This window comes from Bubalus kerabau, chromosome 15, assembly GCF_029407905.1.
Source record: "Bubalus kerabau isolate K-KA32 ecotype Philippines breed swamp buffalo chromosome 15, PCC_UOA_SB_1v2, whole genome shotgun sequence".
Taxonomy (NCBI): domain Eukaryota; kingdom Metazoa; phylum Chordata; class Mammalia; order Artiodactyla; family Bovidae; genus Bubalus; species Bubalus kerabau.
Genome location: NC_073638.1, coordinates 28,023,578 through 28,596,140, shown reverse-complemented (window position 1 = coordinate 28,596,140; position 572,563 = coordinate 28,023,578). Strand labels below are relative to the sequence as shown.

The 572,563-nt window shown below is 49.4% G+C and overlaps 4 protein-coding genes and 7 long non-coding RNA genes across 20 annotated transcripts; 4 read left to right on the top strand and 7 right to left on the bottom strand.

Moving 5' to 3' along the window:
* The first annotated feature begins 49,885 nt into the window (after positions 1 to 49,885).
* Positions 49,886 to 72,111, top strand: TMPRSS13 (transmembrane serine protease 13). Its single transcript, XM_055548193.1, has 13 exons — positions 49,886 to 49,975; positions 52,399 to 52,633; positions 53,704 to 53,808; positions 56,619 to 56,741; positions 57,657 to 57,786; positions 59,622 to 59,714; positions 60,646 to 60,689; positions 61,738 to 61,900; positions 63,125 to 63,297; positions 68,568 to 68,666; positions 70,939 to 71,081; positions 71,233 to 71,385; positions 72,085 to 72,111. The coding sequence occupies exons 1-13, from the start codon at positions 49,886 to 49,888 to the stop codon at positions 72,109 to 72,111; spliced, it is 1,578 nt and encodes a 525-aa protein (XP_055404168.1).
* A 37,761-nt stretch (positions 72,112 to 109,872) lies between these two features.
* LOC129628750 (uncharacterized) lies at positions 109,873 to 129,498 on the bottom strand. The gene is made up of 3 exons (XR_008702895.1): positions 129,410 to 129,498; positions 111,753 to 111,874; positions 109,873 to 110,044 (listed from the first exon to the last, which is right to left on the bottom strand). It is a non-coding gene; the product is annotated as an uncharacterized LOC129628750 (long non-coding RNA).
* Positions 116,758 to 152,419, top strand: FXYD6 (FXYD domain containing ion transport regulator 6). 2 transcript variants are annotated; one of them, XM_055548211.1, is made up of 8 exons: positions 116,758 to 116,808; positions 146,454 to 146,516; positions 147,144 to 147,182; positions 147,289 to 147,363; positions 147,939 to 147,975; positions 148,700 to 148,749; positions 149,297 to 149,347; positions 151,233 to 152,419. In XM_055548211.1, exons 2-7 carry the CDS (start codon positions 146,459 to 146,461, stop codon positions 149,323 to 149,325), a joined length of 288 nt encoding a protein of 95 aa, XP_055404186.1. In that variant the 5' UTR covers positions 116,758 to 116,808; positions 146,454 to 146,458; the 3' UTR covers positions 149,326 to 149,347; positions 151,233 to 152,419. The 2 variants fall into 2 exon arrangements, with proteins under 2 accessions (XP_055404186.1, XP_055404185.1); XM_055548210.1 differs by lacking the exon at positions 116,758 to 116,808 and adding an exon at positions 119,781 to 119,847.
* Positions 146,117 to 147,525, bottom strand: LOC129628749 (uncharacterized). The gene is made up of 3 exons (XR_008702894.1): positions 147,272 to 147,525; positions 146,954 to 147,146; positions 146,117 to 146,216 (listed from the first exon to the last, which is right to left on the bottom strand). It is a non-coding gene; the product is annotated as an uncharacterized LOC129628749 (long non-coding RNA).
* A 9,940-nt stretch (positions 152,420 to 162,359) lies between the features above and the next one.
* On the top strand, positions 162,360 to 169,703 carry FXYD2 (FXYD domain containing ion transport regulator 2). Its single transcript, XM_055548212.1, has 6 exons — positions 162,360 to 162,378; positions 166,804 to 166,842; positions 167,045 to 167,119; positions 168,717 to 168,753; positions 168,947 to 168,977; positions 169,556 to 169,703. Exons 1-5 carry the CDS (start codon positions 162,360 to 162,362, stop codon positions 168,969 to 168,971), a joined length of 195 nt encoding a protein of 64 aa, XP_055404187.1. The 3' UTR covers positions 168,972 to 168,977; positions 169,556 to 169,703.
* Positions 169,704 to 181,837: 12,134 nt separating this feature from the next.
* Positions 181,838 to 188,517, bottom strand: LOC129628745 (uncharacterized). Of its 2 annotated transcripts, none has more exons than XR_008702891.1 (2): positions 188,333 to 188,517; positions 181,838 to 182,587 (listed from the first exon to the last, which is right to left on the bottom strand). It is a non-coding gene; the product is annotated as an uncharacterized LOC129628745 (long non-coding RNA). The 2 variants fall into 2 exon arrangements; XR_008702892.1 differs by lacking the exon at positions 188,333 to 188,517 and adding an exon at positions 187,174 to 188,323.
* Positions 188,518 to 188,534: 17 nt separating this feature from the next.
* DSCAML1 (DS cell adhesion molecule like 1) lies at positions 188,535 to 557,680 on the top strand. The gene is made up of 33 exons (XM_055548208.1): positions 188,535 to 189,037; positions 206,137 to 206,454; positions 210,832 to 210,978; positions 458,789 to 458,935; positions 465,728 to 466,006; positions 469,683 to 469,958; positions 471,180 to 471,476; positions 473,183 to 473,455; positions 482,637 to 482,915; positions 483,327 to 483,446; positions 484,362 to 484,538; positions 506,762 to 506,961; positions 507,516 to 507,612; positions 508,224 to 508,352; positions 515,388 to 515,555; positions 516,772 to 516,842; positions 521,131 to 521,371; positions 524,923 to 525,069; positions 527,846 to 528,001; positions 535,610 to 535,749; positions 541,952 to 542,105; positions 544,289 to 544,406; positions 544,782 to 544,945; positions 545,715 to 545,813; positions 546,513 to 546,701; positions 547,085 to 547,372; positions 549,480 to 549,635; positions 551,645 to 551,675; positions 551,824 to 551,942; positions 552,245 to 552,397; positions 553,020 to 553,214; positions 555,004 to 555,315; positions 557,193 to 557,680. Exons 1-33 carry the CDS (start codon positions 188,815 to 188,817, stop codon positions 557,666 to 557,668), a joined length of 6,339 nt encoding a protein of 2,112 aa, XP_055404183.1. The 5' UTR covers positions 188,535 to 188,814; the 3' UTR covers positions 557,669 to 557,680.
* LOC129628744 (uncharacterized) lies at positions 191,323 to 192,232 on the bottom strand. Its single transcript, XR_008702890.1, has 2 exons — positions 191,749 to 192,232; positions 191,323 to 191,512 (listed from the first exon to the last, which is right to left on the bottom strand). It is a non-coding gene; the product is annotated as an uncharacterized LOC129628744 (long non-coding RNA).
* On the bottom strand, positions 194,716 to 197,011 carry LOC129628746 (uncharacterized). Its single transcript, XR_008702893.1, has 3 exons — positions 196,871 to 197,011; positions 196,035 to 196,250; positions 194,716 to 195,507 (listed from the first exon to the last, which is right to left on the bottom strand). It is a non-coding gene; the product is annotated as an uncharacterized LOC129628746 (long non-coding RNA).
* On the bottom strand, positions 412,845 to 431,508 carry LOC129628742 (uncharacterized). Of its 5 annotated transcripts, XR_008702885.1 has the most exons (6): positions 431,112 to 431,508; positions 428,625 to 430,771; positions 427,602 to 427,706; positions 423,669 to 427,208; positions 423,226 to 423,341; positions 412,845 to 413,857 (listed from the first exon to the last, which is right to left on the bottom strand). It is a non-coding gene; the product is annotated as an uncharacterized LOC129628742 (long non-coding RNA). The 5 variants fall into 5 exon arrangements; XR_008702882.1 differs by lacking the exons at positions 428,625 to 430,771; positions 431,112 to 431,508 and having other exon boundaries at positions 412,849 to 413,857; positions 423,669 to 425,325; positions 426,039 to 427,208; positions 427,602 to 428,369; XR_008702883.1 differs by lacking the exons at positions 428,625 to 430,771; positions 431,112 to 431,508 and having other exon boundaries at positions 412,846 to 413,857; positions 423,459 to 427,208; positions 427,602 to 428,369.
* Positions 549,248 to 558,317, bottom strand: LOC129628743 (uncharacterized). 4 transcript variants are annotated; one of them, XR_008702888.1, is made up of 4 exons: positions 558,181 to 558,317; positions 552,586 to 552,708; positions 550,968 to 551,211; positions 549,248 to 549,699 (listed from the first exon to the last, which is right to left on the bottom strand). It is a non-coding gene; the product is annotated as an uncharacterized LOC129628743 (long non-coding RNA). The 4 variants fall into 4 exon arrangements; XR_008702887.1 differs by lacking the exon at positions 558,181 to 558,317 and adding an exon at positions 557,586 to 557,711 and having other exon boundaries at positions 549,248 to 549,860; XR_008702889.1 differs by lacking the exon at positions 558,181 to 558,317 and adding an exon at positions 557,586 to 557,711 and having other exon boundaries at positions 549,248 to 549,843.
* Positions 558,318 to 572,563: the final 14,246 nt, after the last annotated feature.

Sequence of the window (572,563 nt, the reverse complement as noted above, 5' to 3'; positions counted from 1 at the left end):
GGATCCAAGGCAGTCAGGGTGAGGTGTGTATGTCAAAGCTCCCTGTCTATTTACAAACATTTCTCAGGAACCTAAATATGAATGCATGTAGGACTCATTCTGATGACCCTTAATTTAATTACATCTGCAAAGACTCTGTTTCCATATGAGGGACCATTCATAGCTTCCAGAGATCAGGACATGGATAGCTTCTGGGGAGCCATTTTCATCATACCAGAGTGATCCGTTTCAATGTTCATTTCCATATTCATTCAATCATACCTGGATTATATATAAATATATATATATTGTTGTTGTTTTTCAGTCACTCAGTCATGTCCAACTCTTTGCGACCTCATAGACTGCAGCATGCCAGGCTTCCCTGTCCTTCACCATCCTTCACTATATATATATGGTGTCTTTCATCATACATATGGGGCTTCCCTTGTGGCTCAGCTGGTAAAGAATCTGCCTGCAATGAGGGAGACCTGGGTTTGATCCTTGGGTTGGGAAGATCCCCTGGAGAAGGGAAAGGCTACCCACTCCAGTACTCTGGCCTGGAGAATTCCATGGACTGTATAGTCCATGGGGTCACAAATAGTCGGACATGACTGAGCGACTTTCACTTTCACCATATATATAGGCCTTCCCAGGTGGTGCTAGTGGAAAGAAACTGCCAGCCAATGGAGGAGACATAAGAGACATGGGTTCAATCCCTGGATCAGGAAGATCTCCTGGAGGAGGGCACGGCATCCACTCCAGCATTCTTAACTGGAGAATCCTGTAGACAGAGGAGACTGTACAGTCCATAGGTTGCAGAGTCAGACACAACTGAAGCAACTTAGTATATATATATCATATTGAGCATTTACCCAATACTGGACCCTGCAGGACACTGGAGAACATGGTAAGCAAATCAGAACTCTGTCGGAGTTTAGAGTTTATTTCTTTATTTATTTATGAACACATGTTTAAAAGTATTGAATTTGTTACAGGATTGTTATATTCTGGTTTTTGGCAGAGAGGCATGTGGGATCTTGGCCCCCCAACTAGGGATTGATCCTGCTCCCCTTATATTGGAAGGCAAACTCTTAATCACCAGACTACCAAGGAAGTCCCAAGCTTATTGTTTAGAAGGAGAGATGGGCGTTAATCAAATAATCACCCAAATAATATGCAAAATTGCAGCCATGATAAGAGCTATGAGAGTCTGTGATTGAGACTTGACCTGGTGAGAAAGCCCCAAGACAGCTTCCATGAGGAGGTGCAGCTTTGGTAATTTGGGGGACAAGTTGGGGTCACCAGCTTAAGAGGGGAGGGAAGAGTGTTGCAGGAGGAGGGAACAGAGGGCAGAACCAGGGCATGATCAGCGCCAGCAGGATATGCAGGGCTTGGTGTGGACCCCTAGGGAGGGGGTGTGGGTTTTAGGGACTCTGTGGGGGTCGGTCTGTTGCGCCTCCTCCCCATCCTTTACCCCTAATCCTAACTAGTGGCTGCTGCCTCATATCCTGGGACCTTTCTCCCTGTTCCTCCCTTAGGCCTCATCCTTTCACTTCCTGCCCAGTGTGTTATGTGGTTTAGCAAGGAAACCCCCATGTGCAGTGTTAAGGGCAGATCTCTAAGGTTTGATCAACAAAAATTTAAAAATTTCAAAAGTGCCTACTGTGTGGCAGACACTGTATCAGGAGTTACAGAAATTAAGACAAGAAAGTGACATTTTTCTGGCCCTCGAGGAGAGAGACTGTAGGGTGGAGGGGAAAGCAAGAGGGTTGAATGCTGAACAGGCTTTGTCCTGCATTGAATCTCATTCCTGCTACTTACTGCTGTGTGGTCTTAGGAGACTGACTCTACCTCTCTGTGCCTCAGTCCCTTTAAGGAGCACTTAAGCCAACCAGCTATTAATGTGGCCCCACTCTGCTCTAGGCGGTAGGCCAAGTGCTGTCAACCCTCAGAGACCTGTCTGACTGGGAGCAGAACACTGGGGCTGATTGCTTCCTTTTCTGGAACTTCAGCTCTGGTCTGCTGCCTGCAGCGCTGGATCCAAATAGGTTTCCAGGGAAGATCTCACCAGCTGGCATAGTGGCCACTTTGCCCACACTATTCCCAGGCATAGTGCTCCAGGAGATGTGGCCCACAATGACCGGGCCGAGGGGGATGAGTGTTCTAGAAGTGTGGACCCACCTTTCTGCCTCCCCCTTCCCTCCTTCTGCAGAATATTGGATACTGTCTACAGAGAACCCTCCTTGATGAACACTAGTCATTCTAATGACCCCCAACTTTGCAGAGTACTCTTCTGGCCAACGATTTTCATCTACATCTTTGTTTATCGGCCACGATGACCAGATGCCTCTGCTTGAATTTTTGGTAATGACACTGGCCCTAGTCCTTTCCATCAAAACCATCTGTGTGGAAAGGCCGATACGGGGTCAGACAACCTGCCAACTCTACTGAGTTTGGCTTCTCTGATGGCTCAGTGGTAAAGCCAATGTTTCAGACACAGGTTCGATCCCTGGTCTGGGAAGACACCTGGAAAGAAAAATGGCAACCCACTCCAGTATTCTTGCCTGGAGAACCCCATGAACAGAGGAGCCTGGCGGGCTACAGTCCATGGGGTCACAAAAGAGTCAGACATGACTTAGCAACCGAATAACAACAACTGAGTCTGGCCAATGGCTTTATGTCTTTAAGCCTCCAATTCTATGAATATTAAATGATATCCTGCCCCTGTGTCTTGTTTTCACTCCATTGTGGTCCCCAAGATAAGATTTAGGGTAGGGTGAAGAAGAGCAAAGCCTTGAGCAGCAAGTGGTTGAACTCTCTAAACCTGGCTGAGCCTTTTTGTTCACTGATACTCATGATTACTCCTCCAAGGGCTGTTGTGGGGGCAGGTGGCTTACTGCCTAGAAATTTTCTAGGTTGGGTTTCTTTTCCAACCATAGTGGCTTTTGCGTCTTCTTCTCCCTCCCTGCTCTCTCACCATTTAACGTCTAGGTGGGGGATTTTGTTTAGAGTGTGAAACAGTCTTCTAGATCATTCAGGTCTTCAGAGGTGTGAGAAGTTGTTTTTGTCCTTTGGCGGGGAGGGCATTTTCCATGTGAGCAGAGGCATGGGGCTGTGACCCCTCATACCCTGGGGCTACTGTGGTAGCCAGGGTCTGGCCCGAGAGTCCAGGCACCCATGGGAAACTTGGAACTGGATTCTAGGGTGGGTTCTGGGGCAAGCTGCAGAGCCAGCCTAGTTGCTACACAGCCAGGCCCAGCAAGGAAGGGAGGATAGGCAGTCTCAAAGATAGGCTGAGAAATGTGTGAAGGAGAGGGCTTGGAGCAGGGTCTACCCAGCAGCACAAAATCTGGGTGGACAAAGAATCTATGGAAATTCACTCCAATTTTTAGGGTGTGGTGTGCAAAGCATAGCCAAGAATATAATGGAGTTTGCAAATAGAGTAACTCTGAGTCTCAGTTTCTTTCTCAATGAAATGGGGATAATAGTAGTTATTGCATTAGGCTTTTGCAAGGATTAAATGAATTAGATACATAAAAAATGTTTAGTACAGTGCATGGTGCATATAGTATACATATTATATATATATATTTATATAGCACAATTTATTCATTCATTGTTGTTGGACATTTAGGTTATTGTTTTCCTTTTTTGAATATTGTAAATAATTGTGCAGTGACTATGAGGGTGCAGATATCTCTTCAACATAGTGATTTTGTTTTCTTTGGATACATACCTGAAGTGGAATTGATAGATGGTAGTTCTGTTTTGAATTTTTTTAGAGACCACCAAACTGCTTTCCACAGTGACTATACCAATTTACATTCTCACCAGCAATGCACAAGGAAGGGTCCCTTTACTCCATATCCTTGCCAGTATTTGTCTCTTATTTTTTTTTAAAATAATAGCCATTCTGCAAAACTGTGGTTTTGATTTGCATTTCTCTAGTAGTTAGTGATGTTGAGCATCTTTTCAGGTACCTGTTGGCCATTTGAATGTCTTCTTTGGGAAAATGTCTATTCAAGTCCTTTGCCCATTTTTAAATTGGATTATTTGTTTTCCTGCTAATGAGTATGTTATTTATATACTTTGGATATTAATCCCTTATCAGATGTGTGACTTGAAAATATTTTCTCCCATTCTGTAGGTTACCTTTTCATTTTGTTGATTGCTTCTTTGGCTGTGTAGAAGCTTTTTAGTAGGATATAGCCCTATTTATTTATAGGGCTAAATATATATAGCCCTATATATTTAATTTTTTGCCTTTGCTTTGGGTGTCATATCAAAAAATTGTGGTCAAGGCCCATTTCAAATAATTTTTCCCCTCTGATTTCTTTTAGGAGTTTTATGATTTCAGGTCTTAAATCTACAATACAATTTTAGTCAATTTTTGTGAGTAGTGTGAGATAGAGATCTAGTTTTATTTTTCTACATGTGAACATCCAATTTTTCCAGGATCATTTATTGAAGAGACTGTCTTTTCTTCATTGGGTATTCTTGGCTTTCTTGTCAAATGTTAGTTGACTGTATAGGCATGGCTTTATTTCTGGGCTCTTGGATCTGCTCTGTTGGTCAATGTGTCTGTTTTTATGACACAGCCATACTGTTTTGATTATTAAAGCTTTATAATATAGCATGATATCAGGAAATGTGATCCCTTCCACTTTGTTCTTTCTCAGGAAAGAATGCTTTGGCTATTCAGGATCTTTTGTGGTGTCTTATAAATATTAGGATTGACTTTTCTACTTCTATAAAAAATGCCATTGGAATCCTGACAGGAATAACATTGAATCTATACGTGGCTTTGAGTAGTACATTCATTTTAATAACATTAATTCCTCCAGTCCATGAAAACAGGATAACTTTCCATTTATTTGTGTCTTATTTGATTTCTTTCATCAGTGTCTTACAGATTTCAGTGTAGAAAATTTTCATCTCCTTGGTTAAATTTATTCCTAGATATTCTATTGTTTTTGATGTTGTTGTAAGATTGTTGTCTTCATTTTTCAGATAATTTATTGATAGTGTATAGAAACACTACTGATTTTTGTATATTAATTTTATGTCCTACAACTTACTGAATTCATCTATTAGATGTAACATTTGGTGGTGTGTTTGTGGGTGTGTGTCTGGAGTCTTTAGGATTTTCTATATAGAAAATCATGTCACCTGCAAATAGAGACAATTTTACGTCTTCCTTTTCAATTTGAATGTTGTTTATTTCTTTTTCTTGCCTGACTGCCCTGGCTAGGACTTCCAGTACTATGTTGAACAGGGGTGGTGAGTATGGGCAACCTTGTTTCTGATCTTAGAGGAAAAGCTTTCAGACTTTTAACACTGAGTATGATGTTAGCTGTGGGCTTAGTGTATATGGCCTTTATTTGTGGTGAGGTATGTTCCTCCCATATCTAATTTGTTGACAGTTTTTGTAATGAACAGATGTTGAATTTTGTTGATACTTTTTCTGCTATCAAGATGATCATGTGATTTATTTTATTCTATTAGTGCTATATATATGGCATTTATTGATTTGCATATGTTGAACTATTCTTGCATCCCAGGGATAAATCCCACTTGATCATGGCAAATAATCTTTTTAGTGTGCTGCTGAATTCAGTTGCTACTATTTTACTTAGAATTTTTGCACTTATATTCATCAGGGATATTGGCTTGTATTTTCTTTTCTTTCAGTGTCCATGTCTGGCTTTGATTTTTGGCTGGCTTCATCAAATGAGTTTGGGAGTATTCCCTCCGCTTTGATTTTTGGAAGAATTTGAGAAGGGTCAGCATTAATTCTTATTTAAATATTTGGTAAAATTCACCAGTGAGGCCATCTGGATGTGGGCTTTTCTTTGTTGGGAGATATTTGATTACTGAATCAATCTCCTTCATAGGAATTGATCTGTTCAGACTTTCAATTTCTTCATGGTTCAGTCTTGGTAGGTTGTATGTTTCCAAAAATTTATCTGTTTCTTCTAGGTTGTCCAGTTTGTTAATATATAGTTGTTAATAGAAGCTTACTTTGATCCTTTGTGTTTCTGGGGTATCAGTTACAATGTCTCCTCTTTCATTAACAATTTTGTTGATTTGAGTCTTCCCTCTTTTTTTCCTTGGTTAGTTAAGCTAAAGTTTTGTCAGTTTTGTTTGTCTTTTCAAAGAACCAACTTTCAACATTGTTAATTTTTTCTACTGTTTTCCTATTCTCTATTTCATTTATTTCTGCTCTAATCTTTATTATTTCCTTCTTTCTGCCAATTTTGGGATTAGTTTGTTCTTTTTTAGTTTCCTAAGGTGTAAAATGATTGGGTTGTTAATCTGAGATCGTTCCATTTTCTTAATGTATGCATTTATAACTATAAACTTCCTTCATAGAATTGTTTTTGTTGTATCACATAAGTTTTGGCATGTTGTGTTTCTGTTTTCATTTGTCCCAAGATATTTTTCTATTTCGACTTTAGTCTCTTCTTTCATCCTTTGGTTGTTCAGGAGAGTGTTGTTTAATTTCCATATATTTTTTATTTTTCCAGTCTTCCTCTCTCCTTATTGATTTCTAGTTTCATACCACTATAGTCAGAGAAGATACCTGGTATGATTTCAATCTTGAATTTGCTAAGACTTGTTTTGTGGTCATACATGTGGTATATCCTAGAAAATGTTTCATCTGTACTTAAGAAGAATATATATTCTGCTATTGTTAGATAGAATGCACTGTATGTGACTATTAGGTACATTAGGTCTAGAGCATTCCTCAAATCTGCTGTTTCATTATTGATTCTCTGGATAATCTATCCATTTGTTGAGAGTGGGATATTTAAAGTCTCCAACTATTATTGTATTGCTGTTTATTTCTCCTTTTAGTTCTGTTAGTATTTGCTTTGTATATTTAGGTGCTCTTATGTTTGGTGCATAAATATTTATACTCATTATATCTTCTTGATGAATTGACCCCTTTATCATTATATAATGACTTTTTTTTGGTCTCCTTTTACCATTTTTAAAGTCTGTTTTTTCTGATGTAAGTATAGCTACCTTCTACTCCTTTTTTTTTTTTTTTTGGTTTGGTTTTTTTACCATTTGCTTATAGTATCTTTTTCCATCACTTCATTCTCAGTCTACATGTGTCTTTATTAAAGCTAGTCTTTTGTAGACAGCATATTGTTGGATCTTGTTTTCTCTTTTTTTTTTAATCTATTCAGCCATTCTATGTCTTTTGATTGGAGAATTTAATTTATTTACATTTAAAGTAATTATTGATAGGTTAGCTACCTATGCCATTTTGTTAATTGTTTTCTGACTGTTTTATAGATCCACAGTTCCTTGTTTTTTATCCTCCTACCTTCTTTTGTGATTTGATGTCTTGTGGTATCAGAGTGCTCTGACTTCTTTATTATGTTCTTTTGTGTAACTGGTACATGTTTTCCCCTGTGGTTACCATGTGTATGCATCCGTAGTCGCTCACTCGTGTCCGACTCTGAGACCTCATGGACTATAGCCTGCCAGGCACCTCTGTCTGTGTTTTCCAGACAAGAGTACTGGAGTGGGTTGCCATTGCCTACTTTGCTTTGGGAATCTTCCCAACCCAGAGATCAAACCCATGTTTCTTGCATCTCCTGCATTGGCAGACAGATTCTTTACCACTGTGCCACCTGGGAAACCCGTGGTTGCCATGAAGCTTACATGCGTGTGTACATGCTCAGTTGCTCAGTCATGTCCAACTCTTTGTGACGCCATGGACTGTAGCCCACCAGGCTCCTCTGTCCATGGAATTCTACAGGCAAGAATACTGGAGTGGAGCCATTTCCTTCTTCAGGGGATCTTCCTGACCCAGGCATTGAACCCAGGTGCCCTGCATTGCAGGCAGATTCTTTACTGTCTAAGCCACCAGGGAAGCCCAAGGCTTACATAAAATATCTTAAAATTTTAACATCCTGTTTTAAACTGATATTTTAACTTCAATAGCATTCCTAAACTTTGCACTTTTATTTCTCTTCCTTGTCACATTTTATGTTATCGATGTTACAGTTTACAAATTTTTTAATTTATTTTTTAATTGGAGGAAAATTACTTTACAATGGTGTATCGGTTTCCGCCATACAACAAAGCAAATCAGCCACAATGAGGCAAATATCCTTTCCCTCTTGAGTCTCCCTCTCCCCACTCCCCCATTCCACTCCTCTAGGTCATCACAGAGCATCAGGCTCGATCCCTGTGTTAACAAATTTTTAATATTGTATATCCAGTAACAGATTATTGTAGTTACAGTTATTTTTCAATACATTTACTTTTAAACTTTAAAACTAGAGTTATATTAATAAGTAAATTACAGACCGCCATTACCACAATAGAAAACTGACTTTGACTATGTATTTACCACTACCAGTGATTTTTACACTACTTTCATATATTTTTATGATGTTAATTAGCATCCTTTTACTTCTATTCAAAGAACTTCCTTTACCATTTATTGTAAAGCAGGTTTAGTGGTGATGAACACCCTCAGCTTGTATTTATTTGGGAACATCTTTATCTTGCCTTTATTTCTGAAGGACAGCTTTGCCAAGTATAGTATTTGTGGCTGACAGTTCTTTTCTTTCAATGTTTTGAATATATCATCCCAGCTCTCCTGGCCTAAAAAGTTTCTGTTGAGAAATCTGCCAATTATCCTGTGGGGGATCCTTTGTATGTGACTTACTGTCTTTTTTTCTTGCTACCTTCCAAATCCTTTCTTTGGCTTTGGCTTTTGACAATTTAATTATAATGTGTCTTGGTGTCGCCCTACTTGGGTTCAGCTTATTGGGAGTTCTTTAGGCCTCATGGATCTGATATTCATTTCTCCCAGTTTTGCGAAGTTTTCTGCCATTATTGCTTTAAATATACTTTGTGCCTTTTTTCTTTCTCTTCTACTGGGATTCCCATAATGCAAATATTGTTTTGACAGTGTCCCGTAAGTCCTATCAGTTCAGTTCAGTTCAGTTCAATCCTATAGGTTTTATTAATTCTTTTTCATTGTTTTCTCTTTTTGCTCCTCTGATTGGATAATTTCAAATGTCCTGCCTTCAAGGTCACTGATTCTTTCTTCCACATGGTTGAATCTGCTGTTGGGGTTCACTGTTGAATTATTCAGTTCAATCAGTTTAGTCCTTTTGTTTGTCAACTCTAGGATTTCTGTTTTTTTGTGTGTGTGTGTGATGTATTCTTTGTGGAACTTTTCATTTTGTTCATATATTGTTTTGCTAATTTCATTTTGTTCTCTATTTGTGTGTTCTTGTAGCTTCTGAACTTCTTTAAGAGGATTATTTCTGAATTCTTTGACAGTTCACAGATTTCCATTTTTTTTTTTTTTTGGTTATTGGAGCTTTATTCGTTCCTTTGGTAGTATTATGTGTACTTGACATTTCCACGATCTTTGCTTCCCTTACTTTGGTATTCACACATTTCAGTAAGCAGTCTTCTTTTCCACACTTTATAGGTTCACTTTGTCAAAGACAGTGGTTCACTAGACTTCTCAGGTAGGAGATCTAGATGTGTCAGCTGGTAACATCCTTGGACAGGTGAAATTTACTATCTGGATCTATTTTTGGATGAGTCCACTGCCCAAGCTCTGACACTGAGAACTCCAGTGTCTGAGGACAATTAGATAGGACTGCTGGCTTGGTTCCCTGTGCATGCAAGGCTATAGGATGGGTTCTCTGGGTTATCTGGGTTCTCTGATCAGGCTTCCTAGATTGTTGGTACTGGGTACCATACTCAGCAGTAGATGGGGATATGAATTAGCTTCCTTGCACTAACAGGGCCTGTATGACTTGTCTGGGGACCCAAATCAGACAAGAAAGTGCACTGACTTTCCTGGAAGATGGGTGAACTGGTTTTGCCCTGCAGACAGGAAAAGCTATAGGATATGCTCTCTGAATGCCACTGGAAGGAGGGTTATAGGATGGGCTACACAGCTTCCTGTTTGCTCTGGTTAGGTTCCCTGGCTGGACAGGCTGAAGACTGTATTCAGCAGTGGGTGGGGCTCTGAGTTAGATTCCCTGTTAGGGTAGGTCCTGCAAAGCTATTATTTAGGGATCAAACTTCCCTAGCCTGATGGGCCACCATCATAGTTCTGCAGATGGGTAGGGCTACTGGCCAGGTTCTTCACTCAAGGGCTGCTCTAACCAGAGTTACAAGATAGCTCTGATTAGGTTTCTTCTTCAGGTCAGCCCAGGGTCTGTGTTCAGCTTTGGGCAGTGGTATAAATTAGTTTCCCTGCCAGTCGGGGCTGCAGAATAGGCCCCGGGGCTGGCAAGGTTCTTTCTTGGGTGATCAAATCAGACAGACCTGCATGCTAAGCTCCCTGGACAGACATGGTCACTGAGTGGGCTCTGCAGATGCAGAGCCACTGGCTGGGTTCTGCAGTCAAGTGCCACTGTAATCAGGGCTGTGGGATGGGCTACTGAGATTCCCAGGAGCTCCTTTTGGGTTTCCTGGCTAGCAGTATTTAGGGTTGTGAGTTGGCTTCCCTGTCCGGGTGGAGGGCCAAACCAGGCTCTAGGACTGACAAGGCCTTTTGTTTGAGCTTCCAAATTGGGTAGGCTTGTACCCTGCCTTGTTCCCTGATCAGACTGCACCAACATCTTTGCTCTACAGATGAGGAAAGTTCCTGATTGAGGCTACCACTTAAGTACAGGTAGTAGGAACTTGGCCTGTCAAAATCCAAGCTCTGATTTCTATGAGCCCTCCTCTCTTCTCCAACCAGTCTGATTCCCAGTGGTCAAGCTCCGTAGATTCTCCTGTGATCCCCCTGAGGCAAGACCGGAGTAGGACTCCCAAGATACTGGGGGAGCTGAACGTCCACACTGGGCTCCCTTTTCCCTCTGGAGGTACCATCGTCTCAGGGACAACTGCTCGGTGTGGGGCTGTGCCAGTCTAGGGGAGGAGCAATGTGGTCAGCGTGTAGCTGTTCTTCATAACCCCCTTATACAGTCTGCTGGGTCTCTGTGGTACAGGAGGTGTTTCAGCCTCACCTCCATGCTTTTGGATTTTTATGGTGATGTCTTGTCCATGAATAGTTGTTCATTGCTCTTGTGAAGTGGGGTGAAGTCAATGACCTATGTCGTCATTTTGGTGACATCGCTCCATCCTTTTCTCTGTATAATGCAAAGGTTAAAATATATTAAAATTATATTAATTTTATTAATTATAAAATCATATATAATATAATTTATATATAAATATAATAATTTATATTAAATAAAATAAAAATAATTTATATATAATATAGTATACAATCATATAATAAAATTATATTATATTAATTAAATTAAAAATATACATGGTTTTAATCATATTGCAGATATAATTTTGTATTTGGCTTTTCTATTTCTTGTTGTATCATGGGTATATATGATATATGTATGACATGTTTGTTCATGATTGTGTCTATGTATATGATGCATATGTGTATCATATGTGTTATGATATATCATACATATTTTTCATATTAACATTTATTGAGCAGTTACAAAGTTTTGAGCATTGTGTTGATGTTTTTTCATTAATCATCTTTCTTAATCTCACAACAATTCTATGAGGTAAAAACTATCAGTATCCTCACTTTATAGATAGGTAGTTGAGACTTAGCAAAGGAATTGGTGAAACTGGTATTTCCAACCCAGATCCATTTGAGGCCAGAATACAGAGTTTTAACCACTACCCTATCCCATAATACTTTTTAAAAAGTGTGATATAATTACATACAGTAAAATCCACAGATCTTAAGTGTATAAACTTGTGAGTCTTGACAAATGTATATACGTGTAATCACAATCTTTTAAAAAATTCTCTTTATTTGCTTGGCTGTGGCACGTCTTAGCTGTAGCACGTGGGATCTTAGATCTCTGTTGCAGCATGCAGGATCTTTTAGTCATGGCATGAGAACGCTTAGTTGTGACATGTGGGATCTAGTTCCCCAACCAGGGATCGAACCTGGGCCCCCTGCTTTGGGAACTTGAAGTCTCAGCCACTGGACCACCAGGGAAGTTCCCACAATCATTTTTAATGACTTTATAACTCTCCTGAATCTAATTTGAATTTTTAGCTTGGTAAGTAAGAGGCTAGCCAGTGGTACCCTGCCCTGTCTTCCCTTCCAGGCTGCCCTGGATTCCCCTCCCCAGTCTTTGCACAGTTTGGCAACTAGAAGCCTGGCATACTAGGGGCCTTCAGGACCCTTATTTGTACTGGTTGTTTAAGGTTTTGGCTATTATTTCCTACCTAGCCAATTCCTCTCTTGTGTGACATTAGACTAAAAAATTTTCCTTAACACACTGCAGTGAACAAACTGTACACCTCACACTCTTCGTGTGACTCTATTATTATTTCCTTAGAATAGATTTCTGGAAGTGAAATTACTAGATTAAAGGGCACGGACTTTTTTTTAAAACATCTTTTGATATATCATTTTTGCGTGTAAAGGTTTTCTCGTTTTAAAATCATTTCCTTAGAGGAAATGTCAAGAACTGGGATTATTAGGGCATAAATATACCAAAAGTCTTTGATGTGCATTCAGCAAGAGTTTCGCACCCTGATCAGCTTTCACTCCCTAGCTCACCCAGTGAATTTGAGTTTTGCTGGAGGTTAGCTTTCCTTGGCCCATGTCTTTTCCGTGGCCAACCCTGTGAGGGGATGAATGGGTCTCAGTGGGCCACTCCCCAACCTCTGAATGCGTAGGAAAAGATTATGTGGGGAAGGGAAGGTACTCATATTTCTAGGAAGCCACCTTGCCTCTCTGGTTTTTCTTCTGTCTCGTAGTGAGCTGTTACCTGCCTGCTCCAGCAACTGGAGGACATCTTGTAGAAAGGCAGCTCCCTGAATTCATCTTCGTGCCTCCAAAGCTAACACAGAGCCTGGTTCACACTGAAAATGAAAGCTGCTCGGTCGTGTCCGACTCTTTGCGACCCCGTGGACTGTACAGTCCATGGAATTCTCTAGGCCAGAATACTGGAGTACTTCCCTGGAGAAGGTAGCTGCTCCCTTCTCCAGGGGATCTTTCCAATCCAGAGATCAAACCCAGGTCTCCCACATTGCAGGCAGATTCTTTATCAGCTGAACCACCAGGGAAGCCCACCTGGTTGAAACTGGTTTCTGATAAATAGTGGTTAAATAAACAAAGTTAGTCTCACTATGAAGGAGGTTCTGTTCTTTTTGGTTCATTTACAGTATCAACATTTGCTTTATTTTTATTTATTTTTAAAAATTTTATTTTATTTATGTTCTTTTCTTCTAAAAGCTTATTTTTAATTGGAAAATGATTTCTTTACAATGTTGTGTTGGTTTCTGCCATATAACAATGTGAATCAACCATAAGTATACATATGTCCCCTCCCTCCTGAACCTCCCTCCCACCTCCCACCCCATCCCACCCCTCTAGGTTGTCACAGAGCACCAGACTGAGCTCCCTGTGTTATATAGCAACTTCCCACTAGCTAGCTATTTTACATGTGGTAATATATATGTTTCTATTGATAAAGTAGCATTGTAACAGCATCCAATTTAATGGATCCCAACAGATTGGTTTCTTTGTCTCTATTTATAGATGCGTAAATTGCTCAAAGAGGAAGAAAACTTGCCTGAAATCACACAGCTAGTAAGTCTCAAAGTTAACAGATTTGACTCCAGACATGCTATTTCTTTCCGCTGTCTTTGAAATGTAATATGTGAATCACACTGATTTTTATTTTTTAAAAGATATTTTCAACATGGACCATTTTTAAGTTATTTGTTCATTTTTATTTTGGCTACGCTGGGTCTTCGTTGCGGTACAGGAGGTCTTCTCTAACTGTGGCATGCAGGCTTCTCTAGTTGCAGTGGGTGGGCTTGGTTGCTCTGCAGCATGTGGGATCTTGCCCCATGGTATGTGGGCTCTTGGTTCCCCCATTAGAGATCAAACCCGTGTCTCCTGCATTGGAAGGAGGATTCTCAACCACTGGACCACCAGGGAAGTCTCACAGCATTTTAAAGTAACCGTGAAGGGTGCTGTCTGTGCTCAGGTTGAAGGCTGACACTGAGCTTCCAAGGAGAGGACCGTGGGTCAGAGACTCAGAGAGCAGAAAGGCTCTCTCCCCTTTGCTCCCTCACTCTCACCATCACTGTCTCTAGCTTTGCGTCTGTAGATATCAGTGAACTGCAAAGAGAATTGCCACCCTCACATTAATAGGATTTCTCAGAGTAGGCTTCAGACCATAGGGTATCAGAATCTCCTCTGGCACGCAGATTCCTGGGTGTCTTCACAGCTATTCAATCAGACGTTCAGAGTCAAACCCAGTCAAATCTGCAGTGTAACCATTTCAGCGGGTGAATCTCGTAAGCACACCCTCAAGTTTGAGAACCACTGCCTTAGAAAGCAGAGAAGGCAATGGCACCCCACTCCAATACTCTTGCCTAGAAAATCCCATGGACGGAGGAGCCTGGTGGGCTGCAGTCCACGAGGTCACTATGAGTCGGACACGACTGAGTGACTTCACTTTCACTTTTCACTTTCACGCATTGGAGAAGGAAATGGCAACCCACTCCAGTGTTCTTGCCTGGAGAATCCCAGGGACAGGGAAGCCTGGTGGGCTGCCGTCTATGGGGTCGCACAGAGTCGGACATGACTGAAGCGACTTAGTAGCAGCAGCAGCAGCAGCAGCCTTAGAAAGAAGTGTCCACAGTTGGAGCTGCAGGCCTGGCAGGAGGGGTCGTCATAAGGGACAAGCATTCTCTGTTCAAATTTGAGTGGCCAAGGCACACTGCGGCTGCCAGCATGCCTGAGAGAAGGCCCTGGGCTTGTCCCGTGTGGGGGTGTCACGTCTCTGACACACGGAGCTGTGATATGACCAAATCAACGGTCCCATCTCAACTGACATTTGATGGAAGTAAGATGGCATGTTGATTACTGACCAGACTGTCGCTGGATAGCGGACCAGAGCACTGTTGCCTTGAAGTGTAAGTCTGTTTTTTTGATTTTTCTTCGTTTTCTTAGGAATGTTCTTTGACCTTCCCTTTGCTTCTCTTCAGGGGCCAGAGACTTCAAAGGCCAACGGGGGTGTGGAGCAGGGAGAGGCATTCTAGAACATAAAGAGAGGAACTAGGTGGGGCCTCAAGTTTTATTGAGAAACCACCGCAGAAAAATATCATCTGTGGTTGTTCTGGGTAGAAAAGACTCTGGGGTTAATTTCTTCCAACCTTTCTGTATTTTTAGATTTTCTTTAACAAACATGGAACAATAATACCTACTATTATGATACCAAGTGCCAGACTCTGTTCTAAGCACTTACATGGGTTATCTCATTTCATCCTCACAACTAGCCCATGGTGGAGGCCTATTTTTACTCCCCTTCTACAGATGAGTAAATTGAGGCCCAGAGATGTTAAGTAACTTTCCCAGAGCTTCACAGCTGGTAAGCGGCAGGGGGAGGATAGAACCGAGGCAATTTGACTTCAGACACTATGGGTTTAGCTGCTATTCTCTCCTGCACACTGTGTTTATAACATAAGAAGGTGGGCATTAAAAAAGATCTTGACACGAAAGTATTCAGAGGCTCCTTGTGTGCTGTCTATTTCAAGTGGTAAAATAACAACACCAACATTTACCCCACACTTACCTGGGACTGACTAATTTATTTCCATCAACTCGTTTAATTTTTTATAACTTCCTAGAACTGCACTGCCCAGTGTGGCTGCTGCTGCTACTGCTGCTAAGTCACCTCAGTCGTGTCCGACTCTGTGCGACCCCATAGACGGCAGCCCACCAGGCTCCCCCATCCCTGGGATTCTCCAGGCAAGAACACTGGAGTGGGTTGCCATTTCCTTCTCCAATGTAGGAAAGTGAGAAGTGAAAGTGAAGTCGTTCAGTCGTGTCCGACTCTTCTCGACCCCATGGACTGCAGCCCACCAGGCTCCTCTGTCCATGGGATTTTCCAGGCAAGAGTACTGGAGTGGGGTGCCATTGCCTTCTCCGTGGCAGCTACCCCTTTATGTGAGGCCACTGGGTACCTGAAATCTGGCTAGTCTTAATTGAGATGTGCTGTGGATATAAAATACATGTTAGATTTCAAAGATTTAACATTACAAAAAATTAATTGGGTTAAATAAAATAAGTGAAGATCAATTTTGTCTGTTTCTTTTTACTCTATATCACATAGGTTGTTGTTGAGTCGCTAAGTCGTGCCCGACTCTTGGCGACCACATGGACTGCAGCACACCAGGCTTCCCTGTCCTTCACCATCTCCCAGAGTTTGCTCAAATTCGTGTCCATTGAGTCGGTGATGCCCTCCAACCATCTCGTCATCTGTCGTCCCCTTCTCCTGCCCTCAATCTCGTCGCACAGAGTCAGACACAACTGAAGTGACTTAGCAGCAGCAGCAACTCTTCACATCAGGTGGTCAAAATATTGGAGAGTCTCTTTATCACATAGGTATTAACTTTTTAAAAACTGCATCTGAGTGGTTGCATTTGGGGCTCATCTTTTATTTCTCTTGGCTAGTGCGGGTCTGAAGGGAGGTGTGTGTTGCCATTGCCTCATTTTCCAGACAAAGAAACTGAGGTGTTAAGGAGTCACCGGGATGATCCAGGAGGAGGCAGGATTGACGTCCAGGCCTTGGGCTCCACCTCGCCTGCCGCACGGCACTGCTTTCCTCTCTGTCTTCCCAGAGTCTGTAATCCACGCTGATCAGACAATCATGTATGCCTGAAATCAGTAGTGAACAAGGAGTCCCACCAGATTCCCCGAGTCACAAACATGTGCTGCACACAGATTGCGAGAGAAGCATGGTGCCACCACCCTCCCTGGATCCTGTACGAAGTGGCAGCTACGATGATTGCTGATGTTCCTTGAGTGCTCCTTTGCCAGGCACTGTGCCAGGCACTTCATCCCTATCCCTTCATTTAGTCCTCACACCTCCCCATGAGATTGCCCTTTGTAACCCTAATTTACAGATGAGAGGACTGAGATTTGGCAAAGTTAAAACCGTCGTCCAGGGTCACACAGTCAGGGTGGGCTGCATCTGGGACTCAGTCTCGACTTTGCCCACATTGAGAGTTTGCACTGTTGAACTTGCCTTGCCAACCGCAGACTAGGGGTTGGGAGGTAATATACATACCCAGGGGACTGTTACAGTGCAGGAAGTAATAGGGCAGCCAGCATAGAGCAGCAGCGCAGGGCACAGGGGCCCCTGTGAGTTGGCATTGGTGAACGAGGGGCACAAGAGAGCCTTTTGAGCGCTGAGCTAGAAAATCAACACATCCCACATCAAATCAAGAGACCTGTTCGCTACTGGCTAAGAAAGACTCACTATGACCTAGACAACATGTCTGCAGGAAAAAAGATGTGTGGGTGAGAAGGGAGGTTGGCAGAGGAACCCAGGTCTCCCTAGGACTGAGAAGCTTGAAGGTCATCTGTACTCAGGACTAGAATCTTTTTGGAAGGGTCTGGCTTGATCAGTCCTGGGGTGAGGAAGGCACTTTCAAAAGAGACTATCAAGTTCATTCCTCTGGGAACTCTCTCCAAATTGAATGAGCAGTTGGCTTTCTGAGGGTTTGCTTCTGGGGAGAATTTATTTTTGTGCCTATGAAAAAATTCTAGACTTGTTTAGACCCTTGTTTCTCTGTGGTCAGTTAATGGGCACAGCTTTGGGGAATGCACTGGTCTCCTTGGGGTGGGGTTAGTCCTCACTCTTGGGCGTTTTCCCTTTGGCTTTGTGCCTGTGGATCTCAGACTATCTCCAAGTCTGGATCTTTCTAGAAGGGCTGCTTCTGGCCTCTGTTCCCAGGGGCCAGTGGAGCAGCCCTGGATGAGTGGTACCCAGCTGTGGCTAAGAGCCCTGGGCTCTTCCTGCCCTACCTGCTGGGGAAAGAGGTCTGATACCCCAGGACTTTAATGAACTTGAGGCTTTCTTTCACTTTTTTGGTTTTTCTAGGGTTTAGTGCAATAGCATCTATGAATAGGGGGGAGAGTTCTTGTTTTAGTTTGGTTTGGGGGGTCCACCTTAAAAAATTTATTGTTTTTAATTTATTTTTTAACTGGAGGAAAATTGCTTTACAATGCTATGTTGCTTTCTGCTGAACAACAATGCAACTCAGCCATAACTGTACGTATATCACTTTCATCTTGAGCTTTCTTGACTCCACCCCTCTAGGTCATCACAGAGCACCAGGCTGGGCTCCCTGTGTTATACAGCAACTTCTCACCAGCTATCTGTCTTACGCACAGTAGTGTATATATTGGAGAAGGAAATGCCAGTCCCCTCCAGTATTCTTGCCTGGGAAGCCCATGGGCAGAGGAGACTGGCAGCCTACCATCCATGGGTAATAGAATCACACACAACTGAGTGACGGAACCACCCAACCACCAGCAGCAGCAGCAGTGTCTAGATGTCGATGCTACTTTCTCTGTTCATCCCACCCTTTCCTTCCCCCTCTGTGTCCACAAGTTCGTTTGGCTTGAGATGAATCATTTCATTAGGACCTTATCATCTCAGAGAATTCATAAAGCCTAGGTTCTGGGTTCTGTTAGCTGAGAAACAGCCCCTGACTGAAATTAAGTCATCAAGATAATGTCGAGTTGACAGGCTAGTGGCTTTCTTTGATGACATCTTCCACATCAGAGTCTCTCAACCTCAGTATGAGTGACATTTTGGTCTGAATACTGCTTTGTTGTGGGTCCCATGCTTTGCAAGGCGTTTAGCAGCATCATGGCCTCTACCCACTAGGTGCACGCCACCACCAAAAACAACAACAAAAAATGTCTACAGACAAGGACAAATGTCCCTGGGCGAGAACCACTGCTCTGCACAGTCTAGGTCTCTTTCAAATTTCAACAGGCCAGCTACTTAGGGTGAGTCACAGGAGTGAGGAATTGATCATGTGTGTGGCTGTTTGCGTGTTGGGGTGAGAGGGAAGGAGAAATATTCATTAAAAATTCCACCTGTGTTTGCCATCTGTGGGCTTCCCCGGTGGTAAAGGATCTGCCTGCCAAAGCAAGAGACTTGGGTTTGATCCCTGAGTCAGGCAGATCCCCTGGAGAAGGGAATGGCAACCCACTCCAGTATTCTTGCCTGGAGAATTCCATGGACAGAGGAGTCTGGTGCGCTATGTCCATGGGGTCGCAAAGAGTGGGACACGACTTAGTGAATAAGCAATGACGATGCCATCTATGGAATCTGACTCAGAGCACAAGATCAGAGTCAGACTTGAATTCTAATCTTCCACTTAGGAGTTATGTCGTCTTCAGCAAGTTACTTAACCTCTCTTACCTTGACGTCCACACCTGTCACGTGGAAGTGACAGTGGTACCTAGGAGCAAGGCTAAAATGAGATGTCGGGAAAAGTGCAACGATGCAATAAGCATTGCAAATTCTCTCCCTGCTCCTTGGGATCTAAGGTGGGTTTGAGCTCCAATCCCAGACTGGCTGTGCTCTGAAACCTGCACAAGAGGAATTCCCGGGTGACCCGTGAGCTCATGCTTGTCTTTTCTGTGTGTTTCTATTTCCACATCATGTTTTCTCTTCTGTTCTGTGGTGACGATCACACTTCTTCCCTTGATTTCCACCAAAACCAAAACAGAAACAAAAGTAAAAATTCCCTTGCAAAAAAAAAAAAAAATCCACGAGTATGATCAATTTACTGAAAATGGGTGACCACATTGTACCTCTCAATGAATGCAGAATTTTGAATTTGTGTGTTGAAATTCCTGTCCTTTAAATTCACATTGATTACCTAGCTTTGGGGGTCCCTTTCTGACCCTTCAGCTCAAAGGTGAAAGGCTATTACTCTGTCTCCTTTCTCCCTCTCTTCCTCACAGTTTGCTTCCCCCTCCCCCTTGCTCTATCTCCTCACCATTCAGATCTCAGCTCACCTCTCACCTTCTTAGAGAAGTCATCCCTGACATCATTTTTATGCAGCTCCCTCTCTTCTTTCCCACCAATCAATCCTTATCACCTTGTTTTCTTTGTAACACTTACTTCTATGGAAGTCATCTAGTCATTTACTAGTCCCGCTGCTTTTTGCCCACCTCTCTCCACTAGGATGTAAGCTTCATGAGGGCAGGGCCATCATCTGCTCACGCAGAACTCCTGTCCAGAACTGACCTGAGCTATCTTGGAGACTCTCTTCCCGCAATAAGGTTAGGGTTAGGGTATTTGGTGCAGAAAAAGAGGAGCATGTGATTAGGATGTAAAACCCAGAGCAGTGAGCAAAAGTTCCAGCACCAGCAGAAGAAAGAATGCAGATATAAAGGGAACTCTGGGAAACAGGAGTCCCACTCCGTCATCCTTGGAGGTGTGGGAGTGACCCTGGATCCCCACAAGTTTGGGCTGGGGAGCAGAGGGTAAAATCTTCAGACAACTGAACTGTGTTAGGGACATATAAAAAACTGATATACTGGGGACATTTTCCCTTAAGAGGATGATCAAAACCAAGGCCACACAAGAGGATTATAGGAGGAGTTTTGAAAAAGTTGATACTGTTCTTTTGGTGTCCTGTAGTTCCTAGCCTGGAGGACTCAGGCTGGCCCAGGTGGGTAAGCCGGTGGTGAACTGGAGAGCCTTTCCTAGAAGTGTCAGCAGGTGGCGCCCTAAGCCAAGTGTGTCCTGTAAGGCTCCGTGAGCAAAGTGGGAGGTGTTCTTCAGGCCCTTCGCCAGGAAATGACTCTCCAGGGTGACTTCATCAGTGGGCTTTTCATCACCAGGTTCAGTGGGGTGAGACCCAGGAGGATGCATCACTTCGTTATATCTGAGGTGAGGGTGCAGCTGGAGGTTCCCTTCTTGACGTATTCATTCAACGTTCATCAACATTCTAATTAGTGCCTGGTCTAGAGGGACACGGCAAGCATTTCCACAAGATACCTCTGTCCTGCTTTCTTTTGAGTTTGGGAAGTGGAGTGGAGGATGGGGGAGTGAAAGCCAAAGACTGGTGTCTGAACATGGAAAATGGGGGGTGTGGATGGCAAAGTCGAGAACACCCCAGCCCAGCCCAACCCGTGGTTCTTTCTTGCACTCTCTCTCCGTTGAAACTGCGCACTTCTTGACTCTACTACGTCTCTGGCATTTAGTGCAAACTGCCCTAGAGTCTGATAAGTTTTTTCTAAGTACATATCTTATCTCTCCAACCAGCTGAATGGAAAAAGATGCTAGGTCAGGAATTATGTCTCATTCGTTAATACTATCTTACGAACTCCCACCCCAGCTACCTCTTTGCCAGCATTCAGTACAGTGGCTAGAACATAGGGATGGATGTTCAATAAAGATACGGTAATAATGATAATGGTGATGATGTTGATGATAAATCCATGGGCCATCTGTATTAACGTACTAGGAATGCTACAGAGGCCCTGCTGAAGCAAGCCCTGAATGTCACAGATACTAATAAAGATGTCAAAGGTTACTGAGGCAGGGTGGTGCGTGGTTTGGATTTGAGGATAACCAGCACCTCTGCTTTCGGAAGTAGTCATATCTCAGGAAGCAGATAGCAAAGATAGCACACCCTTCATTATCACCCGGAATATTTCAGCTGATGATGAATTACATTTATCATAACAGCGTAGGACCCACTAGGCAAGCACTTAACCCTTAGCTCCTACTGGTTTGAAACCTCCCAGTGATAGAAAGATGTGGGGCAGTGTTACTCCCTGGGCACAATTATAGATAGTGATATTCATGATTCATTCATTCATCTGTGCCTGCATTTACTCATTTCTTGAGCACCTAGTATGTGCCAGATGCTGCGGTAGATGCTGAGACACAATAGTGAGCTGAAACAGACATGGCCCTGTCCTCAATGAACTTAAAATCTTGACAGAGGTCCATCCAATTATCACACAAATACAGAATGACTACTGTGATAAGCACATACCCACACACTGATACAGAGGAGAGGTTCATGGTGAAATGAAAGCTTGTTTTAGGAGAATTTAGCCAGGAAAGGAACCCCTCTGTCACCCACAGGCAGGAAACCAGCATGGTAACACGTCTGAGCAAAGCTAGATGTGGCTTCTACTGAGATCACCTGACTTCCATCCTCTCAGAGGCTAATTGGCTGCTCTGTATTTGAATTTCAGGGATGTCATGTTCTGAGGGGCAGCTAGAAACTAAAACTCTGCCACATTAGGGGTTTGATCAAAGAGCAAGACACCCAGTAGGTTGTCAGGATTCACTGATCATCTAATCTATCATTTTAAGTGGAAAGAGCTACTGAAAATAAGGAGGTACACTTTTTAGTTCAGATGATCAACTCATCCTGGTTAACTGGGGGCTTACCCAGTTTGGGCACTGAAAGTCCCACATTCTGGGATTGTCCTGCTTTTAGAGCTGAGAGCACCACATCCTGGGAACCCCCAGAGTCCTGGGCAAACCAAGATGGTTAGTTATTCTAGTGCAAGCCTTCACTCAACTCTGCCTCTTAGTTTCCTCTTCTGTAAGATAAAGCAGCTGGATGAGAACAGGGGTTCTCAGCCCTGGCTGCTCATTATAATTACTAGGGAAGCGTCTCAAAAATACAAGTGGCCAGCTTCTCTTCCACAGCTTTGACTGGGGTGAGACCCAGGCGTCAGTGATGCAGTAATTCATCCCCAGGCTCGAGTGCTGGCCCACGTGGCCACTGTTGTTCCTTCCCCCTCCCAACTTCTCCATCTCCCTTTGTGGCTCTCGTGGTCTTTCTTGGATGCCTAGGTTCCTAATGCTAATTCTACCCAGCTATGCCTACTAGGCCTAGACCAATCAACAACATCCCTCCTACTGTCCATCTTCTGTCTATGCCTTCCCCTTCCCTAGCCTCTCTTACTCCTCACTAGAGAAGCTGAAGAGATCTCTAAGTTTAGATGACCCCTCTGTTGGGACCAGAGCCAGGCACTGTGCCCTGGGAATCTTTCCCTTTTCGTCTTCACAGTGGAGAACAATCCCTGTGTGTGCCTCCTCCCAGGTGGGTCCTGGGCATCCCTCGGCCCAGGGGTCATGAGGCTGCCCGGTGACCCTAATTTCATTCCTACTCTGGGGTCAGACTGATATGTAGCTCCTTGCTTCAGACACCAATGTGCTCTGTGGGTACAGAAATAGACAAACATATAGTCAGCTGAATTTTTGGCAAAGATACCAAGATAACTCAATAAGGAAAAGATAGATTTGTCAATAAAGGGTACTGGAATAACTGGATGTTCAAAATGAAAAAAAAAAATGGATCTTGACCTTTACCTCGCAACACATAAAATTTTTAACTTTAAAAGGATTATAGATCCAAATGTAAAAGCTGAAACCATAAAAATTATAGAGAAAAATAGAGAAAAATCCCTTGGGTTTGGAAATAATTTTTATTTACTTTTTTATTAAGAAAAAAAATTTTTTGGCCACATTGTGGCTTGTGGGATCTTGGTTCACAACAAGGAATTGAATCAGGGCCTGGTCACGAAAGTGCCAAGTTCTAACCACTTGACTGTCAGGGAATTCCTCAAGAAATGACTTTTAGATAAGTTATGAGAAACACAAACTATGAAGGAAAAAATTGATATGTTGAATTCCATCAAAAATAAAAACTTCTTTTTAAAAGACACTGTTAAGAAGATAAAAAGATAAGCTGCAGAATGGAGAAAATATATGAAAACATATATACAGAGAGTGCAAAACATATTTAGAATATAAGGAGAACTCCTAGAGCTCAATAATAAAGAGAGAAACAACTAGATAAAGAGGGGAGGGGACAAAAAATCTGAATAAACACTTAAGTAAAGGAGATATCAGTTCAGTTCAGTTCAGTTGCTCAGTGGTGTCCTACTCTTTGTGACCCCATGGACTGCAGCACGCCAGGCTTCCCTGTCCATCACCAACTCCCGGAGCTTGCTCAAACTCATGTCCCTCAAGTCGGTAATGCCATCCAACCATCTCATCCTCCATCGTCCTCTTCTCCTGCCTTCAATCTTGCCCAGCATCAGGGTCTTTTCCAATGGGTCAGTTGTTTATATCAGGTGGCCAAAGTACTGGAGCTTCACCTTCAGCCCAAGAATACTGGAGTGGGTAGCCTATCCCTTCTCCAGCAGATCTTCCTGACCCAGGAATATAACCAGGGTCTCCTGCATTGCAGGCGGATTCTTTACCAGCTGAGCTACTAGGCAAACCCAAGGAAAATATGGAAATGAGCAGGAAGCACAAGGGCTTCCCTGGTGGCTCAGATGGTAAAGAGTCTGCTTGCAAAGTGGGAGACCCGGGTTCAATCCGTGGTTGGGAAGTTCCCCTGGAGAAGGAAATGGCAGCCCACTCCAGTATTCTTGCCTGGAGAACCCCATGGACAGAGGAGCCTGGCAGACTACAGTCCATGGGGTCGCAAAGAGTTGGACATGACTGAGCAACTTCACTTACTTACCTTATCTTAATTAGCACAAGAAAGAATGCTCAATGTCATTAGATATCAGAGAAATGCACACTGAAACCACGTTGAAATATTATCATATACTCATTAGAATAGCTGAAATTTAAAAGACCAACAATAGCAAGCATGAGTGAGGACGCAGAGCAGCTAAAACTGTCATATGTTGCTGGTGGGGATGCAAAAATGGTACAACCACTTTGGAAAGCAATTTAGTTTTTCTTACAAAGCTAAGCATAAACTTACCATATACCCAGAAATTCCACTCCTAAATATTTTATACTCAAGAGAAATGAAAACATGTCCATACAAAGAGGTACATGAATATTCATAGAAGCTTTATTTATAATCTCCAAATTGGAAGCAATCCAAATGTCAACCAACTTGTAAAGGGCCAAGTTATATGGATTGCAATTATATGGATTGCCGTATATCCATATAATGGAATAGCACTAGCAGTAAAAACAAACAAACAAACAAAAAACAGACTACGCTATATGCCAAAACATGATGTTGACTGGAAGAAGTCACACATTTAAAGAGTGCATACTTATGATTACAATTTATATGACATTCTAAAAAGGCACAAAAAAGTGAATCCGTGGTTGTCAGGGCCTGGGAGTGTGGACAGAGGATTGATTGAGAAAAAGCATAAGAGAAACTTTTGGGAAGATGGAAATAATTGTTTATTTTGAATGCAGTAGCAGCTATGCAACTGTAATATTTTTCAAACTCATCAAATTTCAAACTTTAGAAAGTTGAAGTTTATGGTACATAAATTACACTTCATGATATCTGTTTTTAAAAAAACGAATCAGATCATGCCACTACACTCCCCCTACCCACTCCACTTACTTAAAAGAACATGATGGCTTTTCATTCTTCTTGAAATAAAATTTAGACCCCTGTCTGGACTAGATCTGACAGACAGAGTGCCTGATGGACTATGGATGGAGGTTCGTGACATTGTACAGGAGACAGGAATCAAGACCATCCCCAAGAAAAAGAAATTCAAAAAAACAAAACACCTGTCTGAGGAGGCCTTACAAATAGCTGTGAAAACAAGAGAAATGAAAAGCAAAGGAGAAAAGGAAAGATACACCTATTTGAATGCAGAGTTCCAAAGAATAGCAAGGAGAGATAAGAAAGCCTCCCTCAGTGATCAATGGAGAGAAATAGAGGAAAACAATAGAATGGGAAAGACTAGAGATCTCTTCAAGATAATCAGAGATGCCAAGGGAATATTTCATGCAAAGATGGGCTCAATAAAGGACAGAAATGGTATGGACCTAACAGAAGCAGAAGATATTAAGAAGAGGTGGTGAGAATACACAGAAGAACTGTACAAAAGAGATTTTCACGACCCAGATAATCACGATGGTGTGATCACTCACCTAGACCCAGACATCCTGGAATGTGAAGTCAAGTGGGCCTTAGAAATCATCACTATGAACAAAGCTAGTGGAGGTGATGGAATTCCAGTTGAGCTACTTCAAATCCTGGAAGATGATGCTGTGAAAGTGCTCCACTCTATATGCCAGCAAATTTGGAAAACTCAGCAGTGGCCACAGGACTGGAAAATGTCAGTTTTCATTCCAATCCCAAAGAAAGGCAATGCCAAAAAATGCTCAAACTACTGCACAATTGCACTCATCTCACACACTAGTAAAATCATGCTCAAAATTCTCCAAGCCAGGCTTCAGCAATACATGAACCATGAACTTCCAGATGTTCAAGCTGGTTTTAGAAAAGGCAGAGGAACCAGAGATCGAATTGCCAACATCTGCTGGATCATTGAAAAAACAGGAGAGTTCCAGAAAACATCTATTTCTGCTTTACTGACTATGCCACAGTCTTTGACTGTGTGGATCACAATAAACTGTGGAAAATTCTGAAAGAGATGGGAATACCAGATCACCTGACCTGCCTCTTGAGAAACCTGTATGCAGGTCAGGAAGCAACAGTTAGAACTGGACATGGAACAACAAACTGGTTCCAAGTAGGAAAAGGAGTCTGTCAAGGCTGTATATTGTCACCCTGCTTGTTTAACTTATATGCAGAGTACATCATGAGAAATACTGGGCTGGAAGAAGCACAAGCTGGAATCAAGATTGCAGGGAGAAACATCAATAACCTCAGATATGCCGATGACACCACTCTTAAGGCAGAAAGTGAAGAAGAACTAAAGAGCCTCTTGATGAAAGTGAAAGAGGAGAGTGAAAAAGTTGGCTTAAAGCTCAACATTCAGAAAACTAAGATCATGGCATCCAGTCCCATCACTTCATGGCAAATAGATGGGGAAACAGTGGAAACAGTAGCTGACTTTATTTTTCCAGGCTCCAAAATCACTGCAGATGGTGACTGCAGCCATGAAATTAAAAGATGCTTACTCCTTGGAAGGAAAGTTATGACCAACCTAGACAGCATATTAAAAAGCAGAGACATTACTTTGCCAACAAACGTCCATCTAGTCAAGGCTATGGTTTTTCCAGAGGTCATGTATGGATATGAGAGTTGGACTGTGAAGAAAGCTGAGAGCCAAAGAATTGATGCTTTTGAACTGTGGTGTTGGAGAAGACTCATGAGAGTCCCTTGGACTTCAAAGAGATCCAACCAGTCCATCCTAAAGGAGATCAGTCCTGGGTGTTCATTGGTAGGACTGATTTTGAAGCTGAAAATCCAATACTTTGGCCATCTGATGCAAAGAGTTGACTCATTGGAAAAGACCCTGATACTGGGAAAGATTGAGGGCAGGAGGAGAAGAGGATGACAGAGGATGAAATGGTTGGATGGCATCACCAACTCAATGGACATGGGTTTGGGTAGACTCCGGGAGTTGGTGATGGACAGGGAGGCCTGGCGTGCTGCGATTCATGGGGTCGCAAAGAGTCGGACACGACTGAGCGACTGAACTGAACTGAACTGTGGCCTATGGGACTCCAGGACCACTCTTTCCCTTGTTCTTTCTGCTTCCACGATGCTGCTCTCTTTTCCACGAAGCTGTTCCTTCTACCTAGAGTACCGCCTCCGATTCTTTCTCATTATCCAGGACCTTCCCTGACTCCATCGCCCAAAGCAACCCCTTCATTCTGCTCCATTTTATCAATTTTCTTTCCATTGCTACATGAAATGATTGTGCTTGTTTACTTTTTCTTGCTTACTGTTTGTCTTCCTTTTTAGAACTTGAGCTCCATAAGGACAAGAACCTCATTTGTTTTCTTCACTAGAATTTGTTCAGATTTTTTCACCAGATTTGTTCAGAATCCTCAGTACCCAGCCCAGGCCTAACACACAGGAAGCTCTCAAAATTATTTGTGAAAAAGTTTTTTTTTAAGGTTAAACACAGAGTTATCATATGACTCACCAATTCCAATCTTGGGTATATACCTGAGAGAATTGTAAACATGTGTCCGCACAAAACCTTGTACGTAAATGTTTGTAGTAGCATTATTCATAATAGCCACAAAGTAAAAATAACCCAAAAGCCCATCAACTGATGAATGGATCATTGAAAGGTGAAATAAACATGCAACAGAATATTGCACGTGTGCATGCTAAGTCGCTTCAGTCATGTCCAACCCTGTGCAATCCTATGGATTGTAGCCCACCGGGCTCCTCTGTCCATGGGATTCTCCAGATAAGAATACTGGAGTGGGTTGCCATGCCTCTTCCAGGGGATCTTCCCAACCCAGGGATCGAATCTGCATCTCCTGTGGTCCTGCATTGCAGGCGAATTCTTAGCCTCTAAGCCACTGGGGAAGCCCTGCAACTGAATATCGTTTCACAAGAAAAAGGAATGAAGTACTGATACAAGCTACAGCATGAATGAACCTTGAAAATATTATGATGAATGAAAGAAGCCAGTCACAGAAGATCACATCCTCTGTGATTCCATTTATATGAAAAGTCCAGAACAGATAAATCTGTTGAGACAGAAAGGAGATTAGTGGTTGCCTATGGGGTTGCAAGAGGTAAGCTGAGGAGAAATAGAGAGTGACTGCTAATGAGGGGCGATGAGTGTTCTGAATTCATTGCTGTGATAGTTGCATAACTCTACACACTGTAAGCAGGCAAATTATTAGGGATGTGAATTCTATCTCAAAGCTGCAATCTTGTGTGTGGGGGAGGGGGCAGGGGGATGAATTCATGAATCTGCTTCTTCTGATCACTTCCTGGCTCTTAGGGGAGACAAATCAAGTAAGACATGCCCCCATGAGCTGGTCTGTGTGCTAAGAGCTGGTCTGTGTGTGCTAAGTCACTTCAGTCATGTCCGACTTTTTGCAATCGTATTGACTGTAGCCCACTAGGCTCCTTTGTCCATGGGATTCTCCAGGCAATAATACTGGAGTGGGTTGTGGTCCCTCCTCCAGAGGAACTTCCTGACCCAGGAATCAAACCCGTGTCTCTTATATCTCCTGCATTGGCAGGCGGGTTCTTTACCCGCACCACCTGGGAAGCCCATGAGCTGGTCTACCCTGCTCTATTCTGGACACACACAGTGATGCAAGAAACGTGCACACACATGTCCCGTTCCCCTCTGGGATTCCATCCCCATGGAGCATCCCTGGATGCTACGGGACACCTCCTGGAAAGGGTGTCCTGGAGGGCCGCACAGGATCCAGGCCCAGATGAGACTGCTGGAATTTTCTCTCCAGGTCTCTGTGCTAGAGCAAAGCATTCTCTTAGTCACTGGGCTCCGTCACCCCGCCCGGGGTTAATTGCCCCTCAACCTCTGCGTGTGTGTCATCCGCACATGTGGATGATTACGCTAAACTTGGGGCTGATGACTTGGCCCACGTTGCATCACACCAGTCTTGGCCCAGTGAAGACTGGGAGAACTGGCTCTCCCAGGTGCTCGGGGTGAGTGGAAAGCCAGGGCACTCAGCACTGAGAGGGAGAGGGGACAGTGGTGGCACACAGGGCTCTCTGGTCTTCCTCACTCCTCACCCCAAAACTGGAACCCACAGTGGGTGGAGCCGTGGTGGCTCAGGCCAGAGCTCAGGATGGCTGGCTGGTTGGCCTTGTATTTGGCCTTGAAGCATTGAACTTAGTATAGGAAGGTCTATGGTTTGAACCAAAGAAGGCTTGGGCAGCCTTCAGGCTCCAAGATGTGGGCAGAGGCCTGGGAAGAAAGGTAAGGACAGGAAGTAGGTCTTTAGAATCCTGTCCTCTCAAAGCTCTGCCATAAGATGTCAGAGAGTTACCCTGCAGTAGTTCAAGAGAATGATTCAGAAAAGAGGATCCCTGAGGTTCTTTCAGTTCGGACATTCTGAAAGCCTGATTGTGAACGCCCACTGAGCACTTAGTCTGTGCCATGGCCGTTTATGTCCTGTCTTAATTCATCTTCACATAACCCTATGAGGTGTAGCCTAGTCACAGTAATTTTTCTTTGTGATAGGGAGATCAGTGGAGGAAATTTAGTTATTAAGCAACTCCTGATAGACACATAGTAGAGAGTCAATAAGGACTTGTTGAGACTTCCAGAACAAACTTATGGTTGCTGGGGGAAAAGGACAGGGGGAAGGGAGTTAGGGGGTTGGGATGGATATGTACACATTGCTGTATTTAAAATGCATAACCATCAAGGATCTACTGTTTAGCACGGGGAATTCTGCTCAATGCTACATGGCAGTCTGGATGGAAGGGGGTTTGGGGGAGAACGGATACATGTATATGGGTGGCTGAGTCCCTTCGCTGTCCACCTGAAACTAGCACAACATTGTTTGTTAATTAGCTATATCCCAATACAAAATCTGGAGAAGGAAATGGCAACCCACTCCAGTATTCTTGCCTGAAGAATTCCATGGACAGAGGAGCCAGGTGGGCTCCAGTCCATGGGGTCACAAAGAGTTGGACACGACTGAGTGACTCTCACTCAATACAAAATAAAAAGTTTTCTTTAAAAAATAAAGACTTGTTGACTGACTGGTTGCTTAGATTTATCCTAGACATTGTGAGGTGATGCAAAAGAATTACTTGTCAATTAGTGAGTACTAATTGTGTGTATTCTTCTGGAAAATATTGTCCAGTCTTGGAAGAGAGACCAAACTTCTACAGGTTTTTTAATGTTGGCAATTAATTCAGGTAAAAGTAATAGTGTCCAAATTCAAGAAAATATATTGTGAAATAAGAAGAAATATATGTATTGGTCTCTGCTCCCTCCAATTCCTGTCACAGGGCTCCTGCATCCCTTGTAAATAGAATGCTAGGAGAATCTTTTGTTTTAGTGTTTTAGTCTTTGACCTTGGTTCTTGACCCAGAGTTCCTAAAGTTCTTTTAATCTCCTGGGTGATACAAGTGTCTTTTGTTCTAATGAGGCAACTCTGGGTGGACTCTTGAGCCTTCCTGGATGGGGGCTGGCCACCAGAAAGACCAAGTCATGATGAGAAGCTTAGACATTTCGGCCCCACCCCCTCATTCCCTAGAAAGGGCAGAGAGGCTGGAAACAGGGTTGACAATTGATCATGCCTACCTAAGACAGCCACCATAAAATCCCAATAGTCTGGGGCACGGGGAGCTTCCAGATTGGTGAGCGCTGGGAGGGATAACGTGGAGACAGAAACTCCTGCCCTTCCAGACCTCACCTGTGTATCTCTTCATCCGACTGCTCATCTGTGTCCTTTATCATACCCTTTAATAAAAGGTAAGTGTGAGTAAACATTTCCCTGAGTTTGGTGACTTGTTTTAGTCAGTAACTGAATCCAAGGGGGAGGAGGTCATGAGATCCTCCAGTTTGCAGTTTAAGTTGAACAAATGTTGTAGGTAAGCGGAGACCTTATTACTTGCAATGGTATCTGAAGTTGGGAGCAGTCTTATGGGACAGAGCCCTTAACCCGTGGGATGTGTCAGAACTGAGTTAAATCATAGCACATTCATCTCATGTCACAAATTGCTTGGTGTGGGGAAAAAAACCCACCTTCTGGTGTCAGTGTTGTGGGTAAGGTAGGAATGGGGAAACAAGATGAACACCGAGTTTTTCCCATCACAAACACCTTAATCCAACTAGAGAGAAGCTAGTTTTCAATATTTGTTTTAGATTTTCTAAAGATGGTGAAAAGTTCCAATATTTAAGGTTATTGAAAAAGTTGTGCTTAAGAGGAATGTTGTATGATATAATATACTACCATTGTATTGAGTGTTGTCTCATTTAATCTTTGAAACTCCATGGGATAGTAATAGGGTATCATTATTCTCTTTTGCAGATAGAGAAACTGAGATCCAGATAGTAAACTTGTAAGTAATATAACCTGAATTTCACTTTAGGATATATATATTTTAAGCCATAGTCTAATTTACATCCTTAACCATTATAGATAAAATAGTAGCCTCACTCAGAAAACCAACCATAGAGAAAATTGGAAACTTCTCTATACAAAGAATTGTCAAGTCACAGTTGTTTTCAGACACGTTTCCAGCACTTACTAGCTATGTGTTCTTGGGCAAATTACTTATCCTTTTTGAGCCTTGATTGCATCTTCGTCTGTAAAATGGGGATAAAAGTATCCATTCGTAAGTTTGATGTGGCAATCGATGGAGACACTGCCCATAAAGAGGATTCAATACACATTAGCTACTCTTCTGGCAGCAAAGTCCTGAGATGGGGAGTGTGAGGATGGAAGAGAATGAGGCTTCCATGAAAGGGCAAGTGTCATGAGGACAGGCACCATGCTGGGCTGCTCCTGCTGTTTTAGTAGCCAGAGAAGTATTTGGTACATGATAGGTGCACAGAAAATTATTGTTTACCGATGTAAAATAGTTAAGCAAGATTTCAGGGGCTGAGTGGTAAATGGAAGGGAACATATTTCAGCAATATGATCCAGGCACCGGGATCAAACCAGGCCATCCTAAAGGAAATCAACCCTGACTATTCATTGGAAAGACTGACGCTGAAGCTGAAGTTCCAATACTTTGGCCACCTGATGCGAAGAGCCAACTCATTGAAAAAGACCCTGATGCTGGGAAAGGTTGACATTAGGAGAAGAGGGCAACAGAGGATGAGACGGTTGGATGGCATCATCTATTCAACGGACATGAGTTTGAGCAAACTCCGGGAGATTGTGAAGGATAGGGAAGCCTGGTGTAGTCCATGGGGTGGCAAAGAGTAGGACACAACATAGCAACTGAACAGCAACAACAGCAACAGCTACCTTTAACGTAGTGGGTCCTGAGCCTTCTGCTCTGACTCAAGAAAGGGAACCAAAAGGTGCTACAAATAGTTTTGGATACTGCCTACTAGAGGGTGGTTCAGAGGGTAGTCACAGCTCCGAAGGTCCATGGAATCTGGATGTTTTGGGGGAGAATTTTGGAAACTAGCTGGAAATCTGGTCTTGTTCTGTGTAATGCCCACCATTCAGTGCTTCAAGGGTCTCCATCAGGAACCCCTAAGCCCCTTTAGTTTTCCCTCATTGTAGGAAAATTAAAGCTAAAAAGAAAACCCCAATATGAACTTATAAAACTTGGAAGGCTGAACTGAATTCTGGGCACATTTTAGCAGTCAAAAGCATTGAGTGAAGACAAATTGTAGGCAGATGTGTTTATACATAGTTTCAAGCTGATGGGAATAACGTCTTATGACCTAAAAGTTTCTTTCAGTGTTTCCCATGAGCCATCTCACACTATTACTTGATCTCAAAGGGGAAGGCAGAGAAGACCTTATCTTTGCTAGGTCACAGCTGAGAGAACTCAAGTGGAGTGATCTAGCCAAATTTCCACTTCTGGGGAAGGAACTGAGCCAGGGCTGGACCTGGGTCAAGGTGTATTGTCCCTAAGCAGTGTTCTAGGTTGGATATACAGACAGTTTCAAGGGAAGTTTTGCCTTCATGAACTTTTATGTTGATCACAGTTATTAGGGGCATAAGTGTGAAGTGCACAGTCTCTCAGGCACTTTGGCTGCAGCCAGGCTCAGCCAAGCCACCAGCCTGGGGACCTAGAGACTCTCTGGGCTTTCCTGAGATTGTTACCTGTCCCGTCCATGTAGGAGTGCTGTCCTAAGGGCTAGAGGAGATAAACAAAGAGAAAGGGCTTTGCAAATGTGTTTTTTAATGTGTTAATATCCATGAGGGATAATATCTATAATAATATCCATAAAGGAAAAAACTCATATTCCTATAGATTAATTTGATCTAAACTGAGAAATCTTTTGAAAGCCAAAAAAGCAGAAAGGCTCATGCTTTCTTTCCAAACTCTGAATAACCTATTGGAGAAAAGGAATAACATAGTTGCGTGCTTAAATATCTAAGTTTCCTCAAAGACAGAGATAACAAATTTATGTTTACAAAAGGGGGAAGGAAGGGAGGGGATAGTTAAATTAGGAGTTTGAGATTGGCAGATACAAACTACTATGTATAATAGATAAACAATGAAGATTTACTGTGTAGCACAGAGAACTGTTTTTAATATCTTGTAATAAACTAAAATGGAAAAAAATCGGAAAAGTATATGTATACACATATATATATAAAACTTCCTCATTTTCTATATACCAGAAGCTAACACAACATTGTAAATTAACTATACCCCCCCAAAATATCTAAAGTTTCTCATGTTGTCTAGATTTAAAGTCTGGATAACTTTGTATCTTTTTAAAAATAATTCATATTAGAAAAGCCAAAAGTTCAAAATGCACACTGTTTCCCTTTCACTGGGGAAACAATATAAATGTCTATCTTTTGGTGACAGTTGGCAAAACGCAGCATGATTAATCTGGGGACCTGCAGGGCTTCACCTTCAACGACTTCGCACTTTTCATCTGCTGTGATAAAAACACATCTGAAGCAGCTGAAAAAACGAAGCTAGGAAAAGAGTTATTTACATCCAAATGAAGTCGTCCTTTTAAAATACTCTGAGTTGTAAAGAATAAAGGTTCTAACAAGCATGTACATATTTAATTCTTTAAACTTTATTATCAAAATAGCATATTGATACTTAAGAAAATTTAAAAATATGATGACCCATTACACTGGTCTATTACAACCGACACCATCATGGTAAGAACATAGATGTAAGGCAGAAAATCTGGATTTGAGCATTAGCTCCATCCTGCATAAACTTTTGACAGTGGCAGGGTTATTGACTCTGCTTCCTTGTTGCAAAATGAGATTGTGTTCTGAGGACAGAATGAAATCATATTCATGCAAGTGCTTTGCAAATGTGAGTTATTATTTCTTGGTGCTCCTTTTATATTTAACCATGAAATATATATATATGTGTGTGTATATATATATATATATATAATTTTCCCTTCAAATTCTTATTTACTGCACATTGCACCTGTTTTTCTTTCTTTCTGGGTTCTGACCACCCTTCTGTTCTTGTCTTTCTGGGCAAATTTTGGCGGCATTTTCTTCTTTCTTGGACTGTGATTCTATTTCTCTCTGTGAGATTTTCTGTTCCTCAGCTCTTCTGCAACAATCTCCACATTGCCTGGTCCCCTTCATTGACTCCCTTCTCTTGTGCCCAGTCTCTCTGCTTAGAGATTCGGTTCTCCAGAGTTGAAAAGGACCTCACTTTTTAGAGGTAAGGAAGCCGAGACCAGGGGCCCCTGGTAAGAAGTTGCTTAAGAGTAACAGAGCAGCAACAGAAGTCCAGTCCTGAGTCTTAGCCCAGGGCTTCCCTCCACCACACTTTCAGTAAGGATCCTTCTCTCTGGGCTTCGGATTCAAAGCATGGATCTTAACCCTCTCTATACCTGCTCAATGGAGAAGGAAATGGCAACCCACTCCAGTGTTCTTGCCTGGAGAATCCCATGGACGGAGAAGCCTGGTAGGCTGCAGTCCATGGGGTCGCATAGAGTTGGACACGACTGAAGCGACTTAGCAGGAGCAGCATACCTGCTCAAAGCAGTATTTGCTGTTCAACCAAATTTAGAAATGATATCACAATGGATACTATTTATTGGTGGGTACTATGTACCAAGGCCTGTGCCAAGTGTTTTATACAAATGATTTCAGTGAGTGGGCATAAATACTTTATTTGAGAGGAACTGTTATCCCCATCTGAGGAGACTGAGGCTCTGAGATGAGGAGTAACTTCCCCAAGGACACAGAGGTAGTACCCGAAGAGCTGAGATTCTATTTGCTGTTGTTCAGTCTCGAAGTTGTGTCTGACTCTTTGCAGCCCCATGGACTGTAGAACGCTGGGCTTCTCTGTCCTTCACTATCTCTTGGAGTTTGCTCAAATTCAAGTCCATTGAGTTGGTGATGCCATCCAACCATCTCATCCTCTGCATTCCCTTCTTCTGCCTTCAGTATTTCCCAGCATCAGGGGCTTTTCCAGTGAGTCGCCTCTTCACATTAAGTGGCCAAAGTATTGGAGCATCAGCTTCAGCATCAGTCCCTCCAATGAATATTCAGGTTGATTTTTTTTAGGATTGACTGGTTTGATCAAGGGACGCTCAAGAGCCTTCTCCAGCACCACGGCTTGAAAGCATCAATTCTTCGCTTCTATGCCAGATCTCAAAGCCTGTTGTACAAACCACTCAACACTCCCTGCTCTGAATGTTCCTTTAAGGCCTCTCACATTCCCCCTGGCAGCCCCAAGGTGCCAGCCTGTCTTCCTGCCTGTCTCTCACACCTCCTGGAATCTCACCTCCTCCTCCTTAAAGCCTTCTCAGATGGATCAGAGAGGAGTAGAGGCGTTGCTGCTGATGTGGGAGTCTCGTGGTCACAGCAGTGTCTCACTTGGTCTCACGCTCTGTAAGCATTGGACCAGCTGTGCCCAGGTGGACCCAGGTTGCCTCTGCAGGGCATACCCTCCACCTGCCTGTCAGCGCCACCAGTCTGTTTGAGATGCTTCAGTCCTGTGGAAAAATTAGCAGCAGTCGGTGGGTGGTCCTGGTGAACCACTGTGTGTGCTCAGCCGCCCAGTCACGTCCCACTCTTTCTGACCTCATGGACTGTAGCCCGCCAGGCTCCTCTGTCCATGGGATTCTCCAGGCAAGAATACTGGAGTGGGTAGCTATTCCCTTCCCCAGGGTATCTTCCCGACCCAGGCATCGAACCTGGGTCTCCTGCATTGCCGGTGGATTCTTTACCACCTGTACCACCTGATTTTTTCTCAAGGAGGAGCCCATGTAAATATGACTGTGGGGGCCCTGGCTCTGGGCCCACATTTCAGGGGGGCCAGAGCAGCCATGGGCCCGATTTTGGAGAAATTCGTGAAGGGAAGAAGACCTTGACATCCCTTCACACCAGGAGCAAGCGAAGGAACTGGGTGTGTTCAGGTGGGCAGAGTGCCGACTCAGAGGGTCACCAAACCATTCTGCCGAGTGTGAGAGGGGCTGTCGTGCTGAAGCGGGACTTGACTTCTGCTGGGAGGGGGACTGGGAATTCGGAGAGACGGGTGTGGGCGAATCATGAGGAGGAGCAGCTGCGCCAAATCCTTCTTTGGAAACAGGTGGCACCAAGGACTGGCTCCAGATGGTGCCTCTTCCACTCCCATCTGGGCACAGCTGGGTGGCTTCCAGGGAAGGGCATCACAGAGGGTCCATCTGAGAGGGCTTGGCTGCTGTGGCCTGGGACATCCTGAGGACAGGCCTAGCCTTCCTCACTGCCCACTGTTAGAGGGGGCGGGAGCCAGACTATGCCGAGGTAGCCCAGGGTTCTGCCAGAGGCTTCTTCCCTAGTTTATCCCATCTAATCGTGGATTTGGGGTGACGCTAACCACCCCAGACAGTGATGGCAGCTGTGATGGTCATGGGGAGAAGACCCGTGGCACCTCTCTGCCTCCTGTTGATCCTGCACCAGATCCAGGGGGTAGCAAACTCCACGACTAAGGGGAACACTGGCTCCTGGGTTGAGGGTTCCAGACCCTTTGAGGCACTCAGCTGTGGGGTCACTAGGTGGTCCTTTGGCCATGCTCAGGCTTCCTGCCCACCTTTCTTTTCTAGGTATGCCTGGCCTTCCTCCCTCTGCTCTCCCCATTACTCAAGCCAAGAGGCCCCTTATCTGTAGGACATGGGAAGCCTCAGCCGTGCCCCACCAGCCAAGTCCCCTACCAGTCTTCCTCAGTCTTCTGGCCCCCGAGGGGCCAGCTGGGACCAGGAACATCATTTAGGCACATGGGTTATTTCTTCTCGGTTTGGAAAAAAGTACCACCACTCTACCCAGCCTCCCCTTATACTATCTGGGAACATCCTTAGCCAAGTACCTGGTGTTGATCCAGGCCAGTGGCCCTGCTGGTCTGGACTCAGGGAGAGTGCTGGACTCAGGGATGGGGGATGGGGAGCAGGGGCTGAGGGGGGAAGTACAGACTCTGGGGTGGGGCAGGTGTCTTGACCCAAGGGGTCTCTCCTGGTGACTTACTCCCTTGAGGGTGGGCTTGGTGTCTCCTCTCTGCCTGGCCTCTAAGTATGTGGTCTGTGTGTCCTGGCTTCCCTTAGACCTGAAGGGAAACCCCTCTGCAGAGCTCTGAGTGATGGAGAAGCCCAGAAGTAGGGTGCCTAGGAGGGAGGGCACTCAGAGTTTCCACAGAGGAAGCAAGGTAGAAATTCGGGAGTGAGGCTGCTGAAGGATTCAAGAGCCAGGACCATTGGCAACCAGGTGCAAATAGCATGGCTAAGAGCCTCGATTCCCAGACTGTAGCCCTAGGAAGGAGCTCACAAGGACCTGGGTAGTGGCAACTGGAGCAGCTGTGAAAGTGGAGTGCCAAGAGTTTAGTCTCAAAATAGTAGTGGGATTTCTGTCACTCTTCACGCTCTTGGGGTTGCCTTGAGGCACTTGCTTGCTTGCATGGATGATATATTTTATGTGAAACTCCCTCCACCCTGAAGGAAAATGACCCAGAGGCAGGAAAGGACGAGGTTATGGATGGTCTGGGGTCCCCACTGCAGCGGAGATGAACGGTAGAGCAAATGAACACCTGGGTCCATTGCACTGCTTGCCTCTGGGTGGGAAGTGGTCAAGGTCAGGTCCCTGGTCGGAGAGAACTGAGGACGGTGTGACCAGGTGTCTTCCTTCTATGGAGACAAGCAAGTGCAGAAGCCGAGGGCAGAGATAGGTCTTCCCCAAGGCCAGTTCTGTTGGGGGAGAGTCCAGACCTTAGGCCAGCCCAGCACCTACCCCCCTGGAAAGAGGAGAACTACCAGTGAAGAATTTCAAGCCTCAGTGTCCCTCAGCCCCACCTCGCAGGCCCAGCACATGTACTGTGTGTTCCCCTTGACCCCGGGCAGGGTCCCGCCCTTCTATTCTTTGCCACCCACACCCCAGCAGCTACTGCGGGGCTTGATGTTGAGCCATCAGCACTGATTGAGCTGAACCAATGGCTGGTGGAGCTTTCCACGTGGATCCTAAGGCTTGGTCAGCAAGGACGCTGAGACAACCTGCGAGATGGACCCAAAGAACAGAGCAAGAAATACAATCAACACCTCTCCAGAGCCTCACAGCGCTGGGCGTATTCTCTGGGGGCGGACGTGTCACCACCGTCTTCCAGAGAGTGAATCTGAAGACCTCCAAGTTCACATAGCTGGCCTTTATCTCTGAGCTGGGGTTCCCATCCCCCCAGGCTGGCCCAGAACCCCAACTCTGAGCTCTTACCAGAGGCTGATGGGACCTTCAGGGAATGACATGAAGTTAAGGGTGACCCTGGGAGGCCAGTGGTCTGCCTGGGGGACAGAGTGGGGGTCCTCAAGTCTGGTGCATGGAAGGAAAGGCCCAATGCCAGTCTCCAGCCTTAGTCCCTGGTGGCCTGAGTGGGGGTGGGTGCCTCCCTAGGAAAGAGGGAAGACAAGGCACAATTTGGCGTCTCCTTGGGAATGGCATGCTGCGATTCATGGGGTCGCAAAGAGTCGGACATGACTGAGCGACTGAACTGAACTGGGAATGGATAATCACATGGGAGGAGTCCCTCTACCATGGCAGGCTGGTAGAGGGAGGAAGAAGGGGATGGGGCCAAAGCTGAGTTCTTTTGGAGAGCCAGGGCAGTGACACCCCAAATCACCCAAATCTGGAGATCCCTGGGGTCTCTGCCTGGGCCCTCCGGAATGCCTCTCCTCCATCCTTCTGCCTCTGAATTCGATTTTCCTCAAAGCACCATTGGAGCCAATGGTTTCCAATCTGATCTAGAACTTTCCATTTTCCTATATGTAAATGGAGAGAATAGTAGTCACATCCATTGTTGTTGCTTGAGTGTCCCCTCAATGAGGCCCTCCCTGACCTTCTTGTTTCGAATTGTAATTTTGCCTCCCCAGCCCTCTCAGTCTCCTTCCCTGCCTGGTTTTGCTCTATGACCCTCTCCCCTTTCTAACACACTGTATCTTCTATCTATCACCATCATTATTATCTATCTGTTTATTTTTTTAATTATTTTAGTCTGTCCCACCCTCCAAATGCCAGTGCCATAGGGCAGGGGCCTTCACTTATTTTGTTTATGAGTCCCCAGCACTTAAAATGGTGCCAGGAACATAAGAAGCCCTTAACACGTATTTGTTCAATGCATGAGTGAAGGATGGGTGAATAGGATTGTTGCAGGGATTAAACGCATCACTGTATGTGAAGCATTTGGTAGGATACCCAGCACCTTATTATTTCTGCTGTTGCTTTTGTTTGTTAGATGTGACTTGTACAGATTCCTCAGGCTCTTGGCTCTCTGGTTGTCTGTCTGTAAAGTGAGGAGATTGAATCACTAGATGAACTCTTGGCTTCCTTCAGGCTCTAAAAGATCTGCAGTTCTATGATCTTTGTGCTCCAAATACTCAGAGTCTGGAAGGTTCTTCCTGAAGCTCGCCTTCTGCTGTTCTCAGCAGCTCAGCTGGGTGTGGAGGTGCTAAGTAACCCTTTCCGGCTCCTCTTGCTGTTTCTTTAGACTCGACTTCTTTTGACAGTATAGGGCAGAGGTATGGAACCATGAGTCACCCTAGGATTTCTTGGAACCTTTTCCCTTCAAAACATTTGTATGTTTTATTTGCACTGGTTTTGATGTCTTGTTTCATAACATTTTATCATTTTCAATAGAGGCAATTCATTATGTGCATAATTAGAAGCCGTTTGATTTAATTTCCTTTAGCGTTTTTATAGAAATAAGCAAAAAAAAAAAATTCTTTTTGCCAGACCACATGTCCTGATTTGAGATGTGGACATGCGGTCCTTGCAGATGAAGGTTCACACTGTCCTGCCGTGGTGGGCCTCCGAGCTTGACCGATCCCCATGGGGACAGGATCATACCTCAGAGGGCTCAGAAGCACCTGTTTTAGGAGCCGAGGTTGGCAGGGCTAAGATCATCCTCACAGGCGCTGCGAGGACATTTTGGGCCATTATATCTCCCCAGAATCCCCTTCTGAAAGAGGCAATCTGGAACCCCTGTTCTCCCCCATAGCTGACTTTGTGGGGGCAGCTTTAGGAATAAAGGTAGCTTCATCCTCCGGGTATTTGGCATTTGCTGAGTAACTGGGGAGGCCTTGGAGGAGGGGCAGGGGACAGGTCTGGCTAGTTCTGCGCTGTTGTTCATACACGGGATTACTTCACATGTCCCAACCAGCTTCCCCACCCAGCTGCGGGGGGGGCGGGGTGGGGGGCGGCACTCAGTTCCAGCCCCCTTTTTCCCTACATGCCTAGGACGCCAGAGGCCAACATGGATCTTCCCTTCGACACCAGCTGAGTCCGGAGGCTTCAGCCCTTGGGAGACCATGGAAAGGGACAGCTGCCGGGTGAGTGCGTCTGGGGACCTCTGGCCGGAACCTCCTAGCACAGGGAAAGCAGGGAAGGTTCTGGCAGCTAGGTGTGGCATGGGCACCCGTGTGCACCTTGGGTTTCAGAGGAAATTGAAGGTGCCTTTTCTAGGAGCTACTTGGCAGCTACTCGGGCAGCCTGCTTTATCACAATTCGTAGAAGGGGCCGCATGGGAGGAGAAGCTGATGGGATTTGGAGAGCGGTCAGGAAGCACCCCCCTGGGCTCTGTGGCTGGATCCCGGGTTCCCACTCTGTGGTCCCTGAGAACCCCAGCCAGTGTGTGTGCTCTTGGGAAGTCTTTGCTGGTTTGAGAATCACAAAAAAATTATTAATAGCATTCTAACCAAGCTTCAAGTTTATCTTGGGTAACTCCCTCACTAAACCATCCTGAAAAAGGTGACTTTCTATGTGCATTTAAGATCTTCAAGGGGCTTTTTCAACTTCCCTTGGTCATTATTTTGAGCCTCCATAATTGTCACGCTTGGAAAGTGTTCCTTATGTCTAACCATGATTCCTTCTGCTACAACCAAGGTGACTTTCCTTTTCTGCTTTTGGTGGTAGAGAGCAGCCAACTGTCCTCTGCGGAAAAGCCAGCCATGTACATCTGAAGGCTTCCAAAGCTTTGGTTCAACAATTCCTCAGCTCAGCTTTCTTTTCTTGAGGGACATTCCTCTTGTGCTCTAACTTCTCCTCGGGTCTTATTTTCTGCTCATCTCCACCTTCTGTTCTCTATTGATGTGGTGGAATCTAGGACTTGGGGAAGGATGGGCCACCTCTGGAACGGAAGCCTATGTTCTGGTCAACAGTGGGCTTGTGGTCCGTTCTGAACCCCAGAAGTGTTTCTGCACACTTTACCATCATCTCTCCCGTCATTTTTTTTCCAGCTCCTTCTTGACTTTTCTGTCCCAGGTTTTCTCTCCTGCCCTCTGCTCTGGACTTCTTGGCTCATGTCTCTGCCTCACCAAGGTCATTTGACCCTAGGCTTCTGGGGGTCATTGGAGCCTCTGGTGAGCAGTAAGGGTAATGCAGAGGGAGTTTTTGTCTGAAGTATGGGGAAAGTGAACCCGTGGTCTCAGCTGTGGGTCATGTTCCTTGATAACTTGCTGGGAACCTAAACCTCATGGCTCCTAGACAAGAGGGGTGAGAACAGAAGCTACCAGAAGGGTCAGTCCCTGGGACAGGGTGATGGGTGGGGGGTGATACCTGCTAGGAAGCTCACCTCTCCAGAGTTAGGGACCAACATGGAAGGTCACGGGAGGGGCATAGGATGGAGTGCAGGCTTTTCATTATTGATGGAATAAATGACACACGTATGGCAGGTGCCATGTTCACTCTGGGAGGCTGTCCTAACTTAACTTGGAATGAAAGAACTGAACAATTGCTTCCTTAATTAGGGTTCTTAGACTTGTCCCTTTATTTAAGGTGGAACTGCCAAGATTGTGAGCCTGAGGAGGGGACAGAGAGAGCTTCCTGAGGGTTTTAATCTTATCTGCAGTGGGTTTCTTAATACAAATGAAATTGAATAAGAGCAAAGTGGGAGTAATTGATCATCCAAGGCTGTGCCTTCTCCCTGAGGACTCCGTTGTAGAAAGATGCATTGTACTTTTTGACCATCAGCTTCATAGAGTAGTGAGAAAGATGGTGGCCAATGCACTTCGGCCTGATGAAGCTTCTCTGTGAGCTGGTTGGGACTTCAGGGGAATCTTGGAAAGAAGGCAGAGAAGACTCGGAGCTTCTTTGTATTCAAAGGAGAAGCTGTAGGGTGTGGTGGACAGAACACTGACTAGGTTCCTGGTCAGCTGTGACTTTGAACCAATTACTTAACCTTTCTGCACCTTAGTTTCTTCATCTGTGAAATGGAACCAATGTAGTATCTACTTCAAGAAGTCTTAGAACAGTGTCTTTCACCTAATAAGGCTCTTTGACGAGAATGTCTAGCATAGTTAGATACATATAGATATAGAGGTAGACATATATTCATAGCTAAGATTTATTGTCATCTTCATCATCATTGTCTAGGGTCTAGTCCTAGTTCCTCTAAATTTGGACAAATATCTTCTGTTCTCTGTTCCTCAGTTTCCCCACTTACAAAATGAGAGGGTTGGACACATTGCCCCAAAGCCCTTTCCTGGTTCCATGACAGTCTCTGGAATCACATAGAGTGGAATTACAAATGTGCCACAATGGAGATGCACATTTATTCTTAAAAAACAGTGTGTATTTTGTGTTTTTTCATAAGGCATCACATTCTTAATCCTTAAAGAAGTGTCACATTTATTAAAGAAAGACAGAAATAGACCCACTGATAAAGCAACAATTCTCTGTAGACTGGATTTTCCCCTCCTGGGTCTACTTAAAGTGGAGCAGGTTTTCCAAGACCACGGATGCAATGGACTTGAGAATGGCTGGAGATCCCAAGTCTGGTCCAGGATGAGGCAGCCTCTCTACAGAAGGCTTGTCAGGTTCCCAAGATGGCAGACAGTAGGCTTAGGTGACTCTGCCATTCCCTAGACCCTAAAGTGTGGGCACCCCCTAGGACCTCTGGCACCTGCCCTTCGTCCCTGCAGGTATGCAGCCCTCACCTGAGACCTCTGGGTTCCGTGTTGGCATTGGTGCTGAGCAGCCTTCCACCAAGCCCATCCTGCCTTGCCTCCCCCTGTGTTGTCCCTGTGATCTGGCAAATGTGAGCGTGAATGTTGGGGGGTGTGTGTACGGGGCTCCAGGCTGGGTGCTGGGCAGGAAGACTGAATGATGTAACAATAGCCACTTAGCTTAAGTGTCTTGGGTACGTGTTTTGGCAAAACAGCTTCCTCTTGGTACGGCAACAATGGGGGTGGATGGTGCCCACCCAGGCAGGGAGGGTGCTGAACTGGGGCATGAGAGAAGCTAGCACAGGGAACCCTGGGCTTTGTCAGCCAAGTGGAGGCCTTGGTAATGCCAGGTAGAGTCTGTGATAAGGTAGCAATACCCAGGACTGCCCACGGGGCTCCCATTCATACCAACCCTGAACTGTGTCAACACACTTGCATTGGCAGAGAGGGGACATAAGGAGAAACTGAGGAACCAAGTTCCTGGGAAACCAAACATTGTTTGCTTGGCAATAGGGAGTACTCAATACTCTTTGAACTATTTAATTAATGAATGAATAGGAAGGTGTTTTGATTTTGGCCTAATAGGGATCCCTAGCTTTTTCAAACATTTAAGAGGCATCGTAAACTAGAAGGAATTTTGGCTCCCAATCACGCTGGCAATTTTCAAGTTCTTTGTAGCAGCAGCCTCTTTCATTCAGATGAAATCTTATCTGGAACCCATTGTTTCAAACTGAAAAGTTAATCTGTTCTGTTTGAAGTGGGATAAAGGACTTGAAGACTTTTACTTACTAAGCTGGATTCCAAGGCGTCTCCACAGAACTTGGGATGCTCTGTAGAAACTTGTCTGAAAATGGCTGGTTGTTTTTTTTAATGTATTTTTAGATTTTTTATTTTGCATTGGGGTATACCAGCCCAGTAACAAACAACATTGTGATAGTTTCCGGTGAACAGAGAAGGGACTCAGCCATACATATACATGTATCCATTCTCCCCCAAACTGCCATCCCATCCAGGCTGCCACATAACATTGAGCAGAGTTCTCTGTGCTAGACAGTAGGTCCTTATTGGTTATCCATTTAAAATGTGGCAGTGTGTACATGTCCACCCCAAACTCCCTGAGTATCCCTTCCTGCCTTCCCCCTGCCCCACATGCCCCAGAAACCATAAGGTCAGTCTCAGAGGGTGAGTCTGTCTCTGGAAAACAGCTGATTGTTCAATCCCTTCATTGTGTAAAGTTGCCAGCTCCAGAAAGGAATGCCGTTATCCCTCAGGTCACAGAGCTGGTTCAGAGCAGAAGCAAGATTCCCTGGTGCCTTCGGTGCATGGGCCGAGGGGCGCCTCACAGCTCCGGCTCCTTGTTCTGGAGCCCAGTTTAATTCCAGGCTGCCTCAGGCCCAGGAGGCTAACATTTTTTGTGTGGGGCGGGGAGCAGGTGCTGGGAGCTGGGTGGGAGGAAATAGGGAATCTGCCTGTGTTCTGAGGGCCCTGTATTTGTGGGGTTTCTCCGGGTCCAGGGAAGGGAGGGGAGGAGTCAGCCCTGTGTACTGGAGATGCGATGAAGTCTGGCTTGGGCAGTGGGAATGGAAAGAACCCTGAACCTCTCTGATCCAGTCCAGTTCATGTTGGAGGGCGTTCAAGCTCCCCTGACGTGGCCCAGGGGCTCCCCAGGCTCCCAATAAGCCAGGGAGCTTTTTGGGTGTTGTTAAAGGGCTCCTGATCTTTCTTGGTATCCCGGCTTCTGCAGGGGTCTGGGACCATCTCTTCCTGCCTAGCCTGGAGTGCTGGGGTGCCCACCCCTCAAACCTCCCTGATGCTCAGGATCCCTGGAAGAGCAACACTGCCACAGGGGCCTAAAGCTAGTGAAGAGTCCTTCCTTTTCTGAGCTTGTTAAGGGGCGGGCAGTTAGGGAGAGCCTGGAGGTGGTCAGCAGCCTGAGGACAGGAGTCAGAAGGTCCGGATTCTGATCCTGGCGCTGCCCCCACCGGCTGTGTGACCTTCGGCAAGTCACACTGCCTTTCTGGGCCTTAATGACCTCAGCAGTAGGAAAATGGGTTGGACTAGGGGGATTTCAAGATGCTTCTAGTCTGTAGGCAGCCTAGAGCACAGCCCAGGGCTAAGGAGGGAGGCTCAGTCAGTCCGGGCTGGACTTGAAGGGCCCTGATGGACCTGCCCTTGGCCCTGAAGACATGTTCAAGTTGCTGCAGGTGGACCTTCTTTTTTTTTTAATAAAAATTAAATTTAGTTTTAAAAATTGGAGTATAATTGCTTCACAATGTTGTGTTATTGTCTGCTGTACAGCAATCTGAATTAGTTATATGTATACATATATCCCCCCTCCACCCGCCCCCGGCATGCTGCAGTGCATGGGGTCGCAAAGAGTCAGACATGACTGGGCAACTGAACAACAACAAATCCCCTCCCTCTAGGCCTCTCTGCCACCCGACTGCCACCCCACCTCTCCAGGTCATCACAGATCACCTGGCTGAGCTCCCTGCGTTATGCACATGGCTGTGTATATATGCCAGTGCTGCCCTCTCGGGGCTTCTCAGGTGGCACTAGTGGTAAAGAACCTGCTGCCAACCCAGGAGACGTGAGAGATGCAGGTCGGGAGGATCCTCTGGAGGAGGGCATGGCAACCCACTGCAGTATTCTTGCCTGAAGAATGCTATGGACAGAGGGGTCTATGTGCCACGGTCCATGAGGTCGCAAAGAGTCGGATACGACTGAAGCGACTTAGCACCAACCAGCACGACTCTCTCAGTTCGTCCCACCCTCTTCTTCCCCTCCTGTGCCCACAAGTCCGTTCTCCGCGTCTGCATCTCTATTGCAGGCGGACATTCTTAAGTCTAGCGTGAGATGTTATTAAAGGGTACTTTTCCCTGTGCTGCCCGGGGCTCTGAGTGACGCACAGAGTGCAGGCTGTCGTCTGTGGGTAAATAACTGTCGCTGCAGAAAGCCCAGGGCACAGTCCACGGTGGCAGCCACATAACTGCTGAGATGAAGCAATCTGAGAGTGACTGTGACATCACGCAGCACGGCCAGAGGCCCCTGCCTCCCTGGCACCTCTGGCTGGGCCTGCAGGAGATGCAGAGAGGCCAAGGGTAGGACATACCCGGGGGCTTGTTAGCTCACTCCCATCCCCACCAGGTAAGGGGCCAGGGCAGAGCTGCGGCAGGAAACCCTAACCCTGACCCAGGAGCCATGGTGACTCTACCCCGGACGCAGTTGGTACAGAGGGCAGGTCTCTAGTTTTAGTCCCTGTTCTGCAATTAGACAAGACGTACCTGAGCAACTTTGAGCAAAGCATACAAATAATTAGGGCCTCTACTTTCTTGTCTGTAAAATGGGCATAATAATCCTCAGCAACTCCTGGCCAGGAAAGTGCTTGGAAAGAGCCCCAGGGCCCAGGGCTGGGCCTGCTCTTGTCAGCCCTCTCCCTGGCCCATCCCCGCTGCCTTCCTGCGGACCCCGGCCCTGCCTCCCTCCTCCTGCCCCAGAACATCTTGAGGGGACTGGATGAGTTTTGAGTAGGGGTCCCTGGGAGCTGCAGAGACACAGACAGTTGGCATCAGTGGCCACCTGGGATGTAGGCCTGGTCCATAAGATGGTGAGGGTTCATAGCTCTATTTACTGAGGGGGTAAACCCAGAAACCATGCCAGGGGTGGATAGGGTTAGATAGGAAGAAATGCCTTAGGATTGGCAATGCTAAGCCAGGGAAACGGCCCTGAGTCACCCAGGCTTCAGCTCTGCCCTGTCCCCCTCCCTCCCAGGGAAGGCAGAGGAGCCTCTGGTCCGCAGGTAGGTTGTAGAGAGCCTGGGCCTTGGTCCTCTAAGTTCCAGTCCTGGGTCTGCTGCTCACGGGCCAAGGCCAGGAGTCAGGCCGGTTCAGGCCCGGGCTCTGCACCTTGTGTCCAGGACCGGGGACAGGAAGTCTCCTCCCCGATCTGCCCTGAGGGTGAGGTCAGGCCTCCAGGAGGGATGCTGGAACCTCAGCAACTGCTCTCCAAGAATTGAGGAAAGGAAATGAGTTACTGCTCTAGTAGGCTAGACATCAGGAAGGACTTCCGGGAAGGTGGAGTGTCAGGCAGTCAGCGGCCATGGAACCTCCTGTTCTGGGGGTCCCAGAAAATGAGAATACCTAGCATGTCCTGTGATGTCTGGAGTCAGGAAGACGGAGTCAACGGCCTGTCTCTGACGCTGTGTTCCTCTGGTCTTGGGGTCGCACTTTCATCCTCTGTCCCTGCTAGGGGGACACACTTGGGTGGCTCCCCACATGGGCCGCTCTGTCTGGCACCTGGAGGTCCCTGGTCCGCGGGCTCAGAAATTCTCCGCCTGCCTCCTACCCTATCCGACATTAGAGCGCTTGTGCCCCTGGGGCCTCCAGCCCCTGCTGGGGTATCACTCTTTCTCCCCTTCCCCCAGCTTCTCCTCCACCCCCAGCTCCCACCTCCCAACCCTGGGAAGTCTTTGTGCTGGGCCACCAAGGCCCAGAGTCAACAGTTTGAAAGAGTCTGACTGGAGACGACTCACCCTTCCACATGGCTCCTTGGGCACCGAGCCCCTGGGGTTGGTTCCATCTTACAGGTCCCACCTCCCTCTAGACTCAGAGAAGAGGGACCCAGGTAGGTCTCCTGCCAGGACCCCAGGGCTCAGCTCATCTCTGCTTCCTGCTGGTCAAGGCCTAGGGTGGGCAAGTTGGGACTTACCTGTGAGTGAAGCCAGCATCGGGGACAGGGACCCTGCCTGCCATGGCTGCTCTCAGCCTGCTGCTCTGCCTCCCTGGCCCCTGTTCCCTCCAGCCTCCCCCAGGTCTACGCACCCCCATCTTCCTCTGGGCCTTCGCCACTGCAGGCCTCTCAGCCCTTTCTCTCTTATGCAGCCCCTGCCCATCATGATGGGGTAACAGGATCAGAAGCTTGTGATCAAATCCCAAGACCACTAATGCTTTTAGAGGTTTTAGGCATGCTCTTGAGTCCCTCTGAACCCCAGTTTCCTCATGTATAAACTGGAGATAAAAATTTCTGTCCAGCTTGTTAACTAAGAGCCTTGTTAAAAATGGAATAAAGGGTATAAAAGCTCTTTGCAAATTGTAAACCCTGAAGAAAAGCAGGAAGTTACTGTGGGCCTTATTGATATTCTGGGGCCAGATTCTACTTGCTCTGAGGGGGCCTGGTGAGAATCCAAGCCCATCAATTAACTGAAATGTGAATTTGGGCATATTCTCAACCACGTTGAAGCTCAGTTTTGAAATCTGTAAAATGGAGTTAATAATACCAACCACGAAAGCTGTTATGAGGTTGAAATGGGATCAAGTAAGACGTCTGATGGGCTGTTAAATTTGTTACAGTGATGAGCATTTATAAACCGGGCTCTGTCATGTTGATTCCTTCTTATCTGGGGGAAGGAGACAAGATCAGTCCCATTTTGCACGTGGGGAGACAGATTCTGAAGGGTTAACTCACCTGCCCGAGCCAGTTAGGCATGGATGTCGTCATATTTGAACACAGATTTTTCCATCTGAAGCCCAATATCTTTAACAGACAGACAGACACCTACCCACCTGCCATCACTAAGCGTGATGGTCACCAAGCGCTTACTCTACATTCATCACCCATCATTGCAATGCTATGAGGCAGGGTGACCAGCTCACTGTACAGATGAGGAAACCAAGATGTACAGAAGTTAAGTCACTTTCCCAGAATTACCATCTGGCTTCAAGAGTACTGGAGGGCTCCTGACTACCAGGTTCCACCCAAGATCCTGACAGACCACTGGGACCAACACTGTTTCCCACCGGAAAGTTCCACAAGGTCGAGATCCCTGTAGAAACCCCTGGCTGCACCCCCAGATCCCCTCTGGTGCTCCCAGCCCTGCAAGGCCCCAGGCCCGATTCTCAGGCCACGTCACAGATGCAGAACAAGCAGCCCATGCACAGGGTTCAGAGAGAAGATGTGCCAGGAGCCTCCGGCTGATGACTCAAGGAGGCGGGGGACTCAGATGCACGCAGGTTTGTGGCAGTTCCGGACTATGGGGTTCTGGGCAATCTGTGCTCTGGGCCTTGGATTCCTCATCTACAAAATGGGCTTCTAAATGTGTCAACCTCCCAGGGATGGAGCGAGGACCCCAGGAGGCCACAGATACGCAGGTTTATTGTAAACCTTAAAGTACCACTCACTGGGAGCTATTATCATATTATTGTCTTGAGTTATGGGAATTTCCCCTGAGGTGGGGATAAACTCATATTATGAGCATCACAGACGGAGGCCTGGTAGGTCAGTGGGGATGCCGCCATGCCAAGGTCCCGAGCAGGTGCTGAGGCTTGGGTGACTGGTGGGAAGGAAGGACGGGACCCTGCCCAGCCTGAGCTTGTCCCTCTCATGGTAGGACCTTGGTCTGGTCTTTGTCCAGTTCCCTCTTTCTCCAAAGATGAGCTCACCCCACCTTGTAGCCCTCTGGTCATGCCCCAGGGCTGTTAAATCTCAGCATGGTGGGTGCTGGGTGCGCCAGTGCAAAGGGGGCGAGGAATGACCATTTCCTGCTGGACACAGGCCAGAGATTTCCTTATCTCATTGAATCCTCAGGATGATTAGACCTATTCTACAAATTAAGAAAAAGGAAAGTTGGGGGACTTGTCCAAAGTCACACCTCGGGTGAGACCTAGGACTGGGGCCCAGGTCTGCCTGACACCAAAGCCAGTGCTGCGAACAGAGGCTTGTGCATTTACACACATTCTCCCCTCCTCTCCCTGCTCCGACTCCTGTCCTGTTGTCCTTGAGGCTTCCGGGGGCATAACCTGTCTTTGTTCTGTGGAGCTCTAGCTTCTAGATAACGGGGGTAGGAGGGAAATTTGAACTCTGGTTCACCTGGGTCAGCAGCTGCTGCAGGTGCTCTTCACGTCCCTAAACACACACGCGTGTGTCGCTGCTCTACTGGCTGGGGCATCTGGACCATGTGTATTTACCCACATCTGTCAGTGAACCCCAGTGACTAGTGACTCCTGGGATAGTCGCTCCTGGTCCCTGCCCCTGGCAAGCTGAGTACAGTCAGGGACGTGACATTCCTTCTTGGATTCATCTCACAGCCTCCAGAAAAACAAAGAAGTAACTAAATCCGTTACCTCTGACTCTTAGAAGATGGAGTTTAAAAAAAACTAACCCTGTCTGGTAGGCTTGATAGTGTTGACTTGAGTCTGATGTTCTAATAAGCAGAACTTTTTAGTAACCGGGCTGCTTACTAATAATGTCAAATGCATTTAAGCACAGTGGTAGGTGAAAGATGAAAAGGAGGTGCCTGAGGTCCAGAGCCCATCCCCTCCTCACAGCCCTGCTGACTGTACCCCCAGCGCAGGGACCCTGAGCACAGGTCCCAGCTCCCCCACTTCCTGCTGCTCCCCCATTGCCCTCCTTGGTGTTCAGTCAACGTTCAGCAAAAATGAGAATGAGAGGCAGACGTGACCCCCTAGGCCAGGCTAGCCCCCAGCTCCGCCTGCTGTGCTGGGGACTCCTACACGGGCTTAGAAGGCAGAGGTGGTGCGAGGGAAGGCAGAGACCTCTGTAAGGGGCCAGGGAGAGGAGAGAGGAGGCCTAATCTGGTGATAGGGCCTGGGCGTTCTACAGACCAGGGCGTGGCTGCCACCAGAGGCTGCTCGAAGACTTTCCATCAGTCCTGGCTGCTCACCAACTCCCAGTCCCAAACTGAGTGCACCCAAAGTCTTAGGCTCTCCACGGAGGAACAGCGCTGGTGTTCGTGGATCACCTGCTCTGGCCGCAGCTGCTTTAATGCTCACCTCCCTCCTGAGAGAGGCTGCAAAGCCTCCTGGTTGAACATGACCTTCAGAGCCCAACTTTCTGGGCTCACATCCTGGCTCTGGCTCTCAAACACATGAGAGTTTGATCAAGTTTTATCAATCTCTCTGCTTCTGTTTCCCTGGCTGCACAATAGGGATAATCAGAGTTCTCTCCTCATAGGGTTGTTTCTCAAGATCGAGTGAGTAAATACATGTAAAGCGTGTTAAGTCCTCTGAAACTACAGATTAAAGTGCTAAATCTAAATGAATGAATCACTTCTCCTATAGCTGAATAAGGTTAAGGACCTTGGTCACCTTCTTCCCCTGCATTCTACCTCTCCTGTTGTATTGTTGTGTGTGTGTATGTGTGTTTGTGTGTGTGAGTGCGCACGAGTTCCCTTGTTACTGAGAAAAGGGGAGAACAAGGCAGGTCAGGGCTTTTCTTAAGCAGTGCTTCTCACACTTTTTGATGACAGCTCAAAGTAAGAACGATGTTTTATAATCTAAGGATGGGGTGCCGGGGAGTGAAGGGGAAAGAAAGGGTGGTAACTCCTAGCTCAGAGTGAGGTCTGGTCCAGCAGCCTCTTTTTTGAGGGTCCCTAGACACATGTCGCCCCTGGAGGAGGGCATGGCAACTCACTTCAGTATTCTTGTCTGGAGAATCCCATGGACAGAGCAGCCTGGCGGGCTACAGTCCATAGGATCACACAGAGTTGGACTGAAGTGACTTAGCACAGCACAGCACAGACACATACAGCCAAAGCAGATGCCCCATGCTCTAGGCAGATGGCCCAGTGCTCTCTCCCCACCTCTCTGTAAGGGGAGAGACCACAGGGAGTTGGGGACAGCAGGCTCTGAGCTTTCATTCCATCCTCAGACACTCTCTTCCCTGTTTGGGGGCTCTGCTCACCTCTTAGACACCTGCCCCAGGACCTCTGTCTCCTGGGTCAGCAGGGCTGACTGCTGGATGAGTTAATAGAGGAGCAGCCTGAGGGACAGCCTTCGATCTGCTTTCAGAATGCCTCCCCGGCAAGGACACCTCCACCCCGGGCATCCCCGGGCCGAGCACCCGCAGCCCGGGCATCACTTTCCAGGTCATCGTCTGGCAGGTCCTCGTCTACCATGTCACCACTCACGACATCATCTCCAACTCGAGTGTACCTTGTCAAAGCCACACCAGTGGGGACTGTCCCTGTCCATGCATCTCCTGCCGGGCCCACACCAGCCGCCAGGGCCGCCAGGGAGAGCCCAGGTAAGGGGACTCCTGCAGAGAAGGCAAGAGGGACAGGGAAGCCACCCAAAGGCGGAGCGGGTGTGGTGCGGGTGAATCTCCAAGTTGGGCCCTCTCTGCTTCTCCTCTGTTCTTGGATGACAATGTCTGGGAAGGAGGGGGAATGGTCTGGATGGGCAGTGGGGGACCTGGGAGGTGGGGGCAGAAAGGAACCATGACACACAAACCCAAGACAGTGGGAAATTGGGGTGAATGTGGTAAAGCATAAGAAATCAGGACCAACAAAGCAGGTATGACTTTGGAGGCTGCACATACTGGGTCAAGGTGCAGATTTTGAGAACCCGAGCTCCTGGTTAGAAACCAGGCCTCTTTCCTACAGCTGCCCTGGAGGGTCTGCCAGGGAAGCTGGGGTCAACATGGGAGTACAGCGATGATCAAGGGCCTATCTGTGGGTGGAGGAACAAAGGGAAAGATTCTGATCAGGCAGGCACTCCCCACCCACAACTTCCCAAGCTGGCCATTATGATTCAGCCCATACGGGGATATGCCAAATGGACCTCAGGGACTGGCTCTGCCCTTAATGAAGCAGCCCTTTTGCCCCCATCCCAACTTTGCCCTCCTCTTGCCCTCGAGTTCAGTCTGCCCCAGTACAAACAGGCCTGGAGAAGGATCTCAGATCTGGGGCTCATCTTGCCCTCTGAAGAGTCAATGAGGCACTTTGGTGTAGAGACCTTTGGCATCAAACACATTTCATTTGAATCCCTGTTCTGACACTCACTAACCAAGTAACCCTGAGCAAGTCATTTAACTTCCTTGAACCTCAGCTTCCCCATCTATAAAATGAGTATAATAATGCCCAGTTCACACAGTTGCTGTCAGAATTAAATAAGATACCACACACAAATGCCTAACGGGCCCATAATAGATGCTAAGTAAAAGGGAACTTGGTATCAGGCAGGGATGTACCATATGCTGGGTGGAGAGGGCCCAACTGGGTCCTCCTGGACCAGCCTTCTTTCCCTACCCCGTCTCTTCTCTGCCGGACTCCCCTCTCACAGTCTCACCCTCCCCTGCTGCTGGCCTGCTCCTAGGTATCACCTTGCCCAAGTTCACCTGGCAGGAGGGCCAGAAGCGGCTGCTGCTCATCGGATGTGTCCTCCTTCTCATCGCCCTCGTGGTGTCGCTCATCATCCTATGTGAGTTTAACAGAAGGAGCAAGGCTGGCCCCTGGTCCTCGCAGGGTGGAGAGGGGTTGGGGGATGCATGCACTCAGCAGGGAGACAAGAGTGGGGAACACACACTGGCTGCTGTGTCCACAGAGGGACCCTCCTACAAGTGGCCTTGAACCCTGGCACCTCCAGGCCCCTTGGAGGTGGGTGGGTTGAGAGGGTGGGAAGTCAGAGGAACTGGGAGTGGGTCCCTTCTGTAGTAGTTCACCAGTCTGAGCTCAGTTTCTATGTCTTCAAATGGGATTAAATCCATTCATTCATTCAAGTTAACATGTGCTTAGTAAAATATCCTGAAGATTTCACTGGGTTATGAGGAATAAATGAGCTAATGGCACAGTGCCTGACACAAAATCCCACTCTAAAAATGTGAGTTATTTAAAAAACAAGCATTTAAAACTTTGATGAGGTAAAGGCCCCTTGGGCATTTTTGGTCAATGAGATCAAGTGTTCAGGGGTCCAATCTCCCTGAAATCCACACCCTCTTCTGGAAAAGACACTCAGGACCTGTGCCAGGGCTCCCTGCGGGGGTGTCTGCTCTAAGCCCAGCACAGTGGCAAACCTTAGCGGGAAGCAAAGGGGAGTACCCACTGTACCCCCCAGTCCTCGGGGCGAGTACAGTCCCCTGGGGGACAGAGATGGAAATTATTAAGGCCAAGTGGATTTGAGTATTACCATCAGGAAGAGAGGACAGCTGTGTGGGTATGGAGGCAGGGGACAGCTCCTGAAGGCTGGGGGCCAGATGAGGCCCCGGAAGATGGCAGGGAGGGGAGGATCTCCTGGGCAAGACATCTAAGCGGGATGAGCAGCTGCAGGAAGTGTGTGTGGGGGCAAATGAGCAAGTTGGCATGGGGAGGGACCCGATTCACCAGGGTGAATACTCATCTGGGGACCTGCAGGCTGTCCTTGGGTTGGGCACGGCTGGGCCACATTGTAGAGAGCTTGAAGTGCCAGGCGGAGGGGTGAGGATTCTGTTACAGAGGCTGCACAGTGCGGTGAAGGGCGGGCTGGGTGACTGCAGGGAAACACCCAGCTGGCAGGGCTGTTTGAGGAAGAGAATCACGGGAAAGAAGTAGCTGGTTACAAGTACAGCTTTAGGACCAGATAGACCTGCTGCAGCATCCCGGCTCAGCCACTTAAGTTAATGAACTTCCTGAGCCTCAGTTTCCCCACCTGCCTGACAATGCCCATGAAGGTGTCAGCACAGAGCCTGCCTCGTGGCCTCCATGTGAACCTCCCACCAGGATGCTCGACCCTGTTCCCTCCCTTCCCCACACAGGGCACACGCTCCAGGGGAGGACCCTGGCAGTGCACAGAGAGCAGCAGGAAATAATCCTGGGGGAGGTGAGAGGGCAAGCTGGGCAGGGGGGCTCTCAACATGATTTCACAGCATTTCCTGAAGTCCCCTGACCTCTGGACTTCCCGGGGAGGTGGTCACTGAGCAGCTCGGCAATGTGGTCAGGACTAGAGCCCCCGCCTCCTGAGAGCTCTCTGCTACACATCAAGGCGATCCCAGGAGCCTCCGTGTCCGGGGTGAGCATGGGTAGAAAGACCAGAGCACAGGAGGAGGGGAAGTCCAGCAGGTTAGGGGGACTGGTGTCTGAACCAGGGAGGAGCAGTCACACAGGGTGACCTCCAGCTGGCGTGACAGCACAGTGGGGCCAGCGACAGAGGCGGGGGTCAGGGCTGAGAAACAGGTTGCAGACAAGAGGCAGGGTAAGGGGTCAGACCCTGGGCTTCCTCAGGCATCCAAGGTGAGGAGTTTCCAGGCAGGAGGCATGACAACTCCCAGTATGGAAAGAGCTCTTAGGAAGTTGCGGAGCTGATGCTCACATATGGTTTGTAAAGCTGTCGGCTTTTCAACCCAACTTGTGCATTCGGGAATCAGCCACCTAGAGTTGCTTGCTGAGTGGGAAGACACTTTTTTATTTATTTTTGGCTGCACTGGGTCTTCATTTCCGTGTGTGGGCTTTCTCTAGTTGTGACAAGCGGCGGGCTACTCTCTTTGGCTGCGGTACACAGGCGTCTCATTGCCGTGGCTTCTCTTGGTCTGGAGCACGGGCTCTAGGGTGTGCAGGCTCAGTAGTTGTGGCTCGCAGGCTTAGTTACCCTGAGGCAGGTGGGATCTTCCTGGACCAGGGATCGAACCTGTGTCCCTGCATTGGCAGGTGGATTCCCAAGCGCTGGACCACCAGGGAAGTCCCTGGGAAGACAGTTAAAGGCCTTGAGACAAGCAGTGGGGCAAGAACTGAGCCTAGGGGATAGCTCTTGCTTAGAGAAGAGGGAGGTGGAAGAAAATCTAGGAGCTTTTGAGGCTGGAAGGACAACTTCTGAGAAGATGGGACAGGCAGTGGCTGCAGATGTGTGTGCCTCGACCTGCAGCGCATAGAGATGGTGGGGATGCTGGATGGGGTCTGAGAAGGGGCCTCCGGGATACTGAAAAGGAGGATTTCTCTGAACACTCTGGGCAGCACGTAGGGCAGGAGAGCTTCTGGAGTACTATCCATCTCCATACCTCCCTCCCTTACTCTCTCTCTCTCTGAGTGGCTGCTTTTGAGTTTGCCTGGTGCTGTCCTGCTTGCAGGAGCTTTCTGGAACATTCCAGAGCATTCCTGAGCAGCCTTTCTCTCCATACAGATGGGGGACGAGAACCCCAGAGCCCAAGAGGGATTGCAGGTCGGTGTCTCAGAACCCCCAGGGCCTTGGGCTGCATTGTGTCATGTCTCTCTGGGGCTAGCAATGACCCAGCTTCTGCTTCATGTCTTTTTTTTTTTTTTCAGTTTACTTCTGGCGGGGCCACACAGAGGTCAATTACAAAGAGCCAAGAGAGAGCTGTCCTAGTTACGCTGTGCGCTGTGATGGAGTCGAGGACTGTAAGCTGAAGAGTGATGAGCTGGGCTGTGGTAAGGAGGTTGGATGTGTGCGTGTGTTCGTGCGTGCACTCTGGGGCTGCAAACTGGGTTTCAGCTCAAATGGGAGGTGATGGACAGAGACCTAGAGGATCTGGGTTCTAGTCATAATAGACTGGGTTCTGGAACCTGGCTTTGAGTGTGACTTGGGCGAATCACTTACCTTCTCTGGGCTTCAGTTTCTTAATTTGCAAAATGTGTGGATTGGACAAGATAAGTGCTTCTCAAATAAAATCTGACAGCTCCCAGCAAAGCAGAGCTGCTCTGCAGCTGGAGACAAGTGTGGGGTCCAAAGCCCTGTCCATGTACCCCTTCTCTTTGCCCAGCAGGTAACCTCTGACCTGCCACATCTGTGGTTTCATGAAGGTCAGTTTGTAAATGAAACCGCAGATGAGACAAAGACCTCTTTAAGTGGTGTTTTTACAAGCGTCGTCTATGTACAGCATTGATGTGGGTGTCTGTGGGTACATAACCTGCCCCTTCCACCCGTGTGCATACGTGTGTCCTTGCCCATGACCACATCCATCTGTGACTGCGCAGGTCTAGTGAGCACTCAGTTGGATCAAGGTTCCCCTTGTCACACTCTTATTTGGGCACGTCACTGCCCTCTTGGGGTGATGCCTCCTGGCAGTGCTCACCCCTTCTCCCAGCAAAGGCTCCTGGGTCCTGTTGGACAGAGAGCTCTCTGCTCTGCTCCAACCCCTTGCCTTGGCTCTGCCCTCACCGAGCATCTTGGGCTCTGAGCACTGGCTGATGGCTATCCTGTCCCCGGCCAAGATCCCAGATGTTTGCAAGGCCTCAGCAAGAAGCCTGGGGAAGGAGCATCTCAGAGCCTCACTCGGTTCATTCCTCAAGAACTTGGAGCCTCCTGGTGTTGAGGACCCACCTTGCCCTTTTCTTGACCGGCAGTGAGGTTTGACTGGGACAAGTCTCTGCTTAAAGTCTACTCTGGATCCTCCCATCAGTGGCTTCCCGTCTGCAGTGACAGCTGGAATGACTCCTATTCGCAGAAGACCTGCCAGCAGCTGGGTTTCGAGAGGTACACCTTCCCCACCAGTCCCCGCTTCAGGGATGTCTCAGACTTTTCACACGGGCATCTCAGGCTCATTGAGGGTCACTCATACCAAGAAGACTCTTGGGGACCAGGGCTGAGGTCACGAGCTCATAGTGCCCTCGAGTTATTCAAAGGAACAGTAGCCTGGGGAGCCCAGGTCTGGGGGCAAGCTGTTTACAGGAGGCCAAAGTAGTTATTTGCAGATATGCAGCAGGATAGCACTCCTATACGGTTCTTTGCATCAAAGCACCCTCATGCCCACGAGCACATTCAATGGTCGCGGTGGCCTTGTGAGGTGGGTGTGCATTTGGGCAGGTCTTGTCTTCTCACATCTGATAACTAGCAGCTCAGGCTGGGCAAACCCTTCACTGGACTCTGAGCAGCTGCAGCTTGAGCTAGGACTCATCAAATGAAGAGTGAGATGGGCAGATGTGGCCAGGTAAAGTCCTTGGCATCTTTGGCTCTAAAGATCTGAAACAGGAAGCTGGTACCAGTAGGGGGAGTAGGGAATGGGGTTTACCATGACCTTCCAGCTTGAAGGAGCCCTCCATTTCTGGCCACATAGTCACCTCCATACTCCCTCTTGGTCTGGGTTTCAAGCCAAGTAGTTTGAGGGGTTCACTAATGTGTGTGAAGTTCTGGGGAAACGGTTTATTAAGGATCTCACTGTGGGTTCTCTGTAGAAGAAGCAGCTGGAAAACTAGGGCTTGGGGGCTAGGACTGAAAACCAGTTCTCTGCCCCCATCTCAGAGTTCCCATCTGTGAAAGACGACCTGGGTGATCTAGTTGGAAGATGACAGACATGGTTTATCATTGAGTTGTGTGACCTTATGCAAATGTGAACTTCCCTTGGACTTCCATAGATAGCGTCATTTATGCAAAGAATATTCATTGAGTTTTTATTATGTGCCAGACACCCAGACAAGATCCCTATTGTTGGACAATCTCTGGTATGGTGTGGGCAAGAGAGGCTTTAACCAATAATCACAGCGCTGTGTGATGTGTAATGGAAAGAATACGTGGAAAGCATTATGTACACACAGCAGAGAGGGTGCCTGACTGCATTTGGAGGTCAGCAGAGCAATGGAGGAAGGGCGCCCACAAAGGGAAGCTTGCATGTACGGGTGTCCCATGTCCTAGAAACGCACCAAAGTGCCACACAGATAGCAGTCCATGGATCACGCAGAGCAGAATCACCTGGGGTGCTTGTTAAAATGCACCCTGAAATCAAAATCTCTGGAATTAGGATTTCAAACCCTTAACAACACCCCAGGGTGGTTCTTAGGCACACTCTGGTCTAAGGAGCCAAACGGTTCTAAGGCTTTAATGTGCAAACCCATAACATAGAGATCATTAAAATGAAGAGCATGGCTCAGCAGGTCGGGGGCGGGCGTGGGGCGTGGGGTGGGGATGCTGCTGCTGTGGGTCCATGGATCACAGTCCGGATAGGAAAGGGCTCAGTCCGTGTTTCTCAAACTCCAGAGTGCAGCGGGATCACCTGGAGAGCCTATTAAAACTGAGAACCAGAACTGTTGATTCAGCAGGTCTGAGACAGGGCCCCCAGATTTGCATTTGTAACAAATTCTCAGGCAGTGCTAACATTGTCCCCAGAGATGGGACCATATTTTCAAAACGACTAGGCTAGAGTGTAAGGCTAGTAGGGGGAGTAGTGGAATATGTGGGTGGGGTCTGAGATCATTGGATTTTAACTGCCTCTGGCCCCTGCAGCAGGGCAGGCTGGGACTCTCATGCAGGCCCGGGGACCAGGAGTGGGTGCTTTCTCAATGTGGTTCATTCATCTCCCCTCTCCTCCCTTGCAGTGCTTACTGGACAACCAAAGTGGACAATAGGAATGTTGACAGCAGTTTCTCAGTCTCCGAATTTAACTCCACCATCCAGCAGAGCACCTACAGGTACGTGGGGTGGGCATGGCTGTCTGCTGCCTCCAGGAGTCTTTCGTGAATGTCCAGAGCATCTCAGAAACAGCTCTTGTTCACTAACTGCCTCCTGACTTGGAAGTCATTAAAACTTGGTGCACAGAGCACCTCGAAGTCAGGGGCGCCCAAAGAATTTACCTGGTTGCCAAAGACAGTAAATAAACCTTGGGGCCACTGATCAGCCTGATGTTGGGACTGAAAGCCACTGCAGGGAGGGCGCTCGGGGTGGAGAGGGAGAAGCATCACTGGGGTGGCAGTGGGGAGGGGGAGTGCCAGATGCAGGGAGTCAGGGGCAGGGAGGCCCATCTGGGGAGCATCGCCCTCTCTCCCCCCCGGGCCTCGCCATCTGTCACTCTGCACTGCAGCTGCTCTCGTCCGGATGCCACTGGGTGGAGGGGGCTGGGGGGGTGTTGCTCCACCAGCTAGCAGTGTTTACCCTGGGGAGAGGAGAGAAGAAACCAGGCTGTGAGAGAAAAAGGCGTGGGGAGGGAAGGAAGGCAAATGAGCTGCCTCCTGGATTCCTGCTTTGTGCTGGGTGGTTCACGTGCTGCATTGCTGGTAGAGCATTGAGCAAGTGTCAGAGGAGAGTTGGGCCACATGTTTAGCTGCAGAAAATGCTGAGACAGTGAACTCATGAGTTCAGAAGACATGACCTAGCTCGTATATGCAGCCTGCCACAGAAAAACTGGGAGGTGGGGAGAAGGGTGGGGCTGGTTTGATCTAAGCCATCCCTGTCTCTAGAGAAAGCACGGGAAGGGTCTGTCCTACTGGGAGGGAGAAAGGTCAGAATCTCCATCTTCTTGTGCAAAGGGGATAGGATAGAACTTAGCAGGAGCCAATCATGGAAGGCTTCCTGGAGGCGGTGGCTAATGTGCCCTTTTCTCAACTTTTGTATCTCCTCCTGCAGGTCTGATTGCCCTTCCCAGCAGTATGTTGCTCTACAGTGTTCCCGTAAGAAGATGCTCTTCCTCCTGGATTGTGACCTGTGTGGGGTGGGAGTCAGGGGACAGAGGGATGTAGTCCCTGTTAGGAAGAGGGTCAACCCTGGGGATCAGAGCCAGGAAGAGGGACTTGAGCAGCAGGCCTGTTTCAGGGCCAGAGTGCCTGTGAGTCATCTGGATAGACACTCTCAGGGCAGCATTTCCCCTTCTGACTCTGCTCGGCCCAGCAACCTCACCATTCAAGTGTCCTGGATTCTGGGCAGAGGGCAGAGGATTGAGAGAGCATGTCAGAGCTCATGGTAGGTGGAGAGCTGGTATTGAATCTTGGGTCTGTCCACAGGGCCCAAACCGTTAACCAGTCCACGAGGTGCTGTGTTCTCATGATGACCAGTGGGGTGCCCCCCTGAGCAAGTGGGCACAGTGCTATGGACAGAGTCCCCTCAGACCACCGCTGGCTCTACACTCTCACCTCCTTCAAAGGAGAAGGGAAACTCTGTGCATGATTTCAGGGGATGACTCACTCTGGAACATGTTTGGAAATGTTCCCCTGGGGCACAGGGCCCCCAACAGCACTAAATGATCCCCTGAGAAACCACGTGAGCACCAACTACTTGTGCATCATGGGAAGGACTTTTCTTCTTCATTCTGAAATGATCCAAATCACATTGCTCATCAATTCAGGGTTGTGTTAGACTTGGTCTGCTTTCCAAAGCTCTTGACAGCAGCCCTCAGGTTCACCATTGTGACCCTAACGTCTGGCACATCACCCAAAGCAGGGGGTACTTAGGAAGCATTTGTTGAATTATTGGAACAATAAATGAGTGGGAGGAAAGAGGATTTCCTAGGATCAGACTTTCTACTGGATGATCCCGAAAGCCAACCTACCATGTGGGAGCTCTGTGTTGGCGGGAAATAGCTGTGCCGAATCAGATTAAGTGGGCAAAGCGGACTCCGTGGGTGGGTGGTGCCCTCATGCGTGAGCTTCTCTGGGCCTAGGAGCATGATAGCAGCTCTAAGAAAAGCAGACTTCATAGTTCATCTCTTCTGCTTCTCTCCAGATTGTGGACTGAGGGCCATGACTGGGCGGATCGTGGGAGGGGCGCTGGCCCCAGAAAGCAAGTGGCCATGGCAAGTTAGCCTGCAGTTCTCCCATACCCACATTTGTGGGGGCACGCTGATCGATGCCCAGTGGATTCTCACCGCCGCCCACTGTTTCTTTATGTAAGTGCCCGAGGGCGCGGTGATGCGACGCCGCTGAGGGTCTGGACGCCAGGAAGGGCTGAGGGCAGACTGACTTCTCTCTGTGGAGGAGGACTTTGGTTGTAAGCCTGGCCCAGAGGACTGGGAGGCACATGTGTGGTGAGGACCATGATTCGGTCCTGGGAGTGTGAGTTGGGGTTACTTATCCTAAGCCAGTGCAGAGTGAGAAAATACCATTGCTGGCTTCAGGGGAGAGAGAGGGGAAGGTAGACGGGAGGAATTGGGAGCCTGCCCTAAAGAACAGGGTGAAATAAAGAGGTTTGGGGCTTGTGGCTGCTTTCATAACCTGGACGTTACAGGAGAGGAGCTGGAGACATCGGGAATGCTGTCCCAGGAACTGAGGGACTGGGGCTGTGGGCAGGGCAGTGCAGTCAGCTTTCAACAGTCACTAGCCAGGCTTGTCCTTCGAGTTGGTGGACAGGAAAGGGCTGGGAGATGAGGCCTCAAGGGCACCGGCTTCCCCAGCAGTGAGTCTTTAGTGGGTCACTTTGTCTTGTCTAAAGCCCCATTTCTGCTGAGAATACTACCACTGAGATGTGTCCCGTCCACTTCATTGGATCCTTGGTGGCATCCAGAGGAGACAGTGGGGCCAGTGGTCCCAGAAGTCTTACTCATCTCCTCCCATTTTCTATTTTTAAAATTTTATCTATTTATTCATTTATGGCTCTGCTGGGTCTTCATTGCTGCATGTGGGCTTTCTCTAGTTTCCACAAGTCGGGGCTACTCTCTAGTTGCGATGCATGGGCTTCTCATTGAGGTGGCTTCTCTTGTTGAGGAGCAATGTTGGGGCTTCAATAATTGTGGTGCGTGGAGTTGTGGTTCCCAGGCTCTAAAGCACAGGCTCAACAGATATGGCACATGGGCTTAATTGTTCCTCAGCATGTGGGATCTTCCCGGACCAGGGATTGAACCTGTGTCTCCTGCATTGGTGGCTTTACCACTGAGCCACCAAGGAAGCCCTCATTTTCTATTGTAAGATACAGAACCACCAGTTCAGAGCAGCTTTTTGAAAGTAGAGGATTGTTCTAGACCCCTGGGCTAAGATAGAGTGCCCCCTCCAGAGGTCATTTCATCCATCCTCCTGCCTCCAAGCTGGTGCTCTGGTTGAAGCTCCTTGTGTGCAGCAGATGTTGCCAAGACCTCTGCCAGATGGTAACTGGCCCATGCTCTCTCTGGCTTTGGCAGTACTCGGGAGAAGATCCTGGAGGGCTGGAAGGTGTACGTGGGCACCAATGACCTGCACCACCTGCCTGAGTCAGCCTCCATCGCCCAGATTATCATCAACAGCAACTATTCAGATGACCAGGACGACTATGACATCGCCCTCATGCGGCTCTCCAAGCCCCTGACCCTGTCCGGTGAGTGAGCCCCCTGCTCAGCCAGCACCCCTCGGCGCCGAACCTTTGCACTTAGTAGCATCCACAAACCCATCCCAGGGTCCAGAGCTTCAGCATGGCAGATGTCAGTCTTCGAGATCATTCGGTGGAACTCTATCTTATAATTGGGGGAACTGAGACCCGGAGATTGGAAATAAACTTGCCCCAATGACTCCTCTTCTATTGCAAGTTGGTGACAGAGCCAGGGTTTAGGTTCTGGGCTTCATTAAGATAAACAAATCGAATTGTTTCACTGGTACAGCCAGCACCTGACAGAGGCCAGACACCTTGGCAAGTGTTTTACATCTACAATTTCATATAGTCTTCACTACCAGATCCTGTGAAGCAGGTACTATTATTAGCTTCATTTTCCCTTTGAGGAGAAGACCTTTAGAGAAAGATAATTCCCTGAGGCCATGAAGTAATAAGGAGCAGCTTCAGGACTGGGTCCAGGTGGGTCTGCCTCGCAGGCAACGTTCTTCCCACCCTGCTCTGTACTGGCAAATTGCCAACACCGAAGTTGCGAACACAAGCAACATACCTATGCAACCAAACAGCCAACTGCTGCAAGGTTGGAGCTGAGACCTTGAGAACTAAATGGGGCTACAGAAAGGAAATGCTACCGAAATTCTCAGGAGGAGATCAGTTTTCATTCATTACTTCATCTGCCCATTTGTTCACGTATCAAATACAGTGTATCTACTACCTAACGGCTCTGCAGCTCCCCAGCAAAGAGAACAAGACTGATGGCACGCACAAACAGCCGCTTAGAAGCTAGTGATGTGATGTCAGGGGCCACCGGGGGAGAGGGGCACGATTGCACAGATGTGAGCACCTAATCAGTCTTGGCAGGCTAGACAGACTTTCAGAAGCCTTGGAGGGCTTCCTGGTTAGTCCAGCCTTTCTGGCGCTCTGGGCCTGTGAGCTGGCCTTTCCTGGCACATTAATTGCGGAGGCGGGGTTGGTCCTGAGTCAGAGCAGTTAGCTCATCAGAGTGGTGTGGGGAGGAGGAGTCCAATCCCCAACGCAAGATTCGGTTGGGTGGGGCCAACCCAGAGCCACGCCCACCTCCAGCCACGCCCACGCTGCGAGCCCTCTCTGTGAGCGGAGGGGTTCCCTACTGCCCGTGCCTTGCCCCTTATGCACACAAAAAAGGGGGTAGGCATTCTGCAGGACCAAAATAGGCCTTCCCAACCTTGTCAAACACAGACTCCATTTGGCTAACAGTCCGGACCTCGCTTGCCATCAACCCAAACCCCTATTAATATTATCTGGTATTCCAAATCCAATTAAATAACTTGTAAAATGATATTTAAGTTATTATAGCATTACATGTGCTTTTCAGACTACAGCAGTCCCTCCCTAGACTCTGATAGCCACCCCTCCCTGCTCCCCACTTCTGGTCAAGAAGCATCTTTGTAGCATCATAAATCACAGCTAGGGTTTATGTCGGAGAAGGCAATGGCATCCCACCCCAGTACTCTTGCCTGGAAAATCCCATGGACCGAGGAGCCTGGTAGGCTGCAGTCCATGGGGTCGCACAGAGTGGGACACGAATGAAGCAACTTAGCAGCAGCAGCAGCAGCGGCGGCAGCAGCAGGGTTTATGAAGTCCTGTGGTCAGACCATGTGCCCTGATTTTTGGTTTAGAAATCAGAGCAGATTTTCTTAAACTGCCTGGTAGGCTGAGCACTTTGAAGTCACTGTACTAGCTGAGAAAGCTTGTGAAAATTCACTGATAAATTTAATTACCCCTTAAAAAACTCAAGTAGATATATACTAGTGTTACATGTTTTTAAGGCTGTATGTTTCAAAAATAGGTATAGACTAATTTTTTTGTGTGACACAGTAGGTTCTTGTTTATTTTTTTAATTAATTTATTTTTTTATTGAAGGATAATTGCTTTACAGAATTTTGTTGTTTTCTGTCAAACCTCAACGTGAATCAGCTATAGGTATACATATATCCCCTTTCTTTTGAACTTCCCTTCCATCTCCCTCCCCATCCCACCCCTCTAGGTTGTTACAGAGCCCCTGTTTGAGTTTCCCGAGCCATACAGCAAATCCCTGTTGGCTATCTATTTTATATATGGTAGTAAGTTTCCATGTTACTCTCTCCATGCATCTCACCCTCTCCTTCCCTCTCCCCATGTCCATAAGTCTATTCTCTATGTCTGTTTCTCCATTGCTGCCCTGTAAGTAAATTCTTGAGTACCATTTTTCTAGATTCCGTATATATGTGTTAGAACATGATATTTCTCTTTCTCTTTCTGACTCACTTCATTCTGTATAATAGGTTCTAGGTTCATCCACCTCATCAGAACTGACTCAAAGGCATTCCTTTTTATGGCTGAGTAATATTCTATTGTGTGTATGTACCACAACTTCTTTATCCATTCGTCTGTTGATGGTCATCTAGGTTGCTTCCATGTTCTAGCTATTGTAAATAGTGCTGCAATGAACAATGGGATACATGTGTCTTTTTCAATTTTGGTTTCCTCAGGGTATATGTCTAGGAGTGGAATTGTTGGCTCATATGGTGGTTTTATTCCTAGTTTTTTAAGGAATCTCCATACTGTCTTCCATAGTGGCTGTATCAATTTACATTCCCACCAACAGTGCAAGAGCATTCCCTTTTCTCCACACCCTCTCCAGCATTTACTATTTGTAGACTTTTTGGTGATGGCCATTCTGACCAGTGTGAGGTGGTATCTCATTGTAGTTTTGATTTGCATTTCTCTAATAATGAGTGATGTTGAGCATCTTTTCCTGTGTTTGTTACCCATCTGTATTTTTTCTTTGGAGAAATGTCTGTTTAGGTTTTTTTCCCACTTTGTTTTTCTGGCGTTTAGTTGTATGAGCTGCTTGTATATTTTGGAAATTAACCCTTTGTCAGTTGTTTCATTTGCTATTATTTTCTCCCATTCTGAGGGTTGTCTTTTCACCTTGCTTATAGTTTCCTTTGCTGTGCAAAAGCTTTTAAGTTAATCAGGTCCCACTTGTTTATTTTTCTTTTTATTACTCTAGGAGGTGGGTCATAGAGGATCTTGCTTTGATTTATGTCATTGAGTGCTCTGCCTATGTTTTCCTTTAAGAGTTTTATAGTTTCTGGTCTTACATTTAGGTCTTTAATCCACTTTGAGTTTATTTTTGTATATGGTATTAGGAAGTGTTCTAATTTCATTCTTTTACATGTAGCTGTCCAGTTTTCCCAGCACCATTTATTGAAGAGGCTGTCTTTGCCCCATTGTATAGTCTTGCCTCCTTTATAAAAAATAAGGTTCCCATAGGTGCATGGGTTTATTTATGGGCTTCCTATCTTGTTCCATTGGTCTATATTTCTGTTTTTGTGCCAGTTCCATACTGTCTTGATGACTGTAGCTTTGTAGTATAATCTGAAGTCAGGAAGTTTGATTCCTCCAGCTCCATTCTTCTTTCTTTCTCTTCTTTCTCAAGACTGCTTTGGCTATTCAGGGTCTTTTGTGTTTCCATTTGAATTGTGAATTTTTTTTTCTAGTTCTGTGAAAAATGTCATTGGTAATTTGATAGGGATTGCATTGAATCTGTAGCTTGCATTCGGTAGTATAGTCATTTTCACAATATTGATTCTTCCTACCCAGGAACATGGTATATCTCTCCATCTGTTTATGTCATCTTTGATTTCTTTCATTAGTGTCTTGTAATTTTATGTGTACAGTTCTTTCATCTTCTTAGGTAAGTTTATTCCTAGATATTTAATTCTCTTTGCAATGGTGAATGGGGCGGACTCATTAATTTCTCTTTCTGATTTTTCATTGTTAGTATACAGAAATGCAAGTGATTTCTGTGTATTGATTTTGTATCCTGCAACTTTGCTAAATTCACTGATTAGCTCTAGTAATTTTCTGATACTATCTTTAGAGTTTTCTATGTACAGTATCATGTCATCTGCAAACAGTGAGAGATTTACTTTTTATTTTTGATCTGGGTTCCTTTTATTTCTTTTCCTTCTCTGATTGCTATAGCTAGGACTTCCAGAACTATGTTGAATAATAGTGGGGAAAGTGGACACCCTTGTCTTGTTCCTGATCTGAGGGGGAATGCTTTCAGAGGCATAGACTATTTTAAGTCATATTTCATGGTTTTGGTTAGTAATTGGTGTCATGCCTTCATTTACTTTTTGTCTACACTCTAGCAGATAAATGTGTTAGACTCCCAGTTTATAGGAAAAAAATTTTACATTTATCCCCCCTCCCTCCCTCTCTACCCCCCTCCCTCCCTTCCTTCTTCCCTCCTTCTCTTCCTTTCTTCCTAGGAGCACTTTATATGTATCAGGCACAATTCTAGGTACAGGAAGCTGCAGCACACATAACACTGCGAATATCCTCTCTAGGGCTTCCCCAGTGGCTCAGGGGTAAAGAATCTACCTGTAATGCAGGGGACTTAGGTTTGATCCCTGGGTCGGGAAAATCCCCTAGAGAAGGAAATGGCAACCCACTCCAGTATTCTTGTTTGGGCAATCACTTGGACAGAGGACCCTGGCGGGCTACAGTCCACATGGTCGCAAAAGAGTCAGACTAAGCAACTAAACAACAACAGCAAATATCCTTTCTATTAACTCTTTTCCACTTGCAAACTGGTCAGTTCTCTAGTCCACAGGGGAACATTAGTCCTCATAGGGAACTTATGAACTGATGCACAATAGCACCTTCTATACGATTCTGAGTGTGGGAGCGAATGAGCAGCAGTTTAGTGGGCTGTGCCTCTAGGGATTTGCTCTTCGCACTTGGTGAGGTTGTCTCACCCTGGAGGGAGAGCCTCGGGCCCTGGCCAACCAGGGGTGCCCTCTCCAGACCAAGCAGGACCCACCACTGAGACATCATGGCAATAATACCAGGCATTTAGCCGGCACTGCTCCTTGCTCTGGGGGACAGGTGTGGAAGATACTCAGTGAGGACAGCCACTCTTGGAGTGGAGACACCCTCAGCCACCCAGTATCAGCTTGGCACAGGGAAGCTCCAAGGCACATGCATATGTCCACATGGCACCACTGAAAAATCAGAATGTCTGGGGTACTCTGAGAGTATTCTGATGACTGGAGGGTCAAGATAAAGTGATTGAATTTCTTGCCTGGTCAATTGAAGGCCTTGAAAGATTCAGGAGCACTCTATGGGGAAGGAGGATGTCCTAGGATGTTGGTACTCCTGTCCCTCCTCACACCCCTCCAAAACCTCCAGCCTCTTCCCTTCACTGATGTCTTGAGGTCTTGTCGCAGCTCATGTCCACCCTGCCTGCCTCCCCATGCACGGACAGACCTTCGGCCTCAATGAGATCTGCTGGATCACAGGCTTTGGCAAGACCAAGGAGACAGATGGTGAGAGGCAGATGCTAGACTCTGTGTGTGTGTGTATATTTGACTGTATACATGTGTTTCTTTTTTTTTTTTCTTTTACTTGTATTTTTTTGTGGCATTTATTTTCAGGCCATTTTTGTTTCTTCAGTATCTTCTGGGGTATCTTTTTCTTCTGTGCAACCTCCTCTTCTGGTTTAGGAAAATCTGCGCTTTTTTAGTAAGGATCATCTCCACGTGGCAGGGAGAGCTCATGTATGGGTTGATTCGACCATGAGCTCTGTAAGTCCTGTGCTCCATCTTGAGGGCTTTGCTCACTTGGGTGTGCTCAATGACCAGAGAATCTGTATCTAAGCCCTTAAGTTCATCATTACTCTCTGTATTTTTGAGCACGTACTGTAAAAACTCAGCACTCTTCTTGGCCGACTGATCTTTTCCAGCCCCACTGTTTGACCTGAGCACACGTATCAGCTCCATTATTGTGACAACGGAATGGAACACACTGCTTCTTCAAAGTGACACCCTTCAGATACTTGGTGGCTTTTCAGATATGCATACCCTTAATGGCCTGGGCAGTTTTGTTAGTGTTCTTAGAGTGAACATGAAGATTTGAACCTCTCGGTTTGCACAATTTTGTGGCATCTTCTGGATCAAGTGAATAGTGAACCATTTTTAGAGGTCACCTCAGGTTGCTTATCAGAAAAACTATACATGTGCTTCTGTATATGCGGTGATCTGTAGGGGTATTGAGATGAGGGTCTACCTAGATGAGGATTTGGGTATATAGATTCATGGGCCTGGATATGAATGTGTGTATATATACACCTACATATACATCAAAGCCGGGCTTCCCTGGTGGTTCAGTGGTAAAGAGTCTTCTGGCAATGCAGCACACACAGGTTCAATCCCTGGGTTGGGAACATCCCCTGGAGGAGGGCACGGCAACCCACTCCAGTATTCTTGCTGGGAATTCTTGCATGGACAGAGGAGCCTGGTGGGCTAGAGTCCATAGGGTTGCAAAGAGTTGGGCATGACTGAAGTGGTAGCATGCATGCAAGTGTGCTATGGGGTGAGCACCGGGCTGGGCATTTTTGCCTAATTTGGGGTCCGGAAGCCTGCTGGTGATGATCAGGGGGGCTTTTGGCAATGGTTACAATGGGACTTAATCAGTTTTGGAGGTGGCCTTGGTTCTGGGCTCTATGTCTGTGGCCTTGGTGCAAAGCCTCTCACCTGTGATCTTGGGAGAGCACTCCACAGATATCTTACTAACTTCATCTAGAAAGAGTCCATAGACTGAGCCTAAAGCTATAGTTGGTGAAGAAATGAAGAAGCAGCAGCCGCTCATTCTGGCTGGAAGAGGGGGCCCTTTGGTCCTTTTGCGATGTGACCTACCTTGTTTTCGTCTGGGCTGAAACAAGGTTAGAAAGTGGTTTGGTCTTCCCTCACTTCATTGTGATGACTGGGCGGCCTTGTCTGGTGTCAGTTCTGTCGGATTGTGGATCCTGGGCAGGAAAGCACAGCAGTCAGCTGGCCTTGCCATGAGACTCATGAGACTGGCAGGTGTCAAGACCTTGCTCATGAGATCGAGTGACTGGCTGGGAGCAGCCTTGTTCTGACCTTAGCTCTCTAACTGACTAGCAGGGTGACTGTGCATGCCTGCTCAGTCGCTTCAGTTGTGTCTGACTCTCTGCAACCCTATGGACTGTAGCCCACCAGGCTCCTCTGTCCATGGGATTCTCTAGGCAAGAATACTGGAGTGGGTAGCCATGCACTCCTCCAGGGGATCTTCCCAACCCAGGGATCAAACCTGCGTCTCTTATGCCTCCTGCATGGTCAGGTGGGTTCTTTACCACTAGTGCCACCTGTGACTGTGGGCAAGTCCTTCTTCAGCCCTAAATTTCTCCTTCTGTAAGTGGGTTCATCACACCTGCTCTCCTTAAAGCACATCATTACCAAAAGCAAATGAAGTGATCTATTGTGTTGACTGAAAAGTTCTTTCGGGTTTTCCCTTCTATCTTTTCTGTTTTGAATGCAGAAAAGCATTGTGTGCGTGTCAGGCAGCCTTGTGGGTTTGTCTCTGCATGCGTGTCTCTGTTCTGTGTAGTGATTTGTGTCTGGTGTGAGGCTGGTGGTGTAACCTCCTCTGTGTCCTCGGTGACCCACCATGGGCATGGTGCCCTCCATGCCTGGGAGGTTGCCAGTCTGGGGCCTGGAGTGGGCAGCTGGAAGGCCTCAAAGCCGCCCGGAGTCTCACTCCCTTCCCACCCTCTCTCTCCTCCACCCCACCGCGCTGAAGAGAGGACTTCTCCTTTTCTCCGGGAGGTGCAGGTCAACCTCATTGATTTCAAGAAGTGCAATGACTACTTGGTCTACGACAGCTACCTTACCCCGAGGATGATGTGTGCGGGGGACCTGCGAGGAGGCAGAGACTCCTGCCAGGTGGGCTTGCTTCTGCGTGGGGCTCAGTCCTGGGACCCAGAGGGAAGGGAGGAATGTTGGGGTGCTGTAGTCGGAGGGAGAGTCGGGGGCCCACTGTTTCCTGCTCAAGGGCCACCTTTCCCACCCTGCTGATGGGCGTGCTCCCTCGCAGGGAGACAGCGGGGGTCCTCTGGTCTGCGAGCAGAACGGCCGCTGGTACCTGGCAGGAGTCACCAGCTGGGGCACGGGCTGCGGTCAGAGGAACAAACCTGGCGTGTACACCAAGGTGACGGAAGTGCTCCCCTGGATATACAGCAAGATGGAGGTGAGAGCCCTGCTGGAGGCATGTTCCCAGCAGGCGGGGATCCCCCAAAGTGGGGTGCCTGGAAGCAGGCCTGGCCTTTCCCCAGGGTCTTGGCCAGGTCTCCGCACCCCTCTGCTGTTGGGTGTGTTCAGAAGTTGCCAGGACAGGACAGGACAGGTGTCAAATGTTGGCCAACCCCAGCTGCCTGGACTTCTTCCCCTCCTTTTCCTCCTGCAAAACAGAGCTCAGAGGGTTGGAAAGGGGTGGGGACCAGGCTGGGGGCCGGGCCCCAGGATCCCTCTCCTCTCCCCAGCAATGGCCAGTTGTGAATTCACACATGGAGTTGGGGAGGCCTCCCCTCCTTGGCAGGAGGTTGGTCTCCCAGGAAACTGGGCAGTGGGAAGGGGAGGTCTACCCCACCACCTCTGCTGACCCAGTCCAGCCCCTGCCTCCCCTGGACCCCCATCCTTCCTGTAGCTGTCCCGGCCCTTCCCTTCTCCACCCAGGCAGAGAGAACTCGGGTAGGGGTGGGGAAAGCTGCTCTGCAAATCCAGGGTGGCGGGTCTCTCAGAAACCGCTTCCATCTTGTCCCCTTGGCTGCCCCTCTTCTCTGAGGGACAGTGCCCGGTGGCAGCTGGGCTGAATTTTAGGCTCTGAGCCCGCATCCCAACCTGTGCACACCCAGCCCAGGTTCACTCTGTTCTCTCTTTTCGTCCTCAGAGGGAGATGCGCTTCCGGAAATCGTAAGCAGCTGTCCTGCGCCATCTCACAGAGTCCTCCGTGAAGACTCTGGCCAAAGGGACGGAGCCATTTGCAACCTCCTCTGGGCTAAAGGCCACCAGACACCATCGTTACTGCCACCTCCACTGTCTGCTGCCTCTGTGAATACACACGTGTGTGTGCATGTGTGTGTTTACATGTGTGTGTCACTGCTCTCCCACGGTCCTCAGAAATCAGGAGAGCTGTCAGCTCTTCCCAAACCCCCGGCTGGAAATCACCTGAAGACAGCCGTTTGGGCCCCAGGAGGGGTTCCCCGACACGGAAGTGTCCATCACGGATGGAGGAGGCGGAGCCCAAGGATGGTCTGGAAGGCCATGTCAGGAATTCTTGTTTCCCCACCCTCACTGGAGACTAGTCCAGAACAGGCAGCCCCCTGTGACCCAGCCATCACCGCCAGCAGGGGACAGTATCAGATTTCACGGAGTGCCTGGACCGCCTCTAGTGGGAAGATATTCCTGTTGACCTTCGGCCCATCCCGCCCCTTCTCAGCCATCGCGCTGGATGCGGAGAGGGGCCGCGCAGTGGCTGTGCACGCTGACCACTCAGGACAGGGCTTACTGTCTTCATTCGGTCACAGGCTGTTGGAGGCAAACTTCACTTCATTTTTATATTCAAGTAACAGAAATAAATGTATTATTTAAAGGTTCTCCCAAAATTCCAGGAGCCAAGAGAGCTAGCCACTCAATCGCCCCAAGAACTCTGAGGGACTCCTCGCAGCTGTGTCCCCCTGGCATCCTGTGGAATGCTCTTGGCCTCAAGGGGCCAGATGAAGGGGCCTTTTGAGATACTCAGGGAAGCAAATCCATCACCAAGACGGCCACAGTGCTGCTGTATCCGAGGGCTGTATCCGAAGGAACCGATGCTGCTTCTCTGTTGGCCCCAGAGCCTGGGACAATCCAGGCGGACCGGCATCTCTGGTACACAGGGATGTCCTGGAACTTTGGAATTTCTTCTCAGCTTTCCTCATCTTTCACCTTCTCAGGGACACAGTGTTGCCATGAAAACTGCCTCAGAGAGAAAGCTGACTCTGTCCCCAGGCTGCCTCCAAACTGCTTTTCTGAAGAATATGAGTTGCCGCTCCGGCTGGGCATCAGTGAGTTTGGCCTCTGAGTCAGCTGAAGTCCCGGATCTTCTGCATCCTTTTCTCTGGGGCACTTGGTCCTCCCGCTGTCTCCTGTCTCCCTTGGGCCTATCTGGTGGTGCTCCGACTCCCAGAAGTGGGGTCCAAGCAGATCAGCCCAGCCCAGCTCAGGAAGGTGGCTGCTTGGGGAATAGACTGTTCTAGAAGAGCAGCTGGGATTGGCTAGCATGGCTCGGAAGGTTCTGAGGGAGCTGGTGACGTGTTATCAAGGCTGGGGCTGGGAACAGCATGTTCATGTCCACAGCACCCCAGCAGATCTTCAACAATAAAAATTATGTGACCTGAAAAATTTATCATTGGATGTTTCAGTGGTACCGTGAGTAGAAAACTGAGGCTGTCTACCCAGATGCTCAGGCATCCTCAGTTTGGTTCTTAGTTTTGGTTCCTCAGCTTTGGGTTCTGCTCATTTAATCATGATTCATTTATTTATTCATTTACCCACCATACTGGTGCCTGCCCTGTACCAGGAACTTGTACCAGGCCCAGGAGGTACAAAAACAACAGCGGCCCTCAGGAACTCAAGGGCATGACCCAGTGTGATGGAAGCTGTGATTCAGTGTGGACACTGTGCCTGGAGCACAGCGGGCAGCCTCACCTAGAGAGGTCAGGGAAGGCTTCCCAGAGGAGGTGAGGTTTGAAATGAATCGTAAAGAGTACATGAGTCTTCACCAAGCAGATGGGTGGGGGAAGAGCAGTCCAGCAGTCCTTTTTGCCTCCTTCCTCTTTCTCTGCCTCTGACTTTGCCAGCTCAGCAAAAGGCGTGTTTACGAAGAAGCCCCAGTGCTTACTCAACTGTTTCCAAGAGAAGTGGATGGGTGGTTCCGTTGGCCTCTTCTAAAAGATCTAGTCCTTCTTACTCCATACTGACTTTTCCTGCATTTCATATATTGACCTCTTTTATATTATTGACCTCATTTAATATTACGTTCCCACAATGAATGCCCAGCACCCACACCACCCCCACTACACACACTTGTGCCTCTAGCCATGAGCACAGAATTCTCCAGGCCTGCCCGCATAGGCCTGGCCTTTGGACACCTCCAGAGTGTTTAATTCCCCGCACCAGTGCCAGGGCAAATCCTTCCTCCAATCATTTTCTCGTTCCATCTGCATGACAAAGCATGAGGTGGGGGCATGTGCCAGGCCCACTGGATGAGCAATAGGGCTAACATAACTGCTGTCACAGATCCCACAACTTCCCACGATCTCAGTGGCTTGACGCAATCAAAGCTTATGTCTCATGACCCACTCCAGCGTTCTTGCCTGGAGAATCCCACGGACGGGAAGCCTGGTTGGCTGCCATCTATGGAGTCGCACAGAGTCGGACACGACTGAAGCGACACAGCAGCAGCAGCCAATGGGAGCCTTGCTGTCACGTGATTTTTCAGGGACTCAGATTTTTTCAGCCTAGTTGACTTTGTCATCTGCTTCCAGTGAGAGGACAGAGGAAAGAAAACGTGAAGAAGGCAGATCCATTTCTTAAACGCTCTGACTCAGAAGTGATCCATAGCACTTCACTCATATTTTATGGCTGTCCACACGTCACGTGGCACCAACTAGATCAAGTGGGAAAGGCCCTAAGAAAAGCGGTCCTGGGCAGTTCCCAGGCAGGAGCGAACACTTGTTTTGGAGGATAACCAGCCATCTCTGTCTCCCAGAGGAAGCTGGTCAGATCAAAAAAGCCAGGCCTTGGGGCAGAGAGTTAGAGCTTAGGCCATTTCTGTTCCTGTTTCCTAAGGAACCAGACCCTTTCCTTCCTCTCTTGGCTTCCTAGGGCGGAAATTGATTTGCAGGGGTGCAGGTGTATGCAGTCCATGGGGTCGCACAGAGTCGGACACAACTGAAATGACTTAGCAGCAGCAGCAGTAGCAGCGTATGTGAAAAGACCCTGATGCTGGGTTGAAAACAGCATGAGATTGAGGGCAGGAAGAGAAGGGGACGACAAAGGACGAGATGGTTGGATGGCATCGCCGACTCAATGGACATGAGTTTGAGCAAGCTCTGGGAGCTGGTGATGGACAGAGAAGTCTGGCATGCTGCAGTGCATGGGGTCACAAAGAATCGGACACGACTGAGCAACTGAACAAGGCATGTGCATGTTTGGGGGAGGTAAGAGAAAAAGCAATCTCTAGAAAAAATAAAAGTACTCCTTAGGCCCAGGGCATCTATAGAGGCTATAAAAATCATAAGGACTTCCCCTGTGGTGCAGTGGATAGGAATCCGCCTGCCAATGCAGGGGACACAGGTTTGATCCCTGGTCCAGGAAGATTCCACATGCTGCAGAGCAACTAAGCCCTGGCACCACAACTGCTGAGCCCAAGTGCTACAACTACTGAAGCCCTCTAGCCTAGAGCCTGTGTTCCACACCAAGAGAAGCCATTGCAAAGAGAAGCCCACGCACTGCAACACGGAGGAGCCCCCGCTCACTGCAACTAGAGAAAACCCATGTGCAGCAACGGAGCCCCAGTGCAACAAAAAATAAAAATAAATAATTAAGGAAGAGGCTGGGAGAATCTCAGAATTTCCCAGCTAGACTAAGATACCTTAGCCATGTCGTGCTGTGTGCTAAGTCGCTTCAGTTGTGTCCGACTCTTTGCGACCCCATGGACTGGAGCTCTCCAGACTCCTCTGTTGTTGGAATTTTCCAGGCAAGAACACTGGAGTGGGTTGCCGTGCCCTCCTCCCAGGGGATCTTCCCAACCCAAGGACTGAACCCATGTCTCTTAAATCTCCTGCATTGGCAGGTTCTTTACCACTAGTGCCACCTGGGAAACCAAAATACCTTAGAGATATATTAAAAAACAACAACAAACAAACAGAAAGAAAAAACTCATGGAGGGTGGGTGGTGGGACTTCCCAAATTGATCCAGACTCTCCAGGGAGATGGGTGTGTGTACTGAGGGGAGGGTTTGCTGGTGACACTGTCCTGTGTTCGCTGGGTCCCAGGCGTTCTCCAGGCACCAGTAAAACTCTCTGGCTTTGTCAGCTCTGTTGACGGCTGAATTTCCCTGCGGAGAGGGGCAGGGTCAAGTGAATGCGTCAGGAACGGGGCAGATGAAGATGACCCTTTGGAGGAGGAGCCAGTTACAGCCTCGCTGCCCATCCAGCTGCCTCTGGGGTTTGGTTAGGTTCCCAAGAGCTATTGTTGCCCATAATTGCTCAGCCAATGTTCTGATGAAATTGGAAGGATGTTGGGAGCTGCACATGGAGAGCTCCTCGTAATGATAATGATGAGGATAATGACAATAACAGCTAGCCTCTGCTGTATGCCAGCTGCTGCGCAACACTCGATGTGTATTATCTCCTGTGAGCTTGGAGTACGCATTTTATGGCCTCTGGTTTCGGATGAGGAAACAGGGCCAAGAGAAGTGAAATAAGCTTCCCCCAAACTAACAGCTACTAAGGGGCAGAGCTGGACTTTGAAACCAGGCTGTCTGATGTTAAAAGCTGTTTTAAAAAACAGGTGGAGTCTTCCTAGCTGCCCCCTCCTGGGGTCTGCCATCTGGCTCTGCGGATCTTTCCGTTCTCCACCAGGCTTCCGCTGTGCGAGGGGCAGGGTGGGCAACATCCCAGGAGGAGGGGCACATCCCTCAGAGCGTCACCTGACCTGAACTTAGAGCAGGCAGTTTCTAGAACCCGGGACAAATGATTCATGGATGGGAGGAGGCCTCCTGGCACCTCCCGCACCCCCAACCCCCAAGTGGGTGGTTTCCCTCCCATGCCATGACACACCACGGCTCCAGGACGCCTCCACGTCTCCTCGATGTGTGTAGGTGACTCCAAGAAGCGCGTGCCACTCATTCCGTACCTCCTCTGCTCTGGCTCGGGCTTCCTGTTCCCTGACACTGCCACCCATCCAGGGAGCAAGCTCCATACTGGTCCTACAGTGGGCCCACCCAGGGAACATGGAGGGCCATGCTCTGGATATAAGCAGCTGGGACGGCCCAGGCAGGAGGCTTTATTAGATGAGTCCTTTGAGAAGGGAGGAGCATGGCTTGGCCTTTGGTCCTCCAAGCTCAGTTCCTGTCAGCGAAATCAGTGGCTATGACAAACCATCTCTTCTGTCTAAGCCCCAAGTCCCAGAAGTTCTTCACTTTTATTATGAGGAAGGAGCCGGGAATCCTCTTTGAATGTTGTTGCTGTTGTTGTTTAGTCGCTAAGTCGTGTCTCACTCTTTTGCCACCCCATAGAGTGTAGCCTGCCAGGCTCCTCTGTCCATGGGATTTCTCAGGCAAGAACACTGGAGTGGGTTGCTATTTCCTCCTCCAGGGGATCCTCCCAACCCAGAGATCGAACCCATGTCTCCTACATTGGCAGGAGGATTCTTTACCACTGAGCCACCAGGGAAGCCCCTTCTTGGAATAATTCCTCCTAATTATGCTATGTTGCAGTGGAGAGAATCTTGGAGCTGGAAACCAAGTACCTGGAGGTACAAATTCCTCCAGGTACCTCCAGGCTTGGCCGCTTGTGAGGCTCTCTGGTCTTGGGCAAGCCGATCTCTCTTTCCTCATATGTGAGATGGGTGTATCTGGCCCATACTTTGGTGCAGGATGAAGTGGGAGGACGCATGTAAACACACAGGGCAAAGTGATTGGCCATATTATGATGTCTCAACAAACATCAAATTTGAAACAAAAAGGATAGATCTTTCACCTCCATATCCCTTCACCCAACAAGTGTCATAGGAGAGGGAAATTTGACTATTATCTTCAGGGTTTAGGAACTTTCCTCTTAGTCTCCTAGCAATGGGCTGATCTTCCAAGCAGATGGCACTACCACCTGGGGTAGATGCTCTCCCCTACTGGTGGCTTCTCTAAGCCATGGCAAAGCACTGAATTGAGCTCACTCAGCTCTCTCATTCACTGATGGGACCAGGATGGCTTCCTGTCCCTGGCCCTGCTCTGGTGGCATCTGACTGCTCAGTCAAAGAAGCTGACAATTCAGGGCTGTGAGGGCACACACACCTTTGTTCCTGGTGGACTCGTCCATCCACGGCCATCTGGCTCCTACCCCGTCACGTCTGTGAATCGCCACATTGTCAAATCTGATGGAAACTTTTTCAGTCCTCATCTTACTGGAACTCAAACTGCAGCATTTCACTCTCGAGTACTTCCTACTTTGTAAAATTGCTGCAGCTTCTGTGGCATCAAGCTCTCCCAGTTCTCCTCCTGACCCTCTGGCTGTTCCTTCTGTCTTCCATAAACTCTATTAAAGGTGTCCCTAGGACACTAACTCTCTTCTCAGGGTATATACTCACCCTGAACCATCTCATCCAGCCCTGGATTTTCTAACCAATATCAGTGGAGCCAGTAGGAATTTGCTCTACATCATTAAAGTGCAAGAAATGTCATCTTTCTTTTTAAAACCAGATAAAAATCTGACTTTGAACTGCCTCATCCTGGCTGGAAAACATCTCTCTTCATGTTCTTCCCCCAGAAACTCAGCCCCAGGAGAGCCTGTCCACCATGCTCCTGGTGCGGTGCTCAGTCTGCAGCCATCACAGATCCCCTTAGGGGGTTACAGGTAAAAGGAGTAGCTCACAAACCTGCTGCTCTCTGTACCCCTAGTCTCAAGAACCCCACTCTCCCTGGGTCAATCTCAGGCTGCTCTCCACTCTTCAACCCCCAAAGCCCTTCTCTCCTTGCAGACAACTCAGACCTGTCTCTGTCATTTAAAAAAAAAAAAAATCACTCATCTGTTGGTTTTGGGCTGTGCTGGACGGGCTTTCTTTAGTTATGATGAGTGGACTGCTCTCCAGTTGTGGTGCCCGGGCTTCTCACTGCTGTAGCTCCTCTTGCTGCGGAGCTCAGGCTCTAGACACAGCCTTCAGTATTTGCGGCACACAGACTCTAGAGCGCAGTCTCAGAAGTTGTGGTGCATGGGCTTTGTTGCCCCAAGGCCTGTGGGATCTTCCTGGACCCGGAATCGAACTCATGTTCCCTGCATTGGCAGGCAGATTCTTAACCACCAGACCACAAGGGAAGTCCAGGCCTGTCTCTTTTATGTACACTACCAGTGTGTTGGAATTTTTTGACCTATGGCAAAGGCAAATAATTTCTCTCTAGGGGAAAAGCTATTCTTTCTTGATGAGATCATGGCAGAAATCAAGATCACCATAGATCTCAATGATTGTATACAGATTATCATGAGAACCTAAGTTTTCATTCTTCTAGGATAAATTACCCCAGGTGACATCATGGTTGCGTGCATGCATACCAAGTCGCTTCAGTCATGTCTGACTCTTTGCGACCTTATGGATTGTAGCCTGCCAGGCTCCTCTGTCCATGGAATTCTCCAGGCAAGAATACTGGATTAGGTGGCCTTGCCTTCCTCCAGGAGATCTTCCTGAACCAGGGATCGAACTCGCATCTCTTATGTCTCCTGCATTGGCAGGCGGGTTCTTTACCACGAGCGCCACCTGGGAAGCCTGACATTACGGTTATCATATGTTTAACTCTGTAAGAAACTGCCAGGCTGTTTTCAAAGGGGCTGTACCTTTTTACATTCCCACCTGCTGTGTAAGAGTTCTAGTTACTCCATGTATAAAATAGGTAACTAATGAGAATCTACTGTATAACACAGGGAAATCTACCCAATGCTCTGCGGTGACCTAAATGGGAGGGAAATCCAAGGAAGAAGAGATATATGCATATATGTGGTTCCTTCACTTCATTGTACAGCCAAAACTAACACAACACTGTAAAGCAATTATACTCCAATAAAAAAGAAAGCGTTCTAGTTTCTCTGTATCCATTCCAGTTCTTGGTATAGTCAGTACTTTTTATTGCAGCCCTGCTAATAGATGTGCAATGGCATCTCATTGTGGTTTTAACTTGCATTTCTCTGATGACTAATGATACTGAGCATCTTTTTATGTGCTGTTTGTCATATACCTATCGTCTTCAGTGAAATTCCTGTTCAGATCCTTTGCCTGTTTGTTGGTTTGTTTCTTATTGTTGAGTTTTGAGAGTTCTTTTCAAAAATTTATTTATTTACCTTTATTTTTTGGCCATGCCAGGCAGCATGTGGGATCTTAGTTCCCTGACCAGGGATCAAACCTGCATCCCCTGGACAGGCAGCTCAGAGTCTTAAGCATTGGACCACTAGGGAAGTCCTGAGCATTTTTTACATAGTTCAAATACTAGTGTTTGTTGAATATATGATCTGTAAATATTTTCTCCGCATATGACCAGCCTTTTTGTTCTCTTAATTGTGTCCTTACCGAATAAGTTTTTAATTTGGTGAATTCCAATTTATCAGGTTTCTTTTTTTCGGATTGTGCTAAGAACTCTGCCAAATCCAAGTGCAAGAAGATCTTTTTCTGATATTTTCTCTTAAGAATTTTATTGTTTGAAGTTTTACACTTGAACCCGAGAAGCATTTGGAGTTACTTTTTGGATACCATTGAGTTATAGATTGAGGTCTATTTTTTTGTTTGTTTCTTTGTTTGCAAATGGATGCCAGGTTGTTCTAGCACCTTTTGTTGAAAAGACTGCAACTTTTCCTATCCAATTGTCTTTACATTTTGTCAAAAATCAATTGAGCATGTTTGCGCAGGTATATTTGTAGACTCTATTCTGTTCCACTGATCTATGTGTTTGAAAGTGAAAGTCACTCAGTCGTGTCCGACTCTCTGCGACCCCATGGACAATACCATCCAAGCAATTCTCCAGGCCAGAATACTGGAGTGGGGAGCCTTTCCTGTCTCCAGGGGATCTTCCCAACCCAGGGACTGAACCCAGGTTTCCCACATTGCAGGCAGATTCTTTACCAGCTGAGCCACAAGGAAAGCCCAAGAATACTGGAGTGGGTAGCCTATCCCTTCTCCAGTGAGTCTTCCTGACCTAGGAATTGAACCAGGGTCTCCTGCATTGCAGGCGGATTCCTTACCAACTGAGCTATCAGAGAAGCCCTGATCTATGTGTCTGCTGCTGCTGCTAAGTCGCTTCAGTCTTGTCCAACTCTGTGTGACCCCATGGGCTGCAGCCCGCCAGGCTCCTCCATCCATGGGATTTTCCAGGCAAGAGTATTGGAGTGGGGTCCCATTGCCTCCTCCAATCTATGTGTCTATCCTTGACCAGTGCCACCCTGTCTTATAGTATGTCTTTGGCTTCCCAGGTGGCTCAGTGGTAAGGAATCTGCCTGTTACTGCAGGAGACATGGGTTGGATCCCTGGGTCAGGAAGAGCCCCTGGAGAAGGAAATGGCAATCCACTCCAGTATTCTTGCCTGGAAAATCCCATGGACTGGCTGGCTACAGTCCATGGGATCACAAAAGAGTCAGACACAACTTAGTGACTAAACAACAAGAACATAGTATATATTAAAGTTGGCAGGGTGAGTCCTCCAAGTCTGTTCTTTTTCAGCATCATTTTGGTTATTCTAGCTCTTTGCATTTCTATAGAAATTTTAGAACCAGTTTGCTTAATCTATAAAGAAACCTGTTGGAATTTCGACTGTGATTGTGTAAATCTACAATCAATTGGGAGAGAATTAACGTATTAACCATTGAGTCTTCCAAACCATGAACATGACGTGTCTATCCATTTATTTAGATTTTCCTTGATTTCCTTCATCTAGATTTTGTAGTTTTTAGCATATAGATCCTGTTCCCATGTCATTATAACTAAGCAATTAAAAATTAATGAAAATAATGTTTTTATTGAAATAATATTTTTAAACAAAAGAGAGGGAGATGAATGGCATTGTTTTATATTTTTGCAACTGTCTTTAATGTCTGGCTTAATGAAAGAGCTGGATTCTCATTCTTCAGTGTTCAGTCTGTTGTGATACACTGTTTTGGTTGAAATACACAAAGAAAATTCAACATTATACAAATATAGAATTGGAAAGTGGAAATATATTTTATTAGCCTTTCAGATAATTATGAATACTTTTTTTGATACTTAATGTACTCAGACTTGACAAGCCGCAATTTCTTAAAGGTCAAGTGCAATGTGGAATCGAAAACCTGCCAATGAATTTTTTTACTCAGTTACTTCAAAATCTGTGGTCTATGTTGCACTCTGAATGGGTCTTTTCTTGTTGTTGTTTAGTCACTCAGTTGTGTCCAACTCTTTGTGACCCCATGGACTGTAGCCCACCAGGCTCCTCTCTTCATGTAATTCTCCAGGCAAGAATACTGGAATGGATTGCCATTTCCTTCTCCAGGGGATCTTCTTGACCCAGGGATTGAACCCACATTTCCTGCTTGGCAGGTGCATTCTTTAACACTGAACCACCTGGGAAGCCCTGAATGGATGGGTCTTTGGCCCATATCTAATTTTGTAACATAATGAATTTGTCATTTGGAAAATATTGATTCTGAGTTATGAACATCTTCCAAATGCTGACATATTTCATTATACAGTACCAAAAATAATTTGTGTTAACATCACTACTGCTCTCGTTAGAAGAGTATTTAAGGATTGGAAATCAGTCAAGCCCCATGGGGAAGGATGCACATTTTCCAAAATTCTAATTTTCAGTTGAGAGTTTAAGTTTTGTCCCTAGCAACAAATATTGTCTGTATTGTCTGTTCTTTTCCTTGCTGTGACAAGCTCATTTTGTTCATTTTTGAGAAAATGATTGTCAACTATCAAGTCTGAATAGCCATTTGTCTGTTAATTTTCATTCAAGGAAAAATGGTATTTCATGAAAAAAGTGGCTAGTTCAGCTTGCAGCTCAAAAATGCAAGTGTTTTTCCTCAAGACAACTTAGCACTTTGGGATGCAACCAAAGTGCCTTGTTCACACTTACCATTTTTTTTTGTTTTGTTTTTGTTTATAATTTTTTTTTAAATTTTATTTTATTTTTAAACTTAACATAACTGTATTAGATTTGCCAAATATCAAAATGAATCTGCCACAGGTATACATGTGTTCCCCATCCTGAACCCTCCTCCCTCCTCCCTCCCCATTCCATCCCTCTGGATCGTCCCAGTGCACCAGCCCCAAGCATCCAGTATCGTGCATCGAACCTGGACTGGCAACTCATTTCATACATGATATTTTACATGTTTCAATGCCATTCTCCCAAATCTTCCCACCCTCTCCCTCTCCCACAGAGTCCATAAGACTGTTCTATACATCAGTGTCTCTTTTGCTGTCTCGTACACAGGGTTATTGTTACCATCTTCCTAAATTCCATATATATGCGTTAGTATACTGTATTGGTGTTTTTCTTTCTGGCTTACTTCACTCTGTATAATAGGCTCCAGTTTCATCCACCTCATTAGAACTGATTCAAATGTATTCTTTTTAATGGCTGAATAATACTCCATTGTGTATATGTACCACAGCTTTCTTATCCATTCATCTGCTGATGGACATCTAGGTTGCTTCCATGTCCTGGCTATTATAAACAGTGCTGCGATGAACATTGGGGTACTCGTGTCTCTTTCCCTTCTGGTTTTCTCAGTGTGTATGCCCAGCAGTGGGATTGCTGGATCATAAGGCATGTCTATTTCCAGTTTTTTAAGGAATCTCCACACTGTTCTCCATAGTGGCTGTACTAGTTTGCATTCCCACCAACAGTGTAAGAGGGTTCCCTTTTCTCCACACCCTCTCCAGCATTTATTACTTGTAGACTTTTGGATCGCAGCCATTCTGACTGGTGTGAAATGGTACCTCATAGTGGTTTTGATTTGCATTTCTCTGATAATGAGTGATGTTGAGCATCTTTTCATGTGTTTGTTAGCCATCTGTATGTCTTCTTTGGAGAAATGTCTATTTAGTTCTTTGGCCCATTTTTTGATTGGGTCATTTATTTTTCTGGAGTTGAGCTGTAGGAGTTGCTTGTATATCCTCGAGATTAGTTGTTTGTCAGTTGCTTCATTTGCTATTATCTTCTCCCATTCTGAAGGCTGTCTTTTCACCTTGCTAATAGTTTCCTTTGATGTGCAGAAGCTTTTAAGGTTAATTAGGTCCCATTTGTTTATTTTTGCTTTTATTTCCAATATTCTGGGAGGTGGGTCATAGAGGATCCTGTTGTGATGTATGTCAGAGAGTGTTTTGCCTATGTTCTCCTCTAGGAGTTTTATAGTTTCTGGTCTTACGTTTAGATCTTTAATCCATTTTGAGTTTATTTTTATGTATGGTGTTAGAAAGTGTTCTAGTTTCATTCTTTTACAAGTGGTTGACCAGAGTTCCCAGCACCACTTGTTAAAGAGATTGTCTTTAATCCATTGTATATTCTTGCCTCCTTTGTCGAAGATAAGGTGTCCATATGTGCGTGGATTTATCTCTGGGCTTTCTATTTTGTTCCATTGATCTATATTTCTGTCTTTGTGCCAGTACCATACTGTCTTGATAACTGTGGCTTTGTAGTAGAGCCTGAAGTCAGGTAGGTTGATTCCTCCAGTTCCATTCTTCTTTCTCAAGATCGCTTTGGCTATTCGAGGTTTTTTGTTTTTCCAAAAAAATTGTGAAATTATTTGTTCTAGCTCTGTGAAGAATGCTGTTGGTAGCTTGATAGGGATTGCATTGAATCTATAGATTGCTTTGGGTAGTATACTCATTTTCACTACATTGATTCTTCCAATCCATGAACATGGTATATTTCTCCATCTGTTAGTGTCCTCTTTGATTTCTTTCACCAGTGTTTTATAGTTTTCTATATATAGGTCTTTAGTTTCTTTAGGTAGATATATTCCTAAGTATTTTATTCTTTCTGTTGCAATGGTGAATGGAATTGTTTCCTTAATTTCTCTTTCTGTTTTCTCATTATTAGTGTATAGGAATGCAAGAGATTTCTGTGTGTTGATTTTATATCCTGCAACTTTACTATAGTCATTGATTAGTTCTAGTAATTTTCTGGTGGAGTCTTTAGGGTTTTCTATGTAGAGGATCATGTCATCTGCAAACAGTGAGAGCTTTACTTCTTCTTTTCCAATTTGGATTCCTTTTATTTCTTTTTCTGTTCTGATTGCTGTGGCCAAAACTTCCAAAACTATGTTGAATAGTAATGGTGAAAGTGGGCACCCTTGTCTTGTTCCTGACTTTAGAGGAAATGCTTTCAATTTTTCACCATTGAGGATAATGTTTGCTGTGGGTTTGTCATATATAGCTTTGATTATGTTGAGGTATGTTCCTTCTATTCCTGCTTTCTGGAGAGTTTTGATCATAAATGGATGTTTAATTTTGTCAAAGGCTTTCTCTGCATCTATTGAGATAATCATATGGTTTTTATTTTTCAATTTGTTAATGTGGTGTATTACATTGATTGATTTGCGGATATTGAAGAATCCTTGCATCCCTGGGATAAAGCCCACTTGGTCATGGTGTATGATCTTTTTAATGTGTTGTTGGATTCTGATTGCTAGAATTTTGTTAAGGATTTTTGCATCTATGTTCATCAGTGATATTGGCCTGTAGTTTTCTTTTTTTGTGGGATCTTTGTCAGGTTTTGGTATTAGGGTGATGGTGGCCTCATAAAATGAGTTTGGAAGTTTACCATCCTCTGCAATTTTCTGGAAGAGTTTGAGCAGGATAGGTGTTAGCTCTTCTCTAAATTTTTGGTAGAATTCAGCTGTGAAGCCGTCTGGACCTGGGCTTTTGTTTGCTGGAAGATTTTTGATTACAGTTTCAATTTCCGTGCTTGTGATGGGTCTGTTAAGATTTTCTATTTCTTCCTGATCGAGTTTTGGAAAGTTGTACTTTTCTAAGAATTTGTCCATTTCTTCCTCGTTGTCCATTTTATTGGCATATAATTGTTGATAGTAGTCTCTTATGATCCTTTGTATTTCTGTGTTGTCTGTTGTGATCTCTCCATTTTCATTTCTAATTTTATTGATTTGATTTTTCTCCCTTTGTTTCTTGATGAGTCTGGCTAATGGTTTGTCAATTTTATTTATCCTTTCAAAGAACCAGCTTTTGGCTTTGTTGATTTTTGCTATGGTCTCTTTTGTTTCTTTTGCATTTATTTCTGCTCTAATTTTTAAGATTTCTTTCCTTCTACTAACCCTGGGGTTCTTCATTTCTTCCTTTTCTAGTTGCTTTAGGTGTAGAGTTAGGTTATTTATTTGACTTTTTTCTTGTTTCTTGAGGTGTGCCTGTATTGCTATGAACTTTCCCCTTAGGACTGCTTTTACTGTGTCCCACAGGTTTTGGGTTGTTGTGTTTTCATTTTCATTCGTTTCTATGCACATTTTGATTTCTTTTTTGATTTCTTCTGTGATTTGTTGGTTATTCAGCAGCGTGTTGTTCAGCCTCCATATGTTGGATTTTTTAATAGTTTTTCTCCTGTAATTGAGATCTAATCTTACTGCATTGTGGTCAGAAAAGATGCTTGGAATGATTTCTATTTTTTTGAATTTACCAAGGCTAGCTTTATGGCCCAGGATGTGATCTATCCTGGAGAGGGTTCCATGTGTGCTTGAGAAGAAGGTGAAATTCATTGTTTTGGGATGAAATGTCCTATAGATATCAATTAGGTCTAACTGGTCTATTGTATCATTTAAAGTTTGTGTTTCCTTGTTAATTTTCTGTTTAGTTGATCTATCCATAGGTGTGAGTGGGGTATTAAAGTCTCCCACTATTATTGTGTTATTGTTAATTTCTTCTTTCATACTTGTTAGCATTTGTCTTACATACTGCGGTGCTCCCGTGTTGGGTGCATATATATTTATAATTGTTATATCTTCTTCTTGGATTGATCCTTTGATCATTATGTAGTGACCATCTTTGTCTCTTTTCACAGTCTTTGTTTTAAAGTCTATTTTATCTGATATGAGTATTGCTACTCCTGCTTTCTTTTGGTCCCTATTTGCATGGAAAATCTTTTTCCAGCCCTTCACTTTCAGTCTGTATGTGTCCCCTGTTTTGAGGTGGGTCTCTTGTAGACAACATATGCAGGGGTCTTGTTTTTGTATCCATTCAGCCAGTCTTTGTCTTTTGGTTGGGGCATTCAACCCATTTACGTTTAAGGTAATTACTGATAAGTATGACCCTGTTGCCATTTACTTTATTGTTTTGGGTTCGAATTTATACACAATTTTTGTGTTTCCTGTCTAGAGAATATCCTTTAGTATTTGTTGGAGAGCTGGTTTGGTGGTGCAGAATTCTCTCAGCTTTTGCTTGTCTGAAAAGCTTTTGATTTCTCCTTCATACTTGAATGAGATCCTTGCTGGGTACAATAATCTGGGCTGTAGGTTACTTTCTTTCATCATTTTAAGTATGTCTTGCCATTCCCTCCTGGCTTGAAGAGTTTCTATTGAAAGATCAGCTGTTATCCTTATGGGAATTCCCTTGTGTGTTATTTGTTGTTTTTCCCTTGCTGCTTTTAATATTTGTTCTTTGTGTTTGATCTTTGTTAATTTGATTACTATGTGTCTTGGGGTGTTTCGCCTTGGGTTTATCCTGTTTGGGACTCTCTGGGTTTCTTGGACTTGGGTGATTATTTCCTTCCCCATTTTAGGGAAGTTTTCAACTATTATCTCCTCAAGTATTTTCTCATGGTCTTTCTTTTTGTCTTCTTCTTCTGGGACCCCTATGATTCGAATGTTGTAGTGTTTAATATTGTCCTGGAGGTCTCTGAGATTGTCCTCATTTCTTTTAATTCGTTTTTCTTTTATCCTCTCTGATTCATTTATTTCTACCATTCTATCTTCTAATTCACTAATCCTATCTTCTGCCTCTGTTATTCTACTATTTGTTGCCTCCAGAGTGTTTTTAATTTCACTTATTGCATTATTCATTATATATTGACTCTTTTTTATTTCTTCTAAGTCCTTGTTAAACCTTTCTTGCATCTTCTCAATCCTTGCCTCCAGGCTATTTATCTGTGATTCCATTTTAATTTCAAGATTTTGGATCAATTTCACTATCATTATTCGGAATTCTTTATCAGGTAGATTCCCTATCTCTTCCTCTTTTGTTTGGTTTTGTGGGCATTTATCCTGTTCCTTTATCTGCTGGCTATTCCTCTGTCTCTTCATCTTGTTTAAATTGCTGAGTTTGGGGTGTCCTTTCTGTATTCTGGCAGTTTGTGGAGTTCTCTTTATTGTGGCGTTTCCTCGCTGTGTGTGGGTTTGTACAGGTGGCTTGTCAAGGTTTCCTGTTTAGGGAAGCTTGTGTCGATGTTCTGGTGGATGGAGCTGTATTTCTTCTCTCTGGAGTGTAATGAAATGTCCAGTAATGAGTTATGAGATGTCTATGGTTTTGGGGTGACTTTGGGCAGCCTGTATCTTGAAGCTCAGGGCTGTGTTCCTTTGTTGCTGGAGAATTTGCTTGTTATGTCTTTCCCTGGAGCTTGTTGGCCCTTGTGTGGTGCTTGGTTTCAGTGTCGGTATGGAGGCGTTTGATGAGCTCCTGTCAATTAATGTTCCTTGGAGTCAGGAGTTCCCTGGAGTCAGGGTTTGGACTTAAGCCTCCTACTTCCAGTTATCGGTCTTAATTTTACAGTAGTTTCAAAACTTCTCCTTCTATACAGCACCACTGATAAAACATCTATGTTAAAGATGAAAAGTTTCTCTACTTTGAGGGTCACTCAGAGAGGTTCACAGCATTACATGGAGAAGAGAAGAGGGAGGAGGGAGTTAGAGGTGACCCAAATGAGATGAGGTGGAATCAATAGTGGAGAGAGTGGGCTAGCCAGTAGTCACTTCCTTATGTGCACTCCACAACTGGACCGCTCAGAGATGTTCACGGAGTTATACAGGGAAGAGAAGAAGGAGGCAGGAGACAGAGGTGGCCAGAAGGATAAAAGGGGGAAATGAAAAGGAGGGAGACAGATCCAGCCAGTAATCAGTTCCTTAAGTGTTGTCCACCGTCTGGAACACACACAGAAATTCACAGAGTTGGGTAGAGTAGAGAGGGGTTAGGGAGGAGATACAGGTGACCTGGTGGAGAAAATGGAGAGTCCAAAGGGAGAGAGAGCAGTCAAGCCAGTAATCTCGTACACTAGTGAAAAATGGGTCCTGAAGATTGGGTTCTTAAAGGTATAAAATTGGTAACAAATACATAAAAACAAAAATTAGAAATCTAGAGTAGAGTTTGGAATTTCAAAAATGCGATGTTAATGAAAAGAAGAAGGAAAAGAAAGAGAGAAAAAACGAACAAAGAAAAACAAACAAGGTCGTGAAAGTAATAAAGAAACTACAGGTACAAAATTGATAACTAATACCAAAAAGCAAAAATTAAAAATCTAGAGTAGAGTTTGGAATTTCAAGAATACAACGTTAAAAAAAAAAAAAAAAAAAAAGAAGAAGAAGAAAAATAAAGAGAGAAAACAAACAAACCAACAAAAACAATGTCGCAAAAATTATAAAGAAAATACAGGTACAAAATTGATATCAAATACCAAAAAGTATAAATTAAAAATCTTGAGTAGAGTTTGGAATTGCAGATATACGATGTTATATAAAAGAAGAAGAGAAAGAAACAGAGGAAAAAAAAAAGTCACAGAAATTATGAAAAAAACTATAGGTACAAAATTGATAACATATATCAAAAGGCTAAAATTAAAAATCTAGAGTGGAGTTTGGAATTTCAAAAATACAATGTTAAAGAAAAGAAGAAAAAGAAAAAAGAAAAAACCACGGTCAAAAAATTATAAAATATATATATGAAGTTTGCTGAAGAAGAAAAAAAAAAAATAGGGTCCTTTTTTTTTTTTTTTTGGCAAAGTAATAGTTATAAAAGTGAAAATTAAAGGACAATAGAGGACTTAAAAAAAATTTTTTTTTAATTAAAAAAAAAAAGGAAAGAAAGATTGATCGTAAAAATAGTAAAAATATATCTAGGTCTTTCTCTGGTTTTGGTGTGAGTATTGTGGGTTCAGTTCATTTTTGGCAGTTCCTTAGTCCGACTTATATTTCTCAAGATCTATAGGCCCCTTCCTATGTAATCCGTAGTAACCACAGGGTTTTAATCTATGGCCTGTAGCTTCCAAGGCGTTTCCCTTGTTATAGCTTCTTCTGTTTGCTGGTCTCTTCAGTGTCTGGTTCCCGCCCTGACACAAAGGGGACGGTGGAGGACACTATTTTTTTTATTTTATTTAGGCTCACTTGTTCAGCCGCACTGTGGGGAGGGAGGGAGGGATGCTGCAAACAAATAACACTGGCGTGTGCTCGCAGTGCCTCAGCCACACTGGGTCTACCCCTGCTCACGGCGCGTGTAGCCTCCCTGCCCACACTGCTCGGGCTCTAGGTTGTTCCGCCGGGAACAATCAGAGGCCGGCCCTGGGCTGAGCTCCCAGGTCCAAGCCGCTCAGGTTCAGGCACTCGGGTAGTCCTCAGAGGCGCAGACTCGGTTGGGCCTGCGTTTTGTGCCCTTCCCAGATCCGAGCAGCTCAGGTGATGAGGTGTTTGGCGGGCGCCAATGCTGCGACTTATCGCCTCCCCGCCACTCGGTTATCTGGGTGTAAAACCGGCGCACCTTCTCAGGCAGATGTTGACCATCCAGACCCCCAAGAAGTTTTAGTTAGCAAAGAAGCCTGCTTACAGTTTTATAGATAGTGTCTCTCTGGGGCTGCGATTGCCCCCTTCCGGCTCTGGCTGCCTGTCACCGGAGGGGGAAGGTCTGCAGCCGGCTATCTCTGTTCAGTCCTTTGTTCTGTGCGCGGGCTTGGCGGTGTCTTAGGTTAGGGCTGGTTTTTCGCGTGGTAGATATCCCACAGTCTGGTTTGCTAGCCCAAATTATTTCGCTCAGATAGCGCTCAGGACATTCGGCCGGATTCTTACTCTAAGGGACACAACCCGCGCCGCACTTCCCTGCCCAGCCCCCGCTTGCTAATGCCGTGTGCAGGCGTCTGCGCTGCTTCTCCGCTGGGGGAGTTACCGTAGGGCTCACAATCCGCGATTTTTAATTGTTTATTTTTTTTTTTTCCCCTCCCTTTTATGTTGCCCTCTGTGCTTCCAAAGCTCGGCACAGATTCGGCAGTGTGAGGGTTTCCTGGTGTTTGGAAACTTCTCTCTTTTTAAGACTCCCTTCCCGGGACAGAACTCCGTCCCTCCCTCTTTTGTCTCTTTTTTTTGTCTTTTATATTTTTTCCTACCTCCTCTCGAAGAGTTGGGCTGCTTTTCTGGGTGCCTGATGTCCTCTGCCGGCATTCAGAAGTTGTTTTGTGGAATTTACTCGACGTTTAAATGCTCTTTTGATGAATTTGTGGGGGAGAAAGTGTTCTCCCCGTCCTACTCCTCCGCCATCTTGGCTCCTCCTGGTTTTCCACACTTACTATTTTTCACTGAGTACTAAAAAGACATGTATTCAGGATTGAGACTAAATAATGAATACTTTTCAATAATTAATTATTTCTACCACTTCATTGAGGGGCTTCCCTGGTGGCTCAGTGGTAAGGAATCTGCCTGCCAGTGCAGAAGATAGAAGAGACACTGGCTCAGTTCCGGGGTTGGGAAGATCCCCTGGAGAAGGAAATGGCAACCCACTCCAGTATTCTTGCCTGGACTTGGAGAATCCCATGGACAGAGGAACTTGGTGGGCTCCAGGCCATGGGGTCGTAAAGAGTCGGACGTGACTCAACAGGAACACTACTACTACAACTTCATCAAAGACGCTCTTAAAATCTGGCAAGTGTGTGCTGGTGAGGGACGCAGTGACTGCACACAGTTTGTTGCTGTGGCCTCAATTCGTGGTTCAGTTCAGTTCAGTCGCTCAGTCGTGTCCAATTCTTTGCGACCCCATGAATCGCAGCACACCAGGCCTCCCTGTCCATCACCAACTCCCGGAGTCCACTCAAACTCACGTCCATTGAGTCAGTGATGCCATCCAGCCATCTCATCCTCTGTCATCCATTTCTCCTCCTGCCCCCAATCCCTCCCAGTATCAGGGTCTTTTCCAATGAGTCAACTCTTCGCATGAGGTGGCCAAAGTATTGGAGTTTCAGCTTTAGCATCAGTCCTTCCAATGAACACTCAGCACTGATCTCCTTTAGAATGGACTGGTTGGATCTCCTTGCAGTCCAAGGGACTCTCAAGAGTCTTCTCCAACACCACAGTTCAAAATCATCAGTTCTTCGGCGCTCAGCTTTCTTCACAGTCCAACTTTCACATCCATACATGACCACTGGAAAAACCATAGCCTTGACTAGATGGACCTTTGTTGGCAAAGTAACGTCTCTGCTTTTGAATATGCTGTCTAGGTTGGTCATAGCCTTCCTTCCAAAGAGTAAGCGTCTTTTAATTTCATGGCTGCAGTCACCATCTGCAGTGATTTTGGAGCCCCCCAAAATAAAATCTGACACTGTTTCCACTGTTTCCCCATCTATTTCCCATGAAGTGATGGAACCAGATGCCACGATCTTCGTTTTCTGAATGTTGAGCTTTAAGCCAACTTTTTCACTCTCCACTTTCACTTTCATCAAGAGGCTTTTGAGTTCCTCTTCACTTTCTGCCATAAGGGTGGTGTCATCTGCATATCTGAGGTTATTGAGATTTCTCCTGCAATCTTGATTCCAGCTTGTGCTTCTTCCAGCCCAGTGTTTCTCATTATGTACTCTGCATAGAAGTTAAATAAGCAGGGTGACAATATACAGCCTTGACAGACTCCTTTTCCTATTTGGGACCAGTCTGTTGTTCCATGTCCAGTTCTAACTGTTGCTTCCTGACCTGCATATAGGTTTCTCAAGAGGCTGGTCAGGTGGTCTGGTATTCCCATCTCTTTGAGAATTTTCCACAGTTTATTGTGATCCACACAGTCAAAGACTGTGGCATAGTCAATAAAGCAGAAATAGATGTTTTTTCTGGAACCCTCTTGCTTTTCTGATGATCCAGCGGATGTTGGCAATTTGATCTCTGATTCCTCTGCCTTTTCTAAAACCAGCTTGAACATCTGGAAGTTCACGGTTCACGTATTGCTGAAGCCTGGCTTGGAGAATTTTGAGCATGACTTCACTAGCGTGCGAGATGAGTGCAATTGTGCGGTAGTTTGAGCATTCTTTGGCATTGCCTTTCTTTGGGATTGGAATGAAAACTGACCTTTTCCAGTCCTGTGGCCACTGCTGAGTTTTCCAAATTTGCTGGCATATTGAGTACAACACTTTCAGAGCATCATCTTTCAGGATTTGAAATAGCTCCACTGGAATTCCATCACCTCCACTAGTTTTGTTCATAGTGATGCTTCCTAAGGCCCACTTGACTTCACATTCCAGGATGTCTGGGTCTAGGTGAGTGATCACACCATCGTGATTATCTTGGTCATGAAGATCTTTTTTGTATAGTTCTTCTATGTATTCTTGCCACCTCTTCTTAATATCTTCTGCTTCTGTTAGGACCATGCAGTAGCGTGGCCAGGAGGAGCTACCACTCACTCAGGGTCAGGGGCTGTGACCGAGAGCACCAGGCTGAGACAGCTCAGGAGCGGCCAAGAGGAGCTACCCCACGTCTGAGGTCAGGGGCAGTGGCCAAGAGGAGCTACCCCATGTCCAAGGAGCAGTGGCTGTGCGGGCCCAGGAGGGCTCGGAGGAGCTACTCCACGTTCAAGGTCAGGAGGGGCAGCCGTGAGGAGATACCCCTCATCCAAGGTAAGAGAAACCCAAGTAAGATGGTAGGTGTTGCCAGAGGGGATCAGAGAGCAGACACACTGAAACCATAATCACAGAAAACTAGCCAATCTGATCACAGGGACCACAGCCTTGTCTAACTCAATGAAACTAAGCCATGCCCTGTGGGGCCACCCAAGACAGACGGGTCATGGTGGAGAGATCTGACAGAATGTGGTCCACTGGAGAAGGGAATGGCAAACCACTTCAGTATTCTTGTCTTGAGAACCACATGAACCGTATGAAAAGGCAAAATGATAGGATACTGAAAGAGGAACTCCCCAGGTCAGTAGGTGCCCAATATGCTACTGGAGATCAGTGGAGAAATAACCCCAGAAAGAATGAAGGGATGGAGCCAAAGCAAAAACAATACCCAGTTGTGGATGTGACTGGTGATAGAAGCAAGGTCTGATGCTGTAAAGAGCAATATTGCATAGGAACCTGGAATGTCAGGTCCATGAATCAAGGCAAATTGGAAGTGGTCAAACAGGAGATGGCAAGAGTGAACATTGACATTTTGGGAATCAGCGAACTAAAATGGACTGGAATGGGTGAATATAACTCAGATGACCATTATATCTATTACTGTGGGCAGGAATCCCTTAGAAGAAATGGAGTAGCCATGTTGGTCAACAAAAGAGTCCAAAATGCAGTACTTGGATGCAATCTCAAAAACAACAGAATGATCTCTGTTCATTTCCAAGGCAAACCATTCAATATCACGGTAATCCAAGCCTATGCCCCAACCAGTAACACTGAAGAAGCTGAAATTGAATGGTACTATGAAGACCTACAAGACCTTTTAGAACTAACACCCCAAAAAGATGTCCTTTTCATTATAGGGGACTGGAATGCAAAAGTAGGAGGTCAAGAAACACCTGGAGTAACAGGCAAATTTGGCCTTGGAATATGGAATGAAGCAGGGCAAAGACTAATAGTTTTGGCAAGAGAACGCATTGGTCATAGCAAACACTCTCTTCCAACAACGCAAGAGAAGACTCTACACATGGACATCACCAGATGGTCAACACTGAAATCAGATTGATTATATTCTTTGCAGCCAAAGATGGAGAAGCTCTATACAGTCAGCAAAAACAAGACCAGGAGCTGACTATGGCTCAGATCATGAACTCCTTATTGCCAAATTCAGACTTAAATTGAAGAAAGTAGGGAAAACCACTAGGCCTTCCAGGTATGACCTAAATCAAATCCCTTATGATTATACAGTGGAAGTGAGAAATAGATTTAAGGGACTAGATCTGATAGACAGAGTGCCTGATGAACCATGGACAGAGGTTCGTGACATTGTACAGGAGACAGGGATCAAGACCATTCCCATGGAAAAGAAATGCAAAAAAGCAAAATGGCTGTCTGGGGAGGCCTTACAAATAGCTGTGAAAAGAAGAGAAGCAAAAAGCAAAGGAGAAAAGGAAAGATAGAAGCAGCTGAATGCAGAGTTCCAAAGGATAGCAAGGAAAGATAAGAAAGCCTTCCTCAGCGATCAATGCAAAGAAATAAAGGAAAACAACAGAATGGGAAAGACTAGAGATCTCTTCATGAAAATTAGAGATACCAAGGGAACATTTCGTGCAAAGATGGGCTCAATTTGTGGTAAGCAGCCTTAATTTGTGATAGTTTTGCATACCATTACTTTTGTTATCATTGGTGCAAAAGTCGACACAGTGAAAAAGGCAAATGACCTCACAGCATTATTATGAAAATAGTTTTGACACTGCTGATCCCCTGAAAAGTCTCAGGACTCCTTCTGGGGTCCTCAGCAACCACACTTTGAGGACAGCTGCATTAGACCATGGGACTTCCTAGGTGGCGCTAGTGGTTAAGAACCTGCCTAGCTAGGAATGCAGGACACACAGGAGATGGGGGTTTGATCCCTGGTTCAGGAAGGTCCCCTAGAGGTGCGCATGGCAATCTACTGCAGTATTCTTACCTAGGGAATCCCATGGACACAGGAGCCTGGCGGGCTACAGACCAGGTGGTTGCAGAGTCGGACACAACTGAAGTGACTTAGCTCACGTGCACATATTAGACCACACAACAAGACAAAAAAGGGAAAGCCACAGGTATTGATTTTGGATAGGCACTTTCTGGAAATTCTACCGGAACCATATCTTGATCTCACCCGCCCTGCTCACTCTCAGCAAAAAGTGAACAATCACACCTGTGTAGAGGGCTAAGGCTGTCAGCTTTATGTGGTGATGCTGGGTCTTGTTGAAGAAGAGGGCTGCTTATTTAATTGCAGTTTAATGAAGAGCTCAGTGGGTGGGAGAAAGAGTGATTGGGAATTTGCATTTCTTAACGTCCTGGGCTTGATGTATCCCCAGCCAGCGCTCTACTTCTCGTAAGAAACACTTCGATCATTCTGCCTGGGATTGGGGAAGCATGGCCAAGAGTTTCAATATTAGAGATGAAATCTGGGTGGGGTCTGCTCTGAGGTTGGGACTAGAGATCAGAACGCCATCAGGTTCTTCTCTGATAATCCTCCTAACAGGATGAATAGATGCCCCAAATTCTGCTGGATTCAACACACTGTCACCAGCACTCACTAGTCTGGGACTGCATTGAGTGCTGGGAGCAGGACTGTGGTTGGGGTGGGGGACACACACCCACATCATGGCATCCCCTCCCTGCCCCTTTCTACTCTGGCCTTTTTCTTTTAAAGCTTGATTGTGTTTGTAATTTTGTAATTTAATTCTCACTGTGTGTTGTGCTGTGCTTAGTCGCTCAGTCGTGTCTGACTCTTTGAGACCCCATGGACTGCAGCCCGCCAGGCTCTGTCCATGGGGATTCTCCAGACAAGAATACTGGAGAGGGTCGCCATGCCCTCCTACAAGGGATTTCTCACTATAGGAGCATTTTTTTAAAAATCCAAACAATCCTAAAAACTATAAGATAATATACATTAAAGGTACTATTTGTCAAGCATAAACTTTCCATATCATCAGTTTATGATCTCATTTAATTACTCAACAACTAGTATAATAGTAGGTACTACTGCAAAGAAGAAAGTAAAAATCACTTTAAATCCCACCATCCAGAAGTATATATTATTGGCACTTTGGTAAAATCTTTCTAGAACACTCTCTATGCATTCATAGAGAGGGGTCTACAATTTTATATGAGTGGGGTCATATTTTACAGATTATTTTGTATCTTGTTTCCTTTTTTCCTCAACAATAAGAGACATACATCTTCCCCAAGGGGGTGGATATTATCATATTTAATAATTGTAGAATACTCCATAGAATGTATGTATGTGTGTGTGCTTAGTCGTGTCTGACTGTTTGCACATGGACTGTAGCCTTCCAGACCCCTTTGGCAATGGAATTATCCAGGCAAGAATACTGGAGTGGAGTTTCCAGGCCCTCTTCCAGGGGATCTTCCCAACCCAGGGATTGAATCCAAGTCTCTTATGTCTCCTGCTTGGCAGATGGGTTCTTTACCACTACTGCCTCCTGGGAAGCCCCCATAGTATCCATGTACCAATTTAATTAGGTGATGTTTTAAAAGGATAGTTAGTTTTCAGATTTTGATATTACAAACACTTATGTCATAAATTTCTTTGTACATGTTTCATTCTAAAGCAATGATCTCCTAAATGTACATTCCTGTAAGTAGGATTGTCTATATATTTATTGAAAATGCTCCTCTGTTTTTCAGAAGAGTTTAACTTCTACACCTCCACAGTGTCTAAGTCTGTTATCCCAGAACTTCAGCAATTTTCTCTGTATGGAAAGATGCAAGAGTCTAGCTTAATGAAATCGTTCCTTCGGGGATATACCCGGTGGTCTAGTGGTTAAGACTCTGTGCTTCCACTGCAGAGGGGATGGGTTCCATTCCTGGTCAGGGAACTAATATCCCACATGCTGAAGATCCTGCATGCCAAGCAGCAAAAAGAAAAAAATCATTCCTTTGATATGTACCTCAATTATATAGGGTCAGTATCCTGTTCTTTTCCATCCTGAATCCCCTCAGAGTCAGCTGGGGGCAGCTAGAGGCTGATGGCTCGACGGCAGGCAGCCTGTCTGTCTCCATCCTGAGTTCCCTCGGGGCACACCAGCAGGGTGGCTGCAGTGGCTTCCTGGCCACAGCATCCTCTGTTTGCTGATAGGCAGGAAGCATCCTTTTTCTACACCTGCCCACACCACACATGAGCATTTCTGCCTCAATTTGTTGCTCTCCTATCTCTTACCTCCTGAGGTAGGAGAAGCAGGACTTGAAGGATGCAGAGAAGGTTGGAGAAGCTGAAGCCCAAAGACTGAGGGGGAGAGTGGGGCCAGAGGATGCTGAAAATGTAGCAAGTTATGAGCAAGTTATGTCTGTGCATGTACATGCATTAGAACACACGTGTGGGTACCTCGGTGCCACCGGTACACGCACTGTTAGTGTGCTCGTTCTCAAAGTGCGGTCCCCTGGGGGGTGGAGTGCAGTGCTGTTTTAACAAGTCCTCCTGCTGGTCGCAAAGCTTGCTTACACTCTCGAACCCCTCCTACAGGATGAGTTTATCTGAACACACCTGTGTGCACAAGGCTTTGGGATATTTGACTTGCAGGTGGAGATTTGCATGTAGATATCCTGGCAGCAGGAAGCTCACTCCATGTCTCTTGACTTTGTCCTCTCTGAGCACTCCCGAGTCTAGGGCAAGCACTCTGGGGCACTCAGCAGATCTCAAATGATGACGATAATGACAGCAGCCAGATGCATCTCCACCCAAGTGCCTTTTTCTTACCAGTCTCAGGATAGAACAGCCACAAGCCACCATTCTTTGATCACAGATAGAAATCTAATCTCAACAGTGTAGGAAGCGGGAAGTTCACAATGGGAGAGCCAGAGATGGCCTGTTTGGAGTGGGAAAAAGCCTCCCAGCACTTCCCCTAAACAGGTTTCTGGGACAAAGAAAGCAATCTCCTGCCTATCCCTGGCTAATGACTCAGCATGCAGAGAGTGACAGAAAGAGCTGGGGGTTGGGGGGGGGGGGGGGGCAGGGCCTCAGCCCAACACAGGGCAGGAGTCAGGTTGGGGGGTGGCTGGTGGTTGTGAGAAGGTGTCCTTCTGTCATGGATAATGCATTGTGGGAGACCTGGGGAGCTGGGGCTCCTCATGGGGAGAAGGGGCCAGGAGGGCAGAAGCCCTGAAGGCTATGAGCTAAGGTTGCATTTTCACCGAACAAACCCCAAACAAATATCTGCTTTGCACCTGGATTTGGGTCCTGGCTCTGCGACTGATCAACTGAGCAACTTTAGGAAGGTTGCTTCATTCTTTAGGTTCATGTTAGGTAATTAGCATAGGGGAAAGGAGTCCAGAATGGCCGTGGCTAAAAGATAAGGAAGAGAAAAGTCCGCAAAAATAGAACAAAAAAAGGTCCGAGGACCAGAGTGAGGACCTCAGGTAAAACAAACAACACTCCTGGCTGGCCCAATTTACACAGGACAGGCCCAGGAAGAGAAAAACATATAAAAAGAGGAGCCAAAGCTGGCTCGCTCGCACGCGCTCTCTCTCTTGCGCGCGCGTGCGCACTGGGGCGGTCTTCTCTTCGTGTTTCTGGGTCAACATGCCCTCATGCCTCGAAGATGGATTTTCCTGCTATTATCTAAATAAAATAGAGCTGTAACACTGACTTGTCTAAGAGCTATAACACGGTCCGCTCGAGACCTGAGAGCTATAACATGGTCTGTCCAAGACCCCAGAGCTGTGACACGCTGAGGGCTTTAAAGTCCGTCACTCCAAATCTTTGTTGTGGACGAGACAGAACCGAGGAGCATACACTCGCCTGACAGTTCAGTTTCCTTGTCTGAGAAACGGTGACAAAAATAGGATCTGTATTGCAAGGCTGTTGTGTGGGTTATATGAGGGTGAGAGAGGAGAGAGATGGGCTCCAGGCTAGACATTTACAATAGCCCCCTGTTCACACTTCTTGAGGAAGAAAGAGATAGGCTCCAGGTTGGACCCTTACTACCCGCCTCCTGTTTACATTTCCTGAGGCAAGAGACAAGTGGGCTCCATGCTCCATATTTATGACCAGTCTCCTGGCTGCACTCCGCTACAAAAACAACCGGAATAGGCAAAATAGCCAGACACTGGACACTTTCTGGCAGGAACAGAAAGGGACTAAGCCCTGTTTAAAACATGTAGAGGTCACGTATTTCCCATCCTTGGGGCAAGAGACACTACACACGTGCAGAAAGACTCCATGGGGTCAAAAAGGCCAGGGGTGCCAGACCATAGTGAAGGAGGAAACAGACCGAGCTGGACTCCATCTTAGGCCAGGCTGCGAACATTAGGCTACACGCACGCTCACCCTCCCAATGGACTCTGAACTTTGTGCGCAGTGTCTATAGAAATGGCATACCAATAGAAAACCAGACACCCGGATAAAAGAGCTTCAGGACTTGTACTTGGACTCTCTGTTGCCTAAAAGAATATGCTAATCATCTCTGTAACAGAACAAAGTCGTAAATTCCATCATGTTTATCGGGATATGATCACAGGCCTGTTGATAAATGTCCACTGTTTAACTATCTAGGCTTATGACACATGAATCATGGGTTAACTTTGATTGTATTTCTCTTTTACCTTGTCCAGACTAGTTTCAAGGAATTTGGGAAGGTGGGTTTGAGCAAGTACACTTAGGGTATATAAGGTTTTCACAAAAACTGATTAGGGTCCTTGGCTAAGAGGAGACTCTGCCTTGGGCCCGCTGGTGTAATAAATTGCACTCCACTATCTGCATTGTCCTTCTGAGTGAGTTTGTTTCCCGGAACGCATGGCTACAACAATGATAAGTCTCGCCATCCTCCTCCACACACCCAGACGCCTTTGTACTGAAATCCATCTTGGCTGAGGATACGTGCACACCCAGGAGAGGGTCTTGAGACAAATTAGCTACGGGGTCAAAGAAAGACAGTTGGCCAAGAGGAAAACAAAGACCTGAAGACTGCCCTCTAATAAAGGATTTAAATTTCCCAAAGGTGTGACTCTCTTCACTGTCTTGCTGAGTTCGCCCGTGTGTCTTTCTGTATGTACTGTGCTTTTCTAATAAACACTTTCCTTTCCTTTATACTTTCTATATCCTTGTTACATTTTTCTTCTCAAGGCAGATGAGGACTGGGGATTTGGACTCTAACTGTTGGCCCCTGGTGTAGTGGTTAGGATTCTAGGTTTCCACCCAGGTGACCAAAGTTCAATTCCTGGTCAGGGAACTAAGGTCTCACTTTCAGCAGCCGCTCACCCCTGCGTGTGTCAGAAATGAAGAGGACGTATGGGAACTCATCAGTGCTGTGCTAGGCCTGTGGTAGAGGCTCATTTACCATTGGCTGTTGGTATTTGTATTACCTCCCGAAGGCTATCCAGAGACCAGAAAAAGGCATTCAGTTCTCTCGGTCACTCCCCAAACCAACTTGATGAGTTAAATTGGATGGATCAGTGGTCCTCAGGATAGGGGTGGGGTCATCCCTCCTGGAACACCCAGATTCCTGGCCATCTGCAGAAATCCACGGGTCAGAGCAGTGCGCGTCCCTCCGACCCTACAGTCACTGTTGTCTTGTGTCTTCGCATCTGCTAGGACTTTTTGCCTCAGTGATCTGCTACCGGGTAGAGTTCACTGCAAAGAGGGTCGGGGAAAATGGGGATCGGTAACCCCTGGCACCGAGGCTGTTGTGTGGGAAGGAGTAGGACGTGCCTAGTCACCTGCCTGGTACACCCCAGGTCCAAGAGAGGTGTCAGTTAAGGTTCTCTGTTAGAGCTGGTCGAAGTATACTTGGTCAGTACAGGAGAGTCAAGAAACAGATGTTTATTTAGCACTTGTCATCACCAGGCGCTGCGGTAGGTATTTTATACATATTTTCCCTACCAATCTTCATAATAACCCCATAGAATAGAGACCATCAATAATATATCTTCAGGGACTTCTCCGGTGGTCCAATGGTTAAGACTTTGCCTCTCAATACAGGGGGTGTGGGCCTGATCCCTGGTTGGGAAGCTATGATCCCACATACCTTTGTGACCAAAAAACCATAACATAAAACTAAGTGATATGGTAACAAATTCAATAAAGATTTTAAAAATGATCCACATTAAAAAAAAAAAATCTTAAAAAAAAGACCCTCACAAGTGAGGAAATTGGTGCTCGGAGAAGTTAACGAGCTTGCTTAAGACTGATAAAAGCACTCAATTCTAATTAGTGATTATCCATGCTTATTTTTGGAAAACTCAGCAGTGGTCACAGGACTGGAAAAGGTCAGTTTTCATTCCAATCCCAAAGAAAGGCAATGCCAAAGAATGCTCAAACTACCACACAATTGCACATCTCACACGCTAGGAAAGTAATGCTCAAAATTCTCCAAGCCAGGCTTCAGCAATACGTGAACCATGAACTTCCAGATGTTCAAGCTGGTTTTAGAAAAGGCAGAGGAACCAGAGATCAAATTGCCAACATCCACTGGATCATGGAAAAACAAGAGAGTTCCAGAAAAACATCTATTTCTGCTTTATTGACTATGCCAAAGCCTTTGACTGTGTGGATCACAATAAACTGTGGAAAATTCTCAAAGAGATGGGAATACCAGACCACCTGACCTGCCTCTTGAGAAACCTGTATGCAGGTCAGGAAGCAACAGTTAGAACTGGACATAGAACAACAGACTGGTTCCAAATAGGAAAAGGAGTACATCAAGGCTGTATATTGTCACCCTGCTTATTTAACTTCTATGCAGAGTACATCATGAGGAACGCTGGGCTGGAAGAAACACAAGCTGGAATCAAGATTGCCGGGAGAAATCTCAATAACCTCAGATATGCAGATGACACCACCCTATGGCAGAAAGTGAAGAAGAACTCAAAAGCCTCTTGATGAAAGTGAAAGAGGAGAGTGAAAAAGTTGGCTTAAAGCTCAACATTCCGAAAACGAAGATCATGGCATCTGGTCCCATCACTTCATGGCAAATAGATGGGGAAACAGTGGAAATAGTGTCAGACTTTATTTTTTGGGTTCCAAAATCACTGCAGATGGTGACTGCAGCCATGAAATTAAAAGACACTTGCTCCTTGGAAGAAAAGTTATGACCAACCTAGATAGCATATTGAAAAGCAGAGACATTACTTTGCCAACAAAGATCTGTCTAGTCAAGGCTATGATTTTTCCTGTGGTCATGTATGGATGTGAGAGTTGGACTGTGAAGAAAGCTGAGCACCGAAGAATTGATGCTTTTGAACTGTGGTGTTGGAGAAGACTCCTGAGAGTCTCTTGGACTTGAAGGAGATCCAACCAGTCCATTCTAAAGGAGATTGGTCCTGGGTGTTCTTTGGAAGGAATGCTAAAGCTGAAACTCCAGTACTTTGGCCACCTCATGCAAAGAGTTGACTCATTGGAAAAGACTCTGATGCTGGGAGGGATTGGGGGCAGGAGGAAAAGGGGATGACAGAGGATGAGATGGCTGGATGGCATCACCAACTCAATGGACGTGAGTTTAAGTGAACTCCGGGAGTTGGTGATGGAGAGGGAGGCCTGGTGTGCTGCGATTCATGGGGTCGCAAAGAGTTGGACATGTCTGAGCGACTGAACTGATGCTTATTCTGCAACCAGTTCATGGTCTTCCAGAAGAACTTGTTCTTTGGCATGGAACCTGCAGACAGCATTATGGATCTCCATGATGGAGTGGTTTGCCATGCCCTCCTCTAGGGGAATCTTCCCGACCCAGGGATCGAACCCAAGTCTCCTGCACTGCAGGGGGATTCTTTACCACTAGCTTCACCTGGAAAGCCCTGACCTGTCCTACTACAGGTAAAATCCTTTCTCTCATTAAATCCTGGCCAAAGGCAGTGGGGAACATTTAAATTGTGTGCTCCATGGCCAGCAGTTCTTAGGAAAGAATGGGAAATTGAAAAGAAACATCAGTTGGGTGGTGTCTCTGAGCCTCCCCTAATGATGAAGAGGAGGGCTAGACTTTCAGTGGAGAACGGGGCTGGAACCGGAAGCCTGACACCAAATTCAGAAGCCCTCAGCTTCACTGATTCAGCTCCTGGAGCTGGTCCTCTCCCAGGCCCTGCTCAATTTTATTATCAGCACAGCGGAGCTAGGCTGAGGGCTCAGAAAGTCTGTGTCCAGTCCTCCTGCTTGGGCACCAGCCAGTCAGTCCTCTCTCTCCTCTGCTGGTGGAGGAACCAGATAAGAAAAACAGGCTTCACATAGAAACTTACTAACCCGTGCCTTCCTGGCAGGACTCCTGAATCTGCCAAGTGCATTCGTCTCCACCTCCCTCACATCTCTTTTTCAACCTCTGAGCCTCAGCCTCCTTTTTTCCCACCCCAACTCCACACCAGTTCTTCCAGTAAGACATCCTTGATTAGTTCCACTTCTTATTCTGATCCTCCTCTTGGAAGATTTTGGTATTTCCACTTTAACTGGGATGTTAATAATTGGCACTCATAAATACACAGCTTAGTTAATATATTTAAATGGTTTCCTTGCCTTTAGGAAAGTGTGAGCTTTCTCATCTCCTCAGGACCCTGGAACCCCTAGAGATGGGTTGGGCAAGGGAAGAAGGATATGCCAGTACTCAGGAGACCTCACTCTGGTCCCCACTAGACCACTAACAAGCTCTGTGACTTTCAGTCAGTTAGTTCCTCTCTCTGGGCCTTTGGGTCCCAATTTACAAAATGTTCTCTGAGGTCTCATCCCACTCAAATATTCCATGGCCTTGTTTCCTTTGACTCTCCTCCTGTGTCAAGTTCAGGGCTCTACAGGGAAATCCCTTATGCCCTGTTTCTTCAAGACTGCCTTTCTAAGGCTGTCTGATCTCTCTCACGCTGTGTCTCTGGCCTGGCTTCCCGAAGCTTCAACCCACTGAGTCTGTGAGTCATGGATGAAGTGCCATGGGAGGAGTTAGGGGGAGACCCAGCTCTCTTTCTCAGTGCCAGGGAGGGTCTGTAAAGATGCTGATGTCCAGGTTGCAGCCCTGGAGAATCTGATCCATGGGTTTGGGGTGGGTCCCAGTCATCTTGTTTTAGTCATCTATGGCTGCAAAACAAAATGCTCCCACAGTTTATGTTCACTTGCTTATTTATTATTATTTTAATACCTGGAAGACCCACATTTCCTGGACCAAGAACCAGCATGTTGGGTGTCCATATTTTCTGCAACGGTTGTGACCTGAAACTTTTTAAAGAACCATCCACCTTTCAGGGAAGCATTTCTGAATTGTCCATCACCAACCACTTCTCCTTGGATACCATCATGAAACACCTGTTTGCCAGTTGGAGCTGTCCTTTAATTTGATGCACCTTTGGGTCCAGATGAAATATTAAATTGCCTTCCTTTACCATCAAGGTTATGGTTTTTACACTATCATCGGCATTGCAAGTCTTCTGTAAACAACATGGAAGTATGTGCACCAAATTTTCTGTTTAAGACAACAACGATTTCATTGACTCATGATCTGAGGAGCAGGAATTCTGGCAGGGCCCCACTCAGAGGTCTGTGGTCAGTGTCACTCAAGGGGCTGCCTTCAGCTGGGAGCTCAGCTAGGCTAGGCATGTCCACGTGGTGTCTCTCTCTCTCCCTCCTGGGTAGTCTGACTTCTTCCAAGACAGTAGGCTTCCAAGAGGTGGCATTCTAAATATTTAAGGCAGAAGTTGCAGATCTCTTAAGGCCCCGTCTACAAAGTTACACGATGTGGTTCTGCCTCTTCCTGTTGCTCAAACCAAACCACAGAGCCAGCCCAGATTGAAAGCGGGAGAAGAGACCCCACTTCTCAGTGGGAGGAGTGAAAAAGTTTACTGCAGATGAGCCTCTGGGAAGGGAGAGGCCATCTTTGGAAACACAATTTACTATAATTTAAAAAATAGTCTCCAGATGAATTTGCTGGGCCAAACATCTGTGAACCATGTCTCAGGGAGCGTGCTTTTGTCTCTCCCTTTCTCCTTGCTGTCAGACAAGAAATAACTTCAGACTGCCGCACAGTGCCTACATGGGGAAAGATATAAGCATCTGAATGTAGAGTTCCAAAGAATAGCAAGAAGAGATAAGAAAGCCTTCCTCAGCGATCAATGCAAAGAAATAGAGGAAAACAACAGAATGGGAAAGACTAGAGATCTCTTCAAGAAAATTAGAGATTCCAAGCGAACATTTCATGCAAAGATGGGCTCAATAAAGGACAGAAATGGTATGGACCTAACAGAAGCAGAAGATATTAAGAAGAGATGGCAAGAATACACAGAAGAACTGTACAAAAAAGATCTTCATGACCCAGATAATCATGATGGTGAGATCACTCACCTAGAGCCAGACATCCTGGAATGTGAAGTCAAGTGGGCCTTAGAAAGCATCACTACAAACAAAGCTAGTGGAGGTGATGGAATTCCAGTTTAGCTATTTTAAATCCTGAAAGATGATGCTGTGAAAGTGCTGCACTCAATATGCCAGCAAATTTGGAAAACTCAGCAGTGGCCACGGGACTGGAAAAGGTCAGTTTTCATTCCAATCCCAAAGAAAGGCAATGCCAAAGAATGCTCAAACTACCACACAATTGCACTCATCTCGCACGCTAGTGAAGTCATGCTCAAAATTCTCCAAGCCAGGCTTCAGCAATACGTGAACCATGAACTTCCAGATGTTCAAGCTGGTTTTAGAAAAGGCAGAGGAACCAGAGATCAAATTGCCAACATCCGCTGGATCATGGAAAAACAAGAGAGTTCCAGAAAAACATCTATTTCTGTTTTATTGACTATGCCAAAGCCTTTGACTGTGTGGATCACAATAAACTGTGGAAAATTCTCAAAGAGATGGGAATACCAGACCACCTGACCTGCCTCTTGAGAAATCTGTTATCAGGTCAGGAAGCAACAGTTCAAACTGGACATGGAACAACAGACTGGTTCCAAATAGGAAAAGGAGTCTGTCAAGGCTGTATATTGTCACCCTGCTTATTTAACTTCTATGCAGAGTACATCATGAGAAATGCTGGACTGGAAGAAGCACAAGCTGGAATCAAGATTGCCGGGAGAAATCTCAATAACCTCAGATATGCAGATGACACCACCCTATGGCAGAAAGTGAAGAGGAACTAAAAAGCCTCTTGATGAAAGTGAAAGAGGAGAGTGAAGAAGTTGGCTTAAAGCTCAACATTCAGAAAACGAAGATCATGGCATCTGGTCCCATCACTTCATGGGAAATAGATGGGGAAACAGTGGAAACAGTGTCAGACTTTATTTTTCTGGGCTCCAAAATCACTGCAGATGGTGACTGCAGCCATGAAATTAAAAGACACTTACTCCTTGGAAGGAAAGTTATGACCAACCTAGATAGCATATTGAAAAGCAGAGACATTACTTTGCCAACAAAGGTCTGTCTAGTCAAGGCTATAGTTTTTCCTGTGGTCATGTATGGATGTGAGAGTCAGACTGTGAAGAAGGCTGAGCGCCGAAGAATTGATGCTTTTGAACTGTGGTGTTGGAGAAGACTCTTGAGAGTCCCTTGGACTGCAAGGAGCTCCAACCAGTCCATTCTGAAGGAGATCAGCCCTGGGATTTCTTTAGAAGGAATGATGCTAAAGCTGAAACTCCAGTACTTTGGCCACTTCATGCAAAGAGCTGATTCATTGGAAAAGACTCTGATGCTGGGACGGATTGGTGGCAGGAGGAGAAGGGGATGACAGAGGATGAGATGGCCGGATGACATCACTGACTCGATGGACGTGAGTCTGGGTGAACTCCGGGAGTTGGTGATGGACAGGGAGGCCTGGCGTGTTGCGATTCATGGGGTCGCAAAAAGTCGGACACAACTGAGTGACTGAACTGAACTGAACTGAGTGGTTTTCTCTGTCAATTTCATTCCTGTTTTTTGCATTCAACAAATACCGATTATACAGCAATTATAGGGCTTCTCAGGTGGCATAGTGGTAAAGAATCCACCTGCCAATGCAGGCGATGCAAGAGATGTGAGTTCAATCCCTGGGTCAGAAAGATCCCCTGGAGAAGGTAATGGCAACAGACTCCAGTACTCTTGTCTAGGAAATTATATGGACAGAGAAGCCAGGTGGGCTACAGTCCATGGGGCTGCAAAGAGTCGGACATGATTGAACATACACACGCACACACATCCCAATTATATTGGCTAGTGGGGGAGAAGGTTAAAAACGTAGGCACCACGTAAGAGTAAACAACTTAGTTTATTCCCTGGGTGAAATCATTGCAACCCTTCTTCTGATTCTGAAAAAGAAAGTTCTGAGTTAAACTTAGGAAGACAGTTGTGGATTCTCTTTTTAACAAGGAGTTGTGTGCCAAGGGCTATATAAATGTTTACTGTTAGAATAAACGGTCAGAATGGGGAGCATTTTATACCCATCACCTCCCACTAAGCTTCCATACCAGGCCTGAAAAATGAAAATCAATAGAGATAATGCTTTAAAAGGTAGACATCAAACACACCTCTGGTCTGAGAGGCAATTACATGAACAGCATCATCAAAGAGACGAGTGAATTACAGGAGGGTTGAGAGGGATGGAGCTTTCGATGGATGCAGGAGTCCATCATAAACAAAAAGGCAGCGACTCCATGACCACAAGTGGCCAGGATGCCAGGCCTCTGGCTACTACTGGGTCCCCTTTGGGAGAATGTAGGTTGTTGATAGGTACCCGAGTTTGCCCTGTATGGAAGCTCCTCTCCCCGCATGGCAGTCAATCTGCAGGTTTCATGTGAGACTTCCTTATACAGAAGTTCAACAATCTGCCAGCCCTAAATCATTTTTATTTTTTTTCCTCCTAAACTCCAGCTCAGGCTTTGGGGTGGAGGTGACGTTAGGGCTGCACAAAATAATAAGTCGATTCAGAACAGTCTTACTTGCCTGGCAAACGTGTCTGGGCTAGTGGGTTTTAGCCTATTTGCAAAGCTGGTTTATAGACTGAATGGAGATGCCTTCTGGGTCCCTAGAGTTCTTCCTGGCCCCCAAACTCAGCTGCAGCCTCCGTTCCGAGCCCGGATCCAGTGGGTTGGAAGACAGTGTATGATGATAAACAGGTGTCTCTCGCCTGAAAGCTGGATCCAGGCACTCAGGGAGGGGCAGGGAGTTCAGATGCCTGCTTATGCTAACAGGCTGTCAGTTCCTCTGTGCATAGGGAAAACAGAAACACGAAGCTATTCTGGTCTTGTCTATGGAGCCATTATGTACTGAATTTCTGACATCATTATATCCAAAGGGCAACATTACTCAGTTTTCTCCCATTTGTATTCACTAGGAAAAGACAAATGGGTGCATATTTGCAGAGTGGAAAGGCTGGGGGGTGGGAAGGAGTGATCATGTGCTCCAATTTGAATAACCAGCAGCCCTGGCAGAAGTGTGCTCATAATTAGAGATCAGCACCTTAAGGTGACGTTACATGCTTACAAGACAAGTTTAAGTTAGTCAGCAGCAGTTTAAGTTTTCCAGACTAATGGGATTGGGATGAATTTTTCACTTAGAAACAAATCGCATCCATCCTTTGGCATGCCTTGTTTCCTGACATATGTCAGAGTTTTCCTGTGGGAAGATAGGGAGAGATTTTATTTTAGACTTCCCCCGCCGTGACTGCCTTTGCTTTTCTTCCTTTTCCAAAAATCAAGATCTGGATAAAGATACCGAAGAAAGGGACCATGCAGGATCCACTCCAAGAAGAGAGATGCTGAGATTTGTGTTTCTGATATGCTGGCACGTTTATCAGGTGTGTGCCCGTGGGGTTGTGAGTGGCAGGTAGAGGTCTTCTAGGGGAGGAAGGCTTGTGCTGAATTTCTGCTCTCTCAAGATTAAAGGCTGCTCTTCCCACTTGTATCCCTTAGGATTGTGTTGGCTGCATGGAACAGAAAACCAGCTACAGTCAATGTACTGGGGGCAGGGCGAGGGGTGTCAGCCAGTGCCACCTCTAACAGAAGTGAGGAGAGCTGCTGACAGCCTCCAGCAGTCCTACCCTTTGAAGGCTCCAGCCTAGGGCCAGGGAGGGCCAGAGCTTACAGAGGGAGGGGAGGCCTGGCCTTACAAACATCCCCCCACCCCCATCCTCCTGTCTTCATCTTTTAAAAAAACTCAGTCTGGAAAAAAAAAATGTATGTACTAGAAGCTGAGTTTTCTCATGTAACAGGAACTTTGGAATTAGGTTATTCAGATGTTGCTGATGGCTCCTTCAGGCTTCCTTTCTTTCTGGTCTACTATCCTGAGTTTAAGACTTTTTTTCTTCATGGTTGAAAGATGGCTGCTTCACCTCCAGGCATCACACTCATGTTTCTGACCAAAAAAAAAAAACAAGATATAGAAAACAAACTTATGGTTACCAAAGGTGAAAGCGGGAGAGGGATAAATTAGGAGTTTGAGATTAACAGATACACATTTTGTTGTTCAGTCACTCAGTCATGTCCAACTCTTTGCGACCCCATGGACTGCAGCACGCCAGTCCCTATCCTTCACCATCTCCTGGAGTTTGCTCAAACTCGTGTCCATTGAGTCGGTGATGCCATCCAACCTTCTCGTCTTCTGTTGTCCCCTTCTCCTCCTGCATTCAGTCTTTCCCAGCATCAGGGTCTTTTCTAATGAGTTGGGTCTTCCCATCAGATGGCCAAAGCATTGGAGCTTCAGTTTCAGCATCAATCCTCTACTCTATGTAAAACAGATAAAGAACAAGGTGCTACCGATAGCACAGAGAACTATATTCAATATCTTGTAATAAATTATAATGGACAAGAATCTGAAAAAGAACATATATGTATATACATACATGTGTATGTACATATATACACACACACACGCTTGCATGCCCAGTTGCTTCAGTCGTGTCCGACTCTTTTTGACCTATGGACTATAGCTCAGCAGGCTCCTCTGTCCATGGGATTCTCCAGGCAAGAAAACTGGAGTGGGTTGCTGTGCCCTCCTCCAGGGGATCTTCCTGACCCAGGAATTGAACCCATATCTCCTGTGGTTCCTGCATTGCAGGCCAGGTTCTTTACCCACTGAGCCACCTGGGAAGCCATATATATATATACATATATATGTATAACTGAATCACTTTGCTGTATGCCAGAAAGTAACACAATATTATGAATCAACTATAGTCTACATTAGAAAAAAGAAAGACAAGGGGAAGAAGGAGCAGGAAGATGAGGAAGAAAAAAGGGAATAGAAGAAGGAACAAACGGAAAAGAGCAAAGGGCAAAAGGGACATATTACTGTGTCTTTCTTAGAGTTCTTCCTCAGTATAATTCTGTTCCCATCTCCTTGGCCAAAACTGGATCATATGAATGCCCCTAGTTATTGAAAAATCAGCAGTTTAAACTGAACAAGGACTTTCTTGGTGGTGCAGTGGATTAAGAGTCTGCCTGCCAACGCAGGGGACATGGGTTTGATCCCTGGTCCAGGAGGATTCCATACGGCGTGGAGCAACTAGAGCCGTGTACCACAACTCCACTGAGCCCGTGCTCTAGGGTCTGTGAGCCCCAGCCCCTGAGCCCGTGTGCTGCAACTGCTGAAGCCCGCCCACCCAGAGCCTGTGCTCTGCAACAAGAGAAGCCACCACAATAGGCTCGCACACCACAACAGAGTGGCCCCCACTCGCTACAACTAAAGAAAGCCTGTGTAAAGCAGCAAAGATCCAATATAGCCAAAAATAATAAATAAAAAACAAACCAAACATGTGGCAACTGATTTAGAAAAAAGTTCTGATAGAAGGGAAAAAGAAGACATGGGCAGAGGAGCCTGGCAGGCTATAGTCCATAGGGTCACAAGGAGTCGGACACGACTGAAGTGACTCAGCAGCAGCAGCAGACCTGGTCTGGAAAACCAGCGGTGTCTGCCATCCTCTGCAGTTTCTACTGCTCCATCCACAGTCATTGAAGTCCTGCTTTTCATCCCCATTGTCATGTCAGGGTTGCCTGTTCCTCCTGTCCTGACAGTCTGGCCTCCTCTCCTCTGCCTGGGGCCTCACCAGCACTAGCTTCCTTACCCGCTTCATCTTGGGACGAGAGAACAAAGGAAATGCATCTCACAGGTGTGGTCTGGGCCCAGGGTACCAGTGCTCAGGGAACCAGTTCTGAAGACCTTTTGATTAAGCTGAAAGGTTGTTGCCTGGGAGAGAGATCACAGAAGAAAGTGTTCAAAATGCATCTGGAGAGGTGGGCTAGGGTAGGATCTTGTGAGCTGTAATTCGCTTAAATTTACTGTAAGTGGGTCACCATGCAAGACAGTGGGGTGTATAAATGGAGTAAGATGGCTGGCTGATCTCAAGGAGTTCCCATTCTACTAGGGCCTCATGTGTGTGTGTTCAGTTGTGTCTGACTCTTTGCGACCCCATGGACTATAGCCCGCCAGGCTCCTCTGTCCGTGAGATTTTCCAGCAAGAATACTGGAGTAGGTTGCCACATCCTCCTCCAGGGGATCTTCCTGACCCAGGGATCAAACTGGCATCTCCTTATTGGCAGGTGGCACACCTGAAATTAAACACAGAAAAATTCAAATTATGGTATGTACACGCACAGATGCAGAGACAATGCAGTTCATGGCAGCATGGACAAGACAGCTTTAATTTCAGTAAGATGATTTTCGAATTTCACTTTGCATGGTAGATGCGATTCATGTAAGTAGAGAAGGGAGGGACAGGATGTCTTAAGCAGAGAAGATGATATGAACAAAAGTTTAGGGGCAAGCAAGCAGGCAGGGTATTTGAATAATTGTGAATGGCCCTGTTGGTCTGGGGAAGAGCATTTGCCAGGATTGAGGTGACCAGAGTGATAAAATGGGGAAGGCAGGGCAGAGAATGGGTCAGGAGATGAAGCTGAAAAGGTAGATGGGTGTCAGGTGGTAAAGACTGAATGCTGGATTTTAAGCAGCTGGATTTTAACTTGCAGAGAATCGGAGTCTAGGAAGGTTTGAATCACCTCAGTGTTGTAGAAACTAGAGTTAGCATAAGGGTGGGGAGACTGAGGCAGAGACACCAATGGGAGGCTGGCATCCTGGAGCCTGACCTAGAACAGAAGCAGTGGGGGAGAGGCATAAGGATGGCACACACTTTTCCAGATGAATAACAGTGTTGGAGCAGTGCCATTTCCAAAGTCAAGGAAAAGCAGGGAAGGAGAGTCAGCTCTGGCGCGGGGGGCAGGGGGGAGCGGGGTCAGATGATGGATCCAGTGTGAGTACCCCTGAGCCCCTGGAGATGATAACTCCTCTGGGTTTCTGGAGTAAGGACCAGGCTGAGAGAGTGGGTCATCAGCCCCAGGTGGGCGGCAAAATCATGGTTGTGGATTGGACTGTCCAGGAACAATGCAGAGCAGAGGACAAAGAGGCCAACACAGCTGCTTGAGGGAAAAGCTGAAGAGTTGGGAAAAGATCAGGAAAGGAGGAAGGGAGCATGACCAAGGAGTGTTTTTGAAGTGAGCAGAACTCTTTCAGCAAGGAGTTAGGAAATAGTTCTGTCTTAGGGTCTGGGGGCTTAGCATTTGGCTGAAGTCTGGGATAGCACGCCTTCAAATTCCTACAAAGCAGAATGAGTACAAACGGACACAGAGTAAACAACTGGTGGGTGGGGTCTGCTTGGGTCCTGTAGTCTGCACCCCAGGATGAAGCAGCACCCAAAGGGGCCTCCTAGGAAGGGCAGGGGTCTCCTCGGATGGCTTCTGGTCTTGCTCTTTTAATTTTCCCGGCAGGCCCTCTGCTTCCTGTCCATGGCTGTGTGACCTGGGTTGCTGACATGCTGAAGGTCTGTGTCTGCCACAGTACAAGGCAACTGGGGGCAATCCACATGGAGTCTTAGCTGCACTATTGCAAGGTATTTCGCTCAGCTTTAAAGCACAGATGAGTCCGTAAGCTCAAAAGAGTTACACCGGCCTTCCAAACCTTAGGTCTTGGCATGGCTCTTATTCTGGAGGGGTGGGGGTGGGGAGGATTTAGAAACAGTTTCTGTCCTTCCTCGTCCTACTGTGACGAGGGCCCCTCCGCCCCAGCTCTCTTTCCTTGTTCCCTGGCCTCTGGAGATGCAGGGCTCCCTTCACTGGGGTGTAGGCCCATTTCCCAGCTTCACATGAGCCCTGCTCTCCTGACAGTTCCTCACCTTTGACTGTGGGATCCCCCACACTGCAGAGTTTGCCACTCCCCAATTCTAGCTTGCAACAGCTCTCTTAAGGTCCTTCAGAAGCTTCCCATTGTCCTGAGGATAAGAGTTGAATTCACCCAGGAACCACCAGGCCTGCCTGGACTGGCGTCTGCATCCTTCTCCAACCTGTCTCTTCTGTTCCAGAGCCACAGTGGCTCCTTTCATGCATGCGCCTTCTGCCTCAGGGTCTTTGCACATGTGGCTTCTGTTCCCGTGTCAGAATCATCATTTCCCAACCCCTCCTGTCACTCCAATTCTTGGCTCCTTCACCTCCTCTCCATAACACCTCCTGACCCTTCAGCTTGCTTCTCAAATGCTACCTCCTCAGAGCTCAAAACCATTTTAATGACACATTTATCCATGGGATTATTTGATAAATCTCTACCTCACCCATTGTTTCTAGTGTGTATTAGTCTCTCAGTTGTGTCTGACTTTTTGTGACCCCATGGATTGCAGCCTGACAGGCTCTGCCCATGGAATTCTCCAGGTGAGAAGACTGGAGTGGGTAGCCATTGCCTTCTCCAGGGGATCTCCCTGACCCAGGAATCGAACCCAGGGCTCCTACATTGCAGGCAGATTCTTTACTGGCTGAGCCACCAGAGAAGCCCCATTGGCTCCAAGGGGCCATGACTTTTCTTTCACTGTGCAGCCTGGAGCTTTGCCCAGGGCTCAGTGCCCAGTAGCTCCTCATACCATAAATGTGTGGAAAGAATGAGGCAGCTGGTGACCTTTTTCACTGGCGTCCGCATGTGTCCTAGGGGCTAGATGCGTTTCTTCCTCCCCTAGAAGGGAGCCAGGACTCCTGCCAGAACAAGCTTGTGTGTGACTGCATAGCTGTATCACCCCAAACTCCCTCAGCTGTGGCCCTGGATGGACTGGGGAGAAGCACATTTTCAGCCCTTCCACACATGATGCAGCTCTTACTGTTCCCCTGTGGCTCTTTGCTGCCCTGAGGTACCTGAGTAATTTGGCCAAACACCATGGCATTCTCTGGTAAGAAAAGGGCAGGTACTAACAGGTGGCATGGCTTTGGAGTTCTGCTCCCCCGGCCCGTGCTTTCCCAAACAGACTTGCAGAGCCAGGATCTGAAGTGTTCTCACCAGGAGAAATTCTGAAAAACAACACAGCGAGGTGGCAGGTGGTAGCACTCAAGCGCGTGTGCAAAGGACAAGGGCCTTGTGAGTGATGTGGCTTCATCTCTCAGAGCAGAGCAAAAAGAACAGGGAGAAGGGCAGTTGGAACCAAATGCTCATGTGCAGAGGAAAAGGTTTGCCCCTGCAAATCTGTGTAAAGTCACACGGATCTGAGAGATCTAAGCCAGGTTTTGATGAAAGAGCTTTGATTTTCACGGGCACCCAAGGAACTTTGGGGACTGGGCCAGAGTGAGGCGTCCACTCTGTCCAAGGTCCGGTGCTCATGGAGGTGTCTTGTCCTCTCAAGCGTTCCCCACTCTTTCTCAGCAGCCACTCATGGCTTCCACATCTGGGCAAAGCCTTCTGGAACCCATGTTTATTTCCTGCCTTGGGGTTTTGAGATTGGACCGTTTCTCAAGATAATTTAGTCAGAGGGTCCATCTGGAAGGCGGTTCTGGATTATCGAGTCCCTCTCCTTCACGTCACAAATGAGAAAACTGAGGGCCAGGGCTGGGAGTGTTGAGGTAAGGCTGGCAGTACCCATGGTTCCAGGGTACAGGGTCTGTGAGGAAGTCCCTGTGGCCCCTCTCAGGCTTGGACAGCTTCTCCCAGGAATTCCGGGCTTCATTCTGCCCGGTCCCCCTCCAGGCTCTTCTGGGCAGCTTCATGGCCTGCAGCGTGGCTTCCTGGCTACCAACCGAGTGGCCAGCCCCTGCAGTATCCGTGGTTTCTGCCAGCGCCTGGCCTGGAGCCCTTCCTACAGGCCTTGCTCCTCAGAGCAGCTGCCTGCTCGCTGAGCGCCCACTCTGCTCCCGGGGGTCAGTGTTCTCACCGCCATTTCACGAGGAAAGAAACTGAGGCTCCAGAGCGCCTTTCAGTGCTGGGCTCTAGGTGGTATCACGGGCGGAGTTGCCGAGCTAGGAGTTAAATCCCATTAAGGTTTGTCGTTCTCGAATTTGGACCTGAGAAGTGGACTGGGAGGGGGGCAGTACTGTGACCCTGCGGGGGCAGGACAACGGGCCCCGATGAGGAGGATCTGGGAGGCAAAGCTGTGGTTCCGGCGAGCCCCCGCCTCCAGCAGCCCACCAGGCTCCCGCTGAAAATGACAACTCCAGCCAGAACCCGCGCGCGCGCCTACAACACAGCCATTCATGCTTTAGGTGCGCATCCCCCTAATTGCCAAGCCTCCCAGTTAACGTGGGTTGCAGTGTCTGGTGCTGGGTTATTTTCTCGTATTTTTCCGACCCCTCCTCGCCCTCCTCCCCGCTCCCTCCCCACCCACCCACCGAGTTTACTGTTTCGGAGAGACACTAGCTCTGTCATCGTGTTTGTCTTGCTCCCTCCCCACCCTCAGCCGAGGAAAACCAAAAAGCAACAGCTGGCGGCGGATGCGCGCGCCCTGGCCGGTCTCCGCGGCGGCGGTCTCCTGTTGCTTCTCCAAGCGGCCTGTCCCTTGAATCCCGCCCGCACCCAGGAGCAGCGGCGGCGCGCTCGAGGGGCGGGCAGCGCCGGGCGAGGAGAAGGGGGTCCGCGCGACGACGCTACCCGGAGGCCGGCAGACGGTGACACCGCAGTCCCCGGAGTCCAGCCCCGGCCGAGCCCCCGCCCACCACTCCCCACGCTTGCCGGACGCGGCGCTCCAGCCCGCCCCCACCCTTCCCAGCAGGGGAGGCGGGAAAAACAGCGAAAGCCTCGCCCACCGCCCTCCCCCAGCCTCGCCACTCCCAGGTTCCTCCGGACTCATCCTCCTGGGATTGCCTCGGAGGGGACACGCCGCGCAGGTAAGCCGCTGCAGAGGTGGCGAAGTTGGGTTCCTCTAACGAGGAGGGAGAGGGGCTTGGGTGGGGACCGATCGCGCGGCGCCAGGATGCTGCCAGGGTAGGTTTGTTTCGGTGGGTGTGAGCGGTTCTCGCCAGGCACGCCGCTAGGGCAGCGGAGACCCGGTAGGAGATGGAAACCCAAAGGGGAGGTGGGCGTCGGAAGAGAAGAGGGGCCGCCGACGGGGGAGACAGGCCGTGGCGGTGGGGGTGAAGCTGTTCGGATAAGGCGTTTGCTGCTGCCTGGAGCTTGGGGCTGTGGTTTTGGGAGAGGGGGAAAGGGCTGCTCTCCTCGTACCAGGGCGGTGTAGTTTTCCCTTTGTTACTTGGAAGCTGTGGACACTTGAGTGTGCGGTTGTGAAGACGAGGGGAGGTGGCTGGCTATGAGTGTGCACACATGATCCGTGCAAAATGGGACTTGCTGATTTGGCGCTTGGAGGACGGGGGAGCTGGGGCTGGGCAGTGGGCACCGGGAGGAGGGGCAGGTAAAAAAAGGGCTGGCGTTCCAGGGCATGGTTCATGAGAGTGCATCAGTGTTCCTCTCCTCTTGTCTAACCCGTCCTGGCTTCTTCCAGCGGGGTGGGGGTTGGGGCGGGCCTGGTCCCCCGGCCCCATCCCCTCCTTTCCTGGTACCCTGCCCTCTTTCCTCAGCAGGGCTGGCCTTGGCACAGCCTTCCCCATTGTGTCTCTTGGGCTTCTTTGCCTAGTTGGAAGGGGCTCCTGGCACTTGCTTCTGGGCTCTTACAAGTGGTGGCTGGTAGAGGAAGCACCCGAGGGTGGGAGCAGGGAGCAGGCGTGCTGGAGAATGGGCCTGGCCAGGCCCCCGCTGCCCACATCCAGCCTCGGGGGTTGTGGCTTCCAGGGCTTCTCCCTGGCAGTGTGGCCTCTGTCTCCACTTCCTTTGTCTTCTTGGCATCGTGCGCTTTGCCTAGGCCCAGATTTCCAGGTTTGGAGATGGATCAGTTGGCAGCCCATGTCTTCCATGGAAGGGCCCCCACTCTGGGGTCCCAGGGCCCTCATCGTCTGTATGTGCTGATGTCTATATCTGTTTCTGCTTTGGCCTTTTTCACGTGACCTGCCCAGTAGTTGCCATGGAAACCCCTTTTCAATTCTCAGCCTCCCTCCTTTTCTGCCCATTCCTCACCTCCATATCTCCTCCCCTCCCCCCAACATGGTTGCCTAGATACTGATTACCCCTGACTTCTCTGGGTAGGAGACCCTGAAATGCTAGCTCCCACCTCACACTGATGTCACCCCTAGCCACTCCAGCTCCCCCAACACACAGTACACATCACAAACACACCCCAAACATGCACGCTCACCACACCACCCACACACTCAGACACACCTACTTGCCACATACACTACATAAACACACAGCACACACATATATCATATCATATATACACCATGTACACACTAAATACACCATGCATGTACCAAACCACCGCACACAACCCACAAGGCTACACATACACCTGTCATTGAACTGTGTGCGCTTTCACACAGACCAGCAATAACATATACCATTGCTTCCCTACACACACACACACACACACACACACACACACACACACACACACACGAGTACTTCTTCTGAACAGGTCTCCAGCTGGAAGAGAGAGTGAGATTTCTGCCTCATCCAGCTCCTTGGAGGAGCGTGTAGGGGAAGGCACAGAAAGGCTAGGAGGAAACATCTCCCTGAGAACTCTGCAGAAGATGGGGGGAAATGCACTTCCAGACTCCCTCAGAGGGGAGCCCCTCTTCTGCGTGCTAGATGCAAGAGGCTGGGCATGGACCAGAATTTAAATCTCTCCCCACTGCTTCCTACCTGCCTTGACCCTAAGAAAGCCTGAGGCTCCTGGCCCCTCTTAGGAATCTCAGTTCTGCCCCTGAGCCTTCCTGCCTGACACAGGATCAGGCAGCTCCAAGACCTGCTGAGGCTCTGAACCTCCGCAAAGGAAGGAGGAAAGGTGTGACTGTGTTAGGAGAGCAGGGGAGGGCAGGGAGAGGAGACAAAGCCTTGAGGAGGGTTGGGAGGAGGAGCCAGCAAGAGAGGAGCCAGGTGTATTTAGAAAGTATTTAGGGTGTATTTAGGGTGATGATGGGCGGGGAAGGAGTGTCCAGGCTGCCCTCTATCCCTCAGGGACACTTTCCTGCTTTCTCCTTGGCTCCTCCAAGCACATCTGTGTGTCTTGGGACAGAAAGGCGGTTTGCCAAGGGCTCCTGGATTGCTAGAGCTTTCCCAAGACCTGTAGCTTCTCTCTGGGTCTGGTGATAGACTCTGGAGGCCAGAGTCTCCTTTCTGGCCACCTTGTGAACTTTGGACAGACTTGGGCCCCACGTCATTCAACTATTCAGTGAATTGCTTTAAGTACCTACCTACTGTGTGTTCATTGCCAGGATCACGAGGAAGACAGAGTCCTTGACCTCAGAATCCTAGATTTCTCAGAGCCAGAAGGGGGACATCCAATTGGGACATCATGCAAATGGGAAAACTGAGGCTCAGAGGTCACCCACTCCACTGTGGCTGAGGCCTCTGACTCTTCAGCTAGGATTTGTGACCTACCCTCCCCACCCCCCCCCCCCCACACACACACACTTCCTATCGCACATCACTTGCTTCACTTGCCTTTTTTTCTTTGTTGCCACCAATCCTCTGGGGACTACCATGTCCCTTCAAAGTGTGGGTGCCCTAGTGGATGGGGAGCCTGCTTCATTCTGTTTTCTTGGAGAATGTGGCCAGGAGAGGAGGGAGCAGAGGCAGTTCCCTAGACCCTGGAAACTCCCCGCAGCCATAGAGAAGCCAGAGCATCGGATCCTGTAAGTCAGAGCCTGGCCCCTGGCCCCGTTGGGCTTCGCTGGCAGCCATCTGGATGGCAGACTGTGCCAGGCAGCCCCCAGGACTCATTGTCTAACAAATCTCTCACCAGCTTCTGCCTGAGCACCTGAGGAGGCAGACCAGTCACGAGAGGCCCTGCCCCTGCCTGCAGCATAAAGGAGGTGAGCCTGGGGGTGCAGACCCAGGTGTAGTCCTGGCTATGCTCCAGGGGGCATTGCATTCATATCCCAGATAGCCCTTTTAGATGCAAACTAGGTTTCTGGTGGTAGTCAGGAATGGCTTAGACTGATCTCCAGCAACTGAAAGCCTCCACGATTTTATCTTTTTTAGTTTTTGGCCACACCACGCAGCATACTAGATCTGAGTTCCCTGACCACAGATCGAACCCAAAAGCCTCCACGATTTTAGGCCTCTGTTTTCTCATCTGCCAGTAAAGGGGTCAGATTTCATGATTTATAAGGCATTTGTTTTCCTCCCAGTTTTTGTAGCCTGTACAGTCTTAAAAAAGATCCCTTTTCTCTCCAAGTGCCAAACTGTGTTTATAATTTTATAACACAGGGTTGTAGCTGAGTGGAGCAGGGAAGGGGGTGGTCTTGTCACCCCTGAGAAGGCTTCCCTTTCAACCTGTGAGATAGGAGATGCTCAAGAATCTGAGACCGAGTTCTTATCTCCCAGGCTGCAGCCCCTGACCCTCCTGGACACCATGTCCACTTGGTCTGTTTTGCTAGGATAACAACCGGGGCCTGGTGGAGTCTTGGGAGATGTGGTCTCTGGAGGGATGAGCCAGATTGATTTTGAGTCTATGAATCCTCGGACAGAGAGCCTTGGGGCAACTGGAGAGCGTGACAGGAGGCGCTGGTCAGGGCTGTCTGTCTCTGATGAGAAGCAGAATATCTCTGGCCGAAACAAAACCTTGGATCCAATTTGGCACCGTCTTCTCTGCCCTGGAATGGGAAGGGGGAGGGGAGACTCTGACCTGGGAAAGTATGAAGTCAGCCTGGAGCTCCCCCAGGAACACACTTGTTACAAAGACGCACGGGGGAGCGGGAGGCTCAGGAGGGGCGCTGGGGCCCAGGGGACCAGGCTGGGGCCGTGGGAATGTGGCTGCTCAGCTCAGAAGCCCTGATTTGGGGCCAGGGATGAGGGAGGATCTAGTTAGAATGACAGTGACCCTCACATGGCTGAAGGGTAAAGCCAGTCCTCAGGAGGGGACCAGAAGCAAGGTCTTAACGTCATACGTACATCCCTTTAACAGTTGTTAACTGGGTCCCTTCCCTATGACAGGCCCTGTGGGCTTTGCAGGACCCAGAGCCCTCTGAGATGATGGTTTCATTTCTCTGAGTGCTCCTGCCCAGTCCCTCCCTTTCTCCCCGCTGACCTTACCCCACCTCCCACCCAGAAGGAACCCCCAACCTCCATCTTCAACAAGCAGGGCCCCCGCACTCACTCATGTGTGGCTCACACTTGAATTCTCTTTCCCCTTCTCACTCACACATAATATCCATACCTGACACACAGGCGTGAGCTCACAGGTTCCTTGCACCCTCTCACCTTGCCCAGCTGCAGTCTCTCACCCAGACCATGGTGATGGGCTCTCTCTCCTTCCACTTTCTCAGCCCTCTTGCTTTTATTACCACTGATCTGTGGGCCAGTATTCCAACCTCTCCGTGCCTGTTAGTGGGGACAGATGCCTGGCTCTGGCCCTCGAAGCTCTCTGGGTCCCGGCCGCAGCTATCGCACCAGGCACCTTCTCCATGTGATCATCCTGAGCCTTGGACTTCCTACCCTCTGCCTCTGCTCAGGCCCTAGCAGGAATGAACCCTTACTTTGGCCTGCAGAGCAGGGGATGGTCGCCTTTGGAGACGCACAGACTTGGGGTCTAATCTGGCTGCTGACGCTTCCTAGCTTGCTTAACTCTTCTAAGCCTCAGTTTCTTTATCTGTCAAATGGGCATGAGAATTGAGCAGGGCTAAGTTACGTCAAGTGCTTCTTTGTGCCTAGCATATAGAACACACTTGCTAGATATTAATTGCTATAATAATAATAGTACTGACACATTGTTATTGTTATTAGAATTTCTTTCAATTTTTTAGGACTTCTCAGGTGGCGCTAGTGGTAAAGAACCCATCTGCCAGTGTAGGAGACATAAGAGACGAGGGATCAATGCCTGGGTGCGGAAGATCCCCTGGAGAAGGGAATGGCTACCCACTCCAGTATTCTTGCCTGGAGAACCCAATGGACAGAGGAGCCTGGTGGGGCTATAGTAGTCCATAGGGTCTCAGAGGGTTGGACACAACTGAAGCGACTTAGCACTCGTTATCGTTACAGTGTCCTTTGAGGCCCCTCTCCAGTGCTCATTCTTTAAAATAGCTTTTCCTATTTCTTAGAGAAGGAAATGGCAACCCACTCCAGTACTCTTGCCTGGAAAATTCCATGGATGGAGGAGCCTGGTAAGCTATAGTCCATGTAATTGCAAAGAGTCTGCACATTTCTTAGTAAACAGACAAACTTTCCTCTTCCTGGTACCCCTGAAATGCTCTGTTGCTTCTTCCCTTAAAGGCTACTCCCACTGGGCCTGCACTTAGCTACTTATGTCCATGCCTGCTCCCCACACCCTCTCCTGCTTCTTCAAAGGCAAGGTCCGTTTTTTTCCCCAGACGGGGGTGGGGAGGAGGAGGGCATGGTGTCAGACATGGAGCAAGCCCAGTGAGCATTTGTGAATTGAACATATGTGGGAAAAAGTCCTCATGCACCAGGGCATGTTGAAAGCCCACTTGCCCCTCCAGGCTGTGTCCCGCCTATCACTCGCCCCCAGGTGCACACCACACACACCTAAAGTGTACATTCCTTTTTGCCCATGGGTCATCTCAGTTTGTCCTACTCCTTTGGTAGAGTTTGAGAACTAGGAATTTGACCTCATTGGAGGTCTGGGGGAGCTTCCCAGGTGGCGCTAGTGGTGAAGAATCCTCTTACCAATTCAGGAGATGCAAGAGATGCAGGTTCGATCCCTGGGTTGGGAAGATCTCCTGGAGGAGGCTATGGCAACCCACTCCAGTATTCTTGCCTGGAAAATTCCGTGTGCAGAGCCTGGCTGGCTACTGTCCATGGGCCCATAAAGAGTCAGACACAACTGAGTGAGCGCAGCTCAGGAGGTCTGGGAAGTGCTTAAGGACTGAAGGCAGTGGAGGGAAGCTGATTCATCATAGTGTTTTGGTGACTGGGATTTGATGGAGACCTGGAGAGTGGGCAGGAGGAAATGGGGGGAAGGGAGCACTGAAAAATTTTTTAAATTCCTTTAAAATTCCACACAGATCCTTGAGTTGTTTTAAGCTTAGGCTGAATTTGACTTAAAAGGATAATGGTGCTGAACGTCTGATCCTTCAGTCATGGGCGTTAACTGAGCAGCCACTCTGCAAAGTGTTGGAGATTCAGAGAATGCCTAGAAGGTGCCTCCCTTCTACAGAGCTACAGAGCTCATAGTCTGATGGACGGGACCTGGAAAGAAGCGTGGGCCTTGGCTCTATGGGGATTGGGGCAATGAGGCATGTAACAGGAAGGAGGAGACAGTACTTTCCTGAAGCTGAGAAAACAAGGTGAGGTAAACCTCCATGCAGGCAGGTGACCAGGTTCGGCAGGTTTCCAAGTATACGGGCCCATAGGTCAGGGATCATCCCATGTCATTTTCACCACCAGGCAAGTCAGTGTGAGCACAGACAAAGTGCCCTGTGGGCTCAACTGCCCACCCAGAGCTGTGCTCTCAAGGCAGTGGGTTGTTGGGCAGAGAGAGTGGAAGGAGCCAGTCAAGCGGCCTCATCCTGCAGTCTGCCTGTGAGCAGGGTCTCGTGGGCCTGGCTCCTGGGCCTCTTGGCCTGGCAGCTGCTCTGAGTTACTGTTTCTGCTGCTGGGACTGTTTGTCTGGCCTCTCTTGAATGGTTCTTTGTCAGCAGGCGTGGGGACGTGATCCCTGGCTGGCCTGACTCACTTGCTCATGCCCGCCCGGCCTGTCAGGGCCCTGGCCTGGGGCTTCTGTGCACTGCGGCCCACCATCCTGACTCCCTGGAACTGGACTGAGGTCCCCTCAGGGGCAGGGGCGTGGGCCCCCGGGCTGGCAGGCAGCAGTGAGTCCTGCTCCCTGACTCACTCCGGACAGCTTGTGTCCTGGGCCTGTGGCGGGGTCAGCTGCACAAGGCTGCCCCGTGTTCCTGCCTCTGGTGGCTGTCAGAGGGAGCCACAGGGTGACGGCTGGCCTGGCGCTGCCAAGACTGTCATATTGGGCGGTGACGGGGGGCTGGGGGTAGCAGCAAGGCCCCACGACCCTGCTGGTGGGCCAGCTTGGGGTCTTTCCAAGGGAGTCTTTTTAGAAGCCAGGCGATTTGCGAGTCCAGTGTGTCGCTTCTAAGAGAGGGCTTTATTTCTTTTCGTGGTCGGCTCTTTTCCTTTTCTTCAGAAGTAATTCCACATTAAAGATAAAGGTGCCTCCTTGTTCAAACAGTTCTCTATGCTTGGTAAAGGGATTCTGTCCCTCCCACTCCCCCTGCGCAACTGGGCTGGATTGGGCCTGGGCTTGAGGACTGGGAAGAGCTCTGCATCATGGGGGCCAGTAGGCCCAACCTGCAGCCTCCCAGCTGTTGGGGGGTGCAGGATGGTGGGGCAGACCCAGAGTTGGGGCTTCTCAAGGAGACCCTATCAGGCCTGAGGGGCCTGGGAGGAAGGGGCCACCCTGGTGGGTGTCAGCTGCGGCAATTTGAGCCAGAGACCCCTGCCCTGCTTGTCAGCTGTCCAGCCGCCTCAGGGCAGTGCAGGAATTCAGTAAAGTGACTACAGCCACCATGGGCCCCTCAGCCTATTTGAATATCACCACTCTCTGCTTTCTCCTCAGTCCCAGGCTTTGACTTCTCTATGCTCTTCAGCCCTTCTCTGGAATTTTGTAGTTAGGCTATTAAACAGAATACTTGATGTTTAATGCTTGTTTGATGAGCATTTAACATGCAAATCAAGGGAAGACGTTGCATTTTCCTCTGAAGCCCACAGATCCATCCATGACCTCTAGTTGGACCCAAAGCAGTTGTTTTAAAAGGCAGCTTTAAAAGCCGTTGCTGGGCTTTTGGCTTTGTGGTCCTGAACCATAGAAGCCCAGCCCCTATTACAGAAGCATCAGGCACCACCAGCAGGGCATAGGGCTCCACGCTGCTTGCCAGGAAGGTGACCAGACGTGGGCTTGATGGGGGTTGGGGAGCTGTTTTGTTTTTTTAATGGAATTAAAAATTTATTAAATTGTTTTTAATAGACTTTTTAAAGAAAAATTTTAGATTTATAGAAAAACTGAACAGCTAGTACAGAGAGTTCCAACACAAGCTGCCTACACATTTTTCTGATTACTGTCTTACCTTAGTGTGGTATACTTGTTACAATTGATGAAATAATGTTGATATATTGTTATTAGCTAAAGACCATCTTCATTCAGGTTTCTTTAGTTTTCCCCTAATGTCCTTTTTCTATTCCACAATCTCTTCCAGATAGCCACATTCCATTTAGTTGTTATGTCTGCTCAGGCTCTTCTTGGCTGTAACATTTTCTTAGACTTGTCTTGTTTTTGATGACCTTGAGAGTTTTGAGGAGGACTGGTCAGATGTAGATATACGCTTCAATGGGAATTTATCTGATGTTTTTCTTGGCTTACGGGTTTGGTGGAGGGAGATCACAGAGGTAGGGTGTAATTTTCATCACACCAAATCAAGGGTGTGTACCATCAGCATGATTTATCCCTGCTGATATTGACAGGGAGGGCTAGGCTTCCAGTCCCTTTCAGCACCTCCACTTCTGCACAGTTCCAAAGCCTGGTGATGGGAGCTGTGCTCTTTCCCCTCCTGAAGACAAACATCAGTCTGTCAACCAGCACTCGGTGGCTGTCTGCACCACCCCAGCTCTTACAAGTCATGGGGTAACAGAGACCTTCCAGCCAGGAGAACCTTGTTAAAAAGAGAGCGTAAACCAGAATGTGTTGTGTGGTAAGTCAGTGCTAATGACAGATCACAGGTGCTCTTTGAGTCTGGAGGAAGAAGCCTACAATTCAGTCCATGGGCTGGAGTGGCAGTTGGACAAAGACAGCGTTTCTCAGCCTTGGCAGCACGTTAGAATGAGTGTGTGTGTTGCGTGCTCAGTCGCTTCAGTCATATCCGACTCCTTGTGACCCTATGGACTGTTGCCTACCAGGCTCCTCAGTCCATGGGATTCTCCAGGCAAGAATACTGGAGTGGGGAGACATGCCCTCCTATGGGGGATCGTCCTGATGCAGGGACCAAACCCAAGTCTCCTGCATTGCAGGTGGATTCTTTACCGCTGAGCCACTGGGGAAGCCCTAGAATGAGTGAGGGATTCTAAAAATGACTGATGCCTTGGTCACACCCCCAGAGTTTAGAATTTGGTGGGACTTAGTTGATCCCCTGGAGAAGGCAATGGCAACCCACTCCAGTACTCTTGCCTGGCAAATCCCATGGATGGAGGAGCCTGGTAGGCTGCAGTCCATGGGGTCGCTAGGAGTTGGACATGACTGAGTGACTTCATTTTCACTTTTCACTTTCATGCAGTGGAGAAGGAAATGGCAATGCACTCCAGTGTTCTTGCCTGGAGAATCCCAGGGACGGCGGAGCCTGGCGGGCTCTGTGCGTCTGTGGGGTCGCACAGAGTCGGACACGACTGAAGTGACTTAGCAGCAGCAGCAGTTGATCCCCATTATGATTATTATTATTATGCAAAAGCTCTACATGTGATCCTAAGATGCAGGATTGAGAACTGGACTACACAGGGAAAGGAAGGCCCTGCTCAGTGGAGGGAAGAGATACTCAGTGGCTTGGAGCTCGATACAATGTGGTGGGGGATGGGAGTAGATCATCTTAGCTGAAAGTACTGGGAGGAAATACAAGAAGGGTAGAAAAGAGATAGAGGTATTTATATGCCAGGCTAAAAAGTTTTGATTTTTTTAAAAAAGTAATTAGGGTATGGAAACACCATGAATACACTGGAGTTTGATAGAGAAGTGATCAGCATACACATTCGGTGTATTAAATCATACAGTCCAATTAGTGTCCAAGACAGATTATAGGGAGAGGGTGAAAGATAGGTGCAGCTACTACAGTGGTAGGCTTCCCAGGTGGCGCTAGTGGTAAAGAATCCTCCTGCCAATGGAGGAGACCTAAGAGACGTGTGTTCGAAACCTGGGTCAGGAAGATCCCTTGGAGGAGGGCATGGCAGCCAACTCCAGCATTCTTGCCTGGAGAATCCCATGGACAGAGGTTCCTGGCGGGCTACAGTCCATGGGGTCACAAAGAGTCGGACATGACTGAAGCGACTGAGCACGCAGGCACTACCGTATTATGCAGGGTACCACAACAGCCCAGGGGAGCAGTGATGAGGGTCTGAACTACAGCGAGCAGTGGAAGAGAAACTTACAGAGGTCCTGCAGGAGTGAGCATGGCTAGGACTTTGCCACAGATAGGACGTGGTGTTCTGGAGGCAGGGAGCAAACCCTGTGAGCTCAGAGCGACTGTAAGCTCCACGAGGCAGGGACTCTGTTGCTGCAGCTCCCCCAGTGATGACTGAGGTCCTTGGCAACAGGAGGCCATCAGTACTTGTTGTTAATTTGGTTCCTGGAAGAATAACGTTACCATTCTTTCCAAAATTACTCCTCGTTCCCAAATTAATCTTTTCTCCACCAATTTCTCCACCTAAATGCAGGCAGATCTCAGCTGTTTGGAAATCAGCCTAATTCAATAACTTGGGCTGAGATGTAAATAACTGTTAGGATTGGAAGCATTTACCTTTCAAACAAAACGTTTGGTGGAATTAAGAACTCTCTCCTTGGGAGAATGTTCCGGGTGTGGATATATTTTTGAGTAGGGATTGTCTTTATTTCAGTTCTACACCTTAATCTAATTTTGAGCCAGACCAGAAAAAAATGGGAGGGGGGTCTGCAGCTTGGCAACCTGCTCTGAAAGGCTGTCAGTTGCTGGGCTGGTAGTTCTGTTGGCATGCCCTGTGAGCCTGGCTCCAATGGCCAGGACCTCCTACAACCTGTCTGGGATACTGTCTTGCTTCCCCCATAGATGCAGATGTTCTGCTGGGCAGAGAGCAGCAGGGTGCCCAGCAGGTACTGTGGGGAGGCTTGGGAGGGAGAGAAGGCAGCCCATTCTGGTGTGAAGCTCAGCTGAGAGTGAGTGACAGGAAGACCTGTGAACAGCTGGGGTCCAGTGATGGCTGACGGATGAGCCAGCCCTCCTGCCTCCTAAGGGGCTCCAGGGTCCCAGCCTTCACATCAGTCATAATGGACAGAACAGAGCTGGGCAGGAAACCGTGAAAGGGGAAGAAAATGACATCATCGGTGTCAATGTTAAAGCTGTTGAATTTTATCTGGGTTATTCTCTTGTCCTGTTTTTTCTCCCCTGGACTGGGTCAGACCACTTCCATCCAATGAGCCCTGCTTGGTCTCAAGTCAAGGTCAGCATTTTTATTTCCCTTAGCGCCCATGCATTGCTGCACCTGCCAGGGAGGCAGTGAGGAAGAGTGGAAAAAGCCTAGGACGTGGCATCCACAGAATTAGGGGCCGATGCCAGCTGTGCCATTGTTAGCTGCGGGGCCTTGGACTCTGAGCCTCACCTTCTCGAATCTGTATAATGGCCCTGATATCCAACATCTCCTGCAGCTGTGATGTTCCTTTGAGCTGATGCTTGTGAAGTTGTCTGGTAAGTCAGGCATCTTACAGATGTTTGATGTTAGGGGCATCACCACCATCACTGTGATCATCCCCTTCAGCCATTATGGGCAGGGAGCAGGGTGGGTGGATCATACACAACACAGTTGGTCCCCCTTTGTCTTACGACTGCCACAGGTACACTCGAGGGTCTGAGGCTGAAGGACAGGAGTCTCTGGTCCGATAGACCTTATTCCAGTCTCCCTTAAATCCAGGAGGCAGGAGGACCAGGGTGTCCTGGGCACAGCATCCCAGTCTTGCAGAGGTCCGCCTGGCACCCACCCAACCCCGGGAGTCTCAGGCCCCAGGCCTCCTAGGGAGACACCCTGAAGGGGCCCCTTGTGGGAGGCGGTGGCTTCTCCTGGGAGGCCTCTGGGTTAGGAAGAAGACTAGGCGTGCTGACCGTGGGGTGTGGCACCTGAGGTCCACCAGGGCTAAGCCTCAGGCCCCTGGCTGCGGCCCAGCAGGCTGCTGGGACAGCAGAGGCCCTGTGTCTCCTGTTGGGCAGCCGCCCTGCAGCCAGAGCGGGATGTGAACTGGCTTCTCCCAGGAGCTGCAGCTGCCTGCTGACCCTACTCTCCACACCCTACCTGGGCACATTTTCCTTCCCCTGCTCTTTGGAGCACTGGTGTGACTGGGACAGGCAGGGCGTGGTGAAGGCTCTGGGGGGGGAGCCAAGGATGGAGGCCCAGCTGGGGGCTCATGGGGAGGAAGACAGTGCAGAGCCTTGTGTGATGTTTCTCCAAAGTAGATTTCTTTTCTCAGCAGTCTGCAACCTCTCCTTGCTTTGCCACCTTGTCCATCCCTTGTTCAGTCCCTATCAGGAGCGCCGTTTCTTTGTTGTTCAGTCGCTAAGTCGTGTCTGACTCTGTGACCCCATGGACTGCAGCACGCCAGGCTTCCCTGTCCTTCACTATCTCCCGGAGTTTGCTCAAGTTCGTGTCCACTGAGTCGGGGATGCCATCCCACCATCTTACCTTCTGTTGCTCCTCTCCTTGGCCAGCCTCCATTCTGTCCCGGAGCCTCTTCCTTTTCGCTTTGCCTGCCTCTCTTGCACTTTAATTTGGGCCCCCTCCCCCTGGTCAGCTTCTCTTCTCTGGGATTTCTTTCCTTTTCTGTCTCATGTCCTCTGTCTCGTTTCTGGGTCTCTTGGTGGGGGGCTCCCGCACTTGGGACTGGTAGGCTACGTCACCCGCCTCAACTGCCCCAGGCAGATCTGTGCTCCTCACGCCACCTATCGGCGGCCCTGGGTAATGCAGCCTTTTCTGGAGGAAGAAGAGGGCAGTGGCCCCCGGAGGCCTTTTGATTCTGTTAAGCGGGGGTCTGCCTGCTTCTGCTGTGGACCGAGGCCTGTCCCCGCCCCTGTTGTGGGGACGCTGGAGACTTCCAGGGGTGGAGGGAAGTGAAAGGAGGCCACTGGGGCCTTTTCCCCAGCTCTGTTCTCTGTTTCTCTTCCGCATTTCCCAAGAGAAGCTAGAAAATCAAGGCGGAAGCTGAGGAAGGAGGTGGGGGAATAATGATATTAATAGTATCAGCAGTTGATACTTTAAAAACACTTGCTATTTACCAGGCAGAGACTTCCTGCTGTGACATGGTATCCCTTCATTGCAAATGATCCAAACCATTGCATCTGGTTGAGGCAAGGCAGGGAGCCTGTGGGACCGGCCAGAGCACACCTGGCCGGGACCTCTCCCCATCTCTTCTCCCTGCTTCTCTCTCCTGCCAGCTCTTCCCTGGTGAGTTGCTGCCTGACTTCTCCACACCGGATTCCCCCACCCCCACATCTTACACCTTGGCTGCTATGAACCCTCCTCTATTGTTTCCAGACTATGTGACAATCCCTGAGGGACACTGAAGTTTCAAACCCAGTCCTTATAGCAACAAGGGAGGGGGTGCGATTGGCAGCCTCCAGTAGACCTTCAAGGTTGGAGTTGGGGAGGAGCTGCCTACTCTCCAAAAGGAGATGCCAAAGGGACGGATGTAGGTGAATGATAACTGCTTATGCACAGAGGCTAGTTCATCTAATCCTCACAGCTCCTGAGATTCCTGTTTTACAGTTTCAGAAGCAAAGACTCCAAGAGGTAGAGTGACTTGTTCAAGACCCCAAAGCCACTGAGTAGCAGAGAGGCAGGATGGTGGAGAGATTCAGAGCAGGAGCCAGATTGATTGGGTTTAAATCCAGGCTCTGCTACCTTCTGGCTCTAGGACTTTAGACAAGTTGCTTATTCTTTCTGGTCTCAGTTTCTCCTTCTGTATAATGAGGATAAGCATAAATGGAGCCATTTCCTAGAACTACCATAAGAATTGAATGAGTTAGTACATATAAACCACTTAGAACAGTACTTGGCATGCCATGAATGCCTAATAGCTGTTAGGTATTGTTATCACAGAGCTTTATAGTTTACAAAGGACCTTCACGTATATTACCTCACTTGACTTTTATAATAGCCTTGGAAAGTGGGCAGTGGGGTTGGCTGATCCTCCAGATCCCTCCATGCTATGCTGTCAACTCTGACCTAAACAGCTGCACAAATTCCATACTCTGTTACCAAAAAAAACACCCTCTCCAGTGAACAGCTCTATCCACAAGGGAATAGAAATTCTCTCTTGGGTGTGAGCTGGCAGACACTGAATTCCACTGTGTCTTTCTGTCAGGGGTATGTATGAGGCCAGCAATGTTAGGACTTGGTTGGTAAATGTTTACCCAGAGGCGGGAGCCCCCTCTTTGCAGAGTTTATCTGATTCTCTCCGGGCCTGAGCCTTGCAGCCTAAGCCCACTGGATTGGCACAGCAGCAAGGACTAGAGTGGCAGCTGCCAGGGGCGTGAGCCCTCTGGCGCAGCAGTGCAGGTGGCCTGTTGTGGCCTTTGTCCCTGAGTGGGTGTGAACCCTCCCCTGGGGTGTGGGGCTGGGGGCGCTGGAGTCCAGGGCTCACAGCAGGAAGCTTACCCTTCTTCCCTCAGCAGGGAGGCAGACTGAGCTGGGCGGAAGTATGGAATCCAGCTCTCATCCACCAAGGGACCATTCTTTCTCTGCCTCAGTTTCTTTCCCTTTAAAATGGGTTTGATGGTAACATATATTTTCCAGGCTATTTTTAAGATTCAATGAGAATGAATATTTAAAGTAGTAAGAATAGTACCTGAGCCACTAGAGAAGCCCCCTTGAACCTTCCAAAAGGGGCCAAAGAGAGAAGAATCACCTTGCATTTTACAGAAACAGATGATGAAACTTGGTGATAACTGATCTCTGGGAGCTTCAAGGTCCAAGAGTATAGGGCACACTGTAGGGGTTTGAGGCCACGGTGTGGTCCCTGCCTCCGTTCCAGGCCACTTGTCACATGGACATGAAGTGAGGGACAGACCCTCCCCATCCTGAAAGCAGCTTGGTACAGAGAAGGTGGAGTGGAGTGCTGGGCTCAGTCAGGAAGGACCCCAAAATACCCCCGGGAACAATTCCAGACAGAGCAGCCGTGTAGGTGATGACTGGCCCTTTGTTTGCTTTCTTTTTCTCCTGTACATAAAATCCCAAGAGAGCTTTGAATCAAAGCATCTAAGTTGGGAAGCAAAAGGTGATGAGCAGTTTAGAGAGAAGGGCAGCTGCATGTGACTGGAGGTGGTTTGCTTGAGTGCAGAGGACGCCTGGCTGCCCCAGCCGGGATGGAGAGTGGGAAGACCGGGAGGCGGAAGGGGTGCCAGAGAAGGTCAAAGACAGCATTCCAGCCTGTGTGGCCTGGAGGCATTATGTCGCCCACGTTCTCATAAAAGCACAGTGCACCTCAAAGCCGGGCTGGGAGTTGGGCCTCACCCACCAGATTATACTGACCATACACCCAAGCCTCATTCCTGAGCACGTATGATTGAGGACCAAAGGTGCCATTCATGGAGGGCACGCATGACCCTTTCATAGAAACATGCTAAGGAGGCTTGAAAGGGCTGCTGGAGCCAGGCCCCTGACTCCAAAGACATCAGACTTCTTGCCTTCTATAATATTTTCCTCCCAAACAGTAAGACTTACTAATGTCTTAGGAATGTAAAGCATCCACCTCTTTCCCCATAAATCAGACCAATTTGTCTGTGATAATTTTTAGTCTCTGCTTTCAGCCCTTAGCCCGGCCTCAGACCATTCAGATCTATGCTACAGTGAGAAGTGTGTGTGTGTGTTGCTCAGTCGCGTCCAAGTCTTTGTGTCCCCATCTACCATAGCCCGCCAGGCTCCTCTGTCCATGGGATTTTCCCAGGCAAGAATACTGGAGTGGGTTCATCAGGGGATCTTCCTGACTCAGGGATTGAACCCGGGTCTCCTGCATTGCAGGCAGATTCTTTACCAACTCACCCACACAGTACAGCCAGAATAATCAGAAAGGACTCTTCTGATCATCTCTTTGCCTCCTGTTGAGAGAGTGAGGTGTTGGCTCCAAGCCTTCTGAAGACCCTTTGTGGACGTGGTTCTATCAGTCGCCTTCCCAGAAGCCAGCACGGCCCCCTTGACATCTGACCAACCAAAGGCAGTCTTTATCTTTTTGGACAAGCCACACAGCATGTGGGATCATAGTTCCCCAAGCAGGAATTGAACCCGTGCCCTCTGCAGTGGAAGTGCAGAGTCCTAACCACTGGACCGCCAAAGAAATCCCTAAAGATGATCTTCTCATGCAGAGCCGGGAGCCTGTCAGTCCTTCTCTCCCCGCTCCTCACTGCCTCGGTCACTGCATTCCTGTAGGTGCCTTGGCTTCTTTCCTGGCTCCAGCCAGGCTACCGGAGCACCCTCAGGCATTGCCCAGCCTGCTTGTTTCCCTCATGGTACTCCCCTCCTCCAGTCCTGGCCTGCCCAGCGCCCAGTCCCAGCATATCAGAGCTGCAGGCAGGAGCTGGCGGTGTGAGTTCTGGGTAGATGCATTGGCTACATCACTTCTCTGTTGGCTCTTCAGACTCCTCAAATAAAGCGCTTTCATCTCAATCATTCTAACTCACTGGCATTCAGTGCTTCTAAGTCCATCTGGTGTACCTCACATCGTGCTTATGTCCTATTTATACACAGCAAAATCTTTTAACAGGCTTCTTTGTTCCAAAGATTTGGATACATCATAGGCTAAATCTTGTTCCTTGGTTTGCAATAACAGTCTAGGGTAACCAGTTAGCCTAAACAATGAGGCCTAGGTATTAGGGGTTCCCTGGTGGCTCAGATGGTTAAGAATCTGCCTGCAATGCAGGAGACCCATGTTCGATCCCTGGGTCAGGAAGCTTCCCTGGAGAAGAGAATGGCAACCCACTCCAGTATTCTGGAAAATCCCATGGACAGAGGAGCCTGGTGGGCTACAGTCCATAGGGTCACAAAGAGTCGGACTTGACTGAACGACTAACACTTTCACTTTTCCAGGCATTCTGTGACCCCATAAAGGTCCCCTTCTGGCATGTCTTTTCTAGGGAGGGGGCCTTATCTTTCTTTGGGGATCCTGCCAGGACCCAGGCCTTGGTGATCCCTCTGGGCACATTTTTGATGGGCTGAACCCTAAGGAAGGCAAGCAGGTGGGATGCCAGGGAAGGGAAGCGAGGCCTTGGGGGCTGAGTGAGACAGAGATGAGGATGAGATGAGGATGTTTCCCTGTAATTTGGAGCTTGTGCATTTTAAAGGGAGGTTGTTTCTGAGTTATTTTCACAATAGAACTGGGTATTCTGATCTACCTCACTGCTTCGTGGAATCAAAAATAATATAGCGTGATGCTATATCATCAGCTCGTGGCTTCTCTTTCTGAGCAGCTTTTACCCGGCAATTATGTGAAATTATGTGACTCAGTATGGAAAGATAATCACCAGAGAAACTCTTCTGATTGCTCTCTCCTGCACATGCAGAAAAGCAACTGTGCAGACGGCAGAGAGATCGGGGGGGAAATTAACATGGACAGGCTGTTGCCACCCGAAGTGTCAGCTGTTTATCAGTGTCGAGATAAATGAGAGCACGGAACAGAGCAGGAAAATGAGTGGATACTGAATTGTTTCTCTGAAGATGCTTCAGCGGACGCACAAGGTGGCTGGTTCTGTTTTCCAGATGGGGAGGACAGTACCCCATCCCCGTCTAAAAGTGAGGACTTTGCCGGAGCCCCATCCCAGGGGGCCAGGTTTGCAGGCTCTCCTAGGTAGGGGGGCCCATGATCTCACATGTGCAGGTGGCTAATGTGATGTTCCTGAACCCCCTCTCCCAGCTCCACCCAACTCTGCCTTGCTTTTCCATCTTCCAAAAATTCCCACCCACCTTTCAATCTACTACTTAGCCTCTGTGGCCTGGAAATGGGGTTTACCACACCTACCACCTCTCAACCTCCCCCACCCCTCGGCCAGCCTTGCCTCCCTTCTGGGAGAAAGGAATGTGAGGGGCAGTTGTATGGGAGGGAGAGGAGAAAGAGATAGAGGTCCTCAGTGCAGCCATGAGAGAAAGACATTCTGTTTCCCTTCAGAGGCTCTGTCTGCGTCCTTGGCCACTCGACTCAGGGATAGTGCCAGAGGAACCAGTGAGATTTTTAAAAATGGGTGTGGGGGCCAAGAGGCCCCCCAAGGAAGCTTATGCTGAGGTGTGGCTGGCGTAGTCCTGGCCTGGGCAGCAGCTTGAAGGAGGAGAGTTGGTCTCTTTCCAGATCTGTAACAGTATTTCTTTCAGCTCACTGTAACTTGATCAGAAATGTTTTCTTTAGAATACAAAGACAGGTCTTTACTCTTTAGCCTGGCGTGCAAGATCCTCTAGAGGCTGACTCCAGCTCTCTTATCAGAATTCTCACCACCCACACTCTCATGCTTTACACAACTCGATTATTCACTGTTTTGGAAGGTATCTTATTCTCAAAATGGCAAATACTTGGCAGATGGCTGTCACGGCCCCTCCTGCGCTATGCAGACATCACAGATGGATGAAGGCCCTCACATCTACCTGCCCTCATTCAGAAGCCTTCTGAGGAAGCCACTTCAGGTGGCCACTACTGAATGAAGTGCCTCGAGGTGCAACTTGAACTGAACTTGAAATTGAATACTGTTTGTGATCCCCATTTTCCCTTCTCACTGCCTTTGCTCATGCTGTTTCCTCTGCCAGAATGCCTTTCCTTTTCTCTTTTCTTACCGCTGTCCCTCAGAATCCCATCCTGCTTTCAGGGTTCAGCTGGAATGTCAGCTCCTCCATGGAAGCAGCCCAGGTGCCCTGCTGTATTCCCTGCTCCCTCTTCTCAGCCCTGCCATGCGGGCTATTCCTTGAGTGTAGTCTCTGCCTCTCGTGAAGCTCTCTTCACATTTGCTGAAATATCTTGAGTGCTCTGCTTTCACACACTGCCCCCCGTCTTGCTTGCCTGTTTATCCCTTGCAGAACCTGGAATTGTATACCTCTGTTTAGGAATTCAGTGCATATGTGTGTGTCGGGGGTGGGGATTTACTTGAACCTAAGCATCTATGGAGGTAATTAGGTGGAGCTGTGGAGAGGTGTAGCTGTGACTAGTGGCCTGGGACCCTTGACCTGTGTCCTTCCTCCTCCCCGGAGGGGCCTTGCTTGCCTCATAACCCCTTTGCTGGCTAGAAGCAGTCCCAGCTGCTGCCCCTTTTCAGGGGAGAGAATTAGACCAAGGCTTGAACACTAGAAGGTTGGAATTACTGGGGAATGTGAGATCTGCCCCCCAGAAGGGTGAACGATAAAGAAAAACTGAGTTTACAGCTAATAGATCTTCATAAAAGAAAATTCTAAGATGTTCTCCAGGAATCAAGAAAAATGGCTTGCTGGATGCCTGAGATTCAAAAGGAATCATAAACAAATGGGTTAGTGGATACACGGCATGAGTTATCTGTTGCAACATAACAGTAGCTTAAAACAACAAATGTTTCTTATCTTGCACAGTTTCTGAGGGTCAGCAGTCAGGGAGGAGAGGAGCTGAGTGGTTATGCTCTGGGCCTTTGATGAGCTTGCAGTCAAACTGGCAGCCAGGGTGACAGTCAGTGAAGGCTGGATGATCAAGCCCGCTTAATGGTTCATGGCAGCCTTACTTCCTAGTGGGCTTTTGAACCGAGCTCCTCGATTCTTTGCCAGGTGGGCCTCTCCACAAGGAAGCCTGAGCATCCTTAAACATGGCAGGTAACTTTCCCTACAGCAAGCAATCCTTGAGAGAGAAAGCAAGAAAAGAAAGCTGTGGTGCTTATAATCTGATACTGGAAGTAACATCAATTCTGCCATGTTTTTACTGGTCACTCATACTAGCCCTCGGAGAAGGCAATGGCACCCCACTCCAGACTCTTGCCTGGAAAATCCCATGGATGGAGGAGCTGGGTAGGCTGCAGTCCATGGGGTTGCTAAGAGTCGGACACAACTGAGTGACTTCACTTTCACTTTTCACTTTTCATGCATTGGAGCAAGAAATGGCAACCCACTCCAGTGTTCTTGCCTGGAGAATCCCAGGGACGGGGGAGCCTGGTGGGCTGCCGTCTATGGGGTCGCACAGAGTCGGACACGACTGAAGCGACTTAGCAGCAGCAGCAGCAGCAGCAGCAGCATACTAGCCCTGGTGCACTGTGAAAGGAGATTGCACAGAGGTGTGGATGCCAGGAGGTACTGGGGGCTCTCTTGAGGGCTGGCCACTATACACACAGGTGAATCTATAAAGTGTTTCTTTCCAAGAAATACAAACGCGAATACCTATTTCCTAGAACTAAGAACAGAACTGAAATTTTGTACAATAATAGCATATGTATCAGGTAGGGGGTGATTTGTATTTTTCAAGAAGAATATTTTACCTTATAACTATTATACATTTTGGCTTCCATGATAGCTCAATTGATAAAGAATCTGCCTGCAATGCAGGAGACCCCAGTTTGATTCCTGGGTCGGGAAGATTCCCCTGGAGAAGGGATAGGCTACCCACTCCAGTATTCTTGGGCTTCCCTTGTGGCTCAGCTGATAAAGAATCTGCCTGCAATGCAGGAGTCCAGGGTTTGATCCCTGGGTTAGCCGTAGACATTTAAACTCATTGTTAAGGGAATTCCCTGGATGTCTAGTGGTTAGTGGGGCTTCCCAGGTGGCTCAATAGATAAAGAATCCGCCTGCAGTGCAGGAGACAAGGGGTTGATCCCTGGGTTGGGAAGATCCCCTGGCAGAGGGCATGACAACCCACTCCACTATTCTAGTCTGGAGAATGCCATGGACAGAGGAGCCTGGTGGGCTGCAGTCCATAGGATCACAAGAAGTCGGACACGACCGAAGCAGCTGCGCGTGCGTGCTAGTGGTTGGTCCTCAGCGCTTTCATTGCCAGGAGCCTGCATTCGATCCCTGGTTGGGGAACTCAGATCCCACAAGCCATGTGGCACAACCAAAAATATAAATTAAATCTTTGTGAAATTGAATATTGTTTTGGTCTGTTCTGAGGCTGCTATAACAGAATACCATAGGCTAGGTGGCTCATAAACAATAGATGTTTATTTCTCATATATCTGGAGGCTGGGAAGTCCAAGATCCAGGTGCCAGCAGATTCAGTGTCTGATGAGGGCTTGCTTCCTGGCTGATAGACAGCCGTCTCCTCACTGACCCCTCACATGGCAGAGGGGCAAGGGGGTTCTCTGGGGTCTCTTATAAAAGAGCACTAATCTCATCATAAGGGCTCCCCCAACTCATGACCTAATTACCTCCCAAAGGCCTACCTCCAAATACCATCTCATTGAGGATTAGGTTTCAACACATGAATTTTGGGGACACAAACATTCAGTCTATAGAAAATACAAATGATCAAATTCCAAAGGTAACTACTAAAAGACTAGAAGTAGCTTGGATAATTTCTTAAGCAGTAGAGGGAGAAAATAAATTAGAGAAAAAAATCGAAAGAGAAATACACATAAGAAAAGTAGGAGGGAAACAGGTGATAGAAATCAGACCAAATATGTCAATAGTCACAATAAAGTTAAGTGGAGTAAACTTGACAGTTAATAATCAGGTCGAATTTTTTAAATCTAGCTGTTTACTGTAAGATGATAAGATACACACAATGCATAAAGAAAAGTAGAAAGTAAAGTAGAATTTAAGACAGGATTCATATGTGATCGTAAAAGAGCCAGCTCGCAGGACAAGGTAACAATTTTAAACTTACTGTTATAATATTGTAAGAAATTTGGGGATAAATTTATAAATTCATCCTCACAGTGGTAGATTATAAAGCAACTTTCTCAAATTGGTCACACAGTCAAAACATGAGAAAACATATAGAAATTTCAACAATATGGTTAATTTTCTTAATCTAATGGCATACACGGAGAAGGCAATGGCACCCCACTCCAGTACCCTTGCCTGGAAAATCCCATGGGCGGAGGAGCCTGGTAGGCTGCAGTCCGTGGGGTCACAAAGAGTCGGACATGACTGAGCGACTTCATTTTCACTTTTCACTTCCATGCATTGGAGAAGGAAATGGCAACCCACTCCAGTGTTCTTGCCTGGGGAATCCCAGGGACAGGGGAGCCTGGTGGGCTGCCGTCTATGGGGTTGCACTGAGTCAGACACGACTGAAGTGACTTAGCAGCAGCAATGGCATACAGGAACTTCCCTGGGAGCTCAGACAGTAAAGAATCTGCCTATAATGCAGGAGACCTGGGTTCAGTTCCTGGGTTGGGAAGATCCCCTGGAGAAGGGAATGGCAACCCACTCCAGTATTCTTGTCTGGATAATCCCATGGACAGAGAAGCTCGGTGGGCTACAGTCCATGGGGTCACAAAGAGTAGGACACTACTGAATCGACTTAGCACACACACACACACACAATGGCATATAGAACTTTTTTCCCAACAATAAAAGAATTTGTAATTTAATACATGGAGTATAGTTTTTGAAGTGAATAACCATATACTAGATCACAAAGCAAGTCTCAATAAATTTCAAGATATCCAGATAGTACAGAGCACATTCTCTGACCACAGTGCACTTAAGTTAGAGTGAAGTGAAAGTGAAGTCACTCAGTCGTGTCCGGCTCTTAGTGACCCCATGGACTACAGCCCACCAGGCCCTCCGTCCATGGGATTTTCCAAGCAAGAGTACTGGAGTGGGGTGCCATTGCCTTCTCCGTTAACAGTGGCTAGGCATATTATATTTACTTGGAGCTGGTATACTTGGTGACAACCTTAGTGCCCTCAGACACGGCGTGCTTGGCCAGCTCCCTAGGCAGCAGCAAGTGCACAGAGGTCTGGATGTCCTTGGAAGTGATAGTCGAGCGCTTGTTGTAATGCGCCAGGCGCGATGCCTCGCCAGCGATGCACTCGAAAATGTCGTTAATGAAGGAGTTCATGATTCTCATGGCCTTGGACGAGATGCCGGTGTCCGGATGGACTTGCTCCAGCACCTTGTACATGTACACGGAGCAGCTCTCCTTGTGGCTGCGCTTGTGCTTCTTGCCGTCCTTCTTCTGGGCCTTGGTCACAGCTTTTTTAGAGCCCTTTTTAGGGGCAGGAGCAGACTTCAGGTTAGTAACAAAAGTAAATTTAAAATCACTATACATTTGAACATTTAAAAAGCATGCTTCTTGATGCACAGGTCAAATAAATTATAGCACAAGTCTAAAATACTAAGAACTAAACAATAATCAAAAAGTCACATTTCAAAGCTTATATTTGGAATGAAAGTGGCACTTGGACGATTATAGTCTTAAGTGCTAAGATTAGAAAACAAGAAATGCTAAATATTAATGAGCTAGATATACAATAAAAGAACACAAATCTAAAGAGAAAACAATGGAATAAACCCGAAGAATGTTTAAGGGCAGAATTAAGAATAATTTAAAAAACCATAAAGAGGATCAACAAAATTAAGAGTTGGTTCTTTGAGAAGACTAATAAAACAGGTAAATCTCTAGTGAGTCCAATCAAGACAGAAGGGAGTTGTTGCAAATAAACAAAATTAACAATGTGAAAAAGAACATAATTCAGATCCAACAAAGATTTCTAATGATAGCTAGAAAATACTACAAACAACCTTATGGCAGTAAATTTGAATAGAAAAGGAAACATTTCTGTAAAAATTATAACTCACTAACTATATTCAGGGAAGATCCCATGGAGGAGGAAATGGCAACCCACTCCAGTATCCTTGCCTGGGAAATCCCATGGACAGAGGAGCCTGGCGGGCTGCAGTCCATCAAGAAAAAGGTAGAAATCTGAAGAATGTTGTGTGTGTGTGTGTGTGTGTGTGTGCGCGCTCAGTCACTTCAGTTGTGTCTGATTCTTTTGCAACCCCCTGGACTGTAGTCCGCCATCCCCCTCTGTCCATGGAATTCTCCAGGCAAGAATACTGGAGTGGGTTGCCATTTCCTACTCCAGGGGATCTTCCAGACCCACGGACTGAACCTGCTTCTTCTGTGTCCCCGGCATTGGTAGGTAGATTCTTTTACCAGTGAACCGTCTGGGAAGCCAAAGAGTGTCGTAACCATTAACTCATTGAAAAGACAAGTTAAAATTATCCCACAAAGAAAATACTAAGTCAGGTGATTTTATAGTTTAGTTCTACCAAATTTTCAAAGAATGTACTATTTATTTATACTATATTTATTTCAATCTTCTGCAATCTCTTCCAGGGAATAGCAAGAGAGGAAATACTTGTTCTGTGAGGCCAGTACTACCATGATACCAAAAGCAGGCAAGGTCGATACAATAAAATAAAAATTGCAGCCCCATCTCACTCATGCACATAAATGCAAAAATCTTAAACAACATATCAGCAAGCCAAATCCATCAATTTATTTAAAATAATACATTGCTTTCATCCCACAAATGCAAGGATGATTTAACATTAGATAATTTTATATTCACTTTACTTCATTGATGTAGGTTAAAAAATATAGATGTAGAGTAGTCATTCATAATTAATATAAAAGAGAAACATGTTGGAAAACCAGGATTAGAGGGGAACTTCTAAAATGTTAGAAGAAATCTATTTAAAATCAGTAATCTCCTTTTTTATAACTAAATAACATCCCGATGCAGGAGATGCCTGCCAGCGCAGGAGACGCAGGTTCGATCCCTGGGTTGGGAAGATGCCCTGGAGAAGGAAATGGCAACCCATTCCAGTATTTGTGCCTGGGAAATTCCATGGACAGAGGAGCCTGGTGGGCTACAGTCCATGGGGTTGCAAAGAGAGGGACATGACCGAGTGTGTAAGTGTGCGCACGTGTGCACACACACACATATAAACACATATACTACATTTTCATTATCCAGTCTCAACACACACAGACAAAAGGTAATTATGTGAGGTGATGGAAGTATTAACAAGTTTTATTGTGGTAATTATACACCGTAAACTTACACAATGTTATAATGTCATATCACAGTAAAGCTGGGGGAAAATTAAAAATAAACATACACACAAATTTAAAAATTAGTAAGACTATATGTGTGTATGTCTTTTATCACTGATTCTATTCTACATTTTACTATAAGTCCTAGCAGTACAGTGTGACAAGAAATAGAAATAAACACTATATTCTTCTATTAGAATAGAAGAAATAGTCTTATATCATTTACAGATATGTCCACAGAGAAACCAAAAGGACCTATAGGTAAATTACTAGAAATAGTAAGAGAGTTTGGTAAGATGATTGGATTTAAGATCAATGTATACAAATTAATTGCCTTTCTCCATACCTGCAAAAATTAGAAAACACAAGAGACAGTATTTTAAATAACAATAAAATAATAAGGAATATATCTAACAGAAGATGTGGAAGATCTATAGGAAAGCATTTATAAAACTTTATTGAAATACATTGAGGGACTTGCCTGCCAGTCCAGTGGGCAGTGGTTAAGACTCTGCACTTCCCACTGCAGGGGGCACAGGTTCGATCCCTGGTCAGGGAACTAAAATCCCACATGCCCCATGGCAGAGCCAAAAAAAAAAAAAAAAACATTGAAAAGAATCTAAACAAATGGAAAGATTTATTTATAGATAGGAGATTCAATATCACAAAAATGTTAATTGTCCGCATGTTCTATGAAGTGAAGTGAAAGTCGCTCTGTTGTGTCCAACTCTTTGTGACCCCATGGACTATGCATGCAGTCCATGGAATTCTCCAGGACAGAATACTGGAGTGAGTAGCCTTTCCCTTCTCCAGGGGATCTTCCCAACCTAGGGATTGAACCCAGGTCTCCCACATTGCAGGTGTATTCTTTACCAGTTGAGCCACAAGGGAATAGGTAAATTGTGATTCCTATGAAAATCCCAATCATTTTAGATGAATTTGACAGACTGATTCTAAAATATATATATAAGAGCAGAAGACCAAGAATAGCAAAGACATTCCTGAAGGAAGAGGTAAGAGAGGCAGAGAAGAGAGGAGAAAAAGACGAGGAAACATCTCCCACCACTTGGGAACATCTGAAACAGTGATCTTGATGCAGGGACAGACAAACGGACCAGTAGATCCAAAGAGAAAGGCCAGAAACAGACCCACACCTGAACAGAAACCAGATACATGACATGAGTGGCCGTGTGCATAGTGAGGGAAGATACCGACAGATGGTGCTGTCCAGGACATCTGACTGTCAGGTGGAAAAAGCAAGAATCGGGTCCCAACCTCATGCCTTCCATAGACATCCATTCTGGATGGAATATAGGCTTAAATGTAAAAGACAGAACTTTAACATATTTAGAAGAAAAAAATATATTTTTTAAAGTATTTATTTGGCTGTACTGAGGCTTAGTTACAGCATGAAGGGTCTTCAGTTTCAGCATGTGGGGTGGGACCTTTTAGTTGCAGCGTGAAATCTTTAGTTTCGGCCTGCGGGATCTAGTTCTTTGACCAGGATGGAACCTGGCTCTCTGCATTGAGAGTGCAGAGTCTTAACTGCTGGACCACCAGGGAAGTCCTGCAAATTCTTTCTGACTCAGGGTGACAAGGAATATCTTTAAACAAGACAGAAAGATGATTGCATTCAGTAACATTAGAAGTAAGAAATTGTACTCATTGAGAGACAGTAAAAATGTAAAAAGGCAAGTATCCTTAATGACAAAACTTTAGTATCCAGAATAATAAGTGAATAATAGTGATGTCAACCCATTGGAAAACTGAACAGAAGACATGAAAGGGCCATCACTGATGAAGAAACAGGCATGGCAAATAAACAATCAAAAGCTAAACTGCATTTCTAAGGAATCCAGTTGAGACCATAGTTTACACTTCTAGATTGGCAGAAATTAAGCAGTCTAGTAATAGCAAGTGATAAGGATGTGGAGTAGTAGGGACAGTCATATGCAATGGTGGGACTTTAAAGTGGGGATGGTCACTTGTAAAATAGTTTTAACATTTTCTATAAAGTTGATAATTTGTACAACCCAATGACTTAACTCCTAAACTTATCTCTTGAATATAATTTTTCAAACTGAAGAGTGACCCGCTAAGTAATTTATGGGTCTAGCCATTAATTGGCCTAGCTATTTTTTTCTTTTAAAGAAACAGAATGGAAAATATCAGAGGGCATCATCCTTTTAAAGGCTAAGTATTGTTTAGCAATATTGTTATTTGTGGTTTACATGTATGTATATTTGTACTGGGTTCCAACATAAAAAATATTTCCTGTGAAAGTGGTAGTTAAAAGATTTGAAAAACAGTGCCCTTGTGTGCTAGGCAACAAATTCAAAATATGTTCAAAAACTACACTATAATAGCACATAACTGGGGGGGAAATCTGTTGATAGAACAGACCAATACATGATAATATTTACCTGCACAGTGAAGTATTACATAACACTGAAAAATGAATGAACTGTGTTTATAAATGAGTCTTAGAAGTGTTGAACAACAACAAAAAAGCCAGTGTCAGAAGATGAAACAAAGTGATACATTATAAAGCTCAAAGAAGCTCCACTGATGCATTCGTTAGATACATGTAAGTGATAAATATTCTTTAAAAAGAGCAATATGTATATATCTTCATACAATGGAATGGAGAAGGCAATGGCACCCCACTCCAGTACTCTTGCCTGGAAAATCCCATGGACAGAGGAGCCTGGTAGACTGCAGTCCCGGGGTCACGATTGAGCAACTTCACTTTCACTTTTCACTTTCATGCATTGGAGAAGGAAATGGCAACCCACTCCAGTGTTCTTGCCTGGAGAATCCCAGGGACAGCGGAGCCTGGTGGGCTGCTGTCTGTGGGGTCGCACAGAGTCCGACACGACTGAAGCGACTTAGTGGTATACAATGGAATATTATTCAGCCATAAAAAGTACTGATACATGCTACAGTATAGATGAACCTTGAAAGCTTTATGCTAAGTGAAGAAACCAGATGCAAAAGGCTATGTATTTTATGATATGTTTATATAAAAGACCCAGAATAGGTAAATCCATAGAGACAGAAAGTAGGTAGTAATTGTCAGGGACTGTGAGAAAGGGATAATGAGAAATGACTGCCCGTGGGTACCAGCTTTCTTTTGGGATGATGAACGTTTCTTAAAGATGATAGTGCACAATTTTGTGAATATACTAAACATCATTGAATTGTACGCTTTAAAATGAATTTTGTGGTATGTGAATTGTATCTTAATTTTTAAACTTTTTTTTAAAGAAAAGCAAGGAACTTGTTAAACGTCTGTGTTCAGGGTACTGTTTACCTCTGGGAGTAAGGCAAGGGGATGGGTTGGAGGAAGTAGATAAATGCAGCAGTGTGTACAAAGTGCCAGTTCTTAAGCTGCTTTATGGGTGTTTCCTTTTACTGTTTCATTATATGTGTTACATATGTTTTTATACTTATGAAATATAATGTGAAATTTAAAAGAAATACACATATTAAGTGAAGTAGCATTAAAAGCAAATGACTGCCTTATGAGAAATGCTTCTTGAATTCCAAGTGGAGTCCAGGGTCACTGCCGTGGTTTGATTGCGGATGGAGCTATTCTGACCTCTGCTGGCCGGGAGGTGAAGGGCAGCTGGGGGCCGCGGGCTGCTGGGCCAGGAGAGGAATGAACCCTCTGAGCACGTGTGGTCCTGACTGCTAGAGAGTGTGCAGGAGGTCAGACCGCAGCCAATCTCACCCCACCAAGAAAGAGCAAGAAGCTTTGGTCTTTTCTGGCCTGGGTCTCTTTCCCTTTACCTCTCTGGCTCTCTAGTGCCCTCCTTTAAGCCCAGGAGTGAGGCATGTGTAACTGCACCGAAATCCATCCCTGGGAGGGACCAGCTGCCCTGCCCTCGGCCTCCATCCAGATGGCCCATCCAGGGACCACTGACCCGAGACCAGGGGCTTGAGCAGAAGTCTCAGGCACCTGCTGGGGAAGGGGAGGCTGGGCGTTGATGCTCCGAGAACCTGTCTCCATGCTCCCTTTGTTTAATCAAACCACCTTTCAGAGGTTTATGAACTAGAGTCTATGAGAGGAGTTGACTTGGGCACTTTGGAGGTGAGAGGGTGCAGGGGCACCTTGAGGGAGAGCTGTCAGCCCTTCAGGGATTACTATACAGAATCCAGGAAACAGCAAGCCTCCCACCCTCACCCCTGGCTGGACACGAGGGGCATTGGTCTCCCTGCCCCCATTTAATCTGATAGAAATAACTTCCGCCAGTGGGTCTCAGTTGTAGAGGATGAGGGCACAAGTCCCAGTCATCTTAATGAGCTAGAGATGGCCATGTCTCTGGGTGGTCTGGGGAGGAGGACTCAGGTGAGATATTCTCCCCAAACCCTTGGGGTTTTGTGACTTTGGCACCGGAGAGGCGGCCTGGTGGAGGCATTCCTGAGCTGGGTTAGGATCCAGGCTCTGCTGCTTGCTTCATAAGTGTTATTCACCTCCTTTAAGCTCAGGCTCTTCACCTGCAAAACGGGTTATTAGTCACAGCGCCTGCTGGTTGAACTGATTCCATTGTAATTACATTCATGCTTGCAGAGCCCTCTGTAAGGAGTCTGTCAATGGCAGCTGCTTTGGCTTTCAAAGCATCTAAGGGGAGAGCTTAGCGTCAGGGTGGGAGTCCGACTGGGGCCCCGGCCGGGCTGAGGGTTAGAGTGGGGAGTCTCCTACCCAGAGAATCATTTCCCTCCCTCTGTCCCCAGACGCCATGGAAGTGGTGCTGCTCTTCCTGTGTGGCCTCCTGGCCCCAGCGGTCCTGGCCAGTGGTGAGTACCTCTCAGGACCTGGCTCGACAGGATGGCAGCCACAGCCCTTTCTCATGGAAGGTCCTGGCCCTGTGGGACACTCAGGGTGGGGGCCTCTGAGATTCTACCTGTCTGATCAGCTTCCCCGCCTTTAGTCTGCAAAGAAAGTCCTGGAAGGCAGCAGCTAACTCAGCCCCCAATCCAGCCTGCCCAGCTCTCCCCCCTGGCTCCTGCCATCAAGCCATCAAGCAGGTCCCTGTAGACTCAGCCTGAGTACTGGGAGCCAGACTTGCACATCAGTCTAGACTGTGCGAGTCACATGTCCTCCCTTGGTTTCAGCCTCCCCACCTGTAACAAGAAGAAAATCCCCCTGCCTTTTGGGGATGATTTAAGATTCAGAAGGGGCAATACGTGGGTCTCCTGTGAACACAGACTCTGACTCGGGCTCTGAGCTGCACCTGCCTTTGGCCCCTGCAGTGACCCTGGCAGGCGGCCCATCCTTCCATGCTTCTGTGAGCGTCTCTGCTTCCTGGGCCCTGCTTTCCAGGGATCCTTGTGTGGGGAGTGAGGCCTGTGAGACAAGGTGGGAGACTTGGGTATCAGGATGTGAGCTGTCTTCCTCTTGACCACGCCTGTTTGTTTTTCCAGCCACTGAGCAGGAGAAAGAAAAGGACCCTTTTCATTATGGTGAGTGGTGATGGTGGGGGGAGGCACAACCCCATCCATGGACGGGACCGACGTGCTCTCCCTGGCCCTCCCCCTCTTCTGACTCTCACCCTTGTTCCCTTCGCAGACTACCAGACCCTGAGAATTGGGGGATTGGTGTTTGCTGTGGTCCTCTTCTCGGTGGGGATCCTGCTTATCCTCAGTAAGTATGTTTGTTCCTCTGCTCACTCTCGAAGGGCAATGTCTGTGGCTGTGAAGCAGGTGGCATACGGTGTAAAAGCCTTGCAGTTCTCTTTCCTGGAGAGGGAAGGAGCCCGTCTATCTTCCTAGTTATCTCCAGAACCTAATACGCTGCTGGGCACATAATAGGTGCTCAGTGAAACAGTGAAGCATGAACAGAGTAAGTACTCGATGAAAACAAGCACAGATACAAAGGGGCGGGGTGGCTGTATCCATCAGGGCATGAGTTGGGGAGTCACAGGGGAGAGGAGACAGGGGCTGGCCTTGGAGGGCTCCGAGGCATGTCCCCCTGCGTTTGTTTGCCTCGTGAGCCTGGGCTGCTCGCAGCTGTCAGCGCTTACGTGGTCAAGAACACAGTTGTGTTGAACCTTGACATCAGAAGAGCCCTCCTCCAACCAAGGATCGCCACATACAGCTGTGCAAGTCGCTCACTGCGCAGAATCCCAGGCCACTAGTCACACCGTCCCACAGACTAACAGCGCAGCCCTGCTCTGGCCAAGCCAGACACTGACCCTGGATGGTTTCTTTGCCTTTCAGGTCGCCGATGCAAGTGCAGTTTCAATCAGAAGCCGCGGTAAGGATGCCATTGCTGTGGGCACCTGGGGTGACGCTGGGGGGCACAGGGAGGGGCCCGTGGTGTGTGACCCCAAATGAATGTATTTCTGGATTCTTGTCTCGGAGACAGGCCATGTGCCTTGGGGTAGGGGTAGAAGTTTTGAGAGTTGCCAGGCAGCCTTGGGGGCAAAGGAGAGGTCAAAAGGTCAAGGGTCAGCCTGCCCTTCTTTCTTCTGATGTATATGTGGGGTGGGGGAGGGGGAGGAAGAAGATGCTGGATCCTTGTCTGGAGGCCCTTGAGACAGTTGGGCTTGGCCTCAGGGTCTCTCTAGAGGTCTGTCTCCTCTCTCCAGGACCTGTGATGCTGCTCTGCGGGTCACCTGTTCATGAGGCTCTTTGATTTTTGTGGAAATTTGGGCTTCCTCTCACTCACCCTTCTGCCCCTACATAAGGGCACACTCATTAGTCCCCATGGTAACTCAGGACAGCCCTGGACCTCAGAAGTCCCAAGTCAGTGACAGGACACACCCCTTCCCAGCACTTATCCCTCTCGGGTGCCAACATCGAAGGGTGCCGGTAAATTCCTCTGACTGCCCCGCATGCCATGAGCCCCATAATGAAGAATGATCCACCATGACCTGGAGGAGATGAATCCCTGGGCCCTGCCCCAGCAAGGGGAGTGGCGGTGCTCTCTGGGTTTGCCCTGGAGACCTCTGATGGGCTTGCATCTTGTCTGCCTGCAGGGCTCCTGGGGATGAGGAGGCTCAGGTGGAGAACCTCGTCACTGCAAATGGTAAGTGTCAAGACCACCTGCCCAGATGGGACGGAGGAAACGGGCAAGGGTCCTTGTACAGCTTGGGGTGGAGGATGGATGTCAGGTGTGGTGGCTTCTTGAGAGCTGGCCAGCCAGGCATGTTTCCAGGTGCCAGAGAGGGGTCCCGGGTCCTCTGCTGTGTCATCCCCTCACCTCCACTAGACAGGCTGACGACTGCTACTTACAGGGACTCTGCTCAGTCCTGGGCTTGGGACAGAGTGCTTCACTTCTCAGTAATGGGCACACGGCCCCAGGAGGTAGGCATCACTCTCCACATTTTATAACAGAGGGGCTCAGAAAAGTTCAGGAACGTGCCAAGTCCTCTAACAGGCGAATAGCAGATGGGGATCTGCCTGGGTCTGTCTGACTCACAGTCTGCATGAATCACCTCTGCTCTGCGGGTCAGGCTCCCCCCAGTCCCCGAGACAGGCATAGCTGCTGTGGCGGGGCGGTGGCCCACTGGGGTGAGGAGTTCATTCCCCACCCTCCATACATTCACTGGGCTCCATTCTGGTTCTTTTTCCAGCCACGGAGCCCCAGAAAGCAGAGAACTGAAGTGCAGCCCCCAGGCGCAAAGGTAAGATGCTGTCTGCCCATATCTTCTGTTACCATCACTGTTCTGACCAGAGTCTGGCCGAGGAGTCATCAGGGAAGAATTGGGCTAGCTTTTGCAATGTGCATGGCTTTTGTTATGAGCTGTGCTCTGCAGAAACTCACGTCTGAAGGATGATGAGACAGATGGACTAAAACCTCCCAGTACCACACGCACACACACACAGAACATGTAGTTGGGAAATAGAGCTTCCTCACAACCCAGGAGTCAAGTTGCTGGGGCGTCATCCTAGCTGCCACGTGGGCATGACTTGGGAGGAAATTAGCGTTTGTGAAATGCTCCTGATATCAAAGTAGTATAAAGACAATGGCTTCCAGTGATGATTCAGAAAGTTCCTCAGGCCATCCTTTGAAGTTAACATTTTATTTTGAAACTTTCCAACCTACACATAGTATAGGAAGAATAGTATATGGCCCCGAACCCCCACCCCCAACACCATACCAGCATTATCAGTTCTTGACATTTAGGGGCACTAAGTTACTGTTCATTATTCATTTCCGTTGTTCGTTATAGTAATGCAGGAAAGCAATAATCTAAATGCTTTATGGTTTTCAAATTGCTGGCACATACACAAACTCACTCAAGCCTGCCAGAAAAAGTGAGTAGGACAGGTGGGGTGTAGCCCCATTTTATAGATGAATAAATTGAGGTCAGAGAGAAGAGCCATACAGATAGTAAGTAACAGACTGGAACTTGAGCTCAGGGACTTTGTATTGATAGTTGAGGGCTGGATTTCACCACACCCCTCTGCTCCTGCCTGTCTCCCTTTATGACATACCCTGCGATACACTGGGACGCAGCAGCGGCCAGTCTTCTATTGCTCACTCTGCCTTTTTTTTTCCTACAAATAAGGGATATGTTGTGGTTTAGTTGCTAAGTAGTGTCAACTCTTTGCGACCCCATGGACTGTAGCCCGCCACGCTCCTTCTGTCCATGGAGGTTCTTATCCATGGGATACTAGAATTCTTCCAGGTATTCCCAGGCAAGAATACTGGAGCGGGTTGCCATTTCCTTCTTCAGGAGATTGTCCCAACCCTGGGATTGAACCCGCGTCTCATCATTAACAGGAAGGTTGTTTACCACAGAGCCAGCAGGGAAGCCCCAGATAAGGGATATACTTTATCCTAAATTGTGAGTTGAAAGAAATTTCTGGATGTAGAATGCCGGTACACCAGCTCTTACCGTGATGGTAATAACACGGGGTACCTGTGGAGCACTTGAATTCACTCCTAAGTGCTTTTCTGTTCTCATGACAGCCCCGTGGGTGGGCAGAGTGGGGCTCATTACCTCCATCTTCTAGCTGGGCCCTGGGGAGGTCAGGGATGCCTCAGCTTGACGTGGCTATAGATCCAATCCAGGTGGCAGGTGTCCCAGCTGTGGCTCAGTGATCTGTCCACATCACGGCAGCTCGTGGTTCCGAATCTGGGGAGCTGTGTGGGGAGGCGCCAGGGAGGAGCCTTGAGCCAACAATTGTCTTTTTTTTTTAAACTAGAACTTCCTTGGAAACCGTGTTCTCCTGAGTCTCAGGACTGTGAGCAATTCTTAAGAGTGTCCTGAGAAAGAAACCCAGGTTTAACAATCCTTTCCATGTCTTCATCTGCCAGCTTCCATTCCCCTGAGAGAGCCCCCCCCTGAGCTCCATGTCCTCCACCTTCATCTCCTGGTCCTGGTTCTCAGACTCATCCTCTGGTGTACTGAAAACAAGGCACTTGGAGTGGGTCTCATCTTAGGCGTTCCCATGGGCAGAGGGGCTGCCCTAAGGAATGGCTGGGAGATGCGTGGATGGAGAAGTTTGAAAGGAAGCCAGAGGTTTGTTTTAATTTGAATTCTCTTCTGCTTCCACCTCCAGAACCTGAAGGCAGCTGCTTGAACCTTTAGATGCAAATGCTGATGCTTAAGAAAACCGGCCACTTCAGCAACAGGTCTTTCCCCAGGAGAAGCCAAGAGCTTATGTGTCCCCAGCCCCTCGACACCTGTCCTCAGCTTAATAATGCAACCCCGCCTCCCCCACCTGGAGCCTGTGGTCTTGTCCACCTCCTGTGATGTGTGTGTCTGTGTGTGTGTGTCGGATGACCGTGATCTTTGTGGTTGCTTGTTCGTGGATGATGTTGTGTTTTAGTGAACCCGAACCCACCTTCCTGGGCCGGAGCTGAGCCATGTGGCTGGCAGCGCCTCTCTCTCTCCGTGGCCCATCACCTCCCACTCTTGGGAGTCTGCTTTTTCTCTGAGAGACCAGTCCCTTCTCTTGATTTCAGGGTGGCTATAGGGGTCTGGTGGGAATCTCCAGTTGGCTTGGGGCTTGGGAAGGTTTACATCACCTTCATGACCCTTGTGCATGGCTGCTTTTCACTCCTTTTGTAAGAACCTTGCTTCCATACTTGTCCCTGGACCAAATCTGTGCTGAGGTCTCTTGGCAGTGGGAGGTTCCAGCAAGGAGCTGATGAGCCCACCTTGCCCTCGGGTGGCTGAACCCTTTCCCTGGTGCCCATATGCCCCGCCTTACCCTGCCCCCGGGGAAATGTGCCCCTTGCATATCTTCTCAGCAATAACCCCCCGGGCTCTGGAACCATTCGCCCTTCTCCAGCCTTCCCTGCTCCAGAGACTCCCATCTATAGCCAGCTCGCCTGGACCTAGACTCTCATCCCTGAACTGGGGCTCTGGCAGGTCATGGCTGAGTGGATGCATTTGGCTGGGGCCCGTGCTCTGGGGAGGGGCAGCATGGAGAAAGAGCAGGGGTCTTCTGCTTGGCTGTCTGCGCCCTGCTGGCCAGGCAGCAGCGCCGGCCCCCGCCCCCTCTGCTAGCCTGGCCCCAGGTTAGGGAGCGGGCAGGGCTCCAGGCAGCCCCACTGCAGGGGGAGCAGCAGGAGGTCCCAGGTGGTGAAGAGAGTGGAAAGTCAGAGCCCGCCCCTCCCGCCCCTCGTGTTCTCGTGGAAACTGACCAACCGTGCCGCTGTGACCAGGACTGCTGTTCTCTGTGTCGTGATCTCTCCTCTCAACAAGGACAAAAAGGAATAAAATACCACTTGTTTCCTAGTGGCTCTGAGGTGCTTTCCTTTTTGTGCAAGAATGTGTATATTTGTAGGACCTGTGTTGCTCGAAGGGCTTAAGGGAGGGTGTCCTTGATCAGAGGGAGCAAGTGACGGCCGCAGGGCAGCCGGGTGCTCTTTATTTTCGCTGCTTGACCACTTAGCTCCTCCCCGCTTCTTCTCCAGCCACCCTTCCTCTGCCCTCCTTTGCCCGCACCCCCGCCTCCTCCTGCTTCCACCCCAGGTCACGGGGTTCAGGCTCCACCCCACAGCCTTACCCGTGCCTTCTACATGTCCTGGAGCGAGGGGAGTCCTGAGGGCTTGCTGGAATAAAAGGGTCTAACCTGTCCCTCTGGTCAGTTCTGGAGCCAATACCTAAGAATTTGACAAAGAGGGGTATGGGTGAGTTACTTGGTTTATGATCAAAACCCTTACCCTTTCATCTTTCTCTAAACCCTCATACCCCCTCCTCTGTGAAGCCTTCTCGGACTTAAGGTAGATAAGTCCCTTCTTTTCTGTGCACGTAGTCACACTGGCTCCTGCCTTTATATCTTCATGTTTAATACTCTGTGCCTTGGACTCGTACGGTAGAGACCGGGTGGATAATGTCCATTTTGGCAGTGACACAAGAGATGGGGCACAGGGCCATGGGGTCACCTAGAGTGTCCTCCCAAAGGCATTCCAATTCAGTTTTGAAAGAAGGACTATTGGCCAAACAAACACAGCTGATGGGGCTGTCTTCCTTGGAGGTCATCCAGGTGTGGCCCCCACCTCCAACTGTTTTGTGTGTCTTTTTTGTAGGACCTAGTTCCTAGGGGGCAAGGACTATGTCTCCTTCAGACATAAGAATGCCTGGAACACTTTACAGTTTCAGAAAATCTTCACAGAGTCTGTCTAGATTCTATGAGTTGTTGGGAGCTGCAGAATCACAAGGCACGGGTCCTGAGGGACCGTGGGGTTCAGCCACGCCCTGGTCACCCCTGGGACATGCGTGATGCCTCTTCTGCACTGCTTGTACCCTCGGTCCCCCAGGTCCTTGAAAAGACTGAGGCTTATAGTTGAGATCACACTCAACACTGCCAACCCAGAGATCGTGGTGGCTGAAGCAGCTCTGCTCACACTTTGTATGTATAAGCTCACAACCACCAATCGTGAAACTCTGACTATGGGTCAGGGAGTTTGTAGGCTTTGCAGCAGTTGCAGAGAAAGGCCGAATGAAGATCCTTAGAGGCCCCAGATGCACAAAAGTTGGTGAGGGACTTCCCAGGTGGTCCAGTGGTTAAGAAGCCACCTGTCAATGCAGGGGACATGGGTTTGATCCCTAGTCCAGGAAGATTCCACATGCTGTGGGGGAACTAAGTCTGTGCGCCAGAACTACTAAAGCCTGCATGCTGTAGAGCCCAAGCTCCACAACAAGAGAAACCACCGCAACAAGAGAGGCCACCACAACGGGAAGCCTGCACACCGCCGCTGGAGAGGAGCCCCTGCTCACCACCACTAGAGACAGCCTGTGCGCAGCAACAAAGACCCAGCACCGCCATAAACAAAAATAAATAAGATTAATTTTTTTATAAGTTGGTGGTTTTCTCCACACATTCATTATTGAAAAGAAAACATGAAACAGTAAAAACAAGTGTAAGCAAGTCCAATGGGGAGGTTCTGATTTTTTTCATAATAATTATGTTAACAATAGAAAATAGTAGTTCTCATCTCTAGCATAAACCATAAGATGGTTCTCTCTTCTTTGCCAGACTCTGAGCACCTACTTATTTCTCTTCCTGATGATCTGGCCTGATCTCTGAGCTAGATACTCATTTTACGGCCTCTCTGATAAATCTTTGACGGGTCTAGGGCCACACTACTGGCAGATGGAGGAGCTAGGCGTTGGGTGCAGGCTGGCTGTCTCCAAAGTTCTTCACAGCACACACATGGCTTGGCTTCTTCAGGAGGCTGGCATCCAGACAGAGGAAGAGGATCGTCTGGGCTGGTGAGACTGCAGCTGGAGCCTGACGATCCCTTTGGGGCATCAACTAGCTGAACTGTCTTCTGAGGAGGGTCCTGTGGGAAGTGAGTGGTCTGGAAGCAAGACACATAAAGAACAAAGAAACTGATGATCAAAATAATAATAATGGATGAATGCATGAAGACAGCTAACATTTACCATGCACTTACTATGTGCCAAACCCTGGGCTGAGGTCTTCATGGGTTCCAACTTATTTAGAACTCACAGCTATATATGATGGCATCCCTATTTTACAGATGAGGAAACTGAGGCTTGGTGGGACCTGCCTGAGTTTGCACTGCTGCTGGCAAAGCCAAGGCCCATGCAGGTCCAAGGCAGTGTGACCCTGTGCTTCAGAGGAAGGGACCCAGGGCCATCAGGTGGACGTGAGCAGGAGGCAAAACTTGGCCTCATGTGAGTGAGTCCTTAGCTCCCAGGCTATGATGATCCAAGACTGGAGTGAGCTCCCTGTCACTGGAAGTGTTCAAGGTGAAGGAAAAGGACCAGCAGGTAGAAGCCTCTAGGCAAGATGGGCTCCAACCTACCCAGTATGACCTAAGTGTCCAGGCCTGAACTGAGGACCCCCTCATGCCCCAACCAATGGATGGATGAGCCAGTCTAGCTGGAGGGCGCGGGCCAGGGGAGAGGAGTCCAGAGTCCAGGCATGTCTTCCTTCTGGACCCGTACTCCATGCGGGGAGGACCTCTTCTGTCCACTCAGCCTCTAGGGCACATGGCTTATATTTGTGACTTGATTGAATATAACAAGGAATGAACGGGAAAGCTGGACTGAACAGGAAAGCTGCCGTGATGTGCCATTTCCCAGAAGGGTCTCAGGCAGAAATCTCAGTTGTCTACACCTTCCACCTCCCAGCCGCTCCCCCTGCTCCCCACCTCCCCCTGAATTCCACTCCAACAATTTTCAGGTCTATTTGCATGAGCTGTTTATGCTACTTAGCACCACATAAAAATAGGTCAACCTGCCTGCTTCCCACCCCAACCCTGGGCTGTGGCTCTCCCCTATCACTTTTTTTTTGCAGGTTGTGGATTGGAAGTTGCCAAATTGTTCTTGGAAGAGAGTCAGAGGCAGAGAGCAAGCAGCAGGGAGAGAGGGGTGGGTGAGGGGGTCTCCAGGCTGAAACACACACCAAGGTCACTGGGAACCTTCTCTTCCTGTGGGGAGGAGAGCTCTGCCCTCCCCAGGATCCTAGGTTGGCAGGGGTGGCTGGCGGAACTGAGGGGTGAGAGAGCTGTCCAGCTCTGTCTGGTTCACCCCACCTTGTCCCTGGCTATTCTGCCTCACCCTGGGCCTGGAGAGAGCGTGAGAGAGACTGGGGGCAGTGGGGGGCGGGCACAGGTAGGTCAGGTGTGTTTGCCTGAGCCAGGGGAGGAGTCTTGGAAATACCTGTCTCCAGGCCACAGAGAGGAAGAACGGCCACCTCTCACCATTAGCCTGATTCATTGCTGTCACGGTTGAACTCCAGGGGGGGCAGAATCAGCCAGATCAAGCCAACTGGTTGTTGATTTTATGGAGCCAGCCCCAGCCCCGTGCCTGGTTGCACAATAGCGGGGCACTGGCCAAGGCAGTGATGGCAGAGCAGGTGATGCTGTGATCGGGTGTCCTGAAGGACTCGCGGTGGTAGGGGCTGCCAGGCAGTTGGCCCTCTGAACCGTCCAGAGGTGCAGAGAGGGTTCCTGCCTCCCAGCCAGTGCCTGCTGGAACTGAAAAAGGCTCAGGACGCCCCTTGTGTTCCCTCCAGCTGTGTGATCTGGGCCAGACCCCAGCATCTTTGTCAGTTTCCGTCTCTGTAAAATGAAGTCCTTCCTAGCCATGGGGTAAGCTGGGCTCCTGTGTAGTCTCGGGAGCCTTGGTTTCCTCAACTGCACAATGGGTCCATCAGTATCTTTCCTGTTCCCTCACAGGGTCAAAGTGAGACTATGGACATAAAAATACTGAAAAATTTACATGTATATATTATGTTATTGTCAACTGAAAAAAGCATACAACCTAAAAGTTGAGGATTATGTTTTATTTGGGGGTATTATTGAGGACTATTAAAAACCCATCATTTTGCCAACAAAGGTCCATATAGTCAAAGCTATGGTTTTTCTAGTAATGTACAGATGTGAGAGTTGGACCGTAAAGAAGGCTGAGCACCAAAGAACTGATGCTTTTGAACTGTCGTGCTTTAGAAGACTCTTGAGAGTCCCTTGGACAGCAAGATCACCAGTCAATCCTAAAGGAAATCAACTGTGCATATTCATTGGAAGGACTGATGCTGAAGTTGAACCTCCAATCCTTGGACCACCTAATCCGAAGAGCTGACTCATTGGAAAAGACCCTGATGCTGGGAAAGATTGAGGGTAGGAGAAGGGGGAGACAGAGGATGAGATTGTTGGATGGCATCACTGACTCAATGGACATGAATTTGAGCAAGCTCCAGGAGATAGTGAAGGACAGGGAAGCCTGGCGTGCTGCAGTCCATGGGGTCACGAAGAGTCAGACAGAACCTGGCAACTGAACAACAATGAAAAATTACTGAGGACTGTAGTCTGGGAGATGGCCTCTCAAGTAGCTCTGAGAACTGTTGCAAAGAGGTAAGAGAGAAACCAGGATATATAGGAGTTTCTACTGGGAAAAAAAAAAAAAAGTAGCTAAACATGAAAAAATCACTGCTAATCATAAAAACCAGGCATCCCAAGTTAAGGATCTTAGTGCCTTTCTATGTATGGGAAGATGCAAGATTCTGGGCTTATTGAAATCATTCCTTTGATGTGCATCTTAGCTATCTAGGGCCAATACGCTGTTTTTCTCCACCCTGAATTCCCTCAGGGTGCACTGTCATGAGCAGTGGCTGCTGGTCTGATGGAGGGCAGCATTCTTTACTGAAATGGCAGGCAACATTTTTTTGGGTCCACATTATTAATATTTTATTACCATTCAGGTCCTCTGTGCCCTTTTTTGTGATAGCAGGGTTCCCCTTCTGTCCTGTAGACTGGGGTTCAAGTTCTAACTTATCTACATACTGTGAGGGTCTGCTTCTCCATGAGTATCACAAAACCTGCTTGGATGAGTGGGATGAATGAAACAGAGAGATGAGAGTTCTTCAGAACTGTTGAGAATGATAACATGGATGGAATTGCTACCAAGTGTGCAGAGATGGGGGCCAGACTCCAGACCTGGTAATCTGTGTGCTTGAAGAAGCCAGGGGACAGACTTGGTAGTCTCTGAAGTCAAAGATGATTACAAAGCCAGATGTGAGCTATTTGGGCCATGGCAGTGGAATCCAGAAGGTCATGGAGGAAGGGTAGGAACAGCAGGGGGTGGGTCTGCTCCTGGTGGTCTTCCTGGAGGTGGTGAGCTTGGAGCTACTTTTCAGAGATAAGGAGGAATGTGGTTACTGGAAGGAGAATGTCTGCCACTGGAGAGAAACAGCCTCTGTTCTCGTTCAAGCCCAGACGCAAGTTCTTAGAAAAGTCAAGAATGCATTTCTCTCCAGGGTGTTCACTGCGGGAGAGGTGGGTCAAATGGGTTTGCCCTTGTCACCAGCTGTAGAACCAGAAGAGGACGTCCCCAGCTCCTGCTACTCAGGGAGCAGGGAGGCCTGGGTGACCTTGACTCTGAGTACATTGCCCCTTGGCAGCTCCCAGGACCTGTGTGCCCCACAGCTCAGGCCATCTTGATGCCAACTGTTAAGGAATGGACCCTCCAGGGCCCACCTCCTCCCAGCCCTGCTTTATAAGACCCCAGTCACCCTGGCATCCACAGCCACAGCAGGAGACAGTGTGGCCTGGGATTTGGGACCTCTGGCAGCACAGCTGTGGCCTGAGAGCCACCACGTTCCCTGCCAGGCGACCGCGCGTGCCACACGGCTGAGGCCGGACCTGAGCCAGGAACTGGACTGTCTAGGGGCTCCTGGCTTCTCTCCAACTGCGAGCCACCACCAGGAGGACTGGTGGGCAGCCTGGGGTCCAAGGCTGTGCCCGCTGCCATGCAGCCCCCAGGTCCAGGGCTGGTGGATCTGGAGGATCCTATCCCAGGGAGGCTGGCGATGAGGGCCTTTGCCTCGATGCTGGAGACAAAGCTCAGGCGATGTCCCAGCCTCTCGACTCTTCACCCACCAGCCCAACCATGACCACCCCAGACGGCTTCCCGAGGCTGAGGAGTCGGGGGACGAAGGAGGCCTGCTAGGGAAGACGGGAGGCTGAGGCACACCAGCTGAGGACACTGTGCCTTTGGACAGGCTAGTGCTGAAGGTGGGGTCTGGGAGTTGGGACCACCTCTCCATGTCTCCCAAAGAGCTCCTTGATTTCTGGGTTTTGAGGAAAACAGCAGAGCGTGCCCCTCTTTGGCTCCAGCCTGGAACAACAGACAAGAGAAGAGGGGTTGGGGGGGTAGTCTTTGCATTGTAGTCTTTGGATGAAAGAATTGTGTTCCCACCTCGGTTGCCCCCATATCCCAGAAGAGACTGGAAGAACAAGAAAAGGGGCCAGACACCAGCAGGGAACAGCCATGTTGTACAGGGTGTCGGGGGAGGAAGGGAAGTTTCGGGGTGCCGGGTGGGTGGTTGGCTGGCAGAGATCATGCTGAGGGTCATGGGCAGAAATGTGCCCCAAGAGCCCACTTTAAAGATCACCCCGCTGGGGACATCCTGGGCAAGAGATTAATTTGAGTGTCCTTGTCTCCTCGAGGCCTGCCTAGGGTGAGGGTCGTGAAGGTGGCACCTATTAGGACCCTCTTGGCCAGGCCTTATCCTACGTCACCTCTATTCCTGCTACAGCCCTCCAAGGTAGGTGCTATCATCCCATTTTACAGATGGGAGAAGGATGCATAGGATCAAGTGTGGGTGCATGTGCCTGCAGGGACCCCTGACCTGCCTGAAGAGACATATGGGGGTAGAGGCTCCCCTGGGCTTCTCTCTGGGGGATGGTGGGCCATGGTCCAGGTTGAAGGAGCCAACACTTCCCTGGAAGAATGTAGGATGTCTCAGTGTCAGCTAGGCTGATGAGCTCAGTCAGGACAAGGAAGCGCTGGGTGTGAGTGAGGGGAGAGGGGCAGGACCCCCTTAACTTGTAACATCTGGCTTCCCCTGAATGCATAAGGCGAACACTTTTATGAAAATTTCTGCAGGGCTCCAAGTGAAGCACTGGAGGGGAGTTGAGGGGCAGGGATGGGGAACTCCCAGGAAGGACTCTAGGGGAGCTGCCGACAGGGGATGGGGGTGGTGCTGGCCACCCACTGTCTCTCTGTGGGGACAAACTAGTTCTTGCTACTTATTAGAGAGCAGGTGAGTCAGGAGAAGAGGTTGCATTAGGCACTGTTAGTCTGCCTGTGCCACTGGCAAAATTATTTCACTTCTGGAACCAATTCATTCATTTAATAAAACCGGGGGTCCACCCAGAGCCAGGCCCTGTTCTGGCACTGGGGATCTAGGAACAAGCACTGCAAACAAAAAATCCCTGCTCTTCTGGAATTTAGTTTCAGTTGAGAGAGAAGTGAGAAGCAACTTAAGGAAAATATAGAATTTATCTGCTGTAATAAGTGCTACAAAAATATAATAAGGCTAAGAAGGGATTTGAAATATTACAGAGTAGGTGTGTAAATTATAGGCTAGGATGCAAGGAAGGGACATTGCCTGAGCAAGTTCAGCCAAGGAGTTTTCTGGAAGAAGTGTCTTCAGGAAGACAGAATAGCAGGTGCAAAGGTCCTGAGGCAGGAGTGTGTCTGGAGAGTCAGAGGATCATCAAGGAGACCAGCATGGCTGGAATAGAGAGAAGGGGCAGGGAAGTCATTAGAGACAAGGAGGGGTCACTGGGGCCAGATGCAGAAGGGCTTCTAGAATACAAGAACGGTTTTGGCTTTTACTTAAGGCTTCCCCAGTGGCTCAGCGGTAAAGAATCACCTGCAAAGCAGGAGACACAGAAGACAGGGATTCAGCCTCTGTGTCGGGAAGATCCCCTGGAGGAGGAAATGGTAGCCCACTCCAGTATTCTTGCCTGGAAAATCCCATGGACAGAGAAGCCTTGCAGGCTACAGTCCAGGGGGTCACAAAGAGTTGGACACAACTAAGTAACTGAGCATGTACGAATGCACAGTCCTCAGATGGTGTGAGCAGGAGAGTGAATCCTTAGTAAAGTGAGGGAGTTGGGTGGGATGACCTTGGAAGCTCGTTCTAGTTAATCAGTGACACAGGGCTCAGGGTCTCCATTTGGGATGGAGATGCCTTTCTTCACAGCGTTCATGTCTGGGAGTGTGTATATGTGTGTGTGGGGGGGTGGGGTGGGGTGGGGTAGGAGTGGTCCTGGCTGACGTCTCTACTTTCTTTCAGGGCCACTGATAAGTCTGCACCAGGCAACCTCTAAAGGCCTATCTGGTCCTGAGATTCAGGAGTTTCTCCAAGTTCCCAGCCTGGGGGATGTCTGTGCTGTGGCTCTGGGCTGTGAGCACGGAGGTTTCCATTGGCAGCATGTGACCAGGGGGTGGTGGGGGTGGGGGTGGGGCGGCTGTTGCGGGGGGGCGGCTGTGTGGGGGCGGCGTCTGGTGAGCAGCTGGGCCCCTGGGCAGCCTTCTGGGTGGTGGGGAAAAGAGGAAGGAGCCCAGAGGCAGGGCTGCCTGCTGGGGCAGATATGGCTCCCCAGGACAGATCTCATACCAGCCAGACAACTCCTCCCAGGTCTGCCTGTCTCTGTTTCCAGTATTTTCCAGCCCAGGTGGCTCTCTGGGGGTACATTAGTCATCCCCTCCGGGCAGGAAGTGTTGCTAAGGAGGGACAGAGCGGTGGGTGTCATCTGACCAGAGCCCAGGCCAGACCCGCACCTCGCAGACCCTGCTGTTCACTGTCTGTGTTGGGGCGACCCACGAGGGACCGAGGAGGAGCCGGTAGGAGCCCGTGGTCCCGTGAGCCTCACAGACTGCTTGCTGCAGCCTCCCTCCAGGCCCTGACAGGGGCCCCAGTGGCCAGAGAACAGGCCTCGCTGAGCTGGGGGCGGGGGACACTGCTTGCCCTTCGGTTCCCCCGGGTGGCTCCTGGCTCCAGCTGGGAGACGGGCCCTCCCACTAAAAGTGTTGTCTTCCGGCCGCCCCACCCTGCGGCATCAACCAGCATCCCTCGGGGCCTCGTGAAGCTGCTGGTGTCTCCAGACACACAGGCAGGTCTGACCTCACAGCCTAAGCTCAGACCCTGGGGGCCAAGCGAGGAGTCCCAGCTGAGGAAGCCCAGGTTCCGCACCCGCCCCTCCTCGCAGTCCCAGCTGCTCCCCATCTCCACCCAGCTCCCGGGGGAGACACGGGAGGCTGCAGACGGTGCCCTGGGCCCAGTGCCAGGGCCAGAAAGGGCTCCCTCCCCGCCGGGGCAGCTTCCAAGGGGCTGCCCACCATCCTGTCCAGTGTCAGGGATCTCTGGGCTCCAGAACAGGCCCTTGAGGCCACATACATCGGGGCCAAGGCCAACTGAGCTGGGGGAAGAAGGTGTCACTGGAGAAAGGTTTGGGGGGACCCCTGCGTGCCCCTGAGTGTCTCTCTCAGATGCCCCAACCCCAGGGACAGGGGAAGATCGGGCACTCTGATTCCACAGGCTGAGGCCCCGGCCAGGGACTTCCTGGCTGCTGGTGACCTTTGCAGGCGCCCCAGGCTACACGGAGGCATCTCGCCCCAGTGTGGGGGCTGCGGTTTGTTTGTGGACACTCACAGCTCCCCCCCTTTCTCAGGTGCTCTTGGAGGTCAGAGAATCTGCCCCCTTCTCACGTGGAGCCCAGCCCAGCCCGCCCCGGCAGGCAGGCACGAGGTGAGGGCTCCGTTGCCAGCCCCTCCTCCCTGTCTTTGTCTCTTCCTGCCCGTGGGCTCAGCTGGGCTGTGGCGAGAGGGAGGGCAGCTCTTTGCATTCAGGCCCTGGGTCACTAGCACCTCACAACTCTCTCTTCCTCTGAAGACACAGCCAGCAGCTCCTGCTATGGACAGGTGGTACCTGGGTGAGTGCCCTGAACCCCGTCCCCCCACCTCACCATCCTGGATTCTGACACAGTGTCCACCCCATCACTTTCAAGAGCACCCCCCAGCTCCCCAGGAGTATAGGGAAAGCAGCAATGGGAGAGGCACGATTTCTGAATGAGGGCATCTCCTTCTGGGGGCCTGGGCGTGCTGTCCTCTCTGCTCCCAGCATCTCTGAGCTGTCAAGAGCTGGGAAGGCAACTCGTCCCACAGCCCTCATTCCGTCGGTCATCTGTAGGAACTCTGAAGCCAGACTGCTAGGCTCAGAGCTTGGTTCTCCTACTTCCCACCTGCCTGACCTGTGGGAAGTTATTTAACTTCTCTGTGCCTTCATCTACAAAGTGGGGATGATAATAATGCCTTCCCTGCCTCATCAAGTTGCTGTGATGATTAAATGAGTTGGTTTTTATAGAGTCTTTAGGACAGCGTCATGCACACACAGTTAAAAATGTAACTATTGTAGATGTAGCTATTGATTTGCTGTTGTAGCTATTGATTTGCTCCCTATTTCTCTTTTATCTCCTGCCCATCTCTCTACCTGTCATCTAGCGTAACCATTGATCTATCTATGTATCTATGAACTTTCCACCTATTTTTATACTCCAGAAAGAATCCACGATAGCTTACAAAGATAGACAACATGTACTAAGGGAGCAAGATAATGTATAATAAGGGGGGATCAGTGTCTGTGTGGAGAGCCCCAGGAGTTTGGGGAGCACAGTCATGGGGGTCTGGCCTTCTGGCCCTGGATTTGTCCCTGACTGGGTGTTTCAGGCAAGTCGCCCAGTCTCCCTGCCCTCAGTCTTCCTGGGCTGTCCACTGGGGATCACGGCACTGGCCGGGCCAGCTCCGGGGTCCTTGTGGGGGCAATGAGCAGCTCAGTTTCTTTACCCGTGGAATGGAGCAAACGTGGAATTAGCAGGACAGTGCGTGCAAGAGCCTGACACATGCTCAGCGCCTGCCAAGTGTCAGCTCGGTTGCGTTTTCATGAATTTCCATCACTTGGCCTTGGAAGCCGAAGAGGTGAATGGATGCCTCAGCTTCTGGTCTGCAGGCCGTGACAGTCTGTCTTTCCATCTCGCCCCCATGTTCATTTTGCTGGAAAGTGGGTGGCTTTCTTGGTGTATAACAGTTAACAATAATGACACGTACTCTGTACCAGGCCCCCCACCATGCCCTTCACTGCATTATCTCACTTTCTCTTCACAGCAACCCATTTTACAGATGAGGAAACTGAGGCACACAGAGATTAAATAACTTGACAGGGGCCACATGCTTAGCAAGTGGAGGAGCCAGGAAGTGAACTCAAACCTTGATCCCCTGTCACTACTCCAAGAGGATTAATAGATGGAGTCCTTTTGAAGGACTAACCTGCCCTTGGTGGACAATGACCTCTGACCTTGGCCTTTTAGCTACAATTGAGCATCAGCCTCTTCTGGAAGCCAATCTGATTGATTAGAACTCAGCCAGGAATATGAGCATCCATGGAGGACCTAGCACCGGGGTCCCCAATGTGAATGGGGCCACAGTAGAGGGAGAAGGAGTCCCTGCCTCCCAAAGCAAGGGCCTGGCTGTCAGTTTTCACCTTGCCTCTCACCAGCTGTGTGCCCTTGAACCACGGCCATACCCTCTCTGTGCCTCAGATGCCTCATATATAAAATGGGGAAATAACACAAAGTACCAGGAAATAACAGTTAGAAACATGCTTTTCAAATCATAAAAGCAAGGCGTTCTCTCCGTGGTCTGGCTCGGCCCCTTCCCAAAGGAGCCTGTGGTGTAGTGTGGGGACTGGCATGGAAGCTGGGCTTCACGGCTGGAGAAGGACGTGCCAGAGGCTGCGGGGACAGAGGGCTTAGTGAGGGATGATTGGAGCCCTTCTGACCGAGGTGAGAGCTGTTAGATGTGGCCTGGATGGAGGAAAAAAGTACAAAGGAAAGGGTGTTCCCGGGCATGAAGGCCTGGAAGCACGCACCGGGGGGTGGGGCGGGGGCTCGGGTGGGTTGAGGGGCCAGGCACCCTGGGATCACCTCAAGAAAGCCCCGAATGCCAGGCGCCAGCCGCACCAGCAGCCTGCACAGTGCTGGGAGACGTGGGCAGCTGCTAGGGTCGAGGGCCTCTGTGGGACCCCCGACCTTTTCCCCCGCAAGCTGTAGTACCTGCTGAATGCATTTCAAACCCCCTGCTTCCCTACTGTCAGGGCCCCAGCTGTGGCTTCTCCACCTGGCGGGTGGACCCCACAGCTCTTCTCTCTGGAAATTTCCTTTGGGAGGGTTTGGAAAGACGGCCAGCTCCTCCCTGCCCCCGCTGCCCCTGCACCTCCTCAGGCCTCAGCGGGAGCCCCACTGTCCACACCCGGGCTTTTCTTGTGACCAGGGTAAATATTACCTGGCACTGTTAATGTTTAATGCCCCCACCCCATCTCTGGCCACCCCACAGCCGGGCAGTCTCCCCAAAGCAGAGGCAGCGGGAAGAGGGCAGCAGGGACGGGCCTGGTCTGTGGGGGAAATGGCAGAGTTGACAGATGACGGTGAGTGCGTGTGTGTGCGTGCGTGTGCATGCGTGTATGTGAAGCAGGAGGTGCTTGGACCATCTTTGGGGGGGGTGAATAGGACCCCCTCTTCCATCTCCTGGCACCCCTGCCTTCCAGAGCACCCAGCACCCCTCTCTCGTACCGTGCGTGCCAGCCTCCTCTCTAAGAAAATCTGCTTTTAAAAGAGGATCCCACCTTAACACCAAAGCAATCTAGCTTGAATGGTGGAAACATGGGTGCCAAGTAGGAGGTGCTAGGGCATGACGGGTGGTGAGCATGCATCTTCTGGACTAAACCGAGCACAGGAGGCAGATGGGGGTGAGGCGGGGCAGCAGTGGGGCCCCGTTCAGCCTTCTCAGCCTGGCTTTAGGACGAGAGCCCCCGGGTTCAGGACACATGCCTAGAAGGCATCCTGCGAACAAGGGCGATCGGGTCTGGAATTTAGTGGGCCTGCTGTGGACTGTGGTGGTCTTTGAGACAGATCTAGAAAAGCTGAGGTCTTTGGGTGGGGTGGGCTCTCCCAGTGGCTCAAGACGAGGTGGTCAGGGAGGAGGCAGTTTCTTGGAGCGGCAAGGGGAGTGGTGAGTCCCGTCATGGCTCTGACACTAATGCCTGTGTGACCTTGAACAAGACTTGAACTGAAACTGGGGAGACAACCTCAGAGGCCTTCTGCCTGGGGACAGGTGCCTGGGGCCCCCTCAGGCCCTTCAGTGGACCCCTCCTAACCCAAACTCTCCTGGCCCAGGGGGTGAGCTGGGCTCACCGGACCCCACCACCCAGGGCCCAGTCCAGCACAGCCTGGGAGGTGAGGACTGGCGCGTTCCTTTGACCTTGGGCACTGCTTCCCTAGCACCAAAAAGGGGCTCAAGTAGGGCAGAGAAGAGAGGCCACCACTAGACATGACAGAAAAGCTCTGGCCGGGTGCCCTCCAGCTGCCCAATAACAAGTGCGCTCAGTTTACAGGTGGGAGGGCAGAGCCATGACCTCTGCTGGGGGCTGCAGACTGGATGGGACCACCCATCTTGAAACATCTCCTTCCTCCTGACCATGTGAGAGGCAGCACAGCAAAGGGGTGAAGCACCTCGATTTTTAACAATGAATGGCCTGGGTTCATTCCCAACTCTGCCCTTTTCTAGCTGTGTGACTCTGAGTGAGTTGCTTAACCCCGCTGCGCCTCCATTGTATCATGGATGATATTGGAATAATATTAATGCCTCACAGGATTGTTACGATGGTTAAATGAGCTACTGCTTTGTTAGCCTCCGTCTGCCACATGCCAATATACTGTTTCTGAAATAAATTTGCTTTCCCCTAAGGATAGCAATGTAGGATAGAAGGATCTAGAAACAGGGGTCCAAAACTCATTTCTGCCTCCAACTTTTATCGGAACTTTAGAGAAGTCTTCAGACTGGGCCTTGGTTTCTTCCTGTTCGGTAAACATTAAGGTTCTACTTATTTATTCATTGGTTCACTTCACAAATATTCGCCAAGTATTGGTTGCCCCAAAAGTTGGTTTGGAATTTTCAATAAGATGTTATGGAAAAACCCAATACCTTGTGGCTGATTAGTCATATGGAGAGAGGTTGCTGCTGAGGCTTATGGAAGATGCTTCTGTGGCCTCCCAGAAGTGCCAGCCCCACCCCACCCCCAGGCACGGTGGGTCCCTGCTTTGGAGGCTCAGTGGTGGGTCCCAAGCCGACCGTCAGGAGCCACGGAGGGCAGATGGTGTCACCCGCAGTGGCGTGACCAGCCCCTGCTCCTGGGATGTCCCTCCAGCAGCTTCCCCTGGCCCTCCTGAACCTCTGGGGGTGCTGGGACTGGAAGCACGGGAGTCCCCCTGTTTCTGTGGCTCACCCCACCCCCCACTGGCTCTCAGGTGGCAGCCCCAAGGAGAACGAGGACCCATTCTACTACGGTGAGTCTGGCGGGCCCCCCCTCCCACCCTTCCTGAGTGATCCGCCCCCCTCCCCCCAACCCCCACCCCACCACCACGCACCCACAGTTCCTGGCCTCTCCCAGCCCTGGGTCATGTGCCCCATCTTCCCGAGTTATTACTGTGGGGCTAGGGGAAGGGTCTGGGGTCACCCATCCCACCTCCCCGCCCTCTCCTTCCCCAGACTACGAGACCGTCCGCAATGGGGGCCTGATCTTCGCTGCCCTGGCCTTCATCGTGGGGCTCGTCATCATCCTCAGTAAGTGGGACCGTCCTGTATAAGGGGCTGCTGAAGGGGGCACAGCTCCTCAAAGCTGCTGAGCACACTGGCTTCCCAGGTGGGGAGGGGAGAGCCTTTCTCTTACCCCCTTCCCGGGCGCCCTCGCCTCTCCCACAGAGGATGTGAGAACCTGATGCAGAGGGGGCTGTTGGTCCCCAGACCACCCACGAGATGCCCTTCCCCCCGAGTGCGCCCTCTAGTGGACCGGAGGGGTGCCGCCGAGATGGGGAACTGGCTCCTGCTGGCCCCGGGAGGCTCCAGTGCCCTTGGGGCAGGGGAAGGGAGGGAACCAGCCTCCACTGGACGCTCCCTCCCCCAGAACTGAGCGCTTTCTTGGCCCATTAATCCTCTTGGCAAACTGAGGGATGGCCGCGACTGTCGCCACTTTCCAAATGAAAAAACCAGACCCGCAGTGGTAGGTGCAGCAGCCTGCCTGAGGTGCCGCCGCCAGATCGGAAACAGAGTGGGTTCCGAAGCACCTCACCCCGACCCCGGCCTGCTGCGGGAAGGCAAGCACCCCTGGCAGCCCAAGGCCTTAGGCTCCCTGCTGATTTACTGTGGATCCCTTACTCCCTGGGCCTTAGTTTGCTCATCTGTTAAATGGGGATGATCCCTCTTGTCTCACAAGGTTAGGGCTGGCAGTCAAAGACGCGACAGCCAAGGGAGTAGTGTAGGTATGGGGTATTATAGCGGAGAGAAAGCTCTTTGCCTTACCCGGCCCCAAAAGGCACACAGCAGAGGCTTAATAAATGCTTGAGGACTGGTGCAACCAGAAGAAAAATACTCAGAAACATGCCGGTGAAAAGAAGATGCAGAATGTAGCACATTTACTTGCAAGTCCTTAGATGCTGCCACCGCTGATGGCTCCCGTCTACAGACAGGGCCAGCCTGCCCCATTCCCTGGCGGTTCCCTGAGGGCCTGCCTCCCGGATTTCCCTGGCGGTTCCCTGAGGGCCCCGCTGTGTTGTGGCTGAGCTCGCAGTGGCGGAGGCGGATGGGCGTGAGCAAGGGTTTTTGCCCTGGACTTCCTGCCGTTCTTCTCCAGCAGCTTCTACATGCCCAGTGGGGCGTGGGGTGGGGCACGCTGTGATGGCTCAGTCTCAGCACCATTCCTATCGCGCTCATAGTCCACCACGGACTTCCCTGTAGCTCAAACGGCAAAGAATCTGCCTGCAATGCAGAAGACTAGGGTTCGATCCCCGGGTCGGGATGATCCTCTCGAGAAGGAAATGGCAACCCACTCCAGTACTCTTGCCTGGAGAATTCCACGGACAGAGAAGGCGGCCTACAGTCTGTGGGGTCGCAAAGAGTTGGACACGCCTGAGTGACCAACACAGACACACCCAGAGTCCACCATGGAGCCGCGGCCACAATAATGTTTGCGGACTGCCCAGCTGGCTGACTTGGACTTCTGAACGCTTATGGTCCAGCCATATATAAAGAGAGACAGTCAGCTGTGGTCTCCGAGGCGGGCACGGAGCAGCGCTGGCAGGAGGGGGGAGGAGGGGCTACGGAGCTGAGGCCTCCAGGGCAGAGAGGGTCTCCTTGGCAAACTAACCTCGTTTCTCTCTTTAAGGCAAAAGATTCCGCTGCGGGGCCAAGAAGAAGCACCGGTGAGTGTCGGCCGGCCGGGGTGACTGATGCAGGTGGCGGAGGAGGGGGTGGGGGGGGAGGGGTGGGAGGGGCGGGCGGAGGGTTTGCTCCCTCAGGCTGGTGAGGAGGGTCCCCAACCTCAGGGAGCTTCCTGAATCCCTGCCCCCTCCACCCCACTACCTTTTCTTACCTGTCTGCTTTCCTCCATCCCAGGCAAATTCCTGAAGATGGGCTGTAAGGAGAGGTAGGTTTGCGAGAAGCGGGCAATGGCTCTGGATAATAAGGAAAAGGGTCTTTCATCCATCAGTCAGGTGTCTGTCACCCTCATATGGTTCTTTTCCTTGTTGGTTTTAAAAAAATTTTTATTAGAATATAATTGCTTTACAATATGTTAGTTTCTGTACACCAACATGAATCAGCCATAAGTATACATATATCCCCCCCACCTCTTGAGACTCCCTTCCACCCCTCTAGGTCATCGCGGAGCACCGAGCTGAGCTCCCGCTGCTCCCCAGCAGCTTCCTGCTATCTATCTACTTTGCACATGGTCGTGTGTATATGTCAGTCCTATTCTCTCAGCTTGTTCCACCCGCTCCGTCCCACTTGTGTCCACACATCTGTTCTCTATGTCTGCGTCTCTATTCCCACCTTTAAAAAATGATGGCCAAAAAAAACAGAAAAAAAAAAAAAATGCCGTAGTATGTGTGACCAAGGGAGGCTGCAGAGATGCACCAGAGGAAGGTAAGATGAAAAAGGGATAAAACGGAAGTCCCAGCCTCTGCAGCCCTGCTTACAGCCCCCATCCTGCCTTTCTGTTTGCAGAGCCAGCCGTGCCCACCCTTGCACCAGGGCTGCTTAGAAGTCTTCCCTGAGCTGTAGACCTCTGTTCCAGCACTGCCAAGCCCTCTGCTGAAGGAAGCTTCGGGCTCCACGTGACCCCTGGGTGGGCTTCACCTCCTTCTGCCCCGTGTTAATAATAAAGCCGGCCTCGGAGACGGCTCCTTCCCTGGCCTCCTCCCTCACTCCTTCTCTCCTGTAACTGCCGCCGTCGGCTCCTCCAAGCTGGAGTCAGTACGCCTGGTCTCTGGCTTTTCGCGTATTCGCTCACGTGCCCGCGCCTGTGAAAGTAAGAAGTCCAATGTCATCATCTCCGGGCCTCTCCTCACCCCTCAAATTGCCGAGAGCCCCTGGGACAGAGGACTCAGCCTGCCTTCCGAATGCCAGGCAAAGAGAAAGCCGGACTGCCGAAGGTCACAGGTTCAAAGCCCTTGGGTCGGCGGCGCCCCAGGTGTGGCTGTAGGAGCTCTCCAGTGGGAGTCGCTGCGGCCCTGCCCTGGGCTGCCCGTGTTTTAGTTGTTTGTGGGCACATTGTGTGCTCTACCTGCATTCCCCCAAATGTACCGGTGTGCCAGGATGGGTGGGTCTAGGGATCTTGGGCAGGGGGGTCCTCAGCACATGCTCTCTCCTCATCCCTCACCCCCAACTGTGGTGCCAAGCTCCAGCCATGCCCTTTCCACTCTTGGGGCCAGGGGGGCCTCAAGTTTGACCTAATTTCATCCACCTCTCAGTACTGGCTTGGTTAATTTCAGGGTCCATTCAGAGAATGGACAGTGAGGGTGGGGCCTCTGTTAACCTTTCCCCCAGCCCCCTGTCCATGCCCGTAGGCCTCCACCCCACTTCAACCAGAGGTGGTGTCAGGCTGCCCCTCCCACCAGCCCCTGACTTCCTGATGCCCACAGCCCCCAGACAGCACAGCACGCTGCCCGCCTCGGGCACTTTCTGCCCTCTGGAAAGGGCCCGTCTCCCCTTTCCCTCCCTTCCCTCAGAGAGGAGAGGCGGCTCTGAGGCTGGATGGGATGGTGGGATCATGGCACCACCCAGTGTCCATTTCCTCATCTGAGTTTTTGAGCATCCAAGGGAAGGGGGAGGGATTGGCCCGGGAAACCAAGACAACAGCAAGTCAGCAGAGTTTGAAATGAACAAGCAGGGCGCTGGAGGCAGTGTAGGCCGCACTCAGCTTGAGAACTGAGTTCTTTGTCTTAATCCACTGTCCCCAGGACCACCAACCCTCACAGATTCACAGAAGGCTTGGGCACCGAAGGCCTGTAGGGAGCAAAGTAGACAATCCTTAATTTTCAGAAAGAGAAACTGAGGTCCTGAGAAAGGCAGGGACTTGTCCAGGTGACACAGCCAGCCGGTGTCAGATCCAGAGCGACACCCCAGGTCTCTGGCTCCATTTCAGAGTCCTTCTCACTGACCCCTGGGTTGGGAGGAGACACTCCAGTGAGACACAGAGTGGAAACCTTGGCTCTTGCCCCTCAGGGCCAAGGTCTTTGTGACATCCTGCTCTGAATGTGGGCTCACGGATGACAAATAAAACCTGACAGGCCAACCCCCTAAATAGAATTCAGGATTTGCAAGACACTGGAGCTGTCCACGACAGTGGGAGAAATGAATGGGATGGGGCAGGTCCAGCCATGGGGGATTTCAGGGAGGGGGGCTCCTGAAATTTCTTGGATGTAGCAGCAAGGCAACCAGGAAGAAGGGTATTCCAGGCCTGCGGCTCACCTGAGGAGAAGAGCCGTGGAGAGGAGTCATGTTTCTAGAAGGTTCTGTACACAGGCCCCGAGCCTGCCAACCCAGCTGCCTTGGAGGAGGCTGGTCCTGGGTGAGTCACTTTGGCCTCTGCCCCTGCTGTAAGCCCTCCATCCCCATGAACCATGAGGTTTCCCTGGATCCCAGGCTGTCACCCTGGAGCACCCGGGGTGCTGTGCAAACTACCCAGTGTCCCCTCCAGAACTGTCAAATATTAACCTTAGGGTGGGCCCATGCCAGCTGTTACTTAAGCAGCTCCCAGGAGAGCAGCCGCTGCTGAAAGCCACAGATCCGGGTAACCTTCAGTGTCCTCATGAACACTCTCCCCTTCCCTCTCCATGAAGGTCACAAGGACTGAGAGCTACTGAACTTTCACTTCACTCTGGGATTTTCCACAATTCATACACAAATTAAGTCACGAATAAACACCCAGACTGGGACGTGATTGAATGAATTACTTTTAATCACACAACAGTGACAAAAACAGCCTTAGTCTGAGGGCATGCAATTCCATTTGTCACCACCAGAGGGAGGATGTGTCTTACTCCAAATCCTTTTCAAAGGGCGTTTTCAACTCAGTTTAGGGGCTGGCAGAAGAGGGAGACAGAGGATGAGGTGGCTGGATGGCATCACCGACTTGACGGTCGTGAGTTTGAGCAAACTCTGGGAGATGGTGAAGGACAGGGAAGCCTGGCATGCTGCAGTCTATGGGGTTGCAAAGAAAGGAACACGACGGAGCGACTGAACAACAAAGGGCTGGGAGTCCTTTGCTGGAAGAAGAGGCCTCCGGGTCTACCCAGTGCCCTGGTTTCCCAGGAACGCCCTGGGCCCTTTCCATTCTGTCTGCACACCCCTCTGGTGTAATTTGCCCTGCTCTGGGGTCTTGAGCCTTCATGGAAGGTAGAGACCCTCTGTGATCTACACAGATTCCTTGGCTTGGGGTAGTTATGTAGCCTCCAACCACATAGTTTGATTTAATCAGTGTCATGAGCAGGACCTGGAGAGAGGCGAGCAAGGAGAGTCCCCAAGAGCCCACCCTGAGCATCCCCCTGGCCCCAACCTGTCCTAGGGAGTGGGTTCCCTGGGCTGATAGGGATGGGGTGGGGTTGGGGGTGCTGAGCTGAAGAGAGGTCCAGGGCAGAGGGGACTGTTGAGGTTCCCCCCCACCCAGGCCCTCCTCCCACTCACCCCTGCTGGAGAGATTAATGGCCTCCCTGTTGATCCTCGGCTCCAGGCAGCTGAGGTCTGAACTGCAATTCAGCAGGGCTTTGCCCGGTGGTGACCTGCTCCTTGCCAGGCGCTCATTCTTCATCGTCCGCCTGACAAACACCCGGGGGGGAGGGGGGAGGTGGAGATCAGAGACCAATGCCACAGCCGCCTGGCCTTGTCCTGTAGTCACAGCAAGTCTCTGGCTGGGAAGATGGATCGGGTCCGGGCCTCGGAGCCAGGCCACAGCAGCCACAGGGCCTTGGAAGGGGAATCACGGAGCCAGGGACTGGGCTGAGACAGCCAGGGAGGTGGCCGAGTGACCCAGCCTTAGAAGAAACACTCAACTCAGCCTCGGTGTTCCCCGCCCCCACTGGGGACACTCAATATCCTCTGCAGTTGAGTGGCTGAGGGCGTGGGAAGAAAACCTATTTAGAACTTGGGACCTTGGGGTCCATGACCTCAGCTTGACACTGGGGGCCCCAGGGGTGGGGGCGCCTAGGGAGGTCACCACAGAAAACCAGGTAGGGGCTTTTCCCCAGGGGTGGATGGGCCTCGTGCCTGGACAGCACAGGAACCCTCTGCACCCAGGGTCATGGCTCCCCAGGTTCTGATTCGGTAACTTATTTAGGGGGGAATTTCAGGCTGCCTGCTCTGACCCTACATGACCTCCCCACTCCCCCGGAGGGCCCGGGGCACTCCTGGCTGCTGTTGGCCTCTGGAACTCTTAAACTTGGTTCCTGTTTCAAGAAATTCTTGCTGTTGCTTCCCCGAAGGGCTTCCTTGGTATCACCAGGAGGAATTCCCCAGGTGAGGTGGCCGAGGGGAGGTTAGAGGAGGGGAAGTTTCAGGCTGGGGCAGCAGTTTGAGGCCCGGAACTTCATCGGCAGTGCCGTCCATGCTGGGGACGCTGGTCTCCCTGCCAGCTTTGGCCTCCGGCTCCTGTGTGACCCTGAAACACTCGTCTGTCTCGGACTTGGCTTTGGAAAAAGCAAACACAAGACCAAAATTGCAGGCGTTGGCTTCAGAGTCAAGGGGCTCTAGGAAGGGGTAAGTGGGACCTGTAGCTGGTCCCCTTGTTATTCCCAGCCCCTAGATGAACAGTGCCCAAGGAGGCTGGGGGTACACACACACACACACACATGCTCACTCCCTCCTAGCAGTTAAAACAGAGGTACCCAGCAAGTAATGAAGGCAGACAAAAAAGACACACTTGACAAAGCAAAGGAGACGAGGCTGGCTTGGCCCAGAGCCAGGAGCGTGTTGTATTCTCTCCTGGTCTTTGTTCCCTGAAAGGCCTATCAATCAGTAACAGAGTCGTGCCAAACCCAGCTGCCTGGAGCCGAGTGGCCCCCGCCCTGAAGTAAATAACATTTCAGGTCTCCTGTCCATGGACCATCTGCTCCTGAAGCAGTGAGTCACATCACTGGGGAGCGGCCTCAGCCCTCCGACGCCCGCCCCGAGCAGGATGCGATGGGTCCCGCGGGGTCTCAGCGACTCCCAGACCCTTCCTGAACCCTGCTCCCAGGGGACCTGTTGGAGATGCTGCGTCTCTTGAGACTCTGACCATTCCTTCATGTCTGTCTGCCTCACGGTCTGCAAACCACATGAGGGTGGGGGCGGCATCTAATGGTTTACCCACCCGTCCCCAGCGCTGCGCCCATCAGAGGCTGTAGTACGCTCTCAGTAAATGTTTGTTGACTGAGCTCGTGACTGGCTGACCAGAGGAACGAATGAGTGATCACCCGCAGCTGCGCCTGCTGCTTCCCAGCTTCTCAGGGGGTAGAGAGAGCTGCTGGGCTTTGCAGTCTGGTCAGGTGGCTGGTGGTGTGTCTGTGTGCACCCCTGGAGCCTGAGCCAGGAAGGGGCTACTAGGGGCCTGTCCTAGTGACAGCCAGCATTTTGTCCCCGATGAGACAGTTAAGATCACAGGCTCTGGAATCAACCCGCCTGGATGTGAGCCCTGGCCTGACCAATTGTGAACTATGGGATGGTGGCTATGTCCCCGCCCCGCCCCCCTCAATCTCAGTTTCCCCCAGATGGAGAAACAACATCTGATTCGAGGAGTTCGGGCTCCAGACTGGTCCTCGCTGACCGGCGGCTGCTTTGTTTATACTCTCGAAGATTCTCCCAGTGTGGACATCTGGTGCTCCTGAACTCTGCAGGCACCCCAGCCCTTGTCCTTAATGCCTGACCGGCCACTGCAGTCTTCTAGAACACTATTCAGGGCCAGGAGGCAGAGGCCCTGAGTCCACGCTTAGCCCGACACCCATGTGCACAATTTGGGCCACAGTGTGGACGTGGCCTGACCCGTCCTGGGAGTCCCCACCCATCTGGACCCTCTGCCAGCTTGGCTGGGCTCACCAGCTCCCCTGAAATCAGTGGAGGGTGGTCTATGGCTGCTGTATGGGGACCAGGGAGGGTTTGTGGAAAAAATTTGTGCGTGTGTTGGGAGTGTGAGTGTGTGTGAGTGTATGTGTACATACATGTGTGCTGTATGTTAGAACTGGGGAGAAGCCAGACAGGCCAGGCGATGGGGGGCCTGCGTGGACCCAAGAGGCCGAGCCCAGCATCTGGGGCATGGGGAACAGGCAGCTCCACCTTGCCAGCCACTCTCTGGACCATGACCCCTCAGCTGAGCATGAGGGCTGGGTTCTTAGAGGACACACACACAGCTAGGCAGGGGGTGAGCGTGGATCCCGGCTTCACTGTGAGGCAGGGCTTGGGGTGAGGGGCAGACGTGTGGTGGAGAACCCGAGCCTGCCCTGTCCCTTCTTGTGGCGCTAGGGGGAGGCAGATAACCAGATTCCCCGTGCAGTGGCTGGGAATGGAGGTGTCCACAGGGAACTGGAGACTGACTGAAGTGCCAAGACAGTGGGATGTGCCCTCCAGAGCCACACAGCCGCCAGGGCCCAGGCAGAGGGAGGGGGAGGCGGCTCCTGGGCTTCACACTGCCCTGCCCTCCTCTCGATGTGATGTTTTTCCTCCTCTCAAACCACGTAGTGAAAACGATCAGAGCAGGAATACTACAGCGGAAGAGGCGTGGGGGGCGATGGAGCACAGGCTTGGGTCTGGAGCCTGGCTCTGCCACTGACTAGCTGGGCAGCACGGGGCCTGCCCCTTAGTGTCTCTGACCCTCAGTTTTCTCATCTGCAAGATGGGGGTCACAATGCCCAACGCATTAAAGAGATTGAGCGAGATATTTTGTGTAAACAAGATCGGGGACTTCACTGGTGGCTCAGTGGTAAAGAATCCACCCATCAATGCAGGAAACATGAATTCGATCCCTGATCCGGGAAGATCCCACGTGCCACAGAGCAACTGAGCCCCTGCACCACAACTATTGAGCCTGTGCTCTAGAGCCTGGGAGGCAGAGCTACTGAAGCCCGTGCATCCTAGAGCCTGTGCTCTGCAACAGGAGAAGCCGCAGCAGTGAGAAGCCCTGGCACCACAACTAGAGAAAGCCTACCTGAAGCAACAAAGTCCCAGGGCAGCCAAAAATAAAATAAATACATAAAAATTATATTAAAAAACCAAGATCGGTAAGCCATAAAGCACTACAGATGTGCAATGTGGGTTTTAATTGCAGTGTGAAGCAATATCAATCAAGGTTTTCACTGGGTTGGGTGATTACATGCATTTCAATATAATTCAGCAAAATATGTATTGGATATTTGAATATCAAGTATGTGCCAGGCACCATGGTAGGTATTTTAATAAGCTTAAGTGGAACTTGTTTATGAAACTGCAGAACACAAACCCATAGATCTGCCTGTCTGGTGTTTCCTAAATGCCAGTCCTAATACCTATGCTGAGCAGCTGGGATTCAAACCCCTGGGAAATATAGAATACAGATCCCTGCTTCTGTAGTCTTGGATCTCTCTTTCTCTGTCTCCATGGTCATGTGTGTGTGTGTGTGTGTTTGTATATGTGTGTTTGTGTGTGTGTGTGGTTGATTAGTTGAATTTAGGAACCACTAATCTAGTTCAGTCCTTGCTGAACAGTGAAATCTGAGCCTCAAAGAGGAAGACACTCTCAGAGGACAGCAATCAGAGGCCAGGCCAGTCCCAGGTCCCCTCAAAGGCTTGTCCTCCGAGGAGGTGCCTCAGCAGAGCGTCTAGAATAGGGAAGCAGAAGACTTGAGCTGGAGTCTCAGCTCTGTATTTAGTGACTGCTTAACCTTTAGCAGGTCACTTGCTTCTTGCAACCTCAATTTCCTCATCTGTAAAACGTGAGTATCGATACCTGTCTCACTGGTGTCTTCGAGGGAGCATGCTTTAAAGCCTGCAAAGCTCTACTTTTTAATTCTGGATAGAGCCAGACCTGACTTTTCCAAGGAGAAATCCCACAGACCGAACTGTCATCCTCTTTCCCGAAGTTCAACCAGATCTCATATGGAAAAACAATCCCCTCAATGGAGCAGCCCCCACCCCACCTCACCCTGCCCCAGTCCAAGGTTTCGGGTGCTAGTCTTTGGGTGACACCTGCTGGCCATGTCAGGTACTGCACAATCCTGTCACCAAACAACCGTGGGGAATGATTGTCTCCTTGGACACTCACTGCCACCCCACGTGATAGGTGTTATGCTCCCATTTTACAGGTGAGGAAAGTGAGTTCCTGCTAGGCACAGTGAATCTCTGATTCCAGGTCCTTTGTTCAGCTCCATCTCTTCCTTACCTCATGCTCTTCGACTGAGCGGGGTGGGCAGGAGAGCACCCTAAAAACCACCTTGAATAGGAACCGGGATTAGGGGCATGGCCTGAGTTGGGGGGCCAGGTCCAGGCTGGTCTAGACTGTTGTCTTAGTGGCAACAACCCCGCCAGGAAGAAGACCTGGTGTTGCCCGTCTCCAGAGAAGCTAGACTGCTGGCAGGGGCTGCAGCTGCAGCGAGACCCTCTGAGGAGGCTCAGGGAGGCTGTTTGGCCAGGCTGTGAGCTGAGGGCTTTGGAACAGACCGCTGTGAGCTCAGCTGTTCTAGGCAGTGGCTGGCCTGAAGTCGTGTGTGTGTGTGTATGTGTGTGTGGTCTAAGCTACTTCTCAGTCAGGACAGCATCAAGTGTAGTGACTGAGAATGAGGATTCAGCCTTATCTCTAAGAGATGCACACTGAAGGATCTGCGGATGAACTTATATAATGCATGAGATTTGCTTAAAAATATCCTTGGTGATGGGAAGTGAGGGTGGAGGGGGAATACAGATAAGACAAGATTGGCCACAAGTCAACAATTGTTGGCCCTAGAAGATGGGTGCATGGCAATTCATTACACTCTTCTCTCTACTTGTGATACGTTTGAAATTTTCCATATTAAAACCTTGCTGAAAACTTGACAACAGAGATACTACCAACCTCCACGAATGGCAATAAAGAGAAAGGAGACTCTGTGGCCAGTCCTGCTCAAGGCTTGGGCCTCTGACACTAGCTGTGTGAATTTCCCTATGTCTCAGTTTCGCTGTCTGTAAAATGGGGATGATCATAATTATATCAGTCTTATAGGTTGTTTAGAGGGTTAACTGAGATTATGCACCTAAAGTACTTAGCATAGTGCTGGACCATAATAGGGTTTAATGATAATAATCGTTATTAGGAGTCCATGGCTCTGGTTATAATTTGCCAAAAGAAAAAGCTACTTTGGCTGATTCAGACAAACAACTGGCCAATTCAGTTCAGGTTCTGACCAATGAGTCTTGGAAGGCTCAGCCTTAAACCACCTCGTGCCAGGTGTGTGGGTATCTCACGTACCTGTATCTCAGATGGGCAAACACACCCCACAGAGCCAGGTTCATGAAACCCCCGCAGAGAGTTTGAGATGTCCCAACTCCTGGTACATCTATTTCTATCCAGCTTTTACTCTCCAGGCTCTTCCCATCACAAAGCCCACTCACATCCTGCCTTGATTTTTCCTAACCACTCCTTTCTCTGAGCTGAAGCATCTGTCTTCACAGTCTCATTGAATCTCAGCCCTAGGTAGAATCTTAAATGTCTTCTAACTGAACACTATGGCTGCAGAGGATAGAGTGGCAGGCAGGGCTACCCAACTGATGGGCGGGATACAGAGGACAATACAACCTGGGTTGTGAATGCCTCGGTAGATGGAGAGCAGGCCTGGGGGTCAGGAGTCCTGCCTCCAAGCACTGCCACTGACCCTCAGACCACGTGGCCTGGATTTTCTTCACCTGCACGGCCACAGTCTCCTCCTCTGTGACACAAGGTGCTCCCAATAGATGGCCTCCAGACCCCTTCCCACTCTGACCTTTAGGGTCAGCGTGCAGACCTCCGCATGCTGACCTCTCTGTCTCCTTCCCCACTAAGTGCAAGCTCACCAGGGTAGGGACCCACCTTGGGGTTTTCAGGGACACTGGGAGCTCCTTGCACAAGGGCCAGGCAAAAACTTGCTGAAAGTGCAAATAACCTGACATGTGCTTCCTCTGGGTTGAGTGTGAGCAGTGGCCAGTGAAAGGACAGAGATTTCAAACTAGGAGAAATGGGAAACCTCCCCAAATACTTCACACTGTATCCACAACTCGGAGGTTCCCAATACCTCCTACAGTGTTTGAACGGTTCTGGGAAGTCCTTGCAGTAAAAGAAACCTATTTGCCTTGGTTATGCCAGTGTTTTCCAAGCCTATTTGACCAGAACTCAGTTTTTGCATATCACCTATTTCCTGTTCATGAAACTCTTAGGAAATGATCATTTTCCCAAGATCATTCTGCCTTGTCAGCTGGGTTTGTTTAAGTACGATCACATGTAGTAAAGATGCTACACTTTCAATGCCATGTGGTCTGAGATTGGGCCTCCTGCTCCTCACGCCTACATTCTCAGCTAGGCCTGCGACCCACACTAGACTGGGCTGGGCCTTCAGAGGCTGTTCAGAGTCTTACCGGGGCTTCCCAGGTGGCGCTAATGGTAAAGAACCTGCCTACCAATGCAGGAAACTTAAGAGATACTGGTTTGATCCCTGTGTTGGGAAGATCCCCTGGAGGAAGGTATGGCAACCCATTCCAGTATTCTCGCCTGGAGAATCCCATGGACAGAGGAGCCTGGAGGGCTACAGTCCACGGGGTCGCACAGAGTCAGACACAACTGAAGCAACTTAACACGCACACATGCAGAGTCTTACCTGGTGTGTGTAAATGATGCCATTTGACCTAGGCAGTATTTCCTCTCCGAACATTCTGCAAAAAATGTGTCTAGTCATGCCCCCCCAACCCCCGATCATCCACACCAGGGTCACAGGGCAGCAGCAGCTCATGGGAAAGAGGTCCAGCATCATTGGTGTGTCAGCCCCAAGGAGCCAATCAAATCTTGGGCAACAGAGAAGGTCCAATACCTATCTGCTGCTGCTGCTGCTAAGTCGCTTCAGTCGTGTCCAACTCCGTGAGACCCCATAGACAGCAGCCCACCAGGCTCCCTCGTCCCTGGGATTCTCCAGGCAAGAACACTGGAGTGGGTTGCCATTTCCTTCTCCAATGCATGAAAGTGAAAAGTGAAAGTAAAGTTGCTCAGTCGTGTCCGACTCTTAGTGACCCCATGGACTGCAGCCTACCAGGCTCCTCCATCCATGGGATTTTCCAGGCAAGAGTACTGGAGTGGGGTGCCATTGCCTTCTCTGCCAATACCTATCTAGGGAGTGTCAATTTCTGTCCTCAAAACTGCTCCAACCTCATCTGGAGTATTGGGGCCATTCGGCTTTTAAGGGAGATGCAGGGATAGTTAGGGGCTTCCCAGCTGATGCTAGTGGTAAATAATCTGCCTACAGTGCAGGAGGCCCAGGAACTGTGGGTTCCATCCCTAGGTCAGAAAGATCCTCTGGAGGAGGGCATGGCAACCTACTCCAATATTCTGGCCTGGAGAATCCCATGGACACAGGAGCCTGGAGGGCTACAGTCCATGGGGTCACAGAGAGTCAGACATGACTGAAACGACTTAGCTCGCATGCAAGGATAGTTAGGGAGTTGGGGATGGACATGCACACACTGCTATATTTAAAGTAGATAACCAGTAAGGACCTACTATAGAGCACAGGGAACTCTGCTAAATGTTACATGGCAGCCTGGAGGGGAGGAGCTTGGGGGAGAATGGATACATGCATATGCATGGCAGAGGACCTCTGCTGTCCACCTGAAACTATCACAACACAGTTTGTTAATTGGCTAGACCCCAATACAAAATAAAAAGTTTTTTTTAAAAAAGGAGATGTTTTGAAAGTTGAATATGTGCAAAGGGGAAGACCAGGAGAGGCAAAGATCTGGAAATTATGCTGGAACAGGAGAGATGGACAGAACTGTGATATTTAGTCTGGCAAAAGAAAGGCTCGGGGCAAGGAGGGTGCTGTGGAGGCTCTTCTCAAATATTTGCAAAACTGTCATCTGGCCGATCCTTTGAACTCCAGAGGGCTAAGGCAGAGCGGGCCCCATAAAGAAAAGAGTGAGTGTGTGATCACAGAGGGTAAGGTTAGGATGAACTTCTGTGTGGGTAGGGAGCCCCTCGTTCTGGAAGAATTTAACCAGACTGTCAGCACCTGTCTGGTGGTGTAGAGAGAGCACGTGGGTGCGAAGTGGGGCTGCTCAGGGGGGTTCTCAGGCACCGCTGGGCCCCTCGCTGAGTCTACGGCTGTTGGGCTGGTACCCTCCACCCTTCTCACCGTTTCCACAATGTTGCCGTTTCCCCTGGCAACCCCAAACAGCATTTTACCCACCGCTACAGCACTCCAGCTCTGTGACTTTGCCCACCAGCACATGGACTTTCTGTGCTCAGCGAGGCTGGAGGGGCTTCCTGGTGTCTTCTATGACCCTTGGGCTTTGAGGGACACCTCAGTCCTCCATGCTGGTCGCCCTATCCCAGGGATGGGAGGGGCATTGTCCCCCAGAGAGGGTGCAGAGGGGACTCTAAGTGGCCTTCTTCCCCTGAGATCCTCCGGTCTGAGAATGAAGTGGCCAGATTTCCTAGGAAGAGGGCTTTGAGCATCTAAGTCAGGGCTAGTTCCACGGCTGGGACCTTGACCTTCCCTGTAGAGTGGAGGAGAATCTCTTCAGGGGCTGTGGCCTTTCAAAGTATCCTCTGTGTGTGTAGCACTGGACAAACACATAAATTACATGGTGTGTGACATCTCTGAGGCAAGGGACTGTGATGGGAATCCAGTCCTGGATTCCTGTGCCAGAATCCAGAAAACTTGCTTCTTGGCTCATCTCAGCCTCCACGGTGTGACCCACCCCCTAGGATGGACTCAGGCTCTGTAGGACCTGAAGCTTAGACCATTCGGAGGGCCCTCCTTCGGGAAAACAATACACAGCTATGAATACAAAATGAGGGACAAACATGATTATTTAGGATGCTAAAAAGAAAATTGCTGCAAATTACAAATTCTGAAACAACTGACAAATACCACAGACCTCACACAATCTGGGCAAATCACAGTATTTGTGTGAACTCACTACCTGACACACCTCTAAATGCCTTAAAAACATTTTTCTTACACAATTTTTCTGCTCACAATTTCACCAACCAGCTCCTGGCTCCATACATTTCTGACCTGGTTTCTCTTCCATGACACACATCTCTAGTACAGACGTCTTAGGCCATATCATGCTGTGATTCGACTTGGGCCCTACAACTTTGTGTCACAAAGCCAAGTAAGTTGGTGCAATGGGTGGTCGTATTCCTACAGCCATTCCCTATGCTGGGATGGCTGCAAAAAAACATACCTCACCAATCCCAAATCTAATGAGTGAGGTATAGATTCATCTCTCACTTGCTTTGGGGGATCCTGAGTCAGAGCCCCAAATGCACACCAGAACCCATCATGCACACCAGAGTGGAAAAGAGCAGAAGCCATAATTGATTGCAGATCAACTGTAGTATTCCACCAAATTACCAATACCATCTGACTATGTGAACTCATTGCTGAGACCCTGTGGAACTCTGGGACATCAGTTGTATTAGATTCATGGTAGCTCTGCCTCTGGGCACATCACAAGCCTCTCGGAGTTCCCGTTTCTTCATCTGTGAAGTGAACAAGACCTTTCTGGCCTCATCTGGTCTGTTATGGACAAGGATCTGAAATAAAAGAAAATGTGAAGCCTTTGTGATCCCCAAAGTCCCACGCGATGATGAACATGAGAAAGACCACGGTGAGGCTGGCTACACGGGGATCTGCTGAGACCTGGCTTTAGGGTCAGAGTTCCTGAATCTCTGGTGCTCACCTGTCCAGGCCAGAAACTTTCATCTGATAAGGGGAAAGCTTTAAGGCTTTGATTCCAGTTAAAGGACACACTGCTGGAAGGCATGACCCGTGAAGTTGTAATTGGGTATTTGCAGCCCTGTAAGAATGAGCTTGTCTGGTCATGAAATTAGCATCGAGTTCCTCCTAGTGCAAGGAAGCATCAGGCTCTGCAGGTACAAACCAAACAGGTTTGGAGCCTAGTATTTGGAAGAGGAGACAAGTCAAATGTGTACATAGGTAGTAGCCACAATGCGGGAGGAAGGGGTAAGAGCCACAGGCCAAGGAGATGTCTGGGGCAAGCAGAGTCCAGAGAAGGTCCCTGCAGAGGTGAAAAAACTGGTCTGTGCTGGCTGGGGAAAGCTGGGGGTGCCTGACCAGGCCTTGCTGCTAAGGGAGGCTCACACAGGTGGAGAAGGGGCACCGGGTACCTGAGGAAGAAGGAGTGGAAAATGTTGCACTCAGGCTTTCCAGAGAGAAAATGTTCACGTACAGTTTGATGAGCACATTTGTGAGTGCCTTGTGGGTTAGCAGAACTGTAGAATGACCTGGGAAGCTAGCAAAGTGAGCTCCCACTCATGGAATTTTCCTGTTTTTCTTTCTCACTTTGTTTGGATTCCTCCTACCTTCCCCTGCCCCCACCCCTCGAGAGAGAGCTTCAGCTGCACAGAATTTGGGCTTCATGGAACCTCTCCGGGTTCACTTCCTAGCCAGTTTCAGAGTGGGGAGCAGAGATAGGACTATGGTGAAGAGGCTGCAGTTATTGAGGGGGTTTCTGCACCCCCTGACCAACCCTCCTGAGACAGTGGCCTGTACAAGGTCTGTGGGCCCACAGAGGTGCCATCTGTGGGGGAGGAGCCTCAAAGATTGGGGCCCTTTGTTCAGAGAGCTTAGGATCATGATACTAGAATCCAAGATGTGGAGAGGGTAAGTGACAAAATGTACCTAGACAGCCTCAGCATTAAGCATACAGAACTTCGGTTTAAGAAATGCCCAGGTAATTTAATGACAGTACAATGGCACCCCACTCCAGTACTCTTGCCTGGAAAATCTCATGGACGGAGAAGCCTGGTGGGCTGCAGTCCATGGGGTTGCTAAGAGTTGGACAAGACTGAGCGACTTCACTTTCACTTTTCACTTTCACGCATTGGAGAAGGAAATGGCGACCCACTCCAGTGTTCTTGCCTGGAGAATCCCAGGGACGGGGGAGCCTGGCGGGCTGCCATCTATGGGGTTGCACAGAGTCAGACACGACTGAAGCGACTTAGCAGCAGCAGCACTGCCTTTTTATATAGGCATCATAGTGACTTCACTTTCACTTTTCACTTTCATGCATTAGAGAAAGAAATGGCAACCCACTCCAGTGTTTTTGCCTGGAGAATCCCAGGGACGGGGGAGCCTGTTAGGAGGCCGTCTATGGGGTCGCACAGAGTCGGACACGACTGAAGTGACTTAGCAGCTGCAGCAGCAGCATAGTCTATGAATTGCAATGATTCACCTTTCTCAAGACCCTGATGCTGGGAAAGATTGAGGGCAAAAAGAGAAGGGGGAGACAGAGGATGAGATGGTTGGATGGCATCATCGAGTCAATGACATGAATTCGAGCAAACTCTGGGAGATGGTGAAGGACGGGGAAGCCTGGTGTTCATGGGGTTGCAAGGAGTTGGACAGACTTAGCAACTGCACAGTAATAACAAGCTTGTCTCAAGAAGACAGAAGTATTCTAGATACACGTGCATGCATTTGCAGCAAAAATGGTTTCCTTTGTGCGGTTTACTTCTGAGTATCTGTGTGAAAATACATATTTCTGTCTCTGCCTACATTAGAGAACATTCAGAGGTGAAGAAACTGAAGCCCCAGAAAGATAATGACTTGTCCAAGATCACAGCTGACTTACAGTGGCAAAAATAAGACTAGAACCCAGAACTCTTCATATAACATTAAAATCAATTACAGATTGGAGAAAAAAGAAAAAAAAAAAGCCAAGGAAATCCTTATTTTTTTCTCCTCCAACCAATGAATAAGTACTAAGAAGGTCAATCCTGAATTAGCTATATAACCCCAAATGTCAAGTTTGTACCACTGACCTGGTTCAGTATTGATTCCTTTTATGAAAACCATGATCATACTGAGTTGTTAAAGAATTTCAGAGCACATAGGAAGGCTCTACTAAAATAATTATATGTCTTTGTTTTTGAAGAAAAGTATCCAAAATATATAAGCTGTTGTTTGAGTTAAACAATAAAAACATCTGTGGTTTCTCACGATGGCTCTAGCCCTAATATAACATGGCAAAATAATACCCCCCAAAATATCCATGATTAGCCTGAATTGGAAAGGGTTCACCTCCCAGCGTCTTCATATAGCCGCTTCAACTGGCATTGGTAAAACACACACACACACCAGCTACTTCATCACCCACCATTCTAATGCAATAAAACATTGAAAATTAATCACTGGGTTTAAATGAATGGTGTGTCTCTACTGGCAATGAATCCCACAAATTAGGGCATATGTATAGGTGTCAATGCAGGATTTTTGGACTGTATTCAAACTGCATCTGAGCACAGGTGTGCCTGTCATTAAGTGTTTGTTTACCTGTACACATGGATGTTTGCCTGGGCAACTGTGTTTTTTCTCACGTCGGTGAGCATACATTTCTGTGGGGGTGTGAGGGCTCCTTTCCAAGTTGGGACTCTAAAGGAATTGTCCCTCCTATCAAAATTAAAAAAGAGTCCCTCCAAAATGTCAGCTGTGGGAGGAAAGCATCGGGGTTTGGCGTGGGCGGAGGTGAAGCACGCATCCCACTGTCTTTCCTGTCGCTTTTCCCTGGGGGTTCCCTTGCTGGGATTCTTGCTGACTCTGCCAGGCTACTCCCCACCTCCATCTCCTGTTAAGAGGGGACTTCGGAACATCGCGGAGCCAGACTGTCACTTTCAAGGATGTTTTCCTAAATACTAAGGAGGGACAAAACCTAGGAAATGGAAAATACGAAAAGCAGGAGGACTGTCTATTTTCAGGTCCTTTCCTTGAGGACGATCACGCCTTGCTTTTCAGCCTCAAGTGCATCTTCCTTCCGTGTTTCTGTGGCCGCTTCCTGGATTCCCAACGCCTGAACTCTGGCCTCGCTGCCATATGGACCGCAGAATGTCATCCCAATATCCTCTCCCATCCAGCTCTTCCCTCCCCTTCCCCGCACAGGTCAAGGTCCTCTGAGCAAAGCCAATAACATTAGTGATAGACATATTTACTGTGCTTGCTACAGGCCAGCCACCAGGCCTGTCTTATTTAATCCTCACAATAGCTCTCTGAGGCGGATGCTGTGGCTGTCCCCATGTTACAGGTGAGGGAACAGGGGCTTAGTGCCCATGAATTCCCCAAAGGTGTACAGCTAGTGAGGGCAGAGTTGGGCTGAGATCTTAGCTCTGGCTTCAAAACCACTCTCTTAACCATCACATTATATATAGAGAGAGCTTCCTTGTGCTAGAGCAAGTCTGCCCTCCTCACCTGCCCAGCCCCGCTCCCCATATCCTCGCAGCCTCTTCAGGAGACAGTCAGCAAATGACTTCACCCTTCAGGTCACACCTGACTCTCTCCACAGGGTGCTGTGGTCCCTGAAAGGCCCTCAGGTGTAACCTGCATAAAAGGGACACTCAGGTTAGAGGAGGTACTTCAGGTAAATGGAGAGAAGGGAGTCCCCCTCTCTCTTTCCAGCATGTGGGGCCTGAGCAGCTGTGCTGACACCCCCAGGCCCCATTCAGAGTCCGCCCCTCCTGACAGACAGCAGCCCCTTTCATCCTATCTGACTTAGCAGTTTATTTTAGGCACGGCCTGACCAGGTGCTCTGGGTCAATAGGCTTAGTTTTAAATAACTGGATTCCTGTCGGCAACAGTCTCCTTCAGAAGGGGAGGAACAGGGCAGACGAACGAGCCCAGCAGGCTGGCAGTGCTGAGGGACGCTCTCTGCCAGCAGACTGGAGATGGCTGGGCTCTGTGGCTGCCTGCCTGACCCCTGGCAGGTCCCCTGCTTCCTCCCAGCAGACTGGAGATGGCTGGGCCCTGTGGCTGCCTGCCTGACCCCCGCAGGTCCCCCGCTTCCTCGCTCCAGGTCTCGGCTTCCTCGCCTGTCAAGCGGAGGGCGGGCTGTGTCACCTCAAACACCTGTTGCATTCTGCCCCTCGTCTCTGATCTATACCTGTGTGCGTGTTCAGTCACTCAGTTGTGTCCGACTCTTTGTGACCTCATGGACTATAGCCTGCCATCCTCTTCTGTCCATGGGATTCTCCATACAAGAATACTGGAGTGGGCTGCCATTTCCTCCTCCAGGGGATCTTCCCAACCCAGGAATGGAACCTGTGTCTCTTGGGTCTCCTGCATTGGCAGGCAGATTCTTTACCATTAGCACCATCTGGGAAGCCCGTACTTGTGTTTCCAGAGGGCAAAACACCTAGAGAAAAAGTATCTTCTGTGGAGTGGTGACTTGGTGTCAAGGAGTAGGGCCACCAGGGGAGGCAGCCCCGTGCAGAGCAAGCGCTTCTGCCCCAGAATCAGGAGACCTGGGTTCCGGTCTTGCTTGCGATACAAACTGGGTGACCTTGAACAAGCCAAGCCTCATTTTTCTCACCTGTTTTAAAAGGGAGTGATAAAGCTTCAAAGAATATTGTGAGGACGGCTCGGAGCAATCGCAGGTGAGGGCCCTTTAAACTCTGAAAGCGCTATAGGACAAAAGTAAATGCACCTGGCAGTTCCTCAAAAAGTTAAAAATAGAATCACCATAGGATCCAGAAATTACCACTCCCCAAAGAGTTGAAAGCAGACTCTCAAAGAGATACTTGTACGGCTATGTTCAAGGCAGCATTGTCCATAATCGCCAAAGGGTGGGGGCAACACAAGCGTCCACTGACAAATGAATAGACAAAGTGCGGTCTATATATACTATGGAATATTATTCAGCTATGAAAAGGAACACAATTCTGACACGTTACAACATGGATGAAACTTAAAGACATTATGCTAAGTGAAAGAAGATACAAAGTTGTACGATTCCACTCATGTGCAAATTCATAGAGATGGAAAAGTAGATTCGTGCTCACCAGGAGCTGGGGAATACAGAGTTATCGTTCAATGGGTACCTTTCTGTCTGGATGGTGAAAAGTTCTGGAAATGAATAGTGGTGACGGTGGTACAACACTGCAAATGTACTCAATGCCACGTAGAAAGAAAATGGTAACTTTTATATCATGTAGATGTTAACGTATTTTAAAAAGTAAATGCCTTGGGCCCCAGTGCCTAACCCACTGCCTGGCACACAGCATGTACTCAACATTCATTTTGTAACTGAGCGGATACCCTCACTCAAGCCCTAGTCAATTCCATGCCAACTTTAGGCAGATTGCTCTAAGGAATAAACCAGTTTCTGCATAGTGACAAAGCTGTGGGGCAGCGGAGATAGAGGAAGATAAAGGAGGAAGATACAGGAGATGCAGCTGACATGAAAACTATTCATTACAAATAATGTCTGAGTAATCACAATGTGCGTGGTGGGAGGAAAATTCCCAGAGTGCTGGGGTGTCTGGGCTCACCTGGGGCTTCCCACGAGGCAGGCTTGCAGAGGGAACTAGGGGTTGGGAGGGCATGCAGGTTTCAGCTCTGAGATGGACAGTCACCCGGGGCGGCACCAAAGGGTCTTCGTCTGGCTTTTACTCCGAGAATCAGGCTCCGCCACCCAGGTGGTAAACTGAGTCGGAAGGAAGCACGAAGCCGTGGCCCCAGGTGACCGGGCCGGGGAGACCCGGGGCGCCCGTGGCCCGGGCAGGGCGGGCTCTTAGCACACGTATGGCACACGCCTGTGCGCGACCGCAGGCTGGGAGCCGGTGGGTGGCAGGGACCCCTCGCCTCTCAGACGGCGAACCCTGGTCCGGGTCGTGGGGTCCGGGCCCTCGCCCCTGTGCCTGGGCTTGTGGGGCTGGGTGAGGGGGCGTCTGGGCTCGGGGCTCGCGCGGCGCTCCCCAGCCCGGGTGCCGCGGGGGGGCGGGGAGAGCGGCCGCCTAGCCCAGCCCCGCGGATGACAGGAGCGAGGGAGCCGAGGAGGGAGGAGCCGCCGCCGCCGAGCGCTGGGCTGAGGAGCGGAGAGAGCGGGGCGCGGAGTGCGGGCGGCTGGGAGCGCGCTGAGCGGGGGAGAGGCGCTGCCGCACGGCCGGCCACAGGACCACCTCCCCGGAGAATAGGGCCTCTTTATGGCATGTGGCTGGTAACTTTCCTCCTGCTCCTGGACTCTTTACACAAAGGTGAGACCCGCGCGGGCTTCAGGGCGGCGGAGGCGGCGGGGCCGGGGTGCGCGAGGCTGGCGGCGAGGCGGGGTGCCCGGGGGTGGGTGGCTGGGTGGGAGGCCTCCAGATACTCGGGGCTGGGGGACGCATCCCGGCCCCGGGTGGGTGGCACCGGGGGCGGGGCAGGCATCCGGAGAGCGGCCAGGTGAGAGTCCGCCCTGGACCGCTCGGCCAGCCGCCCGCGCCTGCCGTTATGGGGGCGCGCCCGGCGGGGTGATGGTGAGAGAGCCCCTCAGCTCCCCGCTCCTTGCTGGGCCGCTGTTCTGCCCGGACCCCTCCCCCAGCCCCTTGCCCGCCGCCTGCGGCTGGGTGGCGCTGGGACCCCGGTGTGCCCTCCGAGTCGAGGGGTCCTCCGGCTGTGACTGTTCACCTGGAAGTCCTGGTGGAACGGGGCCGCGGCTTACTTCCCCTCTGCCGCCGGGTGCCCCTCCGCCGCCCCAGACCCCCTGCATCGCACCGCATGGCGCTTATCCTTGCCCTGCCTGGATGCAGGGCGAGGAGAGCTAGGGGTCCCGAGACTTGGGGTCCCTCGGATACCAAGTTTCTTCTCCAAACCTAGAGGTCGCCTTCTCCCAGCCCCATCTCACCCCCCACCCCTGCCCCAGGGCACTAGCCTCGGCTTCTTCGCTAAGCCACCTGGCCACCTCGGGCAGCGCGCCCCAAGGTGCGAGATTCTACGCTTCGGCGCCTGGTCAGCCGACCTGGGACAAGTCTTGGGTTGGGGGTGGTGGCGTGTCGCTTTCCCCGGAGAGAAGACGTTGCTAGGGGTGGGTCCAGGTGTCCGGCATGTCCAGACCTGCTGCTGGGGCTCTGCGCACCTGATCCTCGAGGCGGCCTGGGTTGGGGGTTGGAAGTGGTCACACATCTTCGACCAGAGTCACCTGGGCACCAAGTCGGCATCAGGCCGTCCCCGGCGCTCGGACTTCGCAGGCGTTCGCAGAGGACGTGCCCCCAGGCGCGCGGATGGCGGGAGAGGAGGCGGCCGAACTCCGCGCCCTTGCGCGGCGGAGCACACACGCTCGCTCTTCGGAGCTCAGCTTTACCTGTTCAGCCCTCCAACTTTTCTCCTTCGCGCCCTGGGGGACAGCCTCTCCCCCACTTTGCCCAGGCGGCTGCGATGGCCCAGTTGCAACTCTTGACCCCTAGGCGATGGGGGAAGGGCAATCCAGTCCAGGGTTGGCGCTCCCGGAGGGGTCTCTAGTCCTTCATTGCCCGCGCCCCAGGGGTCTGGAGTCTGCAACCTGCGGGAACTGAGTGCAATATCTTGTGGCTTTGGGGGAGAAAGGTGACCCTTATCTTATTTGTAAATACCGCCGGGTCAAAGCCAGATTGAAGGCCGAGATGGTGCTGAGGTTTGCCTGGAGACCGGGGTGCGGGGCGAGGGGCGGCCTCTGAACCGTGGACAAAGTAGTTCAGTTTCTCTGACCCAGTGGGGTCCACGGGGTGACACACCAAGGCTGGTCTAGATTGATTAACCCCTTGCCCCCTGCACAGCACCCTCTCACATCACCTCAATGGAGCCAGAAGCCCGCCTGTAGTTCAACCGCGTCCCCGCCTCTCCCCCCCCACCCCCCAGTCTCCCTCTCCCCAGGCTCTTCCTGCCTCCCTCCGCCCCCGCAGGCTGGCTCGGCTCGCAGCTTTAATTACATTAATATTAAAAATACATAAGGTGAAGAGCAGCAGCTTTCTCTCTCTAGGTCTCTCTCCATCCGCCACCCCTTGCGTTTTGTCAGACGAGAAAGCATAGGCCGGAGCCGCTACCACACTGTTGCCCAGCTCGGTCCACACACGCCCCCAGGCCCCCGCCGCTCCTGGAGACCTCTTCCCGCGTAGCCCATCCCCGAAGTCCAGGCCCCTTAGCGAATACCTGACGGGCTCTCCCTTCCCCCCTTCAGAAGGCGGGCATTAATAAATGAAGCCCAAGCTATTTGATAGGGAACGGGCAGATGGGGGTGGCGGTGGAGAAAGGCCCAGGAGGCGGCAGGACAGCCCGAGGGGCAAAATCTTTTCCCAGCGGAGAAGGAAGTCGCTCTGGCCTTGGGCCTGTGGGAGGCTGGAGGTGCCAGGTGAGGCGACACCTAAGTGGCCTTTGGATCTGCAGAGCCCCGGGTGCCCCTGCCATTCAGAGGCTCCAGCGTCTGTGTTGGGCGCCAGGGCGACTTGCCAGACAGGCCTTTCTTTTCCTTCGTGCCTTAATTGGATCTTAGGTGCCAGGCTGGTCCCGGGGGCTTGTTCTGCTTGGGGTGGCAAGGTGGTGGGGGTGGCGGAGGCGGCTGGGGGAGATGTTGAGGAGGCGAGAGCAACGAAGATGGGGTTTGGTGTATTTTTCTCTCCCGTTGCCAGTCACCCCCGCGGCACCAAGGAAAATGTAAATGTGAATGTTCGAGCCTGTTACAGAAAACAATATCCTCTTGCAATAATTTGTACGTCCATCTGTGAGGAGCGGGAGGAGGCAGGGAGAGAGAGAGGAGAAAACAAGATGAGCTGAAGCGTCCTCTGGATGGAATTAAGCAGTTATTGAATGTGTTTTAAGCTTCTGTTATTTCCATTCCTCTTGAAATACCTTTATTTTATTTTATTTTTTGATGAAGCCTGAGCTTCAGACTGATTCCCCAGAACTAAAGTGGGAAGGTGTTTTAATAATCGGTTATCAAGTCTCCAATAACTACCTTATTATTGCCAAACGCATCCAGGTTTGGGCAGCCAGATGAACCCCAGTGAGGCGCTCTCTGTTGTTCCATCCAGCGTGCCAGCATCTGTGTTGCCTGCATTTGCATTTTTACTGTGCAAAAGAACAAGCTTCCCCGGCACTAAAATTCCTGTTTTCTAAAAGCCAAAATAATGGGTTGCATTGATTTTTTCATTTCCCACCCCAACCTCTTGGATGGGGACTCATGGTTTCTCTCTCTTGAGAAGACCAAATTAAAAGGCTTCGTCAAACCATTAAGAAAAATCTCTAACACTCTGTTCAGAGTCTAATTAAAGGCGGGAGGGGGGGCGCTCAGCGAGTGTGTTTTTAAAATCTCGACCTGGCAAACACAACTTCGGGGAAGCAGGTGAAGGACCCATGGGCATTGGGGAGAGGGTAGGTAGGCAGAGAAGCCCTGGGTGCCTGCATAACATAGGGGGAGAATGGGGTTGTCATGATGCCTGACAAACCTTTCAGATGTTTCGTATTTCTGGGCATCAAAGTCAGCTGCCTTGAATGTATTTCTGCAGCAGACTGGGGAGCTCAATTAGAAACAAAAAGCAAGTAAGCAGTTGACCCAAAGGCAGAGCTTAAGTTGAGCAGATCCCAGGAGACTGGCTGAAGAGGCTTATTTTTCTCATATTGAGGAATGAAGAGGAGGTGGGCAAGCAAATGGCGGCAGGGGTGGGGGTTGGCCCAGCGATGCTTTGCTAAAGAAGCAAGCCCATCCCCACCAACAGGCTGACTAGGAGTGTCCGGACACAGGATAACTCTGTGGGCTTTTAACAGAGGGGTGCAGACTTCGTGGCCCCCTTACCTTCTCCTGGTCTTTGGAGATTCCATCCTTGTAACTTGCTTGGTCCCCTGCTCAGCCTGATGAAGGATGATTTTATTTATGGATGAGTTGAAGGGAGGGTGGATGTTCAGAGAGCTTTCTTTTCTTTTCTTTCTTTTTTTTTTTTTTTCAGGGGAATGGGTACCAGGCTGGGAGAGACTCTCCCCTCCCACGTGATCCTGGAGGAGGTGTTTCTTGGGGGCACTGGAAGCAGTCAAGAAGAAAAGCCCCCTGCTTCCAAAGTGCTTTCTCAGCCCCTAGCTCAGTAGATTCTAGCCAGCACCCAGGTGCCTGAATGGGGTGAGCCACAGGCAGCAGATGTGGCAGGGTGCCAGGGACCCAAGGGCAAGCCCTGGATTTGCATGTGATTTGCATACAGATTTGCATGCTCACCTAGCCAGGCCAGGAGCCTCGGGTAGCATCTTGATAGCGTCTTGATCTCGGCCTCAGTAGAAGCCAGGCAGTGACTTCTTTCCTTGGGTGGAGTGGGAGTGGGGCAAGAGTGGGAGAAGGAGGGTGTTTTCAGGGGTGCTTCTTTCTTCCAAGTTTTAGCCCCCCAGAGGTTTAGCACTGAGTCCTCCTCCTGGCAAGGCAGACCCTCGAGCTTGCAACGGGGATGGAATGTGTGACAGTGGCAGAGATGCCTGAAGGCGGATCAGACTTGGGGTGTGGGTTGTCCCACCTGTGCTGCAGAAAGGAGAGAGGGGTACACCAGCCATGGGAATCCAGCGCCAACATTCACCTTCTGGTGTGTGCACCCTCAGGATGGAGGCAGCTTAGGGCTGTGGTCAGTAGGTGGAGAAGCCGCAGCTGATGGGAAGGGACTATCAAGTGAGACAAAATGCCCTTTCACCCTCTTGGTTTGTCAGTATCCAGTCTGGGAGGGTGTTGTGGCCTCTGAGAGGAAGAGGCCCCAGCCTCCTCTTCTCCCTTCGTTAAGGTGCCTTCTGTCACATGCAGTGGTGGGAGTGGGGGGCACTGGAAGGCAGGCGCTGTGGTCAGAGGACTGATGAATAAAGAGATGGGAGTAATGCTTGAAGAGCCAACAGTTTGTGGCAGCTAACTGTGCTCCTTCCCAGAGAGCCAGCTGGGATGTCTGAGGTAGGGAGGCAGCCTCGAGAATGATTCTGTCTGCACTTCCAGGGCCCCGGGCAAATCCCACCCTGGCAAGTGCAGCTCCAAGGCCTCCCAGAGTGCTTTTCTGCACATCTAATGATCTGGGAGGGGCTTCCCCGGTGGCTCAGTGGTAAAGAATGTGCCTGCCATTGCAAGAGATGTGGGTTCGATTCCTGGGTTGGGAAATCAGGAAGATCCCCTGGAGGAGGAAATGGCAACCCACTCCAGTATTCTTGCCTGGAGAATCCCATAGACAGAGGAGCCTGGCAGGCTGCAGTCGTGGGGTTGCAAAGAGTCAGACGCTGGCAGTGATCTGGGAGGGCTCTGGTCCCACAGACATTTCTGAAGAAGGTGGGGGTGGAGCCCTAAGGTGTGGGGTGGAGCCTCAGGGGATGGCTAGAGGGAGAGAAGGCCAGTGGGCAGAGCTTCAAGCTCCCATCCCTCAATTCTTCCAACCAGAGCATTTTGTATATTAGAATTGTAAAGAAAAATGAGATTGCAACTCGATGGTGTAGTGGATATTCTGAGTCAAGGCAAACACTTCATTCACATCCTTGTTCTGCCCTTAATAGGGGACATTGGGCCTCTGAGCCTCACTTTCTCCAGCTCTGAAATGGGATTAAAGGAGATGATGTATACAGCATAGCTGGAATATAACTGATTCTCAGTAAAGCTTAGATCTCTTCTATTTTTCTGCACTACTCTCACCCCCACCCCACCACTGCTGCTATTTAGCCACTAAGTCGAGTCTGACTGTTCTGTAGCCCGCCAGGCTCCTCTGTCCATGAGATTTCCCAGCTAAGAATACTGGAGTGGGTTGCCATTTCCTTCTCCAGGGGATCTGGGGATCTTTCCCACCCAGGGATTCAAACCCACATCTCCTGCTTGATTATTAGGTTCTGTCAGTTGTACTAATGAGCCACAGTTTTGGCCAAACCAACTGACTTAGACTTTGTAGCAGTAAGAAGACTGAGTGGTGGCCAGGGCAGGGAACATCACAGCTTCCTTCTCCCATCTATCAGTTGGGTAGCTGGCAGGATCCATCCTCAGCCAGGTAGCTGGGGCCATGCAGGCACCTGGGTTTCCCTGGGAGCAGGGTGTCCAGCACACTCCCATTCCCCAGCCACAACTGGTGGCAGCTGTGGAAAGGGTGAGGGCCCAGGTGGGCTCCAGATCTGGACTTGAGGGTGAGGCAAAGGCCAGTCTCATACTTGCCTGAGGAAGGTTGGGGTTGGCTGGTAAATCTCGACTGTGATTGGACAGAGTAAGAACAAGCCTGGATTTAATGCCATAAACCTGTGTAAATGTGCTGCTCAGGGTGAGCCCCCGCCCCCCACACACCTTGTAGCTGGATGGATTTCACTGTTTTTCAGGTAGTTTCATGTATAGAGGACACACCTGACAGCCTTAGATGTTGGGGATCCCCAGACCACTCCTTTCTCCATCACCCAGACAGTCGCAGGGAAGTAGCCAATGGCCCAGAGGTCACGTGCTGCTCATGGCAGGTTGTGCCCTGGGTTCCGTGGGTGGGGGGTGGGGCTGTGGCACAGCCGGTGTGCCCTGTTTAACAGATGTTTGTCCCGCGCTACTTTAGCGCGAATAGCATTAGCCTTGGGCACCACCCCTGCCATTCAGCTGCTCTCCCCTCATCCATTCAGCCACCTCCCGCTCCACTTCCCCATGCCCTTGCTCTCCTTGATGCTTGTGTTGACGGTTTCCAAGGTCACCATCTTCATTAAGAACAGTTATTCAAAGGCTGGTTGCATCTCCGTTAAACTCTGTGTGTGTCTGTGAAGAAGCATTATTCATAGAATAATGAATAACCTAGAAAACTAAGATCAGCCTAATTTAGGCACGTTACATAGTTCATGTGCCTCTACTTCCTAATCTGTAAAATGGGCAAAATAATCTCGGTCCTGATCATTGCCCCGGAGTTGGTTGGTATTGCCTGGGCACAAGAAGGATGAAAGCCATACAATTGTAGAGCGTGTGACAATGCCCTGTAAGCTGACGAGGGCCACATATAAACACACACGTGTGAAAAACCACAGCAGACCAGTTTTAGCCTTATAAATGCTCTGCCGAAACGTGAGGTATAATTACTGTCATCTCATCATACAGGAACAGCGAAGGTCTCACAGCTGTGTGTGGCTGTCTCCCCCTTCCTGGGCGCCCCACATATGGAGAATTTTCTAGCCTTTTCATCAGTGTGGGGAACAGCCAATGAGACCCAGCAGGGCTGGCAACTATCTTCATGGAGCAGTCTTGGCAGATTCCCTGTGGCCCCAGTGCCCGGGGGTGTGGAAGGAGCTTACCTCTCCTCCATCCCTAGGTGCTTAGACGTCTGTTTACTCCGTAGTCCTCTGGACGTTCCCTTGAGGGTATTTTCCCTGCTGGGAATCCACACTTTTGTATCTGTGTGTGTGGGAAGGAGAGTAGGCACAGGGTCCCATCTTGTGTGACCTTGTTTGAGGTCACGGCAATTACTGGAATCCAGGCCCTGAGCTGACTCATTGGAAAAGACTCCGGTGCTTGTCGGGATGGGGAACACATGTGTACCTGTGGCGGATTCATTTTGATATTTGGCAAATCTAATACAGTTATGTAAAGTTTAAAAATAAAATAAAATTAAAAAAAAAAAAAAAAAAAAGACTCCGGTGCTGGGAAAGATTGAAGGCAGGAGGAGAAAGGGGTGACAGAGGATGAGATGGTTGGATGGCATCACTGACTCAATGGACATGAGTGTGAGCAGACTCTGGGAGATGGACTGGGCCTGGTGTGCTGCAGTCCATGGGGCCGCGAAGCATCGGATACGACTGAGCGACTGAACAGCAACAGGCCCTGAGAACCCAGCTGAGTCAGGGCCATGGTCACCTTGTATCTGGTATCTGGAGTGGCCTCCCAGAGCCGTGGGTGAGGAGAAGGACAGGGGACCTGCCTTGAAGGTGTGACTGCCATGGGTTCAAGTCTTCCAGGTTGGAAGTCACGTTCAGGGACACTGAATTCATCCCCCTCATCAGCTGCCTGATCCCCTCTGTGCTTTCCCCCCAGCGGTATTCCTCCTCTGCTCCAGCATTTCCAGTCACAGGAAACTCCTTCCTTTCAAGGCACCCCATTCCCCGCCAGATATCTCTGAGTATACAGAGCTCACCCTTGTGATCAGCCAGTTCTGTCTTGGTCCTGACCTCCTACTCGCTGACTCTTGCTCCTACCTTTTAGGTGGGATGGATCCCACCTACCACATAGAGGCGGGATCTATGGATCCTCTTCTACTTGGGCACACTGACCACTAGTACGCAGATGTCCTGCCCACCTGAGCCCTCTCTAGGCAGCCGACCAGCAGCCCTGGCCGCTCTAACGCTCGCTCCTGTGCTGTGACTTCCTTTCTCCATGATGCCCTCCATGCCTGGGTTGCTGGAGCAGCCAGAACTGCAAGATCGGTGGAGACAGGGCTTGGGTCCCATCCAGGACTCTGGCCAGTGTATCTGGGAGTGTATGACTCTCTAGGCCTCACTCTCCCCATCTGTAAATGGAGGAGATTGAACAAATAATCTCTTAAGTCCCTCCAGCATGAACAATCTAAATCTAGGAATCTCTGGGGACAACTGTGCTGTCTGAGCTGACTCCTGGGAAAGACCTTTCTGGCCATAAGGGGCCTTCTTTTGACAGGCCCTGTCTAGGAGGGGCTGGAAGATTAGAGTCTATTTGACTGTCAGCTGTTGCTCATAACTCCTCCTGGAGTTCCATATGGAGCTGATGGTGAGGGGCCTTGTAGGTTGAAGGATCTTTACTGGATCTCAGAGCTTTCTGATTGCTGGTTATAGGACCTATGTTTGTGCTAAGAATCCTAAGGGGGAAAGAAAAAACCCCATGTTTCTGATGGACAGAGGTGGCCACTTGGGCCTTGGGGCATTGCTTCTCATTGGGGTGATACTGCTTTCTTAGGGCTGTTTGGAAGTTGGGGGAGATACTTTGGGGTTGTTATAGTGACGAGGTAGGGAGTATATAGTGGGGGGTGGGGAGGGATGATTAGGGATGAAATGTCTGATGCCTGGGTGGCCCCAAATAATTCAGAATTGTCATCCCCCAAATGGCTCTCATTCATCAGAAAACCCCCATGTAAGGATGATCACATCTTGGAGACATTCTGCGAGTAGAATGAAGTGCTCCCGTTGAGAAACGCAGCTGGTGTAAGGTAGTTTGAAATGCCGCTCTGCCAGCCCCGGCTGTGTTACTGAGGAAATTACTTGATCTCTCGAAGACCCTGTTGTCTCAGCTGTAAAATGGGGTCTTGGGCAGTAGCCCCATTAGAGGGTGCTTGTAGTGCCATAATGCAAGGAAGGGCCTTCTCACAGCGCCTGGCACACAATAAATGCTAAAAAAAAAAAAAAAAGCAATGGTGACCATGATGATGGTGAGGATAGAGATGAAGCAGGTATGCCAGGTTTGGGGACAGAGGGTATGGGGCTTGGTCCCAGCTGCACCATCCTGTCCCAGAAAAGTATCAGTGCTCGGATGCTGTCTGGGGAGACTGGCCCTTCTCTGCCTCAGGGTCTAAGCTCGGGTTGTCTCCAAGGTGTGAATACAGCATGGGGGGTTTTCTGATGGTGGGCTGGACCTTGTCTCTCTGGTCCTTACCTGAGCTTTGGATAGACATGGTGGTTGAGCTGGGGCCCCACTGGTTGGTCCTCTCTGAGATCTGTTTTTCCAACTATGGAACAAGAACAGAGTGAAGACAAATGATACATCTCTTTTATGAAAACCTTTGTGTGGAGCTGCAGCGGAGTAATCAACCTTGCAAATTAATCCAAGAAACCTCACAGGGCCACATCTGCATTAAAACAGCTCTGTGTGAGGCCGGGGGAGCTGCGGTAGATGTGGGTATGGCAATGGCCTGTCTGTCGATCACACCGTTATTTTATTAACTTGATCGCCAAATTAAGGAAATTAATGCAGGGCTATGATCCTGTCAACCAAGCCCAGGAGAACGGCCTGTTGTTGGGAGAGTGGGTAGAAATCCAGTATGGCAGGTCTATGGAGCATTATTGTGAGTGTAGACAGAGGACCACCTGCCTCAGAAATGGAGTTCCCTGGCCCTTTAACAGACCGCGGTGGATCTGGTATCTAAGGATGCGCATGTGTAACAAGCTCTCCAGGTGGTTCTGACACATAATAATGTTGGAGATACTGTCTGAAGTTGTCATCATCATTGTTGGTGAGAGGTAAGTATTTGCTGAGGAATATTTATTCCACAAATACTTCCTGTCTGCTCACTCTCATGATAATACAACAGCAATGAACACTTAGGTGGTTACCTATACCACTTACATATTAACTCATCTAATTCTAACAACCCCTGAAGTAGATATGGTCACCCCCATTTTATAGATGAGAAAACCAAGGTGCAGAGAGAGGTGAGGTCATCTTGCCTGGGGCTACATTGCTTGTCAGGGGGAAGAGCAAAGGGCATCAGAGTCTGGGTGTTTAACCTCTGTGCTACTCGCCTAGTGCTGTGCTCGGCCCAGGGGACAGAGTGGTAAGCAAGACAGCTCACAGTCCTGCAGGGAAGCCCTGCCCACTCCTCCTCTCCCTGCTCCTGTCCAGCCCCACTGCCTGTGCCCAGGTCTGGATACCCCTTGGGGGTTCTTGTCCGTCTCTTGGGGTGGGGGGTGGCAGGTGGCAGGGGCCCCAGAATCAGCAGATGCTCCTGGATGAAATATGTAGTGAAAGAGAAGGGTAAATATTGTAAAGGAAGAGAAAAAAAATAATGACTCACTTCTCCCAGTGGAGGTGGTAGGGCATTAATATGTGAGTCCCCTCGGGTTGTCATTTACGATGATTGGAGATGATGACATGGGGACCATTCAGTGTGCACCTGGGAGAAGCCTCAGCTGGCCAGACACCTCCATCCCAAGTCAGGCAGGTGGGGTGGGGGCCCCTGGGTGTCGACTGTGCGCGTGTTGAGTTTCCTTCACCAAGCTAATCCCAATGGCCAGACAGCACAGGGCAGGCGGACGAGTTGATACGATGGATATTTAGGTTTCAGGGGTGACCCTGGGGCAGCCCAAATGCCTGGGGGCGATTTCTGGTTTAAAAATATTGCTGTGCTATTTCTACACTTCTAATCTCCCAGCCATTTGGAGCCTGTTTTATGAAACGCGGCATCGGGGTGGTGCTCAATGTTAACCGGCGGAGAAGATTAAATGGGTTTAAGTCTGGGCGTCTGTCACATCACAACCAAGCCCATAACTTCCATTTTCTATTAAAAATCCATTTCCCCCTTTGACCAGAAGAAGCTTTGCTGTTGATCTGATCTCTCTCTCTTTATTTATGAAGTGTTTCCCCCTCCTCTCATTCTCTCTGTAAATCTGCCTGGTTCTGTCTGCAGAGGAAAGAAAGAGCCGGGGGAGATGGCTGAGATTTAAGGGGAAAGTCGGAGTTTCCTGTCCAAGGATTTGCTTTCCAAATTAGGACCGGCTTCCAGAGGAGAAATGAAAGAGAGAATTCTCATAAGGCCTCAAACCTTGAACTCTTCAGCGTCATGTTGGAAAAAGTCTCAGGCTTGGGAGCCAGGCAGACCTTGACTGAGGGTTGGCTTGGTGGCCTGCTGGCTCTACCATCTTTTTCCTCACTTGTAGGATGAGACTTGGGTTTCCCAGGTGGCTCAGTGGTAAAGAACCCGCCTGCCAGCGCAGGTGATGGGGATTCGATCCCTGGGTCAGGAAGAGCCCCTGGAGGAGGAAATGGAAGCCTGCTCCAGGATTCTTGCCTGGGAAATCCCATGGACAGAGCAGCCTGGCAGGTTCCAGACTGGAGTTGCAGAGAGTTGGGCACGACTAAGTGACCGTGTGCACATGGGATGAGATCCCCAGGGCCCACCTTGTACCTCTGCGTGGGGATTCCGTGAGAGAATGCCCCTGAAGCAAACAGTAGGCACTCAGTCAGTGTTAGTCTCCTTTCTTTTGAGAGCTCTGTCCCATCAGCCAGAGGGAGCCTTTGGGGGAGTAGGTGTACAGCCAAAATGAAATTAGAGAAAGGCTCTGAACCCTTCTGCAGACTCTGCCCTGGGCAGTGGGTTAACCCTTTTCCTGCTCCTGTCTCCTCTGCAGGCTTTTGAATGGTGGTGGGGGGGGGGGGAGGGGGAGGGAACGTTCTCTGGAGTTTGATGCTTTTCACCACACCTAGGGTCCTGTTGAGCACATGGCTGGTGCTGGGTAAAGACCTCCTGAAGGAGTAAGTGTCTCCTGGCCCCGAGTCAGGAAGGACCTGGGAGAGGAGATTGTTGGAGGGTGCAGGAGTCACCCACAAATGCAGAGCTGCAGAGGGGAGCTGGGCCCCAGCCACCCTTTGCTGTATTTTTCATCTCCCTGGTCTTCTCGGAGAATCTCTGGGACTCGAAGCTAATAACAATCCCATCCCTCCTAGTCCTGCATCCTCATTATGTGGAACCATTACTTTCACGTTCTGTCTCACCTGGAGGACAGGTAAGATGGTACAGTCCTCCCCCTTTTGTGAATGAGGACATTGGAGGGTCAGAAAGGCTAAATGGTTTACCTGAGGTCACACAGCACTTCAGCATTGAGCCCCAGGAGTGAAGACTTGTCCCAGGTCTCAGACTATTGTCCCATACTTCTGTGCTCCCCAGAGCTGGCTGGGGCTCTGTCACTGCTCTGAAGATTCAAACAGGAGCCTGAGAAGGAGGGAAGGCCACCACCATCAAATCCTCTCCAGACTCTGTGAGGTGGGGTCAAGGCCCCAGGCCCTCGCTACTCCCCTTCCCATGGATGGTGACTGAGTGTGCTTGTTGCTCCTGGGGCTGCTCACTGTCCCCTGTGCCCGCCACCATCTGGGCACGTGGTGGAGACTTGAGGGAGTTAGTGCCTCAGTTTCCCCTTTATAGATTTGCTTACTCCTTTCTCTTGGCAGATGGGGTGAGGCTGAATTAATGTTTGTTTAAGGGCTTCTGCATTCTGGGCTGACAGGTGCCTTGTGATGGTAAAATATGAACCCGACGTAAGTGCAAAATGCTATTGTTTTACACCTGAGGGTGATGCTTCATAATGGCAATGCACTGTCAGAGCCGTAAGCAGAAATGAATGGTTTGTCTAATCCTCCCCAGCTCCCCCAGACTCGGAAGACAGCGGCTCACATCCCAGGGTGGGAGAAATATGAGGCTACTCACCTTTTGCTATCAATCTGCTGTTTCTTCAGCCCTGACAGGTGGCTGGACAATCCCAGTCCATTCATCAATTACATCCACCCATTTGTAGTTCCTGAGAACCCCACGTCCTTGGCTCTGGCAGGATCCAAGGCCCAGAGGGCAGGAAGGCTGTTGCTATTGTGGCTGACGGTCCTTCCAGAAGCCTGGAGCCAAGGGAAGCCTGGGCCAGGGGTTGTCTCTGCAGGCAGGGGTGAGGAGACTAGGAATGTGTATTTAGGGTAGGTTTGGGAGGGAAGAAAGGATGGGGAGGGATACCCAACCTGGAAAACCAGATTCTGTGCCTTGATTCCTCTTGTCTTCAGCATGTTTCATACGATAGAGCAGTTTCATTCCCAGGCTCTGAAGTCAGGCAAAGTTGGGTCCCAGCCCACCTCCAACACTTACACTCTGGCTTACATTGTGTGAGTTACTTAACTTCTTGGAGTCTTAATTTCCTTATCTGTGCAATGGGAATATTTCCCAGGTGGCACAGTGGTAAAGAATCCACCTGCCAATGCAGGAGATGCAGGTTTGACCCCTGGGTGGGGAGGATCCCCTGGAGAAGGGAAGGGCAACCCCCTCCAGTATTCTTGCCTGGGAAATCCCATGGACAGAGGAGACTGGCAGACTACAGTCCATGTGGTCACCAAGAGTCGGACATGACTTAGCAACTAAACGACAGCAATGGGAATTACAACATCGCCTAGAGAGTCATGAGGTTAAGTGAGAGCACCCAGCCTGGCCCGCAGTTAGTGAAATCCATGGTTGCTAGTATTATTGCAGTTGGTCTTATCACTGAGGGCTGCATCATACAGATCCTTAAATATTTTCTTACCCGGCCCCTTAAATCAGACAGTTCCTGAGTTCCTCTCTGTCAGAGATCTTTCTCAGCTTCCTAAGTCCATTTGTCAGGCATAATGTAGAGTCTTTCTGTTTCTTGATGGATTTTGGCTTCCAAAATCCATAAAGCTGCCATGGTGAGTGTGTCTGATTAACTAGGTTGTCTCAGGAAGTACCCAGAACCCCAGACTGATGTTCCTGTTCCCACAGGCTGAGTGTTGTCTGAAGTGTTGAGTCTGACAGGGGCCCCTCTCCCAGGATGTGTGTGCGTGTATGCACACAGGTGTGCAGATGTATAAATCTTGCTCGTGGTCAGCTGAATAGGGAAGTTGGTGGCCAGGTGGTTTTTTTTTTTTTTTTCCAGAACGGTATAAGCTCCCTCTTTATTGTTGCACTGGTTACCATCATCTGAGGGTTAAGAAATCAGACTCTGGACTCAGTTGCTTCATCTGCATCCAGAGCCCTTGGTTACCAGTCGTGTGGTCTTGGGAAAGTCGCTTTGATCTCTCAGTGCCTTAGTTTCCTCATCTGTGAACTGGAATAATAACAGTATCTCCCTCATAGGGTTGTTGGGAGGATGAAAAGAGGTCATATAAGTAAAGGGCTTACAACAGGGCCTGCAGGAAGAAGGTGCTTAGTGAATAATTGTTGATCGAATGTCAGTAAAGAAACCTTTGGAAGGTGAGCAGGCTTCTGGGAATCTGGGGAGAGTGGATCGGAGAAGAAACTTCCTAAGCCTTAGCCTGCTTACTTGCAAATGGTATGATTTCATGGCCTTGGAGAACACCCAAGCCCCTGTGAATTGGACAGGCTTCTGAGGGTCCCTTTCCTCTTGCACAGAGCAGACTTGCTTGGTCACCACCCCCAGGACTGATACAGTGGAGGCAGTGAGAGGACGTGGGTAGGGAAGCCGTGCTTCCCAGTTTCCTCCTCATCCCGTTGCTCCCCTGTAGCCAATAAGGGTGCAGTGCTGGGTGGGGACAGCAAATGCATTTGCTGCTGAGAGGATGCCCCTGACACCGCAGCAAGGAGCCCAGGGATGTGTTTTCCAGCTCTGCTGCTAATGGCTTCATCACGGCTTTTTATGAGATGATGTGAATTGCTCTGACCAATGAGCCTTAATGGCCTTCCTCAACAAGCTGCCCGGTATATCCTCCCTGGAGGCTCGGCTCAGAGTTAAGCTGAGAATATTAATATGGTCTGGATGCAAGCCCTCCCCCTCCTGATAAAGTTGTGGAAATTGAGGTCAAGTTGGGTCCCCTGCAACGTTCTTTAAACAAGCAGCGGAATCGTTTGGTTGCTCCTTGATCTTCCTGGTAGGGAAGGAGTGGCTTCCAGCTGGAGACCTGGGACTGGGCCCCTCTTGCTCTGGGTTTGCCTCCACCTGCTGAGAGGTGGCCCTTCCTAAGGAGGCAGGCTCCTTGGTAGGGAGGGAAGGTCCTGATTCCATCACACAGGGCATCACACATCCCACAACAGCAGGCAAGACCAAGGTCCTGTGCTGGGCTGAGTGTTGCAGACAGCTGTCCTCCTTGCCAGGTGGCCTTGACGTTGTCAGGTAGCTGCTGCTGTGAGCATGTTCACCTGTGTGATCGAGTGTTGCAATGGCGATATGTCAGAGACTCATGGGGTCTTTGCAGTCTCATGGATCCCCCCTCCATTTTATGAGTGAAGGAATGGATGATCAGAGAGGGGAAGGGAATTCCATAGTCGGTCAGTGTCAGGGAGGTAGGCGGTGATGTCTCTTATTCCTAAGCTTGGATTGATCTACTCATGGTGCCATCAGTCCTCATCCCATCCCTTGGGACAACACATTTTCCAAATTGATCTCCGGAGGGGAAAGACGGCTCCCAGGGTCTTCTGCAGCCTTCTCTCGTCCGGGCAGCATCGCACTTTGGGAGCCCTTCCTCTTAGAACATGGTCTCAGACCTTTTACCTTTTGGCTCTGGTGTGTTAGAAAGTGTGCTAAGATCCTATTGAGAGCACTGGGTTCAGATTCCAGTTCTGTAGCTTATTAGCTCTGTCATCTCAGGCAAATCACGTAACTGCTTAGCCTCCAAAAGGGAATGATAAAAAAGAGGCCATATGTTTTGCCAAAAGTTTTACTTTATTTTAGGTTTGAAGGATTTGTTAACAAAAGAAACCACTCATTACATACAAATACATGACTTCAATATTTAATAGAGAATTATTTAACTTAATTTCAATATACAATCATTAAAAGAAAAGAGAAAGAGAAACAATAGAGAAGAGGAACAGCACGTACAGGCTTCCCTGGTGGCTCAGTGTTAAAGAACCCACCTGCAATGCAGGAGACAGAGGTTCCATCCCTGGGTCAGGAAGACTCCCCTGGAGAAGGAAATGGCCACCCACTCGAGTATTCTTGCCTGGGAAATCCCATGGACAGAGGAGCCTGGTGGGCTGTAGTCCATGAGGTCGCAAAGAGTCGACATGATTTAGCAGCTAAACAGCAATAACAACAGCAGCACATACACCACCAAATTGGGCCAACCAACATTCAGGCTTAAAACGGCATGCTGGGAAGTCCCAGGTAACAGCAATCTGGAGTCCCAATTAGGAAAAGGTCCTGGGCAACATGTCCACTCCACAGGTGAGACTGCAAATAGCAGTTTGGGGGGATTCCTGCTTATAATCCTGGGCCACAAACTGATATCATCATCAGTTTGCACAAAAATGTAGCTCTCGTTTTCCTTTAACCTTTTTATAATACCGTTTGTTTCACATTGTGAGTCATAAGATTTTGTTAGACCCCAGGGGGTTGGCCTGCCCTCCAAGTGCTCAAGAATTCCAAGACCCACACCCTTTCTTATCTAAAATGTTGCCCGATTAGTTGTGTTTCCAGGCAGGCACAGAATCCAGGCAGTGTCCAGGGAGGTCAGAGGCCTGCTCTCCTGCTTCTGAAGCCTGAACAAGACTTCCTCCATTTTAATTTCTGTAACACCATGCCATCCCCTCTCAGGATTATAAAGATGGACTGGGGGACTGGGTGTGAACATCTTTGCATCTAATAGGTGCTCAATAAACATCCTTTTTCTAAGCAACGTCAGTGTCTCTCTTATACCGTGGATGCTTAGGAGTGGACCACGGCTTTGGACTTGGCTTGGTGAGGAGAATGAGCCGTTTCAACATTTTGCCGTCCCTGTGCTAGGCTGGAAGCATCTGCAGGGTGGGAACTGTCTCTTACTCATCCTTGCCAGTGCCTGGTGTATAGTCAGGGCTCAGCAGTACTTATTGAATGGCTGGTGCTCCAACGTCTTATGAATGAGCTGGGGCTTGCAGCCTTTGTGGACCCTGAGGGTATCCTTAGCTTCACTAACTAGCCTCTCTGCTCTCCTCCTCTCTCTCCTCCCCTGCAGCCCGCCCTGAAGATGTCGGCACCAGCCTCTACTTTGTAAATGACTCCTTGCAGCAGGTGACCTTCTCCAGCTCCGTGGGGGTGGTGGTGCCCTGCCCGGCCGCGGGCTCCCCCAGCGCGGCCCTTCGATGGTACCTGGCCACCGGGGACGACATCTATGACGTGCCGCACATCCGGCACGTCCACGCCAACGGGACGCTGCAGCTCTACCCCTTTTCCCCCTCCGCCTTCAATAGCTTTATCCACGACAATGACTACTTCTGCACCGCGGAGAACGCTGCCGGCAAGATCCGGAGCCCCAACATCCGCGTCAAAGCAGGTAGAGGACCAGACACGGGCTCCCCTACAGGGCAGGAATGGGGAGCGGGCAGCACCCATTCTGAGGACGAGTATAACAGGGAAGAAGGCAGCCCTTCAAGGAAGATTGTGTTGTTTAGCTCTGCCACTGCTTGTGTGTTCTTAAGGCTTTCCAGGTGGCTCAGGGATAAAGAATCTGCTTGCAGTGCGGGAGCCATAGGAGCCACGGGTTTGATCCCTGAGTCTGGAATATCCCCTGGAGGAGGAAATGACAACCCTCTCCAGTTATTCTTGCCTGGAGAATCCCATGGACACAGGAGTCTGGCAGGCTACAGACCGTGGTGTTGCAAACAGTCAGACATGACTGAGTAACTGGGCACTGTGTGTCCTTAGGCAGAGAACATGCCTTTCAGAGCCTCAGCTTCCTCCCCTGCAAAGCTGATGCAAGCATCTACCCATTCATCACCATGTGTGTTGGTTCAATGAGATAACGCCCGTTTAAATTAAGTAATGTGTTCATTTTAGTACTTGATTCATGAAAAACATTCAGTGACTTTATATTAAAAAAAAAACCCCTTTATTGAAATAGAATATATAAAAAGAAATGTGTACCCATGGACGGAGGAGCCTGGTAGGCTGCAGTCCATGGGATCGCGAAGAGTCGGACACAACTGAGCGACTTCACTTTCACTTTTCACTTTCATGCATTGGAGAAGGAAATGGCAACCCACTCCAGTGTTCTTGCCTGGAGAATCCCAGGGACCGTGGGGCCTGGTGGGCTGCCGTCTATGGGGTCGCACAGTCGGACATGAATGAAGCGACTTAGCAGCAGCAGCAGCAGCATATAGATTGATGAATTTTCACAAAGTTTAATATCCAGATGAAGGTGTCAGCATTTCAGAAGCCTGTTCGTGCTTTTTTTCAGTCACTCCACTCTTTGGGGAAACCACGGTCCTGACTTCTAACGAGATGGATGTTCGCTATTGCTGTACTTTATCTAAGTGGAGTCCTACAGCACATATTCTCTTGAGTCTTTTGCTCACTGTTGTTTGTAGGGTTTAGCCCCACTGCTGTGCAAAGATATTGGTTGTTCATTCTCATTGCCATGGAGTCTCGTCTGACCATCCTGCACTTTATTTATCCATTCCACTGCTGATGGACATCTGAGTATAAGGTATCTCGTGAGGACAGACATTTAGGTAAAATCCATGATGGAAAACTCTTAGCAGTGAAGGATTTTGGTCTTGGGAAGAGTTGACGGAGGCAAGGAAGTAAGTGCTTTTCAACTGGTCTCTTTGTAGAAACTAGAAAGTCTCATTTCTCTTTGTTAGGTCTGGAGGCAAGACAGTGGCTTAGATCAGCCAGTCTTTACTAGGATGTCATGATATGCTGCTGCTAAGTTGCTTCAGTCATGTCTGACTCTGTGTGACCCCAGAGTTGGCAGCCCACCAGGCTCCCCCGCCCCTGGGATTCTCCAGGCAAGAACACTGGAGTGGGTTGCCATTTCCTCCTCCAATGCATGAAAGTGAAAAGTGAAAGTGAAGTCGTTCAGTCGTGTCCAATTCCTAGCGACCCCATGGACTGCAGCCTACTGGGCTCCTCCGTCCATGGGATTTGCCAGGCAAGAGTACTGGAGTGGGCTGCCATTGCCTTCTCCGCATGATATGCTGGTGTGTTCTAATCCATTGTGCAGTGTGCCTGAAATAGTAATAAAACACTGAGGTTTGATGAATGATTCTTAAGCATTTTGGGTGGGAGAGGGCAGGTAGTGTTCTAGCTAACCCACTACGATGGCACCCAGCCTTGGGTGCACCATCTTTCCTGGTGATTGTTTTGGGCAGAGAAGAGAGGTTTTCAGGGAAGTCTCCCGGACCTGCCTGCCTAGTGATGGATCCTGCTCTGACTTCCTGGCCTAGCAAAGAGTCAGCCCCTCAAGGAAAGTTGTTTTGTTCTTGGGAATCTTAGTAACTTACCTTAGGTGCAAAACACACCTTTCTGAGCCTCAGCTTTGCCTCTGCTAAGCTGATTGCCAGCACCTACCCCATTCATCACTGTGTGATCGTCCAGTGAGATAATGCTCAGTTGCATTAAGATCCTTCTGCCTTACAGCAGCCTCTCACATGTACGAAGTTCCAAGTAGTAGGGAATGGGTGTATATAGGGGGTGAGCTGGGTTGGCAGTTTTTAATTAAAGAGCTGATCTTTAGCCCATAGGTCTTTCCAAGTAGCTCAATGGTAAAGAATCTGCCTGGCAATGCAGGAGATATAAGAGATGTAGTTTCGATTCCTGGATTGGGAAGATGGTCCCCTGGAGGAGGAAATGGCAGCCCACACCAGTATTCTTGCCTGGAAAATTCCATGGACAGAGGAGCCTGGAGGGCTACAGTCCATGAGGCCACAAAAAGTCAGATATGACTAAGCAACTGAGCACGGACTTCATCCTGCTGGTTTGTTTAGAGGGAGAGTCTGAGCTCTCAGCACCCCAGGGCCATGCTTAGCTATCTCCTCTGGGGCTCCACATGGACCCTCTCTTTGGGAGCAGCACCCTTCCCCTGAGAGGACCCAGGTGCTGGACTGGGAGCCCTGAGCCCATGGTTTGGAGGCCACTTCTGGCCTCCACAGCCTGGAAGATTGAGCTAAGAGCAAGCGATGCCCTATTTCCTGTTACCTGCATGTTACTGGGTTAGGTGTCAGTTTTCACAATAATCCTGTCTGGTGTTTCTTACAGTGAAGTGACTAAGACAAAGGTTAAGCCACTTGCCCAAGGTCACTTCGCCAGTTGATCCCAGAGGCGTAGCTGTAATGACGAGCAGCACTGCTTTAGTATTTTCCATGTGCCAGGCCTGCTCCATGCTGCTGGTATTGTTTCCTTTTATGAATGAGGAAACTGAGGCTTCAGAATGTTCGTTAGCTCTGTCCAGGGTTACAGCACTGCTCGGAGGAGCTGGCAGGGACGGCTTGTTTGATGCTGCTAGCCGTGGGCCTCTGCTGGCCCTGGGGGACTGCCCCAGCCCTTTCCCCCCTCCTCTCTGCTCCCTCTCTTTAGTCTCCTCTGTGCTCTCCTCGCATCCGCAGGCAATGCCACGTCCAGCACACAGAAGGGCGGGGGGACCATAGCCCCACGGAGCTGGGGGTGCCTCCCTCCATGCCTCTCTCCTCCATCTCAACTGTGCGTCTTCCCATCACAGCCATGGAGAGGAAAAGAATAAAGGCCAGGAGAGGACTGGACGGGGCTGGCCTGATGGGAAACGCAGCCAATTAAGAAGCTCTTGATGAAGTCACAGGGGCTGCAGGTGCACAGCCAGAGGGGTTGCCGGGCCCTGAGCATCACCCTGGCAACCATGGCAGGAAGAGCAGGAGGGCACGCTGCCCAGGTGCCTGCTGAGGGACAAGGTCGGGAGGCAGTGGGGCTCTGGCTGCACCAGCTCTGCTTGGCAGAGAAGACATGGAAGGATGGAGAAGGGCCCTGGGGAGAGGCCAAGCAGGGGAGGATCAGAGAGAGACAGAGGCGGGCCCCTCAGCTCTACCCCAAGGCTGGTCCAGCCCACCCAGGGGCCCGGACAGGCAGAGCATCTGCAGGTGGCAGTGCCCCAGAAACCAGCCCTGGGACCGAGGCAGGAGGCCTCCACTGCACACGGTGAAGCAGGGGTCATCTGAAGGCAGGACCAGGATTGGAGGTCAGGCTGTAGGTGGTGTCAGGTCAGGAGAGAGAGCAGCAAGGGTGCTTTGGGAGAATCTTGGAGATTGCCCATGTCACTGGCATTCTGCATTTTCAGAGATCTTCACTGTTTCAAATATTCTCTCTCATTGTTCTTATAAACCCCTGAGCCCTACAGAAAGTTGTGCATGTTAACTACATTTTCCCAGGCTGCCTTTCACTTTGAAGTGGCATACAAAAACATCTATTGTTAGATCGTGTCTCATGGTTCTTGTTTTGGCATGTGATGGTCACCGGGCCTCAAACCGTTCCCACCCTGGGCCCAGGAATAATGTAGGAAGGTGAGGTTTCCTTAGAGGTGTTCTGGTACTTTTCCTTATAAAGCACACATCCCCTTATTGAAATGATCCCATTGCAGGGTGGAGGTGCTGCCCTCCAGGCCTGTGCAACCTAATGTACTTTGTTAAAACTCCCCAGAACTGGAAGGGCTAGAAGGTGGAGTTACGGTCTTGTAGAGGGAGGCTGGGTGTTTCTGAGGGAGGGTGGGGAGTGGAGGAGGTTGCTGGACAAGGCAGGGATGAGTTCCCTGGCAGGAACTTTTGGGTGGGCCAGGTGGGATGTGGGAGAAGAAGTGATGGTGGGTGAGGCCTGGGGTGCTGAGAAGTGGCTTTCTCGGGCCCCCCACCCTGTCCCAGCCCAGCCTGTGACCCCCTCTTCTTTCCGCCCTGCAACCTGTCTGCAGTTTTCAGGGAACCCTACACCGTCCGGGTGGAGGATCAAAGGTCGATGCGTGGTAGCGTGGCCGTCTTCAAGTGCCTCATCCCCTCTTCAGTGCAGGAATACGTTAGCGTTGTGTCCTGGGAGAAAGACACAGTCGCCATCGTCCCAGGTAAGAAAGGACCGTGGCGCTGCCCAGGCAGGGGCGTGGGGGTGGGGTGCAAAATCGGAGGAGCTGCGTTGGTGGTTGAGCTCACCCAGCTCTTGAGGTTGGTTCTGGCGAGCAGTTTTTATTGTTTTGGTGATGCTTCGGCAAAAAAGTGTCTTCAGTCTTGGCTTGATGCGTCTCCGTGTGAGGTATTGAAAACCCATGTGCCAGCGGCCTGTATGTGCGAAGATCCCATCAGACACAGGTCTGTCCTGCTCCCAGGAAGGAGTGGGCTCACCTTCTTTCCTGACACTTTGATGGGTCTATGATGGCCCACGGCCTTAGGGATGGGAGGCAAGGCTGAAAGACCTTACCTATGAAAGACTGTGGGGAGAGGAGGGATGAGAGGCTGGTACATGGTCCATGTTCCTGGGATTCTCAGGGGACCAGACTTGAGTGAGCATGCGTGTGGGACTCGTGTTTCATGAGCTGCCTAGACGTCCCTTCAGAATCCTAGCTGGCCTCATGCTGTGCCAGGAGTTGGAAAAAGAGGTTAATACCATGTTGTAGGCTCTCTTTGTTAGAGACACTATGATTGCAGTCCCTTCATTGCTGGTTCCTTTTCCTTATGCAGAGTTGTCCCTTCCACAGGAAAACAGGTCTGGAAACCCCAAGAGAGGACCTCAGATCCTCAGAATACCTCCAGGCCTCCGGTTACAAAACCATGGGGTTTTTCCATCGCTCCAGCATTTCTCCCTGCATTGCTGTACTTTGCAGAGGCCCTGCCACTTTTCTTCCTTTCTCCATCAAGGGCCTTGGTTTTCCTTTCCTTTCCTTTCCACTTGACCAGATTGCTTGCTGAGTGCCCCTCCGGTACTGATGACCCATCGCTGGGGTGTAGGAAATGGTTCTAGTTGGCTTGAGTTCTGCAGGTTAGTTGGAGAAGACAGACTTCTGTTCATGACACCTGTAAAGCCGGAGTTCCAAATCTTGCTATACAGCTGAAGTCCAGGGGAGCTCTTTGAAAAAACACCAGTGCCTGGGCCCCATCCCAGATCAGAATCTCTAGGGGCAGAACCTGGACATGAACAGTTTTAAATCTCCTCCTTCTAGGGTGGCTCCGAGATGGAGCTGGGAGACCAGTGCTTCAGCATCTTGACAGCCAAGGTGGTGTGATACTTTTTTGAGACATTAATTTTTGTTTTGCCTTTGGAACTTTTTCCTGCTCTCAGTCCCAAGCCGATGGCCAGGCCATTATATCTCCTGGTCTCAGATCTTGTACAGGAATCAGAAACTTGATACCTGCTCTTCCTGCCTTTTGTAAAACCATAAGCAAACAGCAAAGATTAGGATGGGTGTTCTGGCTGGAGAGGAGAGCCTCTGAGGAGGGCAGGGAACAAGCAGGAGATAAACAGATGCCAGAGGCAGGGTGGCGCTGTGGGCTGCCCAGTGGGTATGGCTGGAGGAAGTGGTCGGACTCCACAGGGTCCGCTGTGGGTGGCTCCATGGGGTCTGGGACTGAGGATAGGATTCTTATATTCAAATGAAGCATAAAGTACACAGCCTTTGACCCAGAGTGATGATGCAGGTAGGGACAACAGGCTGGTGAGCACCAGAAAGACCCTGGACCTTGGTGCCTCCTGGGGGAAGCCCCAGTAAGGATGGAGATTGAATGTCCTGTCTCTCCAGCAGTCACATGGAAAGATGATTTAAAGAATGTAAAGAAATGTGGTATTTTCTCATAGACCTGAATTTATAGACCAATAATTATGTTCATTAAAATAATAATAATAATAATTTTTGAGTGTTTACTATATGCCCAGCACTGGGCTAAGAAACTTTTATATATGACCTCATTTTATCCTCACAAAAAATCTGTAAGTGTATTTTTTTCCCTTTGCTTTTCTGAAGAGGAAACTGAGGCTCTAAGAAGTAAAGAGACTTTGGGTCACACATCTTATGCAGAGGGCAGGGCTGAACCCAGGGCTGTTTTTTTTAGCCTGTGCCCTGAACCCCACATGGAACTGCCTCCTGGCACCCATACAAATGTATCCAAGAAGAGTTACTCTGAGTACAACAGAGGCTTGTATGCCTTATACAAGGGGGATCCTGGCCTAAGGAAGGTGAAAAAGTCAGTGCTGGTGTTTGGGAAAGGTTCATAGAACTGAGTCAGGTGTAATGACTAAAAGCCCAGAATCGAGGATCAGGCTGCCAGGGCTTGAAACTCAACCCTCTGGGTAACTTTTACCTCCATGGTGGCTCATTTTCCCCAACGATAATAAAACGGGTTGATGATTGACCTACTTCACAGGGATCAAGTAAGAGTGAAGCTAGTTCATGTGTCAGATGTTTTCAAACCCTGCCTGCCACACACTGAGGAAGGGCTGGGACCGTGGTGGTAATTATAAGGGGCCAGAGCGTTCTCCTCTCTGTCCTGTTGTCTCCTGTTGTGGGGTGTGTGTTTCTGTGCATCAGGGTCTTTGTGCCCCACTGGACTGAGTTTCCCAAGAGTGGAACCTGGGTTGTTTTCATGTACACACCCCTCTGGCTCCTAACACACCACCTTTTATCACAGGACGAATGCTCACCAAATGTCCCGTGGATATGTGAATGGATGATTGGGAGAGTTAAAGAATGTGGGAACTGCGTGCACAGAGGCATTGGGATAGGCTGAGCGTGGGGGGCGTGAGGTGGTTAGAAGCTCATCTCAGACAGGAGAGACGAAGGTTAACCTGGTTCCTGTGTGGAGGAGCTGGAGGCAGTGAGCTTCCCCCAGGCTCACTGTTGTTGGTGCTTCAGGGCTGTCTTTGATGTCAAGCCTGGGCTGGTGGCCCCAAAGGGCATAATTATCAGGGAAGTGGGCTAGATGCCAGTCTGCTGGGCTCTGTACACATCGATTCTATAGACCTGTTCCTTGCCTTGAGCCTCAGAGAATTTTCCTCCACTGCCCAGTTCTCCAACTCCATCCAGCGTCATTCTAGATCCTCTGTGGCTACGCTTTAGATCCAGGGATGGACTTCCCAAAGCACATGCAGCCAATTATAACAGCCGCCCAGAGGAATTCATGACAACCAGAAGGAGTAGAGTTTTGCATGCTCCAGGCTCTGTAGATAAAGGGCCAGGACTTGGGTCTACCCACCCCAGGCTTTAATTTTGGAAAATGCAAATTGCTTATTGAGTTTTTCATAAAAACAGGATACTTTGCTATCCATACCACACTGGTGTGTGTGTGTGTGTGGGTGTGTGTGGGTGTGTGTGTGTGTGTGTGCGCACTTCAGCTGGGATGTTGGACAGCGGCTTTTCATGGTGATGCTGCTGCTGCTGCTAAGTCACTTCAGTCGTGTCCGACTCTGTGTGACCCCAGAGACGGCAGCCCACCAGGCTCCCCCGTCCCTGGGATTCTCCAGGCAAGGACACTGGAGTGGGTTGCCATTTCCTTCTCCAATGCATGAAAGTGAAAAGTGAAAGTGAAGTCGCTCAGTCGTGTCCGACCCTCAGTGACCCCATGGACTGCAGCCTACCAGGCTCCTCCGTCCATGGGATTTTCCAGGCAAGAGTACTGGAGTGGGGTGCCATTGCCCTCTCCGTTTCATGATGATAGGGGGAGATATAATGATGGGGTTGCCTTGAGGTTAAGGAAGTACTTCCTTAGGAGCTCGAGTGACTTTCCTCTGACACTTTGGGGCAGCTTCTGGAGCAGGGAGAATGGTGTTGACTTTGATCTCTGGGTCTGCAGGGCTGGGCTCAGATCCTTCAACCACAGGGCCAGCAGGTACAGGTGAGAGAGCAGGAGGAGGAACAAGAGGCTTGTGTGGGCCATTCAGGGCCCAGGAGACATCTCCCTTAGGAGGATGGGTGCTCTGGGAAGAAGGGGCGGTTGCAGACCCCTATAAATGAGGAGGGGGCCCTCCAATGCCTCTCTGAGGGCAGTTGAAGGAATCAGAGGCTGAGGCCCTAAGCAAGCCCCGTGGGTTGGTATTGGCTCATGGGTTGGCCTTTTCAGTTGTACCCATTGGGAGGGGCAGGTAAGCCTCCTGGAGCCGCTGCTGAAACTCTGAGCCACTTTGGGGCTGTACTTTGCACAGATAGGTAGAGGCTAGAGAGACAGCCCAAAGTGCTACCTTCCCCAGTGACCTATCACCCCTGCCCCTCTCTTCCTCCTCCTTCCTGCCCCACCGAGCTGGTCAACTTCCTCCCATTGGGCTCTTCAATGATGTATGTAAAATAGCACAGAGCCTCTCACCTAGGAGCTGGCAGAGTGCTACCTCTTACTTCTCTCCCGGGAGACTTGGTCTGAAGTAAACTGGCTCTACAGAGTGTGTGGAGTGGGGGGTAATAGGGCAAAAGGCTGTGTGTAAACATAAATTAAAATTAAGACCTCCAGTGAAGCTGAGATGTGGTTTAATTTCCCATCTGCATGATCACCATTACAATGCATGTTACTGGATATAAAGATAAATCCGGCCCTGTTCCTAATAGCTTTTAATTTCCACCAGACCTGATTATATTGATGCGGGCTCCTTGTGGGAGTTTCCCAGCATGCTCTTCCCCAGCATCCTGACTGGTTGTCTGGGCCCCGTGGGGAATTTTGGCCACTGCTCAGATGTGTGGACCAGATGTATCTGCCTGGGTGTGGAAGACAAGCCTGGAGCAGCTCCCTGGTCCAAATGGGCAGGGCTCTTGGCTGCTGGGTCGTCATCAGGGCTTGGCAGAGGTGGGAGTGCACGATGGACCCTGTGTGTTGGGGGGAGGGAGAAGCAGGAGCAAGGAGAAACAGCTAGAGGGTTCTTTTGGAAAATGGGCAGTGTTCCCAGACCACAGGTGGGAGTCAGTGAGCCCACCACCCATTGCCCCGCTTCCTAATTGTCCCCAGTGTTCCAAGTTGCTCATAGGTTTTCATACCTATTTGTATTTGGTCCCGCACCTCCTCTGCCTGTCTGCACCGATCCCCTCTTCTTTATTATTGACACTGCCCTCTGCTTTTGTCCTTTAAACTTGTTCACATGTGTCCCCTTCCATGAACCTTAACATCAGCCTATAGCAGACCTATAGCTCCTCTAGTTCCATTCCTGGAACACTTAATTCACTGTGTCTCACAGTAGAAGAAATTGTTTCTGTCTGCTGCAGGAGAGTGGACAACTCCATCTTTCCCATCTCTTTATCCCCAAGGCCCTCACAGCACCTGTTACAGTGTAATAATAATTAGATTAATGATCATATTCGTTATGTATTGAGACTTCCTTTGTGTTAGGCATTCTACATATATTACCTCTAATCCACACAATAACCCTTTAAGAAAGATAGTTTTTGCTTTTCTGTTTTCCCCCCCAGTTTTGTATAAATGAGGACAATGGAGGCCCAGGGAAGTTAAGCAACTTCCCCAAGACCACACAGCTAATAAGTGGCCTGGGTCTGAGCTGGGCTCCTCCAATTGCTCTATTTCCTGCTGCCTCTCGGGAGCAGGCTCCTCATTAGGAATGGCCTGTCCTCAGATTCCAGCACAGGAGGAGGGCTCATCCCTGTTTCCTGCACTTGCTTGAGGGCCAGAACATGCCCCAGCGCTTGCCCTGGCTTCTGGCTCTGTGTGCAGTGAGCAGAGGCTTTGGTTTTTCTCAACGGCAACAGCTCTCCAGCTGCAAGATTAGTGAACAACCATTCTAACAAGGAGGCTTTATCAGGCCCTGGCTCTGTTTGGGGCCCAGTGGGAGACCCAAAGTTGGTCCTGATCCGGGAACTTAGGATTCTGTTCATGTCATCAGCTCTGATGGACAAGGATGGATAATCCCAGCACAATAACAATCAGATATGATCTTGCTTGGCTTTGGAATGCAGGGTTAGCGTATTAATTGCATTTTGCTCCAGCTGATGCTAAAGCTACTTGGATCCCATGAGTCTCCACCAACTTGGACAGGGGATGGCACAGATGAGAGAGCCCAGGTGGTGCTTGGAAACTGTTGGGCACATGTAGGCTACCAATGAACAGTCACTTACCGTAGGGCCTTTAAGGTCATTAGGGCCCAGCCTCTTCATTTACTGATAAAGAAATGAAGGCCCAGACCAGTGCCTTCTTCTGTCCCTTCCCTCTTCTCTCTTGCTCATTCTCAGAGCATAACATCTTAACTACTCATGGGATGCTTTACTATCAGACTTCTTTCCTTCTTTGTCTGTCTAACCTATCCATCTTTCAAAGTCTGGCTCAAATACCCCTTTTTTCCCCATGATGTCTTTCCCGATTTCTGCTAAGAATGGATTTAAAAATCATCCAGATTAACCTCCTTCCAGGGGATCCTTTTCTGAACTCCATCTGAAATTTATCAGTTCCTTGCTCAAGACACTAATCGTATTTTGTCCTATAATATTTTAAAATCTGTGTTATCCCCACTATGAGAATGTCTAATCAGCAAGAGCGGGAACTGTGTTTCGTTCAGACCCCTATCCCCTCCAGTATTCAGAGAAGATGATTAAGGATGGTGATGAAATGACAGATTCTCTTTCTCCCCTGCTGGACCACCCTGTGGCAGGCAGGAAGGAAGGAGACCTGCCTAAGGTCACATGGAAAAATGATACTTTACAAAATCTAGGCTTGACAGCATTTGATCTCTATTACACTGAGCTGCTTCAGAGCTACATTGAGAAAGACCACTTCTGTGGATTCCTTCTGTGACACTCTGTTGTTTAGGTGCAAAATTGGGGATCTCAGCTCTTGACTACTTAAGGGCTTGGAGAAAATGGGCTTGGATTGTCAGCCTGTACTAATATGAAATAGATGGTGTGCTCAAGGTAATTTAACAAATGGGTGCTAGGCCGAGTCTCATGCCTTACGGAGGAATTAAGCTTAACCATGACCTGTTTCTTGCCTTCAGCAGCTCCTATCTAGGGGTTTTAGTGTCTTCCCAAGAAGAGATGATATATCAGAGACTGGGATTCTTTCTGATGATGTCTGCTCAGAAAGGCTCTTGAAGGAGAGGGAGGCCTTGGAGCAGAAATAGCACGTTGGGTGAGGTCGCAGTGTGGGGAAAGACAAGGAGAGGATGGGGTGACCTGAGGATGTGGCTGGAGGGTAAATAGAAGCGGTGAGGGAGAAGTCTGGGAAGGACATCTAACTCATAAAGGTTCTATGTAGTTCTAGAAAAAAATGGCAACCTGATAATAATGACTAATGTTTATGGAGCACCTACTAAGTTTCCAGGCTCTGTTCTAAACATTTTATATGCTTAGCTCATTTAACCTTCACAGAAATCTGAAGCTGAGTAAATAAGCGCTCTCCATTTTATAGATGAACACGCTAAGGCACAAGGAGGCTCACTGAATTGCCAAGTCAGTCAGCAGTAGGGCCACAATTTAAATTTTTGCATCCAGACTCCATTATTTGTGCTTCTGAACTCCTTACTGTGTTGTCTCATAAAAAATTAATATACAGAATATATATTTTTAAAAAACTGCTGCAAATCAACAAGAAAAAGACAACACAAAAAATAGGGTGACAGATACGAGCAGACAATTTACTGAAGAGGGAGAGCTAGGGGAATGTGGCAGAAAGAAGTCAGGCTGTGGAGTCTGCTAGTTCTAATCTGTGACCTGGAGCAACTTACTTACAAAGCTTCAGTTATTTCATCTACGAAATGGGGACCATGAAACCTGTATATGGAATCCTTTAGATGAACATTAGGCCTCTGACAAGACTTGGATTCTCAGATGGAAAAAGAGTGGACTAAGCTCAGAAGGGAAATTGCCTACCCAGCTTCATGATGTGATCCAACCATGGGCCATGCTACCTTCTCTGGGTACCGGGCTGGAGACAAGACACAGGTCAGCCAAGGATGCAGCCTCCCAGAGGATCTGTGATACTGGGATCACTGGAGAATGGTTTCCCTTAAACATGATCTTGAGAAAGCTGTAAATAACTGGGGCCAGGTGGATGACCACTGCAGTGCTTTTAACTCAAATAGGCCATCATGATATCTGGGCAGAATGAGAGAAATAAAACGGCTGTTGTTTTATTAATCTCTGTATTCGCTTATGCCTTGAGTGGTGCCGGATCAGAATGATGTTGAAGAAAGAAGGAAGGTGTGTGGTTTGGTATCAGCACAGCAAAGATCAGCTCCACAAACTACCTGGGTCTTATCCACTCAGTCTCAAACCCTGGCTCAGTAATAACACTAAGCAGTTTATGAGGCACTTTTACACGATCTCATTGACTCCTCAAAGGAACCCCCATTCCTTTCTCCTTTTTACAGATGAGGAAAGAGATGCAGTGAGGTTCTGGGACTTGTATAATTAGAAGAAAAGTCAGAAGGAGGAGATAAACATGTATTAAGATACAGTTTTATGCAGGGCCCTGTGGCACGTACCTGGATGTCAGTTACCTCATTTAATTTTCCTCTTAACCCTTCGAGGGAGGCGTGCTACCCCCATTCTTAAGTACAAAGGAATGAGATTCAGAGAGGCCAAGCAGTTTGCTCCAGGGCACACAGCTTCTCAGTGGCAGAGCCTATGCTTGGACCCAGAGCTTTTGTCCCCAAAGCCCAAGCTCCATTTCGGTAACATACTTTAATGACTTCACCCTGAAGGCTGACCCAGGGACTCACGACAATTACTCTTTCTCTCATCAAAGCAGTTGTAGAGGGGAAAAGGCAACTGATCCTTAATTTTGTTGTTGTTGCTTATTGTTTGCTTTTATGGGGAAGGGAACATCTGATTCAGACTCCCTCATCTTCCTCTTCTGAGGGCAGAGAGAAAAATTCACCTTCAGTGCCTACTGCCGTCCCCAACCTTTTTGGCAACAGGGACCGTTTTTACGGAAGACAGTTTTTCCACGGGCTGGCGGTATAGGGGGCATGGTTTTGGGATGATTCAAGCGTACTGCATTTATTGTGCACTTTATTCCTTTATTATTATTATGTCAGCTCCACCTTAGATCATCAGGCATTAGATCTCAGAGGTTGGGGGACCCTGCCTTAACAGACCCTTTGAAGGTTAGAGATTACAGGGAACCATTTTGAAGCAGCCAAGGAATTCTCTCTTAAGTCAGATGGCCTAAGGTGAAATGATAATCATAGAGATAGTAACAGTAAGAAAATGAGTGATCAGTGATGGAGATCTTGTGTGATAAGTGCTTTTCATGAGTCATTCATTTCATCTTCATAAGTCATTCATTTCATCTTCATAAGTGTCCTATGTAGTCGGTGGCATGATTAGCTCCATTTTGCGGATGAGCAGCCGGAGGCAGAGAAGCCAGTCCCCTGCCCAAGGCCATAGAGGGCACGTAGTAGGGCAGGATCTGAGCCCAGATGGTTCAGTTTCAGCTCTTAGAGGTGACGTGGGCCACCTTGCACTGGACCCTGACGTCTGTGTCATCTTTCACTTATAAACCTGCTCTCAGGTTTATAAAGCCAGTTCACAGGCAGCATCTTACGGAATCCTTCCAACCCATCTGCGGGAGACACGTTCTTAACCTTACTTAAGAAATCAGGCTTGGGGAGAGCGGAGGGGCCCCTCCCAAGGTTACACAGCCAGGGATGGCTGTGCCAGATCTCTGGCTTGATGCTCGCATCCCAGGAGCTCTTGAGGCCCCCACCTGGAGCGCATGCCCGCAGCTCCCCAGCACCCCTTCCTGTCTCCCTGCAGGCGGGCTGCTCTGCATTTGCATGCCAGTTGGTTGGTTCCAGAACCATCAGCTGCAGCTCCTCAGTCAAGCAGAAATGTCTGTGTTCACAGGTGCCTCTGGCGGCGTGTGCATGTGTCGTATTTTGCTTTTCCATTTAGTTCATGGCAGGTGCTGCATTTCCTGAGCACCCACTGGGTGAATTTCAGGAGATTTAAGACAATTGCAGATGAATGCTCTGCCCTGGGATCACGCCGTGGCAGTGGACACAGAACAAGCAGCATTGTTTGCTTAAGTTGGCACTTCTGTAAGTTACCCTGAAATCAGAGCAGAATTCTTTATAGAAGGTTATCCTACACATAAATCATCATTAGACTACCTCATTTTTGTTTAATGCCTACCTAACTGTGCTGGAGTCTAAAAATGTGTGTTTAGTGAAGTCAAGGGTTGCAGGGAAATTATAGGGTTTTCAAAAACCCATTTGCTTTGCTGGTGCTCACATCAGAATCAATCTTGCCTTTAGTTCTCAATCTCATTGCAAACATGCAGTATGGCTCGCCGAATTCTGGCATTTAATGTAGGGTAGCATTTATTCAGAAGAAGCCAACGGTGCTTACAGAATGGTAGAGCTATGTATAGATGGCACTTCCTGCCAAGCCTGTGATTTTGAACTCTGTTGCGTATCAATGAGACTTCGCCGCCGGAGCTGGAGCCACGTGGGATGGGCCGGAGCAGAGGCCGGCGGTGGGAGGGGAGCTGGCATTCATCACCCCACAAGCCTCACTGCACGAGCACATAGTAGGTGCTCAGACAATGACTGTTGAGGGAGAATGTTTAACCAGGAAGGTGACTGACCTTTGGATTAGGTTGTAAATGAAATGGGTTTTTTTTTTTTTTGGTCACACTGCATACCATGTGGGATCTCAGTTCCCCAACCCAAGATTGAACCTGTGCCCTTCTGCAGTGGAAGTACAGAGTCTTAACCACTGGACCACCAGGGAAGTCCCTAAAATAGATTTAAATGATGGGAAAGATGTGGTCCTGTGGCTGCTAGAATAAAGCCTTTGTTGGCTCCTGGGATGCCTGACTCTGCCAGACCTTGGCAGCCCTTTTGTGGTGCAATGATGCTGTGTAGCAAAGCTGAAAGGGTGTGGGCTCTGGCCTTCGAGGTACTTGGGCTCAGATACCATCTTGTTCCTTGCTTGCCATGTGACCTCAGTTAAATCCTTTAACCTTTCTGAGCTTCAATGTCCTCACATGACAGCAAGAGAAATTGTGTACTTTTTCTATATAGGGAAAACATATTTTCCATGTATAGTTAATATTTTTCTATATAGATCTACTTCCTATATATAGATCCTTTCTCTATATGTAAGTTTTCCATTTTTCCTGGTTCTGAGCAGGCATGTGATTAACTGTACCAGGATTAGTCATCTTCTTGAGACCCAGAAGATCTCTGTGAGGAATGAGATTCCAGGAGTGAGCATCTGGGTGTGAGCATCGTCTCGTGTGTACACAAAAGCGAGCATCCGGGGATGAGCAGCCCGGGGTGAGCAGACAAGGTTGAACAGCCAGGAATAAGTATGCAGAAGGATGGTCTTGGCTCTCATTGCCCTGGAGGTCACTTGGCCTTCAGGGTGAAGGGCACAAGATTAGAAAGGTCAGGAGACAACTCTCATATGGGGGCAGAGGCAGGGTAAGTCCTTTGTGTTACCCCCGCATGGCTGACGCCTGCTCCCTAACATTTAACCTTGGCTTTTGTAGTCTGGGCTTCCCTTGTGGCTCAGCTGGTAAAGAATCTGCCTTCAATGAAGGAGACCTGGGTTCCATCCCTGGGTTGGGAAGATCCCCTGGAGAAGGGAAATGCTACCCACTCCAGTATTCTGGCCTGGAGAATTCCGTGGACTGTACAGTCCATGGGGTTGCAAAGAGTCAGACACGACTGCATGACTTTCACTTTCATTTTGTAGTCTACCTGGCATCTTGCTGTGTGCAGAATCCTCAGAGTCTAGGCATGTGTCTTTTGGGGCTGCCGAGCCTGCCTTTTGTAATGAAATGCAAAGCCAGTCAGAAGTAGGAACAACCCTCTGCCTTCCAGTACACGGGGCAGGGGGTGCTCAGAGGCTTCCTGTGAATTGGGAATGTTTTCCTCTCACACATGGAGATTCCCTTCTTCCATTTCAAGGCCAGGGCTTATCTTTAGGGACCTGGGATCCCCAAGAATCTGGACAGTCAGCCGGGAAACAGATGAGAGTGAGAGACAGAAGCCTGTGATGGCAAGTGGCAGTGTGCAGCCAGGCATCGGATAACCTCTGTCCTCTGTGCGGTGTTCCATTGGGCCCTCGGACTTTGTGAAGCAAAGGATCCCTTCTGAGAGCATGTGGCAGGTGTCCCTCTTCGCTGCCTTTCAGAATGGGACACAGAAAAGGAAAGGGCTTCTATCTGGAATATTCCAGAGCCTTCTGTCCTGACACCGGCTGAGGGACGCAGTTGTGAGAAGTTTGAGGGACTGGTTGTCCCCGTCAGGTCTATGCGCAGGAAGAGGCACAGACTCCATTGGACTGCTCCTGGCGGTGTCAGGTCCTACACTGACTTCATTCCCTGCGTCTCTCTAGGTGGCTGTGTTGGCATCAGCAACAGTCAGGTGGTTGAATTTTCAGTTCATTATTTAATCTAGCAAATGTTTTTTGAGCACTTCCTGTGTGCAAGATGCCGTGTTATATAGACAGTGATTCCCGAGGGTCTTTGCTTGAGGATCTGAGGGGATGTGAAGAAATTCCTCTTCCTGCACACCAAAGAAACTCATATTAATTAAAATAAATATTTGTGTGTGTATACAAATAATATGCATGGTGTAACTTGTACATGTCGACTGTGCACACACAAGTACTCACACACTCATACTCACTTTTCCTTGCCTATGTAAAGGGGTGAGAGATTCACCTATATAGACCAGAAGCACCCAGAGCAGGGGCCAGGGTAGACATCTTGGCCCACTGTCTATAGGAAAGTGTAGCGCCACGGGAGCATAAAGGTCAGAAGTGTGTCTGGGTGAGTGCTTAGGTCTGGGCCTTTTCTCCTGAACAAAGAGAGCAAATCCTTAGTCCCTCCTCAACTTCTCATTCAGCTCATAGTCTTCTGGGTTGGGCTGGGGGTGGCCCACGTGTTCTGAATTTCATGGACAATTTTGGATGGATCATGATTTAATGAGGTCTGTTTGGTCCAGGAAGGGTGAACGGAAGCCAGGATGATGTGGGGCATGATCTGCTTATCTGCAGAGGGCTTGCTGTCTAACAGGTGGGATGAACTGGGGACACAGGTGAGCCCACCACAAAGCAGAGTGTGATGCGCAGATGCATGGCCTCTGGGGGCTCAGAGGCGGGTGCCCTGCCTTCTGTGATTAGCACAGGCGCTGTGCAGGGCGGCAGTTCCCGTGGGTCGTGGAGGATGGATGTTTTGGCAGGCGGAGCTCCTGCGGGGGAGACTGTTCTAGACCTGTCAGCTCTCAACTTTAGAGTCGCCTGGGGAGATTTAAAAAAAACAAACAAACACCAATGGCCAGCCCAACCCCTAACAATTAAGTCAGGATCCTTGGGGGAAGCCCCTGGCACCTGTATTCGTGAAACCCTCTGGGTGAATCTAGTGAGCATCTGGGTTGCAAACCCCTGTTTAGGAGACCATAGTTTGGGGGAGCAGATGTAAAATCCAGGAGCACCAAGAACAAGGCTGCATTCTTGGGGGGGAGAAGCCTAGTTTGGCCAGAGCTTAGGGTCTACGTAAGGGTAGGGTGTGGTTGATGCTGCACTGAGTTGTGTATTATTGAAGGGCAGTGGGGAGCCACTGAGGATTTTGATAGGGAATATTCTGGAAGGACTTTTGGGAGTTAGTCTTCTATGATTACGGATGTTCCTAGAGACACGGCGGTCATCCTTGCTCCGCCTCCTGGAACCAAGGTCAGCCCTTGAATTTCCTAGGAACGATCACTGGGCCTCCTTCAGGCTGATGGCTGTCCCTCACCCCACACCCTCCCTCTTTTTCCTGCTGCTCCCCAGGCGGCTGTCCCATAACCCAGGGCACTGGCAAGGTGGATACGGGAGCTTGCCAGCGAGGCCTGTGGGAGGAAAGGCCCCGTGATGTCACACCCAGAGTTTAAGCAGGATGGGGATAAGAGGCAAGCTCGACATTCTCTTTATAATATGTGTGAATAAATTTATATTGTGCTTTTAGAGTTTACAGCACACTTTGTGTATGTTTCACTCTGACTCAGCACAGATCTGTGTAAAACAGATACCCCAACTTACAGATGAGTAAACAGAGGCTCCAAGGCTTTCAGGAACCTTTCTCTGCGGCCTCTCTGATTTCTCCTGTCCTTGGGAGAAGAAAACCTTTGGGACAGAGTAGGGAGCACTTCAGGCCAGCATTTATTCAGCCACTGGCCTGCGGGCCAGACACGGTGCCAGGCACTGTCACAGAAGTGACCTCATGTTTTAAAGACAGAATATCTTTTCTGCTTCCTCATGGTCTGTGGCCCGGGAAGAAGGGGAAGATACTTAGCTTCACCAGCAGTGATACAACTGGATAAATAAAACCACAGGACCACTACTCCAGGTCTGTTTGGGGAGTGTACCTCATCAAGATCCTTTTGTGTTATCTCATTTTATTCTTGTGAGAGATGGTATCACCCCCACTTTCAAACGAGGAAACTGAGGCTCAGAGAGACACCTTTCTCTGGCCAGGTAGCAGAGTCAGATGGCAAGGACGGCCATGCTGTGCGGAGCGCATTGACGCTGTGCTGACTCCTCGCACGGAGTTGGGGGGAGAGTAAAACACACAGCACCTGCCCCGCCACTTAGGAGAGCAGGATGGAGGGTCCTTAAAAAACTAAAAATAGAGTGATCCTGTGATCCAACAATCCACTCCTGGGCGTATATCCCGAGAAGAATTAGAGTTCTAATTTGAAAAGATACATGTACCTCAGTGGCCATAGCACCACCATCATGGTAGTCAAGACATGGAGACAGCCTAAATGCCCATCAAGAGATGATTGGTTTAAGACGATTGTGTATGTAACACAGACACAGACACACACAGACACAGACAGACACACACACAGACACAGACACACACACACACACACACACACACACACACACTGGAATGTTACTCAGCCATAAAAAAGAATGAAATAATGCCATTTGCAACAACATGGATGGACCTAGAGATTATCATGCTAAATGAAGTCAGACAGAGGAAGACAAGTATTATGTGACATCATTGATATGTGGAATCTAAAAAATAATACAAATGAACTTGTATACAAAACAGAAATATACTCACAGACATAGAAGACAAACTTAAGGTTACTGAAGGGAGGATAAATTAGTAGTACGGGATTAATAGACACAAACTACCAAATATCAAATAGATAAGCCAAGGATTTACTGGAAAACACAGGGAACAATATTCAAGACTTGTAATAACCTACAATGGAAAATAATCTAAAATATATATATAACTGAATCACTTTATTGTATACCTGAAACTATTACAATATTAAAAAACAACTATACATCAATTAAAAAATATCCATATAGCATCTGCTGTGTGCTAGGCACTATTCCAGTTGTGCCTATCCAATTCAAATTATTCAGTTTGTATAAACTAACTTGTTTAGTCCTCCCAACATCATGTTACAGTAGGTAGAATGATCACTTTTAGGTGAAGGAAATGAGGCATGTGGAGTTGAAGTAACAGGAGGTGGAATGACAGGAAAGCTATGACAAAGCTAGACAGCATGCTAAACTGCAAAGATCACTTTGCCGACAAAGGTCCGTATAGGCAAGGCTTTACGTATAGTTGTGTGTGGTTGTGAGAGCTAGACCATAAAGAAGGCAGAGCCCTAAAGGATGGATGCTTTCAAACTGTGGTGCTGGAGAAGACTCTTGAGAGTCCGTTGGACTGCAAGGAGATCAAACCAGTCCATCCTAAAGGAAATCAACCCTGAATATTCATGGGAAGGACTGATGCTGAAGCTGAAGCTCCAATACTTTAGCCACCTGCTCCAAGCAGCCAACTCATTGGAAAAGACCTTGATGCTGGGAAAGATTGAGGGCAACAGGAGAAGAGGGTGACAGAGGATAAGATGGCATCACTGATACAATGGACATGAACTTGGCAAACTCTGGAAGATGGTGAGGGACATAGAAGCCTGGCATGCTGCAGTCCTTGGGGTCGCAAAGAGTCCGACACGACTAGGCAACTGAACAGCAACGACTCACCTAAGGCCACACAACTGGTAAGAAGTGGAGTGGAAACTCCATCCCAAGCCACCTGGCCCCAGAGCCCACTCTTCACTTTTCAACCATGAAATCCAGGTCTCCTGTTTTTCTGTTCCGGGATGTTTCCCTGAACTGGGTTAGGAGTCGGGAGGGAAAGCACAAAAGGCAAGCTCCAGTCTGGGCCCTGGGTGTGCAGATCCGAGGCGACCTCATCTGGAGGGAGCATGTCCAGGTGTGAGGACTACATCTGGAGGCCAGGTGTCTGGTTGTGACCCCTTTAAGGACCATTCTGCTCTCTGCCTCTTCCCTCTTTCTTTCGGATCATGTGTGTAATGGTCACCAGCTCCCCCAGAGTCTGATAAGGATCAGGCTGGAAAGATGGGGAGGGGCCTACGGTTTCAGCTCTCTCACAAAATGATTTTATGCCCCCTTACTGGATGTCAGTTTCCTCACCTAGAAGTGAAGGAGCTAAAACGGATGATCCCGTAGACCCCTTCCAGGTCGGTTGAATTTAACAAGTTCTACTGAGCTCCACGTGCCCTCCATCAAACTGTGACAGGTCTGTGTCCTCCTGGGGAGACAGGCATGTTAAGAAATGAGCTCCAACACATATATTCCTTAAAGAAATTCTTGCACAGGTGCAAGACAGGAATTGTCACGGCAGCCGTGTTTGTGATAGCAAAACATCAGAAAGCAATATGGATAAATTAAATCTGTTATGTTCCAACAATGAAATACTATACTGCAGGGAAACGCATGAACCAGAGCTTTACAAATCAACCTGGACATGTCATTGAAACAAGCTGAATGGAAAAAGCACAGTGCAGAAGGATGCGTACATTATGGTACCATTTGCATAAAGTTTGAAAACATGCAGAACAGTATCCTGTGTTGTTTCTGGCTACATGCATATGTAGCAAAAGTACCGAAACACGCAGGAGAATGATAAACACCATATTTAGGGCAGCGCTTACCTCTGACGAAGGAGGCAATGGGCTCATGGAAAGAAACATAACTGCTTTCAGAATGTCTTCATTCTTAAAATGTTTCTTCTAAAACAGAAACACAAGAAAATATAGTCAAAGTAAGCTTGGATATTTTCATATTATTTTTTTCCTTTTTCTATAGGCATGATATATTTCATTAGAGAAGTACCCATTTCAACATCATAGGCAAAATGCCAGGAGAGGGATGAGGTTATAGGCTGGGTGCCTCTGTGATAGTCTAGGTCTGGGGGACTGGGAGCAGGGAACAGAGGTTGGTGGTGAAAGTGAGGTTTGGGGGTTGATCCTGGGGGGGCCTGAGTTGGTGGGATTGGGGAGGGGCGAGTACACAGCCCGCACCTCAGCTATGCCCTCTGCGACCTAGTTCCTGCCACCTCTGCCTGGGCCCCCTTGGCCAGGCTTGGTGCTCAGCAGCTATTAAATAACAACAATGAAACGGTGTAAATATAAGAAGAGGAGAGATGTGTCTGCCTCGGGATCCCACTGTAATCCGTTTGCCGATTTAATGAGAGTCTGGAGACCCAGCGTGAGGCCACTACAAATTAAGAATGCCGGTAGTATTCATAGGGCTGTGAGACCCCTTTGCTCTCTGAAGCTGGGAACCAAGGAGCATCCTGGCAGTCTTCCCTCTGTCCTTCTGTCCTGAGGGGCAGTTGATCAATGTCAGAGGCCAGCTGGGTAGGGACAAGTGACTTGGGGGTGGAGGAGGGAAGTGCTCAGATAATTACCCATTTTGAGAAGTTTACTCCCAATTCCAGCTCAAATTACAAGAGAAGGCTGGGAGCCCAGGTCATGTCAACAGGGAAACCCGAGAGAGAAAAGTGATCTCCCGGTGCTCCTGGGGCCTGGAGAACACAGGGTGTGCTGGGGAGAGGGCAGGCAGGGATCACCAGATGCTGCCTTCTAGAACACTTAGTTCTATTCCAGTTTGCCTGGAAACAATGATTTCCCCTTTCCTGCCTTTCCTCTGCTTCCCCGACCCTCTTACGTACCCAGGTTCCCAGGTGGTACATGCGGATGGTAGAACTGACAGGTCAGGGCTGGAAGGGGCCTTGGAAGCCCCGGAGCCCAGCCCCTGCTCATTACATAGATGCCCTTGGTAGCCTTGAAGGAGCTGAGGCCCAGTCCTCAAGAAGCATCCCACTGCAGGATGAGGGCAGATGTCATCCTCAGCAAGGTGGCTCTGGGGTGAGATTCCCCAAGGTCTGGAAGGGTTGCGAGACAGTCTAGCGTGTGTGTGTATCAGGGTGTGTGCGCAGGACAGCGTCTGTACCTTGTTTATCATAAGCAGGCAGATAACAGACGTGTTCCTGAAAAGTGAGGTCTCAATTCTCATCTGAATACGGAGGAGTGCTCTTTTTAGGAAAAACCTTGAGGTCATGTTGGCAAGCAAGGGAAGAGTTGGGCAGGCTCTACTGATAGGAGGAGACACCGGGACAGCCTTTCTGGGAAGCAATTTGGCAGTAGGTAGCTGAAGCCGTAAATGTCCATATCCTTTGGGCTCTATCCTTGAAAAGTAACCAAAGATGGCCATGAAGATTTCTGTTAACTGCTGTGTTATTTACAAAGGTGAAAAAAAAAAAATCCTACATATCCAGTGATAGGAGAATGATTAAATAATCATACAATAATAGAATTGAAATATTCTAATACATTTTCAATTACATGAGAAAAGATCATAATATGATCTTAAGTTGCAAACACATTATATATGTATGGCAGGATCCCAGTTGGTTAAAAAATACACACACACACACACACACACTCACGCTTATATCTTAGATGGATATCTTGACCTACTTCAAAGCTGTTAGTGATTGCTATGGTTCTTTCTGGGTGGTGAGATTAGGAGTGATTTCTGTTTTCTCTTTTATAGTTTTCTGCACTCTGCAAGTACATTTTGAGAAGATTAAATGTGAAGTGGTTTTGAAAAGCCATATTTAAGTATAGGTACCTTGCAAAGTAGCTGCTGCTCTTGCTAATTTAGGAAGTTCCTCCTTAGGTTGGGCTAAAATCTTCTTTCATGAAATTCATCCCTTAGGTCCTCACCCAGTCCCTTGCCCACCCCCAAACTTCCACAGAGTTTCATAGTCTCCTTCCCTCTCTAGTACCCTGTAACAGGACAGCTGCCATCCTCTCCTGTCCATCCCCCGTTCCCCAATGCCCCATCCTCCTGGCTCATGCAGCCTATTTCTGCAGCAGGCCCTTGTATATTTGATCTGATCTCATCGCATCCCGGGTACCACCTCTGGTCAAACTCCAGTTTTTCAATGTCTTTCTCAAAACCCAGACGCAGAGTGAGTGCCCTGCACCACAGATGGTAGGAACAGAGGGTTCAATGACACCCTCGCCGCCTCCTTGGTTGGAACATGCTGTCTCCACTAGTACAGCCTGGGATCTGCTTTTTTATTATCCACTCATGATGTTGGCTGCTTCTGAGCCTCCTGGCCCTCAATAGCCCTGGGCCCTTTAACCTGAATTTCTCAACTTCCTCATTTCTAACATTGGAATAATAATATTACTCCATAACCCAGATATCATTCCGATGGTCCCTCCTCCTAAAAGCTCTGAAAGTTGTCTCTAATTTTAATTCCACATCCTTGGGAATGTCCCGTATCCTTCCCAAGATGTCTATAAATTCTGGGAAGGTTTATGGTCTCATAGCATCGCTGACTCCTGCTTCCCAACTATTCTGAATCTCCTTTCTTTGCCCTTTGTTTCAGGGCTACTCTGTCCTGCTGCTGACCAGACGTGGCCTCAACTTCCTTCCTAATTTTCACAAAAGTCCCACCCTCACATAGTTCCGCATGTATCTTGTAGACCTTTCTGTGAGCTTTTGGGTGACATGGACTGCAGAAATGTGCTGCAGTCCCTAAGGGGTCATCGGGAACTGCCATGTTAAGCGGCCTTCCTCCTGTCCCCAGCTCTGAACCTCCAGTCCCATCTCTGAGAGGAGCTCAGCATCACTTTTCCCTTTTTAACTTCCTAAGTTAACCTTCTAACAGGGAGGATTCAGCGGGTCACTAGGATCTTTCACACAGGAAGTATGTTGATATTGATGTATATTAATACCTTTTTATTGTTTTAGTCGCTAATTCATGTCCAACTCTTTGCGACCCCAGAGGAACTCTTTGCATCAGGTTCCTCTGTCCATAGAATTCTCCAGGCAAGGATATTGGAGTGGGCTGGCATTTCCTTCTCCAGGGGATCTTCCTGACCCAGGAATTGAATCCATGTCTCCTGCATTTCAGGTGGATTCTTTACCACTGAGCCACCAGGGAAGCCTGTATTAATACCTTTAAAAGTGAGAAAACCTAAGGTTTATCAGTCATTTGCATGATAGTCTGGTGTAGTAGGGGCAGTCGCCCTGAATGGCTGTCTTCTGATTGGTAACTCCTTTCATCCCCTGGCTTCACTGTCACTGTGGAAGGGAAGAGTGAGCATAGAGGATCGTGCAGGGAGTTTGACAGCCAGATCTATATCCCATTGACCAGAACACAGTCAGGTGACCCTGATCCAACTGCAAGGGACCTTGGTCAGTGTAATCTTCCTCGACACCCAAGAAAAAAGTTGGGAACAGACCAGCCAGTCTCCGTAGAACTTGGCAAGTCAAACCAAGTGCATTTGCTTTCTTGTAAGCTTATTAAGTAGGTCAATCACATTGATGGATACTACTATTGGAGTGCCAAAGACTATATTTCAGAATTTTTTAAATTCAGAAAATCACAAGTATAGTATTATGGTCTTTGTTCATCCAGGCTGCTATACCAAAATACCAAGGAGAAGTGGCCTAAACAACAGATATTCATTTCTTATAATGCTGGAGACTGGAAAGTCCAAGATCAAGGTGCTAGCAGCTTCTATGTCTGATGGAGCCTACTCCCTGATTCATAGAGGGTTTTCTTCTTGCTATAACCACTCATGGCTGAAAGAGGCAAGGGAACTCTATGGGGTCTCTTTTAGAGAACAGTCCCATTCTTGAGGGCTCTGCCCTCACGACCTAACAACTTCCAAAGGACCCACATTTAAATACCATTCCATTAGGAGTTGGGATTTAACGTATGAACTCTGGGGAACACAAATATTTAGTCTACAGCAATAATAACTACCCATGTTCCTACTGCCCCAAATTCACTATCTTTTACCATTTTGACACATAACATTTTCTTTTGATATCATACTTCACTGTACATATCACTCTGCACATTGACTTTGTCATCAGTATGTTTTGAGAACAATCAGTGTTTATACTTAACATTCTAATTCACTTCTTTTAATTGTAACAATGTAGTTCATTGAATAAAACATCCATTTATCAATTACTGGAAAAAAAAAAAAGTGAGAAAACCCAGGAGAGCTGATTTGCTTCCCCTTCCCTCCTCTGATGCTTTACCAAAGAGCAGGGCACTCCTGCTCCCAGGACAAAGGGCCTTTCCCCCAGGTGGTAGGGGGTGTAACAGAGACTCCAGACATATCAGTGGCTGTGGTTTTGGTGAGAAGCATACAGGTGCGATGTCTCATCTTAATGATGGGTGGCCAACAGGCTGCCAGTCCGTGACCAGATGCTCCTTTGTTACCATGGTTTCAGCCCAACACTCAGAGTCTTCCTGCCCTACCTTGGGCAGGGAAAAATTTACAATCTGATTTTGTGACTTAATGAAAAGGGAATGTTAGAATTCCTCAAGAATGTTACAAAAAACAAAATCAAGAACTCTTTAAAATGGCTCATTTTGCGTTTCTGACTTGACTGTACAGTTTGATTGTAGTCAAGAGGAGACTGTCTAGTTGGCATTCCTGAGCGAGTGGGACTCTTCCAAAGGCAAGAAGCTCTGATGTAGGGGAGACAGGATACACTGGAGGAAGCGGGAGACTGGGCCTGGGTCTCAGATGGGTCTCACTTGGGGTGCTTGCTTACCTCTTGGAACTTCCTTGTCTGTTGGGTTGGCCAAAAAGTTCACTCATGTTTTTGTGTAATATTGAATGGAAAAATCCAAATGGACGTTTTGATCAACCCATATTAAATGCTAATGGGAGTTATTACTTTACTGGTGTTATTTCCTTGGCTATACCTACCTGATGCTGGAAAGATTGAAGGCAAAAGGAGAAGGGGACAGCAGAGGATGAGATGGTTAGATAGCCTCACTGGCTCAATGCACATGGATCTGAGCAAATTCTGGGAGATAGTGGAGGACAGAGGAGGCTGGTGTGCTACAGTCTAGGAGGTCACAAAGACACATGTGACTTGGTGACTGAATAATACCCGCCTAAGCCAGGAGCCCCGATCAGCTACTAATACTTCCCTGGGGAATCTGCCTCCTTCCTTTAGGGCAGTTCTTCCTTAAATCTCTCTTCTGTCATAAATTAGCATTCACATAATCCATGTTCCCTCTCCCTGGTCTTATTTGTGTTATAGTTTTCCTTACCAGCCCTGGACAAATCTTTTGGGACTGCTCAGAGAAAGAGGAATTAAACTCAAGTCCTGTCTAGTGACTTACAATAGAAGTTACTGAAGGCGTTATGAGGCTTTTTTCCCTTGGTCGGACAGATCACAGAGTTTGGAGCCCTAGGGCAGTGCTTCCCAACTGTTTTCACTTTTCATTGTGAGTAGAACAAAGATAATATCGACCTGGCATATTGGGGGAAAAGAATAAGGTTGTCTATAAGGGAAGTGACTGGTTCTCATGGCTAGTGGTGAGGCTCTACCTGCCTGGGACCCGCCCTGACTCATCTTGAGCTGAAGGAGCTCTGCACACAGGTTAGCCACCTGTGAAGTCACGAGCAGACCGGGGGGGGAACATAGTGGGTAGGCAGGAAGGTACCTGTAGGTGGAGGTGGGGGGTCAGTTTGGAAGCTGTGATTTTCAGTGGGCAAGAAAGTGCCGTGACAGTGCAGAGCAGCCCTGGTAGCTTCCCCGCCGGCCCCTTCTCTTTTTCTTCCTCCTCTGTCTCTACATGACTCCTCCCAAAGGGACTTTAATTATAAAGTCAATGTTTTCAAGAATAGCTAAAAGGAGGTGAGCCAGCGAGCTGTCACTGGCAGCTTTCAAATCCTTGTTTCTTCTGCCAGTGGTGGAAAGGAACCATCCTGGCCCACGGTCCTTCCTTCAGCTACCTTCTAGGAAGGTGTGTGTGTGTTGATCCATCCACCCACCCACCCACCCGTCTCCACTGCACCCTCTGGATCTGGGTCCTGGCCCTCAATATAGTCATAGCTCAGGTGACAGTCAGGGGAAGCTTCCCTTCTCAAGGGGAACTTTCGACATGAAGGTAGGGAAGATCAAGGAGCAGTGGCTGCTGAGGGAAAAGGGTGACGGAGGCAGAGTGACGGCAGCGAGCTGCATTAATTCCCTGGTGTCAGATTTAATGAAGGGCTGCCTTCTGTGCTGCCTCAGAAAGGCACATCATGGAGTGATCGGTGCTGGATGCACGCACAGCTCCAATTAAGACTTTCTGCATCTCACAGGGCCCGGGGTGCCTTTGAATCTCTAGACTAGGGGGCTTTGGCCCCCTCCCCCTTCCAGGCATGCACAGCCCTCATCCAAAAGTCAGGGAGCTTTGCTTCTCTTAAAGGGAAAGGACTCCAGGATCTTTTTTAGCTGTGCACATGCGTCTGTGGTGACCCTTTGCTTCTCTCATCTCTCTTAGTTGTCCTTAGGCAAGGCCCCAGCCTCTCCTTTGCAAACAGTGCCTATTCACTTGGCCTCCAATGATTGAATCCTACAATTACAGAGGCTGGGCACTGGGAGGGGACCTGGCAGAGTCCCAGAATCAGCGATAGTTGGGACTTAGAACCAGGCTCTCTGAGGCCGTCTCCCTGGCTTCCATCTCTTCTGGCAGCACGCAGATGAGCCACAGCTGCATCTAAGCCCCACTAAGTCACAGGTCCCAGCTGCCAATTCCAAGCGATGCCCACAACCATGGTAACTTAGCCACATATCACACTTGACAATCAACAAAAGTGTGCGCTCCCCATCTTATGTTGTAAGTGCTGCACTGAAAGCCAGGGAGAGACTCTTTCACTTGGGTTTGAGTCCCAACTCAGCCACTAACTAATTTGTGACCTTGGGCAACTTCTGGTGCTCATCTTCGTGAAGCCTCCTTGTCTCGTTTGAAAATCAAGAATAATAACACTTATTGCACAAGTTCATGACAGAGTAGACTCTCATTTTGTGGATAAAGAATAAGGATCTGGGATGAAGTGACATGCCCCCAACAGAGTGGCGGAGAGTGGCAAAGTGGGAGCCAGGGCACAGGGCTCCTCTGCACTGTGTGTGCTCCGCCATTTGCTGCAGTGATGCTGCCATCCTCCTCCTCCTCCTCCTCCCCCTCCCCCTCCTCCAGCACCCTCATCATCATCTCAGCTACCATGTGTTGAGACTTTGCTTTGGTCCAGACCCTCTGCTGAATGCTTTGTAGATTTCATACCATTCAAATCTGAGAGGGAGATAGGTTTTAAATGTATTCCCATTTCACAGTTGAGGAAACAGAGGCTGGGAGTGGCTGCATGGGGTGAAGAGCTATTGAGTGCTCTCTGCAGGATTCACAGCCAGGCCCCGCTGGACTCCCCACCCATACCGTCACTCCTGTGTCCCCACCCCTCCTGCCAACGTCCTGGGGTCACAGCTCTCCTGGGACAGCTGTGGGCTGAGTGATAGGACAGGCTTAGGGACTGGCTCTCTCGCTGGCTCATGTATCAGGCTCTGAGGTCGCCCAGAGTGGAGAGGCTGGGAGGGGGGCCTGCCCGGTCCTCCCGGTGTCCTTGCTTCTCCACTGGCCCCACATGACAATACCATTCCTGACTTCAGAACTTGCAGCATTTCCCAATAGGGACAGAAATAGGCATCGTCTCCACTGTTGTCAGAGTAGAAATCTGAGGCCCAGAGAGAAACAGCAGGCTCACACAGAGCCTCTAGCAAACCCCAACCTGTGGGCCGCCAGACCCCGTCATCTCCCCAGGCCGCTCTGCTGGAGAGTCCTGGTCCTGGTGAGCAGCCCCAAAAGACACATTCTCTGCCTAATACTCAAAGAAATCTTTGTTCTAGTGACCTGCCTGTGGTGTACTTCTTCGATGTGTCCTGGCCCTGAGGGGTTGGGATGAAGCCCCCTGAAAGAGCTGGCACCTACCCGCCCCCCACTGCACAACCAGGGTTCACTCTCCTAACACTTCATCAGGTAAAATGCTGCTGTGAGATAACACTCAAAGTTATATGTGTCCCAATGCCTTCCTCTTTATCGATGGGACTGCTAATGAGACCCTAACGTGAGCCGCTGGAGTAGACGAACACAAATTATTGTCCCGCCCTGTAGGTTTGGACTGATGAAGCTTTCCCCTTCTTGTTCAGCTGTGGTTTTGATGATGAACTTCTCTTAGCTTTTATGGGTGTCAGTTCAGGCCCCTGAGGATTCAGTGAAAGAGGTCTCCAGGAATCAGAGTGCCTATCTCCTCTACCCCAGAACTCAGACTTTTGATCAAAATGAGAAAGCTTATGCTAGAAAGGGAGACTCTGCCTTCTGGAATACACGCTGGATCCTTGAAGTTACACACGCGCACACACACACACAGAAGAGGTTCGTGAACTGGTGGTGTTAAATAACAATTAGGTCAATAATGCCCTTTGCAAAAACCTTTTAATAAACTACATCCATTGATAATTAGCCCCTGTGAGAATCTTAGTCTGGGAAAGCCATGATGGAAATTGGATCCAGACGCAGACCCAGTGCTGGGAGTTAAGACTCTGCTATCCCAGGAAAACCTTTCCCTGTTCAGCTGTACTTGGGAAGGACAGAGTCACAGCCCTGGGTCAATTTCTGCAACTCGTTTTGCCTTGACCTTGAACATGGATGCTATCTTTTCCCTGTCTGGGTCTCCATTTTTCTCCCCAGGTGGCTTCAGGGATGGCCGGGAAAGCTGTGAATTGAGGACCTGTTTCTGGCTCTGTGGCTAAGGGCAGAGTTTGGCACCAAGAGAATCTCTGAAAGAGGAGTGCTTTCTGCTGCTTGTCCAGGGCTTCCCAGAGAAGTGGTGCCTTCTCTTCTTGCTGCTCTTCTGCCCAAGCCCAGAGATGGTGCCCAGGCATGTTACAGAGAGAAGTAGCTTGAGAGGGGTGAGAAACTGTCTGAAATAATTCCATCCTTCCCTGGAGACTTGGCGTGAATTTTATCTAATCACCATGGCAACAGATAAAAAAAAAAAAGAAAAAAGGTGTGAGCATATCGCCTTTGCTGTGATAATTCAGATTTATATATTCAGATCAGATTGGAGTTGGAGATTTTTTTTTTAAGGGAGCAGATGCAGCAGAAGGTGTGACTGCAAATAATGTAGCACAAATGTTTGATGATCCTGCCCTTTAAGAAGTGGAACGCAGTTTCCTGCAGTCTTTCCAGAATATAATTATTCCATCAAACCCATTGCAATGAGGACTCATTACGGGCCTGGGTAATGCAGAGTCACGTCCGTGCCAACAACACGCCTGCGCACACACAAACACACACAAACACGCATGCATGGGTAGCCCCAGCCCCCGCTCCCAGCCGCTGGCCTCCCCCAAACAGAAACCTCGGAAGGTGCCCAAAAAAGGCACGAGGTCTCAGTAAGGGAAGGCTGTAACCGAAGGGCCAGGCAGGACAGCTCAGATTCTACCCCGGAAGGGAAGAGTCCCAGCTGATGTGGGGTGAAGGGCCCCCCTTCTCCCGTCATCCCACCCACGTGAGCCTCCTGCCATTTTATAGCATGTAAACCCTCGGGGGGCAGGCACTGGGGCTGGATGATCTTGCTGAACAATGTCTGTCCAACCTAGGGGGTTGATTCGGGTATTTTCATAAAGGACATGGTTCTGTGCATTTGTTCAAGGTCCCATCTGGTCTGAACGGGTCTGCTGGCTCCCAGGCCAGGCACTTTTCCGGTAAAGGCTTCATCTGGGGATTAGAATCAGCTCTTGCCTGGGAAATCCCATGGCCAGAGGAGCCTGGCGGGCTGCAGTCCATGGACATGACTGAGTGATTAAACTGCCATCACCACCAAGACCTGCGCCGTTTTCTTTCATCCTCGTCTTGCTCACTCTGGGGAAGACTGGCATGCATGCAGTGGCCCATGTGATTGGCAGCATAGCCACACCCAGGAGACGTGTCATCAGTGTTTACTGGGCGTTATCTACCCCTTCTCTGCCTGATGCATGTGCCCGCAGGTACCACCTTTACACAGCCGACAGTTTCTCTAGGTCTCATGGTTTTGAGCCATTGGAAGTTCCACTAATGGGATCACCTTCATAATCCACTGCCCTGGTGGAGACTCAGTTTTCCTCCTATTCTGCCGAAGGAGTAGAGATACCCTGCTCCCAGCCGCGCCCACCCCAGGCCCCACAAAGACACAGGCATCTACCTGCCCAGGCCGGCCCTTGCCAGCTCCCCCCAGGAAAGAATCAGTGCAGTGCCAGGGCAGGCAGCAGGGTGGGGGAGAGTGGGAGGAGGGAGACGGAGCCCCTTAGGGCTTAGTGGGGGTCCCCCTAGCTCTGCTCGCACTTCTTGCCGGGGGATGCATCCTCCATCATTCTCTCCCCTCCCCTGAACTGACATGTCCCAAATGAGAAACCCAGGCCCCAAAGGGTCACGGGCTCTGGGTGCAAAGCGAGAATACAGACACAGGTGTTCCAGCCTCTGAGCTGTCACTGCTCAGTGCCTCTTGTCAACCACATCAAGCCCTGATGTGTTAGACAGTGGCCAGACACAGGCTTGTTGCCCTGTGTGCCATGTGCTCCTCAGGGTCCCTACTGGCCTGGGTGTCCGCTATTGTGAAACCCATCAGAACTCAAGTTTGCACAGCCCCTTGGGGCTGTCTTTTCTAACACCTCCTGTTCAGCCATCCTTCTTGGGGTGTAGCCTCAAGTCTCTTGGCTGGAAGGTGGGTTCTTTCCATCATCTGCTGCGGGTCGCATGCTCTTCTTGCCCAGGGAGAGCTCCTGGCAGACCTGCCCTTCCTGCGATGCAGCTTAGCCTGAGTTCCAGCCGTTCAGAAGCCCCAGGAGTAGGCTGGGTTCATCCGTGTCTGGGCCTCAGCATCTTGCCAGGAAGGGTCCAGGTCGCCCGCTGCCGCCTCCCCAGCAGATGGGCTGGTTCTTTAGGCTACAGTCTGCTGCCCACCTGGTGCTGTCCTCTGCTGCCCTGTCAGCAGACTACTCAGAAAGTTCCATTTCCCATAATTTACCTGAGATGTTCAGGTGACAAGGTGCAGAGCGCTCTAGACATGGGGCCAGTCCCTGCCCCCACCCCTCACAAGGAAATAAAGCTGCTTCTCAGGGATGGCTCACTCCCCCCGTGCATGCCACCCTCTGAATAGGAAGAGGCAGGCAGCAGATTGTTTGTGTTCGGTGTGTAATTTATTTACCTGGGAAGGCACAGTTCCATGGCAGCATCTGGTTTCCAGCATGTTTCTAGGCTCTCATCCTGGCTCATGCCCCATCTGGCTCAGAGGAGACCAGGGAAATGGGGTGGGGGGTCTGGAGAAGGAACCCTTAGTTCTAGGCTTAATCTTTCCCCCTCCTGCATCCTTGGGCTATGGGTCCCCTCTGGGAATGTGCCTGTTCCACCTACGTAGGGCAAGGCTGAGGAAGACCACAGAGCCCTCCCTCAGAGCCCGGCAGAACCCCCCAGGGTGTATGTGAGGGCTGGCCCTGGGCTATGGGAGCACAGAGCCAACTGGAGCCAGATCTGATCTGCTCCACCCTGCCAGCGGCTGGGCATACGCAGTGGCGCCCTGAGAAGTTACCACCCATAGCACCCCTGCCTCTCCTGCTGCCCCCCATAATGGTGGGTGATGGTGACTGAGATGGACTGGGAAGGGGTAGTTGATGCAGGCCTTTCTCAGCCTCCCTATGTGGCTGAGTCTCCCTCAGTGGGAGTTCAGAGGGGAATCCAAGTCTCAGATCCTGGACATAGTTGGGGTGGACTCCAAGCAACACCACCAGCCTGGATGGGGTCCCAGCCCTCCTCTCCTCCAACCCCCATCCATCGACAAAGTGGACTGCAGACCAGAGAGGCCCCAGCCCTGTGTTCTACACCAGCTGGATCCTGTCCTCTGCTCTGAGCTACTCCAGGAGCGTGTTGGTGGCTGGTGACCAGGAAGAGTCAGGTCTTGTGAAAAAGCTGGTGGAATCAGACTGTGTGGGTGGAGACAAGACTTTGAAGGACATGCTTCCAGCCTTCCCTCTAATGGGAGGGGTGATCAGAGGGGTAGGGGACCAGACCTACCTCCCTTGTGTACCAGGCTTCAGAGGGCAGGACCAGTGGGCAGGAATCACGGGGAGGACAGAGGTGCTTCAATACCGACATGGTTTTTCTAACAAAGTGCTCAAGCAGTGGCTTGGATTCCCTGGTAAGTAGAGAGCTCACCACTACTGAGTGAGTCTAAAGCAGAGGCAGGTGGTGATGTTAGTTACCGTTTACCGAGCGCCTGCTATGTGCCAGGGGCTCTGCTTCTCTATTCACTGTCTCCAAATAAAACGCTAGAGGCACCATTGTCCCCATAAGGCACTGGTGGCAGGAAGCTCAGAGAGGTTAAGTAATCTGCCCGAGATCACACAGCTTATAAATAAGCAGAGCAGACTTGTCCTGAGGAGCCTGTGCTCTTCCTGGCACTTTATGGGGCTTGTGGAAGGGAAGCCTCTGGTGTGGGGGAAGGGGTCACCAGATGACCTCTAAGAACCTTCTCACTAAAGATGTGGTGGCTGACTTCACAGGGAAGTCATCTTTGCTTAGCCCTTTGCCTCTGGTCACCTGGCGTTTCAGTCTGACCTCAACACTGAGGCTCTCCTGGACTTTCAGGGCATGGCTACCGCAGCTTATAAGACTCTCTCCCACAGGGCACTGTGTTCCAGACACACAGCAGTGGTGTGAGTCGGGCCTCATCCCTCCCCACGTTACCTGAGGGACCCAAGGTCCGAGGATCTGGGTGGTCTGTCCTAGACCCTGAGGCCCCAGGTGCCATGACTAGGAAGACCCCTGCCTCCTTGAGAGTTCAGCTTGCCCTCTGGCTGCCCTGGGGTGCCCGGCTCTGCTTCCCCGGGGCAGCTCAGTAGGGAGGGCTATTTTTATTTGTTCAGGTATTTCTTTCTGATGGGATGGGTTTTTGTGGAGCCATCTGGAACTCCAGCCCTGCCCTTGGTGTTTGTGCCGACGGTGGGCTGAGGAGCGGGGAGAGGGTGGTGAGTGCTTATTATCAACTGACCCTTGGGCACCCAGGTCACTGAAGTCCCCAGGCTGCTTGGCAGGGGTCTGTAAGTACACCCTGGCCAGGATTACATCAAGAAGTACCTAAAATCTGGAGAAACCCACTCCCAGGGCTGAGGGTTTGAGACTGATGAAAAGAGAAAAACTTTATTGCATCAGTGTTGTTACGGGGAGAAGGACTCTAGGTCGGGAAGGTCGGGGTCTAGAGGCAGCGGCCTCAGGAGGGAATAAGAGCCAACATAGACTGTGGGTGTGGGATGGAGTGGGGCGGGGGAGGAAGGGAGATAGGCAGAGAAGGCAACAGGGCGGCAGGGGGCCTGGCATTGGGGCCCCGGGTGTGCAATGTCCTGGTGGCCCTCGGATTCGGTTTGTTCACTCATCTGTGACTCCCTGTGTGCTCTCGGAGTCACCACGCAGAGGTGAGATGCACCTAGCAGACCCACGGACTCTAAGCCAGTGTCATGCGTCAAGTTGGAGGCATGTCCGGGGTGCTTAGGGAGCCCCAACGAGAGAGGATGAGGGGACCAGGCCAGCCCAGGGAGGGGGGTTCCAGGAAAGGCCTGACATTTCTGCTGAGTCCTGAGACAGAAGTAGGAGCTTGTCTGGTGAGGAGGGGACAGGACAGGTCCAGGCTGTGGGAACAGCAGTGTGCGAGGGGATGGAGGCAGAAGAGAGCGCCCTGTGGCCCCAGGCTGCCAACAGCATGCTCAGAGCTGCCCGGGGATCTGAGGAGGAGGCAGCATGATCAGGCGTCTGTTTCAGAAAGATGCCCTGATGGCAGCAGGAGGGTGGCTTGGATCTGAGGAAAATGACCCCACTCCTGCGGGCTCCCTGCACCTCCCTGGGTACCACTGTGCTTCCCCCAACCTCCCGGCTCCCTGTGACAGGGCCAGGGGCACAGACAGGGAGCCCCAGAGCCCTCTGCCAGGGCACTCCTTCTCAGCCACACCACCAGCACGGGACCCAGGTCCCCCGGCTGCCTGACCTCTGGCCTGCTCCCCAAGGCCCACATCTGTGGTGCCTGACACGTCTGCAAAATGCTGCAGTATGATAGCACAGATCCACCTCCGTAGTCCTTACTGTGGACCTGGCACTGTTCTAAACACTTCACATATATTAAGTAAATGGTCGGAGTAAGGGTATGAGGATGGTGCTCTTTTTTGGGGGGGCTGTGCCATTAAGCTTGCAGGATCTTCCCCAACCAGGGATCGAACTTGCACCCTCTGCGTTAGGCGTGTGAAGTTTTAACCACCGGACCACTAGGAAAGTCTGAAGAAGGTGCTCTTATTATCCTCACCTTACAAATGAAGACCCCTGAGGCACAGAGGAGTTAAAGGGCTGCCTGGGCCGCATGCCACTAAGTGGCACAGTGGGGACCTGCCTCTAGGCAGTGGAGCTCAGAGTCTGCTTGCTTGGTTGACTTCGGATCATGAAACAGAAGATAAGCTCTTTAAGAACTAGCCTGTTGAAAGGGGAGGAAGAGGGTGGGCGCTTGTCTTGCACGGGTGACATGAATCTCTCTGGGGGTCGATGTCTGCAGTCACCAGTCCTGGTGAAAGGGATGCCCTCTGGCTCATGGGCGTGAAAGGGATACAGGCTTAGGGCACCCAGGACGGCTCCACGTGAAGGACAGAGCATGGCAGGGTTCCTGCTGCCCCGTCCCTGTTCCTTCATCCCACCCCACCTCTTCCTTCAGGGAAGGAAGCCTCCCTGGGGTGGAGCAGCCCAGACTCCCTTGGTAGCCTGCCCTGGTTCTGTTTTCTTTTGGTTTTGTTTTGCAGCTAGGTTGGGTTTGTTGCTTTGTTCTTAAAATGCCTCTTAAATGAAGTATGACATACATACAGAAAAGCACACAGACCTTAAGTGTGCAGTTCAATGAATCCTTACAAAACGAACACATCTGTGTAGCCACCCTCTAGATGCACCTCCCCAGCACCCCAGAAGCCTCTCGTGTGTCCCTGCAGCTGATCCCTCCACCCCCAAGTTTACCACCCTCCTGACGCCTGTCACCGTGGACCAGCGTCGCATGATCTTGATCTTCTACGAAGGGAAGCACGTGTGTTCTCAACCAGGGCTCCTGGACTCAGCATGCCGTCTGGGAGGGTCACCTGCAAATTGCATTGTCATCCTGGTCTATAATCACCCCGGCTGGCAGGCAGCCCCTGGTCTTGCCCACTTATATCCACTCTGGTTTCTCCACCTTCCTTGGGGTGGGGAGGTGAGGTTGGGCACAGGACCTGTTTGTCTCAGAGACGACCCACCTTGATTCTGTGATGTCCTTTATTCTCATCTGTAGTTCTGAGATCTTGGTCTTACTTTTCTAATAGGAAATCACTGTCTAGAATCAAAACCAAGCCTTGGGGGCTGAGGCTCCATCTCTCAGCTTCTGGCTCAGGCCTGAATGGGAAGCACAGACCAGGCATCAGGTGAGGTCCATATGGACTTTGTCCCCCTGGGGCCCTAGTTACCAGGGTGACTCATGGCTGGATCTAGTTGGAGAGTGGAGGGAATACCCACCAGCCAAAGCCTGGTGGGGTGTTGAGGGGAACTGAGGGATTGCAAAGGTCCCTTCCAGCTCAGAAATCCCAGGGATCCAGGTTTCTTGTAAAGACTGTCTTTTTACGAAAGGAAAGATGGTAGTATGTATCCTGAGGCTTCACCTGACATCCCTGGGGCTTGTCAAAATGCAGAATCTCAGGCCCCACATGCCCTGCAGCATCAGTATCTGCATCTAACATGACTGGTTGCTTTAGCACATTGAGGTGTGAGAAGTCTTGCTTTAAGCAACACATTGAGGTGGTCAAGAACTTGGACTCCGGAGCCAGGCTGTCTGGGTTTGGATCCTGGCTCAGCCACTTACTGTGTGACCTTAGAGAAGTTGCTTAACCTCTCTGAGCTTTATAAAATGAGGATAATGATAGTACATACCTCAAGAGGTTGTTGTGAGATTTCATTGAGATAACCTACCTGCAACACTAAGCCGTATGTAACACATGATTAGCCACACATATTATCTAGAGAAGCCAGGGTGCTGTTCACGAATCATTTATTCTGACTCACACAACAGCCTTAGAGTAAGCAGTGTGATTACATTCGTTTTCCAGATGAGGAAACTGAGGCTGAGGAGCTTCCCTGCCCAGGAGGCAGAAGGAGCCAAAGTTTGAAAGAGGAGTTCTCAGGTGGGGTAGAGTGGAGGGGGGGCCAGTACCCACTTTCTGCTCACATAGGTTAGGGATGGGATTGATACATGGCAGGCCAGGAACAGGCTACTGGTGTGCTGATGGGTAGTAAATTCTGCCTGTTAATCGCGAAGGATTAATTGTTAAGGATACTGCTGAGTCACTTCAGTCGTGTCCGACTCTGTGTGACCCTACAGACGACAGCCCACCAGGCTCCCCCGTCCCTGGGATTCTCCAGGCAAGAACACTGGAGTGGGTTGCCATTTCCTTCTCCAATGCGTGAAAGTGATGTCGCTCAGTTGTGTCTGACTCTTAGCGACCCCATGGACTGCAGCCTACCAGGTTCCTCCATCCGTGGGATTTTCCAGGCAAGAGTACTGGAGTGGGGTGCCATTGCCTTCTCCATGTTAAGGATAAGCACAAGGTTTTTCTCTCCCAACAAGCTCTAACTTACATGAGAAAGAGGGAGGCAGAGGCCTCTTGGAAAAGAAGAGAGAATACTCAGAGGATCTGGGTTTCAGAAAGGACCTGCTCTCCCACAGAACCGGGCCAGGGGTCAAGTGTGTGGCTATGCTGAAGAACAGGAGATGAGGTGGCCCAGGGGTACCGGGCTCCACTCAGCACCATGTATCTCAGGGGACTGGTGGGCCAATGGGCCTGTGAGAAGCTGGCTTCCTGGGGAGCCTGAGATGACCGAGGGCCCTGGTTGCACACAGGTGTGGTTGGAGATGTCCAGGGCTGAGGGATCTCTGTGGGATGTGGGTGCAGACAGGTCACCACCAGGCTCTGTGTCTGTTCCCACAGACACGTGTGTGCATGTCTATGGTCCTCCTGCCCAGCACCCCTCCTCCTAGCCCCCATCTCTGGGCCTGGCTGTCTCCTGCCGCTCCCTCCCAGCCTCCATCTGCCTTCTGTTCTTTCTCACCACCTTCTCCCAGATCTGCTCCTCGTCTGCAGTACCTGAGGCTGTGTTGTGTTGCCTGTTTGCTTGTCTGTCTCTTCTGCTGACTGTGAGTGCCTTAGGGGCAAGAGCCTGTGTCTTATTTTCCTCTATATTCCCTCATCCTGGCACAAGGCTTGGCACAAGGCAGGCTTTTTGATGCTGGCTGGCTGGATAGAAGGAAGAGTACAGAGAGCCTTTCCATAGATGCCCTCCAGAAGGGACCCTCAGAGACTGGGAGGGGCCACCTGTGGCCACAGCTCCCTGGTGTTCATCACTGTCGTCTGACTTGGGTCCCTTGGTGTGCCAAGGGCAGATTCTAGACAGCAGTTCTCAGAGATAAGACCAGACCCTGCCCTCTCCCCAGTGGCCTTCTTCTCCAGATGTATTTCTCTGATCCAAATATATTAACTCTAAAAGATAGATTAGTAGCTGAGGGGTAAAACCAGCCCAAATACCACATGCATTTGTTGGTAAATGGAGTCCCTGGGAACTCTGTTTACTGGGAGAATACTGGACAGAACTGGATGTGTGCACAGGGCAGGGGCCCTGGGGGCTTCCAGCTGCAGGGCCTCCCCTTGGTTCCCAGCATAGAGTGGCTCACCCCGGGCACACTCCACCCGGACACCTCTGCTCCCTACAAGCCCAAGGTGTCACCAGGTGGATGGGATCCCGTTGCTTTTCAGAGCATTTGAGATTCCGTGTTTGTGAGCAGGAGTGTGCCACAGCCAGACTTGAGGTGGGACCCCCGCCATCCTCAGATGAGCCTCTGCCATGGCCTGGATCCTTAGCTCTATTAGTGAATCAGCTCCGTGTTTATTCCGTCTTCCTCAGATTTGGGGTCAGGAGTTCAGGTTCGAATCTAGGCTTTCCCTTGAATGTAGTGTATGACCTTGGGTTAGGGCATTCTGTTACTCACGTGTCTCTGAGACCCGCTTAGATCCCCGGGAACGCAGTATGAGAGGATGCCCTGTTACCTCACAGAGGGCCAGAGGACCCTCCAAAGGCCCATTGTCAGGGAGCCAGAGCCCAGGAGAGATGATGCCTTGTTTTGGTTCCTCCAGAGTAACCCCTTTGCAGTGTGGAAGCAGACGGTGACCATCCAGTAGGGATAAAACCCAGTGGGTGCCAGCGTGAACCCTGCCTCACCTTTCCACTCCTGTCCTCCTGTCCCACCGTGAAGGTGGATACAGGTCAGCCAACTTTGCCTGAGATGTGGAGGCAGGTATCAGAAACGAGCTTCTCCCAGGATGCAGCGCGCAGCTGGACAGAGGTTTTCGGCATCAGCGATGCGGTCCACTGACTGTGGCTGGAGCTAGAGAACTCTCCGTGTTAGGCAAGGTGACCACTCATCCTGGTTTACCCACATTTCCTGGTTTAGCACTGAAAGCTCTGTGTCCCAGGAGCCATTCCTGAGACAGTTGGTCAACCCAGTGTTGAACAGCCCAAGTCTAAATTCCGACCAGGTATTTAGTGGTTGTACAACCTAGGGCAAGTGCTGTATGCTATCTATACCTCAGTTTCTTTGTGGATTGCACAGATCCATTTCCATGACTGGACTTTTCCTGGTGGCTCAGATGGTAAAGAATCCACCTAAGATTTAGGAGACTGTGTTTGATTCCTGGGTGGGGAAGATCCCCTGAGAAAGGAATGGCAACTCACTCCAGGGTTCTTGCCTGGATATCCCATGGACAGAGGAGCCTGGGGGGCCACAGTCCACGGGGTCACAAAGAGTAGGACATGACTGAGCAACTAACACTTTCACTTTCATTTCCATGATTAGATAAAATAGTCTATGAAAGGAGCCCGATCCTCCCTTGCTATGGGTATTAGTAATTGTCCAGCTTCTTCTGAATCTTCCCTGTGGCCAGGCAGCCCCTGTCTCCCCAGGCAGCCTGTTTTCTCTTCACTTAGCTCTTTGTTAAAGAAAAAAAAATCCCTTTCAGGAATCTCTACTCAGTGATTCTTCTGAACTGGTCCACATCACATGATCATGTGCCCTATTGTGGGAAAAGACGAATCAGTGTAGGGGTTGAGATGTACCATCTCTCAGGGGACTGGCACTGGGTCTGTGGTGAGGGGCCCAGGGGCTCTAGAATTAGAAACAAATGACTCTGCATATGTGATGACAGGGAGTCCCACCTTCTTATCCTGTTTTTGGGCTTCCCTGGTGGCTCAACTGGTAAAGAATCCACCTGCAACGTGGGAGACCTGGGTTCGACACCTGGGTTGGGAAGATCCCCTGGAGAACGGAACAGCAACCCACTCCAGTATTCTAGCCTGGAGAATTCCATGGACTATACAGTCCGTGGGGGTCGCAAAGAGTCGGACACGACTGAGCACCTTTCACTTTTCCTCCTGTTTCTGGTCGATCTCTCTTGCTCATTGCCACCACCACGTGAGACCAGCAGCGTGGCCACCGCGCATGGCTGGGCAGTGCATTTCCAAGGGCACTGTTCCTTTGAGTTGTGCAGTGCACAAGCTGAATAACCACACACAGGGTCCAATACATGCTGGAGGCACAGGGGGAGCTAAGGTTGACTTCAGCGAGAGAACCTTCACTGTCTACAGTTGAACCAATTCCTCCCAGGCATGTCCTATTGACACACAGGCTTTGTGGGCTTAAAATTCTTATGTCTGTGTTATCATGTTATCCATCTCCAGGTCCCAGGAGAGTGTTCTCAAACTTGTGTGTGCATCCCCATTGGCTGGAGAGCTTGTTAAAACACAGACTGGTGGATCCCAGCCCCAGAATATCTGATTCAATGGCTCTGGGGTGACAATTTTATCACTAGCTCAGGGGATGCTGGTGCCGCTGGTTGAGGACCGCCTTTGAGGACCACTGTCCTGGCCTGACATTTCATAATAACCTATGTGATGGGAGACAGGATTCTAGGGTTCATATCTCTTTACTGCCTCTTCTTAGTGGCAGCAGTTTAAGCCTGTCGCCTCACCTTGCTGTGCGTTAGTTCTTTGATCAGTTAGGAGTAGAAATGCCTGCCTTCGGTACCCTGTGGTGGCGGTTGGAGGATCACATGGGACAACATGTGTTCAAGAGCTGCGAGCTGTTTGCTAGCTGTGCAGTGTGGTTTTCAGCTGGGCTGCAGGTGTTTCCCCTCTGTCTTCTGGTGGAATCTTCTTCTAGTCACCTTCTTTTAGGATGTAACAGCATACCTCTTCATCTCTTATCATAGAAGTTACCAAGATGTGGAATAAGGGGCTGGTGGCACAGGGTGACTGCTGGCTACATCCCTGGTAGCCATCCAAATCGCTTTCCCTAAACAGAGACATGATTATGTTGGTGGAAACCCTCAGACGGCACCTGTGTGGGGCTGCTGCAGGTCATGAAGGTTAGTCTGCAGGAGACGTGTCCTACACTTCTCCTTTGGGGACCTTGAAAATCCTTGTAGAGCCAGGGAGAAATGCCCAGGAAACCCAAGCCTTTGGAGCTGGAATCTCAGTGGGGAAACCGATAGACCGTATTTTTATGAATACGCATGTGAGTACATTTTGTAGAGAGGTTCTGAGGAGCTGAATGTGCACAGACACGGGCTAGCCAGTGAGGAGGAAGTGTGATCGACACTGACCTGGCAAGGCTGATACTGATGTCAGCCAGAGGGCTCTGGCTGCTGCCTGCATCCAGGGGAAGACTTGAAAAGTAGTGAGGTAGTTACTGCTAGACTCACAAAATTCTTCCTAGGGAGGAAATGACCTGAAATGCAAAATAGGTTTCATCCTATTTGGAAAACTGGGAAGATTCTAGCGAGAAAAGTACTGACAGGGCAGGAATTGCTGGGCTGCCGGCAGAAGGTGAGGAAGGAGCTCAGTGTGTGTGGGTGGTGAAGAAATGAACAGAAGCTATTTGAAATCATCCTGTTCTAGAACAATGCATAGCACGTCCCTGTATATAGATGTATATTCACACGCAATCATTCACCATAAACAGCTGTTGAGTAACCTACACTCGGCAGGTTGCAGGCAGCCACCATCTTTCACCCATGCAACCCGCAATCGCTTCCTAACTGATTTCGGTGCCTCCAATTTCGTTCCACCTCTATCTGAAATAGAGATCTAATCATATCGCTGCCTGACTTTAAACCTTTCGTGACTCCTGGCTGTCTAGGTAATAAATATCTCCACCCACTGGACTTCTCCCACTTCCTTGAACTGACCATATCATCTCATGCCTCTCTGGATGCCCTCTAGTTGTTCCTGTTGCCTGGACAGCTTCTTGATGTGAGAAGCCCAAGACATCTTTCATAAATCCTTCTTTGCATGCATCTCTCAATGAAGCCTTCCCAGGGGCCAGCAAACGAATCTGTTGCAGTTACTGGATTGTAGAATGTCATTGATTCTGAGCTGGGCTACCATCCTTTTCATCATAATAAGCAGCACTTTATATGTATCCACCATAGTACCATGTATCCCAGATTCTAGAACTTCCTCATGTGGACTAGCAAGCCTCCTAGAATGGTAGTTTTCTGTGCTGTAGGCTCGAAGTTGCCTGTTCTAGTCCCAGAAAGCATCATCCTGTGATCTGCTTTGGGAGTGGCTGTCTTGCCTAGTGCCTGGCACATAGTGGGCGCTCAGTGTATCATTGCTGACCCACCTCTATGGGGACATAAAATGAAGCAGACACAGAACTTGGCCATTGTTCCCTATGCTCCACCTTGAAATCCTGAAAGGCTTTTTACACCTGTTCTTTCTTTTTTATCATAGCATCACTGGAAAGGAAAAAATAACAGAAAATAATTTTTTTTTTTTCTAATTTATGACTGGGGGACTTGAGGCCCAGGAAAGTTTAAAGTAACTCATCCAAAACCAAGAGCAGAGGTTGAACTTCCTGATTCAGAAGAGAGTGTTCTTTCTCAGCTCGCCAGGGTCATCCCCTTAAAGCAGTGGATATTAAAGAAACAGCACATCTCTGGCAGGAGTCCAGCAGCTATGCCATGTACTGTGGTTTACGGGTTCCTACTGTGTGCCAGGGGCTCAACACACAGGATCTCATTCATCCCGCACAACAGCTCTGCAAGCTAGGTCTTTTGCCTCCGTTTCCCAGATCAGGAACCTCAAGGGGAAGGAGATAAATAACTTGCCCACATTTTCAAAAGCTCAGTGAAGTGGGCTGTGTGCCTGAGGGACCGTGGTTGTGGTTCTGCCCTCTCATGTTATAGATGTCCTCTGCATTACTGCCAAAGCCAGTCACTCACTGGTAAAATAAAGGGATGAAGCCAGTGGTCCTGTGATGCTTTGGAAGCATGGGAGTTGGGAGGAGTGGGGGAGTAGGGAAGGGAAAAGGGAGATGTTTTAGCTGTAGTATGACTGGCACTGGAGGAAGTTACTGGCATTCTGAGGGCGGGGCCAAGGATGCCCAACCCAGTATAGAATTGACTCAGCCCAAATACTGCAGCCTTCCTATGGTAGCCAGCCTCTGGGATGACCCCCAAGTTCTTCCCTCCCCATATCCACACCCTTGTGTCATGCCCTCCCACTTTGTACCTGGGTGGCAACATGTGACAAGAGTGATGAGGTCTCTTCTGAGACTGTTGTTGTTTTGGTTTGGTTTTTGCTCTTCGGGGTCTTCACTGTGTCATGTGGGCTCTAGTTCCTTGACCAGGGATCAAACCTGGATCCCCTGCATTGGGAACTTGGAGTCTTAACCACTGGACCACTAGGGAAGTCCCACTGAGGTTGGGTCTTAAATGACTGTGGCTTTTGACTTCATCTCTGCCCATGGGTCACTGGCTCTGGGGAAGGGCCACCAGCTGGTTGCGAGTAGCCATAGGAAGAGGCCCACGTGGTGAAGAACTGAAGCCTCTAGCCCATAGCCAGAAGGCCTGACCAACCACATGAGTAAGCTGGAGATAAAAGGAGCTGAACGTGGAGATGTGGCCATGGCCAGCAACAGCACAACCCTATGAGCCAGAATCACCCAGCCTGGCCACTCCCAATTCCTGGCCTCACAAACTGTGTGTAGTTATAGATGGTTGTTGTCTTAAGCGGCTCAGTCTGGGGGTGGTTTGTTATGCAGCATGCGTGAATGTTCAGTCACTTCAGTTGTGTCCAACTCTTTGTGACCCCATGGATTGTATGTAGCCCGCCAGACTCCTCTGTCCATGGGATTCTTCAGGCAAGAGTACTGGGAGTGGGTTGCCATCCCCTCCTTCAGGGAATCTTCCCAACCCAGGAATCGAACCTGCGTCTCCTGCATCTCCTGCATTGCGAGCAAATTCTTCACCCACTGAGCCACGTAGGAAGCCCTTGTCATGCAGCAGTGGGTACCTAATACAGCCCTGTTAAGAGACACTGCCAGTCTGTGATTTCTGGGAGGGCTCTAAGGAGCCCTACGGTTGGGGTTGGATTCCGAGTAACAATAGCGGTATTACTGCAGGAGTGTGGGTCCCTGATTGCTCACAGTAGGAGCTGTGTTTGCTCCTGCGTAGCTGATCTCTGGGCCTCCTGGCTCCTCCCTCGGTCTTGCCCGAGTGTGTCCTTCTGTGTGCCCCTCCCTGGGAGCTCCGGAGTTGGAGAGAAGCCTGGGCGCGGGAACAACCCGGCTGCTGTCTCCTCGGTGGTGACAGTGACAGGGCACGCTGGGCACAGCTCCGTTGCCAACACAGTCTGTGCTTTATTACAGCCTCTCTTGTTTTTCAGAACCTCTTTCATTTTGCATGAGGGGACAGATGTGAGGGCCTTGCAGGCTCACACAGGCTGCCGTTCTGGGAAAAGGAAAAAGAGAGTTTGTGTTCGCCTCTCTTCCTGTGGAGGTCCAGGCTTCTTCTTGCTTTATTTTTTCATGTGTTTTTTAAAGGGGTGATTGTGCCCCTCTTGGACACAGACGTACACACACAGCCACCGCTCTCTCCAGGGACAGGTGTCTTGGATCTGCCCCTTTCACTTGTGTGACCTTGAGTAAATGTTGCATCTTCTCTGAGCTTTAGTTTTCTCATTTATAAAATGAGGATCGTCCTACATGCCCTGTGCACTTCAGAATAAGATAATGAATGTGGAGGTCTTCTAGAAACTACCATAGTGGCTCTTGGGGCTTCCCCAGTGGCTCAGACAGTAAAGCATCTGCCTGCAATGCAGGAGACCCGGGTTTGACTCCTGGGTTGGGCAGATCCCCTGGAGAAGGAAAAGATAAGCCACTCCAGTACTCTTGCCTGGAAAATCCCATGGACGGAGGAGCCTGGTAGGCTACAGTCTATGGGGTTGCAAAGAGTCAGACACAACTGAGTGACTTCACTTTCTTTCTTTCGTAGTGGTTCTGCTTCTGGTGTTCTCACAACCTGGACACAGTGCTTGGCCCATCCAGGCAGAGTTCTCTTGGTTGGCCTCCTTCCTCCTTGGCCTCCGGCTGGGGGCAGTGGGTGGGAGCTCCCGGGAAGGACATGCTGTGGGACCCAGACAGTCCATCTTCCCCACCCTCTGCCTCCCCAGATACGCATTGTGGTCCTGGACCCTTGGGAGGAGCCCCCTGTGTGGAGTGAGGAGGGGCAGTGAGTGTTTTGGCAACATGACCTGATTCCCATTAAACAGCCAAGGCCCCTGGCTTTCTTACGCAAAGGTGACCAGCCACCCAGAGAGGCCACAGCAGCAGGTCTACCAGGCTTTGAGGATTGTCATGTCTGAGTCCCTGCCCTCCAAACCTCAGTCCCAGCCTTGCCCTCCTCAGACATGTTCTCTCACACACAGATCATTTACTCACAAAAGTTATGGAACAAAATAGTCATGTGCCTGCCCTCACGGAGCTTACAGAAGAGAACAGGAAATGGATGTTAACCAAAGGTGGCTCAAGTGGTAAAGAATCCCCCTGCAATGCTGGAGACCTGGGTCCCAACCCTGGATCTGGAAGATCTCCTGCAGACAGGAATGGCAACCCACTCTAGTATTCTTGCCTGGAGAATTTCATGCACAGAGGAGCCTGGAAGGCTAGAGTCCATAGGGTTGCAAAGAGTTGGACACATCTTAGCAACTAACTTTTAACTTTCACTTTTTCAAACACAAGTCCTGAGTAGAAAGAGTTCATGGGGAGAGGAGTGGAGGGGTGGGGGTCCCAGGAGACTTTTCTGTAGACCTGCTCTTGAGGCAGAGGTTTCAAAGACGAGTAGGAGTCGGCCAGACAGAATGAGAGGAAGAGTCCAAGGTTGGCCCAGGTCCACTGAGAGCTTGGTGCTGGCTAGGAATGGGTGAGCCAGGGCTGGGGAGGTGAGTTCAGGAGGTGAGAGCAACCAGGGTGAGGGGGAGAGGCAAGTAAGACTTTCTGGAGATCTCAGGTATTTCAGAGATTTAGGGGGACCCCACCTGGCCTTTTCTCTCTCCATACCTTTCCTGGCTGTGTTCCCCATGCCTCACATGGTGTTGCTTCTATCTGCTGAAAAAAGATGTACAACTTGGGAGTTGTGAGTTAAGTTTTATTTGGGGCAAAATGAGGACTGCAGCCCAGGAGGCAGCATCTCAGATAGCTCTGAGAGACTGCTCCAAAGCGGCAGTAGGGGAAAGTCCATATATAAGGTTTTGGTGAAGGGGGAGTTCAATACCATGAAGCATTCATTTTACAAAAGGTTTTTTTTTGTTAGTCATGAGGATCTGATGTCACCATGAAGGGATTTAGGGCTTCTCTAGATATGAGGAGATGCAAGGATTGAGATCATAAAATCTGTTCTTAAAAGCATCCAACTATCTAAAGACCCATCCCACCAACTTCCCTGGAGCACAGAGCGCCTCACCCCACCCTGCATTCCCTCAGGGGTTGTTGAAAGTCAACCCCTATAGCAGCATGGGGTTCAGTCTCCATAAAGGCAGATGGCAAACGCCTTTGTTGTTCACTCGTTGGCAATGCTCTTGGTAAGTGCCAATTTTTAGTTGACACGACCCCCTTGTGGTCATAAATCCGACCATACTTTGGGGGGCATTTCATGACCATTTTGTTCCATGTTACTGGGAAGGCTCATTCCCAGTTCTGAAGAAGGATTTTGTTGATAGGCCACTCAATGTGCTGTACTGGACTAGGTCTTAATAGTCAAAGATCTCTGGACACCTGTCTTCTAGTTATGGTCCAGGAAAGTATTCCCTTTCGTTGCATCTTCCCATATCTAGAGTTACACTATTGCAATCATTGATTGTATATTGAGCTATACACTTGATCAACTGCTTCAAGTCTATTTTCACTGGAGGCTCAGTCATGCATTTGGTAATACAAGAAGAAATAATCTTGTGAAACAAGCAAAATACAAATGGTATAGTTAATAACATTAGTGGAATTAAAAGTAAATATTTTAGCCATGAGCCTCCCACACCAAACCAGTTTTTAAAAGATCAGCAAGACTAGGGAATGGGTCACTTAAAGCAGAAGTCTGGTTTTTCATATGGTTCATCAAATGTGTTACATTACAGGATTTATCAGGTATGAAAATACAGCATTCGCTTTGAATCATAGCACAGATATCTCCCTGAGATGCTGTGAGGTGTCAAGGGGCTTGCAGTTGTGTAGCACTGCCTTTCTCATCGTAGAGATCTCAGAATCCAATAGGCTAAATAGCCCGGTTAATATCATTTAAAGCTTATGAAAGTTGTTAAGGCTTTAATATGGTCAATTATATCCTCTATCCCCATTGAAGGCATGCACACACACACACAAGCTGCTAAATGGTCATACCAGTAGAATACAGATCCTTGACCCACTGGGATCATATCAATGGTAGATTGGTTGGGGTTACCTCTAATTTGTTAACATGTATGCCCTTAAATTCATGGGAATCCCAGGCTACACCTTTGTATCCATCACTGTAGATGTGAAGGCTATAAATTACTACCACAAATCCACTGGGTTCCCTACCAATCACTCTCTCTAAGGTAATAATAGGCATAGTTCATAAAACATCCAGCCTTGTCTCAGAATGACAAGCTTGATCATTTTTAGTATGATTTAACCCTTCCCAACATAGAGAAGCTTTTAAACTTAAATGACCATAGCCTGGTATGTAGATCCACCCCATAATTGTGGGAGTTTTCCTTTTAATAGATGAGCGATTAATTTCTTTTATTGAGACTTAGGTTGTCACTCTGATTGAGTTTGAGTGACCCTAAGAGAAAACTTAAATCTATGGCCAGCATCAGAGCAGGTATTATTAATTGGCCAGGTGAGAGGATCCCACCTAGTAATATCATGAATAGGTAGAACAGGACTGAACATTCATCTAAAATAAATTTCCTAGGGGGTATCCAATCAGAGCCCTAGAAAACAGAAATCCACCAAGGTAACCCAGAACTACTAGACACAGGTAATTGGCCACAACCCAACGATTGGATTGAAGTTTAAACTAGCATAGAATCATGTCCATGATAGAAAACATTTGATTGGTAGGCATAGGTCCAAGGAATCAAGAAAACATTACGAATGATCATACAGGTCAGATCAGCATCTTGGGCAAGCTGTCTGCTCCTGATCCCTCCTTCTTGTCCTGGTGTAGTTTCCTCTGAGCATTGTTTTAAGGTGAGTTTGAGGTCAGCAGGCCTCTCTACAGACCAGTCCAGCTTAGGGGTCTTTGGAAGTAGGAGTTAACCCGAGTCAATTTCCCTTCAATTTCACTGGGCATGAGCTAGTGAACAGTATCTGATAGAAAGGTCTTTCCATCCAGGTTGGAGACAGTTCCTTAAATTATGTCTTCTTCCAGTCTTGGTTACAGGTCATGCGTGAGGCATCTGATCTTCATCCAAAGACAGATTCCTGAGATAAGCTTCAGAAACAATCCTAGACTGCCCTTTAATAATTCAATTAAATTTTACATTAATATACCCTAACAGCAAAGAACTATCCAGGAAATGAGTCTTAGTAGGTACAGATTTCCATTAACAAACTGGATTTAACATTCATTGAAACATCTTTTTCTCCCTAAAATCACTGTCATTTTTACCAAATATAACCAAATTAAGACTTGTTTGTAATATAGGTTTGGTCTCAATAAACTTGGCCTGATGATTTATATAACCATAGTTGATCATAGACTTTTTTGCTTTGATGGAGACTTTTATAGTCTCAGACTGAACTTTTAAAATAAAACCTTTCAGGGCTAGGAAAGTCATCCCAAAGGCTTATCACAGATTTTGCCTAACAGATCTAAGTAAATTTCTCCCTTCTCAGTTCAGTTCAGTTCAGTCGCTCATTTGTGTCCAACTCTTTGCGACCCCATGAATTGCAGCACTCCAGGCCTCCCTGTCCATCACCAACTCGCAGAGTTCACTCAAACTCATGTCCATCAGGTCAGTGATGCCATCCAGCCATCTCATCCACTGTCATCCCCTTCTCCTCCTGCCCCCAATCCCTCCCAGCATCAGGGTCTTTTCCAATGAGTCAACTCTTCACATGAGGTGGCCAAAGTATTGGAGTTTCAGCTTTAGCATCAGTCCTTCCAATGAACACCCAAGACTGATCTCCTTTAGGATGGACTGGTTGGATCTCCTTGCAGTCCAAGGGACTCTCAAGAGTCTTGTCCAACACCACAGTTCAAAAGCATCAATTCTTCGGCGCTCAGCTTTCTTACAGTCCAACTCTCATGTCCCTACATGATCGCTGGAAAAACCATAGCCTTGACTTGATGGACCTTTGTTGGCTAAGTAATGTCTCTGCTTTTGAATATGCTATCTAGGTTGGTCATAACTTTCCTTCCAAGGAGTAAGCATCTTTTAATTTCATGGCTGCAATCACCATCTGCAGTGATTTTAAGCCCCCCAAAATAAAGTCTGACACTGTTTCCACTGTTTCCCCATCTGTTTGCCATGAAGTGATGGGACCAGATGCCATGATCTTCATTTTCTGAATGTTGAGCTTTAAGCCAACTTTTTCACTTTCCTCTTTCACTTTCATCAAGAGGCTTTTGAGTTCCTCTTCACTTTCTGCCATAAGGGTGGTGTCATCTGCATATCTGAGGTTATTGAGATTTCTCTCTGCAATCTTGATTCCAGCTTGTGCTTCTTCCAGCCCAGCGTTTCTCATGATGTACTCTGCATAGAAGTTAAATAAGCAGGGTGACAATATACAGCCTTGACGTACTCCTTTTCCTATTTGGAACCAGTCTGTTGTTCCATGTCCAGTTCGAACTGTTGCTTCCTGACATGCATATAGGTTTCTCAAGAGGCAGGTCAGGTGGTCTGGTATTCCCATCTCTTTCAGAACTTTCCACAGTTTATTGTGATCCACACAGTCAAAGGCTTTGGCATAGTCAATAAAGCAGAAATAGATGTTTTTCTGGAACTCACTTGCCCTTTCGATGATCCAGCGAATGTTGGCAATTTGATTTCTGATTCCTCTGCCTTTTCTAAAACCAGCTTGAACATCTGGAAGTTCACAGTTCACGTATTGCTGAAGCCTGGCTTGGAGAATTTTGAGCATGACTTTGCTAGCATGTGAGATGAGTGCGATTGTGCGGTAGTTTGAACATTCTTTGGCATTGCCTTTCTTTGGGATTGGAATGAAAATGGACCTTTTCCAGTCCCGTGGCCACTGCTGAGTTTCCAAATTTGCTGGCATATTGAGTGCAGCACTTTCACAGCATCATCTTTCAGGATTTGAAATAGCTCCACTGGAATTCCATCACCTCCACTAGCTTTGTTCGTAGTGATGCTTTCTAAGGCCCACTTGACTTCACATTCCAGGATGTTTGGCTCTAGGTGAGTGATCACACCATCATGATTATCTTGGTTGTGAAGATCTTTTTTTGTACAGTTCTTCTGTGTATTCTTGCCACCTTTTCTTAATATCTTCTGCTTCTGTTAGGTCCATACCATTTCTGTCCTTTATCGAGCCCATCTTTGCATGAAATGTTCCCTAGGTATCTCTAATTTTCTTGAAGAGATCTCTAGTCTTTCCCATTCTGTTGTTTTCCTCTATTTCTTTGCATTGATCGCTGAGGAAGGCTTTCTTATCTCTTCTTGCTATTCTTTGGAACTCTGTATTCAGATGCTTATATCTTTCCTTTTCTCCTTTGCTTTTCACTTCTCTTCTTTTCACAGCTATTTGTAAGCCTTCCCCAGACAGCCATTTTGCTTTTTTGCATTTCTTTTCCATGGGGATGGTCTTGATCTCTGTCTCCTGCACAGTGTCACAAACCTCATTCCATAGTTTATCAGGCACTCTATCTATCAGATCTAGTCTCTTAAATCTATTTCTCACTTCCACTGTATAATCATAAGGGATTTGATTTAGGTTGTACCTAAATGGTCTAGTGGTTTTCCCTACTTTCTTCAATTTAAGTCTGAATTTGGCAATAAGGAGTTCATGATCTGAGCCACAGTCAGCTCCCGGTCTTGTTTTTGCTGGTCATAGCAAACACCCTCTTCCAACAACACAAAAGAAGACTCTACACATGGACATCACCAGATGGTCAACACTGAAATCAGATTGATTATATTCTTTGCAGCCAAAGATGGAGAAGCTCTATACAGTCTCCCTTCTCAGGGTCTCCAAAATTCCTTGAGATTTCTGTACCTGTTAGTGAGATAACCTTTCTAACTTATCTGATAAAGTTACTGGAAACTAAGAGCTTCCAATCTCTGGAGGGTTCAGATAGAAAAGATAAATGTTTCAATTTGTTTATAAAATTTTACTGTCATAATTAGTTTGAGGGATAGGTTTTTTTTTCTTTCTTACACCTGGAAAACACAGGTTCAAATCAGTAATTTTTTCAGATAGAAACCATAAACGTTATGAGCATATTCACCTGTTCATTCAGTCCTTTCGTTAACCTTTGTGAAGTCATCAGGTTTTCCATTAGATTGCTTACCCAGCTCAGAAACTGGTGTTTATCCAAAAGTCCTTTTTATAAATCTTCTTGAAGAGGAAGCATTTTTGAAAAACTTGGTTAGTGCTATGACAATATTTTGAGATAGTAACTAGAATTATGCCTGATAACAGTTTACCTGAAAAAGCAACCCACTCCAGTACTCTTGCCTGGAAAATCCCATGGACAGAGGAGTCTGGTAGGCTGCAGTCCACGGGGTCACAAACAGTCGGACACAACTGAGCGACTTCAGTACGCTACTATCAAAATTTTAGGTACTCCATACAGTTTCTAGGATATCTATATCCTATGGTAACATTTACCATACAATATAACCTGAGACTTATTACTCACTTGACAATACTCCCCATTTAATTCTGAATACGGAATGAACCTAATTAGTAATATCCCTTTTAGGGATGTTTCAGGGGCCCTCTGAAGCATCCCAAAGTTAGCTAGAAATCATCTTCATTAGAATGATCTAGGAAGTTTTGTCAACAAATATCAAAAAGGTTTAGGACACTAAATCAGATAGGATTATAGGTTATTGGAAAACAATATTATTCAATATTAGCCAAAGTAACAGTAAAGGATTTCAGAACAGATCATTTAAGAAATCAACTTAAATCTATTATCAAAGGCAGTTCAATATCTGAAGAAAAGCTGTCCTCTTAACAGAGAGAAAAGGTAAATTCAAGTTTTTGCACCAGCTTACTTTATTCACAAGGTAAACTTAATTAACTTTATTTTAAACTTTTAGTCCTAAGTTTAAACTTTAAACCATGTACAAAACTCTCCCCTTCACTGTTTGGTTCACTTTTCACAAGCCTTTTCACTTTCTGCTCCCATCACTGTGTTCTTCCACCTAAAAACCCACCTGTAAGTCAGGCTTACTTCCTTTTCCCTTCACAAAATGCAATTCCATTCCTCATACCTTCTTTACCGAAAACACACTTCCTACTTTCCTTAAGCAACCAAGAACTGACTTTTATTATTAGCATTTTATGGATTGGTGAGCATATGTACCAGTGATAATTTCTAAAACCTTTGCTTTCTTAGAACATTTTAGGATGGCACCAGACATCATTCATTTTTAATCTCAAACCTCTTTAGTTTCTCTGTAAGAGGAAATTAGTGTTCAGTAGTAAATGTTGCAACATGTTATTTTATTTGGCAATGACTTAGCTACTCAATAGACTTCCAGCACTTAGATTAGTACAACCATTAGAAATTCAAGTTACCCCAATCTGGAGAGACTATTTTAGACAGACATTCCTAAAGCATAATTATTCTTAATAGTTTATCTAAAAGCTCATATCTCATTTACATTTTTTTAGAAGTTTCTTTACTCGAGGTGATTTCCTTACTGACAAACTTGTAACAGATATAATAATATTTAACTTATATGAAACCTAGGTACAATGAAAATATTCTGCTTAATGTTAATTACTGTTAGACATGTCTACATTAGTTAGATCAACAAACAAACATTAATATCAGGTATTTAATACTGAATATTTCCCAGTTCACGTGAACCTGGAATTCATTTAGGTTAATTTCTCTTGTATTTAGAATTATTTGATTTGTAAGTGCTTAAACTTTTTTTTTTTTTGAAGGCCCACTAGATTAGAGCTCATTTACAAACTGATCTCAGCAATCGGCAATATTATCCAAAAAAAAAAAAAAAAAAAAACAAAGACACACATTGAGACATACATATATCCAAATAGAGATCCTTTAGCTTTGTTTTTCAAACTTAGTTATGAATACTAGTTAAAAATGGTTGGAATAAGATTTTAAAAGGCTTTTTTCCCCTTTTGGTTTCAGGAATTAGAGAAGGTTTAGATAAGTGATCCAGAGAGCTGTGGTCTAAAGTATAGGAGGAGGTATTTCCTCAGGGCAGGAATTCTTAAAGAGATAATTTTTTTCTTCAAGCTTTCTCTGGAGTCTAAAGAATATTGTGACCACATTGTCAAAAAATATTTTTCTATGACCATAGTATTATAGCCAAAATTTAGACCAGATAGTGCTCAACTTGGCCCTGATAACAAGGGCAGATTGGTCCCAGCAGGGATTGTTCTTCTGGGGAAGTGGGGGTCATAGTTTGATCAGACCCAGGCTGTTGATTACAGGAGGAAGTGCTGGATGTAAGAGAACTTCAGTACATTTTCCTATCCTGTGTCAGTAAAGACCTAATATATTTAGGCCATTTTTCTTGTCATTGGGTCATAGCTATAGACTGACCAGTTAAAAAAAAATTTTTTTTTTTCCCTAGGGGTTCCCAAGTGGAGTGTGGAATTAGAGTGAGCAATTCCCATATTACTCGATCGGTTTGTACTAGATGTCTGTCCACTCAAACCAAACCAACAAACCAAATCGAACCAGAACTTCACCAGCCAGGAGGCACACTCCAAATGAAACAAAAGGCAAAGAGATGCCCAGAAATCAAAAGCCTAGTGGCAAGAGTTCCCCCAAAAGATGGTAAAGTGATGCCCAGAAATCAAAAGCCAAATGGCATAAAAGCCAAACGTGACTTCCCAGTTCCTCTAGACCTGTGACCTGGCACAGTCAGTGCTAGCAGCCTTTTTTAGTTCTGATATAGTTTCAAGCAATTTCTTGGTTTCCTGCAAAGAAGTTACTCTATCATTTTGTTTTAGAAGCTTCTAGATACCAGTCCAAGTAAGCATGGCAGGCCTTTTCTAATTGTGCATGCAAAAGTATCAATTTAGGAATATCAAAAGAACCCCAATTTGGCCATTTTAGGTTGAGATCTCTTTTAGTATAATTTCTGTAATTAACTAGGTACTTGCAAGTATGAGCTCCGTACATATTGTACATGAATCTGGCTGGAGTGTTAGTCAGAGGCTGGCTTTCTGACACCCCTTTGTTTCTGTTCTTGAGAGATTATGCTTCCCATTTTAAGCTGAATTTGTCGGGGATAAAAATCACTAGTGAACTTGTGAAGTGGGCCCATGTGCTGCTTGTGAGCTTTACTCCTCCAGGAGTCACCCCAGAGTCGTTTCAGCTGATCTTACGTGTCTCGGATTCTGCCTCCAGCAATTTAAGACCACTGTGACTGCTCAGGTTGCTGAATGGCCAGTTCTTATGTGCGACCCCCAGATGAGCAAGTATTTAAATTAATAGTGGGTTTCCCTATGGGACCACTGCACGGTATGAGGACTAGGTCTCCACCACTCCTTTAAATTTCTCAGTCATCTGAGAAAACTGAAACCGGCCAGGAGGAGTCTTGTCCCTTTTCTTCAGAACAAAGCTCTCATATATTTTCCTCTCTTTTATCCTGACAAATTCTATAATGGCAGTCAAATTGAGGAAAAGTGTCAGATCAGCCTCTTAACCACTCAGCCAAGACCATTCAGGCCCCTACAATGAAGCAACCACAGCACCGTTCAGCCGAGCCTGGGGTGTTCCTCGATTTTTTTTCCCAGTTGAGCCCCCCTACCCAGTTCCTTTCCACTGAGTGGGTAATTCTCCTGGCATCACCTCAGGACCAAGCAAACCTGGGTGACAGCCTGTGCCTTTTGGGGATGTCCCAGCAGCTGCAAGGACTGTCTGGGTAGCAGCTTGAGGAGGCAGGAGAAGAGGTGACTTTTCCAGTTGGTCCCCTGAAAGGGAAGCCTCATACTCCAGAATCCCGAGACCTAGGGGGGCTCTCTGCCTACCCCCTCCCCAATTCCATATTTCCTTCCGTGACTTGTTGAGTGACCCTGTACCAGACTGCTTTACCCTGAGGATCATTTGACTATAGAATTAGGGCAACAGTCACTGGCAGTTTATCTATAATCCTTTGGTATTGGGATGGCCAAAAATTTCATTCAGGTTTTTCCACAGGTGCTATATGGAAAAACCTGAACAAAATTTTGGGCCAACCCTATAGTCAGCCAAACAGCCTGCTGCCACCTGAGTCCACTGCCTGGGTGCTCAGAGGGAAAAGCTGCCAGTGACTGTTGTCCTAATTCTATAGTCAAATGATCCAGCCCCACCCGGGACCTCTAAGCCAGGGCGTGGGGTCCAGACCTCTTCTTCCCTTACCATTCAGCAGTGATTTGTAGGAAGCGTACCGCATGCCGGCACTGCATGGGTCTAGATGGGGAGTATTTTTAAGCATGTTCAACCAGAGTTTCACAACACAGAGCTGGATAAGACTTGCTCTGATTGCCTGGACTTTGCAGGGCCAAGGAATTACTCCCGATGCCCCATCCACTCCTTTTGAATTTCCCAGGGGCATGGCCTTTGAGCCTCTGGGCAAGTCAGCTGCTCCCTCCCCTCCCCACCCACCCCAGCCTGGCTGTCTCTGGGTCCCTACTCCTCCTTCCTGCCCCCACCTCTGCCACAGCCCTTCCTGTCCTCCTCTCTTGCCAGTTCACCCCCAACGATGAGATTCCTACTTAAAAATAAATCTCTGCGATCTTTAATTGCAGACTAAATAATTGCTTCATTTTATTTAAATTTGGCTCTTGGAGGATCTGGGAACAATTAGAAGAAAACAGAGGGCAGTGCTGGGTGCAGGTTTTCAAGCATATAATTATTTTTTTTATGATTATCATACCGATGTTTGCAGGATCTGGAAAAAGAAAGTGTGCCTCTCCTTCTGAGTTAGTCATGCACAATTTACACGCAATAATAACAACAATAATGATAATAATAATTCCTGGCTCTTCCTGGATTTCATACTTGGCTCCCAAGGAAGCAGAGAAGTCACTGTGCACTTTCCAGAAGGAGAGAGATGAGAGCAGCTCCAGCTGCCTCCCGCAGACCCGGAGAAGGAACCCAGGTCCTGGCCCTTCCCGTTGGGGTACTGGGTTTGATGTGGGCTGGGCTGACCTAACACATAATGCTCTGAGAAGTTCTGGACAAGTTCAGTACTCTATCCTCAGGGACCTTCACTGTGTCCAAAATTCTCCCATTCATTCTACATTCAGCGTTAAGAACTGGATGGGGCCCTAGAAGTCATGTACAGTCCTCTTTTTATGATGGAGGAAACTGGGGCCCTCAGATCACAAAGCTTATTAATAACAGAACCAAAAAGAGGCCTTTGTGTGTGAAATAGGAGAACAGGGTCCTTAGGACCAGGCAGACCTAGAATTGAATTCCTGTCCTGCTTAACACGTACGATCCTGGGCACATTTCTTTTTTTAAGTTAGTTAAGAATGTTGGGTTGGTGTCAAAATGGCTAAAGTTAAAAGAATTTTAATTTATGTTAAAATTCAAATTGGTTCAAGCAGTTTGAGGATTTTTATTTCAATTTTTTAAATTTATTTTTAAAGTTTTATATAATTTTTAAAGGTTACACTCCATAATATGGAGTGTATAACTCACAAAATGTTGGCTGTATTCCTCATATTGTATAATACATCCTCATGCTGTGCTGTGCTTAGTCGCTCAGTCGTGTCCGACTCTTTGTAACCCCATGGACTGTAGCCCGTCAGGCTCCTCTGTCTATGGGGATTCTCCAGGCAAGAACAGTGGAGTGGTTTGCCATGCCCTCCTCCAATAGCCTGTCTCATACCCAGCAGTCTGTATCTCACACTCCCCCACCCCTAGATTGCAACCCCCACCCCCACTGGCAACTGTGCAGATTTCTTAATCTGGAAAAAATGAGAAATAATAATGCTTGCTTATTTTGAGGAATGAAGAATATAGTCTACATGAAGGTTTCCAGCACAAGCCCTGCACATAGGAGATGCTTAATTGATGTTTGCCTTCTTTTCTCTTCTTTCCAGTATTCTTCAGTCTTTGAGTCAGCTGGACCAAGTATGTAGCGATCCCTGGGAGGGTTAGCGGCTTTGACATTGGGGCTAGATGGCAATGAGGAGGAGAAAGAGGCCGTTGAGCATGGAGGGTGCCTACTGAGCGGAAGAAGAGGATGGCACTCCCTCCGGGCCTTGGGTGGGCTGTGTGGAGACCCCCTGTGTTCCTCCCCAAGTCCTGATGCTTTACCTTCCTCGCTGCTGTGTGTCCCGGCTGGGTCCTCCCACCTCTAGTCTGGAAAAATGGCCTGTCAGGCTGTTTAATCCACGCTACTGAGCACCTACTGTGTGCCAGACACTATAGATACTAATCCTACAAAAGCAAGTAAGAGGTAGCTTTAACCTTCAAGGAGCTTGGAGGCTGCATTGACAGAGACGTGGACCTGTTGCCTTTACTGTGATGTTAAATGATCTGAAGAGGATCTCCAAGGAGCTGGGAGCCTGGGCAAACTGCCCAGACTCTGGGGTTCAGAAAAGCCATTTAGGGAAGCCTCACCTGAGTGGGGTCTTGAAAGATGTGCAAGAGTTGGGTAAAGCAGGTTTACAGGGAGAAAGGGCAGGCTGGATATGTAGATGATCTCGATGGTTCAGAATTAGGCTTGTGTTCTGTGAGGCTCTTGGTGGCTGGTTTTCCAGTGTCCATGCTGGGGACATTGGGCCATGGGAAGGCAACACCTACCCTTCTCTGGAATCACAACTCAGGTAAAACAGAGGGCTGCATATTGTTCTACTGGACTTGGTTTGCTAACGTGGATATAAGAGGCCTTTAGATAATTAACTACCTCCCTAGGGTAGGACAAGGTAGGCAGTCTTTTTTTTTTTTTTTTTTAATGAGAGCTTTATTGAGATGAGGGGTTTCCCTGGTGGGTCAGACAGTAAAGAATCTGCCTGCAATGCAGGAGTCTCGGGTTCGATCCCTGGGTCGGGAAGGTCCCCTGGAGGAGGAAATGGCAACCCGGTCCAGGATTCTTGCCTGGAGAATTCCACGGACAGAGAAGCCTGGTGGGCTACAGTCCATGGGGTCACAAAGAGTTGGCCACAGCTAAGTATTAGCTATCACACTTATTGAGATGTAACTCACATATCATACAATTGACAGTTTATGGTATAAAGTGCACAGTTAAATGGTGTTAATATATTCACAGATTTGTACAGCTGTCATCATCATCAATTTTAGAACATTTTCATCACCCTAAAAAGAAACACCTTCCCTGTTATTAATTATTCCCCATTCTTCCTCCCACCCACACCCTGACTTTAGCAAATCCCATTCTGTGCCTGTATAGATTTGCCTCTTCTGGACATTTCGCACCAGTGGAATCATACAGCATGTGGCCTTTTGCGTCTGGCTCTCTTCACTGAGCACTTTTTTGAGGTTCACCTATGATGTAGGTGTTTTCTTGACCCACTCATCCGTTGATGGACGTTTGATTTGTTTCTGCCTTCTGGCTGTCATGAAGAATCCTGCTGTGAACGTTTATATACAAGTTTTTATGTGGGTGTGGTTTTCATTCCTCTTGATAGATACCTGGGAGTGGGATTGCTGGGTCAAACAGTGATTCTTTATTTACCTCTTGAGAAACTGCCATGCCATTCTCCAAAGTAGCCGCACCATTTTACGCTCCCACCGGCAGTGTCTGAAGGTTCCAGTTTCTCCACATCCTTGCCAACTCTTGTCATTATCTGACTTTTTTTTTTTATTATAGCTGTCTTGGTATCCTACTGCTGCTATAACAAATTACCAGCAACCTAGTGACTTAAAACAACACACATTTATTATCTTACAGTTTTGGAGGTCAGAGGTCTGAAATGGATCTCATGGGTCTAAAATCAAGGTGTTGGCAGGGCTGTATTTCTCTCTGGAGACTTTAGGGGAGAATCTGCCTCCTAACCCTTTCCAGCTTCTGGAGACCGACCTATATTTCTGGGTCCACGGCCCTGTCTCACTTCAAAGCCAGCAGTGGCGTCATTTTGACCTCTGCTGTTGTTATCACATCTTGTTTTCTGACTCCAGCCCTCTTGCCTCTCTCTTACACTTAAAGGAATTCTTGTGATGGCATTGGGCTCATGTGGATAATCCAAGCTCCTCTCCCATCACAAGATCCTTGAGTTAATTGCATCTGCAATACTCCTTATGCCATCTAAGGTGACATATTCACAGGTTGCAGGGATTACGATGACAGACATCTTTGGAGGACCATTATTCTGTCTAACCCCAATAATGGGTGTGAAGTGGTATCTCATGGTTTTAATTTCTATTTCCGTCCTGGCAAATGATGAGCATCTTTTCACGTGCTTATTGGTCATTTGTATATTTTCTTTGAGGAAATTAGGCACTGGTTTCTTAGATATGACACCCAAAGCACAAACAACAAAAGGAGAAACAGATAAATCAGATTTCATCAGATTAAAATGTTTTACCCTTCAAAGGACACTATCGAAAAGGGAAAAGACAACAAATAGAATGCGAGAAAATATTTGCAAATCATGCACTGAAAAGTGACTTATATCTAGCATATATAAAGAATTCTTGCAACTGAATAATAAAAAGATAAATAACCCAATTAAATATGGGCAAAGGGTCACGAAGATTTGCCACTATGTTTCCTTCTAGGAGTTTTATATTTTTAGGTCTTACATTTAGGTCTTTGATCTGAGTCAGTTTTTTTTTGCATACGCTGTAAGGTAGGGGTCCAACTCCATTCTTTCGCATGTGGATATCCAGTTGGCCTAGCACCATTTGTTGACAAGATTATCCTTTCCCCAAATGGACTGATCTTGACTCCATTACCAAAAATCAATTGATCCTAATTGTGAGAGATTATAGAGATTATTTTAGAGTCCTGTTTGTTTTCCTCTCATCTAAATTTCTATACTTATGCCAATACTACACTGTCTTGCTTCCTGTAGCTTTTTGTAAATTTTGAAATCAGGAATCATGAATCCTCCAGCCTTGTTCTTTTTCAAGATTGTTTTGGTTAATCTGCATTCCTCCCAATTCCTTATTAATTCTAAGATCAACTTGTGAATTTCTACAAAGAAGCCAACTGGAATTCTGATATGGACTGTGTTGAGTATATAGAGCAATTTGGGGAATATTGCCATCTTAACAGTATTAAGTATTTCAGTCTATAAACAGGGGTATCTTTCAATTTAGTTAGGTCTTCTGTAATTTCTTTCACTAATGTTTTGTACTTTTCAGAGTATACATTAGGTACATCTTTTGTTAAATTTATTCCTAAGTATTTTATTCTTTCTGATGCTATTGTTTATAGCTAGTTTGTGGAAATACAACGGGCTTTTGTGTATTGGTCTTTTACCCTGCACCCTTGTTGAATTCATTTATTAGTTCTGATAATATTCAGTAGAAACCTTAGGATTTTCTCTGTATAGAATTATGTCATCTACACATAGAAGGTGTGTTGTGTATTCAGTTGCTCAGTTGTGTCCGACTCTTTACAGCCCCATGAACTGTAGCCCACCAGGCTCCTCTGTCCATGGAATTTTCCAGGCAAGAATACTGGAGCAGGTAGCCATTTCCTACTCCAGGGGATCTTCCCAACCCAGGGAATGAATCCGCATCTCATGTCTCATGCATTGGCAGATGGATTCTCTACCACTAGTCCCTGGGAAGCCCTAGAAACAAATAGAAGGAAGAGAGTTTTATTTCTTCCTTCCCAATATGGACGCTCTTTATCTTTTATCTTGCTTAATTGCCCTGGCTAGAACCTCTAGTACAATGTTGATAGAAGTGAGAGACGACATCCTTGTCTTGTTCCTGATCTTAGGGGGAAACATGTGCTCTTTCACCATTAATTATAAGGTTAACTAGATATTTTGTAGATGCTCTTTATCAGACTGAGGAAATTTCCCTCTATTTTTAGTTGGTCGAGTGTTTTAAATTTTGTCAAATGCTTTTTCTGTCAGTTGAGATGATCATGTGGGTTTTGTCCTTTATTTGATTGATGTGGTATATTACATTAGTTGATTTTCTAATGTTAAACCAGCATTGCATTCGTGGGATAAATCCCACCTGGTCATGGTATAGAATCATCTTTTATGTCTTTCTGGACTCAGTTTGCTAGTATTAAGTAACTATTCTGATGTCAAGGTTCTCTGGGAAAGCCCACTGTCTGCTCCCTCTTCCAGATCGTCGTACAAAACCATCCTCAAGAACCCTCCTTCCCTCGGCCTCAGCGTTGGTGTTTTGGCCCATGAACTGTTAACTGATGACAATTCGAACGATAATCCGCTGAGTCCACCATCTTTAAGTGTTGGCTCAGATGCTACCTTGGGTAGGAAGTCTTCTCAGCAGCTCCCCACCTCCCATCCCAGTGGGACTGCTAGCGCCCCCGCCTCACCTGTGCTCTCACCATTCTTCATTCTTTACACATAACTTGCTGCAGGACAAGCCAGGACCAACTTCTCCAAGTGGACCGGGCTCTGCTGCTGATATGGACTGCGTCTAGACATGCTTGATGGGACGTTTGATCCCTGCCAATGTTTGCCTGGCTGTAATCCCTTACCTCACTGGGTTCTGATGTTCTACCATTAGAGATAGAATTCCTTTGACTTAAGAATTTATCCCAAGTTAAAATGCAAACGCATCAGGAGAGGTACACTAAGTCCCCCACATATGAATGAGTTCTGTTCCGAAAGCACATTGCTAAGTCCAATTTGTTTAGAAGTCCTACAAAGTTAACCTGAGTACCCAACTGACACAATCGGCTATATAGTACTGTACTATATAGTATTGTAGGTTTATAATACTTTTTACACAAATAATACATAAAAAAACACAAAAATGAACACTTTTAATCTTACAGTACCTTGAAAAGTGGAGCTTCCCTGGTGCCTCGGATGGTAAAGAATCTGCCTGTAATTGCAGGAGACCCGAGTTCAATCCTTGGCTCAGGAAGATCCCCTAGAGAAGGGCATGACAACCCACTCCAGTATTCTTGCCTGGAGAATTCCATGGACAGAGGAGCCTGGTGGGCTACAGTTCATGGGGTCACAAAGAGTGGGACATGACTGACCGACTAGTACTTTCACTTTTCACCTCGAAAAGTACAGCAGTACAGTACAACAGCTGGCATGCAGGGGTTGGCATCGAGTGAACAGGCAAGAAGAGTTGCCAACTGGAGGAAGAGGAAGAGCTGAGCGATGGTGGAGCTGAAGGACTGTCAGCAACAGGAGGTGCTGACGAGGGTGGTTGAATAGGTTACTTTCTCTCCTGCCCTCTTCCCTCCCCGAGTCCTGTGCTGTGGCTAGCGGGGTCCTATCCTCAGCTTTTGCAGTGCTGCCTAGCTTACTTAATAGATGGCTTTCACTTTGGACCTTACAGAGAAAAAGAGCTGAAGTCCCGGTCTCCTCCCTCCCAGAAGGCCCCTGAGTTCCTCCTGTGTGTGGCCCACCTTCCCACGGTCTGTACATCTGGAGAGGGCCAGCCATTCTCATACTCAGAGCAAACTTCCCGATGTACCCTTTGCTTGGGTCAGGAGCATCCCACGGCCTTATATCAATAAATACAAAATATAATATGAAATAAATATAAATAAGCCACCTAAGGGATTTTTCTATCCTAACAACAACAAATTGCCCCCAAGGTAATGCACCTCCTCTCCCTTCCCCAACACAGAAGAACTGGCTTATTGGTTTAAATACCACCTCCTAAAGCACCCAGGGATGCCCGAGTTCATTTAATCCTCCCAACAGTGGTTATTGTTACCCTTCTAACAGATAAGGAGGCCGAGGCCCAAAGAAGCTGAGTAGTTTGCCAGGCTTTTGGCCCCAGAGCCAGAATCTCCATGCTGTCCTACCCTCACGGTGGGTAGTTTGTGGGCTGCAGTTCCTTCCAGGGATGATGCATCCAGGGAGGGTGGCCAGCCTGGCTGCAGGAGCCCAGGCTGAGGATGGCAGGCCTGGCTGGGTTTCTTCTGTTTCCTCAGTGTGGACCCAGGGGCAGGGCAGTGAAGGTGTGGGGTGGTGGGTCAGGCCCAGCGGAGCAGCTCTGGGGCCTCGAGGCCCCCTGGGGCAGAGAGAGGCCTGGATAGTGTGAAGCCTGGGAGCTGGGACTGCTTCAAGGTGAGGTCTACTGTCTCCTGCCAGCTACCACCTACCACCTCGTTTTAACTTTTAGCCTAACTGTGGCCTGTTCCCTCTGAAGAGGCTCCAAAAGCCTTGACATTCCACCTCCCACCCTCTGAAGCTGGGGTCTGGCACCAGCCCACTCTCAGGGAGGGTCTCCCCGACGTCTACGGACCTCTCTGCCCCACGGCAGCAGGAGGGGTACGCTTTTCGACTCTGCTGCCGCTGATTGGAACGCATGATCTGTTTTCCCTCTGGTGTGTGCAACAGTGCGGATCGGACAGAGAGCGGAAACAGGAAAGATAAGTGGGAAATAAATCACCCAACTTGATTTAGTCATAATAGTAAGGAGAGGGTGATTGCCAAGCCGCTATCAGGGCTGCAATCAGCGCTCCAGGGGCCGGAGATGGAGCTCTCTCTGCTCCACACCGACCTTCTGAAGCGCCCCACAGAAGGAGGGGCTGCGGGCTCAGAGGTGGGGCAGGGGGCTGTCCTGGGCCCACTCTGAGCTTGCTGGGAGCCCCGTGGCACAGACAGAGGCCTGCTGTGCCCAATAAGCCTCTGCCCTCCAAGGGGGGAGACAAAGGGAACACAGCCATGTGAGGGCCCAGCCCCAGCCCGCCTCCTGTCCGTGAAGACCCCTGTCCAGTTCTCCTGGGGAAGCACTCTGCCTATTGAACTTCCTGGTGGGAGGCAGTCAGAGTTGGTGGGAGGGCAGGGAAGTGCTGGTGCGGTCTGATTCCTCCTATGTTTAATGCTATCCAGAACACAGCTTAGCTTCCTATTTTTCCAGGCAGGACTGGGCCAACTCTTCCAGCCTGGTCTTTGAGGCTGTCCGGGAAGGAGAAGTCACCCTATCTCTCTGCCTCTCCACGCCCTCCCACCACCACATCCCCATCCTGCAGTCTCACCCCTTGGGATGAGCCCAGATCTAACCCGGAGCCCTCCCACTGTATTTCCAGGCCTTGTCCCCTCTGTCTGCATGGCTGCCACATTCCAGGGAGACAAGCCCTGTGTTCTCCCACATTCCTTGCATGGCCCTGGAGGAAACCTGGTATCAAGGGCCTGGGGAGGAGGGCAGTGATTCTAGAGGCCTGGGTGTTAAGAGACAGCTTAGGTGATGCAGGAATATCTATTCCAATTCGCTAAGGGATATCTGCTCTGGCAAGTTATAAAATACCATTTCCACCGAGGCTGTGGAATTACTTACAGGAGCCACAATGAAACCAGACAACCTTTCAATCAAGCTGCCTGTTGTTCCTGCTTCAAGGCTGGCAAAATAAATACTGAGCAAATAAAGTTAGTCGGCATCTGAGCATTTTAATGAATAAAGAGTAGCAGGCGGACCTGGGGAGCAGGGAGCTGCCGCACATTCCCGGGCTGCAGACGGATGAGGCCCAGGTGACAGCGTCGGGCTGTGTCCCTCCCGCCTCCTGCCCTCAGTGGTGATGCCTGTGGACAGGCCAGCAGGAGCAGGGTTCAGATAACCAGCCCCATGACCTCAGCACTGTATATCCAGCCTCTGAGAGATTCATACTCTCAACAGACTGGAAGGAGTCTTTGGAGTCTGCCTGTTGCACTCCATAAGGCAAGGGTCAAGCAGGCTGAACTGCAGGTGAGGTGCAGTGGGAGGGAAAAATAACAGTAGGGCCTTAAGAAGGGACTTTCAAAGTGGCTTTTGTAGCAAGGACGAGGTGCAGGTGTGCAGATGGGGGCAGATGGTGTGGCATTCATGGGGGTCGGAGGGCAGGTAGCCCTGTCTGAGCAGAATGGCTGGGCTGGGAAAGAAGGACCTGACCTGAGAGAACCCAAGGTGGCACAGAGCCCTGAGCAGGTCACCCGGTGGGCACTGAGGGGAGATGCTCAGGTGAGCTTGCTGAATCACTGCAGGCCTTCCAGGGGACCTGCAGAGACCTGGAGAGGACCGTAAGGGGAGAAAGAATAAGGTTTTGCTTTTCAAGGGAGAAGGCAGGAGAGGGTGGCAGATGGTCCACAGAGGGGCTCAACAGCAGCTCCGGGCAAGCTTCTTGCACAGATGGGGTGCGGATGACTGGACGCGAAGCAAATGAGGAGTGGGCTGACTGAAGACTGGCTGCGCCAGACAGACAGACCTCTTTCTTTTGAGAAGTATGGGCAGGTCAAAAGAATGTCCTGGACCTAGGGTGAGGATTTCAGAGTGGCACTTGTCATATCCTTTCATGGCACCCCCTGTGGACAAGCTGGATGGTATCCAGTGAGGAGCATTCGAACCAGGACCAAGACCATGGCGGATGGATCCCTAATGGTTGAGACCAATCTGGAGGGAAAGCTCTGAAGATGTGGGGACCAGGGTGTTTTCCATGTCCCCTCTGTCTGTGTGGCTGCCACATTCAGGGAGATAAGCCCTGTGTCCTCCCACATTCCCCGCATGGCTCTGGAGGAGCCCGGTGTTGAAGGGCTGGGGAGGAGGGTAGTGGTTCTAGAGGCCTGGATGTTAGAGAGAAGACAGCTGAGGTGATGCAGGAACATCTCTTCCACTTCACTAAGGGATATCAGCTCTGGCAAGTTATAAGATGACATTTCCACCGAGGCTGTGGAATTATTTACAGGAGCCACAGTGAAACCAGACAACCTTTCATATGCTCCAAAATGTGTTTTCTGTTACTTTGGTGAAGTTGTGGAGGCTTTGGTGAAGTTGTGGAGGACATGCTAACTAAGGTTTGTGGGGACATCCCTGGTGGTCAGTGGTTAAGAATCCGCCTTGCAATGCAGGGGACACGGGTTTGATCCCTGCTCAGGGAACGAAGATTCCATATGCTGAGGAACAGCTACAGAGGCACTTTAACCACACACCACAACAAAAGATCCTGTGTGCCGCAATTAAGACCTGAGGCAGACAAATAAATAAATATTTTTAAGAAATGTTTGTGAATGATATAAAGCTACAAGAGGGTAAGAAATACCTTCTATAATAGTAATAAAAAATAATAGCTCATACTGTATAGCACTTCCTATGTGCCAGGCTTTGTTCTAACAGATTCTATGTGTGAACATTTAATTTTTGCAGCATCCCAATGAGGTAGGTCATAGCATTATTACCATTTTACAGATAAGCAAACTGAGGATGAAAATTAAGGTAAGCGGTTGCAGAACCAGGGTTTATTCCAGGCTGTCTGACCTCAGACCCTATGCTCTTAACTCCTTGCTAAGAAACATGATACAAAGCAATTTCAGTGGACTAAAATTATTGGCAGAACACGAGATGAAATCTAATAGGAAAATATGGGAAGTACTGTTTCTAGAAGCAAAGGGTATTAAGACAGAATAGGGTGTGAGGTTTCTCACCAGCATGTCTCAAAAACTCTTAGGAAGAGCTTTTCTTGGCTGCATCTCAACCTAAATCAACAAGGCGACAAGGCTCCCAAGAGATCCCTGGGCAGTGACAGGCCGGTCAGTCCATAGCTGTGCACTCCAGGCTCGTGTTTGTAAAACGGCATTGAGAAAATGAAGCAGGTCATGGCACAGACAGGCCCTGGCAGAAAGGTAGGGGATCAGGAGAGTACAGACAGCTCTGACTATAAGTAACTGAATAAATAATGTCAGACATTGAGGGATGGTTAAAATAACTGGAGATAGGTTACTCCAGTAACAGGGCTGGACTGGCTGCCCGTCTCCAAAGGGAAGCCCCAGGACCCACAGCAGACAGTAAGGGAGGAGCATTTCAGCTCAGGGCAAAGAAGCACTTGCCAGCTCCTGCATTGTCTGGGGGAATAGCACCCGCCTGCTTAGCACAGTGCTTGATGCACTATACATGTGCAAAAAGTGGTGGTGGTGATTGTGGTTATGATGTTTAACTTCAGCATGAGAATCCAGAACCTACTGCTGGTTGGCTGTATGGTTCCAGGCATACCCTTTCACCTCTGAGCCTCAGTCTTCTCATCTGTAAAATGGGGGTGATAATGGCACCCCACTCCAGTACTCTTGCCTGGAAAATCCCATGGACGGAGGAGCCTGGTAGGCTGAAGACCAAGGGGTCGCGAAGAGTCGGACACGACTGAGCGAATTCACTTTCACTTTTCCCTTTCATGCATTGGAGAAGGAAATGGCAACCCACTCCAGTGTTCTTGCCTGGAGAATCCCAGAGACAGAGGAGCCTGGTAGGAGGCCGTCTATGGGGTCGCACAGAGTCGGACACAACTGAAGCAACTTAGCAGCAGCAAGGCCTTAATCAGACAATTGTTGGGGATGAAAATTCAATGAGTCTGTCTGTCTCGGGAGTCTAATTAAAAGCCTAATGTATATAATAGGTGGTCTTCCCTGGTGGCTCAGATGGTAAAGAATCTGCCTGCAATGTGGGAGACCTGGATTTGATCCCTGGGTCGGGATGACCCCCCTGGAGGAGGGCATGGCAACCCACTCTAGTATTCTTGCCTGAAGAATCCCCATGGACAGAGGAGCCTGGATGGCTACAGTCCACAGGGCCGAAAAGGGTCAGACACAACTGAGCGACTAAGCGCAGCACACCTATAATAGGTGCTAGTGACTGAGACTGTGACTCAGCAGTGGCCACAGGACTGGAAAAGCTCAGTGTTCATTCCAGCCCCAGAGAAAGGCAGTGCCAGAGAATGCTCAAACTACTGCACAACTGCACTCATCTCACACGCTAGTAAAGTCATGCTCAAAATCCTCCAAGCCAGGCTTCAGCAATACGTGAACTGTGAACTTCCAGATGTTCAAGCTGGTTTTAGAAAAGGCAGAGGAATCAGAAATCAAATTGCCAACATTCGCTGGATCATCGAAAGGGCAAGTGAGTTCCAGAAAAACATCTATTTCTGCTTTATTGACTATGCCAAAGCCTTTGACTGTGTGGATCACAATAAACTGTGGAAAATCCTGAAAGAGATGGGAATACCAGACCACCTGACCTGCCTCTTGAGAAACCTATATGCAGGTCAGGAAGCAACAGTTCAAACTGGACATGGAACAACAGACTGGTTCCAAATAGGAAAAGGAGTATGTCAAGGCTGTATATTGTCACCCTGCTTATTTAACTTCTATGCAGAGTACATCATGAGAAACGCTGGACTGGAAGAAACACAAGCTGGAATCAAGATTGCGGGGAGAAATCTCAATAACCTCAGATATGCAGATGACACCACCCTTATGGCAGAAAGTGAAGAGGAACTCAAAAGCCTCTTGATGAAAGTGAAAGAGGAGAGTGAAAAAGTTGGCTTAAAGCTCAACATTGAGAAAATGAAGATCATGGCATCTGGTCCCATCACTTCATGGCAAATAGATGGGGAAACAGTGTCAGACGTTATTTTTCTGGGCTCCAAAATCACTGCAGATGGTGACTGCAGCCATGAAATTAAAAGAGGCTTACTCCTTGGAAGGAAAGTTATGACCAACCTAGATAGCATATTCAAAAGCAGAGACATTACCAACAAAGTCCGTCTAGTCAAGGCTATGGTTTTTCCAGTGGTCATGTATGGATGTGAGAGTTGGACTGTGAAGAAAGCTGAGCGCCGAAGAATTGATGCTTTTGAACTGTGGTGTTGGAGAAGACTCTTGAGAGTCCCTTGGACTGCAGGGAGATCCGACCAGTCCATCCTAAAGGAGATCAGTCCTGGGTGTTCATTGGAAGGACTGATGCTGAAGCTGAAACTCCAATACTTTGGCCACCTCATGTGAAGAGTTGACTCACTGGAAAAGACCCTGATGCTGGGAAGGATTGGGAGCAGGAGGAGAAGGGGACAACAGAGGATGAGATGGCTGGATGGCATCACCAACTTGATGCACATGAGTTTGAGTCAACTCCGGGAGTTGGTGATGGACAGGGAGGCCTGGCGTGCTGCGACTCATGGGGTCACAAAGAGTCGGACAGAACAGCTACTGAACTGAACTGAGTCACTGTGAATTCAAGGAACAGTAACTATAACAGGGGCCATTTCTTTCTTAAGCGCTTACTCTGTGTCAGGAGCCATGCTAAACGGGTGGAAAGCACTCTCTCCTTTGATCCTCACAACGTAAGTGAGGAAACTGGAATTCAGATGAAAGGAGAGCCTAAGTTTGAATCTAGGTCTGGCCGATTCAAGTGCATGACATCAGCACCACTCTGCTGCCTCCCTGGGACTCAATGAATTACTCGGCACATGAGAAGGAGGCAGAGTGGAGGTTGAAGATTCAGGGGATCTGCTCCAGGTTTCCCTCTTTATTCTAGCACTTTATTTGAGCAGAGCCCTGTCGCGGGAAGCTCAGCCCACCTCCTGACTCAGCCCCTGGCTCCCTGCCCCCTCCTCTGTCAGCCCCGCTGCAGGGAGTTCCTCTTTCAGCCTGTCTGACTCTATCTATCCAGGCACTTTGTCCTGCTAATTCCGAGAGTGGAGGGCGTGTGCACTCTTGATGCCATTCAGCCCTAATTAGAAGTTCCTGACAGCTTGTTTGGGGCCCTGTCAGGCTCTCTGACTGGCCTTGCACCAATAAGTAAAAAGGAAAATTGCTATCTGCCCCGCACCTGGATGCCTGGGTGTCATTCTGAGCAGTGTGTGCAGGCAGTGGGCGCGCACTGGCCGCTCCCATTCTGCGCTGACTCTGCATCAGCAGCCCAGGCGGGGCCTCTGTCCCTCCAGGGTCCACCCAGGGCTCCAGTGCCTGGCCCAGGAGGGACCTATTGATTGAGACTTGATACAGCCTTGAAGGGGAGCGAGGCAGACTGCCGGACTTTTGTATCCAGATTTTAAGTCCTTTCTGCCTTGGAAACTCCATGTGAGTTCAGGGCCAGAAGGCCACAGAGCCCAGGAGGCCTTTTTTTTTTTTTTAATTTTAATTGGAGTATAAGTGCTGTACAGTGTTGTGCTAGTTTCTGCCCTAGAACATGAATCATCTCTAAGTACACCTATATCCCCTCCCTCTGGAGCTTCTCTTCCACCCCCATATAGATCATCACCCTATTGGTCATCACAGAGCGCTGAGCTGAGCTCCCTGTGCTATATAGCAGCTTCCCACAAGCTGTGTATTTTACACATAGTAATGTACACACACACACACATATATATATATATACTACTCTCTGAATTCATCCCACCCTCTCCTTCCCCTCTGTGTCCATAAGTTCATTTGTAGTGATGACGAGGAACCTAGTCTGTCATACAGACTGAAGTCAGGCAGAAAGAGAAAAACAAGTATTGTATATTGATGCATATATACAGGATCTAGAAAAATAGTACTGATTAACCTATCTGCAGGGCAGGAATAGGATGCAGATGTGGAGAATGGATGTGTAGACATTGTAGCAATGGACTTGTAGCACAGGAGGCTTTTTTTCCTCGAGACCTATTATAGGTGGGCACAGTGGAAGGTGGGGTTGGATGTTAAATTTTTTTTCAGCTGTGAGAGAATGATATAGCAGAGGCCTAAACCCCTGGACTCTTCTGCTCATCGACCTGCCTTGAAGAATGCCTTGAGAGTTAAACAGTTATCACACAAGGCTATGAAGCTGGACAGCCTGGCTTCAAATCTCTGTGATTAAGCGTGAGCCTTTGGGCAAGTTATTTCACCCCTCTGGACTTAGTTTCGTCATCTGTAAAATGGGAATAATAATAGAGTTGGAAGGATTAAATTAAACACTTCATAATAGTATCTGATTCCTAGTAGGCATTCTTCAGATGTCAGCTAGGAGTATTATTATTTTTACAATATAATGAAGTAGTTTGAATTCCAGCCATACTGCATATTAAATTTATGATCTTGGGCAAGAAATCTAACTCTGATCCCGAATTTATTTCTAAAAATGAGTATAAAAACAGTACCTATCTCCTAGAGTTATTATGAAGATTAAATGAGATTATGTCCCTAAAACACTTAGCACAGCCCTCAAAATAGGAATCAGCAAACTATAGCCTGTGGACCTAATTAGGCCCATCACCTGAAACGTAAACCTTTTGTCTGAACACAGCCATGCTCCTTCCTGTAAGTACTGTCTCTGCTGCTTTGGGGCTGCAATGGTAGAATTGAATCTGGCGGAGAAGGCAATGGCACCCCACTCCAGCACTCTTGCCTGGAAAATCCCATGGATGGAGGAGCCTGGTAGGCTGCAGTCCATGGGGTCGTGAAGAAATGGACACGACTGAGCGACTTCACTTTCACGTTCACGCATTGGAAAAGGAAATGGCAACCCACTCCAGTGTTCTTGCCTAGAGAATCCCAGGGACGGGGGAGCCTGGTGGGCTGCCATCTATGCGGTTGCAGAGTCGGACACGGCTAAACGACTTAGCAGCAGCAGCAGCACAAAACTGAATATATTTCTTATCCTGCCCCATTATAGAAAACGTTTACCAATCCCTGGCCTAGAACTTAGTAAGTGCTCATCAGTGCTATAGCTGTTGTTATTAACAGGTAATTGTCATTGTAATCCTCGTGTTTACATGAGGATCCTCTTACTCTAAGAGTTTCTAACCAGAGAAAGTTGTTTCTCCCAAAGGTCTTACATAGTAGAGGGGAATTTTTCTTTTTTGGCTGGGCTGGCTCTCTGCTGCTGAGTGCAGGCTTTCTCTACTTGAAATATGCGGGCTTCTCTCTTTGCAGTGGCTTCTCTTGTTGCGGAGCATAGGCTCTAGGTGTTCGGGCTTCGGTAGTTGTGGCACATAGGTTTAGTTGCTCCGCAGTACATGAACTCTTCCCAGACCAGGTATTGAACCTGTGTCCCCTGCATTGGCAGGCAGATTCGTAACCACTGGACCACCAGGGAAGTCCTAGGGATTTTTTTTTAATGTTTATCTGACTTGCATTTTTAGAAAGGAAAGTTGGGTGTGCTATTTAGGGTAGCTATATACCTTCCCCCTGAGTCATGGATTTTCTGTTTTAAGGGATATCAGTAATTTGAGAGTACTTTGAAATTAATTGATTAATCTCATTGCTGAATTCTGTCAGTGAGGGGGCCCAAGAAAGCACTGGTCCCAAGAAAGCCCATGCTAGATTTCAGATAGCCAAAGCTGTCTGGATAATCCAAGGCCACTGCCTCTGGGCTTAGAACTTGGTTCATGGTCCCCGCTACACAATTTGTCCTTCCAGTGTGGGGGCTTGTGAGGGGTCCTGGGAGCTGCCTCAGGGTCATTCAGGCTGGGAGAATCCTGCCCATTCACTGCAGTTCAACGGACTCCCGGGGGGTCCCGGGGGTGTGGGTGTCTGGGAAGAGGCTGGGGCCAGTGCTGACCCCACACACAGCCAGGCTATTATCACTCAATTTTTACTCTGTGTTCCGGACACTGTGCTGCCTGCCAGCATAGTGCAGCCGTTAAAATATTAATGTCTGGCATGTGGCAAACATTTAAAAAATGCTAAGATGGGAGAGCTGCTGAGCCGGCCTTGTTGACACAGTGCCTCACCTGGGTGTTGTTTGCTAGGTAAATAGCAAGGATTCCTCCCCAAAGTTGGAAACTGCTCTTCTGTCCTGGCCTCTCCCTTCCTCCTCTGACCCGATTGGTGAGGCAGGTTTGTTTCCTGCTGCAGCAGTGCCTCCTGGGGCGGCTCTTTGAGAACAAGCCACATAAGTGTGTTTTAGTGTCAGTTACCAGGAGACTTTTTGGAAGGGCTGGTGTCAGGGTGTTGTCGCTGGCAGCTCCCCGTGGTGGGGTGGGACAGGGGGGTGCCCTGAGACCAGCTCTGGGCCAGGCGCAGTGGGAGGTGGACATGGTTACTGCCAGCCAGGAACTCAGAGTTCATGAGGGGGTTGACCCCATGCCCCAGTGCCCAGCCCACAGCAGAGCCAGGAAGGCGCGACGCCCACAGTGGGGTCTGAGCCTCCTGTGCTCAGAGCGGCCATTGCTGGCTCATCGGGACGGTCTGTTTAGCGGATCTCCAAGCAACTCCACATTCCTCCCACAGGAGGCCACCTCCAGTCAGTCGGAAACACCCGACATGAGACTAATTTGCTGTCCTCGGTGGAGGAAAAAAGCGATAGCAGGGAAGTTCTGATGAGTTGCCGGAGGGCTCCGGGGGGCACAGAGCCCCTGGGAGGGGGAAAGACAAGGCTTCCTAGAGGAGGTAACCTTTGGGGTGGGGAAGAAGGACAGCGCAGGTGGAGGGTGCATTTGGCAAAGGCTCAGAGGCAGGACTGTGCAGCGTGAGAGCAGAATCGGCAAGCAGTGTCCTTGGCTCCACCACAAGGCAGGGGCCGACCTGCCCAACCATCCCGGTGGTGGAAGCTCAGGGCTATCTCTCATCTCTGGCTTTTCCCAGCAGGGTCTCTTTCACTGATCACAACCTCAGGAGATCTTTCTTCCTGCTTGGAGTTGAGTCTCCATCCAAACTAAACAGAAAAAGCAAATGACACAAACTCAGACTCTGGCATGTCTAGGATGGAGACGTCTGGCCTCGCCAATCATCTACCCAAGGGCCGGCAGACTTTTTCTCTAAAGGATCAGAGAGTAAATATTTCAGGCTTTGCAGGCCATAAAGTCTCTATCACAACTCTTCATCTCTGCTGTATGGAGTAAAAACAGTTGAAGACAATCCATGAACCAGCAGGCGTGGCCAAGTGCCCCCAAAAAACTTCATTTATGGACACCAAAATTTAATAATGTAATATTTAGAATTTTTTATGTATTATTTTTCTGGCTGTGCTGGGTCTTCATTGCTACGTGTGGGTTTTCTCTAGTTGTGGCAACTGGGGGCTACTCTCTGGCTGTGGAGCCCAGGCTTCTCGTTGTGGCGACTTCTCTTGTTGCAGAGCACAGGCTCTAGGGCAAGTGGGCTTCAGTAGAGGTGCACAGACTTAGCTGCCCCATGGCATGTGTGATCGTCCCAGACCAGGGATTGAATCTGTGTCTCCTACATTGGCAGGCAGATTCTTAACCACTGGACCGCAAGGGAAGTCCAATAATGTAATATTTGTGTGTGATGGAATATTATTCTTCTTTTGACTTTTTTTTTTTTTCAATCATTTGAGCCACATAAAAACCATTTTAGCTCCCAGGTTGCAGCTGGGAGTGGGCAGAACCTGGACTGCTGATGTGGTTGGACCATCTTGTCTGAAACTTGATTGGCACTCTGCCTTCTGGCTCCTCTGGGCTGCCCTCCCCACTCTTGTTCGGTGTGCTCACCTGTTCCCACAGGAGGGCTGGTTTTGCAGAGCTCCTGCCCTAATGTGGGGTAGGGAGGCTAGAGTTGAGCTGGCTGGGTTAGGTGTTTAAAAAGCAAACGCCAGAGCCCTTGTAGAGGGACAGCTCTCCAAGCTAGCAATGTCCTTTCCTAAGACCTCATTGGTCACAGGAGGGTCAAAGATGAGGAGATGAAGGCCCAGAGAAGGGAAATGATTTGCTCAAGGTTGCTCAGCTGGCTCACAGCACAGCTGGGACAGGACCCCTCCCCTCCAAGACTGGATTCTTTCCACTTGACATGAGATAAAAGAGTCTCCAGGTTAAGCACCCTCTTGTCCCCCAACTCTAGACTGTCAGGAAGTGGCCCTGGCCTTTGCTCCCATGATCGCTCATGCCCACTGGCTTCATCTTTCTGAGAAAAGAAGGCCACAACCAATGAGCCCCAGTGCTCTTGGTAAAGGGAGAAGTAAACCATGATAAATTGCTACTAATGCTGCTGGGTGACTGAGATAAAGGCTTGATTGTTTGGGCAGCATAAATCAACACCCCGAGCTGGATGGGAAATAAAGCAATAATTTAAATCTATTTTCAGGGTCTTGTAGGCTGAGCAACTGACCAGGAATTGATATCCGAGGATGGAATAATAGATAGGGGAGGGTTATAGATGGTTAAACCACACCAAGTGGATATATGTCCATACTCCCCCAGCTTGTCACAAGCTCTGTGGGTGGGCTCCAGGCAGAACCATAACTCCTATCCCTGCTCTGTAAAGACATCCCTCTGTAATTAGCCCACCTGCCTTCTTCCCCTGCCAGCCCACCCACAGAAAGCCTCTGCTCTTCCTCCAGGCATCCCTTGCTCATTAATCTTCATGCAGGGACTCTTGGTGAGGCCCTGTGCTGGGCACAGATTCAAAGATGCCCAAGACGAAATTAACGTTACAAGATCGTCAGTTCCCTGAGGTCAAGGGCTGTGGATGTCTAGTCCACCACCTATCTGCCCTGCCTAGGACTGTGCCTGGCATGTAGTAGATGCTCAATATATTTCTTGGTGAATAAGAGACTGGTCAAGCTGTGCCCCCAAAGTCACAATGAAGTCCATTAACTGCTCTACAGAGAATGTACTGTGGCAGGGGAGCCGAGAAGTGGTGAGGATACTGTTATTTCTGGGAAATCTTGGGAGGGGTGGGAAAGCTGAAAGTGGTGAAACCTGGTTGAGTCTTGAGATAGGAGTGGAGGTGGTCAGGGGACCAGGGATGGGAGCAGGGCCCTCCAGGTGGAGGGAACAGCCTGTGCAAAGGCCTGGAGAAGATATCATTGCTTATTCTGAAACCAAACAGCATTGGGATCTTGAAGAAAGGTGATGCTAAGCCAGTGGGTTACAGTTTCCAATTCCAATTCATATTTCCCTACACAACTTTCTTTTCACCAACCACTCGTTATGTGGTTTTCTTAGTTTGCGATAATCCAAGTGGGTGGCAGGGCAGACACAGTTGCAAGGCATGGTGTAATAGAAGGACACTTGGACTGGTCAGGTCCCTAGGGTTCTAGTCCAGAGGCCCTATTATGTAGCTCTTTGGCCTTGGGCATGTCCCTTTGAACCTCTCTGGTTTTTCTTTCCCTCCTGTGGAAAATGGTAAGATCTGAAGGGTTCTATTAGATCGCCTTCCAGGTTCCTCCTGATGCTTTAAATCGTTTCTGGGCAGGCACCACCTGCTGAGGCTAAGATGCTCTTTCAACCCCTAACTAAAGGTTAGGCACTTGGTAGACTTTAATAAATATTCAATGATGGCTTACTTAGGGCAGATTTCCCTGCCTTTCCAAAAAGGTAGAAAGATGAAGTTCCCCAGGATATACTGAAGTTATAGATGGCCTCTAGTCTTTATCCAAAGGGCAGTGATAATGAGGCAAAAATAAATACATCCCCTGTAGCTCAGTCGGTAATGGCACCCCACTCCAGTACTCTTGCCTGGAAAATCCCACGGACAGAGGAGCCTCGTAGGCTGCAGTCCATGGGGTCGCAAAGAGTCAGACACAACTGAGCAACTTCACTTTCACTTTTCACTTTCATGCATTGGAGAAGGAAATGGCAACCCACTCCAATGTTGTTGCCTGGAGAATCCCAGGGACGGGGGAGCCTGGTGGGCTGCCGTCTATGGGGTCGCACAGAGTCGGACACGACTGAAGTGACTTAGCAGCAGTAGCAGCTCCGGAGAAGGCAATGGCACCCCACTCCAGTACTCTTGCCTGGAAAATCCTATGGATGGAGGAGCCTGGAAGGCTGCAGTCCATGGGGTCGCTGAGGGTTGGATACGACCGAGCGTCTTCACTTTCACTTTTCACTTGCATGCATTGAGAAGGAAATGGCAACTCACTCCAGTGTTCTTGCTTGGAGAATCCCAGGGACGGGGGAGCCTGGTGGGCTGCCATCTGTGGGATCACACAGAGTCAGACACGACTGAAGTGACTTAGCCGTAGCAGCTCAGTTGGTAAAGAATCTGCCTGCAATGCAGGAGACCTGGGTTCGATTCCTGGGTTGGGAAGATTCCTGGAGAAGGAAATGGCAGCCCACTCCAGGATTCTTACTTGGACAGGGTAACCTGGAGGGCTATAGTCCATGGGGTCTCAAGAGTTGGACACAACATAGTGACTAAACCACCACCACCAGCATTGCAGTGTACCATGCACCAGGCACTAGTCAAAGACCCTCAGGTGCCTTAGGTCAGTTAATCCCAGTAAGAACCCTAGGGGATAGGTGCTATCATTATTATCCCCACTTCACAGCCCCAGAGAGATAGGCTAGCTTGTCCAACACTATATAGTTAGTAAGTGGTGAAGCCAGGTTTGGACCAGGCAGTCAGACCCCAGAGGCTGATCTGCCAAGCTGGTTGCTGTGGCCATGCTAACCTGCCCTGCGACTGAGGGAGTTATTTTTCAGCCACTAAGTCATATCCAACTCTTTGCGACCCCATGAACTGCAGCACACAAGGCTTCCCTGTCCTTTACCATCTCCCAGAGTTTGCTCAAACTGCTGTCCATTGAGTCATTGATGCCATCCAACCATCTCATCCTCTGTTGCCCCCTTCTCCTCCTGCCCTCAGTCTTTCCCAGCATCAGAGTCTTTTCCAGTGAACAGGCTCTTTACATCAGGTGACCAAAGTATTTTGAGCTTCAGCTTCATCATCAGTCTTTCCAGTGAGTATTGAGGGTTGATTTCCTTCAAGGTTGACTGTTTTGATCTCCTTGCTGTCCAGGGGACTGCCAGAGAGACAGATGCAAAGATGAGTGGCCTGGGATGCGGTTCTGGGTACTGTAGTCAGCAGCAGAGTCTGAGACACTGGGAGATTCCACCTCCACCACCTCCGTACGGGCATAGGCTGCTGATTCGACAAACAGTGGAGATGGATGGGCTCTACAAGATCTGTCACGGCCCAACAAGGGGACACATCTGAACTGGTGCCGGAGGTCGTAAATTTTTATGTTCATTATGTTTGTTTTGTTTGGTGTAATTAATGGATCTATTAAGCCTAATCAAGGTCTGACCTCTTTTATAACCATTATAAATCACCTCAAATAGCTCTGGGAGGGGAGGTTGGTGTCATTTTGCAGGCCTCCCTGGGCAGGAGTGGTCATTCTCTGGAGTGAGGTCTCAGAAATGGGGTACTGGGCAGGGGGAGGGAGGAGTCTGGCATGGGTCTCCCAGAGACTGATTAGGGATAGGGTCAGACTATCAGCAGGGCATTGGGAGCAGAAGGGAAAGGAACCATGGGGAGACTGAGGCAGGGGGACTTGTGTAAGCCCTGCTCTAGGGAGGCTTCATCAATCATGTTTCTGAGTCTTGGGTCAGGTGTTTGCTGCAGAAAGGCGTGTAAGCAACAGAATCTTTCATATTTAACCTCTTCATCCTACAAATGACTCGCTGAGTGATGAACACACTCCACACAGCCCAAGATGGGAGCTGGGTGCAGGGAGGGGTGAGTCAGGGAGAAGACAGGAGGAACCCGAGGACGCATTGGAGGTGCTGAGCCGCCAGCCCAGAGCATGGAGCCATGATCACGGTGTCTCTCATTCCATCTCTTCTCTGGTTTGGTGAGCAGTGTGATTGAGCGTGATTGAGCAAGGTGGCGAAGCTCATTCTTGGCTATTAGGATGAATGGATCCCTGGGATACCAGCAAGGATGCTATGGTTCTGCATGTGCTTTAATAATAGTAGTAAAGAAACTAACAAAATACCACTCTCCATCATTAAAATGCAGAAGCAGATAAAGAGCAGCTCCTGTGTAATTACCAAAAATTCTTATTTCCATAAGAAACCAGCACTTCATAAATGTTCCAACCTGAGCCTTTCTCTCCAGGGAAACTGGATTTCTATGAATATAGAAATTTGGTAATTGCCCCTGAAACTGCTTTTCTCTCTTAATGAATAGCAGGAGCTTGCTTTTGCTTACAGCCCCAAATGGACCGGTTTCCTTCCCCGTCACTGGGTCACTGAGCACCCACCTCCCCCCCTCCTCCCCCCACCCCCCCCATCACACTCATCACACCCATTAGGGCCTCAGGGCTTGGGTTTCAGGAGAAGTGATTTTTTTTTTTTCCTCCAGGGTAAGAAGGGAGTGGGAGAGGGCCTGCCAGTCAGGAGCGTAGTTCTGCATTTTCCCAATTGCATTTGTATTTTTCCATACCATAGGTATACATTTTATTTCAGTGCAACATGCTTTCAAAAAATGAAATAAAATAAATGCACTATTAGATTAAAAATGTACAGCATTATATAGCTCATAATGCCATGGTAGATTTTAAACCTCTAAAAGCATATGCATTAAAGCAATTTTCTAAACTAATATATAGCAAGAAGTCCACAAAAGCACTACAACATTTGATAATAGTTGCCATCTTCAGTTGAGGATAATGATGTTAACAAATGTAATGGGAGTAATGAGTGGAGATTCAAAAAGCTGCTTTTGTTTAATTTTTTGTAATGCAAATTAGTTTGGGAATGAAAAGGGGGTGATGGGGAGGGAAAAAAACCCTCTTATTTGAAATGAATCTTAATCCTAGCTAATGATAGGCCAGTAGTAAGCAGAAGCAGCTTCACTGTGGAATTGAACAATCCGGAGATGCAATTGTTAAGGTGATGGAGATGAAATTAAAAAAACAAAAAAACAAAAAAACTGCAGAATTGAATCTTCTTTCTTGAGCCTGGAATTGCAGATGTTTGAATTTAGAAGCCTCCAGATAACATGGGTGTTGTCCCTGGAGTTATCTGTGCCAGAGATTGGAGACCTGTTCCTGGTGGATGGAAGGGTGTGTGTGTATGTGCTCAGTCGCTAAGTCCTGTCTGACTCTCTGCCACCATGTAGACTGTAGCCCATCAGGCTCCTCTGTCCATGGGATTTCCCAGGCAAGAATACTGGAATGGATTGCTGCTTCCTTTTTTCAACCCAGGGATCAAACTCGTGTCTCCTACGTCTCCATTGGCAGGTGGATTCTTTACCACTATACCACCTGGAAATCTCTGAATAGAAGGAAGGGGACTCCTAAACCTGGTTTTAGGAGAAGCTGGGGCAGGGAGAAAGGGGTGATGAGTACAAGAACTGTCCTGGACCTTCACCCAGGCTGGCTTGCTCTGTGAGATCCTGAGTTATTTTAGCAAGCTGCACACTGGTTCCATTCAGGGACTTCAATAAGCTATTCTGCCCATCAGTTTTTCTCTTCTGTGAAATGGGTGCAGCAATGGGTACTCAGAGCACATTTTTGAGGGTTGTGGGGTTCACATCTTAATTTCAAAAAGAAAGAAGGGTGGCACAAAGCAGAGCAGCTATAACTTCTTCCAATATCATTCTTCTTTGCTTTTGATTGAGCTCAGCCTGCCCCACAAGGCAGAAATCATAACCACAACTTTGACACACAAAGAAAAAAGTCTGTTCAAGAATGCCATCCTGGAGGGCTCCTCTGCGGTCAGTCAAGGGTGCACTCAATTTTCCTAGTTTTCTCTAGAGAAGGCAGGAGCAGCAAAGCTGGAGGCACTGGATACACTTCTCTAAGAATCTGTGCATCTTGGGAGCAGGGGTGGATATAGATGGAGAACAGCCCTCACTCACTGAGCTAGTGACAGACACCATGTGGGTCAGGACTTGACATGCTCTTTCTTTTGAGTATGTTCCATTTCCCAATTAGATTGTCAGCTCATAGAGGCCAAGGATGCTACTGTATCGACGGCGTTGTTCACAGGGCCCCATCCAGCTAATGGGCTCAGCCGACACTGACAGTGACTATTTACTGAATTTCTAAGTGCTTTACAAAATGCGTTTCATAATTATCCCCATTTGACAGGTGGGGAAACTGAGTCATGGAGAGGTTAAGTCTCACAGCTTGGAAAGGGCAGAGCTGGGCTTGAAACCAGGAGTCTGCTTCACTGGTTCTAGTCTCAGGATTGTGCTGGATGCATTTTGGGTTGCTAATGTTGGGGGAAGGGGTTCTTTGCCCCAAAAGTATGTCGTATCCCACTGTGGACAGCTAAGAAGCCTTGACTGGAGGATCGCCAAGTCCAAGGAAGGCTGCTTTCTGGCTAAAGGAAGATTTGGGGGAATAAAATCATTTTTAGGGAGAGTATCATAAAATGATATGATTTTTGAGAGGGTGCAGAGAAGTGGGGAATATGACCTACAGTCACTCGCCCGGTTTACAGCTTTAATTAATCTGAAATTGCAACATAGATTTTTGTGATTAGCAGGGACATCTCAGTGAGCAGAGAAGGAGTCTTTAACGGTGATCCCAAGATGAATCTGGGAGGTGAAATATCCATGTAGTAAACAAGGCCGTGTTAGAGGAAGCAAAGGAAATGCAGACCCCGGCCACCACAATAGTCATCTGTCAGCAGGGTGTGGCCTTCTCCACTCTGTCCCTTGTAGAAGGGACGGCCATCCTTGCACCAGGGGCAGAACTGCACCGAGGCTGGGTCAAGTCCAGCTATTTATTCTTTGTGTTACCAAGAAGGCCTGGCCAGGGCACAGAGACACGGAGCCGGCTCCCTGCTCCTTTGGTCTGGGTCTGTCCCATTGTCATTGTCACCTTCGGGGACTCATGGGGGTCCCGTGCCTGGACCAGCTCATTGGAGGCTCTCACCTTTCTCACAACTGCTGCTGAAGCTGAGGGATCCAGAAACACTTGTTGCTTGAAGATGGTGACCTCCTGGCTTCTCCTTTATGAAGCCTTACTCCAGAGCCAGTGACCTGAGAAAGAAGAGGCTAGTGGGAAGGGAGTAGTCACTGTGATCATGCAGCCATCTCCTTCTCCATGAAGTTTGTTGAAATAAATAGCCACTTAATAACCCCTTCTGATTAGTTTTTTGAACTGAATGTTCCCCTCCCCCTCCCCCCCAAATTCATATATTGAAGCTCTGCACACCCACTCCACGTGACTGTATTTGAAGAGGGAACTTCTAAGGAAATGATTAAGGTTAAATGAGGTCATAAGGATGGGACCCTCATTCAATAGGACTAGTGACCTTATAAGAAGAGGCCCATAAAATTGCTCACTCCTCTCTCTGCCACATGAGGAAGAAAGCAGCCATCTCCTTGATTTCCATCAACCCAGGAAGACCACCCTCACAAGACCCTGAACCTGCTGGCACCTAGATCTTGAACTCCAGTCTCCAAAACCATGAGAAAACAAGTTTCTGAGATTTAGACCACCCAGCCTGTGGTATTTTGTTATGGCAGCCCAAGCAGATTAAGACAGGTAGCATCTGTTTTATGATGGTTAATAGCTGACTGGACCACAGATCAATACTAGGCTGTGTCTGAAGTCCTTTAGTAAGGTACCAAGTTTGGCATAATTCAAGTACCTCATTTCGGTTTATTCTGGAATGGAAAGTCCATGAGCTGAGTTTTATCAATATCCTCATTTCATAGAGGAGGAAACTGAAGGTCAGAGAGTTTAGACTTCCTGCCCATATCAAACAGCTAGTGAGTCCACTTGAAGGACCTTCTCCAATTCTGATAGGCTGATTCTGGGCTAGGACTCCGGCTTGAACGAAATCAGGATGATTTACTGGATGGTGCGTTCTAGGAGCCTGCACCCCTACCCACGCCCAGCTCACACTCTGCTAGGTGTTTAGGTCCCTGTAGTGAGCAGGAAGAGAAGACCTTGGGGATGGGTAGAGTGGCGTGCTCCTTGGGGGCTCTCCAGGCCTCCAGCAGGACCCCCTGAACCTTGGGGCCCTGATGGACCAGTGTTGCTCTGGCCGATGCTACGTGCCACATCTGACACACACCCCTCCCGTGTCTCCTGAGTGCCTGAGAACACCGACTCTTAAGACAGTGCATATCCCTTCTGAAAATGAAAATATCAGGAATGCCTCAGGTGCAAAGGAACATATCAATTCCTCAAAAACAAAATGTTAACCTCTAACATTTTTTGAAGGTTTACTGTGTGCCAGGCACTGTATATTTACTATTTCATGTGAGTCACATGAAACAGTCACCATAGCAGTCCTTTGAATTAAGTATTACTATTATCCCCACTTTACAGAAAGGGATATTGAAGCTGAGAGAAGCTTAAGAAACCTGCCCAAAGTCAAATATAATTTAATTGGTTTGAGAAGAGCAGGAGAATCTAACCCAACTAAGATAGTTTGAGGTTTGAGATCAAGCCCGCTTTACAGCAGAGCTCCCCAAAGAGATTTGGCGTCTTTGCAACTGGTGAGTTTCTTGTCCCTACAGGTGGTCCAGCAAAGGGAGACACTCCCCTTATGGGGATGGAGATGGCATGACACAGCTGTAGCTTTATGTGTTGGGATTAAATTGGACAGGTTTGAAGTCCCTTCCCACTGTGAGTCTCATTGATTCTGCACAGTTAGTGTGGAATACTGGGTGTCACGCTGTCCTGTTCATGGGAGCCAGAAGCGGAGGGTGTAGAGCGTGGGCAGGATATACTGGAGACATAGTTTGTCCTGTGCAGCTCACAGTTCTCAAGTTCACCATCACCCTAATCCATTCTGTGTCTTCACCTCTTGGTAAGTCTACTCAAGGTAAGTCTATTCAAGTCTCTGCTTGAACCTCTCAGGGATGGAGAGGGTACTCAAGCTCACTCCTCGAGACTTGAAGGATAACCTCATGATACTGCTTTAGAAGCATCTGGTCTACCTGCCTTTAGACAGCTCAGACATCTGCTTCCGCCTGCATTTTGATGTGCCTGGAAGTGGCCTAAGTGTGCTGGCTTGGGAAGACAACTGGAAGACTAGCTTGGGAGGCAGTTCCTTTGGGAGGCAGATGGAGGAGCAGAGAGGAGAGATCACCAAGGTCATTCACTTTCTCCTCTCTTCTTTCCTCTAGAATCCAGGAATCTGGTTCCACCATTTTCCTAGCTTTCAAAAGGTGGTGTTTAATCACTTGAAGTTTCAGCTGGCTCTGGGCAGGGAAGTGACTGCCTCTAAATAGCATTCTCCATCACAAGCTTCCACTTGCCTATTATCACACACCTGCTGGGCTGAGGGTCAATCATGTTGTGGACCTGGAACCTTGACTCCCACAAAGTACAGGCTTTATAGGTAACTTCAAAACCCCCTAGTCACCACTGGAAGCCCGTCCAAAGCCAAGCAATACTACATGTTGGAGCAAGAGGAGAACTAGATTCTGTTTGCACCCATGAACATGTGCGTCCATGCGTACATGAATCCAGGTCTGTTTGCAACGATATATTTCCACATGTGAGTTGCTCAGAGAGGCATGTGACTTCAGACCTGGAACACTGGCCTCATGGTGTTGCTTCAGAAGGCCTTTGATTTCCCCTTTTATTTTGAAAAGGAGAGAACAAAAGTTAAGAACCAGGACTGTCAGCCTATGGTTTGTGAACTCCTTGAGATACTGTGGGATTTGAGTCTGATCAGTAATTCTGTGAAGACTCCAAGAATCCACACTTTAAAGTAACAGACCCAAGTGGTATTTATAGTTGAGGGAGTTTGGGAAAGCTGAATTAAGGGATTCCCAGCTTCCCAAGTGGCACAGCAGTAAAGAATCCTCCTGCTAATGCAGGAGATGCAGGAAATGCAGATCCCTGGGCCGGGAAGATCCCCTGGAGAAGAGAATGGCAACCCACTCCAGTATTCTTGCCTGGGAAATCCCATGGATGGAGGAACTTGGCAGGCCACAGTCCATGGGGTTATAAAGAGTTGGATCCAACTGAGCACGCATGCAAAGTACTAGTGGTCAAAGTGGGGCCAGACACAAGGCCTCCTGCCTCTGGTCACACTACTCGTGTGTATGCAGATGAGAGAGTTTGCTCAGACACACACGCATTTGCACAAATGCATCTGCCTCCATGGACAGCTGCCACCCTCCTGGCTCACAGTTCACCAGGAAAAGTCAGTCTGGCCCAGAACGTGTGTGATAAAGGGATTCGCCGTGCAGAGGGTCTTTCTGCTTACACCCCTGTTCTAGCCCTTAATCCTGCTGGATTATCTAAACTAAACACTGAGCTCTTATTGCTTTCCTCTCTGGGAATAGGCCTGCGCTGAGTTGCAGGAGAGTTAGGAGTGATCTGAACTCTGATCTCTATCTGCCTGTAAGCTTTAGTTTCTCCCTGTGTGAGATAGAGGCTGATTTGAAGCCAACAAATAAAATTAAAACCCAGGCAAACCTCCCACTAGCAGAGGCTGCTCGTGTCCGTTGGAAGATAAAAGATCCTGCTGGAGAAGGGTGATTTTGGTGTCCATAGCAGGCAGGGAGAAGTCTGGATCCTCATGAGGAAAGGGGGACTCAGTGGTTGACGGAGAATCCTTCATTCCTTGTGGCCTCTCCAAATAATGCCAACTGGGCCAAGACACCCTCATGCTTCCAACTCTATCAGGACCAGTGAGATGGAGGAAGGGGCATACATTCTGAGCTTACTCTGCCTACCCAAGTTCACTAGCAGAGGGTGAGGGTAAGTTGCACTCATAAGCACAACTCTTCCATGAGTTGTGTACTAAGCACATCAGGCAGAGTACTAAGCACATCACCCTGCGTGGGACATATTCCATCCCCATTGTACAGATGAGAAAGTTGAGGCTCAGAGAGATTAAGCACTGAACTAAGGTCATGCTTCCCTTCCTTGCCTGCTTTCCACCTCCCCCACTACTGAACACATGGGAATTTAGAATTCCAAACTTTACTACTAACGAGACAAAACATTCTGAGACTCTGGGAGGAGGTGGGTGGAAGTAATAAGACATTCACCTGTGTGGGATTATTTAGTTATCGTTCTGCTTAAAGACAGGTGGATGGATAAGCCATGTGGTTGAGATGATCTGGATCCTTGCCCGGCTCTTTGAGTCTCCTTTTTTCCACTCCTAACTGGAGATAATTCCAAGCTGCTCCCAGGATTACTTGGAGCCATGAAGAAGTCCCTTGTTTATCACAGAGAGTATCACTGTACAGAACATATGTTAATCATGATAGAGGGTGGCAGTGAGAAGAGGAATTTTTAGCAGAGTAAAAATTTAGCATTCCAAAATTTAGAGGAATTTTAGCATGTCTCTGGAGGGTAGAAGTGTCTGCTGCTGCTAAATCGCTCAGTCGTGTCCGACTCTGTGCGACCCCATAGACGGCAGCCCACCAGGCTCCTCTGTCCCTGGGATTCCCCAGGTAAGAATACTGGAGGCGGGTGCCATTTCCTTCTCCAATGCATGAAAGTGAAAAGTGAAAGTGAAGTCGCTCAGTCGTGCCTGACTTTTAGCGACCCTATGGACTGCAACCTACCAGGCTCCTCCGTCCATGGGATTCTCCAGGCAAGACTACTGGAGTGGGGTGCCATTGCCTTCTCCAATAGAAGTGTCTCGTTTCTAACAAAACTTAAGTATTTGAAATAATCTTAAAAGGAAAACAACATTGCTACTTAAAGTGAATTGCCTTTGGATTAGGAGTGCCCAAGACAAATTTAGACTCTCAGTTTGGATTTACCTGCATCCCGCCCTCTCCCAAACACAAATCTATTCCCTGGTGGCTCAAGAAAGAGTTGGTAAAGAAAGTGCCTGCTAATGCAGGAAACCTGAGTTCAATCCCTGGGTCGGGAAGATCCCCTGGAGAAGGAAATGGTAACCCACTCCAGTATCCTTGCCTGGAGAATTCCAAGGACAGAGGAGCCTGGTGGGCCACAGTCCGTGAGGTCGCAAAAAGTTGGACACGACTTAGCCACCAAAAAACAAAAAAACCAGCATAAACCTGGCTTCTGTTGCCATCTTCTCTGAGAATGCAAACTCATTTTAATAACAGCTGAAGCAAAATAAAATGAGAAAGATGATTCTGCTGCCGGGGGAACTCATAGACTGCCAGTCAAAGGCAAGCGCACACTATTTTTAGGTTATGCATTGTAGGGGGTTATCTGCATTCTCCACCTCTCCCCCGCCCCCAGACTTCCCTCCCATGGTGTGGGTACGGAGGTTGGCACGCCGCACACACATCCGGGGCGCACAGACAGACCTTGACAGCGCTCTACTTAGCTCACTGCCTTCACCACCCACCTAATGCACACGGGGAAACGGAAGCACTTTTCCAGCGTTCCCCTGAATGAAGAGCTCTCTGTTAGTCACCAGCAGCCTGGCTCGGCCGCCAGTACCATCCCCACAATGAGGTACCAAAATAAATGGCTTTTGAGGCATCACAGAGGAATATGCTGAGACTCGCGTACAATTCAAACAGTTATTAATACTCGCGTTGTTCCTGGGGTGTGGGTGTGCGTGACATCTACCTTTTCCCTTTGGCTGGAGTGAAACAAGAGAACACATGTTCTCATCTCTGGGACTCCCAGCCCAGGCACCGGCAGGAAGAAAAAGTATAAGAAAGCCCAGCCCCTCCTCCAGTTCTCGGGGTCTCCGCCAAGCTGCCTGGCCTGGCCTGTGACATCTGGGCTGGGGATGTTTGAGTTTTAACCGAAAGACTTTTCCGGACATCAATTTTGCCATCAGTCTAAACAGATTTTTTTTAAGTGTGTGTATGGTGTGGGAGGGGGTGAAGGTAGGGATGGGGGCTGAAGAGGATGAAAGGAGCAGAGAGACTGGCTGATACTCTGACCCACCTTGTTGGGTTGTAGGAAGAAAAAGGAAGAGATGTGAGGGCGCTTTGAGGTTTTCAGGGAGTAAGTCTGAGGAATGATAATTAAGTCTTTATCTTTTTTTTTTTTTTTTAGTAAATTTCATTATCATCGTCTTCTCTGGTTTGCTTCAGGTCAGCCTATTTAGAAATCCTTCCTCCCTTCCTCCCCCCTTACTTCCCCTGTCACTTCCTTTTTCTACCCTTTCTTTTTTCTCCCTCTTCCTCTCATTTTCTCTTTCTTTGTAGGAATGAGGAGCAAGAAGCTTGAGGTCTGCTGTGTGATCCTAGACAAGTTGTTTAACCTCCTAAAGCTTAGTTTCCTCATCTATAAATGGGCGTAATAATTCTTGTAAGAATTAACCCAGGTAATACAAGTGAAGAATTTAGCACAGGGGAAGCCTGACATGCCGCAGTCCGTGCAGTCGCCGAGTCCAGAATGACTGAGCAACTGAACTGAACCAGCTCCTGACGTGTGCTCTATAACTCGGGGAAGGGATGGGGTGGGGGTAGTGGTAACTGTTGTTATCCTCATCGTCATCGTCATCATTTCTCTTTACCCCCATCATTTATTGGGCTGCCTCTAGGTATAGATTCCAGGCCAGGCCTAGAGACCACCCAGTAAAGTCACTATCTTCAGGGCACCCACCATCTCCTAGGGTAACAGGTTGGCTTCCACTTCCACTCAGCTGCCTTTAGAGAGAGAAGATTCTGGGTGGAGTGAGGCTGGCGACCGAAGAAGAAACCTTGATTTCCAGGGACTGGAAAAGGTCGGGAGTAGAAGAGAGATTTATATTTTGTGTTTTGGTGGTAGGCTCGCTGATGGGCCTGAAATGTACTTGTCACTTGGGAACCAAGGTTTCCTGGGACCAGAAAACTAGCAACCACAGAAGCAGAGTTGCTTTCAGTGTCAATATTTGCCACCAGGGGTGAGTAAACAAAGTCTCTCAGGTCAGAATCCAGCATCTGGGAAGGAGAGACGGCTGCAGGCAGGGATCACAGTGTGGAATAGGCGGTTCTCTGAATTGCAGACGAAACGATCCAATGGCATGGAGAACAAGAAATATCTTTGCAGATCCCCTTTAGAGCATTAAGTGGGTGGTGAAGACAGGCAGGCTCATCTTGAGATGAAATAGCCCTGGGGTGATAGAGAGTTGGAGGCCTGAGCTCCAAGCTATATTCCTTCAAAATCGCTGGTTTGCATAAGGGGGTTGCTGAGCAGCCCTGAATTCTCTGCAGGCTCCCGCCTCCCTTCCCCACCCTTTGCACTCACCACTGGCTGCTGCACTTTCTCTGAGCTCCCTTACCTGCGTCTTTGTGGGATGAGCCATGGATGCAAGCACATTTTCCAGGAAACTGCAAGTTGGCTCTGCTAATTTAAGGAAACCTCCGAATTCATATTCACCAGGTAGATAAATTAGGAGGTGGTTATGTGCTGGAGAAGGAAATAGCAACCCACTCCAGTATTCTTGCCTGGAAAATCCCATGGACAGGGGAGCTTGGTAGGCTACAGTCCATGGGGTCGCAAAGAGTCGGACACGACTGACCGAGATTTACTTACTTCTGTGCATTCCAGAAAAATCGTCCATTTTACATTGATGCTTAACTAGAAGCATCCTTTGACTATCTACTCGATGGTTCTGGGCTTGAGTTATCCCTGACAGAGATTCTGGGGGAAGATACATAAAGAGGTAGAACCACTGTTGGTATTTCAAAAATCGGAAGTGAAAATAAAGCACTTCTGATATTAATAATGAAGCTCAATGGGAAACACTGTTTGAGTCGCAAAAACCTGATAATTACACAGTTTTTATAAAGTATTAAATATTTGTTCATCCATTCATGCAATAAACATAAATACGTGCCAGGAAGTATGATGTGAATAAGATATAATCCTTGTTTTTGAGAAAGCTTCAAGGAAGAATAAATCAGTCTTGATGGTGCGGAACGGGAATTTCTGTGAAGAGGACAAGTAAACACAGTGGACTCATGAGGCTCTGAATCCAACTGGAGGAGAAGCAGTCAGGGAAGGCTTCCTGGAGGAGGTGAAGCTTCAGCTATAGAGAGTCGGTGTTTGCTAGCTGAAGAAGAGGGGAAAGGGCAATTCTGGCAGAGGGAAGATCCCACAGGAAGACAGCTTGCTCTAGGAGGAGACCCCAGTGGCCAGTACATAGAGGGCAATTAGGTTAAGAAGGAGGGCAGAGGGGCCAGCCAAGGTCAGGAGAGATGTTCCACGACTGACCAAAGACTCTGAACTTTTCCTAAAAGCAATGGGGGCTGTTGAATTGTTTCAAGTGAGGGCACTAAGATGATCCTGTTGTTATTCTAGAAAGATCATCCTGGCAGCAGCAAGGAGGGTCGACTGGGGAGCCAGACAGACAAGAGGCAAGCTGGCAAAGAAGCGGCAAGGGCCTGCCCCAGGTGGAGAGGCAGGCTCTGGGGCAGAGAAGGTGGCCAAGACCTTGGCACTGTGTCGCGGGGGTGTGGGCACGAGGGAGGGGAAGACCGGCGCCGGAACCAGGGAGCAGTAATCACAGCTGCGAGGCAAGGTGTGTTTACCCTGCCCGGTGCCACGCTGTTTGCCTTCCAGATGGTTAGCGTGGGCTGAATGCCCTGGGAGTTAGGAGGCACGTCCTGTGACATCCCTAGGACGTTCAGGCCTCAGAGTAGGGGGTGATGACCTGAGCCCGGAGCTGAAGCAACAGAGTGATGCCAGAGCGGGACGGCAGAGCTCTGTGTCCAAATGGCAGGAGTGGGTGCCTAAGGTGGCATTTTTGTTTAAAGATGCAGGAACAAGCGTTCGGAAGCGAGAAGGATAGAGAAGCAGGCTGCCCATCCCCCACCCCCTCTGGCTTTGCTGACGGGTCCCTTTTTCGACAGTCCCAGGTGGGAGGGGGGTGGCTCTTCCCCAGAGAGCAGCCATCTCTTCCTCCTCCTCGCCTCCCACCTGCCACCGGAGGCACCTCATCTTGAGTTCGGTGGCAAATATTGAACTACTTTTCAGAAGTGTTAATTGGGATTTTTAATTGACCATAAGCAGGTTATCAAAGCCTGTTTGTCTCTGGCGGTTGTTTATTCTCCAGGGAACGATCCCACCCAGGGTGGTGTTACCATTCGACAAGCACATGTTCCCTACCCCCCAGTCACTTCTCTCATCTTCATTTTGTCTCACTTAAAAATAAAACTAAAGCCAATCCTGCTGCGTCTCAGAAGGCAGGACCTGATGTGGTTTAAGTACTGGCAGTGAACGCTGAATGGCTGTGTCCCTAATGGCAATCTGGGGCTGCACCAATGGTGAGAATGTTGTAGGAAGGGCTGCTCTGCTTCGGGCCGGCTGGAGGGGGGAGCCCCGGCACCCGACGTGGCACTGCTCAGGTGGGACCAAGTCTGGCAAGAATTCACCTCGATCACCTGGTCAGCCCTATTGGGGAGTGTGGGCTCCTTGCTTCTCCTCAGTTGACTGCTGCCCTTCAGATACGTCCTAGGATATTGCAGATCAGCCAATTGCCAGTTGGCCTCACACACCCTATTTTGGACCTCATTCTGGCCTTGTGCTCTGAGCCACTGCTTCTCTGGGTGTGGGTTGGAATTGGCTGGGATGTCACAAGGGGGAAGGGGAGTGAGGGCTATGCATTGCTGTCTGAGGGGCTCTGGACCAAAGTGTTTTTCTGGGCATGAAGGAGGAACAGGAAATAGGGTGGTCTAATCCGATAGAAAGTGCCTCAAGGCTGTGGTCCACTTCTTCAACTTCTCTGGACTTCAGTTTAGCATCTTCAAGACAGTCTTTGCCCAGAGTAGAAAACGAAATGAGAGATTTCATTTGGGGAAGATCTGAGGAAATTTTAGAGCACTATTATGATGAATAAACTCATTCATTCTTTAAATATCTATTGAGCAGAAACCAGGCACTGTCCAAGGCCCTGTGGATTCAGAGTTGAGTACAGTCAGGTTTCTGAATTACTCTCCGCCCAACTCATGAGTTCTCAGCAGGAGAAGGACAGACCCAAGTGGGAGGTCTCCTTATTGGTGCCGTCCTGCTCACTGAAGAATGAACGGAATGGTCCGTGCACGCCTTTGCACCTTCTGTTGCTAGCTCTCCGCTGTCTGTAAACTAAGGCCACCTTTGTTTTGACTACCATTCAGCCTCTAGAAGTGAGGGTGAGATCAAGCCCAGAAGGGAAGTGGGTTTTACAGTAAGTCCTCTATATATGAATCTTCAAGTCGGGACCTTTCAGAGATGCAGACGTGTGTTAGCATGTCCAGCTTCGTAAGTTAGTCCACATGTCTGGTGTACATTGTCACGTGTGTGCATCCTCTACAAGTGTTTGTGCTTATGTGTACTTTGTCCAGTGCTGCATATAGTACAATAGTACAGGGTCTTTATTTCAAGCCCAGAAGCAAGTGTGAAAGTGGCGGTGATGTAGCTGGTACTATTCTACTTTTCAAGGTACTGTACTATAAGAATAAAAATGTTTTCTTCATTTCTTGTGTTTGTTTTTTCATGTGTTATTTGCATGAAAAGTATTATACACCTATTACAGTACAGTATGATATAGCCGATTGTGTTAGTTGGGTACCTAGGCTAACTTTGTTGGACTTATGAACAAATTGGACTTACACCTGTCCTCAGAACAGAACTCATTTGTATGTAGGGGATTTACTGTTTGGGAAAACCAGGTGTGTGTGTGTGTGTGTGTGTGTGTGTGTGTGTGTAGTGTGGGGGTGGGGAGGGGTGTTTGGTGGCTTCTGCGTCCGTTTGCATCCTCCAAGAAGCAGATGTCAGATGGAATTAGATGTTCAGCCAATGCACTGGGAGAAAGCACTGTGAAATACCAAGAGGAGTGGGAACAGAGGTCCGTGGGGAGAGCCTTCAGTCCAGAAGCAGGTGAGAAGCCAGCGAGAGGAGAGAAGAACAGCGAGGGACATCGAGGGGAGTGGGCAGAAGGGCCCTAGAGGGCACAGCAGCTTGAGAAACCTGCAGCCGGGGAGGGGGGCTGTTTCTCCTTCATGCTCGAGCGAAGCTCCCCTCTTCCAGCCAAGGTCCCCTCTTGCAGCCAGGAGTCCTGCGTTTGGGTGGGAATGGCCCATCTCTAGAAACTGGACTGAGATCTGTTGCTGGTTAACAGTAGCCTGGAGAGAGCCGGTTTTGGCGTGAAAGCAGAGCTGGGTGCGAAGGCGCGGCAGCTGGAGGCTCCTTGGCACTTTTCTTGCAAAGGAAGGTCCAAGCAGCATCCTCCAGGGCTGCAACATCCTGTTTTCCCACACCCTCTTCCTTCTGGCTTCTGACTCCTCCCCTTTTACTGCAACTCCCTAACCTGTGCTCCAGGATAAAGACAAAAGCTCCCACAGAGAGGTGGGAGGGACATTCAAGAGGGAGGGGACATATGTATACTTATGGCTGATTCACACTGATGTATGGCAGAAACCAACACAACATTGTAAAGCAATTTTCCTCCAATTTAAAAAAAAATTCTCATACACTCACCTGGACCAAAGGCCTTAACCCTTAAGCACATCCTTACTTTCCTCTTCCCATTTGAGACAGAGCCTGTGTTCCTGCCTGCTCCCTACATAATAATCCCCCCACACTCTGCACACCAAGGCAGGGGCTGCCGCCCCACCACCTTGGCTGACCCCTGCCCTGTTTGCTCAGACACTTTCTGTCTGGTCCCGCTCCTTTATTCACCACTCCTTTCCACCAGGACCTGCCTTCAACCTGTCAGGAGCTGTCTCTCTGGTGGCCCTCTCCTTGATGGATGACCAGGTAGCTACACAGGTTAAAGAATCTAATCTAGAGTGTTAATGAGTCATCAGATCAGATCAGTCGCTCAGTCATGTCCGACTCTTTGCGACCCCATGAATCACAGCACGCCAGGCCTCCCTGTCCATCACCAACTCCCGGAGTTCACTCACACTCAGGTCCATCGAGTCAGTGATGCCATCCAGCCATCTCATCCTGTCGTCCCCTTCTCCTCTTGCCCCCAATCCCTCCCAGCATCAGAGTCTTTTCCAATGAGTCAACTCTTCGCATGAGGTGGCCAAAGTACTGGAGTTTCAGCTTTAGCATCATTCCTTCCAAAGAAATCCCGGGGCTGATCTCCTTCAGAATGGACTGGCTGGATCTCCCTGCAGTCCAAGGGACTCGCAAGAGTCTTCTCCAACACCACAGTTCAAAAGCATCAAGTCTTCGGCGCTCAGCCCTCTTCACAGTCATAGTGACTTGATAAATTACCTCTTCGGGGTAACATGCACACACTGATGGACCTTTTCAATGCTTTAGTCCAAAGGAGTGCGGTATTGTACATAAATGTTCTGTGCTGGCATACCTAGTTGGATGGGGTTGGGCAGAGGAATTCCTTTTTGCTCCCTCAGAGCACTGCCAATGAACTTCCTGGGAATGTGTGTAGAGATACAGAGGGCAGAGGGTCAGGAATTTTTTTTTATGTTATGGTTTAAAGCAACCAGGTTAAAAAATGAGTTGAATAGACATATCTCCAGAGGACACATAAAAGTGGTCAGTAAGCTATTGAAAAGACACTCAACATCATTAATCGTTAGGGAAACGCAAATCAAAACCACCATGAGATACCACTACATACCCATTAGAATGGCGGCTATCAGCAAAAGAGAAAATAAGTATTGGTGGGGAGGCAGAGAATTAAGAACCCTTGTGCATCATTGGTGGGAATATAAACAGTACGACTGTTGTGAAAAACAGTATGGTGGTTCATCAGAAAGTTAAACATAGAATTACCCTACGATCCAGGAGTTCCACTTCGGGGGATATACCCAGAAGAACTAAAAACAAGGTCTTGAAGAGATGTTTGTACACCAGTGTTCACAGCAGCATTATTCACTGTAGACATAAGATGACAGCAACTCAAATGTCCAACAACAGATGAATGGATAAAGAAAAAGGTGATGTATCCATGCAGTGGAGGATTATTCAGCCCCCCAAAAGAAGGCAATTCTGACACATTCTACAACATGGATGGATCTTGAAGACATCATGCCCAGTGAAATAAGCCAGTCACAAAAGGACAAATACAGTGTGATTCCACGTATAAGAGGTTCTTCCAGTAGTCAAGTTCAGGGAGACCGAAAGTAAAATGGTAATTGCCAGAAGTCGGGGAGTACAGTAGGGAATTATTGTTCCATAAAGTATGGAGTTTCAGTTTGGGAAGATGAGAAGGTTCTAGAGATGGGTGGTGGTAACAGTTGCATAACAATGTAAATGTACCGATACCACCAAACTGTACACTTAAAATAGTTAAGATGGTAAATTTTATGTATATTTTTACCACAATAAAAATTTTTGAAAAAGATATCATGCTTTATGATAAGAGAAGAAAGATAAATAGATTAACCCAGATTTGGGTGAGGAGCTCTACTCTGCATCTTGCAGTCGGGGTATATGACAAAGCAGGATCAAAGTCCTGACCCCAGGTTGGAAACCAGGAAGGACTGCCAGAGGTGATCCTTGGAGACGATGGGCCACACCAGGGCAGGCAGCGAGGTATGTGAGGAACAACAGTCAGCCAAACCAGAGTCGGGTCTCTGTGCTGCCAACCCAGTGCTGTGTGACTCTGGACAAGCGATCATACCTCTCTGAGCCTTTGTTTCTGTATGCTGCTGCTACGTCGCTTCAGTCGTGTCTGACTCTGTGCGACCCCAGAGACAGCAGCCCACCAGGCTCCCCCGTCCCTGGGATTCTCCAGGCAAGAACACTGGAGTGGGTTGCCATTTCCTTCTCCAATGTATGAAAGTGAAAATTGAAAGTGAAGTCGCTCAGTCGTGTCCGACTCCTAGCGACCCCACGGACTGCAGCCCACCAGGCCCCTCCATCCATGGGATTTTCCAGGCAAGAGTACTGGAGTGGGGTGCCATGTTTCTGTATAGCCCGGTAAAATAGGGCAACGATGCTAACAACCCTGGAGCTGATGTCAAGCTAAGTGCAGTCTGTCTGTGGGGTGGGTACATAAGGAGGTCCCTAGCAAATAGAAGGCTCTGGCTAAATGTTAGCTCCCGTATTAGTCCCTGAAGCTTCTGCGGAGGAGGTAGGGTTTTCAGGCTGTTTAAATGCCAGCGGCTGCCTCCGATGACAGGGGAGGTTGTACTATTAATGGGCGAGCATGTGAGATGTCCTTTTCCATGGTGTTGAGCAGAAATCTAACGTGTTGGAAGTGAGCTGAATAGTGAGGATTAAGCTTGTGGCTCTGACTTTAGGAGATGCACACTCTTAGCTGGCATGAGGATCCTGGTGACTTTGAAAGGAAAGAAATTACATAAAGGCTCAGGAGCCTCTGCTCTGTGCTGAGGAAGGGGGCACAGATGGGAGGAGATGGGTCCTGCCCCCCCGCCAGCTGCTCCCAGGCTTGGCAGTGGGGGCAGTGTGAGATGGAGTCAACAGCCACCCTGGGGGGCTTTGAGAAAACAGATGTAGCCTCTTCTGCATCTGGTGTCATTGGTGGGTGATCGAAACCAGAATGGCAGAACTCTCTCACTTCTATTTCTCCTTAGTAAATAATCTTCAGAGAACATGCTATAAATGTATGGTTTACAGTCTGAGCTGTGCCCCCCGTGCTCCTTGCAATTCTTGTCTTCAATCCCTACTTCATTCTTCTCAGCCCCATTCCAGGCCTTTCCCTGTCTCAGTACCCCAAGCCAGCTCTGCGTGCATGCGTGCCTGACTCTGCAACCCCATGGACTGTAGCCCACCAGTCTCCTCTGTCTATGGAATTTTCCAGGCAAGAATACTGGAGTGGGTTTCCATTTCCTTCTCCAAGGATCGAACCTGTGTCTCTTGCATCTCATGCATTGGCAGGCAGTTTCTTTACCACTGTGCCACCTGCGAAGCCCTCCAAGCCAGCTGTGCCCTCAGTGAAAACACCTTCGCTGACATGAGAAAGCCCCTCAGGTGTGGACCAACTCAACTCTTCTGTCTGTGCTCTCCAAGGAAACCTTCTCTTTGTCTGAAAAAGAGAAATGGTCATACCTTGGGCTAAATTTCCTGCTTGCATCTTTCCGTTTCATCTAGGACCTTCCTTTATTATTACAGATTACCTTGCCAGCCTCACTTTCCCTTTCCCCCTGTTTTCAGCCATGTTTAAAACCTGTCATTGAAAGAAATATTTTTAGTCTTTTTTTTAAAGCTATTCTTCTATTACCCTTTTCACTAAACCTCCAAATTTCTGAATTTTTGGCTAACACTTACTGAACATCTATTGTATATTCTAAGTGCTTTACCTCTATTATATTTAATCCTAACAACAGCCTATGACATAAATCTTGTTATAATCCCCATTCTGTAGTTGATGAAACTGAGGCTTAGTGAGTTTACTGCTTGCCCAGGGTGACATGGCTGGTAAGTGGTGAAGCCAGGATTGTAACCTGGGTTCATTACAGCTACCCCATCCTCCAGCCATGAAAGAAGTTGGTCAGTCACCCCCACCAGCTGTTCCAGTGCCTCTTCTTGTGGTCCTTGTCCTCTGGAGCTCTGTGCTGCTGTTGCTCCGTCGCCCAGTCATGTCCGACTCTCTGGCCCCATGGACTGCAGCACGCCAGACCTCCCTGTCCCTCACCATCTTCCGAGTCTGCCCCAGTTCATGTTCATTGCATCAGTGATCTGGAGCTCTGTAACCCCTCAGTAAGTAGCCCTGGGGATTTGCTCCTTTGTGTCCCAGATACCACTCTCCTGGCTCCCTCTACACAATGCCTTGTGTATCTGTAGCAGCTCTTCTTCCCTTGTCCCCCACCCCGACCCCCCGCAACACACACACATCAGTCTCTGCCCAGGCTCTGTCCTTAGCCTCTTGTCTTGTTCTGCACATGCCCTCTGTGTGATTTTAACCATGGCCTGTATCTGCAGCCCCACTATGCCCAGAGTCTCAAAATGAATTCATGACCTCCCTCATTTGAATCTGTTCTTGCTCCTTTCTTCCTGAGACTGGTGAGCAAAACCATTTAAGCTAGAAATCATGAAAAACATCATCGACGATATCTTGCTCTCGTCTCTAACTCTAATTGGAGAAGGCAATGGCAACCCTCTCCAGTACTCTTGCCTCAAAAATACCATGGACGGAGGAGCCTGGTAGGCTGCAGTCCATGGGGTTGCAGAGAGTCAGACACGACTGAGCGACTTCACTTTCACTTTTCACTTTCATGCATTGGAGAAGGAAATGGCAACCCACTCCAGTGTCCTTGCCTGGAGAATCCCAGGGACGGGGGAGCCTGGTGGGCTGCCATCTATGGGGTCACACAGGGTCAGACACTACTGAAGCAACTTAGCAGCAGCAGCTAACCTTAATGGATAACCAAGTCCTCTTGAGTCTACTGTCTAAGCAACTGTAGGCCCTCTTTCTTTCTCTTTATTCCTGCTGATGTCACCACCCTGGTTTAAGACCTTATACTATTTCCCTTGACAGCTTATTGTCTTGCTTCTGCCATTGTCCCCTCTAGTCCATCCGCCACACAGCTGCCAGGAGCTTTCTAAAATGAGGTCTATCATTCTGCTCTGGACATGCCCTGTCTTCCGATCATTTAGAGGCTCAAGTTCAAGTCCTGACAGGCATTCAAGACTGCTTACCACCTGGCTCCCGTGTGCTGGTCTCATCTTCCACAACACACCCCACCTGCCACCCACCCGCACCTTTAGCCTTCATTCACATAAGCTCCTCATAGAAGGAAAACATATATCCATGCCAGCATCACAGAGCAGGCAATTCAAGATCTCTCTGTTGCAACGTGCTTTCTTCAACAGTAATGGATGGCTCCCTCCTCCTCAAACTTAGTTCAAACCACCACCAAGACACCTCACACACCATTTTTATGGTGAGTTGTTCAAGTGTACCTGTCCTTGGCTACATGGGGCAGGGACCTTGCAGGGACCTCCCCAGGGACCAGTTCTGCTGTGAAAGTAGGTGGCATGGGCGTGTAGCACATCTTAGGCACCCTCTAAATGTTAGTTTTCTTTTGTTTTGACACATAAATGGAACAGGTGCCAGGAGACTCTAGATAGAATCATAGAATAATTTTCAAAAACTGGGAAAAGATAGAGACTAAAAATGATGGTGTGGGGGAGGGAAGCCCCTCCCTTCCACACGAAGCCACACTGCCTTTAGAGAAGAACCAGCTTGTGTTCAGTCAAAACAAGTCATGTCAAAAAAAAACTCATCTCCTGTTTGCATAAGGAAGCTGGACTGGTAGGAGAAGAAAACTTTGGAACCACAAGATACCTTGGTTTGAATAAGGCTTTTTGCCAGAAGCTTTCACTGCTCCTTGTGGGCAAGACTGAGAAGCATGGTTGCAGCATAGTCATTGATCCATTAAAGTGTTGCATTGGAATAGAACTTGGAGCCATCCGATCTAACCCACTCACATTGCAGATGAAGAAACTGAGACCCTAAAAGGCTCATTTTTCTAAAGAAAAACAGCTTATTAACAGCAGAACGGGGCCCATGGTCTATTTCTTCCATTTCCAGAGCCTCTGCTGATACTAGACTTTTCCTGGAGTCTGTTGGTTTGTGGCCTTCTGAGCAATCATGCCCAAAGAAAGCTTCCTCACTGGCTGAAGTCTACCTGATGGGAGATGTCAGATGATATGCTGTCTGCCCATTCAGTAATTTATCAGACTTCAGAGTGTAACCCTGAAGGCATATTTTGGAAGTAAGTGAATGAGGGACGTCCCTGGCGGTCCAGTGACTAAGACTCTGCACTCCCAACACAGGGGGCCTGGGTTCAATCCCTGGTCAGGGAACTAGATCCCACATGCCTCAGGTAAGAGTTTGCATGCCCCAACTAAAAACGATCCCCCATGCCGCAAGGAAGATTGAAGATTTTGAGGGCCACAACTAAGACCCAGCACAGTCAACTAAACAAGTAAATAAAAAAAAAATTTTTTTTAATAAGTGAATGACAGAGATGCAGAAGGGCTGGCTGATATGTGGGACTGAAGAATTGGGATCTGAAATACCTTTCAGACTGGAATGATGGGCCGAAAGTAAGGAGTCGAAACTGAACTGGAATAAATGGGAAGTCTTGCGCTGAGGTTTCCAAAAAAATCAATTCCATAAGTACGGGCTGGGGAAAACTTGACTTGATGTAGGTTCAAAAGTAAAGACCTATGTGTCTGAGTTGAGTACAAGAGGATCTTAGGGCATCTTAACTGCTAAAATAGCCACGGCATGGTGCCGAAAACTATTCTTGTTATGAAATGATGAAAGTGAGATTCCAAAACGGAGGCTGTAGAGCTTCCACTTCAGTTTGTCAAAATTCCTCTGTAAGTATGATGCTCAGAACTGGAGCCCTGGCTCCGTGAGCTCTAGAGAGCAGAACTTGGGAGCTGGAGGCTCACAGATTTTAGTTCCAGTCAGGGAAAACATTTCAACTGGGTTTCCATGTCCAGCAATACATCCATACAAATCATGAGCTCTGTGGGCTGGAGGCATGACCCTCTATCAGGGAAGCAGAGAAGAGTCACCTTGGGGGGGAAAAAAAAAAAAGCTAGATTTGAAAAAACAATTCTTCTCTTTCTCAGCCCAGCACCATTCTCCAGGATAACTGGTAGTTTTAGTTTCAAATTCCAACCAACATTTAGTCACTGAGCACCTCCTATGAACAGAATCCTAAGTGTCCACTATGGACAGAGTCCTAGGTGCGTGGGCTCCGGTAGTTTGGGCTTGTGGGCTCAGTAGCTGTAGCTCTCTGGCTTTAGAGCTCAGGCTCAGTAGTCATGCGTGGGCTTAGTTGCTTCCTGGCATGTGGGATCTTCCCAGACCAGGGATCAAACCCATGTTCCCTGCATTGGCAGGTGAATTCTTAACCACTAGACCACAGGGAAACCCTGAATAAACTTACTTTAGTAGATGACTTAGAAATGAGGGAAGGAGACAATGTGTTCTAGGCACATTGCACCACTTATACCTATAGTCTCTTTCCTTCTATTGATCCTTTATTTAAAAAAAAAAACACCTTATTGAGATATGATTGACAAAAAGCTGTACATGTTTATAATATGTACAACTTAATGCATTTGGAGATACATATGCTCCTGAGAAACCATCACCACAGTTCATGCCAAACATATCCGTCCTCTCTGAAAGTTTCCTCCTCTTAGTGTCCCTCTAAAGAGGAGGGAAATACAGGAGAAACAGCCTGCACCCTCCTGTACCCCAGAATAAGGGATGAGATGGTGGGGGTGGCAGATGCGATGGGCAGAAGCGGGGCAGGGGCAGTCACAGTAAGCATTAGACAGAGGGGGCTGGTTTAGCGAAGGGAAGAGAAGGCTGAGAAAGGGGGTCAGGGAGGTGCCCCAAGCAGCAGGGGCTGGACGGAGGCGAGGCTGAGGGAGTGGCGCCCGAGGACTGTATCGTTAGGAGCCTTGCCCCAGGATGGGGACAGCGTGTGCATCCCGCTGCAACACAGCTTAAAGACTTTACACGCCCTCAGGCCCGGCTCTCCGGCCGAAATGGACTTATTTACTTTTAATAGAGCCCATTTGAGGTAGTTGTGTTTTCAAAGGCTGATGTCCTCGTAAGTACTTTTCATTCTCACAGGTTGAAAAAAATCCTTTCATGCCGGGGAGGGGGGCGTCGGGGGGCTGGGTGGAGGGAGGTGCCCCGCAGCCCCCTGCAGCCTCACTCACTGAGGGGGGAGTCTCACACCCACCCCAGAGAGCCAGGGATGGTGGAAAGGAAACTTGCGACTAAAGCAGCAGGGAAAGGAGGTGGACGAGGGGAGGGAAGCGGGGAGGTCAGGCCTGGCCGCCCCTCCCCCATCCTTTTCCCTGAACATGGAGTGTCGATGTAGTCATGGCTTTTAAACAACATTACACACACTTGTCGTCCGAGATAAAATGTTATTAAGATTAAATGCCGAGCAGGGAACGGAATCCGACTTCCCACTGTCATATTTCAGCTCCGGTGAGTGATTGCCTTTCTGTAGCCCCAGCTCCTAAGCAGGGAAACGGCATTATTATCATTAATAAGCCCATAATGGGGAAGAGAAATTATAAACATTTCTGCAACAAGCGGCCCTCCAGTGTTAATATTTTATGAGCACACAGAGAAGCCGGCAACTGAATGTAAATGGCAGAATTATACGTAACTGTAATGTAAACACGCATAATTAGGTTGGGGTGGTGGGAGGAGGGGAGGCTGGGGGCAGTGGGCGGAGGGTGGCTCTTAGGGTGCTGGGTGGGGCCCCAAAGACAGCGAGTCGGAAGCCCCAGGGCTTCTGTCACCAGTTTCTCCTCTTCCTGCTGTTGTGTGTTTTCAGGCAAGCCTATGTCTCGGGGACCCCCATGGGCAGGGAGGCGGCTGTTGACCCCATACCATACACAGCATCCTTCGGTACTGGGCTGCTTTAGACTTTAAGTACTCTGGGGATGGGCAATCATGAGACTAAATGCTGCTTTCTGGGGCTTTTAAGTCTGTTCATGTGTGTGTTTCCTCCCACTTAAGGTAGTGTATGTATCTGAAGGATGGAGAGCCTGTCTTCTATGATTTGTGTACTTGCCAAGTGCATGGCATATATGTTGCAGGAACCCTATATCAATACACACACATATATATGTGTGTGTGTGTTGTATAGTCACTAAGTCGTGTCCCAACTCTTTGTGACCCCATGGACTGTAGCCTACCAGGCTCCTCCATCCATGGGATTTTTCCAGGCAAGAATACTGGAGTGGATTGCCATTTCCTTCTCCAGGGGATCTTCCTAACCCAGGGATCAAACTCATGTCTCCTGCATTGCAGGTGAATTCTTTACCATATGTATGTATATATATTTGGTTAATTATTTTGGTTTGGGTTTTTAGCCATGGGACCTTTGGTTCAAACCAACCGTTTCATGGGAGGCCAGTGGACAAGAGAGTTGCTCTGACTAAAGCAGGGGAGGGGCCAAGAGCCCCCCTAGCCAGCCCCTCCTCTTCCAGGAGCCTCCAGAATCACCTCTGTGGAGCACAGTGCAGGGGACTACTGAAAGATTCCCCCTGTCTGTTTGCAGATGACAGGACTGATTTCCAGAGAGAGGTGACCTTCCTGTCCCTGGACTAGAACCCAGGTTCCCCCATCTTCTAGGGTGGACAGCTTGGTCAAGAAGTGGGAGCTGGGTTCTTCCTCCAGCTCTGCCATTACCTGGCTGGTGGCCTGAACAAATCTCATCGCATCTCTGAACCTCCCTTTCCCATCTGTAGAATGAATAAGACAGCAAGATGACCTCTCATGTTCCTTTCCAGCTCTGAGATTTAAGCAATGCGCAGACTTGCAGGAAATTTACATTTTCCAGGGCAGTATCCAAGGCGACAGGTGTTGAGGCCAGCAAGGGATAACCTGGAGACCTGTTGATACCGCCGCACCTTGTGAGGCCATCAGTCACTTACCCAGGTTCTGCCCTTGGACTTTAAGCCTCCCCGGCTGGGACTTTGATTACCACCCCGACCCCCACATTGTGGTGTTTGCCCACAGCAGGCTCAGCCCAGGAGGGCAGGGGGCACAGTGCCCAGCATAGTGCCTGGCTGAGAGCAGGTGCCTAATAGAATCTTGCACAAATGATCGGTTGGACTAATGAATTGGTTAATAGATTAATGAACTGAGTGGCTTTCTCTTTGTTGTTGTTTTCAGTATAGTCTGTGATTTCATGAACTATTTATTGAATGCCTACTATGTGCCGGCACTGTGCAACTGACTTTACAAAAAAACAAAAATGCCTCTGGCTGGAAGTGGTCTCTTTTCCTTCCCCTTCCGCCATCCCCCGCCTCCTAGATTTTCCCTTTCCCTCTGCTCCTATTCATTATTTCTCTCTGCAGTTATGTTATTATTGGCCTTGGCAAAGAGTTTCAGGGGTGTCGTTTGTCTGAGCAACATTATGCAGAATTAAGTTCCAGGGTAATTTCAGATGCAAATACCTGTCCTCCAGGAGAGTGTGAATTAAGCCTGCTGGTCTCAGCTCGGCAGAAGCAGCTGCATTTGAATCCAGGTCTCTAGCAGTCAGGAAAGCTGGCTTGAGGGGTGTGTGTGACCCCTCGCAGAGCCTCCTCAGGAGTCTCAGATGTGGCTCCCAAGGGTGGGAGGCAGCCTTGAGCAGTCATCACGATCATCCCTCATCGCTCAACTGAGCATCTAGAAAGCTGAGGATCTCTGCCCTGGCCTCTTCCCTCCCCTCCGTAAGCATATTTTATAACCAGCTGGCAGGAAATTTTTCTTTGCAGTTAACCTGATCTTTCTTGCGATGTGCTACTCTCCTTTAAATACAGACTTCTCAGATTGCAATCTGCCTCCAAAGTGCTGGAGGATCTCGTTTAAAAAACAGATTCTGGGGTAAGGCCTGAGATTCTGCATTTCCAACCAGCTCTGTGGTGATGCTGTTCTGCAAAGCACACTCCAAGTAGCAAGGTTTTAAAAATTAGATGGGCAAAAAAGACAGAAGGCAAAACAAACATAGAAGCAAACAGCCTTGCTGCTTTGAGTTTATTTGTTCGGTCCCTTAAACATTTCCATTTCTGCTGAAAACTACTGTTTGTCTGCCAATTCCTTAGCCTCTGTGGGTCTTGGTTTCCTCATTAGTGAAACAGTGAAGCAATTCTCTCCAGAGTCATGATGAGGGTTAAGGCTCGGTACCTGGCCCAGAGGGAGAACTCGGCACCTGCGGACAGTACCTGTTGAAACAGAAGACCCCAGAAGGAGGGAGGAGAGTAGCTATGCCACTTCCTGGGGTTATTAGGTAAGAAAGGGATCCATGCAACCCTGAAGTCTGTCCTTCACATGGACCAGTCCTCAATGATTCCTGGTAACCAACCAAGTGCTGAAAACGATACTCAGCTTCCACAGGGAGTTTGGAGGGTGCCAATCTGCTTAGTTGGCCTTGATTTAAAAGGAAAAAAAGGACTTTGTGTAGCTTAGAGTATCTTAATAGCACTTAACAGATTTGAAGACAATGCTGACGATTTGATTGGACATTCATTTGGGGTTTTTATTCTTTGCAAAGTTTTTTCCCATGCCTTCCCTTTGCAGCCCTTTAAGGGAGGTAACACAGATGTTAATCGTTCCCACCCTGTGTGTGATACAAGACATGGAAGGGTTCAGGGACATGCCCAAGGTCAGGTGGGTTGTCTCTGATGAAGCCTAGCCCAGACCCCTGCCTCCTGTTCCAGCATTCTTCCTGCTGCTCTGAAAGATGGGGGCTGCCTGTGTATGATGGGAAGAGGCAAGGAAGAGCATAGCTCTTTGCTCTGACATTGACCAAGTGCAGCCCCTCCCCTCCCCAGCATTTCCTGACTCTTGTCCAGCTGGGACTCAGGACACTTGTTGGGGTACTCAGGCCTGGCCTGGGCCCAGCTCAGGGAGCAGAGCCCCCACACTCCCCTGCCTGGAGATAAGAAGGGATCATGGGCTGCCAGTTCCTCATGAACCCAGAGGCCATGTGCAGTGGTTCATGAGCACAGTCAGCCATGGTCCTCCCACTCAGCCCCCTGGGGTTGACACCTCCATGGCACGTCTACGCTCCAAACTCTCTGAGTCATTATCTTCCCAGACATCATTCTTTTCTTCCTTGATGTTGCTGCTGCTAAGAATTCATCCTTCCACCCACCCCCTTCTCCCAGCACTGGTCTTCTTTCCCCTGGGGGTAGAGGGTGTTCAAATGAGTTTCTCTTTTCTCTGACAGCTGGCAAGGAGAAGGGGCATTGGGTGGCCTATACTTCTTCTGGACCTGGGTTCTGACTCAGGGATTCCCTGAAACCCCCTTGTGGCTGGAATGCTGGGGCCTGCCAGGCCACAGGACAGCTCTGGTCAAATCCAAGTCCATGCTACACAGCTGTCTTTTTCCTGAGGTCCCTGGGCACCTTTGTGTGGGAGTGCAGGTCACCTGCCTCTCTAAGCTTCCCTTAACAGTTTTGCTAATTTTTTAGAGCCATGATTCCTTCCCTTGCAACCTAGTGAGACCACTCTTCTAGGCTTTGATTCCTTTACTTTTCAAACCACTTTTCAAAATGGTAATATTAACCTCCCAGGGTCTGAGGAGTGTTCCATGTACCATACACTGCTAGGCAGACAGTGGATGCTCAGTGAATGGTTATTGGAACAAAATGCTGCAGAAGAATTAAGGATTTAAATTCAGATTGGTTCCCCAATCCAAGTAGCCCTTGAGCTCTCCCTCCATTCGTGTCTTCAACTGTGAGCTCTATGGTTTCCTCCCCCTGTAGTCACTTCTCCTTTCTCCCCACTTCCTGTACATCTTCTTCTACACCCAGTCCTGGGCCTCCCTCTCACTGCTCCGCATTCTGCATGACTTTCTGCTTCCCTGTGCCTGCAGCCTCTGGAGAGATAGGGTCAGTAAGAGACTACCCCCAACCAGCAAGCTCCTCACAGTCACAGACTCTTAAAGAGTGGAAGACACATCTAATGTGTCACCGTCCACTTTTCTACCCTGTGCCTGAATCACACGTTTCTGGAGCCAACTTATGAAGACTTTGAAAAGACAGAGCTAAATCATTGGGGGTCCTCATGACCATGATGTGAATCATCGTTGCCGGGTTGGTGGAGAGTGGTCCTTGCCACTGTGGGTAAATTTCAGAGGTCTTGGGGTCCTGGTGACCCCACTGCTTCTTTCTCCATCCCTAGGTATATGCTTGTGGTGGTTTGGTCACTAAGTGATGTCTGACTCTTTTGCAAACCTGTAGACTGTGACCCGCCAGGCTCCTCTGTCCATGGGGTTTTCCAGGCAAGAATGCTGGAGTGGGCTCCCATTCCTTCTCCAAGGTTGTCTGCCTCATCCTTAAAACTCTGAATTCACTGTGCACCCATGTGCTCCCAGGAGAGGCTACTGGAAGGCTCTGCAGTCAGTTACCCCTGAGGAATTCTGAATTGGCCACAGGCAGTGGGGGAGAACTTGGCTCAGAAAGGAGACACCAAGTTTCAGAGGAGCTCATAATAGGGCCCCTGCAGCGGGAGACAGGGACCCCAGGTGCAGAGGCTGGGGAACAGCTCCAAACTAGGCTCTGTTCTCAGCCCCATCAGTGGCATAATCACGCCCAGTTACTCTTTTCCCAAAAGGCAGGGTTGAACCCAGTCCATGCCATGCTGTGCTCTATAAGCTGCTCACGCCTGATCCTCATGAAGGGCTGTACGAGCCCTTTTACCTCACCTCTGCCAACGTGAGGGGCAGGTCAGCGCGGGGGATTTCCTCCAGCTCCTGGAGTGAGCCAACTGTTCCCTCCCCCACCCCTGCTCTCCCCCATCCCAGGCTGCCTTTCAGAGTCAGGCTCAGTTCTGCCTGCCTTGCAAGCCTCAGGCCAGGAGCTGGCACCCCTGTGGTATGGGAAAGGGGGCCTGGAGCCTCAATTCTGGGTCTCAGCTTCTCCCTAGCCCTGTCTCAGCAAGCTGTTGCCTCTGAGCATGCTCATCGGCCAGCAGGACAGGTACAGCTGCAGAAAGAGGATCTGCCAGTGGAAAAATCCCTCCCGGTCTCAAGGGAAGAGGTCACAGCACATCTTCAGGGGATTGGCTCTCCCTAGGTCCGGCTTTCCAAAAGTAAAACTTGAGATGAGGTAGTTTCAAAGGGCTCACTGCCCATGGGGTGCTCGTCATACCACTGCTAGCCATCAGCATCTTCCTTCACCATGACCTGGCTGTGCAACTTTCAAGACTATCCCACTCACAGCTACCTTGTCACAACCTTGGCAGTAGGGCAGATAATGGGAGATTTGGAGAGGTGGAGTTGCTACCCAAGTGGACATGCTTTCTATCTCCTCTTGGGGAACTCAGAGCTCACAACAGCTCCATGAATACTGGAGTAGGTTGCCATTTCCTTGTCCAGAGCATCTGTAGGTGCCTATTCAGAAATCTCATCCCCTCGGCCAGCAGGCCTTGCATCCTACCACAGGCCCTGTAACTGGAGGTGATGGGGCCTCAGACCTGCCCCTGGGGTCATGAATGCCCCATCACTCTGCCTGAACTCAACTCTGTGTGCCTTGCCCATGACACTGGTATTCACTAACCTGACCAGAAAAGGGGATGAGAGAGAGGTGGGGTGATGAAAAGAGCAGCTGCCTGGGCACCAGAAGGCCTGGATTCTTCCTTTGGCCATTAATTTCCTGGGTGACCTTGTCTAAGTTATACAACCTCTCTGAGCTTCACTTTCCTCATTAGAAAAGGGCCAGACTGAATGATCCCTAAGTTTCCTTCAAACCCTGAAATCCTGATGCCTACAATTTCTCCCACAGTTATATTGCCTACAGTGTGACCTGACATCAGTTTATGTTGAGAGGTTGAAGGAAGCCTCTTGGAGATACCTATATACCTCCCTTTTGATGGGGGAACCAACTCCATTGCCACATTCCCTGTGACGTACTCTGGGTGCTGGCTGGACTGGTCCTGACCTCCACTGGGAGTGAATATTTGAGCCTTCTTCCCCTCCTAAAGAATTGCAATTAGGCAAGCTAATTCCAACCCCACCCTTTGGCTAAAGATCTGAGTGCTCAGCAAGCCCCAGCAATATATAAAGAGAGGGTTACTCACTCAACACCGAGTTCTGTATTTGTTCTCAAGCTCTCACACAAATACCCTTCAATTTCACATTATTGACTAAAAGTGTTTAACATTCAGTAATACATTTTAAATTACACAGACACATCTTATCAGCGTAGAAAAACCAGCACAAAGACAGAATGGGCCACCCTCTTCCAAACCTGGTCTTTTCTTAATGAAACTCCATCCTTCCCCTCCACTCTGCTCCTGGTTAACGCTGAGTCTCCGTGTATAATTTGGTTAAATGGATTTGATATGCTGGCATTGTCACCCCACACACCCCCTTTCTCTTTTTGTCTGTTAATGAAATGTGTGAACAGTTTGTTCCCAGCTAAAAGCAAGTTCCGATGGGTTTCGTAGCTTTCCGTGTAGGAGGGAGAGGCGGATCCTGATGGAGGTGCTGGCTGGCAGTGGGGGAGGCAGGGGAAAGGTCAGGACAGAGCTCCGTGTGTGGTGTGTCCACTTGAATGCTCCCCGTGTCCAAGCCCTGCTGTGGGCACAGGGACTGGGAGAGGGCCCACCCCCTTCAGAAATGAATCGGCACATCCATGACCCAGGAGAAAGGGATTGACGTTGGGATGGCGTTCATGGGAAGAAAAATCCTCCTAAGGGTGTATTCCCTGTTGTCCATTCTTTGGGAGAGAAGGCAAGGATGGATAAGAAAGTTCTTATTGTCTGGCTCGAGGGCATCAGCAGCATATATGTATCTGTGTGCATTGGTGTCCACCCTTCTGTGTCCTTCTTTGAAGCCCCTATTGGGACTTTGGGAGAAGGCAATGGCACCCCACTCCAGTACTCTCGCCTGGAAACTCCCATGGATGGAGGAGCCTGGTAGGCTGCAGTCCATGGGGTCGCTAAGAGTCGGACATGACTGAGCGACTTCACTTTCACTTTTCACTTTCATGCATTGGAGAAGGAAATGGCAACCCACTCCAGTGTTGTTGCCTGGAGAATCCCAGGGATGGGGGGAGCCTGGTGGGCTGCTGTCTATGGGGTCGCACAGAGTCAAACACGACTGAAGTGACTTAGCAGCAGCATTGGGACTTTGATAGGGGTAATGGACAGGCGATAGCTAGCTGTGTGATCAGATAATAGAAGCAAACATTTTTCTGATTCCTCATGTCATCCAGGAGTCTTCATAAGTGCAGTGCTCACTTCTGAGAGGTACCTTATTTTCCCCCATTTTCTGTATGGGGAAATAGAGAGGTTGAGTAACTTTCCCAAAGTCACACAGCTTTTAAGTAGTGGATCCAGGACACGAACTTGGGTAGTTTGGCCCTGGTGTCCACATACTTAACTCCTATGCTCTACAGGAAAGGGCCTGGCAGCAGATGCCTCTGTAGCCTGTCGGCTGTGTGGCCTTAGGCCAGTCACTTATCTCTCTGACCTTCCATTCCTTACTGGGATATTAGGAGACTTAAAGACAGACGTGCACATCAATGTACTTTGCTGATTTTGAAGGGATATTGATGACTTCTGAATAACTGAGCCTAGGCTTTCATCACTATGTTCCAAAGGGATCCACATACTTGATGTATGCTTTACACAGTAGGTCCGTCGCTTTTTCACTTAGAAGCAATGCAGTCCAGCTTCCGTTGATCTGTAGGAGCGATCTAGGCCTGGATGTCCTGGGGACCAGCCATGCTCTGGCCTCTGTGCAATTGTCCTGGCCATTCAAAAGGTCAGCATCCCCTCATTTCATACCTCATCCATCATGTCATCAGAGGTCATGATAGTATAGGTGTCTTTGTAAGCTGCTTCTAATTCTTATTGGAGCAGGATAAGCTACAAATTGGTCAAACAAATAACATAGCTGGTGATCAATAAATACATCTTAACTGATGGAATGAAGGAATAATGGAGGGAGACTGAATGAATGAGTTGGTGAGTGGACCATCCAGAAAAGGGGCACGTCCTCTCCAGAGGACAGAGAGTTATTGGGGCATGATGGGGAGTGAGTAAGTATGGGTCTGATTTCCGTTTCAGCCATTTAATAACAATGGGATCTTGGACAAGTTGCCTTCTGCTTTGATCCTCAGTGTCCTCATCTGAGAAACAGAGGAGACAGTGGGGAAGGACAGAGAAGCCTGCTCAGGGAGCTGTCTCCCCTCCCGCTTCCCTCCACAGCTACTCCAGGTAGCCTTGAGCCTTCAGACTCTTCCTTGGGAAAGGCACATGCCTGTTGCAAACCCATCTGTCACCCCTAGTCTCTGGGTCAGGGATCAGACCCCCTCCAGAACTCTGCAGCGCATGGGGGCTTTCTGGTGTTGGCTAGGGTTAGGGCCTGGGGTAAGGGGTGCATTCTCCTTGTTGCCCCCATAGGGAAAGAGGACACTGAAGAACTCATACCAGCCATCACTCTCTCGAAAGAAACCCTTTCCAGCCTTGACATGTGAACTGGAGGTGGGCTTTGGGTCAGGGTTACTGCGTACATCCTGTCTGCCTGGTTGCAAGGAGGTCTGCAGAGGAAGGTCTGTCATCTCTCATTAGGATGTGGGAGTTCTTTTCACCTGTTGTGTTCAGAGTTTGGCTTCAGCTGAAATTCACACGCACACTGAAAAGTCCTGCTTAACCAGGGGCATAAGGTGGTGTTTGTGTGGGATCTTGAAGGAGGAAGAAGAGGAACTTTCAAGGCTGTGGTGGGGGCAGGGTGTGGAGATGCTTTCGGGGGAGCGGGAGGGAGTGGTTCCTGTGAGGGAACCTTCAGGTTCAGGCTCACGGCTGGAGCAGGTTCCCACCTGCAGGTAGGCAGCAGAGGTGGGGGGCAGACAAAAGTCATGGAGGGACCGGACTAGAAAGACGCAGGACAGGCTGGGTCAGCAACCTCCTCTCACACCTTTCTCCATGGGGCACTGCTAGCATTTGAAGGGTTACCCTTAACACCCAGACACCCTGTCTTTGTGACAACCAAAACACCCCAGTTTCCAAACCCCACCCAAGGGGAAGGGGCTCGCCCTCACTGAGACCCACTCTGTAGGTGATGAGGGGCCCCCGGAGGATGAAGCCTTGGCCTTCAAAAGCTCACAGCAGTGCCCGAGTGGGGATGGTGGAAGCTGGGTGGCCAGTTAGGAGCTTAAATAATTCTATGAATTTGTGGTGATATTAATAGAAGAGGCTCCTGTGAGCCAAAGGGTTTTATGTGGGTGTTTGTGGTTCTGGCTGGTGCCTTAGGAGGATTCCCAAGGAGGCAGTAAAGAAAAAGCCCAAGGATTCATTTATTAAATTAATTAAAGAAACGGTATCCATTCATAAAGTCCTCATGCAGGTTTTCTGTTTTCTTTTTAGAGGGAAAGAGGGGAGGATGCTGGGGGTGGGGTGGGGGAGAAACTGAAGGAGAAGGCAGTCTCCAATCAGCCATCACAACTCTGCAAATTAAAAAAAAAAAGAAAAGAAATTCAGTAACAGCCCAGCAAGTCAAGAGATTTCTTTTTTTTCCCCTCAACTTGAAATCCTCTCACACACACATACAGGGGGCCTGGCTTGGTACAGTCTGCGAAAGGGAAGGGGTGCTTGCTTTCCTAGGCTCTGCAGGACCTCATTGTCCTGTGGTCCAGCCAGGGGGGTCTTCAAACTGGGAAAGCCTATGTGCCCACAGCCCAGCAGGGCTCCCTGAACTTCAGTGCACCTGGGGATCATGCAGATGCTGGTCGTTTGCTTTCTCGGGAGAGGTCTGAGGTTCTATGTTTCTAACAAGCTTCCCAGGTATGGCAGGTCCAAGGACCATACTTTTCTGTGACAAGACCCAAAAGCCTCAATGATTTCACCAGGCCCATCCTTTTGCAGAGGGGTTGCTGGGTGTTAGCAAAGATTGAAGGTCCCTGAGGGAAAGAGAAGGGCAGGTCTGAATCTGTGTGGGTTTTTCGCCTCCGGTCTAGAAAATGTCGAATGACGAACTGGTCTCAGAAGGAGGATGGAAGAGAAAGCAGAGAGCAGTGCCCCCTCCCCATGCCACCCTGAGGGCTTCATCTTCCTCGCCCCTGTGCTCCCAGAGCTGGTCAGTTCCTGAGAAGGAATAAAATCTCCTGACCATTCTCAAGCTGCTACAAGCCCCGCCCGTGCTCCTTTGGAGGGGAGGGTCCCCAGAGGACCCACCCGGTGGGTGAGCTGGGCTGTCTGAGCTGTGAGACCCTCTCAAGGTGCCCTGCTTGATCTTCCCCCTTTTCAGGTGGATTTGCAAAGCATGAGGGAGGGACAGAGGGCAGCTCTGGTGATCCCACAGAGAGATGGAGGCGTGTAACCCCAGACAGCAGCCTGGCTGCACGGTGAGGCTGGCAGGGTTGAGCACAAGGCAGGGCAGTCAGCTGCCTTGTTACAGACTCTGGCCTGAGTCACCACTCACACATCCCAGACAATTCCCAGCAGTAAACCAGAAAGTCCCTTTCAGCCCCGGGGGCCCCGCTTCCGTGCCTTGGTGGGGAGAACTTTCTAGATCCCTGGGAGGCCTCTGCAGCTCTCCGAGCCCCCCTCCAGGAAGACTTCTGCACTTTGTGCTCACTGAGGGGGTCTGAGGGGACCTTGTGTGGAAAGTGGCAGGTGGGGGCTCCCCAGGTGGGGGCCCACCAGGCTCGGGGGTTAGACGCTGGTTCTGGTTCTTGCTGGCGGTGTGGTCTGGGACGAGTCATTTGAGTTTTTTGGTTCGGATCTCATTTGCACAATATGCCCCTTTAGTTCAGGAAGTTGGTGGGAGAAAGAATGCCAGGTGGTAGAGCTGAGCCGGTGCCCGAGTGCTCATGTGGTCAGATTCCTGCCTTCAGCCTTAAGATGGTGGAATGTTCACCTGCGGGATGAGCGACGGATGTGGGAGGCCCAGACAGGTTAACTGAGATGTTGAGAGTGAAGAGATGGAGTCCAGCACTGAGAGCTCTTGCCGGGTGAGGACTGTCGGTATCCAGAGGATTATGAGATGTAACTTGCCAGCCTCACCATCCCCTGCATGTCTGTGTCATGGAGAGGAGGGACTCCGATCCAGCTTCAAAACCCTTTACAACCATTGGTGGGGACAGTCTTCATGGTGAGCACCTGGTAACCATTCTCCCTGGAGAAGTTTGTGAAGCTTAGCTTCCCTCTGCAGAATGAGCTGGCGAGTCCACAGGCCTCCGCTGTTGTCTTCAGATCCAGGAGAACTCGGGCAGGTTTTCAGTAGATTGCATTCGGTAGATTACGGTAGAATGGGCTTTGGGCCCAGACAATAGAGAAGGTGATGGTGTCAGGCACAGAGACCCAGGACCCCCCCAAGGACAACCAGACAGGGAGGAGTCCCTGGGGTAGATGGGACTTTGGGGGTGAGGGGCATGGCCAGGGTCATGGGGGCATGGCTGCTCATCAAGGTCCAGATAAAGTACTGATCACCCACAGCAACAAGATTTCAGAACAGCTGTTGGGTAGTTAACAGTTTTTTTCTTACCAATATATATATATTTTAACTGAAGTATAGTTGACTTACAATATTGTATTAATTTCTGCTGTACAGCAAAATGATTTAGTTATATGTACATATCCATACTTTTTTTTTTTTTTTTTAATGTGGCCCAATCTCAAGGCGTTCTCAAGTATTCCCCCTCTTGGAGGTTTTCTCTGATCCTTTCAGGGAGGAAGGTGACTGCCCTTTCCTGCTGCCCACAGCTGAGCCCACTCCTGCAGCTCTGACCCCTGACACCTTTGCTAGAGGCCGGGGCCTGGTTCGTGAATCCTGGTGCCCACCAGGGCCCTGTCCCTGCCACCTCAGGTCTAACAACGCCTGGAGCTCTCCCTCTGCTCCTGCCTAGCCTTGAGCACCAAAGAGCAGCCAGACCCCATGTCAGCGGTGGGGTGGCAGTGACCCTGTCTCTACCCTGGTGCAGACCCAGAAGCAGTCCTCCCATCCATCTGAAGGTCTTGCAGCCACGGAGACCCAAAGCTCTCCTGGGTATGTTAGCTTTGGCCGCAGGTGACCTTGGCTTGAATCCTGTGCTTCATATCTCTGAGTCTCACTCTGCTCATCTGTAAAATGGCAGGGGGTGGGGTGTGGGGGTGGGAGCTATCCCCTACTTCTCAGTGTTATAATTCAATGAGAGGGAGTGTAAATACTCAATACACTGCCTGGTACAAGAAGTGCTCAGTAAAGATTTGCCGAGAAGCCTTCTCAGAACCACATCAATCAGTGCTAACATCTTCACTTTATTGAACAGGCTGGACTCAGACTGTAGTCAGGAAATCGCTTGATTTTCTTTCCCCACCTCTGCCCTTCCAACCTGCTCTGTTACATTTTACTTCTCTGCACGACATCTCAGCCGATCCTGCAGCATTTCTGCTCTCTAGCTTTCTAGTATTAAAACCTCCAGTTGCTCCTGCACTTAAAACCCTCCCCTCTCATTCGGAGTCAAAGTTGAAGTCCTTGCCTGCAGACCCAGCCCCGCTCTGTCTGACCACCTTCATCTGTTCCCACCCTCCCCACGCCCTGTCCCAGCACCGTAGCCCCTTGCTGTGTCTGACATGGGGTTCGCGCTGGCCTCTGGCCCTCCTTCCGCTGGATATCCCCAAGCCTCACTCCCTCACTGCCTCCAGGACTCTCTAAAATACCAGGAGTTATTAGAAATGCCTTCTCTCACCCCTCTATAAGGTAACAACCCCTCCCCACCTGCACTTTCCCTGCCCAGCCCTTGCCCCACCCTCGTACTAACCCCATCCGACACACAGAGTGTTTGCGCCTTCATTTGCTTTTTGCACTCCCTCTCCTGGATGGTAAGCCCCAAGAGGACCGAGATACTGTCCATTTGCCTTACTGCTATAGGACCCGAGAGAGTTTCTACACATAGTAGATGCTCAGTGAAGATTTGGTAGTGAGTCTCAGTCAAAACTTCAGTGCGTCGTTCATCAAGGCTTCTCCTCTCCTCCTGCCCCCGAAGCCTGGGCCCCACCTGGACAGGCAACCCCCAAGGAAAAGGTGGGATGAATTGTTTTTGCACACTCCTGGCTTCACTGAGGGAGGAGGCAAGGAATGTGCTGACGGGTCGCGTCACTTACTGGGCTGCTGCTGTAGCCCCTGCAGATGACTCAGTGAATTCTCTGGGGCCAGTTCTCTGGGGCCACTGACACCTCGCCCTTCCCCCATGCAGGTGGTGACCTTTCAGGCTGATGTCTCCTGCATCCTCTTTAGCACTTGTTCTAGACATGCTCTGCAGCCTTTTCCTTTAGCCCCGGCTGGCAGTTCTGGGGAGCGGTTTTTTTTAAGCCAGCTCCTCAGGGGAGCAGAGCAGCAGGGAGGGTACCAACAGGGCTCAGGAGCAAGGATGCCTGGGCTCTCACGCCAACCAGATGCTCAGTCCCTCAGTGACCTTAAGCAAGTCCCTGCACTTGTCTGAGCCTCAGTTACCGTATCTGTAAAATGGAGTTAATAGCAGGATCTTCTTAGTGTGATGTTTAGGTGAGATTCTGTGTGTAAGGTTCTTGAAACAAGCCTGACCTATAGGAAGTGCCTAATAAAAATGAGCCCTGGTAATGGTCCCTTGTGCCCTCCATAGTGTCTAAGGACCCTTCAATAAGCAGAAGCCCCGTGCCCCCACGGCAGCCCTCCAGAATCTTCTCTGCTGCCTCTGCCCTGGGCCAGGGTCACTACCAGCCCCTGCCTGCAACCCTAGAATTCATGTCTAGTTCGCCTTGAACTCCCCCCACATCCAACCCCAGATTCTCAGGGCTGCATGGATTCACAAACCCCTCCCTCAGACCATGGGTGAGATGTAGTTTTCAGACACATGCAGAGACCCACAGAGTGCTCCACTTTCTTCACAGAGACCCCCCATTCTGTCATCTCATTGGAAGTTTGTACTACTTTCCCAGGCAGGAGCAAGGAGGAGCCCAGAGCCTCAGGGCCAGCTCCCCCGACCCCTAAGCAAACCCCTCATGGAGAGCCTAGGACCTCTCCTTAGAATGCCCTTGTCCTGCGGTGCTCAGCTCTGGGCTTCGCAGGCAATTATGAGACCATGGGAAGCATCCTGTTTTTGTTATCCTGCTCCTGCTCAGTTGCTCTATTGTGTCTGACTCTTTGAGACCCTATGGACTGTAGCTCTCCAGGCTCCTCTGTCCATGGGTTTTTCCAGGCAAGAATTCTGGAGTGGGTTGCCATTTCCTCCTCCAGGGGATCTTCCCCACCCAGGGAATCGAACCTGCATCTCCTGTGTCTCTTGCCTTGCAGGCAGATTCTTTACTACTGACCCACTGGAGTATGGTAATGCATTTGGGTTGTTAGAGCAGAAAGGAGACTTGATGTTCAAGTTCAGACCTTCCTGGTAGATGTGAAGAAACCAAGACCTGGAAAGATGAAATGATGGAGCCAAGAGTACTCCACTGGTCAGTGCTTTGCAACCTGCCTCTCAAGTAGAATGGGCCAACCCTGTCTTCACGAATGGCCTTCCTTTAAATAGCAGAGTCCCTGGGGCTTGTCCCCACCCCTCAAGAAGGAACTTCGGCAGGGGACTGGCCGGACTGGGCAGAGCTCACAGCCCACCCACATGCCTCTGCTTCCCAGTGACTATGGCCGTGGGCCTGCTGGAAAGCCTGTGGCCCTGGGTGCTGCCCTGTGGGGAACCTAGTTCTGCCCTGCTCTCTGGCTTTGTGAAGTGAATCCCCAATGTGGGCTGCTCGTTTAACAGGATGTCTGCTGAGCAGATTCTGGTCCCTCCAGACAGCTCCAGGCCCTCCCGGGCACCCATGATGGAGGCTGCCTGGGGGGAGCAGCAGCTGAGGCCAGCACAGAAGGGCCATCTTGGGAACGGCCCCCATCTGAACAACTGTGGAAATGCAGCCCTTGGGCCCTTTGGGGGAGAGGGACCCAGACTGTGAAAAGTGGTTTGGGGGCATGTTGTGCCTGGGCCATGGGACTAGAAAAAAAGACCCATTTGGTGCCCTACAGTTGTCGGAGGTACTTGCATTTGAAATGCAGGGTTAAGATATTGACCAGCAGAAGAGTCTTCCTAACCCTGGTCCAACCTCTTTCCTAGACCCTTTTGTAAGGTTTGATTCATAAAACTCTACCGTCTAGTGGTGTAATGGTGCCACTTTTTTCTCCCTTCCTCCCTTACGATTGATTTTTTTTTCTCATAATCAAAACTATTAATAGCAGTGATTTTTTTTTTTTTGCCAACTTGCAATACTATTGCCAGTCCTTCCTTTGGCTCTCTGCTCTACTTTATCATTTCAATCATCATAAACTTTTTTATGAGAAAATCTGGTGAGTTTGGAACCCATTAGCAGAATCACAACTCAAAAACCTCATTTCCTCCTCTACTTCCTGGTCCCTCCCTCAGACCCCTAGCCCTCCACTCATAAAGAGATGTCCCTGGAGCGGGGATCACTCAGCATGGAGACAGAATCATAATCAGGAGAGTCAACCGTTCGATGCAGTTTCCTTTTTACTGGGAGGAAGTATTGATAAGATAGAGACTGAACTGGGCAACTGAGAGTCTGTGGGTTACTTTCAGGGCTACCGGTTGGGGAGGGATGAGAGCTGATGTCGATAGCTGACCTTTACACCAATCGAGGAGCGATGCCCGGGGTCCTCCAGCTTCTCTGCTGGGGAGTGAGGGGGGACTGGTACTTAGAAAACCAGCCTCACAGCCAGGCGCATCCGTTTAGTGATCCCATCCAGGAAAGGTTTCCTCCCACAAGTCTGACTGCAGACGGGGAGCCAGGCTGAACAAAAGAGGCGGCCCCTGCCTGGCCAGGGGTTCAGAGTTCAACTCTGATATTTTTTGATATGTTTAGAAGTGTCCAGAGCCTTGCCATTCTGTGTATGTGTGCTTTGAGAGCAGCACAGTGAGGAGATGGGCTGTTCACGTGGGTAATTACAAAAGCTACTCTGTGTCCTTCATGTCTAACAACTCATCAAGTCTGCAGCCTTGGGAAGAATGTGGCTCTTATTATCTTCATTGTACAAAAGTGAAGTGTGAGGCACAGAATGGGCAAAAACTTACCTAAGGCCACACAGCTGGGCAATAACACCATCAGGACCGGAGCCTAGGCATCTGGCTCTGGCATCTGTTCTCTTAACCATTCCACTGTCCACCCGATGAGATACTTGGCATTCCACAAATCTATACGCTTATCCTCTCCTCTGGTTGTAAATACCCACCTAGGGCAAGCAGCCAGGGCCGATGTACTGCATTTTCCAAGTGTAGAAACACAGGTTCAGCGAGATCATCTAATTTGCCCAAAAGTCACCTGGCAGGGAGCAGCTGAGGAACTCAGAGGACACAGGCAGAAGAGATCTAAAGTGCCGTTTCTTTGTGGACTTTGAGTATATTGTTTCTCTTGTGCTGTCTGCTCAGCCCTCTATAGGTGTAATCACCCCTCTTCAGGGCACTCAGAAGACAGCGGGGCTTGGCAGGGGGGCCCTGTGGAGGGTGGGGCTCCTGGATCTGGATCGGGGCATCTGGATTGCAATAACTCGCACCCGGTAGTGCGGGACACTCCCTTGCTGAGTATCCCATTAATTTCCAAGGGAGGGAGACTTCCCTGGTGGTTCAGTGGCTAAGACTCTGAGCTCCCAATGGAGGGGTCTGGGGTTTGAGCCCTGGTGGGGGAGCTAGATCCTGCGCCACAACTAAGGGCTCACAGGCCATAACTAAAGACCCTGCATGCCACCACTGGACAAAAAGCGTGTATCCAAGAGAGACTTAGCACATGGGCCGGGCGGCACAGCGCATAAAGGCAAGGTGTGCTTGCCACTGCGGGCCCAGTTCACCGAGACAACCATGTCCGCTCTCTCTGGCCCATCAGAGACACCGGTACCTGTAATCCTCTCACCTTGTCACCAAACGGGGCTACGACCCCCGCCTCTACCTCCACTGAGAACCTGAAATATCCTGTAGTCAGGAATAACTGCACCCCACTGCCAGCCTAGGGGCCCCCATCCATAGAGGCAGGCTTGGCTGGGAGGCCTCAGGAAGGAGCCCCAGCTTTGTGCCAGGCACTGCCCACAGCCTTGCACACACGTGGGCGTGAGTCAGAGTGGATGGGGCAGACTGGCATCCACACAGAAAATTGACAAAGTAAATTGCCCTGGATGGAAGTGCCATCCTTCCTTCTTTTCGTGGAGAACCTCCTCTTTAGGGCTGGCAAGGTGAGGGGTTGAGGGAAACCCACCACATGGGTGAAACTCAAGGAAAGGAAGGAGTTTAAGGGAAGAAAGTGGAGTATACGCTTCCAGTTGAATCCGTTTCTCGACACCGCCTTCCCAGTCCTGGTCTAACTTTGTGAAAGTGCACGGAAATAGGAGATAAATAAATGGAAAAACCGAGTTCCAGGGCAACCTAAAAGGTTGGGGAATGAATCGATGCTCTCCCCAGGCAGCTGTCCGAATGAAGTGTAATAGTTAATAAAGGCTGATTGTACACACACAGCTGGGCCAGCAAACAGAGCAAGCCGAGGCCCGGGAGGCTCATCCTTTTCTCCAACCACCCCCTCCCCCCAGTGCTGATCACGGGCTGATTAAATCAGACTTCTTCTCGGCAGCGGATCCAATTAGTGGGGAGCGGGAGCTTGGATGTTACCAATGACTGCACAGGCCACGTCCAGTAATCCTTCATCTCTCTGATTTGCTACCTTGGGTGTGGGGGCCAGGGGTGGATTTGGTGGGGGCAGGGTGGGGCGGAAAGGATGAAGGTAGGGACAGACTCCGGAGGAAAATAGGGCATCTGGCCATCCACACTTGGGGTAAGCCTTGGTGCAAACGCTCTCAAGCACTATGGGGAGAAAGGCAGAGGAAGAGGCAGCATTCCTGCCCAGGGTGAGCCGCCCAGCTTCTGGTCAGAGAATCCTACATGCAGGATGTCTCAGGAAGGCGCTTAACATAAACAGAAACACCAGCACAGATCTTACAAAAGCAGAGGGTGATTCACAAATCATTGATAGTTGGCTTTGGAACGTATTGATTTTCCTCCCAGAAGATTTACCTACCTAATTCCGCTCAGCTTAAGCAAGTAATAAAAATGTGTTTGCCTTTCTTGATCACATTTAGACCGGCAGCGAGGGGCACGGGGGTTCCGAATCCTGCTGGCTGGCTGGAGAAAGGTACTTTGGGTTTACAGCTTGTCCATCGAGACCCATAAAAACAGGCAATGAAAACTGCCGGGGGAGATAGACGAGCACAGTGGAGCACAAGTGGTCAGGAGAGATGGGACCCTGGCGGGCAGTCTAGGGCGACTTCCTGGAGGAGTTTCTACCTGCCTGTGGGAACAAACACAGAAACTCACTGTTCACCCAGATGTCCCCCTCCTCCACTTCCACTTCCTATCTCTAGATGTAGGTAAACCAAATGGCATTCGACACCCTGCCTGGCATGCAGACTGCCCATCCGGCATGGATGAGCGCCTTTAAGCTTGTCACATCACACCTTCAAGTCTTTGAATCGGTTCAGCAAGTATGCCAGGCTCATAGTGGTACTCACCCTAAGGGCCACAGGGGAAGCATCACGCAGAACCCTGATGGTTAAAGACACGGGCTGCAGGAGAAAATGAGACGCCTTTGACAACAGAGCAGAGTGCGTCCATCCGTATGTGTTGTCCACCCATGGGGTTGCCCTGGATGCCCGTGGGCTTGTTCTGAAGTTGCTGCAATTGCTTCCGCAGAAACTGTGTCATGCACATGTGCTTAACTGTTGAATTTCCTGAGTGGCAAACCCTCATTCAGGGAGCATTTTTCCTTCCAACTGTGCCAAAAGAAGGGCCTTGATATACAAGGTGCCTCCATGAATCTCTGCTAATGGACAAGTTATGTGTTTGGGGTGAGGGGAAAATGGCCACTTGGAAATCTCTTGAGTGCCCCCAAGGGAAGAGCTGCTGGCAAGGCACTGATGTTGCTTCCACACTCTGAACTGTACAACGAGGACTGCCTGCCCTTCTCTTAAGTGGCACTTGGCTGGGAGGCAGGAGGTCTGGATCTGGTCCTTGCTTTAATACAAAAGGGCTGGTTCCCTTGGGCACAACCTTGACCTCTGAGAGCCCTGGTTCCTCATCTCCAAAATGAAGGAATCAGATTGGATGATCCTCAAAGTTTCTTTTTGTCTCTGAAGACCTGCAATGCTGTGAAATAAAGTCCCCCCACCTCCACCCCTCTTCTCTCTGACTTTCTGATACTGTGGCCACAGGCCTTCTATTTTTATTTCCTTTCATGTTCCAGGATCTGAGTATCACTTTTGACTGACTGTAGGTGTAATAGAATTTGTACTTTCTCAAAATTTAATTACTAGCAGTAAACGATCAATCAATCCATTGATTAACTGCTTATTGATTTCCCCCCCGACATGGCTCTGAGACAGGCAGGCTGCATTTGGAGCACAATCCTTTGGTAATTGGCTTATCCTGCCGGGTGCACAGCCTCTGTTAAAAGGCATTTGGGTCTTGGTAAATGGCTTTTTATTTAAGTATTTATTTCTCAGATCCCAGGACTGCTGTTGGGAGACATTTTATGTGTGCACTGGGTTTAGCAGGTAAGCCCTGAAATATAAACATAGACTCCACATGACTGCCTGACATTCAGAGCAAGAGAGTCAGACCCTTTTTAACCGAGGGTCTCAGGATAAGTCATTTCAGCTCAGTGTGCCTCTGGTTGTTGTTGTTTAGTTGCTAAGCTGTGTCTGACTCTTTTGTGACCCTATGGACTGTAGCCCGCCAGGTTCCTCTGTCCATGGGATTTCCCAGGCAAGAATGGGTTGCCCTTTCCTTTTCCAGGCGATCTTCCTGACACAGGGATTGAACTCATGTCTCTTGCATTGGCAGGTGGATTCTTTAGTGCTGAGCCACCAGGGAAGCCCTTGCCTCTGATAGGTCTATAGCAAGTTTATAAAATGAGTGTGTGGGTGTGTGGGGCTCCGTGATGTCTAAAGGCTCAGCTTCCTTAACTCTGATTCTAACTCTCCGTTTCACAAACAACCTAACTTAAAGAGATGGGGATTTGCATATCAAACGCTGCTCCTGGCTTAGGTTACCCAGTCTTTATCCCTCTTGGGGAAGATGTGGACCCAGTTGGTGCTTTGAAGTGTGAGCATTAAGTGCATTCCTTATGCCAGGCACAGGCCACAGGGAATTGGCCCCACAGTTTTCAAATGTGTACCATTTTCAAGGTACAGCTAGCTCGTAGTTACCCACGTAGACACAAGCATGGAGGAAGGAACTGCAGGCAGACTTCCTCTACCCATGTCCTCTGGGCTCCTCCCCTTCTGTCTAGTCCTTGTGTGCCCAAGAGGACAAATTCATTTCATCGTCAACATTGGCAAAATGACACTACAGGACAAGTCTGTCCCTTCTTCCTCTGTGCCTCTCCCTAAAACTTTGCTGCTGCTAAGTCGCTTCAGTCGTGTCCAACTCTGTGTGACCCCATAGACGGCAGTCCACCAGGCTCCCCCGTCCCTGGGATTCTCCAGGCAAGAACACTGGAGTGGGTTGCCACTTCCTTCTCCAATGCATGAAAGTGAAAAGTGAAAGTGAAGTCGCTGAGTCATGCCGACTCTTAGCAACCCCATGGACTGCAGCCTACCAGGCTCCTCCGTCCATGGGCTTTTCCAGGCAAGAGTACTGGAGTGGGGTGGCATTGCCTTCCCTGCCTTAAACCCTTAGGGGATTCTAAAGTCAAGAAAAGGGGCCCTTGGATTATCTGTTGGATTGCAGTATCAGATTAGGGCATATGAGAAACAGGAATACACTAGAAGTTAGGAATAGAACATCAGCCTAGCGCAGAGGTGCAAAGCTTTCATTCTGTCCTGGGAGTTGGCAAACGCCTCCAGGGGGAATTGCTGCCCATCATCGTGGCCTTTGACTGTAGCCTTTCCCACTGAAGCCACAGACCTCAGACTAGGACTCGAACCCACAATCTTCTAACCACACTCCTTTGGTTGGGGCTCAAACCCAGGCACATTTCACTTGGGACTTGAACCCATAATCTCTGGCTTTGGAGGGAATGTTATTTCACAACCTCCCAGCTGAGACTGCACACCTGGTCACAGGAATTCAACAAGAGGCAAAAGGATAGGTAAGAATTAGATTTATTAATATAGGAGTCTTGTAAAGTGTGCAGGCAGGCAAGTGGGGTCTGCCCTGAGAATTAGGTGGGAAAAAAGGTTTATTTAGGGAGGTACACACTTCATAGGCAGAGTGTTGGCCATCTCAGAGGCAAGAGGCTCTGAAAAACAGGATGATTAGTTTTTATGGGCTGGGTAATTTCATATGCTAATAGATAGAAGGATTATTCCAATTATTTCAAGGAAAAGATGGGGACTTCTAGGAATTGAACCACCACCCACTTTTTGGCCTTTTATGGTCAGCCTTGGAATTGTCATGGCACCTGTGGGTGTATCATTTGGCATATGCTCATGTATTACAGTGAGCAAATAATGAGACTCAAAGTCTACTGGAAGTCAAATTTTCAAGCATCTTGGACCTAACAGGTTCTAACCAGTTTTTGTCATATCCTCGATAGCTAATGTCATTCTTTTGAAGGTTGTGCCCTGCCCCTTTCCCTCCTGTGTCACTTCCACACTGCAGCCAGAACCTCCTTGAGGACATCACTTCCCTCATTTTAAAGCCTTTGTTCAAAGGATCGCCAGGGTTCAGAATCAAGTCCAGGCTCCCTGACATGACACCCAAGGCCTGTCCTGATCCAGCTGAACTTGCTGCTTGCCTCCTGTCCACCTATCTTTCTGCCCTGCACTTAGTAGGTATTCAGTATTTACTGGAGGGAATAAAACAGTGAATGAGAGAGTTTGGTCTTAAATGATAAGATTAAGGCACATAGAACATACCTAAGATTATGGTGACATGCATCACAACTGCTGTCTTCATTTCCTTTCTGAAAGGTAAGCATCCCTGAAGACCTAGGGGCCAGAAAGCTTCCCTCCGCTAAAGCAGGTCTAGCATCACAGGCTTGGTTGGGCCATCAGCCCTAGTTTGACACTGCCACTGTTAAATCCAGATGTCTCTCTGGGGCCCAGGGCCCCCATGGTCTGGCCTGTACCATTCTCTGACCCCATCTTGTGCCACAGTTCTCCTGATTCATTGAGCGATAGCCACACCTATCTCTTAGTTTCTCAGTCAAACCAGGGTGTTTCATCAACCCCAGGGCCTTTGCATAGACTGTTCTGCCTGGAAAGCCCTTCCCCTACACACTTCCCCATTGGCTCCATCTCATCTCTGTCTGTCTTGGGCACTGGTTATTTCCCCATGGCACCAAGAATGTCCTTTAAAAAGTTGTTGAATGAGCAAGCAAGCCAACATAGACAGCTTGGACTGGAATAAGCTACATCAGCCCCAGCCTGCCTCCATCTCTCATCCTCACCCAGCTCAGGCAGATGGAGACCCTAAAGTTCTCCCAGGACCAGATGCCACCCCCAGCCACGTGCAGCAGGGTTTTCTCAGAACCTGCCCAGGGGTCCTGCCCAGTCATATGCCCACCCAGGCCAGAACTGCCAGGGCCATTGAGGCTACCCTTCATTGAAGAGGCTTGCTTTGAGGGCTGCTGTCCCTAGTGGGGAGCCCTCTGGCTCTCTCCTTTTATGGGGAATCTTTGCCGCTGGATTGGCTGTAATTGTCGGATTTGCATTTGGCATACCTGCAGCGAGAGGCCCTGGGGGCACCTAGGCCTTTGGAAATCAATAGGAATAAACAAACAAATATATTCATAGACTGGGACCTGGAGAGGAGGGGTGGCTGGAAAGGAGGAGAGGAAACAAATCAAAGTCCCTGGCTTACCGTCTGCAGCAGGGGACCCACTCCCCACCCCCATCCCCACCGCCCCCACCAGACCCAACGCGGAGCTCCTTTCTCAAGTACCCGCCTTCTATCCCCACAGTGAAACTGAGACTGTAATTTCAGTGCTAACCTGAATGGGTTCGTTTCCTTTTATTAACTCCAGCGTTGGGGTTTTAGGCAAGTTGGCTATTGTTCGAGCCACACTCCTCTCCTCTCTACTCCCCACACTTGGAAGCAGCAGGAACAGCCAGAAGGAGATGGCATTAAGCTGCAGAAGTGGCTGGTGTGAGCCCAGGTTGCCCTGCAGTCAGATGGAAGCCAGTGCGGAGCAATGGAGGGGAGGCCAGGGAGGGCCAGCTCTTCTGCCTAGAAGCCAGTGTTGTTCAGGGTCCAGCCCAGGTGCCTTCCTGGGTGCACCTGCTGGGGCCCCACATTTAGAAGGGGACTTGGCCAGCCTTGTAAGGACCCACTGGACTCCAGCATCATGAGGCAGAAAATGACAGCACACTGCTCTACGGCTCACAAGACGCCTTTACGCTTCCGTGTGTGTGAGCCAGGCCTGCCGAGAGCTTGCCCAGGCTCCTGAGACGTCCAGCTGCTGGGTGCTGCGCTGGGGGGCTGGGGGGATGCACTCCGGCATGAACTGGCCCCATGGGATTTGTAGGCTGTAAAGCACCCTGTGGAGAGGTGCCAGCCTTTCCTCCTGTGGCCTGTGAGCTCCCAGGAGGACAGCTGTCTTATCATCAGTGTACTCCTGCTTCCATTTCCGGCCCGTCATAGAGTTTGTAAAGGGATGAATACATGAAAAATGAAGCAAAGAAAATAGGGATAATAATATCCACCTCCCAGGATTGCTGTAGGGATAATAATATCCACCTCCCAGGATTGGTGTAGGAATAAATGAGATAATGTGTCTAAAGCTTTTCGCACAGAATAAATGCTAATGGTGTTTGGTGGTTAGCTTGTTCCCAGAGGATTAAGTTACTTGTGCCAATGTCAGATGCCTACTGAATAGTGGATCTTCTGATGCTGGGTCCTGTATCCCTTCTTATCCAGGAAAGCAGTCATAAAAATAAATGTGGCTTTAACTGTGTTTGAATACAGGTGGCTCCTAGACAGGAACAAACACTGGGAAAAGCTTTGGGGGCAAAAAATGGTTGGGAATCGGTATCTCCTCCTTCAAGCGTGAGGAATCAGTCAAGGCAGAAAAGGGCACTGGGCCTGGGAGGGGGGTCCCCAGGGCACTGAGTGACCCATAGAAGCTGTGGCTCTGAAGGTGCCCAGCAAACTGCAGCCAGGAGGGGATGTGTTAAGCTGCTGGCTCAGCTAAAGTGAAGCCAGGATGCATGGGGATGCAGAACTTTACTGTCATGGATCTGTGGGCTTACTCTGTTTATGGTTATTATTATTATTGGACTATAGACAGTTAACAATGTAGTGATGGTTTCAGATGAACAGCAAAGGGGCAAAGGGACCCAGCCATACATGTACATGTATCCATTCTTCCCCAAACTCCCCTTTTTCTTTCAAAGAGAGTGGAAACCTTTGAGAATGTCAGCTGTCCCTCATGGCTCTGTGTATTCTTATTAGCCAGTATACCAAGCCGTGGGGAAGTGGTTCTGCCAAACCTATGAGTATTCACAATGTTTGCCAACCAGAAAGCCACTGGACTATCTTTCTGGCATATCTGCTAGGTACAGGCATTGTGCCAGGTACTTGGTTTTGTTAATTGAGGTGACATTCACCTAAAGCACCAGGTACTTTTTAGATATGAACTCAAAGCTCCAAAACAGCAACACCAAGTGGGTATGGGTATCCTTATTTCTGCAGAAATGGAAACTGAACCTCAGAGACATGGTGTGACATGCCCCAAGTCACACAGCAGGGAGGTATCCAGGGAGCACAGATTTGTCCGAGTCCAAAATCCATACCCTTTCCATCCCACCGCAGTGTGTAAATGTACAGATTTATATAAATTGTGAGATAATGAAATACATGCCTGTGAAGCCAGTGTGCTTTCCCGAGTGTCACTGTTGACTTGGCTACCATTGTGCCACAGGCCCCTCGTGGGTCCAGGTCTCTGGTTCTCTGCAATCCTGGCTTCCTGTGGACCCCTTAGCCATTTGCCTGGAGAACCCACCATCCCAGCCTCTCTCTTCCCAAGCCCTGCCCCTCTGCCCCTGGTCTCCGGATGCTGTGAGCCACAGCACTTTCCCGGGTGCACTGTTGTGTAGCAAATGCTCGCTGTACTTGTTACAGCTCAGTGGAAACACCATGCTCTTTGGAAGAGCAGGGGAGGAATAAATGTTTCAGTCACGCTATAAATAATGTAGCAAGGAAAGATGTTGTGAAAGTGGTGCTCTGGGTTTTGCCAGGAGGTATGTTTTCCTTCTTTCTTTTTTTTTCCCCTTTTACCTTCCTCCCCCAGCCGCCCCCCTCCCCCAACCCCCCCGCCCCGCCTTTATTCAGTCCGATACAGAATGCCTCCCACCAGGGATCAGAGGAAAACAGCCCTACTCCAGGGGAAGGAGAAGATTAAACTGTTGAAACTAAACAAATCAATCCCTGTAGAGAAAAGGCAGAGGGGAGGGGAGGTCCGGCCCAGCCAGGCCCTTGGCAGTGATCTGGGGACTGAAAGAGAGAACCTCCCGGAAGAGGCCGGGTGTCATTCATGCTGGCAGGGGTTGGGAGTAGAGAGGAAGTACCACTGGCAGGGAGAGCTGCCTGAAAAAGGAGGGTGGGGATGAGCTTCTAGACCTTTCATCTTTCCTTCTCAGCCCAGCAAGTGGGAGAGCTCTCAGAGGGAGGCTGGCTGGGTTCTGCTTGCAGGACTGGAGCAAAAAATGGCAAAGGAAGTGATGGGGGGCAGCTCCAAAGGTGTAGGGGGCTGGGTAGCCAAGGTGATGAAGCCAGAAACGGAGCCCAGATCATGGGAAAGATGGGTGCCAAAGACAGAACCCCAGTAGGAGAGCCAGGTGGAGCCTTGGATGGGACGGTATGCAAGATCAGAAGCATCCAGGAGACTGGCAAGCTCACAGGACCGAGTCTGTGATGTGGCAGGGTATTGAAGGCCAGCTTTTCTCTGACAGCAGATGTATTGTTTGGGGGCAGATCTCGTGCCGAAAGATGCCTTTATCTTCTGGCTGCTTGGCCTCAGAGTTTCCTGGGGTTCAATCAGATGAGATGGGGATCTCTTCCAGCTTCAGGGACAATTGGATGTGGAAATTCAAAGGCAGTAGTGGCTCTGATGATGTTGATATCAGGGAATCAGAAGGACCCAGGGCTTTTTCGTGTAGGTCTGCATTTCTTAAAGTGCAGGCTGGCAATCCCAGGCATAGAAATCATCTGGAGCTTGTTTTAAAATACAGATTTCTTTTTCCCATTTGAGATCTACTGAATCCAAATTTGGGATGGGGCCCAAGAATCTGCACTTTAAATAAATACGTACATAGCTCCTATTTATATGGATTTCAATAACCCTTCTTAGGAGCTACATTCATTTCCTTTGGTCAGAAAGTGGTTTGCTGGAGGTCTTTACCCTGTACTCGAAAGCTGATTTCCTGTGAAATATAATATTATCCATCTGACAGTCTGGAAACATTGAGTACTTACTTGTGTTCAAGGTGCTATGCCAGGGGGTTTGGGGTCAAAGACAGAGTCTTAGGGTGCTTATTGTTGTCCAGTTGCTAAGTCCAGTCTGACTCTTTGCTACCCCCATGGACTACAGCACACCAGGCTTCCCTGTCCTTCACTATCCTGGAATCTGCTCAACTCTTGTCCTTTGAGTAAGTGATGCCATCCTACCATCTCATCCTCTGTTGCCCCCTTCTCCTCCTGCCCTCAATCTTTCCCAGCATCAGGGTCCCTTAGAGTTAAAGAGACCTCAAAAACCATCTGCCACCAGAGAGAGAGCATCTTCTATAGCCTTCCTGAAGATTGGCCATCCATGAACTCACTACTTGGTGAGACGGCCAAGTCCATGCTTGATTGACTTGCAGGTCTCGAGTCTGCTTCCAGGCCCAGAGGCCAAATCTGCTCCCTCATACACAACAGCTGGCTGTCATGTTCCCCTGGAATCTCTTTTTCAGAAGAGAAACTACCAGTTCCCTTAAAGGAAGAATTTGTCCAGACCTCTGACCTTCTGGCTGCCCTTTTCTGAGTCCTTGGGGTTGTGGCTGACCTTCTTTAAGGGAGGCACCTTGTTTCTGGAAGAAGGCTGACCAACAGAAGGGAAGGACTGAGACAAGACCCTCTCCCCCTTTTCTGGATACAGATCAGCCTTTCCCTAGAAAGTTGCCCTTAGAAGAGGGAGGCTATTTCTTCCTAGGATGACTTTTTGGGGGCAGAAGGACTTAGGAGAAAGTGGAACCAGGCCACTCCAAGCCTTCATCTCTCCCAGAAACTCACTGGCCTAGAGTTTCTGTAACAGCATCCAGCCTTTGAGAAGCCGTTTACCTCCTCAAAGGGCTTCCTCGAAGTAGATGGCTTCCCTGGTAGCTCAGACAGGAAAGAATCTGCCTGCTATGGAGGAGACCTGTGTTCAATCCCTGGGTCGGAAGATCCCCTAGAGAAGGGAATGGCAACCCGTTCCAGTGTTCTTGCCTGGAGAATCCCATGGACAGGGGAATCCAGTGGGCTACAGTCCATGGGGTCACCAAGAGTTGGACACGACTGAGTAACGAACACATGTGTGTGCACATTTCCCAGCTCCAGGCAGCAGGTGGGCAGCACCCCCAGGCTGGGCTGGGAGGTGCTGACTCCCACCCGTCTTCTTCATAGACCCAGTCTCCACGGCTCTGTTCATCACCATTTGACGTCCTCAGTTCTTGCCCTCCACAGAGGCTACACCAGGAGAAAGCTGCTCATTAGCCAGGAAAGCAAAAGGGAGAACAGTACGTTTTGATGGAGACAAGCCTCAGAAAGGACTAGGCCCTGGCTTGTGCTGTCACTTTGGCCTTGGAGAGGGATGCAGGAGAGGAGACCTAGGAAGACCAGGTGGCAGGAGAGGAAAATGATTTGAGCAGTGGCATTTGGGACTGATTGGAGGGGAGAAAGTCTGGGGCTGGGGAAGGCTCATTATAATAATTGTATCCTTCCCCTGTAGTTACGACCTTGCAAAATGTAAGTTGATGTTTGTAATGAGCCATAATTAGACAATCACCAAAAGTTGCAGTGAGTAGAATGAATGGAAAACCCAACCAGCAGTGGAATTCACTGTTCTTAAGCACCTGTTGTGTTCTTATTTTCCTCCTCCCTGTGGTGGAAGCCTCAGGGGGAGGACTTCCATGGCCATGGTCACCTCCTCCTCTGTCTGTTTTTCGCTTGGCCAGGCTCGGCCGTCCTGTGAGGCACCTCCCTTTGGTTTCCAGCCCTTGGATTTCCTCCTGCCACTTGGGTTAAGTCCCAAAGATCATCAACAAGCAGAAGGCTGAGCACAAGCCTAGGATTCTTGGTCCCAAGAAGGAAAGTCCAGGGACCAGGCCATTATAGCACCCCTCATCCCTAGTGAAAGTGTTAGTCGCTCAGTCATGTCTGACTCTTTGCAACCCCATGGACTGTAGCTCGGTGCCAGGCTTCTCTGTCCATGGGGATTCTCCAAGCAAGAATACTGGAGTGGTTTGCCATTCCCTTCTCCAAGGAATCTTCCCGACCCAAGGATCAAACCTGGGTCTTCCACATTGCAGGCAGATTCTTTACTGACTGAGCCACCTAGAGAAGAGGCCTAAGCATCTTCACCACTTTTTCAAGGAAAAAATAGGACCTGTGCCCAAGACTGCACAGCTAGAAAGTGACCAGTAACAAAACATATTACCTCTTCTGTGCTATTTATCTAACAGGATCACCATCCCTAACTCAAACCCCTAGTGATAAGATTTTATATAAAATGTGTATATAAAATATGTATAGATGTGTACATGATGGGATGGAAAGATATTTGGGAACCAAGGCTCTTTCTCAAAATCAAGCTTCAAAATCTAGAGATTCAGCTTACTAGAGGACACCCTGCATTCTTGCATGGGTGTTCCATGCACTCGAGATCCCTAATAGAATTTTGCATCGTCAACTATACAGGCAACTATATGCTATGCTTATAGTGGCCAATAATGCCCTGACCCCTCTCAGCAGCTGGGCCCCAGCTCCCAGGGTGGAGTGAGTTTGAATGTTTACAACATTTACAGTTTAATTAAAACCCTTCTGGACTCTCCAGAGTTTCCATGAATCTATTAGTCCCTGCTACAGCCTCCCCTTTATAGCAAAGTCATTTCAGAGGACGGAATTTATACTAAGGCTTTCCTCTCACTGCTTGTCAAGTGAGTCCTCACAGAGACTCAGGGAACAGGAAGAAATTCAGAGATTACAGGATCCAATCTGTCAGTTTTAAGACTGAAGCCTGGATGCGTGTGTCTAAGTCACTTCCTTCATGTCCTACTCTTTGCAGCCCTATGGACTGCAACACACCAGGCTTCCCTGTCCTTCACTGTCTCCCGAAGTTTGCTCAAAATCATGTTCATCAAGTTGGTGATGCCATCCAACTATCTCATCGTCTGTCGTCCCCTTCTCCTCCTAACTTCAGTCTTTCCCAGCATCAGGGTCTTTTCCAATGACTCACCTCTCCACATCAGGTGGCCAGCATAATGGAGCTTCAGCTTCAGTGTCAGTCCTGAATAGGGAAAGCCATTTACCCAAGGACACATGGACTGTGGCTGACCTGGGCTTTCAGTTCAGACCTGGCTCCTCACTGATGCTTAAACATTTGACTCTAACACCGGCTCCTTGCCAAAGTGGAGGGACTGGGAAGGGGCAGGCCCCTGGGGGCTTTAGTCTACGATTCTTGGAGCTTTGAATTCAGAGCTCCTGCAGGGCTGGAGCCCTGGGAGGGGACTTGGGCTCTGAATCAGGAGACTCTGCTTTTGTAGTGAGGCTTTTTCCTACAGCCTGTGTCAGGGAGGAGACACAGAAGCAGGAGATGAAGATGGGAGCAGAGAGAAGTGGTTCTGGATGGTGAGTAAGGACAAAGGTGTGGGGCAGAGGATGGAGTGTCGGGTGAGTAGGGAGGCTCAGGTGCTGAGATGCTCTGGCCCAGGGCAGAGCCAAGCTCAGTGGCCTCCTCGGCCTCTGGCTCCCTGGAGGGTGTGCTTAGGGAAGCTGACTTGTCCCACCAACTGTGGCCTTTGGACCTCAGAAGAGCTAGTGCTTAAACAATAAAAAGGTCTTGGCAAGAGACTAGGTTGGCCAAGCTGTTCTGGAAGACAGTCTGATTTTGCCCAAGAGACAGGAAATCAGATTTTTGGTCCCGACTTCAGCCTTTACTAGGTGGCCTGTATCAAGGTCTTTAACCTTTTGTGACCCTGGTTTCCTATGACTAAATGAGAATGGTATTATTGACTTCGTATTCTGTGGTCAGATTTATATTAGATACATGTGAGAATGCACTATAAACTAAAAAGTGACATAATAATATCCAAGGGCTGGGTATAATTATCTCCACCAGTGAGCCTCCCCTGTGACATTTACCTCCAGATGCCAAGGAGCATAAACTCGGCACAAAGAAGAAATGGTCTTTCAAACACTGGTCCCTTGTTACTGCAGGACTACAATGAACTAAGCTCACCTTAACTCCCAACCACTGACCCCTCCAGGAGCTCTGAAATAGCATCAGTGCTGACCCAAGACTAGGAGGAGAGCATGGTGCCCATCACTTGAGCAGGCTGCCCGGGAGTCAGAAAGGAAGGTGGATCGGTGGGCTGCTGTATCTAGAAGCCAGAGCTACACCCAGCCTGCTCCTGGGGACGGACAGGCTGGCTGCAGAAGCTAGAGTTCCCATCTTTGCCTTATGGCCAAGTTAACTTGTTTTTGCTTGAACAATACCAGTAAGAAGTATCTGTACATTGGGATGCTGGGGAAAACATGCAGTTTGTTTCATTGACACTTTGCTTTATGGGCTTATTAGTTCATGGCCAAGCAATCCAGTTGCCCTAAGGAGAATCTGTGACACTTGAAAATGTGTCTATCCTAAACCGGAACTGTTAATTGTCTCTCCCTCTGGCTGGAATGATTTGTCTGGGCTTCTGTCGCTCTCTTCTGAGATGTTAACTCTTCGTTCAGTCTAGGTCATAGGTGTTGACCTTGGCTTTCATAAGCACGGCCGTGAACTATACCTTCTACCTGCAGTTACTACCCTAATGATGCCCAGTGTAAGACACCAGGCAATCTCAGACCTCACTCTGCAGGCATGGGCTTTAGTTCTTTCTGTGGCAGTGAGTTGAGCATGTGATCTTGGACAAGTTATAACTTTTCTGGACTTTAGCTTGGTAACCTGTAAAATGAGGGGATTGAACTTCATTGCCCTTCATCGACTTCTCAGTGGATTAGGAAAGCCCCTTTGACACCAGACGATGACAGAGAGGGGGTAGCTGATCACGCAGGCCTTGTTGCCAAACCTCTCAAGCTGAGACCATCATCTGATACTGAGCCTCAGGTGAACATGTGGCATAAGCTCCAAAGACTAAGGCTACTGAAGGGACACCATGGTGGTTTCCATTTATGGTTAAACATGGATCCTAACAGAGCCTGGCTTTCTGTTCTGTGCTCATTGGAAAGACAGCCTGGTGACTCCACGGACCCCGTCAAGCCTTTGTTGCCAGTTAGCAGGCAGTTGCATTGTGGAAGGACCATTGTTCTCAGGTAGTCAGCTCGCTGTGCCTCGTGCCAGCTGGCATCCGGTGACCAAGCCCAGCTCCAGGGCCATAAGGTGACGCCGGCAAGAGCAGGTGTGCATTCATTGTGCTGCACCAGCCACACGCCAGAGTCAATCACTCCCTGACATTCCAGAAGCATGCATCCTTTTCCAGGAGGCAAAACAAGAGATTTGGCTTTTTGTGGGTGTGGAAGACGAGTGTGGCAGACTGTTGAGCCCAGTCCCAGCATCTCAGAGTGAAAAAGGGGTCTTAAAAGGCCACCCATCCAGTTCCATTTTGATGCGAAAATCTCCCTCTGTGGTCCAGCGGCCATCTATGATGTGTGTCCTTCCAGTTTCCAGAAAGGAGATTTGAGACCACTGACAGTTACAAAGAAAGTCAGAAAAGGAGATCCTGCTTCGATGAAAGGTTGGGGTGAGGAGGAGCTCGCGCTGCCAGGGACCTGGGATTAGATGGTTACTGACAGTGAGCACTAAATTCAAATCTGAGCTCTTCTGGCAGCAGGGGCGAAAATGGAAATATGATTGTTATATGGGTGTCTGACAAAAGGACTCGTGGCAGGAGAGACATTCTTTTCCCTGGTACTAAATTTTCAAGCAAGCCACAGTCATTTCCTGGCCAGGGAAGGTGACCCTGGAGGTTGGGATTTAGTTTCTGTTTCCCTTTTCCTACTCCTTGCCGTATGTTCCAAGATTTTATATGACTTCTCAAGGCTTGCTCTGATCAGTTCGTTTTTCTCCATTTCTTCTTTCAAGAACCCGTTGAGTTATGTGTGAACCTGAAGTCCTGGGGAGCCAGGTCCTCTTTGGAAATTCCAAGGGTTTTTGAAGCTCTGGGAGGAAACCACTTGACCTGGGATGTTGGTGCTGATAGACAGGGCGGGCAGGGCGCGTCACCTGCAAGGAGCAGCTGCCCTGAAGCCTGGGAGCCCTGCGAGGCCTGGGTGACGTGCAGCGTTCCTGGCAGTGCAGCCCACAGACCCACCCAGCTTGGGGGTTCTGCCAGCCTCCAGTGGCTGGTGTAAAGACTCCTTGTATGAGTCAACAGCTAAGCTGTTTAATTTTTTTTCTCTTAGAATAATAAATACATTTCTAGTTCTTCTTTAGTCAGTGGCTGCATCCCTGACATGACACTGGCACCTCCTGGGAAGCCCCCAGCTCCTTGGGGTGGCTGGGATGTTTGAGGACCATGTACTGTCCCTACTAAGTGTGGCAGCGTCCTGGGCATGCTCTGGGCACCACGGCTAGACCCTCCGTGTATCATCCTCAGAGGCCATACAATGTGGTGATGAAGACCACAGATATAGTCAATCTACATAGGGCTCATATCCCAGCACCCCCACTGACTGGATTCTGTGTCCTGGGTTAACCCTCCTGAGCCTCAATTATTCATCTATAAAAGGGGAAGAATAATAATACTTTATGGGTGGTTGAGAAGTTAAGTTGATAGGTACACAGGCAGATAGATGTTTCGGTAGTTATTTAGAACAGTTGTTGCGGGCACACAGTAAATGTTACATAAACCTACAATTATCCTCTTCCTCTTCCTCAGAACTTCTCAGAGGCGTTGGCATTATTAGCCCCATTTTACAGCTGAGCAAACTGAAGCCGGGAAGAACTAAGTTACTTGTTGAAGGCAACACCACTAAGTGTGGAGCCAGGATTGGGATCTAGCCCTGTCTTACTCTGGACCCCGACCCTGTTCTGAAGAGTGCGATCAGTCTTCTGAGATGGCGGGCACCTCTGCCCTGTACTGTGGTCCCACAGCACCCTGCCTGCTCTGACCCAGCGCTTGGACCAGAGCACAGGTCCACTTAGTAAGGTATTATTTTTCTTCCCCTTTTATAGATGAAAAATTGAGGCTCAGAAGGGTTAACCCAGGACACCGGATTGGGAGAGGCCAAGACGGTCTCAGCAGGTGTGACATAGGGAACTGAGGGACAGGGCTGGGGGCGGGCCAGCCTCCTGCTGAATCCAGGTTTGCCTTCCAGGCTCAGCCCTGCAAAGTATACCTCCGCTCCCCAGTGTCCGCATCCATTAAACAAAAATCCCCTCTTGGCACTTGACAAATGTGGTTTGAGATTGGACCCAACTCGTGCAGGGGCTGAGACAGAGCTGAGATGGCACTCCAGACAGCAATAGCTTTCAGGACCCCTGAGCTTTCTGTCGCTGGGGTTCCTGGTAGAAGACCGGAAGGGCCTAGGGTATGGATTAGACTTTTCTACCAATTTTGCATCAAACAGACCTAGTTTTAAATCCTGTGTTTACTGTTTGCTAGCTGTGTGAGTTTGGGCAAGATTCTTAACCTCTCTGAGCCTCACTTTCCTCATCTATAAAATGAAGATGATAATATGCCCCTCATAGGTTTCTTGTAAGTACTGAATTGTAATACCTGGAAGTCTAAGCCTATAATAAAATAGAAATTATTTATTATTATTTTTTTGTTAGTATGATCATTATCATTATTATATGCTGCTGCCCCAGAATTCAAACCCTGAAGTAGCCAGCTGTCTTCTGCCTCTACATTGAACCTACCACTGTTCTAAACTAGGGTACACTCAGATCCGTTTGATACACAGGCCCCAGCAGGAGTGGATCCCCACTGCAAATGGACCCCAGTATCAGGATATCAAGATGGCAGCTGGGACTTCAGGCCTGGAGCTGGGTCCAGGGGTGGTAGGAAGGCTCGCGTCACAGCTCAGCCCTGGGCTGTGCACTTAGGGTTTGGAGGGAGGGAGCGCTGGCAGCTGTCGCTACATCTGGACACCTGGCACTGGGGCTGGGAGGCAAACATGGGAGGAGGGTTTTCTCTTTCAGGGAGCTTGTTGCTTCTAATTCTATATTTTACATCCTGGGGTTGAAATGGGAAGAAATACTCTTCCAGGTGGCCCCCCAGAGTACCCTAAGAAAAGCACTGCCATTCCTTCCTGCCGCTTCTCCATTCCCCCCCGGGCTTGGTTCCCCCACCACCCCGACCCAAGCTTCAGATAAACATTTGTGGATGGGGATGGTGGGGGGCACGCACACCTGGACAAGAACAGGACCGACCTAGCTGTGTTCCTGATGGCTCTCTAAGGTGCCCTGCAACTTAACGTTCTGCAGGACTCAGAGCTCGTCACTCAAGGACACAGCAGCTTCCTCGGGCAGTGACAGCTCGGCAGTAAATCTTGCCCATTTAAATAATGCCTCTGTTCCTGTTCCACTTGCCAGTGTACCTGCCATCCCCTGATTCCTGCCAATGCTCCTCAGAGGTAGGCATTAGTCTCTCCTGTCTCGTGGATGGGCCAGTGGGGCTCAGAGAAGTCAAGGGCTTTCCCAGGGTCACAGAGCAAACTGGTGAAGTATCCAGAATGTCAGCCTAGGCCTCCTGGTTCCAGTTGGATGTTCTAATTTTTTTTTTATTTTTTTAGACCAGCTTTATTGAGATATGATACACGTACTTCACAATTCACCCATACATGATTCAATGAGTGAATTCAATACACGGGCTTTTAGTATATTCACAGATATGTACAGCTGTGACTACAATTTGAGAACATTTTCATCATCTTGAAAAGAAAGCCCTGCCACTTTAGACAGCACCCCAACCACCCCCCAATATCCCCAAGCCCTAAGCAGCAAGCAATCTATTTTCTATCTTTATGGGTTTGCCTATTTTGGACATTTCATGTAAATGGAATCCTGTAATATGTGGGCTTTTGTGACTGGCTTCTTTCACTTAGTATAATGCTTTCAAGATTCATCCACATAGTAATATGTGTCAATACTTCATTCCTTTTTATTGCTGAATAATATTCCCTTATGTGGATATACTACATATTATTTATTCATCAGTTAATGGACATTTGGGCTGTTTCCATCTTTTTGGCTATGATGAATAATGTAGCTATAAACATTCCAGTATAGGTTTCTGTGTAGACATATGTTTTCATTTCTTTTGGGTATCTACCCAGGATCGGAATTGCTAGATCAATGGCAACTTGATGTTTAGCCATTTGAGGAACTGCCAGACTGTTTCTCAAAGTGGTTGGTATTACATCCCACCAGCAGTGTATGAAGGTTGCAATTTCTCCACATCTGCAATTTCTCTAAATCTTGCCAATATCAATGTTCTCTTAAATCTTTATCTGGCTTACAAGCAAGCCAGGGAATCTTTGGGGAGGTGAGGATGAAATGAGACAGGGCCGATCTAGGCCAAGTGATAGAAGAGTGAGCTGGGGGAGAGGGAGTAGGAATCTCTTCTAGAGAGCTCTGTGTCCAGCCTTCCAGAAGGCATTCTCTTATCAGGTTTGACCAAGGATCACTGATGGTCTCCATGGAGACCATCTCAAGTACTGAAGCCAGAATATTGGATTCACTTAGTGGCTGGGGAAAAATCACAAGAAAGGTGACTGTAGTTTCCTGTATAGCTGATGACTTCAGGATTGTAGATTTTGTGTGCGAACTGGCCACTTGTCCCCAGACAGGCCTGGCAGGGGACCTGAGTGAGTGGGGAAAACCCTGCTTCTAGTTCGGGTAATTCAAAACTTTCCAGCAAGGCCGGGGAGCTGGCTAATTGTCCCAAGCAGTGGTGGAGGTGGGGTGCCGTAGGGAAGCAGCAGCTCCACCTTTATGCATTTCTTCTCCCATCACCATTTAGATGCCAGGGTCATACGTTATTACCCCAGAGTTAAGCAAAGCTAGACACCGAAGTCTAAAGAACCAGGGTGTAGGCTAGTGTTGGAGAGAGAAAAAGAAAAATCATACTGAATCAAAAAAATGGAGCAAGAAGGAGAAGCATCATGGTAGAAAAAATGGCCCCAAGCTTCCTGTGGCTGTGAAAAGACGTGCTGAATCCGTTTGTGCCTTCAGTGGGGCTGGGGGAATGGTAACACGGGAACACCCTGCTTCCTACCACCTCCCCAGCACACGGGTTATAAACGTGACAGTATTTTATGACTGTCCTAGTCCTTCATCTGCTAATCCAGATGCTTCTGGAGGGAAAAGCAAGGGTCTCATGGTATTCTGAAGCTGAGCATGTAGGTTCAGACTTGCATGGGTCCCCATCTCTCTACCACCCCGTCTAGCCACCCTAGGTGAGACCAGAGCCATGCCTGCCGTGAGTGTGAGCGTCTCTCCTATCAATGGGAGCGCAGTGGAGCCAGAGGAGCCTCAGGGGCCTCCTCGCCCATGCCCTCAGTCACCAATGGGGAGGGAGGAGCTGGGAGGGGAGGGCAGAGGTGGGACAGGAACTGTGGAGGAGTGGGCGTGCGTCCCTGCTCCATCTCCTGGTCCTTTTCTAAGGGGCTCAGCACGGCTGCCTTCCATGGCCCAGGAGTGACCTCATGGCAGTCTCTAGTTACATTTCCACAGCCCAGGTGACCTCTGATAACCGAGAGGAAGACCTCAATAAGGCAGCACACCTGAGACTAATCCCACTGATGCTGTCTCCCCGAAAACAACACCCTACTGAGTATCTGTTTCAAAGTCGGGGGCTTCCCTGCTGGAGTCCACCCTGGTCCAACGGTTCACGTTCAGCCTTATAATATGAGAGCTCTGGTGAGGAAGGAGATTCAAGGAGGCACCAGAGCCAGAAGCCCAGGTCTTGCTGGTTTAGAGGAACTACTCTGAAGACAGACAGGGGCAAGCCTGGGCTGCCCTGGGCGATAAGAGGTGGTGATAACCACGCTGGCACACGGGGTAGACGCTGGTGTCCCTGATGACTGTCTGGGCCGCGTGAGGAAATGAGAACATCCGCCTTGAAGGGATGCTGTGACTCTAAAATCAGATCACGTCAAGAAAGTACTTTGAAACTCTTAGGGACAACATTTTAAGGGTCCAATTCTTACTTTGCTCAAGTGCAATGCAGGGCTCAGATGGCTGAGCAAAGAATCCACGAGCGTTGGAGCTGGGCGAATGGGGGCCACGGGACAGACGTGCGGCTGCCGCAGCCTCTGCCAGGGTCACATCATCCGTTTCTCTTCCTGGTCCCCTCCCCGGGCTGAGACCAGAGCCGTGGGACACCAGGCCGGCAGCTGCGGACAGTGGCAGCTGGGACAGGCTGTAATAGCAAAGCACTTTGGACTGAGGCTTTGATCCAAATGTGGCCTTCATCTGCACCCTGGAATTCTGGGACGTGACCCACTAGGCTGTTTCTATTTGCCCACAGTCATGGGGTTGACCTCCAGGGTCCCTCACCCTCACCCACCCACTGGAGACATTCCTGCTTGCGGCCTGGAGGCCCCTGGGAACTCCTCGCTGCCTGGACTTTCTTGGGGCCAGTCTGGCTGATGTAGAGAAGCCACTGAGAGCCCAGACTGCAGGTTCCCTTGGGGTTCCAGCCCCTGACTATAGCCGCAGTGGGAAGCTGGGCAATTAGCCGCCTCACCTGAGCAGCCCTCTGCCAGTCCCCCTAATCCTGATAATCCTAGCAGGCCATCCACCTGGAACCCCAAGTCTTATCCCCACTGCCCACCCCCACCAAAGCCCCCCCCCACACACACACACATACACCACACACACACACACACACCACCCACACACACACACACACTTTACACAGGGTGATTCAGACCAGCTCTGAGGACAGCCTCTGACGCACAGTTCAGCACCATGACGTTAGGTGTGTGTTCAGGCTGTCAGGGGCCCAGCAGCCCCTTTGCATGAGATTCCGTGTGATCCTTTCTGGCTTTCTACCTAATTATCCTGAAGAAACTGGAGGGGAGGGTTTATAAAGAGTTATAGTCGCTTCTCTTCAGGGCATTTTGCATTCGTTCAACTAACATTTATTGAATATCTGAATTCCACAACGAGGCCTTGTGAGCCTGCAGTAAAGACACGGGTCCCATCCTCCTGCATGTGTAATCTGCAAGAGCTATCGATACTAAACCAATCCACATTTACAGGCTCTCTAGTTCAGGGACTCCCCAAACTGTCTGTGACTCAGAATCACCTGGGAAGTGTTCTCAGATTCCTGGGTCCCACCCTACAGATCCAGACCCTGAAGGCCCAGGGGAGGGGCCTGGAAATCTGGGCTTTCTGGAATTTTCCAGATGATGCCAGAGGGAGCTATCTCCAGGGACCCCTGATGTCATCCATTCCCTGATTTCTCAAATCAGGAAACTGAGACACAGAGAGGACTTATTACCTTGCCTGGTTAGAGGCACAAACCTCTCATCAGTGCCATTTCCAGGATGTCCTGCCAACCAAAGGAAGGACAGGATGAGCCAAGCAAGTGACTCTGGCAAGAGACCATCTGAAACAGGGGCCCCCACCCCGCTGGCACCACAAACCAGGACCGGTCCATGGCCTGTTAGGAACCAGGCCGCACAGCAGAAGGCAAGCAGTAGCAGGCAAAACTGAAACCATCCCTCCATCCGCAGAAAAATTATCTTCCGTGAAACTGGTCCCTGGTGCCAAAAAGGTCGGGGACCACTGATCTAAAAGGTTTCCCAAGGGACAGCGCTTGGAAGGGCTGTATTTCAGAGGAAGGAGGAAGGACTTTGTAGGCTCAGGGGACATGGAGGGGACAAAAGTCTCAAGGCGAGAATTCCCTGGGACTTTGAGGCAGGGTGAGAGTGTAAGAACTAGGAGATAGGTCCAGAAAAGTAGACTGGGGCACACTTGGGACCAGGGAACTCATCCATTATTCAGGAGGCACTGGGAAGGCTTTTTTAGCCAACGGTATTTTTGAAACAGTTATGTTCACAACACTGTGAGACCTTAGTTCAAGGGGAGCCAGTTGTGAGCAGAGAGATCGGTGAGGAGGGAACCCAAGTCCGACCTCTGGGTTGGGGGGTTGGGGGCTGCAGTGGGCCGGGGAGCCAGGCCCAGAGACCAAAGGTGACGGTGGGCCAGAGATGCGATGGTGTGAACCTTTTGTGTCTGGAAGTATGACAGATGGAGCTGGGGGGCCTGTCTGGGGCGAGAGATGGACTTTAAGGGAAAGACTTCTCCTTTGGGTGTTCAGCTGAGGTGATATAAGTGAAGCACGATCACAATTCCCGGCCCGAGCAAATGCTGAAGAATTTGCTGCTGTTCCTTGTTCTGCCGCCAGCTCAAGTCTGAGCCTGTGGACGCTCACATTCCCCACCTTGGTTGGTTCGCTCTCGCTGGCAGCTCACCTTCCCGGAAACCACCGGGCCTTTGACTTTGCAGGGCTTTTACCCCGTCTCTGGACGAGGCCGCCAGGGATTGCCCGAGCCTGGAAGGGGCCAGACAGCAGGGGTGGGACCTTTTTATCGAGCGGCTCTGGGGAGTGAGTCTGTCCCAGGCCTGTGCTGTCGTTTCTCTCTCTCACTCCACGCAACCCCCAGCCAGGGGTCACCATTGTCCCCATCCTGCAGAGAAGTGAGTCACACCTGGGTCACGCTGTGACCAGAGATAAGGACACGCACCCAGCGTCTGCTGTCTCCAGAGCCCATCCCGCCTCCCTCACTCCCCCCATTGTCCCCCCGTGTCCTTTGCTCCCCCCGTCGTCCTTCCTTCTCTTCCTTGCCCACATTTGATTTCTTCTGACACGCCAGGAATTGAGCTCAGCTTCTGAGTGACAGGAGGCCAGCTGAGGTGAGCCACAGGGAGGCCTGTCCCGCTCTGGGCTCTGTCCTCTTCGGGAAGGGCTCTGGGGCTTGGGCCGTGGCTGCCAACTCAGCCTTGAGCCTGCCCCTTGGGGGAGCCCAGGAGCACCCCCTCACACCCCCGCCCCATCCTTCCCCTCAGTTTCCAGCGTGGAACTAATTCACCCCAGGGACACACAGCTGGGCAGAAAAACCAGCCCTCCAGTTTTCCAGGTCACTGCGGCTCCTACTGCAGAAGGCGAGGGTATGAAGCTGGACACAGATGGTGCTGGCGGGAGAGGGGTGCAGAGGGCTGGGAATGGGGTGAGGGCTGGGCAGCACCCCCATGCAGGGCTGGGTGGCGTGGCCTTCTGGGATGCTTCTGGGCTCCGGCATCTGTCAGGGCACCTCTCTGAGCTTGTGCGTGGACCGCTGGACTGGAAGCCCCAACAGGCAGGCCACTAGGGCACAGGGCCACCCATGCTGCTGTTGGGGAGGGAAGGGCATCCAAGGAGAGGCCAGGTCAAGAAAGGATCTTTGGATATAAGCCCCCCTTATTCCCTCTTTCTCTCTGGGACTCCCTCGGCCTCTCCCGCTCCATCCTCCTCCACCTTCTCTGCTCTGCTTTGCTCTCTCAGGACCCTGCCTCATCTTTGCTTTCTATGGGGTTGGCCACAAAGTTCATTCAGGTTTTTCCCATAACATTATCATCATCTTACGGAAAAACCTGAATGAACTTTGTGGCCAACCCAGTACCAACCAGAGGGCTCTTCTCTCCCCATCTCCCTCCCCTTTTTTTCAATTATCCTCCCTGTCTCGCCTCCTCTCCCCATTCCCTTTCTTTCTCCCCTTCTCTCTCTCTTTTTATCTAAGCATCTGCCTCTTTCTTACTCCTGGGCTCCATGCTCACACCCTAATGACATGAAAACCTGGGGTGGCACTGGTTTGCTTGCTCCTATCTTCCTCATGTCCCTCTACCTCTTGGCTCACACCTCAGTCTGGGAGCGGACCCCTGCTTGACACTGCCCACCTGCCTTGTTAGCCTCAGTCCATTCGGGAGTTTGCTGAGCACCTACTGGCCCTTTCCTGGGAAAGCAGAGAGAGGCCAAAGAGACAGGAAGCGTTCAGTGCCCCGTCATTCCTGTCTTGGTGCCTTTGCTGATGCCTCTTGGGCTGTCCCTCAGGGAACTTCATCCTTAGCTCCAGCAGCAGAGCAGGCTAGGGATGAGGCATTGGATGTGGTGTAAAATGTATTTGGAAAGGATGCTGTGCATTGTAAGACCATCTGTGACGTTAGTGAGCTTTGTGACCTTGGGCAAGTCACATTGCCTCTCTGGATTTCATTTTTGCTTCCTAGCATGAGAGGATTGGACAAGATAACTTCTAGGGACCTGTCTAGCCACAAAATGCTAAGCTGTGGATGCTTTGCTGAGGTAAAATGCCTCTGTCTCATATCTGAAATTTGACCATTTGTGATTCATTCCTTTGGCTATGAGATGTTTTTCTTCTCTAGGAGAAACCTTTGAATGCAAGTATTCTTGGACCAGTTAATACCACTGGTGTACTGGCAAATGGTGAACAATCACCTCTCAGGGAGAGAAGCCCCAGTGGGTAGTGTTTCCAGATTGGTTTTCACAAGTTAGATACCCCTATGGTGGCCAGTTGCAAGCTACCAATATGATATCACTGAATGAGAAGTTGGGAAGAGAGGCACAAAATAGACTCTCTGAGCCAGTATGAGCGTCCCCAGCACCTGCAGTTAATGATGTGTGGGCACCTTGGCAGGTGCACAGAGTAGATGCTAACTAAGGGCTGTAAGGTAAGCAGCTGGCAGTAGCCAGGAGCACAGGCTTCCCAGGTGGTGCTAGTGGTGAAATTAGAACCCGCCTGCCAATGCAGGAGATGTAAGAGGCACAGGTTCGATCCCTGGGTTGGGAAGATCCCCTGGAGGAAGGCACAGCAACCTTCTCTAGTGTTCTTGCCTGGAGAATCCCATGGACAGGGGAGCCTATGGCCCATAGGGTTGCACAGAGTCGGACAAGACTGAAGCGACTTCGCATGCATGCACACAGCCAGGAGCACAGCCTGCGAGAGGGGGTGCAGAGGAATGTAATGCGGGGGGAGTAAGGGAAGAGGAGGGAGTCTGGGCAGGACAGGGAACCTGGCAGAGCTCCCCCAAGATTGGACTTTCTACCCTGTCTCCCTTTCTCTCAAACTCCTCGTTGGTCATCAGTCATGCTGATGGGTGGGGGGCCACCTTGAAAGCTTGAAAGAAAACATTTCTCTCAGGTTCCACCTCTCCAGAGTCTGGGGAATCTGTTGCAATTTCCCTCCCTTTCAGTCATGCCAGACCACAGCTTCAGAGACTGTCTTTCCAGCAACAACAGCAAAAAAAATCAGGACCCTGGTCTGACAGGGAGCTTTCCCCACCCCTGATTTTGACTTTTTAAATGAAGTCTTCCAGGGTCTAAAAATTAAATCCTGGTTATGTATTTAATGAAATGCCTTTATTAAAAAGAATACAATTATTTTACATTTGAATAGGGCTATAAAAATTCAGCTAACCATATAGCAGCTAATACCATATTTGAAAATAGAAATCGCTCAAGTTATTAGGATTTGTTAATACTGTGTAGTGGGTACACAGATATGGGTTATATAATTCTTGATGCTCTTCTGTACATTAGAGATAGTTCATAAGCAAAAAGAAATTACTCAAGAAGCTTGACTCTCCTAATTTCAGTCCCAATCCTCCCAGGAATTTCTCTTCCCACTCCCTTTAAATCACACGGTGGGGAGGAAGAGATTAGCCTCAGTTGTCCTGGTCCTCCAATAAAGGGGTCCCAGTAGGTGGAAGGGTGGGTCCTATTGGGTGGGTAGGTGGGGGACCCCAAGCAAACCCCTCCTCTCTCTGGCACTCATTGTCCCCAGTCATCAAGTCGGGGATGGAGTTTCTAGGGCATCTGGGTCCTTTGAGGTCCTTTGGGGCTGTGGCCGCTGTCTCCTAAACTCCTTCCTTGGGCCAGATGAGCCCTGCAGACTTCTGTGAAAAGTGCTTCCACGCTCCAGGGTGAACCACCAAGTGGAGGGATCTCTCAAACCATGTCCCTGTCTGTCTAAGCCAGGACAGCCCGCATGGGGGCATGATGGTCCCCACACCTAGGGCTCCCAGCTCCCGTCTGTGACGCCGAGGTGGCTGCTTGGGGTCTGGGACAGGGTGGCAGTATATTTGCTCTTCACTGTGCTGTTCGAGGTGGGGTCCAGTGCCTAGGAGGTGGGTGACCTGCTGGGTGGGCTCCATCCTTGACCAGCCAGCCCTAGCTGAGTTTCCTTAACTCCCTCCCCCCCACCATAATCCCCAGTGCCAAGCGCATTAGACCTTGCGGTGCCCCTTTAGCTCTGCCTGTTACGGAGAAACATATGTAGGGTGATCCCCGACCCAGAGGTTGTGATGCCGGCTGCACGGCTGAGAGAGCTCCCAGCCTCCCCCTCGGCTTCCCTGTGACAGCTACAAATAGGCTCTTGAACGGATTTAATAAACCCGGGAAGGAGTCGTGGCCGTCTCGCCTCTGCTGGGGAAAGTGATGGATGTCTTCAGTGGGGAGAGGAAAGAAAACTTTCTAAATGGGCTCAATTTAAGGAAGGAAAGCGGTCTGGAGGGAGTTTTTTGGGTGTGAGCACGTACGCGTGAATGTGCAGTGAAGGATAAGCATGTTTGGAGCCCTGGCTGGAGCTAGAAACCCTTGGGAGCCATAGTCTACGCTTATCTGTGCTCACCTCCGTGCCCAGGATAAGTGAACAGCACCTGGGGAGCCAGGCAGGCCCTGGAAAACTCTTCTCCACCCAGGACTTTAAAGTGAGGGTCAGGGGCTCCCTGGTGGTTCAGTCGTTAAGAATCCATCTGCCAATACAGGGGACACAGGTTCGATCCACATGCACGGGGCAACCAAGCCCATGCGCAGCAACTACTGGAGTCCTTGAGCTGCAACAAGGGAAGGCACCACGGTGAGAAGCCCACGCACCTCAATTAGAGTAGCTCCCGCTCGCCTCAACCAGAGAAAGCCCTCACACAGTGACAAAGACCTAGTGCAGGCAAAAATTAATTAATTAATTTAAAAAAAAAGGATGATGCCTGGTACTTTGGGATTCTAAAATCACCTCCTTTTTTCCTAAAAGGAGGCTTTGCACCTTGTATGGGAAGCTTGCAAGATGTAGGAGATGTGACTGCCAAATATACTTCTCTTAGAAGAGAAGAAGCATGCAAGGCGAGGGGTTGGAAGGTGACCTGAGCCTAGGATATGACCATGGGCCCCCAACTGGGTCTGTCTTTGCAGACTTCCTTGAAGAGCTGTGACCCAGAGGAAAGGAAAGTTCTTTGGGTAGGAACTGGGAGAACCAGGCAGGTAGCCAATCAGCCTCTTTGTTGTTCAGTTGGTAAGTTGTGTCCAACTCTTTGTGATCCCATGGACATCAGCATACCAGGCTTCCCTGTCCTCCCTATCTCCTGGAGTATGCTCAAGTTTATGTCCCCTGAGTCAGTGATGCTATCCAACCATCTCATTCTCTGTCACCCCCTACTTCTCCTCCCCTTAGTCTTTCCCAGCATCAGGGTCTTTTCCAATGAGCTAGTTCTTCACATCAGGTGACCAAAATATTGGAGCTTCAGCCTCAGCATCAGTCCTTCCAATAAATATTCAGGGTTGATTTCTTTAGGATTGACTGGTTTGATCTCCTTGCAAGGGACTCTCAAGAGTCTTCTCCAGCACCACAGTTCAAAAGCTCTACCCCAACATTAGTATCATAGGCCAACTCTCCACACCGCCCACCTACACAGGTTTGTACATAATATTTCACTCTGTCATCTGCCCACCTTCTGCCTGTAGACTAGCCTTGCTACTTTTCAAATCATTTTCCTCACCTGTGGAATGCAAAATACAGTTGTCCATATTACCCCATGGGACAAGGGGAGGATCACAGGAACCGAGGTCTTCGGGGTCTCTGAGCCTACTGCAGGGTGATGAATGTTGGCGTTGGCAGGTGTATGGATGGCCACTCAAGCATTTGTTTCTATGGAGTGGGCATGCCATCAGACAGTGAGCATCTGAGTCAGTCCAGAGGCTTAGGCTGAGCCACCCAACTCACTATAAAATGGACAGACCTGGGCAGGTGATTCAGCAACTTTTCCTGGATGAGTGAAAGGCTACAGAGAAGAATCCTCACCCTCTGGACAATTAAAAGGAAAACTTGCAGAAGTCTTTAAGGGATCAGCCTTGAATTTTCCTCCCCATACCAGCCTCAAAGAGTAGGAACATGGACCAAGCTAAAGACGTGAGAATATTTATTGGGGGTGATGGGATGTATGCTCCCACCACAGACATGCACAAACTCACAATCAGATACACAGGCATCACTTTGGTCTTCTTCAATTATCCATCATCATCCGACATCCACGAAATAAGCTTAACCCTTTCAGAAACTGCATTTATAGCTTGTCCCACCTCTAGGGGCTAGATGATCCCTAAGTTTACAAGCTTCCATATGAAGTCACCCATTCTCTCAATCTTAAACTAGCCCCCATAAAATCTTCCAAGGGAACTATTTGGAAACAAGCAGATATAAAAAGAACACGGGGTGGGTACAATTGGACTCAGAAGTAGGCAACAAGCCCACCAGAAGTGAAGTCTGAAATCCCTGCAGGTTGAGGGTTAAGGGTTGAGTGGAGAGTTTAGCATGGGCAAATCAGAGGAGTTTTGTGTTTCTGGAGAGCAAGGCTGGGAGAGCCGTCCTGCCTTGTCCTCCCATTGCTCCTCAAGGGCACCCTGGAGGAGGCTACCTCCTAAGCTGCTAGAACACAGAGTGGCTCTGGCAGCTAGGGCCAGGAAGAGCATTCTAGACAGAGAGCTGGAGGTGGAAGGAGGAAGATGGAATCCTAGAACAGGAGGGGCATTGCCACAGGCAGGATGGGTATTTCTCAGCTCCTCCACTCTGCTGGCCTCATCCTAGCAGCAGCAAGACCTGGGATCATGATGACCCCTTGGCCCACAAAGGAAGCCCACCTGCAGAACCAGTTCTGGACCACCACAGCAGTGGCCCCCGGCTACTCCCTCCCATCCGCAGGGACACAACCCTCCTTGTCTTGGGGCCACTCCTTTCCAAACCACCACCCGGTGCCGTGGTGCTCCTGCTCTCCCAGCAGCCGCCGGTGTGACCTTGTGAACCTGGGGTCCCACCAGACACCTTGGCCTGGGGGCCAGATTGTTCTCGAGTTTGTCCCCCAGACCGCACCCAGGGACTGTGGCTGGTGGGGCAAGGCTTGTGCACAGACCTGTATAAAAATGCAGATTCTCACAGACAGTTCCAGAGCTCGGGAAAGACCAAAGGAGAAAGAGAGCTCAGAGCTGGACGGATGGAGATAGTTATACTGTTCACCCACTGGGGACTGGGGGGGATTAAAGAGAGGATGCACTTTTAGAGCTTAGCACAGGGGCTAGCTTGTAAATAAGTGCCTACTGAATGGCAGCCAGTAGCTTGGAGCCCTGGAGGAGTCACCTGGCTTCAGTCATGTGACCAACTGAGGCGGGATTTCTGTACTTAACAGAGCTCAGCTGCTGCTTGTTTGTTTTCTGCTACTGGGGGCTGTCAAAGGTGGGCTTTCTACTAAGGGAAGGAAGCTCGGTCTCTGGGGAGCATGTAAAAGGAGAAATGAAAAATGGAAAATGATTTAGTGAGTACTTCGTATGTGCCAGGCTTCCTGGGTGGTTCAGTTGTAAAGAATCTGCCTGCTGATGCAGGAGATACAGGAGACGCAGGTTTGATCCCTGGGTGGGGAAGATCCTCTGGAGGAGGAAATGGCAACTCACTCCAGTATTCTTGCCTGGAAAATCCCAGGGACAGAGGAGCCTGGTGGGCTACAGTCCATTGGGTCTCAAAGAGTCGATCACGAGCATGCAAGCATCATACATGTGCCAGGACAAAGTCATCGATGCTTTTAGCATCACCTTTTTTCTTGCATGTATTATTTTTGCCTTTTTGGGGTATTGTAATTATGAAAAAATTTTCAAATATACATAGAAGTATAGAGGTTAGCCTATGAATGCCCTTATGCCCATCACCCAGTTTTAACAATTACTGAAATTTTACCATCTGTGTTCATTTCCACCTCTCACTTAGCCCTTGCCATCAAGAAACAGCCCTTGAGCTGTTTCTGGCTTGTAAGCCCCACTCTCAACCCCACTGGATCATAAGCTCCTAAAAGGCAGAAACCATGGACTTGGGATCCTGTCATATCTGAGTCTTAGGTCAGTTCCTGGTCAGCTTCCTGACCAGGGATCGAACTCGGGGCCCCCTGCATTGGGAGCGCAGAGTCTTAGCCACTGGATCACCAGGAAGTCCCCATTCCCCCAACTTTAAGCACACTGCTCTTTATCCTTATCACCTCCCTGTTAAGTCAGGATGCTTGCTCCCAGTAAACCGTTATGTCATAAAGGTTACATAGTTTACCAGGTCCCCACCCACCGGGAATCAGCCAAGCCCTGCCAGTGTGTGCCTTGCCCACGTGCTCTCCTGATGCCAGGCTGGGGGTGGGATGGCCTGGGAAATAAGGGCAGAATCTGGTTGACGTCCCCCCCGACACATGCATGTGCTGGCCCTGGTTCGCTCTGGCAGGCACCATGAGGCTTACCTGATAGCTGTTTATAAAGCCCAGAATCTGCTTAGTGAACAGCACTATGGTGTCCAGAGCATCCTAAGACTCAGATACAACAGGATCCTGAGTCCATGGTTTCTGCCTTTTAGGAGCTTATGATCCAGTGGGGTTTACAAACCAGAAACAGCTCAAGGGTGATGGCAAGGGCTAAGGGAGAGGTGGAAATGAACACACTGGGAGGTGCAGAGGAGGGACTGGGGGAGTGGGGAAAGCTGCTGGGGAGAGAGACGCAGGCTGGGTGGCCAAAGACATGAGCTGGAATCCTAGTTCTTCTACTTACCAGCTATGAAACATCAGGCTCTCAAGCCTCAGTTTACCTCATGGGTAAAATGGACGCAATTATGCCTCTTCAGGGCACGTGAAAGGCTGAGCTGTGAATGATGTGTCATTGCTTGTTTCCTTCTCCTGTGTCCAGTGGGGGCGGGGGTAGCAAGCCCTGGAATGAGGCAGAGGGCTGATGGCAGTGCAAAGTCACACCCTCGGCCTCAATTCCCTCTGCTTCCTGGGGCAGGAATCGCAATCAGTGATGCTGCTGCCATTGCCTCCAGTCTTAGACTCTGCTCTCTCTTCCAAGTCCGTGTCTCTCTTCTGAGTCAGGACCCTCCCATCTGGGAGCTGGGGGAGGTTCTGGGCTGTCACTCTGGAGCTGATGCTGACCCGACCCCCTCCTTTCCTCCCTAGACAATTAAAAAGCCTCCACATCGGTCCCCACCAGCCGGGTCACATGGGAAGGCTGCCGCAGTCACAGACAGCTGTGTGCAGAGGCAGAGTGGGTGTCTGCTCGGGGGGCTGAGTGTACGCGTGCGTGAGACACCAGGGAGGTCATTATAGGCTTGTCTTGGATGCAGACAACTAACCGTAAGAGGCATTCTCGCACTAATGTGCTCGCAGAGGATGCTGAAATTAGACTTGAAAGATAAAGAGCTGAGACTAGGATTGCCCCCTCCCCAGCAGCCCTGCAGCCTTCGGAGTGATCAGCCTCCATTGTTAGGGCTGGGAAAGAAGGTGGCACTTAGCCATCTATGTCACAAGTGATCTCTATTCGGGACCCTTGGGTCAACCAGCTCCCAGTCCTGGCATCTGATCAGACCAGAATTACTTGGCAGGATGGCAGGAGGGACTGAGATGCGGCCTCGCCCCGACTGGAAACACACAATCTCATCTTGCCAGTTGGAGTGGTTCTAACCTGATTAGCTACAGAACGCAATGTGTGTATTCGCCTCTCTCTATTATAAAAAATAAAGTAGGAGTGGAATAAATAAGCTTTTGATAAAAGTATGGCTATGTGCCTGGGTTTTGTATTCTTTTGGTTGAAGCCAGAACACATCTGTGTTCATGGACACACACGTGCACGCGTGCACACACACACACAGCAGGAAACAGATCTCATCTCAGTTCTTATGTGACACGTCTCAGAGAGTTGCAGCTCCCGGGCCACACTGTGCAGGGGGAAATGGAGGGTGGAGAAGAACCAGAAACAGACACAGAGGAGGATGCAGGGGCTGGCCTGCTTACGGAGCCCAGGAAGGGGCACAGGCTGGCGTGGGGGAGAGGTCTGTGTAAGAGGAAATGAACGTTGGTTTGGGGGATGAGACGTGATCAGATTCAAGAGGTATTTTGAAGGCAGAATGAGGAAGGTTTTCTGATGGGTGAGATGGGCCAAGGATTAATGCTCAAGTTTTTGGGAAAGTGTATGAACAGACCAGAACCCAGAGGCTGGCTTTGAGCCCTAACCATGGCACTTGCCCTGAAGGATTCGGAGGGAATCATTCCAATAAATAAGCCTGTCTGTAAAGTAAGAGCAGCCGCCTTGCATTGCCTTTGGGTGGGAAAGCCATATCTTAATGTGAGATCTCGAAGTGGTTTACATGTGAAATGGTCATTTCCATTGTCACTTTTCCCTCCTCGTTTTTCTCTGATTGTATCTCATTTTCTCCCATTTCTGTCATGGATCTGTTTTTGAGCATCTGCTGTATACAGTGACATGGGCCTGTACTCACACTCAAGATCTGGATGCTCTAAGACTTGGACGGTCTCAGAGGAGGTTTCCAGACCCTCACACGGACATTGTGGATGCTCCTAGAGAAACTCTGGAACTGCAGTGACCCAGAAACCTGGGTATAACCATGGCAGGCCTCCACGCCCGACAGGGAAGGCTTCTCTGGGGAAGTGACTTCCAAATCCAGAGTTGATGGATGAGCAGGAGTTAACCAGGCAAAGCGGTAGGGATACAGGGGTAGAAAGTGGGTTCCCAGTCAGGGAGTGTCATGTGCAAAGGCCAGGATGCAAGAGGAAGTATGACCCACCCGCTATAATGGTTAGTTGGAGAGACTCCTGTGTTCATGAAACAGGATGTGTTTTATCAGGAACTCCTGGAAGTGGTTCCTCTATCTTGTCTATGAATAAAATAAGAATAGGTCATAGTAACAATGGTAATAGATAACAGCTCCGATTTGTTTTTTAATATTTTTAAAAAGTTATTATTTGGCCACACTGGGTCTTACCTGCGGCATGCAGGATCTTTTTCAGTTGTACCGTGAAGACTCCTAGTTGTGACATATGGGGGCAGGGATCTAGTTCCCTGAACAGGGATTGAACCCAGGCCCCCTGAACTGGAAGCACAGAGTCCTGGCCACTGGACCACCAGGGAAGTCCCAGCTCTGATTCACTTACTAACTACTACTTAGGCACTGTACTAATTTCTTTTCATGAAGTGAAAGTCGCTTAGTCATGTCTGACTCTTTGCGACCCCACGGACTTGTACAGTCCATGGAATTCTCCAGGAATTCTCTGGAGTGGGTTGCCTTTCCCTTCTCCAGGGGATCTTTCCAACTCAGGGATCCAACCCAGATCTCCCACATTGCAGGTGGATTTTTTACCAGCTGAGCCACAATTTCTTTTCATATGTAAGTTCTAATCCTTTCAGCAGCCCTACAGAGAAGACATAAAATTCACATTTAAAGTTAGGAAATTAGAGCTCAGGAAAAACCAAGGAATCGCCTAGAGTCACACATCTAAGAAGTGCGGACGGTGGGTTTTAAGCCCAGAGCTACCCCATTCTAACGCCGGTGTCTTACCAGCAGTGCTTTGAGTAGGAAGTTTTGGGGGTATCAACACGTTTTGGGGAGACATGGCTCCTACCAAGTGGTGCTACTGATAAAGAATGTGCCTGCCGATGCAAGAGGCCTAAGAGACTTGGGCTCAATCCTTGGGTTGGGAAGGTCCCCTGGACAAGGGAATGGCAACCCACTCCAGTATTCTTGCCTGGACAATCCCACTGACAGAGGAGCTTGGTGGGCTACAGTCTATAGGGTCGCAGAGTCGGACACGACTGAAGCGACTTAGCATGCACACACACAGCTTCCTACCATGTCCCTTAGAGAGAGAGGGGGAAGCATGCAACGCCCATCCTGGCCCTCCCCAGATGGACGGACGGAGCCTGCTGGAAGCCGTTTCCTTGGCTGGGAGGGGAGGGGCAGGTGTAGAGACAATTTCTGAGGAAAATATGTCTGGTTAGTGTGTTCCTACATGCTGAGTTACTGGGTCTCAGGTGCTGGTTTTTGCTAATCCCAATACATTGGGAATTGTTTAATAGGATTTTTCCTTTTAATTAAAATATGATAATGAAACCTACTGCTTCACTCTTAAAAAGGAATACTTGAAAATACTCACCTATTCCCCAGATGTCTGGCCAGGAGAAACATGGGTGTAATTTTATTCACTGTAGCCATAATGCCGCCAAAGGGCTCAGCTTTTCCTCAGACACACTGCCCCCCATCAGTATCTCAGGAATCGGTTCTGGTTCCTCCCCCACCTGCCAGGACAAGGCCCCTGGCTTTGGGGAGCAGGGCACTGGCTATGACTTGGGTGTGCACAGAAGAGAAATTACAAAAGCCCCTGCATCGGAATACAGTTTGGTTGGCTACTCTTCGGAAGGGGTAGGAAGGAAAGAAAGGAAGGATGGGGAGCCCAGAGAAAGGGGTCAACCCTTGAACAAGTTGTTTGAATCAGGGGTCCCCAACCCTCAGGATCTAATGCCTGATGATCTGAGGTACAGCTGATGTGATAATCACAGAAATAAATACACAATAAATGTGATGGCCTTGAATCAACCCAAAACCATTCCCCTCATCCCGGTCCCTGGAAAAACTGTCTTCTATGAAACCCCTCCCTGGTGCCAAAAGGGTCGGGGACCACTGGTTTAAATGATCTGAGCTTCCACTATCTGCCCTGCTCCCCGGACTAGGTAACCCAGCTTCGGCTAAAGTGACCTTTCCCAGTCAACATCACGACTTTGCTATATCATCACCTCCTCTCTTGCGTGTCATAAAGGATGGATTCTTCTTTTTCCCATTTCTTCTCTTAGATTCTCTGCTCTTCTCTCCCACCTCCATCCATCTCCTTCGTGCCTTCTCTTTTCCTCCCCATCTTCTTCTGGGCCCTTCTGTCCTCCCTTTTCCTCTCTTCCTTCCCTTCTCCCCTCTCCCAGACACAGCCATTGCAAAGCTCATCCTTGTTCCTTCCCCTGAGCCCCCAGGGCATTCTGGCAAAGGGAAATGAGGAGTGAGTCACAGGATTTTTTTTTTTTTTAAAGCTGTTGGGAAGTTCTGCATTTAAAGCCATAAAACCCAACCACCGGCACCACTTCCCTCGTATACCCGTGATTCGGGTGCTGTGGAAAACAACCCACAGCTTGCTGCATTCCTGACTAGCCAGGGATGAAATGGTAAGGCCGAATTTGTCCAGAAAGCATGGGCAGACGGAGCTGGGCTGGCTCTCCCCCTCCCCCAGTCCTCTCCCCTCCCTCCCCCTCCCCTTCCTGTGCACCAAACCGAATGTGATTGTTTGCTGCCGCAGAACATCAAAGAGCAGAAGAATTGCTTAAGAAGAAAATATCGGGGTTATGCATTCGAGAGCAGCCTGAGCTTCCAGTAACCTTAGGGACTGCACATCCATCTGTAATCAGCCCCCATAAGGGTGATTTGCTCACTGTTGAACAGCCTGTCGGGGGCTCGGTGGGTGGCAGGCATGGCCTTGCCAGCCAAGGGAGGAGAGGGTTTATGGCTTGGCTACATTGCTGCCTGTACCTAGTTATAGCCCAGACGAAACCTGACTTCAAGGCCCCTTTATAGCCAGAGGCCTTGCTTGGCTCTCCAGAGGTACCCCACTGCAGCTCCCTCGGGAACCAGGAGAGGAAGGCCCAGCTCCTGTGACTAGCCAGGCTCAGGAACCACCCAACTCTGATCTGTGACAAAGATCAGCCTCGAGGGGCAGGCGGCCACCTTGCAGAGGAACCCAGATGTTGGTGGGAGTGGAGGTGGTGGGAAGGGCTGGCAAGAGGCAAGAGGATTTGCAAGTGGAGGTGGCTTTGGGGCCCAGCTGATCAGCCACGGCCACCAGAGCATTAAGGAGAAATCACTAATGCAAATTCCAGGCAGTGCAGGCTCCGGGCCCTGAGCAACTTGGATGAAGCCCGCAGGCCTGCAGCATCTTATATAGTTTTTTACCTTTTCCTGACCTTCTAAATAAAGCCTCACATAGGAGCTGGAAGGAGCCTTCAAGATGGCCTGTTTTACCAAGCCAGGCAGAAAGGAGTGCCAGGGCAGTGTGATGCCACAGCATGGAAGTAGAGGCTGAGAAGGGTGTAGTGACACCTGAGTGTCACACTTAGTGACAGTCTGGCCCGGAATGGGTCTGCCTGAGTCCCGCTGGCCCGCTTCCTGTTTCGTATAGGACAGCCTTTGAGACTTCCAGGGTGCCAGCCCACAAGAAGCACAACCCCATCCATGTCCCCCCATGCCTCCAGGAAACCTTGTACAAGAGCAGAACTATCTTCTTTCTCTGTCCCTTGCCGCTCTGTTAGCCCTTGTCCCAATCCATCCCATTTCAGGATTCTCTAGATGTATACTGCCTTCCCTGCTTGACTGTAACTTCCCAAAGGCAAGGCTCAAATTTTATTCATCATCGCATCACTCACAATGCCCAGCAACACTGCACGCACACCATAGGCTACTGGTAGATGTTCACTGAACTTGAATTTGAACCTGTCCCATTGCTTCCCCGCCTTGCTCATGGTACCCCCCCTGAGCACAGGTCAGTGTCAACCTATGCCAAAGCGTCTGACCCTCCCTCCTATCCACAGAGCCCCACTTAGTGAGTGTGAGAGTCTGGAAGACCAGAAGGGTCAATACCGTTAAACAGCCAGGTGGCTCTGTACCATCCCCTCGCCCTCCAGGAGGACGAGCTTCCGTTTGCCGTGTTGAATTTTGAAGAGACAAGTGTCTTCCCCAACCCTTCAATCCTGAGGAGGGATTTGCACTTTGATTATTTTTGAAAACAGGTTTGTGTAAAATTTGATTTGAGAAAACATTCTTCTCCCACACGCTGAAGGATTGAGGGTCTGTAATCCCTCTCAAATCACCCAGACGAGGTTGGTATTGCAATGTCGGCATCAGAGCTAACAAAGGGGGATTAGCAAGGAAAATTCTACGTGAAAACCTGCCACGTGCTGAAGGCTTTCAGTGCAAAGCAGATAAGATAGGTACAGCCAAGCCATTTTTAACCCAGTTTTTAGAGCACCCAGAACCCTCCTTCTGTGCTGACAGGGAGAAAGGGCTGGATTTAGTCGCGTCTGTCTCTTCTCTGGCCCTCTGGCCCTCGCAGCTGGGAGAACTGTTTTTATTGGGAGGACAAGGGTCCCCTTCTCTGAAGAGTGGCTGGACCCCGGGCTGGCAGAGGTGTCTCCCGCCGGACTTCTTCACTGACGGGTACCTGGATTCCCACAGGCCACCAGGTGATACCGACTGTTCCCAGCAGCCTACCCCTCTTGGTACAGTTGCACCCCAAATGCTAGAGCTTTGTGTTGTCTTTTCTGATCGGGAGGCTGACGGACAAGGTGGTATTGTCCCCGGCAAGGTTAAGATGCTTAGCGCCCACCTGGATCAGCCTGCTCCTGAGCCTGGTAGGAAATCTGGCTTTGAAGTAGACATTCCCTATTAGACTAAACATAGGCAAGTTAATCTGTATAAGCTTCAGCTTCCTTTTTAACTTTTTATTTTATATTGGAGTACAGTCCGTTAACAATATTGTGATCATTTCAGGCAGACAGCAAAGGGATTCAACCATAGGTATACATGCCTCTATTCTCCCTCAAACTACCATCCAGGCTGCCACATAACATTGAGCAGAGTTCCCTGTGCTCTAGAGTAGCTCCTTGTTGGGTTTCCATTTTAAATATTTAGCTTCCTTTTCTTTTGTAGACAGTGTCTGCCTCTAGCTTTGTTGGGAGAATTTAATGAGATGATACATGTAGAGCCCTTTTCATGGTGCCTGACACATAATAAATGCTTACTAAATGGGTAGTAAGTTACTCTGAATTAGTACTGCTCTTACATATGGAGAAATTGAAGGGAGAGAGATTCACGTTAGCCTGAATTTTTTGAAAATTCTTGGGTTCATTCCCTTCAACAAAGTCCAGCTCTAGGCCACGTTCTGGACCTGTGTCATGAAACTCAGTGTAAGTGTTGGCCACCCCCAGAGAGACTTTCCGAGCCCTTGTCTTTTGACCAAAGTGCCTGGTGGCATGTCAGCTCTCAGAACCAATCCCTTAGATGACCTGCTCCCCGCTAGGATAAGGGGGTTCAGGCTGGTAAAAGGATGGAGAGGTTTAGAAGAGAAGGCTTTGAGGAAACACAGTACCTGCCTTCAGCTGGAAAAAGGCCCAGGAGGAAGCAGAACCAGTGCCAAGGGGTGGGAGTTGGAGACATCTGATTGTTTACTATAACCTGACAACTCAAGTGGCCTGAGGGCACAGGGGCCTCTCTGGAGAGGTGGTGAGCTTCCCATCCTTGGGAGCATCTCAGACAGCATGTGGCTAGCCTCTGATAAGCAGGCTGTAGAAGACGTCACTCTCTGGAGTAGAGGCTGCAGCGAGTTTACTTCTAGTGTCCCTCCAACAGTGCATCAGGCCCCAGGGCTGTGCCCTCTCTAGGCTACAGATGAGACACTTCAGTGCCCCCGCATGTCTCCTTCCTGCTCCAGCTGGGATAAGCCTGTGGCTCAGCCAGCTCCTCTGTCTATAGACCCTCCCCCTCTGCCTGGGGGCTTCTCCCCAGGGTCAGGGACCAGATTGCTGTCCTCTGTCACCCCAGAGCTTAGCTCAGGGACTGGCCACAGGAGAAGGCTGAGGAAAAGCCTCAAAAGTGGAGGTTATTAGTCCAGGTTCGATGCATGAGGCCGGGTGCTCAGGGCTGGTGCACTGGGATGACCCTGAGGGATGGGATGGGGAGGGAGGTAGGAGGGGGGTTCAGGATGGGGAACACATGTATACCCATGGCTGATTCATGTGAATGTATGGCAAAAACCATCACAATATTGTAAAGTAATTCAGTTCAGTTCAGTCACTCAGTTGTGTCCGACTCTTTGCGACCCCATGAACCGCAGCATGCCAGGCCTCCCTGTCCATCACCAACTCCCAGAGTCCACCCAAACCCATGTCCATTGAGTTGGTGATGCCATCCAACCATCTCATCCTCTGTCGTCCCCTTCTCCTTCTGCCTTCAATCTTTCTCAGCATCAGGGTCTTTTCCAATGAGTCAGCTCTTCACATCAGGTGGCCAAAGTATTGGAGTTTCAGCTTTAACATCAGTAATTAGCCTCCAATTAAAATTAAAAAAAATTTTTTTTAAGTGGAGGTTTCTGGAGGTTAGATGGGCAGATATTTGTCTTAAGGACACCTGAACACACAGTCACACACATATATCTGTATACACACACATACATGTGCACATATGTGCATACATGTCCACACATGCACACACAGACACACACATGCACACACAGACACAGGCATGCACACACAGAGGCTCACTAAAATAGTTGCCTGCCCCTGATGTCTGATATTCTGATATATTCTTTTCTGATAAACAATGTTCTCTTCCTTCGGGCTTCTTTCAACTTACAAATGTCCCCAGAGACTGCCCTTTAGGCTAAACTGACTGCCTTTTTCTAGTCTCTGAGCATCCTGGAGTCCAGTACTGGGCCATGAAATAATAGCTTGGGCATGATGATTGTTGATAGTGAACACTGGCTGGGCTGCAGCTCTGGGGGTCTCCTCCTGGGCTTCCTAGGGAGCACAGGGTGTAGAAGCAGGTGAGGTCCTGCTTCCAGAAGCCCTGCTGGAGCCCCTCCCCCAGTCCAGCAGGGCAGGTTTCTGCAGGAGAGCTCTCAGATGGGCCCATCCTCTCCGCTGAGTGAGAATAAACGGGGGCAGCAGCAGGAGGCCCAGGAACCTTGTGGGGTGGGCTCCTCCTGGTTGGACCTCCAGCCAGAGGGCTCTGGGGTGGGCAGGGTGTCTTTCCAAGGGCCACTTCCTTGCCTGTCACCCACCCCTGCCCCACCTCTGACTCCAGTGCTCTCCTGCCTATAAAATATAAATGGCTCTCGTTTACTAAGTGCCTGTGATGTGCCAGCCACCCTTCTGAGCACATTATGTGCCCTATTTCGTTTAGTCATCTCAACCCTGGGACTTCAGTGCTGGTTTCCCAGTTTTATAGTTGAAGAAACAGGCCCACAGTAGTCATATGACCTGCTCAAGGTTGTCCATCTGGGAAGCGGATCAGAGCGGGAATTTGAACCAGACAGTCTTCTCCGATTGTGCTCTAGTCATACCCTAAAGCAGTCAAATATGGACGATGTGTAGGACAAACTCACTCTCTCTCCCAGGGCATAGAATCTGGGGTCCAGATGCCTGTTTTCAGACCCCGGCTCCACCCTCTGCCCGCTCTCTAAGCTTGGGCAGTGTAGTTGCCCCTCTCTGCTTCAGTCTTCGAACCTGTAAACTGGGGGCAACACCGTTCTTATTTCTCATGGCTGCTGTGAGCCTCGGTGCAGCGGGGCCATCAGTTTCTGCCAGGCCCACTGAGCTTGTGGTCACATGGGTTAGTGGTGGCAGAGACGTAGCCCGGACCTCCCTTAGCCCTTGGGGGAGGCCGCTTGGCAGGGTGGGCTGTGTGCCTCCTGCCCCCCAGACCCCCTCACCCCCACCCACCCCAGTGTGTTCTACCAAGCCTTCACCTGGAATGGCAGGACTCGCTGCGGGGTCTTAAAGAGTGGAGACCTGCATGGCTCCGTGGCCTCTGAGCTGAGCAGATGTGTGTTTTGTTTGTTAGGCCAATTAGCAGCAGGCCTATTAAGTGCATTCAATGACCCATCCACAGGCCATGTGGCTGGGCCCCCTTTTGCCTGTCTTGCTGTCTCTTTCTCTCTTTCCAGCAAGCTCGGGGACTGTGAGAAGGAGGACAGAGGGGCCTCAGGGTGGGAGATGTCACCCCCGTGCCCTGCCGCAGTGCCGGGAGGGTGGGGGTGCAGTCTGGCCACTGTTCCACCCAACTCTGAGTGAGTCTCTGCAGTCGGTTGTCCTCCGCCTCAATTTGCCGTCCCCAGGTCCTGTGAGGCTGCACTGGGCTCTCTCCTTCTCTTTCTCGCTTCCCTCCCCTCCCCCACATTTCAGAGCCTCTGCTGTGTCTTCCCGACCGTCTCTGTCTCTTCCATTGTCTGTGTCTGTCACTTCCCGTTTCCACGGCTCCCTCTGCCTGTCTAGGCCCCTCTGGCTGCTGCCTCCTAGGTGGGAAGAGCACTGTCTTCTGTCCCCAGGGCTCCCTGGGGGCTGTCCCAGATCCCAGAGCTGGCCTCCCGCTGGCACGTGGCCACCCACACACCCAGCCTGGAGCTCAGCCTGGCAGCCATCAGTTCTGCCGTCCCCTGGCTCAGGGAGGAGTAACCTTGGAGCTTCCTGGCCCAGTCTGCCTGGCAGTCATGCAGACCTCTTAGAAAAGACCCAGAGGGATAAGTGGGGGCGCTGGGGTCTTGGCACCAGGGAAGCTGCCTGCCCAGAGGCACTTGCCTATCAGCATCGCTGAGCCTCCAAACCAGACCTCACACCCCCAGCACAGACACATCCCCCTCCCCACTTCCAGAGTATGACCTATATCAGTGAAAACCCCTAGACCTCCTCTCTGTGGAGCAGATTTACACTTGAAGTAGAGCTGATTCTTCTTCATCTTTTTTTTTTTAAATCTCTAGGTCTATTTTTTTGTTGTTGTTTTTTTTAAGCCTCATTAGCACTGATCAATCTGCCATTTCTAATTTCCATCTGAGTCTGGAAAGTGCATGTTCCATGTGGGTTTGCCATGCTCGGGGCTGGGCTGGGGCCACTCTGGAGGGACCTGAAGGGACTTTAGCAGATGCAGCAGGAGCAGGAATGATGTGATAGCCACACAGGTATATGTGACTGAAGGGAAGAGGCAGAAGCACTGCCTGGGAAACCAAGTAGTGACCTAGCTAGGCATGGAGAAGACACACCAGACCTAAACTCAGAAAGTGGAAGAAAAGAAAGGGAGATGGATGGATGGGTGAGGCTTTGTGGAGGTATGTGCATCCTGGCAAGGCCAGGTGAGCAGGCTGGGAGAACCTCTGCAAGGAGGTGGCCTGGGGGGATGCCAGGCTGGGTAGGCAGCCAGATCCTGTCTGGGAGCAGGAGACCTGGGAGACGTAAGCCTGGAACCAAGGAGAGAGGAGTAAATGGTCAAAGAAAGGAAGAAGTGTGTGGAAGAGGGTCCGTGCAGGGCACAAGTGGTGTCTCGTGTCAGGAGCCTAGCTGTTCTTCACGGAATCTGGCCCTGGTGCTGGAGATACATAGCCATGTGAGGAGCCCCTCCAGACTAGCTGAGGTGTGCTTGGAAGTTGGCAACTGATCAGCTGTTGAGGGCAAGAGAGAGGAAAAATCAAAGCAAGCCAGAATAATAAAAGCTGACATGAATTGAGTGCTTGAAGGACATGAAGGACACCAATACGATCTTGGTATCATCATCCCCATTTTACAGATGAGGAAAATAACCCTGAGATGGTCAGTGTGTTGCTCAAGGATTTGCATCTGGGAAGCAGGGGCTGGAATGTGAACAGGAAGACTGACCTCAGAGTCATGACATCTAAGTTAGTCTGAGGTCTGAAATCCAAGAAACACGATAAGAAGTTTATGCTGATGGAATGCAAAGTCTGGCCTACAAGCATTGTAGGATCTAGCCACCGTGCCCCTGCCCCCCCACCCCATCCTGGCTCACTCTGCTCCAGTCTCGCTGGCCGCAGCCTCAGGGCCCTTGAACTTGCTGGCTTTCCATCAGGAACACCTTCCTTCCAGCCATCCACATGGCTCACTCCAAACTGCCTTCCAGTGTGTGCTCCAGCATCACCTTAGAACAGAGGCTGATCCTTACCCCCTGTATGAAACAGCAGCCCCTCCCCATCGTTCTCCCTCCCTCTTTGCTCCCTTTATTTCTCTTCATGGCACTTATCAACTGCTTGACCTACAGTGTCAATTTCCTTATGCGTTGATTGTCTCTCTTTTCCAACTAGAATGAGTCCTTGGCACATGATAAAGCTTTTTAAAAATAGTGTTATTTGTTGTTTTTCCCTTGCTGCTTTTAATATTTGTTCTTTGTGTTTGATCTTTGTTAATTTGATTAATATGTGTCTTGGGGTGTTTTGCCTTGGGTTTATCCTGTTTGGGACTCTCTGGGTTTCTTGGACTTGGGTGATTATTTCCTTCCCCATTTTAGGGAAGTTTTCAACTATTATCTCCTCAAGTATTTTCTCATGGTCTTTCTTTTTGTCTTTTGCTGGGACTCCTATGATTCGAATGTTGGCAAGATGGTAACGATAACCCTGTATGCGAGACAGCAAAAGAAACACAAATGTTTAGAACAGTCTTTTGGACTCTGTGGGAGAGGGAAGGGGGTTTGATTTGGGAGAATGGCATTGAAACATGTATAATATCATATAAGAAATGAATCACCAGTCCAGGTTCAATGCAGGATACAGGATGCTTGGGGCTGGTGCACTGGGTTGACCCAGAGGGATGGTACGGGGAGGGAGGAGGGAGGGGGGTTCAGGATGGGGAACACGTGTACACCCGTGGCGGATTCATGTTGATGTATGGCAAAACCAATACAATATTGTACAGTAATTGGCCTCTAATTAAAATAAATAAATTTAAATTTAAAAAAATAGTGGTAAAGGATACACAACATAGAATTTAGCATTTTAACCATCTTAAGGGTACAGTTCGTGGCTTAAGTACATTTGCCTTGTACAACCATCACCGCCATCTCCAGAACTTTCCCATCATCCCGAAGTGAAACTCTGAACTTTTTATTCAGTAACTCCCCTTTCCCTGCTCCGCCAGCACCTGGCAACCACCATTCTTCTTCCCGTGTCTATGAACTTGACTGCTCTCAGCGTCTTATGTAAGTGGCATCATATAATAGACATTCTTTCGCGTTCAGCCTATTTCACTTAACATAGTGCTTCAAGGTGCATCCGTGTCATAGCGTGCAGTCAGAACTTTTTCCTTTTTAAGGCTGAATAACATTCCTTTGTCTTAATACACCATATTCGGCTTATCTATGTGTCAGTGGACACTTGAGTTGCTTCCACCTTTTGGCCATTGCAAATAATGCTGCTATGAACATGAGTGTACAAGTATCTGCTTGAGTCAATGAGGACTTTTTTGAATGAATGAGCAAATGAATGAATGAAAGCTCAAGGAGGAGCTGTGAGGAGTAGGGAGAGATATATTTGAGGGACGGGCTGGAGCTCGGGGGAGAGGCTGGGGCTAGACTCAGGCTGAGCGCCCGATCGTGCAGTGGTGATAACTGAAGTGGGTGAGTGTGTGCTCAGATGGGGAGGCTTGTCCTGCTCTGAAACCAGTGGTTCTAACTGTACCAGGAAGGTAGACAGGGCACGCAAGGCCCCCAGGGACTCAGGCTTCTGCTGCTCCCTCCTGAACTCAGAGGAGACAGGGAACATATGCTCTCATGCCCCAGGAAAGGCCCTGAGCAGAGGCTGCCCCTGTGGGTTCATGCGTGCCATCCTGTCCTCAGTTCCACAAGCTGGCACTGTGGCTGCGATATCTCGGGACAGGGTGCAGATCTGATTCTAGTTCTGTCTGTATGTCCACCCAGCTGTGTCCTCCTGGGTGCCTCTGTCTCTTATCCTTAGAATTGGAGTAACGATGTAAGGATGTCTCCCTCGTGTTGTAAGGTTCAAATGCAATATGGGGTGGTCGTGGTTTAGTCGCTGAGTCGTGTCTGACTCTTGCAACCACAGGGACTGTAGCCCGCCAGGCTCCTCTGTCCATGGGATTCTCCAGGCAAGAATACTGGAATGGGTTGCCATTTCGTTCTCCAGGGAATCCTCCCAACCCAGGAATCAAACCTGGGTCTCCTGCATTGCAGGCAGATTCTTTACCGACTGAGCCATGAGGGAAGCCCCCATATGGGGTAGACAGGCTTTATATTATAAAACATGTGTTTGTGTTCTTGGTCATGTTCGATTCTTTGTGAACTTGTGGACTGTAGCTCACCAGGTTCCTTTGTCCATGGAATTTTCCAGGCAAGAATACTGGAATGCATTGCCATTTCCTCCTACAGGGTATCTTCCTGACCCAGGGATTCAACTCTTGCGTCTCTTGCATTGGCAGGCAGATTCTTTACCACTGCGCTGCCTGGGAAGCCCTTATAAAACATAAATCCCTTTAAAATGTCAGGATAACAAGTATACTCCAATAAAAATTAATTTAAAAAATATATCAGGATAACAACTGAGAAGTCCCAGGTGTCCAGCCCATGATGGTCTCTGTGGAAATGTGGGACAATGGAGTATACAGAGGCAGCACTTACGATCCCCTTGGAGAAAAAGAGTGGTCCTGACCGGAGCTGAGGGAGTTTGGAAAATGAAACACTCAGGTGTGAGAGGGACGTGCATGCGTGTTCAGCTGTGTTTGACTCTGCAACCCTATAGACTGTAGCCCACCAGGCTCCTCTGCCCATACAGTTCTCCAGGCAAGAATACTAGAGTGGGTTGCCATTTTCTCCTGCAGGGGATCTTTCTGACCCAGGGATCAGACCTGTGTCTTCTCCGTCCGCTGCATTGGCAGGCGGATTCTTTACCGCTGCACCACCCAGAGGAACACAAGGAGCCTAATTCCTGATAAAAAAAAAGAGGAATGTCAACCATGGGGTCAAGGGAGCAAGAGAAAGTGCATGGGCTCTAAGCCAGATGCCTGTCCAACTTGGCCGCATCCCCAGGTGCTTGATCCTGGACAAGGCACTTAACTTCATTAAGCCTTAGTTTTCTCAGCTCCAAAATAAGGATATGGCAACCTCCTTCAAAAATTTAATGAGGTAACATGTGCGGTGTGCCTGGTGCTGGAGTTGCCCACGTTCCCTGTTGGGTGCCACATGGGTGCACTCATACACAGAGTTATGGTTACTGAGCTGAAAGCCAAGAGGAGCCATGGTCCCAGATGGGCTTTAATAGAAAGGGGTGCCTGAGCGTCCAGATGGTAGGGAACATGAGTGCCGTGGCTCAGAGGTGGGAGTGTGTGTGGTGATGGGGGCCTGGCTGGCTGTAGCCGATTCTCCCCCATGAAGGGCATGAGACAGGCCTCCAGTCAAAGCTTTGAAGATCAACACCAGCCCATGTGCCCGAGGCCTCAGGGAAGCTGGGCAGATCTAAGGAAAATCATCCCCAGATGGTGGCAAGGAAAGAGCTTTTGCATGAGAACAAAGTTTCATTGGGAGAGAAGGGCTAGGAGCCCCTGGGCCCCTGGGGAGCCTTTTGGTGGAACAGGGGCTGGAGGAAAGCTTGCCTTCCTATCTCAGGAGGACGAGACAAGCCCTGTCATATCTGCCCAGGAAGAAAAGGGATAAATTATGTTTCTCCTGTAATATGTGGCCACCTGAAAAAAAAAAAAAAAGAATTAGAAAATTAATTATCTGCTGTAATTAGTGTAATGACCTACACCATTAGAGGTTATTTACCACAGAAATAAAACTTCCCACCGTAAATGTCAGCTCATCTTCCTACGTACCAAGTCTCGCAGGAACCATTGCTGACAGGCCTGGCTGATATCTTTTGCAGATTTTTTTCCCCTCTATCTTTCTTCCTAGGAAATGAAGGTGTCCTCATGGGCAGGCAGCAGGCACCATGGAGTACAAATGAGATTTGCCCTACTGTGTGTCTGCTGCTTATTGCCAGGCCCTCTGGACCCTGCCTCAGATGGCAAGGTGTGGGAGACAGTCCTTGGGACAGCAGGCCAGGGGAGCTAGGACCTGCCAGGCCCAAGGTGTGCAGGCTTGGGCCCTGGAAACAGAGGGGCACTGAGTGCTTAGAAAGGTGGTGAGAAAATGAGTACCCTCAGCATGCAGACATGCATGCTAAGTCACTCAGCTATGTCCGACTCTTTGCGACCCCATGAACTGTAGTCCACCAGGCCCCTCTGTCCGTAGGATTCTCCAGGCAAGAATACTGGAGTGGGTTGCCATGATATCCTCCAGGTACCCCTGCACAGAGGGACATTTTTACGTAGAGCTTTAGAGTCCGCCGCGTACTTTCACATGCTCTACCTCATTTGATGCTCACTGTGATGGGGTAAGCAGCTGGTGGTTGTTGTTTAGTCGCTAAGTTACATCCAACTCTTGGCGAGCCCACCAGGCTCCTCTGTCCATGAGATTTCCCAGGCAAGAATACTACTGGAGTGGGGTGCCATTTCTTCCTCCAGGAGATCTTCCTGACCCAGGGATTGAATCCACATCTCCTGTGTCTCCTGCTTGGCAGGTGGGTTCTTTACCCCTGAGCCATCAGGGAAGGAGCTGGACCACCCCCTTTATGGATGAGGAAACTGAGGCTCAAGAGGATACAGGAAGCCCAGTGAATAAATAAAATGGCCCTGGACGCTTTACCTGGTAATGGCCTGTCAATCTAACCTCACCTCGCTGTCAAATCAAGAAACCTTGATTTGAAGGAGAGGGATAAGCACCCTAGATTAAGGGGCGACTGGTACCCACCGTAGGCAGCCAGGCAGCAGCATGAGTACGCAAATTCACCACTCAGTGTCCTCTCTGATCAAGAAAGGGCAGCCCTCCCAGCAAACCCTTGGCTCTGTGTGGCACCCACAGGGGACCAGGGCTGCTTGGGCTGAGCAGGGGCAGATGGTTATTTGGTCTGACTCTTTGTCTAGGTCTTTGGACAGAGAAACCTGGCAGGTTACAGTCCATAGGGTCGCAAAGAGTTGGACACAACTGAAGCAACTCAGCAAGTAGGCAAGCAAAGCCAGAAGCGCAGAGGGTCCCAGCAGGAGCAGGCTGTGTTGAACGCCATCCAGGGGGCATTTTTACCCTCTGACCTGAAGCTGCTGTTGGGGGCATCTCCAGCCTCCCTTGTACCTAGGGCTTAACTCCAGATAATGGGGCAGAGTGGCAGCTGTGGGAAACCCCATTGCTCGGGCATGGGGCACACAGTGCCCGTGGAGCCTCCCTGGGGGTAGTTGCTTCCTGTGCCAACGTCATGGCCGAGCTCGCAATGTGGGACCAGTGTTGCTATAATGGGTTTGGGGGAAGAAGGGCCTCAGAAGCCACTGCAGCCCAGGGGTTAATAATGTTTCTCGGGATTTCCCTGGTGGTCTGGTGGTTAAGATACTGTGCTTCCACTGCAGGGGGCATGGGTTCGATCCCTGGTTGGGGAACTAAGATCCTGTATGCCACATGGCATGGCAAAAAATAGAAAAAAGGAAAAATAGTATCTCCAAGGGGACACTGATGGCCCTCGGGGCTGGACCATGCTTCCTTGGGCAGCACTGGCCCATGCATCACATGGTTTTAGTATCTCTGGACCCCGCTCGTCAAGGCCAGCGACACCCATAGACATTGCTGTGCTGTGTGCTGTGCTAAGTCGCTCCAGTCGTATCCGACTCTTTGCGACCCTGTGGACCATAGCCTGCCAGGCTCCTCTGTCCATGGGATTCTTTGTCTATGGGATTCTCCAGGCAAGAATACTAGAGTGTATCCAGGGTATCTCCCTAACCCAGGGATCAAACCTGTGTCTCTTACATCTCCTCTTATGTCCCCTGCATTGGCAGGAGCGTTCTTTACCACTAGCTCCATCTGGGAAGCACATTGTTGACAATCAAAAAATGCCCCTATATACTTCCAAACAGTTCTGGGGGCAGCATGATGTCTCATACAAAGATCCGCTATGGACACCTACGGGATGTGCCTTCATTCTTCACAGTCAGCGCCAGCCCCTCACCCAGTTGGGTCGAAAGTGAAAAGGGTCTCCTCTGCTCCCAGGCTCTATGGCCGACCTGCTGGACAGATGGCTTTGGCGGGATCACAGTACACCCCTAGGACCCTGCTTCCTCATTTCTAAAATAAGGGACCCCTCCAGCTTTCCTGTTTTCACAGGCAGGCGGCGTGGCTGAGCCCCGCCCCCCCTCCTCATCAGGCCTGTAGAGCTTAGCATGAATTGGAGTCACTCTTTCTTCTCCCAGGGGCGTTGCTGTTCTAAGCCTTCACTCTCACTGTGGAATTAAGAGCTTTGTCGCAGCGAAGGGAGCTGCAGGTGTCAGGGAGTAGGTGGAAGAGGTATTTTAAAAGCCAGAGGGCACTTTGCCAGGGCCCTAAATCCCTTTCTTAGACACTGCCTTCTCAGAAAGCGGTCGTGCTGAGCCGGACGCCCCCAGCCTAGCAACCTACGAGACCCCCGCAGAGATGAGGCTTGTGCTTGCGGTGAGAAAGGTGGAGTCTGGGTGTGCATAGAGCTCCTTCTCCCAGGGATTCCTGGATCGACTGCATATTGGAATCCCCCAGGGGAGTGGGTTAAAACATCCAAAGCCTGAGCTGCAAGGAGACTAATGACAATACAGTGTGTGGGGTGAGTCTGGATGCCAGGGGGGTGATTCCAATTGCAGACAAGTTTGGAAACCACTGAGCTTGACCCAAAAGCCAAACCTGCCTCCCAAACTTTCTCTCTGTCATCTGCCAGGCCACACATTCATCCATGCCCCTGCCACAGAAATCCTTCCTAGAATGTTTCTCTGCCCTACGAGCTGGCTCCCAAAGCCGTGATTCCAGCCAAGGTTTGCATTAGAACCTGAGGGTTATGATGTTTCTCCGTGAGAAGTGGATGTGGGTGCCCCCTGGACCCACCTGGGGAGTGAAGGAGTTAAAGGGCTGAGGAGGGGCTGCAGGCTGTATTCTGGGCCACCAGAGTACCTGCAGATGTCTATCACGATAAAGGATTATCTCATCCAGATATGAACAAACCATGAATAAAAAGGCCAGAATATAGAACAAAAAGGGCAAAGCCCAGGTGCCCCTGATGCGTTCTTTTGATCTCATAATAGACTTACTTTCTACTGTCTCTCTCGAAGCCCATTTACAGATCAGCTTGGAACCTCCAGATCCCCTTTGATTTGCAGGTTAAGATCCCCTTACTGTTCATCCTCCTGTCAAGGGCCACAAGGTCAAGAATGGCTGCGGTCATCCTCTGGGGGTTCAGGCAGAGGCACCTCCTCTTCCCAGGCCTTGCTCAAGGGCCCCCCTCTGGCTCTTTGTCGCTCACTAAGCCTCTGCTCCTGACCTTTCTCAGCCTTCTCTGTGAGCACCCGTGAGGCTGTCACTCCAATCCAGCTCACTTCAATCAAGCCGAAGCTGGTGGGTGGCTCTGCGAGTTGGCTAGACTTGCTTTAATTTAGAATCAACAAACGGTAAAAAGTTCATCATTTAATAAGCTGCTCTGTCTCCTCACTCTGCCTTCTGTCCAGAGAGCTCTCTCCCCCTGTCCTTGATGGTACCTGAATGCCCACCGTCCTGCTCTTTGGTGGACACTGGAGCTATGGCTTCATGCGTGGGGACAGTGACTTATCGTCACTTGTGTGCCCAAACTGGTCTCCATGCCAGAGACCTAGATTCAGATCCCAGGCGTGTATCTTGGCAAGATACTTAACTTCTTTTTTTTTTTTTTTGAATTGAAGTATAGTTGATTTACAGTGTTGTTAGTTTCTGGTGTACAATATAAATACATACACATACATATTTATCAGATTATTTTCCCTTGTAGATTATTACAAAATATGGAGTGTAGTTCCCTGTGCTATACGGTAGGTCGTTATTGGTTACCTTCTTTTTTCATTTTTATTGGAATATACTTGTTTACAATGTTGTGTTACTTTCTACTGTACAGCAAAGTAAATCAGCTGTATGTATACACATATCCCCCTTTTTTGGATTTCCTTCCCATTTAAGTCACCACAGAGCATTGAGTAGCTTTTTTGAGTTATACCAGTGGGTTCTCAGTAGTTGTCTCTTTTATACATAGTAGTGTATATATGGAGAAGGCAAAGGCACCCCACTCCAGTACTCTTGCCTGGAAAATCCCACGGACGGAGGAGCCTGGTAGGCTGCAGTCCATGGGGTCGCTAGGAGTCGGATGCATTCACTTTCACTTTTCAGTTTCATGCACTGGAGAAGGAAATGGCAACCCACTCCAGTGTTCTTGCCTGGAGAATCCCAGGGACAGGGGAGCCTGGTGGGCTGCCGTCTATGGGATCACACAGAGTCGGACACGACTGAAGTGACTTAGCAGCAGCAGCAGTGTATATATGTCAATCTCAATATCCCAATCCAGCCTACACCCCTCTTTCTCCTTTGCTATTATCTATTTTATATATAGTATTGTGTATATGTTAGCCTCAAACTTCTAATTTGTCCCTCCTCAAATCACTTAACTTCTTGAGCCTCTGCTTCCTCTCTTGTTAGGAGTTTAATTAACAACAGCTGAGATTTGTCGAACATTTATCGTGTTCCAGGCACCGAGTTAAGTGTTTTCGAGGCATTTGTCTTATTTAATCTTCACAACAATACAGTGAGATTGGTGTTAAGATTATCCCCATTTTAGAGGCGAAGAAACTGACTCTCAGATTATTTAACTTCAAGGCCCCAAAACTGGTGAGTGATGGAGCTGAGATGAACTGACTCGGGTCCCATGCTAAGGCATCTTTCACTGAAAGAGTTTAGCATTTTAGACGAGCAGATACACTTCAACATCCTGAGGGTTTCCAACTGTTGTTAGCTGATGAAAAGCAGGGTTCTCGTGTTCTTTAAGGAAGGGTGGAACTAGAGCTTCAAGATATTGAATGACATGCCTGACGCCACATGGCTAGTAAGGGTAGAACCAGGATGCAAGCTCAGACTAGCCTACAGTCAAGTCAGTGCTCACGATGGCTGCAGTGTTTTGCCCAGCAGCAGAGCTTATGTGTGTGTGGTATATGTGTGTGTGTGTGTCCCCAGCTTTCAGGGTCTGATACACAGAATGGACTCTGAATATTATTATTTCTCTGAATATTAATATATAAATAATTATAGATTATTTACTGACTCTGTTACCCATAGGATCCTATAGAATCAGCCTAGGAAGCATCATGTGTGCTGAGTGCCTTTAGGAGTATGAGGAGCACCAAAGTATATGTCATTAAGATGAACTGGATTTTTCTAAAAGCCCTGGGCCCGAGTGTCACCGTGGAGATACACACCCTCTTTGGCGTGAGACAATGAAACGGAGAAGCCACCATCTGTAAGATGTGGATTTTGATTTGTCTTCCAGGAGCAGGGACAGGTTATACAAAGTTGCTCTCCCTTAGTTCTTGTTTTCCCCTGTGATGGATGGGGCGCCGGTAGGAGGGAGCTGGCTGGCAGTGGTGGTGAGCCTGAGAAACTGATAGGTCATGTGAAGATCAGACATGCAGTCAGCTCAGGTTTGGGGGAACACTGTCCTAACCAACCCAGCCACTCTTCCCTCCATCCTCACCTGGAATATTTTCATGTGTGTGTTCTGGAATTTCACTCCACTGCTCAGTCCTGGATGAAGCTTCCTATTTCATGTCTGGCTCATCCTACTATATTCAGTTCTGAATGACCAGAGTCCTAACCCACAAGGGATGAGGGGATGCCAGGACCCAGGGCTTTTAGCAAAATCAAGTTCATCTTGTCTACAGAGCTTCCAGGCTGCTGGCCCTCTGGCTTAAGCAAAGCTGAACATGGATCTAATGGGAAAAACCAGTCTGGTAGTAGCTGGTCAAACCTCTTCTCTTTCTAAGGAAGTCCTCATTTGGGCAAACATCAGAGCCTAAACTAGGCAAATGAGCTCTCAATCTGCTATTCATTCATCCAGCAGGAATGGAATGAGGGTCAGGACTTCCCTGGTGATCCAGTGGTTGAGAATCTGCCTTCCAATGCAAGGGACATGGGTTCGATCCCTGGTCAGGGAGCTAGGATCCCACAGGCTGTGGGGCAGCTAGGCTGCTGTGCTGCAACTGCTGAGCCCACCGCCACGGCTAGAAGGATCCCCCAAAGTCACCACAATGCACACCACAATGGGAGATCCCCCAAAGTCACACAGCTAACAAGCAGTGGAGATGGAATTGTAACTCCATCTATCCAACTCCAAGTCCACTCCATCTAGCTTCCACACTGACTCCTAATTCTGTGTATTTGGTCTGCACTTATCCCTGTGGGGGTGGGTACCCCATCCTGCCCGTCTGGACCTAAGATGGATTTACAGAGGCAAGGGTGTTTCCTCTGTGGCATGGGGGAGGGAAAGGACGAGGTATGGCAAAGTAGGGGCCGCCTAGTCCACACTGCTGGCAAGCAGACAAGCCTGTCTGCGCAATGGCTTGGAAATCTCCCCCTCTGGAGTTAATTTCAGTCACAGTGTCTTTCCTATTAAATGGAGCAGTTGGTTGGCTGGAGGTGTCAGAATGGACTTATAAAACTGGAATCCAATCTAATCTTAGGGGGAGGGGAGCATGTGTGTGGGAGAGAGAGAAGAGGTGGGAAGGAGAGGGGAGGGAAGGGGAAAGGGGAGGGAGCTGGCGGGGTGTGCCTGTACCCGTGGGGTAAGAGAGCAGTTTGTTAGTTCTCCACTGTTGGTGGCTGATGAAATTCAGACCTAGTTCTGGTGTGTGCAGGGAAGCTGGATCATGTCCCCACATCTGCTGGGATGAGCTGCTTCCTCATCTACTTTCAGAGCTGTTGCCAGGCTCTACCTGCTGTTCAAGGGAAGCTGGGACACTGTTTTGGGACCTTTGACATTTGGGACCTCAGAGTCACGTGGCTGTCATTGACCAGGCTGGTCTTCATTCAAGCAGTGATTTATTGTTTCCAGTGAGTTAAGCACTGTGCTGAGTGTGTGACCAAATTGGTTTTAACTAATTCTGTCGCCGAATTTATACGGGATTGAAATTATTATCCCTGTTTTACAGCTGGGAAACTGAGGCTCTGAGAAGTTGCCCAGGAGCACAAAGATAATAAATACTCAGGTTCTGAAAATTATTTACCCTGCATCATGCTATTTAGTACCCTGCCAAAGGAATTTTCTAAGGGAGGGGCAAGAAAAGTAGATGCCCTGTGACCTGCGGTGGATGTGTGAAAACATATGAAGATGTATCTATAAACTACTTCACTAGCAAAAAAAAAAAAAAAAAAAAAAGATAAAATAAGGGAAACTTTGCATTTCCCAAAATGTAGCCATGTTTTTCAAATCTTCATTTATACCCTGTAAGTATACCAACATGAACATTTTGGAATCAAAATATGTTATCCATAATCCACTTTTAAGTTCTTTAGCTAAAAAGGAACTACAGATTTGCAAAGGGCACAAAAAAAGATAAAACATCTTTTCCCTTATCCTCCAAATCTAAATTTTTCTGGAAAGGATCTCTACCCTGTGGTCTATAAATTCACAATGAGTGAGACTCTCCAGCCCTAGAAGGTCTTAATCTTCTGTGCTTCTCCAAGAACCTGGGTCCTGACCAGGGTCAGTTCCTGAAGAAATCTGGCCTGGATGCCCATCTGGTGTCCTCAGCCAATGGCCATGGCCCTGCCACACCATCGCATCAAGGCCCGGCCCCAGCGCGGCAGCCAGGCTGTTTCCTAGCGACCAGGTTGGGCAGAGAAGGCCTCAGACCTGCTGCCCAGGCTGGAGTAGAGTCACTGAGCACTGGGCCTGACTTGGCAACCCTTGCGGGCAGCATATGGGGCTGAACAGATGGGCTGGCACAGGCACCCCCAAGCCAGAAACATGAAGGCAGAAGTGGAGCTGGGGAGGGGACAGAGAGAAAGGCAAAGACGACGGGTCAGGAGCTGGCTCCCTGGGCCAGCCTGGGTGAGCTACTTTGGGGCAGGCTTGATGCTAGGATGGTGCAGACGGAAGACACAGCCTCTGCATTATTCAACAGTCCTGTATTGGAGAGTCCTGCTTTCCCAGGGACACCCTCCCCAGTGAGTGGTAATGGCACTCAAGGCCATCCCAAGTGAGGGACATGCCTGCAGATACCAGGCAGTCTTGGGCTTCGTATAGCAGCCTTAGTAGCAAGAGGTCCCATTTCTCAATCCGATGCTCTCCTTTGCTCCATTGATATGCCTCTCTGCTCCCTGCTGCTCACTTTCTCCAGTCCAAATGCAAGCATCTCTGCCTGCAAAGACCGGGTCATTTTTTTTTTTTGGTTACTCCATGCAGCATGTGGGATCTTAGTTCCCTGACCAGGGATCAAAGCCATACACGCCCCCCTCCCCGCCCACCCTGTGCTGGAAGTGCAGAGTCTTAACCACTGGACCACCAGGGAAGTTTATTTTTTTAAGCCAACAAAACCTATGAAAGAGAGGTTGACAGTCACATGAACATTTTAAAACTAGGGACCTATTTTGCTTTTGAGCTAGACTTTGTTTATCTTTAGATGGATGAGTTTCTGAAGTTGGCTTGGAATGGGAGAAAAGGTTATAAGAATAGGGGATCACCAGACTGCAGGAGGGAAGACTTGGGGTGTTTGGGGGGCAATAGGACTCATAGGTAATGAAAAACTGAAGAAGTTTCATGTGAAAAAATGAATTCACTTAGAGTAGAGCCACCAGGTGGAAGTTCCAGGGAGATAAATATAAGTTCTCTTATGTGGAATTTTGTTCTCATAATTAAAACTACCTTAAGATGGAATGATGCCTTTAGAAGGTAGTAAACTCCCCATCGCTGGAGGTACTCTAGCAAAGACTGAGCAACCACCTGCTAGAATGTTGGGGAAGCCATCCAACCACTGCATGAGATTAAGACCCTTCCAACCCTGCATGTTTTTAATGGTATGAAAGGAGCTATATTGAATAGCTCAAAAATATGATTCAAGAAGTGTTGAATGCTACATACGTTGGCAATTGTCCTTTTTGAATGAGACATCATCCTGGGAAAGGTATGGTAGAGATCAAAGCTAACATGAGAGAGAGCGAGAGAAGAGGGGGAGAAAGAGAGAGGGAGAGGCAGAGGCTATTATACTATGATAGACCTAGTTTAGTAAGAGTCCTTGCCAGTCACCCGGGGGGCATTGTCCTGCATGGTCACCTGGGCATGCATAGACAGTGTGTCCTTCAACAAGTGCCAGCACGACCTGGCCTTGCAACCCCTCTGCCTAGCTAGGTGGGGGGAGGGAGGTGCAGGGAGTATGCTGAAATGTGGCAGGACCATTTCTTTTCTAGTATATCAGAGAATCCCCACCATCCTGTATGCTGGAAATAGGGACTACTTCCGGGTCACAGGGCTGCAGGGAGCATGTGAGTGTGTGTGTGCCTGTATGTTGTCTTGTGACAGTGTGTGGTAGGTTGTTGTTTTTTTTTTTCCCCCCAAATGGCTTAATACGCCAATGTTTGTGGAGCATCCTTGGAATCAAAGTGTCTTTGGCGTAATTATTGTTAATTGCTTAGACTATTCTATAAACTCATCCAATTAAGAGAAAGTTATTAACTTTATAAAATATCGCAGGCATCCCACAGTGCCATGTGTAGATGGAATAACAGTTTGAGAGGTAGAGTCAGCGTGAAATATCATGCAAATGAGGAGGCTTATTTACCTCTTTTTAAAAATACAGCAACATCTACACTGTGGGGGTGTTTCCTCTCAGCTGACCAGAAACACTTGGGCCAGTGGCTGAGCCTGGAGGGCTTCCCAACCTGACCCAGCTTGCCCAGAACTTACCTGAGGGTATTTTCACTTGAGGCATCCAGGAGCTCCAACAGGGTTCCCAGCAGACTTATCAGCTCCACTTATCAGCTCCACCACGTATCAGCTGTGTGATCTTTTAGTGCCTACCTAACCTCTCTGAGGAGAAGGCAATGGCACCCCACTCCAGTGCTCTTGCCTGGAAACTCCCATGGATGGAGGAGCCTGGTAGGCTGCAGTCCATGGGGTCACGAAGAGTCGGACACGACTGAGCGACTTCACTTTCACTTTTCACTTTCATGCATTGGAGAAGGAAATGGCAACCCACTCCAGTGTTCTTGTCTGGAGAATCCCATGGACGGAGAAGCCTGGTAGGTTGCAGTCCATGGGGTCGCAGAGAGTCGGACACGACTGAAGCGACTTAGCAGTAACCTCTCTGAGCCTCCATTTCTTTCTTTGCAAGATGGGAATACTGACTTCCTAGTGTTATCTGAAGGACTCAATGAATTAATACACAGAAAACCCTTGGAGTAATACCTGACATGTGGTAGTAATAGTAGTGATAGTCACTCAGTTGTGTTCGACTCTTTGCGACCCCACAGACTGTAGCCCGCCAGGGTCCTCTGTCCATGGAATTCTCCAGGCAAGAATACTGGGGTGGGTTGCCATTCCCTTCTCCAGGGGATCTTTCCAACCCAGGAATCGAAACCGGGTCTCCTGTGTTGCAGGCTGATTATTTACCATCTGAGCTACGAGTCAACAAATTTCGGTGAATAAGGGTATCTTTATAATTGCTAGACTTTTCACTATAATTCTGTGAAAGGGTCAATGTTGCCCATAAAGTTCTTCTCATCTGTTGTACCACAGTAAGAAATTGTAAAGTTCCATTATACTGGTCATTATAGTATTATTATTGTAAGATCAATCATGGTTGGGCTGAATTTTTTTTTTAAGTCTTTTTTCCAGGTTTATTGAGATGCATTTAACACCTAAGATTGAATGAGTTTAAGATGTACAATCAAGGTAGTTAACACATCCTTCACCTCACATAAATACCATTTTTTGTTGTTATGGCGAGAACATTTAAGATCTACCATATACAACACAGTATTTTTAGCTATAGTCTTCAGTGTATGTGTTAGATTCCCAAATTTTATCATCTTTTAACTGGAAGTTTGTGACCTTTGGCCAGTATCTCCTCATTTTCCTCACTGTCTAAGCTCTAGCAACCACAAATCTATTTCTATGATTGTGACTTTTTTAGATTCCACATATAAGTCAGATCATACAATATTTTTCTCTCTCTTATGTTAAGTAGCATAAGTTTGCCAAGGTCATCTTTGTCACAAAAAGCAGCATGTTATTCTCTCTGATGGCTGAAGAGTATTCCATTCATCTTTTATCCATGGACGGACATTTAGATTGTTTCCTGTTTTGGCTGTTGTTACTAATGCTGCAGTGAACACAGAGGTGCAGATACGAATGTGAGATGGTGATTTCAATTCCTTCAGATAAATACCCAGCAGTGATATTGCTGGATCATACTTTTATTCTATTATGAATAGTTTGAGGAACTTGCATAGTGTTTTCCAAAGTGTCTGCACCAATTTACATTCCCACCAACAGCGCACAGGGTTCCCCTTTCTCCACATCCTCCAGAGCAGTTGTTATCTCTTGTCTTTTTCAGGGTAGCCATTCTACTGGGTGTGAGGTGGAGGTGCTCGCTCAACGTAGTTTTGTTTTGTTTATTTTGGCCCTGAGACATGTGGGATCTTAGTTCTCCCATCAGGGATCGAAACTGCACCCCCAATATTGGAGGCACAGAGTCTTAATCACTGGACCCAGGGAAGATCTCCCTAAGTGTGGTTTTGATGTGTGATTCCCTGATTAGTGATGTTGAGGATCTTTTCATGTGCCTGTTGACTACTTCTCCTTTGAAAAAATGTCTGTTCTGTTCCTTTGCCCATTTTGTAATTAGATGATCTGTGCTTTTGCTGTTGAGTTCTCTGAGTTTCTTATATTTTGGAATATTAATCCCCTATCAGTATGTAGTTTGCAAATATTTTCTTCCATTTGTAGGTTTCCTTTTCATTTTTTTGACTATTCCTTTTGCTGTGCAGAAGCTTTTTAGTTTGATGTACTTGTACTGGTGTAACATACATGTCTCAAAGGACATAGGTTGTAGATGTATGGCTTGATGGTTTTTCACAAAGTAAACATATCTGTATAATCACTGTTACTCAAGAAATAGAACATCACCAGCAGCCCAGATGCCCTTTGTGTTCTCCTTCCAGTCACTAACTTCCCCCTTCCTGAAAAAAAGCACACACATTATGCAAAGTATATTCTTTTGAGGTGTCTGACTTCCTTTGCTCAAACTTATATTTGTGATTTACATTCATATGAGATTCATTCATTCAGACTGGAACAAACTCCAGTATCCATCAGCAATAGAATAAACTGTTCTATATTGATGCAATGAAATACTGCACGACAATGGAAAGCAATAAACTTATGTATACCAGCAGCAGCGCAGCCTTCCCACTGAGGACTTAAGGCTATTTTTCAGCCCTGAGACTGACGATCACTGAAGTTCTTGGACCACCAACTGTGGCCACCTTCCTGAGCCCCAGTGGCAGCTCCAGCAGCAGAGTCAGTTTCTCAAGTTTTGTCTGTCCTGGTGACCTTCCAAACTGCTGAGAGTGCCACACCATGCTCCAATCCAATAAGACAATCAGTAGTGAATTGGAGTGGAAAACTTGCTAGGCGATGAGCACCCCACCACAAGAGGCCTGAAGGAGATGCTAGAAACCTGCTTGTAAAGGGACATTCAAGCCCCAAAGGGCTAAAAAGGGGTCTTCAGGCATAAAGCCTAGCAGTGAGACAATCTCAGGCCTACTTGGATTAGATAAAAATGATATTTGCTAGCTGGCTGCCAGGCCCAGCTGCATCCAAGTGACCATAGCTTTCTAGCAAGAATCTGCATGTCCCTCCTCTGCTGGGACTCTCCATGCTGCCCCCACCCCTGGTCATGGGAGCATTGCTCAGTGAAAGAACACTCAGCAATGAATGACCTGAGGGTCATGGATGAGGACCTTTATCCAGTAGCCTCTTGGTCTGCTGGCCCAGTCACGTGCGGGAAGTTGCATTTGTGAGGATTTCCTTCCCAGGAAGCAGATGCTGCCTTCCACCCACCAACAGCACCTGCTTGGGACTTAATGAGGCCCGCTGCCCAGGTGTACTTCCTTCTCTGTCACCCGGCCAGCCACATGGCCTCAGTGAGGATGGAGAACATCTGGGGAGCTGCCACCCTGACGGTGAAAGACATGCCCGCACCTCTCCCCAAAACTGACCTTGGAGACCAACAGGTTCAGGTCATTGGACTTCACCCCACCCACTCCCCTATATCCATGCCTGTTTCTGTGAGATCTTCCCCAGCTTTGAGAAAGCAAACTCATGCTGGTCCGGAGTTCACACATGGTGCGAATAGGTTGCAAATAGGATTAGCTGGCTCCTCTGGCAGGCCTGGCGTCCCAGACTTCAGGGCGTGATAGGGGTGCAGGAAAAGGAGGCAGAGGCCGAGCCTCCTTTGAGCTCCAATGAGGCGGAGCTTCATCCTGGAGCCCTTCCCCAGGATGAAGGGCACAGAGGAGCGTCTTCTTTCCATGTCAGTATCTTTGTCCCTGTTTTCTGATTTCGCCATTGCAGTGGCCCATCCAGAGGGCATTTTTGTCCACGTTCCCCAGAGCAGGAAATCAGTGCTGCTGGGGACCTGTTACTTCCCCTCGATGGACAGATCTTCCTGCCATGTGAACCAGAGGCAGCCTGGGATGGGCTGTTGCACTGTTGGTTCTTTGCCAGCTTTCTCCCGGGCACGGTTGCTGCTGCTAAGTCACTTCATTCGTGTCCGACTCTGTGCGACCCCATAGACGGCAGCCCACCAGGCTCCGCCGTCCCTGGGATTCTCCAGGCAAGACCCGGGCACGGTTATGTGACCACAAACTGCTCCCTCTGTCTGTTGGCCCCGGACCCACGCTCTTGCCCCAGGCTGGCCTCCAGCCTGATGCTGCCCCGGGCCAGGCTCCCTGCTGAGCCAGTGCCCGCCATGCTATAAAGGGACAGATGCTGAGTCTTGTGTGGCTTCTCCTTGGCCACCTAGGTGTCTCTTTCCCTGACTCCAAGAAATGAGCTGCACTCTGTTGCGGGTCAACTCCCTGAGTGTCCTGACCCCTCTTGCAATTTCCAGTGGAAGAGCAGCCTGGGCTGGGCACTGCCAGGCCCCAGGCCTCTGTCCCAGCATCATCGTCCATCTACTGTGCAAACTTGAACAAGTCACTCAGTTCTTTGGAGCCTGGGTTCCCCTTAAGTCCCTTAGGAATAATGATCCCTGCCCTGCCTACCTCAGGAGATTGTTTTAAGACTCAACAAGAGGGCATTAAAGCGGGGAGGAGGAGGAACCCAGAATCAGCTGAGAGAAGGAAAGCTTTTTCGTTAGGTAACGTGGCTTTGCTTTAGAATCACCCGGGGAGCTTTTTAAACTCTGGATGCTCATGTTGCACCACAGACCAGTCAGAATCCAAGCATCCAGGTGGTTCTGTTGAGCACCAGGGAGTTGAGAACCAGTGGTGGCAAGTCTTCTGCCCATCTGAGTGGTGTTGGCAAGACTGGCATTTCATCTGTTAATCCGCTCACCAAGGACCTCCCCACACCCGGCACTGGGCTAGATGCTGGGGGTGCAAAAAGGAAGCAGGCACAGGGCTCTTGTTCTTAAAGAGCCCTAGTGTATGGAGAAAGCAGACATCAGATGGATAACCATCCACATGGGTGCAGGGTGCCCAATGGGGAGCAGGCTCTGTGGGAAAGGCATGCAGAGACCTACAAATCTTGGGGGTCTTTTCTTCCCTGTGGCGTCTTCCCTCTGCTCTTTCCAGGGAAGCATGCAGGAAAAGTGACCCTAAATATCCAGAGAGCCCCTAAACTTCCCCAAAGCCCTGCCCACCCCCAGCATCCGGATCAAGACGAAGCCGACAGAACTCAGTGGGCCCCCCTCTCGACTCCCTGCATTTGAATAAGGGAAGGGGTGGCCGGAGGGCTGCCTGCAGCCCAAACCTCAGTACTCTGCCAGGCCTGCTCCCACCCTCCCCTGGTCCCCTCCCCTGGCTCCTGCAGGAGGCAGCTGGGGAAAGCAGCCTGAGTCCCAGACCCCCTGGGGCCAGTTATATTTGGATGTTAAAGTAATGACATATCTCCACAAAGTCCTCCCTCCTTCCTGCCTAACACGGTGAAGTCTCCTGGCAGGGAGGGGGCTGGCTTATATTTAGGTCTGGCGTTCCCTGGTAGGCATCCTGTTCTGAAATGGAAATTCTTTTAATAGCCAGCCAGCCCCGAGCATTTAATGAGCTGGTGTTTGACTTTTTGATTTCTTGTTCTTGGTGGAGGACTGTGAGCTGCCTCAGCTAATTAGGCACCCCCCCCCCTACTTCACAAAGCATCCTATTTTTTGAACATGGGGAAGAGGAGAGAGTACTATTTCTCAATGTCTCCTTTTCCTTTTAGATTTCAGCCTCACCCTGACAATTTTGCTTTCTGGGGGAAATTCACCTCTTCCAAGAAGTCTTCCCAGATATACCCACTTACATCCAGCCATCTCCTTACTGTGACTCCAAAAGTGCCCTTGAGTCTTCTGCTAAGGTGCCGCCACGTGTCCCCAGCAGCAGCAGCAGCAGCACAAGAATGTCTGTCTCCTCTTTGGAATCAAAGCATGTTAGGGCCGACTTGACCATCTAGGGTCAAGGATCCTTTTAAAGGCTGGTGTGTGGAGTGGTGGGGGTCGGGGTGTTGATGACAGGAAACATGGACCCTGTACCCAGAAAAAAATATGCATATGCATAAAATGTGAATACAATTTCAGGGGTACTTGGACCCTCAAAACCCCATCCATGGACTCTAGGGGATCTAGTCCAACCTCCTTGACTCATGGTAGAAGATATGACCAAATTAGAGATGGAGAGTGATTTGCTCAAGGTCACACAGCCAGTGTGTGGCAGAACTGGGACTTGAACTCTGGCTTGTTCTCTTTGCCCCTCAGCCCACTGGGCTGCTTCTGTCAGCACCATCCAGCACTGCCTTTTTGTGGGTTCCTGAACCCCATCCCCCAGAACATCAACCCACAAGGCCCAGGGCAGCAGGCTGTGCATTCAAAGGGTGCTCACCTCTTGACGAAGACAATGAGGAGAGACAAGCTGGCTTGGTCCTGGGCTCACTGAGCCTCTGCAGATGCACAGGGCGTGGAAGAAGGGAGGCATGGCATTTTGGACAGGGCAGGCTGCGCAGTGTGGTTCTGGTGGTGGACGCTGGCCCGCTCGTTCCAGGGCAGTCCAGAATAACAAGTATTGATCTTTCTATTACCTCCTGGAAGGGCAGCTTCATTTGTCAAGCACAACTACCTCTGTATCTGCAACACAGAAATTGATCCACAGCGGGGCTAGCGGTTGGCATGTTAGGGGTGGGTGTGGGGAGGCAGAAGAAGGAAGCAAGCTGGAGAAGAGATTGATAGCATGATGCTGATGTGGAAAATGAAAATAGAAACCTTCCAGACTTGATGGGAAACATCTGCCTTGTCTGATGATATTTCCTGAGTTCTGGGATGGGGATAACGCAGTTTGAAAGTTAGCGAGCCGTGGGGTTTGGCATGCCTGTGCTGAGGAACAGGGGAAGGAGGAAAGAGGCTCTCCCAGCCTGGCCTAGGAGCTCTGTCTGGAAAACCTCCCCAAACACGCAAGAAGCCAAGATTGGCCCTTGTTGTTTAAGCATCACTCCTTTTGAGTCAATCCAGAGTTTATTGAACACCTACTGTGTACAGAGTGCTTGCTGTACCTGGGGCTGAGGGGCATTCGGAAATGAACAAGGATGGCTCCTGGCTCCCCAAGACCCCACACCCAGTAGAGGGATAGGGAAATTCATAAACCACTTCAAAATTCAGCCAAGGGAAAGGTCTTTCAGAGAGACAGTGTTGTGGGACCGTGTGATGTGTGCTAAGTCGCTTCAGTTGTGTCTGACTGTTTGTGACCCTATAGACCGCTGACTGCCAGGCTCCTCTGTCTATGGATTCTCCAGGCAGGAATACTGGGTTGCCATTCCCTTCTCTGGATCAAACCAGGGTCTCCTGCATTGCATTCTTTACCGTCTGAGCCACTATGGGGCTGTGGGCAAGGTTAAATTCAACTTAGCAATTTCTTAGAAAAGCTGCAGTGTGTTTCCAAGACTGAATAGGACTTCATGAGGCAAAAGGGAGGAGGAGAGGGCACTTCAGGGAAGGAAATGACTTAAGTAAAAGCTTAGAAAGGAAAGAGGAGTTTCGATAGCCATGTGAAACGATTTGACAAAGAAAAAGATAGCGTGTCTCACCAAGTAACTGATGAGCCTCATCAAGGGTACTGATCCTCACCTAGAAAATGAGCGCAGGATGAGAAATGTAGCAGAGGGAAAAGAGGAGCTAGTTTGACTTCTGTTCAGTCATCTAGTAAACATGTCGGTCTCTCCTGTAGACCAGGTACTGCATCCTGCTCACAGAGTACTATGGTGATCAGACATGGTGCCTGTCCTCATGGAGTTTAGAGTCCAGCTGAGGTACAGACATTTATCAAATACTCCCTCAAACCTCAGTATGGGGCACTATGCTCCAAGAGCTCAGGGGTTCAAGAACTCGCTAAAGAAATGATGGGTGGCTGAGATCTGAAGGATTCATAAAAGACAGAGAGGAGCATTCCAGGGAAGCGGATAGTGTATGCAAAGACCATGGCCAGCAAGGAAGGAGGGAAGGGAGAGGGGTCACCCTGAAGATATTGAGAAGAGGCAGGTGGGGGCCAGACCTGGGAGACGTTTCATGGGCCATGTTGAGGGTTGTGTCTTTTTCTGATTGTGCTGGCTGGTGTGGGCAGGTCTCTCGTGCAGCTAGTAGGAAAGAGGGGTAAACAGGCACATCCTCCCTGCAGGGGGGTGGGCTGTGTAACTTGCCAGGAGACAGAAATATTGGGAATGTGCCCTTTGACTCAGCCATTCTGCTTCTAGGAATCCCCCCTACAGAGATGTTAAGTATCAATTAGCACATGTGCAAAGAGATCCATAAGTCTTCCCAGGTGGCTAAAGTGGTAAAGAATCTGGCTGCCAATGGAGGAGACAGGGGTTCGATCCCTGGGTCAGGAAGATCCCCTAGAGAAGGGCATAGCAACCCACTCCAGTATTCTTGCCTGGAAAATCCCATGGACAGAGGAGCCTGGTGGACTACAGTCCATGAGGTCACAAAGAGTGGGACACGACTGAGCACAACACACAGCTCAAAAGAGTTATGTAAGGTGGTTTGGGGTTTTGTTTTGTTTTGTTTTTGCAGTATTATTTGTAGTTGCAGAAACCTAGAAGCAACTTCAATTCTCCAGAATAGAGAACTGGTTAAATAAATGGACATAACTGTGTGTTATTAAATACTGGGCAACCATTACAAAGAATAGAGCAACTCACTGCACGCCTATAAGAAATAACTCCCCCAAGATATTTTACTTAGGAAAAGAAAGGCAGAATAGAGGAGGCAAAAGGTACAGTGGACTCGTCTGGGAGGTTCAGGCGAAGACCACACCTCCATCACCCCTTCCTTCCGAGTCTGTCCTTCCTGCTGGTCCCCGGCAGCCCTGGCTCCTGCTCACTGATGTCTGTTGTTGTTCAGTGGCTCAGTTGTGTCTGACTCTTTGTGACTCCATGGACTGCAGCATGCCAGGCTTCCGTGTCCTTCACCATTTCCTGGAGTTTGCCCAAAACTCATGTCCATTGAGTTGATGATGCCATCCAACCATTTCATCCTCTGTCACCCCCTTCTTCTCCTGCCCTCAATCTTTCCCAGCATCAAGGTCTTTTCTAATGAGTTGGCTCTTTGCATCAGGTGGCCAAAGTATTGGAGCTTCAGCTTCAGCATCAGTCCTTCCAATGAATATTCAGGGTTGATTTCCTTTAGGACTGACTGGTTTGATCTCCTTGCTATCCAAGGAAGTCTCAAGAGTCTCCTCTAGCACCACAATTCGAAAGCATCAATTCTTTGGCACTTCCTCATGGTGTCACTACATTTAGGGCTGGGGAGAGGAGAGGTCACCCCCAGAAACTAACTAGAGATGCTTGTTGACAAGTTCTCTGTTGACTCATCAATCCCTTAGAGGGTCAGGAAAGAGCTTCTACCACCTGCCCAACACTTCACATTTAAGGGGTGAGGTGTGCATGTAATATGTAGCTGGCAGGAGAAAGAAAGTGTGACCAGAAAAGACAGTTGTAGCAACAAAAAGGGGTGGGGGCATTCTCTGTGGACTCCGCAGGAAAGGAGCACAGTGATCAAGTGTCCTGTTGGCATGAAGAATGTGGAACTAGCCACAGTTTCAGTCCCCAAGCCATTGGCTGGGAACTGTTTGACAGTCCAGTTACAAACTGGTGCCTCTTTGAGTGGGCAGGATGCACTGTTGGGTGTGTTGAGGGTTCATTCCTCTTTTAGAGGGAGGTGGGAATGGGATGGTTTTCAGGTCAAGAGTGATCACTGGGGCTCCCTTAGAAATTCTTAAAGAGAAGTTCATTAGGGCTTGAGGATCACAAGGCAACCAGGTCAGATCCATACAGCTCTCTCTGCGCTGTCCCATTACCGCCACAGGAGAAGGTCAGAGTACAAAGACAGTCTTCCAGACTCTTAAACATTATATCTACCACTTCATTTCATCCAACATGTACTGTATATGAAGTTAAAAGGCAAACTACAAGTCAAAAAATTATCTGGAACAAATACAGCAATGGTAAAAATTGTTGTTCCGTTGGTAAGTTGTGTCCAACTCTTTGTGACCCCATGAAATCCTTCAGATATAGTACTCTTCTAGATCATTAAGAAAACACTAACATCTGAGAAGAAAAAGGAGAAAAGAGCATGACAGAGATTCACAAAGAAATAAAAACATTTGAGACAAATGTATTTAAGAATCCACCTCACTAGTAATCAAAAATGCAAATTAAAGCAAGCTGCCATTTTTGCCCTTTCAGTGTGGCACGTCTTTTTAAATACATGATGCTCAGTGTTGGCAAAGGTCAGAAGGGCTCTTCAGCAAACTGCAGATGATAGCAAAAATCGGTACAATATTTACATGATATGTGTCAACACTTATGGCAATATTTGTCAAAGAGCCTTAAAAATAATGTCTCCTGGAGATCTAATAATAATTTCATTTCTGGGAATTTATCCTAAGAAAATAAACAGAAAAATATAGATAAGTATTTTTAATAATGAAAAATCAGAAATGGTCTAAATATCAACAAGGATTGTTTAAATATGTCACAGTTTAAATATATCATTGTTTTAATATATCACAGTTAAATATATCATCAGTATAATGGGCGGTCACCTGGACATGAAACATACTATTAATAGTTTATAAAGACTCTTTAAAGATATTAAAGTGAAGAAAAAAAATAATTATAAAATGTTCTCCGTTGAATCTGAAGAAAAGTGAGCAGGAAATATGACTATGTACAACCTGATCTCAGCTATACTGAAATGTGTGTATAGGTGGGTATGTGTTTGTTTAAAACATATATAAAAGCTTAAAATGATAGTAAGGAAATTCACCAAACCATTAATAGGGAAAGTTGGATTGTGGATTTCAATTCTTTTTTTTATATTTTTCAATATGTTTCCATTTTTTATAATAAGTATACTTTCTTTTTATGATCAGAAAAAAGTGACTCAATAAAAGTTACATCTATTTGCAAGGCTGTGTTAACCATACCAGACCATTAAGTATCGACGTCATCCCTCCATTGTGGAATTGCTATATTCCACAGTCGCACTGCTGCTAAACTTTTCATTTGTTCTTGCATATTTCCCTCCCAGCTTTCCCCTGAGGTCCCATCCACCTGCCTCACCCACAGTCTTGGCTCAGTGTCCTTACACAGGGGGTCTCAAAGCACACATCGTGGGGTCAAGTGTATGCACCATGATGCTGATGAAACTTCTGTTAGTTTCCACGAGTGACCTCATTTCTCAAGATCTGCTCTCCTTCTAATGTAAACGGAGAGAGGAAGTTTTTTTTTTTAATTTCAGTTATTTTTATTGAAGTATAGTTAATTAGGAATGTTGTGTTAGTTTCAAGTATACAGTAAAGGGATTCCGTTATACGTACATATATATATTCTTTTTCAGATTTCTTCTTCATTATAGGTTTTTAAAAGATATTGAGTATAGTTCCTTGTGCTATACTGTAGGTTCTTGTTGTTTATGTTAATCCCAAACTCATTATTTGGGAGTTTCCTGCCCCCCTTTCCCTTTTGGTAACCATCAGTTTGTTTTCTATGTCTGTGAGTGTGTTTCTGTCTTGTAAATAAGTTCATTTGTATCCAATGAACTTATTGGAGCTTTTAGATTCCACATATGGTAAGTAATATCATATATTTGTCTCTGTCTGATTTACTTCACTTAATATGATCATCTCCAGGTCCATCCATGTTGCTGCATATGACATTATTTCATTCTTTTTTATGGCTGAGTATTATTCCATCCTGTAAATATTGCAGCTGTGAAGAATCCGCCTGCAATGCAGGAGTCGCAGGAGATGCAGGTTCCATCCCTGGGTTGGGAAGATCCTCTGGAGAAGGGCATGGCAATCCACTCCAGTATTCTTGCCTGGAGAATCCCATGGACAGAGGAGCCTGGCGGGCTATCATCCATAGGGTCACACAGAGTAGGACACGACTGAAGCAACTTAGCACGGACGTACAATATTCCGTTCTGTAAATATACCACGTCTTATTTATCCATTCATATATTGATGGACGTTTAGGTTGCTTCCAGAGAGGAAGTTTTAAACTCACCACTTAAAAGAGACTGCAGTTTCTTCCAGTTTAAAATAGTCTGTTGGGACTTAATGAGTAAATCCTCTTATGAATTCCCATGCTTTGTCGGGAATCTTTCCTCCCCACTGATGTGGCCTCTGGATTCCTCCTTTCCAGGATGGCTTCTGGGTGCAGGGAAACGTGCACCTTCTGCCATTTGGAATTGATCCCTCTGGGTCCTGCACTGCCCTCTCGCTGCAAAGTCCCGTCCTCGCCACCTGTCCTGCTAAGGTCTTCACAGCTGGTGTGACCCAAAGTGTATTCTCTCAGCAAAGACAAGGCATGGGAGGACTCCCCTGGGGGTCCAGAGAAAGGGGGGATCTGCCGTACAGATTATCTATGGAACCAGAGTGGGGTTGGGATGGATGGGATGAATGGAACCTGTGTTAATTAAGAATGACTTCTTGTAAGAGTATGTTTGGCTTCCCTGGTGGTTCAGCAGTAACAAATCTGCCTGCCAATGCAGGAGATGCAGGAGGTGGGTCAGGAAGGTCCCCTGGGGGAGGAGATGGCAACCCACTCCACTATGCTTGCCTGAAAAATCCCATGGACACAGGAGCCTGGTGGACCACAATCCATAGGGTCACAAAAGAGTTGGACACGACTTAGCAACTGAACAACAAGTGCGTTATATCTAAGGGTGGAAAGACTATAGCTGTCTCCAACACTTGAGGGGTATCGTATGGAAAACAGATTACACTTATTTCAAGTTATAGCTACTAGCAGTGGATAAACATTTAGGGAAGGGGAGTTGTTTGATTCCCAGAGCTGTTCTCAAGTGGAACAGGCAGGCTGGAGGCAGGATTTAAACAAAGGCTGAATGATGTTCTCCAGGAATACTGAAGACTCGTGGAGGCCACAGAGGCCCAGAAAGGAAGAGAAGGTACTCCTATCCCCTGGTTTCCTCTCTGCTCCTCATTATCCACTCATGGGGGAACCTCAGGAGGAAGGAAAGAGGAGCCCCCAGCAGACCTAGAGTTCAATGAGGAGGGGTTATCACTGCTCCAACAGTGATTCCCCACATCACCCACAGAAGAGCCCTGCCTTGCTCTCCCCAATACACAGAAGGGAAGACTGAGACTACAGAGTGGAAAGGATAATAAACCATTGCTGTGTTCTGAGCACTCACAGGCCGTGGGCCAGGCATTGTGTATGTACAGCCACTGACCCATATAACTGCCTACAGGGAGGCCGGCATTTGCCCTGTTGACAGATGAGGAAACTAAGGCTCAAGGAGATTAGGTGACTGCCCCACCCTGATGGCACGGCAGGAGAGAACCCACGCCAGGGCTCCAATCCAGGTCTGCCTGGTTCCAGCCCATCACAATTCTCCCTGGGGCAGGAGAGCCTCACCTAGACAGCTTGAACTAAAGCCAGACCCTCCTTCCACACCCTCTCATCTCTCCCCATCACCCCAACCTTCCTGCCATTTGTCCAGCCCTCTCTCCAAAGCACCTTCCTCCTGCAGGCCACCCTGACCTACCACAGAAATCTAGTCCAACAAAGACAGACTCCGTGTGCCCAGAACTAAAAGAAGCCAGGTGGCAGAGTAAATGAAAGTTGGCTGAGGGCCTCTGCTTAAGTGCTTTTCCATTCTGCCTCGTCTCAGCATTCTGGGCTGTGCTAGGTTGCATGTGACTCCACGGGCAGGGAGAGAGCGCCGTGCTTGTCGCAGAGGGAAGCTCTCTGAGTTGTGATGGGGAATTGGTACAAGGATGTAGGAGGCCTGAGCTGAGCTCCGGGAGACAAGGGCAAGGTCAGCCCCAGCTTTCCCAGCCTAATTAGTGTCCCTGGGAAGTGTTGGTCAGAGCAGTTCTGCCCTGGGGTAGGGTAGGGAATACAGACATGGAGAAAGGTCATGCTGATCTAAAATCCAGGAGGGTGAGTGAGGCAGAGCAGAAGGAAGAGGATGCTCTTCAGCTGCCGTGGTCCCCAGAGCACCTGCCTCGTGTCCCCATGGCAGGGCGCCCTGGATCCCAGACAGGCCTGGTTGCCAGAAAGGCAGGGCAGGCAGACTGGCATGGGAAGAGATCTCCTTCCATTTCCATCTCTGGTTCCTCCACCCTGGGCTCCCAGGACGATCAAGCTCCATGGCTCCCCACCCAATCCTTCACTGGAGCCCTCAGAGAGAAGCTAGAAATGGAAGGAAAGAGGGTGGAGAGCAGGATTCGATGAGGGGAAAGCTGTCTGTGAACGGGCTTGGCCCACCCCGTTTGAGCATGAATAAATAAACAACTGCAATAATGAGGCAGCCGCCTTGCCACGCAGCTCCACAGCCAAGAGAGAATTCCTTCAAAAGAACGGAGCCGGTGGGGGTTCATTATTCATGAGCAGCACCCTCCAAGGTGGGGGCCTCTGTTGTTTGTTGCAATTTAACACAGGCCTTGGTGGAGAGGGAGGGCGGGGGAACACAGGCAGGGAGGTAGATCTCTGTGCATCAGCCAAACGCGTTAAGGGGCCAAGTTCACAGAAGCAGCTCCATAGCCAAGTTCACGGTCAGTGCAGTTTGCCCTCCTCTCTGACAACAGCAGGGGAGCTGTGGCCCTGTTGGATCACACACAGTACCTCACTCTCCACCGCCCGGTACATGAACTAGTTTATGCCACCAAATGTTCAATCCATTGTCACGTACTGAATGCCTGCCATGGCCAGACACCGTGCAAACATGCAGGGCTCCTGAAGATGAGTGAGACGCCTGCATTACCTGCAAGGAGCTTATGCTCTAGGGCTACCAGGGTGTGGAAGGCAGTCTGCTTAGGAGAAAGACCAAGCTTTGATTCAGGCGGGCTTGGGTTTGAACACCAGCTCTACCAGTGCACCAGCCACGGTACCTGCTCATCAGAGATTCCTTGTCAATTAAATGGGGATGAGCCTGCCTCCTTTGAAATATCATTTTAAGGATTATATTAATAAATAATGTTTTGGCACAATTCCTGACACATGATAGATGCTCAGTATATTAAAGCTGCTGATGATAGTAAAAGAATTTGACCTTCCCACAAATATCTCTTTTTTTTTTTTTTTTTTTTTGGCCGTGCCACACAGCATCTTAGTTCTCTGATCGGGGATCAAACTGGCACCCTTGGCAATGAAAGTGTGGAGTCCTAACCACTAGACCGCCAGGGAATTCCCCCAATATCTCGATCTTCAAGATCATTCAGGAAATTGTCTAAATGCTTTCTGTTTCTATCCAAAGGTTTGACATTTCTCAGAGTAGCCCTCCTTACCCCAAACGATTCCACTCTTGTACCTCGCCGGAGGAAAGGAGTGCATCTGACTTCTTTGAGTGTAAAAGTCTTCCTGCAGGATGGATCCTGCTGCATGAGCTTACGACATGCGCCTTAGGCTTTAGGAAATGATACAAGTAAATCGCTAACATTTACTGAGTGCTCTCTATGTGTCAGGCGCTAGGCTAAGTCTCTTATGTCCTCTATCTTATTCAATCTTTACGGCAAGCTGTCGCCATTTTACAAATGATGAAACTGAGGCCCAGAGAGGTTCTCTTGCCCACAGTCACGTGGCAAGTGACAGAGTGAAGGTTCGGATATGCCTGACCCTGAGCACTCAGCCACCGGCCTGTTGACACGTGGGTTTCCTTCAGCTCGGAAGCCATGTGACTAGCATGTGATGCAGGATTGGGACACCACTGATGGACAAAATTCGGACCAAGTTTGGTAGCAGTTTTAGGGTGAGCATTGTAGCACACTGAGAATTCCCAGGCCAGGAGCTGGAAGATTCCCCCTCCATAGGCAGGCCGGTAGACTGTCTGCTCCCTCTCCGGTGGGGCCTCACTGCTCTCTTTGTCTTAGCTGTGTGTGACATACTTGCCTTGCTGAAGACTATGAATTACTCAGACTCAGGGACTGACAACCAACAACCAGCATTTATTTATTTATTTTATTTGGCCGTGCCGGGTTTTAGTTGCAGCGTGTGGGATCGCGGGAACTCTTCATTTTGGTATGTGGGATCTAGTTCCCTGACCAGGGATTGAACCTGGGGCCCCTGCAGGGGGCATGGAGTCTTAGCCACTGGACCACCAGGGAAGTCCCACAACTAGCACTTATTAGGCACCAGCTATGTGCCTTGCCTTAGGCTGAGTGCTGCAGAGTTTAAAGAGAGGGACCTTGCCTTCGAGGAATCACAGGCAGAGAAAGAACAGACATACGTGCGCATGTGCCAAGACACCAGGCCACCTATGCCCAGGGCCTGATGTGGAGCAGGGGGAGCACTCTACTCCCAGCACCAGATTAACCATCTGCCTGTATCTGGGGGCACAAAGTGAAATTCCTGTGTTTGGACATCACCTAAAGGCAGCACCTCTGGGCATGCCCCCAACAGAGATGCCAGTTGTGAGATGGGAACAGACACAGGAAATGCAGTGGTCCTTTTGATAAATCCGTGCCTTTAAAAGAGAAATGAGCTGGGGCTTCGTTGGTGGGTGGCCTCATCACAGAAGCAGGAAATGCAGTGAGACTAAAAAGCAGTCCTTCCAGCACTTGTCTGTCCAGGGATTGAACCCAGGGCCCCACTGTCCTGGGAAACCTAAATTCAGAGAGAGGACATTCAGCTGAGTTGGCCTGAACCCCAGTGTGCCCAGGTCTCTCCACCCAGGAACCAATGAATCAGAACTGGCTCTTAGAAAAAATATGAGGGCCTTCTGTACACAGATTCCTTGCTCTTCATTTTCCCTTCGGCTGGTGAAAGCTGTTTCCACCCATTCAAGGGAATAAGACTCTTGTGTCCTTCCTTCCTTTATAATTGGTTCCTACTCTCAGAAAAGGCTGGAGGAATTTATCCTTCCTAAAGAGTAAATAACTGAATACATTTTATCATGTTGTCTCTCTTGGGGGTATTTGCATTGAAACCAGGATCAAGGGTTTAAGTGAAAGGAATAAAGCACAGATGGTGGGATTTTAGATCGTAGTGGATACTGAATGGTGTTTTGGATGGTGGAGTGCTTCTGGATCTTTCTAATGGTCCCACCTGCTCCAGGCATCTCAGCTTGGCCTCTGAAGTAACGTTAAAGTAGCTCTCCTTGCCGAAGTGTTTCTCTCCCCTCCCCACACCAGCCATAAGAATCTGACCTTTGGACCTCAGTCTCCTGTTCTGCTGTGAAGGGTTTATGATCAGGGTTGGGGCATCAATGTGAGAGTCTCAGCCTTTAAGTCTTTTTTGTTTCTATGTTTCCTAAGCCAGAAATGCTGGACCAGCATAACTAGTAGACATTGTAGCCTGGATCACACTGTGGTTTATTTAGAGCGGGAGATGGGGGAGGGACAGAGGGGAGAATTAGTGGGTGGGAGGGGTGGGGGAAGGGAACAGCTGCTACAGAGCCTGCTCTCTGGATATACAGCAAAATTGTGGCTTTTAATACTTTTCAAGGGATAATCGCGTTCAATAAATTCCAGCTGAGGGGGTGGGGACTACCCTCAGATGATTCCTGCCCTCCCTCCATCCCCCGACCGTGGCCTGCCAAGACCCCCACTGGCCCCAAAGCAGTTGGGTCTATGGGGACCTATCACCTCGTCTCTGCCCCCTCCTCCTCCTCTAGTCCTGGCTCCCAGCCTCCTGCGGAGGCATCCTAGGGTGGGAGGAAAGGTCCTTGGTCCTTCATCAATCACCTCTCCCTGGCTGGCAGTACCCAGGGAAAGGAGTCACCATCTCCACGGCCACGTGGCACAGTTACCAGCAATGCCAGGAAATAATGACAGGTTGAGTGTTCTCCGCCTGGTGAGGAGTTGCATGCAAATGACTCGGCTCTGAATGAATTTAATTGTCACTGCCTAATGTGGTGGCTCAGACCACCCCTCCTCCCTCCCCTGGTTGGGGGGAGGAGACAGCGGGGAGCAAAGGGGATCCTGTGGTTTGGAGAGGGATGGCTCAGAATGATCAGTGGGACCCAGAGCCCGAGGGCAAGAGAAGCTGGCATTTCCCTTCTGTGGGGCCAGCCTGCTAGTGCACAGCTGTGAGCAGGGAGCAGGGATTCACCCCCAGACACGATCCAGAGTGAGATGTAGCTCTACAACACCGTAAATCCCTTTACGCATCGCAGCTCAGCCGCGAGAGGCTGTCATGTGCCTGCAAGACGTTCCAGCTTGGCCAGCCAAGCCCCGGAAGAAAGGGGAGGGGCTGCGAAGAACAGGCAATAAACGCTCTCCCTGTGTACCGCACGCAGCCCTGCCCCAGCCCACCCTCTGGGACTCTGGCGCGGGTGCTGGCAGAACGGGCACAAAGACTAGACAGGGAAAATGTGAGGGTGATCAGCAGAAGAGACAGCCGATGTGTATAGGCTGCTTCCTTCATTTTAGGCATTTTCCTAAACCAATGCTTATTCTTAGAATAAACTCATCCCCTTCTCACCGTATTTCTATAATGTTGGATGTATCACTAGCACCCACCGTGTTTGCAGGTAAGTAAAATGAGGAATAGAGAAGTTAAGTACAGTCATCCCTCGGTATCTCTGGGATAGCTTCAGGGGTCCCACTCCAAAATCTATGGATACAGAGGACCAAGTGTAACTTGCTTCAGATCACACACTGTGGCAGAGCTGATTCAAATACAGAACCTGGCCCTACACTTTGCACCCTGCCATTCCCCTCCATATAGTAAAGCCCCACCGCCAGACCCCAGTTCTCCTAGAGTTACTGATCAGTCCTGGATGCTACTGTGGTTTCTGTCTCTGAGGACACATCATTGTTGGTCTGATGTTTGTACATCTGTGTGTTCTGTGCCCATCTTCTGACCCAGCTGAAAGGCATCTGACCCAACCTCGAGCCAGGGTCCTGCAGCCTTTACTCTGTTGGCTCCTGAATTGGAGTCCGGAATATATCTTGATAAAGAAGCACGGGGTGGTAGCAGTTGCCTAGTGTTCAGGGGAGAAGTCTGGAGAAGTCAGTGAACATGTTCAAACGGTATGGAGGGGTTAGGGGTGCTGCTAAGCAGAGAGAGCTCTGAACCCCTAACAGGGGCCTTATCTAGAGCATCACCTTTTTCACTCATTCTATACCTTGGGGTTCTATGTAGAATTTCATTTGAAGAAAAGCATCCATACCCCCAAAGAAAAGTTTCCAACGCTAGAGGGTTTCTAAGAACCTATTCCTTAATTCTAGAGCCTAAGTACTAAGGAATCACTGAAGACTTTTGATTAGGGAAAATCATTTGGAAATCTCCTTCCAGTCACTAGTATCCCAAGGTTAGGAAAGAGTATGGACCAGAACTAAAGTTGGACATCCAGTGGCCAAGGGCTGGAAACCTGCAAAACCAGAAACCACCCCCAAAGTTTACCCCAAACTGCAACAAAATATTTCAGGTTAGATAGTCAGAAGTTCTCTTACCACTGAAAGGAAACTGGTGACTTGATCCACAGCATGGTGATCATTCTGTGACTCCGCCATGTTAGTGTTATTTGAGGTCACTGAGTGATCACTCCCCAGGTGTTTAAATTCTTAATGTACTTATCCTTTCAAAACTTTGGGCACCAATGTCAAATAAGAAAGACAATACCAGAGACCCTACTCCAAAAATGGGATAGTCAGAAGCCTTCCTCTGAACTCTCAGAGCTCTTGATCAGTTTAAACCAAAGCAGTTCAGCCCTGATTTTGAGACGATGACAAACATATCTTGGGTTCTGTGTAATTGCTCCCCCTGGATGCTGTAATGAAAGTTGGCACTGCTCCTCCTCACCAAGCAAAGTGCTTCCCTTGCCCCTTCTTCAAGCCCTACCCCCTACCCCTACCCCCAAACCCTGAAATGATAGAGACAGGACAAAGGAACATTTGGAGCTTACATTTGGGGGGTAAGAGATCATGGGTTTTTATGATCCTGAATGTAAACAGAGATGAAAAAGCCTGAGTTTCTTTAGAGTCAAGAGCTTCTAAAGTGAGCAGAAAGCATAATGGAACCCAAATCGAGTTCAACCTAGTTTTCAGTGCTGCACATTGACTAGCTGCCATCTCCTAAGTCACCCTGTAAAGTGAAGTCGCTCAGTCGTGTCCGACTCCTAGTGACCCCATGGATGGCAGCCCACCAGGACCCTCCGTCCATGGGATTTTCCAGGCAAGAGTACTGGAGTGGGGTGCCACTGCCTTCTCCTGAATCACCCTCGACACCCATGACATAGCAGGATGTATCTGGGATTGGGATAATCGGAAACCTGAGTTCTATTCCTTCCTTTGTTCTTCAGTCTGGGGCAAATTGCTGAACTAATTCCTAGTCTTCAGCTAAATGGGGTAATAAGTTCTACCTTTAGGATATGGGGAAATATTAAGGTTCTATGAAGGCTATTATTGTTTTTTATTTTTGTGTTGTAAAAATGCATTACACCAAAAGGTAACTGTTGCTCCAGATCTCTTTTGCATAGACAGTGAGAGAAAGGAGAGATGGAGAGAATGTTTGAAAGTGTTATATTCTACTTTCTGTCATAAGCAGCAACCATCCACCCTGTTAAGAGAATATTTTTTTAACAACTAAATGACCAAGAAACTTATCAAGTATATATTAATTGTATTCCTCCTGCAGCACCCAACCTGAGTGTGTGGATAGGGCTCAATGTGCCCATACACTCAACAGACTTAATGTATCTTTGGTTGAACTTTTTTTCTTCTTACTTTAAATAATGATGAATATTCCCAAAGGTGAAAAAAAAAAGTGAGTTTATGGATGATGATTCTGGGGTTGGCAGTTTTCTTTTCAAATTAGAGAAGGCACATTTAAGCTGCTAAAAGAGGAGGTCAGGAGAAGGCAGCACCCTAATGAAAAATCAGAAGTAATCCATGGCAGTTCCTTCTCCCAAGCTGACAAAAGCCCTGGCCTTGAACTCAGCATGGGTCTTAACTGTTCAGGGCACTGTTGCCATATACCTGCCTTTCAGTTTCCTCTTGCAGAGGTCTCTCTGGCAAGTAAGGTGCCCATGGCCCTTCTGGTGCTGTCCCAGGTCCTGAAATGTCACGGGTTCTCGGCTTGGTGATTAAAGTGGCTCCAGAGCGCTCCCCTCTAGTCAGCTGTTGTGTGGAAACTAATTTCCATATAACAACATTTTGTTATTTGTAATAAATCATACCCACAGTAAGGTGACTGGGTTATGTCATTATTTGCAAACCTACAGAATGTAATTATAATACGTCTGAAAACCTCCATGCAGAACAGTGCAGATGCAGCCACAGCGCCATCCAATAATAATAAAAATTTATACTGTGCTTTATGTGACCGCTCATCACATAACCGTTCTAGGCCAAGGGAAAAGAAAGCCCACAGCAGTGACAAATTCATGGATGTGGAAACCTTGCAAATGCCAAACTAGTTGATTCCAAAGCGAAAGCTCGCTCCTGGGTTTCCTCCTCTTTTTTCCTAGGAACCTTTTACAGTGACAGACTGGGAGCCCAGGTTTGCCTCTGCTTTCCAAACAAGGAGCTCCTTTTGGAGTTTCCTTTTTATGCGTTAAGTGCATGTGCGCCACCTCAGCTGAGGCTGGTTCACAGGGATTAGCTTTTTGAAGAGTGTACCTGTGTGTTCCCTTTTCACATCTTTCTCCCTGTGTCCTTGTCTCCCGTGCCTCATCTTACTTTTCTAGAATGCACTGTTCCATTGCTTTCTGTGAGCATAGTAAAGCGTGTTCCAGGGGCAGTAACTGAGACACATCCTGTTATTCATCTTGCATGTTTCCAGCATTTTCTCTTGTTGAATTTCACTCAAGCATAAAAATACATTATTGCACATGCAGTGGGCTCTCCAATACCACTCTCTCTCCTCACAATCTGCCGTTTCCCAGGCCTTTGGCACATCCTGAGATTTTTTTTTTTTTTTTCCTGAGAAGAATTGCAAATCTGACTGATCAGAAGATACTTTGAGCTTCCAGAGAGGTTGTGTCTCCTGGTAGCAATCCTCTTTAGCATAGAGCTTATATTGAGTTGACCAAAAGGTTTGTTCAGATTTGTCCATAAGATGGTATGAAAAACCCAAACTTTTGGGTCAACCAATAGTTTTTAAAAATCTGGACTAAAGAGTGGCACTCTTCACCATCTATCTTGAGATCTTTTATAATGTCCCCCCATTTTAGCTGAGGTGGTCTTACTTTTAGTACATGTGTGGTGGTAGCAGGTCACTAGAGTAATTTTGCTTAGGGCTGTGAAATTTACCTTCAAGTCCAAAATTGAATTCAATCTACTGTTTTCAGCAGGAGCTATGGGCTTGTATATACATCTCTTTTTCAGGTATGTCTGCACTTATTGATGCTGAGTGTGGTCATTTATCACAGACAATACAGAACCAAAAAGAATTTATTGTTAAGTTTCTTGCTCCCACGTGATTTGTCTTAGAGCTTAAGGCATGACATTTTGTCCCTTCAGTTCAGTTCAGTTCAGTCGCTCAGTCATGTCTGACTCTTTGCGACCCCATGAATCACAGCACGCCAGGCCTCCCTGTCCATCACCAACTCCCGGAGTTCACTCAGACTCACGTCCATCGAGTCAGTGATGTCATCCAGCCATCTCATCCTCTGTCGTCCCCTTCTCCTCCTGCCCCCAATCCCTCCCAGCATCAGAATCTTTTCTAATGAGTCAACGCTTCTCATGAGGTGGCCAAAGTACTGGAGTTTCAGCTTTAGCATCATTCCTTCCAAAGAAATCCCAGGGCTGATCTCCTTCAGAATGGACTGGTTGGATCTCCTTGCAGTCCAAGGGACTCTCAAGAGTCTTCTCCAACACCACAGTTCAAAAGCATTCATTCTTCGGCACTCAGCTTTCTTCACAGTCCAACTCTCACATCCATACATGACCACTGGAAAAACCATAGCCTTGACTAGACGGACCTTTGTTGGCAAAGTAATGTCTCTGCTTTTCATTATGCTATCCAGGTTGGTCATAACTTTTCTTCCAAGGAGTAAGCGTCTTTTAATTTCATGGCTGCAGTCACCATCTGCAGTGATTTTGGAGCCCAAAAAAATAGTCTGACACCGTTTCCACTGTTTCCCCATCTATTTGCCATGAAGTGATGGGACCAGATGCCATGATCTTCATTTTCTGAATGTTGAGCTTTAAGCCAACTTTTTCAATCTCCACTTTCACTTTCATCTAGAGGCTCTTTAGCTCCTCTTCTCTTTCTGCCATAAGGGTGGTGTCATCTGCATATCTGAGGTTATTGATATTTCTCCCGGCAATCTTGATTTCAGCTTGTGCTTCTTCCAGCCCAGCATTTCTCATGATGTACTCTGAAATAATTTTTATTTTTTTATTTCTGCTTTTCTAAATTTTCCAGATGTCTTACACTGAATTTGTATATTTTAATCGGGGAGGGGGGAAAGTAGATATTTTTAAAAGCACTTTAGAGACAGCGGCTCCACTGACTTCCTTGATTCGTATTCTAATGAGCTGCTCCCCAGTCCTCCCCCAGCCCCACTTGGAAGAAAGCCTTTCTCATTAAAGCCCCCCTACAGCCTTCCCTGGGGGCTTCCCTGGTGGCTCAGAGGGTAAAGTGTCTGCCTGCAATGCGGGAGACCTGGGTTTGATCCCTGGGTCGGGAAGATCCCCTGGAGAAGGAAAAGGCACCCCACTCCGGTACTCTTGCCTGGAAATCCCATGGACGGAGGAGCCTGGTAGGCTACAGTCCATAGGGTCGCAAAGAGTCGGACACGACTGAGCGACTGAGCAAGCGACAGCCTTCCCTTGCCCTCATGTCTTCAGAGAAGTATCTTAAGGAAATATCAAAGGATGTGTGTGTGTGCATTGTGTGTGTGTGTTGTATATATGCATGTGCATGTCTGTGTGAGTGAAAGAGAAAGACAGAGTAATCATTATATAAGGAAGGAAGAAACTTACCATAGAAATGCAAAACAGAGCAATTGAAGAGAAAGGCTATGGGTGAACACCAGAGGAGTCCCACCTTGACAAGGATAACAATGAGCAGTCAAAATCCCGCCAGAGAAACTGTCAGAAGGCAAGGGATGACAGGAGAACTGGATAATAGAGAAGGTCTATCCAGAGGGAAGAGGACACGCCCTCTGCCCTTCCCTGGCCCGCTTCCTTCTTTAGGCTTCAACTGCATAGGACTAAGGGTAAGAGAGTCTAAGGAGGATGCCACAATCCAAGGAGGGGCCTGGGGAAGCCAGCCAGAGAGAGAGGACCAAAAAGCTGGAGTCAGAGAAGGAGCTGGGGCTGCTTCAGGACCTTAGGTGGCGGTCGTCTGACCCGCTGGGGACCCCTAGAGTTAGGGTGAGGGTTAGACAGATGTCAAAGCCACAGCACAGCCCCCTGTTTAGTGAAAGAGGCTGATGCTTAGAGGGAAAATGTGACTATTCCTGGAGCCTTAGGACAGGAGGCCCAAGCAGATGTGCCCACCCTGCTAAGAGCACTGCGAGTTGGATGGCCTTCTCCACCAGGGGTAGCATCACTCACCCCCAAACCCCCAACTCACGTGGGTGTTTGAACAGGGTGGGGGTGAAACAGGCAGCACATCTTATTGTCCCAAATGACTGAAGGTGCTCCCCACATTCAGTGCGTGAAGATGGGGTAGACTCATGAGGGAAAGAGCCTGCCCCAAATGCCAGCATTGCCCCATATTGAGAATGGGAAATTTAGTGCTGAAATGGAGGGCCCAGTATCTGTGCACCTCTCCTGCAGTTCCTTGAGGTTTATCTTTAGAGCCCCTTGTTCCTTTTCTCTCCCATGGCAAGGATGAGGAAGGCTGGAGCCTCACCTCCCTAGATAACCATGCCAGGGGAGGCTGGGCTGCCTGTTTAAAGGGCACTTAGGAATACAGCTGATACAATACAGTGCTGTGAGGAGTATGGGAGCCCCACGTCTCTGTGACGAGCAAAAAGAGGCTCCCCACTTTGCTTCTGTGAGGACCTCAAATCCAACCCTGGCCTTTACCTAATAAACAAGGTTCTAGTGCTGGCCTGGCACGAGACCTCTGGGATTAGGGGTGGTAAGAAGCCTGTGAACCAACCAGGGTGATAGTCAGCCTGACACTCCCACTGCAGGGAGCCTGGGAGCCTCTTCCACAATCCCCTTTTGTCTGTCGGATTCTAATTAAGGGACCCGCACAGCAGCCCTGGGGTGCCGCCTGAGTGACCTGGGCCCACAGCCCCAGTGAGACACGTGGAGAGGCAGCTTCGTGGCTGCCCGGGGGGTGGGGAATCTGCCTTTTTAGGGAAGGTGTGCAAGAGACAGGTGTTGGGGTGGAGCGGACAGCTGTGCTGGAGGGCACAGGATGGCTGTTTTACTTGGTTCTGAGGCCAGAGTTTGCCCACCACCGAGCATCTCCTCTGTGTAGAACAATTTGGCCAGATACGGCCAAGGGCAGGACAGACAAACACATGACCTTTGACCCTCTGTCAATGGATTGGGAAGCTGGGCTCCTCCCACCGCTGTCTCTTCTCCCCTCAGAAGTGACTCAGGAGTGCCAGGTCCTGTGCTGGACACTTTGGACACCTAAGTTCATGTCATCTTCATGCATCCCCTGAGGTGGGCACTCTCGGCCATTTGTAGGAGAGAACACTGAGCCTGGAGGAAGTGACCACACAAGGTGACGATGTCAGAGTTCATGCCCAGAGCTGCGGGATGCCTGAGTCCTTCCTCCTGAGCCTTGTCAGGTTGCCGCAGCAGCCGGAGCTTGGGCTCTGGGACCAGGCTGCCTGGATTCAAATCCTGCTTCTCCATTTGCTAGCTGTGTGACCCTGAGGCATGAAATCAACCTCTTTATACCTCAGTTTCCCCATCTGAAAAATGGGCTAATAATAGTACCTACCTCACAGGGTTATTGAAGGGACTGTATCATTGAATACTGTAAAGCACTTAGAACACTGCTCAGCACACAGTGGGTGCTGCATAACTATTAGCTATTAATTCAGTGACTGCAGTCCATAAGGGAGCCCAGGCTTCCTTATCCAGTCTCCGATAGTGAGAGACCTTCACAGTTAGGTGTCAGGGTGGAGGGATTTTTGTAGACCTGTGACAGACTCAGGGAAGATATAGGGAAGGAAAAGACATAGGCCCAGCTCTCAGGGGGCTTTCAGGAAAATGAAAGACCCTGGACATGCATGGCAGGACACACATACACACACACACTCAGAATGCTGAAGAGCCTGAATGATGATAGTGTGAGCTCTGGGTGTGCCTGCCGGATGACTTCACTCCAGGAGCCATGGAACCATGGCTCCATCCAGGCTGGCTGGTGTTCTCAGCCGACTCAGCGTCCAGGAGGAGGTACACTGTGAGTTAGGGAGCAGAGGGATGATAGGCTAGGGCTTAGGAGAGAATGTGAGATGGCAAAACCAGCAGCCCAGAGCTGTGGAGAACCTGGTCAGGTATGCTGGGCCCCTGATGACTGGTGTCTGAGGCCCCGGCCCTCACAATCAGCACAGTTCCCACCCTGGCCCAGGGGTCCTCCTCCTGCCCCCTGGTGGAGAGGACCAGCTCAGATCAGGAGCCTGGGCCCAACCTGGCCCAGGGTATCTGAGCCGAGGCCTGTGGCCCAACCCCCAAGCTGTGGGCTCTCCTGCCAGGTCCTTGTGGGATGCCCCCTTGACCCAGGCCTGCCTCCCCTCTGTCCAAACCTAGAGAAACCCACTTGGAACCGAGGTCAAAGACCTAAGAGCCCGTAGTCTCTGATTAGGAGCGTTCAGAATGGAGGTGGACCCCATGAACAGGCCTGGCTGCACCAGGAGGCAGAGTCCTAGGGAAAGAAGAAATTCCCGGAGCCGCCTCCCTGGCAAGCGCGCCTCCGTCTTTGCAGAATGTGCAGTGAGCAGGGCTCCCTGAGGCTTCAGTGACACAGGAACCTGAAGGAGAGAAGTTAGATGCCAGCACCAGAGTCCACTGAAAGCCCGTCAGAAAGCAGAGGTAATTTACGAGGAGGACGCTGAAGCAATGCAGGCAGAGCAGGGGAAGTAGAAGGAGCGCAGCCCAGGCACATAAATATCAAAAACAGAAGCGTGGGTTCCTACCTCTGCACGTCCCCAGACATATAATATTACCGATCGCGGCTTGCATGGCGCGCGCATATTCCTGCCGCTCGGATACGATACAGTAAATGCATTGTGACAGTAGCTGAGTGGATTCTACGTGCTGAACAGATGTCTTCTAGCAGACGAGGTTTCTGTGACTGTATCACATTGTGCTTTCATCAATTATACATCACTCCTCATTACAGAGGCAGGCGCTCATGACGGCGTGCATGGCTAGGTAAGACACCCGGCCAGACTGAGGACTGGAGGGCAAACTCTGGGGGAGCTGGGATGCCCACTGGGTCCTGGGGATGCTGGGACCACCTCCTCTCCCCAAAGACCCCGCATCACTCCTCCTCCCTGCTGCCTCTTTCTAAGTCTTAAAACCCTGTTTCCTACACTAGCTAAGCTAGGGTCATTTTTTTACCCCCTTCAAAAAATAATGATTATAAAGCATTTCAAAGGGTGTAAAAGAATGAATTGCAGATGCCCATCACCCCATCACTCAGATATAACAACTATTAAGATGTGTCCACCTTGGCTTCTTGCCTCTCCCCAACTTCATGCTCAAGTGTTTGAAAGTTACCCCCAGGCCTCTTGTGATTTTGCTTCTATATAACTCACTTGAATCTTTCAAATATGGCCATTTCCCATAGAACCATGGGCTTCCCAGGCAAAGAATCCACCCGCAATGCAGGAGATGCAGGAGACACAGGTTCAGTCCCTGGGTCAGGAAGATCCCATGGAGGAGGGCATAGCAACCCACTCCAGTATTCTTGCCTGGAGAATCCCATGGACAGAGGAGCCTGGTGGGCTACGGTCCGTAGGGTCACAGAGAGTCGAACACAACTGAAGTGACTGAGCACACACGCATAGAACCCTGTGGTCATTATCACTGCTTATAAAATCAACAGTACTTCATTGTCTTCATGCAGTAGTCAGTCTGAAATTGAGGGTCTTTGGGATTTATGGCCACATGTCTCTTAACCATTGCTCTGTGACTTCCCCAACCTTGGACCCCCACCCCCGCCAACTGCACTCTCCTATGAGAGTGTGCTCTTTCTACAGCAGCTCTTTACTCTCTGATCCCCAGACCCACCAGGAACTCAGGTAGTATTCTGCCTTCAGCCTCATGCCCTTCCTCTAGGCTATGGCAGGGTCATAGGTGTGAAAAGGACCTTCTGCTAACCCCTGGGGACACTTCTGTGGGAGGAATGATCCTTCCTGGAAGGTGTTGGGGCAGGAAAGTCAGTTAATGACAGCTGAGACATGCCAGGCTACTGCTTTGGGGTATAAGTCAGTGCTTCCCAAAATGTGGTGCACACGGGCAATTCTATGGGATAGATAAGCATTAACAACAACAACAAAAAGAACTAATATATTTATTCTAATCTTCATTTTGAAATGTCAGAATTGTACATCAAGCCCATGATTTCATAGATATCATTACAGTGAATGAGGCCAGGCAAAAATGTTTGACAATTTTAAGGTCGATTTGGGAAAATATGTTAAATAAATAATCATACAGAGGTATTTGGATAAGGCAAAAAAATTCCTAGTGTGACCCAGTCCCTGAAGTCTAAGAGCCACGGTACAATGGGAGGAGAGGAGGTTTAGACTAAGGTCATGTTAGTCCAGGCTTTACTAAGACCCCTGCTTAGTTATTAGCCAGCAAGCAAATCACTTATCTTGTGGCCTCACTCTTTCACCTGTACAATGGGGCTATGCCTGTGTGCCTTGTTGATGTCAAGCTCAAAAAGGGCAACTAAGACAAAGACAAGTTTTAAAAATATTCTAGGAACGCCCCTGATTTAAGCCCTCTGTACCTCCTGTCACTCACCCCACTCCCAAGGGTCTGTGCAACACGAAACCTGGATCCATCCACTCCCATCAGCTCTAAGTGCTTCAGGTCGTTAAGCCTGGCCATTGTAATAAGCATCGATTACCATTAGCAACATTATTATATTTACCCAAGATCCCTGGTGCATACAGAAATGCAGAGGGCTCTCCCGCATCTTCTGCTTTACAAGAACGATTTGCCGTGTCTAAAAACCATTTCTAGAATTAATTTGCCTACTGCAAACAATTTATATTAATGAAAACACATTGAGTTGGGGGAGGTTGGTGGGGGGTGTTCTGCCTGCAGAATATGTTTGCTTTGTTCACCTAGAATAAAAAGAGTTTGCGTGCGTGTTTGTTTTGAATAAATGAATAGCTGGGTGACAGGAGGAAGGTCTGCCCGTGCATCTGATCCAACTCGGTCTAGCAGTCCTCTCCAGGGCGGATGGGGACGTGGGCAGGAGACAGGGCCGGGTGCTTACATTTTAATACGCTATGATGTCTGTCATCTGCTTCTCTGTATTTACGACCCCCTCACGCTTGCATTTGATCGTGGTGGAGGAGGAAGCTGCCACCCCCTTCCCAAGTCACACCCAAGGCTTGGAGTCAGCCCAAGTGGGGGCCTCTGAGTCCACAACCCCAGCCCTCCCTGCATGAATCTCTGAAAACCGTGCCCTGTTCTTTGCAGCAGCCACTCTCCCCCTGTGTGTGCTTATTTTATTTATTTGGGTCAATGAGGCTCATTTTCCTCTCTACAGATGGCAGCAGGGTCCCCTGATCCTGCATGATGTTCCCCAATTGTCAGAGCAGGAGGGAGATGGGAGGAAGAAGAAGAAGGGGAGAAGGATCCAAGGGGGTTGGGGGCTGTGAGAATGGGGACAAGAACCCCAAGCCAACCTCACGCATCCGCTTCCCTTCCTGGGCATTGATGTCAACATTTGGGTCGCAGTCTCCCCCACCCCGCCCCACTGCATCCTTCTGTTTGGATACAAGCATCTCAGATGTTTCGTGCTCGACAATCCCTTGATGACAATGTACTTCAGAGCTTTTTCCAGCAGCCGAGCTGAGGCTGTGGGGTGTGAAGGCTCCGGCTCTGCCTCGCCAGCATCCAGGGTACATATGTGTTTGCATAATAACCTACAAAATGCTTCTTGCCCCTCGATGTGCCTGCTCAGGGGCCTCAGGGAGGAGGGCTTTGTCATCACGGCTTTGTGTGGGAACTGCAGCCCGTGTTAGCCTGGATTAATTTGCCCCTGCAGTTTGCACAGGCTACCTAAGGTCAGAAAGGAAAGCAGAAGTGACGAGAATGGGCCCTCCCATGACCAGGGGGGCACTTGGACCTCAGTGAATGCACCCCTTTGTCCCAGAGAAGGGAAGCCTGCAATGCCAGCACACAGCGCCCTCCCAGGAGGAGCTGCTGACAAAGACAGCAGCCTTGGGGGTGTGTGAGATCCAGACCCCGGTGCCACACAGCCTGGGCCACTCCCAGACCTGCCAGCTTCAACCTATGTCCCCTTAGTGCCTCAGCTTCCTCACTCTCGAAATGAGGGTAACGGTGGGAACCTGGCCCAGAGGGTTGTCGTGGGATTAAATGAGTTCATGTCACCAGTGTGCTTAGAATGGCACCTGCCACGCTGAAGTGCAACGTCAGTGTTTGTGAAGTAAATACTATGCACCGTGTCACCCCAGTGGTGAAAGGCTACCCGGAGGTTTAGAACGATATTGTCACCAGGTCCCAGAGGTCAGACCTCAAGATCTGAATCCTGGATAAAGAAGGGCAGGGACCTTCAGGCCCAGGGAGGCTTCGCACGGCCCTCCCACTGACCCCTACCCCACTGAGGAGGGAGCCCTCGAAAGGCCCGCATTGGTGCCGGCTTGCTCTGTCTCTGCCTCTCAGTCAGGTGGGAATAAGGGACACAGAGGCAGTGTGAAGAGCAGTAAGGGCTCTAATCCTGAAAACCAAGGGAGGCTTTTTTTAAAATTTGCAATTCCTTCCCTTTCAATCTCCACTCCCAGAAGAGTAACTGCTCCGATTCTGTCCCCTGCCCCATTCGCTCATCATCTCGGTGACGGCTCTGCGGGACAGCCAGGGATCCAGGCTGCAGAGAGACTTGGAGAACGTTGGTCTGACTCAGCTCTGACAGGCAGCTCCTCCATCTGGGGTCCCAGGCTCCCTGGAGGAGGCGGGGGTGGGGGGATGACAGGAGATGTCAACAACACTCAGAGCCGGGACCAGGCTGGCGGCACTTTTTACATCCCTCAGACCTGCAGCGGGGCTGGGGAGCAGAGCAGGTGCTGGGAGGCAAATCGCAGGGTCACAGAGAAGCGAGGTGGTGGCGGGGGAAGGGAGAGTGGAGGGTGGCAGCGTGATGGGGAGGTTGGAAGGGGCATGGATCTGGGTGTCAACAGCCTGCCTCACGGGAACCCAGGCTTCAGCATCTCCTAACTGGCTGACTTTGAGCAAGTTACTCACCTCCTTTCCCTCTCAATTTCTTCAACTATTAAATAGAGATAATAATAGTGTCTGTATCACAGGATTTTTTTTGAGAGGGAATTAAATGAGATGCTCGTAGCACTGATTCATTGCCTGGCACGTCAGCTATCTCGGTTACCCAGACACGTGAAGGCAGTGGTGACGATCTTGGCCTCAGAGGGCATCCCCAGGGGTGGCAGCAATGGCAATGACTCCTGGAACAAGCTGGGTGGATGCCATGGCATGTGGCCACCTGCCCAAAGAACCTGTCCAGGAAAGGGCCACCCTGACTGTATGTCTGTCCTGGAGGATGAGACCAGATAGGACTGTAGGAGGCTATTGGCTAGAACCCCAAGGGGCCTCACACCTTGTGATAATCACTGTGCTCCAGAAAGGTGAGCTTGGCCTTGGCACTGGCAATCTTTACCCCCAAAAACCAAGGTGCCAGATGCCAGATCACTGAAACCCTGGGAGATGTCATCCTAGGTCCAGAAAATGGTTTCTGCTCCAGGAATCAACCTCAGTCAATGTCCTTTAGTGGATAAGAAAGCACTGTATCGCCCAGCTCATGGAAAGGCTGGGTTCTGAAGCCTCTTCCCTGCCCTTAGAAACCCATCACAGAAGCATGGGCTGGATGGAGAGAGGGAAGCCTTCCTCTCTGGAAAGATCTGGCTGGCTCCCTAGATCCAAAGAGCCTTGCAAGAGACCTTCCTCCAATTGTCTTGATTGAGCACATTGGGCCCCTTCCCTCCAGCATTTCCCCTCTAGCCAAAGAGAAGTGAGGCCAAAGACTGGGGAGCTGGAAGGGGCAGGCATCAAGGGTAAGTCCCTCTGCAGTTGCCAGGACATCCCTGGAAGAGGAGAGAAGCAGGAAGGCCTGTCAGGAAAGAACCCTGGGGAGAGTTCTGCCTACTCTGTGCCGTTAGCCCCCTCCCCAGCACCACTAAGACCCCAGCTGTTGCTTCAGGAAGGGAAATGGGAACTGGAGAAAACAGGGTTCAATCCAGCGCTGCTGTGGACTCTCTGATCTCCTGAAAAGGTTCAAGATTTAGATTTTGTGTCTCATGGCAAGCTTCAGTCTGCCCAAAGGACCAGTGGGATGTGTATTTGGAGCATAGGCAATAGGGTGTCTAGAAAGAGAACACTGGAAAAAAGAGGGTGTCTTTGCCAGGACTGACTTGGGGGAAGGAGAAGGGTGAGATGCATTCTTAGCCCAGGGTGAGCTTTATTACAAGCGGTACCCTACTTTGGTGGGGGTTAAAGGTCAGGCTGCCCTAAACCTAGGGGCTGGGAAGTTAAGGACAAATGTTGATCTTCCCACTGGGATGTTGCAAGGGGGTAGGGGGCCCTCCTTAACTCAGATGGCTACCTTGTGGGGTCACAATGTGAGATATGAAGGAATGCCTGTGTCCTGTACCTTGGGGGTGGGGTCCGCAGTTTCCCCATCCATCCTCCCATGGAGCCCAGATCATGCTGTCATGTCCACAGATGGAAGAGTGGGTAAGGTGGGAAGCAGGCAGCTGCAAGGTGCAGAGAACAGAGCTCCGGGTCCAGAATTGAGAGCCCTGCATTCTCATCCTAGCTCTGCCACCAACTGTGTGACCTTGGGCATGTCCCTTCCCCTCCTTAGTTTCTGTAAAAGGAGGAGGTTGGTCCAACTGGCTTTCAGGTCTCTCCTCCTGGATTCTAAGCTTCTAAAAGTGGCCAGTCACACCAAAGGCATTCATGCCGTTATCAGCAAACATTTACTAAGAGGCTCCCCTGCTCCAGGCATGGTGCTGGATACTCAGAACACCCGGATAAATCAGGGAGCATCCTGCCCTCTGGGTGCTCGAGGGGACAGACCCATGGTATAAAAGCAAATGCTATGAGAACATGGAAAGGTGTGATTCATTCTGACAGGAAATTGGCCAAGAAGGTTTCACAGAGGAAGTGACATTTCAGCTCAGCCTCCAGGAATGAATGGGGGTCCCCTGCCCTGGCGACTCGCACTCCCCAAGCTCCTCGACAGAATGCACCAGCTTTGCCACCAGTCTTGTCCTGCTGCCGCCTCCTACGTCACAGCTCGCTGAAGACCAGCAGGGGGTGCTCTTAGAAGTCAGCTGTACCACCCCAGAGTCCCAGTGACATCCCCAAAATACCAGTGCCACTCTGTTTATGTACTCGTACAGATGTATTTGTAGAAACTATGAAACCCCTCACTCGAGACAACAGATGACTCCCCCAAAATCATCTCCATTTGATTTGAAATGCACTTTAAGGGGTCAAAAATATGAATTCCTAATTCTGCTTTTCTGAGCATCAGGATGAGATGAGTCACATGGAAACATTGAATGACTGTGAAGAGAGGAAGCCCAGAATAACCCGAGGGTAGAATATTGGCAGAAATTATCTGGACGGTATCATCAAAATGAAACAGTAGCAAATAGTCAGGCCATCCATTACTAACTCGTAATCTTCGCTCTGACTCTAAGTCACGTTATAATAACAAGAGGTAACATTTTCCTCGGACCAGCCCTGTGCGTCATCCTTCCAACAACTCAGTGAGGTCGGACCTGCTGTCAAACCAGTCTACAGAGGAGGAGACCGAGTACCCTGGCCTGAGCCCGTGCTCTTTTCCTCTGCGCCGCAAGTGAATGTGCCATACCCTCTCTGTTCACTGGGGACAATGTGCATATTGATTTTTCCTGACTTAGAACACGGGACAAATAGTAGACATGCCAGGAGCCACCCAGACCCTGAGAATGTTGCTCTGAGGACCCTGAAAGGTGGAAACAGAAGCAATCTAGTTTCACCCTAAGCAAGTCTTATTGATCCACCAGGTGTCCAAGGGGCGCTCTCTGGATCTGGGCAAACTTGGTCCCAGGTGATAACTTGACACAGGTCCAATGGCAGACAGATACCTTGCTTTCCAGCTCAGCTTTGAGATTGGTTAGTGAAAAGGAAAGTGAAAATGTTAGGTGCTCAGTCCTGTCCAACTCTTTGTGACACCATGGACTGTAGCCCACAGGTTTCTCTGTCCATGAAATTCTCCAGGCAAGAATACTAGAGTGGGTAGCCATTCCCTTCTCCAGAGGATCTTTCTGACCCAGGGATCAAACCTGAGTCTTCTGCTTTGCAGGCAGATTCTTTACCATCTGAGCCACCAAATGCCCCATCTCAGGATTGAGTTTGCCTCTCTTCCTCCTGTTCCAAACCCTCCAGGAGTTGGTAGGACTCTTTACTTGGTGGGGTGGGAGTAGGGGTGTAGGGCAAGTGGTGAATTAGACTGAGATCCTGGCATCTGAGTCTCCATGTAGAAATGGAGCTAGAACAAAGCCAGGATCCCTGCCCCTCAGGGTTAGAGCCCAAAGTTAGAGACGAGGGAGATGAGGCCGGCATGAGTTAGTCATCTGAATGCAAGAGGACAGAAGTGGAAAAGAATTTAAATGTGTTTCTATTTTCTTAGTTCCCTGAGGGTCCCTTAATGTTGCATGGAGAGGTAGGGGAAAGGCATTGGGGAGTAGAATAATCTCCACAAAGCAGGCTTGGCCCTTGGCCATGAGAAGATGACCCCCCACAGGGCACCAGGAAGCCCACACCCCCACCCCAAAATGTCAGAGCTTCTTTCCTTTCCTGAAAGCGTCACGCCTGTTAAAATGCAAATTCCTGGAGAAGAGCCATGCTAGACCATCAGTCCTTTTTGCCCACTGTCTGATGGGGTCCAGCATCCCTCACCAATCATAGGGAACGTGGGGTTGGAAAGGGCCTCTAAGATCTCTGGGTTCAGCCCCCTCCCATGTAGTTGAGGAAGATGTGGAGAGGGCATGACCTGTCACAAGGAAGTGGGGTTAAGAAGGGGTCTGGAGCTATGCTGTCAGATGCTTCCCGAAGGACTCACAGGCTAATGGGGGGGCAGAGGCAGACAGGGACTTGGAGCGGGGTGGCTAACAATGCAAGGCTAAGGGTAATGGCTCTGTGACACGGGATAAGGGAGACAGCGGTGTGGGTTAGGACCATCAGGAAAGTCACCCAAAGAGCTGGGGCTGCAGCTGAGCATTGCAGGGTGGCAGGTATTTGGATTGAGATGGGTAAGGGATTCACATAGGGGTGAGATGGATCAGGCCGTGGAGGCTGAACAAGCAGGCTTACATTTTGGAGAGCATCCCTTAGAGAAAGAGGAGCAGAGGACTCTTGAGTAGAGGGTTGCTGAGGTGGGAGCAGTGTTGAGAAGATATGCATGACAGAAGGGTAAGCAGAAGGAACTGGAAAGGGACAGACACAGAGGCAAGGAGACTCAGATGTGAACGGTCTGGTGATGGAAGGATCCCAAGACTGTCCAGAGGCCCCAGAGCAACGTGGGGAAGGAAAAGGCCATGGTTTCATGAATCAGAAAACCACCTAGTCACTGGGTGACCATGAATCACTCACTTCATCTTTCTAGGCCTCAGCGTTCTCATCTGTAAAATGGGAATGGCTGTGTTAATAATATCCCTGCCTCCTGTGCAAAGTTGTTGTAAGAACGAAATGAGATCATGATGTGAATGGATTCTGGGAAGAGTGAAGGGCCGGGAACATCTTCTGGTCCCCTTTCTCTCTTGAAAATCAGTACTGAAAAGCCACGCTCACACCCTAAGCTTCAGCACATTCAACCTTATTCATTTCAAAGCACAAATAGAACCTCTTTCTTTCCAGCACACTGGGATAAACTAACCAGACTCCTGGTGGCCAAAGATGCTAGTTGGGGCTTTTAGGGGCCTGCTCCACTGTGCGGGCCCCACCCAGCAGCACTGGGGCCCATGGGAATCCACATCCAGGCACAGACATGATCCACTAGCCAGGGCACCAAGCTCAGCCAGCCCCAGAAACGGAGGGTCCTGGCACTGAGGCTGGGCCCTGTGGCTTCCTTGCTCTCCCTTAGAGTCTGGTCCTCTCTGGTTTTCACTCAGTAGGCTTGCGGGCCCCTCATTCTCCATCCAACCATGAGCAACCCTCCCCCTTCCTCCCCACATGCTTCCCCAGGCATCCTTAGGCATAACCATTTAATTTATTTATATTTATGAAACCTCCAACTAGGTCAATGCACTTTCATGCACATCTTAATAATTGTTGATATAGTGGGAGGGGTGGGTAGAGAAAAGGGTCACATGGGCTGTGGAAACTGGCTCATCCCTCTCTCCACCAGCGAGGTCATCAGGGACCCAGTGCAAGGAAAATGCCTTTGTTGGTGTACTAATTGCTGAGTCCGTATCAACGCTGCCTTCCACAGCCCCCGTCAGCACTTCTCCAAAGAAATGGAGAAGAGTTTTATGGTTTCAAACCACATTGCACCCCCAGATCCCATTGGACTTGTAAATGGATGCAGAGCCCCAAATCAACAAAGCAGCAGCTGAGATGAATTTAGACACTGAGTCCAAAAGAAAGCAGGCTGTGATTCTCCCAAGAAAGGGAACTTAACCTTTCTCTTCTGCAAGTCCTTGACGCCTTTCTTGTCCCCTGCACTCACCCTGTCTTCTCAAAATGAGCTTGCTCTTACTTGATCCAGAGACCTCCTTGAGAACTGTGCTGTGTCTTACAGGAAGTTGTAACCTAGGGGTCAGGTGCGGGTCTCTAATTCATACACAAGAAGTGAATTTTGAGGCAATAGGAATGAACTCAGAGAACAAGAGGGCCTCTGGAAAAAAAGAACAGGATCAATTCAAACCATGAACCAAGTCTGCTGTGTTGGTTTCTAGAAAGACTATAATACCCTGCTCTGCTGAGGGGGTGTCACAGTGATTAAATCCATGGGCTTTGAGATCAAAAATCTGAGTTGAAATCTTGGTTCCAATTAACTTACCAGCTGAGTGACCTTCATCAAGTTAACATTTCTAAGCCTCAATTTCCTCGTCTATAAAATGGGGATAAGAATAGCACGTAATTCAGAATTGTCTTGAGGATGAAAAGAGATAATACGTGCATGTAAAATTCTCAGTGTGTGGATTTTACACGCATTAATCTCAATGCATTATGCTCAGATGCATTGTACTCGGTGAAAGAAGCGGGTCTCGAAAGGCTACCTGCTGTATAATTCCGTTTATATGACATTCCAGAAAGGGCAAGACTACAAGGGCAGAAAACAGATCAGCGGCTCCCGGGAGCTGGGGGTGGGGATGACCACAAAGGGATTGAAGGAGTTTGGCAGGTGACGACATTCTTCTGTATCTTGATTAAGGTGGTATTTACAAGACTATCGGTGTTAGTCCAGATTTTTAGAACTGCGCACTGAAAGGGTGGGTTATACCGAATGCAGATTGTACCTCGTTAAACCTGACTCCAAAAAAAGAGAGGATGCGTTCATGTAAAATCCTAAATGCATGCTGTTTACTAGAAAACTACGCTTTCATGGGTAGTAGGCAATATATGGTGACTCCTCTTATGATCACTCTGGTGGGAAGTCCCTGCCTTCCTCAAAGCCCACAGGCACCGCACGTTCTTCAAAGGGGCGGAAGGGCCGAGTTCCCCAAGGAGACAACCTTGATTCAGCCTCCTTCAATGGTCCCTTCCAGTCTGTGACATTTGCTAAAGGTACCCCACCTCCTTGGCTCACCACGGAATTTTGCGTGCAAATGACTGCGAGTTTTTTGTTCTGGTTTGAAGACCTTGGCAGGCTGGCAGACCTGGGGCCCCAGCCTCAGAGCTTAATAGCCACTTTCTCAACTCCTGTCATTGTTCTGTAATCTGTATAATTTTAGGACCCTGTACGGCGCCTTCTCTAGGCTCATGGTTCCCATTAATAATCATGATCAGCACTTACCTAGGTGCTTTTCATTTTCAAAGCCCATTAATTAACACTAATTAATCCACACAGCAATGCTGGAAGGAAGGGGAGCTATCATTATCCTGGTTGTAAAAAAAAAAAAAAGAAGCAGAGACGAGGAAGGCTCCAGGTGACTTGCCTGTGGCTGCAAAGGGTAGGAAGGGATGAGGAAATTCTAGGCAGAGGATCCCGGGACCCAGGTCCCAGTTCAAGGCTGCAACTCTCAGTAATGATTAAAATGACCAACATTTATTGAGCAACTACTGTGTGCAGGGTACCCCACAGAGATCTTTCCGAGCATTTTCTCAGTTCATCATCACAGCAATCCTGTGAGCACCTCTGACTATGAATCATTCCTTTTATGAAGAAAGAAATGGAGAAACAGAGAGATGAGCACCTGCCCAAGGTTACAGAGTGCACACACAGTCCAGACTTAACCGCTCATTGCTCTCACTCTACCTCCTGACCAGACCACCCCTTACAGCTAACGTTGACCTCAAGTTCCTGGAGGTGGCACCCAAGTGGGACAGGTGCTGGGGACTTTGCATTGTTCTCAGTATGTACAAGGAAGGATGGAAAGGAGCTTTGGAGGCAGCCAACCCAGAAAGTAGAGAACAAAGCTAACCCAGAGCCAACCAAGTGCGCATAGCATCCCCCCACCTCCTGATCACATTCCTTCCCCCTTCTCCTCCAGTTCCTTCCTTAGCCCAGGAGAAGACTATGAGTTCATGCTCTTCACCAACATGTGTGGAGCTCAGTACAACCCTGAGCTCTGGGAGCATCTAAAGATGAGTCAGGCCTGGTCCCTGTTTCCATGGAATTCACCGTGTCTCCTAGAAGCAGAGCTTTGAAGCCGGAAACATCCAGAAAGCTCAGTGGCTACAGGAAGCAGTGAAACTCTTCCCTAGTTACTCTATATTCAAAGCTACCTTCTTGCACTCCACAAAATTTGTACACGGAATAACATAATTAATTATTCAATATTCTTTTTTTGGATAGAGAATGTTCATTTTTAATTTTTTTAACTTCTTACACAATTTGAAAAAATATTTTTAGTGGGGTTTTGGGTATTTTTTTAATATTCATTTATTTATTTGACTCAATTTTGAAATTCATTTGGCTGTGCTGGGTCTTACAGCACACAAGATCTTTCACTGTTTGCAGCATGAAGCGATACACTTGGAGAGAAGTAGGTGGATCTGGGATACATTTGTTGATCAAGTCAACAAGACTTGCCAATGACTGGATAAGGGCAGAAAGAAAAAAGGCTAATGCATGTATTTTGGGATTAGCATCTGACTAGATTAAAATGGGAATAGAGTAGATTTATGGAGACTAGGAAGGCTAGAAGAAACAGGTTGGAGTGCTAGGTTCTGTTGTGGACATGTTACCTTGAAATGACTGTTAGGCATCCAGGTAGAGGGGAAAAGTTGGCAGTTCTTTTCTTACTTTGGGACGATTAGGGCTACAGATTCAGACCTGGGAAGTCATTGGCAGATGAGTGGGATTTAAAGCCATGAAAGTAGATACAGAAACCAAGGGAGAGAGTCTAGATAGAGAAGGAAGTTTAGGACATTGCTGTGTACCCCTATTTAGATGTAGAACAGAAGAAAGGAGTCAGGAAAGGAGAGGGAGAAGGTGTGGCAATGGGGAGCAGGGTCGGAATCAGGATAAAATGCCATCATGGAAGCCAAGAGAAGTAAGGGTCTCAGTAAGGAGGGGTAAAGGCCTCCAATGCGACAAGTAGGACAAGAAGATCTTCCCTAGCCCCACAGTTCCCAAGCGTGGAAATCACTGTGGGCTTTTTTTTAACATATTGATGCTCAGGCCCTACCAAGAGCTGTTGAATTAGGCAATCTAAAGGCAGGACTGGAATATCAGTACTTTGTAAAACATCCTCCAGGTGATTTTGGTCCAGCCAGGCCATGGACCAGGACCAGAGAACACTGCTCCAGGCCCAGCTCCTGGGCCAGAGACCAGAGAGACTCAGTAACCTTGGGTGATACCTGTACTAGGAGACTCTAGGATTAGACCACACTGCCTATTACGTAATTTGGTGCTCTGTCCATTTCACAGCATTGTTACTGTGGATTTGAGGGGGTGGGGAATAGGGTTTACTGTATAGAAATAAGTTGTAAGATAGATTTAAATCAGGGACTCAATTTCGAAATGAAGTCCCAGCCATGTGTAAAGTGTATTGCCTCTGCGTAAGATGCCTAGAATATTCAAGTCAACGGTAATTAGCCTTTGAAGGCGATCGTTGCTGTGCCTGCAACCCAGTTCTCAATTACCTGCATTTGGATTATCCACTTGCAGTGATGAAAATGTTGACTCTGAAGCTGATTGTTTCCTGACACTCAGGACGCAGCGGGATCCTTCTCTCCATTAGCTCCTGCCTGATCGGGAACTGAAAGCAAGAAGGGTTTAGGGTACAGAGAGAAAAGAGCTCGCTGAGAACAGTCAGGCTTCACTTGTGTTGTATGAGGCTTTGGGAAGGGGTGGTGGGGAGGTTTCCTTCTCTAACCATGTCTCACGTGCCAGGCACTGTGTTACGAGCTTCCTGGATACTCTCTTCTTTAATAAGCACCGTATCGTAGCTCTCTAATTCATTTCTATTGACTAAAAAGACACTAGAAGCTGGAGAGTGATAAAAAATGTTGGCAGTAAAATGAGGGGGGACGAAGTAGAAAGCATCCAAGTAAACGTGAGTGGGGTCCAGTGCTGAGAAAGTCACCTGCTCACTTGTAGGGGGGGGAAGAGGAAGGCCACACCCACTGGGTGAGCCAAGTCAGTGATTGTGCTCCACGGTAGCAGCCCCCTTGCACCCTGGAAAGATGGTTGACCCTTTCCCATGGATGAAAACCCCCTCGTGGACCAATGTGGAGTTAGCAAAGCCGAGAATGAGGCCCTCGCCCCTAGCAGGCCAACTGCCCTCCTGCGGCAACTTGCTCACAGATGCTATTGTTAAGTGGAAGCAGGTGGTCCCGGAGGATTTGGGTGAAGGGCCCGGATGCCTCATCATGGGAGTCATCACAGGGAGCCGGCGGGATCCAGCTCAGAGCCAGGCTGTGCTGATGAAGGACAGAATAGGAGCATCACTGGAGACAGGCTGCCCTTCATGGAGGCAGAGTCTGGGAATTCCAGACCTCTGTGCATCCTACCCAGAGCCCAGGCAAGGACTCAGGGACCAGACAAGAACCCCGGGACCAGCCACCCTCTCTCTGTTCTACAGTTCAGACAGGCCTCTCTCCCTAGCCGTGCGGACACAGACTTGACTTTCTGAAAGCCACCCTACAGCACACCACGGTGTGTGGAGAGAAGAGCCCTGCCTGGTATAGAGACCACGAATCACAGTGCCTTAATTAGCGGGGAGGGAGGCCAGGGACAAGCCCCTCAGCCCCAGCTGTGCACCAGGATCTCCAGCAAAAGCAGATGCCAGGACCCCACCCCAGCCTACAAACTCAAACTTCACAGGTAGAGCCGAGGCTTCCGAACTTTGAAAAGTGACCCTAATATGCAAAGATTGAGAACCATTAGATCTATTATTTTAAAACTATTTATTTATTTATTTTTGGCTGTGCTGGCTCTTTGCTGCTGCGAGGGCATGTCGCTAGTTGTGGCAAGCAGGGCTGTTATCTGGTTGTGATCGTGGGCTTCTCACTATGGTGGCCTCTCCGGCTGTGGAGCACAGGCTCTGAGGCACACAGGCTTCCGTGCTTGCAGCATGTGGGCTCAGCAGTTGCGGTCCCAGGACTCGGGAGCACAGGCTCAATAGTTGTGGTGCACAGATCTGGTTGCTCCCCGACGTGTGGGATCTTCTCGGACCAGGGATCAAACCCGTGTCTCCTACCTTGGCAGATGGATTCACCACTGGGCCACCAGGGAAGCCCCAAGAACTACTGATTTAAAGTCGATCATAAGGTCCCCTGGAAGCCTTTCCCCTGCCAGGCAACTCATCATAACTGAGCTTCCCTTGAAACCCCATTGGCTCACATGGACTTGGGCCCCTGCGGTTTCACGTGGCCAGGTCTGCCGGGCCAGGCCTCCCCTTCCAGGCCTGTGCAGTGGACTCCATTTTTGCTTCACGTGGTGCGGCTGGTGCTGGTGCCCAAGGGGTTCCCAGGTTTGCCCTGGGCCCCAAGGCAGGTGAGAGAGCCCAGAGGACCTGATACCCTAGAGCTCACCTGGTCTGGGGCCTCAACCTCTGTCCTTGGGGGGTGGGAGGGATCCAGGCTCAGGGGCCCGCATGCCTGGAACGGTCCTCAGAGGAGAGATGACAACAGAGGCACAGCAGAGGATGCGGGTTCCTGGGGTTCACATCTGAGGGCTGATGCTAAAAAGCCTACGGGTTAGGGGACAGGCCACCCCACAGCTGTCTGGCAGAGGCTTGTCTGAGACAGAGGACAGGGAACAAGCAGACCACAACAGCTCAGCTTCCAGGTAATAACAGCAGGCAGCCCCGTCCTGAGCCCACCACCAGCCGCCCCGGACCTCGTCTTCTCCTCACAGTGGAGGGGTCTCTAGGATCTTCTGAGAGCAGCACAGACACCCCCGGGCACAGGCCTCTGGGGACCAGCCAGGGAATCATAACGTGCTCTTCTGCCCCACTAATACACAGTGCCCACTGGTCCTGCTGTGGAGCTGGATCCCACAGGGGATAACTGAGACCCAAGGGCCAGAAAGAGGCCCACCCAGGGTGGCCTGGGAGTCAAGGTCAGAGGTCAGGTGGGTGCTCTAAACCTCCCTCCCATCCACCCAACTCCTGGAACAAGAGTTTTGGCCCTCCTTCCTAGCTCCAGAAAACCCTGGGATTTTAGAGCTGGAGGGACCCAGGAGGGAGAAGGGGACCAACACAAGTCCACCTTAGAGCAGCTTTGGAGCCAGCCCTCCACTCCAGGGATGAAGGGATTTCCCCCAGAAAGCCTGGGTCTGGAGCAGCTCTTGGAGTGAGCCGACTCTTCACTGAGCTCACGCCACTGCAGCCCTGGGCACCCAGAGGAATGGCTGTCCTGGAGGGATGGGAAGGATCCAGGACCCCAAGAGGTGTGTGAGGTCGAAGCCCAAGACACCCTGGCTCCCCAGCTTCCAGCCACGGCAGCCTCACCCTCAAGGCATGTCCTGCATGAAGGCCAGGAGGAGGACCTAGCACAACAGCCTGGGGGCTTCAGCTCATCCAGAGAAGCTCTGGAATGCACGTGTCTGCAGATAAGCCTTTATTCCACTGTCCTTCCTTCCGGGAAGGCCCAGCCCCTCCACTCTGTTAACCAAATCCTCCCTGTCCTTAAAGCCTGAGCACCTGATATTCAGCAGAATCAGAGATGCCTTCCCTAAGTCAGAAGACTTACTCGTTTCAATCACACTTAGTGGAGCCTGGCTAAACACCTGTCACCCATGTCAGCCTCATCTCTCCAACTATATTGTATCCTCCTTGAGGGCAGGGACTGTTAAATAGGCAGCTTTTCATCATTTTCTCCCCCTTGCCCTGAATGCACAAAACATACAAGATTAAATACATCGTGTGTATATGTGTGTGTCTGTGTGTGTGCACACACACGAGCACGCACAACAGGGTGGGCCAGGCTATGGATCTTCAAAGTTATATTGGCTCAAACACAGTAGAGGTTTATGTCCAAGGTGATGGCCTGGTCTGTAGGTGACTCTAGGCACCCAGGCCCTCTCCAATCTTATGGTTCCCCCACCCCTAGGGTCTCACGTTGGTTGCATCCCAACACAGAAGGGGAACTAGAACTTGGATATCCACTGCTTTGGAGAAGTCTTGGTCCCAGAACAGCTCAGAGAGGGCTGGGAAGCGAGTTCTATCTAATGCCCAGGAAGCAGGGAGGATGCTACTGAGTAACCATTAGTGGGCACCAGGCTGCCCACCACAGCTGGATGAGATGCCCAGCCCGAGTGATCAGTTCAAGTTCTGGGCTGAGGGAGCCCAGCAGGGGTCTCTCCTCCCTTCGGCCCTCAGTTTCTTCGAAAATAAGTGAACATAAAGCACCTGGCTTTCCCACAAACAGGATGGTGATGGGACCCAAATGATGCAACAGCTCCTACGAGGGTTTCATACTTGACAAGTGCGAGGGCTTTTGTGCTGTTATTGACACTGATGGGTCCTGCCTCCTCTTTGGCTCCTAGTCTCCAACACCATTTGCCTCTCGAATGTTCCGCCAAGTGTGAGGGACCATACATCAGAGGAAGGCGGTCGTAGCTGGCAGGCGCAGGGCGTTCTCCGTCCACTATGCTGGGGTTCCCAGAAGGATGTGATAGGCTGGGTCAGAAGGAGGAAATCAATGCTCTCCTTCATTGGGAAAGGGGTGGCTGCCTTCCCTCCTCCAAAAGTCTCCTCAGGATGTTGCCCTTGGCTCTCCCCTGAGAAGGTATAGGGGAGAACTTGGCCTAAGGGAGAATCTAGCACTCCAAGGGGGTCTGAACCACTCACATGGAGCTGGCAGGATGGGCAGGAGAAGCTGCAGGGAAAAGAGGTTGCTGGCTTCACTGGGAGCTGCAATCTCTGCAGAGCCCCTGGGTGTTGGGACTCCAGGATTCCCACTGAGGAGGGTTCAGCTGGGGCTGATGGAGCACAGGCATGATATTCTCTGGGGCCAGGGATGAAGGGCTCAGGGGAAGGCTCTCAGGAATGGAGAGTAGACTGCCTCCTTACCGAAGCCAGGAGCTCAGGAGTGGTCTTGAGAGATTCCTCCTGACTGGAATCTGATTGGTCAGCATCAGTACCCATCAGTGAGGACCCCTGGAGGCCGGACACAGGCTTGCAGAGAGCAGATGGACAGTCAGCTCTGGGCATGACCCTCTGATGGTAGCAGATCAGGTTTGGATGTTCACATCCCTTCCGTCTGCTCTAGGATCTGTATGTGAGCTTTGGGTGCTGGCTGGAGCCCCTTAGCAGTAGCAGCAGCGTGACCCTGAACATGTCCCCTGACTTCATGTCCCCATTTGGGGAAGGGGATGCTGAAACAGTGGTTCTTACAGCTAAGATAGCATCATTGAAGGTGCCGGGCTTCCAAACTGTTAGCTGACATTACCGTAGTCACCACTGTGACGACAAAGGCTGGAAGAGACCAACACGGAAAGGTCTCTTTTCCCCTCCCTCTGCACAGGGCAAAACCTAGTTGACCCCAGAGTTTGTGAGAACAGGGACTCTGAGGCCCTCCTGCAGGGTCTGGTTCAACCTGCACTTGAATGATCCGAGGGGAACTTGAGCAATGATCTCTTATCTAATGAAAGAGGTACAGCAGCTAACCCGACTTTATTTCCCCTTCAGTGGGTAAGAATGGCTTGCTCACCTTCACTCAACTGAATTTTGAGGACCAGCTCTTTGCAAGGCCCATTCCTGCAGACAGTTGTTTTCTTAATAATTCACCTGCAGGTACTTACTGACCACCTTCTAACGGCCCAGCATTGGTGTTAGATTGGAAATAGGGCCAGCATGACCTGAGTACACACCCCAGGACAAAACAGGGGTAGGGCAGGAAGGCCCTGGCGGGGGACCCAGGGGTGGGGAGGGGAGGTCCCCAAGGACCATACCCCATAGCTGGAAATCGACGCTAATAATGATGACTGGGAAACGCCAGTTACAGCATCAGGAATCTGACTTTTCCTCCTGGCTTCTCCGCCACTAGCTGGCTGATCTGGGACCACCTGCGGCCCCCTCCTCAGCCTCACTCACCTCACCTCCCAGGACTAGGCTGGGAAGCCAAAGAGGCCACAGCTGAGGGAGCCCTTGTGGAAGCCGCAATGAGCTTCTGCGGTGTGAGAACTTTGATTTGAAGAGCAAGGCCAGCGCGCACAGCTGGCGCCACGGGAGCGCGGCGTGAGGCCTGGTCTTCCTCCGCCGTCTTCGCATTGAGCTGCTCTGAGCAGGAGAGCAGAGGACTTGCAGTGCCCCAGGGCCTGAGGCTTCGCCCGGGAAGGCCTGGATCGCAGGAGCACAGAAGGGCAGGCTCTAGGGCTCCGGGAAGCCACAGAGAGTGGAGGGAAGAGCACTGGGCAGCGAGTCCGGACTGGGTTCCTCCTCCCAGCCGGGCCATCACTCACTCCAGGATCCTGGGCAAATCTCTCTCTCTCTTCCTCCCTCTCTCCCTCCCCTGCTCCCCACCAGCCCCACCCCTCCCCACCCCTGCCCCGTGTGCTTCAGTGTCAACATCTGTCAAATACGTACATCAATCCCTACCTCTACGATGTTGAGAGGACTATTAGCAATGTCTGGTGCATAGCAGCTGCTCAATAAATGGTAGAGATGACTGCAGTGATGAGAGTGCTCTACAAAACCCCTTCCTGCTCTGCGGTCCCTGCTCCCACCCTAGAGATACCTCTCAGACCCCGACAACCACAGGTGCTTGAGCAAACTGAGCTGGATACAGCCACTGTTTTCCCTCCAGAGCTCTGGTCTCCCCATACCTTCCCCACCAGGGCTCGGGTCGCTGGACCCTGCCTCTTCCCCTGATGAAGCTTGGATTCCATTATCTCATTTGCCTGAGCTCCTGGTGCCCAGCTGAAGATCATTTGACTCGGGAGCTGGGTCCTGCCCAAGGCCGGCATTAATCCTCAGAGCTTAGCCTCTCCCCTCAGCTGCCACGTGTGGAAAGCTGGCCTTGCAGCTGGCGTGGAGCCAGGCTGGCGGGGAGCAGACCTAATCCCACTTTGAGCTCTTCAGGGAGCAAGGCCCCAGCCTCAGCACCAGCTTCCAGCTGCCTTGGCTGGGGGCATCCCTGTATTTTAGCTGAACCTCCCCACCCCCAACACATGCAGGGTTGTGGCCCTCAGTGGTCCCTGGGGTTGGTAGGCATAGTCAGCAAAGAACTCCACCATCTGCCACTGGCCACTAGAACAGCATTTCCAAAGTGTGATAGTCAGGGAAATTGTAATTGGTCTCACACACACAGTGAACCCATTCTTTATGCAGGACTTCTCAGAGCCTTTAATTGCTCAGTTGCCAAAAATATAATGAGCACCTGCCAAGTGCCGGGTATGCGACTAACTGGGAATGGGTGGTAAATAAGACAGACAAGTTTTGTGCTCTCACGGGGCTTGTATTCTAGTGGAAGGAGATAGAAGATAAGCAAATGAGAGCTTTAAATAGTGGCAAGCCCTACGAAGCAGGTAAACCAGTAAAGGCTAGAAATTGATTGATGTGTTAGGGTGTGTTGTGAATCCCCAGGGGCAGGCAGGACCGAATTTTCTATGACCAGTTCTCAAGACCAGGATTCCTTGGAAAGGTCTTGAGGAAACAAGCACTAGAATGATCTTTCTAAAACTCAGATTAAACATGGTCAGTCTTTAGTGTTAAACCCCCTGAGTTCCCCCCTCATCTCCAAAACAGCATTCAAGGTCTTCTCTTGGCTGGCCCCCACCATTCTAGCTCATTTGTCTCCTTCCCTCTCTAAAGGTTGCTGGTTTGACATGCTCCCTCACATTCCCAAGTTTGCCCAGGGTGGTCTCACTTCTCAGAAAGTCCTCTCCACTTTATTTGTCTTTGCAAACACATCCTTCAGGGCTCTAACAGAAGGTAAGCAATCTGCTGTAATAAACAGCTCCAAGATCTCAATGACTTAGTACCTTACAAGTTTATTTCTCACATCACATCCCTATGAGTCACTGGGGGCCAGGTTCTTCTCCTGAGGTCTCAGAGTCTTCCACTGAAATCCAGGTATGTGGCCAATAAGTGGAGAAGAGGAGGTGAGTGTGGAGGAACATGCGGCAGCTCTTGGGAGCCAGGTCTGGAGTGGGTGCATCGTTTCAGCCTGTATCCCATTGTTCAGTCATACAGGCCTACCTGGCTGCAGGGAAGGCTGGGAAATGTAGTTTTCTCTTGGCCTACAAGGAAAGGAAACTGGACCAGTAACAGTTATCTGAGCCACCAAGACCCAGTTCAAATGTCACCACCTCCCTGAAGCCTTTCTGACTTCTCCTTAGCAAAAAATAGTACAGAATAAACTAAAGGTGGTAGTTTGGTGTGATGGGAGGCAGGATGGGAATTAAGAGGCCTGAGTTCATGTTCTGTCTCTGCAATTTGCGAGCAGGGGTGGAGGGTAACCTACCTTCTGACTCCTTCACTTGACCAGCTCTCTAACTTTGCACAAGTTATTCTGTAGGTCTCCATTCCCTAAAACAAATATCGTATAAAACAGATGATGATGATGATGATAAAAATTACCTGGAAGGATAGGGTAACTCAATCCACATGAAGTGCCTGAGCCATAGTGAGCATTCAAAAATATTATCTGTGACTAGCATAAACACTTAAAATTGGGTCAGGTCATCAGACCCTGGGGTTGGGGAGACAGTTCTCCAAGAGACGTCTGCCCATCTCACAGATGAACTGACTCTTCTGCAGCTCTGAGCTCCTGTACATGGGGTGGGCGTTGGGTGGGGCATCCCCCGCATCCCTGGTCTGGCCCTACCCCCAACTCAGTCTTCCGGCTGCCTTTTTCACATCTTGTGTGGTTTACTCTCTGCCCTCGGCGTGGTCCTCTCTGTCACACAGTTCATCCCGTGGGGAAGCAGGGCAACATTTGTCATTTTCTCTCGGCTTCTCACTTTTCAGATTCTCCCCACGTCAGTACCCATGCTAATAGTTTTCCTCTTCTGCCCAGCACTTAATAACACTTGCTGCCTTTACATTTTCCAAACAAAAAGGAGTTAACGTAATGGTGGTGAAATGCCTCAAAACTAAGCACGAACAGCAAACGTGAGAGGCACGCACGCCGTGACAGAGGCGGCCCAGATGACACAGGAGGGCGTTAAGGACCTCAGGGCAGCCGATGAGACTCAATTTCCCTCTGGCGCGTAGCTTTGTTCACATCTGTGAAAGTTTGGAGGTAGAAAGTTCACAAGGAGAGGAGCTTTTATCAGTTGTTTTTAAAATGCAGCTGGCCCCCGAACCCTCCTTCCCAGCCCTGCCTGGTTTCCACCACAGTCGGGGTTCAGTATTTAACAAGCTTCTAGAGCTAGAGGCTTGGGGGTGAGGGCTAAGCTGGGCTGCCTGCACCGTGGATCCTGCAGCGCTGTCTACCTTGTTCGATGCTGGTTTGTTCTTTGGGTGTGCTTTTTCCTCTCTTTCCTTTATCCTCATTTTCCTGAATCTCTTTTAACTTTCCTTCTATGTGCAAGAAATAAGCACACTATAATAAAGCAGCCAATTGCCCCCAGGACTGGAGTTGGGGCGGATGACACACCAACAAGGAATTGGGTTTGGTGTGGTTTTTGACATTCATCTCATGTCAGTAAGCAGTTGTCTGGGATGGGAGGTGTGAGTGGGGCACGCTGATGAATAGCAATAATTGTATCTATTTATTTTGGGCTGCACCGGGTCTTCCTTGCTGTGCAGCTTCTCACTGCAGTGGCTTTTGTTGTGAGCATAGGCTCTAGAGTGCAGGCTCAGTAGTTGTGGCGCATGGATTTAGCTGCCCCGTGGCATGTGGGATCTTCCTGGACCAGGGATCGAACCTGTGTCCCCTGCATTGGCAGGCAGATTCTTAACCACTGGACCATCAGGGAAGTCCCGATGAGTAGCAATAATAGTAGCCCTTTATTTTCTACATTGGAGCTTTCTATGCAGGGTCTATCAGCCTTACAACATTCCTATAATATGGGAAAGAAGAAACTTGAGTCCTGAAAAGTGAAGCACCTTCACTCATTCATTCATTCATTTATTCACAAAGTGCCTACTCTGTGTCAGCTACTGGCAGAGAACTAACATTCAGCCCAACTCTATTGGTTTCCACTAATTGATGCTTCTTTGACCTTGGGCCTCAGAGAACTTAACTTCCACCAAGGACACCCACATGTCAACATTTCAGTGCAACTCACAATAGTGTTAAACACACTCCATGAGGTATGAGGGCTCAGAGCAAGAAACAGTTCTAAGGAGATCTGAGAAGCACTCAGAGGAGGCGGCATTCCCACAGAGGGTTGCATGGAGTCCAGGCACAAGGGGAGAAGGGCTGTGATGTGTTCAAGAAGAGGCGTGCTCTAGGTGGGGAGCATTTGTGGGGCTCAAGGGGCTGCCTGGGGACTCATGATGTGTTACTAATGGGAGCTTGGGCTCTTCAGCCCCTCCTGGAAGGACGGCACCTTAGAAGGCCACGTGCATACTCTGTCAAACCCACAGACCCAGAACGCCTGCCCCTCTGAACCAAGGCTGAAGGCGGAAGGGCTTGCATCATCAGCCATCTATGATAGCCCATTCTCTCCCGCACTCTCTCCAGCAGAGGCTGTGAGGCTATTCTGGCTGCTTCCCCACCCCCTTCCTTCCCTCACCCCCCATCCTTGCCCTGAAATGTGTTCCTCCTGGGCTTCTACGCCCATGGAATCATTGCGTGCAATCATCTATTCATTCCACATCCACCAAGCCACGCTGTGCAAGGCACTGGGGATAAGCTGGTGCTTATCCCATCCTCAGGGAGCACATGCTTGAACAGGGGAACGTGTCAAAGGCAAATGCATGCGGTGGTGTGCAAGGAGCCCAGGGGCTCTGCCGCGTGTACAAGGGGCGTCCAGCCCGTCCCAAGTGGTTCCTGCAGGGTGTTCAGTGGAAGTGAAAGCTGAGCTACAACTGAAGACAGGATGTTAGTGGAGGGGGCAGATGGGGTGGGAATCATCCCCGGCAGGTGGGGGGAGGGGGCTTCCTGGGCAGAGACCCCAAGGAGAAGGAGAGAACTGGGGAAGGCTATGTGGTTCTGAGCAGATAGACTAAAGTGAGCAGCAGGGGACAGCTGGACACGTGGGCAGTACCCTCATCAGGAAAAGGCTCATGGAAGTTACAAAGGAGTTCAGCTTTCCTCCTGACGGCAGCACAAAGCCACAGCGGGGTTTAAGAGAAGGAGTGGTGACATCAGAGTGCCCCTACTGCGCGAGGTCTAAAAAGTCATCTGGCCAAGTCCTCATTCTGCACAAAGAAGCCAGAGCTGGGAGATGGGAAGCAAGGGTCCAGGATCTCTTGGCTGAAGTGGTCAGGACACAGCCTCCTGATGCAGAGCTCAGCGCTCACTTCTCTGGGTGCAGTCTAACTTCCTGTTAAGGGGTGACCTGAAGGCACACAAGGAAAAGGGCATCTGCCCACCTTGCACTGCTCAGGTGAGAGGAGGGCCTTGTTCCCCAGGGTAGAAGGGTGCCATCCCACACAGCACACATGCCCAGTTTGCTACATGTTCCCTGGTGATCCCTGTGCCCCAATCGCCTGGGGCATCTGCTTCTGCAGCCTGAGCTGTCCTGCTCACTTGTGGCCGTGCCCAGGAGCCCTGGTACCCACCCTCCAACCTCTGTCCCTGGGCAGCCCCAGAGCCCAGGCTTCGGGACGGCTCATGGTCCAGGCCAGCCAGGACTGGGGAGTTTATGCTTTGTTAAGCATTTCCTGTCACTGCCTCATGAATTATTTAGTAAATGAAGATTAATTTTGCAATAATAAGAAAAGCCTCGAGGGGATGGGCAATGGGGAAGAAGCAGTGCTGGCATGCCCAAGATGAAAGCCCATGCCCTGGAGGCCAGGATGGCTGGGCAGGATCTTACGCCAATGTGCTCTGAGCCCATGGGCCTCTCCCAGGCCTGGTCCAGGGAGCTGGTGGGGTGGCTCCGTCAAGCTGCACAGGAGCTGGATGCAATACCCCCATTGTGAAGAGGCAGAGGCAGAAGCAGGGCAGGAATGCTTGCCCTCTCCAAGTTCTAGAGAGTTCTGGAAATAGCCTTAGCTAGGAGTCAACAGGCTGAGTTCTAATTCTGGCTTTCCCACTAGTAAACTGGGTGTCCTCAATTTTCTTCAATGTAAAGAGGATTAGCGGTCCTTGCCCTGTCCGCTTCATGGGGCCGTGTGCGTATCAGATGAGAGAGGATCAATATAAGGTATTGAGAGGATGTGACAGTGGAGACAGGGACTCGGATGACGACAAGGCTGCTTCTCACCAGCTTGGACCATCACTTCACCCCTCTGGGCTTCTTTGTGTACTGCACAGAGTTATCATGTTGATTAAATGAGATACTCTATTAAAATGTCTACCACTGTGCCTGGCACGAAGCAGATGCTCAACGGCCAGCAGCTGTGTTAGAACTATTAGAATTTCCATCATCAGCGTCATCCTCATCACTAATAGAATGCAGTCTTCTCCAGCCCCTGACTTCTTCAATATGTCCCTGGTCAGAGTGGTCCCTCCTCCCTTCCAAGAAGAGACCAACTTCAGCCCCTCCTCTGCTCATTCTGCCTGCCCCCCACCCCCCGCTCCCAACAGCCAGACCTGTTCACTTGGGGAACTGGCCTCAGGAGCTCTGACCTGGGCTGCAGCTTCCTTGAGCTTGGGGCAGACCCTTCCCCTACCCCAACCCTACACCCCAGCTCCTGCTAACCTGGCCCTGACTCACCCCGGCCAACCCGCACATCTCTGCACCTGAACAGCACCCCTCACGTGGCCTTGACCTTGCTCAGGTCTGTAGGCTGGTCCTATCTCTCTCTGCCCCTCTTCAGCCCGGCCTCCTCCTTACCTTGCATTTCTCCAGGGCACCTGGACCTGGTGTAGTGGGTCCTGATGGCAGCTTCTCAGCTTGTTCACAGCTGAATGGCCACTGCTCCTTCTGTTGACCCCACAGCACCCAGTGCTGCCCTGAGCCTGAGACACTAATCAGAGCTGACTCCCCATTCCCCTCCTCCCTGCTTTTTTTCCCCTCTCCCCTCTGATTCCACCCAACCAGGACTTCTCAAGCTCATCACTGTTGACATCTTGGACCTGATCACCTTTTGTTGAGGGGCTGCCCTGTGCTTGTGGGATGTTTAGTAGCATCCCTGGCCTCTACCTACCAGATGCCAATGACAACTCCCCCTACCCAGTTGTGACAACTGAAGTCTCCAAACACTGCTCCTGTCCCCTGAGGGGCAGTCACCCCCACCCCACCATGGGAACCACCATCCTAGGCCTTTCCCCCCTTGGTCCCTAATGCTGTCTCCCTGGGGATTGTCCCCTCTGGCCTTCTCCTCACCTCAGAGCCACGCCCCCTCCCCTCCCACTGCCACCACCAACACTTTACACTCCAGACTGGACTAAACACCTTCTCTAGCTAGAGCCACTGCTCTTTCCTCCAGTTGCCTAAAACCAGGCCACCCAAGATGGAGACAGCAGATGCAGATTGCACCTAGAAAAACGCTTTGTTGGAGCCTGGGGCCTATCCTTTGTTTTCTGCTCAGACAAAAGGGAGGAAGATGGACTGGGGCTCTGGGAAGCTGAAGCTCCACTCCCTCCCAACTTCCACTGCACCCAACCCCTCTGTTGACACCGGGGCCTGGAATTGAGGGGAAGGGTGGCGGGGGAAGCAGGGAGTGAGACTGGGACTACAGGCCCAGAGGGGCCTGGTTTCCTCCAGGACAGGAAGACTGAGCCAGTTCAATGCTCTGCAAAGGTACAGAAGGCAGGTGGGAGCAAGGTCAAGCCTTTTCCCCAGAAGCCAGGGATCCCAAGTCCATGTCTGTCCCAGGGAAGCAGCCTGCAATGGCAGGAGCACTTGCAGCCTCATCCAGGAGGTCCCTTCTGTCTCCTTTCAGAGCCTTCTCTGCCAAACTCAGTCTCTGCACTTTCTTCCCCAGGTCCCCATGCACTTGACCTCCCATCCATGGCACTTGACCTCCCATCCGTGGCACTTGACCTCCCATCCGTGGCACTTTACCTCCCATCCATGGCACTTGACCCTAACTAGAGTTTCTAGGGAACATTTTCACTTCTTTTAGTATTACCATGAAGGCCTCCAAAGAAATCCTCATGCCTGTTTTAAAGGATCCCTCACCCAAGGTCTAGTCCAGCTTCTAGCCCACCTGGTCCTGTCTAGACTGGCCCTTCCCTGCATCCATGTGCAGGAAAGACAATGCTCCCCTCTTACTGGGGAGATGCCAACATGTCACCTCTTTATCAGCACTCTCTTCCCCACAAAACCAATTTAACCCAACAAAAGTGGATCAGCATCACAGCTAAGAAGATGCAGGTAAATGGACTGTTAAGTTCTAGGTGGATGGCTGCAAAATGATGCCAACACTTCCTCCAGTGCATGTAAATCCTGCTGGACAAGTTTATTTCTCAGAGCACTTGACCTTCACTTGGAGGCGGAGGACACGAGCACATCCATCTCTTCAGCTCCCGGCCTGCATGCGGGCACACGGGTGGCGCGGCTGCACTGCCAGGCAGAGTCCCTGCTGCCTGGGCTCTGGAGTCAAGCAGGATCTCATGTAGGGCATGTTGATAGGATCTTGTTGTCTCTAGCTTTTCTCCTTGTCCCCTCTACCTACTTCCTCTTGGACCCACTAGTAGGGCCAAGTTGGAGGATGGGAGAGACTGGGCAGAGACTGGACTTTGATGACTGTGAGCTTGGAAAGGAAAAAGTCTGGTTCTCTCTCACTCACCTCCCAGTCTCTCTCTCTCTCCTTCCCTCTCCCTCCCTCTCCTTCTCCCTCCCCTTCTCTCCTCTGTAGACACAGCCCAATTCATCCTTCTAAAGCACTTTTCCCATCCTACAGGCCACCACCCAGAAACCTTCAGATGAGCCCAGACTCCTTGCCCTGGCCTTCCAGGGCTCTGCCTTCCAGCCTTCCCCTGTCAGCCCCCTGGACCTCCTGTAGCCCCCAGTTTACCCGTCAGCTCCATGCACAGGTTTTTTGTCCATAAACCTCCCACAGGAGCTAAGGACCATCCCGCTCCCCTAGCTTCCTTCAGGGTCACAGAGCACCTGTGAGCCCGGCCTCGTGCTTATCACTTGTAACCTTTAGTCTCGTGTAACTGACATTATGTGCCTGAGTTGGGTCCCACGATGAACCCTCTTTGGCTCATGTGGAAACTAGCACAAAGGCCTTGGAAACTGGCCTAAGTGACATCAGTAAGGGACAGAGTCAGGTCTTGGCCCCAGACTGCAGTCTCCTCTCTCCCTCCTCCCCTTCCTCCCCCTTCCCCTCTCCTTTCCCTGCCGGACTCCTGCAAAGGCTTGAGCCGGCTTCCTGCTGCTGCCCTCTCCAGGTTCCCTGCTGCCGTCCTCCACACTTTTGCCAGAGAGCTTTTCATGAATCAGAGTGGATCGTGGTGGTTCAGCTGACAGGTGTGCAGCGCTGACTGTGTGCCTGGCTCCTGAGACCCCAATCATGACGACACTCTCTCCTCAGCAGCCCCTCCACTCAGAGGCTACAAGGCAAGCTCTTGACACTCTGGCCCCATCAAGTCATCACCCCCTGCTCTGCCCTGATTCCCAGAGGCCCCCAGCCCTGTCATGCCTTATGCCTTCACCCCCACACTGGGAAGCAGGAACCCCCACACCAGGAGACAGACACCCCACACCCCTCTGAAGAGGTGTCCTTCAGACCCCAGCTCAATGGTGACCTTGTCTCTGACAGAGCGGTCACTTGGTCCTCTGGGTTCCCTAGATCCTCAGGCCACCCCTCTCAGGGAACCGTTTCTATGGGTCTGAATCCTCCTCATCCAGTTGTGAGCCCCTGGAAATCACGAAGGTGCTGGTCCACACATCTTACCCATCACCTGCCTTGAAATACTAAGGGTCCAGACCTGAATAGATCTTGCCCTTCAAGGAGCTCACTATCTAAAGGGGAGAGAACACGAAAATAGCCCCTCTTGAGAAAAGTGATGGATCCCACGAGAGAGCCGGGCATGGAGCGCTAGCGCAGTCCGGACAAAAGGTAACTCAACCATCCAGGGCAGTGCCCAACCCGAATGCAGAAGGCCGTGGAGGACGCCTTTGGGCCAATAAAGGAGGCCACTCAGAAGGAAGGGCTTGCAGAGGGCCTGAGGGGCACAAAGGCACAGGGCCAGACGTTTCCAGGAGATATAGAGTCCCATCATGTCAGAGTAGCTGGAGCAGGAAGACGATAATACAAGAGGCTGGAGGAGTGGAAGCAGCCAGAGGCAATGAGCTTCAGAAACTGCCTCCGTTAGGATGGCATTTGGCTGCATGTAACAAGAAGTCATCAGCGATGGCTCAGCCAAGTTAGAGAGTTGTTTTTCTCATATACCAGAGTCTGGGAGTAGGCAGCTCAGGGCTGGCCCAGTTGCTAAGAAACCAGACTTCTTTTCCCTTCCTGCTTTGCCACCCTCATGACTACCAGACAGCCTCTGTGCTTCTAAGTCACATATCCATCTTTTTAGCAAGAAAAAAAACGAGGAAGGGCAAAGGCTAAAAGGTTTGCGCCAGTAGAATCCGTCCTTTTGTGATTATTTTTCATTATGCTAGAATACGCATAACATAAAATCTGCCATCTGCATCATTTGTAAGTGCGGTGGCATTAAGTACATTCACATTGTTGTGCTTCCATCTTCTAAACAGTAATGTTTAAGTTCCGTTTCAGTTTGCCAAACTGAAATTCTGCATTAAGCAACAACTCCCCATTTTCCTCTGCCCTTGCAGTCCAAGGGACTCTCAAGGGTCTTCTCTAACACCACAGTTCAAAAGCATCAATTCTTCAGCGCTCAGCTTTCTTTATCATCCAACTCTCACATCCATACGTGACCACTGGAAAAACCACAGCTTTGACTATAAGGACTTTTGTCAGCATCTTTGTATCTGTCCCTAATTCATCACAGCACCAGGTATATAATAAGTGCTCCATAAATGTTGAATGTTCCCCTGACTTCTCTCTATCTATCTACACCCCACACATCCTTTAGCACCTACTGAGAGTCCTGAGTCCTCCAGGAAGCCCTCCATCCTCCATGACTTTTTGTCTGGCCCTTCTTGCTGTGCCCTTGGGTCTTTGTGGGAATGAGGGAGACACCCTGACTTGAATTGTTTTCATTGCTCCACGGATGTGACGTCTCTTTCTCACCTGGATGCCAAGCTTCTTAAGGATCAGGACTCTGTCCTTGACCTCACTCTTTGTTTTCCCAGGCCAGCCTGGGAGAATTCTGAGTGTGTCATGGGCCCTTAATACACAGATACTAAATTTGTGCCAAATGAAGTCCCTTGTGAGTGTCTAGTCAAAGACAAGGCCATGGAGTGATCTCCTGGCAGCAGAAATGACTGGATTTGAAACTAAAGTTTCAAGCCCTGGCTTCCTATTTGCACCTCCTTACCTCCAGTAAGACACTTAACCTTGTTATCTCGACTTCAGAATGACCCTAACAGTCACCTCTATTCATGTAAATCGTTCACAGATTGCAAGGTCCTCTTGTCCACGTTGTCCTCTTAATCCTGACAAGGACCCTGTGAAGTAGGTAGGGCAGGGTTTGGGCTTCCCTGGTGGCTCAGACAGTAAAACGTCTGTCTGCAATGCAGGAGACCCAGGTTCAGTCCCTGGGTTGGGAAGATCCCCTGGAGAAGGAAATGGCAGCCCACTCCAGTATTCTTGCCTGGAAAATCCCATGGAAGGCAGGGCCTGGTAGGCTACTGTCCATGGGGTCGCAAAGAGTCGGACACAACTGAGCGACTTCACTTCACTTCATACTCAAGATGAGAAAATGATTGTTCAGAGAGGTTAAGTGATTTGCCCAAAAGCGTAAGCTATTAAGTGCCAGCAAGGACCCACTGAGCTCTGAGCCCTGTAGTTCCCTCTCTGCCTCTCTCACGGAGGCAGAATGGGGGAGAGAAGTGAGAAGCTGGACAGAAACATGCTTGGCAAACCCAAGGTGTTCTTTGCTCAATCAGCAGCTGCATAGACAGGGATGGTCCTCTTTGACCCACGGGAGATGCAGCAAGATGGAGATTTGGTCAAAGAAAGAGGATTGAGAGGCTGTTTTTCTCCAGGCAGCTGTTGTTGTTTGGTCACTCAGTTGTGTCCAGCTCTTTGCAACCCCATGGACTGCAGCACGCCAGGCTTCCCTGTCCTTCACTCTCTCCCACAGTTTGCTCAAACCCATGTCCATTCAATCAGTGATGCCATCCAACCATCTTGTCCTCTGTCGTCCCCTTCTCCTCCTGCCCTCAATCTTTCCCAGCATCAGGGTCTTTTCCAATGAGTCAGCTCTTCGTATCAGATGGCCAAACTATTGGGCACTTATGGGTTCAGACAACTGGCAGGGCAGGGAGGGTATTCCCAGCAGGGACTTAGCTGTCATGGAGGGGGCTTCCCCTGGCCCCCAGGGCAGGGATGGAGCAGAGTTCTCTTTCCCCAGATGTCTGCCTCTCACAGGCCTTCTTCCCTGGAACCTGCGTCTCTATAACCACAGCTCTCCTTCCTTCTCCAGGGCTCAGCCCCCATCACACTCTCCCTACCTCCCATTCCCCTTCTTGCTCCCTCCTTTCGAAAAGCATAATGAGTTTGATAAGAAATTGTCTTGTTAACAGGATTAGCCACGGAAATCTCTCGTCCCCTCCCATTCATTCTGTAATGCTCCTGTCTCATGTCCTGTAATTTTCTGCTGGTATCAGAGGCCCTGGACCACCTCAGGAATATTCATTTCTACTTGTTCTTTGATCGTGTGACTGCTGATATGCCAGGACACCCCCCACAGCCGCTGGGCCGCCGAGGCCTTGTGAAATTACACCAAGGCCCTCACTGGCTCACTCCCTCCAGAGCCAGCGGCTTTCAGATTTTCTGCTGCTGTGACCCACCCCCTCCCACCCCAACTCCTTCCCACCTCAGCTGCCAGTTCTGGGGTCGGGATTACCTTTAGCTTAAAGACCAAGGAGGCAGATGTTTCTGAAGCTTTGTTTTAGTTGCCAAGTCGTGTCCTACTCTTTTGCAACCTTGTGGACTATAGCCTTCCAGGCTCCTCTGTCCATGGGATTTCTCAGGCAAGAATACAGGATTCCATTCCCTACTCCAGGGGATCTTCCTGACCTAGAGATCGAACCCAGTCTCCTGCATTGGCAGGCAGGTTCTTTATCACTGAGCCAACAGCCCATGCTGGAGCTTACCTGGCAGAAGAGTGCTAGATGAGTGCCCCAGCCCCATTGCCTTCTTTCTACCCCTCCCCCTACACGCATCCCTCAGAAGATCCTAGAAAAGGAGAATACAGAAGTGTTCAGTACAGTGGATGACAGTATTAAGCTTTGAACCTGGGTTCACTTCCTGGGTCTGTGGCACAGACAATTTCTCCAGCCTCTCTGAGCCTCAGTTTTCTCATCTGTACATTGGGAATGATGATGCTTGTCTATAACACACGGAGTATAGTACCTGATACACAGTAGGAACTCAATTCATGCTCTTTTCCTTCTCTGCTCTTTCAAGACAGGAATGCTACTGAGGGTGGGGCATACTTGAGATTTACCAAGAAATTATTGTTTCGGCTTTGACTCACATCCCCAGACTCTTTCCTAGTACCAATTCCTTCTGACCTTTGTCCTCCCAAATTTCTTTCACTTTACACACTTTCAGGGACTTGTGCAGAGGAATCTTGATGGCCCCTTCAACATTAATTAAAAGAAAGTGCAGCATATATGGAGAAGGTGATGGCACCCTACTCCAGTACTCTTGCCTGGCAAATCCCATGGACAGAGGAGCCTGGTAGGCTGCAGTCCATGGGGTCGCTAAGAGTTGGACACGACTGAGCGACTTCACTTTCACTTTTCACTTTCATGCATTGGAGAAGGAAATGGCAACCCACTCCAGTGTTCTTGCCTGGAGAATCCCAGGGACGGGGGAGCCTGGTGGGCTGCCGTCTATGGAGTCGCACAGAGTCGGACACAACTGAAGCGACTTAGCAGCAGCAGCAGCAGCATATAAGGTGAATCCGAAGAAAAGATAGCGGGAGAAGAAAGGAATTGCCTGTCCTGTGCCCCTAAACCATGGTTGAGAGCAAAGCAGAGGGTCAGGCTAGGCAGAAAGCCCGCCTCTGCATCAGCAAGCGATTTTCAGGGAGAGGCAGAGGCACAGGGGGGCGGTGCCAGGAGGATGTAACCTACCCAGGAGGTAGAGAGGAAATCACTGGAGTTGGAAGAGGGGTGACTAGAGCTAAATCTAGGTTAATTTGGAAACAATTTTGTGATCGATTACACAGAAAGTGCCAGAGAGCGAGAGGTGGGAAATTGCACCTATGTGGGGAATGAGCTCAGGATTCCGATTGTGTGGGGAAGCCAGGGAGTTGGTGCCACTCTGAGCAAGGTGGGTGTAGTAGTGCGTGCCCAGGGGAGCTGGCAGGGCCAGAGCTGTGCTGAGAGGCCTTGGGTGTAGCCGGAGCCAGTGTCCCACTGGAAGATACACACACCAGGAGCATAGCCCTCCCCGTGTGCCTGGCCAAGGGGGAAGTGTTTACCTTGTTTATTTCTCATTTCTCGTTTAACGTTTGTATGTCCCTGAAAGATGGCTATGGTCAGCAGCTCATGTCAGTAACAGACCTACCAGGCCAGACCCATGGAAATCCCATAGGGGGATCTGAGGTGTCTGTCCTCAAGGAGCTGTGGAGTCAGACAAGCTGGGTTCAAATCCCAGTTATATTGTTTTCCAGCTGAGTGACTTGGGCAAGTTTCTGCATCTCTATGAGCCCACTCTCCTCATCTGTAAAATGGGAATGCTACTGCTCCTCTTGGGATTAAACTGGAGCCAGGCATGTGAACCATCTAACACCCTGGCTTGGCACGTAATGAAAGTCCTTAAATGAGAAGTACCTCCCTACCACCCTCCCCTTTTCCTCCCCCCATGTGCTGCCACCAAGGAAGATGCCACTGATGCATTATTTAAATCAACAACAAAAAGCAAGTGTCTGGTGGAAGCTGGGTAAGGGGTACAGATCTTACAAGTTAGGGGAGGAAGAGATGAGAGAGGGCTAGATGGGGGAGAGGAGGTTCCTAGGTACATAGGATGTAATTTAGAGCCCAGAGGTGCTGAGATTGCATGGCTCTGGGGGAAAGTGAATGCGCTGGAAGAGTTGGGGCAAGTGCTTCTGTGTTAACATCATTTCTTTGAGACAGACTTGTTTTGAGAACTGATGAGATACAAATGTAGATGGGACTGTGAGCATTTCTACCTTTCCTGATAAGCTGGCATCACTGGTGTGTCATAGAGTCACGTTGATTAGCCTGTAAATAATAAAAACAGATGTTCAAAATAGCAAAACTGCCTAGGGAACAATCTAGAACCACCAACATGAGTGGTCACTCCAAGCTCCCAAGTGGGTTGAAGTAGACGTTAGATGGATCTCCCTTCCCTGGAAGCTGGGTAGTCATAGCAATGAGAGCTATTGCTTATTTGAACTTTCACCATGCAGGCACCAGTCAGGTGCTTTAATTCTTGCAACAGCTCCAACTCTGTGTGATTGGAACTATCATTGGCAGAATTTTAGAGAAGAATAAATGAAATCAGAGGGGTTAGGTATGTTGTGAAGATCACACAGATGGAGCCAAAGTTTGGCTGACTTCAGAGCCTAAGTACTTACCATGGGGAAAAGAAGGCTGAGACTCATGTGCTCGCTCCATTCATCATTCATTCACTCAACAGGTATTTTTTTGAGCATCATCATATGCAAGTTGTTGTACACAAAACTGAGCAGTCCCTGCCTTCATGGAGGTCATGGTCTCATTCATGAACACACCCTGGGCCAGGCCTGGGCAGTGCTGGGGACTGGAAGGCAGAGGTGGACAACCTGCCAGCTGCTCTCAGCCTTGGGGGCTCCGACTGCTCATCACAGGAGCATCGTCTCTGCAGCGTGTGAACACTGAAGGCCTCTGAAGCAGGCCTGGGGGCGGGAAGGTGGTGAGTCTGGAGGCAAACACAGAAAGGACAGAGGGATGTCTCCACTGCTGTGCAGGGTCCCTGGAGCCACATAAGATGACTTCAAGAGGCCATGGTACTGTGTCCCTTTTAGCCACACCCCCTTCTGGGACACTGTCAGACCAGCTTTCTCATCCCCATCGTCGCCAGAGCCCCAGGGAAGGAACAGGACAAGGGGAGGCATGAGCTTCTGTGGGGCACTATCTCTGCTGCAGACCAGAGGCCTCACAGGCCCCGGTGTCCTCAGCACCACCTTCTGGACGAGGGGCTGAGGCTGAGGGTCCCTCTCTGGGCCCTGAAGGTACTAAGTGGCAGGGCGGCTCTCCCATCTGCAGATCTGACGCTCTGTCAGGTGTGTATTTGCAGCCCTAGCCCAAAAGTACTGGGGGTTCAGAAGAGTGATACATGTGCTCTTTAAGGCACCTGCAATCTACTGGGGATATAAGAATGATCCCATGGAGCAGGTGGGAACATCCAAATGGGAAACTAGAGGCCCTTCTGAGTCCCAGGGTGCAGCCCCAGAATCTGAGTCTGCAGAAGCGGAGAGGGTCTGCACTAGCTGGACTCTCTAAGGGGCCTTCTAGAAGAAGGAGGGCTTGCGAAGGACCTCGCTGAGTGCAGGGGAGTGGATGGCCCTCCATGCAGAAAGGGACCAGTGGGAATGCCCGTGGTGCCAGGATGCATCAGAGCAAAAGCACAGCTTTGGGTTCAGATAGCTCTGCTTTGTGACTTGGGGCTAGTTGCTTTGAACCCTCTGATTCTCAGTGTCTTCATCTTTTAGAGAAGAAAAATCCTCTGCCACAGTAAGGCGAGATGAAAAGAGAAAGCCCCCGGCACAGTGCCTAGTTTCCTTCCCATTGTTTTGAGCCTTTTCCCCCAGAGCAGGGATGGAATCACAGCAGCAGCCAGGACCCACCCTGCCCTGCCCTCAACCGGCTTGCAGTCTAGGGACAGTGCCAGGTCTTGAGCGACAAGTGTTCAGGGAAGAGGACAGGAGACAGAAGACAGGTGGGAGCATCTTCTTGCAGAAGAGAGTGTGAGCTGAGTTCTGGGGGATGGGGGCAGTGGGAACTTTGGGAAGGAGGTGAGAAAAGAGTTCTGAGCAGCAGCAAGGCACGGGGAGGAGGCAGAAGCCGGGTACTGTGGAGGACGGAGGAAGGCCGTGGTGGCTGAAGCTGGGGCCAGGGCCAGAGGTGGAACAAAGGAGGGCCAGGGGAAGGATGACAGGCTTTGGCCACCCTGTTAAGCATTTGGGTCTTCATCCTAAGAAAAATGGGAAGCCACAGGATGGTTTTCGGTGAGATCAGATGTCCATTTTAAGAAGATCTGGCTGTAGTGAAGGGGAGTAAATTAGATGAGACCACCAGTGGGTATGGACACGTAGTAGGCAGGCCCTTGATCCATAGTAGGCCATTTATGGTACACCCAGTGTGTGTGCTGTGGGGTGAGCCTGAGCTCTGGGGAGCGGGTGGGGAGCAGGGAGCAAGGCCTTGGGGTCAGAATGGATCTCTTGTGTCTGATGCTTCAGAGCCAACCAGGGTAAAAGAAAAATGCCAGCTACTCCGCAGCCCATGGGGATTCTGGGTGTGGGTGGTCATTCAGAGGGAGGGACAGCGGGGTGAGGGTCTTGAAGACGAGCATGGAGGTTGATGGAGGCGAGTAGACGGTGACCATCCCTCCCTGCTCCTGCAGGCGACAGCCTGGCTACTGGGGTTCTGTCGAAGCAAGGCAGCCTTCCCAAATTGTAATAACAGTTATTTCTATTACACCATGAGCATCTGCCACAGGGTGCAAGGAGCTGTGTAACCCCCCCCAGTGGGCACCATAAAAGTGGGGGTGGGGGCTCCAGGGGGAGGGTTGGAGGCCACCGCTCCCCGGCTGGGCTCCACCATGTGCGGCAGGAGGAGGGCTGAGAAGAAAGAGGCTTATTTCAGCACCCTGTTATTATGGCATCTTGTTTTCATAGTTTGTTCAACAAACCTCTCTCCCTCTCCGTCTCCCCCCACCGCTCGCCTCTTTTTTTTTCATCTTCCTCTCTCAGCAAATCCATTTAAATGCAATTCTATTCTTAAAGCGCCCCTCTCATGCATGTCTAATGAATGTCAGGGAAATGCTATTACAATGGGGCCGAGGAGGATCCGATCGGCAGTGTGTGTACAAGTCATTTGAAAGGAAGCCTGGGAGCGCTCCAGTTTTATTACAGCATAATTAGAAATAAAATCTTGTTGCAATAGGAGAATGAGAGATGTGTGCTAATCCTGTGGTGCAGGGAGATAGAGCTGTGTTTAGAGGAAAGGACTCAGGCAGAGAGAGAAGCTAGCCCCTGGCCCTCTCCAGTTTCCCCTCCCCGAGACTCTGCATCCGCGCTCCCACTGTGGTATCCCCAGCTCCCTGGGCGCTGCTCCAGACAAAGCACGGACCCCCTTCTAGATCTCCGCTGCCCAGAGAGGTCAGTCAGCAGGCTCCTGGGGAGCTGAGCCTGGTCTTCCTGGAAATTTACATTCTCCCAGCTATGAGAGGCCAGTTGTGGGCAGCTGGGAGGTGCTAGGAATGGTTGGCTTGGAGTCTGAGACCTCAATCAAGTTCTGAGCCTGCCCCCCTTATGAGAGTTATACATTCATTTATTCATTCAATCGTTCAGACCTTCAGTAACCACTGACCTTTTGTGTGCCAGGTACTGTGCTGGACATGTTCATTGACGTTTTTCACTCTCCTAGGAAACAGGTTCAGAGAGATTCTGTGACTCATCCAGCATCATTCAGCTTGAGAGAGGAGCACAGTTCCAACCCTGCATCTCACTCAGGCCAGACTTTCTCTGCTCCATCATGCTGTCAGCTTGCTGGGTCCTCCCGAGACTTCAGACACCTGTCCCCCCAGGAACCCCATCTCCTATAGAGCCCCAAAGGCAGAGCTGAAGATGGGGATCTGGCTGATCCCTCTTCCTCCTCCTCATTTCGCTCAGCGTGTCTGACTCTTTGCAACCCCGTGGACTGTAGCCCTCCAGGCTCCTCTGTCCATGGGATTCTCCAGGCAAAAATAACAAGAGTGGGTTGCGGTTTCCTTCTCCGGCTGATTCCTCCTATGGAGCAGAAACAGGCATCGCCCCCTAGTTCCACATCTTCTTCCCTGACCACTCGCCATCTTTTCTCAGAGGTGGTGGTGGTAGAGGAGGGGCAGAGGCTGTTCCCACAGGCCCCTGGGGACACATGTGGGAGGTGGTGCCACTTGGAACCTGTCACACTAGCCCCCTGCCCAGCCTGGCATCACGGCTTTGGAGATGAATACAAGATCATGGTGTCTTCCCAAGCACCTGAGAGCCCCTGTGCCAGAAAGCAGTCACCTGTCACCTGTCCCTCAGAGGTTGTTAAGTTGCATACCAAAGGCCCCACCCTCCGTCCATCCAGGCTCCCTACAACCCAGATATGCTCAGTCTGCCTGATTTCAGTTCTGTGGGGAAAGAGCAGTGGGTCTGGAGACAGGAGACCTCTCTCGACAGCTCTACTCTGACCCAGACTGGCTGTGTGACCCTCTCTCAGCTCCCTCGGATGCCCCATGCAGCCGTGGGTCAGGCTGAATGGTTGATGCCGAGTGTGGACAAGGCTCCCTGAGTGATTGCAGCCCCATTCCCTGCTCTGGCGCCCTGCCCACCTCATCCCTCCCTCTGCTCTCAGCGCCCTGAGGGGTCTGGGGGCCAGTCTCTCCCCACCCCTCATGCACTCACTCTCTGACCCAGCCTGTGAGGTCCACCTGATGCCCGTCAGGACCAGCTCGTCCCTGTCCTCCTCCCCATTCCTGCCCTCCAGTCCTCACCCTGGTGTCTTATGGAGCAAGACCCAACTCCAGAATCTTAGCACTGAGGGTCCTCAGGGAATAGCATGTTGGGAGGAGGAGTACATTCATCTTCTAGGGCTTCCATGACAAAATACCAGATCAGGTGGATGAAGCAACAGAAATGTAGTTCTCATAGCTCTGGATGCTGGAAGTCCAAGTTCGCAATACTGGGCCCTCTCTCCTTGGCTTTGAGATGGCCACCCTCCCCCACATGGTCCGCCCTCTGTGCCCTCACATCCCTGGCATCTCTTCTTCTTCCTATCAGGACACCTGTCATATTGTATTAGGGACCCTTATGACAGCATTTAAACTCAGTTACCTCTTTAAAGGCCCAGTCTCCCAAAACAGTCCCACTGTGGGGTAAGGCTTCAACAGGGGAATTTTGCAGGGACACAAATCAGTCCATAACTGGGCGGATCTAGGACTTAAAGCAGGCCAGCCAGAGCCAGGACTTGCCTCCAGACTCCCCCGTAGCATCTCCACTATGCTGTAGCTCTCTCCCTGGGGTCTCGGGTAATGGGATTACAATCCTGGGGTCCAGGAGTCCAAGGAAAGCAGAGGAGGCAGAACCAGGCCTTGGCTTCCTTTGGGCTTTCCAAACCCAGGCTGGCAGGTTCCCCCAGGGCCCTCACCATCAGCAGGAATCACAAAGGAGTGAGAGGAGGGTGCTTCGCAGAGTCAGCCTCAAATAGGTGCCCGTAGGCTGCCCTGGTGCCGGGCCCCCAACAGGGCTAACCCTGCCAGCCCAGAACTAATCACCCCCTCCCACCTGCCCTGGGAGGACAGAGTGGTCCTGCCACTGGGGTGAGTCATCTCCTTAGTCTCAAGAACCATCCACAGGCTCCAAGCAGCAGAAGGACCCCACTGTTTTTGTAAATCTCTATTGGATGGAGCAGGAACTGGTAACCTGTATTGACTGCAGTTTTTTTTGGAGAGGTGGGGAGGGGGGAGTGGGAGTTCCCTGGGGGCCAAATGAGGCATCCTGAGGCCACCCTGGGAAACTCTGGGCTTGACAGATTGTCTCTTCTCACACAAGAGAACCAGAGAGACCAAAGCCTGATCTCAGAGAAAAGCTTCATACATCCCTCCTGCCTCTCTCCCCCTACTCCACACCTCCCTTTGCTTCCTGGGACCTTCCTTGTCAGGGTCACCCACCCCCAGCTTCTCTCTACTGCCAGGACTTATTTATTCAACACAATGCCTACACAAATACCTACACCCCACAGACATGTTATGGACACATATGCCCTTTGCTTTTACATGCTTCTTATTATGCAATAACATGAAGTTATTATGTTATTACTTCTTATGGTAATAACCTCTCCTTAGATGTGTACAGTGCAGTCCAGGTCACAAAGCCCTTTCATGGCCATCATCACGTGGACACTCCAAAAGAACCCTGTGAGCCCAGAGACACCAGGGGTTAGGGTCCCCTGTTTGGAGATGAGAGATCAGAATCCCAGAAACGTTAAGGGATTTCCTAAATCCACACATTAGTAGGTTGGTAGGTCTCAAATCTCCCATTTCTGACTCTGTGCTCCATACACCCATTGTAACACAGGCCCCTCCTGAGCTGCTGTGTGGGGCTTCCCTGGTGGCTCCCACCTGCAGATGCTGAAGACATGGAGTCGATCCCTGGGGAAGATCCCCTGAAGGAGGAAGTGGCAACCCACTCCAGTACTCTTGCCTGGAGAATCCCCATGGACAGAGGAGCCTGGCGGGCTACGGTCCACGGGGTCACAAAGAGTCAGACATGACTGAGCAACAACAACGAGCTGCTACAGGTCCCTGGATGCAAGGTTCCTTTCTCAAAGGCCCAGCTCTGGAAACCTCTAAGATGCAGCGGACTGAACTCACCCCAAGGCAGGCTGAGACGGAGTCACTCAGGGCAGTTCAGTTCTTGAGCCCGCCTGTTTGCAGAGGGGCAGGGTGCCACGCTACCACCATGGCTATATTACGTTACCTCGTCTGACTGTCGGCCCCTGGGACTCTCATGTGGTTCCATTCTGGAACAGCGAGCTCTGTTAGTGGGCGAGGGCAGCATTTCTGCTCCAGTCTCCTAAGGAGGAGGCAGGTCTTGATCAGAGACGGATAATGGGGGTTGAGCTTCAGGCCAGCTGCAGAGGAGGTGTCCTTGTCCCTCCCTCTCCCTGGGCCCAGCCTCCGTGGGTCCCCACGTGTTTTAGGAGCTCCTAGGCAGTGTAGAGTCACCCCCTGGGTGGGGGACTGACCCTGAAGATGAATCAGCCAAGGTGTACACTCCAGATTGCCCAGCTCTGGTCACTGTTTATCTCCTTTTTTTTTTTTTTTAAGCTCAGTCTGGTTTTAGTGTCTCAGCTTGGAGCTAGGGGACTGAGACAAGGATCAGTGGCCTCATGGGGGAGCAGCGGCCCAAATCATTGCAGTGTGGCAGCAGGGGTTAGAGGGGGAAGAGACCCCAGGGTGGGAGGGACCTCGGCGCAGGACCCAGGCCTGAGGTGAAGCAGTCTCAGCCCATTGGGAGTGCCTGCTCTCCTGCAGGATTCATTCTGTCAGCACATGCTAACTGAGCATCTAGTGAGCCAGGCACATTCTGGGGTTGGGATGCTAAAATAACTCCTTCTCTCAACACCATGTGCTCTGAAGACAAGAATTTTGATAAAGGGGTCAAGCAAGGCCTCTCCAAGGAGCTGGCATTTCATCTGAGACTGAATGGGACGGGGTGTGAGTCAAGGAAAGAGCATCCATTTCTACCCCAAAAGGCCTGGGGGTAGAAATGAGCACATGCACACTGATTTGACTTGAAAAACCACTGTAACAGATGATGTTCAAGAGGTCTCGCTACTCAGCTTTCTTTAAGCTAAGAATTTTTAAATTGCTAGGAGGAAGGAAACTTAAAGAGTATCCGTTTATTTCCCTCACTTCATACTTAAATCTTCTTTGCAGTATCTCAGTGCTTCTTCAGCCTTTACTGAATTACCTCTGGTGACAAGACACTCACTACCTCACAAACACACTCATTCCAGTTCTTCATAATCTTGACTTTTAACATGTTAATTGTGGTAAAATACATATAATGTAAAATTTTCCATCTTAACCATTTTAAGTGTTCAGTTCAGTAGCGTTTCAGCTTAAAGTTCACTAATGTTTAACATCACTGATGAGAATGGTTGGATGGTAACACTGATTCAATGGACATGGACTTGGGCAAACTCCAGGAGTTGGTGAGGGACAGGGAGGCCTGGCTTGCTGCAATCCATGGGGTTCCAAAGAGCTGGACACGACTTGGTGGCTGAACAACAACAACAAACACATTAAACAACTCCTCATTCCACCCTCTGTCTAGCTCTTGGCAACCACCATTCTCTTTGTGTCTAGGAATCTCACTATTCTAGGTACCTCTTATAAGTAGGGTCATACTGTATTAGTCCCTTTGTGTCTGGTTTATTTCACTTAGCATCATGTCCTCAAGGTTCGTCCGTGTTACAGCAATGTGACAGAATTTCCTTCCTTTTAAAGGCTGAGTACTATTCCATTGTTATGTATAGACCACATTTTCTTTATCCATTCACCCATCAATGGACGCTTGTGTTGCTTCCTTCTCTTGGCTATTGTGAGTAATGCTGCTATGAACAGGGGTAAACAGGTATCTTTTCAACACCCTGCTTTCAATTCTTTTGGATATATTCCCAGAAGTGGAATTGCTGGATCATATAGTAATTCTATTTTTAATTTTTTTAAGGAATTACCATACCATTAAATCTTGACTTTTGAATGTTCACAAATAGTTATTTTTGAAGGTCTAATTGAGTAGAGTAGAGGAAATGATTAGCAGTGGCAAGAAGTTTGCCAGACATAGAAACACTCAGAAATGGGAGTGGGCTAGTCTGGGAAGGCTTCCTGGAGGAGGCAAATTTAGAGCTGGGAGCTGGTTTTTCTCAGGCGCACATGAGGATTAAACAACGGTAGAATTTGGGGAAGTTTCTTTCATTTATTCATTCATATATTTATTCATTTCATTCTGGGGATATTTATCAAGGGTCTATTTTGCAACCAACACTGCTTTCGCACTGAATGAAATGGGAAACTATTGGAGGGCTTTAAGCAAAGGAGCTGCGTGAATCTGACTGAGGCTTTAAAGCATCACTCTGGCTGCCTGCTGGGAACAGATGGAGTGGAAGCAGAAGCAGGGAGGCCAGTAAAGAAGCTGCTGTCCTGCTCCATCCTTAATTCCCCTCCTTTGCTCTAGAGGCTGGGTGGGATCTGTCCAGTTCACACCTTCCAGCAAAGCCTCACCACCCCCGCTCCTCTGCCCAGGACCCTCTCCCCACCAACTCAGGCCTCCCGAGAGCAGGGAGAGAGAGGGGCCCCCATTGCAGAGGGCAGATTTTTCTCCCCCAGCCTTCAAGGGCCGCCAGGAGCCCTGAGGTTTCTGACCATCACCTCTCTGTGATTACTACAGCTCCAGGGAGTCTCCAAGGCCCAGCTCTCTGACCTCTTGGAAAAAGACAGAAAAGTTGCTGTCAGCTCAGTTATCACTTGTGTCCAGGGCCTCTGAATGGCCAAGGAGGGCCTCCTTTAGTTCCCGGTTCCTGGGAGGAAGGGGGAGACTGCAATAAACCTGGCCATGGGAGGGGGCAGAGAGCCCCCCAACAGCAGCCAGCCCTCCAGCTCTTGAGATGGAGCCACTTGTGCTGACGTTTAACGAGTACCACCCAAGCGCTGGAGGCGGTCCCATGCAGTAACTCATCTTTCATCCAATTCTTCCAATACTTCCAACAACTGTGTGACCTAAGTCCTATTATTTATTATCTGCACTTTCCTGAAGCAGAAATGGGACTCAGAGAAGTCTGGTGTGATTATAGAGACATCCACTGTCAGAGTGAAGGGCCTTACAGTTTAGTTAGTCCAGTGGTTCTCTGCCCTGGCTTCACATTACATCACCCAAAAAGCTTTTTAAAAATACTAATTTCCAGGCCACACCCCTAGAGATTCTGAGTTTAATTTTAAAAGCTCCTTAGATGATTCTAATGTACAAACATAGTTAAAAACACTTATCTCCTCCACCTCTTCCCTCTTTGTACGGGTGGGGAAGCTGAGGGCCTGAGAGAGGACTGGACTTCCCTTGGGTCACCCTGCATCCATTTCCCAGGGCTGCCTTAACAAATGACCACAAATGGGTGGCTTAAAGCCACAGAGATTCACTGTGTCACGATTCTGGAGGCCAAAAGTCCAAGATCAAGGTGTGGGCAGGGCCCTGCTCCCTCTGCAGGCTCACAGAGGTAGGGGGCAGGGGGTGAGGAATCTTTTCTTGCCTCTTTGCTGGTTTCTGGGGTCACTGGCAGTCCTTGGCTTTTTTTTTTTTTTTTTTTGACCATGCCACCCAACACATGGGATCTTAGTTCCCCAACCAGATATCAAACCCATGCATTGGAAGCATGGAAGCTTAACCACTGGACCACCAGGGAAGTCCGGTCCTTGGTTTTCTCTACTCATAGTTACATCACTGCAGTCTCCACCTCCATCTTCACAGGTCTTCTCCCTATGTGTCCCTGCCTGTGTCCAAATTTCCCTCTTCTTATAAGGACATCAGTCATACTGGATTTGTGATCACCCTTATTCCATTATGGTCTCATTTTAACTTGATTCTATTTGCATTCACAAGCTGTGTATGGACACTTTTGTGGGGGACACTATTCCACCCAAGATATGCCTCCTCATTAGTGGCAGAGCTAGGGTGCCAATTCAGTCTCCTAAGTCTCAGTCCTGGGCTTGTCCCCAATGCTGGGTGTCTTGGCCCCTCTTTATCTTCCTCTTCTCACTAATGGCTTCCATTGAGCCCCCTCCGCACCCTTTACCAGCCCCCATTACTAAAGGCTCAAGCTTCCCTGGTAGAAGAACATTCTTCTAACTGTGGAATCCCAGAGGGCAGAGGCCAAATTCAGGACTTCCCCGTGGAACCCAGTTGAGCACACAGGGATGCTCCATGGAGACTTGATAAATGGAGCCAAACTGAATCGAATGGATGAGTGTGCCTTTGTGAGGAAGTGAAGACCCCGCCGATAGAAGCAATCAAGCAGAGGCTGGCTGAATGTATGTCTCTATAAGAGGTGCTGTTATTCTGGGAGAGTCAGCATAGCACAGAGCTTTAGAGGAATGTAGAAAGTAGACTAATGGTCTAGGCGCTACACCTTATTTGCTGTGTGACTGTGGGTGGTTTATTTAACCTCTCTGTGCTTTGGTTAGTAACAACAATAATATCCATTTCAAAGGAGTGTGGGGATTAAATGAGATAATGTTCATAAAGTCCTTGGCCTAACATGTAATGGGTGCTCCATAAACCAGATCACCAGGAGAAAGGATAGTAGAGTATTCAAGTAATAATAAAAAGAAAAGGATTCATTAACCACGCACAGCACTCCCCCGGTCTTGGGTGTGTTCACAGACGATACTGCAGACTTTGAGATGTAACAGACAGGCAGCACCAAGGGCAGAGTCCACACTGCAGCACAGTTCCATGTCCTCGTCCTAGAGCCTAAGGGAAAACGACCCTCATGGGCACACCCTTGGCATTTAGAGTAGAACAGTTGTCGTCACTCTGACTTGACCACTAAATGTCATTAGTACACCCCTAAGTTTTGGTAACAACCAAAAATGCTCCCAGACACACATGTCCAAGTGGTCTCAGGGTGGAGGCCAGATGTGGTGGTCCTGCCTACCACTCCATCCTTCCTCCAGCGGGACGCAGCCTACCCCAAGGAGGAGAAACCAAGACATTGGGATGATACTGGTTCCTCTCCCCAATCCAAGGACAGGTGGTCCCACTGGGCTGCAGAGGATGAGCTGCCAGACTGCCAGGGCAGCCCCCTGGAGCCAGCCTCGGAGGCTAGCCGTGTTTGGAGTCCCGGTCCCTCTGAACCCCCCACCAGCAGACTGTGCCTCCTCCCCCTCCACACTGAATGCCTCTCACTCTGCAGGCCCCCTTCTCCATCCTTCCCCAGCGGGGCCCATCATTTGATTCTCATCAAACATGCAGAACTGATGTTGCACACGTCCCCCCAGTGGGGATTAACATAATACCCCTGATTTCTCCTTCCCCTCTTGCTCACCATGCATCCCCCTGACTGCAGCCTGCCTTTGTTTCAGGAGGAGCGATACACTGTATCTGGAAATGTTACTGCAATTAAATATGCACAAGAAGGGGGGAAGGGAGGGGGAAAATGAGGACAATGAAGGATGTGAAACATCAGATGCAGCAGCTGCTTGTTGCTATAGAAACCCCAGATCCCCACCACCATCACCACAGCACCCCTCCCCAACTTAAAATTCCTCAGGCCCAAGTGCACCGTTGCTGGTGTTGATCTGAGGATAACAGGGTCCTGGCTGTCCAGGCTGGAGCACCTGTGGGCCGCTAGGGCTGATTTTCGGGCGTTTTCTGTTTTTCCTCATCCCACCACCTCCAACCCTTGTACTTCTGATTGGCAGCAACACCCTCCAGTCGTCCTGCATTCCAGCCGCAGTTACATAATAAATTACAAGAGCGCTTCCACGTTTGACTTTGGGATGTCACAACATGGAGACAAAGCGGCAGGTGCAGAGTCTGGGTGGGGAGCCTGGCTTCCTCTGTGCTTCCTGTGGGTCCTCTGACTGCCGGCAGCAGAGCCGGCTCCTTCCTGCCTCCTTTTCTTCTTTTACCCACAGCGCTGAGTGGGGGTCTATAGGGCGTGGTCTTCGTGTTGGAGGGGGCAGGGCGGGGGTCCACAAGCTCCAGGCAGCCTGCCAGCTGGCCAAGTGTTCCTCTAAGGAGATCCAACAAGATGCTACTCGGTGGGGATCTGCATGAAGTCCCGGACCCAGACCCACTTAGCCAAGGGTGTCCAAGAGTGGAGAGAAGGAAGGTAGCCTAGGTATAGCTTGTGGACACATGACAAGGACCTTTAAATCAGAGTGTGAAGCAGTAGTAAAATTGATCTTTCCCCTCATCCCTACTCAATTCCCCCTGAAAAGTTAATGCAGCTTAGGTGGGTAGTTGGTAGCCCTGCTCTATTCTGCCCTTCTCAGATAAGCTGTTGGTTAGATCCCCACCCTCAGCAAAATGCCTGGCACCTAGCAGGTCTGCTGTTCAGTCTCTAAATCATGTCTGACTCTTTGTGACCCCTTGGACTGTAGCTTGCCAGGCTCTTCTGTTCATGGTATTTCCCAGCAAGCATATTGGAGTGGGCTGCCATTTCCTTCTCCAGGAGGCCTAGTCATGTACAAAGATATATGGGAGGGAGAGGAGAAGAGAAGAGGGGTGGGGGAAGTGGGAAAGAGGGAGGAAAAATTAAGAAATCTGTAGATAAACCAAAGTTTATTAAGAAGCCAGAGACCAACTAGATTGAAGAAGCTGTTTGAAACCCTACTATATAACAATTAAAAATATATAATCCTTAAGACTCATGAAAAGTCAAACAGCCTGATTGCTGCCTTCCAGTGTGTGAGGGAGTGTGTCAGTCACATGAGTTCAGGCTGCTCTGTAGGGCTCCAAGGAGTAGAAACCAGGATCCATGGAGACCAGTTGTGACCAAGGAAAATCTTTCTCAAATTCAGCACCGTCAACTTTGCAATGGGTCACTGAATGAGGTAGTGAGTTCCCCAGCCCTGGAGGTATTCACATGAAAGCCAGAGAAGCTTTGTCAAAGATGCAGTCAAATGCATTCAGCTTTTCAACCCTGCAGATCTACAGGTTTCATTGTTGGAAAATATCCTTTCAGGAGGTCCCTGTCCATGGTGCTGAGATCTTGGGCTTTTGCTTGGCAGGATGAGACACCACAGAATACTCCTAACCAGAGAGTGTCGGAGCTCTTGACTGAGAGGGTTCACTCAGCCCCCAGGTGGGAGGAAGCAGACCTCAAATAACAGGATTTGAAGCGGATGGGGCTCCCCAAAATGTTTCCTTGTGAAAGCCCGGCAGTCTGGTGTTAGCAAGTCCTTTGTCTGAGGTCAGCATTACCCTCTCTCCAGCAGCTTTCTTGTAAGTCATCATCACTGTCTTGATTCTGATGCCCCCTCTGGTGGAAATGGCAGCCTGGGCTCTTCTGTGTCTGCCTGGGGAAGCAGCTATGCCCTCAGAGAGCAAGGCTGAGGGTCCCTAGGTTAGCTTCTCTATCTCAATCTGGCTGGATCTTGGGTGGGAGACCATAAGCTTAGAGAGTCCCAAAGCCAATACAAGCCTTTCCCCAACCTTGAGTCCATATTCTCCCTGTTTTAAAATCAGCCGTAAAAAAAATAAATAAATAAAACAAACAGCCCTGACTAGCTCAAGTTCAGGGTTTGCCTTAGGATCTTGGATGAGGAAATCCACTCTGCCTCGGAGTAGAGTCTTATAATCAGCCAGATGGATGAAACTACTCTGTCCTTTATGCTCCCAGCCAAGTCACAGCAGTGAGACTACAGAGAGGGCAGGGGAAGTAAAACACAGTGCAAGCGCCTTTGCCTTGCATGATGGGGACTTCCCTGGTGGTCCACTGGCTAAGACTCTGTGTTCCCAATGCGAGGGGCCTGGGTTCGATCCGTGGTTAGGGAACTGGATCCCCCATGCCACAACTAAGGATCCTGCATGCCACAGCTAAGACCTGGCACAGCCAAATAAGCAAAATAAATAAATAATTAATTTAAAAAAAAAGAACTGCATGATGAATTAGCATCATAGATCTGCATCTCCACACCCCTGCTCTTACTATAACTTAGTCTCAGTAATTGTTTCTTGAGTAAATAAATAACTGACATTGAAGGAAAAGGATTTAGGCTTGTTTGGCTCAGTGCAGAGGGAGAGCTAGGAGCTGGCGAAAGGCCTGAGTTCTGATCCACTTCCTGTGTGATTTTAAAATGGGGATGACACCTCAAACAGTTGTAAGAACAAACAAGCAATGATTGTTAAAGCTTTGCAAACTCTCGCCAGGAGATGGGAAAGAGGAGGACTGTTGCTCCATAAGTGAGCACTTGCTGAGTGCCAGACACTTTATTGTTTTTGTCATCATTATATCCACTCCATGAAGAATTGTTTGCACTCTATTGTGCAGATAAGACTCAGAGAGGTTAATTAACTTTCCCACAGGCACACAGCTAATAAGTGGAAGAGTCAGATTGGAACCCAGATCTTGACTCCAAAGCCCAGCATCTTCCTGTGAAAAGCTGAAGCATCTACACTTAAAGGAATAATTATCGTGATTTCTCTTTTTTTACACATGGAAAATGCTCATCTGTGAGAGATGCTCTCCTCACAGCTTCAGCCCCCTTTCCCCATCATCTCCCATCCCCCGGGCAACAGGGCAACCTGGCTGAGCAGAAGTCCAGCTCCAGGCCCGAGTTGCTTCTGGGGGCAGGTCCTGCCAGAGAAGTAATCAACTGTGTCCTGATTATGTCTCCAGAGAACAGGTTTCTTATCACTTCCCACGGCGGGCTGTACATCTCTGACGTGCAGAAGGAGGACGCCCTCTCCACCTACCGCTGCATCACCAAGCACAAGTATAGCGGGGAGACCCGGCAGAGCAACGGGGCCCGCCTCTCTGTGACAGGTAGGCCAGAGGGCTGGAGAGGAAGGGCGGGCACCGGCCTGCCCCCGAGACCGGGTGGGCGTGCTGACACCAAGGAGCAGGGAGTCTGCCGTGTAATCAGGGCATTCAGGAGGAGCAGACTCAGGACCACAGGCACAGAAAGCACCGAGCAGACCTTGTCTGGTTTGATCTGGGATGTGTCTCATATAAAGAACTCTGCAGTTCAGTTCTTTTCAGGAGTCTACCTGAGAAAGCTGAATGCCCCTGAAGAACTGTTGGTTGATTTTGTTTAGTCACTCAGTCATGTCCATTTCTTTGTAACCCCATGGACCGTAGCCTCCAGTCTCCTCTGTCCATGGGATTTTCCAGGCAAGAATACTGAAGTGGGTAGCCATTTCCTTCTCCAGGGGATCTTTCTGACCCAGGGATCAAACCCATGTCTCCTGAATTGGCAGGCAGATTCTTTACCACTGTACCGTTTATCAAATAATGGGAGATATGGAGCCCATCCCCTCTTTCCTTTTTTGCCTTTGCCGCCTGGAAGCTCATAGATATAATCTACTTCTCCAATGCAGTAATGATTGGATTGGATTGGATTAGGGAGACTTTGTATTTCCTTGTGTCTCTATTTTTTTTTAAGATTCTATTAGTTTATTTATTTTGAATATATCTATCTATCTATCTATCTTTCGTTAGGGTCTTCCCCAATGGCTCAGAGGTTAAAAATCAGTCTGCAATGCAGTGGCTTCAGGAGACACAGGTTTGATCTCTGGGTGAAGAATATCCACTGGAGAAGGGCATGGCAACTCACTCCAGTATTCTTGCCTGGAGAATCCCATAGACAGAGGAGCCTGGCAGGCTACAGTCCATAGCGTCGCGGAGTCGGATACGACTGAAGCGACTGAGCACACGTGCTCGTATCTTTTATTATAGCCTACCTCACAACATTTGAAAGTAGGCAAACACAGGTAAAAAAAAAATCTCTAAATTAAGTAAAGGATCTTTTTTCTGGAATGATTATAGCTTCTTACAGAAGGATGGAAGCTGCTATTTCCTGAATCTCCATGTGCCAGAAATTTCGTTTATGTACGGTCTCTTAGGCACTATCATAGCTGGGTGAGGTGTGCACTGCGCTCCGTATTTCTATAGGTAAGAAAATCAGACCTTAGGGAAGCCAAGCCACTTATCCCAACTGTTTAACCAGTGGGAGGCACAGCCAGAATTCACATCCTCCAGCCACAGACCCCCATGGAAGGGGCTAATCGAACACCATGCAGATGCCCCGGTTACAGAGGAAAGAAGGCCACTTGGCCTCTTCAGGGGAGGCCTCCTGGAGTAGCGCTTGTCAGACTCTTGACAGCGATCCTCAGACATCATCGCCGATGCTATGCATGCTGGTGTTTCCTACCAGATGCACTGTGACACACTCTGGTATTTCCTATTCTACTCTATCCTGTCTCGGTTTATCTAAATGCTGGTCACCACTTACCACATGGATTCCATCACTTCCTAACCGTGTGTGACCTGCAATTTGAAGATCCCTGCTCTTATGGAAGTGGGGTCAGAGTAGCTTCTGGAAGGAAGATGAACTGATTGTCAGAACACCTGGTTTGGAGACTAGTACCACCAAATTGCTCAACCCCTTTGGGTCTCTGTAAAAACAAGCTAGATTAGGTGACTTCTCAAATTCCTTTTTTTTTTTTTTTTTTTTTTTGAGTATAGTTGCTTTGGGCTTCCCTGGTGGCTCAGAATATGCCTGCTATGCAGGAGACCTGGGTTCAATCCCTGGGTGTGGAAGATCCCCTGCAGGAGAAAATGGCAACCCACTCCAGTATTCTTGCCTGGAGAATCCCATGGACAGAGCAGCCCAGCAGTCTACAGCCAATGGGGTTGCAGAGAGTTAGACACGACTGAGCAACTAACACATAGCTTATATAGCTGCTTTCCAACGTTGTGTTCGTTTCTACTGCACAGCAAAGTGAATCAGCTGTATGTATACACATATCTCTGCTTTTTTTTGGATTTCTTTCCCATTTAGGTCATCACCAAGCACTGAGTAGTTTCCTGTGCTACACAGTCGGTTCTCATTAGCTATCTGTTTCATACATAGTGGTGTATATATGCCGATCCCAATCTCCCAGTCCATCCCACTCTCCTTCCCCTCTTGGTGTCCATATGTTTGTTCTCTCTGTCTGTGAGGTAACTTCTTGGATTACGTCTATCTCTCTCCTGTGATTTGGGGAGGATTACCCTGACCAGCCGGAGAAGGCAATGGCACCCAACTCCAGTACTCTTGCCTGGAAAATCCCATGGGTGGAGGAGCCTGGTAGGCTGTAATCCATGGGGTAGCTAAGAGTCGGACACGACTGAGCGACTTCACTTTCACTTTTCACTTTCACGCATTGGAGAAGGAAATGGCAACCCACTCCAGTGTTCTTGCCTGGAGAATCCCAGGGACGGGGGAGCCTGGTGGGCTGCCGTCTATGGGGTCACACAGAGTCGGACATGACTGAAGCAACTTAGCAGCAGAAGCAGCACCCTGACGAGCAGGTGACTGTATCAAGGGCCCCCTCTTATTTGCCTGGTGCATTTTGGGGGCAAGACCAGAAGCCAGGAGAGCAAGGATCGGGCTCTCTTTTTCTCCCTTGTGTCTCCAAAGCTTGGACCTGTGCCTGGCGCATAGTAGGTGCTAAGTCAATATTTGTGGTTAAAACTAGCCAATGCCAAGTGAAACTGCGCTGTCACGTGGGGAGGAGATGGGACTGCACAGTGTGGCCCCACCTTTGTGGCTAGACCTTGCCATCTGCAGCCCAGTTCCCAAACGTGCCAGTGGCTCCCTTCCGAATTACAGGGACTTGTGGGTATGGTGTTTTGCATCTCATTTGCATGCCTCTCACCCGGCACCGAGTCCCCCATCCTGCTAGGCTGCTGCTTGCCCTTGCATGAATATTTAGCCCCTTCATCCTACTGATCTTACTTCTGCTCTTGTCCCTCCAAAAAGACACCCTTTAAACTAGAGGAGGGCCTTCCCTGGTGGTCCAGTGGGGAAGACGCTGCACTTCCAGTGCAGGGGGTGCAGGTTCCATCCCTGGTAGGGGAATGAAGATCCCACATGCCGCATGGTGCAGCCCAAAATGGAGGGGGACTGGAGGATATGCCAACCCTTCTCCCTCTGGGGGGCTGTGGTGAATGCCTGCCAGCTGGGGCTGGGGGGCGTGGAGAATGGGAGATGCCACTCAGAGACTTGGAGATAAAGCCCAGATAAACAGAGAAGCAAAGACAGGGAGGCACCCCAATGACAAAAGAGGAGAGACGTGGGCACAGAGAGAGCAAGACAGGGGACAGAGGAAAACAGAAACCTACCAGAGAGGTGAGGGTGGACAAGACAACAGCGGCAGGGAGACAGAGACCCAGAGGAAGCCGCTGGGAGTGCAGGGGCGCCCCGGAGAAGGGTCCCCAGGACTGATGTGGGCCCTGATGTGATGCGACGTGACAAGGAAATGTATGCGCTGCTTGTCTTGGCAGAAATGCGACTGATACCCAGGCAAGGCAGTGCAGAGGGGAATTTGTGCCAAGGGGGTGCTCAGGCCGCAGCCCCCTGACCTCAAATCTCAGATCCATTCCGAGTCGAGGGTAGGGATCAGCTTTCACCTGAGCAGAGGCAGATGCAAGGAAAGTCTGAGACCCCTCAAAAAAGGCCTAATAACCATTCGACACATTGAGGTGCTTTTTAGACTTTATTACCCAGTACTTCCTGAGCCTCTTCTCTGTGGAGTAGGCACCTTCATCTGAATTCATAAAGGAGGGGACCTCCATTCATAAAGAGCAACCAGAGAGGCTGAGAGGCTACACCCGGGTTCCCCAGCTCACGGGGTGCCAAGCCGGGTGCAGAAGCCATGTTCCAGGGCGGCATTGTTCAGCCAGCTGGGGGAGGTCCCAGCAGCATCCCCCCAACTCCAGGGCACCCTGACCCCCTCACAGCAGCCCCGTTTCGGCCCCGGAGATTTCTCAGGGCCGGGCCATCTGTCTCCCCCGGCCCTGCACCAGCCCTGGCAGCACCCGATCCCCTCAGGCTGTCGCCCGTACACGCCACAGCATTTTACTTCTGCTCCCGAGTAATGAAAGAGGTTTCTTTCCTTCAGAATTTAATTTCACGCCTGAGACTCGGTGATTAATTCCCTCCCACCGCCCCCCACCACCCCCGCCCCTTCCTCCACCTCCCCGTCGGCCCCTCCGCTTGTAAATTCTGCGGTGTGCCACGGAATTTGTGTATTTTGCATCAATTAAGTGTCACTTTGAGTAATTCTTCCCTGGCACCGGGTTTGTTTATCCCAACCGTTCCCACGGGGTTGTAGGGGAAGAGGCCGCAGAAGCTGGTGGGGCGGGCGGGCGGGCACAGAATAGTAATCGCCCGGCACATCTGCGTGGCGGTTAGGCGTCAGCCTGGCTCTTTGACATACATCGTGCTTTGTTGCCCACCACAGCCTAGGGCGATCTGGAGAGGGCAGTGTCACCTCTGCGTGCAGGAAACTCAGACTTTGGGAGGTCATAAGATACCCCTACCCACCCACCCACCCAAGGTCACCCAGCTCAGCAGTGACCCCAGCCACTGGCATCAGGATCGCCTGATTCCCACTCCCCGGCTGCTTGTGAGAAGCCCTGGAGGGTGGGAAAAGAGCAGAGAGTCTTCTAGAACGTCTTTCTGCAGGGAGGAGCCTTCCAAGCGCAGCCCCTCTCCAAGGGGGCGGGTGGGGGGCAGTCACAGGGTGAGCCGAGAACAGAGGACATTTCCCAGTTCGTCAAGGAGGGGCCAGCAGGGTGTCAGCACTCTCACCACTCACCCTGGAGCCGGATCCAGTGTTAGATTCTTCTGTCTCAGACCGCATTTACTGAACAAGCATGGGGAGACCTGGTTTTAAATCCTGGCTCTGCAGTGGGATCCTGGGCAGGTCACTGCACCTCTCTGGTCTCAGGGTCCCCATCTGTGTGTGCCCTCCAAGTCCCTAAGGACCTCCCCCTAGTGGCTCAGAGGGTAAAGAATCCTCCTGCAATGCGGGAGACCCAGGTTCGATCCCTGGGTTGGGAAAATCCCCTGGAGAAGGAAATGGCAATCCACATCAGTATTCTTGCCTGGAGAATCCCATGGACAGCAGAGCCTGGCGGGCTACAGTCCATGGGGTCACAAAGAGTCAGACACAACTGAGCAACTTCACTTTCACTTTCCAAGTCCATAAGTCGGCTCTACTGTTCCACGAGCCTATGAAGTTCCGCAGTGTGGAAAAGGCAGACCGCTGGCCCACCCCCTGCCCGCGTGCCCCCATTCACCCTCCCTTGGATGTCTATGGCTCGGGCAGCCCTGCTCTGCGCCAGGCACGTGGGGATGCCACAGGGGATCAGCACTGCCTCAGGAGCTTCCAGGGAAACCGGATACATGGCCTGGTGCAGGCGGCTGCTGGCAAGAGCCGTCGGGGTGGCGGCAACGGTGGTTGCCTCTGGGAGGGAAATGGGGCAACTGGAGGCGGAGCGAGGGGACTCCCTTTTCACTATATGATCTTGTCTACTTTCAGAAGTTTTGCCATGTGTGCATATTGTGCCTTTTTTTTTTTTAATCTTTTAAAAAGAAAAGTTTGCTTGAAAATAAAATGAAAGAAAAAGAAAACCCTATGGGCGTCCAGTGAGGGTGGCCTGGGGGAGATGTCCAGAAAGGGTGAGACTGAAGCTGCTTTCTGAAAGATCAGTAGGAGTTGGCCAAGCAGATCGGGCTGGCAGGGCACCCAGGTGGCAGGCGGGCTGGCGGGGCACCCAGGTGGCAGGCAGTGTGCTGACAACATACCTGGTGCGGGGAAGTGGTGACATCAGGAGGTTGGGGGGCGGGCCGGGCCAGGGGACCTGGTTGGGGTGAGATCACAGATCACAGAGGCCTAACTCAGGATAGGAAGTGGGGATTGTAATATGTAGGTAAAGGGAGCCTGTGGGGTTTACATCAGGGGAAGGTCCCCAGTGGGCAGAACACCCAGACAGGCTTCCATTCCCCGGAAGTGTGGGCCGGCCACACCATGGAACTGCCCTGCACCGCCTCCGGTTACCCCATCCCTGCCATCCGCTGGCTCAAGACAGGCCTTTCAGGGTGAGACCTAGACTGAGGTAGCAGCCAGAATGCTGCTCAGATGGCAGGGATGTCGCACACAGAACCCCACCGACGAGGGCCTGGTGGCCTGCAGCGTCGGGCCGCGGGTCCACAGTCACTGCTTGCTTGTGGTTTGGGAACGCAAAAGAGGGGAGCATTGCTGGATGGCAGGTGTATTTTACAGAAGGCTTAACTTCTGAATCCTTCTGGGCTTGGAGAGAAAAACACTGCCTCCTCTGAGCCCACCCAGATTGCAGGTGGGAGCAGGCAGGACAGAACCGAGGTGCCCATCCTTGACAGACCCAGACCAAAATGGACCAGAATTATAGTCCCAAGAGGTCATGATTTTCATGCCATGGGGACTGTCTGTATGAACATCTCTCCCTCCCTCTTGTGGTTTTGCTTTCTCCCTCTGTTTGTCTGTCATTCTAACTTAGTCTGCCCACCACATCCTCACCTCCCTCAGCCCCTGCTCCCAGCCATGCTTCCCAGGGCCTCCATCTGGCTGAGCAGGAGAGTTTAGGCCAGCATCTGGAGCACCAGGGGATCCAGTGAGCCATCCCACTGGGTATCACTCACTTCAGGCACCAGTGGGCAGCAAGTCCTGGGTGCCTGCCTTCCCACCCCTACCCCCACCCCACCCTTCCCAGGACTGGCCAGGACCACTCATGCTCTCTGCCTTCCAGACCCTGCTGAGTCGATCCCCACCATCCTGGACGGCTTCCATTCCCAGGAAGTGTGGGCCGGCCACACCATGGAGCTGCCCTGCACCGCCTCCGGTTACCCCATCCCTGCCATCCGCTGGCTCAAGGATGGCCGACCCCTCCCAGCCGACAGCCGCTGGACCAAGCGCATCACGGGGCTGACCATCAGTGACCTGCGGACTGAGGACAGCGGCACCTACATTTGTGAGGTCACCAACACCTTCGGCTCGGCAGAGGTCACAGGCACCCTCACGGTCATTGGTGAGTGGGGGAGCCCCTCTTCCAGCCCCAGAAGCTTGAGAGTGTTGCCTCTGGTGGGGAAGGACATGAGGGCAGCCTAATGCTTCTGGCTGGCCCCAGAGATGATCCCCTTGTTGGGGAAGGCAGGTTGGTGCCCTGAGAAAAGCACTGGGTTTGAAATCAGAAGACCTGCCTTTTAGTTCTGATGTCATCAGATAGTAACTGACCTGGGGGACATCAGATAACCATGAGCATCACCTCTGTGCCCTTTTCTGTCAAACAGGATAATAACCCTGCCCCTTCTACCTCATAGAGGTCACGAGGGTCATAGGGAACAATGACGATGATGTGACAAGCTCATGGGGCTTCTCAGCTTCTTGGGAGGAGGCAGTGTCCATACTAAAGGGAATGACGCTGATGTGAATCTAGTAGGGGACATATGAACCCGTCTGAGGCGACAGAGTATTTAGGGATAACTTCTAGGGAGACACTGGGGGTAAACACCCAGGGCAGCCTTTCCAGGACCTGCCAGTTGGGCATGAACTCTCGTCCTTACTGTTCCTCTTCCCATTCCAGAGTCCCAGGGTCCAGGGAGCACACGTGGAGAGCAGGAAGGCTTCACAGACCCATGCTGCTGCTGAGCCCCTGGAAGGGCAGAGGGGCTGAGGTCGGGGCAGGGGGTGGGGAACCCCTGGAGGGGAAGTGGTGAGACCCGGAGCTCTCTTCCCCCACCCCACCTCATCTCTCTCTAGGGTTCCCTGCTCTTGGGGCTTCAGGGAAGGTGTTGGCAGCAGAGGGGCTGAGACTTGGAGACCCTGTGGGATCTCAGTCTTGTGGGGCAGCAAGAGCCTGAGTCCATGAACTCTGAACCTGATGGCATCCTGGGGGATTCAACCTGGGCAGTGGAAAGAGACTGTCCAGAGGTGGTCCCGTCCCCATCCCCCACCTCTGCCGTTGAGATTGACCAAGGAGGCTTTCTGCCCAGCTCACCCCCTGTCTCATGAGCACAGAGCTGCAGGTCTCCAGACCCTCAGCTGGACCAGAGGACCACACAGAGCCCAGCTCCTCTGGGCTGACCTTCTGGGTGACATTCTGTCACCCTCAGCCCAGATATAGGCCCAGTCTCCTCCCCATAACCACAGGGCTCTTGACAGTTGGGGCATGTTTATCTGCACTGCAGGGAGGAGACCCTCCCCGTGTGAATTCACTGTGAAGCTGGAAGAGCAGAAAGAGCCCCCAAGAAATGCTCTGGGAGCAACAGTTTGTGATACAAACGCTTAGGTTAAAATGCTGGAAGCTTAGGGGCGGGGGAAGGTCCTCTCGTACAAACAAGACGTGCACCACAGAGTAGGCAGATAGGAGGACCAGGGTCCGTACCCTCTTCTAAGCTCCATCCAAAATTGTTTGGCCTGCAATGAGGGAGACCTGGGTTTGATCCCCGGGTTGGGAAGATCCCCTGGAGGAGGGCATGGCAACCTACTCCAGTATTTTTGCCTGGAGAATCCCCATGGACAGAAGAGTCTGGTGGGCTACAGTCCATGGGATCGCAAAGAGGCAGACATAACTGAGCGACTAAGTACACAGTATTACCTTCACCCCCCTTCAACCTCTTCTGCTACACACAAACACACACTCACACTCACACACGCACACTATCTCAGGGAACAGGTCAGGAGGGCTGCGTATCCTTGGAAAATTAGCACACCTCACTCTGAGTTAATTTGGTGTTCCAAGCTCCAGCTTCAGTACAGACAGGCAAGCAAGTACTTACACACACACATCCAGGCAGATGTGTGTGTTCACATGCCCACTTCCCTGTACACACATGCAGACACACACGGTGTCTGTGTACACCCACAGGTACACACTTTCATCCTAGAGCACATGGACACACAATAAGTAACTGCCTAGAGCTGTGTGCACATGCTCTGCCCCTGCGGGCATGGATACTCCTGACTCTCTGAGATGCAGAGCTCCCCACCGTCCCCCTCACTGGGCTGGACTGGATAACCAGGTTCAAGGGGAAGTGACATGGCTTTTCTCTGTCTTCCTTCCCCTCTGATAGCCCCCCTTTGCCAGGTTCATGGAGAGGAAAGCATGTTTTCATATCCCCCTCATTCTGCCACCCAACATCCCACCCATCCTCCGTGAGGCCCTGTGCAGAGGCAATGAGGAGAGAGCTGCTGGCTGGCAGGTCCTGGGAGCCCTGGCTGGTACCTGGGGCAAGTGGAATGCCACCTGCGTCATGGCACACTGATGTTCCCTGGGTAGCGGGCAGAGGATCTGAGAGTGAACAGGCTAAGCAGAGTGTGAGCAGACTCCTGCCTGCTTTGACTGTGCCCACCCAGGCAGGCCTGCCATACGCCCCTCTCCTGCCGGCTCCATTATTGTGGGTCTAAGGCTCCTGCAGGTCTCTGGCTCCTAAAATCCCCAAGCCCATGGAGATCAAGGGAGAGAGGCCGGCTTGGGGCTGGTAACCAGCCAGCCAGTCAATCAATAAACATGTCTCAGACAGCAGTCATGATATAAAGATGAGAGACGCTGCCCTGCTTTCAAGTGGCTCACAGTCCAGAGGGAGAGAGAGAAACAAAATGGTGATTGGAAGATGGTGAGCTTGGTGTTCTTTCTTTCTTTTTTTTTTTTTTTTAAAGCGCCCCGGGACGCCCTGCTCCCCTCGCCGTCCGAGCCAGACCGGGAGCAGAAGCCAAAGCCGTCCCTCGGCGGCGGCGGTGGCGACATCCCGGGCACCAGGCTCCGTGCCGCCTTGGTGTTCTGTTAGTTACACACAGGGAGCCTCAGAAGAGGAATCCTTAACCCAGTCTGGGAGGTGAATGGTATCCAGGAAGGCTTCTTGGAAGGGGTGACACCTGAGTTTGGTGTGAAGGATGAGTGGGAAATAGGCAAAGGGGGCCAAGAGTGCCCTGAGTGTGCAGGAACCATAGGCAGGATGCTGCTCTAGAGACTGCATAGCTGAGAAGGGGGCCAGGTCTCAAGGGCCTCCATGGCCTTGGATGCCAAGCTGAGAGTTGTTGGGTGCCATGCAAGTTATGAGCAGGGCAGTGGCTGGCTGCAGTGAGGTGGACCAATGGAAGGTCATGAGGAAAAAGGAGGAATGGAGAAAAAGTTCCACGTGGGTCCAGGCCTGGAGCTCTGGGCCTGCAGCCAGACAGAGGCAGTGGAGGTGAAGAGTAGGGAGTCGACTGATGCGTATAAAAGAAGTCAGACCAGCAGAAGGTAGTGATTGGTTATCTGGATAAGCACGGGAGACAGGTGGCAGGCCATGGGTCCCTCCCTGGTTTCTAGGGTGGGTGACAGTGAGAACAATGAGCCAGCCAAGCTTCCGTCCTCCTCATGAGCCAAGGGGCGCTTTCCAACCCCGCCCAGGCAAGGACCCCACATCAGGACAACACAAGCCATCAGAACAACAGGTGCCAAGACATCCTCTGGCCTGACCCTGCCATTTCACAAATGGGTAAACTGAGCCCTAAAGGGAGGAATTCACTCAGTCTGGTTCCCACCCACGCCCCCCACCCCGACACACACACAAGACATCTTGGAGACAAAACCAGGGTCTCCTGACTCCCAGGGCCTTTTATGATTGCCACCCACCCACAACCACACTTCACTCACAGTGAGTCCTTTGCTTTTCTTTTCCTCCCCATTTCCCCTCACCTTTCCCCTGCCTGGTCCGGCCCAGACCCCCTTCACGTGACCCTGACACCAAAGAACCTGAAGACTGGCATCGGCAGCACGGTCATCCTCTCCTGTGCCCTCCTGGGCTCCCCGGAGTTCACCATCCGCTGGTACCGCAACACCGAGCTGGTGCTGCCCAGCGAGGCCATTTCCATCCGCGGGCTCAGTAACGAGACACTGCTCATCACCTCGGCCCAGAAGAGCCACTCAGGGGCCTACCAGTGCTTCGCCACACGCAAGACCCAGACTGCCCAGGACTTCGCCATCATTGTGCTGGAAGGTGAGTGGGGGGCAGGAGGCAGCTGGGTGGGTGCCAGATTCCCACAGCCAGGCCAGGAGGTACCCCGCCCTCCCGACAGGAAGCATTCATCCAGCGCTCACTACACACCAAGGAGATACACTGCCTCATTTCATCCTCCCACAGGCCCTGCTTGGAGGTATTTTTTAAAAAATAATATCTATTTTGCAATTGAGGAAACTGAGGCTTTGGTCACTTGCCCAAGGTCACACAGTTCTGCCAAGGAGCTGGGTTTGAACTCAGGTCTCTTAAACAACAACTCTATTGCCTCTACAAAATTAACTAGAACTGTACTATTAGAGGGTTTCCCAGGTGACGCTACTGGTAAAGAATCCACCTGACAATGCAGGAGACACAGGTTCTATTCCTGGGTTGGGAAGATCCCCTGAAGAAGGAAATGGCAACCCACCCCAGGGTTCTTGCCTGGAGAATCCCATGAACAGAGTAGCCTGTCAGGCTATAATCCATGGGGTCGCAAAGAGTCGGACACGATTTAGCAGCTAAACCACTACAAATCCTTTATAGCATTCCTACGTGGAAGGATGGCCAGCGTTAATGATTACATACCCATGATCCACGGAGAAAGTGGGGGCCTGGGGGTCCAGTCTTCCGTTAACTAAGATTTAAGCCCCGTCACAGACACCTCCCCCCACCACGATGGCCTCTGGGCAGCTCGCATCTTAAGCCTCAAACTTTCAGCTTTTTGACGCCACCCCTCCCACTGAAATGAGCTGGAATTAGATTCTTCAGGTCCAGTCCCTTCAAGTCCTGGTTCCACACATAGTTAACCTCTGAGCCTCTATGTCTTTATTAATAAAGTTAGAAGAGAGAGGTGGAAAAGGAAAAGTTGAGAGGATCTAACATTTATGAAGCACTTACAAAGTGCTGTGTAAGCATCTTTAAAGCATTAATTCATTTATTCCTCACATCCGTACAAGGAGGATATAATGGTTGCCCCCATGATCTCCATTGTCCACGGAGGGAAACTGGCAAGACTCAGAGATGTTAAGTAACTTGCCCAAAGACACAGAACTAACAAAGTGACTGAGACTGGATTCAAATCTAAGAGTCTTCATTCATATGCAATAGTAATAGGGCACCCAACAGGGTTTTATGGATAGCATGTGATGAGGTGCGGTGGCCTGGTGGGGACAGTCTCTCCATGACTCAGTGACCCTGAAGGGGGCTCCTTGCACCCTGCAGATGGCACTCCCCGCATCGTCTCATCCTTCAGCGAGAAGGTGGTCAACCCCGGGGAGCAGTTCTCACTGATGTGTGCGGCCAAGGGCGCCCCACCCCCCACCATCACCTGGGCCCTGGACGACGAGCCCATCGTGCGGGACGGGAGCCACCGCACCAACCAGTACACCATGTCCGATGGCACCACCATCAGCCACATGAATGTCACGGGGCCGCAGATCCGTGACGGGGGCGTGTACCGGTGCACGGCACGGAACTCGGTGGGCAGTGCTGAATATCAGGCGCGAATAAACGTAAGAGGTGCCTGTCTACATTTAAATATCAGAATAGGCTTTTAAGTTCCTTTGCCATCTCTGTGGTTACCATTATTCTTGTGGTGATTAGTACTTATTATTAATCGTCATTTTGATTTTAGTAGAGGTCTCTCTCCTGTCCCCCTCTCCCTGCCCCCCACAAATCCCATCATCCATTCTTGTGTGTGTGTGTGTGTGTGTGTGTCTGGTACAGTTCACCCTCTTTGCATTCCCATTCTCCTCCTCCCTTCACCCCTCCCACAATCCTGCCCCCTACCCTGTCCCTCCCCATCAATCTCTCTGGCTTCAGGTACATTAAGCACTCCACTGGCATCTGCATCCCACCCAGGCCTTGCAAGGACAGGCACAGGGCAGGGGGCAGTGGTTCAGGCATGCCCTTTGGTAGAGATGTCCACCAAAGCTTTATCCCCACGTGCCCCCACGGAGCCACCCTTGAGATGCTCCAGGAGCTGTGAGCAGCCAGGAGCCAGGGAACCATTTTCTCTCAATCCACCATCTCCTGGCTACCCTCTAAGACCCCAGCCATGAAGACTAGGGGGTTCAGGCTGGGTGAGGATGCCCCAAGGCAGGCACCTCCATGAGTGGAGGAAGGAGTCCTCATAGTGACCTTCCCCGTGCCTCAGGTCTCCAACTTGCTGTGGTGAGAACAGAGGCTCCTCTGAAGCACTCTGTAGCCACATGGGGTCAGACTAGTCCTCATCTGACCCTACCAGTGAGCCCTGACCCAAGAGCAGAAGAGGCTCAGGGGAGTGGGAGGGCCCTGGTCCAGGGGCGCTGGTGGCTGCCATGGAAACAGGAAAGGGGAGAGGCGAGGTCATGCTGAATTCATCTGTGCCAGGTCTCTGACCCCCACATGAGAAACGTGGTCTCCCTTTGACCACCCTCCTGCCCTCTCTGAATTGGAAGGGGACAGAGCTGCCCAGTCATGGGAGATGCCTTGGCCCAGCCCCTCATCTGCTGGGTGAGGGGGGAGCTGGAAGCCCAGAGTTTCATATACCTGCTCCAGCACTAACCCTGCTTGGTAGCCTCTGAGCCTCCTTTGCAATTCCCATGTAACCATCTGCCCACTGACCCAGCCTACGACCCTCGACCCTCCCCCCTTCCGCCAGGGTAATCAGAGCCCCTCCTTGTAGCCCCTTCCCAGGGGCGCACAGAACACATTTATTGTTGAAAGAAGAGCATCCAAGGAAGACCTTCCTATTGTCCTTTAAGTAGTTAATATACGTGAAATCCTTTTTGGTCTAAGACCATTGTGAGCAAATCGAATGAAAGTAACAGCATCTGGACATTTCCATTTTAACCCCCAGATCTTAATCTCCTCCTAAATAAGGACTCACCCTCCCAGATCCCCATCACTTCCTGGTGAGGCTTTGGTTTGCTCATCTAGCCCATCCCAGTAGGGGAATGGATTCTCGCCCCAGGGCATGAATGAACCGTCTCTGTTTGCAACTGTTTGAAGCTAGTAACAGTGAATCCTGGAGAGACCCCGGGTGCCCCCAGTTCCAGCCTCTGCCTCGTAAAAAAAAAAAAAAAAAAAAAAAAAAGGTCTCCCTCTCCCCCTGCCGAATTTCCATCCCCTAAGAGTTTCTGAGGCCAAACGACTGAGAAGAGCATCCCAGGGCGACGCCTGGCTGTCCCTGGCTAACCGCACCATCACCCATCCTCTCCTCCTCCCTCCCGACTCCTGCCCAGGCCCCCCCAGCATCCGGGCGATGAGGAACATCACAGCCGTGGCTGGGCGGGACACCCTTGTCAACTGCAGGGTCATCGGCTACCCCTACTACTCCATCAAGTGGTATAAAGACGCCCTCCTGCTGCCCGACAACCACCGGCAGGTGGTGTTCGAGAACGGGACCCTCAAGCTGACGGATGTGCAGAAGGGCATGGACGAGGGAGAGTACCTGTGCAGTGTCCTCATCCAGCCGCAGCTCTCCATCAGCCAGAGCGTCCACGTGGCCGTCAAAGGTAGGCTTCCCCCCGCTGCCACCCTGAACCGGAGCACCCCCTGGTCACTCAGGATTGCAGGCTCCTCTCCGCAGCCGCTCAGCTGGCAGCAGGCAGTCCTGAGTGGAAAGCCAAGAAGAGAAGGCTCTGGCCTGGAGTTTGGAAAAAGTGGGGCAGGGAGATTGCACGGGGGCAGGGGGCACAAGAAGGCCATGGGTACCTCTATGTCCAGTTCCGGCTGTGGGCTGCAGGTCAAGGCAGCGCTGGCCCAGGGGCATGAGGGGTCAGTGGCACACAAGAGGGGTCGGGTCACCTGGTCAGAGGTGATCGGCTATATTGTTCCCCTGTGTCAGCATGGAGCCACCCAGAACTCAGCAGGGCCCATCAGAGACCAGCAGGCACGCGAGGGGCAGGACTCAGAATGGAAGCAGCAGGAGGGAGGGTGGAAGGCACAGGCACTGGGTGCCCTGACTCCCTTCCGGGGTTCAGACAGGCGAGGCTGCTTTTCCATAATCGACAAGGACCTTTCAACTGCTAAGGGCTTCACTGGTGACTCATATGGTAAAGAATCTGCCCGCAGTGCAGGAGACACAAGTTCAATCTCTGGGTCAGAGATCCCCAGGAGAAGGAAATGGCAACCCACTCCAATATTCTTGCCTGGGAAATCCCATGGACAGAGGAGCCTGGGGGGCTAGAAGTCCATGAGGTCACTAGGAGTCAGACACAACTGAGCAACTAACACTTTCAGCTGCTAATGCTGCTGGAGGCCTGGAACCTAAAACCCTCATCCCTCCCGGGCCCTCCATGCTCACCTGGGCGAGGTCTGTGTTCTGTTCAGACACCTGACACTGTGCCTGGTACATGGTAGCCATTCAATAAATGTTTGTGGATTGAAGGAATGAAGGCGCATAAACGAGCAAATAAATGAATGCCTGATTGAGCTACAGAGGTCCCCCGGGGTCAGGGAGGGGCTCTGTGGCGCTTGAAGCTCCCTCTCAAACACATTCTTTGAAACTGACAGGCCTGGAGATTGGATGGTGGGTGAGAGCTGGGTGGCCTGGTTTCCCAGGGGGCAGGGTGGAGAGGTGGGGCCTGCCTCCTGTCTGAGGAGAGGTCCCTGAAAGCCAGGCAGCTGGGGTGCAAGGTCATTGGGCCAGTGGAGGCCGTGATGGATAAGGGCTCCTGTCCCTTTCTGAAGAGCCGGGGCAGGCTCCAGCATATCCCCAAATGGGAAACATGAACGCAGAGAGGAAGCCAGCCTGGGCCCTCGAACCCACAGGAAGGAGAAAGCTGGGGGCTCCAAGCTTGGAAAGGGCTCTAACATGGGGGGAGGGTCCAGGGGGCCCAGATTCCTGAAGCAAGACAGAGTAGAGGCCTTGTAGACAGGAAGAGGGGGTCTCGGGGTCATCTGGGCCTCGTGGACAGGAAGGGGGGTCTCGGGGGCATCTGGGCCTCGTGGACAGGAAGGTGGGGATTTGGGGGTGTCTGGGCCTCATGGACAGGAAGGGGGGTCTCGGGGGCATCTGGGCCTTGTGGACAGGAAGAGGGGGACTCGGGGGAGTCTGGGCCTTGTGGACAGGAAGAGGGGGACTCGGGGGAGTCTGGGCCTTGTGGACAGGAAGGGGGGTCTCGGGGGCATCTGGGCCTTGTGGACAGGAAGAGGGGGACTCGGGGGAGTCTGGGCCTTGTGGACAAGAAGAGAGGAGTCTAGGGGAAAGACTGGTTTGGGGAGACAGATGCTGCCTCTGGTTTGGACCCCTTCAAGTGTGCGGTGAAGATGGGCCACCCAGGGGGAAATGTCAGGACAGCTGGGGAAATGGAAGGTACAGCAAAGGGCGCAGTCAGGGCTTCGCTGCTCCACTGCCTCTCTTGTCCGCGCACCGGGGCCGTGTCACATGCCCCCTCGTGCACCCACCACCTGTCGCAGTGCCAGACAGTGTGTGCTGCTCAAGCCGAAACTGAGACTTGAGTCTGGGCTGTGGTGACTTTCTGGGAAGCCTGGCTCTGAGCCCAAGAACTGGGGGAGGGGCCGTCCTGGTGGCCCTCTCAGGCTTGGAGACGAGAGACGAGACCTTAGTAGCATCCACCTCCTGCCTCCTTGCTGCTGCACCCCAGGCAGGCGGAGGGCCATTCTGGCCCCTTTCAGCCTGAAACCTCTGCCCAGCCCAGCATCCTCATGCCAGCAGGAACCTCCCAACCCCCGGGCCCACCCCAGCCTGGCTCCCGGCATCACGGGACGACCTGCCTGTATCCATTTCTGTTACACGCAGTGGACTCAGAGTTCACAGTGTAAACATCACATATTAAAACATCTAACCTTTGCTCTATTCCCTTCGCCCAGCCGCACCAGCAAGCATTCAGCCGGATTTGTTGACTTAAAAAAAAATAATAACAGGGCTCCAGTGAGCCTCGTAGTACGCAGAACATCCTGAAAGCTGCTTCTGCTCATCAATTATTCAACCCCATTCAGGGAGCGATCAGCCCTAATGAATTGAATCTGATGCATTCCGTCTCAGCAACTCGCTGGGCCTGTTGTGATTGTGCTGAGCGACAGTGTCTCCGGGCCCAGGGCGAGGGAAGGGGCGTGCGTGTATGTGTGTGTGTGTGTGTGTAATCCCAGAGCGCAGAGCCCCTGCACTGGGCATGTGTGGCTCCCATCATGCAGCACGAGCTTGGCGTTCACAAGCAGAGATGTGATGTGTGTGTATAGTGCACAGGTGCGTGTGCACACGCAGCCCCTTCCCTGCCCGCAGGGTCTGCAAATCCAGCCGCAGAAGGGGTACAGTCCTCCGTTTTCTCTCCAGATCAATGCAGGGGCCCTGTGACCCTGTACCCCTGCCCATCCGAAAGCTTAAATCCATCCTCCCCCATCCTTCCCAGACTCCCTCTCCCCACCTCATTAGAATGCACTTTTGCAGAAGAATCCATCAGAGCTGATTATGAGCACGCTGCTTGATTAGCTGATGTGCTGTTCGAAGAGCTACTCGAGGAAGAGGAGGGTGGAGGAGGCGCCTCTGGGCGTGGAAAGGGAACCAACTCTGGGGGAGGGAGGGGACCCAAGGGCAGACCTCTAGACCTACTCCTGCCTGTCTGCCTAGGACGTGTGTCCCACCCAGAGGATCAGAGCAGAAACCTAGAGTGTAGGGACGGATGCATGGGGGTGAGACGGGGCACTGGAAGCTTAGGATCAGTTGGAAGTTCTACACCCTCATCTCTCTGTAGGGCCAAGTGCCACAGGCAGGTCAGGGCAGAGCAAACACCCACACGACTCTATGAGCTGGTAAAAACCCTGCTGGCTCCATTCCTTCTGGGACTGCTTGTCTTCTGATGAATTTTCCAAACACTGAGATGAGGCAAGCAGAACACACCAGACACACATGCATGCACACGCATGTGCAGAGACCTGTGTGCATGGGTACACACGCATGGACACACTGTATGTTTGTATGCACGTGCCTGCAACAGACAGACACACGTTAGCCTGTCCACACTTCACACATACCACACGCAGTGGTATATACTCCAAAGGTTCCCTCTGTCCACATCCTCCTGTGAAATGACATTCCTGAGCCACAGACGGTAGCTGCAGGTGCTACCATAGAGGAGATCCCCCAAGTGAGCCTGCTGTGACCAGCAAGGCAGAGAGGGTGAGGGTGCTTCCACGGCTGCCTGGACTCGGGTGTGTGTGAGCCTGACTGGCAGGGGAGAGCCAGGCTGTGAGAAAGGCAAGGTTTGTCTCTGGGCATCCAGAGAGTCTTAGTAGGATGCTGAGAGGAAGGCATGGAGATTCAACCTAGATTTGGTGTCTTTAGGGCCCCCTGTAGCTGAAAAATAATGTAGCATAAAAGCATCTCTGGGCACACAGGCTGAATGTTTAATTAACTAAGAAAGCAGGGCTGTAACAGGAGCTCCTTGGCCCTGGCCCAGCAAAGGAACATCTCCATCCCCACATCTGAGCCTCCAGAGGCCCTTCAAAACAAGGGCATGAGTTGCTCTCTGCCCATTCTCAGTAAGGCCAGGACCCGGGGGTAGTGCCAGGCCCCTCTGGATAGCAGAGAACACACACATGCAGGCGCACACTCTCCCAAGTGCACACAGTCCTCACCACACTCCTTCCCTCGCTGCTCAACCAGTCCCTGCTGTGTGCTTGGGGGCTCCTCCTTCCCCGCTTTCATCCTAGAGAACAGGGGTTTCTACGATCATGGGGCTTAAAAGAGAGCTGGTTCCCCGGCCAAATGTGTGCCATTGGCACAGATGGAGATTTAGAAGGAACATGCTGGAATCCACAGGAAGTGGGCACGACGGATTCCCAGGGGCAGGTTGCCCAACACTCTGGGGGAAGGACACCAAGGATGCTGCTGCCCACAGCCCTGTTCCTCAGCAGAGGAAGCCAGGGGCACCGGAGCAAGCCTCCTCCTTACTGGGCAGACAGGGCTCACGTGACGGCAGTGTTGAGGATGAAGCAGCCTCTATCTGTCCACTTGGAGACATTGACTGTGCCCCCACTCTCTTCCAGGCACTGTTCTTTGAACACCGCTGTGCTCAAGACAGGCAAAACTCCTGCCCTTGGGGAACTTATTCTAGTGGGAGAAATGGTTAATGCGTGCAATAGGTAAAAGATGTTTCATGTCAAACAGGGAGTGGGGAGCAGAGTGCCAAGGGGCGTGGAGAGTGGTTTGCAGTTTTAAATAGGGCGGTCAGGGAAGGCCTTCTGGAAAAGAGGGGGCTGTGTTTAAAAAAAAAAAAAACTGAAGTGACAATATTCCTAAAATATGAGGCTTGTTACAACTGGAAGATCAGTGTCAGGCTTTAGTGACTGTTGGGTCCAACTGCCCCATTTTGCAGATGAGGAAACAGGCTCAGGGGCAGAGCAGGGTGGTGGCTAGGGGGCAGCCTGCCCACATTGCTCTTGGATAAGAGTCTTTCCCCATCTCCATGCTGCATAAGCATGGGAGCTCCAACTTTGTACGGTGCCCATTCTCTGCCAAATAGTGTAATAAAAAGATTCAGTCTTGAAGAGAGCTCATGAGAGACGCCATAAAGTGTTTATGGGCTGGGCTGGTGGTCAACATGACCTCCTCTGCACAACGCCCCCAAACAAGCTGCTGTAACAGCTTTATGGTGGCCGGGGACCACAGGGACTGCCATGACTGCTCTGTCGTCTCAGCCACTCAAGCCTCTGACTTCTTCCCCATCACAACAGCTTGCTCAGACCCTGCCTCCCACACAGCTGAGAGTTGCCCTCTCGCCAGAGATGACTGCGGCCAGAGCAGGGCTTCCAGAGAGAAATCCCGTCATTACATGGCATTCATGGCCCCTACCTTCAGACTGTGTGCTGGGGAGATGCTGGGACTCAGGGCAGGAGGGCCCCTGTGGCCTGCTGGTAACCCTGAAGAAATTCCTTGGCATCACTGCCCTGGAGGTGGTCCAACCCTCAACTTCTTTCTCAGATGGGGGGATGGACACACACACACACTCAAGGAGCCTGTGTCCGCCTCTGAGTGCTGGGAAGACACCACCGCCTCCTCCCAGTTTACAAAGTAGCCCCCTGTCCACACTGCAGGGCCCCTGCCCTGATTCTCAGAGCCTCCTGCTCACAGCCTCCTCTCGGTGTTCGGCGAGCCTGTGACAGAGCCAGGGTCCCTAGGCTTTCTTCTTCTCCAGGCAGTCCTCGTGTGCCTGGACTTATGGGGTTGTGGGAATGCCATCCTGGAGCCAAGGAATTCTGTGAGCAGCTCTGGCCTCTACCACCCTGTCCAAGGAGCTTCTAAGGGGACATTTATCCCCCACAACACCATACCTGCCCATCAACTGCAGCAGGGGGCAGTGGGGAGGGGAGTAAGGAACCTTACTCTTTGGACCCCCCGGGGTTGTCTGGTCATCTGCCTCCTGCAGGACAGCAGTGCAGGAGAGCTCTGGCTATCTCAGGTGACTGTCTAACCCCCAGGATGGATGTTGACTGCTGTCTCCTTCAGTGGACGCTCATACTGCCGTCAATATTATTCTGGGAGACCAGAAGGGAATGACAGCCTGTGATTGGCCCCTGCCTCTCGGCTCAGCCTTCTGCATTCTCACTCATATATTTTGTAGAGCACATGTGTCCTTTAGCTCTGTCCAAATGCCACCTCCTCCATGCAGCTGCAGATGGAACCAGATGACACACTCTCCGCTCTGAGTTCAGCATCTGTGTTTTCGGGTGGAGCTTGTTCAGTAACCACCAAGGGAGATGTCTTACCTTCCCAAGCAAATGCTAAGCTTCCGGAGGTTCTACCCACAATTCAAAGCATGTTCCTACTTTCCCCAGCCCACAAGGAGCATAATGCCTTCACAGTGCAGGCATTTCATAAATATTCGATGAATTAGTTAATGAATGAATTAACCTGCCTTAGTAACTTATTCCGTTATCTAAATCCCCTCTTACTTAGAGAGACAATCTTCCCCTTGCCTGAGCTAAATCTTCCTGCCTCTTTGCAGTCTCCACTTGCTCTGTTCTCGATGGAAATGGAGTGCTTGGCCATCCATCCCTGAGGCACGGCCCTCTCCTCCTAGGTACAGCCACATGCCCCATGCCTTGCTTGCCCCACAGACTCCTCTCATGACTGTCTGACTCTCCTCTCGTCCATGGAGCCGGCTCTTGTTCTAGGACAGCAAGGGCCTGACCCCCGGGGAAGAACTAAGGGAGAAGCTCCTAGCTCCCAAATTATGTCGCATAAATACAGCATCTTGAAACACACGGTAGAGCTCCCTCTTTTCTGGACCAACCCCTATACTGTGCTTTCCCCACCCCTTGCCCACCGCTAAGGTCCACGCAGGAAATGATAGCCAGACATATATTTACTCATCTGACAAACACTTATTGGGCTCTTTCAATTTGCCAGGTATAATAAATGCTGCCCTGTAGGGGCTCCCAGACCTCCCAGGGAAGGTGGTACTGCGAACATTTACCTCACTGACGTGTGATCAGGGCCATGATCAAGTGTGGACCAAGTGCTGCAGGGCTGTGCAGGAGGAGAGGAGGCTTCACAGAGGAGTGGTACTGGAGCCAGGTCTGAAAGGATGAACAGGAGTTTCCCATGAGGCCTCCTCGACTGTAGCTTTGAGCCTTTGTGGGAAGGAAGGCTGGACCAGAACTGGTTCTGCTAAGCCAAAGGAGATACACTGGCTGGCAGATCTGGGTCTGTGCAACAATTCCATTGAAAAGTCCATGGTGGCCAGAGGACTCAATCTGATCTAAGTTCCCAGCGAAGGGAGGATGGAACCTCCCATGAAGGTCAGCAGAACCCAACAAGGAATCTCTGGGAAGCTTCAGCAATGAGTCAGGGATCCAGAGACATCTCATTGGAGATATGCAAGACCCAAACCACTCAGAATATGGGGATAAGACCCCAATCCAGAGAGCAGCTGCAGCCAGAGGTTGGGATGCAGAGATCCAAACCATGACCAGAGTCCCAGAAAAGCTGGCTAGACTGAGGACCTGGATTGGAGCTCATGGGGGAGCCCACATGGTAGTTATTTCCACCTAGTGCCCAGCCATGTTCACTAGACCTGGGCTGAGATTTCGGAGCTGTGGGTGTTCCTGGTGAGCTGATGGAGCCCTCATGGCCAGAGTGAAGGGTATGGTGGGAGGTGACGTTGAGAAGGTCAGGTCAGTTAAGGCCCCTGCTTCACCCCATAGGCTTTGGGGATAATGTCTCTCCTCGGTGTCACTTCCTCTACACCTAGAACTCTTGACCAGGAACTTTCCCAAAGGTCCAAAGGGCTGCCAAGGGTTTTGCCACACCTGGCCACTACTCAGGGCCTGCTCCCTACTGAACCCTGAAAATCCTTGGGGTGCAGGGAGAGCCTGGGACATGCATATGATGTCACCCATCCCTTTCCCCTCTAGGTTCATCACCCCACCCTCACCGGCTGTGTCCACTCTGGGTGGGGAGAATAGCAGGCTTCCAGGAGGGATGGGGCTGGTGCCTGGGAGGAGGCTGGAGGACTGTGGACGGCTTGGTAATTTCATTATTTGCAGAAGGAGATCTCATCTACTGGGTGCTCGTCCTTGTTAAGCTAATTGTCTGTCTCCTTCTCTCCTCCCCCCACTTGCCGGGGAAGTCGCTGTGGCCTAATTGAGTTATCATAAAGATAATGGCTGATGCTCTAGCCAGGGCTGAGAAAGGAGGATCCCTCTTACAGCAGCTCAGGCTCCAGACAGGCCCCCACCCCCACCCAGGAGCTGAGATGTGGGCAGTAGGAGGAGGAGGTGGGGGGAGGCTGTGTGGGTGATGCTTAGCCAGGTGAGTCTACTCACAGACGACAGGGCTCCCCCTCTGCTCTTTCCTGCCACCCAAGGAGAGCTTGTGTATGAGACAAAAGAGTCTCTGATCTGGGCATGTTTGGGGCTTTCTCAACAAGGCAACAATGTAGTATAAAGAAGAGGTTTCGGACTTGGAGAATAGATCAGGTTTTAAATCCCACAGTCCCCTCTTATAAGCTGGGTGATGGAAGGCAAATGATTGCTCTGAACTCAGTTCTCTCATCTGTGAAATGGAGACAGCTCAGCTCACATCACATTCTTGGTGGGAGAATTCAACAAATCCTTTATGTGGATAAAGCAGCTGAAACAACCAGTGACGGGAGCTGCCATCCGCCTGTCCTCACGTGATGATAATGGAAAGGGCTGGGCCAGGTGACAGGGCCTCCTCAGGAGGAGGCGAGGATACAGCAGCCTGGCTGGGGGACAGCCCGAGAATCTGGGGCACGTCATCTTTATCCATGCCAGGCCCCCAGATAGCTGGAGATGCAGTTCTGGGATACCACAGTGAGCACAGGGACACCGAGGGATGGCAGGGAAGTCAGAGTAAAAGCTGAGCAGTGTGTCTACAAGCAGACAGGAGTCAAGAAGCACATGAGTCGTCACCATTCAAGTTCCAGGACAAATCTGAAGGTGATGATGAATGCAGGCCAGCCCAGGCCCTGAAGAGAGAGCAGATCCCAGGCCCGGGTAGGCAAGGGGATGGAAGCCAGGGGATGATGTCAGGGCACCCAAGAGATTCTGCATATATATATACAGGAGAACAGGCACCAGCACCCAGGGGACTCTGATTGCAGCCCACACAGTTGGGAGGAACCAGAAGGCCAGGCAGGGGCGGATGTGCTGCCAGCCAGGCTGGGGCACATGGGGGCCTGACCGCAGCACCCCCCCCTGCCTTTCCAGTGCCCCCTCTCATCCAGCCCTTTGAGTTTCCGCCTGCCTCCATCGGCCAGCTGCTCTACATCCCCTGTGTGGTGTCCTCGGGGGACATGCCCATCCGCATCACGTGGAGGAAAGACGGGCAGGTGATCATCTCGGGCTCGGGCGTGACCATCGAGAGCAAGGAGTTCATGAGCTCCCTGCAGATCTCCAGCGTCTCCCTCAAGCACAATGGCAACTATACATGCATAGCCAGCAACGCAGCAGCCACCGTGAGCAGGGAGCGCCAGCTCATTGTGCGTGGTGAGTGGGACAGGCCGGCCCCGTCAGGGGAGCGGGGCCCCAGCTCTGCTGTGGCTGGACACAGGCTCTCTAGATTTCCAGTGTGAATCACAGGCTCAGAGAAAGTTGACTCCAGCAGGGACCTTAAGGATCAAGAGACTCAAACTTTTTACTCTCCGGGAAACTGAGGCCTTATGAGGGGAAGATTAGGTTGGTCACTGGTGATGTCAGAATTGGCGCTCAGAATTCCCAATGTCCAACCTGATATAACTGGCAAAAGCTCTCTCAGCATCTTGGGTTTCAGAGGTGCCTGCTCCCCAACTTTGTAATGGTCCAGGCTGGGCTGACATTACCTAGAAGGTGCCTAGAGCCCCAAGAAACCTATCAGAGACCAAGCTGATCTGTTCCTCCCCAACCCCCCTCTTTCTGCAGTGCCCCCTCGATTCGTGGTGCAGCCCAACAACCAGGATGGCATCTATGGCAAGGCTGGTGTGCTCAACTGCTCGGTGGATGGCTACCCCCCACCCAAGGTCATGTGGAAGCATGCCAAAGGTAAGCCCCTGGTCAGCCAGCATCTCTGACACAGCCGGGTGGGGAGGGGAGGATGCTAATGCTACTGAAACCTAGTCCCTACACAGGACTCCTAGTCCTGTGTTCTGAGCTCTCGGGGACCCCAGGCTATACCTGAACAGAAGGTCCTCTCAGCCACCCACAAGGGTCTATGGATGAGGAACAGCTAGGGTCATGCTAGTTCTGAATTTCCTCTTGTCCCCGTAGATTGACCTCTGCCGTCTTCTCTTCAGCTCTAGAACTCAACCCAATCCACTTTCCCTATCCCTCCCCAAGCCTCCCCAGCCCACCCTGGGATCCCAGAGCCTCATCGACCCCTGCTCCTCACTTGTCAAACCTATTTTGGGATCTCGGTCCTTCTTGGAACCCAACTTCATCCCAAGGATGCATTTGGTATCTGACTAAGTCCCACGCCAACCTCTTATCCTTACTGTGTCCATGGCTGACTCTGGGGGAAGGGGAGGAGATATTTGAAGCCCCTGCCCCAACCTTGGAGGATGGCTGGCCTCTTTCCCAGGCCTGACTGCCTAAGACCAGGCAAGTACCGCGTGAGGGCTCAGTCTTCCCTTTGCCGATCGCCAAGTGGCCCAAAGATAACTCTTTCTTCTTCTCCAAGGAATTCAGCCCAAAGGAAGCTCAGTGCCAAGGTGGGCATCGAGCTGAGGCCCCGAGTCCATCTCCATTCCTCAGATCTGGGGCAGGCTCAGACCTCTGTGAGGGTCTTTCCTGTTTCCCAGGAAACAGGAACTGTGTGAGCTCCCAGCCCTTTGGGGATGCTTCAGAATGGCCCTGAATCAGCAAAAGAAAGGTGTCAGGGCCATTCCTTGAGGCACTGTGATCTCCCCAGCTCACTCCCTGACCTGGCCACTGGCCCTCCTCTCTTCTGCCTCCTTGCAGGGAGTGGGAACCCCCAGCAATACCACCCAGTGCCCCTCACCGGCCGCATCCAGATCCTGCCCAACAGCTCACTGCTGATCCGCCACGTCCTGGAAGAGGACATCGGCTACTACCTCTGCCAGGCCAGCAACGGTGTGGGCACCGACATCAGCAAGTCCATGTTCCTCACCGTGAAGAGTGAGTTTCGCCCCCATGAGCCGCTCCCAGCACTCCCTGATCGCAGGCCAAGGCCCATCTCTGCACTCACCCTGCCTCCCCACCTGATTTTCCTTGCTCCTTCTCGGAGAGGGAGGCAGGAAGGATTCCTAGGCAGAGGTGGGCTTAGGAACTCTGAGGAGGGATTCAAAATCACTCTCATCTGAGACAATGGCCTCACTGTGAATGGCCCCAGCTCACTCTGCTCTTAGCATGATAAACTCATGATAGGTTAATCAGGTTAGGTTAAGTCACTAAGTCATGTCTGACTCTTTGTGACCCCATGGACTGTAGCCCACCAGGCTCCTCTGTCCATGGGATTTCCCAGGCAAGAATAGTGAAGTGGGCTGCCATGCCCTTCCCCAGGGGATCTTCCCAACCCAGGGATCAAATTCGGGTCTCCTGCATTGCAGGCAGACTCTCTACTGACTGAGCCTCTAGGGAAGCATTTACTATACCAAAGTATCATGTGACAGCCTATTTATTTTGCTCTGTAGGTTGGCAATTCCACCTGAATAGTCATATCGAACAATTTTTTTTTCTGTTATTTAATGTATGCCTGCTTGTGTATAACCTGTTAGTGGCTCAGAAAAGAAGAGATCATATACACAGTATAGGAGAAAGGCCTGTGGGATCTGGGTTCTGATTCCAGGTCCACCTTTTGATCTTCCTGGCTTTGGGCAAGTGACTTCACATCTTTAGGTTCCTTTCCTCACCTGTGCTAGAGGTTCATTCCCAGCCCACTAGGCTCACAAAATCATTGTGCTTAACCCAGGAAATGATCATGGAAAAGGGAAGACAATTCAGAAAGGGCAAAAGAGCAATACAACTCACCTTAGCTCGGTGCCATACCTCTGGCTTCTAAATCCCCAGACCTAGAGTCGGAATCAATCTCCTTGAAGTCTGGAATAGCCTTGAGTTCTGTTAAGTCACCCACAGACATTCCTACTGGGCAAACCTATCCCTTCATGCTGTTAGGGGTCTATGTAGTAGGCCCCTAAGAGTCATGTCAGGACAGTGTCTGAAACAGACCACAGGCCACAGAGAAGAGCAGTTAAACCCTGAGTTTTAGCATCTGACCAAGCCAGCTGTGACTCTGGGCATAATCACTGTGACCTCTCTGGGTTTTCCTGGGCTCTGTATCTCATGTTCCTGCTGTACAAAAATGAGAGTCATGAGAGCACCTTACCTGTTATGTTTTATATCAAAAGCAAGTCAGATGGCATGTGTAACGCAACCAGTATGGTACCTGGCACCCAGTAGGCCATCAGAGAGTCAGCCACCAGTTTTGGTTTTAATGGGAGACCCTCCAGGGTACGTGTAGGAAAGGCTGATGAGAACAGTGCCCAGAGTGCGGTCTGCATCTCCCTGGAGGCTCCGCCTTTAAGAGTCATAGTTTCTTTATCACTTGCCGAACCCATGTTCAGCTCAGCACAAGACGGGGAAGCCCCGGCCATCGATCGATGCTCAGGGAGCTCCAGGCGCTGGAATCCCCGCCCTGGGGAGCTGCTTCCCTCACACTATCAAAAAGCACTTTGTCCTTAATAAAACCAGGCAATCAATCTACATCCCTCAGCCAGGGAGAGGAGAACACTGCTAATTCTGTCTGCGTGAGGCGAGAGGAATAGTAGGCACTTCGTGGAACTAGCCTGGCTGTTTGATCCTTATCTCCCCACTGTCAGCAGGAAAAAAAGAGCTCAAACTCTCAGCCTTTTTTTTTTTTTTTTTTTGGTTTTTGCTCTTTTCCTCTAAGTTAAAGGATTACACTCAGCAAGCGTGGCTGTATCTTTGGGCCCATGGTTCCTCTGTGTCAATGAGGCAGACGTGGGTGATGGGGAATGCGGTGATCAGGAGGTGGGCGGTGTGTGAGGAGAACCAGTTCACATCAGGCTGTCCCTGACGTCCTGGGGGTCCTGGGCGAGTCACCTCCCCCCGCCCCCCAGACCTGCATTTTTCTGGGCCGTCAGTCCTCACTTCACAGCCCAGGCAGGAGCTACGAAAGCATGTTTTGTAAATCCAGGGCAGCCTCGTGAGCACGTGCAGCAGCAGATCACACGCTCAGCCACCCACATTCACAGGAGTGTCCACCCCTGGCCCCTCTTCCCAAGGGAAGACGGCAGCTCCGCACTCCTTGTCACTTGTGGGCAGAACTGGCCCTTGATCCTCCCGCCCCCCCACCTTGTCCTGTTTCAGCCGCTTTGTCACTTGGCTCCGCCTCCTTCCATAGTAAAGCACACTCGCAGGGCTCTCCCTAGGTCTGCGTCTGCACCATCCCACAAACTCCTCCGGGTTTTTCCCACTCACTGCACCTCCCTCATCTGCCACCTGTGACACAGTCTCTCTGCCCTGCTCATCCAGCCCTCTGCCCTCTCCTCCTCCAACCTCCCCACAGGCTGCTGTCCAGCTGTGCCCCCACGCCCTCTGCACACCCGGGGTCCCCCAAACCATCACCCACAGGTGCTGCCTCGGATGGCCCTTTCTTCACACCCTTTCTCCATCACAATGCCTCCTCCTGTTTCCACCCTGCTCTCCCCAGTGACCCGCCAGCAACACTAAAGGCCCCCACACCACCCCAAAAGCCAGCAGGAGAGGGGGAAGCAGGAGCTGGGGCATTTGAGGTCCAACGGCAATCAGTGTGGAGGCTGAGTGTGGCCGGGGCCTCTGCTGAGGGTTGGAGGTCTGACTGCTTTTCAGTGGTGGCCTGAATCATTCACACAGCACCTGGCTGCCAGAAGAGGCTCCTGTGACCATGGGGCACTGCCGGGGGCGGGAGGGGGACGGGGAAGGGGCCAGGGGCTCCCAACCTTCTTTGGGAACTTCCGCTGTGCCTCCTGCTGCTTTTCTGCGGGCACATTGCTCCAGGCAACCTACGCTCAGCTCCTCCCCCAGAACATCCTTCCCCCCAACCCCCACCTCCACCTCCCCTGCCCTCTTCCTCCTCCATTGTCCCTCAACCTCTCCCACCTCCCCACAGGACACAGGTAGATAGGGAAAAACCCACAGGATCCGAGTGCGTGGGTCACACAAGGGATTGCCAGGGCAAAGCCCTTCCTGGTCATCCCTCAGTCCATCTCAGACAGCCTGCACCAACGCTCCCCCCCCCTCACCTGCAGGCCAGCTACGGAAAAACCTGCCATTTGCAAAGTCAACGGCATGGCTTTCCTTGATGCGTCTAACACTCTCAGGAAAATGTTGCCCCTATACGGCTCCACATTGTCAGACCTCACACTCATGTGACCTGTCAGAGGGCAAACTGAACTTCATCCCCACATTAGCCAAGTAGAAGTAAGAACGTAATATAACAAAGAGACATACATCATAAAAAGCATTCACGGGTCAAACTGGACATTTGTGGTTGACCTCTGTTGGAAAGTGTCCTCACCATTGACCCCGATGGTTTCCAATGATAACAGAGGCTCTCTGGGCCCTCACTAAATAATCCATAAAACTCTGTGGATTAGAGCACATACTTTAGAACCAGACAAACTGGGGTTCAAACCTCAACTCTGCCACTTGATAGCTGTGGGATCTTGGACAAGAAATGGCCTCTGTAAGCCCCAGTTTCCTCCTTGGTAAGTTTGAAGCTATAATGACATTTACTCATTGGTGAAATTCAAGTGAGACACGCACTTACATCATTAACACAGTACCTGGCTCAAAACTCACAGCCGATAATCAGTAGCAATCATTAGTTTTAGGTGCTGAAAATCTAGTGATGGATAAAATGGAGTTGCTATCCTCAGGGAATTTAGTATCTTGAAGAGGACATAGACCCAAAATAGCTATGGTACATGAAGCAAAAGGAAAGTGTGAAAGTGTTAGTCACTCAGTCATGTCTGATTCTCTGTGACCCCTTGGACTGTAGTCCACCAGGCTCCTTTGTCCATGGAATTCTCCAGGCAAGATCACTGTAGTGGGTACCCATTCCCTTCACCAGGAGGTCTTCCCAACCAAGATCGAACCCAGGTCTCCAGCATTGCAGGCAGATTCTTTACCATCTGAGCCACCAGGAAAGCCCATAAGTGCCTTAAAAAGCTACAAACAAGGGGATACAAAGAGAATCAGGATCAATTTTAATTTGGGTAGCCATCAAGGGAATATTAAGAGAAGTTCCACCAAAGGAGTAGTTGCTAAGTAGGACTTGAAGGATGAGAAGGATGCCGCCAAGAACCAATGGAAGCAAAGGTCATTCCATTCCAGGATGAGGACAAAGTATTGCAAGAGTGTGGAGGCAGGCAAGTCCATGCATTCCAGGTGGAACTTAGGGTTTCTGGTGGAGAGTGAAGGGAGGATACTGCTACTGCTACTGCTAAGTCGCTTCATTCGTGTCTGACTCTGTGCGACCCCATAAATGGCAGCCCACTAGGCTCCCCCGTCCCTGGGATTCTCCAGGCAAGAACACTGGAGTGGGTTGCCATTTCCTTCTCCAATGCATGAAAGTGAAAAGTGAAAGTGAAGTCGCTCAGTCGTGTCCGACTCTTAGCGACCCCATGGACTGCAGCCTACCAGGTTCCTCCGTCCATGGGATTTTCCAGGCAAGAGTACTGGAGTGGGGTGCCATTGCCTTCTCCATAGGCAGGGAGAATACACATGAGGTGCTTGTGGGTTTTGGAAGCAAAATGCTTTCTTTCTATGCAGTGTTGACTCTTGATATCAGGCACCAAATAAGAGTTGCAGGAGCCCAGGAGTCTAGTGCAGGTTGGGATTCCAGAGCTGGTTCTTGGGGAATTTCTTTCCTCAAGGCCCGAAATTTCTGAGAGTTTGTTGGAGGGAGCAAAAGGCTTTCCTAGTCCCTGGACACGCTTGTGGGCAACCATCCAGGCCCAGCTGGTCCCCAGTCCTCCCTGACCCCCGGAATGTGGGTGCTGCTGAGGCCGCGCGTACCTGCACGCGCAGCCCAGCCTCAGCGCTGCCACAGCGCAGCATTTGACAGTTTACAAAGCCCACGCCCAGCCTGCGGTGCTGGCGCACAGTAGTTCCTTCTCGGGGAAGGAAAGATCCTGGATCAAGGTGACTGAGTGGTAGAATCCCAGCTGAGACAGGTGCTTGCCTCCGTGGACTCACGTTTTGATAGAGAGAGCACAGACCAAGAGATGGAAGACTGGCTGCTGGTCCCGGCTCTGTGACTCACTGGCTCTATCCACGAGCCATCCTTTCCCTTCTCTGGGCGTCAGTTTCCTCATCTGTACAGTGAGGCCTGCACTAGAATTTAGTGCATAGCTGATCCCAGGGTCCCCATCAGCTCAGACAGTCTATGATTCTAGCTATGTGCGTGGTCCTTTCAGGGCACCAGACCACCTCCCAGACCTTGGTTGGAAAATAAATGTAATTAACAGATGAAAACACTGCATCCACGGGGCTACCTTTTATCTCCCTGTTAAAATGTAAAATGAAACAAGAAAGATAATGACCAAAAGGAGGAGGAGGCAGTCCCTCCTCCATCTGACAGTGGGGCAAAAGTAAAGCATCTTCAGAGAGAATGCTTCACCAAGAGTCAGGTACAAAGAAATGCCGCTTAGTCTGAGGTGCAAGAGCCAGCTGTGTTCTGATGCCACCGCTGCATGGGACTCAGTCGTCCCTTTGTGCCACAGGTTACCTGACTAGACAGGCTCTGTTTCACCCCCAGACTCCCCTCCACTCTGTGAAGGCTCCAGTGATGGGCCCAAGGCAAAGCCCACGGCCAATTAAACCTATCAGGGCTCTCTGTTTGGTCTGGGTTTTGATTTGTTTGTTTAGCAAAATGTCAGACCAATTAAAGCCAGATCCAAGAGCCCTCCAGAGCTCACAGGCAGCTGCAGAACCACAGAATTCAGGAGGGAGGACAGGAGAAGCCAAGTGGGGAGTAGGGGGAGTGGAGGGAGTGGGGCTGGCCCTGGTGGAAGGAAGTCCCGGGCCTGGGTAGACCAGGTCACCTACCAGCAGTTGACCATTGGTGCAGAGGCTGGGATGCAAAACCTTGGAAAGACAATTGTGTATCCGATGACCTGAGATGGTCCTAATTGCACACTTGCTCAAAGGAAACTCCTTCTGTTGGGCAGAAGCAGCCCCTCCCTTGGACCTGGTGGTCAGGGCTCCTGCTCTAGAGCTTCTTCTGCCCTCCTCAGCCCCCACCCTTCCCACGGGGCAAGGAACCTATAACCAAAGGACACGGCTGCCCAGAACCCACTCCTCCCTTTCTCGACCATGCTCCAGGCACCCAGGCTGGAGACATCCCGTCACCAGGCCAGGCTCCCTCCTGCGGCCCCCACTGAACTCTGGCCAGGAGGTCCCAGCCGGAGCCCACGCAGCCTGTGCAGGACCCTGGGAGGCCAAGATGAGTAGCTGTAGCTTAGCAGACAGAAGATCCTGACCAGGGAGACAAGAGTCCCGATTTCCTGCCCCCATGTGCCCCCACTGCTTCCGGATAAACCAGGGTCAGTCCCTCTCTCTCCCTGAGGCTCAGATTGCTCCTCTGTTCAGAGAAGGCATGACCTTTTTCTGCCTTTGCCTCAGCCCCTGAGGCATTAACAGAGCTCAACGAGTGAGTGGTACTTGCTGTGCCAGGGGAGACCTGGTGGGGCGTGTGAGCACAGGTCCAGAACCTACCTTGCAGAAGCCCTTGGTGTTTCAGGGCAGCAGTCACCAACTTTTTTGGCCCCAGGGACCGCTTTCGTGGAAGACAGTTTTTCCATGGACTGGGGCGGGGGGTGGTTCCAGAATGAGTCAAGCATATAACATTTATTGTACACGTTATTTCCGTCATTATTACATCAGCTCCACCTCAGGTCAGCTGGTCTTAGATCCCAGGGGCTGCATGCTCTGTCGTGTCCTACAACCCTTGCAGCCCCGTGGACTGTAGCCCCCAGTCCTCAGGACACCATCAGGCTCCCGTCTGGGCCTCTCAGGTCGACGGAGACTTGAGACCTGCAAAGTCAAGATTCTGAGAAAACTTGCTCCTGCTCGTGTGATTCACACCCAGGCCTGCCACTCCCACGGGCAGCAGGTGCCCACCCTAGGCCCAGGTGCTGTCCACAGCGCTGAGGGTGTGCAGGGATGAGCTCCCCGCAGAGCAAGGGCAGTGAAGCCCACAACCTCCCACCTCAGGCAGCCCCTCCAGCTCCACGGGGACTGGCTGTGACTGTCCTCTTGGAAACTTGGTGTGGGGAATTTCTGTCACACACTGGAACCTTGTATTTGCTCCCTAGAGCCACTGTAACAGAGTTCCACAAACCAGGTAGCTTAAAAGAACAGAATTATATTCTCCCACAGTTCTGGAAGCCTCGAAATTCCAGGTGCCAGCAGGGCTGTGCTGTCTCTGCAGGCTCTAAGGGAACCTGTTTTTTTTGCCTCTGCCGGTGGTTGCCAGCCATCCTTGGCATCCCTCCCTCGGATTGGAGTCTCTGCCTGCATCTCCCTGGGTGTCTTCACACCAGCTTCCCTCTGTGTGTGTCTCCCCTCTCCTTCTTATAAGGACACCAGTCATAGTGGACTAAGGGCCCTTCCTACTCCAGGAAGACATCTCTTTAAAAATTATCTATTTATGTGTATTTACTTGGCTGCACGGGGTCTTAGCTGCGGCACGCAGGGTCTTCCATCTTTGTTGTGGCACACGGGATCTTTAGTTGCAGCATGTGGGATCTAGTTCCCTGACCAGGGATCGAACCTGGGGCCCCCTGCAGTGTGGGAGCCTGGACTCTTAGCCACTGGACCACCAGGAAAGTCCCCAGACATTACTAATAGTTGATATCTACAAAGATCCTATTTCCAAATAAGACCATGTTCACAGGTACCAAAATCTAGGACTTGAGATATCTCTGGGGGGAACACGAGTCAAACCACAAGAATCCCCAGGCCCAGTGGTTTAGTGTTCACAGCTGCATGCTTCCCAGAACTTTGGGAGCAGAAGTGCCCTCCTTTTCAGGATGCCACCACTGCCCTTGTCTGAATACACCCAGCCTCCTCACCAAAACTCTTTCTTGGTCAAGAGCTGACGAGCCCAGCCTCCCCTGTGCATTAGCCCTAGAGCAGGGGTCAGCAAATGGCCGATGGCCATATCTGGCCAGCTACCCCTTTTGCAGGAGCATGGCCACGCCCATCCTTCATACCCTATTACCTGTGGCTGCTTTCAGAGCTACAGCCACTGAATTGAGTCACTGAAACACAGAACTGTGGCCTGCAAAGCTTAGCATATGTGTATGTACTGTGCGTCTTTTGCAGGAAAGTTTAGGGCATTTGCAGCGATGACCCTGAAATACTACCTTCCGAGAAATTAAAGATGGGCAATGTCTCCTTTTGCCTCTGAAAGGATTCTGATGTTCAGGCTCATTTCAGACTTGAGTGTTTTCTCATCTCTAAGGTGGGGATAAAAGTACTACCCACCCCCTTGGGTTGGAGCGGGTGGATTTAATGAAATAATTCAAATAGAGCATTAACCAGGGTGCATGGCACATAATGAACATTCAATAAACATCAGCTATTTTCATTATTGCTATCATTTTCCTGTTATTCTGGGGAGTGTAGAAGACCAGAGGCGAGGGAAAACCAGGTCTCACCTTCATGTGAGAGAACTGGCCCCCACCTCCCAACCCCTGACCCTGCGCTTCTGCTTCTCGGCAAGCAGCCAAGAGAGGGACTGACTGATCCATTTTCAGGCTGGAGAAAGCGAGGCCTGGTGAGTTTGAAGGCCTCGGCCGGCCCACCGGGCAGCAGAAACAGGGCTGCAGTCCAAATGTCAAAGGCTCCACGGTTCTCCATGACCTGCACCCCACCCCCTTCAGCACACGCTGTTTGTCAGTTCTGTGCCCCGTGCACACAGGCAGTGGATGGCTAGGGTCCCCCCGGCACCTCCCCACCAGCTCTTGGAGCCAAGGCTGATTGCTTCCATGCAATTTGAATTAATCTCATGCTTCAGGTGGAGCTTGGCTAATCAGGGGAGACAAGAAGCCGAAGTGGGTGCAATCAAATTAACAGCGCTAGGCCCTGGCTCTTTAAGAAGGAAAAAACAAAGCAGGCACCAGAAGGCACCTCCCCCTACCCCAACCAGCCCTTCCCTGGGGAAGCCTGGCACGGCTGCCAGGGCTGAGCGCAGAGCTTTTCCCGCCCTACCCCACCCTGGGCCAACCACCCCACGCGCCAACAATGCCCCTTTGTGGCAGCTTATCTCACACCGCCAAACAGCCTGTGGTTCTTGTCGGGATCTTGTTAACAAGGAGCAGAGACACAAGCTTTTGCGGGGAGGGGGGAAGTGGGCTGAGTTGGGGGGAAGGAGGGGCCCACTCACCTCAAATGGGTAAATGGGTGCCTGTAATCCTTTCAGAAACAAAAGGAGATGTGAGCCTCCCAGCTGGGCAGCTCCCTTCTCCCCTGGGGAGGAGGGCCTGCAGAACTCTCTTGAGCCTTCAGGGCATGTGCTGTCCCCTGGAGAAGAAGGAGTCCATCCAGAAAAGCATTTTAACATGCCAGAGAGTGCATCCTTTTTAGCAAAAAAAAAAAAAGAAAAAAACTACGGGACTCCTGGAGAGATTTCGGTTAGACTCTCAGAAGGACTTCCTGAGACAGTCAAGTCGGGTCCTTGGGGTCGGCGAAGAATACCGTGACTTTGCTGCTCTTCCAACCTTACTGGCCTTGAGGTCATCCTCCCTGAGGAGAGGAAGGACCAGAGGGGCATCCACTTGAATGGGAAGGGGAGAACCATCCAGCCCTGTGGTTCTTCCCTCAGACCTTGTGAGGAGGAGCTCCTGAAGCCCCTCTCCCGGGCCATCCACCCGGAAAAACAGAACAGCCTAACCCCTGGGTGTCCCGGCTCCCAGACCCTTCTGCTTCACCCCCAGTGTGGCTGCACTTCTCTTCAGGGACGCGGGGGTCTTTGCACACCCCTTCTGCTCCCCCACCTCCTGCCCTTCTTCGACCAGCGTCACATCAGCGGTAAAATCACAGGTGCCCTGAATCCTGGCTCTGCCGCTCTCTAGCTGTGTGACCTTGGGCAATTTACTTCTCTAAGCCTCAGTTTGCCCATCTGTAAGTGAAAGTGTTAGTCGCTCAGCCGTGTCCAACTCTTTGAGACCCCCGCCAGGCTCTTCTGTCCATGGAGTTCTCCAAGCAAGAATACTGAAGGGCATTGCCATTCCCTTCTCCAGGGGATCTTCCCAACCCAGTGATGGAGTCGGGGTCTCCTGCATTGTGAGCAGATTCTTTACCATCTGAGTAAAGTGGGAGTAAAAACAGGGTTGTTGTTGTGAGGATTAAATGAGTTAATGCATTTGAAGGAATGCAGAATAGTGTCTAGCAAATAGTAAGCCCTCAATAACGTAAACTTCTAGGAATATCCTGTACTGGTGCCCCAAGCTTCCTTTGTTTTTTGTTTTTTCTTTTTAATATGTATTTATTTTATTCATTATTAAATACATATTTATTTTATTTATTATTGGCTGCACCGGGTCTTAGTTGCACCATGCGGGATCTAATTCCCCCACCAGGGATCAAACCCGGGCCCCCTGCATTGGGAGTGTGGAGTCTTAGCCACTGGACCGCCAAGGAAGTCCCCCAAGCTTCCTTTTGAAGCATAGCATTCCACACTTCTTCCCCACTTTATCAGGCCTCTCCCAACAGCTGGTGGCATTCATGTCCTTTTTCTTCCACATCCTCCTTCCCACACGCACTGCTCTTCTCCTCTGGGTATTGGGAACTGAATCTTCCCTCCCTGGTGATTCGGGGACTGTCAGAAACACCAGCTGAGCTCCAATCATCAGCGGAAGAGAGGGAGGGGCACAGAGACAGAGAAGGCCAACTCATCGCCTCCCTAACTCCTGTCCCCAGGCCCGGCCAGCCCTGGCCTGGCCCCCTGGCCCCCTGGCCCAGCCCTCCTCCAGTTCTCAGCTTCCTGCTCTCCCTTTAGAATTCCTCCCTGTCATGTCACTCCCACCCAGCTTCCCACTTCTGGGACAAAGCCCAGGATGGGAGAACAGCCCACCAGGGCAGAAGGAGAAAAGTCTGGATGAAACCAGAGGAAGGGATGCTGGTGAGCTGTCAGGGGACTTGGGGCGTCTTCTTGGCACTCCCCAGCTGTGTGACTATTTAGACAAACCACGTAGCGTCTCTGAGCTTCCATTGCCTCACTGGTACTCTTGGCGCTAAAAGCCCCCAGGCCACCTTCTTAACAGGTACGTCCTGATAAAGGATGTTCCCATGCTCTTAAACTGCAAAGATCAGCCCAACCCAGCTTATGCATGGGGCCCCAGAGAAGGGGGAAGCTGGAGGGGCCAGGGAGAGTCCAAGTAGGTGCAGAGTTTATAATCCTCATAGCAGGGTCCAGGGGCCCTAGGTCTCCATCCCCGAGCCTGAGGGGCTGGTCAGAAAGTCTGTGGATGCTGGGGTGACAGGAAGCAGAGCTGTCTCCTGGTGTTTTAAAAATCTATCAGCCTCTCACATCAAATTAAAATGTAAATAGCAGCTGGTCTGGGCAGGACCTGGGGGTGACAGGAGCCAGCCTGCGAGTAATTTCACAGACGGGAAGCGGTTACATCGGATTCTGACAACTGTCTTGTTTCTGAAATTGATTTCCTCTCCCCTAGCCTTGCTGCCCCAGGAGGGCCCTGGAGCGCGGGGAGGGGGTTGGGTCCGCTGCGGCAGGGGCAGGGCGAGGCAGCCAGTGCCTTTCTCCTTTCTGTGGCTCCTGCCAGTAAAGCCTCATCAGGCCCGGGAGGAGGAAATCTGGGAGTTCTGCAAGGCTCTAAGGCCACAGGAGAGGCGCCCAGAGGCTGGGATCCTGCATCCTTCCCACAAATACATGCTAGGTCCTGAGCAGGGTGCTTGTACCCCAGAGAGTCTCACAATCAGAGATAAGGACACGGCAGTATGACATGCACCATGCCAGGAACGCTTGATGCCCACAGGAGGGGTATCTGCAGTGACATGGGGTGTCAGGGGAGGGCCTTGGGAGTCATCAGGAAGCCCCTTTGGGTTCTACCAGGGTTTGCCCCAGTCTGGCCATGCGCAGTGCTGGAGGTTGGTGCCAGGGTTGTAAAGCTCTAATCAGACTGGCCCAGCTCCCCCCCAGGACCTCCCACAGGACCCCAGGGAAGAACCCACCCTCCCCACCTACAGGGGTTGTGTATTCAGGGGCAGGTCACCCACTTGGTCTCCCTGATGCCCTCAAGCCCGGCCTTTCCCTGTTGCCCAGTCCCCAGAGAATCTCTCACCACACCCTTCTTTGTAAAAAGAAATTAGGTTTCTTTGGCTGTTAATTGAATTACACTGCAGGAAAGCAGAGAAGTTGTATCTCATTAAAGCCTCCTGTGTCCTACTGGGGCTCTGTGTTGCCTCTGTGGCTGCTATTAGCGCTTGTCATGTAGAACTCAGCCCTGTGTGTACAGCTCTCCCCTCCCCCCACTCTCCTGCCCATCTCTCGCTTGGAAAGTGAGGCTGGTAAGTCTTACTTCTCATGGTCATTGGTGGTGGTGGCCAGTGAGCAATGAACCAAGAGGCCAGAGCATCCATCAGATAGCCTGCTCCATCAGGGGTACTGTGGGCATAGGGAGGCCTTGGCGCTTGGTCAAGAAATACATTGGGACCCAGGCTTTGGAGCTGGGGAATAATAACAGTACCTACCCCAGATGACTTAATTCATGTAAAGTACTAGAACAGTGCCAGCACGTAGTACAAGGACGTTCTCAGTAAAAGGCAGCCATAAAAATGTGTGTGTGTGTGTGTGTGTGTGTGTGTAGAGGGAGGGTATGCTTTTGTAATGCAGGGCTGTGGGTAGATACGTGTTAGACAATTACATCAGACTGTTGACATGCAACGGACAACTACATCAGGTTACATGTGTGTCACACAACCTGTGAGTTTGCAGTAAAACCATCGAGTGTAGGCTGTGACGGTGACTGTGTTTGTGACGGTCCGTTGGGGGCGTGTTTTTGACATTGTGTGCAATGCACACATTGCATATATGTGCCCCTCCAGGTGACTACACCTGAACCTCTCTCTCGGGAATTCTCCGGGTCTGCTTTCAACCCAGTAAGTGCTCTGGGGCACAGCCGGGTCTCGGTGCAGTGAGGGTTCAATTGTGTTTACCAGTGTGATTCAGTGGAGCAGAGAGACCTTCCGATCCAGAGCAAGAAGCAAGGGGGAGACCAGGGGACTGGAGAGCAGATGGGGCGGGGCAACTGTTGCCCTGGGCTCCCCTCTGTTAGGGGGCTGCCTCATTAAGTGCAGCAGCCACGAAGGCGGAGGCCCCCAGTGTGTGGCTCAGGAGGGCACCCAGGACCTGGGAGACCTGGACAGGGTCTGGGAGGAGAGCGCAGCAGCAGAGTCCTGTCTGTGGTTGACAGGCAGGCTGCGGAGGACAGGAAGGAAAGAAGAGGCAGGTCCCCTGCTTCTTACCCAGGACAAGGGGCTGCAAACCCCTATAAGCAAGAAGAGCTTGCCCAGCGAGCCGGACTGCCCACCACGTTTCATCTCTCCTGAGACCCGGACATCCACAGGGGCCCAAAGCATGAGCATCTCTCCAGGCCTCGCTGGAATCTTCTCTGTGCTGCCCAGGTTGTCTAGTGTGGGGCGCTCACTGCCTCTGCTGCAGCCCTTTCCCTAAACAGCAAACACCCCTGGAAAACTGTTTCTCAGGCCAAACAAGAGGCCTGCCTTCTCCCTGTGCAAAGAGCTGTTGTTTTCAGCCTCCCTTCAAACTGCATGAAGTCTGTCCATCTTCCTGATCACAGTCCAGCTTGTCAATGTCCTCCGTCAAGTAGAGAGCCCAGAACGAGACATGATGCTTCACAAGCGATCTGGAGCTTGTCATTCTATGTTCTGAAGACCTGAGCACTAGTTTTCATGGCATCAGCTCACCTTCCACCATTAGTATTAGAGCTTCATGTGTTAAGAATCATCTCTACCCTAATATCTCTAATAGTAGAGATTGAAAGTGAAAGTTGCTCAGTCGTTTCTGACTCTTTGTGACCCCATGGACTACACAGCCCATGGGATTCTCCAGGCCAGAATACTGAAGTGGGCAGCCTTTCCCTTCTCCAGGCGATCTTCCCAACCCAGGGATCAAACCCAGGTCTCCCACATTGCAGGCAGATTCTTTACCAGCTGAGCCACAAGGGAAGCCGAAGAATACTGGAGTGGGTAGCCTATCCCTTCTCCAGCAGATCTTCCCAACCCAGGAATCAAACTGGGGTCTCTGGGGACTCTGGTATTGCAGGCAAATTCTTTACCAACTGAGCTATGAGGGAAGCCCTGTATAGTAGAGATTATATCCTACTAATCTACTATACCAATATATATACTAATATACAATATATATACTAATATACTATACTATACTACTACTACTTCTATGCCAAAGCCTTTGACTGTGTGGATCACAATAAACTGTGGAAAATTCTGAAAGAGATGGGAATACCAGACCACCTGACCTGCCTCTTGAGAAATCTGTATGCAAGTCAGGAAGCAACAGTTCGAACTGGACATGGAACAACCGACTGGTTCCAAATAGGAAAAGGAGTACGTCAAGGCTGTATATTGTCACCCTGCTTATTTAACTTATATGCAGAGTACATCATGAGAAACACTGGGCTGGAAGAAGCACAAGCTGGAATCAAGATTGCCTGGAGAAATATCAATAACCTCAGATATGCAGATGACACCACCCTTATGGCAGAAAGTGAAGAGGAACTCAAAAGCCTCTTGATGAAAGTAAAAGTGGAGAGTGAAAAAGTTGTCTTAAAGCTCAACATTCAGAAAACGAAGATCAGGGCATCTGGTCCCATCACTTCATGGGAAATAGATGGGGAAACAGTGGAAACAGTGTCAGACTTTATTTTTGGGGGCTCCAAAATCACTGCAGATGGTGACTGCAGCCATGAAATTAAAAGATGCTTACTCCTTGGAAGGAAAGTTATGACCAACCTAGATAGCATATTAAAAAGCAGAGACATTACTTTGCCAACAAAGGTCCGTCTAGTCAAGGCTATAGTTTTTCCTGTGGTCATGTATGGATGTGAGAGTTGGACTGTGAAGAAGGCTGAGCACTGAAGAATTGATGCTTTTGAACTGTGGTGTTGGAGAAGACTCTTGAGAGTCCCTTGGACTGCAAGGAGATCCAACCAGTCCATTCTGAAGGAGATGAGCCCTGGGATTTCTTTGGAAGGAATGATGCTAAAGCTGAAACTCCAGTACTTTGGCCACCTCATGCGAAGAGTTGACTCATTGGAAAAGAGTCTGATGCTGGGAGGGATTGGGGTCAGGAGGAGAAGGGGATGACAGAGGATGAGATGGCTGGATGGCATCACCGACTCAATGGACGTGAGTCTGAGTGAACTCCGGAAGTTGGTGGTGGACAGGGAGGCCTGGCGTGCTGCGATTCATGGGGTCGAAAAGAGTCAGACATGACTGAGCGACTGAACTGAGCTGAATCTACTATACAGATGAGTAGACTATAATAACTAATACTGTTTATTAGTATGACCAGAGGCAAACTGCTTCCCTGTGCAACCTCAAGTTTCCTCATTTGTAAAAGGAAAGGTCCGTGTTCAGTTCAGTTCAGTTGCTCAGTCATGTCCAACTCTTTGCGACCCAATGGACTGCAGCACGCCAGGCTTCCCTGTCCATCACCAACTCCTGGAGCTTACTCAAACTCATGTCCATCGCGTCAGTGATGCCATCCAACCTTCTCATCCTCTGTCGGCCCCTTCTCCTGCGGCTTTCAGTCTTTCCCAGCATCAGGGTCTTTCCAGTGAGTCAGTTCTTCTCATCAGGTGGCCAAAGTATTGGAGTTTCAACATCCGTCCTTTCAATGAATATTGAAAACTTTAGGATTTCCTTTAGGATTAACAGGTTGGATCTCCTTGCAATCCAAGGGACTCTCAAGAGTCTTCTCCATCACCACAGTTCAAAAGCATCAGTTCTTTGGCACTCAGCTTTCTTTATAGTTCAACTCTAACATCCATACGTTACTACTGGAAAAACCATAGCTTTGACTAGACAGACCTATGTTGGTAAAGTAATGTCTCTGTTTTTTAATATGCTGTCTAGGTTGGTCATAGCTTTTCTTCCAAGGAGCAAGCATCTTTTAATTTCATGGCTGCAGTCACTATCTGCAGTGATTTTGGAGCCCCCCAATATAAAATCTCTCACTGTTTCCATTGTTTCCCCATCTGTTTCCCATGAAGTGATGGGACTGGATGCCATGATCTTAGTTTTCTGAATGTTGAGTTTTAAGCCAACTTTTTCACTCTCCTCTTTCATCAAGAGGCTCTTTAGTTCTTCACTTTCTGCCATAAGTGTGATGTCATCTGCATATCTGAGGTTATTGATATTTCTCTCGGCAACCTTGATTTCAGCTTGTGCTTCATCCAGCCCAGTGTTTCTCATGATGTACTCTGCATATGAGTTAAATAAGCAGGGTGACAATATACAGCCTTGACGTACTCCTTTTCCTATTTGGAACCAGTCTGTTGTTCCATGTCCAGTTCTAACTGTTGCTTCCTGACCTGCATACAGGTTTCTCAAGAGGCAGGTCAGGTGGTCTGGTATTCCCATCTCTTTCAGAATTTTCCAGTTTATTGTGATCCACACAGTCAAAGGCTTTGGCATAGTCAATAAAGCAGAAATAGATGTTTTTCTGGAACTCTCTTGCTTTTTCCATGATCCAGCGGATGTTGGCAATTTGATCTTTGGTTCCTCTGCCTTTTCTAAATCCAGCTTGCAATCTGGAAGTTCACAGTTCACGTATTGCTGAAGCCTGGCTTGAATTTTGAGCATTACTTTACTAGCGTGTGAGATGAGTGCAATTGTGCGGTAGTTTGACCATTCTTTGGCATTGCCTTTCTTTAGGATTGGAATGGAAACTGACCTTTCCCAGTCCTGTGGCCACTGCTGAGTTTTCCAAATTTGCTGGCATATTGAGTGCACCACGTTCACAGCATCATCTTTCAGGATTTGAAATAGCTCAACTGGAATTCCGTCACCTCCACTAGCTTTGTTGCGATGCTTCCTAAGGCCCACTTGACTTCACATTCCAGGATGTCTGGCTCTAGGTGGTTATCTAAAGCATCCATCGTGGTTATCTGGGTCATGAAGATCTTTTTTGTACAGTTCTGTGTATTCTTGCCACCTCTTCTTAATATCTTCTGCTTCTGTTAGGTCCATACCATTTCTGTCCTTTATCGAGCCCATCTTTGCATGAAATGTTCCCTTGGTATCTCTAATTTTCTTGAAGAGATCTCTAGTCTTTCCCATTCTGTTGTTTTCTTCTATTTCTTTGCATTGATCACTGAGGAAGGCTTTCTTATCTCTCCTTGCTATTCTTTGGAACTCTGCATTCAGATGGGTATATCTTTCCTTTCCTCCTTTGCCTTTAGCTCAGTTTCTTCATTTGTAAAAGGAAGGGTCTGTGTAGATCATCTATGTGCTTAGTCACTCAGCCGTGTCCAACTCTGCGACCCCAGGGACTGTAGCCCACCAGGCTCCTCTGTGCATGGGAATTCTCTAGACAAGAATACTGGAGTGGGTTGCCATTCCCTTCTCAAGGGGATCACCCAACCCAGGAATCGAATCCACATCTCCCACATTGCAGGGTCATTCTTTACCATCTGAGCCACCAGGGAAGCCCATGGATCATCTATACCCATGCCTTTCAAGAGAAACAAAATGAAAGCTGGCTATATAATTTAAAATCTTCTAGTTGTCACATGTTCAAAAAAGTAAAAAGAAAGAGTTGAGATTCATTGTGATAGTATATTTTATGTAACCCAGTATATCTAAAATATTAACATGTGATCAACATAAAACTATTAAGGAGCTGTTTCACATTCTTTTTCTTTTCTTCCTGTGTTTTTGAAATCCAGGATACACTTTACATCACAGCACAACCTACTTTGGACCGGCCATGTTTCTAATGGCCAAGAGCCACGTGGCTAGTGGCTGCTATAGTGACCGCTGTCTGGGTTCTGCAATTCTAAGACTTTGTGATTCTGTAAAATACCTGGCAAGTGACATCTTACGGTATGCATGTATTTATCTGATGCCTTTCTCAGAACAGGAGAGGGACATGAGACCCTTAGGGTGGGAACAGTATCCAGGTTTCTTGAGGAGTTGCTACATGGCAAGCACTTCATATATGCAGACCCTGATTGCCCCCATAACAGCTCTGCGGGATTAACACCCATGTCTTCACATCACAGATGGTGAGTCTGAGGCTTGGAGAACTCAAGTTGCCTGCATTTAAGACCTCATAGCTGGGTAGAAATACATGCACTTGGCCCCCAGGCTCTTCAAGCTGGGGGAGCCCACAGAAGCAGTCTCTTCTTCTTGACAGATGGGCTCCCCTGAACCTGCCCTGAGCTGTGGGGCTATGAGAACACTGGGTCTGCTGTGTGCTGCTCTTTGCGCTAACAATGGTGAAGAGAGCCCACCCCTGACCCCAGGTGCGGTTAATGCTCAGGGCTGAAGGACCAGTTAGGCTCTTGAGGTCTTGTTGTCTCTGATTGTCTCTATGTCTGTCTCTTTTAACAAGCCTGCATGGGAAGACTCTGTGAGGCAGGACTGGCGTGTACGGATGCACAGGCTGTGCACTGCTCAAAGGTGCATAGCCTAAGGGGCGGGTGGAGTCTGGAGCCCAGTTCCTACTCTACTGGCCAAGCTGTGGCTCCCGGCACCGGGGGCAGCCAGCCAGAGGAATGCCTTTGTAATTCACACACAGGCCCGGGACAGGCGGGTGCAGCCCTACCTGGAGAGCAAAACAGGGATGAACTGCCAGCTTCTCACCCTGGTACAGAGCCTTGAAGTCCTCCTACCAAAGAAAGACTCATCCTTTCCCCTTCTGCCTTGGGCCTCTGGCCTATGCTGGGGCTTGACCCTGCCCCCACCCCCCTACACACACACACACACACACACACACACACACACACACACACACCGCTTGTCATGAACACCCCCTGGCCTCCTCTTCAGCTTCACACACACACACACACACACACACACACCCCTTGTCATGAACACCCCCTGGCCTCCTCTTCAGCTTCACACACACACACACACACACACACACACACCCCTTGTCATGAACACCCCCTGGCCTCCTCTTCAGCTTCAGCAGCAGCTTCTTGATAGCAGGGACTCCTCTTGCCTAGGGGCTAGGCCCTCTTGCCTAAGGGGCTGAGCCTCTCAGGGCTCAGGCCTCCCAGGGGTGCTAGGTCACAGGCTCTGACCATTCACGTCTGAGAAGCAGAAACAGCCCTAAGGCCCCTCCCCACCCCCACATCTCGGCATTTCAGTCCTTCAGGAAAAATGGAGGCTTCTGCAATGCAAGGCCCGACTTGTTGATGTAAAATCTTACTCTATATTCCACCCAGGTTTATACGAGTGAATTATGCAAATCTTTGATGGAGAAATATTCCTCCGCACATCCTTGAGAGTGTAAAACCTTAGTCAATAATTCATACTCGCATGTCTCTGACTGCAGGCTTTTTCTTCATTATAACTTGCACCTCGTTATTTGTCTTCCGAGTGTTATTGTATATCTTGGTGTAATGCCGTGCATTATAAAATTTATCTGCTTCATTATTTGATGAGCCAGGGCTGAGGATTGTGCTAAGATGTTGGTGTAGGGGCCGGGGGACCAGGACTGCCTTCAGGATCCAGCCCCATGTGAGAGAAGGTAGAGGAGGCGGCTGGCTGCATGGTGACTTCAGGGGACACCAGAAAGCACCCTTCACCCCCCACACTGGTTCCAGATGTCCCCTCATGCACTGACTGGCATCCCAGGTCACACCATTACAGCGCTTTGCCTTCATACCTTTCTCCAAAGGCTTATTTGTCCTTAGAAGTCAGATGACCCTGAGAGTATGCTGGGAAGAATGTTGTCTGAGTAGGTGTTTAAAACTGGAGAGAAAGGAATTCCCTGATGGTCCAGTGGTTAGGACTCTGAGCTTCCACTGCAGGGGTCCTGGGTTCCATCCCTGGTCAGAGAACTAAGATCCTGCATGCCCAGCCAAAAAAAAACTGGAGGGCAGAGAATTCCTGAGGATGCTAGGAGGGAAAGGAAAGGGCAGCCACTGAAGTGGATGAGGGGTGCAGTACCCAGAGGGGAGTCCACAGGATGGGGAGCATAAAGAGAGAGAAGACAGTTTCCTCTTGTGCCATAACCCAAGCCGGCCAGTAAGGAGAGGATGCTCAGTGTGAGCAGAGGTCCTCCCCTAATGGCAGGGGTGGAGAATGCAGTCAACCGCAGCGCCCCCTAATGTGTCTACTCTAGCATGGCTCATGGGTCCTCCTAGGAAGAGAGTCCTGGGGACCTGTACTCTAAGAGGCAAGGTCTCCTGGGAAGTGGGTGAGGAAATGGCAAGGACAAGGACGGTCCTCCAGCTGTATTGGATCTCTTACCTCTCTGGGAACTGCCCTGCACATTGCTGCCTCTGGGCCTTTGTTCCAGCAGTTTCCACTCCCAAGGGTTCCGTTGCCTCTGCTCTCCCCATTTGTATCACTCCACGTCAGATGGTGAGCAGTTCTAGCACAGTGCTTAGCAGTCTTTCCTGGAACTGCTGTTGTGCTGTCTGTTCTCACCACTGCAGCGAAGCTCCCAGAGGTCAGGTTTGTCCTGCTCACTCATAGCTCCAAAACCCAGTGTGGCCCTGGCGCCTAGGAGGAGCACCATCATTCTTTGTTGAATGGCTGGGTGATGCCCTTGCAGATGTTCCTTCTCCAAAATCAATTTCTCCTAATACCTCCCTGAAAAACTCAGATTTTCTTCATGTTCATGTTGCTGAAGCAGGTCTCTACCTCCCCCTCCCCTTACCTCCTCCTCCCAGGAGACAAGGACCCTGGGGCCGAGACCATCTTTCCCTCAGCCCCACCTTCCTCCTGCTGCTGGCTGTGGTGCTCAGGCCCAGAGGGGGTCAAGAATGAGAGGCCTCTGCTCACGGCAGTGGGAGGCTCTCCTGATGGCCAGCCAGGGCCTCGGTTGTTTCATGACTGTTTTTTTCAGGTCAGTGGTGAGGGGTGGAGTGGGGGAACCTATTAATGCACTTGTAGGAGTTAATTATGATGCTGCTGGCCAGAGTTTTCCGTTGCATTTTGTTGGGAAGAACTGGCGAGTTTCTCAGCTGCCTGGGAGGGCCCTGCTGTCTAGAAGCAGGGGCTCAACCAGCTGACCTCTGTGAGCCATGGACACAAGGCAGAGACCTCAGGCGTGTCATCTGGGTCCACAGGCCTCCCTGTTGAAGGTGCATGGATCCAGTTCAAGGGACTCATGAATTGGGGCTGGGGTAAAACGGTATCTTTTTTTTTTTTTTGCTAACTTCTAACTGAAATTTTGTACTTCCATTGTGAACCATAAGCAACAAACCACAGTGGTAGCAGCACCTGTGACTGATCAATAGGTATTTTTGCATCACAGCTGAGGCAGTATCTGAAAATATCATTTATACTCATCACTATTATGAAATTGTTCTAATATAACTCAGCACTAGATCTTATTTCATAGAGAATAGTGAAGAATATATATTATGTGATGAACTATATCAAAAGTTTGCTTTCGAATGTTATTTGTATAACCATACTTTGGTATATCTGGTTTCCTTTGTCATTTTATGTATGATATGCATTTCAAAGGAGTCAAAGGATTCTGTTTATTGCCTTAAAGTGAATGAATGAATAGATAGACTGATTCTGAAAAGGGGTCCATGGACTATCAGAACCCCTGATAAAGGCAGAGGCTGCCCAGGTCATGGGTGTGTGGGGAAAAGGGGACAGGCAGTGAGGTTTTCTGTACCCACCTCCAACCATTATTAGACCCTCTCCCTAAGGGCAGATGGGGCTTCTCTAGTGGCTCAGTGGTAAAGAATCCAGCTGCCAATGCAGGAGACTGGTTCCATCTCTGGGCTGGGAAGGTCCCCTGGAGAAGGAAATGGCAACCCACTCCAGTATTCTTGCCTGGGAAATCCCATGGACAGATGAGCCTGGAGGGCTACAGTTTGTGAGGTCGCAAAACAGCCAGACACCACTGAGCAACTAAACAGGAACCCTTGGACCGAGGTGCTCCTGGGAGAGGGGCAGCCACGGGGCGGGGACAGCCACGGGGTGGGGTCATCCAGGGGACGGGTCATCCAGGGGGCGGGGCAGCCAGGGGGCGGGGCAGCCAGGGGTGGGGCCTCTGAGCTGGGCAAGTGCCCTCCCAGGGCTGGTTTTCCCCACTCACTGGGACCTCCTACACCTCCTCCCTTCTCCAGTCCCAGCCATGATCACCTCCCACCCCAACACCACCATCGCCATCAAGGGCCACGCCAAGGAGCTCAACTGCACAGCACGAGGCGAGCGGCCCATCATTATACGCTGGGAGAAAGGGGACACGGTCATCGACCCCGACCGCGTCATGCGGTATGCCATCGCCACCAAGGACAACGGCGATGAGGTTGTCTCCACGCTGAAGGTAAGCACCCATGCCCGTCTCAGGGGGAACCCGACTCTCAGAAAGTGGGGAGCCCACAGCTATTGCATCTGAATCCAAAAGAAGTAAACAGGAGTCTGGGAGCCCCACCCCGAAAAGTACCTCTCCTTTCCTACCTATTTCCCTCCTTCACCCACCAACCTATGCCTTGAGCCTCATTCTGTCTCCTTTCTGACAACTCTACACTTTAAATGTATAGGATCCTCAGCCACGCCCTCCCTCTCCCCTCCCTCCTGGACCCCTCAGATCCTCCCTCCATTCTGGGACCCCCTCAGCACCCCGCTCTCTCGTGGGCCCCCAGCCCCTCCCTCCCTCCTAAAACCCCTTGGCCTTTCCCTGCACAGACTCTTCCACACTTCCATCCATTGAACTTTCTGGGAAGAGGAACTCTTGACAAACCCTGGGTGGGTCCCCTCCGAGAAGAAGGTGGTCTTGCTGATCCCCAACTAGATGGGCCCCTTCAGCAGATGGGCTCTAAAAGACTCTCCCCATTCCTTCCTCTCTCCGCACCCTCCGCCCCTCGGACTGCCTCCCAGCTCAAGCCTGCTGACCGTGGGGACTCTGTGTTCTTCAGCTGCCATGCCATCAACTCATATGGGGAGGACCGGGGCCTCATCCAGCTCACGGTACAAGGTACCTCACCTGCCCCACGTCCCAGCCCCTTCCTCTGGGCCCTGGTGCTCACTGCCAACTCCCCTCAAAAGTGGGGGACACTCCACACCCAGGGGCAGTGACAGGAAACAGCTCTGGGGAAAAGCCTCAGGCCACTCTCCCTCCTGCCCAGAGTGGTGCCATAGGGTCCTTCCAGGACACTGCAGACAGTGAGGTCTGTGATGGCAGAAGGCCCTGTGGAGCATACTGTTGCCCCCAGAAGTGGGGGACCTGGATTTGTGGGCCCAGACCCTGGGGGAGGTGTGAGGAGGGAAAGTCAAAATGGAAAACCTGGGAGCTCTGCATGGTGGGAAGCAGGCCATCCACTGTGAGGGGTCCCTCCAAAAGGGGCTGAGGAAGAGAGGGGAACAGAGCAGGGACCCAGCACGCCCACCTCTGCCTCTGAGCCCTGCTGCCAGGCTCCTCCATCCCTGTGCTGCCTTGCCCAAACTCCAGGGCTCAGGACCCTCAGATAGACCGTTGTGTCACCAATCCTCCCAGCACAGATCCCTTGATCTCTGCAGAGGGTCGGCAAGAAGCTAAGCTCTCTGCTGCCATCCTCACCCCTGCTCCCTTCCCTTGCCACTCCCCAGAGCCCCCTGATCCCCCAGAGCTGGAAATCCGAGAGGTGAAGGCCCGGAGCATGAACCTGCGCTGGACCCAGAGATTCGACGGGAACAGCATCATCACGGGCTTTGACATTGAGTACAAGAACAAAACAGGTAGGTGAGGGCTCGGCCCACCATGGCGCCTTGCACCACCTGCCTGGACAGTGTCCCTCCAGTGTGACGGCCCCTGGCTGTCAGGGCTGCCCATCTCAGACAGACACACAAGCCCTTGTGTCTTCCAAAGGAAGGGACATTGGTCAGGTTAGGAAACCAGGGGGCAGGTAGAAGGACCTCTACAGTTGATAGGGAGGAAATGTCAGTCCGTTCTTCCCAGGACTGACCCTGGGCAGATCCATAGGGTGGTCTGATTTAAAGCAACTTAAAAGTCACTGAGCCAGGAGCTACTGGCTGTATCTGTGGGGTCAGAGACATCACAGTTTCAATGGGTCATCTAGGCACTCCGGGTTTGGGATAATGGGGTTGCTTGGGAGTCAGAGAAGCTGGTCTTTCCCAAGAATGAGTCACTGGGGAGGTAGGAGTCCCTGGAAAGTTTAGATCTAAGTTTCTTCTTCTTAGAAGCCCTCTAAAACCCCTCCCTTGGGACTCTATTAATAGCTTCTAAGAGATTGCCTTCCACTGTGAAGCCGCTTAGAGCAAAATGAACAATGGACTCCTGTGTCTCTGGGGAAACCAGGGACCCACAATCAAGTGGCAGGAATGGCAAGGAGGGGACAGATGACCTGGACAAGAGGTCAAGCCAAGAAAGAGCCATAGGTGATCACGTTTGTATCTGCGTGACTATTTCTAAAAGGTACAGGCGACAGGGGTCTGCCCCGGAGAGGCCCCAGGGTGGCTTCAGTGCAGGTGAGAGAAGGAGAAACATACCTCTCATCTAGGGTCCTTTCATACTTTTAGAATTCAAGACCATAAGCCCATATAAGCCTTTCAAAGTAATTTTAAAGTGAAACACAGAAAGCAAATCTGGAAAACTGAAGCCTCCCCAACCGTCCTTCTCCCACCAACTCCAACTTATCTTTCAGGCTTCAGCATAGATCCAAGGTTTTGTTTCCTCAGAAGCCTTCCGGACCCTTCCTCTCTTAGCACAGCACACAGTCATTGGCTGGCTGACTATCCGCTCCCCCAAAGGGTTAGCCCCAGGATAGCATCCACAGCTGTGTTTACCTCTTGAGAAGCTGCCCTGTCCAGGGCACTGGGCTCATCATTCTTGAGGCCGGTTTCTACAGTAAGGAGCCCTGCCCTCAGAAGCTTACAGTCTAACTGGGGAGAAAAGTCAGCTCAGAGCCAGACCTCCCGAGGTCACTGTCAGTGCAGAAGGAGCGCCACAGAGAGAGGGGCGCTGCACAGACAGGGGTCACCAGAGCAGCACATCTCCTGTCCTTGCAGATGCTGCTTTGAGTTGGGAGAAGATGGGGAGCTAATGGGGCCTAGATTCAGGGAGAGGGACAGGGCCGAAGCCCAGCGCGGTGCAGTGCGCTCCGGGGAGTGGCGTGTCTAGCAGAGGGTTCACAGACCCAGTGGCGCTAGTGGTAAGGAATCCACCTGCCAATGCAGGAGACGTGGGTTCAATCCCTGGGTCGGGAGGATCCCCTGGAGGAGGAAATGGCAACCCACTCTAGTATTCTTGCCTGGAGAATCCTATGGACAGAAGAGCCTGGCAGGCTACAGTCCAAGGGGGCACAGAGAGTTGGACATGCCTGAATGGCTAAGCACACAGACCCAGTTTCTGGGCTTTTAGTCTTATTAGACTAAAAAGTGCTTTGGGCTCCACATTGGGAGGGGGCCTCTGGACTGAGCTTTTATTTCCTTGGGGAAGGTCATTGAAAGCCACTAGCCATGTCTGAGACCCTAGTGAGAGATTTAAGCAACATGGCACCTTGGCAGGGGTTGTCAGGCGTCAGTGGGGAGGAGGGGTGTCCAAGAAGCGAGTGAGCAGGCTGCCGCTGTCCGGTAGCTGGGACGGGTGATGAGCAGGGGCCGGGCAGTGGTGGAGGCAGAGGGCACAGAGAAGAGAGGAAGCCCACTGGGTTCATCTCACATCTCAGGGCTTCCCAAGGCTGGACACAAGCTTCCCAGGAGCCAGACAAGAAGGGGCGGGTCTATCCACAGCCAGCATCTCCCTGCCTGGTTGATGTAGCTGGCAGGGCTCCATTCCTGTTGGGGGTGTGGATGCCTGGGCTGTCACTCGGGCCCCTCCCCTACTGCTCGTTGGGACTGCCTCCCTGCCCTCCTCCCCCATGCTGCCCCATTGCCCACCATCCCCCTCCTCCACTGACCACCTTCTAATGTGTGGAAACCTTTCCTGGGGCGCTGCTCAGCCAGGCGAAGCTGAGAACATCACACATCTGGAGAGCTGTGCAGAAGGAGAGATGAGCAGGGAAGATTCTATTTTCAGAGCTCATCCACGCCTTCCCCCAACCCTGTCTGGCTCTCCTGAAAAAGGAGGAACCATCATACCCACCCCAGCACTGGGGTACCAGGATGGATGGAAGGGAGAGGGAAGGATAATGAAACTCAACCTCAGATTCTCCCATCCACAGGAGCTTTGCACCTGTTAAAAAAAAAAAAAATCACAGGATCAAGAGCCCAGAGAAGCTGGGCTGGTCCTTTCTCCAGTCTTCAGGTAGGCCTACTCTGGGCCATGCCACTCAGACAGGCATCTATGCTGGCATTTAGGAAAAGGAGTCCCGTGGGAACTGGGGAGCATTACCATTGGAGTCAGGCAGAGGCTGTGAACACAGCATCACTTCCTCATCTGTGAGGTGGAAATAGTAATGCCTGTCTTGTGGGATTGTTTTGAGGACTGAAGAGAAAGCAGCTAGCGTGGGGCCGCAGTTCCTCTCCTCCTTCTAACTGAAATAGCTCGTGTGGCAGTTTATAGTCCTGTGGGACTTGCAGGCTGAAATGTGTGTTTGTCAGTCAGCAGCATGTATTGAGTGCCAGTAATTTTGTTGCAGAGTCATGCATCAGCCATGTGGTAGAAAAGAGAAAGAACGAGGAGACAGAGCATTGCCCTTGGAGCTGATAATGAAGTTGCAGAGGGAATATACAGAGATGTACACACACTTGAGCACACACACACACACACATGCACACATGCAGGTACTTTCAGGACCATTACAAAGCACTCTCCAATCACATGTAATATACCACAAACTAAATTACGTGACAACTGAAAAAGGTATCCTAGGGAACGGATGGGTGACTCAAAGAAAGGAGGGGCATGTGTGTGTGTGTGTGTGTCTAAGTAGATCTTCCTCCTGCATGCAGAATAGTAGAACAAGAACAAGTTTCAAAGCAGAAGACTGGGGTTGACCAAGTGTCAGGGTTGTGTGATCTTTAGCAAGCTACTTAAGGTCTTTGTGCATCTCTGTCAGTACAGACAGTGGCACATACTCCAAGGTGGCTGCGAGGAATACGTGAGCATGAAGATTTATGTGCCCGTGCCTAACACAGAGCCTGGCGCATGGGTCCCCATGCTGTGGCTCCTGTCCCTTCCCTCTCACCCCAGACCGCACCCTCCTATGGCTGGAACATCTGTCCCTGACCCCCCTTCTTGGTCACAACTGTGCCTTTGCCAGGTTTTCTGCCATGTTGCTCATCATGCTAATTTTCCCAGGGAAATTACCACGTCTGCCCTTTCTAAGCCATCGTGCTCACGCTGACTCCTCCTGGCCCTAGGCAGCAGAGTAATAATACATGAATGCTGAATGATAAATAGCACCGTCCACACAAATCTATCAGACAGCGCTGCGCAGATTTAAAAATGCAGACACCAGATTTCGCCCCTGTTTTCCAAGCAAGGATCAGGGATGGGTTCTTTGAGGATGGCCCAGAAGGCAGCCTCATGGTGGGAACCATCAGCCATCGTGGGCTGAGCCAGCCCCGTGCAGCATGGCGTTGTGTGGGAGTGGGGCTGCCAGAGGGTCTGGTGTTGGGACGTGGTGAGTGGTCACGGTGATTCAGGAAACCCCTTCTCGGTGCAGTGGAGATCACCGTGGTGGGCTCAGAGCTGTGATGCAAGGAGGAAATCAGAGATGCAGGATGGATTTGTTTCCCCAGCACAGGCAGCTGAATGCTCCAGATGTGGCTTTTGTCCAAACGCTCCCCCTTCTACAGTGAATGTGTCTCCTGAAATACCAAAGCCCCCAGGTCCCCTCCCAGCAAGCAGCCCACTGAGTAGAAGACACTGACATCTCCCCAGCCGCTTCCTTATTTTTTAAGAAGAATATTTTGCATCATAAACCCTTTGATGAAGAAAGGGAGAGAGAGCCCTTAATGAAATATGTTAATCTGGGTAAGCCAGGCTCATATGAAAGGGAATATTAAAAGAGACAATATTCACCAAAGCCAGCTCAGTACTCTGAGAGCTGAAAAGGAAAGGGAAGAAAATAGGGCCACTGATTTCAGCTATTCAGGTCAGAGAGATGGCAGCGATCAAGTTTGGAAAATCAGCGAGAGACCTCCAAATTTGACTCTGATGCATGAGCCTGCAGGGGCTGTGGGGAGAGAGCTGTTTTGTGCCAACATCAAAGGTGATTTGGGAACACAAGGACAAATCCACCTGCAAATGACTGGCAATAGCAGAAAAAAGGGGGCCACTCTCTGGGATCCCCCAGTCTTCCTATGATTGGCAGCTAGGGAGGAGGCAAGCAAGGGAAAAGCAAAGAGTATTTACTATGACTGCAAAATGTGGAGGAACCACAGGTCCAACATCCAGGACCATAAAGTGGGCTCTTATCTAAAACTAAGAGTGGGTTTTAAGTGCCCAGCATGTGCCAAGTGGGTGAGATGGGCAAAGTTGTAGATATGGTTCCTGCCTTCAGGGAGCTTCTCTGTGTATAAATGGAAATAGAATCCAGGGGTGGGAAAAATGTATGGAGTGAGAGGAGAGCCTAGGATGGAGCCTTGAAGAACTTGAACCATAAGGTAAGAAAGATGTACCTGCAAAGTGAAGAGATAACCCAAGAGATTAGGAAAAGCTGGAAAGTGAAAGTTGCTCAGTCGTGTGTGATTCTTTGTGACCCCGTGGACTACACAGTCCATGGAGTTCTCCAGGCCAGAATACTGGAGCGGGTAGCCATTCTCTTCTCCAGAAGATCTTCCCAACCCAGGAATCGAACCAGGGTCTCCTGCATTTCAGGTGGATTCTTTACCAGCTGAGCTACCAGGGACTCCCTAGGAAAAGCTAGAGACTGTTTTAATAGGCACCCAAGAGAAGAGTGTTTTGGGAAGGGACAGGTTTAAGTGTTGAACACACCTGGAAGGCCAAGTGAGAAATCGCACTTGATGACATGAGCGTCACCTGTACAATGGAGATATGGTGCTGACGTCATAGAAAGGTATGAGGAGTAAATGGTGTCCATCACTGCACCTGGCACATCACAAGTGCTTGGTAAATATTAGCACCTCTCTTTTTTAGCCCCTTAGTTTTCAGACACATCATTTGGGTCTCCTTCCTCTGCCTGCACTCATCAAACATGAATGCACTGACTCATTATCGCTGTCCCTCTCCTATAAACATGGGCAAATCAAATATGATGTGTGAGCTGGCACCGGTTCCCAGATGCCACAGAGAGAAGTGAACACCTGCCTCCGCATTACTAGCCCATTTCCTCCTGAACCAAAGTGGTACCCTCGGCAGGAAGGAGCCTGCATGTTTGAGACTCTGGCTTAACCTCTCACCCCAGTGACTTTTGGGCAGTTGGGGTGTTTTGAAAAGACAAGGAGAATATACAGTTTTTCTGAGCATCTACAGTCTGCCATTTGTGACTTTGGCTCATGAAACCAAAGAATTAAATGCAAAACTGCAGATGGGGAACTGGGCCAGTGCCCTTCAACAGATGCCAAGCTGGTGTGGCTGAAAGAGGTGTTTTGAAAAGCATCAGGACCTCAATTAGCCAGAACCTGGGGGATGGGATAGTCTCTTTGGGTGAACTGATCCTCCTGGTTTACCAGGCATTAGCTTAAAAAAGAGTCTTCCTAAAAAATTCTAGAATATGCCATCCTCCATTCCTGATTCAGGGATTAGACTGTAGTGAATATAATTTAATCTTTTCTACTGACAGTTTTCAGAATCCTCTACTGTGGATTTAAAAGACATGGAAAATTAGACTGAATAGTCACATCAGGACGTGCCCCGGGAAGATTCTTAAGCTCCACTATCAGCTAGTTTCCCTGTGCTTTGCCTTTTTTTGTCTTTTCAAAGCAAAGTGCCAATAATGTAATCTGATTATGAATTCTGGGTTTGGACGGTACTAGCTGAGACATTGCTGTAACTGCAGCCCCTTCCATTTCTCTCTGGAATCCCCTGGTAGGTGCACAGGAAAAAATGCATTGAATGAATGACTGGGTTCCTCTGGAGACGCAGAATGTTTACTGTCCCAGTATCCCTGAGTGGTATTTATCGGGTATCTTTCACATTCTACAATTTCGCTAAACATTAGCCCTGGAATGGGCTGCCAGTCCCCCTGGATAAATTGGGAACATGCTCATTGCTTTGTTGGCTTCTGACTCTAGAGATTCAGAGACCATTCGTTTGCTGATGAGAGAGGAAGGGGTTTGCCTAGGGACTCTGCCACTTGGTTTATTCCCCTCATCAGCCTAGGAAACACTCAAGACCACCACCACACAAATGCACAGGAAAAAGAAATACAGACGCACACACAGAGGAGGAGAAAGGGGGATAACACTTGGCTTCCCCATTTGCACTGGAATCTTGGGTGGAGGGGGTGTCTCATAGATACAACACATCACTGATGTGGTGTGAGAGACCAGGAAAGGGGCACTGGCCAATGAGACCCTAAGAGATAGCAAGCATTGGTGATCTTGGAAAGGACCATAGGAAACATCTCACCTGAGGTTTGAGTTTACCAGGCGCCCCGGGGTAGAGAAGGGTTAGCTTCCTGATTCCCCAAGCAGTGGACTTGCTGTTCCCATCCTCAGGCATCCCTTGATCTCTTGAACTTCATGGAACAGAACAGTTCTCTCTGAAATTCTCTTGCTGCAGTCTCTGTAAACAGGACCTCTCTGGGCATCTAGGTTGAGATTGGGATGTTGCTGCTGCTTGAGGCTGGAGAGGGGTCCTGGAGTTTGTCTGGCTGAGGTTAGAAGTGGGTGTCCTCTCTCCAGATTCCTGGGACTTCAAGCAGTCCACACGCAACATCTCCCCGACCATCAACCAGGCCAACATCGTGGACTTGCACCCGGCCTCTGTGTACAGCATCCGCATGTACTCCTTCAACAAGATTGGCCGCAGCGAGCCGAGCAAGGAGCTCACCATCAGCACTGAGGAGGCTGGTGAGCACCTCGCCCTGTCACCCCTGCCCATGGGCTCGGAGATCAGGGACATCCGGGGCCCTCACCCACCCTGTCCATTGGCAGTGGGTTTGCAATTAGAAGAGTCAGGGGGTGGAGATTCCAAGGTGTGTGTGTGTCTCCCTCTGGATCGTTGGAGACTCTTATGCCTGACCTTTGCCAAATGGGGTTCTAGATGCAATGCTTTCAGGAGCTGTCTGAGGTTCTGCTCCCACTCCACTGGCCCCAGCCTGTCTGGCAAGGACAGATCTGCAAAGGATGGGGGTACTAGTGCCCTGGATTATCTCCTGTGACTTTTGCCATGAAGTTTTCCTGAAAATTTAAGCGAGATTTCCCTTATTGTATTTTCTCTTACCTGTCATTGCAAAATAGAAGTTAATACCAAAAAGTACATATACATGTGCAGTTTTACACATAATAATAATAATAAAGCATAACCAATACTAGTATAACCAACACTCATTATCACTTCCCAGAGGCCCTCTATATACCCTTTCTCAACCATAACCCCATCCCTCCCCCTGAAGTAAAAAGTATCCCAGCTTCCTTGTTTTCTTTTTCATACATGTCACTAGTATATGTACATATAACCATACGTTTAGTTTTGCCTGTTCTAATAGAATGTATGCATGAAATAATACTTCATATATTCTCTGTGTTTTCCTTGTTGTAGTCTAGATTCTTTTTGTGAGCTTCAGTACAGCTGTATGATTTGTCTATTTTCATTCCCCATCCAAGGAATATAAACAGTTGCAGAATTACAGACTCACCAGATAGACAAACTTCTCCCTTTAACTGAAAAAAAAAAAATGCCAAAATGTTTTCCAAAGTGCTTTCTCTCCCATGGTTAGTGTATAAAAGTTCCTGCTAAAAAAAAAAAAAAAAGTTCCTGCTACTTCATATTTTGGTCTGCACTTTGTACTATCAAACTTTAAAAAAAATTTTGCCAACCTGCTGGATGTGGAGTCATACTTAATAGTCATTATTTGCTATATTTTCAGCAAATTATGGAGAATGAATAGGAAATTTAAACCCGATGATCATTTCAAGAGGGATTCAAACAGAAGTTCTTTGCTGCTTTAGACAAGCTTTTCCTTTCTCTGCAGCAGCCCTCCAGCTCAAGGATGAGACTGAGGGCATAGGGCTCTTTTCTTCCAAGACATGACTCATAACGTTGTTTCTCCCAACCCCACCCCAGCTCCTGATGGGCCTCCCATGGACGTAACCTTGCAGCCAGTGACCTCACAGAGCATCCAAGTGACCTGGAAGGTAAGCAAAGTCAAAAGCATTTCCCCTGAAATGCCTCCCTCCCTTCCCCATCCTTAATCTTCAAATGAAGCCCCAACAGACTTGCTAGTGTCTGGTGTCTTGCAATGCCCACGCCTGTTTGTTGCTAAATACATGAGGTTGAAGGAGTGGAAAGAGAGGAGGATAGAGGAACTGGTCCCCCCACCAATCCCCACTCCCTTCACCACCATGGCTTTCTAATGGAGGCCTGTGCTTGGAGTGGGATGAAGAACTTGTCAGTGCCAAGGAGAGAAGATGATTCTTTTACCATGCTGGTCTGTCCTACAAACTCCACAGGTTGTAATATATCTAGAGCTGGAATTGATTTTGTATACATTTCAAAGGGGCTCTATGGATAACAGGAGATGAAATGACAGGGTCTCACCCTTGTCTTGGCCCTGTGACTAGAGCTGGGAAGTAGGGTGGAACCGTACCCTATGTTCTCACGGTCAAGACTTCAGCAGGGAGCTTGGTCTTTTCTTGATTTCCTCCTCTGTAAAATCAGGATGAAAAAAATAACTGCCCTCCCTAGCTCTGGGGGAGGGGGAGCTGTAGAGAAAACAAACCAGTATGTGCTGCAGCCATTTCTAAGGGGAAGAAACTTGTAGATCTAGAAGGTATCCAAAGACTCTGTCACTGATGGGAAATCTTGGAGGCAATTCCACAGCAGGGCAGAGAAACAGCATAACCTTGGGCATGACCAAGGAATGCTTTCCTGGGAAACTCTGGCCTCATCACCACATCCCTGGCATGGGCACAGAAGGGCTGCCCATTCTGATGGCTTCCTGCTGCATTTTCCAGTGTTTGAGTGTTTTCTTGCACTACCTTATCTGTTCCTGTGAAATGGACAGAAGAGATATTTCTCCTTCCTATCAGAGGAGGCCACAGTATAGAAATGCAATGTGACTTCCATGGTCATTCAAGTCATGATAGGTGCAGAACTTCACTGCACGTAGTCTGGAGCCATATCACCTACAGAAGCCCACTGTCCAGAGGTCAGGAACAGAGAGTTTCCTAAGGCCCATTCATGTACTTCTTCTTGGATTTCTCCAGTCCCAACAGTAGGGCTTGGGGGGGGGGGGGTGACCTCTTTTGCATCTGGGCTTTGAGTCCAGGGTCATTTTCTGACTCTAACTCCTGGTGGAAACGTCCAGGTACTTTAGTCCTCCCCCTAGTCCCTTCATAAAGGTAGACTTGAGAATCAGAGAGATTCAAAAGGGTCTAGTAATATTTTCCCTAAAAAAAAGACTACATGTTTGGGACCTCCCTGGTGGTCCAGTGGTTAAGACTTCACACTTCCACTGCAAGGGATGTGGGTTCAATCCGTGATCAGGGAACTACGATCCCACATGCTGTGTGATGTGGCCAAAAAATTAAACAATTCTTTAAAAAACCAAGGGAAAAAAGACCATATGTCTTGGCATGCGCACGCACACACACGCGCGCACACACACACACACACACACACACACACACACACACACACACGGCAGCAGAGCCTGGTTCCTTCCCACCCCAGAGAAATGACCATTACAAAGGTGGGACAGAGGCTGGGCAGTTGGCCCACCCTGGGTACCAGCGCTCCTAGTAGATAGATACCTGGAGCCCTGGTTCCCTCCAGGTTCAGATCTGGTTGCCAGAGCTTCCCTCAGAAACTGGGAGTGAAGCCTGGAGTCTAGACCCCAAGTCTTATCTGCATCCTGATTCTGCATCCATTTCCTAAGAATGCTCCAAGGAAGCCTGGAGGAGGGGGCGGGAATGAAGAAGTCTGTAAACCTCTGAGACATTTGGCTACAAAGCTCCAACCAGAGGTGGATAAAAATTTAGAATCAGATTTATTTCTCCAAAGTCTAATAATGAAAAATAAAATTGATTAGAAAGTTAGAACTTCAGAATGAACCAGCCTATCAATAAATTTTGGGGCTGACTTCTCAAGGGAATTTTTTTTTAACACCAAGAAACAGATTAATGAAAAATAAAGATTCACTTGAAAGATAAGTCACTTCATTTTAAGACTCTTTCCTTGAGATGGATCTCCACTGCTTTATGACATAAATTTGCAATCAGCTCTATTGATTTCTTAATGCTTCAGAGAAATATTGTTAAGATTGATTTAAATCCTGAGTGTGCCTGTTTAAGGGGGTGGGGCCATACAAGGAGAAGGGAGAGAGAGGGAGGGAGGGAAGATATGTCAAGATTTGTAAAAATGTGTGAATATCTATATGTATGTAGCAAGGTATGCCTGAATGCCTACCCAAGGCCTCTGTCAGTATATGTTGGTGTGAATGACGGTGGCATGGTGCTCTGTGTATCACACATAGACAAGTGTATACTGTGGTGCAGGCGGCTCTAGGTATGTAGGTGTGTGTCATTGTGTAATGATGTATATATCAGTGTATTTCAACGTGGGCACAGATATGTAATAGAGTGTATGTCAGTGTGAGGACAAGGGCACCCTGAAGATATGTTTGTGTCTATAATAAGTGCCTGAATGTGTGAGTGTATAGATTATTTGTTGTTTAGTCACTAAATCGTGTCTGACTTTGTGAACCAATGGACTGTAGCCTGCTAGGCTCTTCTGTCCATGGGCTCTCCCGGGCAAGAATACTGGAGGGGGTTGCCATTTCCTTCTCCAGGGGATCTTCCCCACCCAGGGATTGAACCCTCCTCTCCTGCAAAGAGATTCTTTACCTGAAAAAGAGATTCTCCTGGCAAGCGGATTCTTTACCACTTAGCCACCTGGGAAGCCTGAGTGTGCAGATACAACACCCACATTCAGAAATTCTCCCTCTTACCAACTAGCAAACAGGACTGTCCAAGTGCAGAGAGAAACATTGTTCAGGCATCAACAGAAACTCAAGTCAATTAAATACACACACACCTAGTTAGTGAGTTCAAAACAATTATGTGAAATTTAAAACTTCATTATATTAACAGTGAGCTGAAAAACGCAGTTCATTTAAAACATTCATTGAATTTAAAAAAATGAGCTGTTTTACTAACTTAATTGTTTTTGATCACACTATTTTTTAGTACAGTAAAAGCTGGGCTTTTAAATTAAATGAATTGTCTTTAAAACCCTGAGTCAAGCTGTTTTTCTATGTACTGGTGTGTGTGCCCTCTCAATATATAGAACTCCTCTTTAAAGGAGCCAGTTTCTATTTGTGAGTCTGTATGTTTCTGGCCGTGGGTAGGTGTGTATTGGGATGTTTGCTTTGATGGGTCTGGATGTGTGTGTTCATGGTTCCAGATGTAAGGGGACGTATCAAGATCCTGTGTATGTGAGTGTGTGTGTGTGTGCGTGTGTGTGTGTGCGCGCGTGTGTGTGATCATATACAAGAATGTCCGTGTCAGTGTTTCCCTGTTGACGTTTTCTCTCTCAGAACACCTGTGTGTGTGGCTGGTTGTGTATCAGGGTTCCTGCTGGGGGTGAGAGTATATTTTCCACCCCAAGACTAACACCAGTGGAGTCTTCTCCCTTGGCCTGCCCACCTGGGATCAGCCCTTCATTCCTGCCAGCCCAGGCAGAGCTCCGAGGTCCCCCCTGTTACCCCCCTTGTCACCCCATCTCTGTCCCTCCGTCCAGAAGCCGGCTTCAGGCCTGGGCTCTCCACGCACCCCAGCCGCTGGCCAGGATGTCAAGGGTGGTCCAGCTCCAAGAGGGGCTGGGCTTGCATCAAAGTCAAGGACTCCTTTTTTTTCTAACTTGTGGTACCATACCATTTTATGTACATAAAACGGATCGTTTTAACCATGTTCATAGGTAGAGGTCAGTGGATTGTAATTTACAGAGTTGAGCAGTCGTCACCACTGTCCATCTCTAGAATGTTCTCGTGATCCCAAACACAAACTCTGCTGGCCCAGCCATCCTAGCCCCCAGTAACTCGGTCCTACTTTCTGTTTCTGTAAATTTGGGAATTGTAGGCACCTCGGAGAAGCATCATGCAGTATTGCTCCTTTTGTGTCTGGTTTATCTCACTCAATGTATTTTCTAGGTTCATCGTTGCTGTTCAGTTTATCAAAGTTTCATTCCTTTTTAAGGCTGAATAATATTCCATTGCATGTATGGACCACATCGTCTTTATGCATTCACCTGTCTGTGCACACTTGGGTTGCTTTTACTTTGGCCTTGACTCTGGGTGAAATGGGAGCCTTGGAAGGTTTGGGAGCAAGGGAGTGACGTGACCTGCCTTTGGGTTTAAGAGCATCCTCTCAGAATGTCACTGTGTCTTTGTCTCCCCCCACCACCCTCCCACCCCTACACTCACAGGCGCCCAAGAAGGAGCTGCAGAACGGTGTCATCCGTGGCTACCAGATCGGCTACAGAGAGAACAGCCCGGGCAGCAATGGGCAGTACAGCATCGTGGAGATGAAGGCCACTGGGGACAGCGAGGTCTACACCCTGGACAACCTCAAGAAGTTCGCCCAATATGGCGTGGTGGTCCAGGCCTTCAATCGGGCTGGCACGGGGCCCTCATCCAGTGAGATCAATGCCACCACCCTGGAGGACGGTGAGGGCACCAGTAGAGGGTAATGGGTACAGATGTCGGCTGCGGGCAGAGCCACAGAGCTTCCAGGGAGGGCTGGGGGCCCTTCCCTGGTCCTGGGCCCCATCATCCTGTGGTACACACAGCCTCCCTGGATCCCTCCATCTCCTCTTACCCATTGGCTTCTCAAGGGATGCTTGGTCCATTTAGGCCTCTGGGTCTCTCCATCCATTGGCTGGCTCTCTATCCATCACTTTCTAATGCTCTGCCCATCGGTCTCTCTATTGAGCTACTGGTCTGCCTGAGTGCCTGTCTGTGCATCTCTCTGACTCTCCATCCATCTTCTCCCTCTGCCTTTTCCTCCTCCCTCATCCTGGCCCCTCACCCATCTCTCTCCCCAAGCTCTTTCCTCTACACTCTGGGTCCTATTTCTTCTCATTTAGGCCCTCCAGGTTGGAAAAAGGGCAGAAGCCAAGTTACCTATGTACTTCTGAGCTAGAAGCTGTCCACCATCTGTTTTAGGGACCCGAGACAAGACTGTGGAGTTACAAAATCCCAAGGTCTGTGGACAGAAGATTTGGAGCCCAGTTTTTAAAACTGAATTCTTTGAGGGTTGGAGAGGACTCCAACTTTGAGTGAATGATGGGGCCTGGTTTCTCAGGAGGAGAGGGTTAAGAGGCAGCAGGAGCATGCCTGCTCTCCAAGCGCAGAGAAGACCCCACTGTTAACTGAGCTTGTGCTAGGAAACGAAAGGAGACGTGACCCTTGATACCCACCCCAAGAGATGCAGCCAGGCTGGACACACCCGCAAAGAGCAGAGTAAATAGAGCTTCCTTAGTTTGGCACCCCACTCCAGTACTCTTGCCTGGAAAATCTCATGGATGGAGGAGCCTGGTGAGCTGCAGTCCATGGGGTCGCTGAGGGTAGGACACAACTGAGCAACTTCACTTTCACTTTTCATTTTCATGCATTGGAGAAGGAAATGGCAACCCACTCCAGTGTTCTTGCCTGGAGAATCCCAGGGGCGGGGGAGCCTGGTGGGCTGCCGTCTATGGGGTCTCACAGAGTCGGACACGACTGAAGTGACTTAGCAGTGATACCCCAGCCTAAGACCAAGATATGAGATTAAAATCTGTCACTGAGTCTGAGCCTTCCCCCAGCAAAGGGAGGGAACTGACTGCCCTGGAAACATAATGCCATTGCCCCGTGGCCACCCAGACACCCAGCATTCTACCATTAGAGAGTCATTCCTTTGGCTAAGCAATGTCCTCTCCTACCTCATTCTCTCTGGAAATGCAGACACCTTTGGGAGAGAGGACACATCAGGTCAGAAACACCAGAAAGTAGATTAACTCATATCAGTTGTTCTTAATTTTGGCTACAAGTTGGAATTATCTGCAGAGTTTAAAAATTCTGATGCCTGGCCTCATCCCCAGAGATTCCCATTTAATTGCTCTGGGGCTCAAGCTAGGCTGTGAGAGGGAGCAGATGTCAGTGCACTGAGCCCCTGGGAGAAAGGGAGGACACACAAGTGGGGAAAGGTGCATAGAATGCAGAGAGGCCCAGAGAAGCACCTGAGCGACATAGCATCCGCTCCCTCACCCCCTCCACCACCCCACATCCTCACCAGCCCATCCCCCCACCACCCGCTGCTGGCCACAGGGCTGGCTGGATAGAGGAAGACCAGCTTGTCACCATTAAGTACCAGTGATGCCATCCCAAGCAGTACTCTGACACAGCGCTTCTCAAACCTAAGCGCACCTCAGAGGGTTGTAAACAGATTGCTGGGCCCTCCCCCAGAGTTCTGCTTGAGCAGGTCTGGGGTGGGAGCCAAATATGTGCGTGTCTAATAAATCCCCAGGTGATGCTGATGCTGCTGGTGCAGGGAACGCCTGTGAGAACCCGAGCACTAACAGCAAGGTCATTGCCCATTAAAGGACCCAAGACTCACGGAGGTTAAGAACCTGTCCAGAATTGCCCATCTGATGAAGAAGAGCCCAGGTCAAAATCCAGACCTGACCCTGAATCCCATACTCTTTCTACTTCACCCTGCTGTTACCCTCTTTCTTGGGAGCGAGGCTGGATGCAGGACCAAATGACATGGATGCAGGATGCTCAGGGAAGTCACCTCCAGGGGGAACAGCTGCCCCAAGTCCATATCAGCACTCCTGACCAAACACTAAACTCCATCCTCCAGGGCCATCCCAGAAAACAACCTGGCCAGGCCCACCCTTGGCTTCCATCAGGGCCCCACGTCCCTTGCTTTTGAGGGGGATACAGGGGGGCTGGGATTACCAACTGGGAGAGATCAGCATGGGCTGTGGAGACATTTTCCAAACAAAGGAGGAGAGGGGGAAGAAAGTTTCCAGCAGCATTTGCTCAGCAGTTTTTCATACTTAATTAAGGCCCTCGTTAGCCTGTCAGATCCTGATCGTTTCCTGGCAATATTAGCACTCCTCCTGGGGTATTCAAGGGCCCCTGCCTTAGCAATAGTGTCTTTTCCATAATTATATTACCTTCATTTTGTTCGAACGGGCGATCTGTATTAGTTTATTACACTGGGTCCCTAATTACATGGTGCTTATATTTTTACACCTAAGTAATATGAAACAATAATCATTCTCAGAGAGGATCGTTAGGATGATGTATTATCATTTAAATGCTCATAAAAATTAGAGTTGCCTCTTGTGGGGCAATGGGATCTAATTACCTTCCATCCAGCCTGTGCCTCCTTTCTCCCACTCAGAGCGAAGCAGACGTGGCCTTGCCCTTTGCCCCCAGCTCCTCGGAAACCAGTGGAAGTGCCACCAAAGTTGTCCCTGGCCCAGGCGGCTCCTTGGGGCCTCGTGTCGCCCCTGTCTTTCGTCTCAGATGGGCGAGCTGCAGCTGGGCCACCCCCAGAGGCTGGGACTTAGGTTAAGTTCTCAGATGGAGAGGGTTAAAGGCAGGGTGGGCCACCCAGGCTGGTCTTCGTGTTTTCCCTCACCCAGCGCATGTTTGTGTGTTGGGTGCAGGGACAAGGGACAGAAGTGCAGTGATTCCAGAAGTCCTAAAGGTGTCTGAGGGACCTCTTCTCTCCTGCCCCCGGGTTATTTGAGAGCCTCTTTCCTTCTTTTCCTTCCCTTCAGTTTGGCACAGGGGTGGGGACACACATGGCTGGCAGCCATCAGATAAGAGCATCAGTTACAGATTCCCCCCAGGGCTGGCTTGGTCTTCTACATTCTGTTATGTTCAGCGGAGGTGGACTCCCTAGGCTGTGGTGCCCACTGGTGAACCCCCAGGAGCTCATGCCCAGACTGCATCACCTTCTTCCCTGAGCACTTACCCAGAATCAGGAACATGCTAGCCAGAGCCCAGGAACCAAGCTGGAAAGACCTCTATTCACCCAAATTTTCAGGGAAGGAGACTGGTTTCCCTTCCCAGCCACCAGCCCAAACTCTCGAGACTCAATTGAGTCAGGAGGGCCTCCCACTTGTGTGACCCAAGGTTCCTTTGGCAGGGCAGCAGGGTCCTGCCTGCACATGCGTGTTGTCCTGTACCTCCCTAACCAGGCCCTTTGGCTCTCCCCTCCTCAGTGCCCAGCCAGCCCCCCGAGAACGTCCGGGCCCTGTCCATCACTTCCGACGTGGCCGTCATCTCCTGGTCGGAGCCCCCGCGCAGCACCCTCAACGGTGTCCTCAAAGGCTATCGGGTCATCTTCTGGTCCCTCTACGTTGATGGGGGTGAGTCTACTGGGCATGGTGGCCGGCTCGTGGGGTGAGAGGCCAGGGGTTGCTGGAGGCCCACACTTAGAGCTGAGCATCTTCCCGTGGGATGTCTAGCGGAAGTCCAGCCTCTCCCCTGCACCTGTTATTCCCTACCAGAGCCAGGGGCCAGAGTAAGAGGTGATGTGCATGGTCACCTTTCTGCTGGGGACAGACACCAGTTGCCCCTGTTCAGCAGTATGTTGGGCAGTGGCTTAAGGGGTGAGATGGACACACTGGCTTTTCTGATGGAATGTGTTGGTACAAGGACTTTGTGGCCATGTCAGTCAGGAAACAGGTGGTATATTCAAACGGGACAATTGAGACTTTAATGAAGGCGCTGCATTCAGAGGAGTGTGGCGGGAAGTTGGGGCCCCAGGGACTAACACCAGCAGGAAGCTGTCGCTGCCTAGGACTGAGGGGCAAGAGGAGGAAGCAGGGTCCCTTGGCCAGATGGATGGCGAGACCTGTGTTCTGTGCAGCTGAGCTGCCCAGGACCTGGAGATGAGCGGGGAAGGGTGCACAGTGGAGCTGCGGGTAGGAACAGCAGAGGGAGGAGAGCCAAGACAGTGGCCCAGCCCTTTGGGCGCCTTCCCACAGGATGGGCTAGCCCAGCCCCGCAGACACAGCAGCCCCTGCCCACTGGTGCAGCAGAGCCCTGGACCAGGAAGTCACGCAAGCCAGGGGCCCAGCATCCCAAACTGTGGACGTGAGTTTGCCTCGCCATATCCTGAGCCTTCTGCCACTGGTCGCCTGGCCCGTTCCTTCTCTCCCGGAGGACCTGGGACTCCAGCTCACCCCCAGCCCCCTGGGCCAGCTGCCCTCCCCGGCCCCCACCCAGGTTCTGGTCTGCCCAGAGGCACTGCTGACAGGAATTCTCTCTCCCTGCCACGCCTCCACCTTCTCCCCCAGGAGTGTGGAGCCCTGCAGGTCTTCCGGGGCCTTATGCGGTGAGATGGCCTCATCTCATCTGTGCTGAGCCACAAAAGGCTCATTTTCCAGAACTCGCTCCCCCTTTTCGAACCCTGTGGCTCCCCAGTTCAGCCCTCAGGTGAGAAAGGCAACAGCTTCACTAGTCTCCAAAGGCCATAGAATTGATGGCCAAGCTGCCCTCCTCCTGGGTCTTTCTCTGGCTCTAGTCCTAGACAGGTCCACTCTGGTTTCTGACCTCCTGGGAAAGGAAAGTCCCACTTCTCAGGCCTCTGAGGCCCCCCTCCACTGACCCAGAGTCCCCTCAGGCTGGGCCTGGAGTCCTCACCCTCTGGACCCTGGCAGACTGTGGCCAGTCTGCGGCTAGGCCCGAGACCAGGCCTCTGCCTGCGCCAGGTCCCTCGTGAGGCGCCAGGGTGGGTTTGCTGGCACTTGTCTTCCGCACAGCCTGTCCTCAGCTGGTGTCTGGGGCTGTTTTCTAAAAAATCCCAGTAGTCTCAGGGGGAGGGTTGTCAGCTCAGAAGCCTCTTCCTCCTCTTGAGACCCTGGCTGTCCCACGGGACGCTCTCCCTAAGCTCTTCTTCAGCATCTACAGCAAGTTCTTGGCAGATCCAGGGTGACGGGTCCTCGCTGAGTCCGAGGAAGGCCTGGCCCTCCCGGCCATGGCTGTCACTCCAGCAGCCTCGCCCATGTTCTCTCTGCGGGTTCTTTGCAGGCAAGATGTCCTTGATGTGAGGGGAAGGTAATGGGGACTTAACCCCTTATCCTCTCGAGAGTTCAGGGTGCAGGTCCAGGAGCAGTCAGGTGCCGGGCAGGCATCCCCAGCCTGTCACAGGTCAGGCCACCTGGACCCATGGCCTATGAGCCGAGAGCCCAAGGAGGTGTCGACTTCAAGAGCAGTCACAACCAGAAAGTTGACAGTTATTAATATTTCGGGTGGAATTTTTAGGACTTCAAGCCTGGGAGATAGCATCTCAAGTAGCCCTGAGAGAACTGCTCCAAGGAGGTGGGGGGAGGTTGTATAGAAGTTTTGCCACCAAAGCCAAGTAGTCTGAAGGTCAAAAGTATTTTTGTGAATGAAAGAAAGCCAGATATTCCAAGTAAAGGAATTTAGCCCTTTTCTGTGTATGGGAAGATGCAAAAGTCTGGACTCAGGGAAATCATTCCTTTCATATGCAGCTCACTATCCTGCATTTTTTTACATCCTGAGTTCCTCAGTGTTTACTATAGGGAGTGGCTGCAACCTGAGATCTGCCAAATCACCCAGGTATTCTTCTCTTTCCTGAGTGCCCCTAGGGCTCAGAGATTCAAGGATTTAGAGGGCTAGAATGATGATTGTGACATCCTTGTTTACTGATATGGCAGGAAATACTCCAGTTCTCAGAGGCGCTAGGCAGCCAAGAGAAACAGCTGCCACTGTCCATCTGGCCAAGGCTCCTTCTGGGTTCAAGCCACTCCTGGGGTCCCTCACATGGAGAGAGGGGCAGGTGCAGGACAGGGAAGTGAGGTTCAGGGAGAGAGAGAGGTAGAACTATTTTATAGAGAGAGTATTAAGTTGAATTTGGTACAGGGCTGACTAGGGGCTGAGGCCCAGCTGGCATTTGTGGGTCATCCTGGTTGGGCCACTTGGGGAGAGATACGGCCAAGGAGCAGGGTCACAAGTCTGCGACCATGACCTTGAGGTGAAAGGTCCCCCTCGTTGCCACCACCATGGAGTCAAGGTCCGAGCCCAGGCTGGTGGAGGGGCAGTGGCTGGGCAACCGTGGCCTGGCCTGGCCGGCCTGGCCGGCCTGGGCCGCACTCAGAGGATGCTCATGTCCGGCAGAGTGGGGCGAGATGCAGAACATCACCACGACGCGGGAGCGGGTGGAGCTGCGAGGCATGGAGAAGTTCACCAACTACAGTGTGCAGGTGCTGGCCTACACCCAGGCCGGGGATGGCGTGCGCAGCAGCGTGCTCTACATCCAGACCAAGGAGGACGGTGAGTGCGCTCCTCCCACCCAGCCCGGCCTCGGCTCTGGCTCTCGGGGCCAGCTCCCAAGGCTTGTTGCTCCAGCCTTCCACTGCTCACCCCACCCACAGTTAAGGCGGAGAGCAGAGCCCCGTCCTTTCTCCTATCCCTTAATTCTCTGTAGAGTGACTCATTGGAAAAGACCATGATGCTGGGAAAGACTGAAGGCAAAAGGAGAAGAGGGCAGCAGAGGATGAGATGGTTAGACAGCATCACTGACTCAGTGGACATGAACTTGAGCAAACTCTGGGAGATAGTGAAAGACAGGGGAGCCTGGCGTGCTGCAGTCCATGGTGTTTCAAAGCGTCAGACACGACTTAGCAACTGAACAACAAGGGTGACTTTGAGAATTCTGGGAGCGCTGCTTTGGGAGAATACAGCTTACCGCGGGTGGTGGTGAAGTGCCCCAGGACTCATGCCTAAACCTACAAGCCACCATAACCCCTTCCCCCGCAGCACTGGGGTCAGAGGCCAGATACAGCCTCTCCTCCCACCTCCATCCCAAGAGCATCCTCTCTGTGGCATCTGCTCCCCTGCAGGGTTCAGCCTGGTCTTCTCTGGATACAGATGGTTGGGGATGCCGGGAACGGGAACATCACCCGGGTTAGGGACTTGGCAATCATGCTGCAGAGGCCCCAGAATGAATGGGCCATGCCCTAGACTCTGATGGGTGTGTGGTTGGGGGGACACTCTCAGGACTGGGATGTGCCTGCATTTGGATCTGTGATCTCAAAGCCCCGCCCCCTGAGGGCAGACCTGGAAGAAAAGGGAGATAAGGAGCCAAACCCCCAGGGTAGAGTGACGCAGCCAGATGGGAGAGGCTGGGAGCTGAGTCAGCCCAGGAGGGATCAGGTCCAGACAAGGGTCAGACTTCCCACCCAGGTCAGAGTTGTACCCCTCAAGGGGTCTCACTGGGGACAGGAGGTACCATATGTGACCCTTTGCAGCTCTGGACTCCTCTTCCACTTCCTTCCTCACCCTGTCAACCCCAACACTTAGTTGATTCTAATTCTCCTTAGCCAGGTGCAATGTGGTTAAAGAGTCAATTGATATGACATGCCTTGCATCCAGTGGGTGTTTCATAAACAGTAACCAAGGTTGGCATTTTGGCCTCTTTCCAACTCAGCCTTGGTTTTTTTCAAAGGATACAGAGACCCCTGGTCTAGGACCTATCCAGACAATTTGGCAGAAGGAGCTGGAGGGGTGAGAGGAGTTGTAGAGGGGCAGCTCAGGCTGGGAGTGATTGTGGACCTCGCCCAGTGCAGCCAGCTTGGTGACTTGGCGACGGGACTAACTGTGATTAATGCTCCCCACTCTCCCTAAGCCCCTCCCTTTCCATCAGATCAGCCCCCTCCCCCCACTTAAGCTCTTAGCAATTAAATATTTACCAACCTGCCTGCCCTACTTTTCCTGTCATTAATCCCCGCATCAAGGTTTCCTGGGACAGCTCCAGGCAGAGCCACCTGCTCTTGTGTGGAGACCTACCGGGGATGGTGCTCAGAGCCTGGCCCCTTTCAGGGCCTCAGGGACACACATACACACTGGCACCTTCCTGGCCTCTAGAAATTAACCAGCCAGACCTCCAGACTTTCTTGCATCCTATTCTGATGCAAGGGGCTGCCCAGGAGGCTCAGCGGAAAAAGAATCCACCTGCCAATCAAGAGACTTGGGTTCAATCCCTGGGTCAAGAAGATCCCCTGGAGAAGGAAATAGCAACCCACTCTGGTATTCTTGCTTGGGAAATTCCATGGACAGAGGACCCTGGTGGGCTATGGTTCATGGAGTTGCAGAAGAGTTGGACATGACTTAGTGACTAAACAACCATGCCAATTCCAAAGGCCTGAGTTATAAGCATCTCCACATGTTTGACTGACCAAGGTGAGACCCATGAGGGAACCCAAAGTCGAGGAGCACAACCCTCCCTCCAAGAAGCTCTCCCCACCCTAGAGCTGCCTATGGAGTCACAGGGGCACACACAGCAGGGGCCAGGGTCCTAAGGTGGCAGCTTCACTGGGTGGGAGGAGCAGATATGGGTGCCCCAGCCCTGCCACTTGTTGGCAAGTCACTAACCTCTCTGCCCCTCAGTTTCCTCATGATAAAAGCTGTCAGCTGGTTCGCCTCTTCTAGATGTTGTAAGAAACAGCCTAACCACAGAATCCTTTCTAAAATGTCAAGGGCTGGCAAATGGTAGTTGGTTTACCCAGAGCTGGCAATGAAATGACTGCTTCCGGTGGACCGAGGTGCCCTCGGGGGAAGCCTAAGCCGAAAGGAACCCACTGTCAGATGAGATCTCATCCAGAACAATGGTCATAACTTGACGTGTGTGTGGTATGCCATCATAAGCGTGATTTAACCTTCCAGTACCTGGCTTCCCAGGTGGTAAAGAGTGGTAACGGTAAAGAATTTGCCTCCCAGTGCACAAGACACAGGTTTGATTCCTGGGTTGGGAAGATCCCCTAGAGGAGGAAGTGGCCTCCCATTCCAGTATTCTTACCAGGAGAATCCCATGGACAGAGGAGCCTGGCGGGCTACAGTCCATGGAGTCGCAAAGAGTCAGACACGACTCGCATCTGAGCAGCAGCAGCAGCCTTCCAATAGCCCTTTGGGGAGGGTATTATTTCCATTTTAGAGATGAGAAAACGGAGGCCTCGAGAGCTAAAACAACTTGCTGCAGGTCACAAAACTGATGGGTGGCAAATGAGAGCTTTGCTGCCTCCCCAACCTCTATGCTTTCCATCACACCATTTGTGTCAGTTAGGAAGCTTTTGGTTGTGAGTAATGCAACTAAAAAAAGATTGAAGCAATAAGCACATTTATTATCACACAAAACAAGGAGTCTTGAGTAGGGCAGCTCCAGGGTTGGGTAACTCACTGGTTCCCATCTTTTCTGCTCTGCCATCCTCAGCCTGTCAGCTGTTCCTCCCATGATTTCAAGATGCCTGCAGCTCCAGGCATCACGCCAGACAAGACAGAGTTCAGAGTGAGAGAAGCAGTCTCTTCCTATGGGCGTGCGTCTCTTGGGAGTAAAAGAAACCTTTCCCAGAAACCCCCTCAGCAGACGTATGCTCATTTCCCATCAACAACAGCAGGGCAGTATGCCTCTCGCAAAGCCAGTCACTGAGAGGAGAATGGAATTATCATGGCTGACTTACTCTAAGCATGATAAATCCTCTGGTGTAGGTGATGGAGACAGATTTCTCCGAAGGGTGGAGGAGCACGGGTTACCCAAGCAAGAATGAGACTGTTTGCAAGGAATAGGGAGGAATGATGGCAGAGGGGTAGGCAGACAAGCAAGCCCGCCCCACCCTACTGCTCCTCTGCCACGAGGTTCTGCAGTTTGTAGGTAGTGGTCATTACAGTTATTACTCAGCTGACTGGGAAAGCAGACAGATCCACGTTCTAGTTCCAACTCTGCCACGGCACCTTGGACAAATATCCTAATCAGAAGACATTGCAACTTCCTACACACCACCCCCACCAGGCCCCCTCAGGATTTTGCCAAAGGAAATAAAATTGACAGAGAATTTAGAGAACAGCAAGATAAAATGCAAGCATATCAATTCAAGCTCACTTCTTAAATCCAGATCTCTCAGTGTGAGCTTGGTTTCAGGCTGGCTTGGCTATACTCAGTTCTTTAGCTCGAAACCTCTTGCCTGCTGCTCATCTGCCCTGTGAATACCAGACCTATCTATATAGCCTCAGAGTGCAAAGTTGGGTTGGACTTAGGACCACTTTAAAGGTTTTTAACTGAGAAAGAGGCATGACCTAGGTGATAACTCTTGTAGAAGCATGGAGGATTCGTCATAGGAAGGGAATGGGGGATAAGGACTAGGGTGGGAAAGGCCTCTTAGAACCTGTGGGCCTCTAGGCAAAGAAAAGGAAGGTGTGTGGAAGGGCAGCAGCAATGAGGATGAAGGAAGGAGGAGGGACAGGTTTAGGGAAACATATCAAAGGGGTTCCACTTCCAGGAATGGTAGAGAGTGTGACTCCAATCCACTCTCCTCCTTGTTGAGGACACTAGGAAATCTGAATAAAATATTTTTAAATACTTGCTTGAAGGTAATCAGAGAGCTGGCAGGAAAGTGAAGAGTTACTGGGCCAGGATCCAAGGGAGAATAGAGGCCCAGGAGGTGATCTTGGTATTTGGGACAGCTCTTCCGCCCGAGGGATGTTTGCTGAGTCTAGAGGCAGTGACTGAGATACTGAGCAGTGCCAGAAAGACATGAATTGGAGGCCAGGGCCTGCTACAGAGTGGGTCTGTCTGGTGAACCCTCCTCTCTCCCCACCCCAGCCTACTTTGAGTTGAGAGCATGAAGGGCAGAACTCTAAAAGTGGACCAAAAGTAAAGAGCTCAGCCTCAGATCATCTCAGTCCTAGAAATTAGATCGAGGCGACCTCAAGTTGCTAGTGTCCCAGATTGCAGGTGCCTGTTGGGACGCAAACATGAATTCTCTCTTTAGGATGATTATATCATCTGAGACCTCAAATTATTTCCACAAACAACTTTGCAAATAGTGTGTCTGGCATACAATAAAAACAATGGGGACAGTATGAATAAAAGCCAGCAGAAAAAGACAAAAGCAGCAGCTCTGCAAGAATTCCAAATGGGTTTCATTAAATTTTAAGAGCATTGGAAGCTATGAAATAAAAAATCTAGAAACAAAAACTACTAATACCTGAAATTAAGAACTCACTAGATAGGCTTAATAACAAATTAAGACACAGCTGAAGAGATAATTAGTGAACTAGAAGATAGGTCAGAAGATAATATCAAATGAAGCACAAAAAGATGAAAGAATGGAAAATAAAAGAGCAAATAAGACACAGAGCAATGATTTCCAAACTTTACTGTGCATACAAATCACTTGAGGAATCATGTTAAAATTTAGATTCTGATTTAGTAGGTCTAGGGTACAACCTGAGATTTTGCATTTCTAACATGCTCCCAGGCGACACCGCTGCTAATCCATGGGCTACATTCTGAATGTCAAGGACACAGAAGTTGTGAGAAGATATCCCAAAAAACAGGATAAAGAGAATGGAGCAGAAGATAAAATGTCCGAAAACTTTTCAAAGCTGTGAAAGATATCAAGCCCAAACGCAAGAAGCTCTACAACCTTCACAAGGAATAACTTAAAGTCCACACCTAGGCTTATCATAATAAAGCTACTGAAAAATAAACAAATAGAGAAAAGTCTTAAAAGCAACCAGAGGATGGAAAAACCAGTTACCTTCAAAGGAGCAAAAATAAGACTGTCAGCTAACTTATCAGAAACAGTGGAAGCCAGAAAACAACACAATGAGATATTTAAAGTATGTATGAAAAAAACAGTTATCAACCTGTGACTTTATACCTTTTAAAAATATTTTTCAAGATTAAGGTGAAATCACGACGTTTTCAGACAAACAAAAACTGAGAGAACTTATCACCAACATAGCTGCCCTGAAAGAAATACTAAAGGGTATTCTTTAACTAGAAGGAAAAGGATCCCAGATAGAAGCTCAGTGATGTGGGAAGAAAGGAAAGAAGAGCAATTAATGGTTGAATATGTGGGTAAATTGAAATCAATATTGACTGCATAAAATGATGATGATGTAATCACCTTGAAAGAGGTGTCCAAATATTTACAGAGTTAAAATATATAACAATGGCATGTAAATTGAGAGATAGTAAATGGAAATTCCAAGTCCTTCCATTATCTGAGAAGAAAAGCGGCAGTTACTAGACTTTGGTAAGTCAGAGACTCACACAATCTAAACGTTATGAAAGACTGCATAATAGCAAAACTAATAGAAGGGGGAAACAGAGTTTCTTTTAATGCACAATCCAAAGGAGGGCACAGAGGACAGTAGAAAGGAAAGCAATAGGTGGGACAAATAGAAAATAGTAAGGTGGGACAGTTAGACCCAAATGTATCAGTAGTAAGATAAATTGGCTAAATTCTCCAGTTAAAAGATAAAGACTGCCAGACTGGCTAGCAGTGAAGCAAAACTCAAATATGTGCTGTGTTTAGGAGACATCAAAAACATAAAGGTGTAGAAAAGTTAAGCATGGAAAAAGATAAAAGATGTACCATACAAAACTAAGAGAAAACTGGAATATTAATATCAGACATCGTATGCTTTAAGGCAAAAATCATTCTTAGAAGGACACTTTCGTTATGATAAAAGACTTAATTTACGAGGCAAATAAAACAGTGCTAAATTTTTACGAACCTAATAACATAACCTCAAAACACACAGAAACAAAAACCAACAGAACAACAAGGATAAATAGATAAGTCTACAATCATGGTGGGAGATTCCAACATATTTCTCTTAATAACTGGTAAGAAAGAAATGTGCAAGGCCAGAGAAGACTTGAACTCTGCAGTTGCCCCCGTGGGCATCCGTAAACACCCACCCCCTGCATCCCAGAACAGCAGAGACCTCTAGCAGAAATAAATGGCAAGGCTGTGGTAGTGAGGAAGGGCAGAGTCAAGGATGACTGCCAGCTTCTGGGCTCAGGCCCCTGGATGGATGATACTGTTTCTAAGTATTTTATTTAACCTAGAATTGTTGACCACTTGTTAGATTTTTTAAAAATCGTGGTAGGTGCTAAAAGCTGAGAGCGCAGGAAGGGAGTGCAAAAGTACTAACTGTTAGGATTTATTGAGTCTCTTCTGTGTTAGGCACCATGTCAGGTGCTTTATCTTAATTAGCACTGATTCTCACTACAAACCTTTAATGTGGTTGTTATGTCCATATAGATGGAGAAACTGAGGCTCAGAGAGATAACGTAAGTTGAATAGGATACCATCACAACATTCAAAGGAGCATAAAAGCTCCCAGGAGAGAAGACAAGTTACAGCAATACAAGGAAAAGATGAAGGAGAGTATGGGCTGGAAACAGGATGCTGCTAGGCTCCAGGCCCTGGGGTCCCAGGCAGGCCCAGACATGGGAGCAAGGGGAGGTCATAGTCCATAGGCTCAGATCCACTCGGGATGGGTTTCTCAGCCAATTCTAAGATTTTCCCTCCTGGAAAGAGAAAGAGGCTAGCCAGCACCCCAAGGGCAGTACCCCGAGTACACGGCAGGAAGCATAGTCACCCACTGGCTGACCACCGACCTTTGACCCTCAGGAGGAGGCCTGCTCTGTGAGTCTCTAGAGTCCCCAGCCTCAAGGAGCTCACAGGCCAAAAAGAGCAAAGTGACCAGTATATTTGGCCTACATACAAGCTTAGTTAGTAGAGCATTGGCTAGGGGATCAGGTTAGGACCACTGGGATCAAGATGAATGCCTTATGGGTTCTGTTTCTTTCCTGTGTCTCTTAAGTTCTTGGTTCTGGCCAAAGAGTTCTGCAGCTGGCCATTCCCAATGCCTCCATCTCAGAGGTTTTGTTCCAAGCCCCTAATGATCACCTTTATCCTCTCAACTGTTTGCCATGCTAGAACCTCCTCCTTTAAACCAGAGCTTCAAAGATGCCTCCTTCAGGAAGCTCTCCCAGATTAATCTGCCTTAATCTCTCCACACTGTCATTGTTTCCTAAAGGCTTTGTTCCTCCATTCTCTAAACTGACCCCACCTTCCCCCTGCTCAGTTCCAGGTCCCCCCGCTGGCATCAAAGCTGTTCCTTCATCCGCCAGCAGTGTGGTCGTGTCATGGCTCCCCCCAACCAAGCCCAATGGGGTGATCCGCAAGTACACCATCTTCTGCTCCAGCCCCGGGTCTGGCCAGCCGGTAAGTGGGCCCAGGGCTGAATGTTGAGCAGGACTGGAGAAAAGGAAAGTACCCTATAGATCAGCTGCTTCTGGGCCAAATCCTGGGGCTGTTTATATCTGTGTTTCGACCTGATTCATGGATAAGTATGGGCACCCGTCACCCAAGAGTGGTTGAAGCCTTACCCAAGTCCATCTTGGGTCAGTCCTCCGTTCCAGGGACTGCAAGATTATCGCAAGCCCTGGAGGCTTATTTGAGTAGGGGTCTCCTTCAAGCAGGTGGGAGAGGGAGGACAGGGCCTCAGTTCTTCTGGTCTGGCTGACCAAGGAAGCTCCTAGCAGATCCCAGAGCTCTGGACTGAGCACTCGCTAGCCCATGGCTTTTGGAAGTGAATCAGCTTTTCAGCTTTTCTGGGCTTAGAGGGCTGCTGGAGCTCTGCTCCAAGTGGCCCCCTCAGTATGGATCCAGTTGAAGAGGGGAAAAGATGGGGGACAGCTGGGGGAAGACCAGGGCATCTCTCTCTGGGTGCTGCCTGCCCAAACCTGGGAGTATAAAGTAAGGAGGCCCCTGGCACTGGGGCACAGTGTGGGGGGCTGGCCCCTACCCTCCACCAAGGGCTGCTAAGAGGGAGGAGAGGATGAGGGCAGGTTCTCATCTCATGCAGGTGGCTATGCACCCACATCCCGTAACAGGCATCCTCCCCTCTGCCCATTTCCTTCTCTCCAGCCACTCAGTCACAGAGTTCTGCTGGGTGGCTGATCTGTAGTATACGCGTTCTAGTTGTGAGAGCAAGTGCAAAGAAACACGTGCCCTTGGGATGCTTCCAGGCTAGTGAGGGGAGCAGAGGGGGTGCTCCCGGGGGCAGGGGCGTGAGTACTGTTGAGAGATGTGCTCGGGATGGGGGAGATCAGGGAGCAGGAGAAGGCCGGCTTCTCCCTCCATCAGCAACTAGTGACGTGACGGCAGCCCCGGCACCTGCAGATGAGCTTCTGACAGCCCAGAAAGCTGCCCTGAAATTGCTCGGTAATTGTGTCATCATCTCGTCCCCCGCTCTCCGCTTTCCTGTGGTCTTTCTGAATTACCCTCTGAGCCATAGGCAGCCCCGCTCCTCGCCAATGAGGCCATAGCTCTATTCCCAGAGGAGAAGCCCAGGAATGTCTTTTCAGTGACTCCGCCCCCTCCTCTCCTTCCTCACCGTCACTATTTCACATACAGGAAAGTACACATATGATGACTGTACAACCCCATGAACTTTCATAGCACTTCCAGGCACTGAGTGGGGGATTCCCAGAGCAGGAAATAGGGCAACACCCCAGAAGGTCACCACCCTCCCCCTACAGGTATAACCATCATCCTGACTTCAGATTAATACTATATCAAGTACAAATACACAATATATATGGGCTCCCCAGTTGGCTTAGTGGGTAAAGAATCTGCCTGCAATGCATGAGATTTGGTTTCGATCCCTGGGTCGGGAATATCCCCTGAAGCAGGACATGGAAACCCACTCCAATACTCTTGCCTGGAGAATCCCATGGACAGAGGAGCCTGGCAGGCTACAGTCCATGGGGTAGTCCGTGGGGTCTCAAACTGTTGGACATGACTGAAGTGACTGAGCACACATGGATGCATGCATTATATATATATACATGCATGCATTTTATGTATGTATACATACATGCATGCATTTTATATATATATATGCTGCTGCTGCTAAGTCACTTCAGTCATGTCCAACTCTGTGCAACCCAATAGACAGCCTCCCACCAGGCTCCCCGTCCCTGGGATTATATATATATATATATATATATATATAAAATCTGCCTGGCTTCTTTGACCCAACATTAGTTTGAATTTGTGAATTTCATCCATATTGTTGTGTGTGGTTAGAGAGTATTCACTCTCACTTCTGTATAGTTTTCAATTACGTGTATATATCTCAGTTTATTTATAATTATCCATTGACAGGCATTTGAATAGTTTTCCATTTGGGGCTATTGCAGTTGGTGCTATTGTGAACTCCGTGTCTCTTGGTGCTCTTGTGTATATATTCCTGTTGGGCCTGTGAAAGGAACTGCTGGGTCATGGGGTCTGCAGATATTAGGTTGAGAACTCTGTCATTGTTGGGGGGGTGTGTGCCAATTTTCCAGTTAACATGTTCAGCTGTGTTTTCTGCCCCTTTGCCCCCCTCCTCCTGCCCCTCCCCCAGTACACACATACCTTCCAGGCTCTTTTTACACTAGGCTGGTCACCATTCTGGACACCTGCTCTGCCTTTCACACCCCTGCACCTCTGCCCCTACTGATCCTACCATCCACGGCACGTTCTTCATCCTCTAGCACACGTTGCATGTGTTAAACGGCAGTTACCTGCTCACTCACCTGTCTCCCGCACTGCTCTGTGGGGCCCTGTGAGGACAAGGGCGGCATCTTTTCATCTTCAGGGCCCCAGCCATAGAACACTGTGCCTGGAACATCCTTGTCCAGGACATACATTTGATGAATGAATTGCTAGCAGCCTAGCAATTGTGAAGTCTTAGACATTGGGCAAATTTCCCTTCATAAAGTGATGAGAGGGTGGGAACTCCTTCTCCAGCTTGGGTCTGTACGCACATTACCTCCTCTGATAATGAAGTCTCTCAAAGGGATTGGTGTCTGGGAGCAGAGTGTCCTCGTTAACTCAGTCTCCAAGAGCCCCAATCCACTAGTGGGGGACACTTCTCCTAGGCTCCAGAGCAGAGCCTCTGGTCCCCATGCCCTCCTCCTGCTACTGCAGACCCGGGGACCCTCCCTCCTTCCCCTTCATGTCCCGAGTGTGGAGGAACCACCTCTCTCCTGTGGGTGCGGGGCAGATGTGCTGGCGTGATAAGAACTCAGTTCAGCCATGTTGCAAAGCAGGGACTGGGCTGAACAAGGGGCCGGGGGACCTAACCACCACCTGTGGTTATGGGATGCGATTGTTTTGTAGAAATATACTCCAGGTTCCAAGCAACTGCATCACAAATTCATTTATGAACGAGCTCCAGGATTGAGGGCACACTCATGTACATGGAATGAAGCAAGACCGTGGGAATGAGAGGCTGAGAGGCAGATGCACGTGTGTCTGAGTCTGAGTGTGTGCATACATACTGGAGTGCATGACCTTGTGTGTGCAGAATTCTCAGAATAGATGTGGGAAACTGCATAAGGTGCAGGATACCAGGAATTACACCTTGGGGCTGGCCAAGGCTAGCCAGAGCTGCATTGAGTCCTGTTAGAAATGTTTCCAGTTTAATACATTTGCTGTTTTTCAAAATAATACAATTTTATTGTAGAAAATTCTATGTACATATAGAAGAATAGAGAAGAAAATAAAAATTGCTTGCATTCTCACTCTCTAAAGATAACCACTGGCAATGTGTTGGGGTATAATCTTCCAATCCTTGACCTGCACATACACTATGGTTTTGTTTTGGTTTTTTATAAAATTAAAATAAAAATTTATAAAATATTATATAATCTCCATTTTTCATGTAGTATATGTAGGCACTTTTCTACACCATTAAATATTCTTTTTATTGAAATAGAGTTGATATCAAATATTCTTTTAAAATATTATCTTGAGTGCCTGTATATATATAATCTGTTTAACCAGTCCCTGAATTGCTCTATATTTAATCTATTTTCAGTTTTTTACCATTATAAATAATTTTTCATGGAGAATTCTTCATAAAAGTCTTTATACTCATTGTTTTATTATTTGCTTAGTATAAATTTTTATAGGAATCCATGGATCACAAAAAGTATAAATATTTTTGAGGTTTGCATGCACATTTGCAAACTACTCTTCAGAAAGTTTGTACCAACTTACACTTCCACCAGCATTATGAGTAGCATGTATTTTTCCCTTGTGCACATGCTAATCTAAGATATTATATATTTTTCATTTTCTGTCAGTTGGATTCTAAACTAAGTTGATTCTTTTATTGTGTGTTATGTGATTTTTGGTTTTTTCATCTTTGGATCATTGTCAATTCATGTCCTTTCTACATTTTTTATTTGGGTAGATCATGGTTTTCTTCTTATTTTTAAGTACTCTTTACATATTAAAGATAATAACCATTTTTGCTCTTATAGGTTGCAGGTGTTTGCCAGTTCATTGCTTGCCTTTTTATTCTAGTTTTCATTATACCATAGGTTTTCTTTTCATATAATTCAAATTTATAAATCATTTCTAGTTATGATTTTTCTATTTGTGATTTTCTATTTTTTATTTTTTGATTAGAAAAATAGGTAAGTAATTAACCTATAGTTTCTCCTTGCATAGTTTTACCTTTTTTTAACCTTTGATTACTGTGATTTTATTTTGGAGTGTAGTTGTATGTTTTTGAAAGTGATTTCAGGAGATTAGGGGGAAGTCCAGGTTAAAAGGAAGGCACCCAGGACCTGGATAAGATGCTAATACCTTCCAGGGGAAGCCAAAGCTTTCCTGCCCTGTGTGGACACAAATGCACAGTCAGGTACACACTCACAGACACAAGCAAGGATACTTAACTTTTCTCTACACGTGCACACACACACTTCCACCCTCACAGAAACACATGCCCCCATTCACAAAGGAGAAAGAACACGTCCCCACTTACAAAGGACTGGCACACTCCTTGCCTCAGGATTCCTCACTGTGACCAGTCAGGGCAGGCGGAGCTGGATTGCTTTCTTAGTTTGCAGGAGAGAAAACTGAGGCCCCAGGAACCATGAGAGACACTGTGGTCCATATGGTAAGAAAGGCAGGCAGGTGTCAAAGCTACTTTATTGCCCTGCCTCGTGCTCAGATATGACCTGCAGATACCCACACGGTCCCCAAGTGCTGCACCCTGAAAGGACTTCCCAGCTACCAGGGCTCAAGGTGGATTTCCGGGAGCTCCTGGGCCCAAGACCAGCTCCCGAGAGAGGCAGCAGAGGGGATCTGCTAGGGAGCTCTGTGTGTGTGGTGGGGATGCCTGTACCCTCTCCTGAGCATCTTCTTACAGATGGTCTGGGACCAGAAAGGATGTTTTCTCCTGTTACAAGTCACTGGGCCCCTCAGCCCTCCCATGGGTGGCAAAGAATGTCCCTCTGTGACCCCATGTCTGTCTGGAGATCTGTCCCTCAGCATGTGCTTGAATGTGTCTACACATCCGTGTGCATGAGAGTGTGTTCATGGGGGCATGCGTGTGCAACATCCCCTGACTGCAAAAATAACTAATTATTAGCTCCCTCTGGCCTCGGGGCCCCCCATCTGTTCCAGGGGCTGCTCCCCCTCCCTAGACTTCCGCCCTGATTTCAAAGAGGCCCTGGTGCTGTCCTGCTTTCCCTTCCCCGCGGCTGACCAAAAAATAAAATGAAATGAAAGTCAGCCCCATCCCGCCTGCACCAGGGAAGGGGCTGACAGGAGGTCTGCAAACTAGCGCTTATCAAAAGCTCCTTCTCAAATTCATTTCAATATCTGAGCCTCTGGTTTCCAAGGCAACATAATCTTTTCATCAAAGCAACTGGTAAAACCACTGGGATCCGATATTGTTTTGTTGGCAACTTGTCAAAACTGTCATTTGGTTAAAAAAATTTTTATAGATTTATATAACCTACAAATATATACAGTGATCTATACCACTAATAATCATTAATAAAGTGCTGCCCCATGAAGCTCTCGTAGTTCTCTCTCCCTCCCCTTCCTCCCCCAGAATGGGAGGGGGGGCGGCAGGAACAGGTGGTAGGAATGAAGGAGACATTAGGCAGTAGGGCTGGCAGGTGACTCTGAGTGGGGACAGGCTGGGGGAGCCTGTCTACAACCCTAATAAGGCAAACGTAGTCATTTAGCTTCTTCTCAGAGACTCCCTTTCCTCAGGGTTTTCCTGGGATCCCCCGCAACCTCCATTCTCCCTTCTGTCTCCCGCCACCTCTCACCCACCCGAAACACTCACATTTCCTGGCCTGAAGCCATCGCAGCCAGCGACTAGATCAGTCCAAGAGGTGAACTGAAACTGACCCAGCAAACCGCCAGAGCCAGCCCGTCAGTGCCCAGGGCCAAGTCCAGGGCAAGCTGTTCAGTGTTGCTCCAAAACCAGAAAGGGCCAACTAGGCAGGATCCTGTCTCCACCGCCCATCGCCCTGGCCATTGCCCCCACTGAGCCCAGGGCCCCCAGGAAGAGTGGAGGTGGAGACCCAGGGGCCTTGGCTCTTAGTACGCATTCGCCTCTGCCCCACAGGCACCCAGCGAATATGAGACAAGTCCGGAGCAACTCTTCTACAGGATCGCCCACCTAAACCGCGGGCAGCAGTACCTGCTGTGGGTGGCCGCCGTCACTTCCGCCGGCCGGGGCAACAGCAGCGAGAAGGTGACCATCGAGCCTGCTGGCAAGGGTGAGCAGCCTCGGGAGGGGGCTGAGGGCAGAAACTGCCAGAAGGCCCCTTCTAGAATGACGGTTCTCCCCAACACGACTTGTCTCCCTCCACCCTGTCTGTGGCCTGGCTGTAAGGAGCTGGCTGGCTGCTTGCCTCCCTCCTGCACCCACCAAGACTGGGCCTCTGCTGCCCCCTGACTCCCAGAAAGGCTCACAACAGGCTCGAGGCCATGCCACTAGTCGGGCCGCCCAGCAGAATGCACCCTGGTCCCCCACTCCAGACTCTTCTCTGAGGGTGAAAGAAAGGGGTGTTAGCCCCACCCCCAGCTCAGCTCCTCCAGAGGGGATGGAGTTGGGATATGCTGCTTCCATGGAGCAGAGGGCTGCAAAGACAGCCCCCTCGTTCCAAAGCCTGGTCATCTCAGGCTGACATGATCCCACTGGTCACAGACATTACAGAGGGCATGCCTCAAAGGAGGCTGTGGGCTGGGTGGGGTGCACGGGGTGAATAAGAACATAATTGCTCTCAAGGGTGCCCCACTGAACCCCTGACCTGGGCATAAGTGTGGCATGGGGGCATGTGTATCCCTACTCTACAGGCAGTGATAGTTCTGAGGCCTCAACCCAAGACCAAGACTGAGGCCACCTCACAGAGCTGCCAGGCTCCCCCATGCCAACCCTGCGGCACGGGATTTAGCCACACAAGCCTGAGACTTCCAGCTTCTACCTTGACTCTGGGCCTCCCTGGGCCCTCCCTCCTGGCCTCGCCTCCTCCCACAGCCACAAGTGTCTATAACCCTGAGGCCCCAAGCCCAGGACTCGGATGACTGGCAGCTGCCTCAGCCCAGCCCCACTCCAGGGGTAACCAGCTTCCTTTGGATGAGATACAAGAGGCATCAGCCCTCCCCGCCTCAGGCTCGGAGTCAGCGGGCACTGAATGGAGGGCCTGCAGCTGCCCTGCCGCGAGGGTTGTCATCCCATTTTCCAGGGGACACTCTGAAGCAGGGTGGCACAGCCCTCAAACACAGCAGAGTGGTGGGCCAGCCTTTCTGGCTCCAATTTGGGGGCTCTTTCTACAAAGCCTCAAGTTTCTTCCCTCCTCTGACCCCTCCTCCCAGTGGTGCTGCCAACCCCTTCTCCTGAACTTATCTCCTTCCAGGAGGGAAAGGACCCGGGACCCCCACCCCCCCCACAGACAGACACAGACAGACAGACAGATACACACACACACACACACACACACTGAGAGGTCCCAGGAGCCAACCCCAGCCACAGGGCAGAACTGGCTCTAGAACAGTGTCTCTAGAGCTCCATCAAACATCCTTGGCAGGCAGCCGGTGGTTCCTCTAAAACTCCACTTTGAACATGTCACTACTTCCTTGTGAGCCTCCTCGTGAGGTCAGGAGGAAGCCCAGCCTCCTCGAGGTGCCAGCAGAGCCTCGGAAGCTTCTCCTCCCGCTCACTGGTCTGACCCCTACTCTGCTGCCCTCTCTTCAATCACCCTGGGCTTGGGTCACTCATCCCGGCGGCTGGAGCCCCTCCCACTCATCATGGGTTTCAGGCCCTCATGCCTCTCTCAGTTCTATTCCCCCTTCTGACACACCTTCCTTCTCTGCTTACAGTCCATTAACAATGTTGTGATAGTTTCTGGTAGACAGCAAAGTGACCCAGCCAAATATATACATGTATCCATCCTCCACCAAACTCCCTTCCCATCCAGGCTGCCACATAACATTGACCAGAGTTCCCTGTGCTATACAGTAGGTCCTTGTTGGTTATCCATTTTAAATATAGCAGTGTGTACATGTTGATCCCAAATTCCCTGACTATCCCTTCCCCCCATTCTTATCCCCTGGGAGCTAGTGAATTCCTTCTTTGACTTCAAGATTCAAGTCCAAGCTTCCAATTGCAGAAGTCACCCCAGGCCTTCACCTCCTCCATGCCTCCTTCCTGCTCCCAGGGCTATTGTACCTACCCCCACCATAGTATTTTTCACTCTAATAATCTGAAGTGTCTGTCTCCCTCTTGGATGGTAAGCAACTCGAAGACAGGGACTAGATTGTACTCATTCTCTGGCTCCTTAGAGCCTCTTATGATACCTGGTCCAAACAGGTATCTGATAAATGTCTGCTGGATGAACGATTTCCCCTCTGAAAATGAAAACGAAAACATGGGGTCCTTTTCATCCTCTCTTCCCTCTAGCCCCAGCAAAGATCATTTCTTTCGGGGGCACCGTGACAACACCCTGGATGAGAGATGTGCGGCTGCCTTGCAATTCAGTGGGAGACCCGGCCCCTGCGGTGAAGTGGACCAAGGACAGGTGTGTGCGGGACCCTTTAGGGATGGTGACCCCCAAAGATGGGCGTTGCAGAAGAGCCATGAAGAGAACTGATGTCCTTCCCTTCCGGCTGACTCAGTCATCTCCAGCCCTGGGGAGGCCCTTGCTGGGTACATGGCTACACCCTCACGTGCTAGCCTGGCCTCCCTGGCTGCCCTGTCGGCTGCCATGGATCTCCCTTCCCTGGGTGGTTGAAGAGGCCATGGTTACCAGATATCCCCAGGAAGCGCTGAGTGAAAACCCAAGAATCTAGGGTCCCGGAGCCAGTGCCTTACTGCTCCCAGCTCTAACTGCCTGCAGACCTGGGGGAGGCTCCAGGAGGGGATGCCTGCCATAAGCCGCCCCCACCCCCCGCAGTGAGGACTCAGCCATCCCCGTGTCCATGGACGGGCACCGGCTCATCCACACCAATGGCACGTTGCTGCTGCGCGCGGTGAAGGCTGAGGACTCAGGCTACTACACCTGCACGGCCACCAACACTGGCGGCTTCGACACCATCATTGTCAACCTTCTGGTGCAAGGTGAGACCTTATGAGGTGGGCGGGGCTCTGAGAGGTGAGCCCCTGCGAGGTGGGCAGGGCTCTGAGTGGTGAGACCTGCGAGGTGGGCGGGGCTCTGAGAGGTGGGACCCTGTGAGGTGGGCGGGGCTCTGAGAGGTGGGACCCTGTGAGGTGGGCGGGGCTCTGAGAGGTGAGCCCCTGCGAGGTGGGCGGGGCTCTGAGTGGTGAGACCTGCGAGGTGGGCGGGGCTCTGAGAGGTGGGACCCTGTGAGGTGGGCGGGGCTCTGGTGAGGACAGGGATGGCTCAGTTCAGTTCTGTTCAGTCACTCAGTCGTGTCCGACTCTGCGACCCCATGAATCGCAGCACGCCAGGCCTCCCTGTCCATCACCAACTCCCGGAGTTCACTCAGACTCACGTGCATGGAGTCAGTGATGCCATCCAGCCATCTCATCCTCTGTCGTCCCCTTCTTCTCCTGCCCCCAATCCCTCCCAGCACCAGAGTCTTTTCCAATGAGTCAACTCTTCGCATGAGGTGGCCAAAGTAAGCGGGAGGAATTCCATCAAGAGAGAGACAGAGAGAGACAGACAGAGACAGAGGGGTTGTCAAATAAAAAAGACCAGCCACCAGGGAGACAGACCCTCAGTGGATCAGAGGGGCCACGTGGGAGAGGAGGCAGGAGGGGTAGAGGAGAATGAGCAGGAGTGGGGGAGGAAGCAAGAGGGCACCCCTGTCCCCCATCATCAGAGGTTAACCCTTTGTGGTGTGGGCTCCTGACTCTCCCCTCACAGTTCCCCCGGACCAGCCCCGTCTCACTGTCTCCAAAACCTCGGCTTCGTCCATCACTCTGACCTGGATTCCGGGTGACAATGGGGGCAGCTCCATCCGAGGTGAGGGGGGCCTGGATGAGGAGTGCGGAGAATTCTGGGCCAGGGGCAGAGGAAGTGCTTAACTTACGCCCACTGCTTGTCCTCATAAGGCTTTGGAAGTGATGGGAGGAGGGGTGGTTAGGACCACAGGGGAGTTACCCAAGCGCCATGGAAAATATACCAGCCTAGACGTCTGAACTTTAGAACACACACACCCTCAGTGCCAGTGGTGAGCTGTGTGAACCTGAGGAAGTCTGTATTCTTCTCTGGGTCTTAGTTTCCAAATCTATAAAATCAACAAATGTTCTAGATACTTGAACTTAAATATGCATATGAATCACCAGGGGATCTTGTAAGAACACAGATTCTGATTCAGGGAGCTGAGAATCTGCATGTCTAACAAGCTCCCAAGTGATGCTTTGGGGCCAAGGGACTGTACACGGAGTAGCAGGGTCTCAATAGGACCCCTTTGAAGTCTCACAGCTCCGGTTTCTGCTCCCCTCCCCACCTGGCTTCTAAACCCTAACACAAGAGCCGATGGGGGAGAGTCCTACAACTCACCCCAGATCCTTCCAGTTTTGCATCTAATTGGCATCCACGCCATCCTAATGGCCAAAAGTTCCCCCTGCTGGCCCCCTGCAGAGCCCAGTCCCATGACAGCTGTTGGGGGACCCCAGGCCCCGCCCTGCCCCTCCTGAGCCAGACAAACCTCCCGGCCAGGCTTCGTTCTGCAGTACTCGGTGGACAACAGTGAGGAGTGGAAGGATGTGTTCGTCAGCTCGAGCGAACGGTCCTTCAGGCTGGACAGCCTCAAGTGCGGCACGTGGTACAAGGTGAAGCTGGCGGCCAAGAACAGCGTGGGCTCCGGGCGCATCAGTGAGATCATAGAGGCCAAGACCCACGGGCGGGGTAAGGCCGGGGACAGGGTGGCAGGTGCTGGGATGGGGCAGAAGGGCATAGGGAAGCACAGAGACTCCAGGGAGACCCCACCTAGTTCCATCGCTGCAGCATCTGGACAAATCATAGTAGGAAAAACTGGCCCCACTTCCCTGCAAGGGGTGGCAGACAGATGGCTCACCTCTTCCTTTTTCCTGCCTCTGTCTTCCTCCTGGGCCAGGCCTTGCTCTCCTTGTCCATCTCCCTCTCCCCTTCTTCCTCCCCCTCTGTCCCCTGGAGCATCCCTACTCCCATCCACACCTCCCACCGATCCCCCGGAACCACTGCAGTCCCAGCCGCCCCAGGGAAATCCTTCCCAGTCTCTCTAACCTCTGTCTCTCCCTCTGGCCCCCCAGAGCCCTCCTTCAGCAAAGACCAGCACCTCTTCACCCACATCAACTCCACGCATGCTCGGCTTAACCTGCAGGGCTGGAACAACGGGGGCTGCCCCATCACCGCCATCATGCTGGAGTACCGGCCCAAGGGCACCTGGGCCTGGCAGGGCCTGCGCGCCAACAGCTCCGGGGAGGTGTTTCTGACCGAGCTGCGGGAGGCCACGTGGTACGAGCTGCGCATGAGGGCTTGCAACAGCGCTGGCTGCGGCAACGAGACCGCCCAGTTTGCCACCCTGGACTACGATGGCAGTGAGTCGGCAAGGGCGGGCGGGGGCTGCTGCCGGGGAAGCTGGCCGAGAGGCAGACACGTAAAGAGATAGACAAGCAAATTGAAAAGAGGTATGACTCTAGTCAGGGACAAAGGCGGATGGGTGAGTAAGCAAGCAAAGGATAGGCAAAAGGAGCAGCAGACAGGTAGGCAGATAAGTGGGATGCACCTGTGACCACACAGATGGATAGGCAGGCAAGCAGGTCAGTAACACTGAAGACCGAGGATCTTTGGGACTTCCCTGGTGGTCCAGTGGCTAAGACGCCATGCTCCCAATGCAGGGAGATGGGGCCAGCTTCTATCCTGGTCAGAAAACTAGATCCCACATGCCACACCTAAGAGTTTACATACCACAACTAAGACCCAGCAAGCCAAATAATAAAATTGAAAAAAAAAAAATAGAGGGTCTTTAAAGGTGCAACCCTTGCTCTCCATTGCTTTAAAGAGATGAGAGGAGGCAGAGATGTAGTTGATGTCCTGCTCTATAAGAACACTCTGTTAAGATGGTCCATTAGCCAGGACGGGGTAACCTATGCTGCAGTAACAAACACTAAAAGCTTCATGGCTTGATCCAATAAAGATTTCTCACTCTCATAATGTGAGGGCTGGCTAGCCACCATTGTTTAGCCATGTTAGCTAGGCCATCTTGAACATGCAGCTTCCAAGGTCACCAACAAGAGAGAGACAGAAAAGACACAGCAGTTCCTAACTGCCCTGGCCAGGGGGTGCTGGACACTCATCATTTCTATTTGCATTCTGTTGTCCATAACTAGTAACATGGCTCTAACCTAACTGCCAGGAAGTCTGGGGAATGTAGCTGAGCCCATGGGTGTTTTGGTGAGCACCAACTGGTATCTGCCACATGTAGATACCTCACACTCATGCACACACATGTTTAAGGCACATAGAAGGCTGAATTCATAGGGACCAGCTGTCACAAGCGTAACTGAATCTACCTGTGTGTTAAGGAAACAGAATAAAAGTGGCATCTTCAGGGTATTTGCTCAAAGAAGGAAGACTTCATGAAGAAGATGACTCTTAGCTGAGGTTTTGAAACAAGTAAACATCAGGGCTTGGCAGAAGGCTCTGTCAGCGGGAGAACTCATCATATCTCCTAGCAGCCCCCAGGGTTAGCAGATATCACCCATGGGGGAGAGAGGGCAGGAAGAGACTGCAGGGTGTTGAGTGGCTTTTGCCCCCATTTGGGGAAGAGAACACAGGCTCCCACTGCCCTGACTTCTGTCTCCTGTGATCCTCATCATCACCATCCCTCAACCTTACCAGCTGGATGTGGGAATCTAAGCCCATCAGCTACTCTCTAGAAATGAACACTGAACTCCAACAGGCAGGAGACTATCTCTGAAAGGGTTCAGGATGATTCTAAAACAGGCCTCAGTTCAGTTCAGTTGCTCAGTCATGTCCGACTCTTTGCAACCCCATGAATTGCAGCACGCCAGGCCTCCCTGTCCATCACCAAGTCCCAGAGTTCACTCAAACTCACGTCCACTGAGTCGGTGATGCCATCCAGCCATCTCATCCTCTGTCGTCCCCTTCTCCTCCTGCCCCCAATCCCTCCCAGCATCAGAGTCTTTTCCAATGAGTCAACTCTTCGCATGAGGTGGCCAAAGTACTGGAGTTTCAGCTTTAGCATCATTCCTTCCAAAGAAATCCCAGGGCTGATGTCCTTTAGAATGGACTGGTTGGATCTCCTTGCAGTCCAAGGGACTCTCAAGAGTCTTCTCCAACACCACAGTTCAAAAGCATCAATTCTTCGGCGCTCAGCCTTCTTTACAGTCCAACTCTCACATCCATACATGACTACTGGAAAAACCATAGCCTTGACTAGATGGACCTTTAGGAGTCTTTAATATCATATGCAGTACAAAAACTACACAACCACTCATGGCTGTCCTGACGGGACCAGAACTTGGGGAGAGCAGAGGAGAGAGCTGGGGCTCTGAACTGGGAAGTAGAGATTGGAGTAAGACCAAAGGCAGCAAGAGAGGTCCAAGGGCTATGTTGCCCATGAGACTCTGCATAACACTCGACTCCTAGGGACATCTGACTCCCTTCCTCACCCCCGTTCAGGCACCATCCCGCCCATCAAGTCTGCACAAGGCGAGGGGGACGACGTGAAGAAGCTGTTCACCATCGGCTGCCCGGTCATCCTGGCCACACTGGGGGTGGCGCTGCTCTTCATTGTTCGCAAGAAGAGGAAAGAGAAGCGGCTGAAGCGGCTCCGAGGTAGGCGAGTTTCTTTGTGCTTCCTCAGCTGCGCTGGCCACTCTCCACTGGCCTGGAGCACTGTCTGGATGAGAGAGGGTGTCCATGTCCCCTTGAAGGGAGCACTCGCTCCAGCCTTCTGAAACCTCCTTAGTTGTTCACTGCTGCTTCCTCTGTGTCCCCAAGACTTTGTGCCTGCCCTCACCAGGTTGACTTTTAGTGGTCCACACTGGTAAAACCATGTTGCTGGTTAAGACAGTTGAACAATTCCATAGTTGGTTGGTAAATACATGTTCCCTTCCACCCTGGATGCTCCATTCTCTCATATAGGACCTCTGCAACTTTCCTAGGGCCCAGCCACTAAAGACATGCAAGTGGCCTCTAGGACCTTGCTCAGCTTTGACTGAGCTGTTTCCATGCCTTGTCAGGTGTTAAATATTTTTAGTATCCTCCCCTGTCCCAACACCTGATACCCTGGTCTGGCATGAATGGGCTTGATTTACCCAAGACCAACTAGTTTCTAAATAAATGTCTGTTCACATATTTGGAATATATTTATTGAGTATGTGCTATATTGTAGATACTGCCAGACATTAGAGATATAAAAATGAATGAGAAAGAGCAGCCCATGCCCTTACAGAGTTCACAGCCAAGGCACAGTAAAAGCACAAAAGAGGGAATAACTAAGGCTGCCTAGGGTATTTAGGAGTTGGGTGGATAAAAGGTTGGTTCAGTGGGTGGTTGATAGTTGTTAAGTGGTTGGATGAATGGATGATTGGATGTCTGATGGATTGATAGTTGAATCACTAGATGGTTGGCTCAATGGAGGATGGATGTATATTTGAAGAACAGATGGATGATAAAATGGATAGATGATTGTATGGTTGTATAAATGGATGGTTGGATGAATGGTTGAATAGATGAATGGATAATTAGGTGAATGGTTGAATAGATGCTTGGATGGGTTGATAGCTGATTGGACAAATGGTTGGCATTCATTGGGAAGCCCATCAAACATCCAGTCATCCATCCAACCATTTAAAAACCATCAACCACCCACTGAACCATCCATTTATCTACCCAACTCCTGATGGGTAGATCACTGGATGAATGGATCAACAGTGGATAGATCAATAATAAATGGATGGATGGGTGGCTAGATAGGTGGTTGAATGTATTCATAAAGCTAGATTCCCTCTAACGAGTCATTCTCAGTTATCAGAAGTCCAGTGGATTACCCATGTTCTTTGTTTCTCCTCTCTTGTCGATTCCTAACCTTAGAGTCCTAAATCTATTCAGGGTCCCTATGAGATAAAACAGGTTCCCTGAGTGGCTCAGTGATAAAGAACCCACCTGCCAGTGTAGGAGACATAAGAGATACCAGTTCAATCCCTGGGTCAGGAAAATCCCCTGGATAAGGACATGGCAACCCACTCCAATATTCTTGCCTGGAGAATCCCATGGACTGAGGAGCCTGGCGGGCTGTGGTTCATAGGGTTGCAAAGAGTCCAACACAACTGAAGCAACTTAGCATGTGCATGCATGAGATAAAACAGTGACCTTCAAATCCATCCATGGACTTTTGGGGACAAATGCCCTAGAGAAGGAAATAAAACTTTGGTTGATGTCATCTGGAGGTGCCCACTGACCACCTGTACTTCATCCCCGACTCTCTCCTCTCTCCAACAGATAACTGAGGATAGATCTACCACTGATGCCTATTTCCAACCTGCTGTGATGTCTTGTTTGATTAGAGTCAGTTCAGGAAGCAGATGGAATACTTTATATACTGTCTGCCTATTAGATAGAAGTCTGAGGAAAGGAAAACAGACCTGAGTCAAATCCTGAATTGGGAGCAGTGAGATCTTACCATGTTTTGGATTGTCTCCAAGGTCCTTACATTTCTTCCCAGGAGACCAGCCCTGGCCCCGTTTTAGGGAATTCTCTCACCTTGCTCCCCATGCCTCTTCCAATTCTGATCCTGCTCAGACCCCATTCTCACTCAGTCCCCTCTCTCTACTGTTTTGCAGATGCAAAGAGTTTGGCAGAAATGTTGATAAGGTGGGTGTCACATCACTACTTCCTCTCTCCTCCCATTTCCGTCCCCTCACCCAGGGTAGAGGCTTCTAAGACTCCACTATCCTGCAAAACCTCTCCCCCAACCCCTTGTGGCTGCCTTGTCACCCACCTCCAGCCCTTCTCCCCACAGCAAGAACAACCGAAGCTTTGACACCCCTGTGAAGGGGCCACCCCAGGGCCCACGGCTACACATTGACATCCCCAGGGTCCAGCTGCTCATCGAGGACAAGGAGGGCATCAAGCAGCTGGGTGAGTGACAGGTGCCACGAGCTCTGTGTCCTGCTGAGGGGGCTTCCCCAGGCCACATCCCATGAAGGGCAACCACCAGTCCTCAGACAGTGCCCGGGGTTCTGGAAGCAGCCCCATCAACAACTCCACAACCTCAGAACTCACTGCAGCTTCTCTCAAGGACTGGGTTGCCTCCTCTGTTAATGGGGAGACCTTACCTGACCTTTCTTAGGTTCAATGTTAGATAAAGACAAAGAGAAATTTGGGAAGCAAAGATGGTGCCCAAAGGGAAGGATTCCTGCTGATTGTGTTTTTTCCTCCAGGAGATGACAAGGCCACCATCCCTGTGACCGATGCTGAGTTCAGCCAGGCTGTCAATCCTCAGAGTTTCTGCACCGGAGTCTCCTTGCACCACCCAGCCCTCATCCAGAGCTCAGGACCCCTGATCGACATGTCTGACATCCGGCCTGGCACTAGTAAGCACCATCCCCAGGAAGACAGCCCTCCTCCCAGATGAGGTTTCTTGGGCACAGCATAATGCAGAGGTGACTTTTTTTTTTAAAGGAGGGAGGAGCAGCATGGAAGAATGGAAAGAGCACTGGAAATAGAGTTTAGAGACCTTGATTACAGACCCACTAGCTGTGGCCTTGGGCATATCACTCACCTTATCTCTCTGGGCCTCACTTTCTTTCCCTAGAAATTTTGAGAGGGTTAGTTGTTCTTTCTCTCCAAGGGCCTCTGCATCTTCCGCTGAGACGCTGGACGTAAGGACAGAATACATACAGGCCTGTAGGGAATGAATGGACAGTCATGAGGCTGCAGGAGAGGAGGTTACATTCTCCCCAGGCTGTAGAAAAGATGGGGTGGCCAGGGAGGACTAGGATGCTGCCCACTGCCCGAATCCCTGACACTGCTGCCCTCCTCCTCCGTGGACAGCTCTGTGTTCAGGAAAGGCAGCACGCTCAGCTTTCCCAGGGGAGCTTCTGCGGCTGCTCCTGCCTCCTCCCTTGCTCCCCGCTGCCCTTTCTGGTAAATGCCAGCTGCCCAAGCCTGAGTGGCCGCAGCTGGAGGGTGCTAGCTCTTGATTCCTCTCCGCAGATCCAGTCTCCAGAAAGAATGTGAAGTCAGCCCACAGCACCCGGAACCGGTACTCAAGCCAGTGGACTCTGACCAAGTGTCAGGCCTCCACCCCCGCCCGTACCCTCGCCTCCGACTGGCGCACGGTGGGCTCCCAGCATGGTGTCACTGTCACCGAGAGCGACAGCTACAGTGCCAGCCTCTCCCAGGACACAGGTAAGCCCGGGACGGCTCCTGCTCACTCTCCTCAGGCCCCCCATTCCCCATCTTCTACTTTCCCCACTCCTACCCACCAGCACGGAGTCCAAGGCACCAGTCAGTTTCATTTCCAGCTGGTCACTGACTTACCCTGTGGCTGTAACAAAAACTCTTGACCTAACCGAGCTCTGCTTGTCAAGGATTTCATTTTGCTCTCCCAAAAGATGATGGAGAAAATGGTACACATGATGTTCATTGGAGAAGAGGTTAAGGCTTGCTCAGAGGGTGATGCTTATTATCAAGAACAAAAGCTGTGGGCTTCCCTGGTGGCTCAGTCATAAAGAATCCACCTGCCAATGCAGGAGACACGAGTTCCATCCCTGTTCTGGGAAGATCCCACATGCTGCAGAGCAACAAAGCCCATGTGCCACAACTATTGAGCCTGTCCTCTAGACCCCAGGAGCCACAACCACTGAGCCCGTGTGTTGCAGCTACTGAAGCCTGAGCACCCGAGAGCCTGTGCTCCACAACAACAGAAGCCACCACTATGAGAAGTGCACACCTCGCCACTAGAGAGTAGCCCCCACTTGCCTGCACAGCAACAAAGACCCGGCACAGCCATAAACAAATAGATTTCAGAAAGAATGAAAGCTGTTTTGCATTTTGGTAGTCAACAACCCCACTTTTTTATTAATTAATTAATTTTAATTGGAGGCTAATTACTTGACAATATTGTGGTGGGTTTTCCCATATACTGATATAAATCGGCCATGGGTGCATATGTGTCCCCCATCCTGAAACCACCCCCCCACCTCCCTTCGTCCCTCTGGGTTGTCCCAGAGCACCGGCTTTGAGTGCCCTGCTGCATGCATCGAACTTGCATGGTCATCTATTCTACATATGGTAATGTACATGTCTCAATGCTATTCTCTCAGATCATCCCACCCTCGCCTTCTCCCACAGAGTCCAAAAGTCTATTCTTTATTTTCCCACTTTTGCCACCACCACTGCCTTCACAGGGAGGGAGCAGGGTCATGTGAGCCTCATCCACTCCGTAGTCAGGCTTTCAGATGGCTACTGGGGTTATGGTTAAGGTAACCGCTCAATCTGGTCTCATTTCCACCCTCTCCCCATAAGCCCACTTTATTTTTTATTGAGCTATAACTGATATATAACATTTCGTTTCAGGTGTACAACATAATGATCCGATATTTGTATACACTGCAAAATGACTGCCACAATAAGTGTACTTAACATCCTTCACCACATACAGTTTTTTTTCTTATATTGAGAACTTTAAAGAACTACTCTCTTAGTAACATTCAAATATTCAATACAGTGTTATTAACAATAGTTATCATGCTGTACCTTATATTCCCATGACTTATTTTACAACTGGACGTTTGTACCTCTTGACCACCTTCACCCATTTCGCCACACACACCTCTGGCAACCACTAATCTATTCTCTGTAACTGTGAGCTTAGGGGTTTTGTTTGTTGTTGTTTTGGGGTGTTTTTAGAATCCATATATAAGTGATATCATGCTGTGTTTGTCTTTCTTTGGTTTATTTCACTGAGCATGATGCCCTTGAGGTCCATGCATATCTTCCCAAATGGCAAGACTGCCTTTTTAATGACTGAACACTGTCTCACTGTGTGTGATAGTGTTTGTGTGTGTCTTTTTAGTCTATTCACCCACTCACGGACACACAGGTGCCTCTGTATCTTGGCTCTTGTAAATAATGCTGCAGTGAATATGGGGGCGCCACTCATTCCCTTTTAACTTTGTGCCCCCCATCTCCCAAGACAAAGGACGGAACAGCATGGTGTCCACTGAGAGCGCCTCTTCCACCTACGAGGAGCTGGCCCGGGCCTACGAGCACGCCAAGCTGGAGGAGCAACTGCAGCACGCCAAGTTTGAGATCACCGAATGCTTCATCTCCGACAGCTCCTCTGACCAGATGACCACGGGCACCAACGAGAATGCGGACAGCATGACGTCCATGAGCACACCCTCAGAGCCCGGCATCTGCCGCTTCACCGCCTCCCCACCCAAGCCCCAGGACGCTGACCGGGGGAAGAACGTGGCTGTACCCATCCCTCACCGGGCCAACAAGAGTGAGTGTTCAGACCACCTCCCTTGCCGTGTCCCCGCCTTCCAACCCCCTGAGCCTAGGCTAGAACCTAGCCCTGCCTGCACCCTACCCGCCCCCCCAGCACGGCTCCTTGGCAGTGGGGTATAGTGCAGAGAGCAAGGACTTGGGAGCAGTCGGGTATAGTGCAGACAGCAAGGACTTGGGAGCAAGCAGATCTGGGTTCACATCCTGTCTCAAATGCTTAACACCTCTGTGACCTCGAGCAAGTCATGGAACCTCTCTGGCCTTAATTTTCTTGTTTTTGAAATGCAGACGAGAGCATATACTTTGCATTGTTATAATGAGCATTAAAAATGATGTCCATGCCTGGCACAGAGTTAAGGGGCAATCCTGGCAGCTACGTCCATGGTGGTCAAACCTCATAGTGGGCAGTGACCCAGCCTGACAGGGAACATCTGATTCCAGGGCCCTGGCCAGAGTATATGCCCTTTGAGGTCAGCAGGGCAGGTCTAGGATAATCAGGGGGAGGGAAGCAAGGGTGCCCACAAGTAGACATCAGGGCCACCATATGCAAGGCACAGGCTGTCAAACCAGGCAGTCTGGTCTGCTCGGCAGTGTCCTTGCTAAGGGGCCACCCTGAACTAGGGGTTCAGGGTCATCTAGAAAAGAGCACAGGTTAACAGAAAGAATAGAGACCTAGGAGTCCAGCAGCCCTTTACGACTCCCCCTCCCCATCCAGCTCTGTGAATTTGGGTAAGTTACTTAATCTCTCTGAACCTCAGTTTCCTCATTTGCAAAATCCAAGCAGGTATTAATGTATCCAGGGGTCTGCGGGGTCTAAATGAGATGACCTAAAGAGTGGCTGGCATAGTGGACAGGAGAGGGGCCTGTGCACAGGGTGCTCACAGGGTGCTCACAGGGCGGAGGGATCAGGATGTGGGGTCCTGGAAGCGTGTCCTGTGGAGGCACTGAGAAAAAGGAGGAACATTCTGCCTGGAGAAGACAGGACGGAGGAGAGGGATGCGGAAACGAAGCGGAGTCAGACGTCTGAACGGAGGCTTGGGAAAGCGGGGAGGCCGGCTCTGGTGGCCTTCAGAGGACAGAATCAGGTTGAATGTGGCGAATTGACAAGGATTGACATTCCTTTCCTTCTCAGGGTATAGAAAAGCTTTCTAACAGCCAGAGCTTTTGGATGACCATGTTTAGAAAATAAGCCCACCCCCAGCTGAAGCTGATCAGTTATAGTGAACGATTAACAATAGGGATCAATCTATTGAGCAACACCGTGCCGCTGTATTGCAGCCTTTTCCCTGTGTGTGTTAGTCGCTCAGTCGTGTCCAACTCTTGGCGATCCCCATGGACTGACTATAGCTCTCCAGGCTCCTCTGTCCATGGAATTCTCCAGGCAAGAATACTGGAATGGGTTACCATTTCCTTCTCCAGGGGATCCTCCCGACCCAGGGATTGAACCTGGGTCTACCGCACTGCGGACAGATGCTTTACCGTCTGAGCCACTAGGGATGCCCAACACAGGAAATGTGACTCAACACAGGAAACCTCACCCCGCCCCAACACGGGCAGGATTGACTGACTGACAGCTCTTTCTGGATTCCGTGGGTGGTGGTGCGTGGCCTTCTTGGAGCGATTTTTCTGGTTAATTCTGATAAGGAGCCTTTTCCCTACTTTGTCTCATTCCCTCCTCACAGAATTACTGTAGGGAGAAGAGATTATCCCCATTTCATAGATGAGGAAACCAAGGCTCAGAGAGGCCAAGTGACTGATCTTTCCTTGACTGGTTACTGCCCATGGGTGGAGGGACTGGCTGAGGGCTGGGGGCGGGGGAACAGGCTGCTTCCAAGAGGCGTCTGCCGCTGACACCACGCACTTCCTCCCTTCCAGGTGACTACTGTAACCTGCCCCTGTACGCCAAGTCGGAGGCCTTCTTCCGAAAGGCAGAGGGGCGTGAGCCCTGCCCCGTGGTCCCGCCCCGCGAGGCCTCCATCAGGAACGTGACTCGAACCTACCACCCCCAGGCTCGCCACCTGACCCTGGACCCTGCCAGCAAGCCCCTGGGCCTTCCGCACCCCGGGGCCCCCACGGCCGCCTCCACCGCCACCTTACCTCAGAGGACTCTGGCCATGCCGGCACCCCCCGCCGGCCCGGCCCCCGCAGCCCCCGGTCCCACCCCCGCCGAGCCCCCGGCGGCCCCCAGCACCGCCCCTCCGGCCCCCAGCACCGAGCCTCCGCGGGCCGGGGGCCCACACACCAAAATGGGGGGCTCCAGGGACTCACTTCTCGAGATGAGCACGTCGGGGGTGGGGAGGTCTCAGAAGCAGGGGGCCGGAGCCTACTCCAAGTCCTACACCCTGGTGTAAGGGCACAGCCGGAAGGGCGGCCACGAGCCTGGACCTGTCTGCACCTCCAGCCCTCACACACCAACTTGGCTGATTTCCTGCATTATTTATATCAAACTGACAAAAACCCACCAACAAGGAAAAAACAACCCCCCGAGTCATGAACGCCTGTACATAGAACTCTTTTGTACAAATGAAACTATTTTCTTCTTCTCCATGAAGCCAGGGCACAAAGAATTTGACAGTACACGTCAAATCCCCCCACCCCACAAAATCTGCGTGGAGAGATATATACCTATATAGAGGGATAGGAGCACAGCGATGAGCTATATATCTATATATTTCTCTCACCTTATTTTGAGACAGAGGCACAAAGACTCAGCAATTTTTCCCTCCTACTCACCCTCCCTCCGATCTAGGTGGTTTTGACAAAGACCAAGATCCCAACTCAGAGACACTGCATGCGATTTTACTGTTCCAAAAAAAAAAAAACCAGAGGTTGCTTCAATTTGCAGATGCTTATGTGTTAATACCTTTTTCTATGAAAAAAGACCCAGCGCCGTGTGCAATAAAGGTTATGTTTCTATGTGGTTGCTTTTTTCCCATCTGGCAAGGGTCAGTGAGGAGGCAGGGACAAGAGGCCCCTCTACCAGGCCGTTGGTCTTCGAGGGGAGAGACTTTGAGAAGCCCAGCTTAAGCTCAGCACGTTAAACTTTTAAAAAGGCTTTCCATTAGCCAAGCTGCCTCCTTGGGCACCTGTTCCATTCTCTGTTCTGTGCTGGGCCCTACAAGGGACCAGCTGTGTGTCTTTGGTTTCCTAAACCTCTCTGAACCACAGTTCACTTGTCGGTAAAATGAGGCAATCTCGGTGAGAGCACTGGGAAGCCGATATGGGGATGGGGGGCTGTGTTTACTGGCTTCTGTCTGCCCTTTGGGAGAATGCAGTGTAGCCAGGTGAGCAAAGCCACTCTAACAGCTAGGGGGCTGTGAAGTTGTGTAAACGGTGCCTCTAAACTGGGAGGGAGAGATTGTGTTATCCTGGCGGGGACCAGCCAAAGCTTGAAGTTCTCAGCTAACTCTTGTTAGAGCAAGATGAGCCCAAAGGGAAAAGGAGTGAGGTCATCAGAGGTCCGAGAGGTGAAAAGGGCTCACAAGGAGGGGAACAGCGTTCCACCAGAGAGAATGAGGCCAGTGAGCACACCAGGCTCCACACCTAGTGTCAGAGGAGCCACATAGAGTTAGATTCAGGTGGAAGTAATCTCGCCCACGTGCAGATGCGCAGAGAAGCCAGTTCTCATGGGAGGGTCAAAGAGCATGTAAGCTGGGCCAGAGGACATAAGAGTTTGGATAGGCGGAGGGGAGGGGATAGACCCAGGAAACGCCAAAGCCTCCGGAAGTCTCCTATGGTGGCCCGGCCCCCTGGTTGAGAAGGAAGGGCCCCTCAGAAGTGCACAGGGAGGTCCTGCACTCAGCACCCCAAGTCAAGGCCGACTTGTGGACCCCGAATCTGGAACGAAGGTAAGTCTGGGCCTTGCTGGTCCCACTGCCCCTCCCTCGAGAGGAGGAAGTGGGAAGGGGACCCAGGGGTTGGGAGGGAGGAAGTGAAGGTTTGTGCAGGGTAGGAGTAGTACCCATCAGTCTGGGCCACCAGAGGGCTTTCCCTGGGATGCATGACCTTGAATAGAAGCGCTTTCCAAAAAACAGCTCATTCCTCAAACATTTCCTGAGCCCTCGCAAGTGCAGACACAGGAACTCTGGCCCTGGGTAACTACATGTTGGGTAGTTCATGCTGTCGGAATGAAAGAGGGGAGAAGGCAAAGGTTATGTGTTCCTGGGTGGCTTCTAGACCCTTGGGGAGACTCTGTTTCAGGCCTGCAGGATCCACCCAGGGGGTGGGGGAACCAGCTGATGACAGCATTTGTGAGAAAAGGCCCTCCAGGCTCCTTGCGTGACTGGAGGACAGGCTGCCTCCCAGGGCTGCACATGCCATCTGCAGGTCACCTCCCAAAGCGTAGGCACAGTGATCAAGCCCTGAATTCTCGCTGAGGACTGGCTAATATACATTCACGGCAGGTTAGGGAAGTAGGCATCACGATCTCCATCGGGCAGGCGAGAAAGCTGGAGCCCTGGAGGGCTGAGTAAGTTATCCAAAGTCAGAGGAGCAGGAAAAGATGGAGATGAGGTTCAAACTCAAGAGTATCTGAATCCTTAACCAGTGAGCCACCCTGCTCTCTGTTCCACTGTTCAGAGGCTGAGTTTAAGTTCTACCCTGAGGATGATGCCAGGTGAACAGTCTGCTTGGTCCAGGGGACCCAGCTGGACTTACTGGCAGGAAAATGGCCAGTGTGGAACTGTTTATGAGCCATTCAGAGAAGAGAACCAATAGAACACACTGGGTGGGCCGGAGTGAAGGAGCACCTCTGATGGACTGACTCTGGCAGGGGACAGTAATAGGAGGGGAGAGACTTGGCTCTGGGGGGTCTGTTGGAGAAGGCCTGGGACCAGAGGTGGGCCGTGTAGGAGGAAAAGGACTTGAAGAGACATGAGACAATGAGGCACGGGCCAGCTTCACTTGTGCTCAGTTGGGCCCCTTGCTAAGAAACACAAGTCCTGGAAATTCAGACAGACTTGGGCAAAATCCACACGATTTTGTATGCTGATGGTTTCTACCTTTGATGGGTTTTTCAGCTAAACCACAAGGTTGCCTGTTAGGATGGGTACGCAGGAGCTAGTTCATTCATCAGCTCACCTCCTGCTCACACATCCCCAGCTCAGCATCACTGAACTCGGTCTGGAGCAGCTCTCTTAAATATTTCTAGTTCCTTTTCAGATCTCCATGATGTCTATCACAGACAAGGCCACCATGTGTCTCTAGAATCTAGATACTCAAATTGTGGTCCACGGACCAGCAGCATCACCTAAGAGCTTGTTAGAAATGTGAAATCTCAGGCCCCACCCTTGAACCACTGGATCAGAATGCAGTTTAGCAAAAATCCCTAGAGGATTCACACGTGCCCTAGAATTCGAGAAGCCCTCCTCTAGAAGGGCTTCTGAGAGAGCATGCCCCTGCTCTCTCCCTTCTGCTAAAAACCAGAGCTAGACCTGTGGATCTTAGTTGCACATCAGATTCACCTGAGAAACTTGTTAAAAAGAAAAAACAAAGTGACCCAGAACTCACCAATTCCAACTGAATCACAATTTGTGGACCTGCAACCCAGGCATTTGTATTTTTTGTATGTGTGGAAAAAGATACAACCTAACATTTACCATTTTAACCATTTTTAATTTTTTTTTAATTTTATTTTATTTTATAGTTGATTTACAATGTTATGTTTCAGGTGAACAGCAAAGTGATTCAGATGTACACACATTCATCCTTTTTTAGATTATTTTCCCATATGCTGCTGCTGCTGCTACCAAGTCACTTCAGTTGTGTCTGACTCTGTGCAACCCCAGAGACGGCAGCCCACCAGGCTCCCCCGTCCCTGGGGTTCTCCAGGCAAGAACACTGGAGTGGGTTGCCATTTCCTTCTCCAATGCATGAAAGTGAAAAGTGAAAGTGAAGTCGCTCAGTCGTGTCTGACTCTGTGCGACCCCACGGACTGCAGCCCACCAGGCTCCTCCGTCTATGGGATTTGCCAGGCAAGAGTACTGGAGTGGGTTGCCATTGCCCTCTCCATTTTCCCATATAGGTTATCATAAAATATTGAGCAGAGTGCCTTTTGCTATACAGTGGTTTAGTCATTTAATCGTGTCTGACTCTTGCGACCCCATGGACTGTAGCCTGCTAGGCTCCTTTGCCAATGGGATTATCCAGGCAAGAATACTGGAGTGGGTTGCCATTTCGTTCTCCAGGGGATCTTCCCATCCCAGGAATCACACCCAGGTGTCCTGCATTGCAGGCATATTCTTTACTAACTGAGCTATGAGGGAAGTGTTCTACAGTAGGTCCTCATTGGTTATTTTATATATGCTGCTAAGTTGCTTCAGTCGTGTCCGACTCTGTGCGACCCCAGAGACGGCAGCCCACCAGGCTCCCCCGTCCCTGGGATTCTCCAGGCAAGAACACTGGAGTGGGTTGCCATTTCCTTCTCCAATGCATGAAAGTGAAAATAGTGGTGTGCATATTTTAATCCCAAACTCCAATCCCTCCACCTACCTTTTCTCTTTGGTAACCATAAGTTTGTTTTTAAAGTCTGTGAATCTGTTCCTGTTTTGTAAATAAGATCACTTATCATTTTTTTAATTCCACATATAGGTGATATCATATTTGTTTTGGATGTCACTTAGTATAATAATCTCTAGGTCCACCCATGTTTCTGCAAATGGCATTATTTCCTTCTTACTTATGACGGGTAATATTCCATTGCATATATGTGCCGCATCTTCTTTATTCCTCTGCGATGGACATTTAGGTTGCTTCTGTGTCTTGGCTTTTGTCAATAGCGCTGCAATGAACACTGGGGTGCATGTGTCCTTTCAGATTTTGGTTTTCTCTGGATATATGCCCAAGAGTGGGATTGCTGGATTGCATGGTAGCTCTATTTTTTAAGGAACCTCCATACGGTTCTCCATAGTGACTATCAATTTATATTCCCACCAACAGTGTGGGTGGGCTCCCCGTTCTCCACACCCGCTCCAGCATTTATTGTACCTTGACTTTCTGATCATTCTGATCAGTGTGACGTGATAACCTTATTGTGGTTTTAATTTGTGTTTCTCTAATATTTAGTGATGTTGAGCATCTTTTCATGTGTTTTTTGACCATCTATATGTCTTCTTTGGAGAAATGTCTACATAGGTCTTCTGCCCATTTTTTGATTGGGTTGGTTTTTTTTATATTGAGCTACATGAACTGTTCGTATATTTTGGAGATCAACCCTTTGTCAGTCATTTCATTTGCAAGTATTTTCTCCTATTCTATGGGTTGTCTTTTTGTTTATGGTTTCCTTTGTTGTGCAGAAGCTTCTAAGTTTAATTAGGTCCTGTTTGTTTATTTTTGTTTTTATTTTCATTACTCTGGAAGGTGGATCTGAAGATTTTGCTATGATTTAGTCAGAAGTGTTCTTCCTATGTTTTCCTCTAAGAGTTTTATAGTATCCAATCTTACATTTAAGTCTTTAATCCATTTTGGGTTTATTTTTGTGTATGGTGTTAGACGGTGTTCTAATTTTCATTCTTTTACATGTAATTTTTCAGTTTTCCCAGCACCACTTATTGAAGAGATTGCCTTTTCTCCAGAGAAAAGATTGCCTCTTGCCTCCTATGTCATAGATTAATTAACCATAGATGTGTGGGCTTATTTCTGGACTTTCTACCTTGTTCCATTGATCTATATTTCTGTTTTTATGCCAATATCATACTGTTTTGATTACTGTAGCTTTGTAATATAGCCTGATTCCCCCAGCTCCATTTTTCTTTCTCAGAATTGGTTTGGCTATTCAGGGTCTTTTGAGTTTCCATACAAATTTTAAAATGTTTTATTCTAGTTCTGTGGAAAATGCCATTGGTAATTGGGTAGGAATTTCATTGAATGTGTAGATTGCCTTGGGTAGTATATTTTGACAATATTTTTTCTTCCAGTCCAAGAACATGGTATATGTTTTCTTCTGTTTCTGTTTTAGTTCCTTTATCAGCGTCTTATACTTTTTCAGACTACAGGTCTTTTGCTTCCTTAGGTAGATTTATTTGTAGATATTTTATTCTTTTTGATGCAATGGTAAATGAGATTGTTTCCTTAACATTTTAAACCATTTTTCAGTGCACAATTCAGTAGCATTAAGTATATTCACCTTGTGGTATAACCATCACCATTATTCATTTCCAGAACTTTTTTCGTCTTCCCAAAAACTCTGTACCTATTACACACTAATTCCTCATTTTCCCCTCCCCCAGCCCCTGGCAACCACCATTCTACTTTCTAATATTAATAACCTGACTACTCTGGATACCTCATGTCAGCGGCATCACACAGTATTTGTCCTTTCAACTGGCTTATCTCACTCATCACATTTTCAAGGTTCATCCATGTTGTAACACGTATCACAATTTCATTTCTTTTGGACTTTCTTGGCAGCGTAGTGGTTAAGACTTCATGCTTCCACTGCAGAGGAGCACAGGTTTGATCCCTAGTTGGGGAAGTTCTTCATGCCATGCAGAGCGGCCAAAAAGAAAAAAGAAAAAGTCATTCATTTTTAAGACTGAATAATATATCATTGCATGTATATATCACATTTTTACACCATCCACTTCCTGATGGACAGTTGGGTTGTTTGCTTTTGTCTGTGAAACTGCTGCTGTGAGCACTGCTGTATAAGCACTTGTTTGGCTCCCGGCTTTCAATTCTTCTAGGCATAGAACTAGGAGGGAACTGCTGGATCAAATGGTAATTCATGCTTAACTTTTTAAAATGAAGAATATATTTATTTTTAGTGTGGTATAGTTGACATATAATATTGTATGTATATGATTTGATATTTGTATACACTGAAATGATCACCACAATAAGTCTAGTTACCATCTGTCTCAATACAGAGTTACCAAATTGTTTTCTTGTGACTTTTAAGATCTACTCTTTCAGCTTTCAATACAGTATTATTAGCTATAGTTACCGTGCTGTATGTTACATCCCCATGACTTACTTATTTTATAACTGAAGTTTATACCTTTTTGACCCCCTTTCATCCGTTTAGCCCACTCCACCACCCACCTCCCCAAGCCCCACCTCTGGCAGCCATTATTCTGTTGTCTGTATCTATGAGCTTAGAGGTTTAGGGGTTTGTTGTTGTTGCTTTAATATTCCATGTATAAGTGAAATCATATAGTATTTGTCTTTCTCTGACTTATATCACTTAATGTCCTCAAGATCCATGCATATCATCACAAATGGCAAGATTCTATGCTTATGATATTGAATAGTATTCCATTGTGTGTATGTTGCCTCTTCTTTATTTAGCATTAGTGGACACTTAGGTTGCTTCCATGTCCTGGTTACTGTAAATAAGGCTATGGGGATGTAGATATATTTTCTACAATGAGCATGGGGGTGTATATAGATTTTCAAATTAGTGTTTTCCATTTTCTTTGGATAAATACATAGAGGTAGACTTGTTGGATTGTGTGATAGTTCAATTTTTTTTTTTTTGAGGAAACTCTGTACTGTTTTCCATAGTGGCTACACCAATTTAGAGTCCCATTAACAGTGTACAAGAGTATACTTTTCTCCATATCCTTACCAACATTTGTTATTTTTTTTTTGATAATAGCCATTCTGACGGGTGTGCTGTGCTATCTCATTGTGAGTTTGATTTTTATTTCTCTCATTAATGATGCTGAGCATATTTTCATGTACCTGTTGGCCATCTATGTGTGTTCTTTAGAAAAATATTCAGATTTTCCTGCCCATTTTTTAAAACTTTATTTTATATTAGAGTATAGATGATTAACAATGTTGTGATAGTTTCAAGTGGACATCAAAGCGACTCAGCCATGCATATACATGTATCCATTCTCCAAACTCCCATCCTGTCCAGACTGCCATATAACATTGAATCCAACCCATTTTAAGTCAGATTTTTTTCATTTAATATGTATGAGTTCTCTATTTTGGATATTAACCCCTTATCAGATATATGATTTGCAAATATTTTCTCCCATTTAGTAGGTTGCCTTTTCATTCTGTTAAGGTTCCCTTTGCTGTGTAGCAACATTTTACTTTGATGTAATCCCACTTTTTAGTTTGATGTAATCAGAAGAGCCCTGAAGTTGGAAAAAATTGAAGAAAGGAGGAGAAGGGGACAATGACAGAGGATGAGATGGTTGGAAGGCATTACGGACTCAATGGACATAAGTTTGAGGAAGCTCCAGGAGATGGTGAAAGACAGGGAACCCTGGCGTGCTGCAGTCCATGGGGTCGCAAAGAGTTGGACATGACTGAACGACTGAACAACACAACCCCATTTTTTAATTTTTGCTTTTATTGCCTTCCCTTTGAAGTCAGATCCAAAAAAATTATCACCAAAAATGAAATCAAGGAGCTCGCTGCCTATGCTTTCTTGCAGGAGTTTTATGATTTCAAGTCTTCCATTCAAGTCTTTAACCCATTTTGAGTTAATTTTTTGTGTATGGTGTAAGACAGTGGTCAAGGTTCATTCTGTTGCATATGGCTGTCCACTTTTTCCAACACTTATTCACGAGACTGCCATTTCCCCATCATGTGTTCTCGGTGCCACTGTCATAAATGAATTCAGCATGTCTGTGTGGGTTTATTTCTGGGCTCTGTATTCTGGCCCAGTGATCCATGTGTCTATTTTTATGCCATTCTCTTTTTATTACTATAGCTTTGAAATATAGCTTGACATCAGGGAGGGTGTTGTCTCCAGCTTTGTCGTTATTTTTCAAGATTGATTTGACTCTTTGGTATCTTTTGTGATTCTACACAAATTTTAGGGTGGGTTGGTCTATTTCTGTGAAAAAAAAATACTACTGGAATTTTGATAGGGATTATGTAAAATCTTTAAGTGTCTTTGGATAGTATTAACATTTTAACAATATTCTTCCAATCCATATTCCAAATAGAATATCTTTCCATTTATGTCTTCAATTTCTTTCATCAGTGTCTTGTAGTTTCCAGAGTGCAAGTCTTTCACCTCCTTGGTTAAATTTATTCCTAGGTATTTTATTCTTTTTGATGCAATTGTAAATGAGGTTGTCTTCTAATTTCTCTGATAGTTTGTTAATAGTGTATGTAAACATAATAGATTTTGTATATTGATTATATCCTGAAACTTTACTGAATTGTTTGTTCTCACAGGTTTTATTTTGGTAGAGTATTTAGGGTTTTCTATATATGATATGTCATCTACAAAGAAGGACAGTTTTCTTCCTTTCCAATTTGGGTGACTTTTATTTCTTTTTCTTGCCTAATTGCTCTGCCTAGGACTTCCACACTATATTGAATAAAAGTGGAGAGAATGGGCATCCTTGTCTTGTTCCTCATCTTAGAGGAAAAGCTTTCAACTTATCACCATTTGATGTTAATTGTGGGTTTGTCATATATGGCCTTTACTGTGTTGCGGTATATTCCCTGCATACCCACTTTATTGAGAATTTTTATCATAAATGAATGTTGGATTTTGTCAAATGCTTTTCCTGCATCTATTGATGATCATATGATTCTTATCCTTTAATGTGTTAAAGTGAAATCACTCAGTCGTGTCCAACTCTTTGCAGCCCCATGGACTATACAGTCCATGGAATTCTCCAGGCCAGAATACTGGAGTGGGTAGCCTTTCCCTTCTCCAGGGGATCTTCCCAACCCAGGGATCGAGCCTAGGTCTCCCACATTTCAGGCAGATTCTTTACCAGCTCAGCCACAAGGGAAGCCCAAGAATTCATTGTGTTAACGTGGTGTATAATGTTGACTGATTTGCAGATGTTGAACCATCCTTGAATCCCTGGAATAAATCTCACTTGATCGTGATATAGGATTCTTTTAATGTACTGTTGAATTCTTTTGCTAATACTTTGTTGAATTGTTGCATCTATATTCATCAGGAGTTTTGGCCTGTAATTTTCTTGTGGTATACTCACCTGGTTTTGGTAGTGGGGTAAAGCTGGCCTAACAATGAGTTTGGAATTGTTCCTTTCTTTTCTATTTTTTGGAAGATTTTGAGAAGGATTGGTGTTAATTATTATTAGAATGTTCAGTAGAATTCACCAGTGAACCATCTTGTCCTGGACTTATTTTGTTGTTATTGTTCAGTCGCTAAGTCATGTCCAGCTCTTTGTCACTCCATGGACTGCATCATGCCAGGCTTCCCTGTCCTTCAGTATCTCCTAGAGTTTGCTCAGACTCGTGTCCATTGAGTTGGTGATGCCATCCAACCTCTGTCATTCTCTGTCACCCTCTGTTCACCCCCTTCATCCTCTGTCACCCCCTTCTCTTGCCCTCAATCTTGCCCAGCATCAGGGGCTTTTCCAATGAGTCAGCTCTTTGCATCAGGTGGTCAAAGTATTGGAGCTTCAGCATCAGTCCTTCCAATAAATATTTATGGTTGATTTCCTTTAGGATTGACTGGTTTGATCTCCTTGCTGTCCAAGGGATCCTCAAGAGTCTTATCGAACACCACAGTTTGAAAGCATCAATTCTTCGGCACTCAGCCTTCTTTAGCATTCAGCTCTCATATCTGTACACAACTACTGGAAATATCCTAGCTTTGACTGTACAGACCATTGTCATTCAAGTGATATCTCTGCTTTTTAATACACTGTCTAGGTTTGTCACAGCTTTTCTTCCAAGGAGCAAGTGTCTTTTTAATTTCATGGCTGCAGTCACCATCTGCAGTGATTTTGGAGCCCAGGAAAATAAAATCTGCCACTGTTTTCATTTTTTCCCCACCTATATGCCTTGAAGTGATGGGACCAGATGCCATGATCTTAGTTTTTTGAATGTTGAATTTTAAGCCAGCTTTTTCACTCACCTACTTCACCTTCATCAAGAGGCTATTTAGTTTCTCTTTGCTTTCTACCATTAGCGTGGTATCATTTAATTCCTGATTCAATCTCCTTTCTAGTAATTTGTCTATTCAAATTTTGTTTCTTCATGATTCAGCCTTGAAAGTTTGTATTTGTTTCTAGGAATGTATCCATTTTGTCTTGGTTGTCCAATTTGGCACGTAATTGTTCATATTGGTCTCTTAAGATCCTTTGTATTCTGTGGCATCAGTTGTAATGCCTCCTCATTCATTCCTGATTGTATTTATTTGAGCCCTTCCTTGCTTTCTAAATGAGTCTAGTTAGTCAATTTTCTTTTCAGGGAACCAGATCTTTTCTGTTGTCTTTTTTGTCTCTATTTTATTTCCTTCTACTTTGATCTTTATTTCCTTCCTTCCACTAACTTTGGTCTTCATTTGTTCATTTTCTAGTTCCTTTGGGTGTAAATTAGGTTGTATTGAAGTTTTTCTCGTTTGCTGAGGTAGGCATTTGTCTCTGTGAACTTCCCTCTTACAACTGCTTTTGCTGCATTTCTATAAATTTGGGCATATTTACGTTTCATTTGCCTCAAGGCATTTTTTAATTTCTCATTTGACTTCTTCATTGACCCATTCGTTGCTCAGCATGTTGTTTAATCTTCACATATCTGTGAATTGTCCAGTTTTATTCTTGTAACTGATCATTTTAACCATCTTTAGGTGTACAGTTTAGTGGCATTAAATACACTTACAATGTTGTGCATCACCACTCTCCATTTCCAGAACTTTTTCATCTTCCCAAAGAAAAACTCCATACCTGTCAAGCATTAGTTCTCCATTTCCCTTCACCCAGCCTCTGGTAACCACCATTCTATGTTCATTTCTACTAATGTGACTAATATAGAAAACACATGTGAGTGGAATCAAGAGTGTTTGTCTTTTTGTCTATGGTTTTTTTTTTTTTCTTGGCATAATGTTTACATGGTTCCCCCGTGTTGAAGCAAGTATCAAAATGTCATTCCTTTTTAAGGCCAAATAACATTCCATTGTGTGTATGTATTACACTTTTTGTCCCGTTCACTTATTGATGGACACTTGAGTTGTTTCCTTTTGTAAATTGTGAATACTGCTGCTATGAACATTGGTGTATAAGTGATTATTTAAATCCCTGCTTTCAATTCTTTTGGGTATACAACTAAGAGTAGAATTGCTCGATCAAATGGTAATTCTATGTTTAATTTTTGAAGAACTGCCCAATGGTTTTCTGCCAGACATCTGATTAAGTATTTGTAGCCAGAAAAAATGATACTCAAACATTCATTTACTTACCAAATACCCTGAAACCCTTCTTATGCCCTACTACTGAGCTAAGCACTGGGGGTGCAAAGGGCCAGTGGATCTGTTCTAATGTTCAAAAGGCTCTCTGTCTGCTGTGTGTCCAAACTGTCAGAGTCCTGAAAATGGAAGCCTGGGGGAAGAGAATATATCATAGACAGCTAGCTGTCTGCCAAAGCCTCATGCTTGCCTGACTATACACACACACACACACTCTCACACATACACTCACTCACTCACACACACACACACTCACACTCTACACAGGTGCTGGGAAGTGGCTGCCCTGCTGGTGACTACAGTTCCTAGTTCCCTGACTTCTGGGTAGGGCCCTAAGACTAAGTTCTGTCCAGTAGAATGTGGTAGAAGTGATGCATGCTATTTTCAGGCCTGACTTAGCCACCCATCACTTTCTCCAACTGGATGTCAAGGTGAGCTCAGAAGCCACTTACTATGGATGGCAGAGCCTCGGTCAGCCTGGGTTCCTATACATCTATGCAGATCTGTGCACCCCCCCCCACCCCCACCAGTGCTAACCGGACTTTCTATGAGCGAGACAACTGACTTGTGTTAAGTCACTGAGATTTTGGAGCTTACCTTTACAAAAGCTAGCACCATCTTAACCTACGCAGAAGATGAGGAACTTGACCCCCCCATAGAAACCTTCCTTCCATAACTCAGATTAAGGACATCTCCACAAATGCCATCTCTGCTTCACCCATATCTATGCAGGCGAAGTGTTGGGGAACAGCAGCTGATGACTTCAGAAAGGGGAGGGTAACTGTGTTTGTAGGATGAGGGTGAGAGAACCAATCAGGGCTCTGTCCTTCCTCCTAGAATCCATATCTTCTGGGCAGTGGCAGCAGTACTCCTAGGAAGAAAGGGCAACAGCTGTCAGATGTGTGTTACCCTGGAGGTGATCCACGTTTGGTTTTAGTGTCTCTAAGAATCAGTGACTCTCAGGATTCAAAAATGCCTTCAAGATTACCTAGTTCAGACTTCCACCCAAATCTTGAATCTCTTCTGCAATAAGTCAGGATTACCTGGCCTTCACATGCTTTACCTCCTGATAGAGAATGCATCACTTCCCAAGCCAGCACGTTTCACCTTTGGACAGCTCTGCTAGCAACGCCCCCTTTACAGTAAGCATAAAGTTGTTTCTTTGGGCTCTTTTTTTTTTTTTTTTTTCATCTTAATGTAGGCATTTATCATTATGAATTTCCTCCTTAGAATTGCTTTTGTTGCATTGCATAAGTTTTGATACATTGCGTTTCTATTTTCATTTGTCTCAAGGTTCTTATTTCCCTTTTAATTTCTTCTTTGACCCATAGTTGTTTAGAAGAGTGTTGGCAAATTTCCATGTATTTGTGAATTTTCCATTTTCCTCCTCTTTACTGATTTCTAGTTTCATACCATTGTGGTCAGTGAAGATACTTGGTATAATTTCAGTCTTCATGAATTTTCTGAGACTTGTGACCTAATACGTGGCCTATCCTAGAAAATTTTCATGCGCACTTGAGAAGGCTGTATATTCTATTGTCCAATAGAACACCTATATATGTCTGTTAGGTTCACTTGGTCTGGTCTTATTCAAATTCACTGTTATTACTTCTCTGTCTAGATGATCTATCCATTGTTGAGAGTGGGGTATTAAAGACCCCAACTATTACTGTACTGCTGTTTATTTCTCCTTTTAGCTCTTAACTTTTGCTTTATGTGTTTATGTGCTCCAATGTAGGGCACATAAATATTTACAATTACTTGATCTTCTTGATATATTGGCCCCCTGATCATTATATAATGATTTTGTCTCTTTATCACTTTTCAAGTCTGTTTTGTCTGATGTAAGTATAGTTACCCTACTTTGGTGGTGTTCTTACAATCTGTTTCAAACATTTTTCCATCCCTTTACCCTTACCCTTAGTCTATATGGCTTTAAGGCTAAAATGATTCTCCTGAAGGCAGCACATCTTTGGATCTTTTTTTTCCCAGTCATTCTATGTCTTCTAATGGAAGAGTTTAATCTGCTTACATTTAAAGTAATTGATGATAAATAAGGACTACTGCTGCCATTTCATTTTCTAGATCTATGGTTCATTGTTTCTTCTCCTGCTGTCTTTGTGTTTTGATGTCTTCTGGTATCAAAATGTTTTGACTTCTTTATAACATTCTTGTGTATAACTACTACAGGTTTTTCCCTGTGGTTACCATGAGGCTTAAATAAAATATCTTAAAATCGTAATTCCCTATTTCTTTAAATTTTTATATTAAAGTATAGATGACTAACAATGTTTTAATTTCAGGTACACAGCAAGGTGATTCAGTGATACATATACACGTATCTATTTTTCAAATTCTTTTCCCATTTAGATTATTAAAGTGTATTGAGCAGCATTCCCTGTGCTATACAGTAGGTCCTTGTTGGTTATCTATGTTAAATATAGCAGTAGTAACACTGTTTTAAACTGATAACTTCAATAGAATTTCAAAGCTTGCCATTTTTACTTCTTTTCCTCACATTTTAGAGTATTGATGTTGCAATTTACATGTTTCTATATTGTATAACTAAAAGAATATTGTTAAAATGGTTATTTTTACTGCATTTGTTTTCTAACTTTTAAACTAGAGTTGTGAATTACACACTACTATTACTGAATCTGACTGTATATTTACTATTTATGATGTTAACTAGAGTCCTTTTATTTACACTCAAAGAATTCCTTCTAACTTTTCTTATCAGTTCAGTTCAGTTCAGTTCAGTCGCTCAGTCATGTCCAACTCTTTGCGACCCCATGAACTGCAGCACACCAGGCCTCCCTGTCCATCACCAACTCATGGAGTTCACTCAGACTCAGTCCATCGAGTCAGTGATACCATCCAGCCATCTCATCCTCTGTCGTCCCCTTCTCCTCTTGCCCCCAGTCCCTCCTAGCATCAGAGTCTTTTCCAGTGAGTCAACTCTTCGCATGAGGTGGCCAAAGTACTGGAGTTTCAGCTTTAGCATCATTCCTTCCAAAGAAATCCCAGGGCTGATCTCCTTCAGAATGGACTGGTTGGATCTCCTTGCAGTCCAAGGGACTCTCAAGAGTCTTCTCCAACACCACAGTTC

Bases quoted from the DNA above. Each gene is read 5' to 3' on its own strand.
- TMPRSS13 (XM_055548193.1), top strand. From the start codon at position 49,886: ATGCCAAGGTCCCGAGCAGGTGCTGAGGCTTGGGTGACTGGTGGGAAG. The intron at 57,787-59,621 runs GTACACCTTCCC...CCTCCCTTGCAG, and splicing joins CAGCAGCTGGGTTTCGAGAG to TGCTTACTGGACAACCAAAG. The intron at 61,901-63,124 runs GTAAGTGCCCGA...TGGCTTTGGCAG, and splicing joins GCCGCCCACTGTTTCTTTAT to TACTCGGGAGAAGATCCTGG.
- FXYD2 (XM_055548212.1), top strand. The intron at 166,843-167,044 runs GTGAGTCTGGCG...CTCCTTCCCCAG, and splicing joins CGAGGACCCATTCTACTACG to ACTACGAGACCGTCCGCAAT. The intron at 167,120-168,716 runs GTAAGTGGGACC...TCTCTCTTTAAG, and splicing joins GGGGCTCGTCATCATCCTCA to GCAAAAGATTCCGCTGCGGG.
- DSCAML1 (XM_055548208.1), top strand. From the start codon at position 188,815: ATGACAGGAGCGAGGGAGCCGAGGAGGGAGGAGCCGCCGCCGCCGAGC. The intron at 206,455-210,831 runs GTAGAGGACCAG...ACCTGTCTGCAG, and splicing joins CAACATCCGCGTCAAAGCAG to TTTTCAGGGAACCCTACACC. The intron at 458,936-465,727 runs GTAGGCCAGAGG...TCTGCCTTCCAG, and splicing joins GGCCCGCCTCTCTGTGACAG to ACCCTGCTGAGTCGATCCCC.
- FXYD6 (XM_055548211.1), top strand. From the start codon at position 146,459: ATGGAAGTGGTGCTGCTCTTCCTGTGTGGCCTCCTGGCCCCAGCGGTC. The intron at 146,517-147,143 runs GTGAGTACCTCT...TTGTTTTTCCAG, and splicing joins CCCAGCGGTCCTGGCCAGTG to CCACTGAGCAGGAGAAAGAA. The intron at 147,976-148,699 runs GTAAGGATGCCA...GTCTGCCTGCAG, and splicing joins AGTTTCAATCAGAAGCCGCG to GGCTCCTGGGGATGAGGAGG.